The 576,716-nt window shown below is 43.4% G+C and overlaps 2 protein-coding genes across 22 annotated transcripts; one reads left to right on the plus strand and one right to left on the minus strand.

Moving 5' to 3' along the window:
- The first annotated feature begins 15,997 nt into the window (after window positions 1-15,997).
- Tbc1d7 (TBC1 domain family member 7) lies at window positions 15,998-30,322 on the plus strand. 7 transcript variants are annotated; one of them, XM_075969801.1, is made up of 9 exons: window positions 15,998-16,125; window positions 16,723-16,822; window positions 17,502-17,644; window positions 18,566-18,646; window positions 19,537-19,724; window positions 25,322-25,459; window positions 26,980-27,125; window positions 28,376-28,505; window positions 29,557-30,322. In XM_075969801.1, the coding sequence occupies exons 3-9, from the start codon at window positions 17,533-17,535 to the stop codon at window positions 29,641-29,643; spliced, it is 882 nt and encodes a 293-aa protein (XP_075825916.1). In that variant the 5' UTR covers window positions 15,998-16,125; window positions 16,723-16,822; window positions 17,502-17,532; the 3' UTR covers window positions 29,644-30,322. The 7 variants fall into 7 exon arrangements, with proteins under 7 accessions (XP_075825916.1, XP_075825919.1, XP_075825915.1 ...); XM_075969800.1 differs by having other exon boundaries at window positions 16,041-16,145; XM_075969797.1 differs by having other exon boundaries at window positions 16,064-16,145; window positions 16,642-16,822.
- A 7,319-nt stretch (window positions 30,323-37,641) lies between these two features.
- Phactr1 (phosphatase and actin regulator 1) lies at window positions 37,642-476,614 on the minus strand. Of its 15 annotated transcripts, none has more exons than XM_075969805.1 (15): window positions 475,946-476,074; window positions 474,067-474,217; window positions 448,754-448,900; window positions 210,505-210,669; window positions 130,272-130,352; window positions 114,042-114,209; window positions 111,612-111,818; window positions 96,724-97,045; window positions 79,664-79,911; window positions 77,920-78,076; window positions 54,843-54,898; window positions 49,825-49,886; window positions 43,590-43,730; window positions 42,563-42,639; window positions 37,642-40,850 (listed from the first exon to the last, which is right to left on the minus strand). In XM_075969805.1, exons 2-15 carry the CDS (start codon window positions 474,167-474,169, stop codon window positions 40,835-40,837), a joined length of 1,950 nt encoding a protein of 649 aa, XP_075825920.1. In that variant the 5' UTR covers window positions 474,170-474,217; window positions 475,946-476,074; the 3' UTR covers window positions 37,642-40,834. The 15 variants fall into 15 exon arrangements, with proteins under 15 accessions (XP_075825920.1, XP_075825923.1, XP_075825925.1 ...); XM_075969808.1 differs by lacking the exon at window positions 475,946-476,074 and adding an exon at window positions 475,652-475,909; XM_075969810.1 differs by lacking the exon at window positions 475,946-476,074 and adding an exon at window positions 475,318-475,428.
- Window positions 476,615-576,716: the final 100,102 nt, after the last annotated feature.

A 576,716-nucleotide genomic window follows, 5' to 3' on the forward strand; every position in this document is an offset into this window, starting at 1 on the left:
CATACTTTGATTTAAAACTTAGATTAAACAAAAGAAACACCACCACTATCGCAACAGAAACAAACAAAAACCACTGAGAACTAAAGAAGAAATAGAAAAGTTCACAGGTGCGTGTGACCTATTAAAATTAAATCAAGAGATATAAACAAGCAAGTTCACACCAGCCAACAAGACTAAGGAAGTAATAAATCTCCCCAAAACCTTTGAAGAAAAGCTAACCGTGTTACTCACCAAACTGTCTCGGAAATCAGAAGGAGAAGAGACTTCATTAAAACCATTCTACAGAATTGCCCTTAGAACAAAATTGGATAAGGACACGAGAAAGAGAAAACTATCTGCCAACTTCTTCAGTGAATGAAGATGCAGAAATTCTCACTAAAGTGCCCGCAAACCAAATTCAGTGGCACATTGAGATCATGGTTTTGTTGCAGAGATGCAAGTTTGATTCACAAGTCAGTAAAAGTAACTCAGCGTGCATTTACTGATCCTTAGGCGTACTGATAGAAATCTCCTGATTATTTCAAAGCAGAGAAGGCTTCTGACAAAGTTCAGTAGCCCTTCATAATAAAAGGCCTCCAGAGGGCTCAGCAGTTAAAAGCAGTGACTGCTCCTCTAGGGGACCAGGGTTCAATTCCCAGCATCCACATGGTGGCTCATAACTATCTGTTAAGTTCTGTTCCAGGGGATCTAATGCCCTCTTCTGGCCATGGGCACTACATACATATGGTGTACAGACATATATATATAGCCAAAATATCCATATACATAAAAATAAAAATTAAAAAACGGCTTCAAGAAACTAGGGCTAAAAGGAACATATCTGCACATAATAAAGGTCATATATGACAAAGGGATAGCCAACACCAATGGTAAAAATGGAACAGGGCCTTTAAAAGGTAGGATGAGACAAGGGAGTCAGGCTTTAAACATAGCACTCAAAAGCCTTGCAATGATATGACCAAACAATAAGAGGGATACAAATGGGGAAAAATTCCAATTATCCCTATTTGAAGACCATCTTGTATTTCAAAAACCCTAAGGATTCCATCATCAAACTAGTGAATATGATAAGCACTCTCAGTCAGATGGTAATATACAAAATTGAAAGGCAAGGAAAGTCGTTTTTCTACATAACAAACTTGCTGAGAAAGGAGATCAGGAAAAAAATTCACAACACCTAAACAAGCAAACAAACAAACAACAAACCACAAGCTAACCAAATAAAACCACCCAAACCCCTAGGAATAAACCTAAGCAGAGAAATAAAAAACTTTTTAAAAATGTTTTATGAGGGTTTTGACTGCCTGTGTGTCTGTGCACCCTGTATCGTTGCCCACAGAGATGAGAAGAGGGTGTTGGAGCCCTTGGACCTGGAATATCAGATGACTGCAGGGACTACCAAGTAGGGACTTGGAATCGAATCTGGCTCCTCTGAAAGAGCTCTAAAGTGCTGAACCATCTCCCAGTCCTGGATATGAAAGACTTTTACAATGACAACTTAAAGATACTAAAGAAAAAATATTGAAAAGACTTAAAAGATTTGGAAAAACCTCACAATGATCATGGATTTGGTAGAAATAATATTGTGAAAATTATATTTCCAAAAGTAATCTCCATGAAAGTGCTAGTGGCATTCTTCACAGAACTAAAAAAAAATCCTAAAGTTCATATGGAAGTAACTCTAAGTATACAGAATAGAGCTGGAGGTATTACAATACCTGATCTCAAACTATATTACGGAGCCATAGTGACAAAAGACAGTGCTGGCAGAAAGACAGACATACAGATCAGCGAAACAGAATAGAGTAGCCAGAAATAAATTCACACCTTTGCAGACATCAAACCTTTAGCAAAGCTTTCAAAAACGTACATTGGGACCACCAATCCTGACAACCTAGAATCGATTCCTGAAACCCACGTGGTTGAAGGAGAGAACCGATTCCCTTCCTCACATGTGTTGTTCTCTGACCTCCAGTTGCAAGCTATGGCATATACACCCCCACGAACACATTCCTAAAATAAGTTAATAAATGTAAACATTAAAAAAACAAAAAGAGCCTCTTCAACAAATGGTGCTAGGAAAATGGCTAGTCAAACATCACAAAATGAAATGAGACATGGATCTTTCACCTTGCATACAAATCCATTCACAGTTGATCAAAGGCTTTAATATAAGACCTGAGATTCTGAAACCGCTAGTTTCCCATAAAATTGGAAAACACTTAGGTATTGGTCAGGACTTTCTGAAAAGGACTCTAAAAGGAAACAGTGCCAAGAACTAACAAATGGTATTTATTAAATTAAAAGACTTACACAGTAGAGGAAACTTCCAGATGAGACAGTCTATGGCATTGGAGAGAATCTCTGCCAACTACACATCAGACAAGGAATTAATATCTAGGATACACAAAGGGCTGCAGAAGGTAAATATGAGGAAAAGGAAATAACCTGGTCAATAAATGGACTAATGAGCTAATAAGACGGCTCTCAAGAGAACTAGAAATGGTCAAGAAACATGTTTCAAAAAGTTTTCAATACTCTCAGCCATCAGGGACATACAAATTAAGACTGTTTTGCTGTTCCACCTCACCCCAATTAGAATGGTTAAAATATCAAGTGGCATCAAATGATGAGGACATGAGAGAGGAACCTGTACTCGCTGCTGGTGGAGCACAAACTCGTGCAGCCATTATGGAAATAAATAGGGAGATTCCTCAGAAAGTTGGCAACAGGGCTACCGCATGACCGATCTACACCGCTTTTCGGTATATTCCCAAGGACTCTAAATCAGCACACCACGGAGATACATGCACATCCGTGTTAACTGTTGCACCTGCTCACAACAGTCAGGAAATAGAACCATTCTGGCTACCAGTCAAGAGGTGATTGGATAACCATCACGGTACTTACATCCAATGGGATTATATGTGGCCATAAAGAAAATTGTGAGCACAGCAACTGCAGGAAAATGGATGGAAATAGAGATCATTGTGCTAAGAGGAGCAAGCCAGACTGAGAAAGACAGATGCGATGCTTTCTTTTCTACATAGAATTTAGATTTACAATTTCATGTGTTGTATTTATGTGTGTATGTGTGTGAGTGTGTGCGTATAGGCCACAAAACTAGAAAGATTATAAAATGAGAGAAAGAGATCTTTTTTAAAAACGGGGGGGGGGGATTTGAGATTTGCTTTTTTTTTTATATACGTATGAGTATTGTGCCTGTTTGTCTGTCTGTCTGTCTGTCTGTCTGTGCACTACAAGCATGCAGGCCTGCAGAGGCCAGAAGAAGTTTTGGATCACCTAGAGACTGGAGTTATAAAAGGTCATGAGCTACGATGTGAATGCTGGGAATTCAACCTGAGTCCTTTCAAAGAGCAGCCAGCGCTTTTAACCACTTAACCCATCTTTCCAGAAAGAGAACTAAGGGGAGGTGGGAAATAGAGAGGATAAATAAATCCATGTACTAATAAAGCAGAAGGAGAAACTGATTGGTGGAAGAAAGGAAACCAGCTGGAGTGGGGAGAGGGACATGGGAGAAGGGAGCAAACGAGAAGGAAATACAGTGGCGCAGATGTACAATGACGTTATGATGAAACTCACAGCATCATATACTAACCTTAAAAAATAGTAAAACATAAAATAGCCTTATGCCTACGAACTGCAGGCAACTTCTGCCAAAATACCACAGAAGCAACAAAAACATTCTTAGAATTTGTATGGAATGATAGAAGATTCAGCCAAACCAAAGCAATTCTCAGCAAAAAGAACAAACCTGGAGGCATTACAATACCTGTCTTCAAGACAAACTACAAGTCATGGCAACCGAAGATTCGTGGTACCCACACACAAAGAGATCATGGACAGACAGAAGGGAACAGAGAACACAGAACAGCTCTATAAAAATGAAAATGCTGGGGCTGGAGAGATGACTCAGTAGTTAAAAGTGCTGGACCTGAGTTCAAGTCCCAGCACCCACACTGTGGCTCTGTCTTAGTCAGTGTTCTATTGTTGTGAAGAGGCACAGTGACCATGACAACTCTTACAAAAAAGACTTGCTTACAATTTCAGAGGTTTAGTCCGTTATCTCCAAGCATATTGCTGTGGCAGCAGGCATGATAGCTGAGAGTTCTAGAACCAGATCCTCAGGCAGCAGGGAGAGAGAGTCACTGGGCCTGGCTAGGGCTTTAGAAACCTCAAAACCCACCCCCAGGGACACAATTCCTCCAATAAGGCCACACCTACTCCAATAAGGCCACACCTACTCCAACAAGGCCACACCTCCTAATCCTTTCATCCACTCCCTGATGAGTAAACATTCAAATATATGAGCCTATGGGGGCAGTTCTTAGTCAAAGCACCACAGGCTCTTAACAGCCTGAAATTCCAGTCCCATAGACTCCATTGCCTGCCTCTGTCCCCTGGGGACAGCGCTTTCTTGTGATACATAGACACACATGCAGCCAAAACACTCATACACATAAAAATAATTAAAAACAGTAAAATAAGATACCGCTCTTTGTATGCCAATCCTAAGTGGAGCAGACCTGGAGGCTTGGGTACATGATGAAAATTCAGCGTTAGCCATTACCTGCCACCATTGCTAAGAAAGGCATTGTTGCTAGAGAGGTGATGGACATGTTAGCACCGTTTTACGAGAGGTGTGGGAGACTGCCCTCATCTATGATGGTCTAGCATGTGGGACCCTGAAGCCAAGCCCATCTTGGTGTGATGAGCCGGTGTATGTCAGTTTAGTGAAGGCCTGTTGGGCGGAATACCAAATCAACCCAAATAAGATGATGACACCAAGAAGCTAGGAGAATCCTATCTTCTGCAAAACTGATCTGCTATGTGGCTGTCTGCAGTTGTGTAGTGGTTAAGAACTATGATGAAGAATCTTAGGCCAAGGTTGTTACCAAAGTATACTTCAAAGGCAAGAAATTAACAACAACGACAAAAAGCCTCATTAAAATAAAGCTAATATAAAGTTCTGGAGATATTTGAGCCATGGCTGCTCAGCAATACAAATTAGTAAATGCTACCAAACCATACACCTAAAACACTGAAACTTTCATTATGCATATTTCCTGCCGTAGGAGAAACAGCTGTATGAAAGCATCTCCGGCAACTGAACCACAGTGCCCCCTCCTGGCCATGGGCAAGGCAGCCAGGCTGACATTTGGGAATAGATAGTCTCATTTTGTCTCTTCTGCCACCATTCTGAACCCTCTTATCTTGGAGAGCCTCAAAGCAAAAAGGCCAGCTGTACTCCACTAGGGCAGCAAAGGTGCTGTTAACACGGGGAGTATGGGAAAGGCTCCTTCCAAGCCAGGCGGAGTTCTGCAGACAGCTCGTTAGCACTGACAGCTAGGAATTCTAGGACAGAACCCTTTCCAGCGCTGAACTGCTTTTCACCCCCCACATTGAAAGCTGCAGAAATGAGGCCAGAGCCATTCAAGGCTGGCCACAGAGGCTAGAGTCTGCAGTAGCCAATTTCGCAAGGAAACCTGTGCTCCCCTATCTGTGAAGGTTTCGCGTACTTTCTTTAGCAGAGATTCAGCATCCTTGACCCAGATAAAGGGCTTACAAAAAGCCCTTTCACAAGCGATGTGTTCAGATAAGTTAAATCCCCTGCGACGCACGGCTCACGCCTCGGTTCACTGGCGCTCTACTGACCCAGACTCAGGAGCAGGGCAGGATGGAGGGAAGAAAAAGCTGTTTCAGAGCACATCGCTGAAATCCACTCCCCAGCAGGTCTCACCTTGCATCTGTAGTCCCAGCCCTAGGTAAGAGACAGCATCCCGGGCCAAGCTCTTCAGAGGTGGAAACAGCCCCAAATCTCTTGATGTTTTTGGAGAGAAAGGTCTTGCACCAGTTGCTGCTTGCCATCTAAGCTGATCATAGACCGTTTACGGCTGTCGCAAAACTGTTTTCCCAAAGTTAGTTCAGTGAGTACAGGTGTACACCCCCGAGCTTGATGACCTGAGTTTGAGCCTTAGGACCCACATGGGAGAGAACTGATTCCTGCAAGTCGTCCTTGACACCTAGCTTCATGCTGCACCCCCATCTGTTGGCCCAATGTATACATACACACCCGCACCAAATAAATAACGTTGTGTGTGTGTGTGTGTGTGTGTGTGTAAAGAGCCTTATATTCTCAGCCAAGCAAACACATAAAGTCCGTGCTGTGCTGGCTTTTATGTCCTGGGTCACAGGCTGGCCACGTTGTTCTGCCATGGGTAACCGAGACACAGCGCCTTCTCTACAATTTGAGCTCTACTCTGTAATCATTTTGCCCAGACGCTTAACCAGAAATACCCACTTTTCTACCCCCACATCCCAAGTACACCTTGTGGAACCAAACATCTTTAGGGACCATTCAAGAGTAATTTGAGGTTACCTTTAGGCTGGCAGTTGTCCATGAGAGTCCAGTAGCTATAGAGGTGAACAGCAGAGGGAGTTTGATGGTGGAAGGACAAGTCCTTGCTCTCCAGCCCCGGAGGGCGGGGTGGGGGTGGGGCAAACAAACAGGCTGAGACAAGGGGCAGGGTCTGAGAAAAGCCTCCAGGTGTGTCTAGAGCGTGCTTGTTGCAGGCTCAGCTTCCTGTGGATTCTTACCCCAGTGGTACCTCATTAAGGCTGCCTTCTAAGCCGGGTGCTGGTGGTGCATGCCTTTAATCCCAGCACTCGGGAGGCAGAGGCAGGCAGATCTCTGTTCGAGGGCAGCCTGGTTTACAGAGTGAATGCCAGGACAGGCTCCAAAGCTAAATATAGAAACCCTGTCTAGAAAAACCAGCAAATAAATAAATAAGTGGCTGCCTTCTATTTGATCCTAATTAAGAAACCCCTTTCTAGAGAAAGGTGCTCAGCTGGCTGCAAGCCCTGTTCTCACCTGAAGAGGTTCTGTTCTGACTCACCAGGCTCCAGCCACCTTCAGATGGCTCAAATGCCCAGACAGGAGCTTAAGACCCGCCCCGAAGGAACTCTTCACAGAGTTTTTAACAGCTTTGATTCCATCAAGTAATATTTGACCCCACTGATTAGTCCTACCCTGTAAACTTATTAATCTTGATTCCCTGGAAAACCTTTCTTCCCATCCCTCTGTGTTGTTATTCCTTTCTTGACTTTTGTGGAAATGTTTCTGTTTCTTTTTGGCGTCTCTCCCATGGTGACCACGTGGTGCTAAGCAGCCTTTATCTGCTGGCAGCTCTCAATCGTCTCCAGCCTTCCCAAATCTCTCTGCTGAACCCAACACACCAGTCAAGACCTAATCAGGAGACAGAGTCCTTAAGTCATTTGGACAGGGACATTTTAATGTAATTATTGTGGGGGGACTGGAGTGGTAGAGAGCTGGCTAGCAGTGGGTAAACACTAATAAAAAAAGGAATGGTGGATTGGGGAGCGGCCTCCACCCTAGGGCTGAGATGGAACAGGAAAAGGAGATACATGTCTGGAAGCAGGTGTCTCTAGTCACATCCCAGGGCTGGGCTGAGTTCCAGGTTCAGTTGGGGGTGCAGCTGTAGTCCATAGGATGATATTTTTGTTGTGTTTTGCTTTGCTTTTTTTTTTTTTTTTTGAGACAGGGTTTCTCTGTAGTTTTGGAGCCTGACCTGGAACTAGCTCTTGTAGACTCGACTAGCCTTGAATTCACAGAGATCTGCCTACTTCTACCTCCCGAGTGCTGGGATTAAAGAAGTGCACCACCACCGCTTGGCTGGCCTTGAACTCACAGAGATCCGCCTGCTACCTCCCCCGAGTGCTGGGATTAAAGGTGTGTGCTACCACCGCCTGGCTCTCTACGACGACGCTTGTGGGGCTGTTGCCTTAAACAGACTCAGGGAGAACAGTCCTTTTAGGCACTAGGGAAAACTCCATTGGTTGATGCTTCACTTAAGAACTTGTACAAAATAACACGAGATTTGAGAAAGCTGCCCACAGGGAGTGCCACGTGCTGTGGGCCGCCATCCTCTGCACACCTGTGCCCTGTAGACGCTCTACTGCAGGGGTCTACCGTGAAACATTTATGGGAACACGTTCCTGCTCGCCGTGTCTGCCCCTCTGATGCATTTTGCTAAGAAGCTAGGATAGCACGCTAGAAGACAAAGTGCAAAGCTTCACAGGAGCCAGCTCCATTCCCGGAGACAGACAATGAAGGTGGGCTTGCAACTGGAAGTAACTAATAAGTTATCCTCTCCAGACAAATGGCCAGCTAACTCCATCCATTTGGAACGGGTATCCCAAAGCTTTCCCAACATTCTGGTTGCTCTGGTCCAGCACTAGACCTTGCTGACTCATACTTCTTTCACATTTCACATCAAAATCGAGAGGTCATCCAGCTGACTTTGGCTTAAAAGTCTATCTAGGGGCAGAGGACCTAAGCGCCTATTTGATCTCCAGCACTCATGCAGAAGCAAGGCCGAGACACAAAGGCCTGTTGTCCCAGCGTTGGGGAGGTGGTAACAGGAAGATCCCTGATACCTGCTGGCCGCACAGTCTGGCTATATTGGTGAGCTCTGGGAGCAGTGAGAGAACCTGTCTCAAAAACTAAGATGGGAAGTGAGTGAGAAAGACAATAGGTCACCCACCTGTGGCCTCCACATGCTCACACACACACACACACACACACACACACACACACACACAGTGACCTTGCGTATCTCCTTGGTCAAAGTTATTGTCAACATCATCCTCTGTCCAGTTGTCTAGAGTAGCCCCGGGCACTTACATCCACGTGCCCTTGAGTCTGTTCTCAGCGTAGCAACCAACGCAGCGCCTTGAAAACAAGAGTCGGCGCAGAACAATTCTCTGTTTAGTTTTGCATTTCAGCCGAGGAATGGCCACGTTCTCACTTAAACTAAACTGACTTGCCCCTTCCCATGAACTTTCCCGATAATGACCGCAGCTCTGCTGTTTCTCCCTCTCCACCCCAAGTACGCTAGCCTCTTTTTTTTGTTATTTTTAAAGATTTCCTTTATGTGTATGAGTGTTTTGCCTGTATGTATGTATGTGCACCACATGCATGTTTGGTGCCATGTAGATCAGAAGAGGGTGTCTGATCATGTAGAGCTGGAGTTATGGGTGTTTTTAAACCACCACATGGGAAATAGGAACCAAACCAGGTCCTCTGTGAGAGCAACAGGTACTCCAAACTGACATGTCGTCTCTCCAGCTCCCTTGCTGTCCTTCTTTAAGTAAACAAATATTCAGTGCTCAATCAAAATTCTCCTTACCTGCCTATTCTTTCTGGAAAATAAGTTTACTCATCTGTTGTGTGTCTTGTTTATTGCCTGTTTGCTACAATGTATGCCTCACAAGGCACGGATAGTTTATTTTTTATATAGTTACTTATTTGGACCATCTGAGATGGTCAATTTTTATTGGCATCTCGACTGAAGATCTCTCTTGAACACGCGTGGCACTGTTCCATAGGCCCGAAGCCCAGAATGAAAACAAAGTAAAAGGTGGAAGGAAGAAGCCAGCTGAACACCAGTTTCCTGCCTGGGAACATAACGTGACCGGCTACCTTAGACTCCCACTGCCACTTCACCCTGAGTCAAACCATGAGCCCCCCCCCCCCAGAAATACATAAATAAATAAATAAACTAGCCCCCCCCCCAAGGCGTTTGGTGTCAGATACTAGGTCATAGCAGTAAGAAAAAGTCCCTAGAAGAGAGTGGGAGCCAAACAAACATTTGTTGACGAGGTGTACAGCCTCAATAGAAGGTGTCTTGTGGCTGTTTCCTGCCAGGTCCCCACAGGGCCATCTGAGAGTAACTTCCTTTTTGTCAAAAACATGTGCTTGAAGATTGAGATGTAGCTCAGCTAGTAGTTATCAGAGCACTTGTGAGACAGCCTACCCTCAAATCTTCACCTTATCACACACAGCATGCATCTCTCTCTCTCTCTCTCTCTCTCTCTCTCTCTCTCTCTCTCTCTCTCTCTCTCTCCCCATAGGCTACTATATTTGCATGCTTAGCCCTAGTTGGTGAACCATTTAGGAAGATTAGGAGGTGTGGCCTTGTTGGAGGAGGTGTGTCAACAGGGACAGTCTTTGAGGTTTCAAAAGCCCAAGCTCAGTCTCCACTCCCTCTGCTTGCTGCTGCAGATGTAACACTCTCAGCTGCTGCTCCTGCATCCTGCCTTATCTGCTCCCCTGTCGTGATGATAATGGACTAATCCTTTAAGGCTGTAAGAAACCTCTCCATTAAATGTTTTCTTTTATAAGAGGCCATAGTGTCTCTTCACAGAACAGAAGAGTAACTGAGAACAGTAACTGAGCCTACCGCCCCGCACCATGAGGAGCAACTCTGTGTCACATGGCTGCCATTTCCTTTTGAGCACCATGCATGTACACACATGCTGATTCCGACTTCTAACCTCCCCTGGCTAAACCCTAAAACTCTTATGCATCAATGCCAAAGAGGGCCCTTCCCAAGTAGCCTTGTTCACAAAACACTGGTGTAGATATCACGCTTTAGCCATGGAAATAACCATAAGAATTCCGTGTGTTTACTCTCTTCAGACCTCATGACAAGCCTATGTGGCATCCAGTTCCTCAGAGCCCGTTTTACAGAGGAGCCAAACAAGATGTTCTTTGCCTGACTAGCGGCTTGAGAAGCCTCGATGTCTGTGCCTTGTTGCCAGAGACAGTTTTATATCAAGACAATGACAATGAATGATTTGGAGACAGCTAAACCTGACTTGAACTTAAAATTAAAATTGAGTTTGAGCTAAATCACAGAGGGGTGGAAGTCAAAATGTAATCCTTCTAAAGGAAATTACCCTTAATTGAGCATAATAGGCTCACAGGAGAGCCAAATGGGAATGGCATGACATCATCCTGGGCTAAATGAATGTTCACCACCCCAAGAGCCGTGTATAGACCCCCATGTTTATACCAGCATGCCAGCCACCTCACGACATCATCCTTCAGTGACTTCCCATTGCTCTTAGAACAGAAGCCTCATGTACACAGCAGTAAATTAACATCTTCATTCTCTGGGACCCCATCAGGCAGTCTCCTCCAACCCGATACAACCACCTGCTGTTACACTTGGTCTCTGTCGGCTTTCTGTGATACAGGGGGTATCTGATGATCCCGAGTGGAGAACTCCACAAGGGAAGGTCGATTTGGCTCGTAGTTCTGAAGCTCGGGAAGGTCACACCTGGATGGTGGCTTCTGAGGAGGTGCTTCCTTGTTGTTGGGGGCTGACAAACTCCTACAGATGATCTGGTTGAATACACGGATATTCCCCCTTGCTTTTTATTATTGGAGAGAATCTTGTGTTTAAAAAAATGGCATTGCATACAGATGAGGAGCAGAGAAGGGGTGAGTTGGAACTGGGAAACACGTCCAGGCAAATGGTGTTGTGTGACTGGGTGGTTCTTACTCCTCCCTTGAGAACAGCAACTGTTCACTTCCCAGTGGATTCCCTGCCAGTAAATCGAGGACAGTGTGTCCTTCCTTTTGGATTCTAACCCTATCTCTCCTGCCCAAATTCTGCTAATGCCCTCTTTCTAAAGATAATATTTCTAGACATCTGTCCCATATCCCTAAATAACAACTTCTTTATAAAAACCAAATCTTGGGCTGGAGAGATGGCTTAGAGGTTAAGAGCACTGATTGTTCTTCCAGAGGCCCTAAGTTCAATTCCCAGCAACTACACGGTGGCTTACAACCATCTGTGATGAAATCTGGTGCCCTCTTCTGGCCTGCTGGCACACATGCAAACAGAATACTGTAAACAAAATAAATAAATAAATCTTAAAAAAAAAAAATCTTACCTGGAACTCCCTCCCTATGTGGACGAGGGTACGTTCGTTCTCTCTCTCTCTCTCTCTCTCTCTCTCTCTCTCTCTCTCTCTCTCTGTATCTCCTATGAATTTTTACTTCTGTGCTATACACTCTCTACAATAGGACTTTTTGACTGATCACTTGACCAATGATGAGCCACCAATTACTAGAAAACTGAAATAATAAAGAGACATATAGAACATAAACTCCCAAGTTCGCTTACTAGACCCAATAGACATAAAACAGCTGTCAAATTGCTATAACAGTTTTGCATATTTGCCCCATAGACTGGTCAGTTAACAGTGCACAGACACTCAGCACTCGGGAGGCAGAGGCAGGCGGATCTCTGGGAGTTCGAGGCCAGCCTGGTCTACAAGAGCTAGTTCTGGGATTGGCACCAAAGCTACAGAGAAACCCTGTCTCGAAAACCCCCCCCCAAAAAAAAACAAAAACAAAAAAACCAACAACAACAACAAAAAAAAAAAACAGTGCACAGACAATCACTAGTTCATGGACCACACTTTGAATACTGCTGAACTGGCTCACCAGCATTTGGTCACATAATCTGGTTTTCTAAGAAAAATGAAGATGTCCAGTGACATCTTAGTTGTCTTGCTTTGTTTACTGGGTTTACTTGTTTGTATACTGGGTGATAGTTTCCAAATTTCAAAATGCCTACTGCTGCATCCCTAAGAATGTTCTTCAATTGAGCCACACAAGCTGACTCATACAGTGTTTTCAATTAAAAGAAAGGCTCTAACACCCATCTTCATCTATCCTACCTCAGATATCAATAAAGTAACACAAATCCACTCTGCACAAAAGGCTTGACAACCTCCCCTAACTCATACCACCGTCTGAGGAGTAAACATTCAGTCACGTGAGCCTCTGGGGGGTCGTTTCCGCCTCGAACTGTAACAATATGTGACCTTTCTGCATGGCAAATAGAGGTCCTTTTTGCCTGGTTCAGGAACCTCTCCCTGAAAGGTGAGGATGGATCTGTGGCACACTGGGCACAGAAGTGTGATCTTTCCCTCAGCATCCAGAACATCCACTGCTGGTTGGAGACAAAATGCCCAGCAGCCTTGGCAATGAAGCTTTTCTCTTTAGGGGGCCATGGAAAGCTTGTCGGAACTCAGTGCTGTTGCTGCCCTCTGCTGCTGTAATTGAGAATTACAGGGAGCTGGATTCCTGGGGCTGCTGGGAATGGTGGAGGGGATCCTTAATGGGCATGCGCTTTGCTCAGGATTGGCTTCAGCAGCCTAGCCTTCACTTTTCACAGCACTTTCACGCCTGGGCTCTTCCCTTTGACAAGGCCATACAACTCGCAGCAGCTTCTGGGCATGACTTGTAAATGCTACCACCTAAAGCTCAGCCTACCCACAACTGAGAGCATGGTCAGGGCTCAAACTTGCTCTTGATTTTCTCCTTTTGTTTGTACCCCATGACATGCCCAGACTGGAATGGTGTCTCAAATGTGCTGTGACTTTTACTTCATACACACATGTCCAGGTTGTCGTTTTCTGACTTTATGATTTAGTGAATACTTTAAAGGGGGTAGGTACTGGGGAGTGAACCCAGGTCCTTTGGCATACTAAGTATGTATCTTAGTTAGGGTTTCTATTGCTGCGATGAAACACCATGACTGAAAAGCCAGTTGGGGAGGAGAGGTTTCTTTTTTGGCTTACGCTTCCACAGCACTGTTCATCATTGACGGAAGTCAGAACAGGAATTCAAACAGGGCAGGATCCTGGAGGCAGGAGCTGATGCAGAGGCCATGGAGAGGTGCTGCTTACTGGCCTGCTTCCTTCCTTCCTTCCTTCCTTCCTTCCTTCCTCCCTTCCTTCCTTCCTTTTTTTTTCTTTTAAAGGAAACATTTAATTGGGATGGCTTGCTTACGAGCCTGCTTTTTTATAGAACCCAGGACCATCATCATAGGGATAGCATCATGCCAAGTGAAGGTGGAAAATGAGCTCTGTGATCATTCAGGATCGACCGTCTTCAGATTCACAGATTATCTGAATTTACATAGTCACCAAGTCTGAGTCTGCTGTCATCTTTGTTAGTGCAACAAGGACATGCGATAAATGAACTATTTGAAAAAGGAAAGGCTTATTTTAGCTTACAGTTTGGTTCAGTTACTTTTGGGCCACCGTAGCCGTGGAGGAGATACCCTGAGTAACTAAAACCTCCTGCTAAGTTCAGCCTTTAAATGTTTCCAGCATTTTTCCAACAGCACCAAGCAGAGAACCAGGCCTTTACCATCGATCTCCAAAGGACAGCCTTCATTTAAACCATAATAGCAATCCGCATGGTTTGATAATGTTTTATTTATTAATTATTAGCTGCTACTCAAAAAAGGATTTTTTATTCCAATTAAATTGCACTGACTATATTGCCTGTCTGCCTTATTTGTCACGACATTAAAGATTATGTGTTCCTTTCACATGTCATGGCATTCACCGTTCTAGTTCTGCAGCTTCTCTAATGACATATAAACCATAAACACAGACTTAGATGAGGCAGAGGGTCTCTGTGAGTTCAAGGCCAGCATGGCCTACAGAGCGCATTCCAGGACAGCCAGGGCTGTTACACAGAAAAACCCTGTCTTGGAAAACCAAAAAAGACCGAGCTAGATCAGGGTTTTCTGAATCTGTCTGGGACAGAGGAACTAACTTGAGAAGGCGAGAAGGTGAGAAGGCCTGAAGGCAGGATGACTAGCAGCAAAAGGGACAGAGCCTAGAGGTCAGACCGGGAAAAGTTTCAGATGCCACTCTGAGGATTTGAAGGAAACACAGGAAGTGAGAGCGTTGATTAATTTTAATATTTCAAGAGTATTTTATCTGTTAAATCTAATAATGAGTTCAAGTTTGTTTTCAAAAATGTATTCAATATTTGTACTTCTAACTGCATTTATCTTCTTTTAAACGTACATATTTACATCATTATTGTTATTTTTAAAAAATTATTTACTGGGTGTTTTGCCTAGTGTCCATGGAAGCTAAAGAGGGCACTTCATCCCCTGGAACTAGAGTTACAGAAGGTTGCGAGCAGCCATGAGGGTGTTAGGAATTGAGCCAAAGAACTGGAAGAGCAGCCAGTGCTCTTAAACAGTGGGCCATCTCTCCAACTCTCATTTTTATATTTTAACTGCAAAGCTGACTACACAAAGACAATGGCCCAATCATACCTAAAATAGAATGTGACCCACAACTTACACAGAAAAAGAACTTCTTTTCTAAAACAGTCTAGGAAACCAGATGGTGAGTAACAATTCAAGAAGCTACTAGATCTTCATATTTCCCTAATTTAGTCCCTGCAAATCAGGGCTAACTGGGGAAGGACAAAGAATATGCCTTCCAAGACGAATCATATAGGATACCCCCGCTCTGTCCAGTGGCTCCCAGCTTCCACTGGCAAGCAGCCTCCACGGGCCACACACCGGGCCTTCTAGTAGGTCTGAGTGAGTGGTTACCAAAAGGCGAGCGACAGCAACTCCTCGCCCCCCATCCCCTAAATAAACAGTTTTGCTTATCCTCCCTTGGTTATTGGGCAACCACTAAGTTTTGTTTTTTAAATATTTATGTGTCTGAGTATTTTGTCTGGGTGCATGTGCACCACATGTGTGCCTAGTTCTGACAGAAGCAAGGGGACTTTGGATTTCTTGGAACTGGAGTTAAGTATGGTTGTGAGCCACCAAGTGAGTGCTAGGACTTGAACCCGGGTCCCTGCAAGAGTAATAAGCGCTCTCAACTGCAGAGCTCCTGCTCCATCACTGAGTTTTTAATAGCTGAGGACATTTTTTTTCATGGACATTTTGAACGTTTGGTGTGAAGAAGTGCAATGCTACCAATAAGCAAAGGCTTATTTATCTCCGATTCTATACCCAGTCAAGGGGAAAGAAACACTGCCTGAGGGATCCCGGTCCACGGCGGACCGGGGAAGGAAGGGCGGCCGGAGAAGGAAGAACATCCTAAACACACATGGCCGGACAGAGGGAGAAACGATCGCTAAAGCCCTCGGAATCAAGAGTAGACGCCTAAAGATGCAAAGGGGAAGATACTAAAGCACAACAGCGCTGAAAACCTCAGACAGTTACCGCCGCTCAATGCTTCCGCGCGCGGGTGTGGCTTCCCGCAGATGCCCTCTGCGCCTGCGCACTCGCTGCGACGTCATGTCCGCCGGCGGGATTTAACAGCGGACGGGAAAACCGGAGCGGGCGTACGTGTCCCGCAACATTGCTCCCCTCGCTCGCTCCGCCCCGGCGCTTGTGGTTCCGCCTGCCCGCCTGTGGCTCAGCGTGCCCAGCCTGCTTCCCGCTGCTTTCGCAGGTCACTTAGTCTGAACCCGGGTGTGTTTGCTCTACTAGAGGTGAAGCGTTCATAGCCGGGAGAGCGGGGTCTGGGGCGTCACCGGGTACCGGCACCTTACCCGCAGGTGGAAGTACCTGGGCAGGAATTGGTTGTATACCCTTCAGGGAGATGCCTTTGCCATCACAGTGCACGAATGCTTAAAAAAACAAGAAAAGAATTCCAGAGTTTGCGTTTTAATGCTTTGGATTTTAAAAAAAAAAAAAAAAAAACAGCTGTCAGAAGAGCGTGGAACTCTTTCAAAGCAATTCTAAATTCCAAATTGCTTTTGCAAAAATGAATTATAATCTTTTCCGTGACAGATTATGTTCAGATGATATCTTCCCGACCCAAGGAAGAAATCTATCTTTCCCTGCAATAAGCAGGGGTTGTCTCGGGGGCTTTTAGTAGCTGAGGACTGTATTCTTTTTAAGAGTGTTTGTATCTTTAGTGCCTGACTCACTAACCTCGTTCGATCTTTTCTTGGTTTACCACTAGCATCAGGAAGACTGTTCTGAAGGAATGGTGGGCCACTGAGATTATTTGAATGGTCACGCTGGGTTTTATCTCGGTTTTCAGCCTTCCATTGACTGTGCTGTCACTTGTCATCCGTCTACATTCCTAACCGTCTTCTGGCTATACTTCAGTGCTGTTTATCTCTTGGAGGTTTTGAATTTTGGTAATTACACTTGGCAGAATTATGTTTACAGTAGAAGAAAAAAGATAAGGGCAAGGGCAGGATTTTTTTTCTTCTCCTTTCCCCAAATGCCCATTTTAGAAAGCACAGCTAAGCAAAACAAATCAAAGTCACAAGACTCCTACCTGAAGATAACTGTGGATAATATTTTGGATGTCTCTTATTATTTTTTTTAAAATGCTTATCTTGGGCCAGGAATGGTGGCCCAACACCTCTCATCTCAGAACTCAGGAGGCAGAGACACAGATCTCTGAATTTGAGGCCATCATGAGCTACTTAGTGAGATCCCAGTTGTAAAACTGGATGCAGAATCAGGGTACATACCCTTGGCTAGCCCCTTTTACATAACATAACATAAACTGCCTGTATCTTTTCTATTCACAAGTTTATAATTGCTACAAGATATTTCATTGTGCTAGTGAGTAAAGACGGAACCTTAGTCCCTACACTCTGTGCCATCTTCTTGTGTGGCTTAGAGGACGGCTAACTCATATCTTGTTTTTGACCAAGATGCATAAGGAAGGTGGGATTCGAGTTGTGTGAATTTAAAGATTTAATGCTCCTTGGTTAGGGGCAGGCATTTTTTTTTTCATATTTGACTTATTGAAAAGGCAGAGAAAATAACTTAATGTCTTCCCAATTCTTCTCTCTCTGTTTTTAGGCACACCTAAGAAACCCTCTAAGAATGAAATATGACTGATGACTCTCAGAGAAACTTTCGATCAGTCTACTATGAGAAAGTGGGGTTTCGGGGAGTTGAAGAAAAGAAATCCCTGGAAATCCTCCTGAAAGATGACCCTTTGGGTGAGCCTTATCTGTGCAAGCTTATTGGTTCTCAGTCCTAGTGGATGTTGCCAAGTAAAGATTAACTTAGTGGACTCGAAGCAGTACTTAGTACTTGCTGTATTTTTTTGTGAAGGGACATGTCAGAGTGGTGTAATTTGAGAAAAGTTGAAGATTTTTCAAATTCACTGAGAGGCGAAAGGTTGTGCAAATCTTCTTAAAAACTCATCGCTGCTGAGTGTGGTCGTGCAGAACTTTGATTGCAGCGCTCAAGAGACACAGGCAGAGGCATCTATGAGTCCAAGAGCAGCCTGGTGTACATGTAAAGTTCCAGGACAGCCAGGGGATACATAGTAAGACACCCCACCTTTAAAAATAACTCAATACTATTTATTTGTACTTAAGCCTATATATTTCCTCTCAATTTCTAGCTGTATCTCCATGGTTTCTATTTTGCAGGTAAACTCCGCAAAATTATCTTTGGAAGATAATCCTTCATTACGCATTGATACTTAGTTTATCTTAAGCTAACAACAGTAGTCTATTGTTACAGTAAAACAGAACCATAGTATAAAGACAAACATAAGTTGTGTAAAGGGCTTGTTGTTGGCAGAGCTGGGACTGGAACCCAGGGCTTTGCACATACTAAGACATGCTCTACCACTGAGCAACACTGTATCCCTCCCTCCAATTCTGTATTTTGTAATTCCTGCTAATTTTAGAGGGAATGCAGTGATGTATGCAACATACATTTCTGTGCTGCAAAAGCGCTGTTTTTGATAGCTTTGTTGCTAGAAGGTGTGGGCTAGAAATGAGACCGCTATGGCATCAGTTGCTGGTCCTGCGGTGGATGTCTTCTGAAGGTGTCTGAACTAGTGAAGCTGTACTTTCAGGTGCTGTGAGCCCATGTGACATTTTTAATTGTTCTCTTTCTTCCTTTAGACATTGAGAAGCTTTGCACCTTCAGCCAGAGGTTCCCTCTCCCATCCATGTACCGTGCATTGGTATGGAAGGTGCTTCTAGGTATGAGACCCTGGAGTTGGGGAATTTAACTTCGAAAGTATTGAGTGGGATCCTTTGTCATCTTGCAGGCGGAAGAGGAGGATTTGCTTAGATTCTCTGCTGACTTACATAAATTGTGTGCAGTAATTCTAGACTTCTGAGGGAAGTCTTAACTATTCTAGATGGACAGACCCTAGGAGCCTAAAAATTCTTACCTAATTTCTGTGACAGACGAGGAATTAAAGCCTCGGTTCCTAGAGCGTACGGCAGGTGTAGGTGGGGTTGAATAACAGACCACATGCTCCTTTCCTAGTGTATTGTCACAGCCTGAGAACTCTGCAGTCCTCAGTCTGGCCATGCAATATGGAGGTCACAAGGGACTGCAAGCCACTCTAGAAAGCTCTCCAGATGGCTCTTTGCTGAACCTCTTGGCAGCTTTGGTGTGCTCATTCGTGTCTGGTTGGGTATGTGTGGTGACCATCTACAGAATTCATGATAACTGTTTAAGTTTTCCTTGAAGCATTTTTCCCCCTTGAATTTTACATAAAGACTCTGAAGTCAGCAATTGAATTCCTTCTAAGGGTCCATTTTAGGCAGTTATCACAAGTGCCCATTTCTTCTGGGATACCCTGTGTGTCTTATTAATGGGAAATGTTGTTATGTCTGTGACATTTCCTGAGTGCCAAGGCCCGACTGGCTTTGTACCTGGGTTTCTCTTACTGTTAGATGCACTGGAAATGCGGAGTTGTGACAGTATAAAGGGCTCTTTGTAGCCCAAGCTTCAAGTGACACTTTCCGAAAGAGAATCGTCTCAGCCGTGTGGGCTGCTTCTTACAGGATTCCTCCCACTAGAGGAAGGATTTGCGTGGGGGTCTCAGTTTGCCCTTTTCCTGTCCCCTCTCCCTGTGTAGGGATCTTGCCTCCACACCATGACTCTCATGCCAAGGTGATGGCCTACCGCAAAGATCAGTACTCTGATGTCCTTCATGCACTGACGGTAGTCCGCTTCGTCAATGATGCCACCCCTCAGGTTGAAGTGTATCTTCGCATGTACCAGCTTGAGTCTGGGAAGCTGCCTCGAAGTCCCTCTTTTTCACTGGTGAGTGGTCATTCTCACGTGACGTTTAACGCAACCCCTTTTCTAAGAATTACATTTTCCTTTGTCTGCTAATGTGTTTGCAGAGCTGTGGATTCATTCATTCTTCATGAATGTTAGGCAAGCAGTCCACCACTGAGCCACACCTCTAAGCCTTTATTCTTGCTAGCTTCCATTGTACAATGTTTTGCCTTAGAAACTTTCAATCGTTTCCTATTGTCGGTACAATGAAAAATGAAAGCAACCATTTTACCTGGGCTCTATGGTCCTGAACGATCACTGTTAGTTATTTTAAATTGTGTTTTGTTTTAGGCACAGTCACACATTGCTTAGTGATGATACGTGTTCTGAGAAGTGTGTCACTGGACATTTGCAAATATCATGTACTTACATTTGCTCAGACTCAATGACTGTGACCTTACTAGGCAGTTTAATCATAGAGGGTCATTATCCTAGATGGGTCATGGCTGACTAAAATATTATGGGATGCATGACTGTAGTCTCAAACTTGAAGGAAGGGCACAAAAATACTACCAAGAAATTCTATAACTTTTACTGACATTTCCAGTTGTTAGCATTTAGTGACATCTACTTTGCCACTCTCTCCTACATCTGTACTTTCTCCCTCTCTCTCCCTCCCTCTTTCTTCCCCTCCCTCCCTCCTTTCTCTTCCTCCATCTCTCCCTTCCGTCTTTAAAAACTATTTTATTTTAGGTGTATGAGTGTTTTGCCTACATGTATGTCTGTGCACCACTTGCCCGCCATTGGGTTTCCTGGAACTGGAGTTGCAAACGGTTGTGTGCTGCTGGGAACCAAACTGTTCTCCCCTGGAAGAGTAGCCAGTGCCATCTAACCAACCTCACTTTTGGCTTCCTTTGAGACAAGTTCTCCCCATGTTTACAGCACAGGCCAGCTTCCAACTCAATATCCTCCTGCCTCTGTCGCATGAGTGCCGGGATTATTGGCGTGCACCGCCACTCCTGGCTCCGCGCACACACTTCTTTGTATAAGCCACAAGAGAGCGAGCATCAGTTGTGATGCTCTGTTCCTTCAGTTCCATCAGTCTCTCTGTAGGTGAGCACTGCACAGTTACAAGTCAGTGCTGTGACAGCACTCAGTCTGACCTACGAGCTCCGTTCTTATTGGCCCAGTTGTTCTCGGGATGCCCTTCATCACAAATACACAAAAGGTCTAGCTGAAGAATCAGTTTTGTATTGTGGGTTACCTTTGATTCTGGATGGGTCTCTTGTTTTTCTCTTTCATGCCCTTGACACTTTTGACAGGTGTTGGTCAGTAATTTTACAGAAAGCCCCCCACTTCAGGTCCGCCTGTGCTCCCTCCTTGTGATACAGGCAGGGACACCCATGGGTGATGTGTTCACAGTGTACTGTGTTGGGAGGCTCACCTGGCTTTGCCTCCTGGAACATCCATTAATGCTGATTTCTTGGTAAGGCAGTGCCTGCTGGGCTTCTACTGGGAAGTTATTCTTTCTCCCTTTGTAACCACTTCTTCCCTTTGTGGGGAGACATTTAAAACTGCTATGTAATCAGCTCTATCTTATTAAAGTTTGGCTCATACATATGGCCATTCATTGGTTTCAATTATATGTATATATTGGTAAGGCAGTGCCTGCTGGGCTTCTACTGGGAAGTTATTCTTTCTCCCTTTGTAACCACTTCTTCCCTTTGTGGGGAGACATTTAAAACTGCTATGTAATCAGCTTTATCTTATTAAAGTTTGGCTCATACATTTGGCCATTCATTGGTTTCAATTATATGTATATATGTCTTTCATCTTTAAGTAACTTTAAGTAAGAAGAAAGTTATAAAATAGCACACCACCCGCATACACCTTCGCTTAGCATCCTCATTTACTGGATCTTCCAAAACCGCAGTGATGATGAGAACTTACGAGTTAGCTTTGACACCAGGCTAGGAGCTAAGTTGTACATCTTTTCGAGATCTTACTGCCTGTGCCCTGATGCCCCTTTGACCCCGGACACCATTTTGGATCAACATTACACTTAGTTGCCATTCTTGGTCCTAAACCCACTGACTGGCCTTCAGACTTCTTTGGACTTCTGTGACCTTGACACTTTTGAAGAGCCTGAGTCTCTTAGGGATTTCTCCATTTTCTGATAACTACAACCTGGTTATGCTTTACTGGTAAGGATAGCAAGAGAAATACTGGTAACTTTGATCACTTGGTACAGGTGCTGCCTACCAGGTGCCTCCCCTGTAAGCTTACTTTTTGTAATTAGTGAGTAAGTAATGGAAAGGAACTCTGAGACTTTACACACACACACACACACACACACACACACACACACACACACACACACACACACACACAGAGTCTCATTGTGTAACCCTGACTGGATGGACTGGTCTGGTCTCGAACTCACAGACCTCTTTCTGCCTCTGCCTCCTGACCTGAGTGCTGGGATTAGAGGTGTGTGCCAGCTTCCTGGAATCTGGAGGCTTGTAAATACCCACCCAATTATTATTACTATTATTATTGCCTAAAATGTTTTTGCTGCTCGAGTTGCCAAATGGTGATTCTCTAATTCCTGAATTCATTCTGGGTCTGTTAGCTGCATCTATGAGTTTCCCTTTGCATTTATTTATTGATGTCATTGTGGATGTACAGAATCCTTTTAACTCAATGGCCTACACTATTTTATTGCCACTTTTTCTTTTGTTGTTCAAAATGCTCTAGCTTCGGACATCGGGAGCCCTTTCCATCTGGCACCTGTGTCTGTCTGATACTCCACTGTTTTGAATATTCCCTGACATTTCATCACAAAAAGATGCTCCAGGATCAGCTTTTACTTCCTGCACTGCAGCTCTGGCCTGCGCCTTTGTTTCTGGTTTCCTGGGCTGTTTGCTTTCAGGTTCACTTAGTAGACAGGCGTAAAAAATATATCCTTGCATGTTCATACATGCCAAGTTGTCTCTCATTCTCTTCATATAGATATAGATATAGATATAAATATAGATATAGATATAGAGGGTGTGTGTGTATGTGTGTGTATGTGTGTGTATAAAAAATATAGTGTTGTGCTGCTGGGCACGGAACCCAGAGTGTAATGCATGCCAGACCGGTGTTCTACTGCTGAGTTAGACCCCAGCCTTTATGTATTAGTGTGTATCTTTCTAAGTTATAATAAAAATCCTGGGTTCACAATGGTAAGTCCAATTCCATCCCAATAGCGCGAGGTTATTTTGAGCCTTCCCTGTTGCAGATATTAAAAAGTTCCCATTTTCCTAAGGTGTTTGCTTCTGGCTCTTTTCCAGTCAGTGTTGCCAGCCACTCCTGCTACTTATTGCAGTTGTCTAGGTATTTTAATGAAGGTTTTATTTATTTGGCTAAAACAGAATGAATTTTTCAAGCAAGGATTTGCATGCAAGCTTTGATTATCTACAAACTTTGTTTTTAATGAAGATTGGGCTGTGAACCAACTGTGCACCACTTCTAATCCTTACTCACTGGTCCACGCTTTGGTTCATGCTCATCCCTGCTCACTGCTCCACACTTTGGTTCATAATCACCTCTGCTCACTGGTCCACACTTTGGTTCATGCTCACCCCTGCTCACTGGTCCACGCTTTGGTTCATGCTCACCCCTGCTCACTGGTCCACGCTTTGGTTCATACTCATCCCTACTCACCGGTCCACGCTTTGGTTTATGCTCACCCCTGCTCACTGGTCCACGCTTTGGTTCATACTCATCCCTACTCACTGGTCCACGCTTTGGTTTATGCTCACCCCTGCTCACTGGTCCACACTTTGGTTCATGCTCATCCTTGCTCACTGGTCCACGCTTTGGTTCATGCTCATCCCTGCTCACTGGTCCATGCTTTGAGCCCTGGCACCTCCCCTGCAGTCTCAGGTGCACGTGCTGTCTGATCTGAATGTGGGTGTGGGCCTCTGTCTCCCTGCCTCTCTGTACACACTCAGCCCTCTTATGCTGTGGTCTGAGGAGCATGTGAGTACTGGATCACAGCTGGGGGAAGAACATTAGTTTCCCCTTGGCCTGTCAGAGTGATGGGGACCTTGCCATCTGCAGGGTCGCCCAGGCCAGGCCAAGGGCTGTGGAATCCTGGAGGTTTCCTTTCCTTCTTGCTCCTTTGTGTCCCCCAATACTCTAACACTGTTTAGAGAAATACACTTCTGTTAATCCTAACTCTGGGCCTCCTTGCGTTTTTTTAAAACATTTTTTTTAATGATTTGTCTTTATTTTATGTGCATTGGTGTTTTGGCAGCATATAGGTCTGTGAAAGGGTGTCTGATTCTCTGGAACTGAAGATACAGTTGTGAGCTGCCAAGTGGGTGCTGGGAATTGAACCTGGGTCCTTTGGAAGAGCAGCCAGTGCTCTTAGCCACTGAGCCATCTCTCCAGCCCGACTGCTTGCATTTTGTGGATATTAACAAGCTGAAAGGAAACCTAAGATTGAAGTGCCTTTTATTAAAACAGGAAATTTTTATTTAACTTGGGGCTTCTCAGGGAATAGAATGGTATTTTTTAATTTCCTTTTAATCTTAAAAGTATCAAACTATGAAAGTCTAGATGAAAATGTAAGGTTTTTGTTGTTTTGTTTTTGAGACAGGGTAGCCAGGGCTGCCCTGGAACTCACTCTGTAGGCCAGACTGGCCTTGAGCTCATAGGCCTGTACCTCCTGGCTGTTTTTTGTGTTTGGTTGGTTGGTTTCTGGTGTTGATGGTAATATTTGAAAATAAAATAACTTTACAAATAGGGTTTCAGTTTAATAAGAATCCTCTGTTGAAAATTACTTGAGGGTTTATTTTCATATTAACAGATCTGAGTAGTGACCTTCTGCTTCCTAAAATTCTGATTCTGGGCTGTTAAAAATTGAGGTAGAACAACATTCTGAAGCCATGTGTGGAAGCTTTGACATGATCAGTGTTTTGTGAGCCCATTTGGAGTCCCCCAGTATTCGTAAGCTATGTACTGAGACACATTCCAAAGTGGGTGTGTCATCACAGAAGGACCCCTGATCCAACATGGAGACTGTCTGTGTGGGAGAGACCCTGCCTTCCCTAACACTGATCTAACATGGAGACTAGCGGCGTGGGAGAGACCCTGCCTTCCCTAACACTGATCTAACATGGAGACTGGCTGCGTGGGAGAGACCCTGCCTTCCCTAACACTGATCTAACATGGAGACTGTCTGTGTGGGAGAGACCCTGCCTTCCCTAACACTGAACCAACATGGAGACTGGCTGCGTGGGAGAGACCCTGCCTTCCCTAACACTGATCTAACATGGATACTGGCTGCGTGGGAGAGACCCTGCCTTGCCTAACACTGAACCAACATGGAGACTGGCTGCGTGGGAGAGACCCTGCCTTGCCTGTGCAGACCCCACCCAAGAGCCAGCTGTTCAGTCATGCTGACTCCCATAATTCCCTGTGGCTGCCCTTCCTTCCCTCCCTTGCTTCTTTCTTTCTAGCACACTTTACCTTCTCTGATTTATTAATGGGTCCTCTTCGGGGTTCAGGGGGCAGTGTTCCATTTTCAGTGAAGAAACATATCTTTCCTTCTGCTGCCTTCCTCTTGAGATTCATTGTTAATCTTTCAGGAGCCGGAGGATGATGTCTTTCTCGCCATTGCCAAAGCCATGGAGGAGATGGTGGAGGATAGCGTTGACTGTTACTGGGTCACCCGATGCTTCGTGAAGCAGTTAAATAGCAAGTTCCGGGATTCTTTACCTCAGCTGGTAAGGGTTTTGTGTTTTGAATGGGAGTGTTGGGGAATAAGCAGTGTCAGGGACACTGTCACCGAGGTGCTGCTGCTGTGACAGGTGGGCCCTCTATAGTGGCTTCTGGCAGATGTGTTCTGTAAAGGCCAGAAAGTGTTCCCCGTGGAGTGGGGAGACATGGAGTGGGCCCCGTGTTTCCTTTTCTGCTGCTGGAGCACTGTCGGGGTCTCCAGGGCTGGACTCGCTTGCAGCCCTGCCTGCTCTGGAGTAGTCCTGACCTGTCCAGACCCAATGGCTTACCTAGCGTGGTCACTTGGTTAGTGTGTACAGAAGGCCTAAGTGACAGGAGCTCCTTCTCCTCACATACCTTCAAGTGCAGAGCCAGGGCAGCTAGGGCTGCTGGACGGGACTCCAGGCTCCTGTTATTGTGTTCCAGCATACACATATGTACACATATATACACATGAACACATGGAGTGTATTACTCTACACACGGGCCTTACCGTTTTTGTTTGTTTTGTTGTTGTTTATTTCAGTACGTGGAGAATTTCTAGGCTCATTCAGATAAACTAGTGGCTTTCAGTTCTGACTTCCTGTTAGTACTCAAGAGATTTGGAGAATTTCTTATTCCCCCTCTTCCTCCACCAGACCAATTAAATCAGAGTCTCTCGATGGGCCTGGAATTCTAATGTTTCAAGACTTAGGCAATTCTGCTTGTAGCTAGGATTGACAGCCTCTCATTTAGAATCACTTTTCCTACTAATTTACTGTTTCCCCTTATGAATTTGCTGTAATTAAGTCTAATAGCCTCACACTGACAATAAACACGACCTTGCTCGTGTGTACGTGTGTGCATGTGTGCCATAGCCTGGGCAAATTTACATCTTAACCTGGCAGGCAGGTCCTGAGCTGGCCTGCTCTCCACTCTGCTGCGCAGGTACAAGGCTGTTAGTCTTGTCTTTCAAGCAGTGGCCCTGCCCTCTCGCTCCACCTGACACAGCCTGGAGGGCCAGTGAAGTTGGTCAACTTTATATATTTTTATTGTTGGCTTCAGAGTGAGTGTGTAGATACATACACATATATGTATATCTCATTCTTATTATATGTATTAGATGTTTGCCACACCTCAGCCAGCTTCCCCCCTTCAGGTCTTCACATGATAGCTCCAGATCGCCCAGTATTGCCGTGGGCCTTTTGTAGTTTTCCATAATACCTGACTCTTGCTGTAGACTCTGCCTTAGCTGTTGGATCTGATTAGTGCAGTTCCGGGTGGCAGCCATTCCGTTTGGCCTGGGTATTGTCCTGTGGGGTGAGCATTGGAGGAGCCCTGTGTCCTGAGAAAGCCCGCAGTTCCAGTGCGGTCACCCTTGTCAGTACTGACCGAAGCCTGTCGCCTTACGACGGACTTGATGCTTCTCAAGCTTTGTCTTCTAGTCCTTTCTCTTACTCAGCACGCACATTTTTTCAGCGTAAGTTGCAGCATGAAGTGGCATTATGTCACAGGAAATGAGTAATCACTTTTGCTATGTCATCTTTAGCCTAAGGCTTTTGAACAGTACTTGAATCTGGAAGACAGTAGGCTGCTGAGTCACCTGAAGGCCTGCTCTGCCATGTCCAAACTTCCTTATGATCTCTGGTTCAAAAGGTGCTTCGCCGGATGCCTGCCTGAGTCCAGTTTACAGAGGTATGTGTTTTCCCACCGCATACAGGCAGCTTGGAGTCAGAAAGAGTTCCTGGCCCTTCTGTGACCATCCTCTAAGTTGGAGTTTGCTTCAGAATGAGAAGGAGATGCAAAACTACATCCCTTGGCAATTTCTGTACCTAACGTGGTTCTCCTTGTTGTTGGAGACATGCCTACGAAGCTTGTGGGCCTCTGTGTGGATGCTGTGAGGCAGTGGTAGCCAAAACAGTGGGGATATGTGGGCTTCTTTTCTAGACAGGGTTAGTTCCTGACAGATAGACACCTTTGTATGACATCCTCAAAAGAGCTAAGACACATGTTAAAGGGTATTTCGTAGTCCCAGCCCCCCCAACCTGGGTCTTTGTGATGTTGGTTTCAAGAAAGAAGTAAGTATATAGAGAGCATTAAAAGAAAATGTGTAACTTAGTACACAGAGTCTACTACCAGCTTCAAAAGTTATAGGAATTATCAAATCATTTTTTATAGTAGGTCAAGGACTGGCTCCCTGGTCTCGGGAAGGGCTCAGTGGGTACAGTTATTTGCTGTACAAACAAGAAGACCTGAGTTTGGATCCCCAACAGCCATATAAAAAGCCAGGTATGATGGCATGTTCCGTAAAGCAAGTGCTGGTAGGGGTATCTGTGGAGACAGGCAGCTCTTGGTGCTCACTAGATAGCCAGTCTAGTCAGCTGGTGAGCATGAGGTTCAGTGAGCGACTCTATCTCAAAAACTCAAGGGGAACACAACAGAGGAAGCTACCCAAATCAACCCCAGCCTCTGCAGGCGTTTACATGTATGTGCCCGTGGAGCTACACCCAGCATGTTACATATACACTCATAAAGAGCCCTGCAGTACGTTTAGAGAACCTCCTCTGGTTCTCATTTCACTGGCAACGAAATGACTTCACCTGACATTTTGCTGTCCTGTGGTGTCTGCTAAGCTGGCATTACATGACTGTAGCAGGACACACCCCGATGTAGGACTGTCTTTTCCTTCGATTTCGAGTTCTCAGCAGGCATTTGGAACAGTCTAGCGCAGCAGTGACTTTAAGTGAACTTCATTTTTCCCTTATAAAGCTATCCTATCTAGAATCATCTCAGCGGCTCATCTATCATGTTGTTACTGATTGTTTCACAGCTGCTGTCTGAAACATATACTGAAAATGAGTGGAATTTGATCTTACTTTATGATCTGAGATGTCTGGGTAACGCCAGTTTTGCACACCTGTAATTTGGTGATCTCTGTTTTCTAGGGTCTGGGATAAAGTTGTCAGTGGATCCTGTAAGATCCTAGTCTTTGTTGCAGTAGAAATATTACTAACCTTTAAGATGAAAGTCATGGCACTGAACAGTGCGGAGAAGATAACAAAGTTCCTGGAAAACGTGAGTGCTTTGTCTCCCTGGATTTGGAATCTGGAAATGAAGGCAGTTTGGCAAGCCAGGTTTTCCTGTTGTGTTACATTAACAGCGTAGTTTTCCTCTCTAAAGCATTTTGTTATTGTTGGTTTGAGATTGTGATTTATGCTGTAACTCATCCTGGCCTGGAACACTCTATGTATATCCCAGCTGCCTCCAGTTCTTGGTAATCTTCCTGCCCTAGCTTCCTGGTTGCTGGGATTACAGTCACGCACCCCACTCCTGGCAGGAAAAGAAAGTTACTTTTCCTTAACAGTATTGCTGTCTCCCTGTTTCTTTGGGGATGCCAGTCTGCATGGCAAGCCCCTTACTCATAGTCCTGGGGTGTGGTGTCATGGGGTAGCCTTCTCCCCAGTGAGCACAGCAGGAACAGGAGGCGATGTGAGTGAGCACTGTTGGGGTTCTCTAGGCCTTTTCCTGCCTCGGGGGTAATCCTAGCTGGGGTACTTCATGCAGTTGTTAGTGCATGCTGAAAAGGCCTAGGGGACCAGCTCCTCCTCCCCCTTAGAACCTTCTCTCCTGGGTAAACAGTAGAGAGATCATGCCTGCTGAGAGTACAGCATACGCAGAACCCCCTCCCCCCCCTTAATTAACCAGCTATACATGTGAAGTGTGGCCTGGTAAACAGTAAGAGTTAAGTGAATGTGTACGTGTTCATTAAGTGAATAACCACTGCTGTCCCAATTAGCAGCCAACAGTGCCAGGCACGTGCCAGGCGAGAGCTCCCTTCGGTCATCCCATGAGCAGCTCTGTGAACTTGGGATGTTGTTTAGAGATCAGTGCTGAACCTTAGGCAGCCGAGTACTTGTCCAAGGCTACGTGGTGAGTGGGCACGGAAAGATGGCCTGGTACCAGAGCTACTCAGTATGTCCCCAGGAGCATTAAATCATTCCGAATCTGCTACCACCTTCCAAAAAAACAGAGAAAGCTCCATGGAAACAGGTCTGCCACAGAACGAGAGAAGATCCTGAAGGAACAAACACAAGGAATTTCACTTGGATGCCTTTGTTCTTTACAGATTCCTCAGGACAGCTCCGACGCTATTGTGAGCAAGGCCATCGACTTGTGGCACAAACACTGTGGGACCCCGGTCCACTCCGCCTGACAGCTTGTGACTTCATGGATGGTCTGCAGGCCCTCCCTGAGCACCCTGTCCATGTCGTTACTAACTGTATAGAAATGGTAATCTCGCTGTGGTGCTCAGAATGCTCCCTCCACCCCCACTCAGTAAAATAATTTAATCACAGTGCCTGGTGCAGCAGTGTTGTGAAGCAGTGTCTCTTGGCGACATCGACACACAGCTCTGGGGTGATATTTTAAAAGGGTAGTCAGGAAATCCCTCCTGGTCCTTAGGCAGCTCAGGTGCAGCCTGGGTATCCAGTGAGAGGTACAGTGAAGCCCACCTCCCTCTGATGAGCACCAGGCACAGGTTAGACACTTAGAAGGGCCTCTTTCTGGAAAAAGAACAGCTTTCTTTTCTCGGCACTTCAGATTTGGCTTTTGCCTTCTGTTGACTAGAACGTGTGCTTTCTCATGTCTTGCTAAACTGACTTACAAACAGTCCTTGCATCTTCTTACATGTTCCCTGCTCCTTTCGCCAGCTGGAATGAAGTCTTTTTTTTTTTTTTTTGAGACAGGCCTCATTCTATACCTTGCTTTCTGGAACTCATTATATAACTGGCCTTGAACTCCTGGCAGTCCCCCACCTCAGCCTCCTGAGTGCTGGGATTACTGGCATGAAGCTTTTATTGAATAAAACACCTCTAAATTTACCTTCTAAAAGAGATCACTTGCTTGATATTTGTGTGTCTTGATGTTTTCTAACAAGTCATTAAATGTCAGGTGGCCTTTCCAGCACTCTGCTACCACAGGATTAGGAGAGGTGGTAGGCTAAGGTTAATAGCCAGTGATCCCTGGCCTTATTCTGTCACATATGGTCACCTTTCAGGAAGCCTTTGATGACTTTGGGACTGGTGAGTAAAATGGGGTCCTTGTTGCAGACTTACTCAGCTCACAGTCTTGCAGAAATGTGGGGAGCACATCAGAGTTTTCCCCATCCTCCTCCCACACAGTGAGTGAGGGATGAAATTAGGGAGTTATACTTCTGAGAACCCAGTCCCTTCCTGACGTGTGAAACAGCTACCAACAAAGGACTGAGAAGAAACAGAGCCACTGAAACCAGCTGGTCAGCCTGTGGGTACCAGACAAAGGGAGTCTTTTAAGTGGACTCAGAAGCAAACCCTCATCACACAGATTTCCACTTGCAGTCAGTATGTTAAATGATTCTCCGCCAACCATTTCTTTAGGAACCACTCAAGTAACCTGAAGAACTTTGGGGACATAGGGAAAAAACACACACAGAGGAAACTCTTCCCCAATTACTTGCTTCCTAGTGATCATAGAGAATATGTGAAACTCACAGAGATATGATAAAGAAATTGTGCCCTCACTGTAATGGTAAAAATAAAATGCTGTGGATTCCCAAGTGGCTGCAGTGGGCTATGAGTCCCAGGCAGGGAGCTGCATGATGGGTGAGAGACCTCAAAGGGGCAGCCAGTCCCACGAGGAGAGAAAGACAAATGGGCACCCCATGAGACCTCGCCACAGGTCTCTGAAGGTGGTTGGTCCCCTGTAGGGAGCCATGCTGTGGGTGAGAGACAGATAACATGGATAGGCTCGTCATGCAGAGTGAGGCTGGATATTTATTTAGTGGGTTATGGAGGGGAAAGGGGATAAGAGCAGAGAGAGAGGCAGAGACAGAAAGAGACAGAGAGAGAAATAGGGGAGAAGGGAGAGACAGAAGCTGCCTCTTCGAGAGAGAGAGAGAGAGAGAGAGAGAGAGAGAGAGAGAGAGAGAGAGAGAGAGAGAGAGAGAGACTTAGGCTGGAAGCTGAAGATCAGCTTGCCTCAGCAGACAGGGGAGGGAGTGGGCGTGGCTTGTCTCTTAAAGGGACAGGACTGACCATTTACACTCACCCCTCCTCCATGTGTGTGTCCACGTGTGCAGAATGAGTATACTTGGATATGTGTGTAGAGGCCCAAGTCAACCTCTGCTGTTGTTCCTCAGGATGGCCATCCACCTTGGTTTTTCAGGCTCTCTCACTGACACTATGACTTGCCTATTGGTAAGCTAGGTTAGATAGATTGTGAGCATTCTTCCATCCCCGCCTCACCAGCTCAGAGATTACAAACCCATGCTACCATGTTCACTTTTTAATCTGCGTGCTGGGACAGGAACTTGGGTCCTCATGCCTGCATAACTATCACCTCAACACTGGTTACTTAGGTAGTCACATATCATTTAAACACGTCTTTTAATAAAATAGACATGGTGAAATCTATCCATGTCACTGAATCCCAGTCCCATAAAATTAAAAAGAACTAGCCACCTCTGAACTGGAAGAGAGTTTGAAAGTATGCTGCCCTGAGTGGGCGTGGGAAACCAGGAGCCCTGCGGCAGGACTAGGTTTGGAGACTCTGCCCTTCCTTGCTGTTCCCCTGACCGAGGTCAGAGGGTCTCACATGGAAGGCTCCTGCGGTACTGCTGTGTACTAGACAGCACCTTGCTTGTGTGTCCTGTCAGCCCCAGTCAGGTGAGACCTGTCCGTAGAGGATGGGGAGGAGAGGTTTTTTAAGCAAGTCAGTGTGACACCGTGTGTATTTTTCTTACTAGGAACGAAACAGTCAAGGACTCTTTGAGAGCTGAGAACACACAGGGACCCACTGTTTTGTGGCAGAAGTATCTGGAGAGAGCCCTGTTTAGCTTCTGTCTTCTGTCCTCCACCCCTCATAAAAATGCCCTCATGTTTCCTTTTTCCAGAACACTGACAAGTTGCGGGGGAATGGCAGCTCCATGTTAAAATAGCCCAGAGTGCTAGTCACACCATGCTGAACTTAGTTCTGGTTCTGTCTCTAGGCATCTTTACACACCAATGGCAGAAGCTCTAAATCCACTAGGATTGAGACACAAAGGAAAAGGGATGTGTGGGTGTGTATGTTGGGGGAGCTGGTGTATATGTGTGTATGTGTGTATGGAGTATATATGTAGGGGGGTTGATGTGTATGTGGTATGTATATGTGGGCATATGTGTATATGGAATGTGTACTGTCTGGTATATGTGGAATGGGAGAGCATATATGTGCTGTATGTGTGTGGGTAGGTCTATATGTGGAGGGGAGCTGGTATAAATGGGGTATTGTGTGTGGGTCTGTGTATATGTGGAATATGTATTTGTGAATGTATATGTCAACAGGGTCTGGAATATATGAGGTGAGAGTGTGTGAATAGGTAGCTATGTGTAGAGTATGGGGGATTAAGTATGCGGAGTGGGTATGTGGAATGTATGGTATATATACATTTGCGAGGTCTAAGTGTGTCCTATACATGTGGAATGTATGGTAGATGAAGATTTGTGGGGTGTAAGTATGCCTTGTATATGTAGGGGGTCTAAGTATGTGTTGGGATATGTTTGACTTTTGCCTCATGACAGTTTGTACTTTTTAAAAATTTTATTTATTTTTTTTTATGTCCATTGGTGCTTTTGCTGTGGGTGTCAGGTCCTCTGGAACTGGAATTACAAACAGTTGTGAGCTGGGAATTGAGCCAGGGTCCTCTAGAAGAGCAGTCAGTGCTCCTAACCACTGAGCCATCTTTCCAGCCCCAACAGTTGGTGCTTTTAAAGCAGGAGAGGAGACTTTGGATGATCTGCTTCTAAATGCCAACTCTGCCTCTTGTGCCCTAGCAGTTTGGTGTCTGGCTCTTTGGTTTCCCTTCATCATGACTTAAATATGAGCACCCTATTTATGAGCCAGTACTGAGTGTTGGAGAGTTGGAGAGGATGCTAGGAGCCCGCATCAGCACAAGAGGGCATGTTCCTAGTGGCAGGGAGGACACCTCAGAAGCTCTGGACTCCAATCAGCAGCACATGCTGATCAGATTCCTGCCTTGAGGGACTGAGGGGTCAGAACCTCCCCCCCCCTGCCCGCTCTGCTATGTGTTATGTCTGAGTTGCTTGTTCTGCACCATTTACTTGTAGGGGGACAGCCAGTGTAGGAGGTAGTGGGGGGACTTATGGAGGAATCACACGGGTACCCTTGGCACACCATCTCCATGTCTGGGTGTTCCCTGTGAACATTCATACCAAGCCTAATTCATCTCAGAAGTCTACCAAAAGCTGACTTTGCCTAGGTGAGAGATTGGAGGCCAGTGGCAGGCAGCAGATGGGTTTGTTTCTGATTGCAAGGGGAGAGGGGTGGAAATACAGGGTGATAGAGCCCCAGGGTGCCCAATATCTGGGGCTCTAGACCAGAACTGGGGCTGCCAGACCATATGACAGTTGAGTGAGCCAGAGTCAAGGCAATTAGAATTTGTGGCTGCTAAGGTTGGCAGATCACAAGATTACGGAGAAGGCTTGCCTAGGCCTGAGGAATGTCAGAACCCAAGGGAGCCTGTTGGTCAGTCAGCTAAGAGAAAAGAAAAGGAAGTTCCGGGTGCACCTCGGGTGAGAGAGGCCACCACTGTTAGATGAGTAGTCTAGATCCTGTGTTCCTGGTGCCTGGCTAGAAGGCAGAAGCCACTCACTGCCCAAAATTTCTTTCTGTGGTTGGGAGATGTCGTTCAGTGGTTATAGTACTGCCTAGGACCCACAAGCCCTGGCTTGGTCCATAGCACCATAAAAAGCATGCAGGGGCAGGGGCAGGGGCCGGAGAGATGCCTCATTTGCTAAAGTGCTTGCTCTAGCATGAAAACCTGAGTTGACTCTGCAGAACTCACATTTAAAAATAGTTGGGCAAGCTCGACGGTGGTCGTGCATACCTTTAAGCCCAGCACTTGGAAGGCAGAGCCAGGCAGATCTCTGTGAGTTTGAGGTCAGCTTGGTCTACAGAGTAAGTTCTAGGACAGCCAGGGCTACACAGAGAAACCTTGTTTCGAAAAACAGAAACCTAAGCGGAAAAATAGTTGGGCATAGTGGTAGTGTGTGGAGTCAGAGACAGGAGATTCCTGGGCTAACTAGTTAGTCTAGCCTCCTTGGGGAGATCCAGGGCCATGAAAAACCTGTCTCAAACAAAAAGTGGACTGTAAATTCACAGAGACTGTGGGAGCATGCACAGGACCTGTACAGGTCAGGCAGGGTCTCAGCGCTAAGAAAGGGGGATGTTGTTGACACGGGTTCCTGACCCTTAACCAAGAAGCTATCTATGATTGACATCTGCTTGCAAAGGAAAACTTAGCTTTCTCCAATGGAGTCTCACTGGGTATGAGAACTACATTTAAAGGTGGGTCCCGTGCCCAGCGGTAGATGACAAACACAAACTCAGTGGCATTGCTGTAGACTTTTTGTCTTGTATTGCCTTGGGGGTCACTTTTTGTCTTGTTAGTGTTTACTTGTATATTATGATTTGTGATTTTGTGGTTTTTTTGGTGTGTGTGTGTGTTTGTGTGTGTGTGTTTCTAAAGAGGAAAAGAAAGGAAGGATGGGAACAATCTGGGAGGAGTCATGCAACACCAGGACCTTGTTCAGCATTGCTTTCTTTCACAGGTCATGAATATTGCCAGACTGTCAAATCCTGTCAGGCACCCCCACAGGCAAGAACCTCATCTCAGTATCAGGCAGGCACTGCATGGGTGGGCTGTTACCTTTCCTGGTCCCTGGTATTTAGCTACAGCCGCACAAAGGGATACCTCTGAAGCCAAGGTGAAGACGACTTGGCATCTGGAAGGACCAAGCCAGGAGCCATTACACTCTGGATGAACACTTGGGTTGAAGTTATCCCATTGCTGAAGGTGGTGGGCATGCTTTAGGCCTTACAAGAGCTCTCAGAGAAGACAGTGTCCTGAGAGGGTAGCTCTCCAGGCCCCTCCCATGACATACAGGGACAGAAGACTCATCAGTGCTGTTACTTGCAAGTGACCTGAGGGATGGGCCCCAGAAGGCCTTTTGATAAGTGTCATCGTTTTTCAAGACTCAGTTTAGTTCTTTCCAGACTGTCCCTATTGCTGGACAGGGTGCTGCATGCCTATAATCCCAGCATTTAAGAGGCGGAAGCAGGAGGGTGAGGACACAGCTCAGTGAGGGAAGTGCTTGCTGCGCACATATGACCTGACAGATCTCTTAAAACCCACCTAAAGCCAGGAGCGATGTGTCAGGAATCCCAGCGCTTCTACAGTGAGATGGAAGGTGGAGACAGGAGGATGCCCATAAGCTCAATGACTAGCTACCCAGCATGGGCAGCAGCCGACAGCAAAGAGACACTGTCTTAGAAAAGGTGGAATTCAAGGAAGATGCCCAAGGTTGTCCTGACCTTCACTCATGCCCCTTGTGTGTGCACGCACTCACACGCACATGCACGCGCGCACACATACATACGCTAAAAAAGAACATGGAATTTAAAGACTCACTCTGAAAATAAGGAAACAGAAGCATGGGGAAATTAGATGGCATGGCCACCCCAGCGACAGGGATGGAGGCACCAGGCCTTTGTTTGGCGAGAACATGTAACCAGAGCCTTCCTTCCGTTTCTGGCCATTTTTCTTCCCTCCTGCCAGATACAGCTTCTTTAGACCTCTTTAAAAACCTTTTCTTCCCAGCCCTTTACATCCATAGAAAACTGTAGCCAGGCTCTGCAGGTGAAACTTTTCAAAGCCCAGAAAGCTGTGGGAGAGGAAAGGCAGGATGGGCACACTTGAGAGCAGAAATGGAGACCCTTGTAAACCACTCACCATGCCGCCTGCAGCCACTCTTGCTGGGGACACACGGAGCCTGGAGCTTTCCTTCTGTCTCTCAGTGGCCTAGCTCCATTCATGTGGCCACTCACGAGTCCTGGACACGGCAAGAGGCCTGCTCTCCGAAGCCAGGCCCGTCAGTGTGGTTCCTAGCCCAACTGTAGCACAGGCCCGAGGAGCTTGCCAAACACGGGACTTCACGCCCAACACTTCAGGAGTATTTATGCACCAGTAAGACCCCAGGTGATTCCTATCTGAGGTTCCACACAGGCAGTCCCTTGCTCTGCTTCCCTCCTGAGAGCTGGCTCCTCACATCGCTGGCTCAAGAATCTGAGACCCAGCAACTTCCCCCATGCAAATGGCAGCCCTCTGCTTCCCTAGCCCCTTCAAAATTACAGCCTAGTGACACCATTAGTTCATGTGAGAGAATGTTCACTTTGTTGGATACTCAAGTTCTTCAAGAAGCAGGTGCGGTGCATGCACAGTTGTCTGTCCATCTGTGGAATTCCAGGACCATTCCCATCTCAAATCCAGGGATGCTCAAGTCTCTGTTATAAAACCCATGATTTGTAGACATCCCCCTTATGCTTAAATGACATGTTAGTACCCAATGCAGTGGATATGTGGGGTCAGAAGGTGACATAGTGTATTGTTTAGAAAACAATGATAAGACCATATGTGTTTAGTTCTGATGCAATCCCCCCCCCATATTTTTGATCCAAAGGTGGTTGAGTCCTCAGATACAGAAGGCCCACTGTTCTCAAAGGGCAAAGCAAAATACAGCTTTTATTCAGTTGCAGAGGCACAGCAAAGGCCCCCAGGCTGTAAAGCTGTCTGGTATCTATACCAAGACCACCCAGTGACTGAACTAAAGGCTAATTCATATCCATTCTCCCCAGAACACTCAGGGACAGAGGTTTGGGAGATTTCTGAAAATGTCAAAAAAGGTTGAGAATACAAGTGTTCTTGAAAGTTAATCTAGGGGCTGAAGAGATGGCTAGGGTGTTAAGAGCACCTGCTGCTCTTCCAGAGGTCCTGAGTTCAACTCCCAGCACCCACAAGGTGGCTCACCACCATCTATAATGAGACCATGTGCACTCTTGTAGCCTGCATGCAGGCAGAACACAGTCTACAAAACAAACAAATAAATCTTAAAGAGAAAGCTAATCTATGGGCAGCGGTCATCCCTGCCCACCACTCCCCCCCTTGCCAATGCTGCCAGAAACACGAGCTTGCTGGTCTTCCAATAACCAGTGACCTCCTCTTTGCCAACCCTTCCCCAGCCCAGGTATTTTTTGATGGTTACTGCTGACAGGTGTTTAAAAGAACACAGTAGTCAGAGATTTTTTTTTAAACATTTTTTTCTTTTGGTTTGTTTTTAAAGAAACTGCATACATCATCAGAGAGAAACAATAACTTAAATGCCATGCAGTTTCTGTATGTACAAAACCTAGGCCACAGAGATCCAGCTTAGTTTATATTCTATGTACAGCATCTTCCTCATACAGCCGTCATTTGTTAAGTTAGAGCCCTGAAGGGCATGGGGTCGACGGTCACCACACTCACTCCTATACAAAGACGAACTATGTACAGACACCAGGAAGCGACTGGAAGAAAGCAACCTGCTTGGGGAGGAACAGATTCATGGGAGGAAGAAGTCATCGAAGGTGACCCCTGCCCACTGACTGCACAGGGAGAGCCTGGGATCCCATCATCGAAGCAACACACCACGATGCTCATTCCGGAAGTACAAACACATGTTCATAAGCGGGAGGAAAAAAAGAAACTCAGAGCGCCTCCTCGCGCGGACCAGCGCCTTGTTTGGTTTCTCTATCTGGCAGAAAGGCTCATATTCTGAAAACCTGGCAGGGCTCTCAGGGTGCCTGGGGAAGGAGTGATCAGGATTTTGGAAAAGCCCGTTTGCCAGTGGCAGGCTCTTCTGCCAGGGAAGTGGAGCTGGGACGGACGGGGCTTTCAGCAACGCTTGGTTTTGAGAAGAAAACAAGGTTTGACATGTTTCACATTTTCCCTTTCTGCGAACCCACACCCCACGGTGCTCAGATGCGGATGTATAGGCTCAAGATGAACCCACTTGAGGACTGCAGCTGTTTCAGAGAGGGATGTTTAAAGTCACCTAGCTCGCCTTTCATCCCCCAATTAATGTCAACTTGTCACCTTTAGAAACAGTTCAAGTCACTTCAGTTGTCCTAACAAAGTGGGGGAATATGTGGTTCCGGCTCCCTAAAGACTCCAGGATCTCAGAAGGAGAGGGAAAGTACCTTCCCACAGCTGGGGAGGCTGCAGAGCCTGGGCGGGAACCACTTATCAGGGCCTTGAAATAGCTGATCCCCCTGCCCCCAAAGGAGGTGGTGACCTTTTAGGAGCTTGTGCAGCACACCCCTAACTCTGAGCAAGTGACTTCTGCAAAAGGGTGCCTCGCAGGAAGTGATGTCAGCATTGTGTCCAACTTCTTCCATGTATAAAGAGGAGGCCAACTCCTGGGCACGCTGAAGGGAATTGCTGACAGCAGCCGCTGCTTTGGAGCAGGGAGACAGATGCATCTGGGACTTCAGAAGGGCCCTAGAACCAGGCCAGCAAGGAAGCCAAGGAGTTCCTTAGGACTCCTCCAGGCTGGGGAAGGCCTGACTGTCAGGCCAGGACACTACAGCAGCCTGAAATGCAGCTGCTGTTTAGAGGAAGTGAGGCCCTCGGGCCCGGCCAGGCAGCGACCTCCACCCAGAACACGTGCCTACCCTTCACCCTAGGGAAGTTCAAGGAAAGAGTTCTGTACCCTTCCTCCTACCCTGCGCACATTCAAAGGTCAGTCAGTCTTTCGGGAAGACTGCGTTTACAGCCATACTAAAATCCTGCCACCCTTTCCCTACCCCTTTGGACATTCAAATAATACTGACAGAGAAATCCAGTGATGGTGATGTCTTTGGGCTGGACAGAGGTGTACTCGGTCCAGACAGTGCCCAGGAACTGCACGGTGCTACCTGGGAAGCTGATCTAAGCTTTCCTTTAACTCTGTCTGGTTCCTAGGTTAGCAACTGGCCATGAAGCCACTAATGGGTGCTGTGTCCAAAGAGTAAAATTGCATGGCCTCACTGATAGGTGCTGTGCCCAAAGAGTAACATGGTCCCAACTGGTTTGACAAGGGGACAACTTTTTGGGGCTGGCCAGAATGGCAAGCTGACTCAATCTCTCTGAATCCTAGGTGTGTTGGATGGGGAGTAAGCCACCACTTAGTGAACCCATGGCAACTCTGAAAGCCGAGTGCATCACAGGGGTGGAGGCAGAGCTTTGCACCCAAGGGTCTGTGAGCTCCCTTAGGAAGGAAACAGTGCTGCAGCAGACCTCCTTAGGGTCTGGGGTGTCCTTCCCTCAGTGCGCACCCAACCCTTGGAAGCCCTGTCAACAGGGCAGCTGGAGGCACATCCTGAGAGAGGGGGGCAGGGAGAGAAGAGAAGACTGAATCTCTCTGGTAAGAAGAGCAGCAAGGGATGCCATAGACAGTCATGGCTGGCAAAATCTTGCCCAGTGCTAGCCCTGCTGAGATGTTGGCTCTGCTAAGATGCAGAAACTCTTCAGTGAACAGACAGAGGAGTGGAAGGCCCTGGAGAGGCACTGGGACATTGGTCCCCAGCTCTGGCCTCCAGAAGTTATGAAAACGGCCAAGCCACATCTTCCTGTCCCAGGGGTGTCACAAGGCCAATGAAAAATGGGGGCCAAGTGGAGCTCCTGACCCCACCCAGCCTCTGCTCAGCTCATACTCATGAATACCGCAGGGAATCTTAGCAATGGCATTTCTGTGTGGATCGCCCATGGCCCTGGGCTTTCCAAACACAAGCTGGTCAACGAATGAGAACCGAGCAGGCAGCCACTATTCCTCAGTCTTCTGGAAGGCAGTTCAGATCCGGCTGGGGGTCAAAGCAGATGCTCAGTTTCAGCTTCCTATACCCAGAGCACACATGCTCAGGACCAAAGGGCCAGTACAGGCTTCCCCAGGACAAGGCTGTGTGTGTGTGTGTGTGTCTGGGGCGGGGGAGAACTGAGAGGTCTTTTCCCTTTCCAGACCCTCTCAATGCCCCATGTGGAGCCTATGCGACAGATCAAGTTTAGGTCCCGCTGAATCATGACTTTGGCCTAGCCACACCCATGCCAAACCCGCTGTTCTGGGCTTCTTTGAACTCAGGCAACAGGCCCTTGTAAGGAAGGGTTCATTGAAGACTGAACCAATGTGGTGCCTGCTGGCCGGCTGGGGGCGGGTGAGGCAGTCTCTGGACAGCGTTCAGGTAGGGCCCTGCTGGGGGCGGGGACACCTCTCGGTAGCAGAAGTGCCAGCAGCTTTTGACTGAGGAGTGGTCATCATGGTGTTTCCTCATACAGAATCCTGATTGTGTTTCCCTTTGTTGTTTCTTCTTCTCCTTTTTTTTCTTTTCTTTTTCTTTTTCATAAAAAAAAGGGCAGTTCAGATTTACATCGTAATGGGGAAGTGGACAAATGCCAGCACTTATGGTTCTTATAAGTTTATGTTTTGAAGACAGCAGAGCACTTGAGAGTAATCCCGCTGTTAAGGTCGATGAAACCTGGGAAACAAGGAACTTCATCAAGGCCGTGGGAACATCAGAGGCCCCGATCCCACATGCCCATCTCTCCATCCTCAGGGACCCTGGTGTGACAGTGGCATTGCAGTGCGACCTCCCACCCGTGGCAAAAACACAAAGGGGGCGCCCTACATGTTTGAGCTCCACAGATTTCACCTCAGGGACCAGAGAAAGTTTACTTTGGAGTCTTTGGAGGCCCAAACGGGTGTCTGCACTAGGGCAGTTGGGACTGTGTGTCTGAGTCAGGCGGCATGTTCACTGGCAAGTCCTGGGTCTCCACGTGTTCTCCAAAGGAGAGTGATTAGACAAACGAAACCAGTGGCTTACTAACTAGCTATGCATACACCCCACAGAGCAAATTCTTTCTTTGTTCCATTTTCCCCAAGCGACATCAGACAGGACTGCTTGGTAGAAGAACATAGGACAACAGAACAGTCTTTAGTGGTCCCGTGTGGTATTTTGGTATTCTGCCCAGGTTTGGCCTCTGTTGACTGTATGTTGGCAACACTCTTATTTCCCCAGCTTTAGTTTTTATAAAAACTCACTTTGAGGTCATCCAAAACATGTCAGAGTTTTCATTTGAGCAAATTAAAAACAAACAAACAAAACAAAAAACAGGGGGTGACTTTTTGCCTGGGCCTTAAACATTTGAACATTCTTTGCCTGAGGTCTTGTTTTGTTTTATTAGGATTATGCTGACCGTCCCTGTCACCTGAACCCAGACAGTATCCTGCAGTATCCCTTTAAGAGACAACCTCTGCCCACTCCCAATCTCTCTCTCTCTCTCTCTCTCTCTCTCTCTCTCTCTCTCTCTCTCTCTCTCTCTCTCTCTCTCTCTCTTGTCAGGCAAACTCCTCTCATCCCTCCCGACTTTTTAAAAAGAGGCAGCTCTCTGCCCCTTTCTCCCCACTCCTCTCTCCTCTACCCCCTCTTCTCTCCTCTACCCCCCCCCCGTCTTCTCTCTTCTCTTCTCCTCTCCTTTTCTCTCCTCCCCTCCCCTCCTCTTCTTCCCTCCCCTTCCTCCTCTTCTCTTCTCTCTTCCTCTGCCCCCTCTCCCCACTCCTCTCTCCTCTTCTCTCCCCCTCTCTTTCCCTCTCCCATCCCCCCCTTTCCAACACCCTCTAAACAAACTTTCACCCAAGCTCTCTTTGCATCAGGTATTCTGTCTCCCTGCCTGTGTTCCTCATCTGCCATGGGACCCACACCAAGGTCTCACCTGTGCCGCATTTTTCAGTTTTGTTTTTGTTTTGAGACAGAGTCTCACAATGGAGCCCTGACTGGCCTGCAGCTCCCTATGTAGACCAGGCTGGTCGTGAACATTACAGAGATCCATCTACCTTTGCCTACCTAGTGCTGGGGGTAAAGGTGTGTGTCATAACAAGGACCTCATTGCCTTCTTTGACCAACTTAAAGGTAGAACTTGATGCTGATCTCTGTCTTACCCCTCTTACCCACAAAACTACTTGGTAATCTAGGGCAAATGGGTATTTATTTGAAAGTAAATATTGACAGAGCTGGGCATGATGGAACACCCGGGAGGTGGAGACAGGAGGATTGCTTTAAGTTCCTGGCCAGTCAGGGCTATGTAGTGAGTGCCAGGCCAGTCGGGTCTCCAATCAAAATAAAGTAAGAGCACAAAAGGGAAAATGCATGTTGCCACCGGGGACATTCAAGTGGCCCCAGTCAATACTGACCTTGTCAAGTGTCTACTTAACTCGTGGACTTCCATTTCAGTGCTTTTAAACTCATTGAGCTCCTTCCGAATGGCAGCCTGGAAGAGTGGCATCTGGTCAGCATCTGTCATATCTAGAAATATTTTTGTTCTTCCACACAACTACATAAAAAAAGTCACCTGGGGTGTCCTTTAAAACCTTCCTGGACTTACCCTCTTTGGGGACACCACAAGGCTCTACTGGAGCTGACTACATTTTATGAGGTCTCTGCACCCCTTGCTTCTTAAGGGGTTACATATGGCACACACAGTACTTTGGTCTCACCTCCCTTTGGCAGTTCTGCCCGGTGCCCGAGGAGTGTCTTGACACAGAGAGCCAGTGATAAGCCTGGAGGCTCATGTTATTCTGTGTTTCTGGGCACAGTCCCCCGACATGCGAACTGAAGGATCTTGTGTTGGATGGAACTCTACTTCCCAATGCCACCATACTAGGTGGTGGGGACCTTTCAGAGGCAATCTGGCTGTTTAGAGGGACTGATGCCTTTGTGGGGGATGGGCTCAGTTAAACAGGAGGAGCAGGCTGTAACAAAGTAAGACTCCTATATTTTCTCTCTGGCATGTGTCTAGCTGAAGCACCATTAATTTCTGACCTTCAGGTACACTTTATTTATTACAATACAAATGAAATGCCACTACATCTAGCTCCTGGACTTATGTGCCGTTATGGAGGAGTGTGAGGTTCTCACTAAAGGAGGTTGCCTGACCTTGGGCTTTCTGGCTTCCACAAGCTTTAGTCCTTAAATAACCTTTCTATATAAAATTATGAAGTCTCAAATGTTCTGTTATAGCACCTGGAAATGGACCAAGATTCTGGCCTCCCTCCTCCGGGGAGGCAGACACAGTATCTTCTGTGTCTTTTCCATGTGAAGAACCAATGAGTGGCTTCCCGTAGGTCACCTGGAGTGCTCCTGCTGGCAGCCCTTTCAGGACAAGGCTCCTGTTCTCCTTACATGTAAGGCCCCGCCTTCCTTCTCACCACCCCTGCTTACCTTGTCGGCAGCTGTGAGTCTCGTCCATGGCTTATCTGCCCTGCGGTCATAGTCCTGGGCGTCTGCCACCTCCACATAGTCACTGAAGCGGATGAGGATCTTCCTCTCGCGAAGTTCTTCCACCGTGGGCCTTTGACTGAGCTGCAAGGAGGGAGAAGGAGGACTTTAGACCATGGGTTCAGTTGTGAACTTGTACGTGTGGACGGTGAGTCCAGGAAGACAACTGAAACAGCAAGATGGAGCAGGGAGCAGACCCCGGAGTGCTTAACTCCAGGATTCTGAGAGCTTTCTTGTCCCTTTCAACCTCTCCATCTTACATAGATGAAAACCGCCTGTCCTTTGTCAGACTGCTTTTTGGCCTGATAGGAAGCCTGGCTATCTGTTAGCTGAGAGAGTATGCTATGGATTTTCCCTGTCTGTCCTTCACCCAGTGAGAGGCAAGCACCTTAAGCAATGATTCTGTCTAACCTTGGATTGGTGAGTCCACATCTCTGTCTTAAATTTAGTGCTGCTTGCAAAATGGGTTTGTAACACAATATGTGTGTGTGTGTGCAAATACATATTGTGTAGACACACATGGGTATCTGTGCCTGTGTGCTTTAAGCATACAGAAGAGCATTCTCAAATGGTATGCGTGCAGCCTCTGGAGTGTGAGGGGGTGGGATATGTTGATTTAGGAGTTTTTAGGGTTTCTTTCAAAAGGTCAGTTATAAGGTTAGTAAGCCAACACAGAGCTGAGCAAAGCTACATATATGCCATGGAGAAAAACCTTTGTGAGGAAGGAAGAATAAAATCATGTTTATTTAGCCATCCCGTGGTATTCCCCCTGAGCACCCTTCCTCTGTCCCTTAACTACATAAAGATGACATTTCTATTATCTTTCCCTGCCACAAGCCTGTTTCTTCTGGAGCAATACAACCACTCCCTTTACCATGCTGTCAACTCATGTTCAAGCAATGTTACTTAAAAACAATTTCTCCTCCGAGCCCTAGGCTGTTGACAGCTATTAATAGAAGAGGCATTCAGATAAAGTCTTACAGCTCTGGTCTATAAAACAAACAGCAAATTCAAATTACTCTGCCTGTTTTGACTGCCATGCAGCTATCTGCTTGATGCCCTTGGCTGGAGCTGGAATGTTCCAGCGTGCCTGCTGTCGTTAAACAGAGAGGTTTCTGGTGGTGAGCAGAGGGGAGGACCGACTAGGCCTGTGGCTCCTTCTTGGCTAAAGGAGGAAGCTCCAAGGATCAGAAAGAAGTCTAATGATTATGGAACTGGCCAATGCCTAGAGCAGTGTGTTTTTAGTCTGTCCCGAGGCACCAGATATTTTCTGAGGGCTAGATGCTTTGGCATCCATGTTGTTTGTCATGAGCAAGTTTCCCAAGCTATGTGGCCAAGGTTGCTGTAAATGAAAAAGGTGGCCATCTTGGCATCCAAATATTCTTTCTAAAATATGAGAGTTGATAGAATTTGTACTGAAGTTAAAAATAAAAAAAAAACATTTAATTTTTGCCACAGTCACACCAGATAAACAGATAGTTAATCAAATTCTCCATTTTGTGTTCTTTGATCCAGTTACCTCAGGATGTTAGACAAGTAGTGTTAATTTTTGATGTTTGCTACATCCTGAGCAAGGTTCTTAAGCCATGACGTCTGAATTTACCTTCCTGGAAACCATACTGGGGTAGTCGGTTTTAGTGTCTGACATCTTCTATCTCGGTACTCAGGAGGCTAAGGCAAGAGGTTCGAGAGTTCAAGGCTAGCCTGGGCTACCTGGTGAATTCAGGGCTAGTTTGGGTTACTCTAGCAATAGTCTATCTGCCCCCTCCCTGGCTTTAAAGAAGTAAATGAATAAATAAATCATTATCTAGCGTTTATCAGTTGCCTATCTAATAGCAGAATCTGGAGAGAAGAGAAGACTTGATGATGGATGGACTCAAGGACAGGGGTGATGGATGGATGGGCTCAAGGACAGGGTGAAGAAAGGGCTCAAGGATAGGGTGAAGGATGGGCTCAAGGACAGGGTGAAGAAAGGGCTCAAGGATAAGGATGAAGGATGGGCTCAAGGATGGGGTGAAGAAAGGGCTCAAGGACAGGGATGAAGGATGGGCTCAAGGATGGGGTGAAGAAAGGGCTCAAGGACAGGGGTGAAGAAAGGGCTCAAGGATAGGGTGAAGGATGGGCTCAAAGACAGGGTGAAGAAAGGGCTCAAGGATAAGGATGAAGGATGGGCTCAAGGATGGGGTGAAGAAAGGGCTCAAGGACAGGGATGAAGGATGGGCTCAAGGATGGGGTGAAGAAAGGGCTCAAGGACAGGGGTGAAGAAAGGGCTCAAGGACAGGGGTGAAGAAAGGGCTCAAGGACAGGGGTGAAGAAAGGGCTCAAGGACAGGGATGAAGGATGGGCTCAAGGACTGGGTGAGGAAGAGCTCAAGGACAGGGATGAAAGATGGATGGGCTCAAGGACAGGGATGAAGGATGGATGGGCTCAAAGATGGGGTGAAGGATGGGCTCAAGGACAGGGTGAAGGATGGGCTCAAGGACAGGGGTGATGGATGGATGGGCTCAAGGACAGGGTGAAGGATGGGCTCAAGGACAGGGTGAAGGACGGACTCAAGGATAAGGGTGATAGATGGATGGGCTCAAGGACAGGGATGAAGGATGGGCTCAAGGACAGGGATGAAGGATGGATGGGCTCAAGGACAGGGATGAAGGATGGGCTCGAGGACAGGGGCTGCTTTTCACGCCCCAAATCCTGTGTTGCTTTCGCTCTAAGTCAAATCAGCATGATATCATGCTTACGTTCTGGGAGGGGACAAGTAAGGACAGTGCAGATTGCTATCTTGGGGGTCTTGGGTGGAATGTGGACGCAGGTACTAGTCAGAATCTTCCAGAACACTCTTCTATGTGTGCAAGCTCAGAAGATGTTTGATACCCAAACCATGAGTTCCTCTCGAGATGTTGAGGATACAATCTTTGTGGATAAAGTCCAGTTTTCTGAGGACGATGGATTGGGAGAATGGAAAAGGGGCAGTATTTTTATCAATCTGTGCCAGCAGTGTCATAAAATGAGCCAACTGAGATCTAAATTCACTGAAATACAACCCAAACCCTAAGTTTAGCCCTTCCCTTCCTCTCATCATATATCCAGTTAGAAAGCTGCCCTTTCCTGGGGTTTGTGGGGTTTGGATGGATTGTAGGGCCTTGCACATGGGCAGAGAACACTCATTGTGCTATCTCTCCGACTCTACTCTTAATTCCTTTTTGTTTTTGGAGAGGGGAGACAGGCATTTATTTCTAGCATATAATTTTTATCTTTTCAATTTAGTTTAAAAAATGACTTGACCAGCCTCTGGGTTTTATTTTTTATTTTTCACTAGTCTATTAAAATTCAATAGAATTTTATTAAGGAAATCAAGGCCGAGGCATCTGGTTTTGAGATGATTGAAGCTCCAGGGAAACGAATTTGTCCAGAGCCAGGGCAGGCTGTGTGTTTCCCACCTACAGGTGGGCACCAGTGCTCTGCAGACCCAGGGAAATAGTAAATTTCCGGTTTCCACATTTCCCTCAGTCTCCTCCTGAAACACTCATTCCTGTTCTCAAGGTCACCATTTTTAACTCTCCTTGGCGGTCTCAGGAAACTGGAAAGGCTGAAATCACAGGGCCATTACCCTGGTGGGGGTGGGTGGGTGGGGGAGTGAGAGGGTGGTCAGTCGGGGTGGAGAGAGAACAGGGGTGGGGGAGGGGGACAATGATGTCAACTGTAGAATCTAGGGGCTGTTTGTGGGTGTGAGGTTGTGAGCATCATCATCCTGAGGGTCAGAAGTGTGGGAAGCAAAACTCTTGCCCACTCTACTAATGCATTACATGCAGTTACAGTCGGAGTTCTGTTTGTAAGAACATACAATCTCTGGCTAAGAAGAAAGAATTGACAGATATCTAAATAATCCTTTTCCCTTTCTCTCTCTCAGCAGGGTCTCACTATCTAGCCCAGGTTGGTCTGGAACTTGTTAGACCCCAGGATGGCTTCCAATTCAAAGCTATGCCCTTGTCTCAGACTCCCAGAGTGTTGGGATAATAAGAGGCATGCCATGCATAAGGGCCAAAGTCAGCCTATAAACCCCTCTTTCCTTGCCCAAGGACAAATTAACTGCCTGGAATGCTGGGAAATAGCAAGCTGCCTTTTTTTCCTCCCCTAAACAACTTTGTTTGACCCATCCACAATGGATGTGATCAAGCTTGATCACACTTGGGCAGGAGGTATGTAGGCAGGAAATATGTCAGGATGTAAGCTTGCCCCTGATTGGACCTGATGGGAATTGTGCGTTTTGCCTTTTTAAACCCCTGCAAAACGTGAATCAGGACCACTACCTGGGATCCCAGAGTGGACCTGGTCAGAGTCCATCCTGGTCAGTATTTAATTAAAGGTTGCTTCAAATTTGGTTCAGAACTGTAGAACTGGTTTTTCTCTCCTGACTCTCAGGAATAACACTTTCTACCAAAGACTGGAGTTAGAGCAACTGACCAAAGAGAGGTCATTCAGCTAAACTCGTCCCTCTCTGTGTGATGCCAGCCAGACACTCCATCATCCAGGCCCTTGTTTATCTTCCTTCCTTTAATTAGTTTTGGCATTTGGCTTGCCACCAGTGTTTGGGATGGTTTGGGAAAGATAGAGTGTCGAGAAGTACAAATCACTTCCTGAATACTTCTCAGGACCCCCTAATCTCATCCTTTCTATAATGTTTCCAGGGAGAAAAAGTCACTAATGAACATCTTTAGAATTATTTTTAATGGGTCTCTTCACCATCGTTAAGACTAAGTAGCCTTTTCTCAAGAGGGCACTGCAGGGGGCTGATTGAAAACACTCGAGGCTGATGGAGGGAGTGTTATATCCTGTGTACCATCAATTCATTAAACTTTCAACAGGACCCAAGAATAGTTCCAAGCTTATTATTCATGTGTCTTTTTTTTTTCCCCAAGAGGCCACTCATGGTTCGGAAGACCTGTGGGTCTTTACAGCATGGTGATATCTTCTATTTAAAACGTAGCCCAAACCCAGCTGTATGAGTTTTAAATGCTTTTCAAACATCTTCACCGAATGGATCAGTACTTCCTTGGTATTTTCCTGGCATTATGGTAGTTTCCTGATCCAATAATTCCAACTGGACTTAGCAGAAGACAGGTAGTAACTGAGGAACAAAGAAAGCTCATGGTGTCCTTTGGTCATAGCAAAGACAATGCTATTTTAAACATTTTTTTAAAAAAAACAAAATGGCCAGTAACTCATAATGTGTTGCTCAGGCTGGCCTTGAATTTGATGCAATCTCAGCTTTCTGAATGCTCAGATTACAGGCATGAGTCATCATGCCCACACTGAACTACTAAATTCCTTCCTTCCTTCCTTCCTTCCTTCCTTCCTTCCTTCCTTCCTTCCTTCCTTCCTTCCTTCCTTCCTTCCTTCCTTCCTTCCTTCCTTCCTGTATTTCTGTCTCTTCTTTTCTTTCTTTTTGAGACAGGTTCTCACTGTGTAGCTTTGGCTGACCTAGAACTCACTATGTAGGCCGGGCTTTGAACTCACAGAGACCTTCCTGACTCTGCCTTCTAAATGCTGGGACTAAAATACTACTAAGTCTTACTTTTTCTTTCTCCTTTTCTCTTTCCTTCCTTCCTTCCTTCCTTCCTTCCTTCCTTCCTTCCTTCCTTCCTTCCTTCCTTTTTTTGTTTTTTCGAGACAGGGTTTCTCTCTATATCTCTGACTGTCCTAGAACTACTCTGTAGACCAGGCTGGCCTTGAATTTAGCAGAGCTCCACCTGCCTCTGTCTCCCTAGTGTTGGGATAAAAAAGCATGCACTACCACTACCCAGCCTCCTGGCAATTTTTTTTATTTGATTGAACTCCTGATTTGCATAATGAGTTTCCAATGGTGTGGTAGGGTTAAAACACACACAATCTATTTCTTTTTAAACTTATTTTTTTCTTTTTACTCATTCATTTTTTTTACTCATTCATTATGTGCATGGGTGTTTTGTCTTTAGCTATATCATGTGTGTTCCTGGTGCTCACAGATACCTGAAGAAGATGCTGGGCTCCCTTGAAACTGGAGTTACAGCTCAGCTGACCATTATCCACAAAAAAGATGTTAGGGAGTCTCAGCAGTCTGGATCAAGAGGCTTCAAAGCCCTCCTGGCTATAGAAGCCAAGGGGTGAGAGTAGCACCGCACGTGGGGAGCTGTCTTACCTTGCGAGTCAACCTCCTCTTGATTTCGCGCTTCTCCTCCTGCTCTTCTTGTTCATTCCGAGCTGAAAACACACGGCAGATGCTACTGATTACAGTGCATGGTGTCACCCACACCCAGGTGTAACCTCTGAGTTTTTCAGGCTCTAGACGAAGCACTTAGGTCCCATCCCATTCCCTGCTATCCTTAGGCCTGAAGGATGCACCCTTTCAAATTGGTAGAATTTTTTTTTTGCATTGTTATTCTCCTTATGTCTGGGTTTGGGGCCCAGGCAGGGATGCTGGGATAAGCCAAGTGATTATAAGCCAAGGAGGTGTGTGGGAGAAGTGTGGGTTCACTCTGGGCAGTGACAGACATTTTGGGGAGACTCAGGATGCCTTCCTTGAGAAAGGTATAAACCTCATGCCTCTTAGAGCCTCTGAGAGGCTGAAAGGGCTCATTGTGTGTGGCCCCAGTGACCAGAGCCCTGTAGGGTAGGAGAGGCGACATGCCTCCACCTGCTGCAGGAATGACATGGGGGCAGAGTCAACAGCAGCCTGAAAGACTGCGGGCACTGACTTTAGAGTTCTCACCTTGCACAAGTCCTAAGTTCATTAATTCTTTAAATCTCCCAGGAAGTCCAAAGAACCCACGTGAAGAGGCCAGAGTGTGGAATATAGGTGCTTGCATTTGGATTTGGAAGCAGGGTCTTAGGAATACACTCCAGAGACTAAACGTTCCCAGATTGATATATGAACAATGGACTCATCAGACTTTAAAAAGTAAGGGTCTGGGGAAGGGATTAGGAAGAAGGGCAGAGGACTCGGGCGTTTTCTCTGTCTGAACTAACAGAATGACCGTACACAGAGCGTCATTTACCTTCTGGGCCTTGGAAGGGCTCCTTGTTCTCTGTGGAAGCACATTCATCAACATGGTACCATCTGATTTGAAAAATACTATGAACGCCAACTAGTGTCACAGAAGGCGTAAGGTCCTCAGTCATGGGATGAGGAGAGCATCAGCAAAAGTAAACTATGGGTGGATGTGGGCACGGTGTCCCTTAAGTTTGCACAGGATACCTGTGTTCTCATTTTGTAATCGTGGTTGGCAAGTGATGTTTCTGCAACTTTATGATTCTGTTATCATGCTCCATAGTTATTATCCAGTTCTGGCTTCTAAAGGTCTTGGTACAGGGTAAGTCTTTCAGAGAAAGAAATCCCAGTGCATAGAAGTTGAGGTGGGGGGTATGTAATTAGTAGTCCTGCTTTTCCCTCTCACTACCCTAGAAGTCAGCAACAGTTACAGCCAGCTATGACCAAAGCTGGCGACAACATTTTTCTGGCAACAAATGGCATCCATTCAGAGCAGGACTAAGGGCCCTGAGTGACACTCCCAGGGTATAATTTTGTGTCCCTGTCTGCCTGTGGGTATCAGGACCTTGTATGCACAGCACAGGAAATACCCTTTCCTTCTGTGGAATGGGCCACAGTGCCAGTACCAAACCACGAAGCCTCTTCTTTTGAATTTAATAACCCTACTTCCTTCCCAGAGTTTCCTTAAAACACACACACACACATCGCTCTTTGCTAAACATCTCTAATAGCCATTGCTATCTTAGGATGAATTAACCTATCACAGATAAACTGGGAAGCAGATAGCATGACCCAGAAGAAGGGATACCCAAAGACTGATATTTCTTAAAAAAATGTAAATTACTGTGATAAAGAGAAACTAGCCAGCCATTAACATCTTAGTATAAATCATTCTATCCAGACTCAATTTGGAGGTAGCTGTGACCCCAGGCAGCTAGCTATACTTGCAGGAGGAGGAAGGATAGAAGGAAGGCAGTCTTTCTGTCTGTCCTAGATTAACTCAAGGGCACCATGTTGAAACTTAGAGACCCTGTGGGCTACCATTCTCGGATTCCCAAATGAACTCATGAAAGCCCTGGGCAAAGAAGCCACTAGCCACACCAGACACAGCTCACCATTCAAATAGTGAAGACCTCTGCCTTTTCCTGCTGCCACAATTTGCTTGAGGCTGGTCCTCCCTCCCATTTCTGGGTCCGACCTTACTCCTGACCTACAGGTCCCTTTTGAGCCATGAGGGTGGGTGTTCTGTACCAGAGATGACACAGCACGGGGGCCTTCATCTCTCAAGTAGGTTCTCAGGCCCTCAGAGGTGCGGGTCATAAACTGCCACCTACGGCGTCCATACCATTACCTCAAAGCCATTTACCAACCCAGTGTCATGAATTCTCAGGAAGAGGTTGTCAAGGCGGTCCCACTAGGCAACTGAGAAAAGGGGCCACAAAAGTCTGGTGACGTCATAGTCATGGTGCCCACTCCTCAGAGTTTATTGTGTGCTCAGATGCACATGGGGCCTCACTGGCTACTGAACAAAGGAAGGGCTTGCTTTACAAGGCTGGGCAGGTTGGAACTGCAGACAGAGCCCAGCTTCTACTGCCAACATCTCCCAGCTTCTCTCCCAGTTTAAAGCCCAGAAGATAAGTTTTAGAACTGATTGTTTGGGAATGTTTTCAAAGACTGCTTGACATTTCTTATAGAATAGTTAAGTAGGTCAGAGATGTGGTGACATAGGCAATCCCAGCACCTGGAAGGTGGAGGAGGGGAATTCAGGGGTTCAAAATCAGCCTAGGGTATATATCAAGTTTAAAGCTAGCCTGGGCTACAGGAGACAAACAACAACAATAAAAAAAAAACGAGGAGAGATAACCACCTCTCTCCCCAATGAAAACAAGACCAACCAAAAATTAGATTAAATAATAAACACAGAAAATAAATTTAGAAAGACAAAGGACCAACACACAGGGAAAGCAGGTCCATCTCTGAAAGGTTTGGAAATCAAGAGATGATCAATCCGCTTGAACTTGGTTAGGCAGAGGCTGAGTTTGTAGTTATTTTATCAGGAAAAGGTAGAAGGCATTTGATAAAACACAGGCACAATCACATATTTCCCGTTAGTCTCCCTGGACTGGTTAGACTCTAGGAAGCAACAGTAACACAGAAATCTATCAAACAAACCAAACACAAAACCAGGGCCAGGTTCCTGGCTATAGTGTTCTGGGCTCTGGGTCAAGCAGAGATGGAAGCCAGATGTGAGCTGGGGGAATCCTCTCTCCGGGATCTTCGCTGCTGCCACTGCTGCTGCTGCTGCTGCTGCCGCTGCCGCTGCGGGAAACAGTATTTACAGAAACCTGGTGTGCAGCGGCGCGGTGCTTGGCTTGCAGAGCTCAGGACAACTGCAGCAGAGGAGTGGAGGAAGCTTTTATCTGATTTCTAATTTGTGGAATCAAGAGCTCCCTACTTTCCTTTGCAGTTCTCATCAACAATGGAAACTTTATAATGGACCAGATGTCTGCATGGGGCAAAAAGGAAACATCCTAAGGGCCAAGGCTTGCCCAACAGTAGAGATTGCTAACAGTTGTATGCCATCTATTGTACAGAAGAATACTGTTAGAAACAGGGCCTTGCTATGTAGCCTAGGCAGACAAGAATTTACAGTCTGCCGGTTTAACACACGGTCTGTGAGTGCTGGGATTACAGGTATGTGGCACCATATTCTGGCAAACTTAGAAACTTTGGAGGGTATTCACTGGTTTAAAAATAAGTTAGGGCTGGTGAGATGGTTCAGTGCACACAGGCGCTTGTCACTGAGCCTGGCAGTCTGAGTTTGGTCCCCTGGACTCACTTGGTGGAGTGAGAGAATGGCTCCGGAAAGTTGTCCTCTGACCTCCACATGAAAGCCATGGCATACGCCCTCCCCACCAATCAGCTAAATGAATGCAAGAGAAACAAATTCTATACACCAATCCTTAGGCACCTTACTGTTGTGTAAGGCTGACTCTAGACCCAGGAAAATGGCTCGAGATCAGCCTGCTCTGAGCTTGGGAAGGTAGCGGTTGTCTTTGAGAAAGGATGCTGGACTCTGAGACAGACAAGCAGCTGGGCACCTACAGGGGCTGCAGAGCCTGTCACAAGCTTCCCAGGCAAAATGCAACATCGTCCTGCAGCAAATCACCGAATGGTGGCCAGGTCACAAGACCATTGAGAGGAGGGGTAGAAAAGCGCAACCAGAAATGAAATGACTTTAAGTGGAAATATCCAGTCGCCTAGAGCAAAGTCTCACGTGATGTGTGTGCGCACGTGTCTATAAGATACTTCCTAATATGTAATTCTTTTTTCTTTTTGGAGAGAAATTAGAAGGGCTTTGGGGGGCCAGGGAAAAGGAATGACATATTAAAGTAAATATATTATTTACTGGTTGAGGAAACTGCAGGTAAGGACAGCAGCCAGGGTCTGGTGGGTGTGGTTTGATTTATAGAAATTATCGAATATCTTCTGCTGAATGGAGGTATATTGGGTTGGTGGAACGCTACTTCTTTTCATCATTTCGCATTCTTTAATTGCTTTAGTACCAAGTGGATTATCTGCACAAATTTAAATGCACTCTATGTCCTGAGCTGAACAAGGGGCCCATTTTCCCCCTGTTCACAGCCAGTTTTCGGTGGATGGGAAGCATCATGCGAGCGTGCCTCTGGCTAGGCCAGACTCAGGAGGACAGACTGAGTGTTCACTCGGCAGGGCTTTCTCCCACTGCAAAGCTGGTTCTCAGGGGGCTGAATTCCGTCAGCTGTAGCCAACTGATTTCCAAGCCTCACACTCAGATTTCCCTGACACACACTAGCCATCAAAGCCCCAGTCACTGGTTTAAAGTCAATAAGTGTGGCACTGGCCCTCTTTAAAGTCGCCTTTTCCTGGTGAGTGCCTCAGTTAGATTTTCAGCTTAGCTCAGGGTGGGCTCTGGTTTCAGCTTGGGAGTTCCTAACCCATAACCCAGAGGTCAGAGGCATAGCTCGCCCCCAACTTTTCAGAAAAAACATCCTTGGTTTCCATGAGGCCTCCAGCAGGAGGGGTTTTCGGCACCTCCATGGGCCCCAGGGAGAGACCTGGTAAGCCATGACACAGCCAGCAGGAAGGCTGCCCTGAGTGTTTGGTCACCCTGGGCTCAGTCAACTTACGCTTCAGAATGTTCCTCTGTTCCAGTTCCTCTGCGGTGGGTCTCTGGCTCAGCCGCCTACGAAAAAAATCCAGGAAAATTTTTTGGACCATGTCATATCCTTCTGGGGTCGGTGATCCCCACGGCCCCAGCAGAGACATCAGGCAGCGTCAGCAGCTGGAGTCCTCTGTCCATCCTGTGCTCTGAGACACTGACTGGCTGCCAGAACCTCCTTGGTTCCTCAATTTCAAGCCCAGGAAGGGCACCCTGCGTCAGGTCACGCAAAGCTGCCCTCCCTCCCGCTGCAGGCCCCTCCCCAGCCCTGCTCCTCCAGTGCCCCAAGGCCAGGAGACCGAAACTTAACAGGGCCTTTCCTCTTCACAGAAGTCCCTTTCTTTCCTCGTAGCCTCTTGACTTGCAGGGTTGTGTGGCCTCTTGCCTTTCTCTCTCTGCCTCCAGGCTAGTGCATGCTTCTTGCTACCTTTGTGCACACCGAGAGCACAGAGGCTTGTGGCCTGGAGGACATGTAAGAGAGGGTGTCTGTGTGCGGAGAACAATGGCTACTCTTCTTCCTGTCTCCACCCATCTCCACCAGAGCCTTATTAGACATAGAATGCCAGATGAACAGGCACAGAAATGACTCTTATTACCGGGTGCATAATTAAGTCATGGAGAATGCAGCATCATAGCAGGGGCAGAAACTTCTAGTGGTGCCTTGGAGAAGGAGGGACAAACAGGGGGAAGAGGTAGTGACAGAAGTTACTCCAGAATGGGAATGATGGCTCACAAGGGGACACCTCCACAAAGTTCCGGGGGGAGGGGCAGACATCACACAGAGTGGATCTGATTTGGAACAGGAACACTTTTGTTTTCCAAGCTTTTGGCAAGTATTGGACGACCCTGCAGTTATTCAGCGCATCTACTGCACCCACGAGGTATTGATAAGGTGTGTGTGAGAGGAGGATTGTGGAGGGAACTCCAGGCTCCTTAGAGTCTGCTACTGGGGCACAATCGGCAGAACGGCACGCATTTCTAATCGTACTCCCCAAATTTCTGAAACGGAGGTCTGTAGTTGGAGAGATGGATACAGCATGGAGTTTTACGAGAGACCCAGGATGTAAGAAACTTGTCAGGATCAAGATGGAGTTGCTTTGGATCTTGCCCTAGCAACAAGTGAACTAATTAAATAAATCGAGCCAGCTGCTATGAAGACTGCAAAAATTACAACCTTGGTACCACAGATATCTATAAGGATGTCTGCCTAACTGTGCTTTCAATGTCAGGCCGGGCAACCTTGCTGTTTATTCTTGCATTAGCCAAAGCTGCTTATTTTAAAGTATACTAAGCAATCCTCATTTTTTCCTTTAAAATCTTTCCCCTCAATCTCCTCGCATGCCCATAGCTTACCATGGCACCTAGGTCTTTACTGCAATGCTCTGCTGTTCCCAATGCTCTGATTGTTATTCAGGCTGACACACAAAATACAAAGTCCGCGGAAACTCCACACATAACTATTTCAAATTCAAGTCTTGTTCTCTGTGAACCTGATAGCCCCTTGAAGCGGCTGGAAACGGTATTCCAAAGTGCTTTCAAGTTTGTAGGGACAATTTCAAATCTCTTACTCCCTTTGCTCTGGAAAGTATCTCTGTAACATGCTATGAAAGAGATATGGTCTCTGATCCTATTTCCTATCAAGGAGTACCCGAACCCCCAGGGACTTCCTACTAAGGAAGACCTGAGTCCTCTGGATCTTTGATACTCCCAATGAATCCCTTCAGATCAGGCCCGACTTGATGCTAATGACATAAGCCAGTGTGGGATGCCTAGGTAGCCTCTGGAGGGTACTGGTTGAAGTCCACAGCTAGAGATGCTTATGAGTTACCTGAAAGGGGGCTGCTCCATGACCACCCCACATCTTAAGGTTCCCTCTTTTCTAGTTTTTTTTTTCTGTAGGATGAACAGATGTGCTCTTCTTTAGAAATGAAACAGAACAAAACAACCACCACAGAAGCTGTCTTAAGCCCTCTTCCGGCCCCCACCACCTGATTGCTCTTGGCTGTCAGAAGCCTCCTGAAAAGGTGGTCCTGACTTGATGCCGCCACAACCTATCCACGACTCAGCTTCAGTCCACAGCCCTCTACCACACTGGTTCTCAACTGGGGTGATTCTACCTCTCAACACACATTTTTGAAGTTATTTCTGGTTGCCACGATTGGCAGCTGCTCTTGGTATCTGTTAGAAGAAGGCCATACTGATGCTAAATATCCCACAATGCATAGGTAAGCCCACCCACAAGGTTATCCAATCTAAAGCACGGCAGGACCAATGCCGAGAAATCTGTTCTGTTACTGCAGATCTTCTTAACTGAATGCAGGGGTCTTGAAAACACGGCAACAGTACAGGTTTCTGAACCATTGCATCAATCATGCAATGATCAGAAATAGAGTGAAAATCAAATGTGTAGTTGGACGTGTGACACATGCCTTTAATCCCAGTGCTCAGGAGGCAGAGAGAGAGAGGAATCTCTGAGTTTGAGGTCAGCTTGGTCCAGGATGGGCAGGGCTACACAGAGAAAGTCTGTCTTGAAAGACTTCCCCCCACCATGCAAACAAAACAAAACAAAAAAACCAAATAAAACCAAAACAAATGCATAATGAATACAAGGTGTGTCTGTCAGTGTTCACACCTGTTGATCCTATATCACCACCACAGCCTTGCCTTCACATACATAATGAACACAAGGTGTGTCTGTTAGTGTTCACACCTGTTGATCCTATATCACCACCACAGCCTTGCCTTCACATACATAATGAACACAAGGTGTGTCTGTCCGTGTTCACACCTGTTGATCCTATATCACCACCACAGCCTTGCCTTCACATACATAATGAACACAAGGTGTGTCTGTCCGTGTTCACACCTGTTGATCCTATATCACCACCACAGCCTTGCCTTCACATACATAATGAACACAAGGTGTGTCTGTCCGTGTTCACACCTGTTGATCCTATATCACCACCACCGCCTTGCCTTCACATACATAATGAATACAAGGTGTGTCTGTTAGTGTTCACACCTGTTGATCCTATATCACCACCACAGCCTTGCCTTCACATACATAATGAACACAAGGTGTGTCTGTCCGTGTTCACACCTGTTGATCCTATATCACCACCACAGCCTTGCCTTCACATACATAATGAACACAAGGTGTGTCTGTCAGTGTTCACACCTGTTGATCCTATATCACCACCACAGCCTTGCCTTCACATACATAATGAACACAAGGTGTGTCTGTCCGTGTTCACACCTGTTGATCCTATATCACCACCACAGCCTTGCCTTCACATACATAATGAACACAAGGTGTGTCTGTCCGTGTTCACACCTGTTGATCCTATATCACCACCACAGCCTTGCCTTCACATACATAATGAACACAAGGTGTGTCTGTCAGTGTTCACACCTGTTGATCCTATATCACCACCACAGCCTTGCCTTCACATACATAATATACACATGTCACAGTGTGCACCGTGCTACACCTCTCAATGTCAACAAACACTGCCCGAAACACTTTAGCTTAGGATCGGCACTAGAGCATGCTGTGAGTTGCAGTGTCTTTTTGCAATATGCGTGAAGTTCTCTGCTCTTATGGAAACACAGTGTTTCCTGGCAGACAATAAAACTTCTAATATTTCCCATCATCATTCTTTAGCATGTAAATATCAAATCATTATACCTCTGGATTCTATTATATCAGATAGACAAGCACAGCCATCTCATTAGCACGCAAATTTGCTTCTTTTTAAATAAGTGGTAAATTATATGCCCACGGTAGAATTGTTTTTGAAATATATTTCCTTATGATTATCAACAAATGACTTGTATACTAATCTCATATGCCAATATACCTGGGATTGCATGCAAATTTCTTGAGTAGAAAGCAATCGGAATGGAAAACCATTGAGCGATCCTATTCTATTGAATCAGCTCTTAGTAAGGTCATTGATGACTTTAGCGCCTCATCCTGTGGCCTCACTCTACCTTTCTCTGTCACGTGACACTTCTGACCAGAGGCTCCTGTGCAGCTACTTTCTTCCCTTTGCTTTCAGAAGTCTCCCGCCTTCCTCTTCCAACGCCTGCTCCTCCCCAGGTCGCAGGCATAATGGTATCTGCTCCTTGGGCAGAATTGTGCACACCCATGAGCTGCTCGGGTTTCCTACTCATCAGGGGCAGAGCCCGCCTAAGCGACTGTTCCTCCCTATGCCTCGATCTGCCCATTTCTGTGCACAGCAGCAAAGCATCCCCTCACTGCCAATCTTGGTGAGATTTCTGATGCTGAGAATGGTCAGGGGAGGCGAGAGAGAGAGCGAGGGCTAGAGTGTCGCCTTCCTCGGCTAACAGCTTTCCATGGGCTGGTACTGCATTAAAGATAGAAGCAAACTCATTCCAGCTAGCCCTGCAACCCCAGTGGCCCTAATGCCCCATCTCTTTCTTTCCTAGTCCACAGTGAAATAACCTGGCCACACTTCCACGGATTTGGAAACCTGAGATGCTCACCCACTGAACAGGGCAAAAAGTTCCTCTGTTGTGCCACGGGTTTTAAAGATGATTTTACCCTTCCTGCTGAGGGTTTATGGGAGGATCTTGCATTGGGAACTCCTCAATGACGCAGACGTTGTCTTATTTATGTGTTCACAGCACTTGTATACTGGCATACATAGGCGATCAGCAGAGTTTTAAAGATGATTGAAATCATTAATATCTAAGCTCCGGGGTTGTGCTTACAGGGATGAGTATGAACTCTGGGTTTGTATGGGAGCCCTTCTTGGTGCAAAAGGATTATTCTGAGAGGACCCATTCCTCTTTGCCTTTTTCTCAGCAAATGAAGCGAACATGGAACTTTATTTAGCACCGTCATATTCCTAGTGTATGTGTGATATGTGTACGTGTGAGTGCATGGGCGTGCCGTGGCCCAGGAGTGCAGGTTAGAGGACAGCTATCAGGACTTGGCTCTCTCCTTACACTCTGGGCTGCCAGGATTGGAGTCAGGTTGCCTGGCTCGCACAGCAGGGGATTTTACACATGAGATCATGTCCCCGGCTTAGCCCAGTAACTCTTACTAGCATGGCACCACGCACCTGGTTTTGTCTTTCTCAGTTTTCTCTCACATTGTCATTCTGTCATGCTGGCTACCAGTGAGAGGGAGGGCATATGTGAAGTAGGACGGGTACCACGCTTCGTCACCCACTCCCATCACTCACTCCCATCAGCTGGGACACGAGCCAGTCAGTCATGTCCTTGATTATACCTTCTGCATCCGAGTGCCTACCTGAGGCAGGTGGCATAGCGACATGGAGACTACCTGCTGTGGAGAATGATGGGGGGACCAAAAGACTCTTTTAACAAACAAGAATAAAGCTCCAAGTATTTTTGGTAACTAGGAAAAGGCCCCCTCACTTGAAGAGATTAAATAGGTTGCAGTTAAGAGGGTATTTTTGGCTTCTGTTCTGGGAGCCATGACCCCAGGGTGAGGCCCTATACTGCACTCTGAGGCAATAACTAGGAGAAACACCGTGGTAATGCCAATGGTGCTGGGGGAAATTTGTTCTGGAATAAGGATAGAGCTGTGTGTGTTACTAGGCATCAAAACTGTGAAAAACAGAACAGAACAGCAAGAAAGCTCGACAGCCTGCACAGTGGATGCTTCTAGTGTTATGGGGCCGCTAGGCACAGCCCCACATCAATAGACAGGTGCCATGCTAACAGAAATTAAGATAGCTAACGCAGTTACATATAGAACACACTCATCTGAGCATGGCTGTTCTTTGGTTTGGTTTGGGTACATGTTCAATAAGTCATATTGTGTTTTTCAAATAAACTTTTTATTAGAGAATCATCTATTTACTCTTTTATGCTTCTGCATAATTGAACATGCAGATGATTAAAATCAGTTGCATTATGGGACGAACACGCACAGTAGCAAAATGAATATATGACTGAATCTATCAATCAAAATTGAGATCCACTCAAACTATACCCCTTAGTAATAAGCACCTCTTGAGAGCCCATAAGAAGAGAACCCAGGCTGTGACCTGGGGTCCTCGAGTGCCCTTACTCAAGTGGCTACTGTCAGTACTGACGAGGCATCTTTCCTGTGCTGTATTTTGTTCCCATAGAGGCCACCTTGCTACTTTTGCACATCTATGTGGCCCCTTGTCTTCAATTCTTTGGATAAGAGGCCAAGAGCAGGAAACATCCAGTCTAGACCCTGGTCATTGTAATAGTTTGGGTTTCATGCTTTTGCTGTTTCCTAGACTACAGCATGAAAAGTCTCATTGCTCTCCTCTCTCCTGAACCTTGACTCCACAATTTTAAATTTTCATTCTCAATGAAACAATAACCTTGCGGCCCCAAATGCCAAAACAAACAGTTATTAACCTTTAATTGCTTTCCTGTGGCCTGACACTCTTTCAGAAAACACATTACCTACAAATGTTATTTGACAAAAAGACTCCCTTTTCCCATTTGTGTGTGTGTGTGTGGGGGGGCATGAGAATTTTCAGTAATGTCTAACAATCTTAATCTTCATTCCTTACCTTTGAAAGTGTATTTCTTAGCCAAGCATGGTGGTACGTGCTTGTAATCCAGGACTTGGGAGCCTGAGGCAGATGAATTATGAGCTTACGACCTGCTTGGGCTACATAAGTGAGACTTTTCTTCAAAACCAAGCCAAACCAAACCAGCTTTCTTAATTCTAGGAAGCTGAGGGTAGATAGAATGTTAATGACGGAACGGGCCTACATATTCACAAGTCGAAAGGAGCTGTTCTTATGGGGAAAGGAATGAGGCCAAGAATAGAAAAACAATGCCAGGAACGGTGGTGCAAGCCTGTAATCCCGGCACTCAGGAGCGGAGGCAGGGGGCTTAGGACCTCAAAGTCATCCTTGACTACATAGCGATTTTGAGGCTAGCCCAGCCTGCCTGGGATCCTGTCTTTCAGAAAAGGAAGCATGAAGAGTGTTTTGGAAACTTTGAGATAGACTTCATTCATAAAGAACATGTAAGCGACATGTGTGAAGGTCCGATATTGAACCCATTACTTTGTCTGCTAACTTTAAAATGAATAAAAATGAGACTGGGACATGTAAATAATTTCTCTTGGTTTATCTAATGGACAAAGAGCTCCCTTGAGAGCGGAGATGGCCGCTCTTCATGCTTCTGTCACAGGCCTGTCAGCCCGCCAGACTCCCTTCCTTCCCTTTTCATTTCCCCACCCTGTGGTCATATCAAACAACACACATGTCGCATGTACCCTTGCTCTTTCCCATGTGTACTTTAGCCCTTGAGGCCAGATGGAGTGACAGACCGGAGCAGCTGAACCGCCCCACTGAGCAGCAAGGGAAGACTTGGGCCGATTCCATGCACAGCCCTGTGCCCGCGACTGTCACATCCTTCACAGGAAGCGCCAGCCATGCCAACTCCTGAGGTGGTGTGATGCACACACACACCACCTTCCCAGTGACGGTGTCACACATTCCTCAGTCAAGGCAGCCATCTCCTCCTCTCAGGATAATGATGACTGGGGCCCCTGTGCCGACCTGACGTGTCCTTAACAGAGGTCACCCAGAGGCCGAGGCAAGGTGGCAATCGGAAGCCTCCACACAGCAGGCAGGAATGTCTGACCACTCCACGCTGAAGCCACCCTCCCCAGCTGACCATCATCAACAGGAGAGACTTGCATACTGAGAGCCTGTGAGCTCCAGAGCTGAAGGAGACTATCCTCAGGGTCTCATGTATCCGCTGCAGACAGGCGTGTGTATGTGTGTGCGTGTGCGTTCTTACACAACCTGCACGGCTAAAACCATCATTTCCCGTCACTCAGGAAATGCAGAAAGTTTCTCTCTCGCGGCAGTTCAAGGCGCATCCTCGCCACTGTCTATGCCTTGAAATTGGCTGCAGCTGTTGCTGTCAGTGCCCTTCACACCCAGCTTCTGTCTCAGCGGTCCAGAGGTTAGAGCTCTGAGGCCAGCTCCACGTTCACTCAGGGGAGTCATGGTTTAGAACTGGAGTTTGGCTTCTGAGCCAAGTTACCTCACTCTCCATCTTTTCCTGCAGGGCTTAGGGGCCACACTCTGCTAGAAACACAGGGTGAGGATCATCTATTGGTGACAGACTTGGTCTGTGTGGCAAGGCTGGTTCCTGCTCATGTAAGGACCACATTCCTCTGCTAAACCAGACACACCTCTGTTGTAATAAGGATGCGGCGGTGGGGCTATGTCCCCAAAACCCCAAGCCACCTGCCCGGCTAGCTTTACCCGAAATAATTACACACAAACTGTATTCATTTAAACATTGCTTGGCCCTTAGCTCTATCTAGCCTCTTCTAGGCTAACTCTCGCACCTGGACCAGCCCATTTCTTATCATCTGTATGGCACCGGTCTTACCGGGAAGATTCTAGTTCAGAGTCCATCCTGGGTCGGAGCTTCATAGCATGCGTCTTCCCTAGAGCAGGTAGCATGGCGTCTCTCCTGAGGCGTCTGCTCCGGAGAGAAGAGCTGTGGAGTCTGACCTCACTTCCTCTTCCTCCCAGCGTTCTGTTCTGTCTACTCCTCCCACCTATCTTCTAACCAATGAAATGGGCCGAGGCAGTTCCTTTATTGCTTAGCCAATGAAATCAACAGATTGATATATGACACTCCCACATCACTTCCCCTTTTTCTGTTTAAACAAAAAAAGGAAGGCTTTAACCTTAACATAGCAAAATTACATATAACAAAACAGTTATCAAGTAAAAATTACATCAGAAACATTCATACATATAACAAAATTGACTGTAAATCTCTATCAATAAAGCAAAATCGATACTAATACAAATTATTCATATCTATATCATATCCCCCTTTAAATGTAAAAGAACATTTATAAACCATATTTGGGAACATGGGCGCAGTTTTTTCTCTCCAAACTGCTTCCTGCTGAATGGGGGCGTCGTTAATTAGGTCTTTCATGGTATAACCTGTGTGCTAGTTTCATCTCAGTTGGCAGTTGAGCGAAGCAATTTTCTGAAGATGTTCACAGCAAACCTTCAGGAGGACGTGGTCCATCATACCAAATCGGAATTGAAGAAATGAACAGGGTCTCATCCTCTGTGAAAACAAAATAAGAAACTCCTTTCCAAAGCATCATGTCCTTAAACCCAAGTTCTGAAATCATACCCTCATGATATCCGTTCTGGTTCCACTTGGCAGCCCATATAATGAAATGTCTCTCTGTACTTAGCTCCTTCACAGTCAAAAATTTTAAAGAAAACACAATGTACATAATCCAGACTCTCTGTGAATTTTCCATTTTTTACGTAGCTTATTTTTCTTTATTTCTTTTAATCTCTTAACTATCTGTACTCTGTCTCTTTAAAGACTTTACCTTTTTTTTTAAACCATTAACTTTATTCTCTATATTCTTTTTCTTCTCTGTCCCAAGCCTACGTACATTCATCCAACAGTGTGACTCATTCAGTGGTCTGAATCTGTCCTATTGTGAATCTGCAATTTTTTACTATCCAGGAGCACTTTTGATTTAAACCTTTAAATCACTAGGCGCTTAAGAATCTAAGCTGTGACATTCCTAGGTTAACTTTTTGCTTTTTGAGCATATATCTTTGACCTGGAATAACCCTGTAGACCAGGCTGTCTTTGAACTCTCAGAGATCCGCCTGTCTCTGCCTCCCAGGCATTGGGATTAAAGGTGTTTGCTATTACACCTTGAACTCACAGAGATCTGTTTGTCTCTGCCTTCTAGGCACTGGGATTAAAGGCGTGTGCTACCACACCTTGAAGTCACAGAGGTTTACTTTAAGAATTTTAACTTTTAGTCTGCATATATTTTTAACACACAGTAAACCATTCAGAAATTTTCTCTGTCTTTGAATCTCTCTTTACTCTATATCTCTCTTTTTCTGACCACAAGAGCCTTTAAATTACTGAGCAATATCAGTAGGACTAAAGGCGTGGCTTTGCCGGCTGGATCCTTAGCTTTCCAGCCTCATGGCTGAGGTATTGGCTGTAGCCATGTTTATAGCCACAACTGGCATTTCAAGGTCCCTGCCAGCCAGCAAGCTACAACAGACAACACTCAAGTCCTCTCTCAGTAGCCGGCCCTCCTGCCTCCAACAGTCAGAAGTTTGCCCTGGCAGGATGGCCCAGAAAGCCGGCATTTTTAAACAGCGCAGCTTTTTTCCTGCTACGGCTGAAAACCGAAAAGCATGCGTTCAGCTTTTCGTCAACACCATTTAAGTGTTTCGTGGCAGGACCTCTTAATGAGCTGCAGGGTTTGCAGCTGAAGCTGAGTCAGGAAGCCTCTCTTAGATGAGGCGCTTGCTTGCCTCTAGCAAGCAGAGTAGACCCAAGAAATTGCCACAAGAAACATGCTTTACTCTATTCTTTTCCAAGCTTTCTCAGGATTTCTGTGGACTCAGTTAGCCACACGTCTGGGCGTCATTTGTAGTATTAGGGGCGGCAGGGCTGCATCTCCAACACCCCAGCCACCTGCCCTGCCCGGCTAGCTTATGCCCCGAAATAATTACACGGACACTGTATTCTTTTAAACACTGCTCGGCTCATTTCTAATCATCTGTGTAGCGCCCCTAGGTGCGCTTACCGGGAAGATTCTAGCCTAAGTCCATCCTGGGTCGGAGCTTCATAGCATGCGTCTTCCCTAGAGCAGGTAGCATGGCGTCTCTCCTGAGGCGTCTGCTCCGGAGAGAAGAGCTGTGGAGTCTGACCTCACTTCCTCTTCCTCCCAGCGTTCTGTTCTGTCTACTCCTCCCACCTATCTTCTAACCAATGAAATGGGCCGAGGCAGTTCCTTTATTGCTTAGCCAATGAAATCAACAGATTGATATATGACACTCCCACATCACACCTCCTCCATCCATCTTCACACTCACACTTCTGAGCTGGCAGGTACCTGGTTGTCCTTGGAACAGTTTTCTAATTATTCAGGCAATAAAAAAAATGGACTCGATCGCTTCCATAATTTCTATGCTCCATGGTGTTTCAGAGATAGATGGGAACTGGTAAGTTAAGATGAATGGGATAATTCTGGTGATTAGAGAAAGGAAGACAAAGAAATCCGCATGTGTGTAGAGATAAATAGAATTTTCTCCTTTATTGTAGGTCTTTTAAGCGGATTCGCTTCTTAAATGGATCCAGTATGAACACTGTGAGGTCAAGGCTAGCTTCTCGCAATATCTTCAATCTACATCCCTAATGGTGTCATCTATTTCTCTCTCTCTTCAAAGACTGCTTCAGGCTTTGGAGACCACATGGTCTCCAGTGCACATACTCCACTTGCCACTATAGTGTGAAAACAGACACAGCCAAAGGGGAAAGGAAACGTGTGATTGTCTTCCAGCAAAGGTTTCTTGACAAAGGCGATGTGGAGACATAGATTTGGCACATGGGTTGTAATTCATGAGCTCCCAGGTCAAAGGGAGACAAAGAAGCTGGGAAACTATCTCCTTGAAGCCTCAGCTCTGGAGAGCAACCACAGAAGCCACAACAGCTTACTTGAGGCCAATTGTTTTGGTTCCCCAATGCAAAGTGAGGTAGACAGCTGCTGGGCAATTATGGTGGTAGTTTCTAAGCCCCATCGAAAAGGTGCCTCCTGCTGGGTCCTTCACATAGAATTGAGAAGGTTGAGCATGGCCAAAGAGAAAGGACCAACAGTGGTTGTGTGAGCCTTTCCCAATCCTACAGACATAGGTGACAACACAGGATGGAAACCTTGGTTCGCATCCTTTTCCCGCATCACCCACAAAGACAGCATCTGGAAGATGCTATGCTCTCACGCCCTGGTTTTTCTCATTTGTCCTGCACACTGTTCTGATCATGGAGTACTTCTACACTCACACCCTGTGCTGGGTGTCACCTCCCAGTGTGACGTGCAGTCTTTGGCTCCTTGCTTGCACATTGGCCCAGAGGAAGACTAGCTACCTGGTGGCTGTGCAGTCAGAGGAGAGCGGTCGGGGTGTGGCTGCAGCTGTGAGCTCCTCCCCTGGGGGCAGCTAAAGGATTGGGTTATGGTGGGTTGCCTTGGCTACAAACTGGCCTTTCAGGGATGGCTTAGCTCCTCTAGCCACGTGTCCTTTGCCTTAGGACTTGGCTGTTGACAAAACAAAGGTGACGGAGAAGCACACAGAAGTCTCAGGTTTTCTTCTTAAGTCCAGTTGGCTCCTCTAACAGCGCATTTGAAAACCATACATCAGTGAAAAGCTTACTGTTCAGAAGCGCTTCACAGTCTTACAAGTAGCTCGGTCCTAGCGTACTCATGATGCCAATTTATACTTTAGTTGACATCTATGGCAATGTAAAGCTTTAAAAAAGAGTTTTTTGTTTCTATGCATGAGTGTATGTTGTGTGTGTGTGTGTCTGTGTGTGTATATGTGTATTAATGTATACAAAAATGCCAGTGTCCAAGGAGATCAGAAGAGGATGTCATTGCCAGGAGCTAGAATTCCAGGTATGTGTGAGTAGCCTGATGTGGGTGTGGAAACTGAACTCAGGTCCTCTCTAACCACTAAGCTGTCTTTCCGGTCCAGCGTTATTTATTATATGTTGGTTTGTTTTGACTTCTAGAGGCAGCCTTATTGTATCTTTGCTCAGATGAAGTTTTACACATTTGTGGTTGCCTTCTGGGGACTATCTGAGCACAACCCAGCACGCACTGCTCCTGAACCTCGTGCTGTGTGATGAGAATCAGACCTCACAGGCAATGGCCCCTGACGGGGATGCTGATTAAAGGCTATGCACCGAGAAAGCAGGCAGAGGGAGAGCAGGGACAGGTGCAACGGGGTAGCGGCTGCCAGGTTGAGCTGCTGTGATAGGGTGGGCTTTAGAGCCAACCTGCCACCATGTTTCCCGCTAAGCAATGGCAGTGCTAACTAAGCTGAGCACAGAGACAGTGCACTGACCAGGCTTCTCGGGGAAGAATGTGCATGAGGCAGGCCCATGGGTTCAGTCAAATCTGGCCAGGGCAGTGGTTCACGATGTCTCAGTGGCACATTTTGTCTTGGCATCTTCTAAGAGGGAACTTGGTGACAGGCAAAACAAGGAAGATAATAATAAACAAAAGAAGGGTAGAATTTATGGGAGGCAAACCTCTTTTCACTACACTGATTACTGCCAATGCCCACAATGTATCTGTAGAGCCTTTGCATTTTGAAAAAAAAAACCTATTGTTTTAATGATTCAATGAATATAGATCATCAAATTTTCATGGTCACATTTCCTAAAATAAAAGTGTGCTCACTTAGACTTCAAAGAATTTGCTTTGTAGAATTCCAGGGAGAGCCATTTCTAATCATTTTTTATCTTTGGATGCTTTTTCTATTTCTCTTGTTTATATATTTTTTCTAAACATTGCTATTTAGCTTGGCGTACACACTCTCAAGGTTATTATGAAAACCCTGGCATTCTAGGAGGAATGAAATGAACATAATGTAGACAGATAAAATGAATCGCTCCCATTAGCATTTTGTGTGAGATGTAGGCCTTTTGCCAGGGAACAAAATTGCACAGGGATACATGAGAAAGAACCAAGGTGCCAAATTCCAGCTGCATCCAGTTCTGCCATCTAAACACTCAGTGCTACGTGCAAGCTCTGTTGCCGGAGCTGGGAAAAAATCATTCCCATTAAAGTCAAAGCCAGCCTTGGTGAGTGACAGAGAAAGAAAGGGCACTACAACCCTCTGTGGTGACAGGAAACGCCCTCCCCCCAAACCTCCAGCAAAGAATTCTGTTTTGGGTTATTTGATACAAAGTCTCACTATGGCTTGGCTGTCCTGGAACTTGCTATGTAGACCAGACTGGTCTTAAACTCACAGAAGTTTGCTTAAAGGTGTGCACCATCCAGTCTGGTCAACAAAGAATTGTTTTTGCCAAGACAGGGTTTCTCTGTGTAGTACTGGATGTCCTGGAACTCACTCTGTAGACCAGGCTGGCCTCGAACTCACAGAGTTCTGACTGCCTCTACCTCCCGAACGCTGGTATTAAAAGCGTGCGCCACCAGCAGCAGCTAAAAAGTTCTTAATACATACAAATGAACACGTATTACTTATCTTATAGAAGACAAAATCACTAGCATGGGCCACTTCAAATGAAGGTACCAGGTGGAGAATCCTCTAGATACCTTGACCTTTAAAGTTATTATTATGCTTTCCTCCCCTGTAGTGTTGGGGACTGAACCCAAGACTTTGGGTATGTGAGGTAACCACTCTATTAGTAAGCTGAACACTTGGATCTGGCCTTCACAAGTATTCTAGTGATTTTCTCCCTTTATAAGGGTTAGTGTCTGACTCAGCTGGGACGACCCACTAGCAATCTACTTGAGGAGATGTTGTTCACTTACGCATTTATTTTATGTGTTTTGGCTAAGCAAGATCTGGTAAATGTGCCTGGGAGAACTTACACTGTGAAGAGTTCAAGGAATTGCTTTTTAACAGGTCTTTGATTACAAGAAATAGTTCCTTTTTCCTTCCTTTAATCTTACTACTGTGTGAACTTTGTCAGAAGCATGACTTATGCAAGCCTTGGTTTTAGCTGTAAAATGAAGCGTATTAGATACGGTAGCAAACATTAGTTTTAAAATGCTATAATCCTATCATTCTATCAGATACTGAAGAAGCCTTCAAAGAAATTGACCAGTAGTTGTCTACCATGCATAGGCACAGCCTCACAGAGGTAACCTTTCAGAATGGACTGGTCTGACGGCTTCAAACGAGGTGTCTGGCAGGGCTGCCTGGCGTGCCTCGGCATCCTCAGCACTTGGGAGATGAAGGCAATGGGTCTTGATTTCTAGACCAGCCTGGGAAGTCAGTCTTGATATGCGGTCAGCTAGTCAATAGAACAGAGTATTCAAGACCAGCTCTGACTCCAAAGCCCTGGACTGGTCTTTTCACCGTCACTGTTTTCCTCCTGTGTCTGGGTGCTTTGGAATTAGCTTGTTAAAATGCACGTTTTCCACCCTCCTTGCCTTTTCGATTCTAAGTTTGGGGTAAGCCCGAGACTGTCCATTTCTAGCAAGTTCTCAGGGAAGGCTGATATCACCGGCCCAAGGACCATGCTGCAAGGACCATGACACTGGACGTCTTGCACTACACAGGCCCACGTGACTTAACTGAGCCCTACTGTCGGGGCCCTGGAGCTTCCTGTTCGTTAAGGACAGTGTGATCCGATACACTACAAAGCTCATTGAAAGCACTGGAGGGAAACACAGTGTTTTACTTTCTTTTTGCTGTCTTGTTCCTCTTTCTTGAACGCCACCACCCGACAGGGTTCCTACTAAGTCATAGGTGCCTGGGAAGAAAATTTTAACTGCCAATTTGCTCTAACAGATAAACCAGAAAACAGTGGACCTAGGGATTGGGAGGTGCCTTTCTTCACTGTGGATGGTGTCTAAGATCCATTAGCCCAGTTTCCTCACATAGAGAGTGAGAGTTCTGGTGTCAGCCACCTTATAGAGGTCTGATGAGGAAGATCAGATAAGATATTGATTAGGGCACACCGGGGCAACAACAAAAGGTTTTCAAGCCATACATCTCCAGAACCAGAACCCTGAGAGTTGTCTCTGCATGTGGACTGATCTTACTTTTATCTAGCCACGTAGTTGAAGGGTCAGAGGTTTTCCTTCCTGCTATGTGCTAAGGTGAAGAATAAGTAAGAAAGATTGCCGACTGATAAGAGAGATCAACTCAACAGTGTTTGGGAGAAAAAAGAATTGAGAACTAATGCGGGTTATAATGGCTAGTCTTAGAAGATTCCCCTTAACCCATCTCCAGAGAAGTCTTGAAAATGAGACCAGAAAAACAGCCCAGAGGAGTCTACCAGTCCCTTTGGTCTGAAGTCAAGTGCAGTTGTGTGCCCTTCAACCTGGTACCCCAAACTTCAAATGTGGCTGGAATAACCAGACGTTAAAACAATAAAGCCATGAAACTGAAGAAGAGAAGACCCACAATCTCCAGGGATGGCCCCTTTCTTCTGAAAACCTTGCAGTTTTGAAACACAGCTCCATCTGTTCTCAGTGGTCAGAGACAGCTCTTCTGCAGCCCACCCTGACTGCATCACTGAAAAATGCACAGGCTACTGGGGCAGCTGTGGGGCACAGCTGCAGAGTTCCAGTGCTTGACAGAGATGTGGCTTTGTTCCCCACCATCCTGGGTGTGGCTTGCAGACGACTCCCCTCCTCTTGGGACACAGTCATGCAGACAGACACACTTGCAAATGGGTACACATGCGTGCACACACAGTCGAGAATCCACCCTTCCAACAGCCGCCAGATCGGTCTTTACCACGTGCGTCTCAGTAAGAAGCTGTAGGGGAAGGGAAGGAGAAGGCAAGCATCTCCGCATGGCTTTGGGGTGTTCACCCACCACGGGTCCTGGGATAGACATCACCCAGATCTCCACGCCAGAACCTTTATGTGCTAGGTGCCTTTTGTCAACTTGACAAACTAGAGTCACTAGGGAAGTAAGAATCTTGACTGAAGAATGCCTCTATTAGATTTGGCCTCTGGGCATGTCTTTTGTGACATTTCCTTGATAAATGATTAATATGGGAAGGACCAGTCCACTGTGGGCAGTGCCACTCCTGGGCAGGTGGTCCTGGGCTGTCTAAGAAAGAAGGCTGAGCAAGCCATGAGTAGCAAGCCAGTAAGCAGTGTTCCTCCATGGTCTCTGTATCAGAAGACCTTGGAGCTGGAGTTGTGGTATGCTATATGGGTGCTGGGAACTGAGTCTTGGTCCTCGACAAGGGGAGCCCATGCTCTCAACACCAAGTCATCTCCCAGGCTGAGGTCCATGTGCTGTTAACGCAAATGCTGCGCAGTAAAACACTGCCGTTGAGTCAAGCTCATCCCGATGTGCTCCCCTTGTGAAGAGTCACCATGGTGACGGGCCTCTCAGGTTCATAAGAGGTCTTGGAATCCATGGACCACGTCTACCCAGTACAAGTCAGTCCCATCCAGCACATCTAGTACAAATCACCCCCACCCAGGCTGTGTGAATCTAACGGTGCCCCGTTCCCATTCCTCCCTTGCTCCTCGAAGCACATTTTCATTTTTGCCACCTCCACAGCCAAAATAACCACAACAAAGATGCTGCTGATGAAGAGGGCACAAGGATGAACGCTCTGGGCCTTCAAGGGAACAAGTGTAACACTTATGGATCTATTGTCCTCCCTTCTTCCTCCCAAGTGGGATTCACAGTGGTGTGTACCCAGGGACACTAAGTTCAAGCTGAACTGAAGCCATAGACCCTCCTATTTTTAGAAAGTGTTTCTGCCACAGAAGAAATTATCTAGCCTAGGGTGCTGCTAGCTCACACCTAGCATTCATCCTTAGGCCCCAGGCAACACATTGTTTGCCACTTTGGAGGTAGGTGCTGGAGTGTAGGACTTATAGCATCAATTTTACCAGATGATAAACACTATGAATGTTGCATTTAGAAGTTGGGGTTGCTGTATTTTATGGCCTGGGCTCTGAGCATAAAAAACAAGTTTCAATTTTCTCCCTTGAATATTGCATCATGACTTAAAGGCACACGAGCTTTAGTATGGATTATTTTATATGCTGCTTATGGTGAAGATACAGAAGACTGTCTGGAGCATAAACCAGAGATCTGGGATGCTTTGTAGATGGGATATTATTCAATCTTAAATAGGAGAGAAATGGCGAGGCTTCATGCAGAAAACCAGAGAACTGTTTTCCCATCTCCCATATCTGGTTTGCCGGGCCCCTTTGCAAACACAAAGAAGGCAGCTCCTCAGGTCATGACAGTGAGCCCTTATGAAGCAGTTTTCAGGGAGAAATGAACTTTTCCCATAGGGTGCTAAGTCTGCCCTGACCCTTGGTGCTCAGTGCTTACTTCTATGGCTTTGGTAGAGATTTAAGCTGTCACCACCGGGAAGAGTTCTAACTCCAGCTCCTAACTCCTGGGCTGGTGAGAGGCAAGGATCAGAGAGTAGTGCGGCTCTGCCAGCCGACATCTTTATCTAACGTACACACCTCCAGCTGACACCTGCCACTGTTCTCAGACTCTTCTGACTGAATCCCTGAAGCACAGCAAGTTAGAAGTGATATTGTTTTCAGGAATATGGAATGACATCCTTATGATGACTTTCAACAAAGAATACCCAGGTCAGTCTGCACCCTTCACATGTTAACTTGAATTTGCTACAGATGCACATACAAACAGGCTTATGTTTGCATTCCTGACACAGGCTATTCTTGTGTAGTTACCACATAAACATGGTAATGGATTCAGAGGCCTTGTGGATACTAGGCAAATAGAACATAGCTGCCAGGTCCAAGATAGAAACCAAGTGGTCCAGGGCTGAGATAGGGATCTCGGGCTAAGTTCAGGCTACAGAAATACCATTTGGTATATAAATAGCCATGGGGCAGAGAAATGTCTGTCACTGGCCATGGCTAAAGATTTGGTTCCCCTCTGGTAGTATTGTTGGAGATATGGAGAGACAATGGTACCGCTGAGAGGTGGATCTTAGTGGGAGGTTCTTAGGTCATTTAGGGTGTGCCTTTAAGGAGAACTATGGGACAATTCTTTTTTCTATTCTCTATGGCTGCCACGAGGGGAGAAGCTTTGCTTTCCCATGTGCTCTCTGCTTTGACGAGCCTTCCATTGTGTGCCACCAGAGCCAATGCTCCTGGGCCAATGGACCACAGTCTGAAAACTCACAAATCATTTTGTCATCTTATTATCTCAGGAATTTTTCTTGTAGTAGTGAAAAACTGACTAAAACCTGGCATTTTTATCTTCATAGTTCACATTTTTTCTTTTAGAAGAGACAACAAAATAGCCTTTTATTTCTTCAATACAACAGGAGGCTTCATCTCAATAGTGAGGGCTCCTTAATGTAAGGGGCTTTTCATCCTACCCTAGCTCCAACTCTCTCTGCTGACCATCTTGTAACTGCCTGCTTCCCTTCTATACAATATCTCTCTGTCCTCACATGCACTTGAGGTCATGGTCCCTTTTCTAGAGCTGTTTTATGCTTCCCTAAGTATCCTTGAGATGAATTCTGTATTCTACCAACTTATATGTTGAAGCCCTAAGCCTCAGAACCTTGGAGAATAAAACCAAGGTCTTCTATAGAGGGAACCGATTCTGCACAAGGCTATTAGGATAGGTTCTAGTCCAACACAGCTTCTGTCCTTTTACAGATGAAAGCCCACCTAGGGAGAATGCCACGTGGAACTGAAGGCAGAGATGGCTGTAAAAACAAAATCAAGGAACTGCCCCAAATTTCCAGCACACTAGTGGACGTGGGTTGAGTAGGGGAGAGATGAATGGAAACCGGCAGAGCCACGGGCTTCCCTTACCCTGCAGTCAGCCTGCAGGAGTCAACCCAGCTTACTCTCAGACTGCCAGTCTCCAGAGCTGGGGACAATATGTTTCTACTGTGTAAACTACTCAACTGGAGACACCTTGTCACAGCACCTCCAGCAAACAGGTGCTCCTCATGGCTTAAACCGAGCCAGCGTCTTCCTTTGATCACGGGGAAGATAAACAGGCAAAGGTCTCTAGCAGGGGCCATGTTCAGTGCAGGGAAAGGATCCTATAAGGAGAAAGCCCCTTTCCAAACTCAAACATTCCCCATTCCCAGAGCTTCTAACACAGGTGTGTCCAGTTACAAGTATGGCCTCTCTGTGTCTCCTGATACTCTGGTTGGTGCTGAAAAAACTTCTGGTCAACCATGATGGCAATGAAGCAGGCAGTGGATCTCTAAATGGGCGGTGGTGTTTTTTTGTTGTTAAAAATTTACATTTATTGTGTGCGTGTCGGGGGCAGGGGACATGCCGAGGTATGCAGAAGGAGATATAAGAAGGCAGTTTGTGGGAGACAGCTCTCTCCTTCAACAACGTGGGTCCTCGGGATTGAATTCGGGTTGTCAAACTTAGCAACAATCGCCTTCACATGCTGAGCCATTCCACTGACCTTGAGGAGGTATTTTAAGCAAGAAGAGAGAGGCAGAATGTTCTAGCCCTCATCTACTGCCAAGATGGACGTGGAATAGACGCTCCTGTGGTTACTGTGAGGCCCCTTGCTTTCTGACTCTTCACAGGTTTCTCTCCCCATCTGATCCAAATGGCACGGATGACCATGAGCAAGGCTAAGTCTGTGGATTCTCTGTTGGCATAGCTGGAATGCTGGCAGTCCCCCAAGAGCCTGGGGGCACTGGATTTTTGTGGCCAGAGTCAGTTCATGTTTCAGTGGTTTAGTTCCTTTGTTCCTGACAACCCCACTTGGCAGTGGTCCCGAAAGTAGTCATTTCAATCAATGAGCCCCACCCCACTCAAACTAGAAACAGAAGGGAAGAAACATGCTATCTTTTTCTCAGGGGACCACTCTGACAGGGCACCCTACCTATGAACTTTAAAAAGCTTGGCTCTATGTCTCATTTTTTATGGTAATGTTCCTGAAGTGTTAAATTAGATTCAAAGTTAAAAAAATTGAGTCGTGGGAATGGAACATCACGTCAGTGAGGAGATGAAGAGAAGCTGGTTCTTGAAGAAAATATAACAGCTAAGATTTCACAGTCAAGGTGACCTCTTCCTAGGGATCAAGTTCCAAGCTCCCTAGAAGACACCCAGAGAGAACGTAGCATGGACTTCCACACGGGGGTTGGTCTTGGTTGGAGGGAGGGAATGTCCCGAGGTCTCTATAGTCACTTGACTAGGGACTACTGGGGTGAAAAGTATTGCTCACATGGCTTGGATAAGAGACCCATAGACCAATGGGTTTTAAACATTCTTATCAATAAAAGTCTCAGCACGTCTCCCGCATGTGCCATCTATGTATGTATGTATAAATGTATATATTCATGTATCTATCTACCTACCTAGCTAATTAGATAGGACTGAATATAGCCTAGGTTAGCTTTGAACTTGCTATGTAGTCAAGAATGATACTTTGAACTTCTGATGTTCCTACCTCCAGACCTCCATCTCCTAAGAGCTGGGATTCCAAATGTGTGGCCACCATGCATGACTGTGTGTATACTATCCATTTATGGTAACAATTAAACAGGAACTACTTCATGAATGTGCCAAGCCATTAAAATGAGGTATAAATGAAGAAACTGAAAATAAGGAAATAACGAAAGTAGAAGTTCTACTGTCTCTCGCCCACGCCCCAGGTGACAGGCTTGTTCACGCCTGCCCTTGTTGCACTATCCTGGAACCCTGAGCATCTACAATGCGTACCTTCTCGTCCGTGGTCCCATCTCTAACTTCTCCAGCCCTGGCTGACTCAGTCACTTATCATCAAAGGAATCCTGATGATTTCTCGACTGAGTCAGGAACGGTTTGCTCCAAAGTGCCTGCAAGGCAATGCTACCGGAAGTTGCACTGGTGACTTTCCTGTCCCCGGGACAAGATGCCTGACAGAAGCAGCTAAGGGGAGGAAGGGTTTCACTGGCTCCAAACTACAGGCAGGGAAGCACTGCTGAGGTCATGGTTGAGGGCCTCTACCTTGGAACTCGCCCCATCGAGGGACTCCTCCCATTGTGGGACTCCTCCCACCTCAGTGGAGCAGGAAGCACAGAGATGTAGCTGGAACTAGGCTATGACCCTCAGCAACCCATTCCCTACAGCTAGGTCCCACCCACTCTAAGCCTTCTGCAACATTCCTAAATAGCACATCACCTGGAGACCAAGAATTCAAACACTCGTATCTGTAGGGGATACTTTACACTCAAACCCTAACGAGAGAATAATAATCATGCTTTTTAGGTAGACACTGTACTTCCAGCCTGGAAGGTTCTGCAGAAACTGACTCAAGACACTCGGTTCACTGTCCCTCAGTTATTTTGGGGTTGTTGCACTTTTTTTCTTATGCTATTAAAACCATCAGGCTATAATAAGCTTCCTTTCCTGCTCATCTTATGAGACAAACACCATGGTCGGTCTTCAGTGGCTCTCATAAATTCCCAGCAGTATTTATGTTTTGGAAAGGAAGAAGTGTTGGAAGAAGGAGAATGTCTTGGACAAAGGTTTGAATACGGAGAACTTTCCAAACACGGACAGCCATATCTCTTGCCCTTCTGAGTTTTATGATCAGAGTATTATGGTGGTGGGATGTGGCTGTGTGGCTGGGCACAGTTTCTCCTTGGGAAGATGATGACACACACACACACATACACACACACACACACACACACACACACACACACACACGCACACACACACACACACACAGAGGTAGTAAGATAGCAAGTGCATAAGAAGATGTATATATGTCGTTCTCATGTTTTTGTTCTCCACATTAGAATATTGTGTTATACAAGGCCAAATCTTATCAGCATTGACTATTTCACACATCCCTGTATCATTACTACAACACCGTCCAGGAAGAAACCAAGTTAATCATGAGAAAGAAGCTATATATAGTAATATGCAGTAATGGAAAAGTAACCAAGACAGTAACTAAAGTTCTCTAAGCCTGATGTCCTCAACTGTAAATTGAGCATTAACAGGCCTATTTTACAGGAAATTCAAAGAAAAATGATTTAATATATGTAATATGAAATACTTAGAAGCATGCCCAAATAGCAAGCATTTAATAAATGTTACCCATTAACATGTAAAGTTAGACTTAAATGACAAACCTACCACAAGAATTTAAGATATTACTACAATACAAAGCTACACCTATGTCTTTAATAACCATACATACAACATTCAAGAAGCATCCTAGAGTAGCAATGAGGCATCACTACCAAACATTTGACTGCATAACAGAAGAGTGTGCTTGCTGTCTCCATAGTTAACCAAACCACAACTCCTTACATACAGTCCTCCCCCTTCTAACCCTTGAATCAAGGGAACTCTCCAAGATTTGACTTATTGAAGGGGAGAGACTACAAGCAATCTTAGGGACAAAATAAGATGCTATCCACCGGCTTTGTAAGTAAGTTGCTAAGAGACACCAATGAGCAGGCTGGAGATGGAGGCTGTGTATGTCTACTGTAACCACAGAGCCTGTCCTGGGGTCAGCAGGGAAGGAGGGCTGCTTTCCTACCTGGTGAGCTTGGTGCCAATCTGCTGTCTGAGCTCCAACCTCTCCTCATCGGTCTGTCTGGGGAGGATGTTCTTCTCTTCCAGCTCTCGCTTGGAGGGCCTGTTGCTGAGTTTGATGGCTAAGGAGTCCTTCCTGCAGACCTTCATGGCCAGAGAGCCTGTGGGAGGGAGATATCAGTCAATTAACAGAGACATCCATCCACCTAGATGCCCATGAGGCCAAGCAAGGTGGGCTAGGAAGCAAAAGGAGGGAAGACAGACGCTAAGGGCTTAATACCCAAGAACACTGAAGTCCGAGTCCCTAGCACTGCTGCCGCTTGGACTTCAGTCACCTCACACAGCGTGGGACACATTGGGAGGGAAGGGCAGCCTGTGACTGGGTCTCTCCCTTCAGAAATCCCCAGCATGTGGTAACATCACAAAGGGGGACAGGACCTCTTTGCTGTGTGGTGCCAGGAGAGAAGAGGAGCAGGGATGACAGGGGTCTCAGCAGCTAGGAAAGACCTCACAGAGGAGGGTTGCTGCCAGGGCACCGGACATGCTCACAGGGGGCAGGCTTGTGGGAATCCATATCTGCATATGGTCACTGGTGACATGGACGCTAGGAACCCTCAGGAGATAGACAAGAGCAGTTACCCGGAGTTCAGGACATACAGAAGGAGGCGTTAATAACGCTGTGTGGTCAAGGTGGGGCCACTTGGGGTGAGAGCAGGGTTGGAGACTGGGATTTGAGCAACAGTCTGAGATTGCTCTTTTTTTCGAACACCTAGGTTTCTGAGCACCCAGGTCTGCTATACACCTGTGGCTTCAACTAGATGATTTTGCACGTTAGTGAGGAGCAGGAGGTATTTTTGTGTAGCAGTCAAGAGGTTGGTACTGTCATTCAGCTGGTGGAGACCCTGGAGCCTGCTATTCACACCGCAATGCTCAGGGCCACCTTCACAGCGGAGGGTGATGTGATCCCAAAAGCCAACAGTGCTAAGCTGAGAAGCTCTGGCACAGAATCTTCTACTCTCATGCAATCGACTTGGCGGCTGCCCCTTCCACTGGTGGGTGTTTGCAGTCTCTGAGAGCATCTCTATGGTTCTTCCTTCCCCAACATCTCCATTTACCAGTAAAATGGGACCATGTTGATGCCCCGAGAATGTTTTAAGATAGAAATATGAGAACACGATCTTAGCTCATTGTTGGGAACACACTATATAGTCAACAAACAGCAGCTGTTATGATAAATTCACTTTTATTAGCTCCAAGTCAGCTATAGCTATCCTAACACCATTAAATCTGTTATTTATGGCCGGAGTGATAGATTAGCAACTTGCTTCCTCTATTTCTTAAAATAGTTAAAGGTCTCCAACAGAGAGTTTAAATTCAGGTTTTCTAAAGTTGATGCAAGGTGGACTTGAACTTGAATATGTCAAATACACAGTGGCTAGGTTTACACACATGGAACAGATTTTCCAGCTTCCCTCCCCCTTGTTGTTTGAAATCAACCAAGACAGGCAGGAGGCAATACAGTAGTGGTGTAATGTGTATAGCTATGAAGCTGGATGGGTAATAGTTATTCTCTCTCTTACTATTGCTAAGGAAGCGGGGCCTTAAGAGATCACTTGAGCTGTCCTGCTAGGGCTCAGGTAAGAGCAGATATTTAGGCAGCCATTCTGCGCTGTGTTTACGGTAGCAGGCCCCCCCCCCCCCCCCCCCCCCCCCCCCCCCCCGCCCATGGAACGTCTGCCCACACATACTGGTGTACAATGAAGCATCGTCGTCATCCTCCTCCTCCTCTTCCTCCTCCTCCCGGGCGTACAGGCAGGATGAGTCTTCATAGTCGGACTCATGAGGCACATTCTCTTTATTGTCGTCGCATTCGATCACAACGGTTGGCACTTGTCTTATTTCCGGAAGGCCCATGGGTCCTGCTTTTGTGACACTGTCGCTCGAGTGCAAACCAGAGCTGTGGTAAGAAGTGGAACAGGGGACTCGCTGCTCGGAGCTGCGTAAAGAGAAAACAAAGGGAATTCACCTCCGCCAACGTGTTTCGTTCAGGTTTTGGAGCTGCTTTAAAGTTCAGCTGTCCCACTCTCGAAGGCAAAGCTCCCCTGGCAAGCTGAGCCTGCTGCCCATCCTGTTGCCCAACCTATAGCTCGTCCTTGTAGGACAGAACTTTCCTGATGGAGGCAGTAGCCTGGAATAAGAACCCTGGATGCATGGCGCTGGTGCTGGTGCTAGGTGCACAACAATTTATAGCCACTGGGTGGCGCACTTTGAACCAGTTAAAGCAGAGTTCCTCTGCAACCCACCCTCATCCTAACTGGGGTAAGGATTAACTTGATCTCAAGTGAGCTAGTAAGTGAGGATCTAGCTTTTAAAACCTATGTAGAGCAAGGCACCCCTCCATCGGAAATGGACTATGAAAAGCCAGTTCGTGTGCTAGGGATAAATTATGGTCCCATTGCCAGTGGCCTCACAGACTGCCCAAGCCACATAACTGTTACCCTCATTCGGGGGGCCTAGTTTGGTCCTATGCAGGTTCTCCCGCTGTCAGTCCAGAGTCAGTGAGCTCATACCAGCTAGGGTCAGCTGTCTCTGTGGGTGTCCCCATCATGGTCTTGACCCCATTGCTCATATTATAGCTCCTCCCACTCTTGGACTAAACTCCGGGAGCTCGGCCCAGTGGATCCCTGCACCTGCTTCTGTCAGCTACTGGATGAGGGTTCTATGATGACAATTAGGGTAGCTATCAATCTGACCACCGGGGAAGGCCAATTCAAGCATCCTCTCCTCTGTTGCTTGCGGTCTTAGCTGGGGTCTCAATACAGTGGGCAGGGGCTTGGTCCTGCCTCAACCAGATATGCCAGACTTTGTTGACTCCCCATGGGAAATAATACCCTTTCTGAGGAGTGGATGGGAGTGGAGAAGGGGAGGGGGGAGGAGGGGAGGGAGGGGGAACTGTGGTTGGTGTGCAAAATGAAAAAAAAAACCTTTTAAATTTAAAACAAAAGCAACGTAGAGCAGAGGCAGAACTGAGAGTGAAGCATGGTTTGAAATGGTCCAGATGAGATGTAGAGGAAGAGGAGAGCTGGGAGGTCGAGTAAAAGGCTGAGTCCCGTGCTGGGACATCAAGGTGGACATGGTCACGGGCCACCTAGAGGAAGGTCAGGGTCCAGCAGACCGTCACAGGGAACATTAGCCTAACTTCCTGCCCCACCCCTTGGCCGGTTTTGTAACCGGTTTTGTAAGAATGATGCTCTCAAAAATCAATGCAGATTTAATACATTTTCAAATAAAAGGATGCCTAAAGCATCCACTATTAGACAATTGGAAAATGTACGTCTTTGCAGTGTCCGGATAGAAGCTTTGTGAAGATCTCAAAGCAACTTAGAGTCCTTCTGTATGAAGCCCAGCAAAAATAATGGGAATATGGAGGTTGAAACATGTCATTGTTTCTTTCTTTCCATCCTCCCTCTTTCTTCCTTCCTCCCTCCCTCCCTCCTTCCACTTTCTCCTCCTACTCTTTTTATCTAGCATTGGGGATTGAACCCAAGACCTCACATATGATAGTCCTCTACCGCTGACACACATCCCTGGCTCAGGTAAAACTTTTGTTCCTTTTTAGTATCATCAAAAATAGAACTTGTATGCAATTGTAAGGATTTCTGAACATGGGAAACAATATACTTTTATATCACAAAGTATTTGACATTCATAAACAAATAGATTGTGAAGGTATATCAAAGCTTTACGCTAAAATATTTCATCCTACAGGAATCTTACTACGCTGTAAGAAAACACGCGTTTCCTTTGAAGCTTTCAATTATGTTTTAAGTTATTGCTGTGTCTAATTTAAATTCAATTAACTTCCTTCCTTTCACTGCTTCCAAAGGGCGGCTTTTCTCTTTGTATTTTCCACATAAGTCTTCAGTGACACAAATGGGAAATCCAGTTAACACCACATGAGCTACGATGTTCAAGGCAATGGACTAAATCAGCTTAAAAACAACAATTACTCAATGGGACAAAAATCATGTATTTACAAAAAGTGTAGTGTTTTATTAGAGATTAGTAGTTTGAGATGGCCCATTTCCCGGCTAATCGCAGAGAAACAGCAGAGAGAGCAGGAGGCAAGCAGAACACATGATAGCTGGTCTCCAGGGAGACAAATACAATGTTTAACCCCAAATTGAACTGAGTGGGCACCTTCCTGCCTTGCCCTCCAAGGCAGCATTCCCTATGGAGCAAAGACAGTAGCTAAATTCCAGCTGTGCCTAGGTATCTCTCTTGGGTGTCATGAGGTGTGGGGGGGCTAGTGGCAGAGACGAAAATGTAATTCTGTGACTTGTGTTTTGCTCCACCCTTGCCTTCTCTCTGCTTTCGTAATTCAATTAGCATGGTTCCTAAAAGGCACAGAGCTCAGGATAGACATCTGGGAGTTAGGGATGGGAAGCCGATAACAGGTGCTCTTGTTTGGTGTGAAGAAATGTTGGAAGCAAGAAAACAAGAATGCCTTAAGGCAGGCAGCTCCAAAGCGAACGCAAAAGGAAGAAGAAAAGGGAATAAAGGAAACTCAACCTTGGAGGCGGTGTGGTGGGTTTGAATGAGGATGGCCCCTATAGGTTGTATGTTTGAATACTTGGTCCCTAGTTGGTAGAGCTGGTCGGAAGGATTAGGAAGCATGGCCTTATTTGACGAGGTGTGGCCCTGGGAATGGACTCTGAGATTTCAAGAGTTCATCCCATTCCCACTTAGCTCCCTCTCCGGCTCCAGCTTGTGGATAATGACGTGAGCTCTCAGCTATTGTTCCAGTGCCGTGCCAGCCTGCCCGCTTGCCTACTGGCCCGTTGCTATGCTTCCTGCCATCATGGCCATAGATTGTAACCCTGCGGAACTGCTAAGTCCTGACTGCAAGTTGCCTTGGTCAAGGTATCTCTTCACAGCCATAGAAAAGTGACTAAGACGGGTGTGGTCTGCAATAAAGAAGGGGGCTGTGATTTCTGTGCGATCAGGGATAGAGCAGGATTCCACAGGAGAAAACCTAGCTGCATTGATGAGTGTAAAGAATTACTCTACCAGCGTTGCAAAATAGGGACCCCCTTATAGGTGATTAACAACTGCCTCAAAGAGACATTACAAACCCAGCTGGAAACTGATACTGGCAGGTTTCCTTCCTAAAGCATCTTTCATCTTTCTACCTATCGTGTTCTAGAATGCCTGTTTGCAAAAGCAGGAATAATGTTTTCCAGGAATCTATAAGAATCCATCAAAATGTCTGGGCATATTTTGCTAATCAATATCCACGCTGGGGGTGGGGAATACTGTTTGCCACTGTGATCTCAGCACTTGGGAAACTGAGGCAGGAAGAGCGAGAGTTCCAAACTCGCCTGGGCTACATAGTGAGAGCCTGTCTCCATAAATTATCTGCTGAATTATGTACTGATTATCTACTGAATGCCAAGCATATGCCAGGAAAGGTGCAGAGAGGAAGACAAAACCTGTGGAGAATCTTGGGAGGGCAAGAGGAGAAGGAAGTGAGAGGAAAGGAGGCTAGAAGGTCATCATGGGACTCCTCCTGGGGGAATCAAGACTTAGATCTGAGTCTCTATTTTCCCCATGTTCTCTCTTCTTGATATTGGGCAACCTATTCAGTGTCTGAGTCTCAACTTTCTCAAGTGCAAAATTGTGTAAATCATGCTTTTTGGGTGGTGGTGCTAGCTGACCCTGTTAACATGGCCTTAAATGAGAGCCCCCGCCCCCGGCTCCGTTAATTACAGAAACGGTGTTCCAGAAGATTTCAAAACATACTCTGTGTCCACTCTCCATACGTGGTGGGGAAATTTTCTAAAAAGCTCATGTGAACTTTGATTCCTAAGTCTTCAAAAGCAGCAACACAAATGGAAGATGCGGTTAGCAGAGTGTAAGCCAGCCCATCCATGGCCAAGAGACAGATCCAGGAAGTGCAGCATCTAACTGACATGGCCTTCTGAATGTTGCCCTAAAGGAAGCCTAGGGGAGTGGCAGTCTCAGTTGGTTTATATGATAGAGTTGCTCCATAGATTTGTTTTAAGTCAAGATGTCCATTGCCAAGGAGGAGTAAAACCCATATGTTCACTGAGCCTTTCTTCTCCCCACCTATGTATCTATGCAAAGCTCACAACAGCTACCCAGTCGGTGTTGTTGTTCTACAACACATTCCTAGCTCATCTTCATCTCTCCCCTTCCCATTTATCATTTATTACTCGTCTCCAGAAATACCTTGCCTATGTTCACAGGAGATCCCTCAGCTGTAAAAATTATAAGCATCTATCTGCCTACCGTTGTTCCCTCTGTTGTGGTTAGGATATGGAGCCCCTTCTCTAGAAGTTAAAAGCTTAGTGTCTGTCTCAAGCAGAGTTCAGAGATGGGCTTCAGGGTAAGGGACTGGATTGTGAAGGCTCCACCTTCATCAGTGGTCTGGTCCACCGTAGACTCAGTCTGCAGAGCCTGCCTATTGGGCGATTGTGGAACTGTGGAAGGTGGGGTGTATGTGGATGAAGCGGGGACCTGGGAGAGTATCTTTGAAAGCTCTCTTGCCCTAGTCCCTTCCTGGCTGCCATTCTCTCTGCTCTCAGCTTGCTATTAAGTCAACATTGTCTGCCCCATGTTCACACCCCTGTGATGTTCAGCGTTGTCTCCACTCTCAGCCATGAGTTCAGTCCACCATGAACCAAAACTTCTAACACTGGACCACAGTGTGTGCTCCCTTAAACTGTATACTAGCTACTTTTCCCATCATGATGACAAAATACTTGATAAAAACAGCTTAACGGAGGGAGCACATATTCTGGGCTCCTGGCATCGGAGGGTTTAGTCTGTTCATGGTTTCTTGGCCTCATCTGCTTGGGTAGGACATCACAGTGGTGGAGAGATTAGCAGAGGAGAGGAACTCATTTTATGGATGACTGGGAATGGGAGAGACAGAGACAGAGAGATACAGAGAAAGATAGAGATAGACAGACGGAAATTGATTTTGAATGGGGAGGGGGAACGAATGAATATGGATATATAAACACATGGCTAGCTTCTTCCCTTCCTCTTTATGCTTAGTTCTTAGCCAACAGAATAACTTAACTGATCTGCAAAGTGGGCCTTTCCCCATCAGCCCATCCTCTCTGGAAACCCCCTTACAGACACATCATAGGTCTGCCCACTCAGTCATCTAGATGATTCTAAAACCAGGCAAGTCGAAAATGAAGGTAACCATCAGAAACTTTCCCCCCAGGTATCTGTCAATAACAAAAGCTCTGCCTAGCACTTTCTCTCTCCAAGGGTGTGGGCTCCGTGATGACCAGGGGCCACATTTTACTGATGTTTGTGACTGGTGGCTAGCACCATGCCAGAAACAAATTGAACACCTAGTAGTTGATTATAGCTTCTGCAGAATAAAAGAAACATGGGCTTACTAGATATTTGGGTGCACTTGTATGTGGTTGATATACATACTCGAAGGGCATTAATTAAGAGATTTTTCTGTGATTCTTAGGAGGTCATCTACTGGTCTACTGTGAGGCTCTGAGTATCACAGGTTGGTTAGCACCTTTATCAATGGGTTAGATAAAGACAGAAACAGAATTCTCATCACATAAGGGAAAGAACTGTACAGAGAGATTAACATTTTGAACAAGACAATTCTTTGCATTGGGAACTGTCCCGAGCATTGTGGAAGATCTACCATTGCCTCTGGCTTCTACCCACTGGATCTTGTTACAGCCTCAAGAGGATGGAAAGGAAAGTATGTTCCTAAGGAGAATATGCACCTCAATTACTGTGCTCACTTTAGTAGGGATCCTGCCTGATCCCAAGGCTTGACTGTTTAGTTCGTGATTCTCTTGGTAACCATTGTCAAGGAAGATTTTTCAGGTCAAAAAATACGAAAGCATCCAAGTGATGGGACGTGCTTATAAACCCAGAATGCATAAGTCTGAAGCCTGCCCAGGAGAGACAGAGAGAGAGAGACAGAGAGAGAGAGAGAGAGAGAGAGAGAGAGAGAGAGAGAGAGAGAGAATGAACTCAACACAAACAACACACACAGACACACACCCCTGCACCTCCCCACCATTCACACGCACTAACACACCATTGATGGATATATTGTAGTTTTTTGATAACCTGCTGGTGTTTCCGAAAAAAAAAAGTCTGTCTACAAGCATTAGCATATAAAAAGCACCAGGATCCATCTCGCCCTGATCTTGCAGCTTGAGGTCAGAAAGCATCTCCCTCCATTGAACTGAGGAGGAATCAAAGACCAGGAGGTCCAGCTAGTGATTGGCCCACAACTGCTTGGCTCTATGTTCCCCTTTCTGGTACCACAACTGCTCACACAGTCAAGCACGACCTAAGACACTCGCAGAAATGTAGAGACAACGTTAGGTAGAAATACCAAGACTAATTTCCGCGTGAGGAAAGAAGAATGCCGGGAAGGGGTAGGCTATGGGTCAGCCTGTGTATAAATACGATTTCATCGCATACCAAATGCCAGAGAGTTTCAGAAATATGGATCATTGGTCCCTAACAGGACAGAGGACAGGTAGAAAAAATGAATTCATTTAAACCCGTGACAACTTCTGGAAAAAAGAACTCAAAATACATCCTTTACTCAGGAAGGCTGAGGACCCTAGCCTATTTAGGGAGTAGCTTCCTGCTGACTAAAGTCCAAGGGGAAACAAATGCTCTCATGGCGCACTTCTTATCTTAGCAGCTAATCCTGGACCACTGCACAACGTGCGCACTCGCTTTCTTAAAACGAAGCTGATGAACTGTTTTCTTGGGCTTCGGTGGCTATTTCCGTCATTCTCCAGCCTCAGGCTCTGCAATTTGTGGCATAATTTCTCACATGGTTTTGGTCTCTGAGAGGAAAGGGGCTGATTGCTCTCCCCCCCCTCCGCAAACTCTTCTTTGTAACTCACCCGGGCGAAATTACAGCTCATTCCTGCGAGAGCTTAACTTCATTTTCCATGTCATATTTGTGGGTAATAAATTTTCTCTATCCTTTGAGGGAGATGAGTATCTTCTTGGTCCGTTTTAATCACAGATGCATGCCAGAAGGCAACATCCCCTTAGAATACATTTTTCTTTAGGAATGATGTCACAGTTATCCCCTCAAACTTTTAGGGAGATGAAGGCTTTAAAATAGTGATTTTTTTTGGATGTGCACAAGCATGTATTTGTGCAGGTGTGTGTGTGTGTGCGTGTGGGTGTGTAGAAGTCACAACCTTAGCTGCTGTTCCTCAAGAGTCTTCCAGTTGGATGAGACAGAGACTCTCAGTGTCCTGCGACTCACCAAATAAGGCAGGAGGACTGCTTAGCAGACCCGAAAGATTTGCCTCTCTCTTCATTCCCAGCACTGGAATTATCAGCGTGACCTACGCCCAGTCTACTCTGTGTCACTTGAAGTCAGGTCCTCAAGCTTGCAAGGCCAAGCTATCTTTTCAGCCCATGACACCGGCTTTCAGTTTTACAACTTGCCCTCATTTCTTTATGTGTGCCATGGAGATGTTCATTAGCACGTAATTCCCCACTCATGGGTGGTAGGTGACAGGGTTTTCTATCCACCAGCCTATTGCCATTTGATGGAGACAAAGGGATGTCTGGGAGCTCTCTTGGAAGGGGACCTTCTGATGAATGACCCCAGCCACTGGCTGATATTTCCACATTAATTTCTTTATGAGTTATTAAAATAGGGCCAATATCTTAGTAATTTCCAGTACTAAATTTTTAGAGACTAGAAAGTGATTCCTTGAAACACCATGGCTATTTGAGTGGCGGGAAAATGAATATCTGAGGGGGCACCATTGTGTTATTCTTTTGTTTGTCATTTTTGCATTTGCTTTTGGTGTTTATATGTTTTTGTTTGTCATTTTTTCATTTGCTTTTGGTGTCTATATGTCCATGTTCATGTGTGTGTGTGTGTGTGTGTGTGTGTGTACATGGATGCATTCACATATATATGTGCAGGACAGAGGCTGACATTGGGGGCATTAGGAGTAATAAAAGGCTTTGTTGGCTTTCTGGGAGAAGGTAGACACACGGTTAGTGGAAAGAACTCTAGGTTTGGGTGAGAAGACCCGGGTTTATATCCCTACTGTGATCATAGGTTGTCTTTATCGCTATGAAACCAAGATAGCAATTACACCCTTCTTAACACTGCAAGTTTTGAAAAATATTTATTTACTTGTGTGTGTGTGTGTGTGTGTGTACACACCACTGCGCCTGTGTGGAAGTCAGAGGATAACTTTCAGGATTTGGTTCTTTCTTTCTAATCTGTGAGTCCCAGGGTTGAACTCAGGCTATCAGGCTTGGCAGCAAATGACTTTCCCTACTGAATCATCTCACTGGCCCCATCTGCATATTTGAGGGGACATGAAATGAGATTTCAAACACTGACGACGTGTATTTATGAGACACGTGGAGGACCACCTATGTTATTTGTGAGGTTGTTTTGAAAGATGCTCTCATGATGCCTCCTTAGCATACTTAGGGAGCAGCATGAAAATGTCCCACATGCTTATGTTTATTGCACTGTCTGGAGCTCCTTGGATGATGGGGAGTAGTCATCTGGGAGACTGAGGCTGATGGTATCTGTATAAACGCCACATGAGATTTAGGGACTTGGTGGAGAGAGTCCGGCCCTACAGTCCTACTGACTGTGTCAATAATACTTATTTCCTTCTAGTTCTGTGACCACGGACAAATACCTTGGGGTTTTCCACTCTGATATGGGAAATCACCACTTTATCCACCCCTTCCTGGTTTTCTGTAGCACAGACAGGCTCATTTAAACGTACTAAGTATCAGCATTACCTTCAACAGCCCAGAGAGAATTCACAATTCACACAAAGGCCACATCTAGGAAGCTAGGATGGGGTGCTTTATGCATATCCCTGGTTTTTATAGTTATCTGGCCAATAGTCAGAGGGCCAGTGGACACGAACCATGACCCTTAATGTCTGTTAGATCCAGGAATAGCCAAGTGCTCCATATCGAAGAGTTCTGATGTGAATGATTTAAAGATCTGATGGCCGTCACCTGTTTATCCTCATGGAGGTTAGTTATCAAGACTGTGAAAATCAGGTGACACTCAGGGTGACTACAATGCTGCTGAGTAAACCACAAATCTACGAGACTCAAGAAGTAGGTTTAAACCCATGTATTAATGGATTACTGGAACTAAAGGAAGGAGTGCAATTAGCTCAGTAGGTAGAACCCAGAATGAGTGTTCAGTTAGTGCCCAGAATGCCAGTCTGAGACACTGCAAATAAGAATTCTTCATGAAAGGACCTGAGTGATTCTTCATCATGCAGTAATCACTGTGAATTCCCGGGTGTTATACGGAAGCTGCTTTGGAAGAGGCTCACACAATACCACCCTGAGAAAGCAGCTACGTATTCTCCAGGGCAGTGGTTTCCACCCCAGAGTCCCTCAGGAGACAACTTTCAATGTCTAGAGAGAGTTTTGGTTTGACAGCTGGAGAGATGATGCTGTGTTCATAGGTGTTGTCTTAATTTCAGTTTTTCTGCCAGCCGGTTGCCTGGCTTGCCCACTGTGCAGGGAGAGCCAGCCTTGCTCACGATGAGATTAACTTGCCCTGAGACTGTATCGCATCTTTTGGAAGAACCAGTTAAAGCTAGAAACACTATGTGTGGGTGGCACTTAAGGGTGAGTTTATATCTTGAGATCAAAGAACTAGCCTGAAATAGGAGGTTGATAAACCAGGCTTCCAAGAAGCAGGGGTAAACGTTGAGCCAGAAATGCATGATATTGAAGCTCTTGTCCAGGGGCAAGGGATATCTTCCCCTCAAAATACACTGCATGTAAGGATGTACACCCTTCCCTCTACAAACAAAACACAACTTCAAATCCACGCCAATTTCTCAGCAAGTCACACTGAGACCTTGCGAATTTCATTCTGCGAAGGCAGTAAGTCATGTCTGCTATTTGCCATAGGGCACTGAGATTTGAGGGTGAAACATTACAAACGTTGGCTGATGCAGTCAGTATAGATGTCATACAGGTAAGGCCGAGGGACACTGTGGGACTGCTCAGTTAGGACCAAATATTATTCTTTAGAATTCCCCATGACCTTGAGACAGTACGAAGCAAAGTAACCAATGCCATGAAATGGATCTGCCCTAGGGTTAGAAGCTGAACTGGGCGCTTTGAAAGGTTCAAAAATAATCACGAGTTCATAAACTTTTAGAGATGGAAGGGATTTTGGGGGTATGATGCAATGTTCAATTTCTTGTGTCCAATTTAAACAGGATTCCTTTTTCATTATTCTCAATAAGCAACAATTTCATCCTAGTTAACATGTAAAAGCGAAAAGGGATTGTACAAACAAATACTAAGTTATGTGTCTATACTTACTGATATTTCAAACAAAACATTGTATCCTTCGAGACAAATTTCCCTGTAGCTCTGGCTATCCTGGAACTTCCTACGCAGCTGAGGATGACCTTGAACTGACCTTTTAGTTCCACCTCTGGGAGCTGTGATTATGAACTGCTCTTAGTTTCGTGTAGTGCTGGGGGATTGAACCCAGGTCTTTATTGATGCGAGGCAAGCACTCTACCCACAGAGCTAGATCCCTAGCTCCGTGATTTATTTCTGTGTGTCTGTTGCAATGACTGGCATTCGGTGCTCAATGGGTGCTGCCAGCAATTGCAGATTACAGGACTGTCCTAGGGTAGGTCAACTATGCTTACTCCAGACTGTCTGTGTTAAAACACGTCTGCCTCATATTTGAGCTGAGGTAGAGCCATTCTGTTTCTAATAACCTTCATATTAGTAATAATAACTTACTCCAATATATATGGGATAGTTATTGATTAGGACAGGTCCTAAGCATATGGCATAGCCTTTTGTATAGCATATTGCATAGGTACACTAGTAAGACCACTGGACTCTTGCTGGCAGGATACTTTATCATTTGGTGACTGTTGTTCTTCCTCCCCCCTTTCCTGTTTTTTTCTCCCTGATACAGGTTTCACTGTGCGGTACAGGCTGGATTTGAACTTGTGATCTCCATGTGGTTTTCAGGTTTCCTGGGCTCTTCTGTATGTGTGATTACAACCCCATATTGTCACTCTATCCTCATTTTCTATGATCAATCTTCTAAAAACTTCAAGTGTCAACTGCCAACTTTACACCTTCATATGGAAAGCTTCATTTACCCATTTGGAGAGCGTAGGAGAGCATATACTACTACTTCCTCTGAAGTGACTAGATTGTTTTTCCACATCATTTGGCCACACTTCCCTTTTAGCTGTCAGAGAAGACTATCCCGCCGCTGCCCCCCCCCCCCCCCCGTGTGGGAGAATTGTCTGTATTCTGTCAATCATGTTTTAAATAAATGCTGATTGGCCAGATAGGAAGTATAGGCAGGAAAACCAGACAGGAAGTAGAAATGATGCAATGAGAACAGGAGAATTCTGGGAAGGAGGAAGTTGATTCCTCCCTCTCCTGCCCAGATCACCGAAGCAGCAGGATGTGATCTGCCCCACTGAAAAAAGGTACTGAGCCACATGGCTAACACAGATCAGAAAAATGGGTTAATCAAGATGTGAGAGTTAGCCAGTGAGAGGCTAGAGGTAATGGGCCAATCAGCTTATAATTTATGGAGACCTATGTGTGATTTTCTTTGGTGCCTGCCAGCTATAGGGTATGAGGTGGGACAGAAACCTCAAGAAGCAGGTTCCCCCTTCATGTTACACCCTCCCACAACTGCTGAGAATCCTGTGGTCAGCACTGCTCCCACTCTGTTCCCTTCACAGATGGGCTCACACAGTCTGACCTCCCAGGGAGTCTAGGCTCTGCTGAGACCAGCTCTGCTGTCTTCATCCTCTTCCCAGCACCAGGCAGAAAAACTGCTTCAGCACCAGCTATCCAGCAAAGAATTTTTGGAGGATCTTCTCATGTCTAGGGGCTATGATTAGAATGTGCTTCCCCAAACCCATGCACTAGAAACCTAACCCCCAGTGCAGCCGTGCTGAGATGTGGTTAGATCACAAGGACCCTGCTTCTGTGAACAGATTATCATGATCATGGTGGGAGGATCCTGATCAGGAGAGTACATTCATTATAAAGCAGATATAGCCCTACTTCTCCCCCTTGGCTGCTCCCACCCTCTCATTTTCCAGCTTGGGATGACACAGAGAGGAGGCCATTGCTGGATGCTGGCACCGTGGTCTTGGGCGCTCCATTGCTGGAGCTAGGAAGGAATATGTCTGTGTCGTTTGGATCACCCAGTCTGTGGTACTCGAACGGCATCCCCTGGCAAACGTGTACGTAAACTGCTGGGTGGGCCCCACACTCTCTTTGAGGACAGTGCTGGGGCTGGGGAGAAGGGGCAGGTGCTAGGGTAGGAGAGGCCTGCAGCCACACGGGTGAGTACAACAGAGGTCAGGGAGAGGGAGGGTCAGGAGCAGGGGCCAGGGCAGCCGATGCAGACATCTCCACACCGCCGCAGAGTGGGGAGGATTTGCTGACAGTCGGATGTGGGGGTCGCCATGGATGACCCTCTATTTCTGTGTGAGCAACGCTAGGTACGAACATGCCTTTAATCAAGGGAGAAAAGTCTTCTTTAAAAGCACAGCCCCTTGAGGATCTTTCTAGAATCCCTTCATATCCCACTTCATTTTGCCAACAGGAAATGAGAGTGCAGAGATCATTGAATGGATTGACCTCAAAAAAAGTGAGCAACTGACAGAAAGCAAAAGTTCAAGTTCTAGAATGAATGCCAATTAAGACTGCAGAGCTTTCTGTAGAGAGGAAAAAAAAAAACCCTGCACAATGTTTAAAATGGTAAAACATCACTTTTTAAAAAGACTTGAACAACCCATGGGGGGGGGGGAAATAAAGACCATGTAATTCAAAGAAACTGACACACACACACACATACACCCTCCAACAAGATCGGACCAAATCCATTTCCAATGTGCCTTTTAGAGGCACTGAAGAAAAATTTTATGTGCTACATAATTTTGCTTAATGCTCACTGCCATTTATTGGACATTTATGGTATGTTGTGCAATGATCTGACTGATTATGTCATTCGATCTTCACAAAGAGCCCGAATGAGGCTGGTCTGCTCGTGTTCTCCTGGTTTTATGGATGAGGAATGAAAGCCCATCGAGGCTATGTAGCACACTTTGGGTCACACTGATAATAAGCAGTGTGGCTAAGCTACAAATCCTGATTCTACACCGCACTCACTCAACTGTGAGATGGGATAAGTACGAACCCTCTCTGGGACTGGGGATAAATAGAGACCATGCATGTTTCTAGTTCTTTGTGCTCTGTGTGCCTAGCTCCAAACCTAATGAGCCTAAACTATAAATAAACTCTGTTGGCAGGGTCAGGTGAGTAAAAATCTGAAAAGATTCAAGGTCATCTCGGAGGAACACACACAAGATGTCAGGAGGTCTAGAGAAGCCCTTTACGTAGAGAACACCATGGCTGTCTTGAGACATTTGAAAGCATATCCTAGGAAAGGAAGACCAGAATTGAGGCGAGGGAAGTCCGTGTTACACTGGGACACTGTTATAATTTAATGAAGCCATGTCTAGAATGGGAACACTGTCTTGGAACTCATCAAGATCCCCATGCAGAGACTGGACAATGGACAGGAATGCACGGTAGACATGGGATCAGTTGCCTATGCTGCCTTCGAGTTCCCTTTCACAAGCACGACGGACGACTGTTTATAGAAAAGTAGGTGTCAAAACCCAAGGTTGCTTAATTCCTCATTTGATTTCCACAGCGATACATCTTCAGGATTAGAGCACAGTTCTGGAACGATGCTCTACAGGGGACTTCCTAGTAGGTCTCGGGGGTAGTGACAAAACTACTGTGGGAAGGCCCACGGCTCTTCACAAGTACAGTGCTGTCATGTTAGTAAAAGTTCTTCTTACGGTGTCATGTGGGATACCTGGGAGCTGCCAGGTAGGTAGAGAGGATTCCTATGCTGGGAGACTTGGACAGGAGAAGACGGACATCATGTTGGGAGTTTCGGGTAGTGAAAGGGTGGGAAGCATTGCCACAGACAACAGTTCTTTTGTTACTGGACAAAGTGGTCCATGACCTTGATCTGCACTCAGATCCTTCTCCAACTCCCAGGAGACAATGCGGATGCTTAAAAAAAATCTCTCCAATTTGTATTTATTTGGCAAGAGGATTTTTCTCTCTCAGGATGAGTGGTCTTGTCAGAATGATAGATATATTGATTCTCTTTGTCCTGCTGCTGTCTGAGGGGAGCCTAAGTGTTAGCCTGGGTGACAGCTGAGGAGGCACGAGGAGGTGGCAGGGCCCAGGGTGGTACAAAGTGTGCAGATAGTCCCACTCTTCTTTATCCCGGCCTTCTCTTTTTTGATTCATTTTATTGAAGAGCCCAATTCAGTGAAGGACCTACCATCGTTCTAAACTCAATTGAAACATTCCATGAATTCCTACTGAGACTGTAAAATGGCGTGTTTGAATGAAGATACATTAAGTAATATCCTAATAATCTATTTCCGGTATCTCTGTTTAGATAATCAAAATTCATCTGAGTCATAAAATCCTAAACCCTGAATGGTGGTCACAGGAGCACAAAAGTCCCAAGGACCCATGTGATGAAGGCAAGGACTAAAGTCTTAAGGAAAGAGTCACAGGACGGAGCTAGGGGACATGGAGTAGTGGGACCCAGGCTTGACTCAACCTACTGCACAGGACACTGATTTCCAAAATATGTTTGTGGAAATAACAGTTCTAAGATTCACTCTTACTGTGTATAAGGGTTTTCCTGTGTGTAAGCAGCACATGTATGTCTGGGGCCACAGAGGCCTAAAGGGGGCACCAAATCCCTGGAACTGCAGCTACAAACAATTGTGAGCTGCCACGTGGGTGCTGGGAACCAAACCTAGGTCCTCTGCAAGAGCAGCCACTGCTTTTATCCACTAAGCCATCACAGCAGCTCCTGAAGCAATGGCTTTTCCTTTTTTATTTTTTTGAATTTCCAATCTGTCACAAATGGATATTTTCATAAAATATAATCATTTTTTTTAAGAGATGAAGCCTTTTAATTTCAACAAACAAACAAAAAGATATCGTCTATTTGCTATAGAAGTATTGAAAAGTGTATTCTTAATTTCTTCAGTGTGGGTACAAATGGGTAATGAGCATTTAGTGAGCATCCTTTGAGTTGGTGGCAGTGGGGAACTTCCTCAACCTTTCCTAGTTTCTTGACTCAGTTTCCCTAGTGATGGACATGGTTGGCAGTGCGCATGTGTGGTATATTTCAAGGTGTCATTCAAAAATTAAGCTATGATTGCCCTCATTAACAATACTGCTAGTTGGAACCAATGGCAAAGGATCAACTGTAATTTTGTTGGTTTTCTTTGGCAACATGGAGAGTATTATGAGAAAGCAATCAAGCCAGAATTGTTAGAGGGAACAGCTTCCTTTGGAGGTAGCTATTTCCCAACACACATCCCTTGGCTAGGAAGTAGAAAGGTCAACTTTTGTTTGGCTCTCCACTGTAGCAGCCCACAAAGTCTCCAGAACACAGTTTTCCCATCTGTATTTCTCAATAGACAGCCATCACTATCCTTGGCGATATAGCCCCTCACCTCAGATGGAAATACTCTCTCCTTGTTATTAGGGAGCTTGGTCAAATAGTGTGCATCGGAGTCATTGAGAAATCCCAGACATCCCTTTGGCACAGAGGTCCTGGCATATCTGTCAGAAGCAGTGTCAGGGATGAATGATCTCCCTTAGTGGAAGGCAGACTGCAGACCTGAGTCAGGGATAGAATTCTTTGCAGGCCTCCCAGAGACGCATCCGGGGGCACTTTCTGGCGAAGGATGGGTTATACCAGTGGCTCCCACGCATATCCCTGGACTCCAGTGCTCTGCTTCCTCCTTCTTCACGCTTGTAATCTGCTTACCCCGTCCTCCCCTCCTGCCAGTTCTCATCACTTAAACCATTTTCAGCATCATGGAGTTGCCACAAAATTAAAAATAAGCCATAGAGTATGGAATATAAAATTATTCTCTCCCTGTTTGCCCATATCAGGGCAGGTGAGCCCACTAGTAATGGTCACACGTGTATATTATTTCTCAAAATGGCAATGTTTAGAGAAACAATATGGTCTACTGGGGATATGTATACATGCCACTCCTTTGTGTGTGTGTGCAGGTCAGGGGTGTCACTCTCAGACACCTCCTTCTGTCTTCTGAGACAGGGTGTCACTGGTCTGAAACTTGTCATGTGAATTAGGCTAGCTGGCCAACAAGCCTCAGGGATCTACCTGGCTCTGTTGTCTCACTACTGGGACTGCAAGCTTGTACCATTATGCCTGGCCTTTATCTACACAGATCTGAGGATTGAACTTGGATTCTTATGCTTGCAAGGCTGCTTCTTACACACTCCTCATCTTTTTAAAAAATTAAATGTGCTTACTCAGTACTTTGACAACGGACATATACTATTTCCCCCATTTTTTGTGTTTTGGGAGTTGAGACAGGGTTTCTCTGTGTAGCTTTTGGAGCCCGTCCTGGAACTTGTTCTGTAGACCAGGCTAGCCTTGAACTCACAGAGATCCACCTGCTTCTGCCTCCCAAGGGCTGGGATTAAAGGTATATGCTACCACTACCCAGCTAACCCTTTTTAATACTCAGATTTGACATGACTTTACTCTCAAGCCTTTTTCTGTTCTTCGAAGGGAAAGGAATGAGGCTTTACACTCTCTAATCCCCTGCCTGCCCCCCCTCCCAAGCAGTCACTTTCCCACTGTTACCTTTCCAGCCTCTGCATGGTCATAGCAAGTGTCTTGTTGAGCTCATCGATCATCCTGCAGCCTGAGGGGTGCATGGGCAAGGTGCCAGTAGAGGACGGGAGGTGCTGGCCATGGCTGCCATACTGCAGTTGGTGCTGCATCTGGGATGGCAGGACAGTGTGGTGGTGCTGGGCCACGGCCTGCTGGCTGCTCTTCTGGGCTGCGTAGGATGCCAGGGAGAGCTCTGGCCCTCCGACAGGCATACAGATCAGGACTTTCTTTGGAGGTAGCGGAGGCGACAGTTTCACTGGCAGACAAGGCAATTTCACAGGGGCGCCAGGATCTGCGGCAGAAGGAGGGTAAGAAGAAGATGTGAGTTGGGGGAGGGCATTAAATGAAACCCAGAACGTCATGTGTTTGCACTTTGGGACCACAGCCTCCTGGAGGGTGGATGCTATTCAGTTTTCTGGCCAGACTACTCTGGCACCTGGATAGAATGAGAGATGGGTCTCAGAGTCCATCAGTCAAGGCTTCTCAGAGACCCAGGTAAGATGGCATCAGGAAAGCATGTGCCATGGAAACAGGAGCTGAGAAAAAAAAGAAAAAAAAACCTTTCCCAGGATCTACCACAATGACTACGCATTTGCCACTGTTAAAGTAACATATGCTTTCAGCTGGCAGGGTCTAACTTGCCTACACCGACACAGGACAGAAGTCCATACTCTGTTCAAGTCTCTCCCTGCAAGTGACCATGCTGCCGTTCTTGATTCCTTAGCTCTCACTGGGAAGCTGCTTTGTAAGGCTCAGTGACTGCAGAGCCTGACGCGGGCACACCAAGGAGGGGTGGGGTGTGAGCATTGTTGCTGGGCTGGTGGGTCCACTCACAACCAACTGTGGTTCAAGCTGTACCCTTAAGGGACTAAAGAGTTCATCGTACACACCACACACATACACCTGAAGGTAATTTTACATTTTCCCAATAACTTCGGTCATGAACAAAAGGTTGCACACAGCAAACCATCAGAAAGTGGCCCCTTTGGTGAGGCTTAGAAACCACTGCTTGGAGAAAGCCGAGGGAGGAAGATTACAAGTTGAACCCATCTTGGGCTACAGAGTAAGCTCCCGTCTCAAAACAAAACAAAAACAAACTCAAGAGCTTGGTGGATTCAGAAAGACAAATACTGTAGATTTTTTTCTCATACAGGAACCCTAGATTTTAATTTTTATGTATGTGTGAGTCTGTACGTATGTGATGTGGTGAACAGGTGTGTGACTGTGTGTGCATGTGAGTACATGTTTATGGGCCTGAGTGTGTATTTGTGGGTGTGTATAGGTGTGTACATGTGTTTTATGAAATGAAAAAGGGTACTATGAGAGGGAAAAACACTTTGGGGAATAGGAAGACATAAAAGGGAGGCTAATACAATATATAGTATATGGCAGGCAAACACAAGGGAGGCTACTGGAAGAGGGGGGCAGTAAGCAGGGAGCAGGGTATTGGGGAGGGGAGCAAGGGAAAAAGGTCAACAAAAGCGAAGTATATTTAAAAATTCTGTAATTAAACCCATTACTCTGTATGCTAGTTTTAAAAAGTAATTAAAACAAACAAACAATCAACAGTAACCCCTGTCCTCCCAAGGACTGGGGATGTGGCTTGCTGGCTCTGGGCTCCACACCCAGAGCCAGCAATACCAAACTGAGAACAAACACCAAACCAAACACTGAAGAGTGTCACTTGTCTCATCATGGTGGCACTCAGGACAATGTATTTTAGAGTAGAACCAAGCCCTCGGTTCTGTGACAGAGTCATTAAAACTCCCTAGACAGTCCACATTAAGATGGGTCAGGGTCAGACAAACTCTCAGAGAGCATTCTGGGAGAGATCTTGTAGTTCTCTTGCTTAGTATTCCCTGAATTCATCTGGTCCGGGAGGGGGGGGGGCTGAGCTTGTCTAGGGGAATCACGTTCAGAAGGGTGTGCCACGGAGGTGTCTTCTTGCCACGGTCCTGACCACTGATCTTTGGAGTCCCCAATTTCTCTTCACCCAGTGTTTGTTTCCTTCCACCTAATTTATACTGGAGTACAGACAGGACGAGGCTGCCCCCCCAGTTTAAAACTGAGGACTCCCTTAGGCTGCCTGCTGCTTGACACAGCCCTTCAGACCCACACTTAAGTAGTCTGCTCTGAAAAAGAACGTTTCCTAGGGTACCCAGAAAGCCTCTGGGCAGAGTTACTTCAATAGCCTCTCTTCACTCTCCTCCCTCGGTATCCCACAAATTCAGGTCTCCCCCTCAGCTTGCTCTGCCAAGCGGCTTTTCTGCTCACTCATCATCTCATGCAAGCTGCTGAGGTCTTCCTCAGCCTCCTCTGGGTTCCTTCCTCTTAGCACACTGTCTGCCAAGGAACAGGAAGTAAGAGCTTATGGCTCCCTGCCTCTCCTTGGGACCCAGTGGTCTGTCCTCAGCACAACCCCTGTATATACCCTCTATTCCCAACTTCCGATGTCACTGACTACGTGAGGTTTCCGTACCTTGGGTCTTAGTATAGTTTTTTCCTGTGGTTTGGAATATTCTGCTATGTCGTCTTGGCCAATTCCTATTCTGCCTTCCAGATTTAACTCACAAAAAAAAAAAAAAAACTCTCCCAAATTCTCCTGGCTCATTTTATTGTGCTTTCCCTCTATACAGAGAATACACACTGAGTTGACATTAACAATAACAACAGTAATGATGGTGACAGACATTTCAGTCAAGCTCAGATCAAGTTGCTCTTATCTGAAATGCTTGGAACCATTAATATTTCAATATAGACTCTTCTAGATTTTAGAATATGCACATATACACACATGTATTGAGGATGGGGCCCAAGTGCAAACATGATATCCTTTCAAGTTGCATATATACCTTTATAGAGAGAGCAGGATAACGTCGTAAATTTTAATTAAGATTTGTTTTACAATTATGAATGTATCTGGGTGTGACTATTGCATGTGTGTATGGGTGCCCTCTGGGATCAGAGGTACTGGATCCCCTGAAGCTGGAGTGGCAGGTGGTTCTGAGTCACTCCATGTGGGTGCAGGGAATCGAACCTGTGTCTCCTGCAAGGGCAGTGTGCTCTTTTAATTTGTGAGCCATCCCTCCAGTCCAGTTTCAGAGATTTTAAATAACACTGTACATGAAACAAGTTCCTACACAAATGGACCATCAGGCTGGATCACATCTGCACTAAAAATGTTCGATTCTCAAACATTTCCAATTTCAGAGGTCTAGACGAGGACTATTTCACCTAGGCCATGCTTACTAACCACAAGCCAGACACCGCTGTTCTAAGTGATTGCCATACAATAACCAACTTAATCACCACTTCCTGTGCATGTAACTGCCTGCTTGGCCAGAGGACAGCAAATGGGTTTAACTTAAAGCATCCTTACCATCTTGTTCCATGCCCTGCTGGTCTGACCAAAGGAGCAAAACACAATTTTTCCGCATATTTTTCTGGTTTGCTAAGATTACTGACTCCCTTTCTTAAGTTAAAAGTTAATTTGTGTGTGTGTGTGTGTGTGTGATGTGAGGAGGGGGACGTGTGTGTACCACAGCACAGGCATGGAAGTCAAAGAGCCACTTTGCGGAGCCAGTTCTCTCCTTCCACCTTTACGTGGGTTGTGGTGATCGAACTTGGGTCTTCAAGCTTGCATGGTTGGGAGGCAAGTGCCTTTACTTGCTCAGCCACTTTGCCAGTCCGGAAACCTTTAAATTAAAGAGTATTTCTTCAGGATTATTGACGAGTGCATAAAATAATATTGTTTGAGGTATGAAAAAATAAACTTTCTGAATGAAAAGTGGTGTTCCCCCACTGTGGAGCAGATGCAGCAAACGGCAGCACGCTTCTGCTCGCTCTGCGCCTGGCCCCTGCGGCAGAGCAGTTACGCATGCTCCATTGCTGAGCTGACCCTCTGCGGTGCCAGCTGCCTGCGGCATTCTCAGGGAATCCTGAGATGTGATGGATCTGAAGGGAGCTCAGCCTCAGGAAGGGAGAACAAGCACACACACACACACACACACACACACACACACACACACACACACACACTTGTTTTTTACACATTTAAGCAAACACCTTTTTTTTTATTTTTATTTTTTCCCAAAACAGGGTTTTACTGTAACTTTGGAGCCTGTCCTGGAACTAGCTCTTGTAGACCAGGCTATCCTCGAACTCACAGAGATCTGCCTGCCTCTGTCTCCCAAGTGCTGGGATTAAAGGCCTGCACCACCACGGCCCATCAGTAAACACCTTTTTTCAAGGTATAATGAAATATGAAATAAAATCTAAACAGAAAAAAACCCACGACACCAGCAACTGAAGTTAAAGTAATTTACATATAAATACTGGAAAAAGAACTGGCTCCAAAATTTAATTTTTAAAAATATTTTTCTTTCAGGGTACCAGCTTCTCAAAGTTGTGTCTCATCGGCCTCACTGGAAGGCTTGGCAAAGACTCGCTTGTAAGCCTCACCTCCAGAGCTTAGTTACTGAGGGTCGCAGATGGAGTCTCCCTGGAAACAAGTGTCCAGAGATAGATCACTCACGTCAATGGGGACCACACTCGGCAAGCATGTCACAAGTTACAGGGCTAAGAAGCAGAACCCAAACTTCTGGAGCTAAAAAATGTTAAGGTGCATGGCTCCATGAAAACATTGGTAGCTTTAGCAAAATGCACAACCCTCTCCTCAATGTTTCATTTCTTAGTCTGCAAGATGGGATGAATCGCCCTGTCACATGACTTGTGGACATTTTTAAGATATGGAAACTGGGCGGCACGGTGCCCAGGAGATATGAACTATTGTTCTTGTTATTACCCTCATCATCGATGAACATTTTCCATAGGAAGGCCCTCTACTCAAGGTTGGCCTAGGACACTCCCAGGTCCTGGACCTTCCTCCAGCCCAGTACATAACCACAATTCATTCTTCTTGACTTGTTGCTGATACTGTTTGCAGTGGACAGCTGTGATGGGTTGATCAAATCTCGGGGAGTGTGGTCATTTCCTCACCCACCTTCCTGGCCATCAGGACCTGAGCCTGGTACATAGATGCTCAATATTGTTCCGTTTTCTTCTCATCATGTCTATAGGTCTGTGGGAAAAGGTGGTACATGGCATCCAGCGTCTCTTCCACTAATGAGGTCCAAATCAAAGTGTAGTCTATATCTAAATGGGCCTGAGAATGGCCCTCTAAGACACTTTCTCAATTCTGTCCCCCACCAGGTGACGTGAGAATGCGTCAAGGCTTCTCTGAGGAGATGTAGCTAGCTGCTACTCTGAGAGGACTCATTGAGCTGGCTGGCTTCTGGAGGCTTCTGCTACAGGCTGGGGGTGGAGCCCAACTTGTGAAACCACTGCTGGCAGAGAACTCAGAAAAGCTGGGCTCGAGTTCTAGCTATATCATCAAGAACTGTGCTGAAGCCATTCAATGCTCCCCGGCCTCAGTTTTCTCATCTGTGGAAGGGCTCTATGGACGACTATACAGGTTTACTGCCAGGGGTAAACAGGTTAATAGATGAAGCCCTCCTGTTAGACACTGAGGGAATAAGAGGGTTACAGGTCAGTCGGAGGCCTGAGCTGACACAGGGCTGAGTCACCTCTGGGAAAGGAACATCTTCCACAAGGAAGTTCTGCCTAATTTTACAAGGTCTCCATACAAGTGAGCAGTGGGCAGAGGGTCTATGATAAAAGACCCCCAGCAAAGTCCTTGATGTGCCATAGGAATTCCTCAACGGAGCCCTGACTCTGCAGTAAACAGCATAATGCATTAGCTGCCTCACCCACAGTCTGCTTTGGAGGTCAGCTACTGTATGACCTTACTCTTAGAAATGCATTGTTTGCAGTGTTGCTATCAGGAATTTTTGTCAGGCCTCTGAAAATCCACCAACGCGGATGCTTCCCAGCCCGAGGTGGGATGATGGGAGTCAAGTAGGCCCTGGAGGGTGCACTACCCTTATCGGCAAGCAAGAGGAAGTTTGGGTAGTGCTTAGAAAGAGGAGCTGTCACCTATGGTCCAGTGGTTCCGACATCCATTGCACCTCCTGCTATAAAAAGCTAGCGGGACAGAATTAGGAGCTGAGAGCTTGGACTTCAGTCTCACTAGCTAGGAAAACTCAGGGATAAAATTGCTTCTCATACTTGGATAGCGACGGACTGAATCAATCCCTTCGCATCTACTAATATGTGGCGCTCATCCGTTTAGCTGGAGGACACGCTCTGCCTCTGGCATTCGTGATGACAGAACTGGGGCTGCCGGAAGACGTGGTGCTGCCGGCTCACTCGTTTCTGTAGCCAGACTGATTGAGATGCAGCGTATTCATCAGGCTGTCTCTATTGATGGAGTGGAAGAGGCAAAAATGACCAGTTCCAGGAACATGGACAATCAACTCAAACTGTGAGTGTCACAGAGCCTTAAAATCCACAAGAGGGTCGTACTTCCGACACAACAGCTCTGGCTGATGAGTTCAGACAAAGAAATGAAGATGGGAGAGGATTTCTGTCATCAGTTCTCTTGATGGAGGACTCCAGGCCCTGAATGTGAATCAAGATCCCTAGTCCAAAAACCTGAAAGGCTCACACATCTTAGATATCCCATACCTGGTCTTATGTGATGGATCAGAGTAAAAACGCATGCTCACAGAAAATGCTATATACAATTACCCACAAGCTATGCATATGTGGTATATATGGAAAAATAAATTCTGTAATTCTGTCTGGACTCTATAACCAAGATGATTCACTATATCACATAAATGAAAATATTACAAAATCTCAAATACTCCCCAAATCTGAAGCACTCCTGGTCCCAAGTGTTTCAAAGAAAGGGCATCCAAGCCACCCACTTCCAGTCTCTTTTCAGATAACTACCGATGAACTTTTAGATGGGCACCTGATGTGTAATTACTGTACTGATGTGTAATTACTGGTGTGTGCACAGTGTTAATTTACAAAGGTGCCAGAAGAATTTCTCCGTCATTTGTCACCTGGTTTCAGCACGTTAGATGCTCTGATCTCCTTTTGGAGATACAAGTTAGAAAACTTGTAGAAACCCCAAGACATAAGAAATCTGTGAGACATGCACTTAGTACTTAAATTATAGGCCTGTATCATTGTTCCCCTTGCCCGAATGAGAGAGCTCACCGGAACATCATCACTTTCTTCAACACAGTAGCCTACCCCAGGGGCTTCATGGTAGCCTGAAATCTTACTTTGGTCAAAGAGAAAATATTCTGACTGACCTTTTGTAAGGCCATTGATGCAGAAGGAAGTGTACCACATTCAATGCCCCATAGCAGGCCAAAATATGGTAATGACAGCTGTGTCAGGCATTTGTAATCAATACATCCAGAAACCTTCCAGAATCCCGAAATTGAAGGCCATCATAGCAGACGCCACCAACAACAAATAAATTTGGTTTGAACCCTCTCTTTCTGAATACTTCATTCTCAAATTTACTTTTCCCAATAGTGTCTTGGGAGGATTACAGTGAAGACCATATTTCATTGAAAAGACTTGATGGCTAGCAGATAAGGGTCATTTACCCACTGAGCCACGCGGGCATGCCACCCTTGCAGGACATGCAATTTAATTAGATTCTTTTTAATAGAGTTGCCAATAACAGCCAGGTGACTCCTCTCCAAGAATTACCACTGAAATAAAGGCATTCATGCCAACAAATGCATACTGAGAAGGTGTGTAATTCTTTTGCTAGACATTACAAATCACCTATATAAAAACACATGATACTATTCATTTTTTATAACAACGGACAAGTGTTATTGTTGGCAGAGAGATTTTGCTACAGAGTGGCATGTCTCTGAGCCTTCTCCAGGATAAGCAAACAATGTGGGAGAGGTCCAGATGTGGACAGCAGGAAGGGAAGTCCCCTTCATGTTGGGTTGTGGAAGGCTATTATATGTGAGAGAGGATTTGATGAAAACCACATTCATCAGGATGAGCAAGACCATGCCCCTTTCATCCCAGAACACTAGAAACAGAAGATGCAGCCACAGGGAATGCCGCTTTAAATTTGGAACAGACAGAAGAAAGTACTACATAGAGAATGCAGGCATCTACTATAAGGGAGGATATTCAAGGGGAAGCTACATATTAATTCTAACAATGGATTCAAAGAGATTTTATGTAGAGAAAACCAAGAATCGTTTCCACTCATCTCTAGCCTTGACTCTCAGGTTTAGCACACTGATTCCTAAAAGGCCTCAGCAATGGGGGCCCTTTGTTTCCCCAAAGTGGGCATCAGTGGGACACACATAGCAGGGAACACAGCGAACTAAATTCTCACCTGCATGAAACCTACCTCTTGGACAGGTTTTTCCACGTCCAAGAGAGCTGTGGAGCAAAGAGCCGCTGCCAGTGGGCAGGTCTTGGGAACTTCAGCTATTAAAATAGGCAGAGCCTTCCTGGCTCAGATCTGTGGTACCCGTTGGGTTGTGTGTACAAACTGTGATAGGCTCCCCACTAACCTTTTGAAACTCATCCCTGCTCAGTTCACAGGCACCATGAGCAGAGCATTTCTTTCTAACAAGGCACTGTAACTCAGGTACAGCGACCGTCAAGATAGGGTCCTATTTACTGGCTGCTGCGTGGTTTGAGATGTGAGATGCAAAATCCGCCGTAGTAAACTGGTACACATAAAGGAGCAGCTACTGAAGACAGCCACTGGTGTAAGGAAAGCCGTGTGATCCCGGAATGTGCTCTAGTGTGGGAGAGTATAGGCTTTGAGGAGCGTGTACCATCTGATAACTCCTGAAAAATCAACAAGTCCACCTTTTCCCGCGTCTCCTTCACTGAAAACAAAAATCTACTTACATCAGAGTCCAATTAAGAACTGCAGGAACAAGAGTTTGCAAAAATCTAAGATGGGACCTTCGCTTTTTAAAATTATGTTTATTTTCCTCCCACCGCCATTTGGACGGGGAATGCACAGATGCTGCTAGGCTCCTTCTGTGTTGACATGAAAGCAGAGGGGTCTGTGCAGCTCCTTATGCACTATAGGAGGTGAAAAACTCGGGGCCCTTAGAGTGAGGAGCTATATTTTGTGCAAATTCCGAGTGGAGAATATATCAAGAGCATGGCTTTTAAACTTATTTGGGCTTTGTTTTAAATGGTAATTTTAATTCGCTAGCTTCAAGAAGAGATCTGAATCTGGGCCCAGCACTCAGTGTATGTGTGGCTTGTGTTGGCCAGTGTGCCAGAGTTTTGTTGGGGAGGAACTGCAGCCAGAACCCAGTCTTCCTTGTCAGTCTCGACCCACAGATGCCAGCACCCACAGTCACTGGTAACTGGTGTTGACTGCAAGGTTCTGAAGGGGGGCAGAACTGCTTAGCTCTCTTTGAGCTTTCTGGGCCTTACATTAGGGGCATCTAAGAAACCTTTCCAGTTAAGGCCAGCCCATGTTTAAAGCTTGGACTTAGCCACGGTTCATCTTGAACTTATTGACACGGACATGCCACATGGAATAGCCTAGGTGACAGACCCCCTCCCCTGGCACATACGCCATAAGATGCATCAGTATTTCTTTGCTGTAACCATCCCTGGCAGGTGCCAGGCAACTAGAGAAACCTTGGTTGGTGCACAGCTTGCAGGGACTTTCCTCTAACCAATTCAGATGGTTTACTTAACCCTGCTCCCCTTTCTGAAAACCCCACAGAGGCTCTACCTTGTTCCTGCTTCTGCTTCCTAATCGCCCTTAGGCTTTCCTCAGAGCCATATATGGGGGAGCCTAGCTTCTGTCTCTAGGGCTGTAAGGTTAGCAGGCTTGCATTTTCCGCTTGCTTGACCTAAAAGAACACAGAATACCTTCAAAGTATCAGTTACCAAGAAGTGTAAACTGTCTACCTCCATATAAGGCCTCTGTGCTATGAGCAATTTTTTCCCCATTTACTGGGTCAGAGAAAGCCCAAGTTCACAGCACCCTAATCTTTGGAAGGTGAAAGCAGAGGTGAATGCACCCAGTTGTGCAGGGCTAAAGAAGGGATCGAGGAAGGCGCAGGTAGACTGTCAGAGAGAGAGTGGGGTGGGGAGCAAATGAGGAAATAAATCTGAGAGCAACCCCACAACAAAATGCCATTATGTATCCAAATAGGACTGTAGAACAGAGAGACTACTATAAATAGGAACACTGGCTTAACGATCATTGCACCTAGTCTCATTAGACGTGCCTAAGTGCTGGCACTGGAAAATTCTACAGGGCACAGATGGTGTTCGTTAGGCAAAATTGTAGTCGCAGACACTATGCTATATTGAAATTTGCAATCACTGAAGTTTGCTGAGAGTACAGTCGTTTCTTGATGAATACTAGAAGTCTTTGCCAGAGCCACTCCGGCAGAGGCTCAGGGGCCTTACATCAAGTGGCTAGTATGTGCACAGGGCTACACACACCTCCTGTGTACGTCAAAGAAGCTACTGGTTTTGTTACAGTACCTAGCACGCTGGGAATGTTGCGGAGTACAACAGTGATCACTACGTGTTTATATTTGTATCATTTTTTTTATTATTGTTATTGGACCTTGAATTTCAGCCTTCAAAATGATGAAAAATAAATTTCTTTAAAAATATTTCTTAAAATTTATTTTATGTGTATGAGTGTTTTGCCTGCCTGCACGCATGTGTGCCATGTTTATGTCTGGTGCCTTCAGAGGTCAGAAGAGGGTGACGGATCCTCTAAAATTGTAATTGCAGATGGTTGAGAACCACTGTGTGGGTGCTGAGGACTAAATGTGAGTCCTCTGCATGTGCAACAAATGTTCTGACCCACTGAGCCATTTCTCCAGACCTGCAAAAATTAATTTTTGTTGCATAAAACATTTTGTCTATATTAATTGGTATGGCAGCCTGAGCAGACTAACGTAAGTTATGAAAATAAAGAAGTAGGTCTTCTAACTTGTTAATTGGATGTAAACACACAAAGATTAGAAACCAAGAAAGCTGGTGATTTACCAGCTGCCTAGCCACAATTGACATCTTCGTATTTTTGATCATCTTCCGTAAGAAGGAGGTAGGAATGAGAATGGTATGTATGTCAAGGACTAAAGAGTACTTAGTAAGGTTCTCAAACAATGCTAGCTGCCCAGCTGCTACCCAGATGTGATAGTCAGTCCACGAAGCCATGACATCATGAGTTACTCTTCATTCATCTGCTACATATAGGGTGCCTGCTTCTCCCTGGTTCCTCATTCAGAAGGTACTGATTAGTCATGTAACGTTTAGCGTAAGATCCCTGGTAAGGATGCTAGGGAAGCCATTGGAGGAGACTTGGGAAGGTGGGAGACAGGGTTTTGTCCTGATCACATTTTCCCTCTGGGCTCATTTGAGTAAGAACCCATTTTGAGGCTCATTCACCTTGGATCACAACACAGGCAGTGCCACTGGAGACTGTGCTTCTAGAAAGGCAAGACTTTAATACCCAACAACTCCTGACCCTGTCTCCTCTGTTACTAGGCAGGCTGATGATGGAGAAGAGAATGTGGGAGAGGAAGACAACAAGAACACAGAACGAATGAGAGCCTCTCTCCACTCTACTGAAGAACTGAGAGTTGGAAGATACACATTCCCCAAGGCCACTGATAAAGCAAATCCTACAGAAGAGAGTTCTGCATGCCACTGAGTGTGAAGTTGGATACTGCTCCCATCCAGGCTCACATTTCCTCCACATTTTGTTAGTCCACTGCCCACTTCTTTCAACCGTGCTCAGGGCCTTTCAATCGTCCAGCATTTCCTTTCAAACACACAGACAGAACAAAAGGGAGAACATACTAGCCACTCACAAGTCTTAATTTAGACTTCTGGAGTTCTTAGTTGATTAATTCCTTCTGACATGGCCCAGATGTCTCTAGAGCAATTAGTAACAGAACGGGGTTAGCAGGGCTCTTCATGGTGATGCAGACTCATTACGACTGATTGCTCATTTATGAAAATGAAGCAATGAAAATGAAATCAAATGGAGTTTAGACCTGAAAGGATAGCGCTAGCTTGACAGTCCCTAGACATCAACACCTCTCCTGATCTTATCTTGACCATATTTAAGAGACAACCACACTCAAGACAAGGCTGGAATGTATTTTTATACATGTACTCCAAACCATATGGTGCTGATGCTCATAGATCATAGAGACGTACTCAGATAGCCTTGGTCCCTCCTATGCATAGCGGACCCACCTAAGCTTCTGAGCTCACAGTGAGGTTGCCATGTTATTTCATCCATTAGATAGCTAAATAAATTAGAGGATTGATGGGGAGAGTCTTCTGGCTTGTTAATTTCATTGGTTAAATAAAGAGACTGCCTTGGCCCTTTAATAGGTAAATTAGGTAGGCGGAATAAACAGAACAGAATGCTGGGAGAAAGAAGCTGAGTGAGAGAGTCGCCATGATTCTCCCACTCCAGACAGATGCAGGTTAAGATCTTTCCTGGTAAGCCAGCTTGTGGGGCTACACAGATTATTAGAAATGGGTTAGATTAATATGTAAGAGCTAGCCAATAAGAGGCTGGAACTAATGGACCAAGCAGTGCTTAAATGAATACAGTTTTTATGTTGTTATTTCGGGGCATAAGCTAGCCAGGCGGCCGGGGTGCTGGGGATGCAGCCCCGCCGCTCATATCACAACAGAGGATGTTGTGAATTAAAAGTCTGTAGCTATTCTTGCCTATCCTTCTTCCACGCTTGTGGATTCTTGCCAGCTCATATTGCAATGATGAGAGAAGTTTTCCTGGCTCAGATAATTCCACTCAATGCTACTACTAATTCTGAGGTGCACAGCCCATAGTTAGCTTTATTGGTTTCTGAAAAACGTCTTCAACTGTTTCCTATTTATGTTCAGTCTACACAGTGACCCAGGAGGGATCTTTTTGTTTGTTTGTTGTTTTGTTTTTTAAGACTGGCCTCATTACCTAATCCTAGCTGCCTGAAACTGCCTATGTTCACTAAGCAAGTCTACGTTTAGAGAGATCTTCTTGTCTCTGCCTCCTAAGTGCCGGTTTTAAAGGTACATGCAACCCACTATGCCTGTGCTTTAAATTATCTCTAAATGACATATACTCCCTAGTTCAATGCAGATACTGCCTAAATAAATGTAACATCATGTTATTTAAGGAAATTGCAAGAAAAATCAGTCTGAACACATTCAGTACAGAATTTTTAATAAATATATTTGATCTGTGGTTGGCTGAATCACAGATACAGAACTGATGGATACAGAGGGCTGATGGAGTATATATTCATTAAACTAGCACAGAATTGTGCCCAATTTGCCTATAACTCAGTGTTCTGACTATGGCAGGCATGTTGAGCAAATATGTACACCATGGGCATGCAGGGGTTTCTTTTGCACAGGCTTGAATTCTTAAGGGGTGTTTGCTGTCCAAGGTGTAAAGGGTATATAACTTTGACTTTGTAATTCTAATCCTAGAAATACCCCATTGAAACCTTAAAAGGACATATGCAGGCTACTACAGATGCTCACTGCCCTATTTTTTACAGAAGGGAATGTAGAAGAGTCTTTAGATCTGCATCAAGCAGCTGATAAAACCACACTGTACAACAGTTGCTAACACAAGATCCAACTCATACATTGTTATGTGCAAAAAGCAGCTGGGAAGGCAGTATATAGAGTGAGTTTGATTTTTTTTCTAGACAGTGGGTAAATGCCTTAGTCAGAGGCCTTTTCCCCTTTGATTTTATGTGAATTAGAATGTTGAGACATTAAACCGATGTGTTAAATAGTTCTTAGAGAGACAACGGCCCCTTTACACCACAAACACCCAGCCGAGATGGATGGGGGCATTGGCAAAACGCAGTTTGACACCAGTCTGTGTTGAAGTTGAACTGTATAGAGAGATGCCCTGCTGCTGTGGGGACAGTCAACCGATGTCCTAGCAGGTGAGGTGCTCAGGTTCCCATCGTGCTTCCAATGCAGAGTCCTCCCAGCCCTGGAAAAGTCACTTCCTTTTCTTGGCTTTCAGTCTGTCTACTGTGAGTATGTTTTCTTACTTCCTCCCTCATTACAAGTTAAAGTGTAATAGAGATCACTTAGATACATACTATTTGAAAAAATCACTAAATATATTCTATAAAATTGTATAATGTTGACCGATTAGATCAACATGTAACTCCATACCTGTGCATACATTCATTAGCCACACAGAGTGAAGGAAGAAAACGCATTTTAGAGCAACTTTGATAAGCCTGTGATTCTTCTAAAGGTATCTTCCACACTTCTTATTGGTTAGATTATCGCTATTGCTTTTTGAGACAGGCTGACGTCTAACTTGCTGAGGAACACTAAGATGATCTTGAACTTCTGATCCTCCTGCCTCTACCTCCCAAGTAATGGGATTACAGCAATGCACTACTATGCCTAGCTTCTTTCTTTTTAAAGAGAATTGACAGTAAGTGAATGAAATTAGTTTTAATTGCAGAAATATTCTAGACTTTAGATCAATAACTTACAAACATTTAAAGCCTTAACAGACTCATTATGAAGGAAGCAAAGCACTTTTCTTTGCCTGTGTAAACATTTTGACATTGATTCTAATGCGGCCAGATGGGCAATAATCTTGAATCGGTCACATAAATACAAAGTACATATTTACAGATACACATATGACAGATAACACCGAAGGCTCGTGGCATATGGCTGGCAATTGCATATCAAATGCATCTTGACACAGAGACATAAACTCTGGTCGTGACCTCATGTACCGACACACACATACAAACACCCCAACACCCCATGGCGTCATCTTCCCAGCGTTGCTTATTCAGGCTTCAGATAAAAAGAACCAGAGAGAAAGAAACTATCCCGTGAAGGGAGGGAGGGAGGGGGCTGTGCGCCTTGAAAGAGGTTGGACTTACCTGTTAAGTGGTTGGCAATCCGGGCAGTGGGTTTGGGAGGCAGGGCCGGGGGCTGCTTGAGAAGGGACAACTGCTTCACTGGGGTCTCCTCATGGTCTCCAGAGAAAGCAGCAGGTTTTTTGGGGGGCAGGAACAGAACTGGTTTGGCTGAAGGATCTTGGGACAGGAGGACTCCAGACTCACTGGCAGAGGGACTCTCTTGAGACACTGAGGGGACAACCATATGACACACAGGAGACATTACACAAACGCAGTGCAGGCCAGCCAGGCACACAGGACAGGGACACTGTCAGCCCAACAAGATAGCAGAGTGAAACCCACTGCAGGCCACAATGGGCACAGGGAGAGCTAAAGCAAGGACAAGAGAAATCCAAGAAAGCTGGGGGGATGTAGGGGGAGGGGTAGGAAAGGGAGGATGAGGAAGACAGAGGAGAGATGAGGAGAAGCAAGAGGGCAAAGGGGGAGGGGCAAGGGCATCGCCTCATGACAAAGGTCACCACTTCAAACTGAGCCTGCATCATCCAAAGTTCACAGATGCTCTGCTGTGTGACTCAGGAGACGACAGGCACAATGACTAGCACGAGGACTTGGAGTCCTCTAAACTAAACAAGAAGAGCTGGGCCTTTTCTTGAACCCCTGGGCTCTTCCTTTGCTGAGGGAAGACAGAGATGGGCCACACACTGGTGGAGATTATTGGTGATATCCACTGGGTCTTGCTCTCTGGTCCATGATACCAGGTGGCAGCTGACAAGGTGGACACTAGGAGGCCACACAGGGGCTTGAGTGGCTGCTCCTCCAGAGTGGCCAGGACTGAGGGCCAGGCTCTCAATGAGAACACACTCTTGCCCTGCCTGGCCCTGTAAATTCTCACAAGGCAGTGAATGTGCAAAGGCTCCACCTTTTTATCTGTCCAGTTCCTTTACTTCCTGCTTGCCAGACTTCCCATTGTCTTCTCTATTCCCTCCCTTCCCCTCCACCTTCTTTCCAGGTTCTCGTACATTCTAGGCTAGTTAACCTTGAACTTCCAATTCTCCTGTTTCTACCTCCTGAGTGCTGGGATTGCAAGGCATGTACCACCCAGCCTTGGAACTAACTAGATACTTCGTATTAGGGATTGACCCCAGGGGCATCGTGTATGCTGGGTAAGCACCTTAGCAACTGAGCACATCTTGGCTCCCACTGTCTGGTTTCAACTCTCCCCATCTCTTCACTCCGGCCTGCCTCTTATTTTCTCCACAGGAGCCTCTTGATAGGTTCCTTTGTTGAGTTGCCATGAAGAGGTAGCCTACTGCTTCCTACTGTGCTAGCAACCTGGGTAAGCATGGTAAAACCCCGGGACTCGACTGGGGTGGTAGGCTTCACTTAAAGACTCCAACTGCCAGATTTCAGTGGTACAAGGGACATTGGGTTAAAAACTGAAAATCACTGTTCCTGTTTGAAAATCCTAAGGGGCAAGAGCCTGTCCCCTGCCTTCCATGACTGTCACAAGGAGGCAGTGTATAAAGGATTCTTCCGCTGTCCTGCCTTCCTTCTCCTCTGGAGAAAGTAATGTCATATAACAACTCAACCCTGCAAAGAACCCTTGACACTCTGAGTATTCCCCACCTCAGGGACACTGTTCTAATCTGTGTTCAACAACAGCTGGTCAGATCCCGCAGTGAAGCGTGAGTACCAGCTTGGGAAGACAACCCCTCTCCCCTCCTCCCACTCGAGTAAAGTATGCACACAGACGCTGCACATGGCAGCGCCAGGACTGTAGCCTTCCCGTCCGCACTCTGGGTAGTCCCCAAGGCTCCTTCCCAGCCCATAAGACATGTGCTGCTCCTCTCTGTTGGTAAAGACTCATCTTCCGGCTGCTTAGGAAGGCTCTGCACCTCCTGAAGAGGGGCAGGTTGGCCACTGGGTGGCAGTAGACCAGAAGGAGGCAATAATCAGAAAGCATCCAAACATGTCTACAGCAGGCTCCAGCTTAGCTGGGAAATTGTATACAATTTAATAAATGTGTTGATTGGCTGTAACTAGTACATTTACTAAACTGACATGATCATTAAGGAGTATATTGGGACGGGAAATTAGACAGTATAGTCAGGCCTTTGGGACAGAAAGGTTAGACAGGTCTAGAGAGGGATAGGATTCTTCTGATTTATCTTAGAAAACAAACAATATTTTAAACCATCAATATCATAAGAGGAGTTATAATATTTTTAAAGCGATTTAAGTCAAAAAAGTGTTTTTACTATAAACTATAAAACATTATGTGAAGATAGCATCCGTATCTTCTTAGGCTCAGTCATGTGCAGACAACTATGACATTAGTCTTTCCCATATTTCTCGGTCTTCATGCTCTAGTGGTTAAAATGGGCATCCCAAATCCTGCCAGGGGACTGTAACATCCTGGAGACCCACCCCCTGCCTCTGCCAGGTCATTACCTGGTCCGTCCATGATATCTGAAGCTTGGAGCACCTCAAACGAGCAGGGGTCCCTGGGCATTGGTACAGGCTCCATTTCTGACAGGGCAGGCAAAGACAGCTGGCTGGAGCTCAGGGACTGTCCGTTCTCCAGGGAGTCATCATCATTCGAAATGGAGAGCTCTCCGTCTGTGGGAAAGAAGAAGATGGAAGAATCAGATGAGGGGTGTCCTCATGCGAGGCTCCCACTGCACTCAAGGCCGCTAACAAGTCTGGATGCTCTGAGCCATCTTTAGCAAGATCAGTGTCTGCATGTGACAGCAACTCTTTGCTTTTAAAACATGTACCTTTAGAGAGAGCCCATATACTTCTTGAAAGTACATTTCAGCCATTCACAGCAACTTCTCTGTTCTCTCTCCATCCTTTTCATTGCACTCTATTTTGTGTTTAATGTATGTAAGTTTTTTTCTTTTTAAAATACTTGCTGAATTTTTAATTATGTGTATTTGTGTCTATGTGTGGCATGGTGGTTTGAAAGAAAATGGCCCCCAAAGACAGTGGCACCAATGGGAGGTGGGGCCTTCTTGGAGTAGGTATAGCCTTGCTGGAGGAAGTGTGTCAATGTGGAGGCAGGCTTTGAGGTCTCATATATGCTCAAGCCATGCCCAGTGAGACTGTTCACTTCCTGCTGCCTGTACAATGTAGAACTCTCAGATACCTCTCCAACACCATGTCTGCCTGCACGCCACCATGTCTCACTCTGATGATAATGGACTGAACTTCTGAACTGTAAGTGAGTCATCACAATTAAATGCTTTTCTTTATAAGAGTTGGCATGGTCATGGTATCTCTTCACAGCAATAGAAACCCCAAGACATGTGGCTATGTGCACATGAGTAGAGGTATTCTATGGGCCAGAACAGGGTCGACCTCAGCTGTTCCTCTCTGTTGGCAGAGACTCATCTTTGGGCCTATTAGGATCTCTCAGCATCTCCCAAGAGAGGCATACTGGTTGCCTAGATGACAATGGACCAAAGAGGAAGGCATTCCAGAGGGTGGCACTGGAGCTGCAGTAAGAGGCAGCTGTGAGCCTCCTAGTACAGCTACTGAGAACCGAACCCAGGTCCTCTGCAAGGACAGTGTGAGCTCTTAGCCACCAAGCCTCTCTTTAGCTTTACTTCTTTTTCTTAATAAAAATGAATGAAAAAATTTTTTCCTTTAATTTTTAAAAGGTGTAGAAGCTTAGCAGGCAACAGAGACTGAAGAACCATGATTGAGAAATTTTACAGTAGGGAACAAATATTGCCAAAGCTATTGGTGGCTCTCCACAAACTCCACTAAGACCCTATTGCTGAAGACAACACCCACACAATTCCTTGAACATAGAGAAGCCATGCTGGTGCCTACCTAGAACCTGCACCTCTCCTGGCTATTTTTCATGGTACTGGAAGGTACTCTGCATGCTACCAAAGAAGAAAGGTAAACATGAATCTAGCTAAACAAAACAAAACAAAAACCTTTAATCATGGCTTTCCAGAAAGATATGTTGATGCCATCTAAAATTTTATTTGAGATAAGGCCTACTCAATGAGATGAATCCATACTCAACTCTGCTTGGGTGATCAAGAACTTGAGACTAGACAGGCCAGGGACCTAGGGAAAAACCAGATGCTATTGCTCTGCTAAAGGAATGTAGCAATAAAATTATCTGTTATGACTTTCTGCTATATAGATAGATATGAGCCTTGTTTGGCCATCATCAGAGAAGGTTCCTCCTGTAGCAGGTGGAAACAAATACAGAGACCACAACCATGCAATATACAGAATGTGAGAGATCTTTGAACACTCAGCCCTAAAAGGGATGTTTCCATCAAATCCTTCTTCTCAGTCCTCAGGGAACTCTTCAGAAGAGGAGGCAGGAGAGAGTAAGTGCCAGAGAAGATGGTAGACACCAAGGAATCAGGGCCTTATAAATACAACAGAACTGACACACACATGAGCTTACAGAGACTGAGGCAGCATGCACAGGGACTAGTGGGGGGCACCAGATGGGGTCCTAGAGCTGAAAGGAGATGTGGACACACGCCTCCATCCCCAACACAGAAATCATCTCCAGTTGACTGCCACTTGCAAATGAAAGATTAAGTTTTGTTCAAGGGAATCTCACTTAGGGAAACAAACCACTTGGGAGGGTAGGTCCCATGCCAACTAATACATGTCCAACATAAAATAAACTCAATGGCATCTTTGGATGGTCTTTGTCTTATAATGCTAAGTCAGGGCATCTCCCTACCCCTACTCTACAGGCCCTTTATATATATATATATATGTTATAACTTTTGGTTTGAGGTTTTTATTGGGTTTCCAATAAAAATTGTGTGTGAAAGTGTATGTCTCTGGGTCAATATGTGTTTCTTGGGCTCTTTTTTTTTTGGCTCTTTTTACTGCTTGGTTGTTTTGTCATATTCCAATTTGTATGTTTTTGATTTATTTTATTATTCCTTAGATACCTGTTTTTTTTTCTAATGAGAGACAGGGTGTGAATTCAGATGGGAAAAGAGGTGGGGAATATCTGGGAGTAGGGAGAAGAGAAACCATAATCAGAATATATAGTATGAAAAAAAGCCATTTTCAATGAAAGAAAAACCACAACAACAAAACAAAAAAAAAGCACTAGTGAGCAAAGAAGCAGTGAGGACGTGCAGCTCCAGGTTCAAAGAACATCATTCATCTGTTTACCTCTGTCCTCATCCGATTCTTGAGGCGAGTAAGCATTCAGGAAAATCTACAATCCCTACCTAACACGCTGTGGCAGCCCACGGCAGCCGGGAAGTGCCAGGATCCTTTTGGTGCCAACCACCAACCATGTCAACTTTGATCTGCTTGAAGCTCAGTCCCTCACAGGGTCGATTTGAGGATCAAAGACTCCCGCTCAATGGCCATCTGTTAAATCAAAACTCCCCCCTAGCGTGATTTCATCTATACCCAGGGAGTCTTAAATAGCTAAACGTTAAAGCCAAATTAATTTTTCAAGAGGACTTAAAACTCTCTCAGTCAGATGAATAAACACCCAGATGAAAGACGAAGTCATACCCACTCCAAAACAGAGCCTGGCAAAGCAACGGCCTGACTAAAAACTCGAGACAGACTTGTAGAAATGAAAGAGAGCTGAAGCTGAGGTTAATGTTCCTTTCATTATACTCCTTTCAACGTTCTGATTTCATACACTGTGATATCTGATAGCACTGAAATCCTTCACACCACCCCACTAGAACTGCCTTTAACAGAATGTGTGTTTGCTAGAATGTTTTATTAACCCAATGGGCTGTAAATAGTACATGGTCAAGGACCTGTAGTGTTTGACATGGATTGTCTATAAACATTAAAAAAAGAAATAGATAAAAACTCACTGAAGCAGACAGTCGCACACAATACTGGCCTTTGAAGGCTAGTTTGGCTCTCTTTATCTTCTTTTCGTTCAACCTTTCTGCACACCCTAAATAGCAGCAGAGGTTATTATCTCGGAAATGAAAGATACAGTTACTATTTGTTAAGAAGAATACAAGAGGGGGTTGGAGAGATGGCTCAGAGGTTAAGAGCACTGGCTGCTCTTCTAGAGGTCCTGAGTTCAATTTCCAGCAACCACAAGGTGACTCACAAACATCTGCAGTGAGACCTGGTGCCCAACTTCTGGTGTGCAAGCATAGAAGCAGGAAGAACACTGCATACATAATAAATAAAAAAAAACACAAGAGCAGGTCAGGACCTTGAGACCAATGCTACAGAGCTTACACAGCTGAGCTGCAAGTCTGCAAGGCAAGGTAGGGAGAGCCGTGCCATGTTAATGTGACCTTACAGTATACCCCATCATCTCAACCCACTTCTGTTTATCAAGTTCAAACTGTTATCATGGGAAGTGGCTCTGCAGAAAGTCCCTAGTTAGAGGGATGATGACATACTGTCATTTGGTTTGGACACATCTCCAGGAGAACACTCTGATTCTGGATGTTCTGGGCATATTCATGGCTCTCGAGAAGACATCCTAAAGAGTAGAGGGTCTTAATGCCACCACCATGTTTTGTTGCTTTGGACGACTAATGCTGTTGAATAATGGTTTCTTGGTTTAAGAGTTGAGAGGACCACACAGATAACTCTGGGACAAAAGCTGCAGGTGCACCTGGATTTCTCTGGCAGATACCCATGACTCTGATTTCTTTAAGGAAGCTATTTTATAGTCTTGCTAGCAAGTTAGCTAACTGAGAGAAGTCCCATGGCTCCTTGTGGATGAAAAAGGGCCTTTGCTGGTTTACAAAGTCCCAAGCTACTCTGCAGAGGGATCATTCTTGGGAATTGTTGTGACTGATAAAGACACATTTTCATTGAAAAAATTAAAAAGAGACAAAGAAATAAAAGATGTTGATGACACCCACAATCTACTCAACAGGAGAAGTTTCTTCTTTCTGTAAATATTTTTTATGGCTGTAATCTTACTATGTTTCAAAATTTTGTGTTTTGAGGCTGGAGAGATGACTCAGTGGTTAAATGCACTGGATGCTCTTCCAGAGAACTCAGGTTCAGTTCCCAAAACCCATATGTTGGCTAACAATGGTCTTTAACTCCAGTTCTAGGAGATCTTACTCATTCCCTCTTCTGGCATCTGTGGGCACTGCATGCATGCGGCACACAGACATACCATTAATATACATTAAAAACTTTAACTAATTCTGTCTTATTTTTAATATTACTATTATGATCTTATTTACAGTTTTGTTAACAATTATACTAAATGTTTTCTTAACTTTCTCCCTCACATCTCTACCAAGCATTAAAAACTCCCAACTAATTGCTTAGCTTGAAGGTAGTATAGCAATGCTGTGGGATGATGCTCTTGTGCACTGAAAAGATTTGTCACTTGTATTTGTTTAATAAAACACTGATTGGCCAGTAGCCAGGCAGGAAATATAGGTGGGGCAATCAGACTGGGAGAATTCTGGGAAAAGGAAAGGCAGAGATGCAGTTGTAAGCTAGACGTAGAGGAAACAAGACAAGAATGCCTCACTGAGAAAAAGTACCAAGCCACATGGCTAAACATAGATAACAATTATGGGTTAATTTAAGTTGTAAGAGCTAGTTAGCAATCAGCCTGAGCTAAGAGGTCAAACAGTTTGCAGCTAATATAAGTCTCTGTGCATTTACTTGGGAATGAACAGCTACAGGACCAGGTGGGACAAACACTTCTGTCTTCATGGAGTTAGCCCATCACTAAGATGCAACCCCCGACCCCCCACCATGGTCCACTGGGTACAGCTTCAAGCTTTTCTTTCTTTCTTTCTTTCTTTCTTTCTTTCTTTCTTTCTTTCTTTCTTTCTTTCTTTCTTTCTCTCTTTCTATAGACTGGTATTAATTCAAGGCATGCTTATCACTTGCTGGGTGATTTGCAGTGTTTTGGCCTGGGAGCAGGAGAGTGTCAGGTTCATGGGCAATGGCCTCAAGACTAGCTAGTACCAGCCATCATGGTGAGACCCTACCTGACTTCCTGTTTATATCATTTCTCAAATGGTTCACAGGCACGGGTGGAGAAGGGCGACTGCAGTGGCCCCTCATCCCGAGCAATCTGGAAGGATAATGTTTCTTTTGTCTTAGGCAAAAGGTAAAGGAAGGAGCCACAGACAGGCAACAGAAACAATGGTATCATGAACCACACTCTCTTTAGAAATTTGTGTATGGATGAACAGAAGCGTGCTGTTGAGAACCCTAATTCATCTTTGGAAGACATTGGGGGGAAGAGAAGAGGCAGGTAGATTAGAAAGGAACATGGTTCCAGAGCATGGGGAAGCCTGTGCCGTCTTTGCCATTACTAGCTTAAAACAAGTTACTTGACTTTTGGGGACCTCAATTTCTGTCCCTTTAAACAAATGAACTGACTGCATTAGATAATACTAAACTTCCAGATCTTCATTGAATGGGGTGCTGGGAGATGCAAGAAATCCCCTAATACCTGCGAATTAGTCAAATTTAGAACAGATGAACTAAACAGTCAGGCATTTTACATCTAGGTTTTCACTCTGGGTAGAAAACAAGGACTGGGAAGTAAATAGATAGATTTCTGGCTTACTATAGATAAAGTTTTAATTTTATGTAAAAAAATCCAATAAAGTTTTAGTGTAGATCTAGAGCTTTTTGTTCCTTTTATAAAAACCCTCTGAGCACAGCAGAAAGATGGGCAGGAAGCAAGGAGTGAATATTTCTGCATCTCCAATGCCAAGTACTATATTGGACATTTTATTTATGATGGCAATAATAAGAGCCCTTCAAATAGCATTGCAGATATTTTCTATGTGCCAGCTCTGTCTTCATGTTCCTTCTCTCTCCTCATCAGCCCTCCCCTCTTCTTCTCGCTCTGCTCCTCCTTTCCCCTTCTTTTTCCTCTCCTCCCTTTCGTCTGGTCTCCTATCTATTCTCTTTGTTCTCTTCCTTTTCCCTCAACACCTCTTTTCCCATCATCCATTTGTCTGCCTATCTACCTACCTATCTATCTATCTATCTATCTATCTATCTATCTATCTATCTATCTATCTATCTATTCATCTATCTGTCATTTATCTTCATGCTTACAATCCTCCATCCAACCATCCATCTATCCATCCATCCATCCATCCATCCATCCATCCATCCATCCATTGAATGAAAATAGTATCCAAGTGTTATGTGACAATTTTAGTCTGGAAGTCTTTGGAAGATTTCCTCATTGGGGACACATATGTGTTAGCATTTACGCTCACATGACAATGCAAACAGATTCTAATTTGCTGATGATCATTAAGATGTTTAATTAAAATAAAACAAAATGATGACTCCCAGCTATGTTCAAGCGAGTAATTATCATTGCAAAGACGTGTAAGAAACTGTCAACTACTTTTCCCCTCAGGGACAGAGCTACTGTTGAGCTTTTCTGGGTTCTCATTTCAGCTTCCCAGAGATACTTTTTGACTACAAAGGGCATCTTATCAAGTGGCTAATGAGGAGTTGAATGGTGATTTCTGTGGGAAAGGCACCAGCTATGGGCTCAGTCCTCATCACAGGGGCTCATGTCAGTGAGCCGCAACGCTCAGTCTTTTATTTTTTCTGAAATTAATGCACTTTTTCTACTATACTAGAAAATCCCTCACACAATAAGAGGACAGACATACTCATCTCTCTCTCTTTTTGTATGTGTATGGAATACGTGTATATGAGTACTTGTGTGTGTGTGTGTGCGCGCGCGTGTGCGCGCGCACAGGCATATATATTCATGTAGAGACCCAAAATTGATGCCAGGTGTCTTTCTTGACTTCTCTTTATTTGCTGAAGCAGGCTCTCTTCGAGCTTGCCCCTATAGCTAGCTTACTAGCCATCTTGCCCCAGGCCTCCTGGCGCTCATTTCTCTCCCTTCTGAGTGCTGGGGTTATATTCAGCTGTTACACCCACCTGCCCTGCTCAGCTTGTATGTGGGTTCCGGAGATCTGCAGTTTGTTCTTCATACTTGCATGGCAAGAACTTTATCCACCATGCCAGCTCCCCAGCCCAGAGCCACCGTTCTGCAGCCCACAAAGGTGTCATTTTAATAACAAAATACATAGCTTTGTAAGAGCTTGCTAGTGCCATCACCTTCGAAATCATCATCCTCAAAGACATCAGCTGCTTTGTAGCCAGGGAAAACCAACAGCTGATAAGAGACAAGTCACCCAGGGATGTCACTGATGGATTAAAGCTTTAAACCACAGAAGTGGCAAGGGCTCCCTGGCGGTTGTCAGCTTTGGAAGAAGCATTTCCTTCAATTTGTCTGATTAAACGAAATGGGGTGCTACTGAGCGTTCACACAACTTAAAGCATGGAGCACAGAAAGACTACCCGTTAATGAATTGCTGTCATTTGATGCTTAAGCATCTAAAAACTTAAAACTTTTATTTTCCTCTAATTAATCCATTAATTAATCACAGGCAGGGGCTCACTAGGAAACCTGGGAGACTTTCAAGTCATGATCTTTCTGCCGTAGCTACTTAAGTAGTAGTGAGTAGTCCATTCTTTTTCCATGATGAGGAGAAATGATCCCTGGGAAGATAATGTGCTTTGTGTGAGGGTGGAGGTTGGTGCCTGATGGAGGAGCAACACAAGACTGTATGATATGAGTAGACAAAGCCTTTGGGGGAATTCCTGGAGCCTTAAAATAGAACCTCAGTTCTTGGGTGTGCTGGTGAGGTGGTTGTGAAGAGAAACTGGGAATCAACAGCACCTTAAAGGGGGATGAAGAGCAGGACAAGGTTCATGGTGGAACTCATAGCTCATAGCTGTTAGCTTCTACTTTAGGTGTGTGAGGATAGCCCAAATTGCATAGTTCCTTAATCCCCTAACAACTACACGCAAGTAAGGCCCAGAAGAGAGTTTAATGGTTCATCATTCTATTGCACTACCAGGGACATAAGGAGAGCACCTAGCTGGTGGCAGAATGCCTTCAATGGAGCAGGCTAAGGACCAGAAATTGCAAGTGGGGATTGAATGCAGAAATGATGCCAAAGACTGGTATAGTTGGGAATTCTGAGATGACAGTCAGCTAAAAGCACAGTTCAAGGAGATGAAAAAAGTGTTCTGTATCTTCTCTATACATAAAAGGAAAAGCAGGACCAGAGCCCAAGGATTGTGTCTCCTATGTGACTGCTGGTGCTTGTGGGACAAAAGCTAAATATCCCACTGACTTGTCTAACTGTACACAAGTCTTAGAAGTATGGTATCAGTAAAACTTTTCTAGGTTTAAGGCAACTCTCTCTCTCTCTTTCTCTAATCCTTCCTTCCTTTCTTCCTCCCTCCCTCTCTCTTTCATTCTTTATTTGTTCTTTCCCATACATCCATTTATTCATTCATTCTTTTAAAAAAAAGCAAATAGCCTTCAAATGTTTTGTTCTCCATGATACCACTAATGTCAGTGAAGGTCAGTAGTGGTGGAGAGATGAGGTATCAGAAGGCAGGGGAGCTTATGGATGGACATGTTATCTGCCTAGCCCAAGGAGCCTCACTGCCCTGAGCTCACAGGAGGAGTGCAGACAGGAAGTGGAAAGGCTGGTATCAAGTGGGTCTTCTCACGAGAACCCACATTAGAGGCCAGCTCCTGTCTAGTAGTTAGGTCTACAAATTCTAGGGTAATTTTAAAGAATCTGTGGGCAAGACTTTCTTGTTTTTAGAGAGAGAATACAGCCTTTGGCTATTCCTCTGGGAACTGTGGTGCTAGAGCCATTGCAGCCAGTGTGTCATCACAAGGACCTGCATCGCACGAAGATGGTATCTCTTAACTAGGCCACGTCACTGACAGATTAACCAATACTGGCATGGCCACACCATAGACTATCACACAATACTCATTCATTCACACAGGCAATAAATATCAAGCGAACAATGACAAACTCTAAGCCTTGCTCAAGGCACCTGAGACATTCTAAAGGACAAACTTGTAATATCTAATGCCTTGAGAAAGTTCCATTTTGTTTACTGTGTTAGACTTTATGAGTCTAATTTTTTTTTTGTTGCCTGAAGCCAGAGCATCCTCACTTACACCCTGCCGACTGCACATTGGCTTCACAGGTAGCTGAAACACAGCTATGACTATATAGCGTAAAATAATTGAAAGAACCCTTTCTGATCTTCCTCTTCCTCTCATGCATTGACATTTTGGAACATCACCTCATTCCCAAGTAAACCACAGTCTCCTGTCATGTCTTCACAATGCTGCCCATTTCTGGTTTGCTTTTTAATTCTTTGGCACCTTCTCATTCTAGGAAGTTTCTCCTTACTCTCAGATTACTTTTGACCACTGGAACATTAAATATTGAAGGTCCTTGGTTTTTTTTTTATATCAAGGTCTTCATTTGTTTTCTCTCAGGAAACTACCATCCGTGTTCCCGCTGGACTCCAACTGTGATGGTTAATCATCACCATCAGCTCGACTGGATTTAGAATCACCTGGGAGACACACCTCTGTGTAGGCTTATGCAAATGTTTCCAGGGATATTTAACTGGGCAGGGATGACTCATCCTGAATGGTGGCACCAATCCACAAACCAGGGTTTCAGAATGAAGAAAAAAAGAGAAAAGGAGAAAGCCAGATGCATGGCAGTATTCATCTTTCTCTGCTTCCTGACTGCAGACACAATGCGACCAGGCTCCGTGTTCCTGCCACCACAGCCACCCTTGCTGGCATGTCCCCACCATGATGGTTTGTAACCTCAAGCCATGAACCAAAATAAATGTTTTCTGAAATGGATTTTGCCAAGTATTTCATCACAGCAGTGATAGACATAAGTAATCATGAGTGTACATCTAGGAATTCCAAACCATATCTAGCCCAGATCTCCCCCTGTAGCTTTAGTGTCTGTCAGTCAACTGGATATCTCGATCCATGAAGTTAATCACCACGATATTGTATGTTTGAAATTTACTTCTCTGGGTTCCTAGCTCCGTAAATGGTTCCCGTATCTTTCCACCTGGTTACTTGAGCCCCTTTACTCTTCTCCCTTCACACCCCCAACTCTAAATGGTTCAAGAGTTCTTCTGACTTCATCTCTTGTATAACTTTCTAGCCCAATGTCACCCTTATGCCTATGACTTTCATTCCTGTCGCCCACTATCATGTTCTCTGAATCCCAGTGACTATGACTGGCTGGTTTCCCTGATTCATGTCTTGGACTATCTCCTAGTCATCCTCTCCTGCAGAATGAATGGTGAGGCCATGACTCTGATGGGCAGAAATGCTCTCCTAAAGCTCTGCAAATGCCCGTATGGGAAGAAACAGACATGGAAAGGGCAGAGTGCTCCAGCCCACGTGACCTGCCTGACTCCTTACTGGGAAGATAGGAGGATGTTCATGCTTACTTCATTTCTCATTGGTGTTTCCAATGGTGCTGAGCCTTCATCTCTGGACACCCTCACCCCTTTCCATCGTCTCTAGGAAAACCTCTGCCCATCTTTTAGCACTCCCAACCACTCTCCCTTGCAAGGTGCCTTATAAGAGTCTCCTGGCCTATGGAGTAATAGTTCCACACGCTGCGTGGAAGTCAGTTACTTCCCCCACTGTACCTACCAAGTTGTCTGTGTCTACTGTCAGGGCTGTGAGCTGGGTTAGCCAGGGAGCCTGCCCTTCTTACTAGCACTTCTGCTTCTTAGAGTAATGCCTGCATACTCAGCATGGTGTCACACGCCTTTTATACCAGCACTTGGGAGGCAGAGGCAGGCAGGCTGATCTCCGTGAGTTCAAGGCCAGCCTGGTTTATAGAGAAAGTTCCAGGAACCCTGTCTGGACAAACACACACACACACACACACACACACACACACACACACACACACACACACACAAATTAAAAAAAGAACAATGCCTGCAACATGGCAAAGTGCTCAACCAACCCGTGATGAACAAAAGTCCACTCTTTGCTAACTTATACTCAGGGATAGCACTAATCCATTCATTCTTCTGGCTTGGGCCGTGCTTTTCTTTCTTCCTTTTTCTGAGAATTTGGTGTTGTCTAAGAAGATATTTACTTACTTATTTATATGTGTGTGGGGTGGTGGTAGTGGTGGTGGTGGTGGTGGTGGTGTGTGTGTGTCTGTCACATGGAGTACAGGTGCCTGCAGAGGTTAGAAGAGGTCATGGTTATTCAGGGTAAATCAGTTAAGGCACTTGTGAACACATGGATGCTGGACCCAAACGCAGGTCTTCTGGAAGAGCTGCGCAGTGTCTTTTCTTTGTTGTTATTGTTGTTTTGTTTTTGTTGGTTGGTTTTTTTGCGTTTTTTTTTTTTTAACTCAGGGTTTTTCTGTGTTAACAGCCCTGGCTGTCCTGGAACTAGCACTGTAGACCAGCCTGGCCTTGAACTCACAGAGATCTCCCTGTCTCTGCCTCCCTGAGTGCTGGGATTAAAGGCATGCGTCACCACCGCCCAGCCAGCATAGAGTCTTCCTCCCACCTCTCCAGCCCCAAATCAAAGGAATATTTAATTACAATTTCTCTTTGTCCTCTTCATCATGTAAACCACTCCTCAAACATGTCAACTGAATACCTGGAACATGTTAATAGGTGGATTTTTACTTAGACGACCCCAATGAACAAGTGTGAACGAATTTATTGTAAGAAGTTCTGAGCCGCTGCACTTAGCTTTCTGCTGTGGTTACTGGAAGCAAATACTGTATCCTCATTTCCACACAGTTACTACAGATCACAGCTCCCTGTAGGTGCCATTTGTAGGCACGGCATCAGAGAAGCTAAAATGGGACAAACCGCAGTGTCTGGTAAAGGTTGTGAAAAGCATTTCCCGTAGACGTTAAAAGACTTTAAAAGTCCACGCACCTGGGGCCAGATAAATAAGGGGATTTCGGAAGGCCACAGCCAACATTTGTCTCCTCTAATATGGAGAAAAATTTTTATTTCCATTTTGAGAGGATGATGACCTTTATATTAAATATCAGGCTACAGGCAGGAGGGGGTGGTGGGGAATCATCCATTTTGAGAGCTCCCGTTGTGCGTGTAACAGCTCCTGCCAGTGCAGTGGTTCTCAATCTGTGGGACGCGACCCCCAAAGGGGTCGCATTTCAAACATCCTGCATACCAGATATTTACATTGCAATTCATGACAGTAACAAAATCACAGTTTTGAAGTAGCAATGAAATAATTTTAGGGTTGGAGGTCACTGCAACATAAAGAACTATCGCCTGAATAAGGACACCAAAACAGCAAAATCCCCAAGCTTACACCTGACATGCTTTATTTTTATTTGCTGAAGAATGTTCTCTGAAATTCTAGTACTTTCTGGAGAGCTACGTTACTCATGGGGCCACTCATCCGTTCTAGTCTTTCTCAGAAGCAGACCCATCCTCTGGGTTTCCTTTCCCTCCCACGTGGGATCCTTTGTCTCCAGGGACGACAGAACCTTCTGAGTGAGCAGTTGTGGCCTCAATTATGTCAAGGTAGGCTGCCACAGGTAAGGGGCAGGCCCGGCTGACAATGCAGGAGGGATGTCAGGGCTTTCGGAAGCAGAGAGCTGGATTCTCTCTCACAGTTCCTCCCCTTTCCTGCCCCTGTCCTTCCCCTCTCTTCCCTTCCCTTCCTTTTTTCTTTCTCATCTCTTTCCCTTTCCTTCTTTCTGTCTCCTTTCTTCTCACGAGATGCACATTTATGGAAGAGACACGCTCATTCTATATGACACAAGTCACAAGGTGTCGGGAAATTCAGGGAGTCACAGCATCATGTTACCAGGGTGGTTTCTATTCTGCACATCCCAGGGCTGCGTGAACTGGGTACAATATTCGAATGGCCTCTGACCACTAAGATCATCTATCACTCACGCAAAACTAACAAAAGGAACTCTGGGAGGCTTTGTGCAACCACAGCACCTCAAAAACATTTCGGTCAGAGGACATTCATGAGACTCAGGGGGTAAACACACTTCACACGTCTGGTAAAGACGAAGCTTACAACATTCACAGGGGCGCCTCCTCAAGGCTACGGAAGCAGTAAACACCTCTAGATTAAGGAAAGAGTAGGAAATTGACGCGTGGTGAGACTGACCCGGAAGAGGTCTCTGAACTGTCTGTCCAGCTGCCTGAAGGTTGTCTAGATAGCTCGGGAGATACAGATGTTGTGAGTCATCACCCATGCTAGGCTGGGCTCTTCAGTGATACCTTTGAGTCATCCCTGCTCCTGGAAGTAACCCCTCACCCACACTCCTACAAGGAACTCCAAAAAGCTCACGGGCTCACTAAGTTAGACTCGGAGTGACTCTTGTCTGTAGGGGGTTCCCAATCTAGGTGAGCAAACACATGTGTGCTGTGTCTCACTAGGAAAAGGGTCACATGATCATCATCAGCTCTGAGAGTAGAAAGGGCTTGAAACAATGTAAGATATGGCGATGGGAGATGGTGATGAGAACATACTAATGTTTCTTGAAGATTTGTGTATTTACCACGGTCATGATTCATATTATCTCATGCAGTCAGTACCACAACAATCTTATCCATACTTTGAGATTAAAAGAATAGAGGCACATTAAGTTAATAAAGTTAACTAAAGTCACGAAGGTAGCTGGGTGTGGAATTAGAAGTGTTTCTGAGGGGTATGGGTAAGTCAGGATCTTGTTATGGAGTCCTGACTGGCCTTAGACTTGCATAGATGCCCCTGCCACTGCCTCTTCCTCCCAAGTGTTGCTTATTACTATTATTATTGAGATAGGGCCTTATGGAGCTATGTAGTTCAGGGTGGACTTTCATTAAGTTATGTGTCATAGCTGGCCTTGAACTCCTAATCTTCCTGTCTCTATCTCCCAGGGGCTGAGATTATGGGCATGTGAAGGCTGCAGGAGAGAAAGGAGGGAAGGAGGCGGGAAGAGCTGTTTAGCGGCGTCGGAACCAGCTTGGGCTGTGAGCGCAGGATTGAAGCACTTGGTGCTCATACTCTAAGATCACACCTGCACTCAGGCGGGCGTCTGTGGCCTCTCCTGGGGAGTGAATGTGGAGAGAAACTTGCGGTGAAGTGTACTGATGAAGGTTCATGCCAGGCAGGGTTTGGGGACCGTACTAAAAGTGTGCCCTTGGAGAAACGTGACAAGATGAAGGATTCCACCCCCGGAGAGAGAGATGTGTTCTGCTGTTTAGCCTCCTCCAGGTAGAAAGGGAGAATGTACCTCACCTTAGGGACTCAGGACCTTAGGAAGCTCAGGTACTTAGCCTCGTTTGAAAGATTATAGTGTCACATTCCTTCCTGTGTCTCTTGTCACCAGGGCAGAGGGTACGGTGTGTGTGTTACTTTCTACTTGCATTTCAGACTGTCAATCTGTGCAATGGTTAAATGTTTCAGACATACTGCTGAGAAGGCCCGTAATGGTAATGGATGAGGTGGACATGCTGCAGCGAAGTGTGTTGGATAGTTTTATGTCAACGTGACACGAGCTAAAGTCATCTGAGAGGATGGAACCTCGACTGAGAAAATGCCTCCGTAAGATCAGGCTATAGGCAAGCCTGCAGGCCATTTTATTAATTAGTGATTTTGTGGGTAATGCTCTCCCTGGCTGGTGGTCCTGGGTTCTATAAGAAAGGAGGCTGAGCAAGTCATGAGGTAGCAAGCCAGTAAACAGCATCTCTCCTTGGCCTCTGCATCTGCTCCTCCCTCCAGATTCCTGCCCTGTTTGGGTTCCTGTCCTAACTTCCATAGGTGGTGAACAGCGGTATGGAAGTGTAAGCAGAATAAACCCTTTCCTCCTCAAGTTGCTTTGGTTATGGTGTTTGATTATAGCATCAGTAACCCAAACGAAGACAAGAAGTAAGGGCCCAGTGTAGAAAACAGCTGAATTAGAGCATTGTACCAGGACTCAGAAACATAAGCCGCCTTTACACATTGGGACCCACAAGGGTTTGGAGAAGACCCACAAACAATCACCGCAAACCGACTGCCCCACGCCAGCCATAGGAGCACGTGATTATTGGGGCGAACCCAGGAAGTCAAATAGCTCATGATCTGGCCCCTCCAATAACACCAACTAGACTAGCACACAGACTTGACACAGACGGCTAAAGAGTCGAAGGAGACTGGAAGCAGCTGGCTTCTCAGGTACAACCCTTGGAGGATTGTGCCATCTGAGGGAGAGAAAGCAAAGGGAGGGGAGGAAGAGAAAGCTGAAGAAAGGGAAGCCAAGAGAGTGGGGAAAGAGATCTATGCAAGCAGGCTCAACATCAAAGACCAGGGTTCTCAATGAACAGGAGCAAAGGCCTGTTACTGTGCGACACTGCAGCCATTCATATTTAAAGGGGACAATATAGCAAACAAAAGATGAGGTACACAGCACCAAACACAAGGTTCCGAGAGTGAGGGAAAAATGTGCTAAGAAAATCCTATTGGGTTGTGGCTTTTTAATCTTTATTTTGGGAAACCCCAGAGTTCACACAAGCAGAGAGAAATTACATTTGCCCCGGTGCAGAGCCTACATCTTTGTGTGTATGTATACGTGTGTGTGTGTGTGTGTGTGCACTCATGCTCGTGGCTGATTTGGGTAGCACCATATCCTTTCTTCTCATCCAATACTGATGTTTTTAGTGCCCTCTGCTACATTCTCTCTTCCTCTAGAATCAGCAGGTTTTAAATGTTCAAATCCCGACTGAAGTGATGTGGATAGCAAAACGCAGAACTGGAAATGAATATGTACACCTTGCTGGGCCTGCGGACAACAGACAGTCTCTTACCTTTATCATAGATTTCCTTCAAGACCCCTCTCTTGATCAGCTCCTCTCTGCTTTGCCTCATCGATATCTTCCTTTCCAGAGCTGCAAGCAAGAGACAAGAGAGGCGGTGTGAACGGTAGCCATTGTCCTCCTCCCTGCAAAGGATCCATCTGTTAATGGACACTGTAATCTCATGAAAGCCTATGAAGCCCGTTTTGCTGATGGTAAGCCAATGACACCAGGTAATGTTTTAACTCTTCAAAATACTCTTCTAGTTACCTCTAAGGCAGGTTTGGTTATTGAATCTGATGAATGACTTCTGACTCTGACTTACAGTGGCGGATGCCTCTGCGTGGAGAAGCTTCAACATCAAGTTGAACAAGTTGAACAAGTCAGCCGCACGACTACTGGCTAAGGGGACTGGGATTCAGCCTCTGTTTGGGGCTCTACCTCTCGGTCAGGGGCATGTCCCGAGGATGGCTGCTCCTGTCAGACAGGCTGGGCATTTCGGCATCTCGGCATTTCGCCAATCTGACTCCTCACCTAGGGTCTCCTTGTTTTTCCAATGTAAAAATTAAATAGAGGTACGCATTTGGATATTTATCTCTGGAAAAGTACCCTGTACTAGGGTGGTCCACGAAGATCCGCGAAGATCTCTGCTTCACCTCTCCTTCACCTCTCTATGTAGCCACATATGGGAGAAGCCACACGAGGAACGAACTTTTCCCAAGCCAGGTGCTTCTCCAGCTGAGCCACATGTGTGGTAGGTGGGGCTAGAGAGGAGGAGAGAGTTCTCCTATGGGAAGAGTGGGCGTAATGGGGACCAGTGAAGGGGAAATGGATACAAAGGGCCCATGGGAGGCATGCTGGGAGCCTCTGAAGGGAAGGCAGTCCCTTCAGCACCTGCAATCCCATCTCTGGTAAACACGGGGTGGTGGTGGGGGTATTTCAGTGGCCGTGTCAGACTGAACATTTCTACATCCCTCAGGAGCATAGCTACTTAGGGGTGACACGCTACTGGCAGAACGGAGGAGCAAAGTCGTGTGCAGCTTACTTACACACACACACACGCACACACCTTAACAGAATTTAGAATAAGAAACAAGTGGGCAAGAAGCCAAGTCTCAGTGGGAGCCTATGATCTCTGGGACATCAGACACATCTCTTTGCTGAAGACAGATGCCTCACCCCTGCTATTCTGATTTCACAAGTTCTGAGTAGGGCTGTGGCACCTTGATTTTGATAGAAAGATCTCTGGGTCGTTGTCAGGCTCGGCTAGGCTCACACTCTCTGATCATATAGTTTGATGAGGCATTTCTTACTATTCAAGTCCAAACATAATCTGCACCAACACCTAATAATCTCTCACTTGAATCATTCATTCACTATGTAAAAAGACACCTTTCTACTTGTCAACGTGGGCCAACTGCCCTCAGAATGAACATGCCTAGTGTTTTTCTCTGCTAGGTGGATCACATTGACAGTTTGCTTCTGGAACAACAAACTGATCATGTTGCATGTGATAAAACTTGTAGGCAGTGGAACCGAGTTGGAGGAATTTGGGTGACTGGGAGGTGGAGCTTTGAAGGAGACACTGGGGTGTCAACACTCCTTTGTACTTGTTTCTTAAGTGCCATGATAAAGGTGATTTTGAGCCACTACGTATTGCCTGTGATAAAATGCTGAACTGCCACAGTCCTGCATGGGCAAGCAATCGTGGACTGAAAAACTCTGAATCTAAAACAAATCTTGCCTGCTTTTCAGTTGACTTTCTCAAGCGTTCTGTCACAGTAACAGAACGCTAAATCCATTTAGTAATCCCATTCCACAGAGCAGATGAAGGGTAAGTGTTCTTGTCACACAATAAGCATGGATCTCGGTGGCTGTTCTATCAGTGTGATCTTACAGCCCTTACCACAGTTTTACCAGAGCAACTTCAGCAGAATTCCCAGTACGTCCTTGCAGGGATCCAATAATCCATTGTAGTAGTTTGAATAAGAATCCCCCCTCCACACACACACACCCAGCCTGATCTATTTGAATTCTTAGTCACCAGGGAGTGGAACTGTTTGAAAGGATTAAAAGGAGATTAGGAGGTAATGATCTATTGGAGAAAATGTGTTACTGGGGGGTAGGCTTTGGGGTTTCAAACGTCCACAGTAGGCCTAGATTCTTTCTCTACCTGCTGACTGCAGATTAGGATTAAAGATCTCAGCTACTTCTCCAGGGCCATGTCTGTCATCATGCTCCCTGCACTGATGATAATGGACTAACCCTCTGAAACTGTAAGCAAGCCCCCAATTAAATGCTTTCTTTTATAAGGGCTTTTTGGTTTTAGTGTCTCTTCAAAGCAATGGAACAGTGACTAAGACATCCATCCTCTTACTCTCTTTCTGTCACATGGCGGCACAGCAGTTCTGTGACTCAGCCACCTTTAGGGATTTCCTACCAGGCTTGGATGGTCCTCACATACTGATAAAACTATCTGGATCACTGCCCTAAATACCAGACAAACTAGCCTTGCCCTTGAGAAAAGTTTGTTAAACCAGAAGCTACAGACACACTCAGGCAGAACAGCCCTCTTCTCTCTTTTTCTTTGTAAAGAACTAGTCATACTCTGGCTGTTCTTATAATACTGGCTTCGGACCGATTGTCTAGGACTCAATGCTTCTTTGTTTGAAATCTTAACTAGTTCCATGCCTGGATGGGAACTCTCCTGTAGTTATTCTTAGGGGATTTCAGGTTTGGTGGGATGGTGCCAGAGACACATGAAGAAAACACATTATCAAGGTAGTGACCCTACTACTGTATTATTGTTATTATTATTATTATTAATAATAATATTGGTGGTGGTGGGGTAGTAGTAGTAATAGTTGGGTCAGTTTTTCATAACCCACAAGGTCAGAGATGAGACTGTTTATTTACTGATTTTTTTTGTGGTGAGATTTAAATTATCTTCGTCCATACAGTCTAAAGTCTTCTTTGCAGAACAGTGTTGCCCACAGATACTCGATAAATGAATGTAAACTTAGATATCAGTTACTCCACAGATGCAAGCTCAGATAAAAAAGAATCAGAGAAAAATGGTGTCTGTACTGGACATGCACAGACCCTCTCTCTCTCTATTTTCTTTGACAGTTTGATTCATAATAAATTTTAGTCGTATTCACCTCTCATTCCTCTCTCCCATTCCCTAACCACTGAAACTATTCTCTCCAACATGCCCCCACCCACTCCTACTTTCATGACAGATCCTTTTTGCTTGCCTGGCCACCACTCACTAAGCAATACCCTAAAACCCCCAATGCAGACAGCATTTCCATTGCAGTTACTGTCATGTGTCATCTAATCATGGGGTTAAGAGCTCAGCAAGACACCCCCATGTTCTACGAAAGTATTCCATTGAAGGGAGGGGACTAGATTTTGTCATCTTTGGGTCCATGCGTGCGGAGAGATGACTGTGACCACACAGAAGGAGGGCAGACTCTTCATGTCTGAGCTAGTAATGACGATAGTGGTCAAGCATCTCTTTCCATGTATTTCTGCTGCTGTGGAAGCCTGAGTCAGCGGAGCACTGTGCTGCAGTGAGTGCTCTTAGCTAGGAGCTCACCAATGCATTCAGCTCCAGGGCTTTCCCCAATATGCAAAGGTATAGATTCCTTTAACCTTGGGCAACGTAATACAGCGAGCATTTGGCCATTAACAATTCTGGTTTTGTTGGAACAGATACTGAGTATGTCTTTTGACAGTAATTTAGATAGCATTATTTCCTCTGGAGTGACAATGTATGAGACCAGATGATGCCATTAACAGGTCTGTTTTTCTCTTTGCTACAGGAAGAGGGCTTCCCTGCGAGGCCTCAGGCATGCATATGTGAAAAGGAAAGGGACAGAGCTTCCTCCTAAACTGTAAGCTATGTGGTTAAGAATATGTTTTTCAAAGATTTTAAGTGTACCCACAAGTGGAATGAACCAGCTGGAAAAGCATTTGGGAGCTAACTAGACAAATACAGTTCTGGGATGGTACTGAAGTTCATTAAAGGTTATTCTTAGCTTTGCTATATCTGAAAATGGCCCGTATACACGTGGAACACATTTCTTACTGTTTCAGAGATGCATGATGAGAGGTCTGTAATTTATATTAAAACACTTCAGAAGGGGGCTGGGGAGCCAGCTTCATGGGTAAGAGTGCTTGCTGAGCAGGCATGAAGACATGGGATCAAATCGCCAGCATCCATGTAAATAAGTAAACAACAAATAAACAAACAAAACCCACAAGTGTTTGTGACCCCAGAGCTGTGAGGAATCGAGATAGGAGGGCTGTTGGAAGCCAGCCTTATCAGTTCAGTGAGACACTCTGTCACAAGAGAATAGGGTGGGAAGGGCTAAAGAAGAGCACTCAGTGGCCTCCATATACACACAGAAGTACAAACACCTGCACACATGTATGTGCATACACAGCACAATGCACGCACATACATGCACACACACACCACTTCAGAAAGCAAGCATTACACACCACTAAAGTTTAGTAACTATTAGAATGTAGTCATAAAATCCTCTCCACTTCTCATATCTGGCCATTTTCAAAGTAAGAAGTAAACACACAGCTGGGCGGTGGTGGCACACACCTTTAGTCCCAGCATTTGGAAGGCAGAGGCAGGCAGATCTCTGTGAGTTTAAGGCCAGCCTGGTCTACAGAGCAAGTCCAGGACAGGTTTTAAAGCTACACAGGGAATCCCTGTCTCAAAAAAAAAACAGAAAAAAAGTAAACACACAAGGGAATCTTTCAAGAAATGTTGAATGGAGAAAGCAAAATAAAGAACACATGTATGAAATTCAAAAGGGTGGCAAAAGCTACAGGCATGATTTGGTCACAGATCTAAACTTGTAACTACATTAGAAAGCAAAGAAATTCTTTATGAAAGGAATCAGGACCCACTCCACCACTTACGAGGGGGAACGGACATCGGAATGAGGCATCAAAGGGCTTCCAAGTGCTGGCAGTATTTACTATTGAGACTTGCAATGCAGACACACAGTGTTTGCTTTATAGCCACATCAAGAATTCCATATGGCTGTTTTGCCAAGTTTTTTTTTTTTAACATGTGTCCTAGTTCCCCAAACAACAACACTCAAAGGGTATTCTCACTAACGCTGCCTCTCTTGGTCACTTTGCAGTAGTCTCCAAAGGGAAATGAAGAGCCCAGCTGACGTGATGGAATCACAGCTGTCCAGCAAACTGACTCCTGTCCACGGGAGACGGGATGATAATAGAGGAATAGATGCCACAATGTGCCGTTTCTTGGTCATTCCCTCACACAGATCCAGCAACATGTACAGAAGTACAATGTACAGTGTACATCGCTTAGTGTTCATTTACTCTTCTCCAAGGCTCCAGGGAGCTCCACGGGGCCTGCATGAGTGGGTTAAGAATTCAAGCAGAAAGCTTCCATTTTTAAGTAATTTTACAGAAGGAAAGACTCTGAAAATTTGGAAACCAGAACAGACTACTCTTGGAGTCCATCATGTAAAGAACTAATCAACTGAAAAAGGATAGTTCTACAAGGAATGATCAGGTGAGGGCCTCAGGGATGTTAATGCCACAGTTTGCATCTCCTACTTTCTATCTTTAAGCTAACCAGCACAGGGAGCTCTTCCTCATCAGGATGAGCATGACTGTCTCTCCTGAGATCAGTCAGATGCTGCAGATGGCCACCAATCAGTCATCATCATCATCAACATCATCCCCACCACCATCATCACCATCATTATCATCATCACCACCACCACCATCATGTCATCATCATCATCATCACCATCATCACCACCACCACCATCATCATCGCATCATATCATTATCACCATCATCATCACCACCACCACCATCATCATCACTACCATCATGTCGTCATCATCACCATCATCACCATCATCACCACCACCACCATCATCATCGCCATCATATCATTATCACCATCACCATCATCATCACCACCACCACCATCATCATCACTACCATCATGTCGTCATCATCATCATCATCATCATCATCATCATCAACATCATCATCGTTGTCCTCCTCCACTGGCTCCCTAGTATAGGAGCACAGTAGAACATAATATTTTTCTTTTATTTCTTGGCAGGTTCCTACAATACACCCTATTGTGATTACACTCCCACTGCCCTCGTTATGTTCTGCTATTCCTCCACTCCTTCCCACCCAGTCCATGTGAGACTGTACCATTAGAAAAACCAACACCCTCTCCTCCAGCAAATGTCAGCAGTTATCCGCTCCTTAGGAGGGGATGTGGCTTCATATGCACCTGCCCCGGCCCATGATGGGAAGGTGGAGAGCCCAATCTCATGTAAGTATCCATTGCTGTGGTGTATAGAATGTGATCTAATAAACAGAGATCTGAAAACAAATGTACACAGAGCTCTATTCAGGACGTCTGTAACGACAGGCTTTTTCCTTACATGTGATGTGTTGACCCTCGCAGGGACAGCAGACATAGTGACATGAGAGTTGGCATTATACACAAAGGCTGGCTGCTTTGGGGCTGGCTTCTAGTGCTTGAGAGAGTGTGTAGGAATGTCTAATTTCCCTTTGTAATGGTGCTCAAATCCACATCTCTCATTTCCACTTTGTTCTCCGCTGCCTCTAAGACCTGCCCCAGACTCCCGTGCCCAAGCCCAAGAAGAAAAACACAATGCATAGATTTAAGTGAGCTTACCTTTCCAGAAACGGCATGTAGAATGTAAAATACAGCTACTGTATTTTACTGTAAATCCCCAATTTTCATTGGCTTCTCTGTGATAGGAACGTATCCCCTCACGCACTCAAGAGTGGAAATCTGACATTTTGCCCAGAACAGCTTAGTAGCCTAGCTACCACCTGTTACCTAAACAATAATAGGGCTCTTGTTCACATGATCCTGTAGTGCCAAGTCCACAGAAACAAACTTGCTGGCTTTGCTGCTTGCTTTTTCAAAGTCTCATGATTGGATCGACCCTGCAGGGGTGAAGTCTGGAGTACAATGTTAACAAGAGGAGGGGTTCCTTCAAATTTTGATTTCCCAGATGCTTTAAGGACAGAAAAGGATAACAGCACCTGTTTGCTTGCTTTGGGCTATTTTTGATGCAGGGGATGGAACCGATGGCTTTGTGTGTGCTCAGCATGTGCCCAACTGCTGAGCGACACCTGCAAGCTGACTGGGGTCGCCTCTGTTCTTCTCTACTGCCAGCGACCAGAGTATGCCATTAACTGTGAATTGCATTTTTAAGAACCATAACTATACACAGCTATGCCATATTTCTATTCAGACAGATACTGTGTTTAAAAAGGATGCTTCTATGAAGGTCTTGACCTGCCCCACAATGACCACACTAATGCAATGAATTCGGAGGTAAGGGTTCTGTGTTCCCACATAATGTTTTATGTAAGTTTCACAATAATTCCAGGAGGTTGGCATCATGCTCCCACCTTGGCAGATGAAAGTAGCCTTAAGTAACCTGCCCAGAGTGTAAAATGGGGGCTTCAACGCAGGTTGTGCAATTGCAGTGTGCAAAGGCATGTGCACAGCATTCCTCCTGTCTTAAGCCTTTACAGGGTGGGACTATGCCATAGTTTGGCAAGCCTGTCTGCAAGCAAACGCACTTGTACAGTCTTTAACCTAGCACAGTGTCTGATTCCTTTGTTTGTAGTGTGCTGTACTGATCTACTTGGATCGCCATAACAAAATAGCAAGGACTGTTTAGCTTAAACAGCAAAGAAACTATTTTCTCCAACTTCTGGAGTCCAGGTAACTCTCAAGTCATAAGGAAAGCAAACCTAGAGAACTGGGGCCCAATCCTTATGATTTCATTTAACTTCACTTCCATAGATCACATGTGGCTACACTGCAGGTTAGGGGGTCACCATAAACTTCAAAGGGACACAGCCAGTCACTTGTAAGCTATGGCCACCTCTAAATTCCATCACATATGGCGGATAGTTATTTCTGAGCTAGACTTCACACTTGAAGACCAACTTGACGGGCAATCCAGGACTATGAACATGGGTTGAGGACACCTCACCTGAAATGCTGGTGCTCGGAAGTGTTTAAGATTTTGATTTGGGGGGCTGGAGAGATGGCTCAGAGGTTAAGAACATTGCCTGCTCTACCAAAGGTCCTGAGTTCAATTCCCAGCAACCACATGGTGGCTCACAACCATCTGTAATGGGGTCTGGTGCCCTCTTCTGGTCAGCAGGCATACACACAAACAGAATATTGTATACATAATAAATAAATAAATAAAAGATTTTGATTTGGATGGAGTTTTAAATATTGACATAAACACAGCAAGCTATCTTGGGGATGGGGCTCAATTCTACATATAAAGTTCATTTAGGTTTTGTTTCCACTTTGTACATACAGCTTGAGGGTAATTTCAAACAGTATTTCAGTGCACCTCCATTCTGACTGTAACTCAACCTGTGGGGTCAGGTGTGAAGTTTTTTCTTTGCGACATAATGTTGGTACATGAAAATTTAGAATTTTGACACGTTTCTGATTTTGGATTTTTAGGTTGCGATGTTTCACTAATATTGTTTGGAACATTTAAAGCACTACCTCAGAGGGGGCTGTGGATGTCTGGGGTCTGTGTTAAAGCCTGTGGCTCATATCACCTCAGGGGGCCGTGATGGAATCAGAGGGCCATGCTGAGCTGGTCCCACCCTTTGCTGGCCCAGGGCAAGTTGGTCTTGCCTCTTGCTGGGCACTGTATCAGGAGAGCCCAGCCCTCATGGAAGAGCTGGCCCCTGCACTTGGGAGAGATGACCTCAGCCCTCATGATACACTAGGGGGAGCCAACCCTGATGGTATAGGGAACAGGGGAGCGAGCTCTGCCCTCTTGCCTGAGGTGGGTGGCCCCAGTGACTGGGACTGACCAGCTTAGCTATCACCCATACCCACAGCCAGGCCTTAGGTTGGCCTACCCAAACACCTACCCCATCTAGGACCTGCTGGAGCTTGTGAAGGGACTGCTCCTGTGGAACAGTACCCACATCTCTCCATCCTTGGAGCAACCATGGGATATTCCAGAGGAGGCTGGATGAGGATCCAGTGATGACGGTGTACCAGGAGCCAGAGGCCTTCGACCAGACAGTGACTCATCATAAGTGAACATTAGCTAGAAAAGCTGATTGGACAAAGTGTGCACTGTGTGACACACTGCTCCCAATGCCACCGGGACCAGTGAAGAGGAGGAAAGAAGAAGTGGAGAGGTTTTTGTCTGTTTGCTTTCTTTGTTTTGTTTAGGTTTGAAATTTTCTTTCGGGGGGAGGGGCACTGCAGGAGTAAGGTGAGGACCCCCTCTTGCACCATATCCATAGCAAAAAAAATGCTCAACTGCATCCAAAAAATTAAACAAATAAAAAAAACACCACTGCCTCTCCCCCCCCCCACCCCACACAGAACAACAACAACAACAACAAAACCCCAAATTTACCCACATTTATGAAGGCAAACACTGGCTCTGGCATCTCCCAGCTGGCACTGGGGGTGAGAACTCTGTGCTGTGCCGTCGATTCTGATGGCTGGCATGGCATTCTGAGCCACACTGACTTTTATGCCACAGCACAAGGGAAATGCTCCCAAGGTGGGAATACAAGATGGCACAACTCCTCTTTTATTAACTAGAGTCAGTTTGAGTGACACTACTATTATCCCTTTTGCAAATACTCGAAAAATGTCCATTAGGGATGTCATGTGGACCTATCATTGATCATTCTCTTTTGGGAAAATATGGAATTTTCTTGGGGGGGGTATTGTTCGTTTATTTTTTTGTTTTTACTTGACAATATAATTTGCTTGATTCAGTAATCTAAATTCCTTTTAAAATTGTATAAAGCCATATTCAAAATTTTTTCCAAATTGAAGGGCAAGTCCAGGGAATGCAGCAATGTCCTTTGCTATTCTGCACACAAGGCATGTGTTACTTAACTTTCTTCGTTTGCATAACAAGGTGCTTGAATGGGGACACATATAGGTCTCTCATGCACTCATCAGCTAGTAATGCAAACAGTAAGAACAAATACTCATTTCCTTCAAGCGGGAGAAATGCATTATTGATGGGCACTAGGGAAAACTTGCCTTTGTGCTTGCATATTGTCTTTGTTCGGATTTCCCGTGCGATGATCAAAGGTCATGGCCAAAGGCAGCTTAAACATAAAAGTGTTTTTATTTCATCTTACAGCTCTCAGATCACACTTAATAGCTGGGGGAAGTTGGGACAGGAACTTGAGACAGGGATGTAGAGGCAGGAACCAAAGCAGAGGCCATGAAGGAAGGCTGCTGACTGCTTTGCTCCTCCATGGTTTGCTCATTTTACTTTCTTACAGACCCCAGGACCACCAGTGTGGGCATGGCATCGCCCACAATGGACCCTTTCACGTCTATTTTTTTTTTGGTTTTTCGAGACAGGGTTTCTCTGCGGCTTTGGAGCCTGTCCTGGAACTAGCTCTGTAGACCAGGCTGGTCTCGAACTCACAGAGATCTGCCTGCCTCTGCCTCCCGAGTGCTGGGATTAAAGGCGTGCGCCACCACCGCCCGGCCCCTTTCACGTCTATTATCAATCAAAAAAATGCCTCATAGGTTTACTTAGAAGTCAATATTATGGTCACATTTTCTCAACTGAAGCTCCCTCTTCTCAGATGACCATAGCCCGTGGCAAGTCAACAAAAACAAACGAAACCAAACCAGGATATATGTTATCCATAGAAAAGGAAAAATCCCAGAGTATTTAAATGTAAGGTTCATGAGTCAAACACTTACTCTAAGTGCAGTTGGAAAGACTGAAAAACAGCACGGCTAACGAAGCAGGCTTCTCACCACACATGCACACGTTAGAGAGGTCTAAAAGCATAGCAGCCTCTCAACTTCCCTGGAGGCTCGCCTTACAGACAGTCCTCTATCCTCCTGGTTAGTAAGACTCAGCAAGACACATATTGCTCCCTTAAATGGTTGCCCAGGCTTTGCTCATCGTTTGTGACTGCCGCTTCTGGGTTTTTCTGATGGGCATTTGTGCACTGCTTCTGAAGTCAATGTAGCAGGATCAATGGAACCCAGCAGAGTTCACAAATGAAAAGAACAGATGTCATTTTCTTCCAGTTGCTTGCACTGTTGTTATTTTTTTAAGACATTGAGGGGTGACCCTTGATGCCACGGTACTGTCTGGCAGCTTTCAGGTTCTAGCGATGGACTCCTCAGTGGGCTGAGGAAAGACTTGAGCCAAGTTGGTGATTAAGAATTTAAATTCCGATGCTCGGCACAGTCTTGGCTGGAGTCAGTGAGGAGATGGATGATCTGACTCAGATGGGAATTTACCTGACTTCAGTGCTGTGCGAAAGCAAATGTAGGCTCTCAACCCATCCTGCTGCTCCTGAAAGAGCTCACCAAAGGGACTGTGCTGGTTTGCAGCACTGGGTTTAACAGAAAGAAAAACCTTACCTGGCTTTCTAGCTACACAAGAGCTCAGGAGCAAGCGATAAGGCGGCATTGTGTGTGTGTGGGGGGTGTTCTATGATCTCATTGATTCCCCCTTTACTAGAGCATCCTGTCATACCACAGACAGAGCCAGATAAACTACCTGCTGTGAGACCCTGAAGACAGGAGCTATACAGAACTTTGGACTGCAACATGCATCCGAATGATCAGTTCAATGATAGCATCCCCAGAGATGGTAAAGATGTGGTTAAAAACACGAGCCATAAACTGCTCATCTTAATTTTTAAAGTTTTTTTTTTTACAATTTATATATATGGTGTGCTGGCTAGAATTATGTCAACCTGACACAAACAATAATTATCAGATGGAAGGGAACCACAGTGGAGAAAATGCCCTCATAAGATCAGGCTGTGGGCCAGCCTCTAGGGCATTTTCTTAATTAGAGATTGCTGGGAGGGCCCAGCCATTGTAGGGAGTGCTACCCCTGGACTGGTGGTCCTGGGTTCCATATGAAAGTAAACTGAGCAAGCCATGGAGAGCAAGCCATGGAGAGCAAGCCAGTAAGCAGCACCCCTCCATGACCTCTGCATCAGCCCCTGCCTCTAGGTTCCTGCTCTGTTTGAATTCCTTTCCTGACTTCCTTTCATGATGAGCAGTGCTATGGAAATGTGTAAGCAGAATAAATCCTTTCCTCCCCAACTTGCTTTTTGGTCGTGATGTTTCACCAAAACCATAGAAACCCTGACTAAGACACACATGGAGTGTACGAGGTTCTGTGCACCTTGTGCATGTAGCAGCACTCAGAGGCCAGAAGAGGAGCTCCAATCCCCTGGAACTGGAGCGACAGGTAGTTGTGACCTATAGGTGGGTGTAGGGAACTGAACCCAGGTCCTCTGTGAGAGCAACAAGCGCTCTTAACTGCCCAGCCACCTCTCCAGCTACCTCACCTGAATATTCACGATGCTGCTCAGTACTATTACATACATTCGCTTTGCTGTGCACCCTTACACTGAACTTCTGTATCCACTCAACAGTGCCTTTACCTCTTTTGTCAGTTACAGGTCACCCCTATCTCCTGAATCTGCTGTTCCAAGTATCCAAAGTAACACAGCTATGTGTGTGTGTATCTAGGTTACTTTATTTAGCATAACATTCTCAGGGTTCATCCACATAGTCCAGTGTTTAACGATTTCCTTCCTTTGAAGGCTGTGTGATAGTCCACTGTATGGGCTGGAGAGATGACTCAGTGGTTAAGAGCACCGGCTGCTCTTCCAGAGGTCCTGAGTTCAATTCCCAGCAATCACATGATGGCTCACAACCATTTGTAATGAGATCTGGCGCCCTCTTCTGGCCTGCAGGTATACATGGAGTACAGAATACTGTATACATAATAAATAAATCTTAAAAAAAAATCCACTGTATATACAGACCACGTATGTATCTTAGTTAGGGTTTCTACTGCTTTGACAAAAAACCATGGCCAAAAAGCAAATTGAGGAGGAAAGCCATTCTTTTCTCACTCTGCTGTGGGAAGGCAGTCATTGCCTCCACCTCTGAGATTCTGTGAATAACGCTTCTGTGAATACAGATGACCAGTGTCCACACGTTCTTATGATTCTGCTGTGGGAAGGCAGTCATTGCCTCCACCTCTGAGATTCTGTGAATAACGCTTCTGTGGATACAGATGTCCAGTGTCCACACGTTCTTACGATTCTGCTTTGCGTTCTTTCTGGTACACTGCTGAAATGAACTGCTGCATCATATGGGGGTTCCAGATTTCGGTTTCTGAGGAGAACTGTGCTGTTTTCCACAGCAGCTGTCCAGCTTTATGTTCTCATGGAGAGCCCACAGTGCGTGGAGGTCTTCACATCCTCGCCGATACCACCTCTTCCACCCCCTCCTGACATTACTATTGTAATTATTAGAACCATCTGAAGGGCTATGAGGTGACTGACATAGTTTAATATGTTGAACTCCGGGGAGAGGAAAATCAGCACAGGCTAGAGCCCTAACATTTGGCTGTGAGATTAAATGCTTTTACAAATTGCCTTTTCTTCACACCAGGGCACTGCAGTCATAATCTCACAAACTAAAAGCCTGCCTTTGACCCTTTGGGATAAGACCTTTGATTTCTTTGCTGAGGAAAAGAAGGGACAGGTTTCATGGAAAGAACAAGTAAATAAAAAAGACTATTTTATTTCCAGAGAAAGAAACATTTAATCATTGTTTCCATTAATGGAATCAAGATTTACCTACCAATTTCTTCAAAATTAAAGGATAACAGTTTTGTTAGATATAATAATGCCACAAATTACAAATCCAATCATATTATTATATAAATATTATTATGTATGCAAACTTGGGTAGCAGAGAGCTCTGATTTGTCTCTTCAGGGCTTGATGGGGACTGAAAACATTGGTTATTTTTTTCAGGTTGAATGAAAAGTTTCTCATGTGGGGGTAGGGCAGGGAAGATACAGAGAGATACAGAGGAAATAATAAAGATTCTATTAGGGCTTATAGATTCATGATCCAAGGAGACAGAAAAGATAAGTTTGGTGGGAAAAAAATGAACCAGTTAGCCAGTAGATACACGGAGCAGGTGTCAGCAACCGTTTTCTGCAGAGGGCCTGGTGGCCAGCACTTGCGCCTTTGCAGGCTCTACCGTCTGTGTAGATCAAACCAGCCAGAGCAGCCAGGGATAGGTGGCCCGTAAATGAAGGTATATGGCGGTGTGACAGCAGGACTGTATCTCACAAACAGGCGGTAAGGTGGGGCTAGGTTCACTGGTCACAGTCTCTTACCTCCTGAAAATTAGGGGTTCTCATAAAAAGGCGAACTAGGAAAGAGGAGGAGGAAGAGGAGACAATTGGAGGCACAAAATCCTCACTGTTATTTCTTTAAAAAATTAAGTACAAGCCAGGCACCACAGGTACACACCTGCAATCTCAGCCCTTGGGAGGCTGAGGCAGGAGGATCAGGAGTTTAAGGTTAGGTTGGACTACACAGTGATACCGTCTAGAAACAAGTCGATCAATGCGTGGGTGAGTGAGGAGGACAAATCCATGTTGGCGGATGATAGACCGATTTATCTAAGTATAAAACGGTGGCTCTTTCTGGTCATGATGGTACACACTTGTAACTCCCGCACTTGGCAGGTTGACAAGGTTGTCCTTGGCTGTTTAGGGAGTTTGAGGTCAGCCTGGGTTACACCGTTTCAACACGTTCTTCTTCTTCCTCCCCAGAAAGACAACTGGCTTTCATGTAAAATTCCAGGCATTTTACAACCTTTGATCCTTGATGCAGTGGAACTCAAGGTTGACGAAGATCAATATAACTTTGGATAAGCAGCCTTAAAATCTAAACTCCTTGTCATAAGACGATGTCTGACCTCACACAGAAGATAATCTGATGGGATGGGCAGACACTGTATCCTGAAAAAACAAGCCCCCCCCCACCCCCGCATACAGCTCAGAGGAAAACTCTAGCAAACACATGGCCCTAGATCTGACACCCCCAGCAGTGTCATCAAACAAGAAAAGCAAAACAACAGAAAACCACCTCACTCAGCAAATGATTACTGTTGGTGAAACGCGTTCTCCTCATTACAACTGGAGGCTCCAGGGTTGCCTCTGGATGCACAGGCTTTGCCTCCGGGCGGGGGGGCGCGGGGGGGGGCATTGACATACATTTTACCTCTCCCAGGAGTTTCCATCCTCCTGCTCCACTAAGCTCCTCCTGCCACTCATCAGGTCCTCCTGCCACTCTTCTCACAAGGCCTTGACCTTGGCAAGAACTGCGACTTTCAGCACCAGTAAAACTATCTCCCCCCTATGCAAACAGGCTCGGATAAGCACAGGCAGAACTCAGGTTCTCCAAGTCTTGTTTCCAGAAAAAGGAAAACAACAGAGATCCCTGAAAATGCCTCCCTGAGAAAGTACAAAGCCACCAACAGCTGACCTAGGTCTCTAAGCTTCCTTTGCCTGGAGCATTGACCTTAGGAAATTCAGCAGCTCTGAAGCCCCTTGCTGTCTTTGACAGGACCTGGGTGAAATGAGGGCATCAAGGTTAGGGCCCCTGTCTCCATCTCTGTAGGATTTTAGGAGCCCAACCCTGTAGGTATGGGCTAACAGGCAGATGGCTTAGTCCATCTGCCCCTGACACATTCCCATGTTTGTATTTTTTTTTTATTAGTTTTTCGAGACAGGTAAGGCCTCTTTTGCTTCTAGGGAGCTGAGCTCTGGTCTAGCTGTGGTCTCTCAACTGGAACAGTATTGAATAAAATTTGTTTAGCTTCCATTTCCCACCAGCGTCAGGCTTGGCTTCTCTTTGACAGTGATGATGCAGCATGCTGCTTTCAGGGGATAGTGTTCCATCTTTAATGCTTGGGCCAGGGCCTGAAATGATGGCTCAGGAATTAAGACTTCAGTTTGGTTCCCAGCATCAATGCTAGGTGGCTCATAATTGCTGGTGACACCATCTCCAGGGGAGACAGCCTTCTTTGGTTTCTTCAGGCACCTGCAGATGCATGAGGCACATGTTGTGTACACACACACACATACACACACACACACACACACACACACACACACACACACACACACACATCTCATAAAAAAGCTTGGATCCAAAAGGGTCAGAATTCCCACCTCACCCCCAACTATCCTTAGCAAGTCTTGACAGATACTAGCTTCTTGGCCAGGAAGTCCTTGAAGACAAACTGCTCTTTCACCAGTGAGTCCACAAGACAAGTATTTTCCTGTCCTACTTGGAGCTGGCCCCTCTTGGGTTTGCATTGCTGGAGAGTCAGACTCTCTCCGTAGGAGAATATCTCCTTCCTTCCCACTCCTGATGCGTCAGTGCACAAATCTCCCGAGCTGTGTGATCACATCCTACTGTGCAGTGATAGCTCAAGATCCTAACAGCACAAATCACTGAATTCACTAACCCGAGGGCCAACTCACCCCTCAGCCACTTGTTTATTCGAGGATCTTCATGATAAGTGGTGAGTTCAGCATGCTGTATTAAATCATGTTCAAGGCGTATTGGGAAAACCTACTCTTCTTTTTTCTTCTGTACTTATAAATAAAAAGAGAAAAAGGACAGAACAAAGCTGCTAACGCTAATGCTAACACCCCTTGATTCCAGCCTTTGAAAATAACTTCATATTATATTTTGAGCAGAAAAGATTGTCATGTGCTTGATTCAGCAGCTGAATGGCTCACTTCCCCACAAAGGCTTTCCAAATGTAGTTAAGCATCCATGACAAAACGCAGAGTAATCATAACCACTGAGTATTCACCACAGGCTCCTGAACCTGCTATAGGTACTTGGTTTGGGAAGGGTTGGAGGTAGCCTTGGGTATTTGCATTAATAGAAGTCTGTTCAGAAGGCCGATAAGCCAAGGGCTCAGGGATGGGAAGACAGAGAAAGCAGAGGGCTGGGATAGGTTTGGTCAGGTGCTTCTGAGTGGGGTCTTGGGCTGGTACTGGCAGGAAAGGCAGAGTTTGCTCTGTGACAACCTGTGCTGGCTTGATTTATATCAACTCAACACAGACTATAGTTATCCAAGAGAAGGGTACCTAAATTGAGAAAACACTTTCGTAAAGTTGGGCTATAGGCAGGCCTGTGGGGCATTTTCTTAATTAGAGATTGATGAGCACTGCCATCCCTGGGCTGGTTGCTGGGCCTGGGTTCTATAAGAAAGCAGACTGAGCAAGCCATGGGGAGGGAACAAGCCAGTAAGCAGCTCCCTTCCATGGCTTCTGCATCAGCTCCTGCCTCCAGGTTCCTGTCCCGCTTGAATTCCTTTCCTGATGAACAGCGATAGAAAAATCTAAGCAGAATAAATCCTTTCCTTCTCGAGTTGCTTTAGTCATGGCACTCGATCAGAGCAGCAGCAGCACAACTAAACGAGGATGTTCATGAGCTTCTCAGGACTGGAAGGGGGTCCTCACCAGCTTCCCTGTGCAGCCGGCACATCCCGGTGTGAGTTAGTGAGTTAGAACACTGAGAGTTCCTGTTGAGGTATTAGAGGATGAAGTTGCTGCTGGGACGTGAGTTATCCTCAGAACATCACACTGCTCTCCCACGTGGTGAGGGCGAGAAACATCTAAATTATCTTTCACGGGGAGGGGCCTTGGGCCCCACTTTATTCCCAACAGCTCTTTGAAAGGGCAATGCCATGAGGGTCAAATTCCGAACGGTGGTTGAATTCTAGCTGCTTCTATACATCTGGCCTTGGGTAAGGCAAGTTCCACCTTATCGAAAGAACAGGAGGGGCTTAAGTGAGGGGTAGTGTAGTAATAAGAGCGGCGGCGGGGCTGCGTCCCCAACACCCCAGCCGCCTGCTAGCTTATGGCTGAAATAACAACACACAAACTGTATTCATTTAATCACTGCTTGGCCCTTTAGCTTTAGCCCTTACTGGCTAATTCTGATATACCGATCAACCCATCTCTAATAATCTGTGAGCACGGGTCTTACTGGGAAGATTCTAGGTCAGAGCTTCATCGCGTGTGTCTGCCCAGGAGCGGGACATGGCGTCTCTCTCAGGCATCTGCTCCCGAGAGGAGAGCTGTGGAGTCTGAGCTCACTTCCTCTTTCTCCCACTGTTCTGTTCTCCCACCCATCTTCTAACCAATGAGGGCCAAGCAGTTTCTTTTTATTTAACCAATGACCTTCCTCCATCAATCAGGGTAGGGTATACTTGTTTTTGAGGGGCAGTTAATTTCTGAAATGCTTCCTTAAAAATAGCTAATTGGTCTACCCAGCCAGCCTGGGGCAGCTGTTAAGCTGCTTTCTTATTTTCAAGAAGGAATGTTGCACATTAAAAAATTGAATGAAGGACAGATTCTTGAAACAGGGAATAACTGATTGAAACAATTTCAAAGTGGAGCTGGGGGTGTGGCTCAGTGCCAGCAGAGTGCCTTCCTAGCACCTGCAGCCCTTGGTTTGACTTCCAATACTACAAAAATAAGTTAACTAATAAATGAATGAATATCACTCCGTACTTGAGAGTCATAAAAATTAAATGCTCACATTTTTTTCTTTTGTGACTGACATTAATTTTTATGGGAAAGCTAGGGAAAACAACTTAAAATCATGATTTATCTCAACACAAGTTTCATCTCAAACCACAGAGAGGACGTGTGCAGGCTCCATGGATTAGCCAGGGAAGGTGAGGTTTTCTAGCAGCCAGCAAAGTCAATTGCACCTGGACTGTCCGCCCCTGTTCGAGTCTATGAGCACATGTGAAAACAGTATTTACAGATTGCATTTACTCTCCCTATAAGTATTGACTTTGGCGATCCCTTTTTCAAGGCACTGAATGAGTACTGAAGGTGGAGTGGAGATATGACATTGGATTTGCTGTTAGCCATGCTGGGCCAATCAAAGGCTAATACTACTTTGCTAGAATGTCTTGACTTTGACTTACCATTGTTATAATAGCTCAGTTCTCTTGATCAATGGCTGAGTTGTCTATGATCAGCGATGATCCTGCTTCTTAGACTTTTCTTGGGGACGTTTTCTCCCTAAGGTTTGTTTGAGGGAATGCAGTTAACATTCAGCACCACGGGTGCTGTATGCTTCTCCACTTCTGATTACCTACCCATCTATCCTCCACTTGCATGTGCAAAGATTTTAAGATTGTTTTCCCATCCCTGCAATCACATATCTAATTGTTGCATTACAATACTCTTTGCAAAAAACTTGAATGACCCTCCACCCATGGTGGGAAGGCTCTGCTTGAGCTGAGGGTGAGATCTAGGAGGTGCTAGTTTTATTGAAATAGGTTGGGCTACATCCAAATGAAAACTGAATACAATGGAAAAAATGACAAGAAGTCAGATGTAAAGGAACAAGTAAAGGTTTTGGTATAGTGCCAAGGGAGAACATGGGATTCTCAAAGAAATGAAATCAGATAAACAGTAAAAATACAATGACAACCTGTGATGATTTGAATGAGATGTCGCCCATAAGTCTCAGGCCTTTGAATACTTGGTCCCCAGTTGGTGGGACTGTTAGGGAAGGGTGAGGAGGTATAACCTTCTTGGAGGAGGTACGTCACTGCGGACAGGCTTGATGTTTTAACAGCCTCTTGCCATCCCTAGTGCTCTCTCTGCTTCCTGTTTGTGAATCTAGATGTGAGCTCTCACCTGTTGCTCCAACACCATGTTTTCCTGCCTGCTGCCATGCTCCCTGCTTTGTTTGTGATGAACTCTTATCTCTCTGGAACCCTAAACTTCAAGCAGACCCTTCTGGAAGTTGTGTTGATCATGTTGTTTTATCACAGCAAGAGAAAAGTAAGGAAGACACAGCCAATGCCAACTACAGCGATAAGGCTGGAAGAGAAACATTCAGGGTAGGGCACAGTCGGTATTTGAGGACTGGCTTTTCCATCATGTTGGTTACTTTTCTTGCACTTTGACAAAAACACTTGACGGAACCAACTTGAAGAAGGAAGGATTTGTTTTGTCTCATGGTGGAAAAGGTGTGGGGGCAGTCATGGCTGTGGGAGTGGATCCTGTCAGTGGTGGGGGAGTATCGGCAGCTCGTTAGAGATGTTGGATAGAACTGGAGTCCAGCTACAAACCATAAGTCTCACAAATACATCTCTGGATAGGAATCATTTCCAAACAGTGCCATGACCTCCCTGGAGACCAAGCGTTCACACACATGAGTCTGTAAGGGACATTTCACTCTCAAACCATAGCAAACATATTCTAGTATATTCTTTGGAAATGCTATTAGACTACTTCACATAAGAGAAAGCAAGGGGCAGGAAGGTTGCAGACAAGGAGGATGGAGGGGACTCTCATGCTAGGACGATTAAATTCACCCTCTGGTCAGCCCTGTGGGCACCATTATCCAGGACAAGACACAGTAAGGAGAGGTTTTAAAATAGGACCCTAAAATTACATTTAAGAAGAAATGGGGGTGCGTACATCTTAAAGACATCTGCTGACTGTTGCGGGAGGTCCTCCCACTCCTCCAGCCTATCACTGCTGAGATACCAGCCCCTTGGGGCGTGGTCTCTCTCCCTTTAAAAAAGCGGCCACTTCCCTCTCCTCTCTCTCTTCACTTCCTGCTCCGCCGGCGTCTAGACTCCTGATCGCGTAGAGGGCTGTTGCCTGGGACAGTGATCTGTAAGTTTTTCCCCCTTAAATAAATATCACCCTATTAATCATAATCCCACATTGGTGTGGCATTGTTTGTGACTTACGCCTTCAATTTGGCACCCAACGTTTGGTTTTAGAACCTCTCCCGGCTCGCAGCCGCGAGTTCGGCTTGGCGGCCGGAAGTTCAGCTTGGCGGCCGCGAGTTAAGCTTGGCGGGCGCTAGTTCGGCTTGGCGGGAGCCGTCCCTTCCTCAGCCACTGCCTGTGACTTGCAGCAGCGGCCTTGGCCTCTTCACGTGGATTTAAACTCCACAGGCCCGCGTAGTCTCTGCCCGCATGGTTTGCTCTTTTCTGAGTCGTTTTTAAATCTCCCTCGCAAGCACAACTCTTAAGTGGCGCGAACCAGAGCAAGCGGTTGCTGAAAGCTGCAACCCCTCAGGGTGACTCTGTCACGTGGAGACATAAGCGGCTTCCAGATTGCTCTTCTCTGCCCCTGGATTCTGAGTTTCTGGTTCCATCTCTGGAATTGATTTAATTACATTTACTTTGTTGAGAAACTTGCGTTTTCCAGTTTTTAACATCTACTAAGGCACTGAAACAGGACCATGTTTTCATCGCGATTCTGCAACAGCGCCACCTGCTGGACAATAGGTAATATGGCAATTTTCGTTTCTAACGCAAATTTTACTGCTTTGTTTTCACTAATACAATGGATTAGTAATTTTGTATTTACTAATACAATGAATTACATCATACAAGGTCTATATGATTATGGGATTACCTTAATTTGCTTGTTACTAGGCTTCAGTTTTCTTTTCCATATTCTATCATTAAGGAAGAATATGGCACTCCTAAGAATGATAGAATCTTTACGAACTAATAATGAACAACTAATTGACAGGATTAAAATTATTGAAAATCAGAGGTTATCTGAACAAGTGGATACTATGACAGACAAAATTGATTCCATATCCAAGGGTATTAGAAAGTTACCTGAAAGGGTTCAGGCTATTGAATTTGACCTTCAGAGTTTATCACAAAGTTTTGATAAGGTAACAGACAGAATGTACCTCCAAGATGGGAATCTACATGATATACAAGAAAAGTTTAAGGAGGACATGTTATCTTTGAAGGAAAAAATTAAAGCTTTGGAATCACAGGTGCAGAATGGGGACCAAAAAATTGATACCTCAGTGAAATCACTGGAAATATATACAGGTCAAGAGATTCAGGATTTAAGAGAGACAATGATAAAAAGATTTGAAAAGATTGGAGAAATTATTGCAGCTGGTGAACAGAGTAAGGAGGCACAAGGACAGGATACAATGCCTCCACCAGCTATTAGAACTGGCTTACCCAGGGTTCTAGCGACATACCCTATACTTGATTCTGACAAAGCGTCAACTTCTAAAGGCTCAAAGGGAGTCAGAGAAGCTAGATGGACACCAATAGCAATGAATGATCTGAAAGAAATTAAGCAAGCTGTTGTTAATTTTGGCTTGCACAATGCATATGTAAAGGAAATGATAAAGACTTGGGCTTCTAATGCTAGAGCTATCCCCCATGATTTCCATCAGTTAGTGTCTGCAGTTTTAGATAAGGGACCTTCCTTGATGTTTGGAATTTATTTCAGAGAAGAATCCAAACATATGGAACAGCAAGGAAGAGCAAAAGGTATTGAGGTTTCCCAAGATCAAATTCTTGGTGCAGGAGAATATGCTGATCCACAGGTCCAAGCTCTTTATGATGATGAAGTACTGTGTCTATGTCACCAAGCAGCTTTAAATGCTTTGAATAGGATACAAGATCCAGCAAAAAGGGTTGAATCATATACCAGAATTAGGCAGGGACAGAGAGAACCCTTTATTGACTTTTTGCAAAGATTGATTAAGGCTCTGGACATAGGGGTAACAGACCCAGAATCTAGACGAATACTTCTTGAATCTCTAGCTTTTGAGAATGCAAACATAGAATGCAAAAAGATAATTGGGCCTTTAAAGTCTAGATCAGCACCTATGGATGAATGGATTCAGCATACGATGAATGTTGAGACGTTTAGCTATAATGATGAATCTTGGGTAGGAGAAGTGATTTCCAAAGCAATGAGGAGACATCAAACTGCCAGGTGTTTTAATTGTGGTAAATTAGGACATTTACAAAGGGATTGCAGGCAAAGAATTTCTAGGAATAATATCTCTTCTGGGAATGACAAAAATAGGAGACCTCGGCCTTCAGGTATATGTAGGAGATGTGGTAAAGGCAGGCATTGGTCCAACGAATGTAGGTCAACAACAGATAGACGGGGCAATCCGATATCATCGGGAAACTCCATGGGGGGCCTCTCGCAGGCCCCCAAGCCAACAGTGGCCCAGTCATTCCCAGTCACAGTGGAGAACGTGCCTCACCAAGAAAATTAAAAGCTCCAATTTCTGCTGTAAAAAGTAATACTGGTCTAAATGATGAATTACGTGTGGAGGATGAGTCAAAAAACCCAGTAGGACAGAGTAAACGTATATTTTGGCAGACTTCTATTAATGATCAAAGACCAAAGCTAAGAGTCTGTATAAATGGCACTTTTATTGAAGGCTTATTAGACACAGGTGCGGATGTAAGTATCATTACCCCAGAATCTTGGCATCCGAATTGGCCTCTTCAAGAGGTAGATGTTCAGTTCCTAGGAATTGGAACCCTATCTCGTGTAAAACAAAGCACAAGATGGGTTGAATGCATAGGGCCCGAAGGGCAAATAGGAAGACTAAGGCCATATATAGCCAATATTGCCATAAATTTATGGGGCCGTGACCTGCTACAGCAATGGAATACCCAGATTAACATTCCTGTATTTCCAGGAATTCATAATTCGGGGAAGGATATGATGAGGTATTATGGAAAAAGGTCACCAGCCATTCAGGCTGTACAAGAACATACAGCAAATACCAAACCTTTAGAGGTACCAACAGCCCTACCTTTAAAATGGCTAACTGAGAAGCCAATATGGATCAAACAGTGGCCTCTAGCTGAAGATAAACTACAGGCATTGGAACAGCTGGTGCAAGAGCAACTAGATGCTCACCATATTGAAGAATCAACCAGCCCTTGGAATTCTCCTGTGTTTGTTGTAAAAAAGAAATCTGGTAAATGGAGAATGGTGACAGATCTAAGAGCTGTCAACAAAGTAATTCAACCTATGGGCCCACTACAGTCTGGAATTCCTTTGCCTTCTCTGTTACCAAAAGGATGGCCTCTTATAGTTATTGATTTGAAAGATTGTTTTTTCACGATACCGTTACAAGAAAAGGATAGAGAAAAATTTGCCTTCACAGTGCCTACTTATAATAATTCTCAGCCTAATAAGAGATATCAGTGGACTGTCCTCCCACAGGGTATGCTCAATAGTCCTACACTGTGCCAATATTTTGTAAGTAAGCCATTGGAAATAATTCGTAAACAATTCCCCAAGTCCATCATTTATCATTACATGGATGACATCTTGTTATCTGATTCAAATAAAGATACTTTAGAAAGGATGTTTGAAGAAGTAAAGAAAGTCTTGCCTAGGTGGGGATTACAAATTGCCCCTGAAAAGATTCAAAGAGGAAATTCTATTAATTACCTAGGTTACAGAATAGGGTTAGAGAAAATTAAAACGCAAAAGGCACAAATTAGGAGAGACCGCTTAAAGACTCTTAATGACTTCCAAAGATTGTTAGGAGACATTTCCAGTCTACGACCAGCTGTTGGGATAACACCTGATCTAATAGTTCATTTAAACAAAACCTTAGATGGTGATAAAGATTTGAATAGTCCAAGAGAACTGACAGCTGAAGCAGAAAAGGAACTGACAATGATTGAGGAAAAATTACAGGAGGCACATGTGGATAGGGTGAACCCAAATCTTAGCTGCATCCTAGTCATATTGCCTTCCAGAATTTCTCCTACAGGGATTCTAATGCAGAGGGAAGATATTATTTTAGAGTGGATATTTATACCTAATAAACCAAGTAAAAAATTAAAAACTTATGTGGAAAAAGTCTCTGAATTAATTATAAAAGGTAAGCTGAGACTTCGTCAACTAGCAGGTATAGACCCAGCAGAAATTATAGTGCCTTTTACTACTGAAGAAATAAAAAAGTTATGGGAAGACAATGAACCGTGGCAAAGAGCTTGTGCTAATTTTTTGGGAGAAATTAATAGCAACTATCCCAAAAGTGGTAGACTTAACCTCATAAAAAGAACTTCTTGGATTCTTCCTAGAATTGTACGTGATGCTCCAATAACTGGAGCCCGTACTTTCTATACTGATGCAAATAAATCAGGGAAAGCAGGTTACAAGTCAGATGAATTGAGTAAGGTGGAACAAAGCCCTTATAATTCTGTCCAGAAGGCAGAATTATATGCCATTCTTATGGTGCTAAGGGATTTTAAAGAACCTCTTAATATAGTTACAGATTCACAATATGCAGAAAGAGTTATCTTGCATATTGAGACAGCTGAATTTATACCAGATGACACAGAGTTGACTTCATTGTTTATCCAGGTACAAGACATAATCAGGAACAGGCTTTGTCCGATGTACATAACACACATCCGGTCCCATACAGGTCTGCCTGGTCCTCTAGCCCAAGGCAATGCTGAGATTGATCAATTATTGATTGGAAGTGTGTTGCAGGCCTCAGAATTTCATAAGAAGCATCATGTCAATAGTAAAGGCCTAAAGAAAGAATTTTCCATTACTTGGCAACAAGCTAAGGACATTATAAAGAGATGTCCTACTTGTTCTTTCTATAATCAAACACCGTTGCCTGCAGGGAGTAACCCAAAGGGCACTAAGAGAAATGAAATCTGGCAGATGGATGTGTTCCACTTTATGGAATTTGGTAAATTAAAATATGTACACCACACCATAGACACGTATTCAGGTTTTCAATGGGCTACTGCCCTGAGCTCAGAAAAGGCTGATTCAGTAATCACACATTTATTGGAAGTTATGGCCATCATGGGTATACCTGCACAAATAAAGACAGATAATGGTCCAGCATATGTATCTAAGAAAATGAAATGCTTTTTTGATTATTATAATATAAAACACATTACAGGTATACCAAACAATCCTACAGGTCAGGCAGTTATAGAAAGATCAAATCGTACTATAAAGGATATGCTGAACAAACAGAAAGGGACTGAAAATACCCCCAGAAATAGATTACATAATGCTTTATTAACCTTGAATTTTCTCAACGCTAATGAGAAAGGAACGACAGCAGCAGAAAGACATTGGATAATGGAAAAGTCTGCTGAACTAAATCAACCAATTTATTTCAAAGATGTGCTGACCTCTCAGTGGAAGCCAGGAGATGTGCTACGTTGGGGAAGGGGTTTTGCTCTTATTTCCACAGGAGAAGAAAAATTGTGGATACCATCAAAATTAATAAAGTTTCGATTTGAAGAGGAGAAACCTCTTGGAAAGGAGAAATGACAACTCATCCACAATGATGATATTCATACAGGTGGTAAGAAAAACATATAGAATGGGGGCAGGGTTCTGTTCTTATCTCCACAGGAAAACACTCATCTTTGAAAAATTCAAGGGACCCTGGATATTTGGATACTGACAGATGGAAAAATACCTGCCCAATAGGAAATATCAAGAAAACTGAAAGGGTTGTGTAAGTAATATTAAACCATATTTCTAAATTTATAAAGCTGGTTTTGAAGTTGGACTCTGGCTCAGTCCTTCTCCAATTCCAAGCCTGTTAGTAAGAGAAAAACCCAGAGTTTCTGGAGTTTCTGTCTCATGTCAAGAGCCATGATATGGGACAGAAAGAAATATGAGTTTAGAAAACATCTTTGCTTTTCTTCATATCTATCATACTTTTCATTGAATATATCTATCATGTCTTTCATTGAATATATATATATATATATATATATATATATATATATATATATGTCTATATGATTAATGCTTAAGTTTTTCATAATGAACAATGAGTTTTTCCTGAAGTGACATTTGAAGTTTCCAGGAAGAAGATGGGGCCCCATAACAACAACTCCACCTGGTTGATATGACGTCATGATACTGATAGCGCTACAACAAGACCTGCTTTGGATACCAGCTGCACAAGACAGTTCCAACTTGGTTAGCTGAAATGGTGCACATCTTATACAACATTTTGGCCAGACCTGCACAAAATACTCAGAGACTATTGGCAATTTTAAAAGACATTGATCTTGAAATTTAACCATCATTTTACTTTCACAGGATCCCCCAGAAAGAACGTCGCCCCCATGACAGCTGGAAGTAATTCTAGAGGACAACGTCCCCTCTCCCAGTAAAGTTTGCCCTTGGGTTTAGGGACATCATTTAGGGGTTGATTATAATTAGTATACGATTGAGGGTTGGGGGAGGAATTTTATAAGCTCAGGGATCATTTTGAAAAAAAAAAAAAAAAAAAAAAAAAAAAAAAGAGGGATGATGGGATAATAGATTTGTAATTGTGAGTTACTGTTGTTAGACAAATATATTGATATAGATTCTTGTATATTGATACAAAGTTAAATTGTATTGACTATTGTATGCATTCATGTTTCTACCTCTGTTTAAAACATTTTTTATGTATTGACATATATTGTATTGATATATATATTGTATATATTTACCATATTGCAGTGTACATTTCTACCTCTGATTAAGATACTTATATAATGTTTGTGTATTGATATATATTTACCTACTGCAATGTATATTTGTACATTGTTTATATTTGGAGGTCATTGTCCTCATTTGTTTCACAGTCGTTTATTGTCTTAGTCTTTAAGTTAGATAGATATTGAGAATTATATAGACTAATAGTCATCTAAGTTTGTCATTTATAATTAGACTAATCAGGTTCTTTGGATATATAGAGATTATACTCAGTATAGACAGATAATCTTCAACTTCTTCAAAGAGCTGTAGAAAATGGCCTTTAATCTAACTCAGAGTTTTGTGGTAGTGAGACACAATTGCTCCTGGCAACACCACTCTATTCCCAAGAGAATGTTGAGCACCAAAGACACTCCACCTGGAGCCTTTCCTTTTGGCAGAACTGGCCTTGGGGCAAAGAAATGCCCATACCTCAACCACTGACAAAGATACAGAGCGTGCATCAATGGATAAAACAGGGCTGTCTTATCCTGCCAAGACAGGGTAAGATAGTTTTGAAAAGTTGCTTGCCTTTGAAAATGGTGTGTCAGTTATGTTAGGCCTTAGCCAAAGTTGGTTGCTTCAACGCTGCTAATGTGACTTTGGGTGATTGCCTAGGTAGCTAGTTGTCTCTGTGATTTGTTGCATGTTTTGGAAGTTGTTTTACTGAACTTCCTAATTACCCAGGTAACATTATTTCCCTTCTCAGATCTTTGATGGGGTTGAAGACTATATAAATGTAGTTACTTTCTCTCATGACTTGGCCAAGTTATTTATTATACAAGACCTAAGCTAGTTAGAATAGGATATTTATACTTATTGTATATAATTTCATAGTAGGTTTAGAACTCTCTTATTTAAACAGAAGGGGGAGGTGTTGCGGGAGGTCCTCCCACTCCTCCAGCCTATCACTGCTGAGATACCAGCCCCTTGGGGCGTGGTCTCTCTCCCTTTAAAAAAGCGGCCACTTCCCTCTCCTCTCTCTCTTCACTTCCTGCTCCGCCGGCGTCTAGACTCCTGATCGCGTAGAGGGCTGTTGCCTGGGACAGTGATCTGTAAGTTTTTCCCCCTTAAATAAATATCACCCTATTAATCATAATCCCACATTGGTGTGGCATTGTTTGTGACTTACGCCTTCAGCTGACAATTAATTTATGGCGCTTATAAAAAAAGGGCTGTGCTCTTGTTTTTATCAAAACAACAATTATTTCCCTAATGCTTAATGGAGCATCATATTTCCATAATGATGCAATTCAACACGAACCACGTGGAGACATGATTACACAGTCATGTACCACTGCACAAGCAATTAAAATAACAAAACAATCAACCATGCAGAAAAAGCATGTTGATGTTTCTTTTTTAAGGACTTCCAACACTTTTGGCCCACAGTTTCTGAGGTTTAGAGTAATTTTTTTTTTCAGAGTGCTGAAACCAGAACATAGTTCCAGTTCCACCCTGCATTGTTCGAGCCTGTTTTATTCACATTTAGATTCCTAAAGGCCAGTAGCACTTAAGATTTATGGTAACTCCCCCCAAGTTACCTACCACTTAAAGTATAAGAGGACACTTTGGGAGTTCCGTGTGGTTCTTAGAGTCTAACTAACAACTTCTTGGGCCAAACTTGAGAAAATATAAACATGAATCCAATTAAACCACAGTTTTATATTAGCCTTTCAATCAAAAATAAAGAGTAGTTCAAAATAATCAATGAACCAACCAACCAACCAACCAACCAACCAACCAACCAACCAACCAATCAAAAACGTCTTAAGACCAAAAAGCCAAATCAAACATGGAAGCATAATAGATCACCTATACATAGTACATTAGAGACTTGTGTGTGCATGTTGTTACATGCAAAATCACTTTAAATTTATTCTTACAGGCTATAAACAGGATCCCTCTGCATAGTCAATAACAAACATGTACAATAAAATTTTTATATGGGAGGACATTCTGACTTTCTAAGAAGCTTGCCAGGGAGCTCTTCGGGGGGGGGGGGGTGCTCTGGGTTAACACTTAGCCCAGGCTGTGACAGGCCAAAAGCAGTCACAGAAAGAGTCAACCCCACCAATGGCAGCTGGACTCGAACTCAGGGCTTGTGGAATTATCTTACTTTGCATGCTCATCCTTCAGGTACCCTCATTCCCTCAAATTACCCCAAGGCTTTTCAATACAGACCTTTCACTGAGGGAACATGTGAAAAGAAGGGAGGGGAGAGAGAAACTTTGAAGTGGCTAACAGTTACCAAATCCTAAAACGGATTCAAGTCAACTGATTTATGTCTACAGCCAATATCCACATGATTCTTCAGAAACAGTATCAAGTATTTGCATGGGACTATTTAAAAAGTGTTATGTGCCCAACTGTAGCCCCAGCTACAGACAGATAATGCAAATGACAATATTTAAGAATATCACCTTGAATCAAGGGGGCATTGCAAACATGTGGTCTCTTCACTCCTTGGCTTATGAGGCAAATGGCTGTCATATACTTCTAACTAATTCTGGATTAGGACACCCGCCCCCCAACTGTGAACCAAAGTAAACCTTCTTTTCTCTTACGTTGACTGTTTGAGGTAATTTGTTACAGTGACAGAAAGCTGACTGACACACGTGCCTCATGCTCGTCTGTCCTCGAGCCCCTGCCACACACTATCTGAGGGGGTAAATGCAGGAGCCCCCTGCTCTGCATGGCGCACAGGTGAAGGGATGTGACAGGAAACTGTGTCAGTAGCCACGCAGACAATCTGAATTTGTCATTGTTTTCTTGATTTCAACTTGTCCTTGTTTTATCTGTTTTAGAGGGATGGTTATAGACACCCCGCGTTTTGTCAAATTTTCAGAGATTCCCAACAGAGTATTCCATTCAGTCAGTAAGGCTGGGTTATCTGTGAATAGTGACGCCGTTCATGGTCTCTCCTCAGAGCTGGCTGCCAAGACTGAAGTTTAAGGGGTCTTTCAGTTCTCAGCTTCAGAGATGCACACCCATCATTAGCCTTTGAGTGTCTAATGAGTGTCACCAGGCTGTGACGGGCCCTGCTGTTATGTCCCCTGCTCTCTTTGCCCTTCATTTATGCTCCTGCTAAAGTCCCATCCAGCACTAACTGGCTTCCGACTGGAAGAACATGCAGATTTGAATTTCCTCCAAAAATCCTTTACAATGTTTCCACTCTGAAATATGCTCCCTGGGGAGCTCAGTGGTAATCTGTCTATTCAGCAGTCAGACAATGGGAACTCTTCAGACCTTGCCGGCACCAGGAGCTGTGCACAGTCTCCGCTGGGGAAAATAAGATACAAAACATTTGTCTTTGCCAGCCAGACTAGCCCTCGTGTCTTCACGTTTTGGGGGGCTGTTTTGTCCCCCATGTTCTGTGATCTGCCGTCCTTGAGAAGATTATGGTATTCTTCATTTTTGTGTTGTGTCCAAAGCCATCTTGTGAGCTGTCCCTGAGACCCTGGCTCTTTGGTGTCCAAGAATCAAAACTCAAGCACCACCATGCCCATGCTGCCATCTGAGGAATGTCTGTGGGACACTGCAGTCACTGATAGCTATTATTGTCCATTTGTGAAAGGACTGAGGACAGTGACTTTGACCGCTGGAGTCAGGATACCCTTGGGCTCTCCATCCACTCAACCAGTGACCCCGAAGTCATACCTCATACTCTCAGGGAATGGCCTCTAACAGCGCCTCCCAATTCCCAGAAGTTTAATTCTACTTTGAAGACTTTTGAATCAGGAAAAATCTAAATATTTAAAATAGAGAGATTAGTACAATAAACCCCCTTTGACTAGGGCTCCATTTTCTATAACTGTGACCATGATTTTTATGAGTTCTGATAAATAAGTTAGGATATCCTTTGCTGGAAAGTCCTATATTGGGGCACGAATGCGTCAAGAGGTAGGCACTGTCACCATGACCCCTACCTTCAGGCAGTTCCTTAAACTACAGGTGCCATGCTGATAGTCACATGCGTTGGCTCTTATGACGTTTATTTATTGTGTGTTATGTGTGTGAATTTTTATGCATACCGCAGCATGCATGTGGAGGCCAGAGGACAAATCTGGGGAGCCGGTTCTCTCTTTCCACCATGTGAGTGTGAGGGATCAAACTCGGGTCATCAGCAGACTTTGCAGCAAGCGCCTTTGCCTGCTGAGCCATCTCGCGGCCCAGGTTATAGGATTCTGAAAGCTTCCCTTCTTCTAGCAGCTACAGAGGCCTCTTGAGAGCAGATGTGGAAGAGGCTCACCATACCTTCTCTGCCTGGGGGAGAGTCCAACCTCATCTAATTACAGACATAAAAAGCCTGCAAGTTTGCAGGTTTAATCACTAGCAGGTTATGCAACCCCAATTAAAAATAACTTTGGAAAACATAAGGCATGGAGTTGGGGAGCACAAAGTCCTCCATATGAGAAGTCTCAAAAGTGGCTTTCCAAACCCAATTTCATTTTTTCCCCTGGCTTGTTTACTGCTCAGAAAATATTGGCATGGAGGATGGGTCTGTTTTCAAGAGTGGTGCCTGTGAGTCTCAGAATTAGACTGCTCCAATGTCATGCCCAGTGCACTCGGCTGACAGTCACGTGTGCCAGCAACAATGCCCATTTCTTCCAACGATGTTCATATGCACACATGCACACCTACATACGTATAAAGCCTAGTAAGATCCTGAGCTTCGTGCTGCAAGGTATGTATTCTGAAACCGGCAAATGCAGTAGCAAATGCAGCAGGTAGTTTCTGCTTTGCTCCTTGACTGACACTTCGTACCCTGCCTTCCAGGCAAACTGCTGCAGCCGTTGATAAAGCCCTATGTGGACAGAACAAAGCGTCTTGTGTCTCCAGGCTGCCGTCCCCCCTACAGGTGCCATCCAGCTGTCTCCCAGCTGCCAGAAGTATTTTTGGAAATCATATTACATCATATAAAATGACCCTGGGTCCCTCTTATGCAGTTTTGTTTACAGAATACATTTATAGACATCAAATTGACACATGAGGTCCTCGGCCATAGAATTTCAAATAACGCCAGTCACGGTCATATACTCGGTAGTATTAGTTAGCTCTTGTTTGGTCGATTACACACAGGATCAGATACCATATCAGTATTATATTCCTATTTTCAAGCTAGAGTTTGAATGTGGCCCCATGAAGTTCATGGGTTAAAAACTTAATTCTCAAATTCACCTTTCTATAGTATTTGAAGTTTGGACTATTTGGAGGATTAGGGTCAGATAGGACTATTTGACTATTAGGGTCATATGAGGCCATGGGTGTTTGCCTCATGATGAAATTAGTGGTTTCATAAGAAATAGGAGAGACCTGAGCTAAAACACTTCCTTTCTTTGGCCATGTGATCTTTCTATGGCAGTATGGTACCAGAAGGCTCTCACTAGATGCCCAACTGTTGTGAGAAGCGTGGTCCTCAGCACCCTGGCTTCAGGAACCATGCGTTAAATATACCTATACGCTTTATAAATCATTCATCTTCAGAAAGGGCTAAGACACATATCAAGACTAAAATATTAATATTATATAAGACTAATATAGAGACATAGCATGTGTTACAACAGAGTTTACTACATATGAACCACGTAAGGGGGCACTGAAACTGACTAGACCGACTGAGCTATGATAAAATTTTATCATACTAGCTTTTGGTTCTGCATGTCTAATTTAGTGCTTTCTTTGGCTACCTGCTTAATCTTAATTTTTTTTTCTTGTAAATACCTTAAAGCACTTTTAAAGCTACATCTATATAGCCAACACAGAAGGTCTTTCAGTTCACATAGATTTTAAGCCCGATGGGCTTTTGTCTAAAGTGAGATAACTGTGTTGTTTAAGGTCCCTCCGATGATTTTATTTTGGCCAGTCTGAGCCAGACTGCAGACGTATAACAGTGACCTCTGCGACTCACCTGATGCTCGGATAAAGTCTGAACGGCAAAGCCGTCATGTGCAGTCATGTTGTAGAGGCGCCACACCTTTGTAAGGGCTGCTGTGAGACCTGACTCCTGGGGTTTGTCCAGAAGGAATGTAGATGAATGTCTTGGAATGTAGCTGCTTCTACTGCCTCCCAGAGATGTGACTGGACTCAGCTGTCTTCTGACAAACCTGCAGACTTGCTTTATAGTCACACCTTTTCTCATGATAGAGTTCTGCAGTGCCCACGGCCTCTTATGTCTCAAGGGCAGCCACATTTAGGGTATTTCTTTGGCAAAGACAAAGCTTGAAATGGAGGCTGTGCTTGTCTGATATTTCAGTCTCTATGGGAAAGTGAGGAACAAGCACCAGCAACAAATCCACTAGGTAAATGCTAATAGAATACAGGATCATAAGCATGCTCGCTATGGGAAAGTTCTATTGTGTGATAAACATCTGAGATACCTCTAAGTTAATGAAAATATTAAAATGTCAATTACTAAAAATAAGCCCAAGGACCCTTGGCCTTCTTAAATTCCACAAAAAGACCATACATGGGTCTATAAATAAGTGTGTTTTCATAAATAGTTGGCATAGGAACAATCTGAACCAAGGATGGAGAGGCACTCAACACATCTTTATTTTTTTTCTTTAGAATTATTTAAACTATTTTCCAAGTTTTAACTCATTGTTAGAAAGACATTGTATGGTCAAATTTCCAGTTGGTTTACCTAGCTTCCAAAATCAGCACCAAAGACTAGGCCCTGTATTATAAAAAAAATAAATAAATGAAGAGGTTCAACTCTTTTTTAAAAGGTTTATTTTTATTTTTAAGATAATGGTAATATGTACATCTGTGTATGGTTGTACATGTTAGTACATGTGTCTTCAGAAAGTCTAAACACCCAATTCCCTGTACCTGCAGTTACAGGTGGTTGTGAGTCACCCAGCATGGGTACCAGGAACTGAACTTAGGTCCCTTGAACGAGTAGTACAGTCCAGCAGCCATCAAGGGGCTCAGCTCCTGACAGCTTGGATCTGTTCACATGGAACATCTGTGCAGAGCTCACTGCTGCGCAGCTGTAGCTATGATAGGGTAACTAAGAAAGGAGATGCTAACTGCTTCCTAAGGGTGGGTGAATCCAGTACCGCCATCACAAGTGACGGTTGCAAAAGAAGGAAATGCTACGATCTCGGCGTTGACTGAAAACAAAAGGTGAATTACTGAAAATTATGTCATGTGACATTTCAAAAGCCTAACTCAGTGCAATTCAAATTATGCACATATTCACAATGATCACAAAATCCTGTCCAAAGACCACATTCCTTATATTAACTAGTCATATACAAGGGCCAAATAAAACCTTGTTTGATTGACTCGAGTCTCTCAGATGGTGATCGAGATTCAAAGTTTAGCCTTTGAAGAGTAAGGTTATTTTTAATTTGATATTTAATACTTTTTATTAATAGTCACATGGGATTCTGAATAGACATCCACTTTCCAAATGCACACATATGACATAAAAATGAAAGAGGAGCCCACGATTCAAACCCATCTGAGTGTAACCTAAGTAGTAAAGGACACAAACTGAAGCCACGCCTCAACCCCACTGAACATGGCTCTCACCTGCACTGAACCCACTGGAGTCAGGGCAAGCAAGTGGTACCTTACATCTGTTGCTACAATTAACAACTGACTTTTCATTTAAAGGGAACCCCAAGAACTGGTAGGAAGTGGCAGGCTTCCACAGAAAAATGCCAGGGCCCAACTTCTTCCCGTAGTTCACTTGGACTTTTTAATGCATCTAGATGTCAAAGCTCTGAGCTTCTAAAGCCCAGTCTGTGAGTGACTGAGGCACTGCCATGTAACAAGAAGCCATGGAGCACCTCACTTCAGTGGCAGCTTAGACATTAGCTTTGTTCAGTTAAAAAGGAGACCTGTCATATCCAGGTATAACCACCTCTCAGCAGAGTGACTGGGATAAGTGGATTTAGTCTCTGCGTGCAACAATTTCATCACCACACCCTTGAGAAATAAATCCTGTCAGTGGCTTCATGGCATGTTACGCAGATGAAATGGGCTAACACAAAGAAGCCCATGCATGGTTTCTGCATGGCAACATCTGCGGCTGCTGTATTACCAATGCACTGCAGACCACCCACAGGAAAGAAGCGCGGCGGCTCATCTCTTCTCCTAACCCTCAATTCAGCAGGGGCTGTGTAAGGCAGCTCCATGGGAGCGCAGACCTGGCATCCCAGAAAGCACCCCTTCCCGAGCTCATCTCTAGCTTTCACATCGTCTTCTCCAAGCCCCTTCACACACAGCCCAAAGACACAGCCTGGATGTGTGGACAGCCCTGTACACCAGGGAGGGAGCCCGAAAGCCTACAGTGGCAAATGCAGTGATTCAGCATACCTTCAGTGTGGCCTCTTCTCCTCCCCATTCTGCCCATTCTTATTTCCTCTGATCGCTTCCTGAACAGACCACTGTCTCATGTCCCTAGCTGTGATGTTTGGTGACATCTTGGGGTAGAATGAAACACTCAGATTTAGGACTTCTGAGCTAGAGAAATTAATTCAAACTCTAACCCTGTTGACTCTTTTAAAAATGTTATTATTTTTATTTTATGTGTATGAGTATTTTGCTTGCATGTATGCATGTGTCCCACATGCATGCCTGGTACCCACTGAAACCAGAAGAGGGCACTGGATCCCCTGGATCTGGAGTTAATGATGGTTTCTAGCTGCCATGTGGGAGCCAAACTTAGGTCCTCTGCATGAACAGCAAGTGCTTTTAGCCACTGAGCTAAAATCCTGTTGATTCTTGACTTAGAATTTATTACAAGTTATAGCGCACACTTGCACATATCTGCATATACTTGCATATATTTGTGAGTTTATGGTCAGCTAAAGGAGTGTGTGTGTGTGTGTGTCTGTGTGTGTGTGTGTGTTGGGGATAGGGTTTCGCTACACAATTCAGACTAGCCTCTAGCTCATAGTCCTTTTGCTGTTGCTGCCTCCTGGGTGCTGGGATTAGAGGGTACACTGTCATGGCTATATTTTTGTTTCCTTAAAATTATTTTGTCTATTTATTTGCCCCCCCCCCATGTGTGTTATTCATTTTCACGCATGCCAGTGTACAGTGTGTGGAGTTAGAGAGGACACTTGCGGAAGTCAGTTCTTGCCTTTCACCACATAGGCCCTGGGGCTTGAACTCAGGCCTTCAAGCTGCTTGGCAGCAAGCACCGTCACCCTCTGAACTATCTCTCTGGTCCCACATTCTGGTGTCTTAATATTTCTTTTTAACAGAACATTTCCTGGAGAGCTTCGTGTGAGTGTGTGTGTTGGTCACAGGGAAGTGCTCTGGGGATGAATACAGACAGACCAGCTGCTTCCCTACCCTTGAGGCCCAAACTCTGAGTCCTCAGGGGCCGTGGAGGGTCTGAAAAGAGAAGAACCACTGTTGTTTTTATCTTGAGCCAAGAAGTTAGATTTGCTCCTTGCACAGGGAAGGAGCTGCCAGCCCAGCACATGGCTTCTTCAGGCAGCAGAAGATGGTGTTCTGTGTGACTGTGGGCAAAAGAATATTTTTTTGCAGATGTTTATGTTTCCTTGGTCAATTCTCCTTGGGTTCTGTTTTTCCAACGTTAAGATAGTTTCATTGCTTTCTGTCTGCTTGGAACCTGATTTTGGCACTTGTAGGTGTACTTGCTTGATGCTGTTATTAATTCTCATGAGTCACGGATCCTAAACTGTCAGATGTTTACAAAGAATGCCTACTTGTTTCTGTCTTTCCAGTTCCTGTGATTTTAATATACTCCATGGAACCATGGTGAAATCACTGCCGGAATTTTTGCTCTTTTTATTTGTGTGTGTGTGCGTGCGTGCATGAGAGAGAGAGACCACTTTTGGTCTTGTTTCCAATTTTAGTTGCTTTTGTTCTGCTGGATGCTTTGCACCATCTTTCATTGCTTTTGTTCTCATTAGTAGCCTTTATTAAGGAAGTTGTATTCCATTTCCAGTGTTTAGGTGGTTGGCCATGGCCGTGTTAGTGTTTTAAAACTTTTAATATCTTTATAATTGTGTGTGTGTGTGTCTGTGTGTGTGTGTGTCTGTGTGTAGGCATGTGCCTGGGTCTGTAGGTGCCCACAGAGGCCAGAAGAAGGCATCTAATCCCAAGGAGCTGGAGTTACAGGTGGTTGTGAGCTTTCCAACATGGGTGCTGGGAACTGAATTGGGGTGCTTTGCAAGAGCAGTATGTGCACTTAACTACTGAGCCATCGTTCCAGCTTGTAATTGTTTAAAAATATTTATTTTATATTTATGTGTATGTATGTCTATATCATTTATATGCACCATGTGTATGCAGCTGTCCACAGAGGTCAGAGGGTGTTCGATCCTCTGGGTGGAGTTAGAGGAGGTAGTGAAAAGCCTGATGTGAGTGCTGGGTATGGAACCTGGCCCTCAGTAGGAGTGGTGATTAGTCTTAACTAACGACTGAGCCATTTCTCTAGCCACGGCATGCTAAATTTTGGAATCTCATTTTTTGGAGTCTTCTGGAGAGAGCACGCATATTTTCTTCTCTTCTTTTGCTAGTGTGAATTATTAACCAAATCTAAAGGAGTGAGGTGGATGAACCATTGCTTCTTTTTCTTTTGAAGTGAACCAGTTAAAATGATAAAGTTTCTATTTCTTGCAAGTCTGACAAAAACAAAAAGCTGCTTTTCTACCCGCAAGGTACTGTTTTGTGTTAGTAACGCTTCATTACTGACAAAATCTCTTAGAAAAACAACTTGAGGGGAAGAATTCCTTTGGCTCATCATTTCGGTCTGTGGTCACTTGACTTTGTTGCTTTTGGGCCCCTGTGAGGCACAACATCATGGAGGGAAAGATGTGGGGGAAAAAGTGATTCACTCACCACATGGTGGGCAGGAGGAGGAGACAGCGGTCAGGGTATGAGCTTTAAAGGTGTGTCTAAAGCCACCTGTTTCCACGTTACTAACAGCCCATTCAGCTCTGAACTCACAAATGAACTAGCCCAGAGCTGATGTCAGCAACCAGATGGCCAAAGTACCACCAGTCAAGACCTGCCTTTTAGGTTGTGAGCCTCTGGACCCATTTAACACCTAAGCCAGACATCAATAAAGAAGTTTTACATATTGATTTAGTTTACTTAAAATTTTCAGGCTTCTTTAGGATCCTTAAATCCACTTTGATTAGCTACTAGAAAGTGACCTACTTTCTTTAAAAAAAAACATAAGATTGATATAAGTTATATATTATATTCCTCTAAAACTTTTTCATTCATTATATAATTTTGGGATCTTTTTGACCTTTTCTTCCTAATGTCTTTAGTGATTCTGCTTGTTGACTTTTAGAAGCAGAACCTTCTATCTGTGACTCTGCTCCACGTCTGTGCCGCGCCTCACCCGTCCTTATTCTGTTCTTTCACGTGGTTTCCAAAATTGGAGGTTTTAACTTTAGTTCTTTTCACATATGAACATTTCCAAGGCTGTGAATTTTCCAGTTTCCCACAAGAATAGTATGTACTCCTTTAATCAATTTATCTGAAAACTTAAATTTCCATTCTGAGTTAGCCTTTTGGCCGATGAGCCACTTCAACGTAAGCCTTAAACGTCACAGGCCGTGTAACTCACGGGAGCCTTTAATTAGTGTTTGCGGTCAGGATAATGCCATTAGGATCTTTCTTTCTGCTACACAAGTCCAACCAGGGTGTGGGCCCAAGGTGCTTGATTTCGCCTTTTTATTTCAGTGGCCTCTTTATTCTGAGAATAAAGCTTAATTTTAAAAATCACTTCCCCCAAACTCATCAACACACTAAATATACGCCTTTCCAAGATCAAACTCCTTGTAGTAAGAGGGCCGTTCAGAGAACTTAGACCAAATCAATGTTGGAGATGCAAGCCTCAGGCCTTATTTTCAAACACAAAGCACAACCAAATGTGACCTGGAATCAGAGAAGAATCTCAGATATGAAAGAGCAAGAGACAACAAGCAGAATGTAAAGCTGTTTCTATAGAGACAAGACAGGGAGCACGAATGTCGACATATCAAATATTTATTTAAATAAAGGTGAACTGCAGGCATGAAAAAGGAAGAGAGAACAGTATAATTCTTAAAAGTAAACAAACAAACAATGACTACCAAAATAAAGTCTTACGCATATGGGTAGAACACAGAACCAAGAAAGCGGTCCACAAATCTCAATAAAGAAACCAGGACAAAAGATGGAAACATGGAAATAAAGACCAGATGGGTTCACTCATTGGATATGACTGAGGAAAATTCCAGAATGAAAGAAGAGAGGAAACCAAAGTGAGTAAAATATAAAAATAAATAACGTTTTCCAGAGCCAAAGAACAGGCCATTAGATGGAAAATACCATCTAGATGCCAAACCCAATGACTATGAAAGCTAACCACCATGGAACTCTAGAGCATCATGGATGGAGAGAATCTACAAACTACGGGAGGTGATCTAAGGAATAAGGACTATCTGAAGTGAGAGCAATCAGAATTCATTTGACTCCTCAAAACGATTCAATGCTAGAAAACAATACCATCCTCCAATATTTACAAAAACCATTTAAAATTTAGAATTCTATATTCAATCAGACAAGCCAGGAGCCATAAAACCACAGAAAAATCAAAGTGAATTCAGGGATAAGGAATCTAGGGTTGGATGCATGAGTAACCTCCTGATGAAAACCAGCCCAGTGTGAGGGGATGAATGGTTGAATGAACTGATGGTGAAGATAAAAGTGTGGGCATGGAATAAATACGCTGGGACACAGCACAAAAGTATCATAATGAAGGGATTTAGAGAAGAAAAAAATCATAGTAAAGTAGGGAGCAAGAGGAACACAAAGCTGTGCGCGGAGGGAACGGTGATAACGTGGTGTGGGCCCTACAGAGCATCACTACACAGCCCGGCACAGCCCAAACTCTACTGACTTTGTTTAACCACATGCTATAATGAGAGGAATGGGAGAGGGAAGATAAGGAGAATGTAAGAATCATCTAAAAGAGTAGGAATTAATGATACAGATCTCTGAGGCTTAATAACTGAACTAGCGACAGGGTAAGGTATCCTCACTTGGAAACCTAGAGGAATGGAGAGCAGTTTATTAGCTTGGATCAACAGCACAGCACGGGAAGGGCTGTGCTCACTGTGCTATTTGGTATTTTAAAACACATGCATATGTAAACGTGGTAGAATCTCAATATGCAAATGACCCAAAGCCATTATGCAAATTTAAGCATAATAATTGATGATGTTAATTGATGAGGCTTCATTTAGAAAATGAAGTTCCCATAGTCAGCTATTTTACTTAAGTTGAAGATTAAAATATATTTTAATAACGAGTGCTCCCAAGGTCATAGTGGCATGCATACTCTCATACAGTGATGTGTGATGTGAAATTTAAAGTAAGACTGTCCTTCAAGGCAGCAATATGTAATTTGTGTAAGGTAACAATCAATTGTCCAGTTTTGATACAGCACTTTCATTTTGTTTCAAAGAGATAATGAAGAAGCACATAAATATTAATGTACATCAGCTGGAGTCAATGTTTTATTTAAATTATTAAGGACCTTTATGTAAATTATGGTATGTCCATTCAGAGGGCTGTTCTCTAGTCATTAAAATGAGAATTACTAAAGTTTATGTAGAAAAGATTTAAAAATATAAAGAGGTGGGGATGGGGATTTAGTGATAGAGCGCTTGCCTAGCAAGTGCAAGGCCCTGGGTGTGGTCCTCAGCTCCAAACATATATATGAAAAAAGAAAAACAGAATAGGATACAAAACTCTGTAGATAGGACTATAGCTTGGTGGTAGCATGCTCAGCTAACGTGAATGAGGCCATTCACATAATAACAAAAAAGCAACAATAAAAACAACCATAGTTCGCTCTGTACCCTCTCTGTTGGAAAGGGAGAATTTCTGGTTTTAACAGTGGTGAACCAACAAGACCTGGCTTTTGCTTGTAAAACTAAAAAAAAAAAAAATCTTAAAAACAAAACTTAAAAAATTGTTTTCAGACACTTTAAATAAGCCATGATCTGAGAAGGCAAGGAAAGTGGGCTCTCTGATTGCCCAGCTTCCATCCAGAGACCTGGAATAGGACTCCGAGCAGGGTCCTATGGTCCCATTGTGTTGAAGAGATGAGAACTAAGGTTCAGAGGGAGGCTGAAGGCAATTGAAGACAGAGCAGAGTGGAAGAGACAGCAGATCTATGGAATGGTGCCAGGAAAACTTCCTGGTTTTTAACTGAGATTTAAAGGTATTGATAATTTACAGCTATGGAGAAGCCCAACAGTTCGAATTCTGTCCAGTGAAGAAAACCCATTGGACCTGTAGCAGTCTATCTACATCCCAAAGAGCCCTAAAGAGCTAAACTACTCAAGAGGGAAAACTGGCATAGAGTCATCCAAAATAGCTTGAAATAGGCTTAGAAAAGATTATAGAACTAGTTACTGTTCAGAAAAAGAAAGGAAACAAACTGAACAAAAAAATAACCTCAAATAAAAGAGTAAAATAAATACTAGAGTCAACATGAAGACACCTTGTGCACCCTCCTACTACACAGAACACACACACACAGAATCACAGAGTGTGATATTTTGTTTGTAATCTAACAAATAAAACTTGCCTGAAGATGAGAGTGCAGAGCTAAGCCACTAGTTAGCCACAGAGGCCAGGCAGTGGTGACACACACCTTTAATCCCATCACTTGGGAGGCAGAGGCAAACTCTGCCTCTCTTTGAGTTCAAGGCCACCCTGGGCTACACGAGGTGGATCCAGGCTCAAAGAGAAAGAGAAAAAGAGCCAGGCAGTGATGTCTCACACCTTTAATTCCAGTACTTGGGAGTCACATGCCTTTAATTTCTAGGGAGGTGGAGACAGGAGTGATATGGCTGGGCAGAGAGAAGAATATAAGGTGGGAAGAGACAGGAGCTCAGGTGCAGTCTAAGGTTTTGTAGAGACAGCAACAATCTGAGGATTCATAGAGATAGGATTGCTCCTTTGATCTGAGCATTGGTAGAAATAAGAACTCTAGCGACTAGCTGCTCTGCTTCTCTGATCCTTTAGCTTTCACTCCCTGATAGCTGACTCCAAGTTTCTATTAAGACCAGTTAGAATTCACACTGCAACAGAGGGAAAGAATCAAGGAATAAGGGGAGAAACGGGAACTAGGTGGCTAGAACGGTCTATAAAAATCTAAATATACTGACAGTCATAGCAAAAGGAAATCTTAATTAAAATACAGAGACCTCTTTTATACTACTATATGCTGTCCACTACACACAAAAATCAGTTTTTTAAAATATTTATTTTGGTCTTTTTGAGACAGGGTTTCACTGTAGTTTTTAGAGACTGTCCTGGAACTAGCTCTTGTAGACCGGACTGGTTTTAGGCTCACAGAGATCCGCCTGCCTCTGCCTCCCAAGTGCTGGGATTAAAGGCACGCACCACCACTGCCCGGCCCAAAAATCACTATAAATATATGCTTTTCAGACACTAGTAGTAGGAAGCTGAAATGCTACATTAGTATCAGACAAAAAATTGTGCCATGTATAAAGAATCCTGCAACAATGAGGCAAACTCTGAAAACATTATTCAACAACCCTGAACCATACAGCTACAGAAATAATACTCATCAAAAATAGCATGAAGGTGAAAAAGAAAGAGGCAAATGCATAACCGCACTGCTAAACTTGTAGAAATTGCTTGAGAAGTGACAACATCACAATATAGACCCAGAAATAATACTATCAACCAGGTAGACCTAACTGTTATTTAAAGGATCTTTTACTCCAAACTGTAAAATGTACATTCTTGTCATGGACATGTGAAATGTTCACTGAGTTGTTTTGCCTGTGAGGCTGTAAAGCAAGTCCTATGAGATTTTACATGGTTGAAAGAGCATATGCTATATCCTGTGACTACAATTAAATTAGAACTCAAAATAAAAATATTTGAGAAATAGTTTCATATTACAAAATCAAACAGATATGGTAAATATACACTGTGGGCCTATGAAGAAATCACATTGGACTTTAAAATAATTGGAAAAACTAGCAATGGAAATGTAGTTTATTAAGTTTGTGGGGGTTAGGGTTTAGGGGTACAGCTCAGTGGTAAAACACATACTCAATTTGATAACGTAAGTCCTATGTTCAAACCGCACCCCCTGTCCAATACCAGGGAAAAAGAAAAGGAAATCATTAAACTTTATATGCTTATGTTATAGAAAAATTGGTGTTATAAGTTTTCCACTTTAGTGGAAGTGAAGACTCATCATGAGTTGAGGGAAGGCAATAATAAAGACAAAATTTAAAAAGAATCAACATGGAAAAAATCATTGAAAGCTGGTTCAGTAAAATTGACAACTCCTTATGGAAGCTGATCATGAATAGATCATTAAAATGTTATCAGTGCCAGGATTCAAAGAATAGTTATGAGATATTAGTACAGGTATCACAGACATCAAACGAGAGACTGAAAGTAACTGTATGCCAACAACTTACATAAATGGACAGAGTACTTGAAAGGCATAAACTATCAAACTGATGTAAGACAAGAACGAAATGAAAATTTCTATATCTATGTATCTATATAAGACAAAGACCTTGAAATCTATGCCTATAGAAAACCTCAGGCCTAGAGGGGTATTTTATATAATTCTACACTTTAAAAAGAAACAGTAATTTGACTCAAATTTATTTAGAGAAAAAGGGGAGAAAGAAACCTTTTGTGATTTTTTTTTTTATGTTGGTTTCAGCCTGGTAAAATCCAAGTCATAACAGAAAAACAACAGGTGGAAATCCCTCACAAACATAAACAAGAAAATCTCCAACAAATATTAGCATATTCAATCCAGAATTATGTTTATCCCAGGAATGTAAGTTTAGTGAAACATCAAAAGTTATTGGCTTGCAAGTTCACTTTACTAGCAAGGTAAAAAAAAGAAGCCAATAATCATGTCAAAGATGAAAAAGAATTTAATAATATTTAATGGCAACTCATGGTTTTAAAAGAAAATCAACAATAGAAGGCGATTTTCTTGTCAGATGCAACCTACATTTAACTGTAACACAGTACATCATGAGGAAAAGGCGGAACCCTTCTTTCTCAGATCAAGGTCAAGGAAAAGTCTGGCAGTTTGAACTTAGCCCTGAGCTGCATTATAAAACGTTCTTTAAAACATCTGTCTGGAGTTGTAAAAATTCCAGTTAATAACTTTAAACCAAACTTTGCTAATTTTATCATTACCCAAGGTACAGAGCACTAAGGACGCTGCGCTCTGTTTTTGCATTTTCACAGGACTAAAATTAGCTCAATTTTAAAGTTCAGAACAAAGGAACATTTTTATCCCATGTAAACATTTTCACATTCTTTTAAAAGTATCACATATTTTTCAAAAGAAAAAGCAGTCCACTTGAAGAAGCTTTAGCAGGTATGGAGTGTCGAGGGACTATCAAGATCCCAATACCTGTTATTTTTAGTATAATTTCTTATTATAAAAGCAGCAAAATTGCCATTCAAATGTTGTACTGTCAAATCTTTGCAAAGTCCCACAGTAACAAACCTCCACTGGCACCCTATCAGCATCTTTCTTGTTTCTCCTTGGGAAAGTATTCAGATGTTCTAGATCTGAAACCGGTATAGATCTTGTGCTTAGCAGCCTCATGTCTAATTTATAAAATGCCTCCAATTATATCCACGGCTTCACACCAATATGCTTGCCAGGAGAGTAATAAAATTAACAGCATGGCACTTTTTTTTTCCCCAACAGGCCAAAGTAATTTATTTAGAATGATTTCAAGCCATATTTGTGACAAACTTTAATAGGTAGAAATAAGTAAAAATTTATCTCTTTTATTTTGATGGCATCATAAAATGAATTCTCATCACACTGGAGCCAGGCAGGCTGAGTGTCCTAAGGTGTACAAGGAGGCAGCACGGTCCAGCTCAGACTGCCTTAACCACGGAGCAGGTCATGGGCTCTTTTTACAAGCTGCCTTCCTGGCTAAGAAGTCCACTAACCATTCAGGAAGCAACAGGGGTCTGATTGCCTGCAACTTTAGACAAGACTGAAAGAAGGCATGATTTGCATATAGATACTTTTAACTGAGTTTTCAAGCTAGTAACTGCTATTGTCCCACAGACATTTCTTGTGAGTCCTTTAAAAAAAAAAAAAACCATCATTTTCTTACTAAGTGCAGATACAGACGTGAAGACTGTTTTCTCCCAAGGTGGATTCATACATCCTTGAGCTTGCACACAGCGTGCCTCAGGCACCTCAAAGGATTGGGTTGCTCTTCTATGTTCCCAATTCCAAAATACGTGTGTGGGGGTGGAGGGGGTGGGGGGAGATGTTGACACAAGAAATGCACATAATTCATAATGTAATTGCCATGAGTGAACAGACTATACTGTTAAACGGGAAAAGTTTCCTAGCCTTTCATTTCTAATAATTGCAGACCTAATACGGTTGGGACAAAGTTTGCTTGCTGGATAGGACTCCAGTCACTGAGGAAATGGCAAAAATTGGGCAAGATCTACCCCAGTGCAATAATGGCATAACGTATGGGGGTAACCAACTGCTTTCTGAGTGGTGTTAAGGACTGATCCATAGATGAGAACTCATGTCTGGTTCTATAAACCTGGTCAAGAGCCTGGGACTGGGGAGCCCATAAGCCCTATGCAGAACTCCACTTTTTTTGTTTGTTTGTTTGCTGTTGTTAAATGGTCAGGTTAAAACCTTCCTTCTAAATACTTAAGTTCTTATCCATAGGTTAAAGTGACCCTCAGCTTTTGTCAAAAAAGTTCCCTACTGCAGTGGGTGGAGGTTAATTCGGAAACCCTTACCTGGCCAAAGTGTTAGGTGATGGCAGAGAGTGTATAGCCCTAAATGTGGTAGCTATATAAGTCCCTCAAAGGCTCAGAGAAGAATCTAAGAGCCAGACGATGTAGAGAAAGGCAGAAAAAGAGGTGTCTCTGGACATGGTGTGGCCATTGTACTCATGAGATTACTGTGCTGTACTAACCTGCACAAAATTGGGTCTGTTAATATTTTATCACGGGTGGGAAAGGGTCCTTTGGGACCCCACTGCCCTCTGAGAAATTATTGGCACTTAATGTTTGTTGGAGCAGGAAGTGTCATTTTCTTCAGTGGGGTAGCCACTGGCAAGTTGCCTTTCCACCAGTAAATAATTTCCCACACTTGCTCAGACAGCAACTCTAATCAAACCCAGTGGGTCAAACACAAAAAGAAGACAGGAATACAGAGGGTCACTTGCAGAGAAGAAATGTTCCAGCAGGAGGGAAAAGAGAGGAACTGGGATGGGGGGTGGGGACTGACTAACATTTCTTATGTAGATGCATGAAGCTGCCAAACAATAAACAAAAAATAAAAGCAAACAGTTGCATGGGAGGGAAATTCAGAGACTCTGAATTGGTTTATAAAGTTTATGAGAAGGTCGTCAAAGGGTACAAACACCCTAATGCGCTATTAAAAAAAGAAAAAATTCTCATTGCATTTTGTCAAGAGTATTTTAAGTTGCAGAACCATGGTTTTTTGTTTTTTGTTTTTTTTTTTAAATGTTGCCCACGACCTTCTCCTCAGATCCAAAAGCTCCCTTGCTCTAAGCCAAGAAGTGGGTTTTAATGAATCCTAGAGCCACCTCGGTCAAAGCTGAATTCTAAAGCGAGTTCTAAAACTTAATTGTACTTGTTTTTCCTCCAGTACGATCAATAGTTCTTCGGATGGGGCTTGTTAGAGCTCATTGCTAAACACTTGGCATCTGCTTTCCTCCTCAGGGAAAACAAGGAAAGTGCTTCTAATTGCAGAGGTGAAGCCTTGGGTCAATAAGCAATTCGAGAGTGTTTTTAGTTAGGCACAATTCTTTTTTTAGTCATTATTAGCATATATTAATTATACATAGTAATGGATTTCATTTTGACATTTTCATATTATTTTGATAGTTGTCACCCATTACTCTTTCTTGTCCCCTCCTTCTCTCATGGATCCTCTTCCCCTTCCCAACCAGTTTTCCTTATAATCTCTCTCTCTCTCTCTCTCTCTCTCTCTCTCTCTCTCTCTCTCTCTCTCTCTCTCTCTGTGTGTGTGTGTGTGTGTGTGTGTGTGTGGAGGGGAATGTGGGGAGATCCAAAAAGTTTAATAGGGTTGATACAGGAGCACATACAAGCCATTATTTATTTTGGGGGGCATGGGAAACTTACTAGTGGTTACACCATTAAAGAGACTATCAGTTAAAACCACCTACAGATCTTTGACAGGAGGGGCCTTGTGGGCCCACTATCTAACAAAGTTTAAGGTAAATTTGGGCAGGTATCCATTAGCTGGTGGGGAAGGCTGTGGCAGACACCTGCTGGGATACCGGATATCTAGTAAGACCCGTTTGAAACTTGGTAATATTACCCTGCAGGCCGCAAGCCCGTCCCAGGAAATTCAGCACTACAATAAGCACCTGACTTTACCCAAAGAGGCTCCACCATGGTAGGGTGGGTCTCCACCAGGTTCCCAACTCTTTAGCATTTCTGAGCTGTAGGGATGAGTTTGAGACCAACTTCCTAATTGCAAGCGCTAATTTCTTCTTTTTCTGATCTCTTCAGGCATCTTTTCCACCTTGTTCTCTCCTGCCTGTTCAAACTCCAGCACCATACTTCCTACATCGGAAGACAGAATATAGTTCCTACATTTCTGCATGGCTAGACCATAGCTGCTTGGCCCAACTGTGGGGCACTGCAAACACACAGGACACTGTCCTTACTGCTGCATCCACTACAATCTGATCACATAACTCTGAGTTCCATAATTAAAGATTTGTCTATATTTTCTCAGCTGTCTCTTTGTTCTCTACTCTCAAAAAATACAACTTGATTAAAGGCCAAAGCCAGTGTTTTCCTTCTCCCCAAAGCAGGAAGAGTAGCATTGGTGTGTGTGTGTGTGTGTGTGTGTGTGTATATATTTTTTTTTTGCAGAGTCTCTTGGAAACTGAGGGAAAGCTTAAATAAGCCCTCCAGTTTTATTTGCTTTTGGTCACTTGCTTTTTAAATAAAATTTAAAGGCCATGTGCCTGAGCGGTACAGCCCCATTATCTGATATACACAAATGGCTGACCTATGGACCATATGATAATAAAAGTTGCCTAAGTAGTTTAGTAGGAAATTGGGTGTAGCTTTTATCACAACCCCACTAAAGCCACTAGCCAACCATTCATTTCGACATGTGATGGTGTCTGATGCATGACATTCTTTTACCCTAATACCACCATTTTCCCTACACCTCGCCTAAGACGTCATGACGTGTGATCATGCATGTGTGGGCCAATGGTAGCTTATCTACAATTACTTTCTTCATACTTTAGCCTATAATTCTTAATGCCACATACTCTAAACTCCTATCCCCAGAGAGAGAAGTTTGAGACTTGGGGTCTTCCTTTTTCTCAAGAATTAATTCTCTTTCGCAAAGTTCATTGCTTTGGTAAGTGCCAGTGTGCTGTGGGAAAGCAAGCCTCGTTCAGTCTTAGCACGCTATCTTTAGGCTCAGTCTACTGAGGCACATAGTTTGGTTGAAGTATAGCACAACCATACACAGTTGTCAAAGACAGCTACATTTTAATAGTCTTATCAGATAATCATGGGTCTTCTGTATACCATCCCCCAACTACAGAAGTGCTAGGTTCTTAAGACTACTTATAATGTGGAATTTTATGATGAATGAACTTGTCATAGATTGATATACTAGGCCATATCAGATTGTCTCTCTTCCGGAATGGAATTTTTTGTGTGTTTGTTTTTTGTTTTTCAAGACAGGGTTTCTCTGTAGCTTTGGAGTCTGTCCTAGAACTTGCTCTGTAGACCAGGCTGGTTTCGACTGCACAGAGATCCGCCTGTCTCTGCCTCCCGAGTGCTGGGATTAAAGGTGTGTGCCACCACTGCCCGGCTGGAATGGATGTTTTAAATGCAGAATTTTGTGGTGTCATGAACTAATCACTTGGAAAATACTAGTTCACTCTGTTTCACAGATCTTTCAAGAGTCGGTGTATTTCATTCTGCAGCACCAAGAATTCCTTTACTACCCGACTGACTCCTTCAGACAAGCATGGGTATGGAGACAGAGCCAGCCTCCTGGGGCTGGATACCCATTTTACAATTCTAATGTTTGCTTAGAAGCTCCATTTTATCACTGGCAGTATATCCTACCTCTGACTTAAAGTTACAGACTCGACTGCTTTTCCTTTAGAGGCAATGTCTATACTCAGTGACATCCCAGTTAGCTTAACCAGTACCTCGACAAGAGCTGCAGGCTTGGCTGAGGGACTGACGGGTCAGAATGTGGAAATGTCTGTGGAGGACTGTCTTGATTGCTAACAACAGGGGGCACCATTCCTAGGCAGGTGGTCTTTGCCGGAAGAAGAAAGCTGGCTGAGTGTGAATCTGCCAGTGAGCGCGTCAGCAAGCAGCATTTCTGTTTCTGGTCCCTGTCCCGACTTCCCTCAGTGATGGATTCTGACCTTTGTGTTTTATCGCTGCAGCAGAAAGGAGCCGAGAACAATGCTGAAGTGTGAGTAACCACAGCTCATCACTCAGTCTTTCAAGTAAAAATGGCGCTCCACAGACAATGTGTCTGGTTTAGCTCAGGGCTCAAAATTTTGCCCAAATGCTTTCCCTCCGGACCTGGGGAGAGAACCTGTGATGTAAGCCCTGTGTGTGCTGCCCATTTTCTCCTGCAAAACAAAAGGACCAACGTTCATGTGACAAACACTAAATCGCAAGAAGAGGAGACATGTGGCTCTCTACTGTAAAAAGTTCCTGGGACACCAGGAGGCAGGATCAGTATGATGCAGAGCACAGTGGGGTGGGTCAGTGCATCCGGGTGACAACTGGGAGGTGCTGAGCAGAGGCTGTAAAGGGAGAATGAGCATGGAGGTCACCACATGACCAGAGCAACTGATCCGTGAAGGGGCAGCTACCCTGAAAGCTGGTAGACAGAATTGGCTTAAGTGTAGCCAAGAGGTGCACTTAGGATTCTGACCTAGTGGGTGGGTGCCTACATGAATGCATCTTATGGAAATGGCTATGGTTTTTCAGTTAACTCATCACCATAGATAAAGGGATTATCACACTTTTCAAAGGTTGCCCAAGAAGGGAGAGGACGGCAATAGAAGGAGGTTATTGGAATGGTCCAGACAAGAGATATTAATGGTTGGCCTAGGAAGATGCCCCAGGAACTATGGGAGATTGAAGGCACATCATAAATAATGAAATTGGATCGACAGCATTTAGAAATGGACAGGTAAAGGTGGTAGGCATGCAGCTGTTTGAGATCAGTTTGTTTCCTTCCCTTTGGTGGAATAGATGGAAAGCTATTTATGAGGGGAAGGGACACAAAGGAAGGATTATGTAAAGGGGGTACATGAGGAATTTGGATCTTGCCAAATTGCCCTTGAATTTCTTCTGAGACAAAGTAGAGACAGGCAGCATGAACCCCACACTTGGAAAGGAATCTGGGTGGAAAAGGAAATGTAAGTACTGTCAGCAGGCAGATGACGCCTGAAGCCAGATGTGTGAGAGGGGCAGTCTAGAAGGGAAGAGCCCAAGACAAAACCTACAGAGACGCTCAGCAGGTAGAGGAATGGCCCAAGAGAAGGAAAACAGTGGAGAGCATCAGCAGAGGAAAACACTGAAAAGGAGAAAGGAATTGGGCACTTGGCCAATCTTATTACAATGTTAACGGTGGCAAACTTCTGCAGAAGCAACATGGAGTACATGGGGCCCTAAAAAGGAAGCTCAGCAAAGCACCTGGAAAGTGCAGCCCTGAGACACAAACCATGGCAGCTGAAGGGAAATGGAAGGCAAGGGTGGGTTTTCTCAGAGAGGAGGGGCAACAGCAAGGCTGATGGGGACAGGACGGAAAGATGCAGGGATGAAACCTGACACCCAGGAGGATGGGGCCCTGAAGTGGGGGTTGGGATGGACGAGACAGTAGAACTCAGACTGTTCTTAAGAAGGACCCACCTTCCTTTCCAACAGGGTGAGTGCTACCGAGAACCAAAGGATCGGATAGTGGAAAGTTGGGGGCATTTCTGTCTGGGGGCTGCTAGGGGCTGAGTTAGGCTCGTAGGATAAAATCCTACAGATGACAGGATAAAGGGCTTGTGAGGGTATGGGGGGGGGGGCGGGAACACCGAAGGACGTTCTGGCAACAGTAGGAAATGGAACACTCTCAAGAAACACAGGGTGGCTGGAGCAGGCTCCAGGCCCTACTGTTACCTCTGGGTTTACAGTAAGGCCATCTGCCATGCCTGAATGAGGTCTGGACATTAACCATTCAGGGACAATTCTGGGCATCTCTCCAGGGCAGAGGGGCAGGCTTCTGCTTTTGAGTCTGCTTCCTTGTGTAAAGCTAAATGATTTTGTATGGCTCAAAAGCCCAGTAACTTTTTCTTTGCTCTAATAAAACAGAAAATAAAAGCCCCAGAATGCTATACAAATAACTCATTGCGGTACACAGAAGTAAAAATAAATTACCCCCAGTGAATGACTTGAGAGGACAAGCAGTCCTTTGTAATGCTGCCAGTGGTACTGCGGGATAGACGCAGGCTGGCTTCAGGGAGAGGCTAAGGGGACCCAGGCACAGATTAATATGAATTCACATGGATAGTGTTTTCTTAGAAACAAACTCATCTTTAATGGACACAATGCTTCTTATTTTCCACAGAAACTGGAGAGATGCTGGAGACCACACAGACATTATGAGGCAGTCTTCCCAGCAAGGGTACCAGAGCCTCGTAGGAGTTTACACTGGCAAAGCAGAACTCTAGGGGCTATAAAGAGTTAATTTTGTTCTTGAAGAAAAGTATTATGCTTGATCTATCCAAATTTACACTTACGGAAAACTCAGGTTCTAATCACTTCTCTTCCGATTAGGTCCATTGTAAAAGGGACCTAAGACTTGTCCTTCTCCTTTTCAATGACAGATTAGTTCTCTAGGCATGAAGACTTTTAATGTCCCTGGGTGGGGGTGCAGCCTAGAGGTAGACTGTGTTAATCATGAACATAGCCTTGGCGTCAACCTCTATCACCAACTAACGAAACAACACAAGAGAGCCTTCAGTGGCCTTCATTTTCCCACTACCCTTCCTGTTCCCAACACTTACGGGGGGAATAGAAGACCTTTTGACACCTCAGACATCATGGCTGAGATCAGGGAGGAGCCACGTGACCCCCCCCCAAACCAAGTCATAAATAGATATTATCTTTGTTATTTTTTCCCAGCACCTCTGAATACAAGGATCCTTCCTAAAAGTAATGTTTGGAAAATCCATGTTTCACAAATCAATTTCTACAACTCTTGGCTGAATTCTAAAATAGGACTGTTTAAAAAAGCAAATAGGAAACTAAGGCTGTGGGAATTTCTCCACAAGTTTTAATTCCAAGTGCATGCATGTGTGCATGCATGTATGTGTGTATGCAATTGTATGTGTGTGTGTGTGTTTAGATGTGTGAATCTGGTTCATTTGTATGAACATTTCTATCTCTGTGTACCAGCTATTAACCTTGGATGTCTTCCTCTGTTGCTATCCACCATGTTCTTGAGACAGGATCTTTCATGAACCTAGAACTCACTGATTAGGCTGAGTTGGCCTCAGGGATCTGCTTGTCACACCTGCCAAGCGCTGGGATTACAAGTGTATACCATTATGCTTAGCTTCTTTTTTTTTCTTAAACAAACATGTGTTCTGGGGATTGAACTCCGATCCTCACGCTTGTGTGGTAAGCACCCCACCAACTTTGCTATCTATCTAGTCCATGTTGTTTTGTTTTTAAGACAGGGTCTCAGGTATCCCAGACTAGCTTCTAAACTCACTGTGTACCCAAGTAAGGATGGCGTTGTACTCCTGATCCACGGCCTCCATCTCTGATGTTCCGGGGTTGCGGATATTGGCCATCGCCCTGGTTCAGTTCTTTAACTCCAGCTGAGTTGCAGTATTTTCCTTGCCACACTCAGTCACACCTCCTTAGAATGCTCAGATTCAATGACCACTATAAACCTGTACCCACTGTCACCAAGATTCAGCCTACTTGCCCTAGAAACTTCCTAAGTACATCTCCCTGTTTAAAAAGTTAAAAGAGGCACGTGGAGGAAGCCCTCCCTCTCAAGCTGTGCCCCCTCAGGGCTATTTTCAACTAGCCGACGACTTTGAAGGATCTACATTAATCTCTGATGGAAGAGGAACTGCCCTGCCACCTTCAGAGTCTTGTGAATAAGCCAACTCCTCGTTTGGTTCCTAGGATACGAGAATTAACAGCAAGGAGTAGGGAGAATTACCCCAGTTTATACTATCTCTCTCTGCTTACCTGTTGTGGAATAATCTTTTGTATACTGTGATGATGTGTCTTTGTGAAGGAGACTTCTTATTGGTTTAATAAAAAGCTAAGTGGTCATTAGCTAGGCAGGAGGTATAGGAGGAACAGCCAGATAGAGAGGACGCTGGGAAGAAGAAAGGCGGGGTTACCAGGAGATGCAGAGGGAACAAGACATGCTGGAGGACAGGTAAAGCCATGAGACATGTTGCAATATGTAGATGAACAGAATTGGGTTGATTTAAGTTGTAAGAGCGAGTTAGTAACAAGCCTAAGATATAGCTGAGCTTTTATAATAAATAACATGTCTCTGTGTCATCACTGGGGAGCTGGTGGTTCCAACAAAAGCATTCAGTAGCACTTACCAACTTGATTTCCATACAGTAAAGTACATTGGCAAAAGGAGAGGGTTGGGAGACCAAATTCAATTGTGGGTTGGAACATCCTCATGATATGTCTGAATATATTGGCTATGAAGTGATGAGAAGACTCAAAAATGATCACTTGAGGCATGAGATTTAAACAAAATCAAACATCGAGAAGAGGCGCTGGCACTCTTTAGCTGAGGCCCTTTCAACGCACCTCACGGCCAAGTCCCGCTGAGAAGAAATGGCAGGCGGATCAAAGGACTTCCTGCTACCTTGTGTCTCAGAAGTCACAACTGTTCCTATGCACTTGCTTGCTCATACTCACGCGAATTAACTCTCAGAGCACAGAGTGAGGGAAAGCCTGTGGCTCAAAGACCAGCCCTGCCTCTTGGTAGGTTCCCCAATGTGCTTCATGAGCCTTTGTTCTCCCAGTAAACTCCAAAATAATCCACCTGCATTAAGAGATAGCATCAAGTTCGGTGCTGAATTCAAGTTCATAGCCTCCCCGCACTCTTCATTTCAGTTCCCCGCACTCTTCATTTCAGTTCCCCGTGTGCTTAAGTCTCTGGCTGATCTTCTGCTATGGCTGTTCACATCTTAGCGTGCCTTGTCCTGAACGGGAGTGTCACAGGAAGGGCAGGCTATCCTGTGCATTGCAGAGTATACATTCTGCTGTCTGGCTCTTTGAAGCTTTGCATAAACCATTTCAAAATATAACTAGCACCCTCTTTTTTTTTGCAAGACCCTGTTAGTCTCCAACGTCACAAAGTTAGTATCTTAGGATTGCTATTGCTGGGAAGAAGCCCCATGACCGAAAGTGAATTGGAGAGGAAAGAGTTTATTTGGCTTACACTTCCCCATCACTGCTCAGCACTGGAGGAAGTCAGGACAGGAACTTAAACAGGGCGGGAACCTGGAGGCAGGAGCTCAGCAGAGGTCATGGAGGGGTGCTGTTTACTGCCTTGGTCCCCCTGGCTTGCTCAGCCTGCTTTCTTATAGAATCCGGAACCACCAGGCTGGAGATGACACCACCCACAATGGGCTGGGCCCTCCCCCCCAACCACTAACTAAGAAAATGCTCTACCGTCAGATCTCATGAAGTCATTTTCTCAATTGAGGTTCTCTCCTTCAGATAACTCTAGCCTGTGTTAAGCTGACATAAAACTGTGCAGCATGGTTGGATACTGTGGCATCCCATGTCTTGAGTGGAGGAAAAGTGTTACTGGGTATTAAGCTGTGTTCCTGGTTTTTCTGTAGAGAACAGTCATTGAGTATGAAAGAGGACTGTAGAAGGGATGCTATACATCAGTCTAAAAGATCAGAATCAAAGGTGGGGAAGAGAGAGACAGACTAACCGACACTAGGGATCAAAACATCTGACCGTACTTATAGGACTTTGGTGAGGACTCTGGAGAGCAATGTGGGGAAGGCTTTTTCCAGAAAGAAAATAACATGTTAAAGAGGTGCAGCAAAGTCAAGTGTCTGATGCAGAGCTGCCAGGCAGGACAAGAATGCAACAATAAGTCATGATAGAAATGGAATCATCTTTCCCTGTTAGCAAAATAGCCCTATGTCCAACTCCTCAGTGACTGCTTCTGCTTCTATTTGAAAGTCCTTAACATGATCTCCAAAAGCTTATTTAAATAAGTATGGAAGCATGACTTTTCCCGTTAGTAGTGAGGGCTAGAGAGATGGACCAGTGGCTTTAGGAGACACAGGGCCAATGGAGACATATCAAAGCCACTTGGGTAGAGATATTGTCAAGAAGTCAGAGAGTTCAGAAGAACCAAGTTTCTCCTAGGGGGCTACATAAAAAGCCAGGTCCTTCCTGTGAAATGGTAACCAGGTACCCTGTGCCCTGGGCTTTCGTGTTAGAATGGGTCTGTTGGTGACACAGTGGTGAAAGAGAAGGAAACAAAAAGACAGGAAAAAGGAGGAAGGAGATGTGAGGATCAGAGGTAGGATATAAAATCCTGCGGGGCTGGAGAGGGCATCAGGCAAATTTCCACAAGCCTGGCTATCCGGCAAGGCTCGTGGCTGCTCTTTTCCATGACATAGAGAGCCCTGTTCTGCAATGGGCGTGTGGCAAGAATGATTTCTCTGTGAGCTATCAATCTAGGAAAGAAACTCGCAGTGTCGGGGGCAGGGCATCACTTACTTGTTAGTTTTCTTATGTTCCTGCTAACATAGCCTACTGCGATAGCATGTTCGAGCATGCGTATGTGCATGTGTGTGCCTGGGTATGCACACACAGAGGTACATTCTTTACTCACCCAGTACTGGGGTGACAGGCAAATGCCACTGCTTGACTTTTTGCATGGGTTCTGGGGACATGAATTTAGGTCTTCATGTTTGTACGGTAAACACTTGGCTCACTGAGCCATCTCCCTAGCCTCTGCTGCTAGAGCCTTTAAAGGGACAAGCCACATATCCACGTTCATTTAAATAAGCCTTTGGCTAGAATTTTCAATACTTTCCAACAGAACCAAAAGCGGGCACTGGGGAGCTGGACAAAGGAATAGTTTAATAACAGAAGGTTAATATTATTTCACTCCTTTTTTTCTGTTACCATATTTGAATGCAACTGAAAACACACTTAAAGAAACTTGACACAGTTCCTCCAACTGTGCTCATAGGAAAACCAAAGAAGAAATGGCTGACAGAAGCCACTGAGACCGACTATTCTGAACTCTTCTTCATGCAGGAGGGAAGCAAGCAAGCTCCAAGGGCATTCATTCATCAGTTCATCTACAAGTAAAATCTGCTTCCTGCAGTGCACTAGGGTTTCCCCCAAGGACTTCAAATGCAAGCAGAGCTCTGTTTATAGTCACTGCTGCTTTAACCCGTTGTTTTATTTTTCCAGCTCTGTGGGTACATGACAAGAGCAGCAATCTTGGGATTGCTGTGCCCAGCAACTCTCGGAAATGCTACATTCTATGATACGTTGGTTATCCACACCTTTTCTCATTTAAGGTAGATGTAACAAACTGTATTCCAGGTGCTGGCTACATTTTCCTTAAAATGCTATTTTTAGCTCAGTCTAAGATTGTTTTGGCTTTCTATTAGTCCTGGAAGCAAGCTATTAGAAGTGTTCTTTCATAAAAAGTTTCACCCAAGGAGAATGCAAACTTCAGGTGAGGGGAAGCGTCACCAGTTCACGACTTACTTCCTAATACCTATTGATTTTCTTTTTAAGAAATTTAAAGCCGGGCGGTGGTGGCGCACGCCTTTAATCCCAGCACTCGGGAGGCAGAGGCAGGTGGATCTCTGTGAGTTTGAGGCCAGCCTGGTCTACAAGAGCTAGTTCCAGGACAGGCACCAAAGCTACAGAGAAACCTTGTCTCAAAAAAAAAAAAATTTAAATCTTATTTAGTGTGTGCCGGCATGTGTGTCTGCACTCCCGTGTGTGGGTATGTGTGTGTGAGAGCATGCGCATGTCAGTGTACCCGTGTATGTATGTGTAGAGGCTAGAGACCAGTTAGTGTCACGGGTTCTCACCACCTCACTTTTTCTGAGACAGAGTCTCCACTGAATCCTGAGCTGGAGCCCATTGATTCAGCTGGGTTGGCCAGCTAGCAAGGTCACTTTTCAGTGCTGGATTACAGATGTCTTGTATGTTGGGTGATAGGAATCTGAATTCAGATCCTCAGGACTGTACACAAGAGCTTTATTCACTGGGACAACTTTTTAGACGCCTGGATTTTCTTACTATTTTTTTTCTTCCTTACAGCATTGTTTATTGTCCTCGAGGCAACGAAAGGTTGGTTTTCTAATTTCTTTTGAGAGAGACAGCATTCCTGCTCTTGGTCTCAAGGGGTCACCCTGTGATAATTGCTTCTAGACAGAGACACAGGTGGTCCCAAGGAGAGAACCAGCTTTTCTCCAGTTTAGCTCACTCAGTGTTTAAGTCCCTGGGTCTTCGAAGACTCTCCATTCAGATGACGATCCCATTTTCTAAGACCGCAGAGAGAAACTCTGTGCAGCTCTGGTTAGGTCAGTCTTCTCTATTCTGACCCTATATACAGCCCACTTCCAATTAAACAGGAGAAACCTCTGATTGGGCTAAAAAATTCATGACACCTGAGACCCCCGCATCCTTATAGGTGTGTCTACAGCACCCTCCCTAAAACCCCAGATTACAGCACTCTGAAGACTCTGTCTTACAGGTCTCTAAAGAAACACAGTCTAGTTTTCTGAATGGGGAGTCAAGTTTGGGTGGGATGGTTGAGCCAGGTGCACAGCAGAGGCTACATCGTCGAAGGTCGGAAGACAGCATCCAAGGTCATGTTGGACAAAGGGCTGTTTTAACATCTCCATGTGACAGATTTCCCTTTTGAAACAGTGTTTCATGTAGTTCTGGCTGGCTTTGAATTTGTTATTCAGCTGAGAATGACACAGGATTTCTGATCTTTCTCCTGTCACCTCCAAAGTTCTGGGAGTTACCACATGCCTGGCTTTCTACAGGGTTGGGAATTGAACTCAGGGCTTTAAGCATGCAGGCAAACACCCTGGCAAAGGAGTCACATCCTCAGGCCCCGTGTTTCATAACTCAGCATCACACTGCTATTCTTTTTTAAAGATTTTATTTGTTTATGCTTTTTTTGAGACAGGGTCTCTCTATGTAGCCCTGGCTGTCCTTGAGTTCACTGTGTAAATGAGGCTAGCCTGGAGCTCTCACTCTGTAGACCAGGCTGGCTGTGAACTCATACGAGATCTGCTTGTCTCTGCCTCCTGAGTGCCGGCATCAAAGGTGTGTGCCATACCCAGTCTTAAGTTAACATCCAATTTAAAAAAAGAAAGAATGACTCACTTCATGGCTGGGCGCTGGGACATCTTATAAGTTTTCCCGAAGTCTCATGGGAACTTCCTAATTAGCGTGCCTGCAGGGACTGACCATCTTACCTGTCAAAATCCCCAGAGGGATGCCTCTGAAGTTTATTGCTGGATGGAGCGGTGGCTTGCCAAGTATTCTTTGGCTTGTGAGCCTGGTGCTGCATATCTATGTGTCTCCCGCAGAGAGAGGACTGAAAAATTAATGAGAAGCTCAGAAAAGCTCATTTCTTATGGCTCTGGAGATTGGGAGGGTAATGGAGACCGAATGAAGGGAGAGCTTTTGAGCTCTCAACCTCGAGCCCGGCAAATCAGAGAAGCAGGGTGAAAATTCGAATATACCACAGGTAAAGGCAGTACCATGGAGGAGCTATTTAGGGACGGCCTGCCTCTGAATGACAAACACCCGGGGAAGAACTCTGGCGTCATTCGTGACTGCCCATCTATCTCTGTGAGGCTCAGACCTCTAGCTAACTCGTCTGCACCATGCATCGCAGCCTTCTTGACTTGACACTTTTTTTTGGAGGAAGAAGGAGCCTGGACCTTGAGTCCAAATGGACTTTTCTCTCCCTCTGCCTGGTCACCACCTTATGGGGACAAAAATGAATGTGGACACATGTTTCTCTTTTTTCACAAGGAGATGTCATTCCTTTTCCAAGAAGGAAAAACCTGGATTTTATTTGAAAACTGTAAGCTAGCCAGGTGGGGTGGTTAATGCTTTTGATCCCCATGTTTGAGAGACCGTGGAAGGAGAAGCGTGGCCAGCATGAGGCCAGCTGTGGCTGCATCGTGAGATTCTGTCTTGAAAACAAACAACCCCCCCCCCCAAAAAAAACAAAAAATGAACAAACAAAAGACCTGACAGTTATTTGATGGGCAAAGCTAGACACCCAGACTTGGGTGAACGGACACTGAATCTGGGTACCATTTGCACCTGAGCTTCTGGGATGCTCCAGCTTGGGCTCCCACTGTCACCTGTTCCTTCTCTCCTGCATTGTACCCTCTCGCCAGCAGACGTGATTTTCGGGCTCATCTTGCTCTAGAGCTGGGACTTGGCAAGTGGTGCCCATCACAGGGAAAGTTCAAGCCCGGCCTTTCTTTGTCTCCTTAAAAATATCCACTAGTTCTAAAGTGAGTTGTCAACAGGCCTCTCTCAGCTCCATTTGACATGATGGTATTTTAAAACCAACGGTATTTGCTTATCAATCCCTAAGAGCTGCCTCAGGGCAGCAGAAACCTGGCGATCCGTGAAGAGCCACTGGCCTTCATCTCATTCGCAGCTGGTATGGGCTGAGTCCAAGTGCACTAAAATTCCCACTCCCCAGGATCGCCGAATGTGACCCGATTTCAAAATAAAGTTGTTGAAAATGTTAGACTGGGATAAGGTCACGTGGACTAATAGAAGCTCCCAATGTCATCTGATTGAGTGTCCCTGCAAGGGGGAAACGGAAGCAGATGTCCATGCAGAAAGGGCATCGCATAGAGCTGAAGGCTGGGAATAGCACGATGTAACTAAAAGCCTGGTACAGGGAAGACTGTAAGCAAAGCAGCAAATGCTAGAGGCAAGGTGCAGAAGACACTCTCACAACTTTGCCATTTATCCGAGGCTGGCCTTATAGTCTCCTGATACCCCTGCCTCTACCTCTCAATGCTGGGATTATAGACCTGGGCCACCACACTTGGATTAAGTTCTTTTTAGTTGTCTCTTGGACATGGCCTTCCACAATACTGCAACATGTCTCCTGTTTGGAAAGCCTCTTTTCTCCTGTCAACCTTGACCAGCCACCCCAGTGTCCCCTCAGAACCTCAAGCTTTTTCCTTCGTTTCTTGGCCCTTGGTTATCACCTCTACTTCCTCACTAGCTGAACCACACGCAACCATCTCCAAGGAAGGAATTGTGGTTTTCCATTTTGTGTTCTACTGCCTGCCCCAGGGTTTCTCAGCAAATACAAAACAAAGTCTCAAATAAATGAGAGCCAAATACTGCACACTGGAAGGGTATCAATGCTCAGATGGTCAGGGGCTACAAAACTTTTCTCCACGACCTACCTGAGCCTACACTATGGGGAATTACGTATTTATTCTTGTATGTACAAGTGGCTATTGGCAAGGGTGAGAATCAACAGACTTCAGGGCACTTCCCTGGACAGGAATCACCAATTAGGATGACTTCAAGACGACCCAGGAGCTGAACTGCTTCTCCTGTGCTTCTAAAGCGTGGTGAATACAGCTCGTGATCAGTTATTCTGTAGCCTTATAATTACCGGGTGCCAATCTACTTCTCACAGAAGTGTGGGCTCGGTGTGGGCGGCTCTGCATTCTTCAGCTCTCCGTTTTCTGTACCTGACATTTCAGAGATCTTGGGCAAGCGTTTGTTGCACAAAGGAGTTTGTAGGAGAAATCTGCAGCGAATAGCGCGGCAATGTGGACAGAGAGCGGGGATGAAGATAAGGAGAAAAAGCCACTCCCTTGTACCCTGCCTTCCTCCACAATTCAGTGCTAAGAAAGAGCTCTTGTCATTTCTAGGAGAAGATTCTGAGCTGTCTCTACCTGATCATCCTGGCTTTGGCTCCCACTAGACTCACAGTGGGTTTGGTTTTCTAAGCTTGAGGCAACGAATCAGAGGCTAGAAAGATCCCTTGGCATATGACCTCAAGGTCTAAAGCACTTTGCAGTGGGGGTGTTCTGACAGCTGCGGCTGGGAGTCTACTACCTCCGATGACAGGGGACAAGAGCTGTGAATATGTCCTGGCCAACAGCTGGTCTCGGGTCACAGTGTAGCCAAGAGGAAGAATTCTGTCTGTTTTCCTTTGTGGAAAGCAAAGCTAGTGTTAAAGTGGAGAGAAGGGCTATACCAGGGGCATGTGTTGGCTTTCCATCACTGTGATAAAATGCCCAAGAGGAATCCACTTAGAAACAGGATCGGTTATTTCAGCTAGGTTTGTCCCACAGGCCCCACTGCTTCTGGGATGGTAGGAAGGTGGTGCTCAATGACATGAGCAAATGGCAGAGGAAGCTGCTCCTCTCATGGCGGCTGGGAAACAAAAAGAGACAGAAGGGAGCCAGGACTCTGATACCCTCTCAGGTCTGAGACCACAGGATGGCACCACCATGGCCATCCTGTAGGCAGAGGCAGCTTTTTCATTTCCCGGCTGCCCAGACCCAAAATAATCACACAGAAACTATATTAATTGCAACACTGTTTGGTCAATAGTTTAAGCTTATTTCTAGCTAGCTCTTACATCTTAAAGTAACCCATTTCTATTATTTTATATTTTACCACGAGGCTCGTGGTTTACTGGTGAGGTTCTGGCTGGCTGCTGGTGTCTTTCCCCTTTGGCGGCTACATGGCTTCTCCCTGACTCTGCCTTCTTTTCTCCTCTATCTCTGCTTGGAATTCCTGCCTGGCTCTATTCTGCACGGCCATAGGCCCAAAGCAGCTTTTTTATTAACCAATGGCATTCACAGCATACAAAGGGGAATCCCACATCACCATACTTCCTTCTGCTCCTTGAAAATTGTGTCTCCTTATAACAAATATTTAACAGCTCTGTGCCTCACTTCCTTCATCTGCAAAATGGGAATAAAACCTGGTCATGTTCATAAAGTTCTGCAATAACGAATATGAGTGAAAAAATGCAGATCACGGAAGGGTACCAATGCCACAGGTGATGCACATGGCGATTACCGAGAATCAGGCCGCGGTAATATGTGGCTACAATTCAATGATAATGTGCCTTTCCCACTTTTCACATAACAATAATTCCAGTAATTATCATCTGGATATCTATCTCCATTTCCCCACAGACCTTCATACTCCAGAATGTTTCTTCCATATTTTTCAGAAAAATACCTATTTAAAATAAATATGTATGTATGTATGTACATATAAATGTATGTCATCTATTCCTTAAAAACAATACAAGCAGCACCATAGCATAATGTTGTTCTGTTTCTCATCTTGTTTTTTTCCACTTAAGAGAGTCTTGCGTAGTGTGTTTTGCATCCAAAGATATAAATCTTCCTTGGATGTTTTTGTGGCTTGATGCTAATCTATTGTGTAGAAAGACCATGATTTAGGCAAGCATTCGACCACAAAGCTGTATTTCCAGTCCAGGATTTGATTTGATTTATGTAACAGCCATCCACCGATGGCATTTATCATATTTCATATGTTTTCCTATTATAAACAATCTGTAATGAACAACCTTGAAAATCCATTTTTCTCCATCTCTGCAAGCACACACGTAGGTTAAATTCCTGGCAATTTATAATCCATTTGTATGTGACCTTCGTCAAATCTGGAACTTTACAGCATTGATCGCTCTGTGTCTAGAATGTTCTTTCTGGCAAGATCCTCCTTTGCTAGTCTGATAAATCTCAAGGTCAAAGGCAAACACATTTACAGTTTGGATGGCTCTGGCTACATTGTACTCCAGTACTCTGTGAACCTCTCCCGCTGGCAGCGCCCTGCTGAGAATAGCTTGATTCCCAGGTTCCTGGCAGGCTAGCAGGTCTCAATTCCGTATGGCACTAGTTTCACTTTGTGTTTTTTTTTATTAGAAACGAGGGTGAGCCCTTCTTCATATTTATGGGGCAGCTGCCCTTTTCTTAGGTTTGCTCACTTGTGTTCTCTGCCCAGACCATCTGTCTGGAAGTGAAAACACAAACCCTCACTACTGCTCTATTGAAATCTCTCATAGTGATCTGTAAGTCTGGAACCCCTCACATGAAGGAGAGCTCCTTCTCTGCCTCTTCTCCACGTGGTCCCCTTCTGGGGATGATGCAGTAAATCCTGGCTGCCTGGAGTCCCGCCCCGCCCCTCCCCCCATGCCTTGCTCACTTGTTGCTTGGTGGTTGGTTGAAGGAATTCAACTTTCAATGCATTCTCTTTAAAGCAGGGCTGTAGGAAACAGCTTGGCTCCTTTCAGATTCCTTTTCTCACTTTTAATATAATTACCAGAGACCAGGATGGCTAATCTCCATTGTCAGCTTGGTTGTGAGGGGGTTTCCAGAGAGGAAGTGCGAAGACCCAACCTAATGTGGGTGACTCAACCTTACAGGCTGGAAGCCAACTGAGTCCAAGCATTCTCATTCTCTTTCTCTGTCTCTCTGTCTCTCTCTGTCTCTCTGTCTCTCTTTCTCTCTCTCTGTCTGTCTCTGACTACAGTTGCAGTAAGACCAACTGCCCTAAGTTCCTTCTGCGAAGCCTTCCATGCCATGATGGGCCACACCATCAAACTGTAAGGCCAAACAAACCTTCCCTTCCTTAAGTGGCTTTTGTCAGGCATTCGGTCACAGTAACAAGAAAAGTAAATAAGACAGAGAAGATTTAAATAATGCGCCCTGGGCTTCTTTGTTTCTACTAGTGTGGATCTCCAGGTATTTCCTTGCCGACACTTAAGGGACTTCTCAGTTTCTGAAGTGTACTTCTAGTAGGCAGTATACAGTTCCGTTAGAACACAGTGGTTGTCCCATGCACCACACACATTGGGGGTTCCGATAAGACACAAGAGAAGAAACGAGGCCACTTGGCCATGAACAAGCCCACCTTCCCCGACATCTCTCTGGACAGACTACAGAAAGCTGAAATGTCCTGGGAAATCTTGTTTCCTGTACTTGAGTTCTCACCACCTGCTGTCACTTCACACCACCCTGTCTGTCTCTGTATTCTAGCCCTGCTGAGTGTGAAGTCATTACTGTCCTCCCGGCAGGGGGTGAAAATTGACTACAACCTTTATGGCAAGCAAAGGCTGGGAAGCTATTCACAGAGAGAGGCACCCCTGAACCTGGCTTCTCTTTCTATCACTGAAAAAAAAAATGTCTAAAGAAATCAATGCTGCATGCAGATGATTGTGGCATGGTTATTTATAATCATGCACACTGAAGGAATGGTCTATATTTAGGATGGAGAGTGTTGATGATCAACAATTCATCATGTTATAGTAGAAACATTATATTATGTAATGTTGTGTATTTCTGTTACAACATAATGCCAAATAAAAAACTACAGTTTTACAGAACAAACTAGGGGACAGAGAGATGACTAGGTGGCTAAGGGCATTCATTGCTCTGGCGAGGAACTTGGTTAGGCTCCCAGCACTCAAGTGGCTGCTCAGAGCTACCATGGGGGAAGACCCGTTATTATATTTCCCCTTAACTATCTGGCCCAGATCGATCCCATGATGCTTTAGTTATTTACCAGGCAGGCGAAGAACAACCTGACTATGATTGGCAGACTTCCTGGTAATGAATCTTTCCAGCCGTCCATGCATGAAATAGAGTTTTGCGCAACGACCGAGAAATTTGCCCTCTCTCTTGCACGGGAATATGTTCCTGCGGAACGCTGCTACACAGTTCAGTCCCTAGCTGCTTTATAGGATCATCATAGAAACACCTAAAAATGTAATTAGCACGATGCTCAACAAGCACTTCCTGTGTGCTGAAAAGCGGGGAAAGTTCCTGTCTTGAGAATGATCCACAGACCTGGGTATCAGTGTCCACGTGTTGTTGGTCCCCACACACTAGAGAATACAGTCTCCGATGGTATGTAATGAACAGTTTTATTGAGGATGTAGAACTGTTAGCATTCCAGAGAAGAGATGGTCATTTTTTTTTTTTTTATTTTCAAGAAAGGGTTTCTCTGCAGCATTGGAGCCTTTCCTAGAACTAGCTTTTGGAGACCAGTCTGGCCTTGAACTCACAGAGATCTGCCTGTTCTGGCTTCTGTCTCCCGAGTGCTGGGATTAAAGGCATGCGCCACAACTGCCCAGGGAGATCGGCATTTTTTATGAACTGACACTTGGACAATTATGGAAAAACCATACTGAATACCACAGCAGTCTTCAGTGCCTAGATTACCTCTGACCGCTGAGCATCATTAGAGAATCTGAATTCTGCTTCCCAAGACTCCCAACGTGCTCTCAATTACCACATGTACTGAGTAGGCAAATTCTGACTGGGGGTGGGGCAGCTGAGGTGATCCCCCACAACCTACCCCCAATCCCCAATCATATAGGCAGTTTCTTTAAGCACACACCTTCTTTCACTCATTCGATTCCCTGACATTCTCAGATTTTATACTCATCAAGTGCCCAGCTCCCTTGGGATAGCATAAAGAAGAGAGACCTTTAGAATTCATCCTCAAGAACTCTTAGCTCCTTCAAGGCCTTGGGGTCTGCTTTCCTCCATGCTAAGGTTACTAAACATTGTTTTAGTCGAACAATCCCAGAACACAATCGACTCGTTGCCAAATGTTATTCCTGTGTCTACTACAACTTGACAAGGAAATCAGCAGAAAGGGTTCCCCAAGCACCTCCCCAATACAAATAGACATGCATTTGGTAGTTAACATTGCTTTAGAAACGACAGTGTTGGCAAGCCTTGCTTCTAATCCTCTGTTCTCTTTCCTAACTATTAGGATCAAATTCCTGAATTTAAGTATATTTAAAACTAACTTATCCAGACACTCATTGTCTTGACCTCTCCATTTCTCAGATTCTCAAGTCCTGTGCTACAGAGATTTTTTTTCCAGGCAAAGCCCAAAAGACTATGAGGTGAACTGGGCTTGTATCGAAATCCCTTGAGGTTTTATCATTCTCTAGCTGCGCCTTCCTCAGCAAGCTACTGACCTTTTCTTAGCCTCATTATCCTTAGTCTATAAACAGATAGTAGGAGAAACTGAGTCCCCAGACCACTGGGAAAGCTGGAACACAGCTGGTTAAGTATTTGTCCTAGAGGGGACGTGGACCTGTTAGCCATCGGCCTTGTTACTGGTAAGGCTAGGGCTTAGTAAGTAATAGGGTAATTATTAAGATTCAGTGAATAAAGCCCAAAAGGAAATCCCGAAAGGGACACAAGAAACCCAGATAAATATATGGATTAAATGATAGAGAAGAAAGGAAAGTGCATGTCAGAAATTAGTCTGGATTTGAACATAAAATTAAGACTTGATTCATCACAGATGTCCCCAGAGTAAGAACGACTGGCTGTATGGGGTCAAGATGTCTCTTGGCAGGAAGGCTGCCAAGACCCAAAGGAGGCCTTTTAGCATCTACAAACTTACTTCAGCTTGAAACATTGGAATTTGACCCTCATTATGTCATAGTAAGAGGCTGGACCAGCTGAGACCTTCAGGAGACGGCTACAGCTCTGCCACCACAAAGAGATGAGTCTATTTATGCCATTAATGGGCTAATAGGTTAATGGGTAGAGCATTGTCTTCAGACAGGGTCTTCAATGAAAGCCAGTTTAGTAGATTTGGGGGGGGGGGCACTTGTCCCCTCACCCTGTGATCCCTTCTGCCTCCTCAGGACTGTGAGCAAAAAGGCTATCCCTATAAACAGCCTGGGACCTTGACTAGAACCACAAGGTAAAAGGAACCTCTTTTCTCCATAGTTCAATCCGTTTACAGTGTCAGCCACAGACAAGAGACTAGGGTTGTGCCCATCTGGTGTCCAGCCGAAGACTGATCTCAAAGCAGAGGTGGTATCTGCCAGAGGGTCCAAATCCAAGCATTGAACGGGGAACAATGAGGTCTCTATAAAGGAAACAGTCAGGGAAGAACAACAAAAACCCGAACCAAACCTCCTTTAAGGACACACATACCTTCTGAGAAAATTCGTCAGGGAATAATTATGTTATAAAAACACTGCAGAACATACTCACACGAGCTAAAATGGCAAGGACAATCACTAGAAGATGGAATCTCATGAGACTACCTTGGACGTGGCATTATGAAACACACACTTGCAGATAAATCATTTGTGCTGGGAATGTTGCTCAGCTGGTGAAGTGGCTGCCTACCATAGACAAAACCCTGACTTCCATCCTCAGCCCTGCAGAAATCAGCCTTGAGAGTGCATGCACATGCCTGTAATCTCAACATTCGGGGGGAGGAGACAGGGGGATCAGGAGTTAAGATCATCCTTGACTACATAGGTTTGAGGCAAGCCTGGGCTACCTGAGACCCTGACTCAAAATAAAAACAGAAACCCAGTATTCAACATAGAAGTGCTCCAGAAAAGCCAAGGGTGATTCCCAGGCTAACTCCAGAGGAGGCCCCATTGAGAAGTGCTAATCATGTACCCTTGGAGGACCTAGATGTAGAGTGGAGGGCCTAGATGTGGAGCAACACCTCTAAAGCTTCCTGGTGGAACTGAGGACAACAGCAACCAAGAATTCTGGGAGTGTGAGAGACATTGATGGAAGACGTTGGCACTGGGCCTGACCCCAGTGTGAGACCAATTGTAGAAATGGTTAAGAAGAGGCAGAAATGTGGGCTGAAGACTGCAAACACATTTAATTCTGTAAAGAAGCAAGGGAACCTCACTGCCTTGAATTCATTTCCCTGAAAGGGGAGACAGTGGTGGGCTATATTCTAATGTCCCTGTGTCCGTCCTGATTGAAACTTTGATGTCTCGAGAGCACTTCTTTTCTGACCCCAGACTTAGTAACTTACATGCTTGCGAGGTCTTTGTGTGCGTGCGTGTGTGTGCTCACATGTGTGCATGCATACACGCTCCATCTTCTCCTTATACAGGCTTGGTTCATAATTCTCAACCCAGATTTAGTTGTAAAACCATTCATTCCCACAGAAACTGCCCAGGTTTGGGAAGTAGGCAAATAATCATTCTGATTATGTATGATCTCTTTCTGAGCCTTCTGTCTTCTCATAGACTTTCAAAAGGAGACGCTGGCCATGCTTGCCTCATACAGCACCTTCCACCCTTTGTGTTTGTGCCTGTGAGGCACCAAGGAGACACAGGAAGGCCAACTTCCTCTGGGCCATTGTGCCTGCTCAGTTAATTGTGAGTTCAGAGAAATGAGGAAATACTTTAGTGAACTAACTTGTTGGAACCAAAGAAAACAGGGCAAATCCCAGCCCTGTGGGACTGCACAACATGTCTAAAAGCAGGCTTCTCCACCAGCCTCTCAGCAAACATTGCCACGATCTAAGAGCCCAGAGAGTGAGCAGCATCTCAGGGACAAGGAATGAAAGGGAAGCCCTTCTTTGTTCTGGGTGTTGGGCTTTTCAAATACGTGTCATTTTACAAGAAAAATAATGGAAGATAAACTTCCCTTGCCTAAGGTGTTATTAGAGTTTTCTCTTTTAATCCCCACAATAACTTAATGATGAATCAATTTTATCCATATATCAAAGAAAATCAGTCACAACATCAAGTGCAAATCTGCCCTGGATAACAAAACAACTGGACTCTACCATGTGACCCCCCCCCCCATCCATTGCTCAAGACCACCTCCTGATACACAGCTTCTTACTTGGAAGTTCATTGTCAAAGTCACATCTTATGACAAACGACAAACTCTTTGTGTCTATTTTTGGTATTAATCTTATGGGGACTGGGAAGATGGCTCAGAAGTCAAGAGCACTTGATATTCTTGCAGGGAACTGGGGGTGGGTTCCAAAAACCATTCATAACTCTAGTTGTGGGAGCCAGTCTAACAGCCTCTTATCACTTCCTTGGGTACCAGTGCATATATACATATGTATACATGCAGGCAAAACAAAATATTTTTAAAAGAATTAGTGCTTTTAGCCCCACCCCACACAACTTAGTGACTCCTCCACAAGGCCCCGTGATTAGTGTCTGTCTACCCAACCTACTCTTTCTGTGTACTATACAACAGAATAAGGTAGCATCCCAACAAACATAAAGGCAGTTGTCTCTTTATGAAACTGGTTATGGGGTGGTATAGATGAAGTTTCCCTTCCCCCAAATGCTCAGGACCAGAAGTGGTTTTGATTTTGGAATATTCATATATACATAATGAAGTATCTTGGGGGATAAGGCCCAAGTCTAAGCATTTTTAGGTTTGACATATATATTAAAAATGTACCCAAGTAATGTTACATATTTTTAATTCTGTGCATTAATCAAGTTTTCAAATATAGACTATTCAACTTAAAATCTTGTAGATCATTGGGGTTTTGGATTTTCCAATTAGGTATATTCAATTCATTTAGTCTTTTTAAGCCATTCAACAAATCTAGATCTTCAACCAACTGCAGTTGCTTTCAACTAGACACTGTAGGCTACGTACTAAAACGTGTAAGTTGCTACCATCTGTCTTTATTATTATTATCATCATCATCATCATCATTATTAAATAACCCAGGTGGGTTTTTAAACGTAATCTTCCTCTCTCAACCTCCCTAGCTCTGGGATTACAGAAGTGGGCCACCACATCCTGCTCATCCTTCAGCTTTAAATCTATTTAAGAAAGACTCCCATGGTGACTTTGTCTGTTTTTATGAAAAGGCTTCTCCTCCTTCACATTTCAGCTTTATAAAGATAAATCAGGAAAGGAAAATAGTGACATTCCACCATTAACTACGGTGAGCTAAGTCTTTAAAATCAGGTGAATTATAAATTCCAAAACCCATTGATCTGAAGTGCAATCTAGTTTGCAATAGTATAGAAACCAAGTCAAATCCTAGCTTCGCAATTGTAAACGTTCAGATAGTGAGCCCCAGGTTTCTCTACCTGCTAAGTGTGGTTCATAATACCATGTGAAGAGCTGGGATATATAGTTCTGTCATAGAGTCCTTGACAAGCATACTTGAGGCCCTAGAGTCAATCCCCAATGCTAGCAATAATTATAATGACACACATGTCTGTTGTAAGATTAAAGTCCACAAAGCGAGGGCAAATTTGTGCTTATTTTCCATGGCACGGCAAATCCAACAGACCCATTGTTGTTGCTGGCATCCTAGTGTAAGCATGCTTTCCTTGACAGGAAGAATACATGGCAGCTGTCAGGTGTTATGCCTTGAACAAGGGTGGGAGCTGGCCTCCAAAGACAACTCAGTAACCATGTCCTTGTTAACTCCACTTTGATGGTGATTCTAGGTTGGCCCTGTGACTCACTTTAATTACCAGAAAATACTATACTGTGAATCTCCATCAATTCGGAATTTGTCTGTTTTAAAAGAGATTTATTTGTGTGTGTGTTTGCGTGCATGCACGTGCACGCGCGTGCGCACACTCATGAGCCCATGGATACCAGAAGACACCGGATCCTCTAGAGCAGTGGTTCTCAACCTTCCTATTGCTGTGGTCCTTTACCACACGTAAAAGTTGTGGAGATCCCCCAACTATAAAATTTTCATTGCCTTGTTCAGAACTGTAATTTTGCTACTGTTATGAATCATAATGTAAAATCTGTGTTTCCCATGGTCTTAAGTGATCCCTGTGAAAGGGTTGTTTGACACTCCCACCCCCAAAGGGGGTGTGACCCACTCACTACTCTAGATTTAGGGTCTTAGGTGGTTGTGAGCTGTTCAATCCGATTGCTAGGAAGCAAGCTTTTGTCCCCTGGGACAGCAAGAGATCCTCTTAATCCTGAAGCCATCTTACCAGCTCTCTGGATCTAAGTCTATTATAGCATGTTGGACCTCACTTTTGTTCTCTAGGGGGCCCTGATTTGTGTCCTGGAGAAACTAAAAGACAAGACTACATAGGAAGTCCTTGAGACTACATGGACAGGGGATAAGTTCTAGCTCCCCCATCATGACCCCATGTGTTTCCAAATGACTTCAAGCCCATCTACTTCTAAATGTATAACAGATTTCCCAACAGATTAGCAGAAGAACCATCCAGCTGAGCCCAGCCAACCTCTCAGTCATGAGGGATGATCTAATGGTTGCTGTTTTAAGGCAATAAGCATGGGAGATGATATTGTTACACAGCCACTGCCAACTCGAAGAACAATGCTGTTCAGAGTTTCAGCTTGTGCTGTTTTAAAGCTGAATCTACATATTACTCCAATAAGCAGAACAATTATGAAGATGGCAAATTCTTCAAGGATTAAGTCCTTCCACCTTGGCCCCAGTAACTACCTTCCTCTTCTTTCTTCTTTTCACCATGAATTTTGAAACACAAACCTAGCTGGCCACATGACTGACTTGCAGTTCAAAATGTACCTCTTTGGTACCTACAGTTTCTCTGCTTCTTACTGAGACATTAAGGGAGAGGGGGAAAGGCATGTAATAGTTTTGAATGACAAGCAAAAATACTGGCTAAACTTCACTTTGAGAGGTAATGGTTGTATCTTTCACAAGCCAGAGCCAAAAGACACAGATTTCCACAGCCTTTGTTTCCCTACCTCCACTTTGCCTCGTAAACCCTAGACATTCCCTTTGTGGGTCACAGATGCAACAGACAAGAAAGAATATTTTCGGCCTGTCCATGGTTGACCTCTTTTTGTTTCTGTCTATTTTTAGTGCTGAGGATCAAAGCAGATGGAATGTGCCCAACAATCCCCCAAAGGGAATGTGTGACCCAGCCAGATGCTGAAGGTTACTCCGCTTGGTGCGGTGCTTTCTTACGGAAATCAGATGCAGACATTTATGTTTGTTTTTCCTAAGCACGAGAGCTGTCATCGCTGAAAGATGTGTGAAGTGTTACTTCTTTGGCTTTGCAATCATCCCCCCCCCCCCGAGAATATTTCAGTTTCCCTTGGTGCACGAACACTGCGTTAAAGCAAACTGTGCAGCTTCACAATCTGACGGACCTTAAACAAAAACACCTTGTATGCTCACGTCCTCTTCCTCCTCCTTCTGCTCAAGCAAACTTTCAAAATCTATTTCCTCTCCTTGCATTTACTCGTCAATGGATGCTAACTAAACTCCAGCCATGTGGCTTCCATAGAATCATTATTCCAAAGACATGAATGGCGAGTGGTCAGTGAACATTGCAGACTCCCCAGTCAAGGGACCATCTTGTCAGGACCTGAAGCGTTGACCTTTCTCCTTTTTTCAACTCCCATGCTCTGATTTGGTGACACTGCCAGTTTCTCCTGGATTTCTCTTTTTTCCCCATCAAGCCTTGTCTGCCTTCTCGGTTTTTACCCATGACCTCCAGGTCAGAGGTCCTCGGGGTTGCTCCCATCCCCTTTGCTTCCCAAGTAGCTTTCCAGTTTATATCTCATGGCTTCAAGGACAACCCAGGTGCCCATGACTTCCCATCTGCATTCTCAGCCAGATCTCTTCTGTCCCTATCAGAGCTCTATCCCCAGCAACCCTCCATCTGACGCTTTGAAAACACATAGAAGTTGGCATTTCACCAAATGTATCATTCTGCCTGGTGGCCTTCTCTTGGGAATCTCGGACACAGAGAACAGTAGCCTGCTACCTAACTGTCCAACAGTAAGTTCAAGGGGAATTCACTCTACCCTCCTTCCATACTTGATCTCTAATCAATATAGCCCATCCTGTTTCCTAAGTACCTTCTGGTTTGTTCATAGTCGTCAGCTGCGACTGTCACTATTTTGGTCTAGTCTGCCTTCCCTTCTCCCCAACTTTATAATCGACCACCTTCTAGCTGGTTTGCCTGCTACCAGAATCAACAGGAACAAGTAATGACATTTAATGTGGCTTTAAGGAGGTGTCTTCTTGATTCTATCCCAAGTAAATTTTCTTTTGTCACAAACATATATGTAGATGTTGTGACATTATATACTTGAAAACAACATTTGGGTTCTATGCCAAGTTTTTCCCATAGGATAGAGACTGACCTTTAAAAAAATGCAGTGCAGTCTCCTGAGAGGTTGTGTATGAGCGTGCAGGTGAGCATACATGCATGTGTGTGCAAGGGTGTATGTGTGTGGTTGCATGTGTGCATAGACCAGAAGTCAATCCTATGTATCATTTTAGGGTGCAGTTCACCTTGATTTATAAGACAGGGGCTCTTGCTGGCCTAAAGCTTTCCAATTTGGCCAGTATGGCTACCAAGCTTTAGAGATCTGTCTGTCTCTGCCCCCTGGGGTTGTGAGTGTGCCACCACATCTAGATTTTCAATGTGGGTTCTAGGGAATGAACTCGGGTCCTCATGCTTGCATAGAAAACACTTTACTGCCTGAGCTACCTCCCAAAGCCTCAAAGGCTTTTTACTGCTTAACGATAAAGCCCAGGCTCCTTAAGATACCCTGATCAGTATCCAACACCTTCCCCTGTCCAGCTTTTCAAACTCCATTCCCCTCTCCCTCCAAACCTTCTTTAATCTAACAATGCCTTTCAACCCAGAACCTGTTTTAAAGGCTACAGATTTTAAACTCTCTTCTCTGGGCTTTGTGCTACTCTGTTCTGTTGGCCAGGAGAGAAGACTTGCTTGTGTTCATTGCCTTACTCCCTGGTTAATCATGTAATTCTCCAGAAAACTCTCCTGTGACTTTTAACTACATGGCTTGTCTCCTTTGCATGCTCAGAGGCTCTGCGCATCTCCTCTCTCATCACGTTTACCGCCCCACGATCACTAGCCTAATTATGTGTTCTTCCCTTAAGACACGACCTTTAGAGGAGGGAAGAGCACAATCCATGCTTGTCCTTGCTATTCAAAGTTCATGGACAATGGCCTGCACACAAATAAAAGAAGCATGCTGAGTTGGGATCCTTTTTGCATTTCCTGTGGTTTGTAGAAGTCGAAAAACCTAGGTTCTTAGGAAGGAGGAGACACCATTGCTGTTAGGGAATTGGAGCGACTGAGAAACTCTAAAGCGAGGGTGCTAAGGCCCACGGTTGGCTCTCTTTCTCAGTGCTGTCTGTCAGTCCCATCCTTTCAAGCCATCATGGAAAAATGTAAACTCCCAGCTCATCAGCTGTGCCAGTGACAGTCCACAGAGCTTGCCTACATGGCAGGCAGATCTTGCCTTTATGGAAAAGAATGGTGCTTCCATTAACTACCAATAAACTGCTACACTACACAACAAAGACAAGGCTTCGTGCAGTCTCAGGTTGCATTTCTCTGCTCCAAGAATACCAAATGTACATCCCTTAATCATGTGACTTGCTAGGAATTCCTAGCAGAGAAGAATTAGTGATCTAAGATTAGCGAAGGGGCTTTCCATCTTGAGGATCAGGAACAGACTTCCAGAAGAGCCCAGCAGCCCATAGTACCAGGTTCAAAGCCATAATCCAACATTTCAGTATAAACTGTCTTCTCTATCTAAGGAGTTTTATCTAAAGATATGGGCTTGCCGGAAAGGGTTCATAATGTCAGCAGTGATCTGGGTTGTGGGTGTTCTGGCTTTACGGACAAGGGGCAACCTGGAGCAAGATGAAGCACTGAATCCCAGGCCAGGGTTAAGGGCTGGCTTGCTGCTGCTGCCCTGGAGGCTTTCAGGGTAAGAAGCAATTTCAGCAGAATGAATGTTAACTCAGGAGCCCAAGGAGAAGCCGGTGCTCTCTGCTTCTGGGAGCCCTTAGGATACCCTGTCCCCAGATCCTGTTCTGTATGTACTAGCTGACAAAGAAGACCCATGTGCCAAAGCAAGCGGGTTATCTCTGTGTCCCACCGATGGAGTGCTACTGTTTCTGGCTCAGTGCTATGGCTGTCAGCTGGGTACGGCTGAGTGCCAGCGTGACTCACAGCGGGTAGGGAAACAGGCAAGCAGTGACTGCTGTCTGGGAGTTGCTGTCCTAACACACCGCTTCTTGTATCGTGAGAGTCTGCTAATACGGGAAGAGAGGGACTGGAAAGCAACCTTGGGTTCTGTGACTCCATTAAGTGTTAGTACTTCAGTCACTTACAAAGACGGTGGATGGGAACATCTCAGTTTGGGAAAGAATGAAGCATTCTCAGGCGAAATTGTCAGTTCAAGAGTTTAACATGAAAACTGCACAGGAAAGTTTTTTGACTTACACAATTGACAAGGACAAAGTTAAGCCAACATATAATTTTATAAATAAGATATGCAGGTATGTAAGCCTATACCATGGTCTGTGTTTTGCTTCCATATAGTACTATCTTGAGGCTCCTTTATTTGAGGATGTGGGTTTTGCCTCCATCAGCACCTGTCCTTCCACTAACCTCGCTAAGAAATAGTCTGAAGTTCTTTGACCTCCCTGCATCTTGACGTCTATTGGCTTTTCTAATTCTTGCCAATCTACTGGAGTTCCCTTTTCTAATCTAAATGTCTATCTTAGCCCCTGCTGCCTTCCAAAGAACACATGGAAGTTCCTAGTGACCATGAAAATTTTACTTGAAAATAAGTTAATGGCAAATATAACAAAGTTAAAGTCTTTTTGCTGATGTTGTTGTTTTGAGACAGGGTCTCACTTTGTAGGCCTAGTTGGCTTGGTACTCACTATGTAAAAGATCTTCCTAAGACTGTGCTAACAGGTGTGAGACACCATGCCTGACTCAGAAGTATCTTTGAATGGGATTATTACTAAATGTTATTTCTAAATCCAATTTCCAGAGATGAAGCACAGAAATGGGCCAAGCAATGCTGGCATAGTCAGCAGCAGGACGGACAGAGGTGGAAGGACTTCTTTATGAGAATTCCAGGAGAAGCCAGTCCTACTAGTGTCTTGACTGTAGTCTTCAGACTGTGAGCCAACTCATTTCCATGGCTTTATACCACTGCGTTTATGGCAACTTGTTACAGAAATCTTGGACATGAATACAAATCCTTTCTCTTTTTTCTTTTCTGTTTCTCTTTTTACTCAACTGGTAAAATTATGATGCAGGATGGCTCCCCTAGCTTTATCCAAAGCTGTGATGAACAGCCACAGCTAATGAAAAAGGTTATCGGTGTTATATTAGTTATTTTTCTAGTTGCTGTGACTAAACACCTGGTAGGAAACAGCTTGGAGGAGGCTCACAGTGAGGGGATGTAAGTCCACGGTGGTGGGATGGTATAGTGTCAGGGAAATGGGGATGGTGTGGTGTCAGGGCAATGGGGATGGTACGGTGTCAGGGCAGTGGGGATGGTATGGTGTGTGGGGGGGGGGCTTCATGAAAGCAGGAGCTTACAGAAAATGCCTGTTCACATCTCTGCTGATCTGGAAGCAATGGAGGAGATGGGCAAAGTTCTGGATTTCTGTGTTCCTCTCTACAGCATCCAATTTTAGCTAGAATCCTCCACCTTTAATATATGACACACCTTAGTCCCTAATGGGATCCTTTATACTTTGTTACACTTCTTTTTAGTGATGTTTGATCATCCTGTCCTGATTTCGGATTAAAAAAAAAACCCTTTAGTTGCTTAAGTCAAGATTTCTCCTATCCCTGGAGATGCATCTCTTAGTCATTACCCCCCTACTTAGTCTCGCTCAGCTTTCTGCAAAGACTGCTCTACCTGTTGTGATGGCCCTGAGCGAGCTGTCTTACTAGCTTCAATAAGAGTAACTGAATAATGACTTTCTTTAAAGAAAATGAATTTCTTTAAAGGGATACACATGCAAAACAAACATATGCACACCAGCTGAACACAGCTAACCAGTCTGCATTCTTGTAATCTAGGAATCCTCTTGTATAGTTCTCATATTTGTGACTTATCCAAACATAGGAAAGTCACCACTTTAAATTATATACCAGAATACAATTCATTGTTTTGACTATTCTTATGTTGTCAAATTATCCCTTTGGGCTAAGAACTAGCCCTGAAAGTTGTTCCTCTGAAAAGGTAATAAATAACATTCTGGAATCCAGTTAAGAAGAAGGGATGCTACAGGGTGAATCATGGGATTTAAAATAAGCTAGAATAGCTTCAGCAACATGGTTTGCTCATCCATCTAGTATGGTAAAAAGTTGTTCTATAGTGCAGCCTTCTAATCCAGGAGTTGTCTGTTTCTATTGATGTATAATCTTACTGATTCTTGGAGAATTCCTTACATGCCGATAATGTATTTTGGCCATATTCACGTGCCTCTCCTCCCCCTAATTCCTCCTAGAGCTGTCTGCCAGTCCTCATGTTCCCTCTCTTTTTTGTGTAACTAACAGAGTTCAATTATTACTGCTCATATATATGTGGGTGAGGAGACATCCCATGGAGCAAGGGCAATTACCAGGGCTCCAACCTTAAAGATAGCTCCTCAGCAGAAACCAATGTCAACAGGCCCTCAGAGGACACTTCCATTTCCTTTCTGTTCTACTGTCTTCTGCCTTATGTCATTGACAGAGTACATTTTATTTAGGTTTCCTCTCTACTTCCTTTTCATTTTTTTTTAAATGGGCATGAACTCTTCCCTGCTCCATGCTGGGATGTCGACAAGCTTGAGCTCATGAAGGTGTTTTGTAGGCAACCACAACTGCTGTGAGCTCATGTCTACGGTGGTCCTGTCAAAACCAGGGAGTACAATTCACCCCATTTCTCCCTGACCTCTTTTCCCTCTTCTAAGATGTTCTCTGAGGTTTGAGGTAAGGAGGCATGATATAGATGACCCTTTCTGATTGAACACTCTCCAGAAACTGATTCTCTTCACTCTGACCTTTGTGAGCTTCTGGAGTAACAGCCAACCACTGCACAAAGAAACTTCTCTGGAGTGGTCCGAAAGCTGCACTTAGGCTCAGGTATACAGCTGTAGAGGGCAGTTTGCAACTATGTCCACTTAGGAGCTGTGTCTTTTAAAAAGAGACAGAAATCACATCTAAATGACATTCTTAGCTGCCAAGTTCAACAGCCTGGTTCTGGTGACCACTGCAAGAACAATGAGAAGGATTTGAAGTTAGGGAGTCTACTGGCTATAGACAGGGAGACTTTTTCTCAAAAATAGCTTTACGTGTAAAGTTTTCAGATTGTTACTATTTCATGAGCTATCTGATACCATCATGTTTGCCTCCATCCACGGGAAGAGAAGGCAGAGTCGGAGTGAAGGGACTGCCCCAGAAGGGCAATGATTTAGAAACTCATGAAATGAGAAGCTCATTATTACTCCAGAAGCCAGCAAGTCGGAGCTATGGGGCTATGGTGTTGAGGGAGCAGGTACTGAGAGTGTCTATCAGGAGAACTATCCCCATCTCAAAATCTTCCTGTTTATTACTCTAGTTTCTTTGTGCAGTTGGATTTGTTGACGGACATTCAGGCACAAGAAGCCCATCACTTAAGAGTTTCATTTGTGAGTGGGACAGAGGACAGAAGCCAAACCAAAAGAGGAAGTGCTAGCCTTGGGGAGAGATAACAGGATGTGTTTCTAGAAAACGGTGGGAGAAGACAACAAAAGCCTAGAAGAGGGCCCAGGGAGTGACACCATCCATAAAGAGAAACAAACACTAACTTGTAGTATTCTCAGGTCATATGCTCAATCCTTAAGCCCCAGTATGAATGTAGATAGATGTGTGTCTTTGGAGACCAGCTAGGTTTAAATAAAGTCAAGATCATGGGGCCTCTGATAAGTCCCCCTCCCCTCAGATGACACCCAGACAACATTCTCTCTGTGCATACATAGAAAGAAGAAGGTCCGTGAGCATGTAGTGAGATGGCCATCACTGACCAACTCAAGAGGTTTCCAAAAGAAACCAACATGGTTTGTAACTTCACCTGGGACTTAAAGCTTCTGTGACCATGAAAAATAAACATCTTTGGTTTAAGCCATTTAGTGGGTAGTATTTTGGTATAGCAACCCAAGACTACCACAAAAATCAAATGCGATCTGCACACATTTCCTACCATCTCCTCTAAAACCAACAGGATAAAACTCCTTGTCAGTCTGGCGGTGGTGACGCACACCTTTAATCACAGCACTCAGGAGGCAGAGGCAGGCTGATCTCTGTGAGTTCAAGACCAGCCTGATCTACAAAAGCTAGCACCAGGACAGACTCCACAGCTACAGAGAAACCCTGCCTCGAAAAACCACAAAACAAACAAACTCCTTGTCGTTGTCTACACATTTTTCTCTTCACATCCTCGTGTTCTTAAAAACAGCTGCCTGTTTTGCTCATTGAGTCTCCACAAACAAAAATTCATGTAAAGGACTGATTCTTATCCTCCTGTTTTGTTGATGAGGAAGCTGAGGTGCAGGTAAATAAACCAAACAAGCTCCTATAACCAGCAAGTACCAGAACCTGGATCTGAACCCAGGAAGCCTGGCTCCAGGAATGACGACTTGCGGCTGAGCTTATCTCCCCCAACATTTCCCAGCTGGCCACTGAGCTATGAAATGCATGGCTAACTTCACATTGCGGTGAGAATTCACTTCCATCATTTGTTTTTCTGCCTAGTCCAAGAATCACTTATTCATGATTCTTCCTCCATGAAATAACCCGATCTTATCTGCCAACGACCGTACATAAGTCATTTTCTGCTGGGTGTTGACTTTTACTGGAGCAGTGACAATCGGTGAATAATAAGAAATGGATTGTCAGGGCTGGAGTGAAATTATTCAATTATAGAAAAGGTGGAATTCCAAGTCCAGATTATTTATAGATCAAACAAAAGCAGTCATTTTTAAATTAAAAAATATCCAACAAGAGAAAAGAAAAACCTCCATGAGAGAAGGGACAGCAAGCAGCTGAGGCTTAAAATCCAGTCCTCACCATATCAGCAATTATTAAAGGCGACAGCAATCGCAAGGCTGGAGTCTCTGCTTTGGGTCAGACAGCTGATGGAAATCAAATCCTCCAGATTAAGACGCAAAGTTTAACTCAACGAACAGCCAATGAGAAAGAAGGCCAGCAGCCACCTTACCTGCTGATGTGTGCTTGAACTTTTCGCTTTTCTTCTTCCTCCATTTCCAAGGCTTGAAAATCCTTCCCAGATTGGCAAATTTACTCCTCCTCCGGATAGGTGGGGTGTGTGTACCAGGGACCAGCGAGTCAGAACGCATGGCCGCCAGCCTCTCCACTTCCTCGGCTTGTTTTTCCCAAGAAAGCGATTGGAAATAAAGAGAAGGGGGGAAAGTGTTAAAACGGGAGCCTCACAGATGGCCAGCTTTTCCATGGTGACAGATAACAGAGACCATGTGACTTGAGTTCCCTTTGCCTTTTGGAATGGAAGTCATACCGACGTGTTCTGAAAGCTTGGGGACAGTCGGCCAAACCCTAGAGATCTAGAACACCTTTACTGAATTTGCTAATATTTAAAGAGGCAGGTTCTTATGGCGACATACAGGCTGGTCCCAGCCTCCTAGTTTCAAGCAACACTCCTGCTTCAGCCTCCTGAGTAGCTAGGATTATAGGCATGCCACCACCATCCCAATCAAATGTATTCATCCTTGACTAAGGTGACAGGGAAGGAAGAGGATGAAGATGTCAGGGGTTCACCCGGCAGGTGACAGAACTCCCCAGAGGCCATCTGAAGACTCACAGGGGAGTTGGTGTAACTATTAGTGTAGTAGTTTCTCACCCAATATATGGCGGATATATATATATGTATGTATGTATGTATGTATGTATGTATGTATTTGCTGGTTGAGAAGAAGGGAGGAAGAAAGCATCATCTGCTTTCTGTTCTGGTGCTGCTGTCTCCACCACCCACTGCTTGCTGCTTTTACTGCCCTGCTGCTGGATTCAGGCTCTCGAAGCACTGAGATTTGGACAGGCAGCGTTCCCCTCCTTTGATAAATGGGCAATATTAAAATCATTCACACTTCCATTAGAGTTTTCCAATGGCCTCACTTCCTTTTATCCTGGAGCCTTGCTTTAAAATGTTTCTAGGCTGTGAGCCCTGGGAAACTAATAGCCATATTGTTATAGTTTGGATTTGGAGTGTTCCTCCAAAGTCCGATGCGTTAAGCTTGGTCTCCAGTCTGTGGCACTATCAGGAGGTGGTGCAATCTTTAGAAGTGGGGCCCATTGGGAGGAAGTTCAGGGGTGTGCCCTTGAACAGGGTATTCCAACTTTTCCTCTTCCCGTCTCTTTGCTTCCTGGCAGTTGGGTGAGCGGGCAGCTTTCATCTACCATATTATTCCTATCTTCATAAGAAGTTGTTCCCTACTCTCTGGCATCAGACGCAGTCCTTGAGAGCTTGACCATGGGTCTGGAGAGTTTGCCTGTTGGGGTTTGAACATGCTTTTGACATAGGACTGCCCTTCACTCACAAATACTGGTGGAATCAACTATGTGCCACAGGGCATCCTGGGGCAGTCATACTGGTGAGAAGAGACAACATGGCAGTTTCCGAGCGGCAGGATTTAAGGGTTACGGATGCATCTGGGCAGCATGTAGAGATCAAAGTCTATTCACAGGTCACATGACTGACTGACTGAGCGACCTGAAGGGCAGGAGATGGATTATTCTCAATGTCCAGATTTAGGACAGCAGAATGGAAACCTTCATTATTAACACAAAGAACACAGGGGGAGGCACAATTTTGGGGGTGGGGACAACAATGATTGAACATAAAGAGGGCACTTCAACTACAGGTGCTCTCAGACTGAGGACTGTCACCAATTAAAATGCCATTCAATTCCAAACACACTGACTGCATGCGACCTACGAGGTATTACTGCTTAGCAGTAGAGAGAACTGCAGAGCACTGCTGTTTCCCCTTGTGGCTGACTTACAAGAAACGGTCCCTGATGCTGAGCATTGCCAGAGAGGATCTGACCCAGCATTAGCAGCCAAGGAACAGATCTCAATGAAAAAGGCAAAGTACGGTTTCTACTTCATATATCACCTTTACACCATGTAAGTTGAAAGACCCAAAATCTAACCAGGTATAGCTGGGGACCATCTGTATGATTCAACACAGATGACTCTTCTTCCTCATTGTCTGATCAATTGACTACTTAATACTATGACGGACACTGTGGTCACTTCTGGGGAAGACAAAACCATGAACTAGATGTACTCATGAAGCACATGAAAGGAGCAGAGGAGACAGGGGTCGGTGTGTCCGTCACTGCAACAGGGGCATCCAGCCTAAAATCTAAGAGACAAATGTTCATTCTCAGCGCTGGAGAGGCCCCTGGAGAGAGCTCATGTTTCCAGGTTTTGATAGAGAAAAGCAATTTTCTCTCATGGAAAAAAAATAGAGAGAAGCAGATGCCTGGCAGAAGAACACACCCACGAGGGTTAAAAACATGACCCATCTTGGAACAAAAAGGGGCTGAATCCAGCAGTGACATCAATGGAGAGCATCTCTCTGACTCTGCCTTTTTTCTGCATTCCGATTAGTTTTCTTCACCTAACTCCATTTTGGTCCATAGGCCAATTAACCTAACTCCATTCTTCCCTGCCACAGGCCAAAGCAGCTTTGTTATTAATCAATGGTAATAAAACATATCCATAGCATACAGAGGGGAATCCCACATCATATCCCTGCAGCAGACAAGGAGAGGCGCCAAAGAGAATAATCAGAAGGCTTCTGTACTCACGTTCTCTAGTACCTAGGAAGGCAGTGCCAGAAATTCAGAAATAACAGTTGTGATTCAAGCAGGGGCATGCCGAAGGAAGAATGACTAAAGTTTGGGGTTTTCATGACAATGATGTAATGTCTTTAAATAAACACTGATGAGAAAGGAAGAAGTAGAAGATATTGGCAGCTCAATGTCAAGGGCTTTGGGCCCAGATAGTATGACTTTTTTCCCCCCAAAGGTTGAATTTTATAACCCAAGGTTTTGGGGAACTATTTTAGGAAATTTTCCAGGTGGGAGAGCAGAAACAATCTCATCTTTAGGGCACATTGCAGGATTCAGGATACTGGGAAGAGGGTGAGAAGTTTAGGGAATGGGGTTTCCAGGAAGGAGAAGAGAAGGAGGGGTCAGCACGCACACCAGCGCTCAGCACCTCAAGTCTTTATGCAGTGCTGTTGAAAGTCTTAACGGAGGCTCGCATCGGGTCAGACCTAGGCAGAAAGGAGATTCCTCCAGCAGCCCTGGGGAGGGCAGATGGAGGCTGAGGGAAGAAGATGAAGGTTTGGGAGATTTTCTATTAGGATGCATTGCAGATCATCAAGAAGGCGTTAAAACTAAAAAGAAATTAAAAGCAGGCTATAATAAAAATTGAAAAAGAAGCCAACTAGAATGGGCAAAATGATCCGTGGGGCAGCAGCGCGTTTGGACCTCCTTGCCTTTAGACGGTATCAGCTGCTTGAGTTGCCATTGCTGCAGTGGCAGCAGCTGGGTTGGATTTCTGATAGAGTTTAGTTCTGGATGTAGGAGAAGTTAAGTAGCTCCCCTCCATGTCCTCGGTTAGCAGCTCATGCCCCCAGGTTCCTGTCCTGTTTGTGTTCCTCGGCAATGGACTGTGGCCAAGTATTGTGAGCTGAGATAAACTCTTTCCTCAAGTTGCTTTTGGTCACGTGTTGCACTACGGCAATAGGACAGTGACTGAAGTTGTTCTCAGCTGCATCTTTAAGCAATGGATGATAAAAATGGTTCAGAAATTGTTGCATTAAAATAATTGCAACCAATTAGGAGGGCTTTTGTAAACCCAGAGTGGCAAGCAGCAGAGAAAATATTTAAAAGGCATAATTATAAGTCTAGTTAAACGAAACCTTGATAAGTGTATTATTAAACTCAAGATACTTAGCCCATAAGTGCAGGAGATTGCTGAGCCAACCACGTTTAATTAATTTGTACTTTAATCACTCACGCTACATTTTCATCTATTCATCTGGTGACAGAGGCTAGTGCTCAACCTGACTGCTCTGCTATCAGATAATGACACTGGAAGGCACAAGGCCAACTTGTGAATACAGTTTAAAAAAAGGAAGAAAACCAAAACAGAACAGAGATCAGAATCAAGTACTCTCCTGACTCAGGGATGTGAGAGATAATAGGATAAAGGCAAGAGGAAGGGGAGGGGTGTGGGCCAGAAGTATTGTCGAAATCAACTGCCTTCAACACACATCACAGAAAGCCTGCTTTGCTCAAGCTCTCTGTTCTCAATCTCAAGGATAGCTTTATCAGGCAGCTGGGGAGGGGAAGGACACTCATCCACACAAGAATCAACTCCAGGGTCTGATACAGGAAGGGGAATGATGAACCAAGGGACGGGAAGCCAGGCAGCTGAGCTAGCTCAGAGCCTGCCGACAGAGGGAGGCCTGGGCTAATATCTCCTAGGGGCTTACCAGCAGCAGATCCAAGGGGATAGTCTTTAATAGGCAGCTAGGTCTTCCTGTATGACTACCAGATTTTGTCTGGTCTACAGGGAAATGGTTGGAAGATGTTGTTTTTCTTTCTACTTAGAAATTCAGGAAGTGGTCTCCTATGTCCATGTGTTGTACATACTGGCTTTGGGGGAGCCTAGGCAGTTTGGATGCTCACCTTACTAGACCTAGATGGAGGTGGGTGGTTCTTGGACTTCCCACAGGTCAGGGAACCCTGATTGCTCTTTGGGCTGATGAGGGAGGGGGACTTGATCCGGGGAGGGGGACTTGATCGGGGGAGGAGGAGGGAAATAGGAGGCGGTGGCGGGGAGGAGGCAGAAATCTTTAATAAATAAATAAATTTAAAAAAAATACAAAAAAAGCAAAAAATTAAAAAAAAATCCAAAAAAAAAAAGAAATTCAAGAAAGGTCATATTTGACTTCTGCACGATTTTAGTTCAGATGAACCCAAAACATCTGGTGCTGTGTCCAACCCTTCGTGTGACCTGGGGCACTCTGTGGGCACGTGTTGACAATAGGTGGGTACAGCACTTCACCTGGCATCCTTACCGTTGTATTTCTCAGGGTGGCTCAGCTATAGAAAGGCCCCTCCCCTCTTGAGCTTTCCCCCTCTCCATGCTGGAGTGTCTACTGGCTTGGTCCTGGGCAGCCCCAGCTGCATGCGTGAGTTCATGAGGCCAACAACTGTGTCACTTCCAGACGACATTGTTCTTGCAGAAGTCCTTCTACCCCTCTGACTCTGAAATTTTTCTGTCCCATCTTCTGCAGTGTCCCCAGAACCTGGGTGTGTGATATGGAGGCTCCATTTAGGGGAGGAGGGGTGGCCTGGGAGAAGTTGGAGTGGAGGAGTAGGGGGGTATATGATCTAAATTCACTGTATATATGTCTGAAATTATAAAGAAAACAATAATAAAATGCCCCCTTTGAGGATGGCACCTATGGTCCAGTGAGCAGAAATTGTACAGCCTCCAACTGGGCCACAGGTCAGAAGGAAGCCATGTTCTGTGCTATTTGATGTCTATCTGGAGAGGAGAGAGACAGAAGGAGCAGGACATGTGGACCTCTTGAGAGGCTGTCCCTATGTGCCAAGTGGATGATCCAAACCAAAACCCGAACAGGGTTTTCTGTTTCTTATCTAGACAGGTCAGTACTTCCCTCAGGTTTTGACGGGAGCAACAATGGCAGGGGTAGTGAGGATGAGGATGATGATAATGACACCACCAAGGACTCAAGTGTTTGGATCTGAGATGTCCCCCAAAGGCCCGTGTGGTCAAGGCTTGGTCCCACATGGTGGCATTTTTAGGACAATGCGGAATCTTTCAGAGGTATGGCACAGTGAGAAGAAAGGTTTCTGGGAATTTTTACTGAGGGGGAGGGTGGTCAGAGCCCTGACCCCCTCCCATCTCCATCTTTGCTTCCTGCCATAAAGTAAGCAGACTTTCTGAGCCTCCACCACACTGCCCTGACTCAGCCCAGGTCCATTGTGACAGGATCCTGTAAGTATGAAATCTCTGAAGGCATAGACCAAATTAAAACTTCCCTCTTTTTTTTTTTTTTACCCAAATAAGACCAGCACAAGATCAGTCCCATCAACACTCCATCATGGGTAGGGGTAGGCTCATGGGACTCTATGTCTCCTTGGGAAGGTCTGGGCAGTGGATGTTTGCTTGGGTAGGGGAGCCAGTTGGCTTGGTGGTAGAGCCACAGGTAGATTGCCTGTACTTCATCAAACACACCCCATGCCAAGTTCATGCAGACAGCTCTAATTAGACTTAGTGCCTCACCAAAAGAAATATAAAAGTAGACGCTGGCTGCTTGGAAAGTAAAAGAACATTTAACCAGAGAGGGAGGGGGCAAAATAGACTAATTAGTAGTAAAAGCTGATCAGATGAAATGGTACGCATGCATAAAATTATAAAAGCAAAACAGGCCCTTTCCTTCTTGTAAGTTGATTTAATTCAAGTATTTGACACAGCGGTAGAAAACACAATGACAACGATGCCAGGGACAATGATGATGGTGACAGGACCAGTATTAATGGCGGCTGCTATTTCTTAGCCACTGCATCCGTGCCAGCCCTGAGCCAAGCACTTGTATTAACTACATCACCTTCCGAAACCCTCACCCTGCTCTCCGAGTCTGGGTCACACAGTGTCCCCACTGTACGACTGGGAAAATACTGGGAGGGGCTAATGAGTAGGAAGCAATAACTGCCCAGAAGCAAAGAAACGCGTGCTTTTTAATTAAGACATGCCTATTTTTAAAACATCTCCCCACTGTGTGAAGGTCTGGCTCGTCAAGTCTGTGTCACTGACCAAGTAGGAGGGCTCCAGGGCTGAGGAAAGCCATGGGCTTCTGGACATGAAAAGGTTACAAAGCAGATGCCAGTATGAACAGATTTGACAGGCGCATAATCTTACCCTAAAATGCATCCTATGCCTACCTGTCTGTAGGTTCTGTGGAGGATGCCCACACTGGGACACCAGGACCTGAGGGGCTGTAGGACATTGTCTACCAAGGGCCTTTGCTATGAACTATGGTTAGAAGACAAGAAGATACCTGTTTAGACGGGAATAAGCTTGCACCTGCTTCCCTTAGAAAATGTTACACGTCATGTACAGTGAAAAGACTGCTAATTTTGAAGCCAAGATGGCGCGGGTTCAGATTTACCACCTGGGGGATCCTGGTGGACTTGAGTTCTTTTTCACCTCCATCAGGTGACAACAGCTTCATTCTAGGGAGGTCGCAAAGAACCTGGCTTTAATTCTAACACTAGACATAGGCATGAGGCCCTGTGCTAGCCAGTTACCTTCTCCCTGCGATGATTCACTCAAGAATGAGATCAACCAATGAGACTCAGTTCAGGATCTTGCTGAGACTCTTAACAGACTAGATGTGCTACCACCATAGTCAGTAAAGGAGCTGAAAACGGAAAACTCTTTAGCTTTGGTTAATAGTGAATGAACCTCATAGTCCCCAAACAGCCCATAAGCTTCAAGAAGGTATGATTTTGTTAAGAAGGTATGATCTTGTTATGTCAACCACTTTCCATTTCCTGGAATGACAAGGTTGTTTCTAGTCCATGACCACAGGCTTGAGGAATGCAGAGCACAGATAAAAGGCCAGACAACTAGGTTCCCTACGATTACACAGACTCAGTGTTAAAACCATCAAGATGCCTAGATGCTGTCAGCAGAGTTCCTCCTGAGACGGTCAACATGAAAGTCCAGTTTCAGCTCCAGGAATTTAACCTTCAACCACTGACGTGTGTAATGACTACAGAATCCTACCAAACAGGCTCTCATTTGATCCGCAGAATGTGAGTGACCTGGGAACAGAGCTTGGCTGTTTAACTTGTGAATGAACGTGTAAGACACGTGTTAATCCACAGACAATCCTCAGCTAACGTGAACTCTTTGTTCTCAGGTCTAATGTTCTTGCAGTGAAATAATTTGTGCCTTCCAGAGTCAAGTCAAGCCTCAGCTAAGACTGGCTTCTCCTACAGAGGTCAGTGAATTCTTTCTCTTAAGTCAGACAATAAACACACTGTTGGCTTCATGGACCAGACAAGTGTCCTTTGTAATTGCACAATTCTGATATTGCCCCTGAAGGCAGTCATAGGCCAATCTATACAGTGGGCAGCACAGTGTTCTAATACAACCTTATTTATAAAAAACAAGCAGCTGGTTCTCAGAACCACATGCTCAAACACTTGTCCTGTAGCTCAGAGCTTCAGGTGATCTTCCTGATGTGTTGTGGGGAGAGGCTTCCTTAGAATTGAGTCAAGGCAGGAGAAGAGAGCAGAGAAAGACTTGATGACAAGACACTGTTATGTCACATGGAACCTTGAATCCCACAGAACTTGAAACTATTCAATCCCTGGACACCTTTCTCACGAGTCAATAGCTCCCTTCCCCAGTTAGGTTAGACTGTGTTAGGGCCCTCTCTTACCTGCAAATCAAAGGAAACGGCATGGAATTCTTAAAACCATACACAATCTCACCTGAGCTAAGAGTCTCCAAAGCGGTAAATCACAAAATCTACTGTCTCTGTAAAGGAGGGATGGTGCCAACTTAGAAGGATTACCAGGTGTTTTGAGCTAGGTCATAATGTTCCCATAGGCCGAGTGTTTAAGGTACAGTATCAGCTGGTGGTCCTTCTGGCACGTGGTGAAACTGTCAAGAGGTGAGGCCCGCTGGGAGGAAGCTAGGACCATGGAGCCATGGCCTGGAGGGGGATTTTGCAATCCCACTCCTTCCTGTCTCTGTGCTTTCTGGTCACTGTGAGGTGGGCACTGTTACTCTGCCACGTGCCTTCTGCTGTGGTGTTCTGATGCTCTATGACAGTTCCTCAAACAACCGTGCTAGAGACCATGGACCAAAACGTTTGACACCAGGGGCCAAATAGATGATGTTTCCTTTAAGTTGATTTTTCTCAGGTACTTTGGCACACCAGTGGAAATCCAACCAACACAGCGGGCAGATCTGAAAGTTCCCTTTGTGGTAGAAAGCATGTGTTTAGGAAGGGCCATCTAAATACAAAAAGGCTCTTGTGGTACCAGGTAGACAATAGGACCAATAACAGCTTCTCTGGGGATGAAGTTTCTTATCCCTTCACTGTCTGCCTGGGTCTTGGGGGAATGATAGAAATTTTGCTTGGTCTCAACTGTGCCTAGAGTTTCCTAACCAGTGACCTCAAACTTCACAGCACATAAGACTATTATCTGAAATGCTGGTTAAAATGTCTGATCCCTCTTCTGTGTAAGAAGTGCTGAACAGGAAATGTGAGTGTCTAATTAGGAGCTCAGGTGTCTTTTGACCTTGACCCCTCAAATCATTGGGAATTCTTTTATAAATCTCAGTGTTCATGTGTTGATTCATTCTAAGTATTAGATTCTCATTCCGTCTCCTTAGGTCTTCAAAACATATTTATCCTGTGGGAATAATTTTTTCTAACTTTATTTCCCTTCCATCATGACTAACATACATTACCTCACATTACAAATTGGCTTTTTAAAGGCTCCAAGGATGTTTGTTATATACCTTTTAAGCTTTCTTTAACTCTTAGTATCCAGAGTCAGTCACAGCTATGACTGGTTGGTGTTTGCCTGTGGGACATTATGAAGGTTTTATATGCCCTAGTATGCCAAATGATGCAATAATGTCTTGTGTGTTGCATTACACATTTGCAAGAAGGAAGACAAAGAGGAGTCCGAGAGATTTGCCCAGAATGTGCCAACTTACAGAGGGAGTTAAAATTCTTGTCTTGGGCTGGTGAGATGGCTCAGTCAGTGGGTAAAGGTGCTTGTTGCCAAATCTAATGATTGGAGTCTGGTTCCAGGAACCCACATTGTAGAAGAAAATAATGACCACAAGATTCCTCATGACTACCACATTATAGGTGAAGCATGCAGACACATGCGTACACACACACACACACACACACACACACACACACACACACTTTAAAGAACACAAAGGATTCCTGAATCTACAGATTGTTCATATGGCTCACACATTGTGTTATGGGAATGGCTTGAAGATGCTCAAGGTCTGTGTGAGGCCCTTTGCAAACAGACTTTCTTGGCATTGATGCTGTTAGGGTTTATATACTCCTAGGCCTTGTATCACCCTTGAGCTCGTTCCGAGATTTCCTGATATCAGCCTGTCTGTGGAGGGCAAGATGCCAGAGAGTCACATGAAAGCTTGCATCCCATTTAAAAACTATTTCTTAGTCTATTTCCTCTTAAGCTCAGAGTTCTCATTTCCTTCCTCGGATGACATGACAGTTTCCTCATGCGGCTCCCAGGAGCTCCCAGACCCGTGTTTCAGGGACATTTATCATTTTTGTGGCAATTATGTGGAATCTAAACACGATTTCTGGGAAGGATATTTTTGCCAAGATATTGAGTCCTGCTAAAATAGCCTTATTTTTTTTCTTCCCTTTCCAGGGGTATGTATTTTAGTTACTATCAATAGCTGTAACTGGGCTTGGCTTGACAAGAAACTTTGTTTGTTTCCTAAAAATTGTACAAGGAATTTTCTAATTCCCTTGTCTCATAATATAGGTAGCTAGTGAGTCCTGTTAGTCCATTCTAGAAGCAAATGGTCTTTCCTTAGTGTCCTATCTGTCCTCTCTCGAGTGACCTTTAATTATTCTTTTGCATGGATGGTGTTAGAATTTTAACACACTATCAATAGGATAAGCCAGTTGTTAATTTTCCCCTCAAGAAGTTTTTGGGGGCTAGAGAGATGGCTCAACACTTAAGAGCATTTGCTGCTCTTGCAGAGGACCCAGGTTTGGTTCCCAGAACCCACGTGACAGTTTAAAACCAGCGATAGCTTAGTTCATCCTCCTCTGGTCTCTGAAACACTATACATTTACACAGTGTATGAACATATATGCATGCAGCAAAATACTCATACATATTAAGTAAAAATAAATAAATCTTTTTTTTAAAAAAGTAAAAAAATGAATTCACCTTCAGCTTAGTGCTAATTTTTTGTATTTTTAAATTTTTAGGACTAAATATATATGGGTCTCAGAATTTGGACTCTGAACATCAAAGCTATAAGTACCTGTTATGACTCAGTGCCCAAACTTTATGCAAATTAACCTCTCAGAACTGTATTTCCTTAACCTCATAATTGGAACAACGGTATTTATTATCCTGATCATATACATCATCATTACGTTAGCATGCAAACCTACAAGTGGCGCTTATTTAATAGGTGATCCATAAATATTGTCTGACCTACATTTTGGTTATTGATTGCTTAGGCCTGCTGCTCTATCTATAGTCACTTGGGGCTGCACCTGAGCCTCCTCAGGGTTTGCAAGGGAGAAGGTGTCTTAGCTGTGTCTTAGCTGGAGGGAATCAAAAAGCACAGTTAATGACTATGAAATGGAACCCTTCCATTCTGTGGAGAATCGCTGCTAACTGAACCGCACAGTCCCACCTGGGACTCCTCCACAAAGTTGCTCAAGGGGAATTTTGCTAGGACTTGGGCTTGCAATCTGTCAACCACCTTTTCCTATTTCCTGGCAATATGGTATTTTAATTGATATAGCATCTTTGCGGTTTTCCTCTAGGTTGCGTAGTGAGAATTGTTGTGACTTTAATTAGATCAAATTGAACGTGTAGTCTCTACTTCTCTTTCCAAAACTTACTATTGACTAGTTAATTTATCTCAGCAGTACTTGGGTAGAATTCAGGGTTGTATGTGTGCTAGGCAAGTGATGTATCACTGGGCCATATTTCCATCTCTTCTTTCCAAGATGCCTGAACACTGATGAGACATTGGGTCTAAGAAAGAAAGCATGGAATTGCAAAGAACAGACTGAATGTCCCAACTCTTGCCCTCATAGCTGTCCCTTCTGGATCTTTAGGGAAGTAGAGTTGTCCTTTTGTATCTACAGGTGCCTTACATACAGAGTTACCTAACTTTGAAAGTATTCAAAAGGACTTGGGCCCTTACTAAACATGTGCACACTTTTTCTTGCCATTATTCCATAAGTAATTCAATATAATGACCATTTACACATCAATGATATCATATTGCATATAATAAGATAGAGATGCTTTGTATCATGTAAAAGCCTCGTGTAGGCTCTTTGAAAATACTACGTCCTTTTACATAAGGAACTTGAGCATGCAAATATTTTGGTATTTATGGGGACCGTGGAGCTAGAGATTATAATGCACTGGCTTGACAAAATGTTTTGAGCATTTATTATAGAACTATTAACAACTGAGGAAAGAGAGGAAATCCTTATTCTTTTAAGTCCTAAAATGAAACCACAAAAAAAAAGCCAACAAGCTCTCATCTTCAGAAGATCAAAACTGAGAATCTACACGCTGAAAGACAGGAACCATGTACCAACATCTACATGCTGAAAGACAGGAATCACTCAGTATCTGCATGATGAAAAGACAGGATCCCTTGGCTTGTGAGACTGGATGATCTTTACGGGCAGTATTCAAACCAAGGCCCTCAACTGTTTCTAAACTCAAGGTCCATTTCCAAAACACCACCAATGTCTGCAGGCATCCCTGACTGCCCAAGACTTATGTCTGCGCACACACACAAAAGAAAACTCATTGAATGTGACTCATGACTGGGAATGTCGAAGCAACATTCAAACTCCAGGACTGAAATACCCCACTGTGACTGCACCCACCCCAGGGGTTCCTGAGCTACTGTCTAAATGGCAGTGTCCTTCCCTTCACCACAGACTCCATGAAAAATAGAGTCTGACTTTGCCTGACATCCTTGTTATTCTCCTAGCCAGTCAAGACAGCGAGGGCCAGGTGGGCTAATGACACACAGCTGTCTCTCCTGATGAGGCTTCTACTTTATCTGTCCAAAAAGAGTCTTTATAGGGTACAGAGCTCAGCAGAGAACAGGTGATCTCTCTATGGGAAGCTGTTCTATGGAGTTCATCAAATAGCCATGCCTGCTACTGGGAAATTATGAAGAAGGGTCCAGCTCTGTCTCTGAAATGCAAGATCTGTGCTACAGCCTTCTCACCAACCCACAGTTTTTGCCTTTGACCCAACTGTTGGGTGAGATGTATTGATGTCTGTCAAGACATCCTCATTGGTAACATACTTAAGTGCTTATAGTATGGAAAAGAGTCAACAGAGAGCTGACACCAACTATCCGAGTAGTGCTTTGTCATGGTTAAGCACTCGGGTACTTATGACACCCGTGCAGCCTCTTCAGTATAAATCAACAAGAGCTGGTGTGAGCATATTTGGAAAATACAAAAGGAACCATCAAATAAGACAGGACTCCATATTAAAAAAAATTGTCAAGAAGCCACTTGACAGAAATTCAAATTCCTCCAGGGTCAGCGCTTATTGAAAGCAAACTCTATGCGCGAGGTTACACTTGGTGCAAGTATTCTGCTTGTCAACCATGTCATTTTAAATCAGCCAGTCATGTTGGAATGTGAGGCCAAACTCAGACCACTCAGAGTGAGCCAAAGTGGGCACTGTTTATGCTTAGAAATAAAGAGAGTGGGGACTCCCACTGGGTATTCTTGCCTGCTGGATTCCTGTGGGGCCACACACCTTCCGCAGAAGTAAGATTTTTCTGACTTGCCAAAAATACTTTGGATCGTATGGTAATTTTTTGAGGACCCCGGACCCACTTCTCACAGCACATCACATTCTCTTTGCAAACAAAAACCTTTGCAACAGCTTGCCAAAACCCCTTTTCCTTTCCTTTTTTAATGAACACAAATTCATTTTTGCTCATTCAGAGACAGTTTGCTGTTCTCCTCTAACTGTAGGTGTAGGCCTGTCATCAACCTTCGACCAATGAGACGTGCGCCAAAGGGTTTTGAATGACTACAGATAAGTCTATTTAAGCGGAAGAGACAAGACACTTCAGTTTTCCCATCTGAAGGTTCCTAGAGCAGAGACAAAATGGCTGGCACACGGCAGCCATGGAGGACGGCTGGCATTATTTTACAGCTATGAAGAAAGTGACCAGGTAGCATCCTATGGGCCATTATCTAGCATCTGCACCTCTTCTATATAAGAGATAAATACCCATCTAACTTCTAGTATCCTTACTTATTTTGCTTTTCTATAGCTGGACTTAATCCTCACGTAAGGAAGCAAGTTGCTCCAGTATATATGGAGTGTTGGCATGTTCAAATCTTTCTTTCTCTCTGGCAGAACTTCAGAAACTTTTATAAGCTGTTCTTCAGTCTGTAAAGAATCCAAATTCGTTCAGGACTTTCGTTCCAACACTTGAATATTCATTTAAAGGAAGCTGGTCTATCAGAAGGAACTTATGCACACATATGTGTATGCACATGCACACAAGCACAGCCCTCTGACCACGCACAGCATTTCTCCTTCTCTGTGGACTTGGTTTAAATCCTTGAATCTCCCGGGGCTACTCTCCTTCAGCTACTTCATTCACTCCTGTGGCTTTAATTAACATGGGGATCGGAGGAGTTCTAAATTCATACTTCGAGCCTCGAAGGGTCTCTTAATTGGCACAGTGTGTGACTCCAGTTGAGTGTCTTCTCTGGTCTTTATCACGTTTATAAAATGGAGATGACAGCAGCGTGGGGGAGAACGGGAGAGTGTTTCACACAAATGAAAGGCTTCCAGGAGTGGTTAGTGAACTGGGTACCTGAAGTGAATGATTTTCGGTTTTACTCATTTTTCTCTCTCACCAATGACCATTGTCTAGCTGCTCAGAAAGAAATTTCTTGCTTGATTTTAAGGCTAATTTTCCTCTAACTTCCACCAGACTCAATATTTTTGCCCAGACTTGTCAGAGATGGCTCTTACGTTCTAACTCTCTCTGCTTCCTTCCTCTGGTAAACCAGTTACCCATCTCACAGTTGCTTTGTCTATTGGGTTGTTTGTCCCCCAAGTGTTCATACAGCAGCTAAGGATACCTATCATGAACTTGGATTGAATACCCACTGGGTTCTCCTTGCACTTATGAGAGAATCTAGGGGCTTCATAACTGCTTGGAGATGGCTCACACATGCCTAACATCAATAGAAACTGGCAAACCCGGTCCTAGAGTGACCAGACATGAGATCCACGAGTTAGGGCAAATTCGTTCATTTTAAAATGGGAACAATATGTATTACCAATAGAGCTGTATAGTACAGAAGCCTGCCTCTAGCCAAGGTTAAGAGACTAACAATTATTATAAACTTATAATAATATTCACATAAATTCATGTATTAAGTGTAATAAATCTTGCATTGGTATTCCTCTAGCTATAGTCAGAGAGTTTCTTTAAGCTCAAAAATACAGCTGTAGGAATAATTTAAGCAGAAAGTTAAAAATGCACTAAAATGGTGGATTTAAGAAATAAATCCAAGCTTCAATTGGATGCTAAGTCTATTTTTACCATTTAGCATTTAATTTACATGAAAATGACACTCTAATGAAGAATGGGAATACAATATTTATAGACAAATGACAGCAGCGGAGCACACTGGCTCCTCTAATAAGACATATCTATAATTCATTTTTGTTTTGGGAACACGAAATAATTTGTTTTACTCTTATAGTAAATCAACCAGAAAGGCCAAGAGGAATTCAAACACATTCACACCATGTAGCAAGGCAAGCAAATGCCAATGATCCCTGAGGAATTTATTTAAGTGGAAGTGGCTTGAGAGCGGGAGGAGAGATGCTAGGCAGAAGAAAACTGGGTGCCAGGAAGCCAGTGTTTTCACAGATCTCTCTGCCTTTGATATTTGCTGAACAATCTTTCAGGAAATATTGGAAGCTAATTGCTTGATCTACTTCCTGCCGTTTTGCTAATACCCCAAAAAGGAAAAAAAATATTTTGGCCATTTATACTGGCTCAAATGCAAATATAATCATCCCTTCTGACATTTATAAAAAGTTCGGCAGCTTACAGAAGAATTCTGCTGATTTGAGAAAGCGTCAATTCAGGAGGGCAAGCCAGACTAAAGATTTGCTCTTGACAAATGGAGATGCTTGCACAGTTAGAACATATCAGTTTGACAAGTCCTCTGTGCAAGTCACAGATAAGACCTTGACCAGAACCAGAAGCTGGGACGTTCGACCCGCAGCCCTAAGCTACACCCACTGGGGAGAGGCTCTTCACCAGGCAGAAGATAACTGTAAGGCACAATATGGCAGGAAGTGGTTGGAGGAGACACTCTCTATTAAGTACTTTAGCAAAAATTGGTTTGTCCAACAGACCTAGACCTGCCTTTTATGAATTCAATTCAATACACATTTAGGAGGGATGGAGCGGGAGAGAGAGACTAAGAATCCACTAGTCAGACAGATTTATAGAAACCAATTTTCAGATTTTTTTTGAAGATAAGACGAAATAGGGATTTTTAGAAGAACTATTTCTTGGGGCCATTTTTCTCTATTATATTTGATATAAATTGTAGACCATTTTATTAAGAACTATAGAGGAACTCTTTGTTGAGGGCACTCTGAAGGATGGGGGATGGCATGGCAGCTGTCTTCGGAGCTGCAGCATTCTGGCACTGCACAGAGTGAGGCCGTCTTGGTGCCAGACTGAGTCAACTGTTCCGAGGCTAGCCAACTAGGGTAAACAGCGAGAAATAAACAGCATCTGGGGCTGTTACGAAAATAATTGCCAGCGGCTGCTGCCTACAGCTTTCTGTCCAAGGACCCAGGATTTAAGGGGAGCCTCTTAACAGACGGCTCCATAAAACTGGTAATTATACTTTGCTATGTGATATTCTCATGATATCGTCAGCTCAGATATGCCAAGGATATGCAACCGCTGCACCATGAACTCAAAAGGAAACCAGAGTTCCAGCTGTGGTGTAGTTGGGACTGGAAAGAAGTACAGGGGTGGAGGGTGGGATAACGTAGTTTATTTTGCCAAGCTAGGACTCTGCCAAGAAGTAGTGGTGCAGATACTACGGCCTCTGCAAATCCAATGGTTAAGAACTGACAGGTAATTCCGTGTTGTTAATATTTTGGAGTCTGGGTTGGGCAAGATTCTGAGTCCTACATAGTGCTGCTGATTCTTTCTGTGGGACCTTTCTGTATCAATTCTGCATTTATCCGCCTGTATAGAATCTGTAGTCAGGGCCTTTGTTGAGACCTTGCTGGTCCAAGCTGCCTTTCTCTGTGTAAGAGTAGCTGTCTAATAAGACTGATGCCTTAATGCTGGAGAAGTGGGAAATCTGGAGGAGGTCGGTTCATTTTATGATATTCAGGAATGAAAGTAAAGTGTTTTTTTTTAAAAAAATATGTAATGCTGGCTTATGAACCACAAACTTCATAAATGCTAGGCAAGTACTCTTCCATTCATCTGTGACACCAGCTCCAAAGAGACAATTCTGTCTTGCTGTTTGAAACAAGGTCTCACTATGTAGCCCAGGCTGGCTTTGAACTCTCAAACCTTCTCAGTCTCTGATTACAGGAGGGCATCACCACATCCAACTGCTTTTTTTTTTTTTGTAAGTTTTACAAAGTTGAGATTTTTTTCTTTAACTAAAAATGTTGACCAGAAGTCCAAAATAACAACAAAGGTCAAACTTATTTTCTATAGCTCGAGACGACACACAGTTTACAACGTAGTGTTTCATAAACAAAATCACCACCGATACCCTGTACACATGGAAAGAGGAATCTTGAAAATATCGCTGTGGACACGGCAGCAGGGTTTATTCCACTGCCCAGCAGTGGTTTCACAAGGACAGAGAGCTGATAAACAAGGGATCGCTTTGTCACTTATTGTTCACAGTTCCTCCCAGTCAATCAGGGATGGTGACAGCAGCAGGTCAGTCCATACACACCTGTATTTATATATACACACGCATATATATGTATGTATATATTATGTATGTTACATATATACTACACACACACATTATATATATATACCCACACTCCATAGACATGGGGAAAATATAGCAAGCTCAAAAATAACCATATTTTATACATGCTCAAATGATTTAAAAGACTATGGACCATAACAAAATCTCCAAGCCCTCATGCTCAATGCAAAAACCTGTCTCTTTAATGAATGATAAATATAAGAATAGGCCCATAAATAATTTGTCAAAATTATTCCACAGTTGTATAATGGCAGGAAAATACCACCATGACTATTCTACAACATTTAACAAAGCATTGTAGTTTCTGAATTGCTTTCTGTGATACTGAAAATGTGGTATTTTATTAGACTAGTCAATTCTGTCAGTCTCATGGATAGTGATGAGGAAATCTGCATGCATATCCTAACGTAAGTATCTTCAAGACCTGATGTGAATGTAACCTCTCCCCTCTCTTCAGCTGAGTTTTTTTCTCACACGTGAAACAGTCACGCTTCTTGACAGCACCTGGCCTAGGAGCATGCCAGGAGGACACAGCTTGATTACAGTTTTCATTGTTGGCAAAACCAATTTCACCAAGTGGCTACTTTACCTGCTTCAAGTCATGAGAACTACTCTTATTAGTTAGTGAAATGTCCCCTAAAGATAATGAATGCCCTTCCGTCATTATGAACAGCTTCCCTGAGAGGCATCCGGGTAGACAGAAAGAACAATACTCGCCCAAACAGCTGCCTCTGCCTGTGCATATCACATCCGACACACTATGAAGACAATCGATAGCTGTATAATACGCAACTCCACCATAAAGGATTAACCTTTTCACCACTGATACGGGAAAAATCCCATCAACCACATCAATTGTTCTGGGACTAGAGAGATGGCTCAGTGGCTAAGAGAACCTATTGTTATTGAAGAGGACCCAAGATTGTTTCCCAGCACCCACACAAGGCAACTTACAACCACTTGTAGCTCTAACTCTGGGGGATTTAATGCCCTCTTCTGGTTCTGTGTTCACCCAGACACATGACAACACACATGTGTGTGCATGTACACGCACACATGCTCACACACACAGAGTGATGACACAATAAATGTGCTCACATTTTAAGAGCTAACTATATAGGCATGGTCACTAGATTTTACAATTAAATTTTTTTTAAAAAAAATCAGCATAGAGGGCCATCCAGGTTGAGGAATACTTATTGGGCCAATGAACAGAATATATGATAACAAGACTCTCTTGAGAAATCAGAAATAGGTATATGCCATTGCTCATCTCAAGGACTCTTAAATTACTTATCTATAACAGTGGTTTGCAATTTGGGGATGGGTTTGCCTCCTATTGGACATTAAGCAAGGCCCAGGGGTATTACCCATCAGTACAGCTAAGGTGGGGTTTGTTCCTGGCATTCTAATGGGGGAGGGGACGAAGTGGGTGTTTATCCCACACGGCACAGGGCTATCTCCCACGTGGAAAAGGCCTGGTTCAAGTGGCGGCACTAGAGCTGTGGGGTCTTGCTCTCTCTACCTGAGTATGCCCTGGTAAGAAGCTGGAGGCTGTGTGGAAGCTCCTCCTTCTCCTCGGCAGCACATGATGAGATGCTCACTGACTCAGCACAGGAGCGACTGTTCGACATGAGTATCCTCAGTCTGTAGAGAGGAGAAGGCGCTTCACCCCAGCAGACAGCTGCTTTGCATGTGTGATTTGTCTTCCTTGGTTCCGCTCTAACATAAATAGATCGTTTGGAAAGCGAGCGTTTTGATGGGTTTTAGTGTTCCTAGTTTATGAGCGATGGATTCCACTTCAGGGAATCCCTAATTAACAGAGCCAAGTGGTTAATTGATTCCACATGTGAAAAGCGGAGCTATTTATGCACACATAATGCTAAAATCTCCCCCATCAGATTTCCTATTTAATTGAAATTCTGCAAGATTTCCAAGGCATCAGTTCATTCTTTCCCGCATTCTTCATCTTGTAATTCTTCACGCTTCCTCCCTCCCCCATTAGCTACATCAGCACAGCATGTTGGGCTATGTGCCAGGCCCCGTGGGTAACGTGCCTGGGATTCTCCGTTTGCACGTTGCTAGAAGTCACTAACATATACATTATCTTTCAAGCTCAAGAAATCTGGAGCTATTGACAGGTGAATGCAAATGAACATTGGATGAGAGCACCGCAGGCAAGGATTCGAGGTCAATTTACTTAACACAATGAAAGGCAGGAAATAAAAAGAGCAGGAAGAGAGAAAACATTTAAAATAATATCCACTATCTACTGAGTGCTTATATGCTTGAGTTTGTGCCTACTGGTGGACAATATAATCTCATTTAATCCTACCATCAACCCGATATACAGATGCCAGTAGACTCACCATATTGTAGATGCAGAAACTGAGGCACGATCTAAGAAAGGTCACATAGCTTCAGGTGACATACTTGAGATCTCTGTCTGTTCTAGCATCCCTTGGAGAATGGTTGGGGTAGATACCCTATGACCCTCATTTCAAATCCGATTTATTTGGTGCTCTTTGTAAATAAAGTTTTATTAGCACATAGCTAACCTCACTCACATCTTGCTTATAGCTGCAGTTGCTGTACAAGTCCTAGACCATATGGTGAAAGCGTAAAACTTTTACTATCTGCTGGTCTCTAAAGGGAAGGTTTTCTAGCAGCTGCCTAAACTCTTTAATATGGAGTAACATCAACCCGATGCTGTGCTCCTAAACCCATTTCAGCCAGTTTGGTGAGCACTGCTATCCCAGCCAGTTTGGTGAGCACTGCTATCCCAGCCAGTTTGGTGAACACTGCTATCCCAGCCAGTTCAGTGAGCATTGCTATTCCTTTGTGCCGGTATCCATCTCGAGGAATCACACTATTGCAAAGCTTTAAATTTGTTTTAAACTGATGTACAAAAATATAAAATTTGTACATAGTAACAAGGTATTATACAATTTTTAAATCAGTCTAAAATCCCACACCCACTTACGTTACCATTTCTTTGTAGCAGAAACCTTTCCTTTGGGCTCTTCAGAATCAGTGCATGCTGTTCTAGATGGCCCTCACACTACCCACTGACACAACAGGGTGCCCCACTTCTGCCTGGCCAGAGTTCCTCACCCAGTAATCGATCCCCTTCTTTTCCCCCAGCCTCTGGAAAGCAATAAGTGAACTTAGGAAGCCTCATCTCCTTGCTGTGGGAAATAACTTAGCAAAAATGAAAACAATGATCAGTTTCCTCACAACAAGTTGCATGCCAGATTTTTTTTTTTAAAGTGGACAAAACAGGGCTCGTGAGATGGCTCGCTGGGTAAAGATGCCCGCCATGCAGCTGAATAACCTCAGCTCCGTTCAGATCCCAGAGTGGAAGGCAAGAACGGACACTTGAAAGTTGTCCTCTGATGTCTACGTGTGCGCGGTGGTATTTGCATGCATCAATTCACGTGCAATATGACACACAACAATAAGTTAATAATAATAATCATAAAATTAATAAACTTGGTCATACCCTCAGGGGAGGCACAGGTAAGCAGGTCCCTCAAGACCTCAGAAAGGAGAGTTAGCCAAGGTTCTCAGCAGGAAGAAGTGTTGAAAACCCACCTCCTTTTAACAGAAAAACACCTTCACTAGACTGAATTAAGCAAGTGAATTATGCCTGATTTGTCCAGAAAGCAAAATTTATTATTCATGAAACATAAGAGTAGAACCAAGAGAGTTTCATAAACTCAAGACACGTCAAATCACAGATGAGCAAACCAAGAGGCTCTTGATGTCTCCAGATGACAGAAGAGAAAGTTGTCCATGGTTCCTGGCAGATTGCTCAGCAGGTAGCTGGGCAGAGTTCTGAGGAGCCAGAGGCGGACAGGTTATTAAACCTGTCTGAGCCTCAGTTTCCAGATCTAAAAGGTGAGGTGCCTACTCTGGCTTTTGTGAGTGACTAGTGAAGAACACAGGAATACTGCAGAGCAGGGGCTGCATCCGAAGAGGGAGCATGTGAGAGTTTATTATTAAACAATCAGAAAGGAGTCCCAGGGTCCTGGGGGCAAGATTCAGAGGTGGAGAGCTTGTCTAGAATGCCCCAGGTCCTGGGTCCCATTTTTAGCAGCACAGTATTTATTCGAGTGAGCCATAGAAGAGAACTAGAACCCAAGACCTCATGTGAGGCCAGAGTCACAGTATGACGGATGAACTCCCATAACCTAAGATCCAGCCTGCCTCCTGGTCACCTCATGCTTTTCCATGGGCAGTTAGTAGGAATTATTCATCTAACCTCTAAGCTTTTATTTCTCTTCTGTTTGCTTGCTTGCTTGTCTGAGACTAGGCCTCACTGTGTGACACAGGCTAGCCTAGAACTTCCTACCTATCTCAGGCTACCGTTGCACTTACCATCTGCCTGCCTCTGCCTGTTGAGTGCTGGAGTTGCAGGTATGGACCACTGTCCCTGTTTGCTTTCTACTGCTTCGTTAAACACCATGATCAAAAGCAACCCGAGGAAGAGGGGATTTGTCTGGTTTTTACTTCCAGGTAAAAGTTCATTATCAAGGGAAATCAGAGCAGGGACTCAAGCAGGATCCTGGAGGCAGGAGCTGATGCAGCAGCCACAGAGAAATGCTGCTTACTGGTTTGCTCCTCCTGACTTGCACAACCTGCTTTTTTATACCACTCCTCCCCCAGGACCACCTGCCAAGGGGTGGCACCACTCACAGTACCCTGGGACTTCCCACATCAATCACTAATCAAGAAAATGTTCCACAGGCTTGTCTATGGGCCAATCTGATGGAGACATTCTCTCAACTGAATCTTCCTCTTGCTAGATGACACTGGCTTTTTGTCATGTTGAAAAAAAAAAGATATCTAACCAGGACAACCATCATGCCTGACCTTCCTGAAATTCTGTTTAGCCTTTGTTTCCCTCCTCTGACCTTCCCACGAGTGTCTTTGGCCAAGCTCCACCGATCTTCATCTCTCTAACCATTGCCTCTCCAGCTCCACACTCCTCAACCTACGCAGAGGAATCCTTGTCCCCCCGCACCGCAGCATGAATCCCACACATCCTCCCCACCCTACCCTCCCTGCCGAAGGCCTGCTGTTTTTGATAGTGCATCTACTTAAGGCTAGACACACACACACACACACACACACACACACACACACACACACACACACACTTGTCATCCTTTAAGCCAGTTGTCGTTATTCCTGATTCATATCATTTGAATACTGTCTTGTAGTACAAGATCTAATTTGAAATCATAACCTTGACACTTACAATTGAAGAAACTGAGCCATATTGTTTAATCCCTCCAACCTTATCTTATTTTCTACCACACGGAGACAAAGAATGTCTCTCCCCTATCTGGGTAAGGTCACAGATAATTCCTGTAATTGACAGTGATTTTGGCAAAGGAAAATGAGGAGGAGATGTTGTTTATAGTCTGTAACACCAGGGGAGTGACTCCTCTCTCCTCTCGTCTTTCCTATGTCATAGTATTTACCAACTAAGGATTGCTTTCCTCTTGATTATCTCTGTCCAAACCAGTACTCTTGCAGAAAAAGCCTCCCGTGAAACTATACCCATACTGATCTCTTGCTTTGGTGAGTTCTTTCAGCACAACCCACCCAGTCTGTGGTTCTCCCCTCATCCAGAGGACATCAGGTAGTATCTAGAGACACTTCTGTCACAGTGTGGGGGATGATGCTTATGACATCCATGTGTTTGAGGGTAGGATGCTGCCAAGCACCCCACAATGTGTGGGATGCTGTCCTCCAAAATGAAGACTTTACTGGAATAAAATACTTTAGACATCCTGATCCAAATTGTTCCGGGTATTGAGGTCACAAGGTCTCCAAAATCCCCAGCCTGGAACGGGGTGGGAACAAATAGTCGGGCTATGGAACAGATGATGCCCCTCACACCCAGACCAAATGAAGTAAACTTCCAATCAAGTCAACAATTTAATTGGCACCCACTACTCAGGCTTTCTTATTGACAAAGCTATATACGCAGCCCCCAAACTGAAATCCACTTGCCCCAGCCTGCCCCATGTTGGGGTTACAGATGTGCATGCTACATTTAGAACTTTTGTTGTTGTTGGTGGTGGTTGGGTGGTTGAGTTTATTGTTTGTTTTATTTCTATTTTGAGACAGACTCTCACAGTGTCACCCCCAGCTCCCCCTCCCCCGCTATGCTCAAGCTCAGGCTATCCTATGCCCTTACTCCTGAGCCCTGGGGTAGCCTGGACTATAGGCATGCAACACTGTGCCTGGCACTCTTGTTTGGTGGGTTGGGAGCTTTTGGGAAAATATCACAGGTAACCAATGCCCTTTAGAATGGTCAGTGTTGAGCCGGGCGGTGGTGGCGCACGCCTTTAATCCCAGCACTCGGGAGGCAGAGGCAAGCGGATCTCTGTGAGTTCGAGACCAGCCTGGTCTACAAGAGCTAGTTCCAGGACAGGCTCCAAAGCCACAGAGAAACCCTGTCTCGAAAAACCAAAAAATAAAAAAATAAAAATAAAAATAAATAAAAATAGAATGGTCAGTGTTCACGTGTGTGCCTGTGTGCATATGAGCACGCATACACTTACAAACACACCACACAAGACCAAAAGCCAATCAATCAGATAAATAAAAGGAAGCACACAATAAGATAAACTTTGGAAAAGAAGCACACACACTTACAGCCTTAAAACACTTACAAGTTATAACACTTAGAACCACTTACAACAGCAAAGAGACATTCTCTCCTTCAGAAGTCTGGGCAGACTTCTGCTGGTCTCCCTCTCAATAGGACTAGATTTGGCCCAGACCCTATTCCCATCAGCATTTAAAAAACAAATGGAAAAATCTGTCACCACCACCTCAGAAACTGAACAAAAACACTATTGATTTTGCTTTATATTTATATTTAGGAAGCAGAAAACTGTAACTTTCCTGTAACTTTAAAGCTAACCAAAACTTTTGTGAGAGGAAAACAATGTATCTCAACATTCTAATGACCTGCATTTCCATAAGGCAACAAAAGTACAGAGGCATCTGTGTAAGACCACACAGAGGTACACACTGTAGTTTTCCCCATTAGTCTTCAACTAGTCCCTTTCCTTTCGGATTTTTTTTATCTCTAAGTTTCACATGCAGTTGTTAATTGTAAAACTTCTCTGCCATCTGGAGCTGCCAAGCAATGGCAGAAGAAGCAGAGAACTGTGAACTCTGAAGAAGAGCAGCACCCTAGACCTTTCCACAGAGAAAGGGCCATTGGGGAGGCATGCCGGGCCGTGCAGCAGCCTCCAGAGACCATTCTTGAGAAGCAGGCCACTGCCCTTTGACTTCCAGAGGCTGAACAGGGCTCTGCCAGGCCCAGGGGTGAGGAAAATCACAGCACAAAGATGCTGCAGCCACCATGTGACATCTGATGTAGCTCTCTGTGTCTTCACCTCCAGGCCCTGTGAGTCACACAGTCTGTTCAGCACCCCCATCCTTGTGTATTACAATGGAGAGGAGCACCCCAGGAGAAAAGAGAACTTTGCCTCCATCTTCCTTCTGAATCAAGCCAGCTCCATGGATACAAAACCACAAAACCCATGTTCCTCTCTGTGAAAGATTCCCAGATGCCTGCTCCCTAGATTCTCTCAGGACTCTGGAAACAAGCTTGGTCCTCCTATCCTGCACCCCATTTCACAAACATGAAACCAAAGTGTGTGAGGGGGGCATAGTGGGGGTGGTGGCAGCCCAGGGGTTCTCTGGTGAAGCTACAGGAGTCTAGTTCTGGCTCCCTTATCCCCTGAGGTTGCTAATTCCTTCTCTGTGGTAAACACTGCCAGGAATTGCACCCTTAGGATTATGAAAAAAAAAAAAAACCCTGCCTGTTTGCTGAAACGATGGTGAGATGACTCCTCCGGGCTGAACCTTGCTGAGATTCGAGACCGTGTATTTTCTAAGTAAATTTTGACGACTTAATTCACAGCTAGCTTCTGGTTGGGGGCCAGTAATGAATGCTGGCCCGTCCACCACATGCTTTCGCGATACATGCCACTCCTAGTTAGGTCCTTGACATTTGTTTACAATCCAAAGGCAAATTCCAGAGCCCTCAGCAATGCCAAGAGGGGAGCAGGCAGAATGGATTCTTGATCTAACCTCATTTTAAGCTGATGGCTTTTAAAAGAAGGTGATTATTTTTTAATTAAAAAATTTAATAGTATATTGCTTGTGTAATGGAATAGGCTTCTGGCATTTTTACACATGTACAATGGATAAAACATATGCCAAACTTTTGATTTGGCGGTATGACACTGTCACCGACACATCCTGGGAAGTAGGAGGGACCACAGGTTGGAGATCCTGCTGATGCTTTCATCATATTCTTGCCCCCACTACTCTCATTTCCCTTCTCTCTTCTCCCATTGGTTCCTGTCTTCTTCTGAAATACCGACCCCACCCGCTTCTACTATTTTAAAATTAATTTTTAGCTTTGCATAAGAAACACTCAGTTTTGTTCTGGCATTTTCAAGCATATTATATCATGCATTGTTCTTATTGGAGGGTAGCATTATTACGCCTGGCATAAGAGGAAACATTATTCTTGACATAATCTGAGTTCAAAAAATATTATATTCTCGTTCATGTATACATTGTGTGATATAAATTTTCAGCTAATATATTTGTGCTACGTCGGTTTTTCCTCAAGCCAACTTTACCTGGAATGTAACACACACACACACACACACACACACACACACACACACACACACACACGTCATCCCGAACTCAATTTGTTCAGCCTTACACATGTCACAGCTGCCCTATTAGATATTTTATCATCTTCCTGAAATTAAAACTGAGGCCATGATGGCCCTCATAACAAGGGACTGTTGATCTTCCAGAGATATACAGACACTGTATAATGCAGTTCACCGAGGTGGGCTAGAGAAAAGCGCTGAGGTTCTTCAGGGCTGCCCAGCTCTCAGACACTGTAGGGACAGGTTCCACCATCCTGAGCTCCCGCGGGACCAGCTCCTTCCCTCTGGCTTTTATGCAAATGTCTTCTAGACGCCTGTACTTTTCTTCTGCCAGAGGAGAGATCTTCTACTGTAAGGTTCTTGCCGTTATTTTTATTTCTTGCATAAGATATTCCATCCTCCCCCTTCATTTCGTCTTCTAGCTTAACATGAGCCAGTAGCCAAGACTCGCATTCCATTGCTCACTAGATACCCTAAGTCACCTCTTACAGCCTTACCAAGATAAATATGATTCTGCGCACAGGTTCAACTCAAAGATCCAGGACAAGGTGGGAGGGGCCGAGGAGCCTGCCGCTCATTAATTTTCTCACTGTAAAGAGTCTCTTTCAGCTTTGGATATATGAGACAGTTGAGTGTCTTTCTGGGTGTCCTTTGAGTCTGGGTGGTAGCCACAGGCTGTTTAACAGTGCATGAAAAAATCCATACTAAGGCTAGGAGAAAAGTGTAGCATACTGTTTGTTCTGGAGGGAATTCAGAAGGGCTTTGGGTGGCCAAAATGATTCACCGTGTGCTTCTCTGGGAAACGAGGCACTTCTGCCTTGTGGCGGGTTTCATTTACCGTGGCTGGAGAGGAGACTCATCCATCAGTGGGCGCTGAGATAGGCAAAGCCTGCTTCTTGAAAGTGTGACAGATCTTTGGGGCTGCCTGTTGCTCTCTGATCCACCCTTCCACAGTGTTGAGGAGTTCCACCATTGGATGATGAGGTTTCACTTAATGTGAATTAGTGCTATTTACAGATTCCATGACATCTATCAGACCAACACTTCCCATCAACAGGGTTAAGTCTCTCGAAAAGAGCCTAGTTCTGAGGTCACCCTCCAGATCCAGAAGTCTGTTCCAACCAGCAACTGGTATTAGATTCTTATATTGGCTGAGGTTTTCTTTTCAGTTTTGTTTGTATGCTTGATTTTTTTTATTAAATTTTCCATCTCCAGAAGAATTCCACTTATTTTATATATTCATTCTCTATCCATCCATCCATCCATCCATCCATCCATCCATCCATCCATCCATTTATCCATCCGTCTATCGATCTATTCATCTATCCATTCATCCATCCATTTATCCATCTATCCATCCATCCATCCATCCATCCATCCATCCATCCATCCATCCATCCATCCATCCATCCAGCTAGCTCTATCCTCTTGGCCACACTAGGGACTAAACCGGGGACCTCATGTATGCAAAGCACTCTTCCACTCGGCTCCAGCCCCAGCCCCAGCCCTTCCATCCAGCCATGCTTTCCCCACCCTTTCTCCTTCTACTCATAGTCCTGTAACTCTGAGGCTGCGCTAAGTGCCTCCCCTTCAGCGGAGCCTGGTGCTGGGGCTCAGCAGAAGACCACCATCACACGAGGAATAACAACATGACTGAGGTGTGTGGGGGGTGCACAGGAAGTAGAATGTCACAGTCTTAAAAGCCAAGACTTACAGACGGGAAACCCCAACCCCACTATCTGCCCCTCCCCCAACCATTGCTGGGGTTACAGCTTGTTTGGAAGATAATTATTTGATTTTATAATGACTTTTGTGGGTTGCAAAATAATTATGGTGCAAGCACATCCAGAAGTGCCAAAATAGCACAGGCAATTGTTCTACTCCGCAGAGCAAAACAATAAGGGAGTCGAGATGCCTAGCTCCTAGGTGGAGATTAGAAAGCCTGTCCCCTTGGTAAACAGTGCCAGCCCGAGGCCCACAGAAAGGTCATGGTGGAGGTGGCGGGTGCTAAAGAGACCCACAAACCAAACTCAAAAGATAGGTTCTTTCTTCTTAAGTTGTTTTTCATTGTCAACCTGTTCTGAATTCTCTGGGACATCTAATGAACCAAGACTTGAGCCAGGAATGAGGGACACAACTGTGGTCCCTCACTTTTCTGACATTAGTCACCTATGATACTTTGTTTGGAACACACACACACACACACACACACACACACACACCAAACCAATAACAAGAATGCTAAGAGTCAGGCTTTCTGGTGCATACCTACGGTCTGAGCTATCCGGAAGTTAGGACAAGAGACTGAGGGAAGTCTAGATATCATGGTTAGAGTCCATCTCACAAATGATAGACCCAAACTGTCATTTGCATGAGTGATACATACACGTAAGGGGTTGGATAATTGTTAGGATCCTTTTCAATGCAAAGATCAACTATGGTGATAAACTGCTTAGAAATGAATGGTATTTTCTAATTACAGGGACTTTGCAGTCATTAGGGCTTAGCTGACAGTTTTTGCAGAGAACAGGCCTGTGAGCATCTTTGGCTCCTCAGGGCCCTGTTGTAGTTTATGAACTCCCACAGTGTGTAGCAGGTGTGGGGAGCTATGAGCCAATAAACATGTACCTATGGTCGCCGACAGGTCAAGTTCATGTTTCCAAATACCTCAAGTTATAGCAAACTTTCTCAACTGATAATCCAGGTGGCATGGGGAGTCCTAGGGTCAGACTGGGGTCAAACAACCACCTAGGGTTTAGCCACCTCAGCCAACTTCATTTTCCAGGTGCAAGAAACTAGGGTCAGAAGTGCCTGGAGGATAGGCAGAGGAGAACAGTGGTCCCCTGGGCCTCCACACTTGAAGTAAACACCCATCCCTCTGATAATCTCAAGTTGATAGCTTGCTTTGGGAGGTTGATTTTTGTATTAATTTCCTGAATCATTTTCTTCCCTCCTTAATTCTTCAGTGTAAGAAGTAAAACTTCTTTGTTCAAAATACCCTACCTGAGAGGTTTGGTGAAGGACAATTCTCATGCATGAACATGGCTGAGAAGATCAGATGTGGGGCCAGAAGGACAGCCCACCCATGGTAGCATTAGTGGATGTCATGAGAAACACTACAGCAGGTCTGGGTGTCTGAGCTTTCTTCTTTAAAGTGTTCAAAGTGCTGACCACAACTTTAAAAAGCCTCTTCTAATATCTTTGAGGAAATAAGATACATCAACTAGAAAATATCACACACATCTCTCTCACACACACACACACACACACACACACACACACACACGAGAGGGGGGAGGGAGAGAGAGAGAGAACCTTCTGTCTGGGTTCTCTAAACTTACTAGTTCTCTTAAATGGTCTCACTTTACCCTTTCTTGACCAACATGCTTCAGAACCTTCGCTCATTCTGTCTCAAATGACCTAAAATTGGCTATAAACCAGGTCACAGCCAATGAGTAGAAGGAGGTGGACAAAAAGGACTTGCACACATAAATTGACACAAAAACGTAAATAAAATAGGTTACTTTGGAACACAGTCTGGAATTCCTCAAGTGATTAATGCATGTGTTCCTGCAGGACCCAACAATTCTACTCCTAGGTACGTACTGAAGAGAAATGAAGACCTGCGTCTAAGTTTGCCGAGAAACGTTCATAATGGTATATCCACATAGCCACGGAGAAACAACTCATGTACCCAACTGATGGATGGACAAATAAATGTTGGCATACCCACACAATAGATATACATTTAGCCATAAAAGAAGGCATTATCCATGTTATAAAGCATGCTGAGCCTTAAATATAATTACATGAAGTGAAGGAAGCCAGGCACAAGGAACTACACAGGACAGGATTCCGTTAGCATGAAACTTACAAAGTAGGGAAACATACAGACACCAAAAGTAGATTTGTGTTTGTTTGCCTTAGATGGGAGTTATAGGATGATCAGACAGATTGGCTAAAAGGATTGGAGTGTTGGGAAGGCAGGTACAGAATGATGAAATGCCTTGCAATTGCCTCTAGGGCTGAATATAAGATTCTGTGAATATACCCAAAGCACTTACATGCTTTAAGTTAGTGAATTAGGTATGGTGAGTGAATTATGTCTTAATAAAGCTGCTAAAGAAAAACTCCCCCCAAGGAATCTTACATCCTGTTATGAGGCAAATCTAAACTTCTAAGTATGGAGGTCTAAATCCTTCATGTATGGCCTTCACTCAAATCTCACCACACCCCAACTCCTGTGCACTTCCCCCAGCAAGCCATTGTCCTTGAAGTCACTTTAATGGATAGATTTGCACTTATCAGCTAGATGGGAAATTAATACATGGACACACACATTCATGTATTGAACTCATTTTGTTCCATGCCTAATATCCACGCACTCACTGTTCAAGATGCTAGAAATAAAACGCCAAAGAAGAGTCATGGACAGTCTCTGGCTAAGAAGGCTCTACCCTTGACCTTGGACCTTCCACCTTTTCTCTACACTTGCTCTTCATCCTGTCCTCAAGTGATCCTTTGTTGGTCTGACCCTATCTATTCAAAACAATTTACCTCAAGAGTGATCTCTCCTCTTAAGACCTAGGTAACTTTTTGTCCCAAGAAGGAGAAAGGTTCTCCATCTTCTCTGACATCCAAGGATTACCTCTGTCACAGCAGCATCATTCTCTGGACGACTAGGTCCTCTCAGGGCATGAATTTATCCTTTTCTCTTTCCTCACACCAAGTTCACTGTAGCACCACTATCTGATAGGTGAGTCAACCAGCAGCCATGTTCCACCCTCCCTCTGGCCTAAGGTATAGAAACAGCACAACGCTAAGGAAATCCCACCATATCCGTCCTCCTACAGTCACTGCTAACAGGCTAGCTGACTTCTGCACTGGGCTGAAATCACCACATCCATTTCTTCTTCTTCCATCCTATCACCCGGATCCTTGCTTAGATCCAGGTTCTGACCTGCAGCCTTTTCCTCACTGAGCTCTCCTTTCCTTCCCAACAGCATGAGGGGTGAAGGGAAGGTCAGTCACCATTTTCCCTATCCCTGGCTAGCTAGCCTTCAGCTGGACCCTATACACATCTTTGCTTTTATCACAACTGCTTGCCAGAAACAATGCATTATACACAACCAATGGCACATCCAAAGATCCCCCCCCCCTTCAAATTGACAATCTGACACTTTTCTTTTTCAGTGCTAGAGAATTGAATCCAGAGCCTCATACATGCCAGGCAAAAGCTTACTCCACAGATACACCCTGCTCCCAAACCTTAGATGCTTCTTGAGCCTCAAAGGTCCAATCAAGTCCAAGAAGTTCTTTCCATCTGTATTGGTTGTTAAACACAGAGAGAAACATTTGGGGCTAGAAAACAGGTAGAGGCTTCTCTATCCACCGTGTGAAGTGTCATGCAGATTCTAGATGAAGCTTTGGGATTCATCACCTTTACATGTAGCTTTCTGTTAAGCTACAAATTTCACAAATATTTAGCTACCTAATCTAAACAAAGTGCACAGGAGCAGATGTTAAATGGAGGTATTTATTAACTGACATATACATGAATGGAATGTTAAGCTAAATTCAGGCCTGATGGTACAAGACGGTAATCCCAGCTATTCAGAGGGCATGTGGACCCTAAACTGCCTGTGACCCCCTGCCTGCCGGAGTAAACTACTTGTTTCTCTGTGCTTGTATCTGCTCTGAGCAAACAACTTGTTTTGCAGCTACTCTGAGCCCAAGACCTTCAGGAGTTCCTCATGGCAGAGGAGTGGTTTCAGGTGGGCTTGCAGCTGAGAGTTAGGGCGTGGAAGGAGACCATATATAAGCTGCCCTGGAACACAATAAAGGGGAACTCTTGGTGTTACCCGTGTCTCTATCTCTGTGTGTGTGTTTCAATTTCCAGCTCCTTGCCCAACTCGTGAACCGTACTGTAGCGCGTGGCGCATAGAGCGCATTACAGGTAGAGGCAGGAGGATGGCAAATTTAAAACCTCCTTGGGCCACAGAGTCAGTTCCCGTTTCAAAATAATCAAAAAGAGGGTTGGGGGATACAGTTGATGAATGGGGCACTTGTCTATTGTGAACAAGGCTGAGCTCAACCTTCAGCACAACAATAAACAAGTAAGTAAATAAATAAAACAAGAGAAAGAAATGAAGAAAGGATAGTATGCTAAAAGTCAAATCAGGTAATGATTTTGCACTTCTGGTGTTGAAAGTGTACAAAACATATTTTGGGTGCAGACCAAAACTGCAGGATCTCCATTCTTTGCCCTTGGCTGCTCAAGGTCAAGGGATACTCTTTCCTGAGCTATGAACAGCCACGGTGACTGAGTCCTCTCCATGGCTGGGTTCTTTCCAGGTACAACCAGCAAAACAGTAGTAAAAATCTACTTGAAAGTTCCTTAGGGGCTGGAGAGATGGCTCAGTGGTTAAGAGCATTGCCTGCTCTTCCAAAGGTCCTGAGTTCAATTCCCAGCAACCACATGGTGGCTCACAACCATCTGTAAAGGGGTCTGGTGCCCTCTTCCGGCCTGCAGGCATACACACAGACAGAATATTGTATACATAATAAATAAATAAAATAATTAAAAAAAAAGAAAGTTCCTTAGGATCATTTGGGAGTGAGGAGTCTTGGCAGTAGGTTTCAGGTGATGTGTATCCTGTCTGTCTCCTTTGGTGTATGGTATAGTTTTTCATAAGTCTGTTTTTAAAGGTAACTTGGTGAGGTCATTTGTGCTTAAAACCTACGCTGCTTAGGAGATGAAATCTGAACCCCTTCACCAACTTCCTTCGGTCTTTTGGGATATCTCTTGCTCCAAGTGAGACCTACCACCCTTTCTGCTCCCCAAACCCACAGCTTTCCCTCTTAGACACTTCAAACTTCAGTGGACTGAACTATCTACCTCCAGCTTATTGGCTATTCTATATTTTTGATTTCCATCTTCCCAGTGCTTCTCAAGTCATCGGTTGGAAGACTGGCCGCTGTGTTCACAGACCCCTGTTGTCAGGCCATTCCCTGCCATATTCCACACATTGTCCTGCAAACTCTCTTTCCTGGATACACAGTGCTCTTTCACGATTTCAGGCCCCATTTTCCCTACTGAAATGTTTTCTCGATTGACCTGAAAAACCCTTCCTTTCTCCCAGTACAAACATCTCCTCCCGGGGGAAGCTTTCCTGCCCTCTTCACACAGTTACCAGGGTCCTCAAGATGTAGGACAGATACTTTCTTGCTGTCACTAAAAGTTCAAGTTTTTCAAAGATAATAAATAGCTGGTTGATGCTCCTCTTGGTAGCCACCCTTAACAGGACAGGGCCTTGCATGGACAGGCTGCTGAATTTACAAATCTCATCTGTTCGAGCACTTGACTCCTGAACAGAATTTGAAAGTAGAATTGGCTGACTTTACAAACCCCTTCTTGTGAAGTCCACTTGGTTTTTCTTGCTGACCTTCCCCACCCTCTCTGCATGGTTGAGTTCAAACTCAGGAGGTCCCACATTAAGGTGAGTGCTCTATCGCCAAGCTACACCTGCATCCCTTATGTCCCCTTCCTCCCTCTTTTCTGTGCTCCCTTATCCTGAGAAGTAACTGGATCTTGAGTCGTCTACTTTGCCTGCTGAGTTGTCCATAAAAGGACTTCATCATTATAAATTTAGGTACACACATAGCATTCTTTTACTTAGGATATAAAAATATATGTTTTAACCATGAGCTATGGAGAAGAGTATTTTCATCTTGGACCAAAGCCAAGAAATTTAATTACAAAAGAGGCAATGCAGCATAGTACAGCAGAAGGAAAAACCGAAGGCAAAATTGGACTTGGCGGTAACCAGACAAATGATAGTAATCACGGCTAATATTTCTCTAGCATGTGCTCTTGCCAGGCACCATGCTAAGTGCTTTGTACCAATTATCTCATTTAATCCTCGCAATTCCATGTAGTAAATAATACTGTGATATTCTATCCAGCTAGCAAGTGGAGGAGGCTGTATTTGTCAGTTCCAGGGTCCAGCTGTGGACCAACTATAGAAGCTGCTCCCTTCTTCCGGAACACTTCCGCTAACAGCATGGACATCAAGTCATGGCTTGACCTTGCTGGACTGGCTACTCTGCACGTCTTTGATCTTCTCTGTAAAGAGGAAGGTTGTGCTTCATAGAAACTCACAGAGCATGCTCCCCAAGAGGACCGTCCTGCTGAGAGTTCACAGTTCATGGTCACAAAGATCCAGGACAATTCCCCCTTCAACATTCACATGGGAGAGCTGGGCACAAGGATGCACACCTCTAATCCTTACATTTGGGAGGCTGAGGCAAGAGGATTGATGTGCATTTGGGACAAGCCTTAAATATCCAGTGAGACCCTGCCTTAAAAACAATAACTAAAAAAAGTCGTATAGGAGTTGACTCAGAAATATCATTATCAAGAAGGTTGATCACTGAGCTAGCATAGGAGTGCCCAAAGACAGGAATCACAGCTAAGTGCAATAAGACAGGCTGACATATTGATGAATCAACAACACCACCTTGATTTCCCACGGTCATTTTATTACTTTTGAAACATCACTATAAAAACAAGACTTAGCCTCCCAAATATTTCTCAAAATTGTTAAACTGTTCCTTTCTAGTGAAATAACATCTTCACAGGGAAGGTTTTGTTTGTGTGTAGTGTTGGGGCTAGAACCCACAGTCTCACACACACTGAGCAATGTTCTACCGTTGAGCTACACCCCCATCTAGGTTATCACCAATAAGACTGTTTTCTAAAAATAATTCACCATAATTAAGACTCAAAGGGAATTAAAATAAGAATATGAAATGTTCATGAAATTATGTACAGAAATACTTTGCTTTTGTATTGGATTTCTCTATAAACTTGCTTTTCAATCATTTATAAATAAAATAGTATTTTTCTATCGACTTCCAATTTAAAATTTTAGTGGAAATGTAATCACTTCTCATACAATGCACTTGATTTGTACTTTATTTAGGTATAAATTTTACCCCTTTTCCTACCAGCCAGCCTGTCTAACAAATAGGTAAAGGAGAGGTTTTGGAAAAGTACCAGAAAATTCTGCAGGTTCTCCTCATGTGTGACTCTGATAGGTTTGCCTTTATAGAGATAGCAAAGGTACACAACACACCCACAGCTATGAACACACACACACACACACACACACACACACACACACACACACACCCCACAATTCCAAAGTCTCTACATCCCGTGGAGGGGAAGAAAGAAAAGCCATTTAAAAATCAACATACAGTGTCCCGAGAAAATGCTATCTGCCTTTGCTTTATCCTGTATTTGAAACTCTGTGGCCTTTCATGCTGAAGTATTACATCAGTTCACTCCCTTATCTGAAAGCAGCTTCAGTACAGACAGCAAAGAGGGGCAGGAACAAAAGCTGGTCATGAATGAGTGGTAGGTTTCGTCTACAGTTTATTGTTAGTATTAGCATTAAAGAGATCTACTTAAAATAAGGTCATCAAAACCATCTTTAATACTGATGCACAAATATTAAGAACATTAAAAGTAAACAAAAAGATAATTGCTATGGTCAGCAAGTGGCTCAGTCTTTACTGCATTAGAGACCTGAAGGCCAGAGTTCAATCCCTGGGACTAACATTTTGGAAGAAGAGAACTAACTCCTACAAGATGTCCTGTGACCTCCACAAATGTATGATACCATGTGCAGGTGTCCGTGTCCACACACATACATATGCAAATAAATAAATGTAATCCCAAAGGATAATGACTAAAATGTAATTTTATATGTTCTTCAACTAGGCAAGAATATTTTTTCTTCTAAAACTTACTATATGTCAGCTAAAGACATTTGGTTATAGCTCTTTAGATGGCAAAATTATGAAAATTTGCTTGAAATGTTTAAGATAATTGTCATTTTAAGGGAAGACTTCTTAAACAGGCCACAGCTTTCTATGGCTGCAGCTAAGGGGCCTCTTTAAGGTTGGCCAAGGAACTAGACACACCTAGGAAGGGAGACGCTACACAGGTCAGACCCACTGTGCACAGTATCTTTCTCCAGCTGGAAACTTGTCTTTGTAGGAGAGTGCTTGCCTAACCTGTCTAAGGCTTCTGTCTCCAGCACTGGGAAGAAGAACGAGCAGGAGAAGGAAGGAATATCCTTCCTTCTCCCTCGAGCCTTACCAAACAGGCCCACTGGGAGAGGTCTGTGCCCTGAAAATTCTGAGCATACATTTTCTTTGAAATAGCTGTTGCTCAGGTAAAATGCTGAGCAGGTTAAAGCACTTGGCACAGAGCCGGAAGGCCTGGATTTGATCCCTGAGCCCCAAAGGTGGAAGGAAAGAACTAACGCCTGGAAATTATTCTCTGATCTCCATATGGGTGACGTAGCACAGGCACACCACACACACACAAACACACACACCACACACACACAAACTACACACACATACACACACCATACACACACACCATACACACACACCACAACACACACCACACACACACACAAACACACATACATACACACTGAATGAATTCATAAAAATTTCTGACGTCCGTGCCACACATAAAAAGAAGGAATTCAACTGGACCACACTCTATTTCCCTCAACAAAGTAGCATACCATACAGTAGGACTGAATCATCAGTGGTCCAGAAATAGACAAAAATTAGGTACTACAACCTTAGCCCTCCTCATCTACAGATCGCCAGCAAGTAAATACTTGTTAAGTGAATGAAGAACGTTCTTCTGTATGTTCTGCTGAGGGCAGGCTGAAGTTTGGAGCTAGGGAGAAAAGCATTACGTGTAGTAAGAAGAAAACAGACTGCAGGTTAAAATAATGCCTGTCTTGAACAGCACACAACACATGTTACCAGTGATGGAGCTCATAATTACATACATAAGCATACATCCTTGAGTGTAGAAACACGCCTTTCCTTATTATAGCAGTGCACAGAGACACTAATTTAAACCAGCTCCCACGAATGGGGAAGCAGCCCATTTGGGATACCATTCAGTCAACAGAATGACTGGCGTTTAATAAGTAGCTTGGCTGGCATCGCCTTCTCCATTATAGTACACGGGAAAGGTCTAGTCTGGGGTCTAATTAATCTGCTCGTAGACATTCATCTTGGTGTTTCCAGTTGGCAGTCAGCAGAAGAAACAAAAGCACGTCAATGTGTGTTTCTGAGAAACCAGTCTCTTCTTCTAAACCCAACCGGAAGAGTTTAGCTCTATTCCCCCACCTCCAGGACTGTCCCGGTTTGCTCTCGACTGCCTCGCTCCCCACCGCACAGCCTCGCTCACATTTTAATCAAAGAAAACTATAATTAAGCTAGCAGGACTCTAATTTTGAAAAGACATTAGGCCATCCGCAGTCACTTCATTACCCAGCACTTCAGAGGCCAGCAGAGAACCGGAGGGAGTCTAAGTAATATCTGTTCTTCCAAAGGGAGCATCGGAAAGCTGCCCACTCAAGCAGGTGTACTGGAGCTAGGCGGTGAGCTCAGGGCTGGCCCTCAGCTAAGGCCCCCTCTGTCAAATCTGCTGCTTAAAACTTTTCCTGCGACCTTCAGCAGTCCTCCTGAGTCTGTTCAGCGAGCTGCTGGAAAAGCACCTGGAGGCTCCTAGGAAGGCGCCACCACACAGACATTCACATCAGCGGAGGCTACTGCCTGCTCCAGGGCCAACTGTCTCTGGTCCTTGGCTCTTTTCTACTCAGGGCCACTGCCTGCACCTCCCCCACACTGGGCACAAGGCGGTAGCGGCACTCAAAAACAAATAAGAACAAACAAACAAATAAATATAAAAATCACAACCACATTTAACTCTCAAGGGACTCCATTCCACACAACTCCACAAATCCTCAGTGAGCTGCGTCCCACAGGGTCAAGAGAAGCCACCTGAAGGAAGCCCACATCAGTAATGTAACCCGGCAAATCCCACAGTTAAGGAGCCGGCGGAGACAGGGGTGCGGCGGGGGAGATGGGGGATGGAGGAGCAGGTGTAACACATTTTAAAAAGCTTTTAGGGCTGCTGTGAATAGATCCCTTAAGACCCCCATCTTCTTAAGTCAAATCCCCACAGTTGCTTTTGGAGAGACTGCTGCAAACCTACTGGCTGGGGGTGACACTCTGCAAAGTGCAGGACCGGGGGTGGGGGTGGGGGCAGCGATCGGAGGTTCCCGCAGTTGTCCGAGTGGCAGACTTCGGAAGCGCCAGGGACCGTAGACCGGTAGAGCCACCTTCCCGCCACCTCCCCGACGCGCCGGGCACTCACCGTCGCGGCCGTCCTCCCCCCGGCTGCAGTTGCTGCAAATGTGCTTGATCTCCTTGCCCAGTTGACAGTGGATCACAAACGACACGTTGTTATTGTTGTTGGGGGCGGGGTCCTTCGGGGGCTTCATGCTCAGCAAATAAAAAGCTTTCTTTTTGGGTTTCACGGCGGCGCCCGCGCCTGGCACGACGCCCTGCCTGCAGCGCGGCTTCGCGGCGCGCGTGGGCTCCGCCATCCGCTCCCCGGGCGTTCGGGGCCGGTCGCTGATAGCCGCCCCGCGCACTGCCACTCGCGTCCCCTGGCCGCACCCGCATGCCCCCACGCTACACCAGCGCCACGGCGGGCCGGGGCGGGGCAGAATGGCGCACTGGAGGTCTTGACCTCACCCAGCCGGGGCGAATCCCGAGACCCCGGGGGAAGGGCTGCGGAGTGCTGAACCCGCGGCTCTTCTATCAGCGACGCTCTGGGTCTCCCGGGCTCGCTCTCGGGGCAGCCCCACCCCTCGGCGAATCGCAAAACCCGCAGCTTCCAGCCAGCCGGGTTTGTGGCCACCTTCACTCTGGAAACTCAGGGCAGAATGCCACAGCCACCCCCCCTTCCAAGCCTCCCGCTGCTAAAAGCAAGCAAGATGTACTACAGGAGGCGGCTGTCCCAGTCCGAGGGTGGAACCGAGGCCAGAACAAATTATATTGTCGGGTGGGTCCAACCACGTCCCAGGATTAGACAACCTGTTACAGCGTCCTTGATATTTTTACTTCCAGTAGAAGTCCCCGAGATGATTGGGACTTTCCTCCAGGGTCCTCAGTTGCAGTCATAGGGGAAAGCCCGTTTTCCACCCATCCTCAAACAACCGTCAATTTCCGGACACTAGCGATTTGACAGATTTGACTGAATGCTTCAGCTGTGATTAAGGGCTTAGCAAGGCAAGTGACACCATGGAGACCTCCAGAGAGCAGTACCCGAAAGAAAGCAAATCCGCGGCCGTATTTTTTAAGTCTTGATTGTTCTGAGTGACTTTAAAAAATGTTTAAACCCATTCACTCATTCACAGGACATCCCGAGACTAGTCCTAAATCAGGGAATCTAGGCTTTGAGACGCTACACTTCACAATCATCTTGAATGCTTATTTAAAAAAAAAAGACTTTGGGGCCGGGAGATTTTGGTTTAGTAGGTCATTGTAGAGCCCCGGGAATCTGAAGCATTTAACAAGGTCCCTGGGTAATACTGATGAAGCATGAACAGAAACAGGTGTTTACAGCCAGGTGTGTCCAACTCCAAGCCCATGTTCTTTCTAATCGTGTCCTGTTCCCTCTGCGCCCCAGCCTTGTCCTTCTCTCCCTCTTTTCGAGCCCACTAAAATAGAGTTAATCAAAGAAGGTACAGTCACTTTCACTAAGAACTTTCTGGATGCTAATTTTTTTTTTAAAAAAAAAAACTAACCTACACAAAAGACAGGTCTCTGCTGTCTCTCCTGTTGACAGGTTTGCCATGAAGGGTTCTTTGCCAGGGAAGAGTCAGTGCAGGAGGGAAGCTAAACATCTTGTGATGTTTCTAGGCATGCTAATCCTACCATTGTATTATCTGCTTGTCCCACTTCCCATCGGCAAAGATACAGTCCAAACCAACACAGCCAGGTTCACTTTTATCACCGTCGAGTGGCTGTCTAGCTGCCATCCTCTGCCCTAGAGGAGATGTAAGGGACGGGGTGGAGGGCGGGTGTTGGCGAGGTGGTCTCTTCACTTGCATCCCCTTTCCTACAAGGGCCCACCCATCAAGGGCTTTGAGAGCATCCCCCTTCTCACCTGTATCATCAGCCAGACCAGTCACAGGTAAATGTCACTGCATCGGCTCCTGTCAGGTGGTATCGCTGGGCCCCCAGCTAATTATACCCCGTATCTGGGAGATGACAGATGCATTTGTAATATGGTTTAGACGCCCAAAGGGATTGGATCTCATTATGTCATGGGCAAATGCATTTTGTAATCCTTAGGCCTTGCCCTCATTCTATGTCTCCTCTTAGCTCTGCTGAGAAGAGAGAAACTGTGTTCAAATCACATTACATCCTTTCTGAATTCTATTTTGAACATTGCTAGCCTTTCCAGCTCCACTTTCTGCCTCACAGGTCAGAATAGGAAGACCTGTGTAAGCCCCATTTGGTCTTATTAAAACAACTGGGCTGGAAGCAATCTGTTATTTAGTCCCTGAACACTAAGCCTGAACCAAGGCTGTATGTCCTGGTCTTAATTGGCCAAGTATTATCTGATTGTAGCAGAACAAACTTGGACATAGCTGCTAGTGAAAGCTCATATGTTAAAAAATGTGACCTGAAGGTGGGGGCTCTTTATTCAGGAGAAAAATGTGCAAAAGGCCCGTGGCCTGCCTTGGACAGTTACTTGTTTGGTGGTCCGTCTTCCTAACTGACCTCCTTGAGTTGGCGTCCTCTAACTGGTGGTGCCCAAGGGTACTGGCTTGTGATATAAAACTGTCCACATTTTGATAAAGTAAAATGCAATGAAATTAAAACCCAGTTTCCCAGCTGCACTAGGCACAACTTAAGAGAACAGTGACCAGATATGGTCAGCAGCTGCCATGGTCAAAAAGGAGGCTGGCAGAATGTTTCTCCCTCGCATGATGTTTTTAGAAGATGTATGAAGTCTTGCCCCCTGTGGCTGAAGGACAGAAGTGCCATTTCCTATTGCTACCACAGAAGGTGGGGAAAGAGGGCTAGAATACAACACAGAGCTGGGGGTTGTATTTGGTGGCCACTGGTACCACTTTATTTCAGCTATTCGCGGGGCTGGTGGGAATGTGTTCCCTGTGTTTGCTCTTGACCTTGTTCTGTGTGCTGTGTACCTCCTTGCTGAAGCCTGCTTCAGTGTCTCTTGTTAAAACATCCTTACAGATAGCTCTTGATGCTAAGGGGTGCCTTTACGCACCCCGTGCTTGCCTCCACTCACGGACAACCCATGCTTAGTGAGTAGCCTGTTCTGACTTAACTCAGTTGTTGCTCTTGGTAGTTCTCCCCTCCCTTACAGCGTGACAATGACCATCCTATAATGTTCTATGAAAAGAATGCAGTGGGATTTTTCTTCACCATTAAAAGCAAGGGAGAATACGTTGAGGGGAAAACACAGCCCTGCACATTCTATCACATAGAACAGGACTCCTCTGCACCAGGCCTAAGTGGCTTTCCTGGGATTTTTTTTTAAACCCAGATAATCTAAATTGGAAAGAACCCTGGCAATCAGTCTCACTGTCACTTATTTGGATAACAACCTTTTTCCATCCCCTCCTACGCTTGACTTGAAGAGCCCATCCTTAAACTGGTTTAGTGTCCAGAGACCTTGCTACTCAAAATGCAATCCCAAAGACCAGCAGATTTGGGGAGCTTATTATAACTGCAGATCCCAAGATCTGCCTCCAAATCTGCTTTTTAACAAGATCTTGAAGTCACCTGGATGCACCCACAGGAATCAGTTTGATAATGGCAATAATTGTCTATGGGAAGAATGTATATTTTAGCTCAAAAGCATCAAGGTAGGACTTCTGGTGTCCCCGAGCTTAAAGTTTAGCGATGAAGGGGAGACAGTTGGAGAAAGGACAGACATCAACAAGAACAACAAAGCCTTGAACGGAACCGTCAGATCTGTATTCAGGGATGGCCATGGGGAACAATGCACTCTGTATCTAGCTGGGACCACATGTGGAAGAATTCTGCAGTGATTTACATGGATAAAGTGGGGCTCTTCCACTTAGAGGTGTCCATGAAAGGCTAATACATAGCGAGTGGGGAAGGAGGGTGGTGTCGGGGGCCCTGTGAGTAGAATGCAAGCTTGTAGGGGGAAGAAAGTTATGCTGGAGCCTGGAGGTGAGGAAGGACAGGCAGTCATTAGCCAGCAAGGTAGCAACTGAAAACTGGGCCTTCTGGGTGAGTGCACAGTTATGGTGCCATGAAGGGGCAGAGGCTGTTGAAATGTTCCCAGTCTAAATGCGAGAAGCCAGGAGCAATCCATTCCCAGTGGTTTAGGAGCAGGGATTGGACAGAGTAAGGGTACACAGCTTCCAGGCCTTTTCTACTTTTAGTAGAGTGGTTCAGAACTTCTAGGGGATCCCTGAAACCAGCTACAGCATTCTCTGTGCTATGTATACTGTTTTCCCTAGCAACCACAACATGTGACTTCTTCTCCTGTCCTTATCAAGTAGAGACCCTTTCCTTTTCAGTTAAAGGAAGCACTTTACAGCTCCTCTTTGGCATACCCACATGGCCTCCATTATCATTCTTGTACATCAAAAACATTACTGAGTATAATAAGGGCTACTTGAACCCAGAAACTATAATACCATGGCAGCTGAGCTGATAACCGAGAGCGCTACTAATGATTAAGAGTAGGCAGCATGTAGAGTCCTGGCTGCAGCGGAAAAGGGGAAGACTCTGGCTGGAGAGATGGCTCAGTGTGCCAAGGGCTTGTTACACAAGCATGAAAACCCAAATTCAGATCTCCAACACCCATGTGACAGCTGAGCATGGTGGCACACCCCTGTAATCCCAGCAAAGGGAGTCTGCAGGATACGTGGACACAGGAGGGTCCTAGGGGCTTTACTGGGTAGCACTCCAGCTAAGACAGCAAGTTTCACTTTCAGTGAAGAGACCCAGTCTGAGACAAGTAAGGTGTAGAGCAATGGAGGAAGACAATCCCAATGTCAGCCTTGGTCCTTCATATGCAGATGCTGAAGCTGTGCACCTGTGCACACATATATGCATACACACACACACACACAACGCAAGGGTTCACCTCACTGTTTAGAATGATATGCAGTTGATAAAAAGTATGAATTATTGATGGGATTTTTTCATTTAGTATTTTTGGATCGTGGTTGATCATGGGCAACTGACACTGGGGAAGGCAAAACCACAGATAAGGGGCCCTGGTGCAGTGCATTTATATTCTGTGCAAGAAGATGTGGGAGGCCAAGTACTGCAGGCAACTAGGCAATGTCTAAGTAGAAGTCAGAGTCAGCTTTTGTGAAATGGTCCTGCTACATGGACTAGCTACAGCTGGCCTCTATTCTAATAGGTTGAATACCCTTCCTGACTTTTTCATATCTAGTTAATAAGTATTTTAATCATTTCTGCAGATTGAGATTAAAAAGCAGCCATACAGCCCGCAAGGCTTGATTCTCCAAGGAGCAGGGTTTGCCAATCACAGATTCTTCAAACTGAGTTTCGGATTCTCCCTTTATTGTTTTATTTTATTGTTTTATAATCTAATCCAGCAGGAATTTGGTGCGGGATCCAGGGAGACATCTGAGGACAATAAGGTTTGTAGAAGCAAGTTCATCTGTCTGATTTTAGAATTGGCGCTGGACTTCTTAAAAATACACTTGAGGCATCTAATCCTGAGAGCAAGGTGTGTTTTGCATTTTTTGACTTTTGTTTGTTTTAGCTAAGGGAATTTTCCCCCTCTGAAAATGCTGAATAGAAAGCAATTTTTTTTCCTCCTGCCTTATGATAATTATCCTCACTAAAAGATTTTTTTTTCTGTGTAAATTCTCCTGAAAACAGCAGACAGCTATATGAAGAGAAGTGATTGAAGACACTGAAACAAAACAGGTGGAGAAAGAGGTGAAGGAGGTGAACCCCCAGCAATGATCTGCGCATGTTCCCAGTTGCAGTGCTGTCTTAGGGGCACCTGCACATTGTGTTTTCCCACTGGGCTCTCAATATGTAGACTAGCGTGGCCTTGAGTCCCTGATCCTGTTGCCTCAGTTTCCCCAGTGCTCAGATTACAGGCCTGCAAGGCCATGGTGACAGGTTGGGAAGGCTTCTTAGCTATCTGAATTAGCCTAGGTGGGAGGAGGATTGTACTAGAGCAGCTCCTGAGTCCAAATAGAAGATCTTACCCCTAGCAACCATGTTGCTAGAGAGACTGCCATTTTAGTGACTGGCAGAAAAGAGGATCAGGTCTGGTGAGAAACACTGCAAGATCTTACAGACGCAGACACCTTCAAAGTCAGTGTTGCTAACACTCATGAGAGGCCCTCAGCCTAAACTAAATATCAGATCTTAGACATTGCTACTCGGCCAAGGTTGAGAACTGCCAAATATTATTATATGGGGCTTGTCATTCTAAAGTTTCTTTACATTTTGTTCCTAATAAGAAATCCTATTTTAAATCACACACACATACACACACACACACACATACACATACACACACACACCATATATATCTTTGTGCTTTATATATAATGTATGTAATCTTGTGGGGTTTTTTTTTACACCAAGATTCTTTGGGAACAGACTTAGGTACTTGTAGCTATTTATCTTCTAGAAATAAAGACGTGAGATGCAGAAATGATATTAAGTGTTTTCATATAACAATAAAAAACAATGAGAAAGTTCAATAGAGAAATGATAATGCATGTTGAAATGTGTCAAAAATATCAACTTTGACATAAACGAGTTGACAGATTTCTTTCTCTCTCCATGTATGTATATGTCTACATATGTATGTTTAAACATATGTATGTAAACATATGAATGCATGCATTTTTTTATTAAAGAAAAGATCTTGTTATATACAGCCTAGGCTGACCTTCAATTCACAGTCCCCCTGCCTCAGCCTGCCAAGGGCTGCTTTTTTCAGGTATATGTCACCATGCCTGGTGTCACAAAACATTGTTAAATGAGAAGTTAAAGCTCAGGGAACTGACCATACCATGACCTAATTTTTTATAAAACAGATAATTATAGATGCTAATCTTGTTCTCCGAATCTTTCTGAATCCTCAGGTGCATGGAGGCACTGCAGCCTGTGTGATTGTGATCAGACAGTGCGAAGTGAGCAGTCCTGATCCCACGCAGGACGAACTGCAGCCCAGGACGACAGCCTCTGCTCCCATTTGTGTTCTAGAGTGAGACAGCAATGAGCTGCTGGAGCTCCAAAGGCAAATGCTCCCCCAAAGGCTTATTGCAGGCTTGGTTCCCACCCTGTGATACTACCAGGATGTACCTTTAAGAGAGAGTACCTAGTAAGAGGGAGTTGGATCATTTGAATTTGTACTTGAAATGAAATTGGGAGCCTCGCCCTTTCTCCTCCCTTTGCTTCCCAGTCACTATAAGACCAGCATGCTCTTCCCCATGTGCCCAGGCCATGATGCATGGCACCATTACCATCCGATAGGAAACAGCCAGGAGACTGTGGACCAATATATTTGAAATCCTGAGCCTAAATAAGCATTTTCCCTCTCCTCTCTTTGAGTTAATTATGTCCAGCTTTTGTCTCAGTGAAACAGGGCTGCCTGATTTCTAAACTGTGACAATGGTCTGTGCTAAGAGATGCACACTTGTGCTGTTGCAGTTTCCTGCAGGGTAATCCAGCCTGTCAAGGTGAAGACAGCAGTGAGAAATTCCCGTGCATGGCTATCGCCTTTTTAATCATTACGCCAACACCTCTTGAAGACGGAACTATTATTTTCATTTTACACCTCAGGAAACAGGAAATCAATGAGATTAAACACATCTCCAAGTTTCCCCAAATTAGAATTTTCACCAAGTAGAAATCTGAGCCCAAATGTCTTCAACAGGGAAGCACAGTTGTCCTCCCCCAAACATCCCACTGACATTCGGGGAGCGAGCTGATTGGTGGCTTTGCATCAGAGGACCCTCGCACTATTTTAAGAAAGAAGCATATGGCATCATAAAACACAACCAAGAAAGGTTATCAGACTGCGGGCACAGGACGCGGAAACCTTGGCTGCCATGCAGGGAGGAACTGCTGGTGGTAAAGGGGACAGGAGTAAAAATAGGATGCGCGCAGTTACTTCTCTTTCCTCCACCCTTTCAATAGGTAAACCAGACCCCAGTGGGATGCTCCCCGAGGATCCATTCAGGGCCCAGCTTATTTCTTTGGGTGTGCTAAGTCCCTCGGGGCTGTTTCCTGTATGTTTAGCTAAGGATAACTGGCCTTCTACAGAGCAGGTGTGGGAACTGAGTTAAATGGGGTAGCACAGCATTGACAAGGAACAAAGGCTGACTCTTTTTGTAAGCGTGATACCGTTCATGACACACGAAATGGAACAGTGTGTGAGGGCATCTGCGGGGGGGGGGCTTCGATTTTATCACAGGTGCACAGACATGTGACATGCAAATGACTTCCTCCAACACAATGGTCCAAGTCTCTAAAGAAGGCATCAAAATACGCTAGACTTATGAAGTGTTTGATTAAAGGACTATCTCTGTTTCTAACCAGCCAGGTCGTATTCTCTTTTCAATGCTCCAGGATCCTGGCATCTGGCGCGCTTCCAAACAACGCTCTACAGCAGAGCAGTCAGGCCAGAGAGAGATGATGTTTAATTTTACTTGTTGTATTTCAACAGAGAGTTTCCTCCATGATGTATGTTATAGACACACTATTTACTGGAACAATACTCTGCAGCTATTTTTCATTTAAAAGAAATGTCTGTGGGAATGAGAGAGTCAATGAACTAAAAACCTAAATGAAGTTTAATGAAATTAGACTAGAGCCTGTCATCGGAATTTAAGACAGCAAAATGTGTGTTAGGTAATACATAAGTACATTACCTAATATCACACATACACGTATATATACATATGAAGGATGGAGGCAGGGAGAGAGGGAGGGTTGTAAAAACTCCTTTAGGGAAATGACGTGCTTAAGGGAAGAAGAGAGGCCCAGAGATGGGGGCAGGGACACGAGGAGGGATTTGGCAAGCTTCCAATGCTTTTGAGACACTCTGCTGGGATTTTATTAATGAAAAGTATTGAATATATTTGCTTATAATATATATTTAATAATAACATTTATTCAATACATTTAACTATATCTTACTTAGTAATCATGTTACAAAGATTTATAGCTAATTGATAGTCTAGTGAATGAAGCCCCTTAAAGGAACTGTCTCAGAGCTGTAAACGTGGAGCCCTTTCCTAGCCTTCCCTTCTGTCCATTCTCTTGCCCAGTTTCAAAACAGACACTATGAGGGAGACTGAAAGCGCTTAAGTTAAGATCCTCATTTTAAGAAGACAACCATACCTTTTCCAGGCTAGCGCATTCCACCAACTCTATCATAGTTTCAATCGCAAAGAAGCCCTAGAATTAACCTTATATCTAAGTCTTAATCTGAACTCTACCTTAACAAGAAAACACTCCTATTTTGCTTTCAAGAGAAGAGAAGGTTAGTGGCAGTCCAGGCTCTCTGCCATTCCATAGGGAAGGGTTGACACCACTCAATATCAGGAGGGTCAGTTCCCAAGTCCCTATCAGCATACTTGTATACCATGGTCTCTAATTTTTCTTAAATGGCTCGCATTCAGTCAGCTGTGAGCTGTCTAGACCATAAACACACTTCGGGGACCTTTACCCACCATTAAACTCATTCCGAGTGAACTCTCCAGGCAGGCTTTGACAACAACGAGCCTGGTGCCTGATAGCTGCACAGGACCAGACCGTAGCTGAAGCTGCTTCAGTCTTAAGGGCCCTTTCCAGCAAAGACAGGCTCCGTGCTCCACGTTGCTTTTAAATCAAAAGGGAAATAACAGGAGGCACGAAGAGACACAGGGAATTTTGTTTGCCTACAGTTTCCCCTGAGTTTTATTGAAAATCTTCACAATGGGAGCTACAGATCTTTGCATATGGAAAAGGGAGTAGAGTTGTTCTACTGAGGATAAATATTTGTAGCAGCTAATGCACGTACGAAGTGGAATTGGCTCTACTGTTTGGGAGCACATGGTAGCATTTGCCAGGGCATGAAAGAAATCTAATGACCCAGCATCAGATGCAGCACTTTTGTGTTTACCTAGAACATTGTACTGTTAGAGAGAGAGGGGGAGAGAGAGAGGGAGAGGGAGAAAGAGAGAGAGAGAGAGAGAAGTATTGAACTGTAATGTTTTCCAAAACGATCTGAGTTCAGACTTCCTACAAGAAGGAAAAGATGGCTGACCCAGACAGGAAAAGGCCCCCTCCCCTGCAGATGTATAATTCAGTGTTAATTGTAAATACAAGCCAGAAGGGCCAGGAGGGACCCGCTTCTCTTAGGAACTGGGTTGACTCAAAGCACTGTTAAAACGCTGTTGGGTTCTGCTAAAATTGCAGTGCTAATGATGTTGTTAATATGTTCTTTATGCTTTTAGGGTAAGCCCTATATTTGAAGTTCATTTTCCTGTAAATAAGCAAAGACACTTGGCACTGGGCAATTTGACTTCCTAATTAGCAGTAAAAGACTGTCAATCAAACAGCCAACTCAGTCACCCTTATGCCCCCGAACCACCCACCCTTATGCACACGCCTTACTCCTGGGATCTTGGGGCAACCGTGTAAGAGATATCAGCGGTGTGGGCTCTAGAAGATGGCAGCCCCTGCCAGAGCTATGTGAAACCACAAGCCAGGATGAACCTTTTCCGCCTGGCCAGAGGGGGCGCACTTCCTAGGGCGCTGGAACTCTACTGGTAAAAGAGGGCAAGGTCATGATTGACCCAAAAACAAGCCTTGGTGACAATTTGTGCTAGAGACTAAGTCATTCAAATGACCGATTTGTCTGAATAAATGCTCCTTTTGTATTCGTAGGCTGCTTAGGCTCCCCTCAGCCAGTCTTCTGGGAAACACATTCCTGCAGGGTTTTTTTTTTTTTTTTTGCTTGTTTGTTTGTTTTGCGACATCAGGGTCAATGAAGACTTCTCTAGAGTTGTCTTTTTCTTTTTCTGCTTCCTTTCAGTAATTCAAACTGAGGAGGGTCTAGGCATCTGGGAGGCCTTCAGAGGTGTTTACAGGAGGCCTCACCCAGTTACCAAGGTTCAGGCTCCCCAACAGCCGTGGTGCCTAGCTCAAGCCCCAACAGGACTGACTGCAGGAGAGGCAATGGCCAGCAGAAGCCGCCATCTTTCCCATTAGCAGTGCCCACAGGCCTGAATCCATCCAGAAATGCAGTGTATGGTGCTACTGATGCACTGGAGATTCCAGCTACTCACCTGGATCCTGCCCCTCGTGGAAGGGGATGCCTGCGGCTGAGTGATGCTGGTTATATCATGCTCAGTTCCTAATTGGACTTCCCAAATGCCCCAGTGCCCATATGCTGTCCCACTAGCACCCATGACCACAACCGAGGGAACAGGTGAACATCTCCTTGCAGAAAAGAAGGGGAACAGATGCGGAGGTTCCGAGAGAGTGGAGAGTTGACGGAGGGTTGCAAAGAAACGGTGACGAGAAAACATGGGCTTTGGCTGGTTGGAATAATTCCAGATAGCTGTCTTCAGGGGCAAGGTATCAGACCTTGGGCTGGGACTAGAAGGGTCCCAGAACTGGAGGCTGTCATGGGGACAGCAGGGTTAGTAGGGTAAAGCGTCCTGATACTTGAGGCAGGCAAGGGACTTTAATAATAGAAGCTGACATTCCTGCTGTGTCCACCTGTCTACTGTCCCTGCTCACTGTTGTCACACACCCAGGAAAACTAGCATTTGAGAAACGTCTCACCGATGCTCTCTCCTGGCTCTTTCTATCCAGCTGGAGCTAGATCACCTGATGCCAGGCAATTGGTGATGCTGGCACATGTCTGACTGCCTATTCGGGCAATGACTGAGCTAATGGCGTCTTCATCTTCACACTCAGATGGCTTTGAGTCAGGACTGATACACTTGTCCTTACACTGAGCACGCTCATCATCTGGCCCTGCCATCCAGACCGCAATGGAGGCGGAAGTTAGTCTTACAAACCATGGGAAATCCTCCCTGGACTTTCTAATCTACCCACAGCTGGGACATGAAATAGAGAATGAGAAAATAAAAAAGGTTTCAGCTCCATGCGGGGAGAAGAGAAGAGCAGAAATAGAAGGAGTCCTTTCCCAAAGTGGACACCAATTGCTGGGTTTTGCTTTACTGTTTTTCAGTGCTAGGGATCAAACCCAGGCTCCCCACTATTGACCAGCAGGACTCTAGCCCAGCGTTCACTTTTTAGGCTTGCTCCTGTTGAATCATATGTAAAGGAAGAAGAATTTTTTTTATGGGAGAAATTACTTCAGAACATCACTGAGAAGCCTGGAGAAAGACTTGATTACGCTCATCAGCGACTGCAGGTGGTGGTGGGAAAGCGATGATTCAGATGGATTTGTAACACAGTTTGAAGACATAGAGCATGAAATCCAAGGGTGCAGTCCCACATCGTCATTTTCCAAGTGCAAACTGTCCTCTGCAGTCGCCTCCCCCATCCCAGGCCATGTGAGCGTGAGCCCCTGCATGGTTTATAATTCTGGGGATTTTCATCTTCTGCACACCAGCCTAGGTTATTCATCCCTCTGCCCTCCACAATCTCTGCTGAAAACGTTTCCAAGACAGTGAAGGAATGAGGTATTGCTCTCATCCCATTCTTCAGGGAAGTGAATTAGGGAGACTTCTTTTGTTATTAATTTATAATTAAAAATCCATCAACACTATTTATAATGTATTAAACACCTGCTGGTAAGCATCCCAGTATGACACTCATGAATTTTTCTTCCAAGGAACAACTGTCCCTTGATACACCCCCTGATTCCTTCATAAACCTTCCAAGAGGATGCATTTTTCCAGAAAGCAAACCTATGTAACGTTGGATTTCAAAGACAAAAACTTTCAGGACGGTTGCCCTCAAAGTACCAATATGCTTTGGTTAACAAAAGGATGGGCCAGGCAAGTGGCGATCAGGGAGGCCTTTCTTAAAATGCCATTAAAAAATTCTAATAGACTAAATTGCAGCAATTGGAAGTGTGTCTTGAGAAAGAAAGAAACATCTGGAATGGATGGTGTTGGAGGTAGAAATAACTCTATACACACTGGGCTTTCGAAGATACAGAACCTCAACCTACCGCAAAAGCAAGCATAATCTACCTCTGCTGTTGCTCCCTCCCAATCTCATGGTTACCTAGGCAGCCCTGCTCGGGTGTGGCTTCTGCATGCCATCTCCTCATCTTTCTCAGGAACTTCTTTGCCTTCTATGAGACAGTAACAAGCCAGACATTTTTGGAAGATGCCCTCCACACACCATGGCATACTCAGTCCTTCTTGCCACTTTAGAGCTAACTGGCAGCTAAGTGCTAATGGTAACACTTGGCAAGTACCGCAGCTTAAGCTTAGAAAAAGACGGTGAGTGCAACCCCACCCACAGGTTCTAAGTGTCTATATTGTATGTTATGTGTTTCAGCTCTTCATTTAAACTGAAAGAAGAAAGGCTACCATTCCTTCCTTTCCCAGTTGTTTCTGAACGGTGATTATTCTCCTGAAGCTGATGTTTGTGAGGCCTATCCATAATTTTGTACTTTTATCATGTATGTATTATACAATCTTAAACTTCCAGTATTTATTTGTGGGTTTTAAATGCACCATGGGTGTTATTACTTTGCTTGGTTTTTGTTGTTGTTATTGTTGTTGTTTTGTTTTGTTTTTGTTTTCTGTGACAGGGTCTCATGCAGTCCAAGCTGACCTTGAACTTGTTTGGTAGTTGCAGATGACTTTAAAGAGTCAATTGCCTCTACCTCCTGAGTGCAGGATCACAGATGCATGCCACCACACCTGGTTTTTCATTTTGTTTTGTTTTTTTGGTGCTGGAGATCAAATTCAGGATATCACGCATGGTACATAAGCACTCCTCCAGCTGAGTTACAACCTAGGCCAGAGGCATTGCAATTTGACATTTTGCAACGGTCTGAATTTAATTTAACACTGTACACTGATTATTGCATGTTGATTCGTGTAACCCCAATTCACCTTTCTCATGGTGCTAGCACGCCAATATACGACTGGACCGTCCCTCGCTTTACAACACTGAGACAGGGTTACTTTGATGCCATCTTGATCTGTGGTAATTACAGACAAGCCCTCTCCTTCCCCCGGTAAGCATCCTGATAAACTCTCCCCTGTATTCTGTGCAATGGCTGTTTCTCATAAGTTAGGAAGGATTGGAGCTGCCGGGTCACAGGATATGCACAGCTCTGGAAGTCACAGTAGCAACCGCCACTCAACAACAACAAATGAAGCTTCCTGTCTGTCTCTTCAATACTTCGAATTTATTGATATTTGAATTGGCTTTTGGTGCTGGGAATTTAACTGTTCTATCCTGGTTACCTATTAGGTAGCCAGAGCATTATAAATCACCTCCTCATAGTTGGGGTTCCCCGTTTCTCACTGACTTATATAGATTCCTTTACTTCTAGTGGTTTTTATGAGCTTCACATATTGACATATTTCAGTCATATTTTTGTTGCACTTCTCCATTAACCGCTTCTAAAACTCGGAAGTTCTTACATTAGCATCACTATGGTTTCCTAATTCCTTCATACACACTATATATAATATATTCCAATTTAAATACACTTTTTCTCTCAAGTACTGTTTATAAATTCAATGTTTTGAAAGTATTAAAAACTTAAGTTCCAAATATCAACCAATTACATTTTGATTTATTTTTGCTACAAGAATTTCTTAGATACTTAATTCCAAACATGATTACAGCAATATTTTATAATTGATTTATAGCTTTATTGAGTTTTAGAAATATGCTTTATATGGTATTAATCATTTAGAATTTATTGACTTTTGTGATCTGAATTATAATTAATCTTTAAATAGTGCATTTATTAAAATAACATGTAGTCTTCAGTTGAATATGTACATTAAACAAAACATGTTAACTGATTCATTGAAATCTTCTGCATATTTATTGAAGTTGGACCAACCTATCAATTACTGAGAAAAATGTTTTTGAATAAAATCTGCACTTACAATTTTGGATAAACAAATTTTCCTTATAGTTTTGATGATTTCTTTGGCCTTTATTTAGGCAGTATTTTATTAGACTTTTATATCTCCCTATGAGCTACTTTATCATTAAGATTAATGGTAATCATTAAGTACTAACTATTTAACATTATGTATTAATTGTTTTCATTAAGGAACAATTTTCATTATCTTTAATGATGCCATTATCTTTAAAGTTACTTGTCTTGACAGCAACATTGGATTACGAGTGCTCTGTGACTAATCCTCCGCCCATGAACTATTGGTGCATCATTTTCTCATTGACTGAACAGGAAGATTTAGTCTATTTGCAATGGCTGTGACACATTCGTGTTGTATTATTTTGGTTTCCTATTTTTCTTTAGTCCTCTTCATCTCTGATGGCAGCAATTTTCTTTGTTTTTGACCTTCCTCTGGTACTGAAGTTCCATCTGTTTGATAGTAACTGACATGTTTCTTTCCAATTGTCAGTTCTTTTGCTGTATCTGCTGAGTCTCTTGTTCTTTCCTTTGTAAGGTTTGGGATTTCACACACACACCCCGCCGTGTGTGTGTGTGTGTGTGTGTGTGCCTGGTGCCTGTGGAGGCCATAACTGGAGTTATGGATACTTGTGAGCCACCAAGCAGGTTCTTGGAACTGAACCTAGGTCCTCTGTAAGAGCTTAACATGCTGAGCCATTATTCCAGTCATACACATAATAAATTTAATTTATTTAAATTTGCTTCTAGCACTATATCAGTGATCCCAATGTAGTAGGAGGTTGGAGAACTATTCCTGGGATTTGTAAGTTCTGTGGAGACTACCCAAATTCTACAGGCTTCCAGTTTCCACTCCTTGCAGGCACCACCTCCCTCTACCCAGATTCCTAGCACTTTATGCCCCTTGCTACTACCCAGAGCAGGTGTCTTCCACAATTTATTCATTTATCAATGCATAGATCCCTGAAGATTCCCTTAGACTTCAGCTTAGCCCATGGCCTCTCATCCCCGAAACAGACATTGAAAGTCACCCCTCAATGTGTTTGGAATCCAAGTCAGCTAGCTCACAGGAAAGCCAACTTGGTCTTCCCTGTGGCTGAAAGCTCTGATTACATCTTTCATGTTCTTCTCCATTCTCAGGAGTGAGCACATCGAAGACAGGGACTGATGTACTGCTCGTCATTTCTCTCCGTTCTGTTTCCCCAGCTTCTCCCTTCATGTCTGGTGGGTTATAAACGAGAACTTGGTAAATATTTCACGAGTGGGTAGATTTGATTCTGGTGGGTTCAATACCTACTGCATGCTAACAATAGCTCATCCTTTGCAATGTGATGCAAACTATGTGGTGGTTTGATGGAAAATGGCCCACTCAGGGAGGTGTGGCTTTGTTGGAGGAAGTATGTCACTGTAGGGGGGCAGGCTTTGAGGTCTCCTACTCTCAAGCTATGCTCAATGTGGCAGACAGCTCACTTCCTGTTGCCTGTGGATCAAGATGTAGAACTCTCAGCTCCTTCACCAACACCATGCCTGCCTGCAGGCTGCCTTACTTTCTGCCATGATGATCATGGACGAAACCTCTGAAATTATAAGCCATCCCCAATTAAATGTTTTCCTTTTTAAAAGTTACCATGTTCATAGTGTCTCTTCACAGCAATAGAACCCTAACTAAGACAGACCGTGTCCAAGGCATAGGTAAGAGATGTGTGAGAGGTACCAAGGGCTGGAGAGAGATGGCTGGAGAGATCTAGGCTATTGGATTCTTTTGTCCACATTGTCAGCTAATTCTCTTCCTCACGGTTCAAAAGGTTCTTTAAATTTAATAATTAAAACTATATCAAGACCCAAAAATATCACCCTTATGCTAACTATAGCTTCTGGCTACCTACTAGTGCTGTACACTGAACCGAGGCAAGGAAGCAAGAAGCTTTTTGACAATTTAATTAGCATTTTCCTAGATCTTTGATTTCATAAAAAAAAATAAAAAACACAGGATACTTCTTTTTCAATTTGCTTATAGTACAAGAGAAAGGTACCCCAAGTATTCAGCTTCTGTCACTGGAGAATCTTGGCGTGTGGATGACAGGAGAAATAGTAAAAATGAAAGACCCGGTCTTTAATTAATCTGAAAGTCTTCCTTTTTCTATGGCCACTTTAAGTCAGCTTTGTTATTTTCCAAACATGGTAAAGAATGATACATGTGAGTGGATTTGGAATGTGAGAAAGCAGAGGATACTAGGGCTGTTGGATGGAGCTCGAGGATAGAACACTTGTCTAAACTATGAAAAGTCCTGCCTTTGATATCCAGTACTACACGCAAGCAATCAAACAAGTGGATATCAGTGGGGTTGAGCATGCAGCTCATGCTTAGGTCGTGGGGTAGATTCCCATCAGGGTTAAAAAAGAGAGAGAAGGGGAGGGAGTAAGGGCAGGAAGAAAATAGAAAGACTTAAGGTTTTGAAAGATGTAGTATAATAAATAAAAGGATACAGGGACATAATTATGTCAATGTCATAATTAAGGTCATGTATTCTGGTTGAACATTTTAAGGCTTACCACATTGAGCGCTTGATATTTTCATTACTTGAAATCTTGGCCCGTTTTTAAAAGTGTGCAAGACAATATTGTGCTTGTGATTTTCCACCCACCCCTAAGACAAAGTCATTATAGCTTAATCCAATTAAACTGAGTCCACCACGAGAGTGCTGGCCTCCCAATAATGTGCCTTTTCATCCAACTCTCAACTGATTCCTCGGAGGCCAGCCAGCTCCAGATGCTAACAAAATGCTGATCAGGGAGTTTGAGTTCTTCAGATTTAGGATGATTTTTAAAAAAAGAGAGAGAGAGAGCTGTAGGACAGGACTCTGTCAGACAAGAATAAACCAAGGGGCAGGAAGGAATATTTTTAATGGAATCTTGGGAACTGTGGAAGACGATGGTTCTGGCTGGTTGGCTTCTCCAGAAAGCACTATGCTGGACAGGTGCGCTCCCTGCATTGGAGCGAACTGTTAATTACGGAATGCGGGGCTACTGGAGAGCCCTGCAAGTGGAAAATTTCCCAGCTTTGGGCAGTCCTGGTAAGACTCAGTTAAGCTTACCTATTTACTGCCCTGTCTTCCTAAAACAGCAGGGTCCTTTACCATAGAAACAATTTATGTCACCCTGGTTTATCAAGGAAATGGCACCCCAGTGAGCAGGACAATCTTCTCAGGGGGGTACCCTCTTAGAGAAAGAGACTTGTCTCAGGGTCCTAGATCAACCACAGGTGGGAGCTCTGAGTTGGTCTGACACCTGGAATAAGAGGTTGGTACCCTGGGATGGGGTGGGACCAGATGAAACTGGGAGATATCTCAAGGATAAATCCAAGAATCAAGCCAATTCGTGCTGGGATTACGGCTTCCAGGTTAGGCTGCTACCACTCTGCTATTTGGGCATCTGATGAGACCTTAAAAAAACTTCCCTAGGGATGATGAGGAAGAGCATCCTGAGGTCTGGAGCCAGGTCAAACACTCTAGCTGCAATGGTCTAACCACTGATACCAGATGGACCAGAGGCTTGGATGTCACCACCCGAACAAGACTCTCTTGATGACCTCAACAGAGTTATTCTCAAATCTGTGCTGTGCTCTTAAAGCAACTTCCTCATGCCTTCCTTCTCCTTTGGCTTTAATGAATCCACGTTTATACTACTGTCTTTCTCTAGAGATTTTGACTTTCTATAGTAGTTAAATCTTGGGTCTCTTTGTGTCTCTGGTACCTGGCCATGTGGCATAGCAGTGATATTTGGAAAATGAGTAACCAAAGGCTTGCCTATCCTGAAGTCATTCTACACAGTAGTATTCCATAAATAGATTGTTCTCTACTATGTATAGGATATGAAGCTCTGGGAAGGCTGTGTGAAGAGTGGGAAATAGTCACACCGATTGGATAAAGGCTGAGCATGGAGCACATTGTTCGAGATCTGTTCTCAGAAGATTCTGGCAAGTCTGGGAATCTTTTTGGAGCCTTCCATTCTAGCCACACAGATGGTACCAGGCACTTGAGTCCCACTTCCACACCCATTGTCGCCTTGATGCTCTCAAAACTCTGTGAGATGAGTAGGCTTTTGTTGTTACTGCTATTTCACAGAAGCCAGCAAGATGGACTGGCTAGGTGATGCATTCCTGGTCCCACATAACAGAGGATGCTGAAAGTTAGACAAGACTCTTGAACTTCCAGGCTTTATCCCATCTTGCATTTGCCGTCATGATGCTGGTCAAACTGCTTAGCCTGCTAGCTTTGGTTGTCTTGTCTTAAAGGAGGAATAATGTTGGCCACACAGGAGGATTGCAGAATTAAGAAGCTGCTCAGATAAATTGCTAACATCCTCATTTTGCATCTTGGTGGTTTTCTGTTTTTGATGGACAGACATCTTTATTCATAAGGCATCATGTCGACTGGCACCAGTGATAATTCTGTAGCCAAGGAGCTGAGGCAAACCTTTAGCTTCAGTACTTCACTATGAATATTTAACAGGGTATCCAAGCACTTCTCCTACTCTGTCGCTACTACCCATGGAAATCGGTGATCAGCGTGATGTGGCTTCATGCCAGACAATACTTGGAGATGATTTCTGGGTCATCCGCAGCAATCAGTCTGGATGAAGGCTATTTAATTTATAATTGCTTGTGACAATTGCTCCCTCTTTGAGAAGGCTCTGCAAGAAATGCTATCTGTATTCCTCTATGTCTTTTGGCAAATAAGATGTACTGCAAATGGAGCTCAAAGGTTGGCTTTCCATTATCAGTCCTCAGTGACTCCCTTAGGTGACTGTCACATGGTACATGAGCATGGAGCTGAACCCTCCCTTCTGTAATTGGCTGGGTTTTCTGGTTTCACAGCAACAAGATGATTGATCCTGGCATCAGGAACCATCGAGGGTCCTCCCTGGGAGAGGGAGCAGCTTGTCCCATCCAACCTAATTCCTGAACAGACTCACCTCCTTCTTACCCCCTTCTAGGGGCAGTGTTGATGCCATTTTCTCAGGATAGGATGCTGTCGAATTTGTTCTTCTCTTCAGGACTTTAGAATCTCTCCTGTGGCTGGGGCACTGTGGAAGCTTTTCTCTCTTCCAGCCTTTGGGTCATCTGCACCCATCCTGTTGCTTTCCAAGTTCTGCAGAGGAGTCCACTACGACTCCACCCTCACTGCTGTCACCTGTCAGTACCCCACACGGGAATGGAATGGAACGCCATTTCATCTCTTGGAAATGACTGTTGAATGCGTTTTGTTTGTTCAACACCTTTTTATTTTATCTAATGTGCTCCTGCTGGAAAACCTCTACTTGTTTTCTCATGGTTAAGCTCAAAGCCTTCCTTCTACATCTAGAAGGTAGCTTAACCTGCACTTCTGTTGCCCAGGTGCCCTGGGACCTCCTTATTATAGACAGAAACATTTCTTCTGTTATTTTGTGTTGGATGAATTTTTGCTTTCCCTAACATGTTCTCTCCTTGCTTTACACTATAGGAACATTTAATATTTAAGCTCAGAGGTAGGGCGTATGCCTAGCATGGCTAAGACTCTGGTTTATATCCCTGGGAGGGAGTGGGGGGAGAGAGGCAGGAGGAGAGAATATGAATATCTCTCTTAGCACTTTCATTAACATTATAACATATTAACATTCTGGTCCACTGTGCCTTTTTCCATTTCTGACTTGTTCCATATGCTGAGGGAACACGTCTTGGAGCTGAGTCAATTCCTGTTCAAAATTCTCCCCTAATCGTTTCAATTGACAACACTATTTTGATGTTATAAGGGCTTTGTGATATCTCATTCATCTATAGAATATGATAAAAAAAAATCCTTAGTGTTCCAGGTAGTCACTATACATTATAGGCTATAATCAGAATATTCTGAGGTACATGCCTTTAAAAATAAAATTCCTGATTATGAATATGGAACATTGTCATAGTAGGGGAAGTATAAATATAGTTTTATGCTTCTCCAGAATTCCAGTGCAAACTCTAATGCGTATAGAATAAGAAAAGCTACCCATACGCTGAACCCTCTGAGACAGCTCCTACCAGATGCTGACAGGAGTACCACGGCTAGGTTTCATCTGCCTAGACTACACTGGCCACTTAGTCTTGGCCACCTTTGTTTGCTCTTCTGTTGCTATGACTGTGCTATCTAAATCTTCATGAGTTTCCTCTTTGATATTGACATATTCCGCACCCGCTGCTGAAGGACACTCCAGTCTTACAGATCCAGAATGAGAAGATTCACCTTGTTCTTAATAAAGAAGCTACTGAGTTGGGGGAGCTGTTTCTTTCACCAGAAAAGACACCAAAACGTATTTAGAAATGAATTTTGGCAATATCCTTTAATAAAAGGTCTAACTTAATTAGCATCTATAACATAACTCAACCAGAAGGGTCCTAGTAGATCATTCTTTTTTTGGAATGCTTCCACGAGAACAAGGATTGAACTCCCTAGGTTAGAGCTGCTGGTTCAGTTTAGTCCTAACATGGAATACTTCCAGAGCCAGCCCTTCCTGGATCCCACTTATGATTTCCTTCCTCTTAGACATCATCTCTGGAGGGCACCACTTTCTTAAGAACTTAGTGCGTCTCTCCCTCTCAGACACTTACTTCAGATACCTGCAGTGAATTACTGCTGTAAAATCAAAACAGTTCGAGCTTGTGTGGCTGCAGATTGTTTCTGTTTTTAACTGAAACTCTGCACACATCCCCTTAGACATTCTATACTCCACTTAACATTGCCTCCCCTGTATCTCATATCTCGACGGCATATTTCTATGACTTTGGTTTTACTTCTATGGGTTACCTTCTCTGGAAAGTTCTTACTGTCCCCTACTGTAGGAAAATCCTTCAGCCAGTAGCCTTTAAGTTACCTGCCCACTTGGGCGTGGCCTCTTATACTATAAATGCAGATGTAAAGCCTGGGCTCCCTCTCTCTTCCAGCTGCTGGATTCCCTGTTTCAGCAGAGGACCGTGATCAATGAGTCTACCCCTTAGTAAATAACCCTTTATAATTATACTCAATTCTGAGCTAGTGTGGGATTTCTCTCTAGCGTCCCTCTTCAGTCCCCCACTTCTCCACATATCCAGTCTTTTCATACCCCTCAAGGCTGAGGTTAAGCACACCTCCTTTTTAGATTAGAATTTATCTTGTCTTTCTAGTGGAACATCCCTCTTATATGGCATGGCACCAGAAACGTTTCACATTTTGGATGTTTTTTTTTTCCTTTTCTTTTGTGGACTTTGGAATATTTGAATCTTGAAAATTTTGAATATGAGATGGCTACAGGTTAAGACCCAAGGATATACATGAAGTTTGTTGGTTTGATTGTGTGTGTAATCACATACATAGATAGCCTGAAGGTGGTTTTATACATCTTAATACTTTTGTACACAAAACGAAGCTTCATGATTTAGAATTTCTCACTTGAGACACTGTGCCAATGTTCACAAAAATTTCTGATTTTAAAGCATGCCAAATTTCACATTTTTTTTGGATTAAGGGTGCTAAACCTATAATAAGTTGGTGACATAATTTTCTTCTCTGTATGCTTATAAGTTTTTGGACCGCCAGGCTTTCTTTCCATATTTTCTGAGCTTACCCAGAATTCCTTGCAATAAGCAGTGAATTAATGTGAGGTTATTTGTCTGAAATCTTTCAGTCTTTCGTAGGGAACACACAAACACAATAAATGGCCCTAATGACACCTTGGGCACAGGTTTGTTTTCAGCCTTGCTGCAATCTCTCTGTGCAGCTTTAGCACAGCACTTTCCTTAGGTACCAGATCAATATATTGGTCTTCATATCATGGGGGTCTTAGTCTCAAGGATGAAAGAAGAAATCTAAATGCCTCCTTCCCCATTGACATTGTGTAGCTATCATGAATGTGCATGGTGTTAAGTAGCCAGGGAAGATGAGCATTTTTTTTTTTATTTTTTTGAAGGTTAGGAATGGAGCTGCTTGTCAGTGTCTAAAAGAAATCAGTGTCTAAAACTGATACAAGCCGGAGTTTGAGCTACTGTTTTACTTCTGGTCACTTTATGTAAGACAGCTGACTCCTAAAAGAAGGCCTGGTAAGAAAGTGTGGGAGCTGGTAAATAGGTAAAGAAGGGGCAGACAGTAGGAGCATCATCATGAGCAGCTGCAAGCAAGATGTAAACAGTAGCTTTGGGGACTGGAACCTGGGCGATTCCAGGTGCAGGGGTATTTGGAGTCATGGTGCCTTGCAAAGCCAGAAGGAGACGCTGGTCGCCTGGGAGAAGTCACATTAGGTGAAGCCTGAAGAAGGATCAGGTCAGAGCCTGAGACTCAGGTGAAATGTGAGGACACAGCTGAACTCAGTTCCAGTTCTTGCAAGCAACCACCCCCCCTACCATCATTCGAGAAAGACGGTTACTGGACGTGGTTAGAGCGGGGAGACAAAACAGGTACAGGAAATCAAGCTGGGGGAAGGGAGAGTTTTGGAAGAAAGCCCAAGTGGATTCTGGGAATACATAATATATGATGAGATTCAAGTAATTTATCAACTCCTTTTGACTGGATCCAGACTTTAGGAATAAGAAATCGAAACAGAATATATGTGAGTTAAGATAAGCTGACGATGACAGACTCCCCATGGGTTTACAGTCTGAAATTCCATCATTTCACTGGTACGTGTGGTCTGGCTGAGGATGGAAAACAGACACTGGACAATACAGTGGCCACATGGTAAGACGCTTAAAGAAAACTAACCCCTTTCCTGGACAAAAAAGGCCTGGATGTTGACACACTATGTAAAGAGAAGTACGTATATTTAAGAATAACTTCTCAAATATTTCCTTTCTAGCCATTATAGAGACTGTTTCAGTGGAAGGTCTCCTCAGATGGCTCACCCCTGAGGGAAGCAGGGGATGCTCTCACTGTCTCTAAGTTTAAAGATTTGTCTTCTCTATCTGCAGTTGGAACCCAGAAGCACCAAGTCACACAATAATCATAAAGATATTTAGCTCAACAACACTCATGATTCTACAAGAACTTCAGGGATGGGGAAAGGGATTTTGGTTTTGGTTTTTATTTTTAATCATCCTTTCAGGGTTCTTCTCCCACCCTCCTCAGGTAGTGTTCTCATACTACTGTATTCTGATCTGGGAAAAAAGAACATACAGTTTCCTACAATCCCCGATCCAGCCCCACTGGCCTTTTTCAAAGGCTAAGCACCAATTGTTGAGATGGCGCTGTTACACAGGAAGAAGGTGAATCCCAGTGTATCCAGACTAAATTACCTGTTGCAGGCTGCATGGTTGAGGGCTTCAGAACTGTAATCCTGTTTGCTGAGAATCGCTGCCAGTAAACCTGAGGAAAGCTGGCCAGGGTTATGTCAAGCCGAGTGAAAGCATATCCCAAGACAGCTGTATAACCTGTGCACGGCTCAGAAATGGGAGGGAGAGTCTGTGGGGCCATGAGTACTGATGCAGTAACCTGTCCATGGCTCAGAAATAAGATGGGGAGTCTGTGGGGCCATGAGTACTGATGCAGTAACCTGTGCATGATAAGGAACCTGTGCACAGCTCAGAAATGGGAGGGAGAGTCTGTGGGGCCATGAGTACTGATGCAGGAACCTGTCCATGGCTCAGAAATGGGAGGGGGAGTCTGTGGGGCCATGAGTACTGATGCAGGAACCTGTCCATGGCTCAGAAATGGGAGGGGGAGTCTGTGGGGCCATGAGTACTGATGCAGGAACCTGTCCATGGCTCAGAAATGGGAGGGGGAGTCTGTGGGGCCATGAGTACTGATGCAGGAACCTGTCCATGGCTCAGAAATGGGAGGGGGAGTCTGTGGGGCCATGAGTACTGATGCAGGAACCTGTCCATGGCTCAGAAATGGGAGGGGGAGTCTGTGGGGCCATGAGTACTGATGCAGGAACCTGTCCATGGCTCAGAAATGGGACGGGGGTCTGTGGGGCCATGAGTACTGATGCAGTAACCTATGCATGGCTCAGAACTGGGAGGGAGAGTCTGTGGAGTCATGAATGCTGATGTCGGATTTTAATTTTAAAGTAATTGGGTGGGTAGATTCCACCATGTATAGGGGTTTCTGAAAAATGAAGATTGGAGCGTGGGACAGTTTCAGGGTCTTAGGCAAAGACCATCCTTCTTCCGAGTTGCCTTGGTCTTTGGTCTGCATCAATATCTCCAGAACAGACTAAAAAAAATTCTATAAGACTAAGGGAGATGAGTCTCAGCAACACGGTCTCTACAGGCATTTATATTTAAAACAAATACCCTCAGAGAGTTTTCATAGATACGCTTGTTTTTCTCTTAAACTGCCCACTCTCTCCTCCTCTGCTGGCTACAGTCACATGCAGTCATTTGCTTGCCATTTTGGTAAGTCCAACGCTCTGCAGTCTTAACCCTTAGCTTGCCTCCGCATTCAATCTAGCGATCACTGGACTTTCTGAAGTTAAGTGCAAGTCACTGCACTGTGCGGCTGCCAAGGACCACAGAAGACTCTCGTTCCCCCGAGGAATGCGCAGGATTACAAAAGCCAGAATAACAGAAATGCAGAGAATGAAGGGGGTAAGAAAGGCAGAATGCAAGATGCTCAGGGTGCCGAAAGAGGAGAGCCATCTGTTCTGAGGGATCAGCACACAATGCTGGGGAAGGTCACACATAGACTCGGGCAGGCAGAGCTGGGGAAGAGGAAAAGAGCAATTCTAGTCATAGGGAAAAGGATGAATCAAACTGAAGAGGTCACCTAGTGTCAAGCGCATCCCATTTTAAGAAGCGTGGAGCTGCCCTGCACGGTCACTGCCTGACATCCTGGACCCTGCTGCCTAGAGGACTGGGCCTGGGAAGGTAGCAGGTGAGAGATAATGAGTCCTTCTTTTCACCCTGGTCACTCTGAGGCCACTGAGAGGATGGACGTGTAGGAGCAAGAGGGGTGAAATGGGCCAAGGAGTGAAGCTTTTAGCATCTGTCACTTGTCACACGCACATACAACTTACAATTGTATTTCCAGTAGACGTCTGGAATAATCAGCATTCTCACGTTGTTAAGTAATAAATTAGGTTGCTGTGACAACCAGTAGGAAGCTCTCTCTGCTGTGACACAGAACAGCTCTCCTTCATTTGACCAGGATGTCCCAATTACGCTTTACATTTCCTGCTTTACCGTCAGCAAATTAAACGTGCCTACGTACAGTCACAGAGATTCCCTCTGCTCATGGATAATCACTCCTAATTGTGACAGTGACTTCAGGGCCATGTGAACAGAAAAGACCAGTGTTAGTAACCACCACCTGAACCAGAAGGGGGTCTTTCAAAATTCAAAGAAGCTATGCTAGTTAGGAAATATGTAACCATGAAACAACGAGAGGGATTTACCCTGTGAACTCCTGAAGGCAAGATCTCGCTGGCAGGTCTGCATCCTTCCTTCAGTGCCTAGCACTCTTCATGGGGACTTTGTGGGGAGACACGCTTGGTGATTTAATAACTAGAGGCAATGAATCTAAAGGGAGAATCTGGAAGCCTGGTTGAATTCTTCAAGTATCAAAAAGAGAGTATCGGAGACTGGGAAGATGGCTCCGTGGTTAAGAGCATTGGTTGTTCTTGCAAAGGACCCGAGCAGGACCCACATGGCAGCTCACAATTTTCTATAACTCACATTCCAGGGGATCTAACACCTTCTTCTGACCTCTGTGGCCACTGTAGAATGTAGTACATACACATACATGCACACTACTCAGAGAGAAAGAGAGAGAGAGAGAGAGAGAGAGAGAGAGAGAGAGAGAGAGAGAGAGAGAGAGAGAGAGAGAGAGAATACAAGGCAAATGCAACAGAATCTGGCTATCACAGTCCCTGTTCTACAAAGGACCATGTATGTGCTCAGGGTCTGGACTGCCAGTTGGGAAAGGACTTAAGACACTTTCAGACTCTTATTGGGAAAGGGTTTGTAAGTCAACCATCGTTTTGAGCATATTAAAGGCAAAATGGGGCTGAGTGGCTCCTCCTCCTTTTGATGGATAGCCTTACCCATCAAGAATGATATGAGGCGTATATCTTGATATATATTAAGAATGATATATATATGTGTGTGTGTGTGTGTCTCCTCTCCTTCTCTCTCTCTCTCTCTCTCTCTCTCTCTCTCTCTCTCTCTCTCTCTCTCTCTTCTCTAAGTAATAAAGGTTCAGTTATGATTTTATACTATGTGTCTGTCACATGTCCCTACCCACGCGCCGGCTCGCCAATGGGAACTCTGCCACCGCTTGGGTGCTGGACTCCGGAGTTGGGGCCCAGCACCCGCTCGCCCCGCTGGGGATCCGCTGTAGCTTGCTGCTGCTCCGTGAGCCCGCCAGGGACCTGCCAGCATTTTAAGAATAACAAAAAACTGTGTGCACCCCCCCCCCCCACACACACACGGGTAGACCTGGCCCAGTGGCCACGAGGAATGTTCCACTTAAAAGACAAAAATGATCCTGGTGTTGATGCAATGCAAGTGGAGGCACTTGGAGTTTCTTGTTGCTCTCTATTTTGCAGGCTTGTCTCACATCTTTCTCTTGAGACTCAGGTGGTTACAGAGATCAGAAGTTAGTATGAAGTTGACCTCACTCCACACTTATTTCTCATCGAGTATGTGCTGGCCCTGATCTGGCATGAAGGCATATAGCACTAATTTCAAAGTTTGAAAACGGAGAAGCTCCTCAAATCAAAGGAGGGACTTGGATGTGTGAGAGTGGGTGCAACGGGAGAGGCAGAGCTCATTTCTAGTGTGGATCCCTGGGCTAGGGGAGTTGGGAATGGAAACAGGAGAGATTTAAGAGGCATGGGGAGAGTGGTGTGGAGATGGCCCTACAGGTTAAGCAAGGGCAGATATTGGAGAGGCAGAACAGGTTCCCCCAATGGGCTGTGGAGGCCTTTAAGGTCATGAGTTAGGGGCAACTTGCCTAAGCTGTCCTGATGAGATGCAGACTCACTGGAAAGCCAGTAGGGTATTAGTGAGGGGAGAGGATGGGACTAGAGGCAGGGCCCACCCAAGAGTGCATCTGTAAATCTGTCCAGGATGTCGTTGTATTTCAAGGCAAACTTTCAAGTGCTGATTTCTTCCAGAGTCAATGAGAAGGTTGAGTTAGACGTTGTATAAAGTCCTTTATGTTAATGTTCAGAGGTGCCAGGCAAATTGTATTTAAAATTCACCCGAGGAGTCTCACACAGCCAGGAGTGATTCCTGAAGGAATTCAACCAGTTGGTGTCATTTGAATATATGCCGCCCACATCTCAAAAGCAATGCGGAAGCCACAAACCCTGCTCTCCTGTTCTGAAATGCATTGATTGCAGTTTGGAATTGTCTCTTCCTCCATTACCCCGCCCTGCACTGTGATTAACCTCCATGCCTCTTCTATATGACATAGACACTGGTTTCTCAGAGCTAAAGTTCAGAAAGGAGAAAATGAATTGAACCATCTAATTCTCCCCACTCCACACATTTTCAATAGCATATCTAAGTGCCAAATCTTTTAACTGCGTGATAACAGAATTAGCAGGCCCATTTGATAGATAAAACCAGCTGTGCATCACATGAAAGATCCAAAATACACTCTTGGCCAAAATGAACCTTCTAGAAATACCAAGCAACTCGCAATGAGCTTTTTGTTACTTACAATGGCTACAACTGTATGATCTGTTGATATCATTTTTGAGGGGTGGGTAGAAAGAGAAAATTTCATTGCAGATTTTTAAAGAATAGTGCTTTTAGACTATTTCCATATCATTAATATATGGTACCCAGAGTTGATTGAGACGAAACTCTTGTTGCTCTGTTCAGCACTTCCATGAAGTCCCCTTTAGTCTCTAGCTAAAGATTAATGTTCTTGCCCATGTCTACCATGTCTGCCTATGGGTGGTAGCAGGTATGTACATATTGCTAAGTAGGCAATGAAGAACCAGGAATTGTAATTTCTGGAACATTCATAGCAAGCTGATGAGATCACTGCATTCTCATTTCCCAATTGACCGTTCATTCCCTATACCTCTCCCACACCTCTCACGTACGTGGCAACAGATGTCAGCATCCCGCTGGAACTCAACAGCATTAGCTTCCAAAATTAGAAAGCTTACTGGGATGGGGACACCTGCAACGCTATAGTGGGCTTTATTTCCTCACTGTAGGAGCGATGGAGACTAAGTGCCAGGGACACAATGCTTACCAAAGCTGTGCTCATCCAGGGATGGAGAAAGCCCACGAATGCACACCCCATTTCCACACCAGTACGTTGAAAACAGCACAGTGGTGTGTGGTGCATATTGGTGGCTGCCTTGAAGATACACTCTTTCCTGTCTCCTTTCTCTTTTATTTCTTATTTCCTAAAACCCCGTCTTGTGTCTCCTGAGTGAAGCTCTCTGAAACAGGAACCTGCACTCAGAACTCTCATCATCTCTTGGAAATCTCAAAGCAACCTGCAGAACTGATCCAGTTCCCACCAAGTGTCCCAAGACAATGAGATATCAGAATTGAAAAGCCTCCCTATGAAGGTATCTGACAACCTCAGAGAGCCAGATCTTCCTGTGGAAAAACCTAAAGCCAAACAGACTGGCTCCAAGATCACCTAAGTAATGAATGAGTTGTGTCCCCCCCCCCCCACACCCGGGACTACCTCTACAAGTGAAAAGAATCTGCTTATCTAATTCATGGTCACAGCACACTTTTGAATTGAAGCATCACTTACCACAGAAGCCTGTCATGTGATTTTGACCGACTCAAATACAGTCTATGCCAATATCACAATATTTATGTAATTGTTGTGCTGCGGGAGGGTGAACCTAACGCTCTGTGCATGCTGAACTAGATCCCCAACTCTCTGATTTATTGTTCTACTTTTTATTTTGAGAAAAGGTCTTGGTGGTAAGTTGTCTAGGCTTTTTCTGTGGCTAGACTTTCTCTGTGGCCCCATCAGCCCTTGAACTCACCATTTTCTGGCCTCAGTCTCCGGAGTATCTGGGACTCATAAGTCTGCTTGAACTGTCAGGGTCCTCATAGTTACAAAGCTTTTTGCTTTGGGTGTGACAAGCTCATGGCGTCTAGCAGCTCCAAACGGAACTAGACAGGCTCTGTTCTCTAACTGTGCCTTCTGTCAAGATTGCCGTGGTCCCACGGCCTCTGGCTTTGCTCCCCATCTTCCATTGAACGCCCTGTCTTTTGTGCCTAGACTTTGGCACAGCTGTGGCAGTAGAGAGTCAACCCAGAACAGTGTAGGTACAGCAGGACTTAGAAAAAGAAAAAAAGAGGTTGGCCTATTTAAAACATGCCTAATGAAGCTTGTATTTGTTTTAAACGAAACTGTAGAAGACAAAGTATGTCTGAAAACAGGTTATGATGCAATATAAATATTAGTCTAGGCGTGTTTGTGCTCATTTGTCCAAACTTCCACATTTCTTTGGCATGGGACCGCTCTGAGGGCTTGACATGTTGATATTATTCTGTAATTTATCAGTGAATAATAATAACATTTCCAGATAAAAATAATATCCTTAACTGCACATGATCACATTCTTATTTATTTTATTCCTCCAATGTTTCAAGTGGAGGGCACTTAAAATTAGATAAAAATCAGTAAGAGTATTATTTTATTCTAGTCTTGTTTTTTGTTGTTATGATTGAACAAAAAGGCTTTGGGTTCATGTTCAAGGTTAAAGCATTGAAGATGCTTTTATTCTCACACAGATTCCAATCAAGCAGGTTTCTAGAGTTGGGGTGTAATAGGCAGAGTGATGGCTTCATCCCCAAACTTGTTGGTTCGCTGATGAGGCAGATGTCATTATTATTATTTTTTTAATGAACAGATGTGATTAAATTAAGAACCTTGAGAAGGGAAAAGAATTCTAAAACAACCCAATGGGCAAGAAAAGTGAGAGGGTGGAGAGGTGAGGATAAAATGCAAAGGATACTAGTTATCACAGGGAGGGGCACCGAGGCTCAGAGAAGCCAAAGAAGACGAGGGGCCAGAGTTTCCCAAGATCCTTCGGAGGGAAGCAGCTCCTCCTACATCCTGACTTTATCTGGGAGAGGTTGACTCTGACCTTCTGACTTCCGGATCTATGATAGGATACATTTGTGTTGCTTTAGGCCACAGAGTTTGTAGCAATTTGTTCCAAGAGGAACAGGAAATGGATGTACCAGGGATACTTGTGCGCTGTAGCTGGTCAGTCTACCAAGCCATTCAACTCCGTGCCCTGTACTTTCCTTCACGCCAAGTTAGGGCAACAGGGCAGTGTGAACAAAAGTGAAACGTTTTAGACTGTATGTCCTTTACATTCTAATCCTGTGGAAAACTTTGGTCAAGGTGCTTCACCTCTCCAGAGCCACGACTGTCTCACAGATATAGCAGTGGTTGCTTCTATTCCTAACCCAGAAGAATAATACTCCCGCTACCACAGCACTGAACCATACCTCTAGCAAAGGCTATCAGTACACTGTGGCAAACTTTAAATGTGATAACACATTTGAACTATCCCTGCAGGTACTTCTTAAACAGGAGGCACCCAGTAGGGGTGGGTCTCTTTGCTTCACTTCAATCTTGCATGCAGAAGTTGTGTGCTATCCAAAGTACTTCCAAAGCAGGTACATGGATCTGCTTTGTTCATCCTGTCTACCTCATGGGAGATGTTGCCAAAGTCTTTAGCAGAGCCTATGGGATGCTTTTTATCTGAATGGCTTTATCGAGTTTAAAAAATTATTTATTCTTTTATGTGATGGGCGTGTTGCCTGAATGTGCATGTGTGCATGTGTGTGTGCGCATGCGTGCAGTACCCAGAAAGGCCAGAAGAAGGTGCCAGATCTCTTGGAATTGAATGAATGTGCATTATCACCTAGGACCTGAGAATTGAATCTGGGTTCATTGGAACAGTAGCCAGTGTTTTAGTCACAGAGCCATCTCTATAGCCCCTCAATTATTATTGTTATCTTTTTTGTAATGCTAGGGGTTGAACCCAGGGCCATGTGCATGCTAGCCAAACACTCTATTGTTTACCTAACTCCCTCAGCCCTTAAAAGTCTTATTAAAACATCCTCTGTATATGTTCTAAGTATATGTCACTATAATTCCATGAACTGATATATTTAGTGTCTTGTTACATGTTACAGAATTGTCATCACTAAAATCTATTTTTACGATATTTCCATTATTTCCTAAAAAAATGAACTCACAACTTACTGGCACTTCTTCCTACTTCCACCCTAAATCCAGACAGCCATTAATCAATGTTCTGCCTTTATAGATTGACCTTTGTGGTCACTTCACATAAATGGAATCCTAGACTATTCAGGCTCTGTCCTGGCCCATTCCAAGTTTACCTCTCCCCATCCCTCGGATCCTGCCTTCCATATGACTGCAAAATGAGATGGGTTCAGTTCTCTAGGTTTTCACAATTGATGCTCCTTTGTCTCTCTCTCCCTGCATTTGTGCATGTCCCTGTGTCTGGAACAGCTTCTACAACCTGCAGGTCTCAAACTGGAGTCTTTTTGTTTCCAATTATGTTCTTATTGGATTCCTTTGCAGCATGCTTTTGTAACTCCTTATAGTACAAGCTATTTTATTATGTTGTAATTACAGGTTTGTTTTTTATAATCCTGGAGAAAGCAGGGGCTCTGCCTTTCTTATTTAACACATCACACTGTGTGCTCTGTGCCTTGCACAGGGTTTACTACCTGCAGACATTTATTAATAGTGAGGATGAAAAGTGTGTTCAATCTTAGCATAAGCTCCAGGCTTCTCTTCTTATAAACTCAGGGAGGTTAATTGCCAGCTGAAGCTTCAGAGATGCATGCCATGCTCTTTGTCACACACATATTACTAATGGATACTTGATGGGGGAGGGGCAATCTATTATATAGGCAAATCCATTTAGATGTTTCTTACATGACACTTTATTTTTCTCACCAATTTCTGGAGCAACCATGACTAAATGATTTGCATAGTAATATTCCACTTATTTGAGAAACATTTATTTTTCAGGGCGGTATGCTAGGGAGGCTCCTTCTTTCCCAAGTTTCTGCTGGCACCTGTCTTTGCCTTTGTACAAAATCTAGCTAAGAGAGCAGAAGGAGAGTGTAAGCTTGAAGATGAAGTAGAGCCTTAACCTCCTGTGTGAAAGACCATGGGTTCAATCCCCAGGAACACCCAATAATGAGAGATTAATTTCAAGTCACATTTTAAATCCTAGACCCAATAAATGAATATCAAAAAGTTCTGCCTCCTGTGGCTTCCTGTTACTTCTTGTATTTAAGAGAGTATGATTTTATCTGCAGGTTTTAGAGTACCTCTAATATGATATGAACCATCTACACATTTTGATGTGCTCTAATGCTTTGGGCTCTGAAGCAGAGCATAGGCCCCAGCTTAGAGCTCAAGCAACAACAACAACCTAATATCTATATTAAGAAGGTAAATAGAAATTGGTTAAGTTATTTCTTATGGTCTGGCAAGCTGGCTCAGAGAGTATGCCACCAAACCTGATGACCTGAGTTCAATCTTTGGAACCTACATGGAAGAAGGAGAAGAAGCAACTCCTGAAGGGTGTATTCTCAACACTGCACATTCAGCATGGCTTGCATGCCCCATTCCTCCCAAACAGACCCAAAATACTGTCTCAGCAGGTAACAATATAAAGATTATCAACCGATGTTTTATATACCTTTTCATGCTACATCTTCAACATCCCATGTTAACACAGCCCATCACAGTCGCCCGCATACGTCCTTCAAGGGCTCACTGGCAACACATGGATGGTGTGTGGTTGAAGATTATCCATTCCCAGGAACCTTCCAGATAGAGCTACTCCAAGGGTTCCATCCATTTGGTTCCCTCAGGGCATGTTCATCTGACATTCCTATCTCTGTGTAAAATGTCTAGAGAGTTTCAGCTGGTAGATCCAGAACGAATCTTAAGTGAAATCGCCAGGGTATTCAAATGAGGATCTACTGGAAAAGCTGCTTCTGTGACTCAAATTTCTCTTATCATTGCTGTTTTAAAATTAATTTTGGCATGCTTCTGTCTCCTCTGTCTCCAGGATCTTGCTGCTTGGCCTGTGGTGGTCTGCAGCTCTCCTTTTCCCGGAACTGGAATTACAGGCAATTGCAAGCTACTCCACATAGGTGGAGGAACAGAACCCTAGTCCTCTGCAAGAGCAGCAAGCGTTCTCGGGAGCTGAGCCATCTCTCCAGTGCCCAAAATTATTTCTTAGAATCTGGAGACGACTTTCTGTTTCATCTTTCCCTCACCGCTTACGATCTTATGTGGCTTCTTTCTTGCTGGTTTCTGCCTGGGTCTGAGAGGTCTGGCCTCCATTGTTATTTCTTTCTGGTGTTGTTAACAATGCTTCATTCTTGGTTTGGGCAACTTCCTTATCGGAAGCCTGTCTGTTGTGATGCTTCTAATCTATCACCAGAAACCGCAGTCTCCGGCTGTGAGAATTAAGGACCTATTCCAGAGATCGCCCTGGATGGAATCTCAGGCTTTTTTCTAAAGTTTAGTTAGACTCCAAAATGTGAACGGTGCCGCTGCAGGAAGAAAATTGCATTGTCTAAGCGAACTACTTTTATGAGCTCACCGGCCATCAGTTCAAATTATGTAACAGATATTTTTTCCTCAAAAATGAAAAATGGAGTCTATCTGAAAATATCCCACAAGGGACTTGAGTTATTTGAGTTTCCAGTAATGGGGAACTGGAATTTAAAGGGTATATTTTTCAAATCAAGATTTCAAAAGAGTACAGACAACCTTCTGTGCCCAGAAATCCCAAATCATGGTTTAACCATCCATGGATGGGAAGTATTCAAGAAAAAAAGAGACATCAGTGCTGAACATGTAAGAACCTACCCCTAGTCATTGTTCATAAACAATATAGTGCAACTTATTAGCACAGTGCTTGCTATAGGAAATCTGGGGGTGACTTACAGTATCTGGAAGAGGAATGTAGGTTATGTGGAAATATCATGCCGTTGTACATAAGGGACCTGAGCACCTGTGAATGTGGGCATCTGAGGGGGAACCTGGAACTGGTCCCCATCCTTGGGTAGGGTTGACTGAGAACCGACAACCACACAGGTAGTGATAATGGCCAAGAAATGAGTCGTAGGCCCTAGGACTCACAATGGGTGAAGATGGGGTCAGAAAAGACATGAGAAAGAGGGATCCTGAATGATTTCCTCCAGTCCTGGCTGGCCACACACAGGGCTCAAAACAGTGTTTCATAACAACAACAACAACAACAACAACAACAACAACAACAACAACAACAACAAATCTTTGTGTTTCTGGGGAGATGGCTCAGGGGCAAAGTACTCGCTATGCAAACATGAGGACCTGACTACAGATTCTCAGAAGCCGTGGAAAAGCTGGGCACAGTGGTGTGTGTCTGCAGCCTGACACTGGTGGAGTGGTGATGAGACTGGGGGACCTGGGGCTCACTGGCCCAGACTAGCCCAAACACTGAGCTCCAGCTCCAGTAAGAGACCATGTCTCAGAGAGAGAGAGAGAGAGAGAGAGAGAGAGAGAGAGAGAGAGAGAGAGAGACCATGCCTCAAAACATAAGATGGAGAATAAATGAGGAAAATACCTCACATTGCACTCATGCGTGAGCACAGGTGAGTGTGCACACACATGCATGCACACACACACACACACACACACGTGTGCGCGCACACACATCTCTTCATGACTGTCCTGGTCATGTCTGTTCCTTAGTGATCATATTCAACTTCTGGTCATTACAATACAGTTCCAGCTCCTGAAAAATGACCAAGTCTTTCATAATGATATTTTGTGTGTGGGGTGTGTGTGTGTGTCAGCTTTTGATTCACGCACATGAACTACCCACATCACAAAGTGGAAAATATTGAGGCAGCAAAATTAGTAATTCTTAAAAGCTTGCCACTAGCCAATAAAACAGTGAGAGTAGCTAAGAGTGGCTTTTTAGATAGGTGAATTTTAGCTGTAAAGTAGCATTGCACCGTTTAAGGGGTTAAATTGACTGGGCATCCACCTACCAGAACAAATAGATTTCTCTATTATTTAATAATTTATTTAGTGTGTGTTTGTGTCTATCAGTCTATCTCTGTTCGTGTATGTTTGTGTGCCATCATGTGTGTGTGTGTGTGTGTGTGTGTGTGTGTGGCTGGAGGACAAGTTGTGTCCTTTTACCATGTGTGCTCAGAGAACAAAAGGTCTAGTGGCAGGTGTCCTTCCTTCTCTGCCAAGTCACCTTGCTGGCCCACAATAGTTTCTGACATCAGAAATTAGGAACGAATAAGAAGGAGCCACTTTGCACAAAAGAGACGTTCAGATTCAATTAGGCTAACGTGGAAACAACTGCGTTTTGCAGGCATTCTTTAATATTTATTTAGGTGTGATGCTGATGACACCAACCGTAGAGGGCACTTTCAGCCTTTTAGGGGCATAGTTTGCACATGCCTCATCTGAGATGATCCATCAGTGTGCAGTTACAAGTGGAATTCTGAGCCCCACAGAAGTAATAGTACATTGATCTTACAAGGCAGACAAGTGGATTGTAGCATCTGTTCCAAACATCTGTAACACAAGAACTTCTCCTGATATTTTTCAATACAAGGTTCTGAGGATACCTGTCTAAACATTTGTGAATATTAGCCCTTTTTTTCCCCTAATGTTTGAGGATGTGTGTTCGTTCTGTTCATACTTTTTCATGTAGTTTACCTGAATTTGTAGGATGACCTCTGTAGATGAGAATACAAGCTTGCTAGATTTTTTTAAGCTGAATGTTAGCTATGCAGTCCACACATCAGGAATCTAAAGCATTTGGCGCCTTTTATCAGCAAAATGGAAATAGCTGCTTGGGGCTCCTATTAGAGAAGTATAAATCCACTACAGTTAAATACCCGCTAGAGGCCCACATGAATTATTTGACTTAGGGAGAGACAGCATGGAAATATGAACAGCATTTCCAAGTCAGAGGTTCTCCATGCTAGCTCTAGGGCACTTAAGAAATGCCAGTGCCTCCCAAAATATTTGATTTAGAATTTTAAGGGCTCCCGAGGGATATTTACTCACCTTCTAGAACCTTCTTTTACAAAATATGGTTCAAGGATCAACCACATCAGATCGCTGGAAGGCTGAGGATCGTGATGTGAGGATCATTTACGAGATGTCTTGAGAGTCTCACGTGACACTGACCTGAGACCACTTTTCTTTTTAGAAAGTCTTAGACTTTTCTTTGACTTATTTGACCACCATGTTTTCACCGAGGGCAGGGCCTAGTCTTCTCTGTGCCGATCACATAGGTTTTTTTTTTTTTTTTGAAAGGGTCTCACTGTGAAGCTCTAAAAATCACACAATCTTGCCAAGACATTATTCCTCTTCCTATAATAAACCCAGGATTATATACACAAGAATCCATACACTAAAAGTCTCTTTGCATTTTAGTGACAGAGTTAATTTATGTTACTGGATGAATGCCACTTTCTAATAAGGCAGACAATAAAACAGCAGTTAGTAGAGGCTGGAAGGATGGGAAATGCAATGGGAGGTGCTATTCCTTAATGGGCACAGAACTTCAATTTTGCGTGAGGAAGGATTCCAGAGAAAGATGGTGGGGATGATTGCTTAATGTGCTGAGCTATGCACATAAACTGGTTAAGATGCCAACTTCAACATTATCCTTGACTAACCACAGTAATTTTTTTTTTAAACTTGAAAAATAAAAAGAATTTTCTTTCATTTTGGAGTCAATAGCTCTTTGGAATCTAGTGCTTTCCAGGCCTGTTTGTAAAAGTCTACTTAAAACAAACAAACACAACAACAACAAAACCAGAAAACAGTGGAGTCTCCTGCGTTATCGGCTGGCATTGAGTTCACTCTGTAGCCTACCTAGGATGACCTTAAACTTATGATCCTCCTGTCCTTGTCTCCTGACTAATGGGATTGCAGGATTGTACCACCACACTGGGTGTTATACAGTGCTGGGAATTGAACCTATGGCTTCATGGATGTTAGGTTAGCACTCCACCACCCGAGCTATACCCCAGCCCTCTGCTTTAGTTTTTTAATGGCTGCGTGCTAACATTATGGAGTCAGGCAGAGAGTTATATCCTGAGATATCATTTGGAGGATGGAATGTGGTAGTAGGGGGTTGGGGGGGGGGCTCTACCAGGTTAGGAAAGCTTAATATCCAGGCTTCCTCTACCGAGCATCTGTGAGCTCTTGGCAAAGGGAGGCTTCCTGTTTTCAAGATAATGTTCTTAAATGGCTCCTAAAGAGTTTCTTGGCCACAACTAGTCCTCGAGAAGCAATGTTTTGATGATTGAACTATAAATGAATCAGAAACATATGCAGCGAATTTCCCTTGGGTTTGGCAAAGCACATGTTGGACACAGTTCTGTCTGGGATACTTGAAAGATGGTTTCTAGTGTTTATTGGATCAAACGAAGCTTCACTTTCCCAGCTCCCTTTCAGGTTATGGCCAAGGGGAAGAAGACAGAGCTCTCAGAGCCTTTGTTCCTACGTTAGCAGATCTCTACATAAATGTAGGATAGATTTCACTGAAAAGCTCTGGTCCACTGAGTGTAGAAACATCTACTACGTTGCCACCTGCGCCGCTCTTTTGGCTTTTTGAATTTATAAATGAAGAGCCTCAGACTTGGGTTATTTCAAAGAATTAAAGCTCCCCTTGGGTGAAGTCTTTTCTACTTACCTGCAGCGATTCTAGACTGAAGGTCTCCTTGCAGCTCCAGGCCTTGCGCTCTGGAGAGTGTTTTAAGGCCTGCCACAGCTCCAGAGACAGCACTTCCACGTGGCAAGAAATAATGGTCACCTTCTTAGACATATTCAAGGAGCATTTTAGGAAGAAAGAAACCTAAGACTCTGGCTTGAGTCTCCTTTATGTATTGTTAATTTGATTTTGAATATAATAAATGGCCCTGAGCCATCTCGGATGGAATACCGTCTGTTTTGTGACAGAGCTGTTTTATCCTCAGGCCCGAGTGCTGTGAAACTAGCTAAAGTGTTGGGGAATATCTTATTTCTTATTATCTCAGGAAAATCAGTAAATAAAGCTCACCAATACAGACTTGGGACAACTGCAAAAGATTGCAATCTAAAAAGCAGAGGTCGTTGATGTCTCAGGAGAAATATAAATGGGAATCATGGCTTTCTATGCCAGGTTTTCCAAATCTAATGGACAGACAATGTAATTTTTCTTTGTTTCATTTCTTAGTAGGCATGTCAGTAAGCAAACTGCCCCTTTACTAACAGGAACCTAAGAAGGACTTAGAGAATAATTCTCAAAAACATGTATTATATTCTAGGAAACACTGAAATGATAAATATTTTAAACAATATAATAACACACATGGCTCAGCATGTCCAGTTTCTGCAACAACCAAATAATTGTAATGATCCCTTTGCAATGCAGAGGAGAAGAAAGAATGGGATGAAAAGGAGGAGGATGAAGAGGAAAAGGAAGACATGTAGAGGCCAGAAGAACAACATTCCTTTGGGGAAGAGGAAGTTGAATAAAATTGGCAGGCAGATAGAGAGATGCATAGTAAAAGTGGAGGAGGGCAAGTGCTGGAAAAAGTGCAGCTGAAAACAAGCGACGGGGCTCAAGGCAGGGTGTGACCAGCATCACCGGCACTTGCTTCCAGCTCTAAAGCGTCATGTTGCTCTAACCTCCCGGGTTAGAGGCCTGAGGTTGCAATCCCTGTTCTCGTTTTCATTTGCGGGGTGTCTGTGGGCATGTTTTTGTACTTTTGGAGCCTCAGTATTTCATCTACAAAACAGGAACAGCAGTCCCCCACTCTTGGACTGTGTCAGGATCAAATTAGATCATTCATAGGAGCCCCACAACTGCGCCTGTAAACGGTGAGTGCTCCTAACATAATACCTGATATTCTTGCCCTCAACCTGAGCTCTTACCCCTGCTGTATGAGTCGAGCCTTGAATAGTGCTGATGAACGTGTGTGTGTGTGTGTGTGTCATACTTGACACAGTACTACCTGCCTGTAGTCAGGAGCTCTGCCTGGCTGTGGGATGCTTCAATATTGTAACAGTGGAGGTCATTCCAAACAGCAACGGCATCAACAAAGTCAGCAAGGTATGACAATCAGTACACCTCAAAATGCATACTAACAGGATGGGAGCCTAAATAGAGTGTCACCTTGCTCAACTCCAGCTTGAATTTCCAGCACCCAATGCACTCCCATGAATGAGTGAGCAAGCGCCTGGAGAACTGATTTGATTTATAAACACTCCACTCTAGGAAGTAGGTGAAAACGGCACAGACAGAACCTGTGGCAAAGCAGGATCAGCTGCCTTGGTCATAGCTGGTGAGTTTGAGGCACAGTTCAAGCCAGATAAACTAAGCATCTGTTGTGCAGATCTGGCCTTGTGCTTGCTTTCGTTAATGACCACTAACTGTCTCTCTCTATTTGTGCCACCCTACTAATAGCTAGAAAAGATCACCATGCCATTTCCGGGATTGTCATTCAAGTTTCTCTAAGGCACAACAGGACACTTTCTTCCTCTCTGCCCCTCCCCCACCACCAACAAAGCTGACTTGGCCCCTGGGCCTGTGCACCCCTAGGTAAGTCTTCCTCTAGAAATCTGTTTCCAGCTCCTCTCTAGCCTTTGTTGGGGTGTCCCATCCATCCTCCTCTTGGACCCTCTGCTTCTTCACCCCCTATGGAAATAGAGCTCCCCAGCCCTTCAGATGCTTCTGTGAGAAATAATTCGACAGGCTTTTCTAGGTAGGATTACCCCCTCCCTCTTCCCCACCTCGATAACCCCCCTCTTCTGTTCTCATGGAAGCTGTCATTTTCTGCATTTTGTTAAAACACTTATGCACATGCTTTATTTCTCTGAAAAGGTATGGGATGGCGTGATTCATCCTTTCATACGCCGTGAAACTCTTAGTACAATGCCTTGCCCTCGGTACAGTAGATGATAAATGCTTGCTGATTAAACTCCATAACAACAACAACAGCCCCCACACAGCGCTCAGCTTCCCCTTTGTGGAAGAAGACATGATATTATAAAGCACATTTTGGTTTGAGAGATTCTACATACGAACCAACCAAAAAACTAGAAGTGTTTCCAATTTATCACAAAAGCCAAAACGCCCACACTGGTTGTAAAGATGGGAACTTGCTCCCAAATGTATATTCTTACCATTTTCAGTACCAGGGCATTTTTGGGGGGTAGGTCATGAACCTTCAAATTAGGGCTAAGTAGTTCAGACAACAACATATTGTAAATTACATCACACTTTCTTCCGACAATCTCATTCTAATAGCCAAAATGAGCACTCAATACCTTTGGTGGATTTGCTTCCCGAAAGCTTGAGGCTTGGGGCAAACCAAAGCCATAATTATCTGCTCTGGCTCTTCAGAGGAGCCCAGAGAAAGGAGCCTGGCATGAAGAAATCTGTCTACTAATGATGCAGTGTGTTCTTGACTTGCTGGGAATCGGTCATGACTGTAACACCCAGGGAATGACCTTTCTATCTAAAGCATTCGAGGGATACCTCCCATGCATGGCTATTGGGTGGGCATGCATCTGTGTGGGTGCACATATGTGTAGGTGCATGAACACATGTATGTGTGTGAGTGTGTGTGTGTGAGTATCATTCCCTAGGTGCCATCTATGCTGTCTTTTGGGCTGAAGCTCACTGAGTAGGCAAGGTTGGCTGGCCAACAAGCCCCAGGTATCCTCCTGCCTCTGTCTCCTCAGTTCTGGGATGACAAGTACACATCACCACATCTGGGTTTTTACATGGGTTCTGGCATGGAACTCAGGTCCTCATGTTTGTATGGCAAGCCCTTCACTAACTCACCTCTCTCTGCTCTCATGAATAGTCTTAATGAAGAAGGACATGATGGGATGTGGTGCACACCACTCAATATGGCCTCCTTTGCTTTTCTTAATGCAATTTTTCATCGCCAGCAGCAGTTAGCTCAAAGGAAAACCAATGCAGGTCTTGTCTGTGTAACCCCTCCCCACTCCACTACCCACACTTTAGCTGGAATTTTCTTGTTTAGATAAGAGCATTTATACTGCCAGCTGGGAACTGGGGTACGCCCCACCTAACTGCTGCACCAATGTGCCAGCTAAAGGTGCGGAAGCCTCCTCTCTGCTGGTGCAGGGTGGAGAGGAGGTGTGTGCACTCTCGCCCTCACCTGCGCACACCTGAATCACACACTCCATCTGTTACTCTTTTCTGGCTTGTGCCTTTCTGGGTCAGCACATTTGCTACAGCTGTCGCCGCCCGTGCTTGCCATACCACTGAGAACTTTCGAAATCAGTTTCTGTGAAATCAAAGAGAAGAGTTCGAGAGGATATGATCTGCAAAGACCATGTGCACATCGTTTCCCCCTCTACTCCCAAGTTCTGTCTCTGCATTGAGTGTGCATGAGTGCACGTGAGAATTTGTGTGTCTGTTTCAAGGGGCTATGTCACTATTCGTAAAGGATGGGAAGAGAGAGGGCTGGGGGCTGACTCTAGGAAGGGTGTGAGCATATTTCGTCATGTAAATCATATTCTGAACCTGGATTAAAGTGTCAATTTTCAACTTCCTTTGTGAGGCACAGGAGTGAAAGAAAATGGGATGTTGTCCAGAGAAGTGCCAACATCCTTTGGACCTCAAGAGGCCATCTGATCAAGATGACATCTTCCCTCCTGGAGAGCTATTCTTGCTGAGATACAGCCTTGTTAAGGATAACCTATTTAGTTCCTTGACAGAACATCTAGTGGGAGTCAATGAAACAAGGCCCTTGCTTTCCCACGTAGTTCAAATACCCCAGGAAGCCAAGCTTCTCTTTAAGCTTGCTTGACCCAGGTGACCTGAGGTTGTATCTGCAGGTCAGCCTGTGACCAACTGAAGATGGTACCATTTTCCTTTAGAGAAATGCTAGGTTCCTAACTGATCTCACTAGCTTTAGAAACAAGGATGCTACATTTAAAATATATATATATATATATATATATATATATATATATATATATCCTTAACTGAATTGCTGTCGATTCATATTGAAACCCTGACCTTCAGCGGTGACTCCACTTGGAGAGCTGACCTTCGAAGAGATGACTCAGGTGGCATGTGAGCTATAAGGGAGGGCTTCACCCTGTGGTGTCCTCATAAGAAGAGATCAGAACATAAACAATACATAGACCAGAGAGCAATCACACCCAGTGAAAAGCTAGCAGTTTGTAATCCAAGGGCAGAGGCCTCAGGGAAAACCTTGCCAGCCCCTTGATCTCAGACTTCCTAGTCTAGAGAGCTGTGAAGGGATGGTTCCTTTTGTGACAGCCACACAGGCAGTGGCATTTTGTTGTGACAGCAGCCCTAGCCAACTGACATAGCACCTGCTGGTTATTTGCAAGTTAGAGATTGTTGAAATTATTTTCCTTTTTTTTAAATAAGAAAATTTATGGTTTTTACTAATACATATATTCCTTTTGGCTTGACAGGGTTTTTTTTTTAATGCTAAATAAATTTTTTTGTTTCTTTTGGCTAGATTCATGAGGTATACTGTAGGTTCCTATCTCTTTAGCTTTTTGCTTGTTTGTTTTGCATATATAGATATATGTGTATAAATAGATATATGTGTGTATGTGTGTTTGTGTACTCACATGTATGTGGCTACACATGTGTGTGGATGCATATTTGCACGCTTGTGAGTGTGTGTGCACATATGTATGTGGAGGCCCAATGGGTGTGTGTGTGGTGTTCACATGTATGTGTGGTTGCATACGTGCACACTCTTGAGTATGTGTGTGCATGCACGCATGTGCATATATGCATGCGGAGGTCCAAGTGTGTGTGTGCCTGCATGCGTGTGTGCGCATATGCATTTGGAGGCCCAATACTGATGACCTTCTCCCTTATTTACTGAGGTAGGCTCTCTAGTTGAACCTGGAGTTCACTATTTTAGCTATTTTAGTTCACTATTCTAGTTTGGCTAGCTAGCTTACTCCAGGGAGTCCCTAGGTCCTTCCTGTGCTGCGATTACAGGCAGGCAACATAACCACCTGGCCTTTACTCGGGTTCTGGTGATGAGAACTCTAACACTCACATTACATAGCAACCACTTTCCTGGCTGCCTCAGGTTCCCAGCCCATCTCTTAAGTTTTGACACAGACTTTCATTGGTTTCTCTTGAGTACCTTGGGGGAAAGGTAGAAATAGCTACTTATCGTTTTGCAACTGAGGAAATAAGATCCAACCAAACAATTTATGTATTCAGGGCACAAGCTAAGCTTGTCCCTTCCTCTCATTTCCTGCGCTGCTTTTCCCACACATTGCCCCTTCGCCTTTCCTCTCAGCACCGTGACATGGTCACGTCTACGGTATTTTTTAATTATCAACGTGTACTTCCGTTTTCTAGAAATTGTGATCTCATTTTCCCCTGCAGTTTGGTTGGGTTGTTTGTCCCGTTTCTCTTTAATGTTGGCATTATCTTGTGGCTTTCCTAGGAAAGGAGGCCCTGTGCAGTTCTTACCACTGCTTCCTCAAGACAACCCCCAAAAGGAAGCTGTATCCATTTAATGATTTCCTGGGAAGCTGGAAGCTAGGCATCTGCACACTTTTACCTTTTAGCCTGGAGCCGTGGATTCCAAACTTCACAGTATGTTAAACATCAAGGAATGCAAAAGGAGGGCCTTGGTCACCTTTAGATTAATTGTAAGGTGGTCTTAGAACCTTGGGAACATAGTCAAGGACCACAGTGGCCCTTCTACTCTAGTGGGATTAAAATCCCCAGGATTCCTAACTCCAGTTGATTCAGGATGAGACAAAGGTAGAGGCAAAATTAAATAGGCTGTAACATCAAATGGACCGTGTGTCGGACTTAACATAGACAAGGGCTGCCTTTGTGGGATCACTCTAGCAGTGGTATTTCCCAGTTAGGAGCTCTCAGGGACATCTGGAGGCCAATAATGCTCACCAGGTGCTGCCATTGACACCCTGGGTGGCTTAAACCAAAACATGCCCAAAGCATGGGGATGAAGATGCTCTTATATCCAGGATAGACAAGCTAGTGAATTCATTCCAAAGCCTGTTGAGGATCAGAGATGCTAGGATAAGGGCTCACACATACTTTCTATTGTCTGATACATGAACGGACATCAATGACCTGTTTTGTTTAGTTTTCCCCCTAAATATGCTGCAGTCACTAAATGTTGTCAAGAAGACCAATGAGGACAGCAGGTGGGTTAAGGTGCTGCGATCCCCTAAGTTGTGTGGCTTTATCCATGCGACACTTCCTTACTTTCAATCCAACTGGCTATCACTCACTTTCATAGATGAGAAAAGTCTTATCAAAACCAAGAAACCTGCTTCATGTTTGCTCACTAAACTGATGGAGGGACTGAAGTAGGGATACAACTCAGACTGGCTTCAAAACCTATTGGTCGAAGCAAAGCACCTGTATTCCCCTAAGACCTCGATTTTCAAAATCTGTTCTATGTCACATCTTCTGATATCATATCCAATAAAGTACTGAAATACCCGGTAAAGGACAGAACTTGGTATCCACAAGTACTTCCCAGAATGCCCCAGTAATGAAAGTAATATGGAAGTCCTCTGTAAAACTGTACGCCCGAGTTTTTGGCATAGAAAATGTGGGCACCCAAACCTAGGCATATCATCAAATTGTAGGGAATCAGAGTGCGAAGCAATGTGCCCAAGGCTAAGTGGTTCAAAGTCCCATGCTCAACGGTGTCTAGAGGCCGTCTTTAAGAATCTCAGTTTTCTGTACATACTTGAAGAACATAAATAAGGGTCTCTAGCTCATTTAAGTTGATAGAAATCCAAATAAAGGGATTTCAATTATTTAAACAAGGTTTTCCCAAGGTACCACTACGGTCTTTATTAGGTGGCCCCTGAGCTGTTCTTATATTTATCATAAATATTTATAATAACCATCTATATTTCAAATGTATATTTTAATGTAAAAGCTCAGGACATCTTTGGCTTTCTTCTTTAGTTTTATCTGTTGAGTATCAGGATAAATGGGGTGTTTGGCACCCAGGAAAGAGAAAAATGACAGAAATTTATGACAGGCCATTTGAATTTTCAAATGTGGTCCTAGAGACATAAGAAGCACTGATAAGACATTTCTCACTGAATTGTACAAGAGCCTGTCACATAATAACCGTACCATTTTTAAGAGTTGTTTCAATTCAACACATTCTCCTCCCCCAATCTGCCCAAATTTGGAGGTAAGGTGAGAAAGGATAAGATACAGCAAAAACTTGAATATCTCTTTATAGTCAGTATTCTTAAAAACACTTTCCCTTCTGGTTTTAATATCAGCCTGTTTCATTTAGCATGCTTCATGCGGCCAGAGAAGAATAACGATTAGAAACTAGCTCTTGTAATGCATGACTAGTCCATATATTTGCGTCTCTAGAAGTCTGCGCCCACACAGTCAACTAAAGCAATTCTTACTCCGTGTGAGCAGGTGAACAGGTTCCCTGTAATTCGCATCCCCTTGCAGCAAACCTTACAATGCCAGGGCCTCCCAACCCAGCCCTTGTTTTGACTTTCCATTTTCCAGTCATCTTTCCTTTGCATCCACAACTTCCCCTGATCTGCCTCCCGCGAGGAACTGCTTCTGATTTCGGGTTCTGCCTTTCCTGTGTCTTTAAGTCAGAAACTTCCCAAGGCTCCCAGGAGCCTGCTTTAGCAAGCAGCCAGCGCTCCAGCGCCTCCACTGCAGTGAAGTCTGCAAGAGGATCTCCTGGGTCTACAGAACATCTCCAGATCTGGACCTGTCCTCGGGGATAGATTACATGGTAATTCAGGGACATCCTAGGAACTGGACTCGAAGATTTTAAAAACCAAACCAATTGATGCTGGCAGTTCCCCAAAGGGGAAAAATCCTCTAAATCACGCAAAGAGTAAAGCCAATACAAAAAGAATGCACTTAAGAAACCCACAAAAGCACCAAAATGATTCCAGATTCCGGCGCCTACCTTAAAGACCGCCCAGATCTCTGGGCTCACACAGGCATCCACACAGGGTCTGGTCTCTGGTTCTTCAACAGCTGTGCTCTCTCAGAGTGAGCCACAGTCTCCCCCCAGGGCTGGGCTCTGCAAACACACATGCTACACTCACAGCCTTGCGGTGCCAGGCAGCCCCTTCGTCCCCCTTCCCGGCGTTGCCAGAGCCTGGCCGCTGACCAGCTCCCTCGTGGAGAAGTTGGGGGACCGATCCAACTCACCCGGCAGAAGGCATCCAGGCGGCAGGGGGCCACTGTATCTCCCTTTCAAAGCTCAAATACCCTCCCGAGCCTCATTAGAATCCCAGAACAGCCCGCAGACAGATCCCATCTTCCTGGGCGGGACCACCCAAACCCTTCCCGGCGGGCTGTGTGTCCCCCACCCCCTACCCCCGAGACCAGACGCAGTCACCTCGTACCTTTACAGAGTCCGGGGTCTCCAAGGGGTACGGCTTCTCCCACGAATTGGGAGGCCACCGGTTTTGGAAGCAAGGGACATTTCGAAGTGAAACAGAAAGTAGCCTGGGGAGCCAACCCAGACCCTGGACCTGCACTTGACTGCCCCCAAGCTCTGTGAGTCTTCAGACTCAGCCGGCAACGCCACTGTCTCAGCTTGGGAGGATCCCAAGGACTCAGCCATGGAGAAGTCTGGAACTCACAGCCACCGCCTCAGCTGCTGCTCCCCCACCCCCCTTTCTGAGTATTTGTTGAGCTTTTAAATATGCAATTTGTCTCCTACAGGGAATTAGCAATCCCATCACCTGACTCTCCTGGCTCCATTATATAATTTAAACTGATCCAGGAGCAACCCCCCCCCCCCACCTTAAGTCCTCAGGGAGAGCATCTATACCCCAGAGTGGGAAGGCACTCAAAACACAAAACAAAGACAATTAACATTTCCAGAATTTTCATTTGGGGACTGACTTCCTGCATACTGCTTTTGTTTTTCTCTGGTTTGATTCTTGGGTACAGGAACTCCTAAATGACAGCTCTGGGTTGGGGCAGGCTTGGATTTCTCATGGTGTAACTACAGTAGCTTTCTTGAGATTAGGTATTGAACGATTTCAGATGGCATCTGAACCCAGAGTTGAAAAGCCTCAGATGGCTTTATAAGACACACTAGTTCTAAAGCCCGCAGTGTTTATTGCTGTTGTCACATTTCTAAGTTCTAGGAGTCAAAAGGGTAAGTTGGACCTGGGGGGAGGGCTGTCGTTAGCCCCCCCCCCCAATCTGATCTGCCTACACCCTCCCCCAACCAACAACCTTGTAATGGACGAGTAAGAGGTGCTAGCTTGCTACAGAAGTTGAAACCTTCAGCTTCCACCCCCAACCATATCACAATCCCCAAGGCCAAATGGCCAGTCTTGAAGTCACCACACTCCAGGGTGAAGGGAGTGTGACTCATTTTATTCTGCTCCAATGTCCCCTATTTATGTCTACCTTCTCTTGCCAAATGATGCCTGCTGAGCAGCCACTGAGAGCTGGCTGTGAATGGAGAGGCTCTTTGCAGAATGGGGATGAAATTACACAGACGTATCACGATGACCAGATTTGCAAAACCCTAGCCAGTTTGTCTGTTTCACAAGACGATTTGTATGCATAGTGGCTTCTGGTCCCTCCAGTCTGCAAGTTAACTGGGTCTTGTTGTAAGATGTGGGATGGACTGGAAAAGGATCATTGCTGTCTTTGGGAACAGACACTAGCTCAATGTTTTTGTTTCCCGTTCTCTAACCCCCACGTCTTCCAGGGGAAACCGATCCCATGACCAACATTAAAGAGATGATCAGTAGAGGGATGGTGTGCCTTTAAAGTCACCTTGGACTTTGTTAACTCTCTACCCATCCATCCCTCTGCAGTGAACCGGGAGGAATCACATTGCTTTTCTAGAGTCGGAGTAGCCATCCACACAGGCAGGAATTAGCAGTCAGGTCTGTGTTTCCTGCTCTGGCTTGCAAAGAGCCAGGTGTGTGTGAGGAAAATCTAAGTGGAGTGACTGATGGGTGTTTGTTTGTGCCTCCCCGTGCAGGTGTAGTAAATACCAAGTCACCTGTTGTGACAGTGGCTGCAGTTACTATTTCCTTAACAGGGATAAGGACACATTGGAAGGTATTGGACCTTCGTAATGGACAAGGGACAATAACGGAAAACGTTGATTATCTAAGTAGAATTTCATAGATCAACATTCATCGATAGAAATATGATAGGGATCATGTACATAACCTTAAAATTTATAGAAGCCACATCTAAAAAACTAGTGAAATTATTTTTAGAATATATTCAAAGAATCATATTCACGTGTAGTTAATATAAACGGTAGATTATTATGTATTCTTTTTTTGTATTTCAGACTTCTAATTTGTATTTTACACTTATATCATATTCAGGAATAGTCACATTCGAAGCCATCAGTAATCACATATAATGGTTATCACATTAGACAGCTTAGCCCTGGATTATATTTAACCGTCGTGGGGTAGGAATTCATTCTTTGGTAACATAGTCATCTATATTGGCTAGAAATTTTAGAAGAAGAGCTTGCTGGCCAGCAAGATGACTCCGTGGGTAAAGGTGCTTGCTGCTAGCCTGATGGGTTATGTTCTCCGGGACCTATGTGATGGAAGGAGAGAACTGACCCTTTCAAGTTAATTCTGATCATATATATATATATATATATATATATATATATATATATATATATATATATATGCATGTGCACCCATATAACAAATGCAATAAAATAAATGAATAAATAAATAGAAAAGGGTTTTGTATACACTTGGTTCTAGCCCCGTGGTGTCACTCAAATAACATTTTCTTAAGTGGCACAGGAAAACATCTAATAAATTTGAAACTGAGATAATACCAACGATTTAATTTCTTTCATGCTACCAGGGAAGTATGAAAAGTAAAGGAAATAAATCTTGGTTTTAGAAAGTTCCCTTTTTGGGTTATCTGTACTGTTCAAGTCAGCATCCCCGATGTCACATGTGACCCTATGTCAGCATCCCCATTGTCACATGTGACCCTATGTCAGCATCCCCGGTGTCACATGTGACTCTATGTCAGCATCCCCGGTGTCACATGTGACCCTATGTCAGCATCCCCGATGTCACTCACATGTGACCCTATGTCAGCATCCCCGATGTCACTCACATGTGACCCTATGTCAGCATCCCCGATGTCACATGTGACCCTATGTCAGCATCCCCATTGTCACATGTGACCCTATGTCAGCATCCCCATTGTCACATGTGACCCTATGTCAGCATCCCCGATGTCACATGTGACCCTATGTCAGCATCCCTGGTGTCACATGTGACCCTATGTCAGCATCCCCGGTGTCACATGTGACCCTATGTCAGCATCCCCATTGTCACATGTGACCCTATGTCAGCATCCCCGGTGTCACTGTGACCCTATGTCAGCATCCCCGATGTCACATGTGACCCTATGTCAGCATCCCCGATGTCACATGTGACCCTATGTCAGCATCCCCATTGTCACATGTGACCCTATGTCAGCATCCCCATTGTCACATGTGACCCTATGTCAGCATCCCCGGTGTCACATGTGACCCTATGTCAGCATCCCCATTGTCACATGTGACCCTATGTCAGCATCCCCGGTGTCACATGTGACCCTATGTCAGCATCCCCATTGTCACATGTGACCCTATGTCAGCATCCCTGGTGTCACATGTGACCCTATGTCAGCATCCCCGATGTCACATGTGACCCTATGTCAGCATCCCCGATGTCACATGTGACCCTATGTCAGCATCCCCGGTGTCACATGTGACCCTATGTCAGCATCCCTGGTGTCACATGTGACCCTATGTCAGCATCCCCATTGTCACATGCGACCCTATGTCAGCATCCCCGGTGTCACATGTGACCCTATGTCAGCATCCCTGGTGTCACATGTGACCCTATGTCAGCATCCCCATTGTCACATGCGACCCTATGTCAGCATCCCCGGTGTCACATGTGACCCTATGTCAGCATCCCCGATGTCACATGCGACCCTATGTCAGCATCCCCGATGTCACATGTGACCCTATGTCAGCATCCCCGATGTCACATGTGACCCTATGTCAGCATCCCCGATGTCACATGTGACCCTATGTCAACATCCCCATTGTCACATGTGACCCTATGTCAGCATCCCTGGTGTTACATATGTCCTATATGCCCTATATACCTTTCTCCTCTCTGTCCATTTCCTGAAGTCTCTGAAATAAACCATCCAATTTTATCAAATCCACTGATTCACTTCTAAGTCACAGGGTCTTGGCTATAATCCAGGCCTTGTCGAGAACCCATGCCTGGTCTTCATGCCTCTGAAGACCTTCATTTTTCATTTTGCCTTCACCGTGCGTAAGCATTGAATTCAGTAGAAAACTATTCCCTTTTAGATACAATCCCTACTGCCTCATGTGATACATTGGATAATTTTAAATTAGTTTTAGGGACTTTTCTCCCTTGCCTCGTTGCTTCAATTCCTTGATTCTGTTTTGTCTCTGTTTTTAACTGTGACATGAACTCCACGGCTCTGTGCTTTTGCTTAAAGTCAGATTTCTCTGCCTGGAATATCCATCCTTAAAAATGCCAACTCCTCAACAAATATCACTCTTCTAAGGGTTGATCATCCATTGACTACACAGTCCTCCCATCTACATCACCACACCACCTAGAAACAGATAAAGTATAACACAGGATTACAGCTTGGTGTGTGTGTGTGTATGTGTATATATATATATATATATATATATATATATATATATATATATATATATAATTAATATGAGTTCTTTCAATCTCACATAATCATATGATAATGACCTTTTGAAGTCACCTTAGGACACAAAATTATCTTCATGAGCAACATGACTAATACATGTCTGAAGGATTAAAATATCCTCATTCCCAGTTCTTCTGCCAATTGCTCAACACATCACCCAGCCATCATCTCCGTGTTCACTATTATATATCAGTGCTACCAGCGCTTAGCATTAGACACTGTCTTAGGCATTCTGGGCATCTCACTTAATTCCAACAACAACAAATGGATACGGCAGTGACTTACTCCAGTTTCTAATAGATGAGACATCTTTAATTCATTTCTTTTCTTCGAATAAGTATATTAAGGTCATTCTTATGAACCATGCTTAGTATTAACTGGTGAACTATTACAGCTCCAACATCCATGGCATTGTATTCCCACATGGTAACTTATTTTAACAACAGCTTAATACACGGGGGTTCTATATTTTCTGTGTTTCTAGTTTGTTTTTTTAGGCCTCAAATTCTCAGGTAGCTGGGGCAAAAAAAAAGACATACTTTGATAGTGTTTTGCGTGGAGAAAGTACATGGTGGCCTGTGACATTCCAGGCATGGCTCTTAGTGTCATTGCTTTATGTGTTTGTTTTCCTTTATTCTGGCTCTCCAGTAGTTTTTTTTATACTTTAGAACAGTGGTTCTCAACCTTCCTAATGCTGTGAGGTGCTGTGGGAACTCCTTCAGCCAAAAGCCTTTAGGATACTGGCCCACTTTGGGTGTGGTCTCATGTACTATAAATGCAGACAAAAAGTGTGCACAGGCCTCTTGGCTGCTGGATTTGATTCCAGTTCCCAGCGCACTCAGAAGACTGCAGATCGCTACCCTTTCTGTGAGTTTATCCCCAAATAAATAAACCTTTGTGATACTCCATTCTGGGCTGTTGTGGAACTCTTTTGTACGCCAATAGCAACCCTTATTAAAAACAACAGTTCCTCATGTTGTGGTGACCTTCGACCATAAAATTATTTTCGTAGCTACTTGATAACTGTAGCTTCGCTATTATTTTGAATGGTAATATAAATATTTTTTGAGATAACGGTTTTCTGAAGGTGTCCCGACCCACAGGTTGAGAACCACTGCTCTAGTCTATTGTCGCTTCAACCAGTGGAAAGACTGATCCCATGTGCAAAGAGAAGTCTCACTCATTGTTGTCATGATGTAATTGTGGAGGATCACTGAACACGTGATGCCAGTGTGAACCCTAATATAAACTATGGGCCAAGGTGTGACAGTGAAGGTAGTCTGTTATAATAATTGCAGCGTTCAAATGCTGCCAGTGCGCAAGGCTGTGTGCTATGAACATGGAAAAACCATTATGCCTTCCTCCCGGTTTTGTTGTGAATCAAAAATTGTCTGTTTTAAAGCTAGGGACCTTAGACTGTCTTGTCTCCAGGAGCCTAGCATTTTATTCCAAATTAATTCCCCCCGCATGTCTGTTACTCAACTGTTTACTGTTTTCTACGCTTTGTTTCCACAAATAAAACTAAACCATATGAATGGCCGTGCCTGGCTGCAGGCTGAACAAATTCTTCTCAAAGTGAAATAAGTAGAAAATCCACTTGTGTCACAGAGTAAACACATCTTGACCTACATAGTGCAACAGACTTGATACCAACATAAGAAGGTGTCAGTGGCGTTTCAGAGGGACTTGGAGTCTGGGCTCGGGCTTAGACGCATGACTCTGTGAGGGGTTGAAGACACAGGAGATTCTTGCAGGGGTGGGGGTCTGTGAGCTCTTGGTAGGATAACTGACTGCTATGTCTTTGCAAAGAAAATGTCTTTCTTATGACCAAGAGCTGTTAGATCATCATGAAGCATCGGGGATTAAGTCGGGGAGTCTGTGGGGTGCGGAGGGCATGCACTCTTCTTCTCCTATGTTCCCCCATCTTCTTTCTCCTCTCTGACCTCTGACACCCATGCAGGTGGTGAGCTGGCTGCTGTCCACCGCCTGTTTTCCTCCCTTCTTTTTTTTCTCCTTTCTGACTTCCTTTCCCTCCTCTCTCTGCCCATCGTTTCTTTTTTCCTCCACTCTTCCCATTTATTATGTTTGATGTGAGTCAGTTTTGTGCCTTGCTATTCTTGGCCAACTCTGTAAGATGCTCTGCCTGGAGATCTTCTTGCCAAAGCCCTAGTAAGCTTACCGGGCTTCTAAACTTAGATTAGTTTGTTTTTGCTTCATTGTGGAAAGTCTGCAATTTTATAAACAAGAATGGTCTGAGACCAAAAGACTCTTGTTTGGAGCAAAGGGGGCTGTGTCTTAAGGCTTCCCAGAATGAAGGTAGATCCTGACAGGAACATGATCTGAGGGCTCCAGAATAATCCATAACACGGTAGTTATTACCTCGCACCCTGCCAGGTCGGTGCCACTGCCAATTTCAGAAGCCATTTTTCACACAGCTTCCAGTCATCTCAGCACAAGGCAAGTGACAGTTTCACTTGGGGTGAGCAACGGGGAAAGGCGGCTTCCCACAGGGTGAGGCTGCTTCTGTTGCTCCCTTTCATTTTCTCCAAAGCACCATGTGGGATTGGTGTCATGATTTGGGTCCAGATAGGACTGAGACGCAAGTCAGATGCCAGAGGGATGTGAGTGGAGTCAGAAACGGTTGCTGGAGCAGAATCGAGAGAGCTGGAATTGGATTCGAGCCATCCCACCTGATCACACAGGTTATATAGTCCAGTTTTAGTGAAGTAAGAAGAAAATCTGGCCCGATGCTCATAAAGCATCTACAGGGCATGGACCATGGCAGGTGCTGACTGCCCCCAGCCAGCATGGCCCTGAGCCTCTTTCCTCTTGTTTCTAAAATGCAGACAGGATGAGGTCCCCAGTAAATGATAAATGTCACATGAGGGGTCTTCTAGCAAATTTTCGTGTTGCAGACTATGTTTTCTAAAGGTGGACAGAACAGACCATGCTTGTCATCCCACATTTTCTAGAAGCTGGATGTTCTCCTATCAAGTGACAGGAGCTGAATTCTTCCCTCTTTGAATCCAGATGTGCTTGGAACTCCTCTTTGGCATCATTTAAGCTGGTTAATTTTAGGGACTGGAGAAACTTCCCTAGGCAATGTCATGAAAACTGACTTCCTCTAGAAGGTCAGGAATTCAAGGTCATACTAAGCTTTATAGTGAGCTCTCTCTCTCTCTCTCTCTCTCTCTCTCTCTCTCTCTCTCTCTCTCTCTCTCTCTCTCTTTCTCTCTCTCTCTCTCTGTCTCTCCCTCCCCCCTCCCCCCTCTGTGTGTGTGTGTGTGTACTAAGAAAACCCAATTGCCAATGCAGCTTGATTAGTGTGGTTTTCTGATCACAGAAGACATCTGTCTTTACATTAAATCTCAGATTGCTGTCAGTTTGAATGTGAAATGCTCCCCCACGGGCTCATGTACTTGGTCATTTAGTCCCCAGCTTGTGATGATGTTTTAGGGGACTTTGAAACCTTATGAAAGTGGGGTCTAGCTGGAGGAAGTACCTTTCCTGGAGGTGACCTTCATGAAGGTGGGGTCTAACTGGAGGAAGTGCCTTTCTGGGAGGCGGGCCTTGGGATTTTATAGCCCAGTCAACTTCCTGTTCTCTGTCTATTGGGAAGTCAGCAGGTGGTGTCGTCTTGCAGCCACAGCCATCCTCACAGTGATAGACTGTACCCTCAGGCAGTGAGTCCAAATCAGCCCTTCACCCCTTGTTTCTGTCACCATTTTGTCACAGCAAAGAAGAAAATCACTACCACAGTTGTCAAACCTCTTTGATTTAAGAAGACATTAATATTAAACAGTCTTTAAAAGTTGTATGTGAATGTATTAATATATAAGTAGTCTTTAAACTTGTCTTAAATAGTAAGATCATAGTCACTGTAGCCAGACTTCTTCCAGAATGCACACCTTATTTAGCTCACTCGACCTTCTGGCTAGTTTGTGTCTATTCTGTCTGTAAAGGAATTACCCACAGCTCATCTCTTCCTGGAAACATCCCCAGATAAGCACAGTGCATTGGGCCACTTACCCGGTCTCCCCTTCCATTGAACCTATGTTGAGAGGAGAGGGTCGATGCTGAAAGATACTGCCCATAAGATACAAAGGCTTTGGAGTGATAAATGTTTTGCAGTTCCTAGGTGTTTCATTTTTTGGCTTAGGGTTTGGAAATGGAAATCAGTTTTTTTTTGCATTATTATTTTTTTATCTCATCCTTACAGTAATTCCTGGTCTCTGAATTCAGAATTCTGCTCCAACCTTCAAATAAGTCTATTCTACTTTATTTCTGATGTTTGGGGTCTTACAAGCCAATAAGGAACCAAGCAAAAACTGTTCTAAAACAAAATTTAACATAATTCTAGTTAGTAAATAGTCACTTATATCAGAGGGTGAAAGCCACAGGTACACACTAAGGAAGCATAGATGAACCTAGCTGAGATGGAAATATAATTTTCCCCATATGTACCTTCCTAGGGAAAGCAATAGGGTCCAATGCTCAGGCCTTGGAATCACTTAGGACCAGAACTTACACCTTAGCTGTGAGGTCTCTGACAGGTTATTGTGGCCAAGAGGGAAGACAAACAATGCTTAGGCCTTAGGATTATTGCCAAGGTGAATGGATCATTATGTCAAACAGTAGTATCTTAACAACAAGAGAGAGAGAGAGAGAGAGAGACAGAGACAGAGAGACAGAGAGCAATAATTGAACTTGCATGCTGTTTGTCTCAGCAGCAGCTCACCCACCCTAATCCAGTCACCATGAAGGGTTTTCCTAGCAAGGTCTTAGAGCCTCCTTCCTGTCTGTCTGTGCATCCTCTTCATAGATGCTCCATATTACTGCAATGCTCAGCCTTCATGCAAAGGGGACAATCATGAAGGATTGTTTTAAAGAATGGAAATTGGTCCAGCTCATCCACTTCCGGTCATTCTTGAGTCATCATCTTAGACTGGTCAAGCTGCTCTAAGTCCCTGCTCACTGAAGATAGAGAACCAACTAGCTCTGAGATCACTCAGTCCATCAGCTCAGCATCTCAATAGGGCAACAGAGGGCAATGTCAGTGTTGGAGAAGATCAGGGCCATTGGAAACAGCACTTGTGTTTAAGTGTTCACCCACAAATTTGACTGCGTATTCATTTAGTCAATCAGTCACTGGTTATTATCAACTTGACATGTATGTGCAGGCCCTGGGCATACAAACATGAGTAAATTGGTTATGGTTTCTGTTCTCATAAAGTGAAGTACCTGTCATGCCATCAAATAGCCCTGGAATAAAGGCATCCTTTATTTATTCATTTATTTTAAAAGATTTATCTTGTTTTGTATATATATGTGTTGTGTATGTATGTGTTTGTATAAGTGAGTTAGTGTGTGTTGGTGTGTGTATGTATGTGTATATGAATGTTTACATGTATATGTGTTTGTGTATGTATGTATGTATGTGTTTGTATGTGTATGTGTTGGTGTATGTTTGTGTCTGTATGTCTGTGTATGTTTGTGTGTACATGTGTCTTTATGAGTGTATACGCCTTTGTGTGTTTCTGTGTGTGTATGCATTGTTTATGTGTATGTATGTGTGAATGTGTATTTGTGTGCATGTGTTTGGGTGTGTGGGGGTTTATGTGTGCATATGTGTTTGGGTGTGTGTGTGTGTGCATGTGTTTGTGTGTATGTGTGCACAGAGGCCAGAAAAGTTCATCAGAATGGTTGGAGCTGGAGTTACAGGTATTTGTGAGCTGCTAGATTTGTGGGGGTGCTTTTTCCTTTCCCCTTCTCTATGTACTTATTTCCTGAGCGTTGTCTTGTGTCTAGAGCCCTCTCTTGGTCTCATGTTCCTGTAGGCACCTATGACCCTCGAAGGTTCCTGTCTAGTTTCCCCTTTATGCCAGTTGCCATTTCTCTTCTCTACATCCTTAGCCCCTCACCAGATCCACCACAATAACTTTACTGACTTTCCATTTGCAAAATGCTCATCTTTATTTTCCATACAGCCACCAGAATCATCTTTCTAAAATAGGGCTTGCGGGTGACATCCTTTCCATAGCTTGTGTCTCCCATGCAGCACAATGTTTAAGTCATTCAGCACGACGCTGAACTCTTCCTGATCTTGCACTCCATCCCTGCTCATCTCTAACTGCGTCTATGTTTAGTGCCAAATGTTCTGCTAGGAAAGTCTACTTAGCATTTTATACAATTTTAATTCTCCACTATCTATCTTCTCATCAGTCAAGATGCTTCTCTGTTTTCCTTTGTGATATCCCCGAATGCGTGTTCCTTAAAATACTGCTCTTCTGCAATTGTCTGTCTCAGAAGGGAATCCCTGGGCAATGGTTCTGGGTAATGTCCTTTGGCATTCTGGCTTTTCAGCTCGTCCTCACACACTTCAGCAGTTCACATGCTCTGAGAAGTCCTGCAGCAAATGAGCTAGCACTTCCTAGCCCAATGGACCCTAAACACCAGAACCTCTATTTTCTTGGAATCCCGGAATCTAATGACTACATTAGGAAATGCTATCTATTAAAATCTTCATTCATACTTTCTATTATTCACTGGCTTGATAAATATTTCCTTAGTACCAAGACCGAGAGAACATTCCCATCCTAAAGCCAGATAAACACAGTCCTAGCTATGGATCTATAGTTTTGACTGGATAGCAGACAAGTCAACAAGCAGGGCTAAGAGATTGGTGAGTTGGGCACTGGTTGGGAGGGCTTCCTGGAGGAAGTGGCTTCTTATAGAGACCCACGGAGTGATGGGAATTACTATCTGGAAGTCAAGGACAGAAAGAGAAAGTAATAAGGGCAGCATCCACAGCTTGTACTAGGGCACCGAGAACAGGAAGAGCATGAAAACATCCTAGGGGCGCTGAAAGAAATAGCGCTGCACCGCAGGAGGCAGACCTCTTCCCTTGAGATTTCCGGCAGGGCAGGCGTATTTCTAAGTTCTCAGTAGTCTTCCCTCACAGAAGCTGGGTGCAATTTTGGGCAAGTTGTCTTCCTTATCTCTCTCTCCTGTCCCTACTCTTCTCTTTTCTTCCCTGCCCCATCTTGCCTGCAAAGTGGATATACAAAAAACTTTTGAGCACTGTAACACCCTGATCAGACACATTATTTTGTGGGGACGACCCGTCTTTTGAAGCACAGAACCAAGCACTCCCATATCTAGCATTCTGGACAGAGTAAGTTTATTTTGAAGGAGGTTTATCATTCAAGAGGCTTATATGGTAGACACTGTTTTAATTTTCTTTTTAATTTATTTTTCAATGAATAAATTAAGAATATAGAGATGTGATTATGAATAGAGAGGGAATTTTTTTAACTAACCAGGCTGTTATTTAATGCTCCTTAACATATTTTCCATTCTTAGGCATCTTTTGTCAAGTAGTAAATAGAGAAATAGAGACATATGGATTGAGCTAGAGGCTTAGAATTGAGTGTTCCGGGAGCCCAACAGCTGCTGGGTTGGTTCAGGGGCTCTCTCTGCAGACACTGGGCTGGGTTTCCTGTCCTCTGTTTTTCTGAGCCCTTTCCTTCCGCGGCTGCTATCTGGTAATTGAGGAGCTGTCCCTTTTGTCATCAGTAGCACAGAGGGCAATGCCTCTTAATTAATGAAGGGAAGCGGTGCAATGTGGTGGGAACATTGCAATTGTTTCCAATTAATCCCATGTGGTGTGGGGAACAGTTAATAATCCACATAGCAACCTGGGAGCTAAAAATGCAGAACTTTCATCCTTTACCAATTATTTTTCCGTGGCTCCAGCAAAGGTGAGGAAACTCAACAGCAAGATGCAGAGCATCTCCACAGAGTCACAGCAGGGTAAACGCCTAACTATGACCTCAACTAGGAGAGAGAGTCCCCTGGACCCAGACCACATCAGTTCCCAGATTTACAGCCTCTGCAATCTTCATGTCTTGGCAGCTGTTTAACCACTCACTGGAGGAGCAGTTATTTTCTTGGATGTAATAATTGTCCCCAAATGCAAGGTCACCTTCATGTTCATACATAAGTGGGTGTGTGCTGCACATTTTAATTTCATTATTGGTGCTTTGCAAAATTCTTTCACAGGGAATATCTTAGAGATCTACAAACCCCTGATGGTAACACACCGAAGATCTTACCCTAGGGCCAGAGTATTCACATGCGGTAAAAGACCCTTATTCTCCAGGTCAGTGTGGAAGGCATATAAATCGGTGCTATTCTGTACATTTCTGGTTCTATCTCAACTTGGCCACTGTCTTGGTCGGAACAGAGGTATTTCTAAGAGGAGACACCTATGCTTCTTCTCCAGCTATCAGACTATGGAGACAATGGATCCTAAGAAATTGAAATTTCCTCAGGGGACTCATGCCTAGGGAAGGAAAGAAGTGGCCGCTGTTGGCGGTCAGAGGAGAGACTTGTAGTCCAGATTTCACACAACTCGGAAAACTCGATAGACATCTGGGGGGGTGTTCCTACCTCTTGGCTACTTAGTGCTGCTGGGAACAACTGAATTTAAGTCTCTTGGATCTGTGTCGAGGAGCTGCCTTGCTGCCTTTGCTGATTCTCCAGTTGAGTTTTCAAGGAAGGAGTAGTAGGTAATTTTTAAACTCATTAAGTATTTACTACCAGGACACTGCAGAGGTAGAAGGTGGTTGGAAGGGAGGACCTGCTTCAGAGAAGGTGTGTTAGAGCTCTGTCTGTGCGATCTGTGCTGAGGTGTGTCTGTGCGGAGGTGTGTCCGTGTGTCTTCGCGGCAGTTTGGGAGGGTTTTTGAGGAGGCACATTTCTCCAAAGCCCAGAATCTACCTCTGCAGCCGACCCAGGAAGATGCATACAAGGTGCAGTCCAACCACTGAGCAGCATAGCATTGCTTGTTGATCAAGAGCCCGAGACCCTGCTCTTGCTGGCTCAGGCTGTCTCTGTTGTGAGTTCTAGCCTGCCTCTGCTCCGTCACTGTAAATCACCTTTATCCCCACAGGACAGTCACCAATTTGCTCAGCCTGTTCTCCTGCCACTGAGGTCATCTGTCACTGTAAGCCAGACGGGGGGGGGGGCATCCCCGAGTTAAAAACAAACCTTTTACAGCTGCGAAACATAACATCTCTATCCTTTAACAAGGATGGAAAGATGGAAAGCGGCTTTGAAGCTTCCTCGCTGCTGTGCTGGACCCTGAGTTATTTCATCATAATAGGAAAACACAGCAAGAATCCTCCTGTGATTAGTCTAAAGCTTACGCAGAGGCTGCTGATGTGCGGCTGAAGCTGATGATGCAGTGGGGTGTGTTTCTGCTGCTGTGTGGTGGAGACAGATGTTGCTAAGGGCTTATTTTTAAAGTTTGGTTAATTATAACGTAAACTAACGGCAAGGGAGATGAATCATTGACTTGTCCCCTTTTTTTTCTCTCTGCACCCCACACCCCTGAGCATTTTTTTCTTAAGGTATTTACCCAGTGGGCGAGGTCCTATTCTGGGTCCCCAGGAAAAGAACGATGGGACTTGATCACCAATAGCACAGTGAATAGCGCAAGGCAGGCGATCGCCACCCTGAGTCTTTGTAAACTGGAAGCTCGTTCCTCCCTTCGGTCCAGTTTGGAAACCTGCATAGTCAACAGGAAGCAGTTCTGTGTGTGGGAGAAGATCTAGACTAGGGGTTACGAAAGCTGGATTCGAACCCACCTTCACCAATGATGGCTCATGGGTAGGGGCTGTTTCTGTGCACAGTGCCTGAAACCTCACGGGGCAGGGCTTCTATTTCTTTCAGTGCCCCTAGGACATTTTCATGCTCTGCCTGTGTTTGGCGCCTTAGTATAAGCACTATCACTTTTTCTTTCTGCCCTTGACTTCCAGCTAGCAATTCCCATCACTCCTCAGGCCCCTATATGAAGCCACTTCTTCCAGGAAGTCCGCCTAAGCACTGTTCTGCACATCAATCTCTTTCACCATAATTTACTTAGGTGCTCTCTCAGCTCATGTGCACCTCTGAGATGGTGTGCCTTTTCTTGAGAGCGGTGACAGAAGAGTGGGATGCCGCAGAAATCGGTAAGCCTCTGCTTTCCTGTTGCAGCCATGAGCCACGTCTCAGCTTTAGACTCGGCTGCGATTTCACCAGTCCTTTCTAAAGGATAGGGACCTGTTAACAATCTCACAGCTAATCATCAGCGGGGGAACACGCAAAGCCGCAAAGCGGGCTTTCTCCGCTGGGTTATCTAAGGCAATCTCTCCTGAGATGATGGAGGCGCCCAGTGACGTCTGAATTACGGGCTCCGTACTGCCGTGTTGGTGGCTGTTCATTATCCTTAGAGGAGGGTGGGATGGCACATTTTAAAATCTTGTAGGCTTGGTTCTGTTCCAGTTTGTTTTTGTCACCCAGAGAAGTATCTAAGCATTCTATTCTTGTCTTTATTACATAACAATAAAAGTATGGACTCAATATGGATGCTGATATAGGAATAGTCCCTGCAGCTTGATTCGAAAGACTTAAAGTAGTGTCCACCGACCAGATAAGTGGACAACTGTGCACTGAAAGACCACTCAGAGATGGAAATGAAGTCTTTTTCTCTCCATTAGAAGCAATGTGGAGGAACCAGAAAATAACCCTGCTGAGTGGCAGGACCCAGATTCCCTTACAAATACACACCCTATAGAACACTATTTATATAGAATTGTAAAAGTCGTTGTGTTTGGTGATACAGGTCTATGATCCTAGCCATTCAGAGGGCTGAGGCAAGGGGATCAGAAGTTCAAAGCCTGCTTGGATTGGGTCAGCTGGGGCAACTCAGTGAGATCTTATCTCTAAGTAAAAACTTAAAAAAAAAAAAAAGACTGAGAATACACTTGCAAAGACCTGGAATCAAATCCCAGTGCTTCAAAACTTAAAAAAAAATGTGGAAAGTGCAGGCTAATTCCTAGCAACAGGAAGAAGATCATGGTTGCTTGGAGCTGGGAGTTTGGAGAGGGCAGGGGGTGGACTAAAGGAGGCATGAGGACCCTTTGGGAATGGAGGCTGGAGATTGTGTCTATTATCTTGATGTGGGGAAGCAATTTTCATAGACTCATGCATACATCAGAAATGCTCAAATCATGCACTGAAAATATATGCTATTTATGATATATCTAAATGCAGCTATTTCAAACATATAATACAGAATTCAGAAGGGGATTGGAATTGAAGCTCGGCGTCAGCCTGTGTTATCTGTGCACACTTTGGTGAGTTCAAAACATAATAACTTCTACCTCACAAACGCTGCTCTGAAGATTAAATAGCTAAATTCCTGACAAAATTAACCTTTATGCTCGTGTCCTCAGAACCCAGGGAAAGGATTTCATGTTCTATTTTGCACTTAGTTTTGTTCTGAGACAGTCAAGTTCACAGATTTGTTTAAGGGATAATGCAACAGCTCACGCAAGCTTTTTAGGTTTCTTCTCGGCATCCGGGTGGGGGTGGGGGAAGCATTATCCTGAAACAGTCTTTAAAAGTCATCCTTTTCCTATTTATAAGTGTGACCATTTATTCATTGCCCTTTATAACACCCCTTGACAAGCTGTTATCTGTCTACTTTGTCTAATCTGTGTCCCTCCATTGAAGCAGAAGCCCCTTGACTAGTTCATTGTAACAGCAAAGCCGCCTGACAACTGTTGGTTCAGTGCTGAGCCAAAGAAAGGCTCCATTCCCTCCCTCATTCCTCTGTGTCCATGGCAGTGTGGTGTTGGGTGCCTAGCGCTATTGATGCTGGTGGTGTTGGATTGGTGTTACTGGTGGTGCAGTTCAGTACACGGTCCTTTATGGTGCCCCACAGTTTGCCTAACATGGACAGGCAGCCAGGCAGAAAATCCCTGACTCTGCAGGAGGAAGACCACACACACTGAATAAGAGGAACCTGCACCCACTGCTGTTGGGAGGTAAATAGGCGTGGCCACTCTGGAGATCAGTATGGATGTTTCTCCAGACAAGAAGAGAGGCACCAAATGATGCAGTTGTATCCCTTCTGGGCTAGCTCAAGAGGCTGTCTCCTACCACAGAGATGCCGTACAGATGATGTTTCCTGCTGCAGTATATGCGGCAGCTAGGAAACAGGTAAGGAAAATGGGGCCCATGCGCACTAAAATTTTATTCCGCCATAAAGGAGACCGAAACTATGAAGATGACAGGAAATGGACAGGTCTTGGGATTATCATATGAAGTGAGGTGACCCAGATTCAGAAAGGCAAATGTCACATTCTCTCTCACACAGAGATTTTAGCTTTTTATGTGTAACAAGAGGGGGGTTCTGATTGGTGAGTCTACCCCTAAATAAATAACCATCTATTTCTCAGTCCTGAGCTAGTGTGAGATTTCTTTTAAGCGTCCTTCCACATTTTATGTGTATTTATGTTTATGCATGTTTATGTGTGTGTGTGTGGGGGGGGTAATAGGTTCTAGAACTAGAAAGAGGACCAGAAGAGAGGAAAAGGAAGTGTTGAAAAAGTGGGTACCTAAACACATGTGACATGGAAGTAGGGAGGAGGTGTGCGGTTTGCATGAGAATGACTCCCACAGACTCATAGGAGTGGGACTATTTGAAAGGATTAGGACTTGTGGCCTTGATGGAGGAAGTGTGTTACAGGGGCGGGCTTTGGCATCTCAGAAGCTCAAGCCAGGCCCAGTGTTACTCTCTCTCCCTGTTGCCTGCAGATCCAGATGTAGAACTCTCAGCTCCTTCCTCAGCACCGTGTCTGCATGCATGACACCATACTTTCCGCCATGACAATAATGGACTAAACCTCTGAACCTGTAAGCCACCCAATTAAATGTTTTTCTTTATAAGAGTTGGCAAGGTCATGATATCTCTTCCCAGCAATAGAAAATGCTAAGACACAAGGCTCCTGGGATGAAGGGCCTGAGGGTGGGGGCAGGGAGATGAAGAAGACGAGGGGTAGAAAAATCAACAAAAACAAACCATGTTTGGAGCCTAATTTTCTATATGCTAGATGAAAATAATAAAGATAATAATAAAATAAGGCATGAAAGATGGGAAAAAAAGGAATCAGACTTAAGACTGAAGATTAGAACGCTTAAGGTTTAGGAATTTGTGAACAGGTAAGCTCAGATGTGGTCCATCCTCTGACCCTTATTCATAGTTAATAAGAAAAAGCAGTGGGAGGAAAAGTGGAATTCAAGGCTCAGTTACTTCAGCCCCTCCTGTGACCAGTTTGCTCTGTTTGGGATTTAAGGCTTACCCCAATTGGCTTTTTCCTTCTTTGTAATCTTGTTATGCAAATTGAAACTAACCTGTTTAGCCCTGACTTGATTCCACCTTTCTGTCTTGTTCTTCTGCCGTGTTTCTAGCAGACTCCATGACTTCAGTGTTGCGTTAGCAGAAATATGAAAATCTAACTGACACCAGTTCACAAAGACACAGCCAACCCGCACCCCGCGGGGCACACTCTCCGCTCACACGCCAGTCACTTTCCTTGTTAAAACACCCAATATGAAACAACTCGAAAGAGAGAGGGTTGACTTCGGCTCACAGTTTGAGAGTACAGTCTACCATGTCAGGGGAGACAGGATGGTGGGAGCGGTCTTGGCTATGGTGGCGGGAATAGACAGTCGCTTGCCCACATCTCGGCATATTTGAAGCAGAGAGAGATGAACTGTCTGGTTTTCTCGAGGACCCTAACTCTGGAATGATGCTGCCCTCATTTAGTTAAATGTCTCTGCTGGAAGACCCAGAAGTGTGTCTCCTAGTGATTTGGAATCCAATTAAGTTGACAATTAGACCAATCACCGTTCTGCAATCTGTTCACACAACTGTACTGCAATCATTTCTTGGGAGGGTACCTTTACTTAACAGCTGTGTATAAGGAGATCATCAGCAGGGTTGCCACCCCACACTGTACCCTTTCCCTCCAAGGAAGGAATCAGTGCCTACCAAATCACTAGCAGAAGGTTCAGTGAAGGAAAAGGACTTCCTGGGTTGGTGGCAGTTGTGAACTTTTACATTCTAATTATCCCATTTGGTCTCTGTTGTTGCAATTACATTCAAATTTTGCATGCAGACAACCGGGTGCCTTGGGCTAGGTTAATCAATTATATCACAATTCTTATTAGAGCAATACGGATGTAAGTAGATAAATAGTTGGCTAATATAAACACCAGATCTACTATTTAAATTTGGAATAAAGAGAGTCTATCTGTGAAAAATTCATTCAGACTCTTTTGAAATGAAAATACTTAATGAGATACTTAATAAAATCTCAAAGTCACCCAGAGAGTTTAGACAATGTCATGGTCTGGCATTGGCCCAGGTGTCTTCTAAAGGCCCAGGACTGAAGACCTGGTCCACAGGGTGGTGTTATAGGGAGAAAATGAAAGCCCTAAAGGGTGGGGCCGAGAAAGAGATTCCTAATGCCATTGTGGATGTTTCCCTAAGGGAACTATGGGACTCCAAGTGTCTCGGATCCCTCTAGCACACATCCCTGCCATTGCTGTTCAGCATTTGACATGAGGTGCTACACCTAGGGGCCATCCTTCCCAAGTGTTTGGATCCTGAAATTGCAAACTGTGAGCTAAGTTAACCTTTTCTCTTTAAAATGTTAGTTACTTCAGGCATTTCACTGTAGCTATGCAAACCTGACTCATAGAGACGTATCAGGTCATCATGTGAGAGAACAACACATTCTGTCCTCTTTAAGGAGGCTTTGCACAGCAGAAAGGCACATGCCATAATCCTCGCACTTGAGAGATGAAGGCAGGAGGATGGCAAGTTAGAGAGACCAATGTGAGTTCCATAAAGGAACCTGTTTCCTAAAACACAGAGCATAAGTGAGTTTTTGTAAAGAAAAAAAAAAAGTTAAGCTGCTCTTGCTTGGCTCCTGGCTGCCTTTGCATTGGTTAACTTGTTAAGTTTTATTTTTTTTTATTGTTTTTTTTTTCCACACGGTTTTATACAATGCTGGGGATTGAACCCAGGAAGCCGAGAGTGCCAGGCAAGTACCCAATCAATTGAGCTGCAACCCTTCCCCATCATTTGTTACCTTTCTGGACTCAAGATCCAGGATTCAGCATAAGCTTCTAGTGTCATAGCACTAATGATCCTCTCTCATCTTGCATATTGTCTTCTCTCCCTAACCTGCTGTGATTGGTTCCAGAAACCCTCTGTGGGCTGAGCATCCATAGATGCTCCAGTTCTCACATGGAGTAATTGGCAACCATATATACCCTTGTGTAGACTTCAAGTCATCTCTGTACCATGCAAATAATTGTGCAATTAGAGAACAGCGACAGCAGGCATCTGGAGTGCACGCATGTCAAGTGCGTATGGTTGCTTCCCAGGAATACGGTCAATGCAGAGGCAGCTGATTCACAGCTACAGAACATGTGGTTAGAGAAGGCTGAGTGCCTTTGTTCTCTGGCCTTGAACGACATTTGTTTCTACTCTTCCACACAGGCCTCAGGGTCCTGATCGGGCTCTTGCATTCTCTTTATGGTTCATTTCCTAGGACAGAGACTGCTTAGGCTGGGCATTTATAAATAAGAAGAAGTCTCTGTGTGTGATTTGTTTGGGAGCTGGGTGGTGGGCCCTACAAAAAGCCTAAAGAATAAAAACTATCAGAACACACAATACATACATATGCACATACACACAGAGTCACATATGGACACAGACACACACAGGAATACACATATACATAGACACACACAGATACACACCCATTTGGAGGCTAGAGATCGAATCTATGGCCTCGCTTATGCAGGACAAGCATTTTATTTCTTAACTAAGTTGCCTAGTCTGTCTCTCAACCTGTTATCCTCCAGCCTCAGCCTCCCGCATAGCTGGACACGGTCGGGCCTGGCTTCAGTTGTTCTATTGTGTGGTACTCCAGCATATTTCTCAAGTAAACGAATGTTCTCAGTGCTTTTCCTGAGCTCAGCCAACACCCATTAATATTTTCACTTATTGCCCTTAATGGGCCCCATTAATACAAATCTACAAGACTTGGGAGTCAATACCATCGAATGTGCTCTGGTCTCTGTACAATAAGACAGCACTGTAGATAATTCTGTAAACGTATATAACATTTCCCTCAATATTTCAGTTATACAATTATGAAGATCCCGAGTCATCTCTATTCAAATTTTCTCCTTTGATGACTGTGGAAACCAGATATTTCGGGGAAAAGAGTCTTCTGGGAAGCCATACTGCTGAGAACACAAAACGTCAGAAAATGGAGTGCACTGATCCCAGCTGCTGGTCTACTGCTCTTTCAGCTTCATCCGACAGTCTTTAGGCAGTGGCCAGGACCCTGAACTCAGCGGATGATCTCTGGACCCAACAATTAGTAAAACAGAGTGACGTGCCTCTCCCCTCCCCATTTATGATATTCCTATTTCGCTTGGACTTGGCCTTGTTCTGAGGACAGCTTGATAACGGTCGACCATTTGCTTTCATTGGAATTCTGCAACATCTTAATATATAGACAAAAATCTACTTTACCCTCGCATTCTGCCTCAGTCCTTAAAGGTCCCTGGTAGGGAAAATAGAAACAGGAAGAGAAGCAAAAGCTTGCTAATGAATGGATTACCATTAATTAAAAGATAATGAAAACCATTCATTTACATCTTGTAAATCAGATTTGCTGGCGCTTATGGGTTTGCAGAAGTTCTTAATCTGCTCTCTTAACCCAATGTGTGAATGAAACGGAAGCCGACAGCGGCTTAACTGTAATAATAAATCTGAACATGGATTCAGTGTGTTTTATAATTTACTGGGAATTTTTCTTCACTCCTGAAATCAAATGTTTTATGTTTTGTTGTAATCATTGTCATGTAAATTGGGAGGTGGGACAGAAACCAATTTAGTTCTCGTTCTCTCTCTCTCTCTCTCTCTCTCTCTCTCTCTCTCTCTCTCTCTCTCTCTCTCTCTCATCTGAGACAGGGTTTCATGTAGCTTGGGATGGCCTCAAATTCACTGTGTATAAGAGACTGTCCTTGAACGTCTGATCATCTGGCCACCATTTCCCATGTGCCGGGATTACAGGCGCATGCCCCCAAACCTGCTTGTTGTTCCCTTAGTCTCCCCTCCTTGGCTCATACTTATTAATTTTATTAGGAAACTTCCAGGCAACATTTGAGCAGATATATCTCTCTCTGAACAATTGTGCTCTCAGTGATAATGCCAGAATTTTTTCAGGGAGTCATGGACTTTAGAGGAAATACATAGCAGTGATCTGGCCATCCTTATCCTGTAAGGCAATGTTCCGGAAAATGAGAAAACTGCCCTTAATTGAGACCAGAAGGTGGCTCTGCCAGTGTCATAGGCAATGGAGGATGGGCTATGAATGAACACAGTCCATACAACAACTAAACCCTTGCTCTTTCACTTGTGCTTCAGAGTTTGTTTTTTTACAGGACTGAAAACTATGAATACAAATAAACATTGTAATAGACATTGGAGTCTCTCCTTAGATCGGGGTTAGAATATACTTAACAGTATGCTACATTTAACTTCACATAGTTTGAGGGTTTTGAATTTTTCAATAATTTCAGTGAGGAATGTGAGGCAGAAGCTATTGCACGAAAAAGCTAATTCCATGTTTTTGAGGTATTCGGGTAAAATGTTTATTAATTTTCCTTGATTCTAGAATACTGTTTCTAGATTATTGATGGCATTTTATAACCTGTGTTAGTAAACTTTTCAGTGAAACCACAAAATACCTAAACCACTAAAAGAAGCACAGTTTGGTTTGGTTCAGAATTTCAGAGGTCTCAGACCAGGGTCAGTTGTTTTTATTGCTTTCAGATCAGGTCCATGACAAGGGAGAAACATCATGATGGGAGAGTGTGGAGGGCAACTGTTACCTCATGCCAACCAGAAACCAGAGAGACAAGAGAGAAGAGACAGCAGGGCCAAGATATGCCACTCAAATGCCATTCAACACGTTCTCAGTGACCTGCTTGCTCCAATCAGCCTTTAACTTGGCATATCTTCTTATCCTTCCCAATCAGTTCCAACAAGTGGGGACCAAGTGTTCATTCAACTCTATGAGCCCATTGGGAAATTCTCCTTCAAACCATCATCAGCATCTCAGCTGCATGCTCTTGCATCCCCGGACTCGACCTCATGTTCCCCACCAATGATGTACTGTGCCTTCTGTAACTGAGACCCAAAATAAACGTTTCTTCTCTTAAGCTGTTTCTGACAATTAGTATGTCACAAAATATTAACTGACACACTGGCAGGCAGGGTAACTTTTTAGTATGTATTTTGCTTACTCTTGAACACAATCAGGGCTGTGATTTAATTGGTATCATCAGAACAGGAGTTTCAAGGTTACTATTCATCCCTAAATTCCAGTGATCCTTAATAAGGGCTTGTGTTGACCCAGGGGGCAACACCGACCTCTTGGCTTGGACTGTTTTTCATTTCTATCTCTCCATAGGGAGAAAGCTCCAAGTGTCCATGAATGGTTCTTGCATATATAACATATTCACTTCTTGGAATTATGTACCAAAACTGTGAGCCTAAAGTTGGCCCCAATCTTCCGCAAGCATGAACATCCCATGACACTGGACTTCCTAGAACCCCAGGCCATGCTTCCAATCTCATTGTGAAAAACTTACTGTTATCAGTAACCCCACTAGTAAGAGGTTGACTTGAAAAGGATATACTAGCATATATATATAATTTATTATATTATATTATTATATAATATATTATATATATAACACTAGCATTATATAATAACCACGGGAAAGGTGTTAAATCAATGTTAGGTTCAGTGGAAAAACGCAGGGACAGCACTGAATCTGAAGCCTGGTACAGTTACTTATGTTATCTTATTAACTACTTACATTGAATTATCATTTCAAGTATATACATCATCCATACCCACTATACACTAACCGACCTTTAAAAAGGTAATCAACAGTACTCTTCAACCAGAATTTTTTTTGGATAACTGAGTTAGTCAGGGTGAAGGTCGAGGCAAGAATAACTGGATAGCAACACGTTGAAAGCAAAACAGCAACATTAGTCATTCATCGCTTTGGCGAGTTATTCATTGCAGGAGCCCAGGTTCAGGCGGATCTAATGCACATGAGGACCATTGGCTATTAATCACTTGGGCAGTGATTGGCCACTGATGGTTAACATGTACTTAACATTAAAGGTGCATAGAGAGGAAGCTGTAATGTTTCCATTTTGTTGTATTTTTTCCCCTACAAGATAGCTATCCTGATGCCTTAAATGATAGCGTTCTTCCAACTACAGAGACACAGCAATAAATTTGTCTCCCAGGCTGGAGGTACTCTTGTCTCATTCACGCAGACAGCACTCCACAAACACATCGAGGAGGAGCACATTCTCTGTACCAGAAACTGTACTGAGTGGGGCAAATAGTTGCCGAAGAAACAGTCCCTTCCTCTAGTGTCTAAACACATGGCAACATGTTCCATGGAAACAAGATCATTTAAGATCTTGCATATTGAGAACTAAGAGCAGAGAGAAAAATCTAGCTGTCCAGAAAGGCTTCAGGGAAAGCTGACATGTGAAATGGAACTTAGGGATCTGCAAAAGGTTTCTGTCAGGAGTAAAGCTAGGGATGCCGATGCTGCATAAGAGCTGGGGGAAGCCAGGGCCTCATAGATGAGATTCAGTCAAATGGGAAGGAAATGATTCTGAGTGTGCGTGTGTGTGTGTGTGTGTGTGTGTGTGTGTGTGTGTGTGTGTGTGTGTGTGTGTTGCGGGGGAGCATTTATTCGTGTGCAGAGGTCAGAGGGCAACCTTAAGTACAATTTCTCGTGTGCTAGCTACCTGACTTTGGAGACAGTCTCTCATTGGCCAAGAACTCATCAAGAAGGCGAGGCTGGTTGTTCAGCAAGCCCCAGGGCTCCTCCTGTTAGCTCTGTGCTGGGACTTTAAGCATGTATGCCACACTTGCCCTTTTGTTAGGTTCTAGGCATTAAACTTGAGTCATTGTACTTAAGAGGTGAGTGCTTTACCAATTGAGCCTCTCCCAGTCCAGAGGACTGAGTTTGGTTCTCCCCCAGCGCTGGCATTAAACCTAGGCCCTTGCACATGCTTGGCAAACACTCTGCAACAGTGCCATATTCTAGCCCAGGTTGGTGAGAACTGAAAAATGACATTGTACAGGTGGAAGCTTGAGAACATCCTGAGACCAAGGCACGGAGCTTGGCAAAGAGAAGTCACAACAGAGGGTTTGTTCTGCTTTTTGTTTGGGACATTTTCAAGAGCAACGGAAAACAGAGTGGTCATTGTGGAGTCCCGCAGCATCTTTTCTCTCCATTTAGTTTCTTCTGGTAAGATCCTAAATTGCCATCTAACCTCTGTAGGTTTTAAAGTAAAGGATTTTGTTATTTTCGGATGGGGATAAACTTGGAATCCAAGGGTGGCTTGAAGACCTTCCACAAGGTTATGACTGAAGATGGAGAGAGAAATGGGTTCAGTTCTACAGATCCAAGCCATTAGAAAGATCCAGTAACTAAAAGAGACAAAAGGAGCAGGAGAAGTTCAGTTTGGGCAACTGAGTCAATAGGGAATGTTTCACTGATCAACTCCTTATTCACCCTACTGGTAAGGAGGACACAAAGTGGTCCTTCTCTGCCATGCCAGTAGAGGGCACTAAAGGGACAGTCCCAGAAGAGGCAAGGGGGGTGCTTCCTGGTTTGGGTAAGGTGTCTTGCTTTCTTGCTGTAGCAGCATCTATATACATAGGGACATCCAGAAACTCCTTGGCTGGCCACACACCCTCCATGTGAAGTCCTCTGTTCCCCTCTCTGGTTCAGATTGACATGCAAACAGGTTTTGCGGCCCTATTCTATCCCACCCCTTCCCTGGACTTAAATTCTTCCAGAGTCAGTTCCTGAGGTCCAAAGTCCTTCATAGCAGCCTGGACAATGCAGCAAACTGCTCCTGCATCCAGGGACTGAACTCACACCTTCTCCAGTGGGGTCTGAATGCCTGTTCTGGAGAGCCAACTTCAAACCAACTTCACGTATGTCCTTCAGTATCCCTCCCCTTTCTCCAGTATGCACGTGAAGAACCCTGAACATGTGTTTTTGTGGAGGATGGCAGCTATCTTGGTCTATCACTCTCTACCTCATTTCCTGAGATAGGCTCTGTCGCTGAATTTGGAGCTCGTGTCTTTTTGGCTAACCTGGTTGCCAGTAAGCACCAGTGAGCATTCTGCCTCTGCCTCCCCAGCACAAGGATGACAGGGTCCAAACTCAGATTCTCATGTCTATACCACAAACACTTCTATCCACTGAGCCATCTCCCCAGCACCCAGCCCTCTTTATCTCCCCAGCTACATTTCTTTTGTAACTTTATGCTATTTTATGAAGTTGTGTGTTGCATAAAAGCATCTTGGTTAGCCATGGACCACATGTTCAATGGCAGTCCTATCAGATTACAATAGAGACGGTCTTTAGAGGGTATTTAGGGTTAATAAGCTCACTAGGATAGAATACCCATAAATGAATGCCGATAAAGATACAAGAGGAAAGGGCCAGAAAGGCCACACATGCCCATCCAGCACCTATTCTCCCACAGTGATATGTTGAATTCATGAATCATGAAATTTCTTGCCATAGCTGAGCCAAGGCCACTACTATGCCCTTGAATGTACACAATTCTGAAAAGAAGAAACCTTTTTTTCTTTATAACATTAGCTTGCCTGGAGGATTTCCTCATAGTAATGAAAACCTCACTAATAAATCAAGGAATCTTTAGGTGCCTTGGACCATTCAGGGGAATCTGGTTGTCTGACTCCCAAATTTTGGGGAAGTTTGGCTTGTTCTCTGAAACATCTTCCAAAGCAGGAAGATGGATTGGATGTCAACATGTGACCTGTGTGCCCTTCCTGATGCCCATGGTGTCATGTCACTAATAGGCACTTGCTACCTTGTCTCCAATGAAAGGCACACCTGCAGGCCCACAGCTCTATTCTAGCCTCTCTGGCTTGTGAAAATCACTCAGATCTCTCAGGATTGCAGGCTCTGGGATCCCCTCTAACTTCAAGAGGGGCTGGGATCCTGAGACACTCAAGTGTTATCTGGATACCAGACAAATCAACCCACCCACCACCGCTAGGAGTTCACTTAGATTAGCGCATGGGGACTTCTGGAGTCAGATGAGGCCCCTGGAATGATCTGAGAACTGTCTGCTTCGCTCTTGCATTTCCTGGAAAGACATAGTCTCCAATGGAAGCTGTTCACATTTGATCAATCCTACCCAGTTCAGAGTGGCTCAGTGTCTAACTGCTCCATGATGCTTTGGGGTTTTCAGCAAGGGAGTCTTGGGACTTGGAGTACTCACATTTACATGAAATGTTGACATTTTATTTGCACTTGGGACACAGTAAGAGCTCACAGCCAATTTGCCAGGCAGCCTGGCTTTACAGACTACCCAGCTGATGAACCTCTGGACCGTGTGCCGTCATTCCTGACACTCTTATAACACAGTGCTGTCTCCTAAAACAAGCCATTTATTACAGTTACATGCTCTCCTGGAGGGCCCGGAGGTTCCCATAGATAACATTTGTACCCTTGGCATCTTCTTTCTTACCCAGACCATAGCCTGGTTTTCCAGATAGGCACAGAGATTACCAGCTGACTCAACCTTTGCGAGACCAAGCAGTCAACTCTCTCTTTGAATCACTCAATCTGTACGTGACAGACAGAGAAAATCCACCACCAACCTGAGTCCTCTGGTTAGCTTTGGAAACAGGGTCCTCTGAAAGCAAACTGTGGTCAGTTGAAACTGCTGTGGAAACCCAAGGCCATCAAATGTCTCTCTGTCCCCAGTGAGACATTTCCCCTCCCCTGGCTGCTGCCTTCACGGAGCTACGTTAATGGAGTCTTCAGGCAAGAGTTTTACAGCTGATGGCTGGGAATGTTCACTGCCTCTGATCCTGATGAGGGGATTTTGTGGCGCTCTTTGGAAAGGGACACAGACAGTAATAAAGGTGTCTGAGACGAGCCTTGGGAAAAGCCTGCTGGTCTTTTAGCTGAGGTACTGGTAGACATTTTGAATTGTCGCTAAGACAAACAAACAATTTTTTGGCTGTTTTACAGGCTCTGGCTCTGGCTTTTGAATTAAATAGTCTGTGTTACCTCTCAGACAGACTTCTGCCTTATTATTTAATGTATGTTGCCCTCTAGCAGATGCCTCGATATTGCAGGCATGGTTTTCAGATATAGTTTTTCCTTACTTGTGCCTGGGCCAGTTTCCTGAAAGGCTGAGACTCTGTCACCAGCTGCCACAGACAGGATATAGAATTCCCCAGAGGCCTGTGTATGGACGATGTGGTCCACAGGTGATACCTTTGGGAGGGGGTGAGCATTTAAGGAGTGGGGTTCAGTGGGAGGTCTTCGGGTCATGAGGATGCACCCTTGAAGGAGGTGCTGGGATCCTGATCCCTCCTCACTTTCCTTTGCTCCATCATGGGCTCCCACCATGATGTACTGTCCCCCAGGAGCCCAAAGCTACAGGACTAAGGAATTGTGGGCTTGGGCTTCTTAACCTGGGCCGGAGTAATCCCTTTTGCTACAGTTGGCTTTTGCAGGTATTTGTTTTATTGACAGGAAGCTGAAGAACTTACCCACTGGAGACAAGCAAGGCTTAAGTGACAGGACATTTTCATTTAGGGAGTCTTTTCTAAAGCATGACACAATGACATATGTTCTGGTTTGTCAGCTTTTGTTTTTAATAAAAGCACCAGACAATGGTTTCTGCAGAGAATAGAGCAGAAACAAGTGGAAATGGCTCACTGAGAGTTCGGAAATAAAATATAGCTCCCAAATCCAGGCTGGCACTGGACCTGCCGGGCACAGGGAGATTGGTAGAGAAGACACTAAGAGTAAGAAGTTGTGAGTCAGTGAGGATCCTGACCACATGGGGTGCTTGAGTCTGGTAAAAATGAGGGTGTAGGATTTGTCTGTAAATCACGGGTTTGTGACTTGATGCCTGTGGGAACCATGTCTCCCTTCTTCTCACTCCTTGCTTCCCTTTCCATCCAAACTGAACTTTCAAGCCAAACAGATGTTTTATGTTCCCGTGCAAGCCCCCTTCATCACACCCGAGATGTCAGCTGCATGTGTGTAGGCACCATCGGTTAGAGACACACATTTTCTGCCTTCTCTGAATTTAGGATGCTTGGGAGGGCCTCAGTCCTTGATTAAGGTTGGCTATGGCATATTTATCTATTACTTAGATAAAAAGGGCTTATGTCCTGCATGCTCCTCCTCAGAGTTGAACTGGTGAGCACAGCTCCTACCTGGTGGTCCCAGAGCTGGCAGTAATGGTACCTCTGCCATTTCAAAAGGTGGAGAGAGGAAGAGCCAGCACCCAGGGCTACTGGGACCAAGATGCTTACCATTTAAAAAGCTCTCTAGGACAGAGAAGGATTACAAATATACAATAGGACAGATTCAGACATAAAAGAACCCCAAATGAGTCACAGTATGTTTAAAAAATGTACGTACGCTTGGGAGAGCTAAGAAAAAGGGTACAGAAAGTTATAAAAAGTAAATGGTTTTCAAAAAATAAAACAAATTCTTTAAAGAGGCAGAGTAAACTTGTAGAAAAAGTAATAGAAATCAAGAAAAATAAGCCATGTAGAGATGGAAAATACACAGGGTCTGGATTATGTATATTATTGTGCTTTTTTTTGAATTTTTTGACTGTGAAGGAGCTAAGTATAGAGAAACATTTCATTGTATGAGCTGCTAAGCTAAACCAGCATATATATTTCAAAGGTAGCATGACTTCAGAATTTGGGTCTAGGATTTGTTCCTTTGGAAAAGAGGTACTTCTTTTGTTTCCATAGAGGATGAGAACCTGTGGAATTCTTCCAGACTAATGTAGTTTGATGGACCAAGACCTCCCAAAAGTTAGCCATAAACACCCCCTAAAATTACTTCGCCCAACAAAAAGCAGGAAGCAGTTTGGAGAGAACCACACTCAAATTCCAAAATATTATTTATAAACGTTTGTTTACATTTAAAGGGGGATATGCATAGAGATGAATACTTTACATTGGTATGGATCTTGGTCTATTGATACAATTTTGTTATATATATATATATATATATATATATGCTCTTGATTAAGGTATTGTCTTTGTGCAACCCATTTAAAATGTAATGTATAATTAAGAAATATAGGTTAATAGATAATCATCTAAAAAGTCAATCTTGTAGTCATGTTAATTAGGTTTTCTGGATACAGAGAGATATATTTTAGTTAGATAATTTTTAAACCTTCAAAGACCTATGGAATATGTCATTTAAAATGTTTTTATTAACTTAGGACTTTTCATAATATGAGACACATCTGCTCCTGGCAGCACCAATCCACTTTGAGAGGATGATGGGCACCAAAGAGGCATTGGTTATTATGGCATTGGTTAGACCTTTTGGCAAAATAAAAAAATGCTCTTTTCTGGACTGCTTGATGTTATGCTGTATGAACTGGAAATTCAGGACCCACAGACTGCTGAACTTGCCTAAAGGTGAGACAGTCCTTCATGGTTCTTGCTTCATGGAAGAGTCTGCTAGACATTTTGTAAAACACAGAGAAAAGTGACTGACAATCTGACTATAGGCAGAATTGTCTTTGAAATTTTTAGCTTCACAGAAAAGTCTGTCAGGTACTATGGGCAGTAGGTTGAAGATGGGTGCCCCAAAGGTACAGGAGAACATGGATGACTGTCCAGGCAGTGAGATGTCTCTGTCAATTCTAGAGTTTTGGAAGTAGCTTACAATGTACTTCCTGTTTACTTAGGTAATATTATATCCTTCTAGAGTCTTTAATGGAGTTGAAGAATAGATAGTTATAGTTTTCCTTAGTTATGATTAAAGATAAAGTATTTATAAATGCTGTAACTATAATTCTTGATACCTGTCTTGTTATGTGTAATTTAACTATATTAAAATTAAAACCATCCTTTTTATTTAAACAGAAAAGAGGAAATGGTGTGGGAAGTTATTCTGTCTATGTGTTGCTTTTGTTGGTTAATGAATAAATCTGTTTTCGCCAGTGGCTTAGCAGAACAGAGCTAGGTGGGGGAAATACTGTAATAGGAGCGGCAGGGCTGCGTCCTCAGCACCCCAGCCGCCTGGCTAGCTTATGCCCCGAAATAATTACATGGACACTGTATTCTTTTAAACACTGCTTGGCCCATTCTGCTTGGCCCATTAGCTCTAGCCCTTACTGGCTACTTCTGATATCCCGATCAACCCATCTCTAATAAACTGTGTAGTTCCGGTCTTACCGGGAAAGATTCAGCATGTCTGACCTGGCGGCTTGCTTCATTGTGCGCATCTGCCCTGGAGAGCAGAGCATGGCCTCTCTGAGCTCACCTCCTCTTCCTCCCAGCATTCTGTTCTGTTTACTCCACCCACCTATGTTTTAACCTATGAGAGCCAAGCAGTTTCTTTATTACTTAACCAATGCCCTTACTCCATCAGGGAAAATTAAACTGAATGCTGGGAGAAATAAGGTGGAGTCAAGGAGAAGCCATGTAGCACCAACAAAGACAGACACCAGGGATGGAACTTTACCCAGTAAGCCACAGCCACATGGTGATACACAGAATAATGGAGATGGGTTAGTTTAGGATATAAGAGTTAGCCAGAAACACGCTTAAGCTATTGGCCAAACAGTATTGCAAAGAATATAGTTTCTGTGTGATTATTTCAAGTCTGGGTAGCCAGGAACTAACAAGCGGCCTCCAACAAATACTATGGGTATTCTATGAAGGCTGAACTTGGCTCTGATTTATGCAGCATTAAAGAGCTGATGGGGTATATAAAGGAGCTGAGACAAGTGAAATGAAATAGAACTTTGCCCAGAACTCAAGACTTATGAAATCATAAGGACCTAGACCACTATCCACAGATTTCTAATAGCAACCATAGAATATTAAATACAATAGCATTTCCTTCACAGGAGATTTCCTACATGTCTGATATCATTTCAGGAAGACTTATTACAGAATCTAAAGTTTATGATTTTGATCTTTGCAAACAATTATTTTACACTTGGAAAGGTATGTTCATGATTCTTTTAAAGTTAATTAATTAATTAATTTATTTTGAGACAGGGTTTCTCTGTGTAGACCTGGCGGTTCTGGAACTGACTATGTAGACCAGGCTAACCTTGAACCCACAAAGATCCTCCTGTCTCTGCTTCCTGAGCACTGGGATTAAAGGCATATACTACTACAGCAAGCTATTTTCATTTTTAATTATTTAATTATTATAAAAATAATTTTATTATTTTATGTGTGTTTTTCCTCCATGTAGGTCTGATGACCATATGTATACAGTGCCCAAGAAGGCTAGAGAAAGGTGTTGGATCACCCGGGACAGGAGTTATAGACAGTTGTGAGCCACTAAGTAAGTGCTGGGATCCAACTCTGAATCCTCTAGAAGAGTAGCCAGGACTTTTAAATCCTGAGTCACTTTTTCAGCCCCTGTGCCCATGATTCCTGATGATGGAATTTCCATGAAACTTTCGAAACTTTCCATTCCATAAGCTTAAGACGAAGGTCAAGACTGCCGTGGCAGTTTCAAGCAAGTCTGGATTTTCTTAAATGTTTACTTGAGCTTTTCGTTTGTGCTGAAAGTTAGTCTGATAGTTTTACTAATAGGAATTTAGACGCCAAGGTTCCACTCACATTGCTGCAGTCAAGAAAGAGCCACCACTATTCAGAATCCCATAGTGTATATTGGTTCATGCTGCCCCTTTGCTCTCATGGCAGTGGTGTGGATGGGCGAGGTGATCACTGTGCATCCGAGCTGCGGGGCCACTCTATAGTAGCATCTTGATCATCTTCCCTCTCTTTATAAATTCCAGTTGTATCGGATGAACTAAACCTCTCCTTGCCTTTCTTTACTACACAAGCTCCTAAGATGGCTTCTATCATGTAGATAAGGTCCAGAGGACATCTGGTTCACTGAATTACTTGTGAGATACATTCTCCAAATGACTATGGTTATCTGTGATGCAATATGTCTGAAATGTCATTCTGGTTACAAAGTCGGTGAAGTTCTTCCCACTAGGCTCAGCATGGAGAAACTTGCTTTATAATGCTCTTTGCTGTCTACTGAATAGAACAGTGTACACAATTCCTAAGCGTGTGTTTCCACAGACAGAGATAGGTCTCTTGAGATAATGGGTCTGCTGGATCACCAAGCCGTCATTAGCCAGGAGCCCTTCATATCCTCGTGAACCCAGGACCCTGTGGTGTCATCAGCTATGAGTGTAACCAGCCAGAAATGCCCATGTGGTGTGCTCAGACCACAGATTCTTTCCTAGATACGATGGCATGTTAAAGTTTATCTCTAGGAGCTACTAGTGCTGATGCTGATGATTGCTTAGATATTTCAAAAATTGTGTGTTTGTGTGTGAGAGTGAGTGCTTGCAACTGAGTGCCACAGCTTGTTTGTTTGTATGTGAAAGTCAGAGGAAAACTGGTGGTGATGGTTCTCTCCTTCCACCATAAAGGTCTCAGGGTTTGAACTCGGGTCTTCTGGCTTGACAGCAAGCACCTTTAACTGCTGAGCTACCTCCTCTGCTGTTACTGACGGGACTTAGGAAGGTAGTTGAACTATTATGTTCCTTTCCCCCTGCTGACTGATTTCTGTATGGTTGTGGGCATCAGTAGTATGTGGAAATCTGTAGATGGAACTTTGTATTTCCTTCATTGTGCCAGTGTTGACCGCTGTTTCTGCATGACCTACACAGCAACAGCATCCAGATGCAGTTTTAAGGAAGTCTAGTGAAGATGTCTCATTAGGGTGTCTAGTCAACTATTTAGGATCTACACATGAAGAATAAATCATCAAAGCTGGGGTCTAAGCTAGATTCTATGTAAGCACCAGGCTCCTTAAGTAGAGACCAGTGGCTTTCAAAATGAAAAAAAAAAAAAACAACAGCACTGTAGAAATACAACCCTATAGCCCCCTCTGTAGCATATCTTGCACAAAGAACACAAAAGTAAATAATAGTTTGAAAAATAAAGTTATAGTTTCCAGCTGGATAGTGGTGCATGTCTTTAATCCCAGCACTCAGGAGGTAGAGGCAGGTGGATCTCTAAATTGAAGGCTGGCCTGGTCTGCAGAGCAAGTTCCAGGACAGCCAGGACTAAACAATGAAATCCTGTCTTAAAAAAAAAAACCTATAATTGCCAAATGAAATCATTTCAAGCTGGAGCCATAATTTTCTACTCTCTCCACTCTGCTCCAACTTCCATTTGCTTCTCTGAAGATAACAAATGAACTGATTAGGCTGAATTAATTTGCTTTTGTTCCAAGCCACTCCCCCAATCCTTCTTTTTCTAATGCATTAATTACACAACCTGAGAGTTCTTTCAGACAGTTGAATAACCAACCACAGAGAAGCTTACAGTGTTATAGAAAAGGGAAAGGCAAGAACAGGTGGCAAGGACTTAAAACAATAGAAATACCATCCCAGAATCTAGGTAACTTTCTGTTGGATCTTTGTTTTTATTTAGTGGAGATGATACAGTTGTGTAGGGGGAGCAGGAGAACAGCTCTAGTGGGCAGCTCTTAATTGGTTTGCCCCAATTTCCCTTTCGGGGAACTTTTCTTTCCCTCTCTCTGCTTGTCTCAGGGGGTCTGTTCCATAAAGGTGCCTTCCCACCACTGTAATAAATGTCACCATAGCAAATAAAACCTCAACATATTTCTCTAAGTATAGTTATTGGTCCAGACTGGTTACTTGAGCCAAGGAGGAATAATCAGGAGTGCTTTGGGGGCTAGGAAGCATCACTCAGGGAGTTTCTTACTCAGAGATCCTGAATAGTCTTCACCTTGGGGTCTTTGACTTGCTAGAACCCAGCTGGTCTGGGAAGAGAACACCCACAAAGGAAGAAAGCCAGTAGAAGAGGGCTGGAGATGCTTCCAGCTGTGTTCCGTGTCCTTGGAGGTCTGTTTTCACCTTGTAGGAACTGGCACTCTCCAGAGTCAACCGGTTTTTCCTGTTTTAGTTAACTTTGGATTTCAAAGGAATGAGTGCAAATTCCACACCCTGCATTAAGGAATGCTTTTAACTCAAAGGCAAAAATATACAGCGTTTCCGAGGGAAGCACACATCTCATTATCAAGAGGACTTTAATCACGTCTAAACTTGAGGGTCTGGGAAGGGGCAAACATTAATCTTGAGTAGTTTAGCTCCATGAAATTTAAGAAGTGGAAATGTAGTGTTCCTTGTATGTCTTTTCATAGCATAGACCAGCATTGATGAAATGGTAATGAACATTAGTATGTGTGACTGCTGTTTCCACTATTCTTCCAGCCTCATCTCTGGACAATGAAAAGGACAAAGAGTCTGTCTTAATGCATTTGTCACAAATACAGAAGACATGAATAAGGTGAGAGGGAGCCCCTTCCTTCTAGACCGTTAGAAACAACACAGACATGTGCACATGCTGTCCCCATCAGGACACGGCTACATGCTTCCCAGGGAATGGAATTCCTGAGATGTTGCCATGTAGCACTATTCTGAGGCTCTGCCATCCAAACGCCATTCTAAGAGTTTGGTCAAGGTGCCAATGTATCTAAAGTTATACTTTGTGAGGCAAAGCAGTACAAATTCTTGCCTCTCAGGTAGGGTGAGCAAAACTCTCTTCTTCAAAAAGAAGCCCACAGTTTCTGGCACATAGCAACATCATATACCTTCTCTCTCTCTCTCTCTCTCTCTCTCTCTCTCTCTCTCTCTCTCTCTCTTACACACACACACACACACACACACACACACACACACACACACACACACACAGTGTTTAAATGAGTTTCACCCTGAAAACAGGCTGTTATAGCTCTTTACTACTGGCTTTGGGATGGGTACATCCTTATTTAAATCATACTCCCTGGAGGTGAGTTCTAGGTATCAGAATTTTTCAAAATTCCTCGGGTGGTTTTAACTTTAAGTCAGTGGTTGAAAAACACTGAATTAATTCATGGGTAAGAGGGCTCCCTGCTATGCCTCTGGATGTCTTACTAATTCTATGAGGTAGCTGGGAATACTAGACTAATAGCATTCCCAATAGTATTTGTATTTAGGCTTCTAGGCCTAAATACAAATTAGTTTATATAAATCATCTAAACAGAATGACTTGTTTCCCCTTTATATCTAAGGACAAGGATATAGAGGCCCCAGCAGTTAAAGGCAGCAGTGTCAGGTAGGGTTGAGACTTTTAACAGCCAGACCCACTCCTCCGCTCAGTTCTCTGTATTAGGCTACTCAGGTAGAATTCTGGCAATACTGCCCTTCGACCTCGTCAGTGGCCTTGGCGTGTGTGTGTTAACTGCCTCATCCTCTAGGTTATGAGTCATTTATCCTTCCCCAGGTCAAAGAGGTGAGAGGAAAAGGAAGAAGGAGAAGTGTAATGCTCCCTGTGCTCCTCAGACCAGGTAAGGCACTGCTAGTTAAAACACAAAATGAAAGCCCTGTCCATTCCTGTTTTTATGTATGGCTCACTTGCGATTCATTCTTGGGTCGTTATCTGAGCAAGACAGATAAAGATCTTTGTTCCAGATGCCAAATTTAAGGGCTTGAGGGCTAGAGCCCTGATGGAGAAGAACTCCATCACCTCCTACCTAGTATGACGGATGTGAGTGTGCTCTTGAAATGATAAACAAGATTTCCAGTTAAAACATCTCCCAGAAACCCAAGCTTTAAAAGCCTTAAGACTTATTTTCAACAAAGCCAACAACAGCATATTAAGTTATATGACGTTTGACATTATCAGGAACTAAGAAACCAAAGCCCCCGATTTTACAACCAAATTCCCTACCCATTTAAAACAATTAAGGGTGTTAACAAGCTGAACACTTAATTTACCTCAGGCTGCGAACATATTTTTTTTTTAAAGTCAGCTGTTGGGAGAGTGTAGCTACAGAAAAATATTTTGTTTTAGATGACCTCGAGTCTAGACATCGTTATCTTTAATAAACTAAGTCCCGCTTGACTTGTATTTCATAATAATTGCATACAGAGTTCTTAGGGAGCAAGCTACAAACTACGCCAGAGGCCAAAAGAAGGGGGAAGAAAGCAACCAAGCTGGGAGGCTTGGCATGTTATAGCCTGGTGGGGCTTTTAAACAGGAAGGAGGAAACAGGAAGCATGGCAGCCTCCACTTGGTGCCCCAAAGAGGAAGTGAAATCTGTTTAGCTGTGCATTTACTCTGAGAGAGACTAGCTTTTCATCATGCTCACCACTGAGATCAGGGGCACTGGTGGGCACACATTTGTAACCACGTAGATAAGGCTGTGACTTCTGAGAGTCAGTGACTTCAGGACATATTTCCCTTTTAACAGATCCCCTGCTCTGTACCTTTCCTTAGTCCAAGTGCCTTCCTTCTCTTTTCTTTCTCTTTTATCCTCCTTAGACTCCTGAAGGTAGCCACATTTCTAACATGATAGAGTCTTGAGCTAGCATCTTTGTAGCCTTGGGTTCCAAGGTGAGCACACATACACATGCACACAAACACACACACGTGCACGCATGCACATTACTTTCTCCCAAGGATCACCTCATTCTGTTTTTTTTTTTTTAAAATCAGCTTTCTTAAATTGCCCTTTGTAAAACGAGAAGGCAACTTAATAGTGGAAGCATAAAATCAGAAGATGAGAATCATCTGGGCGATCAGAGAGAGGATGCCAAACAGGGTTCAAATGGTCAGTGTTGCAGGGTTTCTGTATTGTGAGGAGATGCCATTACCGCTACAACTCTTATAAAGGAAAGCATTTATTGGGGTGGCTTACAGTTCAGAGGTTCAGTCCAGTATTATCATGGTAGAACTTGGTGGCATGCTGGCAGACATGGTGCTGGAGAAGGAGCTGAGAGTAGAGAAGGAGCAATATCTTGTCCCATAGGCAACAGGAAGTGAACTGAAGCAGGCATAGCTTGAGCATAGTAGACCTCAAAGCCCACCCTCACAGTGACATACTTCCTCCAATGAGACCACACCGCCTAATAGTGCCACTCTCTTTAGCTTTTGGGGGCCAATTGCATTCAAACTACCACAGTCAGTAAACATTTTAATTAAAATAAGTGCACAAGAGTTAGAGATGATTAATAAAGTGTGGATAATGGGAAAATGAGGCAAAGAAAGTAATTCCTATTCAAGGGTCAAATGGTGAAACTTGACCCCAGTAGAAACATTGTTAAAGTAATAAAATAAGTGAAGATAATGTGAATGCTGAAAGCGTTAAGAACACAGGATACATGAAGCCGGAGAGTGTCTGAACTGCTAGATGATGACGAAAAAGAGACTGTGACAGGAAAAACAAACACAATGCAAGCTCAGTTCAGGGGAAACTGAGACTGAAGACAGTGGTAAATATAGATGAGGGTTTGGTGGCGCATGCTGGCAATCACAGCACTCAGGAGGCTGAGGCAGGAGGATTAGAGTAACTCTGAGGACACCCTGGACTAGAGAGTGACATCGTGACTCCAGACAAAGAAGCAAACAAACAAGAAGAAACAGCAGGTAGAACAGGATGAAAAAATGGGGAAATATTTTAATTTTTGAGGAATTTAAGAATAATCTTTTGGAAGAGGGAGTCAGAGAGTAGAAAGGTGAAGACAGACAACCAGGAGCTTCCTAGAGGGGCTGCGGTGGTGTGTCAGGGTGGGGACAGAAAGGGGCTGCGGTGGTGTCAGGATGAAGACAGGAAGGGGCTGTGGTGTGGACAGGAAGGGCTCTGGTGTCAGGATGAGGACAGGAAGGGGCTGTGATGGTATCAGGGTGAGTGGTAGGATAAAGATTTTCCTTAGTATTTTCTAAATCTTGCTATCAAAACTCTACAGAGGGTCTGCTGGGTGGAGACTGTCCTCCCCTGGTGTTTCTGACTACCTGGATCTAGGCCAGCAACAGAGAAAGAGAGCTTACTCTCAGCCTGAGGGACACCTAGCACAGTAGAGCCCAGACCATGGTGGGCAGTCTCTTCTACACTGAACTCAGGCAGCAAAGCAGAACGTAAGTACCCTGATCCATCCTGGCATACCTGCTTCCTCTGTCTGTCTGTCTGTCTGTCTGTCTGTCTGTCTGTCTATCTATCTATCTATCTATCTATCTATCTATCTATCTATCTATCTATCTTTATTTATTTAGAGACAAGATTTCTCTGTTGCTTTGAAGCCTGTCCTGGAACTAGCTCTTGTAGACCAGGCTGTCCTCGAACTCATAGAGTTCTGCCTGCCTCTGCCTCCTGAGTGCTAGGATTAAAAAGGCATATGCCACTTCCTGTGTTCTTTTGCTCTGGCTCAAAGCCCAGAATCATACCACTGGGGTTTTCATCCCAAGCTATTCCTAGGTTGTCCAGAAGAGGGCGCAGACAAAATCATATTAACCCCAGCAGTAGGAAACTCAAGCTTGCTTCCCTTTTTAACTTCTGCCTATTTACATCATTGTCAGAATTCCACCAACGCTTCCAGTATCTATATAGAGACACATGGTTTCATGGCAGCTTTGCTCATTTAGACGAATGAAGGGAAGTATATTAGTTGAAGAATTACAAGCATGGGAGTATCAGATAATATGTTTGCCCTCTGGGATGCCCTGGCTATTCCTCGTAAAAATCATAAAATCCCTGCATCAGAAGGTAAAATCTTGCTGGGTTTATTCAGTCAACCTTGGTTGATCTGAAATCAGGAGAGGCGAAGACAAACCAGGCAATTTTATCGTAATAGCGATGCAGCGAAATGCAGAGCCTCAGGCTCCAAGGAATACCCGGAAGTCACTGTCGGAGCCTTTGGGCATCTACAGAGTCTTTATCGGTAACTCCAGTTGGAGGAGATGCAGGCAAAGAAGCACCTGGGCTGGTTCTGCTACGGACTTGCATTTCACGCCCAGAACAGTGTGGACAAAGGTCTTGATGTGCGGGACAGCAAGGAAGGTGAGGGAACTGTACCCCCTGAGTTCAGAGGCCAGAGGTCAGCGCCAGGGTAGCCGGATGGAGAAGGACTGAGAAGGAGATTTACAGGCGATTCCAAAAAACCTTCTAGAACATATGCTAAGGGGATGGCATTATAGAAACTAAAGCACATTCTTCCTGGTCAGGAGGATATGCAGTGGAGAGAGACAGGCAGCAGGCTGTGTGGTGTTTGTAGCATGGCTTCTGGATCAGGACCCGTCTGGAGGTGGTACCAGCGTGGGAAGATGCCGGCGAACCCGGCTAAAGCAACAGCGGGGGGGGGGGGGGGGGGGGCAGAGGCACCAGAGGAGCAAGCAGGGCTGAAGTTTTACAGGCCATCAGCTGATAGTCAGGGATCTGCAGCTGGGGAATTCCCTGTGTAGGGAAGTGTGGGACCAGAGAGCCAAGGCTCCAGGGAAAGCTTGAGAGTACCTGCAAGGCTTCAGTGAGCAGAAGGAAGGACAGGAAACAAAAGGATGTGGTGGCCTGCAGTCAAATTAAAAACAAAATTAAAGGAGAGGTCTAAGTCCTGAACGCTGTTCCCTGCCTCCAGTTTTAAGAATAAAGATTTACAAATACACGGCTCATTAGGGAATAATACAGAGTAGATCATTTTGGGGAAGCCACTTAGTGGAGTCACTGGGGTGAAAATGAGATTGAAGATAGAGGTGAAAGTGAGAAGGGAAGTGGATAGAAAGCTAAGTGAAGTGTGTGCATGCGCGCGTGCGTGCATGTGCGTGCCTGCCTGTCTGTCTGTCTGTCTGTCTGAGATAATAAGAGTATGGAGGACGGATGAAGGTCCCGTCTTCTTTACTACGAATGGGACACATGCAGGTTTGGGTTGAGCAGACAAAAGCTAACAAGGGAAGGTGAGAGACCCTGGCTGAGGTAGGAGAGTGAGGTGTCTGCCCTAGCAAAGGGGGTTAGCTTTCACTAAGGAGAAGCAGGAACCTCTTGCACTGCAGGAACGGGTAGATTCCTGGGCATCGTTTTCAAAAGATGCCCCGCGTAGGGAATGAGGTGAAAGTTAGAAATGAGGCTGGGAAATATTTTCAAGTCCGTTCCAAAATCGGGACATAGAAACCAAAGGTGCAAGCCTTGCGTTGGTTCCCCAATTCCATTGTTTTCAGAATGACTTCTTCCGGGAGAATATATGTTACTATCTTGCCTAGAGAATTTTTCCAGGTATGACTGCGGATTTGGGAGGAATGCTGTATGGCTGTATGGACTGCTTAGGAAGGATGCTTTAGGGTTTCTGTTTCTGTGAAGAGATGCCATGACCACAGCAACATTTAATTGGGGCTGGCTTACAGTTCAGAGGTTTAGTTCATTATCATCATGGTGGGAAGCACGGCAGTGTGCAGTAGACTTGGTGCTGGAGGGGCTGAGTTCTACATCTGGATCAGCAGGAAGAGAGAGAGAGAGAGAGAGAGAGAGAGAGAGAGAGAGAGAGAGAGAGAGAGAGAGAGAGAGACTGGGCCTGGCTTGAGCATCTGAAACCTCAAAGCCCACCTTCAGTGACATGATTCCTCCAACAAGTCCACACCTGCTCCAACAAGGCCACATCCCCTAAAACTGCTTTTTCCCTGTGAGCCTATAGGAGCATTTTATTTCAAACTATAAGAAAAGGGTACTGGGACCTTCAGCTTCACCACCAAGCAAGTACCAGTAGAACACCAGCATCCTTTACACACTGGAGATGGAGAGTTAACTTTCCAGTTCTCTAGAGACGTCTGCCAATCTTCAAACTAAGTAGATGGATAAACAGAAAGTACAGGAATGCCACTTAGAAGACAAGAGGGCCGTACAGATAAAAACCAGCTGTGTGGAAAGAAAACCACAAGGAGCTGTCGATTCATGGTGTTTTATTTTTTTAAAGAGATATTTTAGTTCCATAAGAAATAACATCTAGAGGGGTTTGGGCACTGAAAAGTGAGTTGCTCTCTGTTGGTGACTTTTATCTTTAACTCTAATCTCTCAGGAACTGGAATCATATCCAACACTACCATCTCCTCTCCTACCCCACGGCGATCTCTGCCATTTTGGTCCCACGTGAAGCCCTTAATTTGTCCTTTGGAGTCAGGAATAAGTGAGTGATCTGTGTGCCTCATTATTGGACGTATGGTAAACACACACAAGGAGATATAGCCACCAGGCTAAGCCAATTGTCAAAGGAACATGTGGTCTGTGTTTCTAAAATATCTGAGACAAGACACGGCCCACATCTACCCTACACTTGATGTCTATGTTCATGCTCAGGTTGAGGACTTCAGATTGTGTCTGCCAACAGCAAGAAGTAGCTACAGCGCTTGAATTCAGAATTATATCTGATGCTAAGATTGTTGACATGACCTCTGATAAATTAGGAGTACCTGCAGGGATTCTACTGTCAATTCCCTAAAATCTATGAGATGTGGTCCAAACTCCTCCAGGATACTGAACTTGTAGCCCTGCTCTGAGATGCTGTGGGCATAACCCTTGTGGATAATCCCATTTGACATAGATTCTCAGCCCCAGCTCCATGTTTGAATTATAGTCAACCTCCTTATCTATGGGAATGAGTTCCAGGTTCTGAGGCAAGGGCTGAAACTGCAGATAGTGGCCGATCTTCAGCACACTACTTCACTAATATCTCCACTGACATCTTGGGGGACTTGGAGTCACCTAGGAGACACACCTCTGGGCATGCCTGTGGGGATGTTTTCAGAGAGGTTTAGCGGAGGAGGGTGACACATCCTGAATGTGGGTGGTCCTTTGCAATGAGCTGAGAGTCCTGGACTGAATAAAATGGAAAAAAGGATATGAGTCAATCATCAGGATTCTTCTTTCTCTCTCCTTCCTGATTACCAAAATGGCTGCTTAGCGACCAATGGGCAGATAGCATATACAGTGTGGATACACTGGATGGAGAGATAGTTCAAATCCCTGTCAGGGTAAAGTGGCTTCATCTAACTATTCAGAAATGTGCAGAATCTAAATATTGTCTATTTATGGAAATTTCCTCTTTTTGACCATAGTTGGCCCTGGCTAAATGAAATAACTGAAAGGAAAGCCCGGGATGAAGGGAGACTGATGTCCTGGGAAGCTCCAGGAAGTAGCACTTTGTTAGGTTGGTTCCTTTGGGACATGGGAGCCGGGCATCCTCAACCCTTAACTTCAACCCTTAGGAAATTCTAATTTGGGGAAACTTGAGGATGTTAGATTAAATTTCTGATGAGAATGATGTCACTCTGCTTCATTTTGATGGTAAAATTTGAGGACCATGACGGAACTTTACAGATTGAGAAAGAAGCTGTCGTTATTGTCTCATAAACTTGTGAACCCAGAAGAGCTACTTCTTTGTTACAACACTTCCCACATAAAAATGCAAACAATATTAGTAGCAAAAAAAAGACTAATGCATTCATTACCTCTTCCATTGTCAAATAGCTGACAAGAAGCAACTTAATGGAGGACAGGTTAACGTGGACTGACCATTTGAGGTGGTACAGTCCACCATGGAGGTGAAGGCCTGGTGTCAGACGGCACCAATGTAGCTAAGAGTTCTCACTTCATATCTTGGGGGAGTCGGAACACACCCCCCCTCCCCGCTGTGACCCCCTTTCTCTTCTTCCTCCTCAGGGTTCCATAACCTGTTTAAACAGCGCCACCTGCTGGAGACTACATCTCCAAACATCTAAGCATTCAGAAGAAATGTTAAGCATTCAAACCACAAAATACATGTATATGGTTTACCCTGAATAAAACATTATCTTTATTACAGGTAATCATGCAAATTGGCATGTTCAAATTCATATAATAAGAACTTCTCAAGTTGGGTCAGCAAGCTGGCTCAGCAGGTAAAGAGCCTGCCTGGACCTGACCAACTGACTGATACCACGTGACCCACACAGAAGGAGAAAACCTGTGGGTGTGTCCTCTGACCTTCCATATGACGTGGCATACGCTTCCATACACCACAAAAATAAGTAGTAAATAAACAAATGTAATTTTAAAAAAGGAACTTCTTGTGTGCCAAATAGTGGTTTAAAGCTGTAGGGGATTTAGTACAAACTACAAAGAGACAAGAGCATAGTTAAAAATTAGGTTGGAAATTGCCCCCATGTTGTATTATTTTCTTACATCGATGTACTAAAATGATGAAGATGACACTTGAAAATAGTTATCCCATGCCATAGTTTTAAATATAATCTAACTTCTAAAAAGTCTCTTCTGTGTTTCTTTATATAGGACACGCAGGACTAATGTTGTCTGAGCATTCTATTACACTCTGTGACTCAGCTGTCTCAGAGCTCAGAAATGTGCTAAGTGATTGTCGCACATCAGGGCCCATCTAGCCCCGGATTGAACTTTGCGGTGACAGCGTGGTCAGGCATAAAGGTCAGTGAATGGTGTAAAAAGTTGAAGCCTCTGGTCGCGTGGCAGCCAACGGCACATCTGACGGCTCAGGTTTGAAGTGCGGTAAACAATAGTTGCAATAACAACACGAGGCTTTTCTTGCTGTTTAATTTTTGTCACCTTACTTTTTAATTGCATGCGTTTGCAGTATTAGGGCCCTGAGAGGTACTCAGTAAAAGAAAGAAATTGGCATATTTGTAGGCCTGTTTGAGGGGAACGTAATCGTTCATATGCAATACCAAAGGTAGCCACGAGATGGCAATAGAGATTGAAAGGTAACCGTGAAACTGGTGGTGGTGGTGGTGGGGCTAGTTGGGGCGGGGGTTCCACAGGGATCTCTTTGCTCCGCAGGTTATCCTCAGGTGAACTAATTGATAGACATGCTATTATCACCCTGAGACATCTTTCCTCTTTTGTGCCTGTTAGGCAAAGGGTACCCCTGGCCTCAAGTAAACACAATAGGGGTGCTAGAATGTCCCTGCCTTGAACATCAGGGCTACTTTGAAGAATCTGAAGGCCCGCGTGGGTCCTCCAGGGATCTGCCTGAGGAGAGGCCCTGAGATGTTTGTCCAGAACGGGGAGCATCTGCAGCAAGGGTGGAGGAAAACACTTAGGCTTCGGTCAGTGTGAGGAGAGAGGGCCTGACGGACTGGTTGAAAACATTAGCTGCACAGACATGCCAGGGGTACAGCAGGTTACAAGAGAGGACTAGGAAGGGGCCCCCAAATACAGCTTTCAAACCCTCCTTCTCCCTGCAGAGCCATCTTGCATGTCTGAAACCCACCTAGAGACTGTCCAATTATGATGTAGCTTGCTGCGCGCACAGTCTAGCTCATTTCGCAGTGATTACCCACGTTCATTCCTTGCAGAGATTCTGCAGATGTTGGGCGAGCCGGTGAACTTTCAGCCCCAGATAAACAAAACAACAGCCCACGCCATGGAGCCACAGGCTGGCCTTGAACTGAAAATGCCCCTGCCTCTGTCTCCTGGGTGCTGGCATGGCAGACGGGCAATACCACAGATAAAAGTATGTTGAGAGATAATAGCAAAGTCTGGTGCCCATTGTTACCCCCACACCTCCCTCCCTACATCCTTCCCTCCCCCCTCTTTGATTTTAGTTTCCCAGCCCCATACTGCATTTGTGCACCCCATGTGAAGCAGACCTTGGGGCCACAGGGCCTTCTCTGGCTAGGGTTGTGAACCCCTCAAAGTTCCGGTCTCCTCAGCTGGCCGAGTTTTAACTTCCTGAGGGTCCAGTTACCCGTAGCCAAACACTACACTAAATTATTGGATGGAAAATTCTAGAAACAGTTCTTAAGTTTTAAATACCTTGTATTTTGAGGTGACCCATTATGGACCTGTAAAATGGGTGACGCTGGCTTTTTATGTTTATCATCCAAATATTCCGTGATGTCCTTAAAGGTGTTGGCAGTCCTGAGCCTGGGATGTGGACACCACGGGGGAAATTGTTTTCTCAGACGAATAAAGGACCAGACAAGAATATCTCAGAAGCATTGTCTCTATTCATTCTTCGGTTGATGGACATCTAGGCTGTTTCCAATTTCCGCCTCTGAACCACGGAGCAGTAATGAATATGGATGAGCAAGGGTAAAATAAATCTTTTCTGAGTCTCACGTGAAAAGCAGGTAGAACAAGAGAGGAGGAAGTAGCCCTCCTGCGCTAAGAAAAAGTCTTCCCAAGGTTTTATTTCAGTGAAGGAAGACTGGGTTTCCATCGGTCACCCAAGAAATGATAACTGCGAGGCTGGGAGGTGGATGGGGGGGCACTGCTTACTCTGCAAGCGCCAGCACCTTCGCTGACCACCAGGACACTGGCGCGTCTGCAAGTACAGACGCGGGAGGATGTCAGGGACTCTCCCGCTGCCACGCTGGCTGAAACGGGGAGCTCCGGGGTCAGTGAGTGATCCTGTTTCAAAACGCAAGGTGAGGCACATTCCAGGAAGACTCTGAGGTTGCCCTCCGGTCTCCACGTGGGCACCAATATGTGGGTATACACACGTGAACGTGTAAGCACGCCTCCCCCTCTATACATAAGAAAGGAAAGAAAGAACTGAGCCTCAGTGTTGGTTACCCGTCACTGTCAGCAGCTGGGCCACAGCAGCACATACACAGAGGGGAGATACGCGGCTCTCTCAGGCTCTAGTCGGGAGCGGAGATGGGGACAGACAGAGAAAACACAAAGTTACAGTCAGGAGGGGAGTAAGCTCTGGCTTCTCCTGCACAGATAAAAAGAGTTCAGCCGATTTCCATTGCACAGAAGATTGGCTGTAGTTAACAGCAGGGCACTGTGTATTTCCAAACTGCTACCAAGAGAAAATATGATTGTTCTCACCAAAAACGAACGCCCCATGTCTGCAGAGCGAGATGCCCTAAGGACCCTAATTTGACGCTTGCAGCGTGCCTGTGTACCACCGCCACAGAAGGCAGCCAGCAAGTACATGCCAACCAAAAGTAAAATAAGACCCCGAAAATTGAATAGCCAAAAGATTAAGGAGGTTAAAGATGACAAAAGACTGTCGGGAAAGGAAAACCGAACAGCACCGAGGGACTGGAAGCATTGTGAATAGTTTTAATGTTCAAAAATAGAGAGCTACACACACCTCGTTTTGAATATGAGGTCTGAGAGACTTCTGAAGTGGGGTGCAGATGTTACCCGGACAGTTGTCTCTGTCGGGGGAAGCTCACTCCAGGCAATGAAGGGAGGCTGCCATGGAGAAGGCCTCTAGCTGTCATTGAGTTTGTACTGGGAGCAGAGAAACCCATGAAGCTGGGACTGAATGAGGAGGGAGGTTGGTCAGAGGGGAAGCAACAGTATGAATCAAGGCATGGATCACGTATGACCCGGTCAATGAAGGCACCAGCTGACTTTTTCTTCTGCACGAGACCGAGACGGTACTTACTTCAAGGTTGCTTGGAGAGTAGGGGAAAATACCCAGGACAGACTTGCACAGGTACAGAGAGCGGAAGGCTCCCTCTGGTGGTGCGTCTGGGAAATGCAGGGGCAGGGGCAGAGCAGCAGCCTCTGAGGACTGTGGCAAGACCAGTTTGGGCTTGGTGGTGGGGACAAACTGACTACATGCTTGCAAGACCTCCAGCAGTCTGGCTCCAATCCAGCCCCACCAGTTTCAGGGTACTTGGATAAAAAAATCCACCGACTTTCTACCTATTGTAATCAAAATGTAAATCTATCTTTCATTGATCTCCCTTGCTAAACAAGCGAGTGTCTTAGCAGAGGACTCGAAGTACTGAAGGTGGCACGAGCAGAAGCTAGGTGGCTTGGCCTAGTAGCAGGTACTTCCTGCTGCCATAGATGGTCTCGGTGGCACAGAGGTTTGAGTGAAACCACAGGATGTCTTCAGCTTTGTCCCATTAGTGCTGTCCCTTGAAAAACAGCGACATGGGAGAGTCTCCAAGAAGATGTCCCTTCTTGCAGAACAAGATTGCCCTGTGTCTAGTGCTCAATTATTCAGACAGCATCCCACATCCCTGGGTGTGGCCATGGCACACCTGTGAGAATGGTACACCCTATAATCCCTTATTTGTGATTAACATTTGTAGTAATAGGGGCGATGGCAGGGCTGCGTCCCCAGCACCCCGCCCGCACGGCTAGCTTTACCCGAAATAATTACACAGACACTGTATTCATTTAAACACTGCTTTGGCCCATTCCTATCTAGCCTCTTCTAGGCTAATTCTCACATATTAATTTAACCCATTTCTAATCATCTGTGTAGCGCCCCTAGGTGCGCTTACCAGGAAGATTCTAGCCTAAGTCCATCCTGGGTCGGAGCTTCATAGCGTGCGTCTTCCCTGGAGCAGGTAGCATGGCGTCTCTCTCTGAGGTGTCTGCTCCCGAGAGCAGAGCTGTCGAGTCTGACCTCACTTCCTCTTCCTCCCGGCATTCTGTTCTGTTTACTCCTCCCACCTAAGGGTGGGCCTATCCAATGGGCCTAGCAGTTTCTTTATTGCTTAGCCAATGAAATCAACAGATTGATATATGACACTCCCACATCAAACATGTCTTCCTCAAACCTGAGTTCCGGAGAGCAAGTGTTGTGTGTGGGTGTGTGTGTGCACGTGTGTGTGTGTGTGTGTGTGTGTGTGTGCGTGTGTGTGTGCATGTACACACAATGTGCACATAAAGAATAGATGAATGATGTGTTGGCACCAGTGAAGGGAGATTTTTGTTGAAGAAGAAATCCTAAGAATTTGGTGCTAGGGAAATGATTCCATGGAGGAAAGAACTTGCTAGACTAGAGTAAGGATTGGAGTTGGATTCTCAACACTCAAGGAAATGCTAGGGCTAGGTGGGTGTGACAGTCTGCCTGTAATTGAAATCAGAAATCAGATATAAGGGACCCCTGGAGCAAGCTGGCTAGCTAGACTCCCAGGATCTGTGAGCTCTGGGTTCAGTTGAGAGACCCTGTCCCAATGAATAAGTGGTGGGCGATCAAGGAAGACTCCCAACATCAGGCTGGGGACTCCACACACGTGATCACACCTGTGGACACACACCTGCACACTCATGTGCATGCACACCTATGCGAAATGCATGTACATTCACACACATCACACACACGGATGCATGGACAGATAAGAGGAAGCTCTGAAGTATTCTGCAGTCTAGTTCCGTTATAATCTGAAGCTCACTTCTGTATTTGGCCCCCTAATGGAAGTTTATATTTACTTACAAATTGACAGAAAGGTGAAATAAAATTCTCAAATACACAGCAGTTTGACAGTCACTGAAGAACAGAAAGTTCCCTGCCTTTGTGTTCTAGTGATCAAGAGGGGGCGTGTGTGTGACATTGTATGTTGTGATAGTGTGCGTGGAGGCTGCATGTAGCTGGCAGGAGAAGACATTTATATACACTGCAATCCTCTAAGACAGAATGGAAAGTTGTCCAAATGAGGAGCGTGACCCCGAGGGAGGAAAGACAGGAAACACGAGGAAGGAATGCGGTGTGAGCAGTATCCGAGATGCCACATCCGTCAGCCCCAGAGCGGAACCACAACAATCTATTCTCCATCAGTCCCAGCTCTGAGGTCTGCAGAAGAAAGAGTTACAGGCACCTGGACCATTCCTGAGAGTGCGGGACACTGACAACTCACATCTCTTGGGACCTGGAGTTGGAGAGGCATTTCTTTGCCCCTTCATATAATTTTAAAAGATCTTTGTGTTTAGCAAATGCCTGGTATTCTTGACTTGATACATCAGTCCTAGAGAGCTGTCTTGGGCATGTGACAGGGCTTGCCTCTCCACACACAAACATTCTTTTCACTTCAGGCGTTCCTCATAGTGCAGTGAATCTCCCGCCCAGAGTCAAATGTTCTGTTCTCATCTTTTCAGTGTCCTTGATGTCTCAGCATCATCTTTCCATTGAATTTTGCTTGGCTCCCCTTTGGTCTTAGTGAGTTTCACATCACTGTAACAAAGTAACTCAGGGGTGGGTACTTTGTAAAGAAAAGAGAGTTATTTGATTCAAGACTTTAGGGTTTATAAAATTCAAGCTTCATAGTGCTCCTGTCTCATAAAGCTGATGATGTCATAACACTACAGAGAAGGATCAAGGAAATGGCTAAGTGTAGAAGGGGCAGGATAGCTTAAGCACACTATAAAGTTGTACTATAACTCTAAAGACATTATAATAATGTAGTCATATGAGAACTACCTTGTGCCTGTGAGAATGGCCCATCCCTTTGGAAGGAAGAGCACTCAAGACTTGATGCCTCCCAGGATGTGCCACTTTTTAAGGATTCCAACAATTCTAAGTGGTACCATACTGCTGACCCATCTTCCAGCACACTCATCTAGGGGACCAGCCACACCCTAGGATAGTACAGAAGCCCTTGATCTGCAGACCGGTTCTAAGCCTTGTTTTTTTCCCTATCTTGACAATATCATTTCTCCTCTTTATTCAGCTCTTGCTTATTTTGGACACGACATAGATTACTCAGGGATTGGCTATAAATGTTTGCTTTTCTCTCTTCTCATTCCCTGTCTATAACCCAAAGCAATAGGTTCAATTGCTCACACACTTAAGTGCATTTAAATTTATAACACCCAACTCTACTTAAAACCATCTGATAGGATGCATGGAGTCCCATTATGTTCAAGCATTTATTTGCCAGCGGTGGAGATACCGTTCCAAGCAGGACCAGTCCCTACCTGCTTGGACCATACACTTTGCTAGGAATAGGGAGGGGTTACTTTCTCAGGACGGATAAGACAGGACGACGAACTGGAGAGTGATGATGTTCCACCATGTCTTAGAGTGACCAGGAAAGGCTGCTCATAGGCAGTGACATTTGAGCATAGCTCTGAGCCATCAGAAAGAATGAGCCATAGGCAAGCACGGTGCAAGAGCACTCCATGCCCTCATTATAGATGTCTCTCTAGTCAGGACCGCACATCACAGCTTCCGTTCTCCAACTTCTCGGGGCTAGTAGCTGTTACTAGTGTCCCTAGAGGAACAGTTCACCTGAAACCCGAGCCCACCTTCTCACAGAAAAATGGTTGCCATGGTTGGAAATTGATCTTTCACCAAACACTGCCAGTATTGGGAAGTGGCGGGACAATTAAGAGGCAATTATGTCACGAGAGACCTGCCCTCATGAAGTGGCTTATGTTGCCTTGATGGGATAGATGGGTTCTCATTCTCAGGGGGCTGCTTTAGAGACCATGGCAGTGGTTCCGGATCTAGGTTGTCCCTTTGTGTCTCCCCCAAAGCACCAGGCTCTGGCCCGTGTCAATCTCTAGCCCCATGTGCCCAAATGAACGTTTCCTTCCTAAACCTCTCAGTCTCAGACACACCAATAGAGCAACGGAAACCAGAAAGAGCATCGGTTCTCTCTGTCCTGACCTCTCTACCTTTACATTTCTAGGCAGACTGGAAAGTCTGCTTGCCCAACACATACGGTTCTTTCCCTAAGCCTGAGTGTGCTTGTGAAAGTTCCCATAGCCCTCCTTCCCCAACTCCACACCCCTTCCGTGCAGATCCTGTTGCCAAGTTCTTGCCTAAACAACCCACCCCTTGACCCCCATGAGGGAAGATACCAATTGGATTCTTACAGCACTGTGGCTTGCGCTTGGCATATTACAAACAGGCACATTCTCTCTCAAAGGCACTATTAATATCAACTAGATGCAGAGACCAAGGCTTTGATATCTCCCAGGTCATGACCGGTCGCTGACATTTCTTTCGTTTTCCTAACTTAGGCTTCTAGTGTTCTTTTGAATTACAATCACCTTTCTCTTCCACCACCAACTCTCTGGCTCTGCAGAACAGTAAGTCTGTTTTGCTCCTTTGTGCTCTCTCTATCCACATTGCCCCTCCCTGCCCAGTTATTCAAGTCGTCCTTGACCTTTGCTTGGCTTAGATCACAAAGAGCCACATTACCTATCTTAGGATAGATACTTTTGGCTTCTAATTATACAATTTTTTGGGGGGGGGTCTTGTAGCAGACCATGCTGTTAGTCATAAACATGGGCTACTGAGATAATGCGAGGGATTGACTCCCGCGTGTCTCTCTTCATTGCTTTGTGATTTCTGAGACATTACTTCACTGTCTTTGAAACAGAGTTGATGATAATAATGCTGACCTCCTTGGTCAGAATGTGTGGCATGTGGTAAGGCTGGGGTACGATAAACGTTCAGCACATGTATTTTTCCATCTCTGCCCTGCACGGTACATGAGGAATACCAAGGCTCCAAGGAATAGCCTTTTAATTGAGATCCAGTCAAATCATCAAGTAGTCTCCTAGGTGTCACTAATGAGAAAGAGCAGTCCTTCCAAATGATGAGCTAGGCAGAGTGGACTAGAGCCATCCCTGTTATTTGTGAAAGGGGATTGACACGTTGGAGAGGGGATTGTGGGATCACACTGCCTAGGTCAGATCCAAACACAGGATCCTGATGCTGCTTGGTCTGGTCTTCCACCAAGTGGACACTGTATCTTCTGACCAGAGCGTTCCTGTGAGGACCGAGAGAACGAATGGAAAATTTCTAACATCCACTAAACGCTGGCAGCTGAGATGCCTGTGTGTTGACTTTGGCCTGTTCTCATGTCAGGTCTCAATGGAGGTCCAGATCACATTTACATCATGAACGGAGGAAGGAGAGATAAGAACATGAGCCTGAGACTTCTGGGAGGTTCTGTATACCCCAGTAGAGTGGGGGATAGGATAAAGAAAACACTCCAAGGGTCAACCGGTGAGCAGATTCACGGGGTTTCCTTGTTTGGGGCAACAGATTGACAGGCCAGTGGCCATATTTCCACTTCACTCTCTTTCTCAGTTTCTGACTTCAGTTGGCAAAATTCCCTTTTCTGCCAGGTCTCTGTGCTTCTCGCCTGCCGCTCTGCCTCTGCTTTGGTTCAGAGTTACTCTTCACACTTCTGCACGGTCTCCCTGTGGTCCCCTTTATACCTGAACAGAAGTGAACCTGCTTGAAGGACGCGCCTGCAGGTAAGAACCTCATGACAGCATTGGAACTGTGTGCCATGTGCCGCATGTCCAGACTATTAACAGCCCCCAGCTCCTGCACACACCATCTCTCTGTAGTTGACACAAGCCGAGCTGAGTGAGCTTCTCAATGACTGGCAGATTGACTGTGTGAACCCCCAATTCCAAGAAAGTGCCCTGAGAACACTGCATTGAAATCTAATGCTTCTTTATCTACCTCCTCCTCTATTTCACCACAGAACACGATAAGATCCCCTCTAAAATCCTTACCCCCCCCAATGTCTGTCTAGCTTGCATTTGATACACACTCTTCAAATGCCTTTTCTTTATCAGACAGTCCGCCAAATCTCTATAGTCTTAGGTGGAAAGATACGATTGTAGCCTCAACGAGCAAACACCGTACAGACTATAGTAGAAAGAACAGGGAATCTATCCCTGAGGTCTTCTAAGTTTTAAGTGGACGGGTACTAGCCTTTACCTACTATGAGACGGGTATGTGGAACATCCTCATTTGAGAAGATATTCCCATAGAATTATGCACTTTCATGAGTGACACATGGGGTATGAGTTGCCTTGTGATTACATGTGTTTTTTTTCTTTTTGTTCCCCCAGAACATCCTGGGAGACCGATACAAGCCAAACTTGCTTAGCACGTTCTTCATGTACCAGAAAGACTGAAGCATTTCCATTAGTGCACAAGGACCCACCCAAGTCTCCACACTAGAGAAATCTCTCTCAGTTTGCATGCATTGTATTGTATATATGTGAGTGTGTGAAGGTGTGAATGCCTTGTATGGACACGGGAGCCAGTGGAGAACATCTCTGCCTCATTTCTGTGAGATGGAGTCCCTCACTGAACTTGGAATTCACTGTTTTGAATAGAGCGGTGGTCAGCAAGCCCTAATCCTTCCACCCCTGTCTTTCCTGTAATGGGGTTATAGGTGTGCATAGTTGTACCTAGCCCTTTGTATGAGCACCTACCTTCTGAACCATCTCCCGAGCCCCCACAACAGCGATTTCAGCCAGGAAAGCAGTGCAGCGACGGGACAAGACGGGAGGTTTTACATCTTGGTCACATTGGGCTGGGCAGTTCTCACGGCTGTTCTTTTAGGAGGAAGGTGGTAGAGGGCGATTGTGATTGATGGGGCGGCACAAAAAAAGCCAGCAAGGTGACTCTTGGCTTTGAGTAACCTTGGGCAAATCCTCTGGATTCTATTAAGAGCAGGGAACTCTCAGTCCTTATTCCTGCGGTTCATTGAGGAACAAGAACTGTCTGGGGTCATGTAAAATAAACTTCAACATTGAGTGTACATTAGCTATGAAGTCTGTGTGTAACATTTCCATGTCCAACTTCACATCCTTCCCCATTCCCATTGACACTGAGGTGATACCCTGACGAGGGCTCTTGGTACCCACAGTGCCTTTGAAAGAGCGATGCTTTTTAATGTAAGTACTTGCTTATTGTTTACCTGAATTTATTTATCGAATTGATACAGCACCAGATTGTTCTTTGCCAAGAATGAATGCACTCAAACAACCGAGGATTTAAAATTGTTCTCTTGAATTCAACGTCTGCCAAACCGAGTTAGTTCTAACCTTCTGTTTAAAAATTAAAAGAGAAAGGGAGGGCGAAGGCGTCCCCAGCTACAAATTTCACAATGACAGTTTGAAACACACAGAATGTACCTTAAGTCAGTTGACTGTGTGTTCTTACTTCACTGTGTGTGATGTTACGAGGGTTTGGGGATGGTGAATGGAAACTGACATGGCTTCTAGGGCTACAGTTCATGGTGGAAACCCTAGGAATTGACTCTCTGAATGTTTGATGTGAATACTGTTTAGCTTGATACAACGTTTGTAAACCTGTTGGATTACCAAATAGCCATAGACAAGAGAGGTACGTTGATGTTAATCGGTCAGTGGGGATTAGGTACATGGAAGAGATGTAGGGGGAGGACTAAGAGAACTTTGGCTAAAAGGGGTAAAGATGAAGGCAGAAAGCATAAGCAGCCTCTAGCGTGACTTTGGTAAATCTTGTTTTGAGGAAGGAAGGTGATTTTCACTGTGACAGAATGCCCTACAAAAGCAGTTTAGGAGACGAAGGGCTTATTTTGGCTCACGGTTTGGTGGGGATGAAGGAGGTGGCTGGTTACTTGCCCTCAGAGCCAGGTTTTCAGCTTACTTTCTCCTAGTTACCCTTTAACCCAATCTAGGATGCTGGTCATGAGATGGTGCCTTCTACATTCCTGACGAGTCTCCATTTCTGAGTTCAGACCCTCTGGAAACGCCTTCCCAGGCACACCTCAGGACTATCTCCTAAGTGATTCTGAATCCAATTTGATGATCACCATTGCATTTTTCTGTCCATTAACATTCCGGTTTTCTCTGCTTCCTGACCATGGATACAGTGTGACCAGCTGCCTTATGTTCCTGTATCCATGCCGCCGCCACCATGCTGTGAGTTTCCAGAAGCCCCTTCATTCTTAAGTTGATCTTTTTTTTTTTTCAGATACTTTTGTCACAGCAAGAACAGTAACTTGCACCAAGGGTAAACATTTCCTCTCTCGTACTTACAATTACACTGATTTTAAAAGAGTGAGATGATGATTCATAAAAGAAAGAAAACGAAAGACTTTAAAACTCAAGAAGAAAAGATAAGCCACTGGAAATAAATCAGCTTCTTAACTGTTACTGGTCCAAGGATGCCCGAGTGCCTGTTCACTTTTGGATGGAAGGGGAAGCAGGAGGAAGGGCTTCTGAGGGCTGGTGTACTCAGAGTGGACTTAATGTCCCTCTACATGCAATAGAAGTCAAACCAAAGCACGTTTATGGTGCATGCCCACATGCATCGTGGATGTATAATGGCAGATGCGCGTGAGGAAGGTGTTTCTAATGAAATTTCCAGGCACTCAGCCTCCAGGGTATTTTCTGGATGACTGTAATTTTAAACTTACCAAAGATTGAGATTTTCTAATAAAAATCAGCATACCAAATCCCTCCGCGAAGGGAGAGCTGATAAAAGCCCTTCAAGAAAACATGTAATCATACATTCATCAGTCCTCCTGGTAGAGGAATCGAATCAGGGTATACAGCGACAATCTGGTAAAAGAAAACTTAAAAAAAAAAAAAAGCAGAAGGAAAGCATCCCAAACAAGATGTGCGTTTCCTGTTGAATACTCTCAGCTTGAAATTAGAGCGTCAGAGCGTTCTCTGAGTTGACAGAGCCATGTGCTGCTATGCCCACGTGCACCGCCACCTTCTCTGACATATTACTGAGGGCAACATACTGCTTGTCCTGGGCTAATTAAGGATGCCATTAATGTAAGGGAAATACTGGTAGCTTTTTTTTTTTATTTGTTAATTTTGTCAGGCCCCTTTCCTGCTATAGTAATCATTTAGCCAGCTGATTTGTTCCCTTCTTTTCATTCCCTGGGGAAAAAAATTACCAAGGACCTCTAGTAGGCATTTTGCCCAACATTGTTGTAGCCTGCCAACAATCAGACTGTACAATGAGGTCTTGTGAAGCCATAAGTTAGTGACCTTGTAACGCTGGCACCGAGGGTGAAGAGGAAGACTTCGGGATTGTCAGTGAACTTGGGCCCAGATCCAAGGCATAGCACTCAAATTCACGGACCTTGCAATTGTGCATGAACTTGGGAAAGATATGCATGAAGACGCACCTCTCATCCACTCTGGGTTTCTGTTCATTTCCTGTCATGTGTCCTGGTGCTGTTTTAAGCAATGCTGATCAGAAATTCCCGATAAACTCATGAGTCTCGGTAGACTGTACTTTACCTCCTACCCTCCTTCCTGATTCATATGTCCGGCCTCCCTTTCCTATGGCACAAGACTATCTCTAAGATACATCTACAGATTGTCGGTTCAGCTATAACCACACACACACACACACACACACACACACACACACACACACCACCACCACCACCAGGAGAAAGATGGTTATCATCCTTTAAGAAGTTTATAAAGACATAGAAGAGTCAGAGGTCCTGGTCAGGATGCAGACTTCTCGTTCCCAGGGAAGACGGCAATCGTGATGTAACCATGGTTTGTGTGGCAGTGTGAAAGCAAGCCCTGCTCTACAGACTTGCCCACACCTCTGCCCACAGAAAAGCCATGGACCAGTTTGTCCCACTCAGAGATGATTAGATAGTCAGGATTCTGGCCCAATGAATCACCCGATAGCATTATTAGGAGGTGGGAAAGACAGGAGGTAGGGGCTAGCTGGCTGACATCAGGGTGTATCATTGGGGCTCTATCTGTCCTGAGCTCTTCTTGTATTCTTTTTCTCTGCTCCCTGGCTGCCACAACGTAGGCAGCTTTGCCTTGACACACCCTCCTCGGCCTGAAGGACGGTCGCCTCTGAAACCACAAGCCAAAGTGAATCTTTCCTGTTTGAAGTTGTTTCCTCAGGAATTTGGTCATAGACACACAAAGGTGACTAACATGACATTATTTCATCTGTCACAGCTCGTGGTCAAACTACGTTATTCATCTTTATATCCCATGTTTCTCTTGTTTGGTACCTGTACGACTCAGGTCCAGTGTCTGCCGGTTCATTCCGACCTCATTCTGTCTGTCCAGATGCCATTCCAGAAATGTCAGCTTATAGCCCCACAAAAAGGGAAATGTGTGTCTAGTCTTCCCTCTCCTCTCTCTCTCTCTCCATTCACCTCCTTCCTTTCTCCTTTCTCTTCCTGCTTCTCTGTGCTACTATTTCTGAACCATTAGCTAAGTTTAAAATTTAGCAAACATAATAAACAACGGTGGAGCACGGGGCGGGGGAAGAGGAGGCAAGAAAAAGCATTTTCAAATTGGGCCCAGAGCCCAGTAACAAGCAAGGGACCATGTATTTTCTTTGAAAGCTTTTGTTTCAGTTCGGCAACAGCAAGAAACAGAAAGGCTGGCGGGGCCCTTTCCAGCCCCTTGATTCCTGAGCACACAAAGCTGTTGGAACACCTCCTGTCTGCCCATTGTTGACAACTTGTTTGCAGTCAGAGACACCCAGCATCTCTTCTCAGCAAGGGAACATACCTAACACTTCACTTTCAGAGGGAGGCCAGAGACCCTGCTGAGGCTCTTTACCCTCTCTGAACATAAGTGGTCCATTTTGAATATGCCTTCTCAATTACCCCCAAAACGCGGGCGTGTGTGGGAGGAAGGAAGATTGAGCAGGCTGACTTTAGGTACCAATCCTTTCTGAGAGAAACAATAGTAGTGCTGAGCTGCAGGGGGAAAGTTCTGGAAAGTTTCCTGTTCCTCTCAGGAGGGAGGGACAGGCGAGGGAGTTGCGGAATTGCCGGTAAGTGCTTTCCCAGCGTGTCAGCGTGTAGGTGCAGGGGTGGGCAAGGGAGGAAGAGGTTAAATGAGACTTTTAAAATACAACCTCAGTATTTCTCTGTATGTCTTTCCTCTGACCAGGAAGACCTTGGGTCCCGTGGTGCATGCAACTCTTCACTTAGATCTGTCAATCACGTTTGTTCTGATGGGGGGCCACAACGAGGTCCAGGGGTGCAAGCATGCACCAGCAGCTTGCGTCTCTTGGGCACAACCAAAGATGAAAATCTTCTGGCTTGGTGGTGGCGCACACCTTTAATCCCAGGACTCAGGAGGCAGGGGCAGGTGGATCTCTGTGAGTTCGAGGCCAGCCTGATCTACAAAAGCGAGTTCCAGGACTGCCAAGATTGTTACACAGAGAAACCCCGTCTTGGAAAAACAAACAAACTAAAAATGAATAAAAACCCCACCTGGCAATGTTTAGCAGTTGAGAACCATGTCTATCAGAGACAGGAAACACAACTGAGAGACCTATAGGTGTCCTTCTAGTGTTACATCGTCTATCATAACCACAGTCACTAAGAGACTCCTTCAGACATTTCTGTTGGAGGCAGGCGCCTTTGATGGGGATGAGAGGGGCCAGGTGAGGTGACTGGAAAAGAGCACAAGGGTCTGAAATCTTTTTCTTTCACAAAACTTCACTTCTGGATTTTTTTTTTTTTTTTGGCCAGGAACAGAACCATAAGTTTTTACAGACAGAAAAACAAACCATAATATCAAGCCTTCTAAGCTCCTACTCCCAAATGTCTCGCTGAATCACACAGAATGAAGGACACTCTTGCAGGCAATGTAACTGTGTTGTAGGATCAAGAATGCAAACCTATAATTTGACGGCTTTGCAACAGACTGCAACGGAACAGTGCTAACAAATAATCAGAGCATTAGAGGTTCCTTGCCATAAGACTTTATTATAGATTTAGACTGTGGAGCAAATAGCTTATACTAACAGCGTAAAAGGTACCCAGGAAAGAGAATAACAAGATGGAGGAACTCAAGTGAATAAAGCTTATTTGGGAGGGCTTGCACACACATCCCTCATCCACCAGTTCTCTGGTTTTTAAGCAATGGCTGCATGCTGAAGTCTAGTCATATTCTTGCCAATTTTTGTCCAAGCAATTCATCAATATTGAAGGATGTTTCTAGGCTCCGAAGATGCCTTTGTCGTCAGGGGCACTTGCCAGTCTGAATCAGCAATGTTAGTGTAAATAGCGTTATCAGTAATAGTCACTCTCCTGTCTCCACTGTCCCACAAGGTCATTGTCCCACAAGGTCACTAGCAAGCTGTCCTTACCCCCGGGTGACTAACTGTCCTGGTTTACTTAGGGTTGAGGGGGTCTCTGGGGAAGGGGAACTTTCAGGTTTACCTGGTCACCCTGTCTCTTGTCTCTTCTCTTCCTCGCCCCCACATCTTGCCCTTGGCTGTCAGTAACTAGCATTAATTCTCCAATCTTCACTATATAGATGGAGCTGAAGAGCATTTAATCGGTGACACACAGGGAGGAAAGTCAAGAACAAAGAATGAAGCTGATTATAAATGCTAGGCTGTGAAAAACAGAATTTCTCAGTATGCTGCTGAGAAATTCTGCCGTGGAATCAAAACTCTGTGTGCTAGCTTTTGGGAGGCTCCATGCTTACTTCATTAGAAAACTTCTGGTCTGTTTGAAAGGACAAAGTAGCCCAAATAACAACTTCTAAGAATTTATGACTCACTGCTGGGGTGAGATTTTTCATCAAATTACAAAGAGTTTGCAGGAGTTTCAATATGACCTAAGAATAAGTTCGAAATGAAAACGTCCATTTTCAAATTAGAGACTCCGGGTTGGGGGGGGGCGACACCCATCTCTGTCTGTTCTGCCTCTCCTGGGAATGCAGGCATACACGGGAAATTTGATAACCACTGGATGAAGCCACTCACATTCTCCTGCCCCACTTGTGATTGACACCCCTCATTCCTTATCAAAGTTGGGTGGTGGAGGATGGGGTTCCCACCAGCAGCAAATGTCGCACATGGTGCCAGACTGAAGATTCTTCCTCAGTGTCTCTGCAACAACCATGGTCTCCTCCATGATTCCCACTTACCCCTCCTATCTGCACAGGAGCTAATATCAATTATGAACTGGCACAGGACTTCACTGAATTCGCCCTCTGCTCTGGGTTACTGCTACAACTATGCAAAAATGACCTGGCGTTTTCCATTTATTTTAGCATCATGCCAAAGGTATTTTATTCTTTTAAAAGCAGGGAAAACATAAATTTTATGAGGAGGGTAAGTACCACATGAATTATCCATTATCTCAAAATGAAATCATCATTACTCAAACTCCGAAACTGGATTTTATAAGCACTACAACTTTCCTAGGGATTCCTTTACAAGGGCTGGTTGTCTGTGGTGCTCAGGCAAGACTCGGGGCTTCTGGCTTCTGCCTGGGAAGAACTCCTTCAGATCATGTCACATCGTCCCATGACATTGCCTTCCTGCCAATCTACTAAAAACAATCATCATCTCAACATAATGGGGTTGTGCTCTGGCCCTTGATGGGATGGGAGGTGGAGTGGTCCTTTGGCGGATAATTACATTGAGATGAGATTGGGAGAAGGGAATTTCCACAGATAGATCAGGCTCCTTCTAGAATGAAAAAGAAACCAGAGTTCATCCTCTTTCCATCACATGAAGACACAGAGAAGGTCATGGTCTACCATCCAGGAAGGAGGCTGTTGGGATGGTGGGGTGGGGGAAATCAGCACCTGATCTTGGGCTTTGAACTCCAGAACTATGTGGGGGAAACCACTGTTTGAGCAACTCTGTGTGGGATCTTGCTGTACCAGTTCAAACAAATATACATAGCAAATCCTCCAAATTTCTAGCTTCACTTCCTAGTCCATATGCGGGTGAATGGTCTCGACAGTGGAGAAGTTTTAGACTCATTAGGACCTTCCATGGAGTACTATGAATAACTATCAGAGTCCTTGTTTAAAGGTGGAAAACTGGGGTTCTTAGAGGCTTAATATCTTGGTTGGTAACAGGAGTAGCTCTAAGGTAGAAATCCTATCTTCTGGTTCTGTTGACAAAACGTGGTTGTTCTGATGGCGTAAGTGTCTCTATAGATACTAGACTGTCATATAGAATCGGGTACAAGGCGTTTTACCCATGTGAAATTACTTGAATTAATTACTAATAGAAAGTACATACTGTGTGTTGTTCTGGGATCCGTTGTTCTGACACATTAGGTAAGATGGGACCTTTACAATTTATTTTCTTCCCTGTCCCTAGACATTGGTGCTTCCAAAGGCACAGCACACAGTGCCCTCTGCAGCACATGCTCATGAATGAGATGTGAATTTGAACCCCATCCAGTTCCCAATAGCCACACAGGTGATAATTTATGACTGTGGCTCTCTTCCTGTCTGGAGCTTAAGAGTGAAGGGAGTGTGGTTCTCCACATCAGTGTCATGCAGACCACTTCACATGGGTCAACAGCACTGAAGAGGATGGACAAGGTGTTTCGCCCTTCTTCAGGGCCTCCCAGTCTGGTACTTTCTAACACGCATGGGTTATGATATCAGAGTTATTGCTTTATGATGACTCATTTGCTTTAGGGTACAGCCACCCTGGCTTTAGACAACAGGAGACTCACCAACATTAGTCAGACAGTCTCTTCTGCCTACATCCCAAGATGAGTGTTCACACCTGGGATGCTGAGACTGGCGGCTTCACAATATCTGCACACAAGTCTCTGCTCTTCCATCTGCTTCCCTCACGAATATCCTCATATTGTGTTAGAAGTCATGCTGAATGCGATTCCATTGTGTATATGTACCATGTGTTCCTTAGCTATTCTTCTGATAGACATCCAAACATGGAAAAACAGTGCACATAAGAAATCCTTAACTTACAGACTAGAAACTTTACAGAAAACTCAATGATTCCCTGGTAATAGTGGTGATTTCTAGCTTTAAGTTTACTTTAAAAGTTCTTCTTGAATGTATTTTTTTTGTGTGTGTGTGGATTTTGAACTGACCCCTACTGTCCTTGACTTTATATCCTTGCCCAAACTGGCTTATGACGTTGCTTGAACACATTGTTACTGAGCAAGGGTATAGAGGAATGGCTGATGAGACAAAGTCCATGAGCAAGGGCAGACTGAGTAGCTTTTAGGGCATAAGCAGCTATGTGTACAATGACTTCATTCATGGCTCCAAGACTGAACTTTGTGTACCTGGTTGTAGAGGTGTATTTGTTGTAAACAATAAAAAGGGGGGCTGGGGAGATGGCCCAAATGGGTTACATCCCTATTGTAAAAGTATGAGACCTGAATTTGGAACCCTGAAACCATGTAGATCTGGACATGGCAGTACATATGTGTCCTTCTGGACATGGCAGTATACATGTGTCATTCTGGCACAACCTCAGTGGGATGGGGGACAGATGGGAATCCCTGGGACTTTTCTGGCCAGATTACCTGGCTTACTATGTAGTCCAGGTTGGCCTTTAACATGTGCTATCATGTTTTCCAAATATGGACTACAGGCCTATGCCAACACGCATCCCCCTCCAAACTAGTCCCAGTCTCTGAAGGACACAGAGAATACATTTTTTACTATCACTATTGCTACGCTGTCAGAGGAGAAATTGAAGTCCAGCATCCTTGAGTGGACATGCATTTGTCTCTAGATTAACAGATTAGTCTTGGGATTGATATACTTTGGCCTTCTCAGTGTATAATAAACACACGTTGGCTTCCTCATCTGACCCAGACCAAAGAGGATTTCTAAGGTGGGAACATTAAGAGTCACATGTTGGACCAGGGGAGGTGGCTCTTTCTAAAAGAGCACTGCCGTGCCAGCATGAGGAGAGGAGTCTGGATCACAGTACTCACCTAACAAAAGCTGGACATGAGCAGGGGAATACAAATCAAAATGACTCGGAAATACCCATCATACATCAGTCAGAATGGCTAATATCAAAACTGCTGATGATAGCTTATGCTGGAGATGCATAGTAAGAGGGTCACTGCTTTACTGCTGATGGGAGTGCAAGCTTGTACAGCCTCTTTGGAAATCAGTATGGCGGTTTCTCAGAAAATTGGGAATCAACCCATTTCAAGACCCAGCAATGCCACTCTTGGGAATATACCCAAAGGATACTCAATCATACCTCAAGGTCATTTGCTCAACTATGTTCATTGATACATTATTTGTAATAGCTAGTCTTATTCTTAAAAAATATCCCTGGGGTCCCCCCGCCCCGCAGCAAACTCCGGTGAGTCCCAGCAGTGCCGGGCGCCGGCTCTAGGGTCCAGCACCCCAGCAAGCGGCTATAGCTTCTCACCAGCGGGAGGGCACACACGCGGCGGGTCAGACATATAAACACAGAAAATAGCCATAAATGTTTATTAAAAAGGGGGAGGGAGAGAGAGAGAGAGAGAGAGAGAGAGAGAGAGAGAGAGAGAGAGAGGAGAAAGAGAAGAAGGGAGAGAGGAGGAGAGAGGCAGAGCCCCGTGTGTACACCGGGAGAGAACACGGAGGTCAGAAGTTAAAAGGAGTGGGCGTGGCTAGGGCAGGGACCGAAAGAATAACAGCCGACCTAGATGCCCCTCAACCAAAGACTGTATAGAGAAAATGTGTACATTTACACAATGAGTATGACTCAGCAGTAAAAACAACGACATCTTGAAATTTGCATGCAAATGGATGGATCTAGAAAAAACCATCCTGAGTGAGATATAACCCAAACCCAGAAAGACAAACACGGTGTGTACTCACTCTCAAGTGGATAACAGACATAAAACAAAGGATAACCAGCCTATAGTTCATGACCCCGGAAAAGCTAGGCGGCAAAGAGAACCCTAAGAGAAGCATACTTGGATCCCCCTGAGAAGGGGAAATAGACATGATCTCCTGAGAAAATCGGGATTGTGTGGATGGGGAGAAGAAGGGATAGTAGAAGGGGAGGAAGAGAGGAGAAGGAGAGGGGGGAAGATAACATGAGGGAATGGGATGACTGAGATAGGGGAGGAGCAGAAAGGGAGAGCAAGGAAAGAGAGAGAAGGGGGCAGCATGTCAGAAACATTTTTCTTCTTCTACCACGTGGGTCCTAGTTGTCAAACTCAGGTCATCAGGCATGTGGTTACCCACTGGGAAATCTTATTGGCCCGGTACGTTTCTTTTTTAGATAGCCCAAGAGTAACGTTTTGGAATGAAACCTCAGAATAATTTGTTGCCCCTGACATGACAGGGTTGTTGGTCGCATTCAGGGCATCAGGATATTTCTACCACTGGTCTATCTAAAATTCTGTTTCTCTGGCCTTCTGGATAAAGAGCTTTTTGCCTATGACTCTTAGTATAAAGTCCATATGCTCTGGGCTATGGTGCTTCGGAGTGAAGAAAACCAAGAATTCACTGGGAACCACTGTGCTGGGAAGTAACCTGTGGGCTAAATCGTTTACTGTCGCCCCGCTCTCACGCTGCTTTTAGGTTCGGAGTCAGATCTTTAAAAAGTAGATAATCAGGAAGTTCCTGGAGAAAACCCATCCATGACAGAGTATCATTTGCAGGTTCCCGGCCAAGCATGCTACCAGACGGACAAGAATAAAACAATACTGCCAAGGTGCACCCACTCTTGGACACAAGTAGTTCAACCACAAACACAATCCAATCGCCTTGCTTACTACAATATATCTGACAGGAGGAAATACAAAAGTAAAGCACGTTTCCAAGAAAAAGTAGCCTTTCCTTTATTTATGAAATTGGACTTCTTTGTAGAGTCTCACTTTGCAGCCTAGGCTAGTTGAGAAAGTCTGACCATTCTGTTGCTGCATCGTGAGTGGAGGAAGGCTTTTCGCCTCGATGGCTTGATCACTTGGAAGATGACAGACCTTTTAACACTGCAGGGAATGCTGTGGTTCGTGAATATAATTGTTGGTGTCATTGCTGGTGAAGCCAGAACTATTCCAACCGCACCAACTCTGTCTGGCAGTACAATCACAACATCACGAAACTTCAGTGTTCACCGTTTCTTCCTCTCTTCCTGTGGCATCTGCCCAATTTCTAAACCTTGCCTTCACATTGGCAGTCCTACCTGTCAGTTATAGTTATTGTGTGATTCCTCACCTGCCTTTTCTGCACACCTGGCCATCACCCATGTCCCCACCAAGTTCTTTCTGCCTGTGGCCCCTCTCCATGGGGGACTTCAGAACACCCCGAGTCCTCTTTACCATCCACCTGTCAGGTCGCCTTTGCACCCAGCATGAGTGAGGACGCGCTGATGGACTGAATCACCTGCATAACTCAGGCATTATCACTCCTTCCAGATCTCCCATGAAATCTTGCAGAACAATCTGCCATGTGGCCAGGCTTTCCTAATTGACTTTGACGCTCACATATGCCCAGGGAACTCCTTCCTATGAGAGCTCAAACTCAGTTTTCCTCACCACCACTCTGGAGACTTCCAGCTGGGGAGAAGGGGCATCTGCTTCACCGATGCAAGCACCATCTGCCAAGTCATTTGACTTGTAGCTAAAGAGCATCTTTCCTTTCTTTGCAACCCTAGCTGGAACAATCACTGGCAATTAGAGGCAATCAGATTAAATGTGCTTTAAGAAATGCATGCAACAGGAAACAAAAAAAGTCTTATTTCCTTCACATTTTAGTAGCTGTAATGAAGTTTCTATGGTTTTCAGCTGTTATTCCAGAAAGTTAGAGAGAGGGAGAGAGAGAGAGAGAAAGAACTCCAGCTGTTGCTTTTGGGTTGAGGTGAAGGCTTTCTTTTCCTGGGGGATTTCCTTATTGTTCTCTGCCAGCAGAAAGCCATTTGAAAATAGCTGAGAACAAGAAACCTCATTTCTGCTCAAATACCCATGTCTTGTTTTCAATGTGATCAGTTACACTGAAATGTTTATCAGTGAAGTGGAAGAGAAAGCTATTAAATGTCATTTAAAGTGAGATTGTCTGCAGGCACATTGCACGCCAATTGTCTTGAGAGACCTTTTATCAAACACCTCCTCTTCTTTTGGTGCTTAAATTTCCAAATAAAAGTATTGCCTGTTTGCACCAGATTATTTGTCGAAATGAGAAAGGTGCCTTGATTCCATCCAGTGAAACCTCAAGAAGCTTGGGAGAGGCAGAAAGTAAGAGAAGAATAGGAAGCCAACCCTTATGCATATCTGAATCAATGCAAAATCTAGTCTATTTGATATTGGTACATGTGCATGTGCAAGAACACAGAGAAAATGGATATGTTTTGATCTTCCACTAATGATGACCATTCTTGATAGGTTAAGGATAAAGATGGTGTCTTAGTCACTATTCTATTCCTGTGAAGAGATGCTATGACCACAGCCACTCTTATAAAATAAAACATTTAACTGGTATTGTTTACAGTTTCAGAGGTATAGTCCATTATCATTGTAGTGGTAGCATGCAGATAGGTATGATGCTGGAGAAGTAGCAGAGAATTCTACATCCTGATCCATAGGCAAAGCAGGAAGGAGAGGGAGAGAGATAGAAACTCTTGGCTTGGCATGGACTTTTGAAAAGTCAAAGTCCATCTCCAGTGACGCACTACTCCAACAAGGCCACACCTCCTAATCCTTCTAATCCTTTAAAACAGTGCCACTCTGTAGTGACTAAACATTTAACCATATGAGCCCATGGGGGCCATTCTATTCAAAACACACAGAGGGGAAGACACATGATCTCTATGTTGGTTGGTGACTCTACACTGTCTATAACCAATATGTGCCTCTGGTCCACCCTAGAGCTATAGATGGAGGGGAATGCAAATTCAGGTTCACTAGAGCACAGATAGTCTTTAACTGCTATTGGGTACTTAATATACGTTTCTTCCTTGTGGAGATGATGGCCCACAGTTCAGCTGTTGTCCCAATGGATGCTTCCCTTTAAAACACGTCAAGATGGAGGTCTGTCAGAGTTCAAATAAAGAATGATTGATTGTAAATACTATTTTCCAAACCTCGCTTAAAAGGTGTCATAAAGGATAATTTTTAAGAGGCAAATGTTTAAAGGGGAGTATCATTTTTAATTTTTAAAATCCATTTTGGAAGGAAATTTGTCAAAACAACGAGCTCTTTTCCTGGCTTTGGAAACAGGCACCATGAATACAAAGAAACACTTTGTGAATCGTTTATCACCATAAATCTTAACTAGCATCCAGCACCACCATGGCATCCCGGGATGGGCTCAGTAGGTCTTTCCTGCCAATTAGATGATGCTCCCCACCTGTTGTTGAGGTTTTCATTTGTTTGCTTAGACCTACTTTTGTTCTTTGAGTTAATAGATTCCAGCCTTTATAGTATCATGACTAATGCCAACATCAGCACCTAACCAAGTGGTGAAGCAGACAGAGGATAAGGTTGATGGGTTCTATATGGGTACTGAGAAGTATTTTTCACAACGAAGAGTCAAGAGCTTTGTGTTATTTAGGCTGGAGAGTGAGAGCTTTTTGGTATTAGTTGATTTCTTCCATAAGAGATGAGGTTGTTTGATTTATAGACTAGCCATGATTCACTGATTTATAGATAAAGTAGCTATGGTTTATGATCGCCACTTCTCATCTATATCAGTATATCTGTGAGTTTTTTTATAGGGGTATGCACTGAAATGGGGTCCCACTTTGATCACAAGCTAACTCTGTAGCTCAGGCTTGCCTCAAGCTTGTCATCCTTTTGCCTTAGCTTCCCTAGTAGTGAGATTTTGAGTGCACCAGGAGCACAATTGTTTATCATCTTGCCACTTATATGTATATATTGGTTATACATGTACTGCATGTATGAGTGTGTACGTGTATATATCATGTTTAAAATGATATCACTCTTGAAGTTTTTTTTTTTTTTTAAATTTTGTCTTTCTTTACTTTTGTCTGTTTGTGGTGTGTTGCATGCCTGTGAGTGTGGAAGTCTGAGGCTGATGTTGAAATTGTCCTTGTTTTCTTTTTGTTCTTTGAGGCAGGGTTTCTCAAGAAAACCCACAGCTCACAGATATGGGTAAACTTTCTAGCTAGCTTGCTCCAGGCATCTCATGCCTCTGCTTTCTGAAACTGGAATTGCAGGCAGGCCATAACACCAATTTGACTTTTTCCTGGGCTCTGGGAATCTAAACTCTGGCCCAACTGCTTGAAACAGCAAGAGTTTTAACTGCTGAGCACTGTATATAAGTTTCCTCTAAAATAAAACAGTCCCCCTTTTTCTGGGGTGAAGCACTGTGTGTGCGTGTGTGTGTGCGCGCGCGCGCGTTTGTGTGAGTGTATACTGCATCTCCCCAAGCAAAGTGTCTCACATAGTACTGAACCATGTTCACATATGCATGCACAAGAAAGCGTACCCTCTCACAGTGCATACACAGTCACACTCTCCCACTCAGAATTAAATATGACATCACCATGTATGACTGTATCAGATGTGGAATTACCTACAACTTAAAGACCTTGCAGAGACATGTGCTACTCAATCCTGAAAATTATCTTAAAAAAGAAAAAAACCAAACAACCCTGCAAGAAGACAAGCATGCCCATACCACAGCTAATCGTTACATGTTCCCTACAGCCATGGAAGAGAAGCTGCTTGGGACCTTACCTGTAGGTGAAGGTGGGTACCACGATAAGGTTTTTCATTTTCATATTACTCTATATTTCCAAAGTTTCTATGAGGTTGGCATTATTTGAAAAATCAGTAAGCAAAAATATGACTAAGTAGCACAACAAAATTTCTATGTTCACCCCAAAGGAGAAATGCTCTTTATGAGCTCTTTATGAGCCACAAGTGCCCACCTTGCACATCACAACTGTGATGTGGGTTTGGATACCTAGTATTCTATTAAGATTTTTTATTTCCCAATAGTTAGGATTAAATTCTTCTCTGTGAGCACTTAATAATGACTTATCCGGGTTAAGGTCCCACTGTGTTCAGTTAATACTCTGGACACCAAGTACAGTAGGCATTCATTGTGGGGTTGAGTTCTTCCAAAGGGAAAGGAAGGGGTCTTCATTCTGCAGTGTTCACAGTCGCTGGTTACCTTTTTAAGGCTTCAAAACAAGTCTCAGCCTCCCGACACTCTTTGTTTTTACTACCTACAAGTGAATCACACTTAAATTGCTTACACCTGGCTCGAGCCAGGGACAGGGTAGAGGTGGGAGGCCTCCTTTTTGAAGCAAGTGACGTCGGCTGATAGCTAGTTACTTCTTTCAGTGAAACATTAAGGACAATGCAAGCACGCTTTTAAACACGGGAGTCAAAGCTCTTTTTGCAGAACCCTAGAAAATGCTGCCTTCTGTTGAGACTAATCATCCTTGAAAGGGAATAAGATAACAGACCTTGCAGGCACGCACGTGGGCCACTCCATATCAGAGCCCACAAAAGGAACATAATACAGCATGGAGTTCTGCTGCCCAGACCAGGAAATTAACCTCCGTGGTTATCTTCCTTTCAGGACTATTTTGTTTTTGGTTAAACAATGCATAAAAGCGTATCTATGATAATAATCTCAGCACATTGGACCGTCTCAGCCCTGAGCAACAATGGTGATTCCCCAGGGACCATTATAGCTGTACTGTGGCTGATAAACGGAAGAATGTCAGCATTCAGAGGGGCTTTGCACGATGGCATTTTACATTCTTCTCTCTTCTTCCTGCAAAAGAATGCTGGAGTGCCTGGCCGCAGAGACTGAAGGCACAGGAGAAAGTGAGCAAGGATATAGCATGGGGCGGCACTTGTGCATCATGGGATCTGGTGGAGAAGAGACTAAAATAGCTTACAGCATTTCTTCTATTTCCCGCTCTTAAATCGCGCAAAGATTTATCAGCACACCAAGCACATAGTAACAGTGTAAATAAATAGAAGGCTCAATTTTGAAAACACATATCTACATGTGCATAGATACATGTGCAAACACATATGTCATTGTGGGATTATTTGTTCTTCAGAATCTGTCACAAGAGGAGAAATGAAGCAATCCGTTGTCCTGTTACCCCGAGGTCATTGAGGTTATTGCTTATTCTTACCACTAGAGGGCTACACATGAAGGTGAGCTCGGTGCTTCTTGGTCCACATACTGTTCCAACTCTTCCTTGGTTCCCTAGTGGTACCTTCTGCAGCTTATTTTCCCTATCTCACTTTCTATTTATTTATTTTTTTTATCTTTAAACACCTGTTGAAACACTGCAAACACCGCCAGCTTTTGAAGCACAGAGCCCCATCTAGTATTTCTCTGCAATCCACAGTGGAGTGTTTGCATGCATTGAAAACAACTGTCATTTACTGAACCTCGAGAGTGACAGGGCAATATGTTTTGCCTTAGTGCCCCCTATGTGCAGAACAATACCTGGCACATCTTAAGGGTTTCAGAAGCCAGCTCTGTTATCTTTGCTCTGCACAGTGAGGAGGCGACTTCATTAGGATTTCACATTTCAAGCTGCTGAGAGGAAACTGAGATTTAGAAATGGCAAGCAATCATACAGTTACAGAGTTAAGATAAACACTCGTATCTGCTTAACTGGGACGCTTACTTCATTATTTCCTTATTCCATAGATGGAAGACAGGGAAGGTCTTTATGATCATAATTAATGACATATGTTAAAATATTAGTTGGACTTATTTTCAATTGCCCACAACGTGGCACTCCCAGGAGGGGCTGTTCTTCCTGATAGCCCCTTTGCTAAATGCCAGTCTGTTAACTGTCTCTGAACCGTGCAGAGCTCAGCTGCCAGTGTCCGCCTGTGATGGGGAAAAGGTGTTGACCTCTGAGGTGTGACCTACTATTTCATCTAAACAATTGGTGGTTTCTAAGCCACTCACTGGCTTGTTCTTCAGAGTCAAAAAGGAAACAGGCATTTCTAGGTAAGTCAGTTATTTTTGTCTACCTATCCATCCATCCACACATATACACATACATGTGTGCACATAAATGATAGTTCTACTTTCTTGGCATCTGCTACTTCCCTGACATAGTATCTTCAATGGGTTCTAGGACTCACTATTTCTGTTTCTTCTTTTCTCCACTGTCGTTGAAAAGGACAGCACCAAGAAGATAACTCAAAAGACTAGGTATCTGTGGTGTCAGCTATCCAAAAGCTCACAGCTCAACTTCTACTGGAGTGATAGAAGTGTTTTTTTATTTTATGTCTTTAAAGATTGTTTAAAAAATCAATTACTGCTCCACCTAGTAATGGGAAGGTTTGCAATATCCTCCTAACTAGAAGAGAATTAAGATGCGAGGTTTCCAAGTGGAGAAACATGGACCATAGAACATGTACCCCAAATCCTTCCACTTTCTAATGGGGAACTTCAAGAAGCCATTTAATTAAAATAGTTTATAAAAGCAAGACAGGGTTTCTTATTCGATGCTAGAGACCTGAGGCGGAGTTGAGAAAATACAGAAGAGTTCTAGGATTATTCTTTTATTTTTTTTTTAAAAAAGGTGTATGAATCCCTCAGGTCACCGATGTAATTAGCTCACTCAAACGTATCCTGTGCACCCTTTCCTAGAGTGTTACTTTAATGAATTGCACCTTTCCATTTACATCACCATCTCAATGCTCAGCGAAGTTCACTAACTTTTCCAGCAATATATAGCCACCTTAAAGGAGGACTGTGACTCTCAGAGAGACAGATATTTTGTGATTGGTTTGTCCTTTGGTAAATGGTAATGGGTTAGACAAAGGATGACTCTATTTTCTTAAATGAAATGAGATAAATTAAATACCCTTTTCTGGTTCTCTCATGACCTCAGAATGAGGAAGACTGAGGAGACGTCGCTTTAAGAAACCCTTTGCTCCCTGGAGAAAAACTTGTTAGTGCAATTAATATTTGAAAGGATCTTAGAGATGTTAAATTATGAGAGAGTTAATGAGGGAGTTATTGCTTTATGAGAAGTCTTATTCTCTGTAACGAAAAGACAGGTATATTAAAAAGCATATAATTTATGCCTGTGGCAATAATACGGGGGATATTTCAATTATCGTATCTAGAAATGGACCCCAAAGCTAAATTAATCCCTCCCCACTCCAGGGTTTGTAATTTGTCTTTACATCATTATTTATGACATCTGTTCTGGAGATTTTGCAAAGATGGCAGCAGCCGGTATGGGAAGATGTCGCTTTATCTTCCAAATTGTTAGAGGTTCTCCGCACTTGTGTGATGTGGGAGGCCTCAGAAACCTCCAGTTCCACTTGCATTCAGTCTATGAGCTCCCACGCTAGACAGATGCTCTTGGTTTCCAGTAACACAGCGGAAGGAAGATGATTGTGGCCGCTGTACCAAGCTGCCCAGGGAGATCATCTTAGCTCCTTCCGTAGCTTCATGGCACGCTGTCAACACCCCAAAAGGTTGCTATAACCAATAGCATAACACCAAACCAAGTTCCCCAGTTGGCAAGTTATTTGTTTATGTTTCTTTTTAATATTTACAAAACTGTGCCGCTAGACAAATGCAGAGAAATTGCTTGAACAATGGAAAATGGACTATTTTTTTCATTTATCTGGAAATGAAAACCGTGTCACGGGGGTTCGGGGAGAAGAGAGGCAGAGTTGGCAGGAGAGGAAAAGAGACAGTTAAAATTCAGAGGCAGCTTAAGTGTCCTATCTTGTGCCCCTGTGGCTATACTTTGACACACTGTTCAATATCAGGTAAGCCTGGTGGCCTCCTGATGCTTCCAGAAGGTAAGCCATGCTGAAACCAACACCTTCATGTTTAATTCCTAGGCACCATGGTTATCATTACTGTGGCTTTTATAGTATTAAAGAAAACACTATTACAGATTGCAGGATATTTTTAAATAAAGAAACATTGTAGACATATTGGTAGGTTCATTTCCTTTCCTATTTTTTTGTTTATGCATTGAAAGGAACCTAAAAAAAATCTGTTTTGCAGCATTTAAAAATCTGTGAATAAAATTGGAATCGCAGAAACTCCATTTGCAGTTATCACTACTTTATTTTCTTTGCATCTAAAACCTTGGGTCTTACTTTAGACTTCTTTTTTTTTTGGGCAAAAACATTATTAAGTTTTGGTTATGATACTTAATGAGGCCTTTTCCCTCATAAGAATAGCAATACAAGAGCAGTGTTATCCACTTCCCAGGGCATTGACAGAATACTGTGACACTGTGCCAAAGAACAAGCTGCTGTTTCTGGGCGTTATCTCAGCACCCAGAAGGCAAAGGCTGTGAGTTCAAGGCTAGCTAGTTCGGGCTACTTAGCAACACCCATCACACAACAAGTTTAGTCATAAGCCACTATATAAAACATAACACTACTATCCCACCTTCTTTAAAGTTTTTTCTTGGTTGTAACTTCCATTCATGGGAAGGGGATTTTTTTTTAAAATTTCTTATATAGCCTTTTGAAGCTTTTGAATTTTGACCTTGGATTGAATCATTCAAATCCAGGAGCCAAAGTAAATCCTTCCTCTTTTTCTTTGATTAGCTGGAGTAGTTTGTCAGTGATGAAGACTGATTAACACCTGACGTCACAACATTTTAGAGACAGCAGGGACCTCCAAGTTTACAAATTGAATCTGGAAGTTAAAGTGGCTACCTTAGGAACATAAAATTAGCAGTCTCCAAAACCTTGATCAAGTATCATAACCACCCTACTCCATGTTCTCAAGCTAATTTGGACTTTGCCTTTTGGGTTGTATTATGGCTGACTGTCTAAGCTTTCAGGATCCTTAGAGATCATTTTAAGAGATTACCTTAAGAGGGCTTCTTTTATGTAAGTATAGTTGTCTCTTCACGTTCCTGGGGCATCAGTTCCAGGGTCCTTCAGAGATACTCACATAAGATAGTGTCCATTTGCACACAACCTGTACACATCTTCCTACATACATTAAATCCCTCCTAGACTACTCATAACACATGGTGCAATATAAGGGTTACTCGAGGTTTTGATATTGTGTTGCTTATGGAATATTGATAAGAAAACTGTTAGCATGCGGTTAATATAGATGCAACCCTCCCATTTATCTTTGCTCCACAGTTGGTTGCATCCACAGATTCAGAACCTATCCACAGTTGCAGGGCCAAGTCAGATGTCCTAAGACATTGATTGAATGTGATAGAAGCCCAATGTCTTGGTGTAGAGAGCAAAGACACTTTAGCACATCTTTCCCGTCTCTGAGTTTAATGCTGGGCTTTTTATGTGCCTGACTACACAAGAACAAAGGATGGAGGGATTTTTTTTTATTATCCCAAATTACAGTTGAGAGATGTGAAATAAATTCTTCCTGGAGGTGGAGGACTTTAAAATAAGCAATAGGGCAAATGAAATTGTAGGCATTACACTAAATTTAATAAAAAATGTTTCAATTATGTTTTGAGAGTTCGTTAGCAATTGTGGAAGAAGTTCTGGACTCTCTAAAGCGTTTATTTACATCCCAATTACCAAGGCCCAATTGGGAAGCCAGCAGTGTTTCTTACTTAGAAGAAATGAATTGTTTTACTATTTGAGGCATGCTATATCTATGAGTGTGTGTGTATGTGTGTGTGTGTGTGTGATTATCTTTTTGAGTTAATAATTCTACTGTTAGACCACTAGTCTAATACATTATTCACCTCAGCTACAGGTAACATAGTATGGGTTTCATGCCAGACTCATTCATAAACAAAGTAATTTGGAAATGTTCTGCTAGCCAACAGTGTGGACTGGTGTTTCAAACTGTTTCCCTCAGGAACATGGGACCAAACTTACAAGTTTCACCATGGATATGAGAGAATTGAATATATCATTCTGGCTTGACCAGATTATTTCTTCAAAGATTTCTTTCTTTACTAAATTAAAAGACATAGTCACTATGATGAAACTCTCTCTCAAAAAAAAAAAAAGAGAAAAATTATAAAATAAAAATCCACCAAATGGTCCTTAGGAAAAAAACAAAACAACTTTAATCAAACACAAAAGCCATTAAATAGCCACAGAGATGGTTCAGAGGGGAAAGTAGCTGTTTTGTAAATGTGAGGATCTGAATTTGGGTCCCTGGAACCCATGCTCAGGACCGATATTGGGAAGGTGTAAGGCTGAGACAGGCGAGCACTCAGAAATTCCTGGGGCCGCTAACCTGGCCTACACAACTGGGGGCTTGGGGTACAAGAGGCAGTGTTTCAAACAAGGTGGAAGTGGAGGAAAAACACTTGCAGTGGTCCTCTGACTGCTACACATGTGCCAAGGACACACAAATACACCACACACACACACACACACACACACACACACACACAGAGAGAGAGAGAGAGAGAGAGAGAGAGAGACTTAAAAGGGAGCTTATTAAAACTCATGAGTACCAAGAAAATTCAAGGCTATAGTCACAATGAGCATATTTCCCACCCTGGCCTTACACTTGCCTTTCCTTATTTCTACAAATTCTCAAGCCAAGACAACTTTGTTGCTGTGCAAGTGTTAATGACCTCGGATGGTCCCAAAGCAGTGGTTCTCAATCTGTGGGTGGTGATCCCTTTGGGGGTTGAATGACCCTTTCACAGGGGTTGCCTAAGACCATCCTGCATAGCGGATATTTACATTATGATTCATAACAGTAGCAACATTACAGTTATGAAGTAGCAATGAAATAATTTTATATTTGGGGGCCATCGCAACATGAGGAACTGGATTAAAGGATTGCAGTATTGGGAAGATTGAGAACCACTGTTCTAAATCGCGTCTCTGAAAGCTTTCTTGCTATGCTTGGCAAGGGATTTGGCAGAATGTAGAAAAATATAGGAACAAATGGCTAGAGTCTCCTAAGCGGTAGGAAACACTTCACTGTAAGTCCTACCTGGGGTAAGCAGTGTGATTTAAGCAAGGGGAGACTTCAAATCCATGCCATGTAGTCCTATATCCAGGTAAGGCTTCTCTATCTGTTACTCAGTTATAAAATAATCAATGACATGTCTGTCTTAAGGGTTCTCCCCACGCTTGTGGGTCACAGAAGTTCAAGCTACAATAAATATGCACCCTAGGTAAACCAAAGGGAAGAGTACTTTTCTGGATGATTTCTGTCAAGAGTTCTGATATTGAAAATGCACAAAAAAATGCACCGTAAGTTCAGTTTTCCGTTCTTATTTGTTTAACTCACTTACAATGTATATGTATTGAACAGCGACTATGGGTTAGTGCAAGGGGATTAGTACAAAAGAGTAACACGGAGGAGCATTCCAAGCACACTTTCCTTTATTGGGAAAAGGTCAAATGTAATAGTTCTTTGGCAACTTTAAATGTTTAAATTTGCACAATTCAACTTCTTAAAATGTTTAATTTTGACTCAGAAATGAACCTCTATTTAATACATTCTGTTATTAGGCAATGACGAAATAGTGACCTAGGTGTTCAAATTCTTCATATCCTGCCCTCCACTCTCTGTCTCTGTCTCTTTGTCTCTCTCTCTCTTCCCATGTCATGATACCTCTAATTAAAAATTCAAATGTGGGTGCTGGTGCATGAATGCATGTGTGTGTGTGCCTCCGTGTGTGTGTGTGGGGGGTGGGTGGGTGGGTAAGCTAGAGCCCAACCTCAGGAATTATTCCTCAGGTGTCATCCATCTACTTTGTTTGCTTGGTTTTTAAATTTAATCTGAAAAACTCATGCAGATATACAATTTATGTTGACTATAGCCACTACTTATTCACCCCCCTCCCCTCCTCCCATGTGGCCGTCACATCTTCCCTCCCAAGTTCATGTCCTTATTTATTTATTATTTCCTACTGAGTTCAGTTAGTTCTGCCCACATGAGCATTGGCATGGAGTCACCCGTGGGGCATAGGAAACTTACCAGTGGCCAAGCTGATGAAGAAAAGGAACTCTGCCTCCTTTGTTTTCATTTCGTTGCTGTTGCTTGCTCGTTTGAGACAGCCTCTCCCTTGCCTGGAACTTGCTAATTCCACTATGCCGGCCAGTGAGCCTCAGGGATCCTCCTGCCTCAGCTTCCTAGTGTCCAGCTTCTCAGAGAACACCACCTGGCAGTCATTTTTAGTTTGGGTCTGGGAATGACTTGGGTCCTCATGCTCACACAACGAGCGCTTTGCCGATCCAGCCCCTTAAAAACTAATCCTTTATGCATGTTTCTCAGTCTGCTCTTAGAACTAAAAACCACTTCAACATCACATCTGGGTTATTTTGAAGAAGCCTCTCCCTTCATTTGTTCCTCTTTCGTTTCCATGCCCCAAGCCACTTACCCAGGACTTTTTCTACAAGCACAGCAATCTCATTGCCTACCTACTGGACCATCTCCCATCGGATTCCCATCACCCAAGCTGAGCACAGCACTCTGCTGTTGTGTACCCCAACGCAATAAGGCATCAAACCACTCTCCTGAGAGTTCCTCAGTGTCTCCTGAGGTTACCTTAGGTGTGGTTCTACTTCATGCGTTCTCTCTGCCTGTAAACTCTTCTTAGTTTGGTCTTCTTCCTACTGAGAAGTCCTCTCTGATGCCTTCAAATCAGCCATCTGTCTGCCTGGATCTATAATGATATTCTTGCTCAAGCACATTGTGCCTCCATTACAAACTGCACTTTTAAGACAGTGTGTGTTGGGGATGGAGAGAGAGATCAGCAGTTAGAAGCGCTGGCTACTCTTCCAGAAGATTTCCAGCATCCACATGGCAACTCACAATTAGGGGTAACTCCATTTTCCTGGGGGGATCTGACACCCTCTCCTGGCCTCCACAGACTGCACAATTATATTCTTCTCGTTCTTGTTTTCCCATATAATAATGCATCCACATAATAATTTCACAACCTTTTATGCCTTCTAAATTTCCTTTCATGGCTAGGTCCTCAAGTGTAATTTTTTTCTTGTACTGAAAATATATGAAAATGCTTTAGAAAATGACTCTATAAGATGCTCTTTAAGTAGGTAACTGCAAATGTCTGTGACAGTTCCTAATTAGCCGGAGAATAGAGAAGCACAATGTTCTACTTTAAAGCTGAGAATTTCATGATTTTCTATAAATAAATCCCTTTGACGCACTGGCATCATGTGCATGGAAGTCACGGAATGACAACTTTATTGCCAGCCCACTCGGCCCACTGCCATTGGTGAGGTTAGCAGGTAATCAAAAACCCACAGTTACCTCTTTGTCGAGATAATTCTAGCTCTGATTAACCTGACAATCACATTCCAAATTAAGCCTTCTATAGGAGAGAGGGACACTCAGCAGTGGATGGAAACCGAAATGGCTAACAAATGTTATGAAGACCCAGCTCCCGCACTGGAAGTGCTCACATAGCCTATGCATCGCAGAACCCTTCCTTCCCACAAGAACAAAAACAACACCCATAATTCCTTTTTGGTTTTTATGAGACGGGGTTTCTCTGTGCAGCCCTGGCTAATTTTCGTGTGCTCCCTGGAAGAACGGTGTGTCACGTTCAAATACTCCTCAGCTTTCTTTATGCCATAAGGATGGTGGCCTCTTAGGAAAGGGCGACAATTTTAAGTGCTTGCTTCCATGAAAATACTAAATACTGTTCATTTCAAGAATAGCCTGGGTCTGAAAAAGCATGGTATAAATTTGGACTAGCTGAACATAGCGGACAATGAGGAAGAATGGGAACTAAAGAACAATCGCAGTGGGTTTTTGATCCGACTGCACGTACTGGCTTTGGGGGAGCCTAGGCAGTTTGGATGCTCACCTTATGAGACCTGGATAGAGGTGGGCGGTCCTTGGGCTTCCCACAGGTCAGGGAACCCTGATTGCTCTTCGAGCAGATGAGGGAGGGTGACTTGATCGGGGGAGGGGGAGGGAAATGGGAGGCGGTGGCGGGGAGGAGGCAGAAATCCTTAATAAATAAATAAAATTTAAAAAAAAGAATAGTTCAGTCATGGGTTACAGGATTCTGTAGATCCTGCTAAGTTGAATCTGTGTCTATAGAGGTGGATTTATATTGCTTTTTCATGAATTGAAATACTTTCTTTGACAGTGTATATTGACACTGATGTGGTCTTTTCACATTATGTTCTGAAGGTATATTTTTCATAGATCTTATGATACCCAGAGCTGAGCTGGTTAGGTCAGAATGAATGGCATCTCTTGGATCAAGGGTCATTGTGCGTATGGCTTTTAGCTTAATCACATCCCTGAAACAATGCATTCTAATGTTATAAATCTTTGCACATCTCTGTGAAAGGAGCCTACAGATTTGGTTATTTCTTCAATTGGTTTGTCAGTCCATACATCTGTGAGCACTTGCTTTACACTGAAGAGAATAGGGTACATTTGCCTTCAGAGTTACGCAATAACATCACAGCAGACATTTACAATCCTTACAATCTGGTGGCTAAGCAGGAGGCAGGAAAAGTACTTTCCAGAAAGCTCCTAGAATATTATCCAGGGTCACTAGTTCAAGATGGGCCGTCGGTTGAAATAATCAGTGTTGTAATGAAAGTCAGTTTTATGCACAGAAACATTTAGGAAGAATGGCAGTGAAAGGGGAGATGTTTTTAATCCCACAGAAATTTCCTCATTTGGTGCCTATTAGGATGTTATCAGCAACCCTTTTTAAAAGCTGTTAGCATAAGCAGTCGATGGAACTCCCTGGTATTTCTCTCATTGGAGTGTCAAAGAGGAAGATGCCTGCCGCACACAGTGTGCTCCCAAAGAGTCCCATGAGAACCCCTGCTTGGTGTGCACAGCAAGATTAATTATCCTTACCCAGCGTGATCCTTTCCTTGTATTGATTTATGGACATGGTGAGTTGTGCAAACCTAGAAGGTTCCCCCAGCACTGTCAGCTTCAGATGCACTATGAGTGATTTTTATTATGAATATGAAGATGATGAGGTTTGAAAATTACATACTAAAGAAATAGACTAAAAAAGATTCAAGATATCCCATAATAACACCAGCAATTTTCACCATCAAATGCTTTCTCCTTGAGTGGCAGAGAGGTAAAATACCAAATGGCAGGCTGGCTGCAACTGGGCTCTGCAGAGGGATTTACTCTGCAAAGTCGTCTGTTCTGGAAGGTAGAATGGAGAAAGTACTGGGGATTGTTACTAAGTTGGATCAAGTTTTCCATTTTTCTAGCCAAGTAAGCATGTCATCAAATATATAGTTTCATATGTATATATCCTTATATATGATTCTTTTTCTTTGCAGAAGAAAAAGATAACCACTGAGATGGAAAATTAAAATAAATACATACTCTATTGGCCTTCTTGACTCTAAATCAATCAGCAAATTGGATTTTCAGCATTAGACACATGAAAAATTGCTTTTATTCTTGGCGTTACAGTGTTTTGCAGTCTATACCAATGTACAGAGCCTGACTGAGAAAGACTTCATTGATTCAAATTATTAATTAAAACTCAAACAAAATTTGAGCCTGGAAGAAAATCTGAGCAGGAGTCTTTTCAGTTATGAAAAATGTCTGAAGTTCTCTTGTTCTGTTTGGTTTTCAATCCATATACTAGGACTCATATCCCTGTGGTTGGTTTTGTTGCCTACTAAAAATGGTTAGGCTGTTGAACATTCCACATTCAAAAGTTTTGTAGGGTGGTGAATAATGGGGAAGCTTCAATGTTTATTTTAAAATAAATAAAATAAGCTCTCAACTTTTCAAAAAAAAAAAAAACCAAGAAGGACACATAGCCTCTTATAAAACTCCTTAAAACTACGATTATGTGATCTATGGGTTTTTAAATCCTGTTTAAATTTGTAATGTAATTATCTTTCTAAATAATACAAAGAGAAATAAAAACACCAACAGCTAAGATTTTTAAGAGTCACTTTCTCTGAGCACTTGAGATGTATAAATATGCCTTCTGCTGGTCTTGCAGGTAAGGAAGCCAGGTCGAGACTCAGAGCACCCGCCCAAGGTCACTGTGCTGGTGAAGCTGCAGCTGAGTTTAATACTCAAGTTCTAGATTCCTTGCAGTTAGTCATGCATTAGCTCAAAGCAATATCAATGTTAGTCATTAGCAAGGCAGAGCATCTATCAACAGACTTAAGAGAATACGGGTGCAGGGAAGCAGAGCTAGGAAGTAAGGATTATCTATTTCCCTGTTCCTTCTGAATGTCCCAGATTTCATCCCAAGTCGCAAACACTAATGGAGAAATTCCATTTAACTACCTCCTTATAAAAGAAAAGCAACATGGACCAACTTCTGATAGTTGGAACACTCTTTGCAAGTTATTGTTTTAAAATTCACTCCTCACTTAATGATTTCAAATTAATTGCTTAGATTCACAGGGTCGATTTTGATAAGGTTCGTTTAAAAGAGCAAAAGTTTTCTAAGCAGTTATGATTGCATTTATCACCCTTCCCAAATCAGACAATAAAAGATAGTCTTTTTCATTTTACAGTATGGAAATCTAAACATAGAACATATATGTGACCCACTCAAGGTTAATGATTAGTTGAATTAAGGACAGTCAAGTCTTGGAGTTTGCCTTGACATATAACCCTGCCTATAATATCATTCCGTGAATCTATTAGTCCCCCCACGATATCTTTATTGGTTCCTGATAAGTCTCCTGTATGCCTCACTCAAATGGCATTGTCAAAGAGGACCCACAGAATAAAATCAAAAGCATTAATTGTGATTTTCATTCCCTTCATTTCTCTGTGACTTTATGTTAAGCCGTTTTCTCAGAAACAGTTAAAAGCAAAAATGAAACGAAACTAAACCAAAACCCACAATCCCTTTCTTACTTTAGTCCCTGACTGAGTCTCAACTCAGTCTTTGATATGTACAGTTAGGTTTATTATCCACTTGCTAAATGTAACTTGATGGTGAATTTCTAGGGTAGGCCTCCTAGAAAAGTGGGGAAGGAAATGGCCCATTTCTTTCACTTCCGGCTTGAACTTGCTCTACCTCCAGCCACCACTCACTAGCTTCCTTTCCTCTTCTGAGCCTTGAAGAAAAGGAACTTGTCATGCAAAGGATGTCGTAGTGGTTGGATGTCATAGTGGTAAGCACAACCGAGAGTTGTCCGAGGATTCTGCTGGCCTTGGGGAATGTGCTGTCTTGTTTTAAGTCAACTTGACACAAGCTATTAGTCCTCCAATATCGGAGGAAACCTTGATTGAGAAAATGCATTTCATTTTTTCTTTTCTTTTCCTTCTTTCTCTCTTTCCTACTTTTTTTTTTTTGAAACAGGGCGTTTCTTCCTGGAATTAGCTCTTGTAGACCAGGCTAGCCTCGAACTCACAGAAATCTGTCTACCTCTGCATCCTGAGTGCTGCGATTAAAGGCGTGCACTACCACCACCCAGCCACCTCACCCTCTTTCTCTCTTTCTCTCTCTCTCTGTCCCTCCCTCCCTCCTTCCTTCTTTCTTTTCTTTTCTTTTTTTTTGAGGCAGGGTCTTTCTCTGTAGCCCCAGTTGCCCTGGACCTCTTTGCAGACTAGGGTAGCCTTGAACTCACAGAGATCCACCTTCCTCTCCCTCCCAAGTGTTGGGATTAAAAATGTGCACCACTACTCAGGATTTCAAGAATTTTCTTAATTAGTAATTAATGGGGGTTGGGGCATTGTGGGTCGTGCCCACCCTGGGCTGATGGTCCTGGGTTCTATAAGAAAGCAGGCTGAGCAAGTCATAGGGAGCAAAGCCAGTAAGCAGTACCCCTCCATGGCCTCTGTTAGCTCTTGCCTCCAGGTTCTCGCCCTGTATGAGTTTCTGTATTGACTTCCTTTGATGATGTACTGTGATGTGGAGGTGTATACTGAAACAAACCCTTTCCTCTCCAAGTTTCCTTGGCCATGGTGCTGCATCACAGTGACCCTGACTAGCAAAGGGAGCTTCTACAGCCACTTCTTTTCTGTGGAGGTCTTTGGGGGTTAGGAAGACTCAACTACCCACCTTCCCTGCTCCCAGTTAATTAGAGTCTCTCTTACAGCTGTGACGGGGCATATGGCTGCCTCCTGGTGCTTCCCAGGGGCACTCTGAGTCTCTAAATCCATTATCTCATTGGCTTTCCCTGTTGGGGTCTTTTGCTATATCCTTCCAGCAAGGTGCCTATATCAAAGTCCACTTTAGAGAGTTTCTGTGTTGGCTTTCTATTTCTGCCCAAATCTCCTCCACTGGAAAGATGTATCTTTGACCACCACCCAATAGGAATCCAGTGCATTGCAAACCACAAACCTCCCTTGTGATGCTCCAGATGGGTCTATCCCTCCCTCCCTCCCTCCCTCCCTCCCTCCCTCCCTCCCTCCCTCCCTCCCTCCCTCCCTTCCTCCCTTACTTTCCTTTCCTTTTTTTCTTTTTTCCTTCTGTAAGTATACTTTCTTTGGACCACCAGCTCCCAAATGATGACATGGAGATTATTATTATTACTGATAAAATCTTGGCCTCAGCTTAGACTTGTTCCCAACTAGCTCTTATAACTTAAACTAATCTGTTTATATTAATCTACATCCTGCCATGTGGCTCATTACCTCTCCTCAGTACCATGCATCCCACTTCTCCAGAAGTCCTGTTTATTCTCTCCTGCTTAGATACTGGCTATTCAGCTTTTTATTAAGCCAATCAGAAGATGCCTTGGCAAAGACACATCTTTAGAGTGTACAAAAAGATTATCCCACTTCCTTCCTTTATTTCTTCCCTCCCTCCCTCCCTCCCTCCCTCCCTCCCTCCCTCCCTCCCTCCCCCCTTCTTTCTTCCCTTTCTTTCTTATCAGAATCAGATAGCAGCCAATTGTTTGGCAAATCCTAGGGGACACACACCAAACTCTCCTGTGATTTCCTCACAATTCGTTTTTGTTTTGACGCAAGTCAAAAATTTTGGAACCATAGCCTCCTTGTGGGGCTTAAAAGGAAAGTGATTTTCTCTAAAAGTTCCATGTTGAAGAATTTTTAGAATAATTGACTATGTCTACAAATTTATAGTAAAAATTTAAATAAAGTCATTTGCCCACGACTCTAGGTTTGAAATTGACCTAGACTGCATGCACAGTCATCAACAACTTAGTTAACTTCCCTACGCACTATAAATTGGAAGATATTTTAAAAGTTGACAAATATAACCAAAGAGTATTTAATCGTGCAAAGAATAAAAAGTCCACATGTGAAAACAATTATTATTAAATTTTTCTCCATCTTCTCTACATACATACACACATACATACACACACACACACACACATATTCTCCATTAACATTGTCATGGAAATATGGACTGATTGACTAGGTTGGAGATCAGTGTGATAAGAGGTAAGAAATGCCCTGTGGTTTTTGTCTGTGGCTTAATATCCGAGCCATATTTATTGCTATTGACTTTCTCATGCACTTGGCCTCTATTTCTGAGAATCCCAGCTACACGAAATTGACTAGCCACAGTGGTTGACCTCAGAGAGATTGAATGTCTAGCACACACCTGTGCTGATAAAGAAAAAAGCCTTTCTTGAAACCCCTGGTTCTCTGTGCCAGGTTTCCTAATAAGGAAAATATTTCAGAGTGGTTGAAAAAGTAAGGGAAGAAGAGGGGAGAAAGGCATAATTATCAGCTATTAGCAGCAGACATGGTGGTTTTCTCTTGTATTTCCTCCTTTCGTGGGTTGTTTTTTGGGGGGAGACGGTAATGACAATAGTCAATTCTTGTAGCGACTTATAAAAGTTATTCTCATACTTTGGCTTTTAGTTTCTCTTCTCTGGGCTATTTGTTTTTTTGTTAGAGGTGGGAAATGGGGTAAGAGCAGCGGGTGGGTTAGGAGTGGGGTGGGAGTTGAGATCTGGTCTCAAGTAGACCAGGGTGGCTTCAAATTCACTATGTAATGGAGGGTGTCTTTAACTCAGGATTTCCCTACTGTCACCTCACAAGCTGGGATTGCAGATGAGCTCCATCATGCCTGGTTTAAAGCCTATTTGTAATTGAAAGAGAGTGTAATGTATTTTTAAGTTTGACAAAGACTCAGAATTCAAAATTCCTGTTAAATCTTTAGCTCTTCGATTTCAAATTAATCTCTAAGTTCTCAGGCCAGAGTGGAAGATGTGTGCTCATTTAGCTCTCCCTGTAGTGTGGCCTTTCTGTAAGGACACAGAACACAGCAAGAGAGGACAGGAGAGAGAAGAATAAGTGGGAGGGGAAATCAGAAGTGGGGAGTAGGGTCAAGATGTAAAGCATGCCAGTCTGGGCAACCCTCACATCTTGAATAAATAAATCATGGGAAGCTCTGCACCTTGGTAACTCAGGAATGAAGAATGACCTTGATTAAGAGAGTTGGAATTAGGCAGACCTGACCACTAGAAATGAATTTTCCTTTCCTGATGTGAGATTATTACTTTGATATCATAAATGGTAAAATGAATTTGTGTCCTTTGTTGCCTCGGGTAATTAGTGACATGACTTTATTGCAACAATAATGATGATAAACATAATTCCATCTCTCTATATCAGTGGATCTAAATCATCCTAATGCTGCAGCCCATTAATCCAGTTTCTCATGTTGAGGTGACCACCTCCGTAAAATTATATAACTGTAATTCTGCTAGTATTATAAACTGTAATGTAAATATCTGATATGCGAGATATCTGATATGCAGCCCTCATGGAAGTCATAACTCACAGGTTGAGAACCATTGCTCTAAGTTTTGTAAAGCAAAAATCAGTTTTTATATGTAATTTCATATGAACAACATCTTTTGAGACAGGCAAGAAGTTGGGGGAGGAATAGGAAGCTCACAGAAAAGGGAAGCGTGATGATGATGTACACACTTTTGTGTGCTTCCCAGTTCTGTCGTCTCGCATTGTTTCTTTGGGTATTGTACCCTCTGCCACAGACTGCATTTGTATACCACTGACTCACAATATGAATTGGTAGTAAAGGCTTAGGAATAAGTATCATTTATAGATTATGACACAGATACAACACAAATCTTATCTTGATGTCAATTAAAGAAACAACATTATCACCACAAAACCATATCATTATAAACATGCCCACATCATCTCTATATCTCTATATTCTTCATATATTATAAATTACAATTGTCTTTCTAGGTTGTCAAAGTAGTAATTTCCCTCTTCATAGCCAAACTCAGAGGGGATGACCACAGTTAATGTGAAGCAGAACTCGCATACCCTGCCTGTGTATAAATATTATTTGGCCTTCTTTCACAGTACAGTCTCATATAGTCTTTGTCATTTGCCTACATCTACATCTGACTGATCTGGCTTGTTAGTAGGAGACAGAAGATATTTTTACAACAAAAGAAAAGAAAGCCTCTCTTCTCACCTGTCATTATTGCATTTTATATAAACACAAAACAAGAATTAGTTTCTGGAAAAGTATATGGTTCTCTTATACTCATATGCTAGGATTTCAGGGGACAGCATCACCCTGTCAATTGTCTCCCAACGGTGATGTAACATTACACGGGGTTCTCAAGGACAAAAGCCCAATGTCTCAGAGTAATGCCTTTTCTCCCTGGGGAGTAAACCCAGTTAGGCTTTCTCTCTCCCTGCTGTGAAACCTGAGTTCCACACCCGCAGAGTTTAGTCATCTAGTTAGAAGACTAACCGGTAAAGATTGTATTTACCTTAGAGAGAACTTGAGATTCTGAGAGGGACAAAAGTTCAAGACATGACATCCATTCATTAACCCCCCAGAAAGGGTGGGCTAGAAGGTCTCCCACGAGAGAGTAATGGTTTATCCCTCTTTTGAGGATATTAGTTATTATCCAAAATGTAAGGGGGGAGTGAGTGATTTCTGTGGCTTCTTTATGTTAATAACAAGCTTAATGACTAAGTTAGGGTTCCTATTGCTGTGAAGAGACACCATGACCATGGCAGCAGCTCTTATAGAGGAAAACATTTAACTGGGTGGCTTTCCAGCTTAGAAGTTTAGTCAGTTATCCTCATGATGGGACATGGTAGCATGCAGGCACACTTGGTGCTGGAGACAGAGCTGAGAACTATGCATCTTTGATCTACAGGCAACAGGAAGCGGTCTGAAACACTGGGCATGACTTGAGCATATATGAGATCTCAAAGCCCACCCCTCAGAGTGACATAATTTCTCCAACAAGGCCACACCTACTCCAGCAAAGCTATCCCTCCTAATCATGTCACTCCCAATGAGGTTATCAGGGCCAACTACATTCAAACTACCGTAGTTAATGACTCTCTAAAACCCAGTACAGGTCCAATTAACTGGCAAACTGGCATGAGATTTCTTTTTTTTTTTTTTTTTTTTTTTCATTTCGGTCTTCAATTTCCTTTCTTTTTTTTTTTTAATTTGTTTATTTATTAAAGATTTCTGTCTCTTCCCCGCCACCGCCTCCCATTTCCCTCCCCCTCCCCCAATTAAGTCTCCCCCCAGCCCGAAAAGCAATCAGGGTTCCCTGGCCTGTGGGAAGTCCAAGGAACCCCCACCTCCATCCAGGACTAGTAAATTGAGCATCCAAACTGCCTAGGCTCCCACAAAGCCAGTGCGTGCAGTAGGATCAGAAACCCATTGCCATTGTTCTTGAGTTCTCAGTAGTCCTCATTGTCCGCTATGTTCAGAGAGTCCAGTTTTATCCCATGCTTTTTCAGACCCAGGCCAGCTGGCCTTGGTGAGTTCCCAATAGAACATCCCCATTGTCTCAATGTGTGGGTGCACCCCTCGCGGTCCTGAGTTCCATGCTCGTGCTCTCTCTCTTTCTGCTCCTGATTTGGACCTTGAGATTTCAGTCCTGTGCTCCAATTTGGGTCTCTGTCTCTGTCTCCTTTCATCGCTTGCTGAAGGTTAATATTCAGGAGGATGCCTATATGTTTTTCTTTGGGTTCTCCTTATTTAGCTTCTCTAGGATCACTAATTATAAGCTCAATGTCCTTGGTTTATGGCTAGAAACCAAATATGAGTGAGTACATCCCATGTTCCTCTTTTTGGGTCTGGCTTACCTCACTCAGGATAGTGTTTTCTATTTCCATCCATTTGTATGCAAAATTCATGAAGTCCTTGTTTTTTATTGCTGAGTAGTACTCTAATATGTATAAATTCCATACTTTCTTCATCCATTCTTCCATTGAAGGGCATCTAGGTTGTTTCCAGGTTCTGGCTATCACAAACAATGCTGCTATGAACATTGTAGAGTATATACTTTTGTTGTATGATAAGGCCTCTCTTGGGTATATTCCCAAGAGTGGTATTGCTGGGTCCAGGGGTAAGTTGATCCCGAATTTCCTGAGAAACCGCCATACTGCCTTCCAAAGTGGTTGCACAAGTTTGCATTCCCACCAGCAATGGATGAGTGTACCCCTTTCTCCACAACCTCTCCAACAAAGGCTATCATTGGTATTTTTGATTTTAGCCATTCTGACAGGTGTAAGATGGTATCTTAAAGTTGTCTTGATTTGCATTTCCCTGATCGCTAAGGAAGTTGAGCATGACCTTAAGTGTCTTTTGGCCATTTGAAGTTCTTCTGTTGAGAATTCTCTGTTCAGCTCAATGCCCCATTTTATAATTGGGTTGATTAGCCTTTTACGGTCTAGTTTCTTGATTTCTTTATATATTTTGGAGATCAGACCTTTGTCAGTTGCGGGGTTGGTGAAGATCTTCTCCCAGTTGGTGGGTTGCCTTTGTGTCTTAGTGACAGTGTCCTTTGCTTTACAGAAGCTTCTCAATCTGGCATGAGATTTCTTGAGTAAGCACATCTAGAAGGTTCCAGACTTAATCATACTTAAGCATCTCTGTGTTCACTTAGAGAATATGGGCTACTGCCATGGGTGAGGAGGTACGCTGGCTTAACGTGCTTTTGTTTCCTTATTCATATGAAGGGATTCTTGCCTTTGAAAACTGAGTCCCAGAAAATGTTCCTTCTTTTGGAAAATGCCAACTATCTTCCATGACCCTCTAGAAGATAGCATTTATGCAGGAATGGGACCTGACTTGCATTTCTTGTAGAAAGGCTCTCCTTATGATTTTATGTTTAATTATATGAGGTACAGCATAGGCTAGAAAAAATGACAAAAGGTTCACAAACGGAGAAAACCAAAACAATGCTAACAACTGAAGGGCAATGAAATGCCCCCTCCCCCTTTCTCTGTTTCCTAAGAGATACACATTCTGTCTCTCACTTGGGATATAAACTAGGATTTTTCTAATTCTTATTTCGAAAGAAGGTGAACTACTTATGTAGGTGATTCTGCATTGAACTCTCTCTCTTCCCATGTACCTGCCAACCCACAGTCAATAACAGGTGGATAATTACTTTTTTCCCTTCCCCTTTCAAAATCACAACGGAGTCACAGTAGCTGCACTGGCACCCAGCGAACGCTCAGGAATAGATGATGTCATATTTGCTGTTTCATAGCAGAGATCTGGCTTCAGAAGGAATCATCAAAATCGAAAGGTTTGGCCTCGAAAATTTCAATGTGTGAGACTCTCGCAGGCAAGGGAATTTTTGAGAGCCACATGGCTTGGAGGGGCAGTCTGGAGCTTCAAAACCCAAGAGAAAAGGCATTGCCTAAGTCATGGCATTACTCCCGGCTTCAGGGGAGTGCTACAAAATGATCCAGAGAGAAAATACAGTGTCTATTGGTGGTTAATAAATCCATGAAATTTCAACAAAGTTATTGCACAGGGGATGTGTCCACACAGAGTGATAATTTAAAACTAAGCAATTAGAGTAGGCTCCCTGAGTGTGATCTTCAATTAGTCTGCATTGGAGACTGGATCATTGCAATGACAGCTGACACCAGGCTGGATAAACATAGCGTACTGAAGCTAAAAATTAATCTTGCCATTGTTTCACAGAGGGATTTGCAACTCTACTTGATTCACACCAAGCGTGTTGTGTTTTGAGGCACACTCAATGGAGGATACCTCACTGAGGACCCGAGATTTGAGATCGAGGCTGCATAAAGCCTCCACAGCATCCAAGACTCACTAATGAAAGGGGATTAATGTTCAGGGACGTGGAACAATGACACTGCATTGGTCTCAAGGGACAGCCTCCAAGCCTAGGACTAATTCCACAGAGTACAGCTACTCCACTAGCTCACTGTTTATAGAACATTTGCTGGGCACAGGAGAGGGGGCTTCCTCTGGGAAGCAATGCAGAATAGGACCAGTCAGCAAAAATCATATAGCACAATGTAGACAAAGCCTCACTCTTTTTTAAAAAAAAAAAACAAAAAACTGGGAAATAGAGGGCAGAATAACCTATTTAAAGTGATACAGAACTTGCCATAGCCTGACCAGCTATCGGAAGAAAAGACTCGTTTTCTCCAGTTTCAGTGCTCTCTCTAGAGAGTATCTGTCCTTTTCACTTAGTAACCATAATGCTGTCCCTTCATCTGTTTTGATTCTCTGATTTTCAGTTACTCGAGGTCAAATGCTGTCTGAAATTAATAAGTGGAAAGTTCTAGAGACAAATAATCAATCAGTTTTCAGTCGTGCACTGTTCTGAGTGTCTTGATGATACCTTACCCTGTTCTGTTTGATCCTGTCTGGAGTGAGAATCATCCTTTCATACAGTGTATCCATATATACTACCTGTCTGTCAACCCCCCGTGGCTATTGTTTGTAAGGTTGACAATTGTATTCAGGTGGCTCTCTGGCTCAGTTGGGTTGGACTTGGTGTTTTGAGATAGGAGCTTGTTGTAAGGTCAATAATTCAGGTTCATCCTGCCTCATCTTCCTTAGTTCTGAAATGTCAGATATGTATGCACCGGTATACTACATTGTTATAATTGTTCTGCTGTATTAGCTCTCTTCGTTGGTACCTCACTATTCCTAATTTATGGGTTCTACATTATTATAGGCATGTATACAGAGGAAATGCCACAATATCAGTTTAATACAGGTGGTTTCAGGCAACCATTGAGGGTCTTGGTATGTCTCTTCCTTGCTTAGGAGGTAGGATAATTGTAATGGCAAAGAGAAATCTTTGGACCTTCCGTTCTGGCTATTCATAAAATATTTTTCCTAAGTATCTACGTTTAATGCCAGACACACCACTACAAAGATGAAGAAACGAAGGCACAAGAAGGAGGCAGTGATTTTTTGTGACCACACGGCTCATTCAAAAGGCGACAGGAGGACTCTACTCAGAACTCCTCATGTCCTCTTATGATAATCCCATCAAGACTTTTCAGCTAGAGGAGTCTATACCCAAGAGAGGGTTGAGAGCTCAGACCGCAAGGAATGCAATATCAAATAAACCATAAACATAGCTGCTTCTTTAGGTTACAGGCATCAGCAAGAGACCCTGAAGCCGATATAGAAGAGTTTAATGAAAGCTGAGCTGGAGGAGGAGTATGGCTTTATATGAGAACAAAAGAGAAACAATCAGGTTGAGAATGAATAGTCATGTGCAGAGCTCAGGGATTCCCAGATTCCATGGTGTTCTATGAATCTGGGAGCATTCTTGCTGTAACGTGGATTCTAAGTCTGGGTGGTAGTCCAGGCCCTCCCCCCCCCCCCATTAATAAGAAGCTCCCAAGAGATTCTGCCACTGCTGGCTCATGGAATCTCTTGGGGTTGCAAACCTGATAACTTCCTTCTGTACCACCAAGAAAGTACTTCTAATATCCCAATGACTCCTGATATTGGCCTTCGTGCAGTTGCTGACAGTTTTTGATGGGGCATCTGTTCTGATGTGCAGTTTGGTTTACTAGTAAGAGAAGAACTCATGGGAACTGAAGAGTCACTTCTCCATGGTAACAATGAGTCGGTCAGGGGTTGGTTCATCATCAGAAATCTGGGCATGGCAGTAGGCTGCACAACCTACGTATGCATCTCCCCGATTTGCATAGGGATCTAATGACATTGGACGGTGGCACTGTCTAGAGATGGAGAGGATGCTACCTTATAGGGCTTCCCAGACCATAGAACCTTGCAAAGATTCTATACCTTCATTCAGAAACACATGCATGCAATACCATAGACAATTCCCAGATCTTAACAGGCATTTCCCAAACAAGGTCATGAACCTAAGGTTAAGAAAAAAATCCTTTGAACCTAACAGGGCTTCTGGAACTCTTGCAGCCCAGATTCTAGTAAAAGTAGCAGACAACATGCATCTATACAAATAAAAATGATTTTCATCAAAGCACAATTTGTAAATATTTAAACACGTATTCTCATAATAATTAGGGCCTCCTGTCTGTTTTCATTGCTCTGTGGATGCCTAATACTGACTCTCAACCAAGTTTTCCACATTTTTCAAATTTTGTTTTATTATCTCCTAGTTAACAAAGCTTCACAACCAATTAGAGAAATAAACTGGCCTAATGAATTAATTATTAAAATCCACCTCTGCCATTGCTGGCTGGAGATGCTCATGAATATTGGAAGCATGCCCTCTCCTCAGCAGTGTGTGAAGAGTTGGGATGGGCTTCTAGGCTGAGTAGCAGGCGATGGGGGAAAGATCTGGGCTCAAAGCTGATGGAAATCCACTGGGCAACGCTGAAGTGCAACTGGATTTCTTTTGACATTCTTTAGAGCATGTTAGAATTTCCAAGTTTGAGACCTAATGAACATAGTTTTAAGCTGAAGACTCTAAGAGAAATTACTTAAATGGCTCAGTTTGGATTGTGTTGCTGGTATTACTGATAGGCCAGTTGATGCAGATACAACAGAAGGACGTTATAGATTCACTGGGCTGGACAAGGGATAGATATTCTGAGCTCTGTGAGGAGGGGACACTAGAGTAGTAGGAGGCTCCACCAAGAAGGCCAGGGATCTGAATCTCAGACCTGGTTGGGTTGTTCAGCACTTCACTTCTGTGAACCTCGGTCCTCAGATCTGCTTTACGTTTAGCCCATCTAGGAAGTGTCTGGTTAGCCCTGTTCTTTATCTACTAATGCTGAGTGTGTGTAAAGCCTAGTGACCGTTTGAAGTACCGAGGATTGAACTAGTGCCTCGCACCCACTAAACACCCCTATTCCACGTCCAGAAGGGTTCTTCACCACTTTGGCATTGGAGGTTGCTGTCTAGAGATTCTGAATAAATTTTCTCTTATTCCATAGCTCCATCTCTGGCCTTAGGGTTTGGGATACTTTCTTTTCAAATGTGATGTCTTGGCCTTTAATATAAAGGTAAAGATCATTGTTAAGATGTGTTTTTAAAAATCATGATTCACAAAAATAAATTAAGCTTTGCTATAAATTTTTATGAGGCAGGCTATCGTTTTAATCTAGGCTGGCCTCAAACTCACTATCTAGCAGAGGATCTTGTAATCTTAGTCCTTCTTCTTCCACCTCTCAGACACTGGGATTACAGGCATGAGCGACTGTATCATCATTTTCTTTCTAAGAAAGATGTCTATTAACTTTTTAGTGACTATAAATACTTCCAAGAAATTAGGTAGTTATTAATGAGACACATAGACACCGTCAAATGAGAAACAGAATGCATACACACTTAAAGATAAATGCCTAGGGATTGGACATTTCATTATCATTATTTTATTTTTAATTATGTGAATTGAAGCTGTGTATCTCTGTGTGTGTACACATGTGAGTGAAGAATCCAGAGGAGGATCTGAGACCCCTGGATTGGAAATTACAGGTGGTCAGTGAGCCTCCTGAAATGGGTTTAGGAACTGAACTTAGGTCCTTTGTGTGTGTCGGGTGGAGGGTATGTGTATCTCTCTATTCCTTTGCCTAGTGTTTGATGGAGTTGTCAAATGGGGTTCATCCCTCATGCCAACTGGGATGAGTGATAAAGACTGCCACAGGCTTTGTGCTGAGAATAATTAAGGTTCATGACAATGCTCAGTGAAGGGGTTGGGATTGATGTATGAGGTCTACTGTAGCACAGGAGTGGGGGTTGGGTGTCAAGCAAACGCCCTTGCACTTTTACAAAGTTGTCAGCCCATAGTGAAAGCCTGTGAAAATACCCCCACCTGTGTAAATACCAACAACAACGTGTGTGTTCCTGATCACCAAATTTGGGTTCCTGTGGAAGGTTAGAAAGAAGAGTTAAAACTAAGACAGTAGGTATCATCAGCACGCTGTCACTTGAAGGTGTGTTACCAGCACCATGAGGTACCCTCTTCCCCACCAAAGCCCTGTTTTCTAAGAATGGAGTAGTCACCACGCTGCAAACTGTGTCAAAACCTTTCTGAATCATCTCAAATACCTTCCTGGCATTCTTTTATATGAATCTTCCTGTGGTTTGACCACTATTCTTATATATGACAGCTTCTATTTTTTTTAACTATTTGAATTACCCAATTCCACGGAAATTTTGTAGTTAAATCTTTGTGCATAGGCACAACTTTTAAGTATTTATTATTATTTTTTATTATTTTTAATGATGAGTGTGTGTGTCTGGGGGAGGGTATGTTCACAGGAGTGCAGTTGCCTGTGAAGCCAGAGGCATCAGATTCTGGAGGAGCTGGGTTGCAGGAGGATATGAGGCGCCATGTGTGTGTGTACTGGGAATAGAACTCGGAGCCTCTGGAAGAGCAGCATATGCTCTTAATACTGAGCCATGCCTCCAGCTCTGTGATTATTATATCAAAATGCAGTTTTATAACAAATTTCTGGGATAGCATATACATAAATGATTTTTACATGTATCAATAAATTGTACTTCTGAAATAAAGTAGAAGCACGCTCACCAAATCTCTAAAAAATTGAAAGTGGTAGTTTTAAATGTGTCCAAAGACGGGTTAAGATTTAAGAGACTGAGAAAAAGAATTCTGCAGTTTAAATGAACATCTAGCTTTTCCCAAATTAGTCCCTGTGCACGGGATTGCAGTGAATCACATTAATGTCATATTTGGAACTATGTGGGTGACAAAATACTTTTTTTAAACATAAGATATAATGGAACAAGATACCTGCTTGTCACAAATATCTTGACTCATTAGGTGGGTCAGGCCTTCACAGTGAACTCTGCTTCGAGATATAATAGAGAAATCACAAAAGTTCATACAAATATGAAGAGCAAAGTTCTACACTGCTATTCTGTTTGATTTAAACACTAGCACAGCCTGGTGTTTAAATCAAGACCATGCTATCCGAGTTAAGTCATGAAATGGTCCTAACACCCAGGTGGAAAATTCAGTCTGAACATTATACTTACACACAGTAAATCTTTTAAAAGTAACTGAGGCGGAGGTGTGGCAGATGTATTTGCTTTCCCCATATTCAATTCAACACACTACAGGGCAGTCACAGGCCAGCAATAGTTGCATTCAGGACAAGCAATACACAATCATTAAAAGGCTAAAACAGTCTTAGCCTTTATTTGGCATTGAGGATAAAAAAGTCCTAGGATGGATGAAAGAAAGTCTAAGACAAGCAGCAAAGGAAGATACAAGCGTGCCCATGATCATTATAAAGGAGTGTATCCACTGGGAAAGCTCGATTGGAATGAAATTAGGGTGAGAGTCCCCATATGCTCTTTGTGAGGTCTTCTTGATAAGGTCTTCTAACCTAAACAACATTCTAGCAAAGCAAGGTGTCTGGAAATCAGCACTGCTTAGAAACATCTATCTACCCATTAGTCACCCTATATTTTTCAGTTCCTTTCTTTCCTTGGTTTAGAAAATGAGTAACAGTGGATAAAACTCCCCATTGCATACTAACCTACCACCCCCTTGATTTGAATTACCTGAAGGACTCTGAATCTATCTCTATATATCTATATAGATATGTCTATCTATTGATAAATCTCTCTTAATCTATCTTCCATTGATCTTTCTGTCTACCCAATCAATCTGTTTGGTGCTATCCTCCTGTTGGGAAAGGAAAAAAATGAAATCAATAAATATTTTGTCTCTTCATTCCAAGTTGCTGTCACAGAGATGAACCGTTATTATTGAAAGACATGATTAAATAATCCAAACACTATTCATTCACTCATCCAAACATAAACTACTTGGATATCCACTCTATATTCAACACTGTGTGGTATTTACAAAGAACTAGCCCATCTCTGCAAGCCAAGGAAACCCTGGGGATGTAGGAAAGAACACGTGTCACAACATCATCTTTCGGAATCAGACTCTGTATGTTTTGAGAAACAGACATTTGTTTGCCAATACACTGTAGCATGGAAAGGAAAAAAAACACAAGACTCTTTGTGCCTTTGAAACCACAACAGCTGCTTTGAAAAAAATTATAAAAATAGTAAAGCATGGAATGGCAATTGCTCAACTTGTCATCTGATTGCTGGATTAAAAACCCCCAGATTTGTAATTACAGCTCTCAGGCAAACGAATTCCTAACTCTGAAAATATCTGTCCTCTTGGTGATATTTTTAAAAACAGCGTTTGTTGAGGGATTTTGATGTGTATTTTAGTCAACCTAAAAATTCAATTCATATTTATTACTAGAGAAAATGTATACTGTATGTCTGTTTTATCAAAATGCATTGTTGTACCATGTAGCATCCTATAAAAATGTAATTTTCTAGTAGTACAACATGCTAAGAATGTCAGTAATTACACTCTTTAAGATTGATGTATATGTGTACGTACAAGTGTGTGTGCATGGACAGGCACATAGGTACTCACAGAGGTCAGAAGAAAGCATTCCTGCTACTGGAATTACAGGTATTTGTGAGCTGCCTCCCATGGGTTGTGGGAGCCTAACGCTGATCCTCTGCAAGAGCAGCAAGTACTCTTAACCACTAAGCCATCTCTCTAGCCTCTAGTTCCCTCTTTTTTATTTATTTTTAATTTTTTTTTATTTTTTTTTATTGAAAAAAAAATTTCTACCTCCTCCCAGCCTCCCACTCCTCTTCCCCTCCCCCCACTCCTCTCCCCCTCCCCCCACTCCTCTTGCCCTCCCCCACTACTCTCCCCCTCCCTTTCCAGTCAGGGTTCCCTGCCCTGTGGAAAGTCCAAAGTCCTCCCCCCTCCATCCTGGTCTAGGAAGGTGAACATCCAAACTGGCTAGACTCCCACAAAGCCAGAACATTCCACCCAAATAGGAAAGAATATACCTTCTTCTCTGCAGCTCATGGAACCTTCTCGAAAATTGACCACATACTCGGTAACAAAGCAAACTTCCACAGTTAGAAAAAAATATTCGTAACCTCCTGCGTCTTATCAGATCACCATGGATTAAAGTTAGAATTCAACAACAATGCTACCCCCAGAAAGCCTACAAACTCATGGAAACTGGACAGTCAACTACTGAACCACACCTGGATCAAGGAAGAAATAAAGAAAGAAATCAAAGTCTTCCTTGAATTCAATGAAAATAAAGAAACAACCTACTCAAACTTATGGGACACTATGAAATCAGTCCTGAGAGGAAAGTTCATAGCACTAAGTGCCCACTTAAAGAAAACAGAGAAAGCACACATTGGAGACTTAACAGCCCACCTGAAAGCTCTAGAAAAAAAAAAGAAGCAGACTCACCTAGGAGGAGTAGAAGACTGGAAATAATCAAACTGAGGGTGGAAATCAACAAAATAGAAACACAGAAAACAATCCAAAGAATCAATGAAACAAAAAGCTGGTTCCTGGAGAAAATCAACAAGATTGATAAATCCCTATCCAAACTAATCAAACGGCAGAGAGAGAATATGCAAATTAATAAGATCAGAAATGAAAAGGGGAACATAACCACAGACACAGGAAATTCAAAGAATCATTAGATCTTACTACAAAAGCCTGTATGCCACAAAACTGGAAAATGTAAAAGAAATGGACACGTTTTTAGATAAATACCATATACCAAAGTTAAACCAGGACCAGGTGAACAATCTAAATAGACCTATTAGTCGCGAAGAATTAGAAGCTGTTATCAAAAACCTCCCCACCAAAAAAAGCCCAGGACCAGATGGTTTCAATATGGAATTCTACCAGAACTTCCAAGAAGACCTAATACCTATATTCCTTAATGTATTTCACAATATAGAAACAGAAGAGTCATTGCCAAATTCCTTTTATGAAGCTATAGTTACCCTGATACCAAAGCCACACAAAGACTCAACCAAGAAAGAGAATTACAGGCCAATCTCACTCATGAACATCGATGCAAAAATCCTCAACAAAATACTGGCAAACCGTATCCAAGAACACATTAGAAAAATTATCCATTATGATCAAGTAGGCTTCATCCCAGAGATGTAGGGCTGGTTCAACATACGAAAATCTATCAATGTAATCCATCATATAAATAAACTGAAAGAAAAAAACCATATGATCATTTCATTAGATGCTGAAAAAGCTTTTGACAAAATTCAACATCCCTTTATGATAAAAGTCGTGGAGAGATTAGGGATACAAGGGTCATACCTAAATATAATAAAAGCTATTTACAGCAAACTGACAGCTAACATCAAACTAAAAGGAGAGAAACTCAAAGCCATCCCACTAAAATCAGGAACACTGCAAGGCTGTCCACTCTCTCCATACCTCTTCAATATAGTGCTTGAAGTTTTAGCAATAGCAATAAGACAACATAAGGGGATCAAGGGGATTCGAATTGGGAAGGAAGAGGTTAAACTTTCATTATTTGCAGATGATATGATAGTGTACATAAGCGACCCCAAAAACTCCACCAAAGAACTCCTACAGCTGATAAACACCTTTAGTAATGTGGCAGGATACAAGATCTAGTTCCCTCTTGTACCATTTTTTCAGTAGGTGATTTGGGTTCTGTGAATTGAATTCTGATCCTTTGCAAGAGCAGCAAGCATTCTTAACCACTGAGTGATCCCCATAGACCCTGATAATATTTTTTATACTAAAAATTTGAAAAGGGCCAGGTTTGTAGCTCCTTTTATAGAAGAGTGCTTACCAAGCATGCATAGGCTCTTAATTCAATACCAAGGACGTCAAACAACCAACCTAAAAACACTTAGAAATCCAATATGAAGAGTTTTATATTGACACTTGCCATATCTGTTTGATAAAAGGCCAAATCTCTCCATTATATTATGTAATCATTCAGAAGTTGTGGGATGGTATTACAATCCTATCTCATATATGTTGCCCATCTTTGGTCACTGCCTGCAGCTCATTTTTTTTGTGCTTTACTATCCTACAGGAACTGTCCGCAAAGGGTGGAGGCGAGAGGATCTGCAGTGAGGTGTAGAGGTGAAATTTGCAGTTTTCTTCAAGTTTATGCATGTGGACATGGTGAGAAGCCAGGCTCCAGAATTTGGAGGAGAGTGGGCCGCCACATGATGCTGAGGGGAGCTGTAGATGTTTGCACACCCATCGATACAGGATCCTGGAGACGGGGATGTAACTGTGGTTGGTGCTGATGTGAGTTGCATTCTTGAAGTTTATCTTTGGGGCGGACCCAGTGGTACCTGAACTTGCATGATTCCACTCCTCCCCCCACGTAGTGTGTAGTTTTTGGCTTCAGGATTTTACTCCCTGGATGTGTTTCCTGTCTCCCTTCTGGAAAGCATGAAGGACTGAAACAGCATTTTTGAAGTGCTTCATGCTGAGTAGGTGCGATGCCTTTTCTAAATTAGAATAATTACTCTTTTCTTGTCATTCATTAAATGATTAAATCGATAAATTAATCAATAGTTGGCCCAACACTGAGTAACGCAATAAACTAAAGTTGGATTTTTGTGCTGTTTATGGCTACATTTGCAATTGCAGGTTAATTGTCAACCACGTTTTACAACTAGACTATAGCCTCTCCTGCTTCCCTTTCCTTTGTTTTTCTTTCCTAGGGATTCATTTTATTTTTTAAAAAATTGTGTGTGCTTGTGCACGTGTGTGTGCATATGTGCTCGTGCAAGCTGAGGCTAAAGGCCTCTGATCCTCTCAGAGCTGGAGTCACAGGTGGTTTTTGAACCATCAAATATGGGTGCTGGGAACTGAACTTGAATCTTCCTCAAGAGCAGTATGTACTCTTGAGTGCTGAATCATCTCTTCATCCCATCCTCTCTGCTCACTCTTCCCCCAATTCTGCTCTCTACTTGAGAAAAATGAGACCTATGAGTATTTTTGTTTGTTTGGTTTCGGTTTTTCTAGACAGGGTTTCTCTTTGCTTTGGAGTCTGTCCTGGAACTAGCTCTCGTAGACCAGGCTGGCCTCAGACTTACAGAGATCCACCTGCCTCTGCCTACCGAGTGCTGGGATTAAAGGCATGTGCCACCATCGCCTGCGAGATCTATGAGTGTTTTTAAACTAAGTGTATCACATAGTTACTTATGCTTACGCTATTACTGAAGAACACCTGGAATGGTTCGATATAATTTAGGAGCACAGCCCCGAAGCAGACTGACTGTCCCTTCTCCAGTAGTCATCAGCAGCCAATAACTCTTCAGCTAGGGATGGGCTTCGTGAGCCTCTCCCTAACCCATGCTGGAATTCTGATTGGCTCGATCTGTGCAGGTCTTGGAGGCAGGCAGCCACAGGCTCCACGAGTCCTTAGTGCAGAGTCCTGCCATGTCCCGCCTGTTTTGCTGCAGTCCCCCTCCGCCTTTGACTCTTACACTCTCCCGGCTCCACATCATTCAACCTTGCCTGGGAATCACTGGGATGAGGGAGATGCAGATGTCCTCCAGATGGGAAGCACTAACTGGATTCAGTGAGTTTTTAGAAAGAGGGGCAAACCTGGGAGGGGAAAATGTGGAGGGGATCTGGGAGGAGTTGTAGGGGAGAGTAGAAGGGAGACATGATCAATATACACTGTGTGCATGTACGAAATTCTCAGAGAATAAATTGAAATACATTTATATAATATTACAAAACTGAATGAGAGTTCAAATCGCAGATATGAGATTATGTTAGTGGCTTTTGGGCTGCTGTGACAAACGCCTGGCATAGGAACTTCCTGGAGAAAAGGCTAATTTGATCACACAGTTTTAGGGATTCAATCTGTGGTCAGTTGGCTTCCTTTCCTCGGCTCTGGACCGTGTGGCACAGGAGGTTGTTTATTCATCATGGGGAATAAGAACCAGAACGAAAAGTTCAGTAGACACCAAGTGGAACCTTTAAAGGCACCTCCCTCCAATTAGGCCCTTTTCCTAACGTGTCTATGATGTAGCAAAATAAAGCCATTAACGGGCAACCACGTGCAACACATAAGCCTATGAAGAGATTTAATATTGAAACCATAATAACAACAGTGCATTGAGTGAATTAAATTTATTGATATAACACTTCAGACAATCCTGGTGAGCACACACATGCTCTGTCTTTCAACTTCAAGACTGTTCAGGAAAGAGTCAACACATGCTTACAATTGAAAATGCACGAAAAATGCGATGATAAAGGCATCAAAGGGAAGACCAAGAAGAGCATAACAGAGAATGAGATGATCTCAAGAGAGACAGTGTTTAAAGCACCTTTTCAAAGGCACAGCAAAGTCTAGCAGAGAAAACAGGAAGAGGTATAACACGTTCCCAAGCATTTCAGCCATCAGAATTGCCTAGCAGCTACTGGTAACCCTAATCCCTAAGATGACCTCCAGGGTCTCAGCATTGGTAGATCTGAGGAAGGTCCAGACACTTGCATCCAGACAAGTTCAAGTACTGCTGATGGTGTTGGTTCTGTGACTGCCCTGGTCAAACCAAGGTCTACACAGGAGGAATGTATTCAGGGAATGAGAGCTCCGACAGGCAAGAAAGAGGATTCTATGCATGAGGAAGTTGCTGCCATTCCTAAGAAAGGGAAAGGGCTCTAGCAATAGCATATAGGATAGTTTAGAAGGGAGAAAACCAGAGAGAGGGAATGGGGGCCAGACGTCTGATTCTGAGAACAAAAAGGAATATAAGGGACAGCAGAGACATCACAGGAGTCCTTCCCATGTGGTTTGCAGCTGGCACAATGTCTGGGTGGAGGCATCACTGGTTCTGGTGTTAGAAGGCTCAGATGGGAAACTGTGAGTATTCGTGTGAGAAGAAGGTGCACCCACTTCCAGGTGATGTGGCTGCACCCTCATGTTGATGCTTAGGAGACAGAGGCAGGAAGTTGAAACGCTGTATGTCTTGGAGGCAGATACTAGAGTGGGGAGGGATTTCGAATAAAAAGAATGCATAGAGAAATTGTACCAGGACTCTGTGATATATCTGGCAGGAAGAGCTAAGAGGGGGCACTTGGGATTTGAGGACTCAGAGAGTGAGAAAAGCGCATCTCTGTGAAGCTAATGGATGGAGAGTTCAGAAGCTCTTGTCAGCCCTGAAAAACAGCATTACATATATCTAAGCCTAAACAAGTATGAGGCCCTTTTAGTTGACAAGTAGTTCCTTGGTATCTTTCAAAAATTAGGAACAACATGAAGCCCGTGTCAGGGATTGAGGAATAAATGAGAGGTTGCGGAGTGTCTTAGCTTCTCTTGTGTTGCTATAACAAAATGTCTGACAGGAAAATTAAAAAAAAAAAAGAAAGATTTATTTTGGTCCATGGTTTTGGAGAGTTTAATTCCTCCTGGCTTGGCAGTGAGAGCAGTCAGAGGCAGCTGCTTATCACAGCAGGACAGGCAGAGCCAAGGGCCAGGGAATAGCCTTCAAATCCCCATGCCTACATACTTGTTCCCACAGGTAGGGCCCACCTCATAAAGACTCCACAGTCTTTCGAGATAGAAATACCAAACGGGGGTCGGCACATTCCAAACACGATCCCATGGGACACGTTTCCGAGTCAAACCATAACACTGAGCGTAGAGGGATTCTTTGAGACCGAGAGCATGCGAGACAGCTTTCAAAGCCACACAGACTTTTCACACTTCCAAAAAAAGCCAGAAAGGGGATGGCCAAGGACCGAAAGCACCATGTCCTCAAGCAAACCAGATTATTTAAGAAGAAATTCGTTTGAAAGGGAAGTGGGACTGTTTTGGCACCTTAAAAGTATTGTTAACGATTCCACACAACGTGTGAAGTGATGGATTCCAAGTGCGATGTTTTCGAGAGCAAAGATGAGTCACTTCCTTCGCGAGAAGAATTTCTAACTGAACTAACAAGATAACTTGATAGGTTTCGGCTCCCAACTTTACTAAAAAAAAAAATCTTAAAAAGGCAAATCCCAACCCACATAATAATCAAAAAGTAAAATCCATTAGCAGTATATTGAGAATCAAAGAGGGATGGAAGTCTGGGCATCATCTGAAGTAGAGGCTGCTATTCTTGTACTGTTTTGTAGCAATTGCATTTGGGGATAAATTGTCATAAATTAATTCTTGTCCATCTTTGCAATTCTCATGTGCATATATGCAAGGCGCCAGTATCCTCAGTTTTTATCCACCAAAAAGAATATATTAGATGCTACTGAACAGAATTCTTGTAAGGAATCATTTTTATATTAAAGATTCATTTTTCAATAGGCCATTCATCATTTTCCAAATGAGATTTTCAGGAACTATTTCCTCTCAGGCAGCTAAAAGTAATTGTGAGGTTTCATCCTTTCTCTTAGGACAGAGCTTGGGACGTTATAAGGCAGACAGGACACACGGGAAGAGCTTAGGGAAACATATGAGACCAAAGAGTTTCCAAACCATATAAGTTCATACTGAAAGACCTCCTAGAAACCACTAAAACACAAGCTGGGGTTCTTCACCTGAACACATAGCTAATCAAATAACCCAGGTTGCCAAATAGATCCACGAGCGTTTGGTTTGAAACTGAGCAAGCAAAACAAGTCTGCAACTGGGCAAAGATGGTTCTGGACATTACGTCGGAGGTAGTATTGGTTTCTGTCAGAGAATGAATGTGCTCTGTATCTAGCCATATGGAGGTTAGATAATCTATCAAAAGTGCTGCCCCATTTGTTTGCCATTGGGGGATACTGATGAATTACAGACAAAGAAGCCCTAAAGCCCATTGTGAAGGGAAGAGCTGATGACTAATTCCATTCCCTGGGGATTATCTTTCTGAAGAGATCAAAGTAGAGGTTCTGAAAATGGGGTGGGGTGGGGAGCCATTGTCTTCCAGGGTCACTTGTCAAAGTCTAAAAAGGCTTGGTCACAACACAGGTTCTCACAACCCAAATAGGATGTTACTGGCACAGAGCATTAGAGGTAGCCATGCTCCTTAACTGCCTACAAAGTAGAGGACATTCCCCTGGTTCTCTGATAAATAATAATTTTGCCCTAAATGTTACTAGCACCAAAGCTGAGAAACACTGAGATATTCTTTAGTAGGAGAAGGCAGAAATACTTTTCCTTTTCTTCTCTACATTATTTACTGAACACATTTTAAGAACACAAAATGTTGGACTGAGATGTATGTGTCATTGAGCCTGGCCTAGCAAAGATCTCAAAGTGGAAGATGCAGAGACTTAATATTGGGGGAGCTTGAGAGTGACATCACTCAGACATCTTTCCTGTCCCCGCGTTCAGCAGCTCTGTGCACCTTGAGATGTTTCCCGTGGTGTCCCTCATCAGCCTCCTCCTCTTTCCAGGAGACAAGTGGTGAACCCCACTTAGAGTTAGTGATTCCTGAAGGGTGGGAAAGTAACTCACCACCACCCAAATTCCTGCTATGGCCTCTCCTCAGCTCTTATAGCTGGATTAGCCTGCATGCTTGGTGCAAAGTTGCCAGGGATCTGGAAATCATTGCACTTGGAAGTGTCAACCCCCCACAAGCTTTCAAACAAGTGAGCACAGACAACTATCTCCAGAACAGGACCACACAGAAGGTGGGTTCACCAATATAGAGTAAGACAGCGCAGTCTGCCAACAATCAGCTACACACGAGCTCGGAAAAGGCACACTAATTCAGCAGCCTGCCATTTTCATAGCCACGCTCCCTTCTTGTGCTGTGCCGAGAAATGGCTCTTTTCCTCTTAATTTAGTCATAAACATAAACTCTTCATATTTTCCCGATCCTGTCATCCAAAAAAATGAAGAATGAATTGGACTAATTTTCTTTGAAAACAGAAGACCGAAACTTGAAACTTTCAGTCACTTTCAAACTGGAATAAAATGATCTTCAGGGCCAAAGAGCATTGCCCTGGGAAGACTGTCAACACTCACTGAGTTTGGAACTGTAATCAATCCTTGGGTCGCTGAGTTCCCGATATTACATTTCCCCAGTCCTGAGACGCACAGTTCTAAGGAGCATTGCAACGTTTAAAAAATCAGAACACGTCTGGTAATGGAAGCAAGCAACAACAAAAGCACCGTGTCAGAGTTTAATTGCTTTTCCCTTCTTTGCTGGCAGTTAAAATCATGGTACAGCTTCGACTTGATGACATTTTAGATTCAATGAAATAAAAGTAGATGCTTTTCCAGTTTCTAAACTCACTCTGATCAAGCAGGTCATCTCTAATTGCTCCTTTTAAAAATGCATGTATACACATCAGCTCTCTCTCTTTTAAATTTGTTCCTGTTCGGTTTCTATTTTTGCCTAATTATATATTCCATTTGCAAGCCCATAAAAATGATTAATTTTGAGTGTGGCTTTTTGTTCTTCGGACTGTTCCTTTTACTTTGGCGCTATCAGGAGCTACTAATGAGAATTCTGACTTACAAAAGTCTAAACAGATTTATTTATTTTAATAAGCTGCTGGGCTGGGAAAAAAAGCAGAGGTTCAAATCTCCTTAGAGTCTTTGGCATTAACTGGCTTCACATAGCAGTTACTTTCATGAATCTACTTTAATATATAGTTCAATTTTCTTATGATCCAAAGGGCTTGTAGAATGAAATTGTCATGCCAGGACTGAAAAAATATATTTTCTGGGTGTAAATACATAAATCATATATACAGTGTCCACAGGCTATCAAGTAATGGTACCTGCCAACACTTTGTTCAGTCATGTCTCAGGACAGGAGCCCGTTCCTGACCCAGGTACGCAAAGCTCCTGAGAGACAAGCTGCAGCAGGGTCCCCTACTCTAGGATTTGAGGGAAGGAACAAGGCCATATTTCTTCTTTGGTCAGTAAAGCTCTATTAAGTAGTTCTCATTTGCAGGCAGTTTTTCTTGCTTTTTACCCCAAGTTTCCTTCGCTTAATTTAGCCTCATTAATTCCAACCAAAGCTCCAGCTGATCGCCGAGATGCCGCACAGCCTTAACATCCCAGGATTCTGCTAAACGCTTCCTGCCTGAACTTCCAAAGATGTCTTAGCTTCTTCCTTGCAATTAATTCCTCCTCCTCCTGCTGTCCCCGCCCTGGCATAGCTGTCAGTCGAGCAGTGAGGAACTTCTGTTCTTTTTTATTTTTATCCTGATGCACGAACCTTTGAAGTCCCTGCATGGCCCTCTCTGTACTTGTCCTAATTGGCTTATGTTCTCTTGCTAGTGAATTGATCCAGCCACACATGATTGGATGGGTGAACTGCTGACCGTAAGGCTTCCAACAGCGCATAGAGTGTCAGCACTGCTGACTGGACATTGCGTTGCTTGGCCCATGTTTATTCCCTCACTAATGTTTTCCCCTGCATAATTGAGCAGTGCTTTCCTGACTTCATCTGTAATGAGTTTATTAATCTTTTTGTATACTCTCCCCTCTGGACTTGCATCAATATTCGCAGGCTGTAAATCTTGTCCAAATTACTTTATCAATACAAATGACTAATTTGAGGAGCATTGATACATCCATTTTTTTTTTGCCTTACTGTCTTGAATACAAAAATCAAAGGCACTAAAGGAGTTCTGCTTATAATTATTATATATTTTCCCAATAATATTATCTTATTTAAAAAAAGTTACACTCAAAAATTTATTGGCACACGTTGCCACTTAGACAGCTAGAAGGGTTTCTGGGTCACTAACTAACCTGTTGAACTAAACCTTTCTAAACTAGATGTTTTCTAGAGAGGTAACTCATCACATCGGTTGCAAAGTTCTTTGCTATGATTCCCCCTAAGGAAGCACCTGTAATAACACCAGGAGCCATTCTTCTGTTTTTAAGGGAAGAAACGGTATGGGATGTAAATTAGTTACTTTAACTGGATGCCCGGGGAAGGTCTGCAACAGGCAGCAAATAGCAGAAGGATAAAATTAGCCTCCTTACATGCGCTGCCCACACACTTTTCCTCTTCTCGAGTTGTAGCCTTTGGTGCAATGCCCAGACTCTGAGTTTTTCCCTCCCTTGCACATATGGAATGATAATCTATGGATTAAAAAATTAATTCCAAGGACGTATATTCCTGCAAACTCATTCTGACCAAATAAATAAACACCCAGCCTCAGAAGGTAAGGAATTTGGAGTTTTCTCTGCTCTGACTTCTTGCTCATACTCCCGTTCTTTATTACTTCTCCATGGAGTCTGGGGATGAGCATGACCTGGTTTTGACATCACAGGATCTGCGTTTGTTGTGTGTTTTTATTTATTTTGGCTTGGATGGTTATCACCAATAAAATGGTGAGCACAAGAATATTTGGAAGTGATCATACTCTGCTGATAGGAAGGTAAAGGGTCATAGGAGACAGGTTTGTAATAGCAAAGTGGTATGCCATGCTATATAGTGCTGCTGCCCCATGGATTCTGAGGCCAGTTACCAGTAGTGCCTTTAGCTAACTTTTATCTATATCCATTCGCTTATAAAACATTTGCCTATAAAAGTCGCATTCATGCCTGCATTTCCCTTTTCATCCTCAAGGTCATATTAAGTTTGAGCTAAGCTATGGTGGGAACACTACATTGTCATGGAGTCTGACCATGTGACTGCATAGCTGTGCTGGGGTGACACATGCTGCTACGATGTCAGTTTCTAGTGACATCTGACTTAGAAAAGGTGTGTGTCGTCATAATAGGCCTCACGTACAATATGAAAAAAACACTATTTTTTTCTGTGTGCTATAATTTGTATTTTTAGTGGCCCCCGAAGATCCATGTGTTAAAGCTTTAGTCTTCAAGATGGCACTGTTGGGAGATGGTGGAATCTTTATAATAGATAGTTGGGGCTAAGATTTTATCATTGAGAGTATGTCCTTGAAATGGGGTAGCGTGTTATACTTGTTATACTCTCTCTCTCTCTCTCTCCCTCCCTCCCTTCCTCTTCCCCCTCTCTCTCAGTACCTCATCTCTCTTTCTCTTTTCCCATCTTCCCTCCCTCTTTCAAATGATTTTGCTCTGTCTTACACTTTCACTATATGTTATTTGGCTAGAGTCCCAAGACAATGAGGCCAGCTAATCCTTCACTAAAATCTTCCCAACCATAACCCAAAATCTGCCTTTCTCTGTTTAAGTTGATTACGTTAGGTATCTTGCTGTCGTGATGGGAAGTTAACACATGGTGGAATTATGCTGAATGTTGATAAATATAAGATTATCAGGTGTTGTGAAATATTTAACATTTTAGTAGGAGACAAACATAGGAGTTTTTTAAAAGCAAAATAAAAATTGCAAAAAACCTGGTATTTTGAAGATGGCATAACCGGCTGTAGCTTTGAAAGCCAACAATCCCTTAATGATATGCACATTGGTGGTATGTTGACGTTTTTAAAAGATGCATAAGGAATTTTCTCCAAATCAGCATGACCCCACCTCCTGCATGACCCAGGTTGACCCACAATCTCCTCTTTCATCCATTCTTTCCATAGATGATAATGAATACCACGTGTGTGAAGGAGCCCTTTATAAGCTCTGCCACTTGAGGAAAACCGAAGACAGCCACGTGGACTGAACATGTACCACAAGAAGGCCAAATTAAAAGGTGACCATTTCTTTGTGTTATAGCTACTACAGTAGACCGTGACAGTTAAAATGTGATACTCCGGCTTTTAGCAGCCAGTAGTGTCTGAAGGCCGCGCAGTGCTTTTGCTGCTCTCTTTACAAGGGAGCAGAAAGACCCTGGGCATTCTCTTGAGTGGGATTTAGGATTTGTTTGTGGGGGAAAATAGCCAAGAACGAAAAGAATGAAGAGAGCATCTCCGGCCATGATAGAGACTCAGGAAAGGGCCATCCAGTGCTGTCGTGTGGAAGCCATATGGATTGTCCTACAACCAGAACATATGCTCATTATGCAGATCCGATTATGAGCCAATAGAAAGACATTCTGGAAAAGATGAAAGTAAAAAACAGCTTCTTAGACGACACAATGACCTCTGAAGTGGCCGCCCAGAGCATCCTGGCTGTGTCCCATTTCTCTACTTATAAAGTCAAATGAACAAACCTTATGGGGAGAGTCCAGAAGGAAGAAGCTGGTAGTGTCACCTGGGGACTGACTAAACTGGCCATTTGTCACTCAGTAATTCCATCTTGTTTTATTACTTAAGGGTTACACAGTGACATCCAGCTGTCCCTTTGAGTCTTTGGAGTGTCTTTGCGCTAGTCACCAGCTTTTTAGAACCACAGTGACCTTTGGAATAATATATCACTTCCTGCCTCTTTTCTTAGTTTTTTCCTATTATGTTAGGGCGTGGTGATATCCATCTTTCAACTTCATAATCTTTACCCACACCGTATGATCACCACCACCTACTGTATGTGGCCGTGCAGCAGATTTCCCTTACAGTCGCTCAGCAAATGTATGATGGGATGTTTCATCTCCTATCAGGGCCCCCATACAAGTCACTGTGGAGACCCATCCTCCCTCCATTTCACTCCTTCTCTCCTCCACTCTCCCTCTCCATCTCTACATTTCTTACCTTCTTTCTTTCAGGTCAATATTTATTGACCGTTGATATTTTGCTGGGCACAATGCCGGATGTTGAAAATATAGTAATTGATCAAAATCCTTTCCTTTATGTAGTGCACATGTGTGTGCGTGTGCACGTGTGTCTGCTTGTGTGTGCGTGTGCTTGGAAAAGGGTACGGTTTGAGTCGTCTGAGAGAATCACCATGGAAACGATATGTTAGGTGGCTGTTTAGTGTCAAGAATATGTGCTACAGCCTGAGAAGAGAGAGAAGCTGCTTTGCATATGATAGTCTGAAATGACCTCGTGGATGAAGTAGCTTTTGAGTAGACCCTGAAGTAACACAAAGGAGCAAGAACTGCGGCCATCTACAGCAGGGGTCTTCTAAAGGGATATCCAGCGCAGTCCCAAGGAAGGGCTGAGCTAGAAGTCTGGACACCCAGAAGTCAATGTGACTGGAGACTGTTGAGAGTGAAGAGAGACTCGAGGAAGCTGGTGCTATAGATGCTGAGATGACCCCGGGTCTCCATCGGCCACAAAAGGTGTAAGTCTTACACATGCTCCTATTTCCTCTCTCTCCCATCCAAAGTCTCCTTTATCCGAGCCATTTATCTCTTGTGTGATTATCATTTCCTCCCAGTCCTCAAACTCTAAAATATCAATTTAGAAAATACTCAAAGAAATAAGTCATCAATGAGTCACTTTTGTCATGTCCATATCTCATGGGTGGAACAGTGCAGTTAAGCAGGTTTACAGGGCCAGCGAGTGACAAATGCACCAACTGTCAGACTGGAGCTCAATAAAAGTACTCGGCCTTGATTTATCGCACAAGGCACAGCCCATAAATGTGTGTTTTTAGGTGATTGGTTTCCATTATACATCCTTTCCCAGGAGACACAGGAAATGCCTGGTTGTCCTTGGCCACTTTTAAGGTGGCTGCTACAGAATAGAAAGTGGGGTTTGCATGCCATCACTCTGGCCTTTTTCTGCTTTTGTTCATGTCAGACTTAGACTAGGTGCCTCCATCACATCTGGAGAGCCCTATATCTTACATGTTTCCCTCTGAGTCCACATCAACCCCCACCTCACACATGCAGGCTTCAGAGTTTGGCACACATAGCTCTTCAGTGTGGTCCTTCTACTGACAAACTTTCTGCTTTTGGGCATATTACTTAATATTTCTGACTCATTAATTTCTTTACTGGAAACTGAGAAGAAGCAGTACTGAGAGCTAGTCATGTTGGTAAGTGGATTAAGAGATTTGCATATGTGTCCAACACAGCATCTGGGAACACAGTGAGCAGAGAGAGATGCCAATTGTCTTTTTGTCCCTGTGTAAAACTTGTCCGTGACTTCTCTGGATTTGAAGCATTCTCCATTTCTGTGTTGTCAGGCCCAAGGAGAGTCCCACAAATATGCAATTATCATTTACCCCAAACCACACCAGCCACCCACTTCTTTCTCTGGCTATCCTGAGATTCTACTAGCAGTACCACTAGCAGGGATGTTGGGATTTTTATTTGGAAGCCAAGGATGAAGAGACAATTAGTTATATAATGAAAAACACATATCTTGAAACCAGGACATCCTAATCTTGGAGTCATTTTGCAGAGGCATTTGCTGCACATAGCATCACTATCAGAGAACTAGGCAGGGACTCAGTCAACAGATGGCACGCAAGATAATAAGTTCTACAAGTTCAGAGTCTGCTGGGAACTGGGTCACATTCAATGAAAAGATAACATACAGTTTGAAGCATCCAAAGTCCCATAACCTGGGAAAAAATGATGTTTAGATCCAACTTAGGATCCCTATGTAACTCATGCATATGGACAGCAGCACACCCTGACTTAAGTAGTTAGGTCAGTGGGTACTCAAATTTTAGAAAAGAAAATGCACGTTTAGAAATGGCAGCCACTATTAAGTGTTCCTTCACCATATGCCCACAAATATTCTTTTCCCTTCTTTTCTAAATCTTTCCAATCAAGAGAAATCAGCCAGCCTGTTGGCTTTGGCAAAGTTTAAATAATGACACAGTTTAAATTCTTGGATTTTAAAATAACATAGATGCACATGTTGGAATTCTTCTAATTTAAAATATCAACCATCTACTTAATTAAATCACTTGGTGTTTTAAAAAAAATCCACTTGTGAGTCTGTAATACAGCTCGAGACCATGACTTTAAATTGTTCCAGGAATTTGAAGATTCATATTCTAAAATATAAATTCTGATCAAGAGGTCTACATTCCATCAAGAATTACTATAGTTTTAAAAATAAAGACAATTGACTAGTTTGCTATTTAAAAAGTTGGAGAGTAATAAAATTATAAACTGCAAACACCACGGCATTATTGCCAGGCAACTGACCTCCTCCAAAGAGTTTAATCTGTGCGAACACAATAAGAGATCCACTAATTCTGCTGCAATTCCTTTCCTCCCCTCCCCACTCTCCTGCCACTCTGTTGTATATTACATCAGCCAAACACTGGGATTCATTCATCATCCTTCCAACCTTTAGACAGGCAGTTTTGCTATAGTCTTGTGGTTCCCAGCGCATTGGTGAATGGCCGTGTTCTTCCCTGAGAGCACTAAATCACCAGCAGTTTGTGCTCCAAATGCCTTTATCCTTTCAATGTGGATATATGAGCTTCCTAGCAATGTTTAAATAAATGAATTGTCCAATAATGGTTGCCATTCACAGCCTATTGGGACACATAGTTATCCAAGAGGGGCAATGCAGTCTGAAGGTAAGTGTAAAGTATCTAGTACTAGATGGCAAAAACATTTGGGATGCTTATTTTCAACTTAACTATTAACTGCAGCCTTTTCCTCCATTTTCTATAGCTAAAATAATCGTTGGAAATGTTCCTTCATTTTTATTCTAGATCCTTGCGACTTATTGCATTTGAATACAAAATGTCTCCATAGATGAATGTAGTAACACGTGGTCCCCAGCAGGTGGCGTTATTTTGAGAAGTGTTGGGCACTTTTGGGAGGTAGGAACTGATTCAGGTAGAGAGGGGTGAGCCTTCGAAGGTTATAGTTAGTCTCTGTCCTTTTCGCACCCTGCACCCTGTTCAGCATGAAGACACACCTCCAGGTACCGTGATGCTCTCTGCCCACGTGCCTGGGACCAAGTGCCAGACCAAATCCACTGAAACCATAAGCCAAAATAGATCTTGCTTCTTCTAGTTGTTAATGTCAAGTATTTTGTCAGAGACCAGGAAAGTAATAAACATGTTCTTATGTGTGTCCATGGGCCAGTGGGCATCATCTCATCTTGGGAGCTTGTCTGAAATGCCTAATCTCAGGTTCCTTCTAAGACCCAGAACACTAGAACATGAATTTTAGCAAGATTCTCAGATTGCTCATGGGTATAGTGAAGTCTGAGAAGCAAGAGTCCATTGAGCTTCCTTGTGACAGGACCTGAGGAGATAACCAGACCCTGATGTGATGTCTCTGTCTTCTGGCCCCTGCCTCTTCTCAGTTCCACCCTCCTACATGCCCGCCCTCTAGTTCTGCTCTCTAGTATGACAGATGTCAGTCACACATAGCTACTGAGGACTCAAGCGGTCTCACTGTGAACTGAGACATACCATGAGTGGAAAATACATGCAAAATTTCAGATTCAATGAGGGAAAGAGCACACGCTATTTTTTAAAATTTTATGTTGATGAGAAATAGAAATAATGATGCATATATATATATATCCGTATGTCTGTCTGTCTGTCTATCTATCTATCTATCTATCTATCTATCTATCTATCTATCTATCTATCTATCTATGTGCCTACCTATCTGTCATCTGTCTGACGAAGCATCTGCCCTGTTAGGTTTCTACTGATACAAGAAACACTGTCGCAGGGTGGTGGTGGCGCACGCCTTTAATCCCAGCACTAGGGAGGCAGAAGCAGACGGATCTCTGTGAGTTCGAGACTAGCCTGGTCTACAAGAGCTAGTTCCAAGACAGGCTCCAAAACCACAGAGAAACCCTGTCTCGAAAAACCAAAAAAAAAAAAAAAAACCAAAAAAAAAAAACAAAAAAAAACAAAAAAAAAAACCACTGTGACCAAAAGCAACTTGGGGTAGAAAGGGTTTGTTTCAACTTATAGTATTCCATCATTGAGTGAAATCATAGCAGGAACTCAAGGCAGGAATCTTGAGACAGGAACTGAATCTGAGGCCAAGGAGAAACACTGCTCAGTGGCTTGCTCCTCTGGGCTTGCTCATCCTATTTTCTTTTACAGCCAAATACTACCTGCCGATAGTGGGCATTACACTAATATTTAAATTGTTAATTGCCATAAAGTTATTTTGGTTATTACACTGGGAATTTGATGACCTCATTTTGTTGTTAGCATCTCTGATCTTGAACCCATGACCCTTCTCTCTGCACTCTATAAGTGCTAGGATTAAGGCACAGGCCATCTCAGTCAGTTTTATATGGTGCTGGGAACTGGACCCAGGGCTTCATGCATGAATGCTAGGCAAGCTTTTTACCCACTGAACTGCAATCCCACCTTAAACTTGAAGACTAGTGATAGAGAAAATTAAGTTATAATGAAGAATAGATCAAATCTTCACCTTTGGGAAACAGTGTTGATGGTTGAAACAACATTGATGTGGTGGTCATAGCTCACAAACTAATATGGGTTTCATTGATAATGCAACTTTAACAGTATTCTCTGCCTTTCTAAATTTGGTTTCTTCATCAAGATAGACTTTGGAGCGCCAGGTGTCTTCCAATCTGCATATTTTGCTGAATTTTGTTTTCTCTACTTTGCATTTCCTTTTAAATATTAAAAGATAAGGAATGATATCATTTCTTTTAATGGCTTTTGTTCACTTTACATACGAAAAGGTGAAGAAAAAATTCAAAAGAACAGAGATTTTATAATATCCCTTTTAGTTCTTGTTCCCTAAATATCAATAGCTCTCTCTTTTAAAAAATGCCAAGAAGGAAAAAAATCTGATTAAATGAAAAGCCAAATAAAAAGCTTTGCAGTTACAAGCTTTTATAATCCAATAAAACTCAAGAATCAGACCTCGAGGGAATGGTTGCCAACTCTTACAGAATGAAACAGTTGACATGTGTTCAATTTTGATTCTGAAAACTCATGAAATACTGACTTAATAATCGTCTATCAGAGCAACAAGCAACATTGTGGTGAAGAACAAAAAAGTTCCTGAAGTGTCACGTGGAAGCTGTCCATTTGTTTCTTTATTTTTAACTGGGGTTAAAATTGGCAATGACCTTGGGGAATGGAAGACAGCTTTAACGCATTAAAATGAAATGAAATTAAAATGACACAGTTCACAAACTTGATAGGGAACAAGCACATTCTCCAACCTAACCAAAGCGTTTGGTGTAGAGAGAACAGACCAAAAATAGCAAAGATGTAGGTGTTGCCAACTTAGGAACACTCCAGAAAGCCTTTGATGAGCGCTCCTCGGAAAAGGTTTGATGTAAAATACCAGGAGAGCGGGACTATCAACCTTTAGGGATGTAAATCTTGATTTAATATCATTAGATCTCCATTTCTATTTTACCAGAACCCAAAAAGCCCAGAGTCCAAAAGCATCACAGGCTGTGTTATCGTTTCAGCATTCTGATGATATCAGAAAACTATGGTCACGACAGATTGCTTCTAAGACACGAGCAACACTGAAATGTTTACAAGTGGATAGCTTAACAGGTAGGGGCAGGCTTCTGGTGGCTATTGGTAGCATTGTGAGTTTTCCAGGTAATGAAATTATTTGTACATACTCTTCTGTAAGACAGTATCCGGACATGTCTTCTAACTGGAATCTACGATACAGTTCTATTCACATATAAGTACATGTAGGTGGGTACCACACACTCCCCTCTATCTACTTCCATGACACAAGCGTGCCTATTAACAGTTCCTTTGGGCATCTGTTCAAATGTCACAGTCACAGGTACCCTCCTTGACTACTTTTAACTAAATGGGCCCGTATCTAGCTCATTCCCCTCTTGCCTTTTCCCATTTTTCTTGGTAATACTTATCACCACCCACATATCCTGAAGCATGTGCTATAACTCTTGTGAGTCATCTTCGGGGTTCTCGCTTTCACCACAAGTGGACCTGAAGATAACAGAGGGATTTATGGGAGGAGGGGCACGGCCTCCCTGGCACTGTAAAAGAACCAGTGTAGTATCTGTTTAAGAAGCAAGTTTCCATGAAAAAAAAATCTAGAAGCACAGAATCACTTGGAGGCCATGGGAACAAATCAGGTGCATGGTGATGATGAGATGAACTAGGCTGGTGACAATGGCGGTGGCAACATGTGGTCAGAAACAGTTAAGGACTTGACAACAGGTACTTCAAATATTTGTAGTAAAAGAAGATTCCGGGATAGCTGTCCCGTTTAACCTAAACACTGGAATATGGAGCAGCTTTCAACTGATATGGGAGACGGTGAGGGTAGAGGACATTTGGGTGTCAGAAGGTGAGCCGCATGGTGTTGGATAGATGTTCGCCACTGAAATCAGTGTGGTAAAAAAACAGCCACTTGAGTGTAGAGTCTGGGAAGTGGACTGGACAGGGAAGGTAAGATCTGATGCTATTTCAGGAAACAGCAGGAGTCCGTGTGGGTGGGGAAGAAGAGATGAACATGGCGCTGATTCTGAGATGCTCCAGTATGAGAGAATCAAGGGCAGGACAAGGGCCACAAAAGAAGCTGGGAATAAAAACTCTGGTGGGAAACCTAGAGGAGGAAATGCCCTGCAATTCAGGCATGTGATTTCCCACGAGAGTGGTGTGGAAAATGACATATATTCCTGATAGGCCAGGTAAAATGACGATGGAAAATTAAACCTCAACTTTAAGTGCATGGAAGCTACCAGTGTTCTCAAAAGGGGTGAAGACAAAACCAGATCATTCAAGATGATGTGAGGACAGACGCTGGAAAAGGGGCACATTAAGGAAAAGGAGCGGTGGTGGTCGGTTTCTTACAAAGGCCTGATAAATTGTCTGTGCCCGTCTACATGCGTGTCTCCTCCCCTTTCCCCTTCAGATACCCTTGTTTTCCCAGGTCTCATCTTCCTTTTCATGTCTAATTTACAGTCTTCTCTAATAGTTCACCTTTGTGTTTCTGTCCTATGTCTGCTTCTCAGCATTCAGTCAAGCCTGCCCCATTGTCATTCCACTTTAATGTGTCTTATGCCCCCCATCTCCAATGTATTAGCTTCCGGGAGGCAGAGACACTGGCTTAGATTTCGTTTTGGTCTTCTAAATAACTACTAGACTATTACATACACGTGTGGTCTCCAAAAGGCTGTGTGTGCAAAGCCAAGCCCTCGTCCTTGCTAGGTAGTACAACCTGGAAATGCCATTTGTTCTGCCGGACAGCGTCGGGGTAGCTTGGTGAATGTGAGGAGGACTTAGTGGTGTTTATTTTGCTTCCTTCGCTCCCGCGAGCCTCTGGACTCAGGTTGGGGTAGAGTTGCTCTTCCCAGAGCCTTACTTACTCCCAAGCCCAAGAGGCTCATTCCTGGGAAAGCTGCACAACTGATGTGAATCAGAGAGCCCAGAGGATCACGCGAGACTCCCAGGATCTTCCAGAGGCAGAAATGGTGATTTAACTTCTAACCCCAGCCTGATCTGGAATTTGATTCTGAGCAACCTTTGTTAGTCTGTTTGGGGAGCCAGAATATAAATCAATGGCAAACTCAGCCTCTCTCCATGGTCTTCCTGATCTTTCCATGAAGACAGGTAGGAAAATCTCCAGCTTGTATCTACCTGGCTAGTGTCATCGGAAAACCTTAGTAACAGTACACTGGAATTAGTTTTCCATTCTGGGCCTTGTGCCCTTGCTTGTATAAAGAACACCCCTTATTCTCGGGATTCCAAGACCCGAATGGGTGCCTGGACTCATGAATGGTACTGATGTTCCTCAAGTTATGATGGGGTTATGTCCCAATATGCCCATTGTGAATTGATAATGCATTTAATATTCTAGTTGTCGCTCTACCCTTAATATTTAAAACATAGTTGGTTCAGTGGGGCCTAAGGCAAAGCTTATGTGTTGAACATCTCGTGATATTTACAGATTCCTGGGCTGACAGTGAAAATCAGAACAGTTGTCTCAGATAAACACTTTCATAATGCTGTGAAGAAAAAAAACAGTTGTAAAGCCTAGCCATTAAGGAGATAACATTCTGTAGGTATAGTACTATATTTTTGCCTATACATTCACCTATGATAAAGTTTACTTAATAAATTAAGCATAGAAGGAGATTAGTAGCAATAACTAATAATAGAAATGTTATAACAATACCCTGCTATTGTAAAAGTTAGTTACAACTTAGAAGCATTTGTCTCTAGAATGTTCTATTTAATAAAGTTTGGACCATGATTGATCAAGCATGACTGGAACCACGGGAAGGGAAGACAGGTATAAGGGGGGAACAACTGCCTCACACTTGGCATAGCCAGGCTGTGGGAAGGGTTTGGTATCTTTTTCGGGGAAATATCTATCCATGGAAAAATGTTAGTATAGTGTGAGACTATGTTCTATAAATAAATAATATTAAAAATAAAAGTATTAGAAAACTGTGAGAAACATTCAAAATTCTCTTGCTTCTTCCCTTTTATGCTGTATGTAGCTTACTTCTGACTTAGAAACATCATAACAACACATTCTAAGGTAAACAGGGCAACCTTAGTGGAAAGCAATTGTTTGGTTGATCTGTCTGTACCCCAGAGGCTAATGGCACAGGAGCCAGCCTCACTCTTGCTCCTGCCATTTCTATCTCAGCCCCTTCTATTTCCACGTCCAGTAAGATGTGTCCATTCCAGCTGTCCATCCCTTCATCATTTGGGTAATGTTTCTGGTTTTCAGCTGTTCTGTTAACTTAAATACTTTCCTTGGGAGCACAGACAGTCCCTGGTTTGCAACAGTTTGACAAAGACTTTTACGGCCCCTTTATGGAAAAAGTAACATTCCTTCATTAGAAACTGCACTTCACATTCTGCATTTGGATCTTTCCTGGGCTAGTAAAGTGTGGTTCAATCCCCCCGGTGATGCTGGGAAGTGGCAATCAACCCCAGCTTTTGGTCACCTCTGTGAATATGGGGGAAGCAGCCCATGCCCTGCAGTGAGCTGTCTTGTTTATCTGTGATGCACTGCAGGTTACATGTGTTACGTGAACTTTTGAGTACAATAGTTTTCAACTTAATGATGGATTTATCAAGGCTAATCATAGTAAAGTTTAATTTCCAAACTCTCTGAATTTACATAAAGCTCACATTTCCCCCTCAGTGACAGAAACTAGAGCATGGTGTTTGTTTTGCAAAACTCATTACTAAGGGAGATTTGACTTTGGAGTCTTGAAACACATCATTTTATAAGGGAGGTGCTTTTACACACAGCCATGGTTTCACGCATGCCTGTCTGTTGTTGCTGTGCTCAGCCAGTGGGTTCAAAAGCAGACAAGAAACACACAATGCCTATTTACATTGTGACTGGGCACTGAAGAGCTGTGAACTCATGTCAGAATCAGCTGCCATGTTCACTCTACTCCAGAAGAGCAATTTCCAGATGTTTACCTTATTTCACACTTAGATGCCCCAAGCCACTTGACCAGAGGAGCTTGTCTTCTCTGGGAAAAACTGTACTTCAGCATGATGACTCACAGAGTACTTTCCAGAAATCAGGACAATTCCCCCTCCCTCCACTTCCTCTTCCTTGAGTGCTGATTTCTGAATCTGAGGCACATCTTATCTTCTAGAGTGAGGCCATCCATGTATTTAGGGCTTTGACATGAATGCTTGACAAAAAAACAGAACTAGACTGGGAATTAGCTTCTTATTCAAAAGAGTCAACTTAGGAAGCAATAGATTCACAATGCTGAACACACACATACACACACACACACACACACACACACACAGAGAGAGAGAGAGAGAGAGAGAGAGAGAGAGAGAGAGAGAAGTTTTGCCTTTGACCGCCTATGAAGAATGAAAGAAACCCAGCAAGTTTGCAGAGAGGGTGATGTAGAATAGAAGAAGGGAAGCTGGGTATGATTAATGCAAGCTATGTGCACAAAAGTTCACATAGAACACCACGGGCATGTGCAATTAATATATAATCATTAAAATGAAAGCTCGGCCACACTTGTATGTAATTGGAAACTGCATGATATTAAAAGCGCTAGGGTAATATAGCCAGGCAATAATTTCAAAGGTTTCCTTTCCTGGGGATGAACAATCAGTCTCCCTAGTTACCATGCCAGTATTTTTGAGCACTCAAAGACAGACAGAGGCACCATCCTAAGAGAAACTTTTAGGAGCTGTGGAGGTGGCTTCATGGATAATCACACTTGCTGTTCTTGCAGAGAACCCTGGTTTATTTCTAATACCACATCAGGTTTGATTTCCAGTGCCCATATCAAAAGTCTTGTAACCTTGTGTAACTCAATATATGGGGGATTTGATGTCCTCTTCCTGCCTCCACGGGGTGCACAGATAGAAAATCAGGAATACACACTTATACACATTAACAAAAACAAGTTAATTAAAAAAATCTAGTAAGAAAAATTCTTATTTTTCCCATGACTTAATGATACTAAATCTCAGAAACAACTGTCAATAGCACAATATAACCCTTGACCTTTGATGGATTGACTTGTCAAGAAAGAATACCCTTTAGGGACATCAGAATAGATGTCTAGAGAATACATCCCACTGTCATATGTAAAGTGGATACTCATTAACCTCTCTTGCATAAATTAAGGCTTTATGAGTGAATAATGAAGATAATGTAAACAGTACGATGCATTATGCATTGCACGTAACATAATTCAAACAGATGAACAGAACCAGTTTAGCAAGGTTTATTTTAAACACAGTGTGCTGGAGGGAATCTGGTACCTGGGAGATGAGCCTGCTTAGAGAATCTATTCTCTCAGACATGCTACTTAGAAGGATTTTAGTTTTGCAATGACAGAGACTTGGCTCAATACATCACACACAAGGGAAGACATCTCATGTATTTCTACTCCACTTAGTGGTAAGGAGTCAGGTCAAGCCTGGGCTTCTGCACAGGGCCTTAGACATCCAGGCACAAAATAACCTGCTGTCAGTGGGTTGCTTCCTGAGCAGAGACAATCCCTTCCTGTCATTGTGTCTACCACTCATCTCCCCCACCCAACAATCCTGCTTATTGCCTTACCAACAGCTTTGCTGGGGGCGGGAAACATTTACTATGTTTTTTACTAGGGAGAATGGACACCATCATCTTGTCTAGTGATAAGAAGTCTGTATTGTGGTTGGTGAGGCTCAGTATCTATTTGTGTTGATCTCTTGTGAGCTGTGCACTTGCCAACTATGGCCCATTTCTTTTAGACTCTAAACTTTTAGGAGGGTTGCTTTGTTTTTCTCTTTTTCATTATGCTATGCATATTCATAGAGGAATATAGTGTATATATAAATAAAGATAGGTCTATACGGCATACATGTGCTTATCATTCATATGCACATATCACGTATGCATGAACATATGTATTTGTCATATATCTGTGTTCATATATATATATATATATATATATATATATATATATATATATGTGTGTGTGTAGGAATGATCACACATATGCTTGCTTATGTATAGTTATGTATCCTAATACTACATCCTGTAGTGGCTATCAAGCAAATTTAAAACTAATTATTTACTTTGTTGCCACTTCATCTAAATTTGGACAGTAATAACATGTTTTATTATTTCAAATACTATAGAGGGAGATGTGGATTTGAATTTAGATTCTGAATTTGGACCTCCTATCTTAGTCACTTGGGCTAGTTACTCACATCAGAAAAAACAATTTTAATGTTTTTTCTGTTATATTTAGGAACACATGTAAAGAACCTAATGCATGATAAATACAAACTGTTCTGGCTTTTGCCATGACTTCTGTTCATGTCTTCCTCCATGATTTGAATGAACATGCCTTGAGATGCAAACTGCTTATTAGGAATCAGCCTTGGATTTCTTTCTCAGAGCGCATGCCTGTGACAGCTGTTGGTACATATCCCATCTTAAAATAAATTCACGGAATTTTTGAGTGTAATTAGATAAGTCTCAGGGCTATTTGAAAAGTTACCCAACTGTTACATGAACATACTCTCTTCCATTCATGTTCTCTGTCTTTTAACCATCACCAAGCAAAGGAAGAAAGAAATCTGTCTTTGTATAAATAATGCATGAGAAGAGCTACTGTATATAATTCTGATACTTTCAAATAAGCTTAATCTGGAGGTTAGTTTTATTACATGTGAAACATCAATAAGACTAATGTCATATACATCTGTACCAATTTACATCCCAGAATCCAAAACACAAAAGAATTTGCAATTTGTTAATCACCCCTTCTCTCTCTGGACAGCAGATTCTGGAAACTGATAGTCAAATACAGGGACTTTGACTTGAAACCAGAGTCTGATATTAAATGAGAAAGCACTGGTAAATCAACAGCTAGATAGCATCCATCCAACAGTCTGATATTAAACAAGAAAGCACCGGCAAATCAACAGGTAACTAACATCCATTCATCTGTCCGTCCATCCATCCATCCATCCATCCACCCATCCATTTACTCATTCATTCATTCAAAACCACATCAAGCTCAGCTTCTTAGGGTCTATGAGTTGAAAGTGCCCCATTTGTCTTGTCTAAGTCATGGTGGCATCCATCATTGGGACTATGGCTCAAAACAAAGACTCATAGCTGAGCATTGTAAATATTTGAACCCAGAAATGATACAGGTTGAATACAAACATTTATCTCTTTATCTATCTCCCAGCTGAGTCTGCAGCTGGCTGTATAATTCATAACAGAATCGCAGTAAGATAATTCCCATGCAGACTGAATAATTCTTGCCTTTGATGGCCACACAGCCCCTCATTTCCTGTCACCAGTGTGCCACCCAAAGACTTTATTTTCTGTTTCTTTGCCTGTCTACTAAATAGTAATCCTTCCTCCTAATTCTACAGCTGGCTACTATTCAGCCTCATAGGGATCCCCTGGGGGAGGGGGAGGGAACACATCTTCGTTTACTTCTTAGACGTTGTTATTACCACTTTTCTGATGATGACTTCATGTGTTACCATAGTCCAAGTTTGTCAAAGGTAAAATACAAGATTGAGAAAAGTGAGTGGAACACTTTATGAGGTTAAGTGAATGTTTTTGTGAAAATCCTTAATTATATTTTAGTACAAATCTATGTGCACATAATAGAAGTCGTCTTAGGAATTCTAGTTGATTCTAGCTTGTCCCTGTGAAGGGTACCCTCTGAAGGCCTGGTATTACACTGGAACGGTCATATGGAAGTGTGACATCTCAGGACTTTGCCCTAACTACATGTCCTGCTGAAGAAAACAGCTCTAGCCATGTCCTGTCTAGGAGGGTATGCTATGGGGCATGTTTTATGCCTCCAGAACTAGTGACAGGAACAGACTGAGTTCCCGATTACCAACCCCCAGGATGCTCAGCAGTTGATGATAATTTGACAAGATAGCTAAGCTAAGTTCCAGCAGAGTCAATGTTTAATTTAGGACAAATGTGTGCTTTCACTGGGGATTTTAAGGCAAATAAAGTCAGCCATGAAAAAGGAAGGCACATTTACCACTACTCCGCTCTAAAAAGAAGCAAAGTTTGTCATGTGTGAAAAGCAGAACTATTCTATAGCAAAAATGGCAGTGAGATGGAAGGCCTACTGAGACCACCCAACATGGCATTGCAAGGAGAGTGGTCCATCTCAGACTTCCATGTATGCATGACATTAAAATAAGCACCGAGGATTAAAATTCCCAAGTTGCACCACCTCTCTTGCTTCCACACAGAAGCCTAGCACTCAGTGGGAACACCGTGTGTGTGTGTGTGTATGTAGTGTATGTGGAGTATATTCATGCTTGCCCGTGTAAGAGTGGAAGCCAGTGGATGACGCTGGGTGTCCTTCTCTATCTCTCTCAGCGTGTCTCACTGAATCTAGAGCTAGGCTTGAGGCTGGTAAGGCACCATGATGTGACTGTTCCTACCTCCACATCTCTGGGGTTATAGATGTATGTGGGGCCACACTTGGATTTTTCTGTGGGTGCTGGGGATTTGACCTCAGATCCTTATGCTTGGAAAGCAAGCCCTCTTACCACCTGAACTATCTTGCCAGCCCCAACTGTTATTTTTAAACAGGAAACCTTGGGAAATAGCTGTGAGCAGCAAGCAGCAAACACAGCTATACTGACGTGGGCACTGATGTGGAAGTAACTTGTCATCACAGGTCAACATAGTGGGTAGACATTAGTACATTTCTGTTTCTATATCAAATGCTAACATGATGAGCACTTTATAAAGTACAGGGGTGTATTTAACTCCCAGTTTTAAAGGATGGCTGTCTAAGATCAGGCAGTCACACACAGCACGACAGAAAAAAGGGAAAGGACACAGCTATAAGCAAAAGGAGTCAAGAACATGGAGTGATCTCATTTCAGCTCACTCCAAGAGAGCGGCACTAATCCCATTCTAATGGTAGAACCTCCTTGACTAAACTACAACCCACAGTCTTCTTGATTTCTTACATCTTCTTCCACCTAAATGTTACCAGAGAGGAGACCAAGATTCCAGCGTCTAAACCCTGGGAGCATTTGAACTATTCTGATAAATAGCAAAGTGAGAGAACTCCCCAGGAGTTAGAAATGATCTCAGAACATAGGAACAGCAAAGTACCTAAGTAGTCTGGGCATTCCATTCTCAAGTTACCGTGGGAGAGGGGTCTCTCATTGAGACCAGAGTCACCTCAGATCCAGATGGAAAGGACACAACAGTGTGTTACTCTAGGCTCCCATATGCACACTAAAGAGTAGTTGGATTTGTTCATTTCTACTCTTCAGTCCCTGAGGGGCGAGAGGCAGGAATTGGCAGGCTCGGCGCCTAATCTCAGTTCTTCACTCATGACTGCCAGCTGCTGGCCTGGGAGCAGCATGAGAGCCTTGTAGCGTGAAGGGTTCTTCATTGGTCCTTCCTCCAGCGAGCGGAGGGGGAAGGAGACAGAGCAGCAGCCTCAGTCTCCAGCCTTCGTCTCACTCCATTTCTTCTCCGAAGCTGCTTACGGCACAGGAGGGACTGTGCTCGTCCTTCCGTGTGTGAACTCTTTTCATCTAAAAAGTTTCTACATGACCTTGGGTATATAGGTCTATAAAATACATACAGAAATGAAACACTCGCTGATAATAAACTACAAAGACATTTGTTTTAAGGCAATTCTTTGCTAACATATAATTCTACTATTTATCAATGACAAAAGTGAATTTTCATACAAATGGAATGGATGTGCTTGTTTATTTTATGTGAGTAATTACAGCTTGGTTAATATTTGGTATTGAGGGACTTGGCATTTTTAGTTTTTTTTTCAGAGTTGATTGTATTTTGTTCCTATAACCATCAGTGTTATACCATTTTATATAAACATCCAGTACAAAATGGCAGGAGTATATTTAGGCCCATTTCAGAGATTGTTGAAAATTGTGTCCTCATCCCAAGCCAAATTTATCTAATGATTTGTTTAAAAATGATACTCAAGCCAGCAACTCAAAGAGAAATTCGTAAAATCAAACATAAAAACATATGACCTCCTAAAGATACACTAATCTGAAACTTAGGAGCTGAGGACTGGAGGTAGGGGAATGTGGAAAGCCTTTGGTTTCTATAATTAAACTATGATGCTTGTCTAAGGAAACTGTACATATAACAAAACATTGCAATGAATAATAAAATAGTTTTGTGCCTGAACTGACATGTTGTAGGCAGTGCTCATCAGGGGTTCTTGGCCTTACCAAGTTATGCATGTTATGTGTTCAGAACCAAGGCTGCAACAAACCGCACAATGCAACATGGATAAGTGCTACAGACACACCCCGGGTTCTCTAAGAGCTTTTTACTTTTGAATAAATTCTGGTTGTGCACATTCAAAACCTTTTAATTATGGGATTGTGAGCCACAATTTAAGAAGCTAGGTTAGGCCTGGGGATGTAGCTAGTTGGTCAAGTGCCTGCCTTGTACTCATGAGGAGCTGAGCTCAGCTCTTTAGCACCCATGTTAAGAGCTGAGTGTGCCTGTGTGCACAGGTAACCTTGGCACTGGGGAGCAATATACAGAGATAGGAGGACCAGTCTATAGTCTAGCCAGTCAGTAACCTCTGGGTTCAATGAGAGACTCTGCCTCTAAAAAAGAAAAAAGGAAGAAGAGGTAATAGAGGAAGAGACCTTGATACCGACCTCTATATTCTGTGACATATGCACAGAAAAATTACAATAATAATAATAATAATAATAATAATAAAAGGGGAAGCCAGGCCATAGAAGGTGATACCCATAGAGCGTGGGTCAGTTCTCACCCCTGAGAGTTTCAGAGATCTCGTTGAGCTTTGCATGTGTTTGCTGAGTCTGGGGACCACATTAAAAAACCTGCTTCAGGGGCTTGTTTCAGTTGATTTCTTTGGATGGCCGCAATGGGTGCCATCAAATGCCAGGCAGGCAACTCATCAAGACACCTGCCTCAAGCATGCTGCTGTTTATTTCCTGGCTCGGAGACAATCTCTTTATGAGCATGCCCAGAGAGGGGTCTGAGGGATGCACGCAAGCTTGCGCTCTTCCAGGCTTCAATCGCGATTGCAGGTGCTTGCAAAAGATGTACTGAATGATAAACGGCCATAATCCAGTAAGTAAAATCACCTCTACATAATTCTACTGAGTTTGAAGCTTAAAGGAGAGTGGATTTACTACTTAAGATTGCAATCACACAACAGCAGCTGCGTGTTACTCTATGTCAGGCTGCGATGCTCACACATGATGTGGGTTCTGCAGAACCCTTCAGGATATATGATCATGTGCATGTATAAAATAGAACGTGCTCTCTCACAACACACTTCTGCATTTCCGTTTCTGAGTTTTTATTAAATCATATAACTGTCGAAGGTTTAAAATATTTAAACAATAAGAATCCCACTACAATACAGTCAGCTTCCCAAGGCTCGAATTTCTCCTAAGCGTCATGGCTCCAATCTGTAGGCAGTTTTCAGAATTCCCTGTCATAGCTTCTTGATAACTCTCCTTTCTCCCACCCTCCCTCTGGGCTAGGACAGGATGTGGGCACAAGTGGACTTTGTGAGGGAGTTGCACACCAAAAAGCAACCTGTATATAGCACTGAAGTTGAGTGAGTGCTATTCAAGGTAGCAGCATTGCATAATCCCCCACGGTGCATTCCTGTTTGAGATGCTCTATATATGGAAAGAGCTTTATTTAAATTGAGCTATAATGAGACAAAGAAAGAGAGAGAGAGAGAGAAAGAAAGAGAGAGAGAGAGAGAGAGAGAGATTGAGAGAATTTATATACACGTATGTACACACACATTCCTGCTGCTAAGAGACATGGCTGTAGCAGACAATGAGAAATTTCTTTCTAGTGCCTGTCACATAAGATAATCTTTGCAATAAATATTAACTGATCAATAAGAGATCAGGAGGCTTAATATTTGTTTGGCTGTTTAGTCCGTTAAACCAAATAAAATCAATTAGGGACATGGGGGTGATAGGATGAATGGGTAGGGTGGAAGGTATATTTTCTTTAAGGTGAGTTCATTGGCAGTATTTCCCAAGGGAAACTAGGAGGCACATCCCTCCCCTCATGCACTTGTTTCAATTAAGTGAAGTAAATATGACAACACCAAGAGGATTAACTTAACTAACGAGCTCATTTGCGAATGAAGACTTCTTTTCAAAGAAAATGGAGGACAGGATATTTGTTGCATTATTTTTTTCCATGCTCCATGTTAGTCATGCGCCATTGTGAATGTCCTTACAACATTGGAGCACCGAGTCAAGGGGCAGGTGGGGCTAAGGTTCCATCTGATAGTGTGCCTAAGCTAGGACTCGTGGCTAGGGATATGCTTGTTCTGGGGGAAAACCACTTCTTATTTTCACAAAGGTGCAATATGGTATGAACAACAAACTGTGCATTTAAATGGTTTGGCAGTACGACAGGGCTTTTCAAAATTGCGTCCTATGGTATACAGACAGCCCTTCATAATCTAGGATCAGAACCAATTTTATGATTTGCATAGCTAGCAACTATGGTTGCCAGGAATGGAGGCAGGGGAGGCCTTACACACATCTGTTACATTCCATACATTCTCCGTGGGAACTAACTTCCTTTTATGTATTTATAAATGATAATTAAAAATTAAGATACAGACGAAACACTCATACACAGAAAAGTAAACCTTTTTTTAAAAAAACATAATTCTTATAGTTGTTGGCAACAGTGTTACTGACAAGGACTAAGAGACAGGCTTTAAAAGTAAGTGATATACTTACACCAAGAAAAACTAAAGAATAAAGGAATGCTTCCCTCTATTCTTCTAGAAAATTCTCACAGCTTGGAATCTTTGGGCATGGTGAGGCCAGCAGCACTATAGCCATAGCAGTTGCAACCACATTTATGGTTTGAGTGGTAATTTTATCTAAACAACATGTTTCAGCACATTAAATTAGTTTTGCTAACTTGATTTTAATTGACTTTGCAGCTTGTCTCTGATTTCCAATTTGTTTTTGATTTTCTGGCTGTCCAAAGACTCTGGAAGTCCTAACTTGCTTTGCATGTGGACCTGCTTAATTTGCCTGTTGGGTTAGATGGGCTTATAGTTAATAAAATGAAGTAAATTCCAGGGGTCTAGTAATATATATTTTGTCTTCATTTTGGTAGGCAGGGCTTCATGATGTGCTAAGCAAATTATAGCACCTAACTACATCCCAAGCCCTAGTTTTGAATTTGAAATGGACCAATCTCTGACTCAGTGTGAGGAAGGCCACTCCTGACACCGATGCCATGAGAACTGCTTCCAGGGTAGTCAAAGACTACAATCACAACTGTATCTTAACAAGTCCCAAGTATGGCCATGCATTCTTCAGACGCATCAAAAATACTATACCAAATAAAGTACAGAACGTCACCAAATTCTTCATTATGTCTCTGGATTGTAAACACAAAAGTTGTGTATACACCATGTACATTTTTATGGCTCAGTTTGAAAATTTCTAGCCTTGTAAATGACAGTTTCTGCTTAATAAGCAACCGGAGCTGCTGCTTCGGAACCCAGGAGACCATTACTGTCTTGTCCTTCTGGGAAAGTCTGGAAGAAGCCTTCATATTGTCTGTGCATTGAAGATGGTATTTTTGTAACAAGCTGTATCATGTAAGGGCACAAACTAGTCTTTTCCCTGAGTTTTAAAGACAACCTAAGTACCTTCAATATTACTCTCCCACCCAGCATCTTATTTCCTCTAGCTACGAGCGAGCAGGAGGAGGAAAGTAAACATCCATTTGGTTGTGTAACTAGTATTTGTGGTTTCTTACTTTCTTATGTTAGGGAAGATAGGGATAAATGATGGGGTAAGAATAGAAGCAAACTGTGAAGCAATGTACTTTGTTAAATGGCTCTTCACTAATGGGTGAGACTTAGCCAGGAATACATGAAACGGCAAACGTTGAAGTGGGACAATGTAAGTGACACAAGGCGTTTCTGTGTTTACTGGGACCCGGTCCTGCCTTTGCCTAATGGCAATGTCCACTGGCAAGTAGAACCTTTTCAGGTTAGGGGTGCAGACCTAGTCAGGACAGCAGTCCATAGGTCATTTAGCACCTGCCTCACTGATTCCCACCCTCCAGAGCTGTGCTGCGCACCGGAAGGTAGGAAGACTGTTCTCCTATTTGACACATCAAGTTTGTGAATCGTAATAAAGATCGTGTTAAATCTCTAAGCAAACAAGGAAGTGGAAAATAAGCACCGTGTTGGCTACAAAAGAAATACTTTCTAGGCTGATGTGACTGTGTAATTTTAAAAAAATGTTGATAACAAAATATGAAACAACCTCATTTGATTGAAATACTGTATTCAGATTTCAGGCAAAAACATCTTGAGATGATTGAATCTTTTGAATGTCACTCGTGTTCAGACTAAGATGACACTGAAAATAAAAGGACTATGAGAGCAGACATGACTGTATCAGCACTGCAGCCTTTATAGCCCAGAGCATAAAGCCTAGGATGCGATGGGCACCTAGACAATAACTGCTCAATAATTTATTTTATGTGTGTGGCATATGTATGTGTAAGTGTACTAATCTGTGCATGTGCACACATGTATGTGTGTGTTGTGGTGTGTGTGCATGTGTGTGTGTGTGTGTGTACTGTGATGTATGTATGTGTGCAGTGTGGTCTGTGTATGTATACTGTGGTGTATGTATGTGTTTATACTGTGATGTATGTGTGTGCGCATGTATATGCACACCAGAGGTTGGTATAGGGATGTCTTCTTCTACTACTCTTCATCTATCTATCTGTCTGTCTGTCTGTCTGTCTGTCTGTCTGTCTGTCTGTCTATCTATCTATCATCTATCTCTCTACCTACCTACCTACCTACCCATTTACTTATTTACATATGTGTTTGTTTGTCTGTTTGTCTATTTATGGTCTGCTCACTGAACTGGAAGCTTGCTGTTCTGTCTAGACTGGTTTTCCAGGAAGCCCTTGAGAGCTGCCTGTCTCCCCCTACAGCACTGGGCATACAGAAGTGCCCTGCTGTGCCTGGCTCTTATATGTGTGTTAGAGATCCGAAATCAGGTTCTCTGCTTGAGTATTAATTTCATTCTCTGCTGGGCTCTCTTGCTAAGCCTGGATAATTATTACTTTTGTTACATTTTCCTTTTTTAAATAATGAGATAAAAAATATAAGATAAAAATTAGTGCCATCTAATTGGATAAAACAAGCAAACAGAAGAAAAAAAGCCCAGAAGAAGGCATAAGAAATAGAGACCTGCTTGTTCCCTTACTCAGGCATCTCACAAAAACACTAAAGTGGAAGCCATAATATATCCACAAAGGACTTGCTATAGACCCATGATTTTTAATTAGTTCATTTAAAATGTTTTTACACATATAATTAAGTGTTCCTTGCCCATGAATCTCTGAGTAGAACTGATAACGTCTTCAATCTAATCGGAAGGTAGGCAGACCTGCTAGTACACAGTGTTCCAGTGAAAAGTATTGGCAGGAGACTGTCTTGGATCCTGAAGTCCTCAAATACCAGGCGTCTGAAAAACCCACCAGCATTAGAGCAAACGACACGCCGTCTGCTCCCAGATGCCCATATGCACAAACTGCATTTCACTCCCTTCTGTGTCTTGCATGAATTTGCATATTTTCTTCACCATAATGGATTAACAAAACACAATATTAAATTTTAAATTATCATTTGGTAATCACGAATAAATAAAATGTCCCAATATCCGCCTGACTACCATAATCGAAGTTCTGTACTGGAGCGCAGAGCCTTTCTGACCTGCGATTAGCGCTCTCCGTGAATGGAAGCAGCTTTGTACCCTCACACTGTACTTTGTGACTTGGTGACTAGGTGGTGGCAGATGGCCATATCCAACTTCTTCCAAACAGGGGTTTTTAAAAAATAGTTAAGATGTTTATTTCTACTTTTTTTCCACAGGAGGTGTTATTTCATTAGAGGCGGCTTGAGGATCCATTTAGGAGAAGGCCACATATGTTAGGGACCTGCTCATTTGTAATGTTGAATAAAACGTGCGGCAGTCTATACCCCTGGGTAATTGATTAATGTGTCAAGAAGATGGATGATTACTTTTTGTCTTAGAAAGAGGAGACAGTGATGGCACTAGCAACTGTCCTATGCTTTTGCTGGGCTAGTGAGGCCAGCAAGACCCCTGCCTAAGATTTTGAAAAACCACTGGAAAGTCACAGGTCATGCGTTTGTACACACGTTTTAAAAATGACCCAGAAATTGTCGAGGGACATCATCTTTTACTAACAGGGACACACTGCTTAACAACAGGACCATATCTTCGGAAATGTGTTGGTAGATGATCCTGTTATGCGTGTGCTCACAGAAACCTGATGGTCTAGCCTGACACACAGAGATGCTTCGTGGTACAGACCAAGGAAACTACAGCCACAAAGAATGAACCCTGAGATTAAACCAAGCACCACCACCACCACCACCACCACCTCCACCACCTCCACCACCTCCACCACCATCAAATGTTATACACTCTCCACAGATGTATGTGTGGTACTTGGGTAGACGGACAGGACAACAGGTGTGTTAAGTTATCTGGAATATGAGTTGACTGTTACGTTATGATGCCATGATGGTTATTGTGCCACAAAGAAATATTTTCGTTCCATTACATTCTTATGGGAACACCATCAAATATGTGGGCTGTTGTTAGAATCGTATGTGGTACTTGATCTAATTTTAAAAGCAGATTTTTCTTTGGATATTTAAACTGGATCTGACCCAAAAGCATGTGCTTTGCGTTCAAAGCCTCCAGTCAAAATGCATGGATGTTCAATTAGACAGCTGTCGCTTATCCCCAAGATGTATAAATGCCGTTACCGTGCCTACTACTGGGGATCTTTCCAGGTTGGTCCCTGCTCTAGTTCCTAGGAGTAGTACTGTCGACTGCTTTCCTTCTTCGGAAGCTTACATAGTTCCAATGCTAAGTTATCTAATCCTAAGTGGTCAGCTCTAAACACATGTGCACGTGAGCGACACCAAATGCACTCAGTGGGTTGTGTATGCATATGTCTGTGTGTGTGTGTGTGTGTGTGTGTGTGTGATATGTAATACAATAATGACTAGAGAAGTCATAAATTTGAAAGACAGTGAGGAAAATGGGATTTATAAGGAGAGAGAGGGCAGAAATGATACGATACAGTACTCATGTACAAAATTCTCAAAAAATAGAAACACTGATGTGAAAGGTCTGTGTGCCTGAGTATGATATTGCCTTATACCTCTTGCAGATATGTAAAGGCTCAAAAAGGGATCAACTTGAATGTGCGTTTATTGGGTCCACTGTATTTACTGTGAAGCTTTCGGAGGTACAGCACATGCATCTGGGTCTCAAGGAGTCCAAAAGAGTTGAAAAGAGAAATTCTGAGACTTTGTGAATTACAGGGGCTGCCTAGGTAATCATTGCAAATGTTGAGCACACATAAACGTCATGTTTAAATAAATATTATGCACAAATGAACATATATGTAGAAATAAAGCTTAGAATGCAAACTATGAAAAACTTTCACAGTTGAAAGCAACAGCATTTCCAGGTATTTAAAGTGTATTAACTTTTCCAGTGTCCCACTGAGCAGCCTTCTTTCGCTGCTATGATTTCTCTTTGCCTTTCACCTCAATCCAGACTATTTAGATTCAACATAAGCTCAGCACAAATTCTCAGAGGGAACTGTTGTTGGTTTTGTATTTTTTTTTATTTTTATTGAGCTCTACACTTTTCTCTGCTCCCCTCCCTGCCTCTTCCCTCCCCTTCAACCCTCTCCCAAGGTCCTCATGCTCCCAATTTACTCAGGAGATCTTGTCTTTTTCTACTTCCCATGTAACTGTTTTGTATGTGGCTGCAATACATTTCTCAGCAGGGCATTTGATTGCCTTATCAACTAAGTAATCAGCACAAAGTACACAAGAAGTATGTGCTAGCCTGGGAATGGGCTGGGAGGAGGAAGCAGGGATGGACTCGTGAAACAAGCAGGGGCTTCTATTTCTGGTTCAGGATGGGATATTTTTGTTGAAGCTTGGTATTTTTAAGGATTATATGAGAAACAGATATTCTGGCAAAGTGAAATGTCCATGTGGTTTTAAAGGATTTATTCTTTTTGAAAATGCCAAGTTGATGCCTGGAGCAAATATTCTCAGCTCAGATATTATGAGATCTGTGAAATGTAAGGGTTTATATTAAAACCAAGATGGCGCTTTAGCTGACAGCCTTCTGGTTCTACCATCATGCCTCTGCAGTATAGTTTGAGATGCAGCATTGAAAAAAAAATCCTACTAAAAACAAAGGAGCCAAATAAGTAAAAACAGTAGTTTCTATGCCTTTAGGAAAGGTGGCAGAAAAATAAGCCAGTGAACCAGGTTATGTGACCCGGTACAAATTACAGCAACTGCATGCTAACACCCATGCAGAACATGCGCATCTTCTGCAGCGCCAACCAAATGTGACATTTTAATTGTCGTTTGCCAATTAAGAAAAAGGTGTGAAATGGACATTGGTTAAAATAACAATAACCGGACTTTTTATATGGGGACTAAAAGACTGTTTGCTTTTTGTGTGCGGTTCTAGAGGTGGAACCCACACCCCCATCCCTAAACAGATGCTAGTAAGTAGGCATCCAATTGAAGTTCGGAAAAACGCAAACGGCAACCACTGCCCACAGATGACTATATCCCGACTTGTAGTAGGAGGCACCTGCTGCACCTTCATAAGTTCACTAGAACTGTCATCATTCTTCTTCTTATTTTAAAGGTGTTATTGCTATCACACATCCTTGTTAAAATTTTACACATAGGTCTGTCTGACTGCGTTTGCTATAAGTTTAAGAGGAACACGCAGCAGGACCTCTGTAATCAGCAGCTCGCAGCAGCTGTGGTTGCCTGCACAGGAGTGGTACAAGATCAAGTCCCTCAGCATCCTCAAATGGAGTGAGATAGGTTCATGAGCCTAACTGACAGCTATGGATAACTGATGACGCCTGGGGAGGAAGAGTTGATTTGTTTTAAGGGTGTGACTCCTGGGAGATTGGCCATGCTCCTATGGATGGCTGCCACACAGAAGTATATGAATAGCACAAATTGGGAATTCATGGGCTATTAAATTTTTTAAAAGGGAGGCAACACAAATTTGGGAGTGAATCTGGTATGAGTTAAGGGAGAGAATTGGTGAATATGATCAAAGTAAATAAATGAAATTCTTAAAGAATTATTAAAAATATATTTAAAAATCTCAAACTACTTGAATCTGTGATTGATACAAATGCAGTAAATATAACAAGAGCCTCAGAACTGGATACGATAAGTGGGTGAATTTTATGCTTATTGTTTATATCTTCATCAAGCTATTCAAACTGTATTTTTGCTGACACCCATTTTAAGAGAACTTAGGTTCCAGAATCAATTGTTAAGATGAGATGACAGAATCCCTGGCAGCCTGAGATATAAAGAATGACCAGCCGATGGTTATGAGGTACCCAGACCCAGAGAGGCAAACTGCATATTTTCTCTAACTTATAGGCGTTAGCTTTGAATCTTCAGATATGTGTTTTTGGTTTGTAATACCCATAGAAGTCAGGAAGTTAGCGAGGAGCCACAATGGATTGCTATCAAGGGACGGGATAGAGAATAGAGAGGTACAAAAGGTTAAGAGGGAATAATGAACCAGGAAAGGTCAAATTAGGATGGATGTGGGAGAGCATGGTGGGGGAGAGAACTCAGGGAGGGATAACAACCACTAAAGACCTTTGTAAAAGTCCCATGGAAGTCTATGACTGAGGAAACGTTTACATATATATAAATCTTCATCAGCGATCCATAACTAAACTGGATGCTAAACACATTTCTATTTGTAGTACATGGTGATTAAGACAGCTACCCACAACTAAACAAGATGCTAAGAATAAGAGAATGTTGAATCCTCGGCCCTAAACAGGACACACACACACACACACACACACACACACACACACACACACACACACACATATACACACATAGTTGTGTATATATACATATGTACACACATGATATTTATATATCATAACCCCTCCTCTAAGGTGCAGAAACTGTTCTGGAGGAGGGGGAGGAAAGACTGCAAGAATGAAGGGGGGTAGATAGCTAAAGGGAAACTGTCTTCAAGGCACAGGCAGGGGGCTATGCATGTGATCTTGCAGCAGTTACGACAACATGCATGAGACCCAGGAAGCTCAAGCTAGACCAAACCCTAGCATAGAGAGAGCAGCTAGACACAAACTCCCACTCCTAGCTGAGGAGCCAATGGCAACTGGTCCTTTCTGGCAGAGGGAGAGTTAGTTCTTTTTAAGAGTGTAGTTCCTGGTTAAGTCACCTTTGCTTCAGGGGAAGACCACACAGCCAAGCGAGAAGCACAAACTGAACTCAATGGGGTTAAAGAAAGAGAGGGATGGACCACAGAGGGCTTGGGGGATGGGTGGATAATATCAAAATACACTGCACAAACTTCCAAGAATAAAAAAGTTAACCGCAGGGGAAAATGATACGCCTGACCATACCTGCTGTGTGTGGTGGTAGTGGGGGACTGTCTGCCAACTACAGAGAATTCTTTTGAATCATCCTGGAGTTAATTAACCCATAGCTTCTAGCAAAATCCAATGCACTGAGCAAGACTATTTTGCCATTGCTCCTCACTTGTGTACTCACTACTTGCTGGATCCTTCAGTAGGATGTCATCACAAATCTACCCTCTAGCAGTGAGCTTACTCATCCACTCGGAATAGTTAATTCACCTCCAGTTCATTAAAGGAGAACCCCTCCATCTACCCAGTTGACCAAGGAAGAGACTTAGATATCACCCACTTTTCCCACTCACCTCCAGAGTCAAATGCTTATGAGGCCTTAACATTTCCCTACCTTCTAAAATGCCTTGACTCTAAACCACTCAACAAGCCTGTTTCTTTCATCCTTCCCGCCCTTGTATCTTGTCAAATGTGAACAAACTATCTTTCCACAGAAGCAAAGGTCCACCTTCCTGTAATCAGAGGCTTTGGGGAACCCAACTTCTACGGAACCGTGAGTTGTCCACTTTCCTTCTCGGCCTCATCTGCAGCTTTGTTCTTACATAACGTGATTCATCCTTACCAGGTGTCTTTTTCATTGCACCACGTGCATGGAAACAGCCTTCATAGACGTACTCTTTCCTCTCCTTTACTGGGGGCTATCCCTTACTCCCGAAGTCCTGTTTTCACTGAGAAGTCACAGCCAAATCCATGCTTCTACTGAGTAATGATTCTGGGTTTTCTGTCATCCCATGGGTCTGGAGACTGATGCTTTGGTGGTCCACACCTCCCATCTCCCAGCTGCTCCCCTTCACCTCTGTGTACCCCCACCTAGAACTAACCGTGCTTCCATGGGCCTCTGACACTTTGCAGGTCATTTATGAATACTTCTGATGCCATGCACAGGAGAACGTAACCTTTCTGCCATGTCCATCCACAGATGGTTTCATTCCTACTCATTGTTTGAGAAACAGTCCGAGTGCTTCTTTTCTAAAGGGTCCTGACACTCCCAACAAGTCTGATGTCTTCATTTTCTGTGGCCAGTGAGGCTTTCTGTGAACCTTGACTGTATCCCCATCTGTGTATAATCCTACCCACCCAAAGCCAGGCTCCTAAGAACAAGGGGACATATTTACCTAGCTATAGCAGATGCTAAATAATATGCACTGTACAATAGATTTATTAATTTCTGGAGCTCTGGTCCCATTGCCACCTCTTTTGGATAATTTTTAAACAGTTTCAGAGTCACCACAATAGCAGGGGCACAGCAAGGTAGGTTTCCAAATGAAAGGGCAAGAAGACCTGGAGTTTTCCCCTGACTCATACCCTGCCTCCCACGTTTTGTGACATTTCGGATTGCATAACCACCCCCAAGCAATTAGAACTCTAAGTGACTAAACACCATGTCTCTGTCACATCTTTGACCTGCCTACTGAGCTAAATACTTTTCCCTATAAGTTGAGTTGCCTGGGGGAGACCTGGATCTGCCTAGTCACAGCCTGAGCTGTGGTGAAGGACAAATTCTTCCAGCCAAGGCTTGGCCTGGGAGGGCTAATGAGGTTTTTTCAGAGCCTCCAAGCGGATCTGCACAGAAGTGAGGTCCAAGGCAAAAACAGCGACTCCTGGAGGGAGATGCTGCTGAGCCAGCTGGCCCTGCTCACCGGAGTCTGTCTGCAGCTCTTTGCTCAGCGGGTGCCTGGTGTTGGCAGCTTATGAGTATCCTGGGCCTACTGGGCTTCTGTCCCTTCTAATCACACTGGTGACCATCTCTAGAGTGCTGTGTATCCCAAATCATTCCAAGATCATTAAGTAGACTCTCCTCTCTTATCCTTAAAACAAACACAGGTAGTATAACCCCCTCCCCACCAAGTCTACCCATGAGAAGTAAGGCCTAGAAGGCTTCATCTGCTAACTGTAAGTCCCGTGTTAGAATAGGCTGCAGGTGGGCTTGAATCCATAGCTCATGGTCTAGATAAGACCCCCACCTAACCAAAACAAGAAAAAAGGAGAAAAAAATCCCCCCATTCTAACACATCTTAATTAGATAAAATCTGATCTTTATCACAATGGACTCTTCCCAAGGTCTGCTTCCCCATGGGACTTTGATGGTGGTAACTCTTCTTCCCTGGATGTCTTCCCTGAAAAGGGCTTGCTGGTATTCTAACTTATAGTTCTAAAGAGAGAGAGAGAGCATCATACAACTAGTCAGAACAAAACTGGCCCAAACCTAGCAATTCCAGTTCTCAAAAGGCATCAGCTGCCAGGCCTCCTTTTGCTGTCTCCCTGGTGTTGGAGAGCAAACCCAAGGCCTCATATGTGCAAAGCAAACCTCTAGTCAACTGCTCTGTACCACAGATCTCATTTGCTGTATCAAAGAACAATACCAAGCCAGCTGTGGGATAACATTTAGGGTCAAAGCGGCAAAAGCTTTCTATTTTGTTCATTAATTCAGCTAGGTTAGGCTTAAGTAATACAAACAGGTTCTGCTGACATCTGCTAGTCTTGTCTTGCTATTTCTCATGAAATTCCTCATCCATACACCATTTTCTCCACGCACAATCTCTTGTTCTCAATCCATTGCTGTTCTTTTCCCCATATACCTAAATGCTTGGGAATGACCACATTTTTCTTTCCAGACGGTGCTTCTCTGTGTAAGCCTGACAGTCCTAAAACTCGCTCTGTAGATCAGACTGACCTCAGACTCAGAGATCAGCCTGCCTCTGCCTCTCGAGTCCTGAGATTAAAGATGTGTGTCACCACAGCCTGGCTATACCAGGGAAATTTTTTAACACAGGCAAGAAAAGCAAACATTGCTGTCTGGGACAGCACATTGAGCCCCTGCTTATAACTTCCAATCCGAGTCTGATGGTGAGCATTCACACATGCATTCCTCTATATTCCTCACTAAATCGTGCTTTGAAAGGAAAAAAAGAACACAAAGGAGGTTGTTCTAATCTGCGGCAAATCAAACACTCAACCGAGGCCTCCATCCCATGTGCAGCTGCACTTACTATGAGTTAGCAGCTGTTCACAAACTAAGAAAATAAGCCAAATATTTCTCTGCCTTGCTTAAAGGCTCACGAACCCTTTCAAAATTGAAACCTAATTTAGAGAGAATCCTTTACGGAGACCTACTCTGATGACTTTTCATAAATTTTAATGCAACTGAGCCGAGGAAAGATGGGCTAGATGAATTCTAAAGAGCTCTTGACTTCTCTCTTCAGGATGGGACTTTTCAGCTCGCCAGGCCAGTACGGAAACACGGCAAATGAATCGACAAGCTCACAAGTGAAAGCGGATTCCAGGCAGAGTTAATGTTTTACTGTGGCATTGGCCAGTGATTGTGGCAACATTGCAAAACACACTGGAATGTTGATCACCTTAATCTTACTACCAAACAGACTGCAAAAGCAATTCCACATCTTTCTTGATGAGTATCCAAAATGCAATGTACGATTATAAACATTTCTATGAAAACAGCTCCAAAGTGCCTATGGCAGACACATGATACCTTTTATAAAGGTGGCAACAAATTTTCAGTAGATATGCTTACAAGTCATCACCCTAACCACACTGAATTTCCATTTAAAATGATAGAAAAGCGATAATAAAATTACCTGTCAGCATGCTTTCAGGTCATTCAAAGTAATTAAGCCTTGGAAGGGCCAGTTGCCAAATTAAATTAGTTGAGCAAGAACCGGATCCTTCAATATTTTTAGCAACACAAGAAAACAAGTGATAACATCTGGACCACAAGCAGGGGTAGTTCAACAGTGTCTACTCTGTGCCTACTGAATGTCACTGTCAACTCTATGAACTGAAGAGTGCTGTACTAAGTAATGTTTAGCATCCAGCCCTCTAATTTGCAGACTGTATGCTGATTAACATGGTATACACTCTCCAAGAGCAAGTTCAAGCTACCACTATGCTGACGCTGATCGTGGGGTTGGGATGTGCATGGGCAGCTCATGGGACGTATCTGAGACTGCCCATCAGAACTGAGGTGCGCTGAAATGTGGACTCTATGAAATCCCTTTGTCACTGTTTCTGATTCTCCTGTAGGGACCATAGAGCTCCAAAAACCCCAATTTCTCACTTACAAGATGTGTTGTTTGAATAATTAATCTTTAAGCTTTCTTCCAGTTCAATCCTTTCAATATTTAAATGGTTTTTCTTACTCAGTAGAAGGGAGCCTGTGTCTGAGAGCAGAATCAAACAAAACTGCCTCTTGGTTTGTGTTTATCCCAAGTATGTTGAAGACTAAGGACAGCCTCAAACGTAGAGGGTGATTCAGATTCAGTATGATTAATTTTATAAAATTTAAGTATGTCTTTCAAAGCATATCAAATGATATTATATTAACTATAGTATGAATGAAAAAGAAAATTCCAAGACAAGCAAAAGCACACACTGGCCACTTTATAACATCCACTTCGCATTTCATAATATCTGCTTAAATCTTTGTGAAGTTTCAAAATGGACAGAATAAAAGATAGTCATATCTCTAAAGCACAGAAGATGTAATGTCTCATGTGTTTTGCAAAACATTGCATTGTGGAGATGGGCGTGGTGGCATACCCCTTTAATCCCAGCACTCAGGAGGCAGAGGCAGGCGGATCCCTGAGTTCAAGGCCAGCCTGGCTGCAGAGTGAGTCCTAGAATAGCCAGAGCTACACAGAGAAACTCTGTCTCAAAAAAAAAAAAACTCTCTCACCCCCCCCCCCACACAAAATGCATTACAGTCAGGTTTGGTAGCACAGCACTGTTAGTCCAGCCAATTAGAAGGCTAAGGCAATGTTCAAGGCCATGGCATAAATTCAAGGCAGCTTGAACAACTTAGTCCCAGACCCCATCTCAAAATACAAATTAAAAAGAGGGTTAGGCATGCAGCTCATGGTAGAGCACTTGTCTAGAATGCGGCGTGGGGGAAGGGATGGGAACTGCAATTGTCCTTACGGTCTAGGAACATGGGCAGAGACAAATTAATGAGATAATGGCAAAGGTATGTAGCAACTGCCAGATAAAAGGACTGATCAGTATTCTTTTCCCACAACTTTTGGGATTGAAATACAAATGACGTAGAGACTATCAGCATTATGAACACTTCCTGAAGAAAGAGAAGAATGGGAAGAATTGGATAGATCATCCCATAGAGGCCTGACTGTCTTGGGGGTAGCTCGAATAGGTTTGTCTCCTTGCTCTACAGCTTCCACGTAAGATACCGTCAGAGGAGGAGGAGTTAGGACGGGAACTATGGAGTTGCCTATAGATGTTGTTAGATGAAGGGAAATCCAACAGTCTGAAGGATGGAGTACTTACCACTTGGTTGTGTTCTCATGCATTCCTTCCCCTGACAAATACTTCTGAGCATCTATTACAGTAAGAGCCTGCCAGCCACAAGCATTTAAGGCAGAATAAGACAGATATGGCCCCTTCTCTTGGGGAAAAAAAAGGTGCCTCTTTTTCTGGTTGGCAAATCTACTTATGGATCCCATTGTTGATGGAGATGTGAAACACTATTAAATAGATAACATGACTGTTAAATAAAATGTCAGAATAAAGACAAGTCAACTTTCCTTTTCCTAGAAGTCATCCAAGATTTTATAGAGACTCTTGATAGACAAGTATCTGTCACTAAGACACAACATCAAGGTTTTATGTCACTAAGATAAATCAAGTCTATTTCCTCCTAGATTCATAGGAAAGGTGCTTCTGAGCACCTGTTGTGCCAGCTCCTCAATTTATAGCTACCTTTTAGGCAATTCTAACAACTCATATATATTAATATATAATAATACTATATATTATTACACATAACATACAATGTATATATTATATACAATATAATTACCTATATGCTATATATTATATGTTCTGCATAGTATATATATATATATATATATATATATATATATATATAATAGGCAACAAGCTGAAATTAAAAGAGATAATAATCTTGCCCCTAAATTTCCCAGTAGTGTCAGAATTCAAGTACACATCTGTGACGCAAATCCACCGTGACCTTTTTCTGTACTGTGACACTTTCCTCGGTCATCAGGTGATCACACCTTTGTTCACCATTGCCTACCTACAGCAGCTCTTGAATGAGCCAAGAGTTCCTAGACCTTCCTTCTGTATGAAGAAATGATGTCTTGTATTCACTACCCAGCTGTATGCATCTGGTCCTGGTCTCACCACCTCTAGATTTTCACCACAGCAAGGAATCTTATTCTAGAATGAGGCAAGGCCAGGGGTAGGATGAAGGGAGTTACCACAACCTAAGCCCTGTATAGTGCTCTGCTCCTGGAGAGAAAATGAACTGAGCCTCACCAACAGACAGATTTGCATAAACCAGATTCAGGGTGAAGAGGAACATTTTTATGGACCAACATGACTCGCATGATTGTTTTCCCGTAATGCACCACAGAGCAAGTCCAAGAGAAATGAGAGCAGCTAGAATGTAGGGAAGACACGACAGTGCACTGAAGGCTCACCGTGACTACTGGGCTGTATCTGATGTTTGCAGAGACTGGTGGAGGAAAGTGCTCTAAGAACCAGGAAGAATATGGCAGGAGCCTTGAATCAGCTTGGTGCCGCAGAATGCATTTGCTCAGTTGCACGAATCAGTATTCTAGCACTCATTCATGCTTTCGTTTCCCCCAGTGCTGGGTGATGAAAACTTTCATGTGAATACTACTCTCTGTTCTGTCAGCCTGGAGTCTTGGTATCATGTGAAAAGGAATTACATCTTTCACGATCGGACTCTCCCCCCAGTATGTTGTTTCGGAATATTAATGAATGATGTGTTTTAATTGCTACTCCTGGTTTCCTTTCAGCAATCCGACACCAAAGCTCCTAATCAAGTACAGTGATGACTGGATTTAAATTACATCACCAACTCCTATCTTTCAATTAACCAGGGACAAATGTGTACAAAAAAGTCAGTGGGCTATTGCCAACAGATTCCTTCCTGTTTGTGTCCAGCTTGTTTATGGTCGTGCTAGGGCGTGCTGCCTCTTACCAATGAGGTTAGGCACAAGGGAGAACTAATATTGCACCTGATGGAATGGTTATGTCAGACACGTCAGGACTGGCTAACTTCAGTCTTCATTCATTTCTGTCTCTGGATTTCCACTTCACTGGTTTAGTAAAGCAGGCTCAGGGAGGCTCCAGGACACAGATTTTGGTGGCTGTAACTCTGCTTGGTTGTTCTTATTAATTAGGCTTTGGCAGGACTCTACAGGAGCAACGCTTCTTTATGAGATGGTTTTAGAACAGAATTTGTCCGGACAGATCACATCATGTGAGTTGTAACCCAGAAGCTAGTGGACGGAGTTAAAGGATGGCGTGAACATCCTTTGACCTGACCTGGTATTATTTTTACAGAGGTTCCAGCTGGTGATAGATTTAAAGCACACTCCATTTCTTGAGCTGCTATTCTGTCCACCAAGTGGAATATTCGGATTCTGATTTTGATGGACAAGAAAAACATGAGAAAATCTTTCATTTCTAGAAACTGCAGTGTCCTCAAGGTACCTGAAAAGCATACTGTTTGACTTCCAATTGCAAATACAGGAGTCAAATTTAAAGCACAAAGAATCTTCAGACCTACAAAAGGGCCAAGCAAGCATTCTTTACAGCTACTGCTGGCAAGCCTGTTTGCGCAGCGGGTTTTGTGGTGAGAACTGAGTAGAATGTGGAGTACAGGGGCCACCTTTGGCTAAACTTCAGAAACCGCATTAATGATTTATTATTGCATATGGACAGTAAGCTCCTTTCATGAGGGGGTGAAGAAAAACTACTTTGGGCATTTCAACACTTGAAAAGATGGAGTCATTGAGAAATCTTGCAGAATTTGTAGAATGTACCGAACACCTAATTTCCTTCAAATAGTTAACTAAACATTTTCAATATCAAATATAGTAAAATGTACCTATAAAATCATGTGACATGATTAGCTGTGTGTAGTAGGGAATAAGTGATAAACCAGATGTTGGGTGTGGTCTGTATTATTTACCATAGCTTTCTCCCTAGACAATTTGTTGAAAATGTTTACTTGTTCTATGAATGAAATCCATACTTTGGGGGAAGGAGCCTTGGAAGTGCACGGCCACAAATAAATAAACAAGACCCAGTCACTCACACTTTTCTTTCTGCCTGCCCTGCTTCAATTGAGCAGCTTTAACAATGAGAAACTCTTCCTAGAGCTGCTGCTTTACATGCAGAGCGCCTCAGTTCTAACCACAGTGGCTGACAGAAGTCACTTCCCTCCTGAAGAAGTGGCTTCGCTGGATACAACCAGCTTTATGATCAAGCGTGTAACAAGTCTCCTGCTGCAAGGGAGTGCGAGCGAGGTCTGGAGTAAACGCAGGGCAGCTGGCTCCACAGCTGTGCAAACTGTAATTCCGTGGTGTGAGTGGGAGGTAATGAACAGCCCTAGACTTCCGCGCATCCGCGGGGACATTTAAGTCTCTCCCTCTCAGAAATAAAGGTTTTTGCTTTGAAACTTCTGCTTGTGCTTTTGTAAGGCTAAAGCAAATAATTAGGGCATCAAGTTGGTGGGGTGGGGAGAGAGGGTGAAGGGAAGAGAAGAGGATGTCATGAAAGAGGAGAGTCAACAGGGTATCTGACTATCTTGTACCCAGTTAGGTCAATGCACCTTGTGGCATTCCACAGGGTCATAGGGTGGGATACAGGTGCTTTGGGTCAGAACAACAGGTTCCATCTTGAACATCACTCTTACATGGGAAGCTGAAGCAAGGTCAGAACAGCAATGAAAAATTAAAAGAATTCTGAAATCCAAAGCACTTGTAAAGTTTTGTCTTGTAGTGAGAAGGCAATTCTGTGGAGAGCACACTCTGCACAGGAAGAATTGACAGCAGAGGTGTGAACAGGACCTCAGTTGATACGATGGTAAATGTTGTGTTCAACCCTAGGAGACAACTAAAGGTTGAGTTTAGGATTTGGCTTTAGAGGGCTTAGTTTATCTTTCAGTTTTTATTCCTGTGTCTTAGTTTGCCAAAGGTAGATACTGAAAGCTGTCCCTGTCACCCAGACCACACAGGCTTCTGCCCTTCATCTAGCACTTTACTTTGGGAAAATACTCTCAATATTGGGAGAAAGACTGAGAGACTATTATCCGCTTATTATAGGTTGAGAATGTGATACAGATCAGATGTGGGGACTTGGGCTTTGGGAAACAGCAGCTCTGCAATTCATCACAGAAGTTCGTGTTCACAAAGAGAGGAGAGTCCCCTTAACTACCCAAAGGTAAGTCTCTCTCTCTCTCTCTCTCTCTCTCTCTCTCTCTCTCTCTCTCTCTCTCTCTCTCTCTCTCGTGTGTGTGCACACGCATGCGTGTGTGCATGCATATGTGTGTGCATGCATGTATGTGTGTGTAGAGATCAGAGGATAACATTGGGTGTCAGTCCTTGCCTTCCACCTTGGTTGAGGCAGGGTCCCTCTATTTGCCCACAGCTTATCCCCCTCTGTCTCTGCTTTCTATATGGCTGGAGAAGTGCTAGGATTACAGGTAAATGGTGGTGGTCATGGGGCAGTCGTGATGGTTGTGGTGGAACTGGTGGTGCTGATGGTGGTGGAAGTGATGGTTGGGAGGAAGAATACCTTAGAGGGATGGACTGAAGATGCAGCAGGAGAGTGAAGCAGGAGAGCGCTCACTGTCCATTTGTGATAAGGTGCACTCATGTCTGCCCAGCATTATTTCTGCGTCTCAGTTCATTAAATCATTAGATCTTCAAAATAAACTTCTAAGACGGCAAGCACCATTAATTCCATTTCACAGAGAACCCAGAGGACTGAGGGAGGGGAAGGTGAGATGTCTCACAAAAGATCACACAGCTGGTTGCAGAGTGGGAAGCAGAACCCAGGAGGTCTCCAGTTTCTGCCTTTTTAACCACTGCACCATCCCACTATGGATGATGAAGAAACCCCCCTTACTGTCCTTATTTCCACTCCTCCTGGGGCTCAGAAGCTATACCTTATGTAATGTTGGTATAATGATAAATACATTTTATGGGCTTGTTTATTCATTGTTGCTTTCAACTTTAAAAGAAATTACAATGTCTCTGTGGGCTTCTAAAAATATCTGTGCCCCCACCCCCAGCTGCGCCTGTGGTACCCGAGGACGTTACCAGTCCTGCACCCCTGTGCCTGTGGTATCCAAGTATATATATATATCCAGTCCCAGCTTCTTAGTCCTTTCCTCTATTCCCTTGACTCAGTCTGGGCAAGAGAAGAAATTTGCCTCCCTCTCAACCACACGTAAGAATCAACTAATATTTCTTTGTAAATATTCTAAATTCAGAAAAGCCAACAGTTAAGTAACGTTTATCTAATTGTGAGTTGTAAAGTCATTTGGGTGGATTGTAACTAGTTGTTTTATAATTAAAATATATTAGAATGGCACGGGGCGGGAGGGATAGGATAGACCCCCCCAGAAAGCATCAGGGTACACTTATCAGTTATAAGCTTATGTGTGAGTCCAGTAGGGTGAGATAACATGCATTTCTTAGAGTGAGTCTTAGCCACAGCTTTGTCCTATAATACTGACTTAAGATATGTTCCTATCCGCATTTCTTTATTTACTTCATTCAGCTTTCAATGTGACCTCTGAAAATAGTTGGTGATGTTAGCTTATGCTTTGGGGTTAATCATGACTTTTCAGAGCACAGATTTTGAAGATGTATCGCAGGATCTAAATTCCAGCTCTTCTTCTTGGCTGTAGTGCCTTCACTACATTATAACTTCTCTTTGACTTAGCTCACATATACACACAGGAGTAATGCCAGTCTCCTAGAGTCATTGTGAGATATGAACGGGCAAATGCCCATAACGTCCTCAATACAGCAAAGTTAGCAAAGCAAATGCTCTCTCTCTGGTATCTGCTCTGTATATGGTTATAACTGTTGATTTCTGTGAACAACCTCATTTGAATTAGACACTTGTATAGTTGCTTGTTTGATTTTCCACTTAGATGTTTTGCAAACATCGCACACATTTGGCAGTTCTTTCTTGGAACTCTGCCATTCTGCTAACCCCAACAGGCCCTTCCTTCCTCACGACTCAGGTCAAGCCTCTGAAATACTGCAGGTTCTTCTCTCACACTGCACATTAATCCTCTGAGAAGCCCATTGACCAGACATGCAACTGAAAGCAGAATTTAAGGTGCTGGCAACTCACCTGTTTGTTTTACAACAAGCCTCCAAACTGGCTTTCCTTCTTTCATGTATGACCAGAGTCCCATTCCTTCTGGAATCTCCTCTCTTGCTCCTCTCTAGCTACACTGGACTCCATTAGATACCAGGACTGTCCTAACTCGAGGCCCTTCTTCAGCTCTCTCCCCACTACATACTACTTATTCTTCTACCTGAATTAAAGAACTTGAATCAAGTCCCTTCTTCTCCCCACTATCAATCTTGCCGTCTACCCTTCTTCTTCTATGTTAGGCAACTCTCGGCCTTCTTTATTCTTTTTCTCTGTTTTGTCCTTTACATGCACTAATTTATGAAATACTGTGCTGTGTCCTCAGAGATTATACACCCGATGTTGTTAATCTAAAGAAAAATCCTCAGTCCAAATGCTTCAGAGCCCAAATACATATTTTTGTTTTGTTTTTTGAGACAGGGTTTCTCTGTGTAACAGCCCTATTTGTCCTGGAACTAGCTCATATAGACCAGGCTGGCCTGGAATTCACAGAGATCCACCTGCTTCTGCCTCTTAAGTGCTGGGATTAAAGGTATGTGCCATCACTACCTGGTCCAAATACTTTTTGAAAATGATTGATTTGGAGGTAGGGGTGGATTTTTGATTTCCAGGTTTGTAGAGTTATCCAACTGATAAAATTATACACATATCCAGAATCTGCAAGTGTCTGAAATCTGAAACACTTATGACTCCAAACACTGGATAAAGGGCATTTCACTGCATGTTACTGTCCAGAATCCATTGTTAAAACTTAAAATTCAAGAGAGTAAGATACTATTTCTTTCTTTCATTACTGAGGTTTAGCAGTGTCTGAAAAGGCTCTGATCCACAGTTAACTGCTCAGTTAATATTCTTAATGTAATGAATATCACTAAGTCAGTATGAATAAAGGGCCCAAGGGCATATGGGAGAAATGTATGAGTAATAGAGAGTAATAAAGCTCTTCCTGCACCCTTGATTAAACCATAATTTTAATATTAAACCAACTTGTAATTTGGTTGTTTGAAATGCAGAGATAATGGGGCTTTGTTCAGAATAGTGAACACACACACACACACACACACACACACACACACACACACTCCCATGTCTATAGCACAACCCAGCTATTTTATCAACAGAGATTCTGATGCTGATTAGTAGTTTGGGGTATATAAATGGGGCAGGAGAAGTTCAATAGGAATCTTACAAGCTTTACACAGCACATTCATTCAGACACATAAAGAGGTACTATTGTGAGATCATTCCTGTTGGCTTTGGAAACCCATGTAGTAAGTTGTACAAGTCCACTGTTATTGGATAAGAGTATAAAATTGATATCATATTTCTTTAACTAGCCTTTGTTATGTTAAAGACTTACGCACTAGCACTAAAGAAGTCTATATGTCAACATAGTACTGTTCCTCTCTAGAAGTCACAGCCACTCCCCAAAATGGCTGGGCATGTGATGACACAAATTATGATGACACCGGAGTCTCCTTTGTCTCCTACACTGAATGGCACCTGGCACCAGTTGTTTTTCTCAGGTCTGACTTTGCTCGCATAACACACTGGGCTGTACAGTTTGTTTCCATTTTACTTCATTAAGTTGAGGAAAGAAAATGTTAGCCTTATAAATTATCTTTAGTTTCCACTTAAAAATTAAGCATGCTAGATTTTAACTACCTCATATGAACACTAAACAGTGCACAAAATGAAGTTGTATAGAGCAAAGAGTAACTCTACAAGCCAGTCTGAAAAATGGTTTGCTTTAGTAATAAAGGGTATTTGTACAAAAAAAAGCATCAATATACAACTGCTGTATTACAACCAGTAGCTCATTTGTTTCTGACCACCCATGTGTCAGTGGAGAAAAGAATGATGCCTTGTAGTTCATGGCCAGGAAAATGCCTAGAAGTATCACTCCGTGTGGATTTCAAAATTTTATATTCAAGGTGTGCCTGCCATGTGGCTTGTTTGTGCCTAGATTTACCTGCCCCAGTCATCTAGAAAGATAAAAGGAAAACATACATTTTTTCATAGTATTTAACTTTAATTATGAAGAAGAGGTTAAAAGTCTTAGGTGTAGCTGACCCATTCACTCTTAAGGTATCCCAAACTAAGCCAGTTATGACGCCTTTTACCCTATGGGCCTGAAGAAGTAGAAAAGACTGGTAGAAGTCAGAAATGCTTATCGTTCAGTATGACTGGGAACAAAAGCAGAACCTGGTCTTGTGAAGAATATAAGCACGCTGAGGTTGAGCATGCTATTCATCTAAAATATCCAGAGATACAAAGCAATTCTGAAGTGTCAAAGAAGAGCTCGCCTCCTGAGACTGGAGAAAAAAGAGATCACTCCGCACAAGCACAAAGGCCTGAGTTCATATGAGCACCCAGATAAGAAGCAAGGTTCACATACACCTGTAAGACCAAAGCTGTGGGGTGGGGAGTGGCTAGATGATCTTGGGGCTGGGTGGCTACAAGCTTAGATCCACTAATCCCATTTTAAAGGACTAAGATAGTGATGATGACATCATGCAATGTCCTCTGGCCTCTTCACACGCATCCACACATATATATGCAAGTGCGCAAAACACACACACACACACACACACACACACACACACAGAATGTATCTTCTTATGTGGGGGAGTAGGTTACATGGTCTGAGATTAACCAGGAAGAAGTTAGAATTTTGTTCTTGATATCTCTTTTAGATATTTTATAGATGCTTTAATTCTTTTCCATCCCATACTGCCTTCAATCACTTCAATGCATAATTATATAGAACTTCGTTGCAAGTGTCACTTATATACCGAATGACCAAATACTCTATGTCATGTAATATACAGATAAGTGGAGAGCATAAGAAAGATACCTGTCTCTTTAATTCAGCGAGTGAATGATTTAATAAGGCAAGAAGATAAATTCTCTCAAGGTAAATGTTAGTGATGTTCATTATTGCTGCTGGAATCTACTCTCCTGTTACAGAATATCCTTTCAACACATTTGAATTTTTTTGGGGAAATAAGCAACCCACTCCCACTGTCCTACATGAGACCTGGTGTCTAGATACCTTACAATAAACACATGGTCTTCAATTTCTTTAGCATTGACATTATCTTCACCAAGTATCCATCCATATTTGCAGCTTTGAAATGTAGCCTAAAACCCAGAAAGGGGCTATTTGAGCTAAATAAAGTCCATGGCTCAGAAAATTTCTGTTCTCTCTCAGTCTAGATGCAATGGAGGTTGGCATTCCCACATAGCTGTGAAAGAGTCATACTATCTGATAATTGTGAGGGTATAGGTATAGAAGTATAGACTATACTCAACCTTGGGCTGGTTTCCAAATGATGTTCTTAAGTTCTGTTAGGGACAGGGTATAGTTGAAAAAATGCTAAAATATTTGATTAGTTTTAAAAATATTCAGTCCTCTTTATTCAGCAGTTATATGGGTTAGTGGAAGGAATTTCTACCCAAAATGATTTCATGATCATCAAGAAAAATAAATACATGTGTTTGTATCTTCTTCAGCCATTGCAAAATGTGTAAGGATGGACTTGTACACAGTTAGTGGGTTTGGGCAAATATTTGACAGAAGTACTTTAAAAGGATGAGAATTTATTCAGAAATAACAAAGAAAAACTTTGTGTTTGGGGGAAAGAGATGTGCTTGCCTGACTCGTTTATAAACTGCTGCTAAGAGGCAAACGAAATTCATGCTATGCAAGATTATACAATTTATTGGGAATGTGCAGGCTCCCCTGTTCAGCAGCCCTGATAACGACACTAATAGCTTAATTACAGCTTTCTGCTTAAGGAGATAAACAAGGCTGTTTGCTTTGTCTCTTCCTTTAAATCAGGGGTTACAATTACTTTTAAATGTGGTAGAAAGGCACATCTGTGAGTGCATCTACTCTGTTAAGAAAGCAACCAGAAACCAGCTGGGAAGTAAGGAAGCCCCAGGAGTGAGCAGGCAGTGTAACATTAGAGAGAGGGAGGGGAAAACCGTCCCATCCGAGCATGGAGCATCAGACACGAGACACAACAAACAGGCAGCAGTGTGTGTTTGTGTGTGTGTGTGTGTGTGTGTGTGTGTGTGTGTGTGTGTGTGTGTGTGGCTTTCAGGAATAGAAATGTCTTGGAGAATATATTTCCCCAGGATGCCATCAGAGAAATCCCAGGAACACCCCCTTCACTGCTTGCTATCCCTCATGCAGTCAGGTCTCTGCCTCCCCATCCTTCACTTCAGCACCAGGACGTGAGGACAGCTCCTCAGCCCTCCTTACAGAGCTGTGGCTGCCCATGACATCTTGTCCTTAGCATTTTCTCTAAATGGTGTTGGTCCTGTCACTGCCTTTAGTGGTGCGTGTAGGGAGACACAGGAGGGACTGGGTCCATGTTTGGCTTCCTTATTTCCAAATGCGATGGAAGGCATGATCTGTCTGAACCAATCTTTCAGTTGGACTCCAGAGCAATTTAACCAGAATAAAAGATGAAGTCATTGGTTTGAATCTGTGGTTAAGTGTAATTGAATAGTAGCGAAACTTGATACCCTTCTTTAGTGATTTATTTTATTACTTTGTTATAGCACTACTAGGAAGGCAAACAATCTTTACTAACTGTACTTTAGTTCATTTTCTTTTCTACTAAGTTGAAAACACCAAAAATTCCTAATATCTTTAGCCTGAGAGAACAAGATTAGTCCTAAAAGGACCACTTTTCAGTTCTTTGGAAGGCCTCTAAAAACATGTGCCGGACCTGGAAGATGCAAGCAGGGCTTCTCACAAGAGCCCCACAAACTACTACAGCATGCCACAGTGACCAAAACTCCACAACGAAGGTCTCTCCCCTCCAATTTCAATGTAGAGGCAACCATTTAGGAAGTGACCACACACAATGTTTAAAGAGCCAAATCATTAAGAAGAAAACATACTTGGTTACTCTGGCCCAGTCAGTCCCCCCCCCCCCCCCCCGCCTTTTGCCATTAGAAAGTTTCTTACTCAGTGAGTCAATCTTTTTCTTCTCCGCAGGGCATTGTGTACTTATTCTTTGCTCTGGCACACAAGAGTGTATACACACACACACAATTCAGTTCTTAATTTTTGTAAAAAAAAAAAAAAGCGTTGTCTGCTTTTTAAAACTTATTTCGAAATTGATCGAACCTTAAGGGAAACACCCTCACCCTTTAAGACAGCATGGAGAGGAAGAAACAAGGTCAGGCTGAGGGTTAGGAGCCATTCAAAAGAAGTGTTCTGTAAAGTTAGTGGTGAAAACTTCAGAGAGAGCAACTCCTCTGAGTTTGGAGCAGCAGCAGGAAAAGGACAAACTGATGTTTCTCATTAGGTGACCCTGGGTGCCCAAGTCACACACCTGAAGCATAGTAACTGAATCTTTCTGTCCCCTTCATTTACTCTTTCCCCTTCCCCCTCCCCTTTCTCTCCCTTTTCCCTCTCCTCTTCCTTCCTCATCTTCCCTCGGTCCTCCTCTCTTTTCTCCTCTCCCATTCACCTTCACTTAATTCTATCTGGGCCACTTGGGACGCAAGGAATCACCCAACGCTTGTTGTGGACCCCACTCTCATCTTTACCACCAACTTGGCTTTCCAGCCACTGTTCCCGATCAGCCCCGCCCCCTCCCCGCATCAGTAAGGTGACACCCTCTAGACAAAATCACCCGCGTCTGAATGTCACCAACAAGTTCCACCCTGTAGTAATCCCGCCAGCGACAGCCTCACCCAGGAAGTCCTGCCATCCCCTCCGCCCACAGCCGCACGGCATCCCCACCCTGCTGGTGATTCTTGGGGTCATTGTTACCACTGACACTTTCTTTTCTTTCTGGAACGGGAAAGCCCGCGTGGGTGTCACTGGTTGGGTGTAAGGCTCTACGCGCTACCCTCCCCCACCTCTGCAATACACACATACACATACGCCTTCTCCACGCGGGCGACACAAAGGGAGCGAGTGTGAGAGCGGGGCGCCCTCGGGGCAGGAGGGCGCAGGGAGGGGGCACCAGGGAGGGGCGGGGGCTGATCTGGCCCAGGAGGAAGGGAGGGAAGGAAGCAGGTGCCAGACACCCAGACGAAGGCGAGGGGCGTCCTTACCTGCCCCCAGGTTAAAGGAGATCCTGGCCTCTGCGAGATATGGCGTGTCGCTCTTGGAGCGGACTCTTCTGATGGGCCGCCGGTCTATGTCATCCTCCGAAGAAGCCGCCATTAATGTGGGAGGCAGGAGCAGGGTCGCCCGGCGAGCTGAGAGGAGAAGGAGATGGAGAGAGGGGGAGGGAGAGAGGCGGAAAGGGGGAGGAGGGGAAAGGAGGAGGCTCACACACATAGAAAAGGGGAGGGGAGGGGGAGGGGAGAGGAGGGGAAGGGGTAGGGAGGGTGGGGAAGAGAGGGAAAAGGGTAAAAAGAGGTAGAGAAAGAATGAGAGAAAGAGAGCAGAGAAAAGGGTGAAGGGAGAGAAAGAAAATCCGTTAAGGATTGGTGGACTGGAGCAAGATCAGGTTAGCCCTGGTCTGTACCCAGGGCTCCCCTTAACTCTTCTCCCAGCGCTGGGCCAAAGGGTCAGCGCTCTTGGCCAACACCCGCCTCCTGCCGCAGCCCTGTTTCAGCCGCTGGCACAAGACAGGCTAATGCGAATAGGAAGACTCCAAAGCCAAGATGCCCAGTCAGCAGCACTGTGCCCTCTCCCGCCAAATACACTTCCTCTCCTTTCAAGAGCAGGCTGCTACAGTCTCCACAAGCCAGGGGCCCCTCTAGCCTGAAGGAGCACAGAGGCCAGCTTTTCTGCTCCCTGCTGCCACTCCTGACACTCTTGCCCTTTTTGCCTTGGGGAAGGACACCTACCTATTCCAGGACATCCTCTGTCTTCTATCCCTCCCAACCAGACGCCCAAATAAAGTTTGAAACAGATAAAGGCATCTTTAGAAGTTCTCTTACCTGCCTTTTACAATTTAGGGTGGGACATGGAGGGACAGTGTGGTCAAGTTTGGGAGGATGGGTTTTATAATTGATATTTTCAGTGGAGACCAGGCTTATTCATAGAAGTGATGGCCATCTTCTCCATTCACTAGGTTGTAGGATGTGCTTATCTCGACATAAATACCTACTGTGTGAACCTTCAACTTTTGCTTTTGGGCACTTCTAATACAAATAATGCTGTTTGTACTGGAGTTCTCTCGGCAGCTCGGCACCATTGTTCCTGAAGGAAAGGTAACGATCAAAGGGGCTTGGGATCTTTTGAACATTTGCAGTGCCTGACTGCAACACTCCACAAAACAGCAAAAGAACCAGAGGGTTTTCTGGGGGTGTGATCAGAACGTGTTTGATGCCAGCATTGTAACTATTGATAGGCTAAACTCCTTTATGCTTGTCTTTCTGGATCTTATGACACAGGATCTTTTTTTCTGCCCTGATGTCATTATTCTTCAGTCTAATAAGTGCCCACCTCCAGCAGGTGGTTAACCTGACCTCTTTAGTACAAAGGAGAGCTCAGTATGGCTTCCAGCCCTTTGGTCTCTCAGCTCGGGCTCTACAAGGCTCTCCTCTGTACTGCACTTGCCATGTTCCCTCTCATTTTATATTCAGCCCCCTCTGGACTTTCCTGTCTCTCTCCTCTGGGCTCCTGCCTACACACATGCACTGTTACCCTTGGCCTTGCTGCTTCCTTGACCTCTACCATGGCCTCTGTGATTCTTCTTGAACTTCCTATGGCACTCCCAGCACCTCAGGTCTTCCATCCTTTCCCTTCATTTTCATTCCATCTACTGCTTCTTAACTTACTGTCTCTACCAAGGTCATGTTAAAAGGCCGCCAATGTCTTTCTAATAGAAAATGTCTTTCTTTCTTCCTTTCTTCCTTCCTTTCTTTTTTTTTTTTTGGTCTCTTTGAAATATTCCATGATCTATTTTTCTTGATATTATCTCTTCCTTGGCTCTTTCACCTCTGAACTACTTCCCTCACCACTGGATTTCTGATTGTCAGCCAGTTCCCACAAGTTAGTCTGAAGTTGCTCAACCCAAAACTCATCATCTGCTCGCCACCCCAACCCCCAAGCCCAACTTCAACCTCTCATTGTACTGTTCTCATCCAGTGTTTTCTTGAAATCTAACTCACTTTGGATGGACCTGCACTTGTGTTGATGCAACACTACACATCTCTTCAAACTTTTCTTGTTCCCCTAAGAATGTGTTTCGGTTATGAGCCTACTGCCCTGTTTGCTTCCTAATGCTGCATAAGATCCTGATCAAAAGTAACTTGGAAGACGAAGAGGTTTATTTGGCTTGCAGGTTATAGTCTGTCATTCCATCATCAAGGGAAACCAAGTCAGGAAGTTAGAGGCAGGAACTGAAGCAGGGACCATGGAGGGACATTGTTCACTGGCTTGCTTCCAAGTTCACATTCAGTTACTTTATATAACCCGAGACTACATGATGAGGGGTGGTACCACCCACAGTCCCTTAAGGCCTTCTCCATCAGTTAGCATTCAAGAAAATGCCCCAGAGTCCCATCTAATGGAGTCAATTCCTCATTAGTGATTGTAAAACTTCCTTGATAGAATTTTTGGGGTCACTTATGTAAACTATGATACCATCAGCAAATAATGAGTTTGACTTCTTTTCCAATTTGTATCCCCTTGATCTCCTTTGTTGTCTTATTACTCTAGCTAGAATGTCAAGTACTATATTGAATAGATGTGGAGAGGGTGGGCAACCTTGTCTTGTTCTTGATTTCAGTGGGATCACTTTGAGTTTCTCTCCATTTAGTTTGATGTTGGCTTGCTTACGTTGCCTTTATTATGTTTGGGTATGTTCCTTGTATCCCTCCTTTCTCCAAGACCTTTATCACAAAGAAATGTATTTTGTCAAAGTCTTTTTCAGCATTTAATGTGTTGTTTTTAGTTTGTTTATATGGTGGACTATATTGACAGATTTTCAAATGTTGAACCATCTTTGTATCTCTGTGATGAAGCCTACTTGGTCATGGTGGATGATTTTTCTAACGTGTTCTTGGATTCTGTGTTTCAGTATTTTATTGAGTATTTTTTGCATCAATGTTCATAAGTGAGATTGGTCTGTAATTCTCTTTCTTATAATGTCTTTGTGTAATTTGGGTATCAGGGTAAGTTGTAGCCTTGTAAAAAGAGCTTGGCAATGTTCCTTCTGTTTCTGTTGTGTGAAACAATTTGAGGAGAATTGGTATTAGTTCTTCTTTAAAAAAACTTGTAGAATTCTGTGCTAAAACCATCTGGTCCTGAGCTTTTTTTGGTTGGGAGACTTTTGATGACTGTTTCTGTTTCTTTAGCAGTAATAGGTCTGTTTAATTTGCTTCTCTGGCCTTTATTTAATTTTGGTAAATGACATACACAGACACTCAGAGCAACAATTAATAAATGAACCTCATGAAACTGAGAAGTTTCTGTAAAGCAAAGGACACGGTCAACAAGACAAAGCAGCAGCCTACAGGATGGGAAAATATCTTCATCATCCCCACATCAAATAGAGGTCTGATCTCCAAAATATACAAAGAACTCAAGAAATTGGTCATCAACTCTCTGAATGTGGCTGACAATTGGGGCTGACTGAGAAGCCAATGATAATGGCACTAGGATTTGTCTCTACTGCATGTACTTGCTTTTTAGGATCCTAGTCTGTTTAAATGCACATTCTCCTAGACCTGGATGGAGCGGGGAGGGCCTTGGACTTCCCACAGTGCAAGATACCCTGCCCTCTCTTAGGACTGGAGGGGAAGTGGGGAGGGTGAGTGGGGGAGCAGGAGGGAATTGGGAGGAAGTGGAAATTTTGAATGGTATTATTTATAAAGCAATAAAAAAGAAATTGGTTGGTTAAAAAAAAACAAAACAAAACAAAGAACAAATAATCTAATAAAAATTGGGGTACAGGCCTAAACAGAGAACTCTCAACAGATGAACATAAAATGGCTAAAAAGACACTTAAAGAAATGCTCAACATCCTTAGCTATCAGAGAAACTCAAATAAAAACAACTCTGAGATTCCATCTTACACCTGTAAGAATGACCAAGATCAAAAACACTGATGACAGCTTATGATGGAGAGGATGTGGGGTAAAGAGAACACTCCTGCATTGCTGGTGGGAGTACAAACTGGTACAGTCACTTTGGAAATCAGTATGGCAATTTCTCAAAAAATTAGGAAACAACCTACCTTAAGACCCAGTAATCACTTTTGGGTATATACCCAAAGGATGCTCATTTGTACCACAAGGACATGTGTTCAACTATGTTTACAGCATCATTGTTTGTCATAGCCAGAACCTGGAAACAACCTAAAGTCCCCTTGACCAAAGAATGGATGTAGAAGATGTATATATACACATTTACACAATGGAGTACTACACAGAAGACATCTTGAAATTTGCGGGCAAATGGATAGATCTAGAAAACAACATATTGAGTGAGGTAACCCAGACCCAGAAAAGCAAGTATAGAATGTATTCACTCATAAGGCAAAGAAAAACCAGCCTACAATTCACAATCCCAGAGAACCTAGACAACAAAGAGGACCCCAAGAGAAACATACATGATCTAATCTGCATGGGTAGACAAGATCTCCTGAGTAAATTGGGAACATGGGGATCATAGGAGAGGGCCAATGGGGAAGGGCAGAAAGGGAGGGGAACAGAGAAAAATATATAGCTCAATAAAAACAATAAAAAAAGAAAAAAGAAAATTCTGCGATCTTGTCTCCTATGTTATTCATGAGCCATGTTTGAAGAAGAATGACAATTTTGTCTGAAGGACTAGCTAGTCAAAGATTTCCCAGGGTTTCTTTTACACATATTTATTCTTGATACAGAAAAATACATCTGTGGGAAATTCCTATTTCATACTCATTTCATACTTCAGATGTTGATTAAGAACTAAATGCTGTCAGACAGTGGTGGCACATGCTTTTAATCCCAGAACATGGGAGGCAGAGGCAAGTGAATCTCTGAGAGTTTGAAGCCAGCCTGATTTACAAGAGCTAGTTCCAGGACAGACTCCAAAGCTACAGAGAAACCCTTCCTTGAAAAGCAAAACAAACAAACAACAACAAAAAAAGAAAGAATAAAAAAGAAAAAAAAAACCCTAAATGCTGCTAATATCTTTAGGTTATTCACAGACATTCAATGTATTACTGTTGTTGTTGTTGTTGATAGGGTCTGGCTCTACAGTTCTTGTTAGCCTGGAACTTGCTTATGTATGTCTATCAGGCTGGCCTAGAACTTACAGTTATTCTCCTGAATCTGCCTTTATGCTGGGATTACAGGTGTTGCTGCCACACCTAGATACATACATTTTCATATAAGTTTACTATAGACTATTATATTCCTTAAGTACTTTTAAATAGATATACTTTTATAAAGAAATTTGCATTAAAATACTATACTTTGCTGCATACTGTTGAATTCAATTATTATTATATTTCAATTATGATTGTTATCTTCCATTTCTTGCCTTCCCTGATATGCTTCTTTTTTTGTATTTGAAATGTTTTAAAAATTCTTTCCACATTCCCTCTATACCTGTATTTTTCTTTAGCTCTAACCATCTCCCTCATTTTACATGAATAGCTCATTGTGATAGCATTATAGTTTTTCCATACTCTTTCTCTGTCTCATATGTATAACTTCTTTCCATGAAATGCTTGACTGAGCAGCATCAGAAGTCCTCTGGGATAGGAAACAAGGGTGATGGGACTAGCATTATCTTATTAACTAGTACTGGCAATGGATGGATCTCAGGCACGTCACCTGTAAAAGTATGAGGTTCAGATCACAAGCAACATGAAAAGACCCTGCCCAGTCTCAACACTCTTTAGTTATTTGTAACTACTGTGGTACTGTTCCAATTAGATTACATTTTTTTTTTGTCAGCTTGACACAAGCCAGAGTCACTTGGGAGGAAGGAATTTCAAATGAGAAAAAGCCTCTGTTAGAATGACCTGTAGGCAGATCTGCAGGAAATTTTCTTGATGAGTGACTGATTTGGGGAGGACCAAGACCACCAAGGACAGTGCCACCACCTGGGCAGATCGTACTGGGTTCTATAAAAAGCAGGCTGAGCAAACCAGGTGGAGCAAGCAAGTAAGCAGCACTCCTCCATGGTCTCTCCTTCAGTTCTGCCTTCAGATTCCTTCTTGAGTTCCTTCCCTAACATCCCTCCATGGACTGTAATTCGGCATATGTAAGTCAAAACACTTTCATGTTCAAGCTGCTTTTGATTATGGTCTTTATCACAGCAACAGACAACAGGTTAGAAAAGTTATTCTGGTTGTCTCCATAAAAATCCTTGGCACCTTTGGTCTCTCAGTCTTAAGAGACATTTACATTTGTTATATAATTATAAGTAATTATATTTAGGAAATAACATGCTATCTTTTAGTCTTCCTCTTGATTCATAGTAGTCACATGCATTTCACAGATAAATTCTTTAGAATTAATCCTCCATATTGTTCCCATCATGTAGCAATAGCAGATGATTGTATGGGGATCTATGTGATTACGAGAGTGTGCACACAGAGAACTAAATTCAATTGTGACCTCAACAACTACCAATTAGAAATTTAAAAAAATGGCAGTCGATTCTTTTTAAAATATGTCTGCTGATGCAGAAAGAACAATGTTTTCTTATCTTTTCTACACCCAGTCAAAAAGTTAAAGTTCTAGAGCCTTCATTCATGTTATTTCCAGAGCTAGAGCCAGAAGCAGAAGTAATATACCAGAGTCTCAAAATATTATTTATACATCTATAATTCCTAGAGAAGATGATGAAGACACAAAGACAAAGAAAGTTAGCCTAATAGATTCTTATTGCGAAAGTCCTTGAGGTAAGGAAGACTTATCCTTAGAAATATTGTTTGGCATGTACTTCTAGAACACCCTTACATCATAATCAGGTGAGACTTAGTTTTTGGGTCTTTATTTGTTTTGCAATAAAGTTTTCCTGGGTCTTCCAGGCAGTTGTCACACTCACAATCCTACAATCCCCCGTCTTCAGCCTTCACATGCTGGCCTTTCAGGGGAGTACCACCATTACTAAATTGTGGATTTTGCATGTCCCCAAGAAGAACCTACTGGGTTAGAGAATGAAGGCTGAGTTGGAGTAACTGTGTCTTAAAAACCATCCCAACTATTTCGACTCTCATCACATGGATTCAGTATTACAGTAGAGGTCTCAAGAAATAAATAAGGGCCAGCAAAATACGTGTAAGAGGTTATTAATTTGAAAGCAAGCACAATTATTTTACTGGTCATATTTGTTATAATTGTGTATGAAATTCATCTTACAATATCACTGGCGATGTTTGTGTTTTTAATTATTTGTTTGCTTGTTTATTATGGGGTTGAACATGCCTGTGAGAAGGTGCACAAGGTATACCACAGTGACCACGGAGGTCAGAGGAAAAATGGTGTGACTTGCTTCTCTTTTTCCACCAGGTGGGTTCCAGGAAATGAACACAAGTTGTCAGGTTTGGCGGTAAGACCCTTATGTACTGACTCATCTCAATGGCCTGAGAATAAAAATTTTAAAGTACCATACATAATGCCATTAACATAGATGAATAACTATGAAAAATTTTAACAAAGATCAATAATAATTCTATATAAAACCTATATAGCTTCAAAGACATAAATTAAGAAGACCTAAATAAAATGGGTAATGGAATTAATATACTATGATAACTTTCATAAATTTAAAGGCAAATCATTGTTAAGGCAAACCTTTTAAAATTGACCTATAGATTCAGGTTATTCCAAACAAATCTAAGTATTCTGAAAGAAAATTTGACAATCGATTCTAAAAATGCACAAAAGAATGCAAAGAAAGAATAGTCAGCATAATCTTGACAAAGAAGAAAGAATTTGTAGGATTTGTAGTATAAGGCACTAGGATTTATGACAGTACAGAAAGCAAAAGATAATGTAAGATGAATAATCAATAGAAGACCTAAAAACGGAAATATATTTGAACAGTCCTGTGACTTGGATGAGATTATCTTTGTAGTATAGGAAGGAAGTGGTAGACTTCTATAGTGCCAGAAGGTGACACAAAATGATCAGGAGAAAATACATCTATTATGTTATGTACTGACCTGCCTGGCTTGATATTCCTATTGGTGCAATAGTGACATAATGGCTATATAACTAACCAACTGCTTTCTGGCAGTCTATGAGGCTGACTCATTTCATTTCTGGTAGCCCATGGTTGAAAAGATCATATACTCAAGGGAAAAATCTACTCTTGTGGTTTTACTACAAGATCTTGCTGTGACCCTGCCTTCTAAATATTTGTTTAAACTTGTAGATTTGTGTTATCCTCAACTTTGGTCAGAAAAGCTTCTTTGTACAGTGGGTAGTGGGTAGTGTAGAGACTCATAACTAGTCAAAATGCTAATGACTAATTGTATTATAATTAATTTGTATATCGAATGGTGACTGCTCCACTGTAGATAATCATCTATATCAAGCTCCACCTATTCAAGATGGAAACATTGTAGAAGCTGGGGCATAAAGAATATATGAGCTACCAGGTGGAGAGGAGAGACATGGAAGGCTGAATTCTAAGCGTTACGTGTCTGTTGCATAGACTTACGCACAGTCGTTGTGGTTCCCTGGATAAATCAAGTCAGTAAATTTCCAGCATAGATAGAGACTCCTAGAACTATTGCTTTTTGGAGTGTCTGTTGACAGCTGGGAGCTGCTTATGGAGGAAGACATTTCCTTTCGGAGGGAATATGCTTGCTGGTAGACTATCAAACCTCTGGTGCAATACTGAATCCTTGTGATGAGAGTCGACACAATTGGAACGGTTTTTAAAATCTAGCTACTCCATCACATCCTTCACTCTCAGTAGGTTCTTCTTGGGGGACATGCAGAATCCTCTGTGCATGGTACCACACCTGTGCTCATATGAGCAGCACAAATGGGACTCTAGAGATTAGCAAGAACAACAAAAAAAGGAGGATATGGTGTTGTGAAGACAAACAGTATGGTGGGCAGTAAAATAAATAATATTTATTTTACATGTCTGTTTTATCAACGTGTGTCTGTGTACCATGTATAGGTCTGTAAATTTTTATGTGTTTATTTAAGAATTCTCTGTTTTTCTATGTGTAGGTTTAGCTTTTACTTTTTTTCTATTTTTCTTTTATTGAAAATAGCTTTTTAGATGCCTTTAATTTTTTTAAAGAACCCTGCTCTGACAACATAATAAGGTAACTGTATTGGAATATGTGCAAGAAATAAAATAATTGCTAGCAGTTCTTGTGCCTGAATAAAGGTTAAAATGAAAAGAGAAGATCACAGGAATAAAAAGTCAGGGTGAAGAAGCTTACATCCAACCTGGGATACTTTGGAGACAAAATCTAAGACGTTCACTAATGAAAGCTGTTACGTTGAAAGAAGACATTTGCGAGTCCTGGTGGAAATTGACAGAGAACTGGTAAGAATGCACTCATGCGTGCATGCATGAATGAATAAATGCAGGAAAGGAAAAGATGTTTGCTTTCTTCCTCAACGGATTGCTGAGGGCTAACTTACCAATATGGAGATAGGTGCTAACAACATCATTTTATGATCATTGCTATAAATACCAAGCAAGGGGTAAAATGGATCAAGAAAGAATCAACAGAGATGCTAAATCCAGGGAAGAGTTTGGTGAGGAGCAGGATGATTTTATGGCTTTGAAGATTCTTTCCCACACCCATTAGTTTCCTGGTAGAAGCTGGACAGCATCTTGCCTAGGCAATGACCATGGCCACCTCCGGTAAAGGACAACTGGGTCCAGGGTGTCTCCACATATGACACCCAGAGAGAAATGTAAAGTTACCTTTGGACTATTTTAGCCTAGAAAGAGCAAACTTGAGACTTACCATGAGAAAATAGCAGACAACATTGAATTAGGAGTGGGCTGTTTTTTTCAACAGAGAAGAATCATGTGTTTCACAAATGACAATGTTATAAAGGGTAACTTAAGAGTGTAGAAACATATTAGGGTAAAAAAAGAAAAAGACATCTGACCCTAGACTGGACTAGACTAGGATATCCTAGACCGCACCTAGGGTTGAACTGACCTTGGCCTGCAGTTGGTCCTGGAGTGCTTTAAGTCCCAGTCAACTCACATTGAAAGGCAAAGAGCAGATTATATTAAAATGTATTGTGGCTGATAAATGTTCCATGGCCATAAAATAATTATCTATACACCTATTCACATCTCTCTAGACCAATTGTGGATGGGTAGGTGAGAGATAAATTGATGATATATTAATTATGGAAATAATAAAGGCAAGAGAATTAATCCACTACAAACATACTCATTCCTTTCTCTTTATAAGAATTCCCAGAGAGGAGATAGAGAAGAGGTCCCAAGCTTTTAAAAAATTATGAAAAATTATCAGTTAGGTAAGTTTTGAGTCTGTGGACAAACAGTAAAAATATTAAGAGTATTTTGTTTTGGATTACTTAGAGGCCTTTGATATTTTGTTTAAAATTGAATTTTGTATGTTGTATTTAAGCAGATTAGGAGTCTGGGCTGCATGAACGAAACACGCTTCACCCCCTTGGCATATCTGGAGAGTTAGAAATGTAAGCAATTTTAGACCTCGCAATTTAACCTGGTACAATGTCACTACGGCAAATTATGCTGTAGAAAATGCAAAATGTGCGCGATGCCAAAGGATGTCATTGACCACAATGCCAATCCAGACCACTGCGGTTACTTCTACATCTTAAGCTGGTTTAACAAAAACACACCACGGCTGGGTTTTTGTTACCACTAAATTTAGCATGTAGATCCTGGAATATTTTTCTTCTCTATGCATAACATCTTTTTCTAGAAACTCAAAATATGCAGAAATGTCACTGGTGCCTTTTAATTCTCACTCCCCAGCTCATCACTTATAGAAGCTGTCTATTTCACACACTTCTGACACCAGTTCCCTTTTCTCTCTGCAAAATTTATGAGGGTCCATAACAGAGGCTGGTGGATTTTTATTTTTATTTTTACCATTTCTTTCCAGGTTCTAGATACATGATCTTTCTAGTAGGCCCAATTTAAATTTTCTCTGTTGTACAATTTTAGGGGAGTGCTGTCCAGCTCAAAGTCTATCTAAGTAGAGTGTGGAACTATGAAATCCACACTCTTGCTGCCCCATGCAGTAGAAGGAGGAGATTTTCCAATGGATAAGGCCTCTTTGGGGCACTGAGCTAACCCTGTTTTCTATTGCTATATGGGTGGAGTGATTGCTCTGAGTCTTCCTTAAGGCTTGGGTACCTATCTTCTTTTGGATGGATGCCTGCAGATAGATGGTACAAGACTGTTAGTTAACTATTCTGACATCACTCTGGCAATTCTTTCTCAGAGGGTCTGATTCATTTAATGAAAATTTGTACCTAAGTTAGTGAAAACTGCTTATTCACATGAGACATATTAATAAAACCTGCTTCTCTTTCTGGTGGAAAAATCTTTCTCTTTTCTCCCCATCTTCGCAAGTCTAAACTGCCTGATTTCTGTAGCTGGAATATTTTTAGCCCCACTCCCACACTTCGTGCCACTAGGAAAATTCGCTCTTCCCTCTTTGTTTACCTCTGCCAACCTCGAGGCCCTTTATGCTTTTCGCTTTGCATGAACATACGAAAAAGATGATGATAATATTATATTCCACTCAGTAATCATGCTTAAAACACAGGTGTGAGGTCAGCCTTCCTGAATTTGTATCTACATCCAAAACTTAGAGTTTTACGATTTCATACTAATTAGTGTCTCTGTGAATTTGAGACCAACATAGCACCCCCCTCTACAGTCTCAGTAAGGATGCAAACACATAATCCTTATTAAGTCTCTGGCAAAGTATATTCTTTATAAACCTTGACTAATAGTATAGAATGCTATTATTACTTGATAGTCCAGAGCAAGGCTATAGTTGTGAAATTAAACCTTGGCATAATCCCAAAGCTTAATACTTATCAGACTTATTAAAAAAAAAAACTAGCTCTCCAAGCTTTGGATCCCTTATATGCAAATGAGAAATTAAATGAACTCTTTCACCAGGCCCTGGGAGGATACAACATTATGTAATAAATGTAAAACACCTAACACGGAGCCTGACAAAAGTGGGCGGACAGCAAATGTTCACTGCTTCCTGTCCTCCTGGTTTCTTAAAGTAGACACTGTGCAAAGCGGCTGGGGGCTGGCTGCTAAAACATGCTAGATACAGAAAGGAGAGATGTAGTTCAGGCTTTGCGTGTCGAATTGAGTCGGTCAGAGACTCAAGCAGCTTCTCTTATTTCAATCTTGATTACACCTGGTTAAGGTATATAAGTCACTTTCCAAATCCCATTCGGCAGTATAGGTAATGCCAAGCCTTGTAATTTTAATTTTGCATTTTCTACATGGCTGGTTTGAAATCTGGGTGGTAATTAAAGACATAATTTAAAGTCTTAAGGTTTTCCTGTCTCTGATTCATGTTCAGCGTGCAGAAAAGTGACAAATACGTGCAGCAAACTGCTGGCCTTGTGCATTTGGAAGTCACCTCAAAGAAAAGGCTGTTCGCTTCAGCTATCCGAGTCACTTTGCAGGAAGATGATAGCATGTAGAGATAGGTACAGCAGTGCACTGGTTGGTTTTTGTCAGCTTGACATAAGTTAGGGCCATCTGGGAAGAGGGAACCACAGTTGAGAAAATGCCTTCATCAAGATTGGCCTGTTGGCAATCCTGGGGGTACATTTTCTTAAATTAATGATTGATGTGGGAGAGTTCACATTAAGATGATCTTACCCCCGGGCAGGTGACCTTGGGTTGTACTAAAAATCAAGCTGAGCTAGCCATGAAGGGCAAGCCCGTAAGCATGGTTCTTCCTTGGGATCTGCTTTAGTTCCTGCCTTGAGTTCCTGCCCTGACTTCATCTCATGACGGAGCATAAGATGTAAGATCAAATAGATCCTCTCTTCCCCGGCCTGCTTCTGGTCGCAGAGTTTATCACAGAGACAGGAACCTGACTAGGACTGTCAGCCGAGGCACTGGGATTCTGGGTTTTGTTTAACTCTTCTGCCACAATCCAGTTATGTTATCTGGTTAAAGAAATATTCAGTGTTCTGCCCCCAACCATTCAGTCTCTAGAAATGTAGGAATCTACCAAGTTAGGAAGACTTACGTTTGAATCCTGGCATTGTAGTTGATTTTAGATGTACTTTTTTCTTCTAAGCTTTAATTTCATATGCATTGAGGCAATAATATCTAACCAGTGACAAGTCTGTAGTTTTGGGTGAAGCATGCATGCATGCATAGCTTCTGGTATACATTAGGTATGAATAAACAATGCTTGTGAGCTGGGCGATGGTGGCGCACGCCTTTAATCCCAGCACTTGGGAGGCAGAGGCAGGCGGATCTCTGTGAGTTCGAGACCAGCCTGGTCTACAGAACTAGTTCCAGGACAGGCTCCAAAGCCACAGAGAAACCCTGTCTCGAAAAAACCAAAAAAAAAAAAAAAAAACCCAAAAACCAAAAACAATGCTTGTGTTTCTTTCTTCCTCAAGGCTTAGTTTTCTCATCTGTAAAATGAGCCAGTTATACATAGCATCTTTAGGCTTTAATGTGCTACCACTGCCATGATGACACTGTTGAGTAAAACATTAGAAAGCCCCGGTAGCTGCTGGTGTGACTTGAACAAGAACACTGTTGGGAGGTCGGGGACTGCAGACTTTCCTTGATGGATGGATTGGAGGGAAGGCCTGCCCAGGGCAGATTAGGTGGATATTTTGTTTGCATTCTGTTGTGTCTACAGATGGGCTGCTGATGGTAATCAGATCAGCGGGTATTAGTCAGCCACTCTGCCTAGTAAATAACAGAAGAACTAATTCGGGGACACAGTCCAGCTGGCAAAGTTAGCTTTGGGGCACAACCAAAGCACAATGGACCTCTCTTCCTTCGTTCCAACTGTGTCTGATTATTAATCCATCGTGAGCAACAATCCTTAGTTTAGATGGAGTTTTTATTAATTTTAAAATTAAAGTAGAGACATTAAAGGTAATCTGTGGACCTTCAGTTAAAGTAAAAGGATACACAGTCGCGTGTTGTGTGCATGAAAGGGACTGCAAGCGTCTGCTCCAGACTGGAGCAGCACCGATTTTAGGTGATGCTTAACTTTCATTTGGCTTTATAGTTTCTATTTTCTATAACTATAATGCATTGCATTGGTAGTCAGAAGAAAAAAAATGAATTACAAAAATGAGTTTTGTAAGAAATTCCCATGGAGCCCTAGGAAGGTTGCCTTGTTGGCAAATCATACACTGTCTAATTCAAAGTCAGTACAGAGGTCTCTCCTCCCTCTGTCACAATATCCTGAGAAAGAAAGATTAAATATCCCTTTAGGAGCTCTCTCTGCAGGAAACTACAAAATATGACTGTGATGCCACCTTCTTATCCTACAGTTCTTGAGGCATTCTGCCTTTGAACAGATACTATGTGAACACTCTAAATCCTATTTGTCTGCTCATAGTATCTGCACTAGGAAATTTGCTCAACCATTGAACATTAGAAGATGTGGTGGGAAGGATCGAAAGGTTTAGGGTTTTAAGTATTTTTTTTCCAGAGCTGTAGGGCCTTGAAAAGTTACTTGATCATGGGAACATCTATAAGTGGGATAATAAAATATACTCTGCAAATTTCCCTTTTTGTGGATGAAATGGGAAAATAATGGCCCTGGTCCAGAGTGATGTCTCTTTTCCCCTTCGTTTTTCTTTTCAGCCTCAGTGAACATGTCCACACTGTTGAGTGAACTTGGATTATGGATTCAGCGTGGAAGTCAGCCTTGTAGAGTGTTTGCAATGTGGTCTGGCTATTTAAAGACAAGGATAAGGTCCGGCTATGGCAAGTGCCATCTTCTCTGACCAATGTAGTCACCGAACTGTTTAACTAAGCAGAAGACCTTGCCACCTTGGTTCACAAGAAAAATAAGCTCTCTTTTCAAGCAGCTGTAGTAAAACCTCTTTCTCTCCTCCTCTGCAATGTCCTGTGACAAGTTATAGGTCTACAGGGTGAATGAGTTTGGTTGAGGCCTTTTTTTTTTTATTTGTTTCTTAGATGATCGTCTTGGTGCTAACTCAGAACATTGCTCATTGCTTCTGATGAAAACCCAGTCGCAGATTTGAAATTATCTTGGCGATTGCAAACAGTTGCTTCATATAAGTATCTAAAATGGGCTATTAATTTTCAGTATTAGCGCTAAGGAGAAAGAGTGTTTATAGCCTGAGCTGTCGTTTAGAGCAGTGTTTCCTCATAATCTCCCAGTCCTCTAAAGAATACGGCAGGAAAGATTAAGATTCAGAAGAAACATAACTCAGAAACGCATGCAAAAGATGTCAGTAAATAATTTCCAAGAATTATTGTGCCATACTGAGTATTCTGGATAGCTTTCTGGGGTCTCCATACCAACATTTGCAACCATAGAACTTATTTCATATTGATGGTTACATATACTACTAGATCCAGCACACTCTCTAAATTAAGTACATTCTAAATTAATTTTCTTTATTTTGATCCTCTTCTTATAATCCTTCTCTCAGTAAATAGCTTCTAATATTTAGAGGTAGCATCTGAGATCTCTTGACATACCGCTCGCTCAGTATGTAACTGTCTTACTGCCACACGTGTAGGGAGAATCTTCTCAGATCTTCAGGATCCTTTTCTCTTCTGAATTCACCCAGTTTGCTCGCTGTCCAATTATGTTTGCTTCCCTACAGTAGCCTGTGGTTCCCCTGGCTTCAGTCTTTCTCCCTCATCAGTACTCATGTCTGTGGCTTTCATAATAACATGTTTGCGCACAGAGCCCCACTGTGCTATGTTCTTTATCGAACTCAATATCTGCTTTGGAATTCCTTAGTTCACAAACAATGCTTTGAGCACCTAGTATTTCTTAGCCTGCTGATCTAGTCTTGAGTCTGCATCTTTGCCCTGTGCCCTTTCCATCTATGGATTCCGGGAACTGAACTCAGGTCCTCTGTAACTGCACTGAGTGCTCTTAGCTACTGTACCCTTCCTCCTTTTTTTAAAATATATTTTTAGATTGTCTCACATTTCCAAAGTGCTTAGAAATTTGAATTAGGAATAAACAACATTCAGGAAGAGATGGGATGGGGTGGGGGATCTCTCTTGGGGAGATGCAGCCTTGCCACTTTCTTTTGAGGTACGATATAACTAAAGGGGGATTAACATAAGAATAATCACTAATTATATGGTTATTAACTGCTTCATATTTTGCTTTAATTTTCTATATTTATTTCTTTGCTGCTTAGAAACTTTGTCTTCCTATAGCACTTTCATGCCTTTTGGAGGGGGTAGATGCTGTTTGTGTTACTAGTCAATGTTTTTCAGTAAATGATTTTAATTTATTTCCTATTGCTTCACTTATTTCCATGTGCTGGTTGTCCTCAGCCATAGCCCACAAAAATGTGATGCTTGCTATATATTTTTCTGTTTCAATTAATTTTTTTATTTAAATTTTCCTAAAGTACAATAGAACAAATACATACTACCCTTATAAGAGAGTACGCATGTTTTTCTGAAAATCATATGCTGTACCACAGTTTATGAAGTGCTATTTTGTTTCATTTAATACTCAAATGCACCTTGGGTTGAAAACTCTTGACCTGATTGTCATTTGCACAGGAAATGCAGAAGGGAAGTAAAAAAGACTAAGTTCTTGGTCTAACTACACAAGTTAGGAAGTAGAAGGCACTGCTTGAACTCAGAACTGTGGGAAGGAAATGATGAAATTCTAAAACACAGTGACAGCCTGTAGTCAAGGTGGGAGACATTGGATTCTTATCATAGATTAATATGTGCTGTCATTGTAACTGGAACATTCCACCGCATACAAAGCGGAATGAAAGTAAATATAAAAACTGGGTAGTTACACAGATGTCAACATAGAATTAATCAGCTCTGTGCTGTTTTCCCCCTTTGTCAAAGGCTTTGATATTATCCTGGTTTGCTCTTCTGATTGAGAAACAAATAGATCTTGAAGATCATTTCTATATTTAGACACAGTACTTCAAAGTTCCAGTTTAACATATCAATACCCATTCAGGAGTTTTGCTCAAGTCTGTGTGTTTAATGATTCACTGGGAAATTAGTAAACATATTGAAAATGATACCAACTATAAGCTGGCTTTGGTTTGCTAGTCTCCCGTTCTTCCCTCAGTTACACAGTCACAGGGTGTCACCGGAAGTTTTCTTTCTTTTATTATTTAATTTTTTTTTTTTTTTTAGAAAACAGATTTGTTTGGGCAAATGAGGAGTGAGAATTCATCCCTCAGCACCTGTGAATTGTTTATGCTAATTGGGTCATGGCTAATGCTAGCTGAGTGTGGGCCGCGTTTTCATCCACTCTTTTATACGCCGTATGCAATAGTGGGAGTTATTAATTGATTGGAAGAGTTGCCTTGTATTTTCATGTCATTTTCTTCCTTTCCGGGCCTTATTATCATGGGTTCTCTCTTCCTCTCGCCCTCTGCTCTACACAGGAAATCTGAACCCCAATAAGACAGATGGCTATTAGGAGCAAGGTACCCCAAATACCAAGGACTTCCACAAAAGCTCCTCTGTGTGCAAGACAGGCATGCTCAGAAGCTGGGGCTGGACTGCATGAGCCTCTAATCTGTGGGACCAGAAGACTGGCTGTCTAGATATTTTATTTCTTTATCTGCTTTCATTCTCTCCTTCACACACAATGTTCTCTGTATTAAACACAGGTTGGGAGAGCCTGGGTGGGAGCAATTAGAGGTCTAAACTGGAACATGTGGGAGGCAAGGAGGGTAGGTTTGGTCATGGCTTTGTCATCCATGAATGAAGCACAGCACGCCACTTCCTTGTTAGCCTTACAAAGAACAAATTCCCACCCCACACCTCAACGGGATTTTTTTTTTTGAGGCTGATGATTTAAGCATCGCAAAAAGATTTTTTTAAAGTTTCTATGTGAAACCCTTCTCTGAGATGGGGTCTAGAAGTTAGCATTTAAGTTACCTGAACAATAAACCAAGTAAAACATAGGAAGGCATCACTTTGTAGGGGAGACAGGAGATGTGGCTGATGTTGCTGTGCTCACGCTAGCTAGCAAGACTCCAAGGGACAGACAGGAAGGTGTTAGTGTGAGGTCAAGGGTTACAATCTATTTGGCAGCCATGCCTAAAATAGGCACTGGCTTGACTTGTGGTCATTGCTTGTACCTCTGTCTTTCTAGAGAAAGCTAGACCTCCAGCTTCAGGAATGAACCACAGCTCAGGTCTTTGGGGACAGGGATGGAGAAAGAGCACAGCCTGCTACTAGATGAATGAGCAGGACTCTTAAATACATGGCTGGCATCCTGTGAGCTGTTCTTACAGTATATTTCCAGTAAGTGACTTTAATGGGTCTCCAAAGCTTTCTCCATTGTATCTGACTGGAAATGGGCGTGTGAATGGTGGCTGCACTGAGGATCAATTGGCCAAAATGTGTAAGGGTTGGACTGGGTAGTAGAGGTTAAAGGAAGGGAAAGGAATCTCAGTTAGGAAAAGCTCAGAACTTGGTTTTGGAACACACTCAGCGCGTCCTTTGAATTGCTCTCAGGTTAGTTCATCACAGGGACATGTAGGGTTTACCTCCTCCATAACTACTTCCAGACAGAAGAAAAACTCAGCCATTACAGACAATTATGCATTTAAATCTTCATTGCCTCTGGAAATCTAGTTTCAAAGTCTTTACTTGTTCAGTAATATACCTACACTTTTCTTGTACTATTTCCCTTTCTCTTTTGATTCTTTAAAGGATTTTCCTTGGTTTTATAACAGATACACTTGGGTTGAGGACTTTCTTTCATTTTCCACACCTTAATTCTTTCCATCATTCTTTTTATGCACCATTCCCTTCAGTCTTAAGTGCTTTCCACCTTCGACTTATGACTTTAAGACTTTAAATGAACTGGGGTGGGAGTAACAGTGTTTTCCCACACCTGGAAGCCCTAAGTCTTTTTTCTGGATCTGAAGTTTCTCCTTGAAAGTTTAGGCTGAATGATTCTTGTTCTACCAGGTCAGCAGAGACATTTAATAAATTGTAATGCTCTCTTTATACCAAGGATGATGCCGCCCACCAACAAAATGGTATTGAAGGAGAATACTGCACTTGAGGCAGATGGGAGGTGTTTAAGTAGCAAACAGCAGTATTAGTGACTAACTGACACACACAAACACACACACACATAGATGGAAGAATTTAAATAACAAAGGTTCGTATTAATGACTAATTGACAAGAACACACACATGTGCATGCAACACACACTACACAGACCTTGCTGAACCCTTCAATCTCCCTTGGATTTGGAGCTAGCTAACCATTGCTGTGAAAAACCCAAGGCTTGCCGGGCAGTGGTGGCACATGCCTTTAATCCCAGCACTTGGGAGGCAGAGGCAGGCGGATCTCAGTGAGTTTGAGGCCAGCCTGGTCTACAAGAGCTAGTTCCAGGACAGGAAACCAAAAAGCTATGGAGAAACCCTGTCTCAAAAATCCAAAAAAAGAAAAAAAAAGAACCCAAGGCTTAGAGAGGCTGTCATTTTTATAAGTTGCTATACTGAGTGCAGAGGTATGGTATGGGATAAAAATGGAATCCTGTACTATGACAGAGGCTGGAAACATAGGCAAAACTCCCTGTGAGGGGATGCTAAAGCTAGGTCTTGCCTTAATCTCAGGGAAGAAAAGAATGCTATTGTTAATTAACTGTTGCTAATGACTTGCAACTAATTGAGTGATACCAAATATCTTTGTCTCTTGGGACCACGCTAAGAAGTCCCCAAGGTATAAAGGTTAGGTAGTTAGAGTATATTCAACTGAAAGCTAAAGATTCAAAAGCCAATGATTCTGATGGATTTTATGGGGGAGGGGGACACAGAACAAACGGTGGAGATGAGGGGGACTGCTAAGGGGAAAGGGTTGACAGAGGGTTCTCAGTGAATTTCTCTCTATGCCTGAAAGAACCTGAAGAGAATCTGAGATGCTCACCGTGGCATTCGTCAGTTGTCAAAACTGGCATTTCCCTTTGTTGAACAAGACAATGCAGACAAGGGAAAAGGCACTTTATGACAAGTAGCAATGGCTTCAAATGCCATGAGTTATGTAAAACGATAAAAGAGGGGTTTGTCATCAGGAGCCATAAATGTAATAGTCTTGTGGCTTTAGTCAACTGACTTTTAATGTGCAGCAGGTAATTAAAACGTTCAGGGAAACAATGGTCTTCAAGTTAAAAAAAAAAAGGAGAAGAAGCTGTAGCATAGGGGAGAGAACATGAGTGAGGTAAGAGATCATGCAGTTCCCTCCAGCCTCCCGTGAGAAGCCATGTGACCGGGAGCATGTGATGGACTCACTCAGCCTGAGCTTCCCCATTTGGGAAGTGAGATATGGTCATCAGCATTACCTTCATTTGCCTTCCTGGTTGATTTTATCAAGCTGGCCAGCTGAAAAGGCATCTCTTTCCAGCAAGGAACACTGATATTTTAAAGAGCTTGGGCTTCGGAGTTGGACATACTTCAATCAGATCCTAGCTTTGCTAATATCCAAATGGATGGCTTTTTCAAGAATCTTTAATCTATCAATCTTAAATTGCACCTGTGTGTGAGCTCACGTGCACGTTGCATGTGACTGAGGATATCAGATGTCAAACTTGGTCGCTGTTTCTTAGGCACTATTTACATTTGCATTTTCTGAGACTCAGTCTCTCACTAGGTCTTGGAACTCAGTTGAGGTTGTCAGTGCAGCAAGTGCCAGAGATTCCCATTTCTACTTTTCCAAGCATAGGAGCCCCATGTCCTCACACACACGTTTTCTCAGGCTTCTGTGGCAAGCATTTTCCTGAGTTACCTCCCCAGCCCCCAATCTTAAATGTTCTAATCTGCAACCTGCACATAATGATGCAGTTCCGATCTCCCAATGTTTCACTGAGGATGAGCACATGCAATGAATATATCAAATGCAGTCTCTGGTTTCTGTTCATTTCTTGATGTCTGTTTGCCACTCTTGATGGTTTGAGCCCATTTAAAAGACATGACCTTGGGGGCTAAGTGGGTGGCTCAGTGACAGAGTGCTCACCTATGCTATCTATATCCATCGCTGATGGGAAATATAGCTTATGGTAGTTTATAACACTTAACTATAAATATATAGCTAAGAAAAATATTCAGGAAAAAACAGGCACAGCAGAATGGAATACATACATACATATACATATACATATACATATATATATATATATATATATATCTGGTAAAGTAGTAGAGCACCTGCTTTGTTTTCAATCCCCAGCACTCACCTCTCTCCCCAAACAAAAATAAAAATAGCTATAGGATGTGATAAGACCAAGATAATAAATATATGAAAGATGTAATATATATATATTAGATCTCAGTCCTGATTGCTCATTGGAAGTAATTAAAAAGATTCTCATTGGGGCATTGCCCTGTAGAGAATATGATTCAATTGGGGCACAGTGGGTCTTCAGTCATGGGAGACCTTGTGAAATTTCCTGGGGTGTTTCTAATCTATACTAGATACAATGCTTTCTTTTTAAACTTTAGCACTAATCATGCAGAAAAGATGGAATAACTCAGAAGCCTGTTGGATGCTGGTGTTCTAGAGACTTGGTCATTTAGATTCTGTTTCACTTAATCTAGGGAAGGGCTTGCGTGATGTTTATTTCAACCAGGAAAATTCCATGATGTCCTTCTCGGTTCAAATCACTGAGCCTAAAGCTAAGGGAGGGAGTATCATTGTCAGAATCTACTGATGGGTAAACCTGAATGATGGCATATGGAGACCCAGATGCTTTTTGAAGTCGTATGGACCTCCAGTTTCCAAAACCTTCCTCTTGAGTTACAGGTGGCTTTCACAGAGTTCCCTCCATGTTGCCAGGATTTTCTGGGGGTGAAGAAGTTCCAGCTAACCAGAAGAGCATCATCTGTCTCCAGGGGACAACCAGGAGGTCTGTGGGCTTCTCCGCCCCCACCCTGTTCTCCACAACACACCCTGTTTTTGATAGCAGAATTCCAAGTCAGATAATTCTTCCCTTCTTACACACACAACAAAGACAAATGGATATTGGGGAAAACAAGCTGTTTCATTAGCAGAACAGGGCACAGACTTGACAATCTCAGGGATTCATGAAGGTACTTTGAAAAGTTGTGGACTTCTTTTTACCCTCCCTTCTAGAACCTTCCCTAGATTCTTCTTGTATTAGCTAACTAGAACACCCTCCTCTATTTTGGAACAGGTTATTTTCATTTTCCAAGAACAATTAAATTAAGATACCCATAAGCCAATCAAAAAACATACTTCTAAAACTATTGCTTTAGATAGACATTTTATCTATAATTGATTTTGAAGGTGTTTTCTAGAATTCTGTGAACAGTAGATACAACACAGGGAAGGAAGAAGGGGAGCCCTCATATTTTTTCTTTCCTCCTGAAAGGGTTTATATCTCTGAGAACACTTGTTCAATCTATAGAAATTGCCACATGAATGAATGACAAAGGCAACAAACACAACAGCCTAGCCAATCAGGTTTTCGATAACCCAAGCCCTTGACTGTGACATCTGTATGAAACTCCCAGTTAGCATTTCAGAAGAGGGTATCACATCCAGGCTTTCAGGAATTCCTCATACCGCTCAATGCTGGTCTAATCTGGCTGAGTAGAGAGCTGCCTGGAGTGAGATTAAATTCTCTTTGCTCTACATGCCTTTCACATACCTTTCCTTCCCCTAGTCCTCAGTCTTGACAAGGATTCAACACAGATTTCAATCATCCATTGGAAACATGAGTGTTTACTGTGGGAAGTGAGGGTGGTGGGAAGTGAGGGTTGCAGGCCATGCTGTTCATCCTTCACCCACTCACCGTTCACCTGGAATGTTCCGAAGGCCTAGGGATTTGGTGTCTTGGAAAGACTCATTGCCCGTGCACAGTGCACACAGGCTGTTGCAGAGGAGCTGGGGACTGTAGTGAAGTTCCCAGTCACAGTGGAGGCAGAGCTCCTAGAAGCAGGAGACTCCATGGTGATGGTCCTAGGTGTTGGGGGATCTGGGACCATGTTTTGATACAGAGTAAAAGAGCAGGTAGGGGATGTATCAGAGCACACTTCCACTATTGCTGAAGCTTGTCCCTGTTGTAGGTGTCTCTGGGACAAGACACACAATCTTAGTGATACTGTGTTTACTAAACATTCCTCGCATGTGTGTGCATGCGTGCATGCGTGCGTGCACGTGCATATGCTTGCCTTTCACTAGAAACAGGAAATTGAATTACTATAAGTTAACATTTCTTATTTGCAAAGTCTGAGCTATCTCGTGGATTCTCCATCAGAGGAGGGAGGTCCTTTAACATGGGATATCTATTTTATTGATTTGCTGACGTACAGTGTCTTTTGTAGCAGACGTTGTTTTAAGCACTTTAAAACTTTGCCTCAGTAATGAGCTTAACAATTTAGAAATCTGTCGCTGTTGTCAATTTGCCAAAGGCTTTATGCATTGATTTTTAAATATGGGTCCCAATGGAGGGGTTCTGTCTCTCTCACTCACCAAGGCTGCCTGTCACCGGTTTAACTTCAAACTCTGAGATCTCAGAAACACTTAGATTTCTGATTTGGGGGTCCTGACCTAGTTGATGTTTGAGGAGACTGCTCTCAATCCTGCACATCTAGGATTCCTAGATTGGGGGTAGCATCCTCCTCACCCACACGATCCAAAGGAGAAGACATAGCTTATGCCACCGCTTCCCATGTATTTCCCAGTTATTCCAGCTCTGGAGCCTAAACCACCGTCACTGCTGGTGACAGTTCTGACCACTCCACCCCCAGAGCTCCATCTGCCGCAGCTACCAGCCTGCCTTGTAATCTTCAAGCCTCCCACACACCCTGCCTGCTTTCCTTCCATAAAAGCCAAGAGTCCATCATCTTCAAGACAAAGTGAACAGACAGCTTTACCCTTCACAGCCAGCTACTATTTCTTTTCTCCATCTGCAGCTCAGGTGGATGAACCTGCCATGGAACAAGGCTCAGAATGGCATGCACCCGGGCAGATGTGGAAGAGTAGAAAGTCAGGTCCCGTGACTGAGTGGAAGTCCCTCTCTTCTCATCTCTCTTCTAGCTCCACACCTACTTCTAGCCACCAACCTACTTGTAGATCCATAACAAGCTATAGATGTTAACTATCCTCTCACGCTTCTTCCTAGCAACACTTCTTAAAGAGGCAGAAAGCAGCAGCAATGCTGTCTCCCTCCTCTTGGAGGATGGCGATTCGCCATGGTATCATTTTTGCCAAATCAAGCTATGCTGCTGAGCCTGCTGACCCGAACAAACCTGCAGATAATATCCAGCCCCTCCTGACCTTAAGAACATGGGCTCACACCCAGAAAATGGAAGCAGGATGCTCACAAGCTCTCAAGGTTACCTCAAGTCACAAGTAAAGCAAAAACAATTCATAAGAACACTTGGGGAAACTGGGGGGATTATTATCATTGCTCAAGGTGAGCTTCCTGTCATGCAACAATGAAAGATGTCAGGATTACAGCACAGCGTATCTCCTTTTCATCTCTGCTTTGCAACTTCCAAGAATTCAACTAGTTTCCTATTAAAGCAGGAGCACTGTCTTCCTTTTTAGTGTGTTACCTCCGTGCTCTGGGGCACAGCTATCGCTTGACTGAACATCTTTAGAATGTCATGAAAAACACAAACTGTAATTTTTTTTAAAAAAAAATCTCCTACCCATCAAGAGGATAAAACACTTGGGATTCGTTTGTTACTTTAACAACAGCAAACATTCTAAATAGAACCTGGGAGAGAAGAGCAAGCACGCTAGAGCCTAATCGACTGCCTTGAACTAGGTAATGAAAACACAGACTGCCGCACTTCACACAAGGGGGTGGAGAGCCTTGAGTGTGCACTGAGGATTCTCCAAGCAGCAACCCTGACCACTAAGTGTAGATAAGGCAGTTACACAAGTGGCACACTTATCTCAGAAGCCCACAATCCAGCCAGATGGCACTCGGCTAGGTCAGGGTGCCCGAGGATCTCCACCAGTACAATAGATGCCTGCCGAAAAATTTCCTCAGTCCTCTCAGGCATAAGCTCTGGACTCAAGGAGGTAGGAATCCTTTTCTAACACCGCCCTCGGAGATCTGCAGCCAACACTTGTTAACACCCCCAAGATGAGTGGATTTATTTAGTCTATTCTGAAATTCCAGCAGCAGTTTGGTAAATGCTATCAATCTGGAACTATTAATCGGTGAACTTTTAAAAGGGAGCTTAAGCTGTTGCAACCAACATTGCACGGTTTGCCGCAAAGCAGCCTGAGGGGAGGGGGGCTTCTCTCTTTTCCATTTGTTACCTTGAGCTCCTTGACTGTAGAAGAATCTTTGTGCTGACTCCACATCCAAGAGTCTATGAGCAGACTCAACGTCCAGAAAATAATCCATTTTGGGATAATCCATCTTCGATGTTCAAAGCAGGATTTTGAGGGAAGCTAATCACGTAGGTATCTATAAAGAGGAAAAAAAAACCCACAGTATTTCAGGCTGTCAAGTATGTCTACTCTTTAATTTTTTTTAAAAAAATAAGAGTACTCTATTATCATATGCCAACATTTGACTGACATATCTAATTTCAAAGCCCCCATTGCCAGAGTCTTTGTATTGTATGAGAATATGCAACCTTTAGTTAACACTGATTAAAAATAATATATTCCACTTATGAAAAAAAGAACAAGCAATGATCCAGGTTAAAGAGAAGTAACATACTGTTTTCTCCTTGCTGTATAGTAGCTGCCAGAAGATATACTTTTAAATTAATCTTCCAGCTTTTAAAAGTCTGCCTGATAGAGGGCATTAGAAAGTGTCATCCGTCCTGCAGGTTGCTCTTCCATGGACCCAGGGGCTTCTGGTGTCCCCTTTAGTGAGAGAATCCCCTCTGAGAATCTGAGTCCCCTCCCTAGATATCTTGCAATACATGTTGGCTTGTTTGCTGTACAAATACCTTGGATTCCTTATTCTTCAGCCATCCCTTCAGCGTTCTCTACAGTGCTACCGGCTCATCTGCCTGTGCCCGGTACAGGCTGCTTCAGTACACAACTATGGCTCATGCAGCAGTGACAAGCATCCGCAGGCTTGCAACTTTTCCCATAGCATGCACTAGCCCCGCGTGAAAAACAGCCACGTCCCTTCTCATGGAGCCTGTGGAGGTTTCCCCCGATACAGGCAAACATGAACTACATCTATTTCTGCACTGTTATCGCTTTAAGGAGGAGCGAGACAAAAAGTCCTTAAAAATCAAGAGGCTCAAACAATCACTTGCGTTCTAAGACCACACACTCTCATCCAAGAAACCAAGTTTGGTAAGAGGAAACTTTTTAAAAAATAGGCAAAGGTACCCCCAACAGCGAATTATACTTACTGCAAAAATAAAGCTGTAAAGCCAAGGGCTGTCAATAGTCCAAATGAGCAGTTTCAACCAGCTGCCTTTGATCTTACTAAATATTCCCAGCGAAAGTAAACAGTTTTGATTATCTGATTAGATCAGTGATGAATAATGTATTCTGTCCACTGGACTTGCTCTATCAGATAAAATGGCCAGAACATGTTACCTTAGCAACAGAAGGTGACGCCAGCTTCAGCCTCTCCACTCCCTCCTCTGCAAATGAAGGAAATTACCACTTTCCCATGTAAAACTTTGGCAGGGAACCATCAAAATCGACATGTATATTTTACATCATCCAGGGTCATTCACAGCCTGTTCTCCCACCTCTTAAGTGGAAAAATCTCATACTTATTTAAAAATAAGAATTATGGTTTAATAATCTATTTTTCCCATCTCAAATTCCAGTCTGCTTTGCAGTCAGAACAAAACATAACGTGGTAAATGATTAAACAGTGGAGAAGACTAAGTTGTCTAGACCGTGTTGGGGTACCTGTCCTTACCTTATTGCTGAATGAGGCAGGATGATGAAGAAAGAACGTTTAATTGACAGCATGTTCAACAATCCCATTATAATTAACACACAGAAACAGTCACCAGCTCCGACGCTGAAAATAACCCCTTCTGTGAATCGGTCCCTAGAAACAGCTTAAAAAGCTGCCTGAAATTCCCCAGCTTTTTGAAAGACGCATTATAGCACGGATCTTCTGGGAGACAAGCCTCTAGCCCACCAAAGGCAAGCTAGCCAGAGAGACATATGCAGGGAAGATTGTCAAAGTTAGAAGACAGTCACTCACCAGCTCTTGTCCTCCTTCAACAGGATGCAGCCGGAGAGTAGAAAGCAAACTGAGCCGGGCTGCTGAGCTGGCAAGCCCAAATGAACAGCTTCTAATTTTCCCTTCAATCTCCAGTCAGGAGCACAGAGTGGAGGGAAATGATGGATCTGCCGGTTTTATATTGTGATGAAATGCTACCCCCCAAGATGGAATCTGAGTGGGGCTGCTCTTTAGAACACATTAGCCTGCTAATTTAAGAAAATTGAAAGGTTTTGTTTTACCGTCTTTTATGTGTTCTTTTCTGCTACCCCCTCAATTTAATTTGCATTTAAAATGATTCTCCTGTCTCCTAGATGCTCCAAGGTGTGGAGTACTTTCTAGTCCTGAAGGCTGCTCCAGTAGGGCTTGGTGAACTGCCACTTTCCTTCTGAGCTGCCAAACATGGTGGGCAATTAAAACTGTGAGCTATTTTCCAGAGGGAAATACAGAAGGCCAGTTGGGTTTCACACTTCCTCTTTCTGTCTCTGCGTGGTCACATCCTCAAAATGCCTAAATGCACGCCTTTTTTTTTTTCCGAATGCAACAGAATCGTCTCAAAGGCAAAAAGCAGCTTTGGTTGGATTCCTCAGGTTAACCTCTTTTGCTATCCTCCCTACCCCATTCCCAGGGAAGGCTTGCAGAAATAAGACTTTGAGAGGTACTCATCAAAGCTATGATAATAGCCAAGTCACACTCTAGGGTGTGTTTTCTGCAACCTTCCTCCACCTAGCATGGACCAAGCATAAGTGATGCTTAGTACAGTGTAGCTTGTAGCATTGTGATAAGTGCTTAAGACAGGGGAAGCAATGTTTACAAAGACTTGGGAGAAAGTCTTTACCAGACTGCCCTTCCCCGTGTACAGTGCTCAGCCAAGCGACAAGTGCTGGGGAGTGCCTGCTAACTTTGAGAATTGTCCATTTGTGTGTCTCTCATATTACCTTGCCTTTGGTGGGTTAGGGAGTTGTCCCAGGAAATGCTTTGCTGACTGTTTTGTGGGTCAGTAATGGTGTGGGGTCTCCCACCACATCTGAGCAAACAACCATGTACCAAGTTAGGACTACAGATAGATCAGCCCGACGGAAGAACAAAGTAGAACGACCAATCAGATGGCCTCGTGGGGAGTCAGCTTGGTCTCCGGATGTGCAGAGCTTTGCTCAGACCCTTCAGCCCTTTAAGGTTGAAGTTCTATTCAGCCCTCAATAGAGATAGGTGAACACTTGACATTTACAAGAAGAGAAGCTGTCTTCTGGTTCCTTTCTCTTACAGTAGAGTGTGGGCGACAGGTTCTAACCCTCTGTTGTGCTTCTATTGAAATTATAATGACTCATAGGAGAGAGAGACACAGGCATAGGGAGCGGAGTGGAGCGAGAAAGAAGAGAAACAGAGAGAGAGAGAGAAAGAGAGAAAAATTCAGCTGAAAAACATCAGATACTATGCTAAGTGTAAATGAGCTTGTGATGGAGAAGAGTGATGCTAAATATGATTTTTGAAAAATATATCGGGTTCCTGAGTACTGGCCAAAGAATGGAAACTTGAAGTGCTTTATAAAATAAAGTGCTGAGGCTGCAGAGAGGACTCGGTGGGGAAAAAACTTGCTGTTCATGCATTAGGACTTGAGATTGAATCCAAAGAACCTATCAAAAAAGCCAGATGTGGTGATTCATGTCTGTAACCTCAGTATTCCCAAAGTGGAGACATGAGGATCCCTGGGACTCATAGGCCAGCTAGCCCGGCATTATACAGTAACAACAAACAGGAGAGATTGTGGTAACTGATACCTGGAACTGTCCCTGCCCTCCACATGCATGCTGTGGCACGTTTCTCTTTGGATAATAAACCATCTAAACTTAGCTTGGAAATACTAGACTCTCTCTTAAAGTAAAATAACATCCTGGATGTCTTGGCAGAGGTTGAAGCCTTTGGTAAAACACTAGTGTGCTAAATAAATTCAGCCATGACTCCCCCGGAAATGTGAGCGATTGCTTCCATGACCCTCATAAATACTAGGATCTTCAAGTGCTCAATTCCTTTACACCACGCGGTGTACTATTTGCATATAACCTACACATATTCCCTTGTATACTTATAATATTCCCTAGATACCCTTAACCCCTAATACAGTGTACATGCTACATAATTATTGCCTACAGAATAATGGCAGGAAGAACATTTGTCCATGTTCATTATGGTTGCCATTTTTCACTGAATGTTTTGATCCGTGGCCCATAGATACAAGGCTGACTACACAGAGAGCTTTATCCATTTTTACTGAGTTAACCTCCAATAGGTACAGTAGTTTGGAGATAGGGAGATGACTCACAAAGTAAAGTACTCATGAGGACTGGATCCTCGGCACCCGTATAGATTCCGGGTAGGCATGGTAGCCCACCAGTAATCCCTGGGTGCATGAGGCAGAGACGGGATTCCTGAAGCAACCTGGCCAAGGAGATGAACTGATCGGCGAGTTCTGGGTTCAAGTTAGAGATCCTGTCTCAATATGTCAGGTGGAGAATGGTCCAGGAAGATACTGGATGCCAACCTCAGGTCTTGACATACATGCATGCATATGTATAAGTATATACGCACAAAGATGTATACCCGTACATATATGAATATGCATGCACATTTGAAAGGGGGACTTAAAGAAAAGTGGTTCATCTCTGTTTGGCAGAGCAGTCTCTGAAATTTTAACCTTTGACTCATGAGAATTCTTTCTCTTATTTTCTCAATAAGCCATACACACGCACACACTGGAGGACCAAGTGGACTCTGTGGGTCTAAAAGAAAGAAAATACATGGAGTTGGGAGGGAAGAGTGGTGGTGGGGACAGAAGAAGAATTGGAGGGGAGACAGTGGGGAGAGGGAGGCCTTGGTCAACATTGTATACATGCATGAAATTCTCAATCGATAAAGAAGAACAGCCTGTCATCAAATAGCATGGTTCTACAAACATTTTATCTGAGGCTTTATTCATATGAAAATTTCCCTGGAATAAGAAACACTTTCCGCCACCATCAGTTATTTTTACATAAGAGCAAATTAATTTCTACTGCTGTTTTTGGAGGAAGGTTGGATAATAGTTGGAAGCTAAAATAAAAAGGCAGGGAATTCAGACAGACAGAAAAAAAGAACTCTTATATTGAGGAGGAGCTTAATTTTATTTCACACAGGCCCATGGCCATATTTGGAGGACTTTCTCTTATATAACGTGTTAGGATTTGTCTGCCAGAAAAGAGCATTGAATCTGTAAACGTCACAATTAGGATCACAGCTAGAAGATATCTGGATGATCCAGACGCAGATTCTTTTTTTTTTTCTCCCAGATTTTATTATTCCTTAAAACGTGGTGGATGTGGGTGTAAGTGTGGGGTACATGGGTGCATATTTGCGAGTACACATGAGTGGAGGCAAAAAGAGGGTGTCATATCACCTGGAGCTGGAGTTATGGGTGATTGTGAGCTTCCCAATAAGAGTACCAGAAATCAGACTTGGTCCCTGGCAAGAGCAGTACCCATTGTGATTCATTGAGCGATCTCCAGCTCCAGAGGGGGAGTCTTAAATCTTCCTCAAGGACATTTATATTGAAGAGTCTTCCTTGGCCAGTTCTTTCTTGGGGCTGCACTGTGAAGTACCATGCCAGAGAAATTGGCTTTGCAGTTATAGAGGAGACTAGGGCTTAGTAGGGTAAGTTCTATTGGCTTCTTGCTGTTGCTTCTAAAAATAACCCTTTCCCTCTGAAAACTCAGTTCAAAGTATAAAGAACATGAGTTCAAATGCCACCTTTCCCTCTGCCAAATAGATTCTGTTCTTCTTGCTTGTGATATGCAAATCTCTTCGCTTTGCAGAAAAAAAAATAGCCAGAAATCCTATCTAGTTCAGTGTCTCTAAATCTTGGTCTAAAAGTAGGAAAATGGGAAAAATGCTGAGTTGAGAAGAGGAGAGATTGTCAAGCATCTCTATTGACCACTTCTCCCTACTCTCTAATTCTAAAGTTATGGAAATGAACATCAAGAGACAGATCTGTCAGCAGTGACAGTCTTTGAAACGTGAGTTTTAGGGTACACACAATACTTGACTTTGTTTCTGCTAAAATGAAATTACAGGGTCCTGGATTCTCTGCCTATTTTAAGTTTACTTTCTGTTCTCTTGGAGGGGACTAAAAATTAATCACAAGTTGAATTGCATTTTCCTGTCCTTAAAGTTCAATATAAAAACTTAAAATAATCAAAAGACACATTGAAGGAAGAAAGAATAATGATCTCCAAGGGCCACAACTTTGCTAGACCCCACAGGGATTACAGGGCCCTGAGCCTTCAATACACATTAGGAAAATCATGTTGATCCCAGCAGTGAGAGACTCCAGGGAGGCAGGGAGAATGAAGGTATCAAAGTAATACTTCAAAGGAACTTTAGTGATTATTTCTCCCATTTTGGGATTTAAACAAACTGTCTAATTCTATAACAGGTTTCTACATTAATATGTAAGAATTCCCCTGTGTATACATGCAAAGCTATAGGATTCTCATCACTGTATAACAAATACTATAATCCACGAAAGAGTCCTGAATGTGACTTGTTGTTCTGAGTTGAATACCTTTAGTATCTGTTACTCCAAGACCTTGAAGACACTAGGTTCCCAATTCATCATTCCAGATCTAACTATTTTATTATTCTCATCTGGTGGTTAATGCCATGAAGAGGTGGGGCTTACTTCAGAAACAATGGGAATTTTATTGGTACTCATTGAATTTAATCTTTAATAAATAATAGTAGTACCTGAAAGGGGAAAAAAAAGTCTTTCATAGACTCAAAACCTTCATGGCTGCATAGAAAACCCCAAAGACACGTTTTATTCAATCTTTCAGGAGACAATACAGTGAAGTGGTGAAAAACATGGGCTTGGGAATCTGGAGCTAATACAAATAACCAGCAGAACAAGCAAACTTGGGGGGGGTCACAGCATCAATCTATGCTTAATTGGATTAGAAATCAAAATCCCACCTGATAGTGTATATAGATAACTCAGAGCCTGATACATAGATGGTGCTGAGGTTCATTATTGCTTGGGAATACCTTTTAGACAGCAAACGGCTATAAAGACTTATAGATGGTGCTGAGGTTCATTATTGCTTGGAAATACCTTTTAGACAGCAAACGGCTATAAAGACTTATAGAAGACTCCATCTCATCCACCCAAACTCCATTCATTTACCACATAAGATGAAACATCACCTCCATCATTTTAATTGCAAATCAGGTTCCTAGTCTAATGAAATCCACTTTTACCATATATTGTTTGCATCTCTTCTTACTATGCAAATTTCCAGAGAGAAATTTTCAATAGCAAGTAATGAACTACAGCTGAATTTTACAAACTTCACCTTATCCCTTGCCAACTTTAAATGGCGTAATATATGGAGTTGTTTGGTGCATAGTGGGTGCTTTATAGAAAATGTCTCAACAAATGAAATTCTATTTATTTTGCAGCTAAACAAACATTCTATCACACAGCCACTGCTTGCTTATTCATCATGATTTAATTAAAGATGACTTTCCCTTCTTATGTGCCTCATCCTGTACTAGCTGCTGGCAACACAACAAATATGTAGATCAATTATTTTTCTTGAGAGATTAAAAGTTGGCTGAAGCCCGGTTTTCTTAATTTACCTCTTCTTAAGACATACATTAAAAACAGTTATATTTGTAAATGATCAGACACACCCAGGCTCTCAGCTAGCAAAGGCAAAGGCGATGGACCTGTTACTGTTCTGTCCTTGTGTCGAGACACCTGGCATAAACAAGAAAATGTTTTCTTTGGCTCACATTTTCAGAGGTATCAACTCGTATCAGTTGGCTCTGTGGTTGTGGGCTGGTGGGGAGGCAAATCCTCATGGTGGCAGGGGCATATAGTCAAAGGAGAGAAGGTGTAAGGGGTACATGAAAAAAGAGAGAGGAGGAGGAAGAGAAGAGAAAAAGGGTGGAAAAGAGGAGGAAGCGGTACCCAGGGAGAAGATGTACTAGTCACAGGCATGGCCCTGGTGACTAATTTCCCTCAACCAGGTCCCACCCACTTTCCACCACTGCTCAGTAATCAAATTAAATTATCAATTCATCACTGGATTAGGTCCAGGCTGAATCAGTCTCCTTTTAGTGACTGGATTCACTAGCTGGGGATTATGCCTTCCACGAATGGTGCTTTCTGTGGGCACTTCATAACCAAGTCATGACAGGGGGTGGCAGTTCGGATGTCATTTGGAAGGCCTTGGGCACAGTTTCTGATCCTCGGTGTGTTTAATATCTCTAATACTTCTCAAGTTAGGTGTGAAATACATCTACTTGGCAATGGGTAAAGGGAGGAAGAGACACTATAAAATATGGTATTGTGTTTAATGTTAAACTTACAAGCTGGCACTCTTGTACCAGAAATTTGAATTTGAAACAGAGTATTAGAAGGTTGTTGGATAAATACACATTTAGACCACCATATTTTAAACAAGTGATCTTGAAAATAATGTCAAAGGTTATTTGTTACAAACCAATTGCTTGATTTTCAAATGTGTGTCCACATCACAATAATGACAATTGCCTTGCCTGGGTAACTGTCCCTTCCACACTTTTTTTGTGTCTCTCACGACTCTTCTTGGAAGGACAAATAACATAACAATTGTACTTCACTAGCTTGGGAAGCGGGTGGTGCAAAGTAATTGAGAGATGTCCCTGTTCTTTAGCTGCTAAGGCCTTGGGAATGACATTTTTGAGTTTGGTACAACCTCCTTTGATAGGGAAAACATTTGAACTGTATTTTTTAGAGAGCCCTTGATTTCAAAGCTGGTAGAGGTAAACAGCAAAAATTCAGCATAGCAATTTAAACATAGCTTCAGAGGAACTGTGATTTCAAATCAAAAGTCTTCTCATTCCTATGGCAACCAACAAAAGTATTCAACTAATGCTACATGCTGTGTACATTAACAGTACCTCCCCCGCCTTCTGCTGACTCCCTCCCTCTGGATTCAACCTGAACCTCAGTAAACTATGTCTCTGTTTTCCAAAGGATACCAGCTTGCTTTCCAATATGCAAGCCATCAAACTGATGAATGCAGGAGGAGGAGTCCTCTCAGGGGACACCTTCACAAGCCCAGAGGGAAAATGTACCTCCAAAATAGAGCCACCGGCTGCTTTTCTGATTTGACACGTTTGAGAGCTCCTTGTTTTAAAGCCAGACACAATTCTGCGAAGAGATTCCCTTGAGTTACAATCCTTGCTGGGAGCAGCCACCATGAAGATAACATATGTGGGGAGACACAGCCAAGAAGCACCCACTGGGCCTCAACAGAGACACATGAGTGCTTCTGACACACTCCGGGGAAGCTGCAATGGGGAGTCACGGCAGGAGCGACACCCTCTCAAGCTGACAGGCTCAGAGCTGTGCCTGTGGCTGTCACCAGCACTACTTGCTCTTCAGGGAGGTTGTGGTGGCTTTGGCATCTCTTGGAGCATTTCTTTCTTTCTTTCTTTCTTTCTTTCTTTCTTTCTTTCTTTCTTTCTGTTTTTTTTTTTAAAGAGTGAGAAAATGAAGTCTGAGATTCAGAGGTAGAAAGCTGAGAGATTGACAATTTACATCCTGGTCAAGTGTTATCTAAAATTCCAAGTGAGAAAATCATTTAGAAGGTAATGATAGCTTGAGTTTCTTTGTAGAAAATGTTTTCTCAGACTCTAAGGTAGTGAGAAAATATGGACTAGTCACTTGCCTCTGTAATTCTCTCTCTTGAGAACTTTCACCTTACAAAATTGGAATTTTCCTGATCCTGCCTCCAGTGCTTGGCTGAGGCTGACTTTGGTTTCTCTGAGTATTCCATATAAGTGAAGCCATACAATATTTGCTCTATTAGAACTGGTTTATTTTACTTAGTGTGATGTTTCTTTTCTTCTTGTCAGTTTTAGAAATGGGAGCCAGGGTATCTTATCACTATATCACATGGCACCCTCAGCTTCATGGTGCAATCTTCTGAAGGATCATCATGCTATAGTGTATGTCAGTTTCCTTCAGTTTTTCGTTTGTTTGTTTGTTTGTTTCTCGAGACCGGGTTTCTCTGTGTAACAGTCTTTGCTGACCTGGAACTCACTTTGTAGACCAGGCTGGCCTTGAACTCACTGGTATCCACCCAGCCTCTGCCTCCCAAGTGCTGGAATTAAAGGCATGAGCCACCACCACCTGACCTTCCTTCAGTTTTAAGGCTGAATAGTATTCCAGTGTTTTTCTATCCTTCTAGCCATCCATCCATCCATCCATCCATCCATCCATCCATCCATCCATCCCCCCATTCAATCATAGACATGAGTTGCTTTTACCTTTATTGTCAACAATATTGCTGAGAGCATAGGCATAGATATATATTAAATTTTGTATCTCAAAGAGATAGTGCTTTTCCTTTTGAAGTTTGTTTGATACCCATTTGTTTGGAGACTAGACCCAAATTGAATTGCTGAGTAACAGTAACTACATTTTGTTTTGTGTTTTTTGAATAAAATCTTCTTTTATTTATGTTTCAAATTAGCTTATGAAGTAAGGGCTTTCATTATGGCATTTTCCTTCACTTCTATTTTTTTTTTTTTTGGCCATTCTCTTCTACTCCTTTCCGATATCTCCATGTTTACCTTCCAATTTGTTTTTTGTTGGTTTCTTTTTGCCTTTATAACACTTCCATTTTTATTTTTTGAGATGTTTTATAGCAGTATTCCTGGAGAGACAGGAAGAGACATCCACTCTGTACACACATGGAGCTGATGACAGACCAGAATATGGACACCACCAAAGTCCAACATGATGGATAAATGAGTTTAATTGGGGTTACTTACAGGAAAGCAAGTGAGGGCTGCTTACAGAAACAAATGACTCAAAGACAGATGTATCTCCTAAAAGCAAGTCCAGCATTGGTGACAGTGAGGATCTTTGGTATACTTTCTTATCAACCACAGATTTCCTTTACTGTCCTGTAAAGTGTTTGAAAAGCTAAAGAAAAATGTAATACCTAGTTGATTGTAATGTCTACTTTCTGTGTCATTCTTTACAGCTAAATCCTGAGACACTGGAAGGCTGAGTTCTGAAGACTCAGTCGACTCAATAGTGTTTTACTTCCTTTGAAAGTAGTGATGCCAGCATCATGTGTTTCTTAATTCTAAAATATGTATCATCTACTGTCAAGCTTCTGTATAGGGCGTGCAGCAATCCTTGCTTTAATTACGTTTAACAGCAACAAGTTGAGCTGAACACAAATATCAGGAGTTAAACTGGCCTTGGTACAATAGCCAAGGTAAAATAGTATATCCATTAGTGGCATATCCTATGAAAATTGAAATATTTTGCCAAGGAAGTAACAAAGAAAAATACATTTTCCCCACATTTTTGAGATTTTTAAAATCTAAATTATAGTGGCCATGAAGCTAAAATATTACTGAACCATACATCAGAAAGTGAAAATGTTTCTTCGGGATGGTTACATGACATTGTTGTGTCTGGAAAGAACTGTTGTTGAAACAGAATATTCAGTGGTGTTAGAGACATCTCACATCATCCCCTAGACAATGCCATTAACAGCACTATGGTTGAATCTGTCTCCAGGGCATAGAGTTCCCTTCTGCAGGTCTTGTTCATGATGATAAAGAATGTTAAGATGCACTCAGATAGGAACTCAAGGACAATAGCTACAGTCAGAAGAAAAGGAGGAGGAAGGGAGAAAGCTGTACTTTTAATGGCCTCAGATAAAAACCATGTACCCTGGAAGTCAAGGTGGGTAGAACAGGAAATGAGAAAGAACCAGATGCTGGGAGATGAAGGGGAAGTAAATTGTTCTTCTCTCCAGGTGGCAGAAACAGAAAGACTACTTTACTCCTTGCCTACTGAAAAGGTCACACACACATACACACACACACCATTAATTTTTTGTTTGTTTTAGCCTTGGAGTCAGTTCTGGGTGGCCTATAACTTGGGGTGTATCTAAGATAGGAAGGACAATAACTAACTACATTGGTTTTCATCAGTTTACCTCCTAGTTCCGTTAGCTTTGGTTCAGGAAATTATAAAGAACAGCTTTATTGTTATCCACTCACCATTCAGCTTCAAGCCTTTGTTGTTGATTCTTCTTTAACCTTACAATTTGTTACGAGAACTTGTGGAGCTTGGTCATCTACTGAAAGGACAGTGTTGGATGATGTTTATTTTCATCCAGCTGTGGGAGGCCAGGGCTTCTAGTGAGTTACATACAGCTTGCTGATTTTCCATGGTGGTATTTCAACTGGCTCCTCTTCAAAACTTTACATTCCTGGCCTACTAAGGTGTTACTGACTATTGATCATGCCATTTGTGCCAGAGGAAGTTGACTCCTGATAGTCCTGTGTCTAAAAGGGTGTCTGGAAAGAGAGGACTTAAGCCCTTTCATCCTCTGCTTTCTGTTTGGTGTCCCCTATTAAGTCCAATCTGATTTTGATTATTGTCATCTAGACTTTTAGTCTGAACTTAAGAGCTAACATTCTCATATTCAAAATATCTCAAAAACTTCAATTGACTTATTAGAAGGCATAGAGTTATTATTATTTGGCCTCTATAAAGATTGAGTGGTTGAAACATACTGGGAGAATCCCTATAGTATCAAGGCAGTAACTAACTAATCAACTACCTCAACAATTCATTGATACAAAACATGAAAGTCATGAAATAAACATTAACCTTCCTCTTGGACAGTTCATCCCTGGCAAAGGGGGTAAAAGGATGAAGTATTTGATAAAGAATTTATTTGCTAAATACTGAACAATTACTAGGGTAAATAATATAAAAGTCTAAGTATTGAACGACTTTGGGTTATAAAAAGCATCAGGCGCTGGCAAGGCTCTAAACATTGTAAAAAAGATTAAAAATAAAATTCCTGCACTGAAAGAACTCACAAGCTTCAAATACCCACAGACTAACAATCTGATAATCATGTGTGTTCTGCAGCAGCAGCCAGCCCAGTGCCCTAGGGGCAACCAGGCTAGAAGGAGAAACTGCTCCAAGAGGAATTTTGTGGCCTGTTCTTTCGTCATTGGCAGAAGTGAATTATTCCACAAATCAATCTGCCTATTCTGTCCTGGGCTCACAAATCCATCGCAAAGATAATAACATCTACAACTTTACACGGGGTGATGGATGAGGATGAACATGTCTGGGAATAGCTGCACTTTGTTGCTCAGAGACTAAACTTATCTGTTCTTCTATGTTCTTCACAATCCTCTTGGATGTCCTTCCAACATCAGCAAGTAGACAGTTGCCAGATGGTTCCTATATAGCATGGCTGTGGCAAGCTCCATGGCAGTCAGCTCTGCAGACTGTCACCACCAGATCCACAGACATAGTCATAATCCCCAAATCACAATCTTTCTTGCAGATAACTGTGCCTTTCTGGAGACTTGTGTCTTTTAGCTATCAGCACCATTTAAAATTTACCAGAACAACAATGTTATTAATCTTGGTAAAGAATTTCTTTCCATGTTAAAATAAGTGTGTGTGTGTGTGTGTGTGTGTGTGTGTGTGTGTGTGTGTGTGTGTAAAAAACCAAGTATTTAAACATTTAAAACACCTACTCACCTTTGGAATAAAAAAGTAATAGCTCCTGAACTCTGTTGATGTCAGTCTTCCTGGCTGTTGACACATTTGGATTGTCAATTCTGTTTGTTCTCTTAACCATAGCTTCCGCTTTCACTTCAACATCCTAGCTTGAAACTTTGGCTTTGTTCAAACATCAATGGTTGCAGAGCTCTGCATGAGTCAATAATGTTACCCTTGAAACCACCCCACCTGTTTAGACCGATATTGCATTTTGTAATGAAATGCACTTATGGTTTTTGTTTGGGGATTGGATTGTGGATTAAAGATACGATGGGACAAGCTACAGTGTCACGCTACAAAAAAATTAATTTGTACATTTGAATCCTACCTAATACACAAGTATTTGGTTTCTTTCTTTTTTTTTTTTTTCTATTTGCTAAATCAACATCTTTTAACTCTGTCAGTCTCTAGGGAAGCAAAGCAAGCCATTTGAGCTTAAACAAATAAATGTTTATTGAACAAGAGAATGAAGCAAATAAAGCTGGATTTGTTTGGCAAGTCAAAGAAGGCCTTGTGAATGACCATTCAGGACAGGCCATTTGAAATCTCATTGAACTGTGCTAAAAAAAAGGTATCAGCTGAAAACCCTGAGTTCTTCTAGGGAAAGGGGAGGCAGCGGGAGGTAGGGGGAAGGAGGAGGAGGCACAGAGAGGCACAGCAGTTCTAGGTTTGTTGAAATAGAAGATTAGAGAACACAGAATTCCAATGTAAAAGTTTAAGTGCTTTGGCAATGGGTTGAGGCAGGGGTTTTGGTCAATTCATGCTGGAATTTAAGAAGTCTGAACAGCAGGTGGGGTTTTGAAGGAGCTAGCAGGAAGTTTCTCAAGGGTAATGAATGAGAGTCAGACAGAGGAGGCAGCAGAAAAAGGTGTGAGAACAAGGAGGAGGCCAGCTGACCTCAAACAGGGTCAGGAGTTTGGAAGGGCTCCTGTGTAGAAGAGGCCTGCGCTGAAAGAACAAAATGAAGATAGACACACTGAAGGCAGTCACATGTTGGCTTTCTTCACTGAGGTTACAACATCTTCAGAAGTAATGGAAAAATCCAGACAAAATGCAAGAAGGAGACAGGAAATGAGTTCGGCTTGAATAATTTTGAATGTCAGTGTCTTGGAAATATCAAGCATAGATGTTTAAAAGCGAGTAGGAACCGTGTTTGTAAAGTGAGAGGTCACACTTAGAGGTGTGGACCCCCCACCATCATATCTGGAACTTGAAGCAATAAGAATGACTATATGCTAATCCCACTGAATGAGAGTAGGGACCACTACTCCAAATGGCCTAATTTATAGCAAACGTTACTACATGTATACAATATAGCTTGTTTGGTGACTGCCTCTCTTTAAATGCAGAATTTGAGAGGCCAGTCCTCTCAAACATAGGAGAAGTAGGGTTTTTATAGCCCTCCAAACTGCAAAACTTGGGAATTTTTAAGGATTGGGGAATTTTCAGATGAATTTCAGTTCCATAGGAACTTGGCTGAACATCTTAAAATTATTGAGCAGGACATCTTATCAGGGCAGATATCGGGATATGAGCAGGGAGTGAGACAAATTTCATAGGGTATCAGATTCCAGAAAATGGACCAACATGTTCTCAAAGTTTTACAGAAAACAGGAATGAATTTATTTTGACCTTGTAACAAGACAGCCTCGAATCTTAAGATGGAGTCAGACTGGTCCACCATATACTCAGTGTGCAGAGAGAAATTGGAATGAGCAGATAGTCCTTGGGAGGAAGCACAGCTTTAGAAGAGAGGATGGATTCAGAGCCATGGAGGAGGCCTTGAGATGAAATAGAAGCCATGGAAGGAAGGCATCAAGGAAGAAGACAGGAAGCTATGGTGCTATGAAGAATTCTCTCCTGGATAAAGTGATCAAGAGTTCAGAGATAATCAGTACAGCCAGAGACAAAACCACTAGACCTCTCTCCATGAAAATCAAAATCTCTTGCCTGGTTCTTGCTTCAGTATGCAGATAGTAGTTTGATAATTTTGGTTTACATGCCTCATGCGTCTTCAGCAGGAAATGAAACATTCTTCCAAGTTTTCTTCCTCAAATCTTTCCCATCATTTGCTCTGAAATAATATACCAGGGGTGTTACCCCAGCTAGCTACAATGCCAGTGTCCCATCTCCATAAATTGTTATTTAACTTGTTTATTTAATTTGGTTTTGTTTTCTTGAGATGTGGGCTCCTGTAGCCCAAGCTGGCTCAAAGTTGCCATGTAGCCCAGGATGACCTTCCTCCCACAGGCTGCATCACCATGCCTTGAGTTGTAATCTTGTAAAAGCAAATGGAGAGAGTTGGCAAAATGGCTCAGTAGTTAAGTGGTTTACTGCTCTTGCAGAGGACTGAAGTTCAGGCCCTAGCATCCATGTTATATATCTCCCAATTGCCCATATCTCCAGAAGAGCAGACAATTTGTTTTTGATTTCTTAGGCAACTGCACTCACATTACTAAAAGATATTTTTTTTGGTTATGAAATCAGTGTAAACAAGGAGGACTTGATTTCACATGGTCCACGGAGCGTCAGGGTTTCACCTGGAAAAGGGTTACAAGTGAAGAACTTCACTCCAGACATTCAGATCCAAGAGCACCCAGTTTAAGGTGGTGTAAACATTCAAGGCTTGCATTATGCTGTAGCTAAGCATGTTCTCACCATTGCTTTGGCCATAAGGCAGTCAAGGACACTGTGTTGCTTCCCTCCTTATGACATAGGGGACTTTCCTAAGGAGCTCTTTCAAAATCTAGATGGAGAGTCTCTGATTACTTTCAAAGAGTCCAGCTTAATTTTCTCATGAGTTAGGCCCAGGTATCATCATTTCTCAGGATTCCAGGTTATAGATAGAGTTAAGATCAAGCAGAATAATCAATAATATTTGATATCTTTCCAGCTCCAAGTGGCCCACAGAACAGTGCCGGTATTCGCTGGAGGCATATTAGAAGAGCAGACCCCTAGACCCATGGCAAATTAGCGTCTCTATCTTAATGATTCACCACTGTTAAAACAGAAAAGCCTGACTTGTAGGCTGCAGCTGACCGCAGTCTTGCCATTGTGTTGAGCATGTGGCTTCCTCTGGAGAGAATGAGGCAGATCCAGGCAAACGTGAGTACATTCTGAAGAACTAAATAGTAGCTTAAACTCCAGCCGCACCTTGAGAGCACTTTAATTTTGAGACTGCGCTAAACTCAGACTCGACCCCTGAAGACTGTGACTCATTTTTTTTTTCTGGGGTGAGGCTTTTAAGCATTAGTAATATAAAAATTCCCCAGGTGAGTCTAATGCATAGCTGTGGAAAGATTCACCGCGCTGAGCAATCCTAAGGGGAAGCAGAAATCTCAATTGAATTCCGATATAATCAGGATTTTGTTAATATAATGAGCACATAATGCTGAGAAATGTATTAATAACAGAAGGCTCAGTTGATGTGCAGCAGGCTAGTGTGAAGACAGTTTCTAGAGGCATCATCGACATAAAGGCTCCTGCAGCCTTTGGGAGAGTAGGAGTTCTTATTAAACTTCTGCAAGACTCTCAATTAACTTAGAATACACATAACCGTGTCATTTTAAAGAGAGCAGAGAGCACTAGGGTGAAACTCACCCTATGGAAAGAAGTGGGAAGAGAGCGGGTGCAGTTTTTTTTTTCTTCTAGCAATACAGATCTGTGTGCCTAAATCTGCTAAACTCTGGAACAGTGGCATTTTGTGAGACTGAAAGGCTCTGTGTAGGTGTAGCCAGAATGCCAAGTCAAAGATTAATGCCTAAATTATAGGGCAGGCAGTGTGAATTTTATGCCTCGTCTTAAAAATCAAGTCAAGAAGACAAAGTATTGACTGGTCCTGCAGCACAACTTCTACTGAGTTATAATTTAATCAGACACATGTCCAATTTCTCTAAGCAAGAAGAGTTGAGCCATGTATTTACATAATTCTGCAGTACTTCTCAAGCTGGTTTGCTATCAGGCTCCTCTCGCCATGTAAAACAAGAGCTCAAAAGTTGGAGATTTCTTTATTATCCCTGAAGCTGTAGCAACATATCAATCTCAATAAGAGCCACCCCTTCCCATAAATGCCCAAGCCAGACTATTGTGCTGATATCCAGATTGTTCCACGAGCTGACTGATTCTTGTAAAATGTTTTATAGACGTCTGGTACTCAGTAGCTTTTTGTTTATACTCGGCAGCTACTTGTTAAACGCTCGTCAGTGCCTTGGCTACCCTTGGATGGCATGAAGAACTGGAAAGCAGTCTCTCTGTCCTTGAGGGATAAAACCATCTCTTCAATAAAAGCAACTTGAGCTGCGTTTCTTGGGACGAGATGTTTTCCTTTCAGCTGTATACAGTTGCACTTAAAATGGAGAAAATCTGCACAGCTAGAAATCTCAAGGTCTTAAAATGTGAACGATAGCAATAACTTGCCCAGTGACAAGGGGATGCAGAATAGCTGCAGATGTTTACTGCCTGGTAGAGCCTTCGAAAGACATTATGTCAGCAATAGCACACTGTACCGGCCTGAGAGAGAACACGTCATCAAACCCTGTAGAATACAGGCAAAATAAAATGCTCACTCCTACAAAGGGGTGGATACGAATCACTGTCCCCTTGACTTTCTTGTGCAAACACATTCTTTTTGCAAAGACACACAGGGTCCAACTTCCACCCTTGCCTCATCTGTTCCTTGGTGGTTTGTGGTTGTGGCTACTTTTCGAAGTGAATAGGTTATTTTCAGCTGGTGGGAGTAGGGCACACAACAGACTTTTAGGATGTTCTCCCTGTGTGTGACACTCTCCAGTAAAACTCATTTTATTTCGTTCTTAGGAAATCTTCTCAGGTGGTATTACACACACACACACACACACACACACACACACACACACACGGATGGACAATGGGAAGAAAAAAAGTTGAGAGTCACGGAGCTAAAATTTCTCGTTTAAAATCATGCAAAAGGACTTTTAAACTAAATTTTAGCCTCAGTTCCCTGCAGGACATGCTGTTTGGTTGTCAAACATCACTGCATGGGTGTAGATGTAACTGAATGTCCTTTTAGAGCCTCCCAACGGGACGTGAGTGTGGCCTAGGTTTTCACCAAAGCCCTTTCCTTTGTGTCTTTGAACTAAAGGCTTAGGAATGAAAACAGTTGTCTTTGTATTCGTGCACAGCTACTAAGAAGCTACATGACTGTCATAAGTCAATTCTTTTATTAAAAACAATTAATGGCAGTTCCTACCTCATATGGCTGGTACAGTAATGAAATGGACGAAGTCCTCAGTAGCAGTACCTAACACCATCTGACACTCACCTACTATTAGCTTTTATCTTCATGACCCTTATATTTGAGTCAAAACCACTGGCCTCTTTCACATGACAGATGCATATATTCCTTGATGTCTGGCAATGGGGAGGATGCTGACCTGCATGGTCTTTGACCTCCCCAACTCATTTCATATTCAGAATTGGGCTCACTTAGGACACGGTTGACACAGTTTACTGCAGTTTGTGATGAGGAGGGACTGGTTTTGTGTTGTCATGCATTTCAAGGCTGTTCTTTCTCCTGTGTAAGGAAGACGCATCATCCAGGAGACCTAACTCAGAGAGGCGTCATCTTGAATTTTCTGCATCATCTATACCCAGAGTCATCCGGCAAAAGGCTAAATCCAGTTAACTTTTCTTCCTCATGCATGTCTTGTATTCTTTCTGTCCCTACAACTGGACCATTTTTGCTCTCTTTATTTTAATAGACCGGTAGTGGTCACTAGAACCCCATGCTGACCCTCCTGAACGCTGGCCTTCTCAGGGATGCTAGGACAGCATCACACCAATCAAGTTGAATTCATCATTAAATTGCCTGAAATCCTTCACCCTCAGTCATTAATGTGGGATCTGCCTCTCAGGTTTTTTCCATGGTAAACAAGACTGCATGCTGAGAGGTCTCAGCTCTCACATGTAACAGACAGTATCCCCATAATTGTGTTCTGGCATTTTCTGTCCATTCTTATTCTGGAGGGATAAGTTAATGGTTATGTTGTCATTCAGATCTTGAATGGATTACTTCGTGAGGAATGTTGTCATTGAAAAGTTGAGAGAAATAATATCTATTTGGTCATATTTTGTATATTCCAAGTACATATAAGACCTGCTAATCATGACTGCACAGAATTCACCAAAGATAAGGAAGTTTTGCAGAATTGTTACTATAAAAATATTTATTACAGTGTGTGTGTGTGCATGCTGTGAGTGTATGTGTGTGAGTATGCGTGTAAGTGTGTTCATGTATTTGTGGAGGTCAAAGGTGTCTTTTTCAAGACTCTCTACCCTATTCTTTGAGACAGGGTCTCTCATTGAACCCGGAGCTCTCATTTCAGATAGATTGACTGGCTAGGAAGTCAAAGGATCTTCTTGTCCTGCCTTCCCAGTGCTGGGATTATAGGCACATCTGCCATGCTTGGACATTAACACGGTGCCAGGGTTCTCATGCTTGAATAGCAAGCACTTTATTATGTGAGCATTTTTCTTCAGTTCCTACTCAGTTTCTTTTTTTTTCTTTTTTTAAAGGTAGACACCAGTTTAATCTATTGGATACTGAGAAAGCTATACTCTGTTTCTCAAGGAATTATTTTACCAAAGACAAAACAGCTTTAAATGTTTCTGATGGAACCAGCATGGAAAAAGGGTTTGTGTGTAATTGAGAAGACCTGAGCTCTCCCCATAGCCTCGGTGTCTTGCATGACTTGGGGTTAGTTTTTTGTGGACCTCCTTGGCATTGTTTCAAACTATAAACTATAAGGACCCTTTGTGCTCTGTCACCTGAAAAATTATCCCTTAGAACCAAAAGAGTGACCATTTAGACTTCATCCAGAGAAGTAAAATTTGGGGAAAAATGACAATTAAAATATCAATAGAAAAAGAAAACACATAGCCATCTGGTGAGGGATGAATATGCTTGCAGTTTTGAAGAAGACACTAAGTTCTCAGCTGTTGAGACAAATAGTTTGCATGCTAGAATTCAGCAACAGGTCATCTTCCCCAGGTCATGATGACTGCCTTTAACCACAGCTTCTAAACACAAGCTTAGTCACTCAAAAATGTGTTTCCTCTTAGTTATCTGCTAGTCAGCCTGAAAATCTTCAAAACACACACTTTTGCTGTCTTGGGCAACAGTGGTCTTTGATGATTCCTTATTCTGTATGAATTAGCTCAGACATCTTAAGGGGATACACACGGTCCCCACTTCTCTTTCAGTAGTGCCATTACATCCCGAGCTTGTCAACTTTGCAACAAACACCCAAGCTAGTCAGCTTATAAAGAGAAAATGCCAACCATGACTCATAGTTTCAGAAGTTTTAGTCCAAAACTAGATCAGCCCATTGCTTTTGGCCTCTGATGAGTACATAGGGCTGTAGCAGTGGAGAAAACTGGCTCCCCTGATGACTAGGAGGTAAGAGAAGAGGAAGACATGAGGTAACAGAAGCCTCTTCAAGAGCATGCCCTCAAAGACCTAGTAGATCCCACATCTTTAAGTCTCTGGCACTGGCGGTAGCCTCACTGGGCTGTTGAACAAATGGGCATTTGGCGGGACAGTCTAAATTCAATGTACAGTATATGTTGTCTCCATTAAGCATTGCTTGCTCCAGGAAGACTCAAGTTGCTTTTCCTTGATGGTATTTTGCCTAGGTTATTCTTTTCTCACTAAATAAGGCTTCTTGCTTCCCACTTCACCATCACTGGCATTACAGGATCAATCTATCACACCTAACTTTCTATGTGAGTTGGAGGGATCCAAACTCAAGTCTTCATACTTACAATATGTCTGTAGAGTCCTCAAAATGATCTCCATAGCCATAGTTACATTTTTTTTGTTTCAAACAAATGAGTTTTTTAAGCACACAGCAAGGCAAAGAAGGAATAGCAGGTAGTAGGTAGATATGAGCAGCAGGCAGATAGCACATTTTAAAGTCAGGCACTTATGCATCCAGAAGGAAGGACTGAGGTAACTTAAGAATGCAAACAAAGATGGTGTCATCAAATCTGGGGTTTACAAATATCCAGCAGAAACTGATGGGAGGAGAAGCCAGAATCCTTCTGGACTTCAGGACTGAGAGCCTCTCCACTGATGCAATGGTAGCTTCTCTTTCCCATTGCAGGCATTTTTTTAAAACCATGAGATAAACAACAGGTACCTTTCTATTCTCAAGAGCACAATATTTTCAACACCTTTCGCTGCTTGCTGTTCTCCCCTCTCCCTGTTTCAAACCTGGGGGCCAACCTGACCTGGGACAGGTGGTTTGGGAGGACATAAAACACACTTGAGTGTGAGACAAGGGTAGGCTTCCCCACCCCCAGGGATGTGCTTCTTGGTAAGCTTAAGCAGCAGATAGCAACTTGCCACAGCAAGTGCTTTGCCAAGTAAGAGCTGGTTCTAACATGTTTGGCTGGCATGAGCGGCGTCCAGAAACAATTGTCATGCCTTTGGATGTACTCTTACAGCATGTTTGATACTTTATCACACATCATCTGCCACATGCAAGTCATGTTCGGCTGTAGCATTTGAGTCAACCTCTTATCTCTCTTCCTTGACGTTCATGATGGATAAAACAAATTGCATATGAACTCTAAATGTCAGTTTTGCTTTGACATCTGAGTTGGTATAACATCCATTTATTCATCACTCAACTACCCTTCCTGCATATTTATCTGGCACTGTTGCTATGTGACAGGACCCATTCTAAAATCGGTTGCACATTTTTTTTGTAGTGTAGGACATCATAGTAGGTATGTGTCAAATTTTTTTGCAATGCTTATTCAACATGTATTATGTGAACAATTAATTGAATTGATAGCTTCATAAACCTATTGATTAAATTTGTTTCTTCAGTCATTATTTGGTTTAAGTTACTGATTTAATTTTTTTATTTAATATTACCTGTTCACACTTCCTTTGGGATTTCAAAATGCCATCTAATCATGTTGGCTTTCAAGCATCCTTTTTTATTAAATGTTTGTTAAATTTATTTTACATACCAACAACAGTCCCCCTCCCCTTCCCCCATGCCCTCCCCCACCTCTTTTCTATCCTCTCGCTTTCACTCCTCAGAAAGGGTAAGGCCTCCCATGGGAGTCAACAAAGCAAGGCATTATCAAGGTGAGGCAGGACCAAGCTCCTATCCCCACTGCATCAAGTTTGAGCTAGGCATACCACCATAGGGAATGGATTCCAAAAAGCCAGCTCATGTGCTAGGAACAGATCCTGGTCCCACCGCTAGGGGTCCCACAAACAGACCAAGCTATACAACTATCACACACTTGTAGAGGGCCTAGGTTTGGCTCAAGCGGACCCAGTTTAGTCCCATACAGGCGCTGTAGCTGTTAGTCTAGAGTCCATGAGCTTCCATGAGCATGGGTCAGCTGTCTCTGTGGGTTTCCCCATAATGATCTTGACCCCACCACCACCAACTTGCTTATATAGTCCCTCCTGTTGGCTTGCTGTGTATTGCTTTCATTATGTTTAGGTGCCTTCCTTGTATCCCAGATCTCTCCAAGACCTTTATCACGAAGGAGTCTTCGATTTTTCAAAAGCTTTTTCAGCATCTAATAAGATGGTCATTTTTTTTAAATTTCAGTTTGTTTATATGGTGGATTACATTGACAGATTTCCATATGTTGAACCACCTTTGCATCTCTGGGAAGAAGCCTACTTGATCATGGTGGATGATCTTTTTTATGTGTCCTTGGATTCTGTTTTTCAGTATTTTATTGAACATTTTTGCATCAATGTTCATGAGGAAGATTGGTCTGTAATTCTGTTTCTTTGTGGCATCTTTGTGTGGTTAGGATATTGTGTTAACTATAGCCTCATTAAGAAGAGTTTGGTAATGTTCCTTCTGTGTCTGTTGTGTGGAACAATTTGAACATGAACTTTTCAATGGAAGGCAAAAATGAAAATGTCAGAAAACTTTATGTGACTATTGAATAACATTTGCATGCGGAAGTGTTTGGATAGAAAATAAATAGCGATAATAATAACTGATAATACTTAACTATTAGTCTATGTAAGATTAAATTTTCTACAAATGCTAAAGAGTAAAGCATCCTTACTTATAATATCAATTTTTGTTCAAAGGAAAATTTGTCAAACAGAATAAATTAGTAAAAATGACTGTTAAGTAATTAGGAATACTAATACTTAGAAGTGAAACTTCAGCAACTGGCTAGCTCTGCTGTATCTTTCATCCCCTTTTCCCAGGGACTAACTATCACGACAGGTTATTAATAATGTTGGAAGCCCCTTACCTTAACCCCATAACAAATATCAACTTGTATATTTCAGCGACCCACAGTGCAAATGTCTCTGTGATTTGTCCCCAGCTCCTTCATCTCCCACCAGCACGGTGCACGGTGGCATCTGTGGATGTTTGCCCCACTGCTTGGAGTCCAGTTGAGAAGTGTCAGTTCTCATAGAAGTAGATATCATACATCCAGATTGGGCACAGGGACGGCTACCCATGCTAGGTTTCCTATGTCCTTAATATGCCTTATATATAACAGAAAAGTATTGGAACACACAGATCTATAAAATGACATGGTGGCTATATAGAAACACATCTGCATGAAGAAGATGAAAATAGCAACCCTGCAATGGTAGAGTCATAGTTATTTATAAATCACTGTTAAAATCGTATGTTTAAAACCTTTAATAGTTTTAATAGAAGGCAATAAATGTGTTCATAGCTGTAATATCATGTAATGATCTAGAGCATCTAGGAGGAAATGTATACCTTGTCTCTTCCTGAGGAATAGTACAGTGTCCTTCTCACTGCCTGTCCAAACTTAAATGATCTATGTGGCAATGTTTAAAAAAACATAGAGAGGTAAGTTTCCTTGGGAAATAGGGTAATGAAAAAATTTTAGACATGATCATTATCTTGGAATTTTATCATAAAAAAAGATGGGCAGTGGTAGTCATTTTTAATCCCAGCACTTGGGAGGCAGAAGAAGACAGATCTCTGTGAGCTCAAGGTCAATCTGGTTTACCAAGTGAGTTCTAGGACAGGCAGGATTTTTACACAGAGAAACCCTGCCTCATACACACACACACACACACACACACACACACAAAAGCTAGATGTGATAGTGTATTCCCTTATCCCAGTACTCAGAGGCAGAAGCAAGCAGTTTCTGTGAGTTCTAGACCAGCCTGAGATACCTAGTGAGATTTTTGTTGTGGTTGTTGTTTGTGTCTCAAGACAGGAGTTCTCTGTATAACAGTCCTGGCTGCCCTGAAACTAGCTCTTGTAGACCAGGCTGGCCTATAACTCACAGAGACCCGCTTGTCTCTGCCTCCCGAGTGCTGGGATTAAAGGCATGTGCCACCACTGCCTGGCACATAGTGAGTGAGATTTTATCTCAAACAAATAAATAAATGAGCTGGAAGGATGGTTCAGTGGTTAAAGTGCTTGCTGTACTTTCAGAGGACCCGAGTACTCATTTGACCCCTCAAGTATCTGGATGCATTAGGCTTTTGCGTGCACACACGCGCACGCACACACACACACACACACACGTGCGCGCGCACGTGTGCACACACACACACAATAAGTAGGACATTTTTAAAAACCATTAAACAGGTTCATGAGGTAATATGATTCATCCTTAGGAGGAAACTGATAAACTGAACTTTCTTTAACTGTGTTTTGCCTTTTATTTTCTATGTCGGATAAAAAGCAGGAAATGGGAACTTATGAATCAATGATTTTATACTAGAAAATTTAAAATAAGTTTCAATAAAATCTTGTTAAATTGCATAAACTCAATGGCTTTGCTTTTTTTAAATGAAGGGCACCTTGGCTTTTAAAAACACCCCTAGGGGTAGCTGCAGAATCCTCCGCACACTGGCTTCTCCCAGAAGGCTGCTCCATAGACTACATCATACAAATTCTTTGAACAATAGAGCAACCATTGTGTTCCTCAGAGAGAAGCTCCCTCTATTTCCTCACTAAATAACCAATTGGATAATATTAAACCCAACAAATCTCTTTCTCATGAACAATCCAAGAGGAAAACCACATTTGTATCACAGTAAATTCTTTTGAGAAGTACAAGCATGGCTCAAAAACACCCATCTAAGAAATGCTTTGATACCTAAAATTATGTAAATAACCTTTTTCCTTTCTTTTGGTGGGTAGACTCTCTCTTGAAAAACATTCCGAGGGCATTCATATTTTTCTGTGTGTAAACAGCACTAGTAAGACTGTGCTTCAACAGTCTTACTAGTATTAATGACAATGTATCCTTTGAAGACCACCTTTTGATATCCTTTAAATCTTTAATAATGCATCTAACAATGGATCAAATTATTGCTCTAACAAGATAAAATGTAACACTGGAAATTCCGAGGCATAAATCAGGGAAAGAAAGATCATTTTTCAAAGAAGTTAGATTGTATCTATTCTGGCTATTGGTCTCTTTGGGAAATTTTAACAGAACACCGCGGAAGTAATGTTCTGTGCTTACAGAGACGGGGTTTATGACCTGAGCACTTCACTATTGGATGTAGGATGTCAACCTTCTATAAATAGATTGCAAATTAGAACAATGACTAGAACAAAGGCATTGAAGGACAACTTGCAGGTGAACCACATTTTATCTTTCAGTCTAAAATAGTCAGGGATTCATTCTGTGGAAGCTAACTTGCGAGCAAACCACGAGAATCCCACATCTTCTGCATTGCATTTCTGGATGTTGACTTCCCCACCGTCTGGTACAATGTTATTATCCAGTCTCATGTGTCTTTACTGAAGCCTCATCGGGTTTCCCTTCAATGTTTTTTATAGCTACTTTCTTTTCTTGTTGTAGGACCCAACTGAGGTGATTTTGATTAGTTGGCTGTCATAGCTACCTCTCACTCTCCAATATTTTCTTGCCCTTTCCTATGTCTTTCTTGGCCTTGAAGACAAGTTGTTTTGTTTATCGAGACAGGGTTTCTCTGTAGCTTTGGAGCCTGTCCTGGAACTAGCTCTTATAGACCAGGCTGGTTTTGAACTAACAGAGATCCGCCTGCCTCTACCTCCCAAGTGCTGGGATTAAAGACATGCGCCACCATTTCCCAGCTTGGCTTTGACAATTTTAAGAAATAAAGGCCAATTCTTTTGTTAATGGTGGCTGTTAATTTGGGTTTGTATGCTTCCTTGTGCTTAGAATTTAGATTACTCACTTTGGGAGTGATAGTAAAAATTACAGCACTTTTTCACTTCATGTTTGCTTTTTTATATAAGACCCAAAATTAATCTGCAAACCCCACCTGCTCAAGGACCAGATAACTTCCTGGAATGCTGGGAGTTGTAGCTCTTGGAGAATACCAGCCAAGCTATATGGTGTGTGTGTGTGGTGGGGGGCAATGGCCTCATGGGTTTGTCCTTAAAAGGCCTACGACATGTGTCATGGGGCCATTCAGTTGGGATTCCAGGAAGTGGTCCTCATCAAAGCCCATCCTAGCAGTATTTAATTAAAACCTTGCTTCAAATTTGGCTCAAAATTGTAGAACTGTTCCCTCCTCCCTCTGGTGAATCTCAGGATTAATAGTCATCAGGAAGTATACATGGTGGTTTGTTTTAATATTCACTATTAACATAGTTTAGATGGGTTCTTCCACCCTGATCTATGATAGATATTACTTTTACACCGGAAACAAGGGATGTTAGTGAGGATACCATCTGACTCTGTTGGTCTTTGGTTCTTGGTGTAAATAGAGACACAGCACTCACTTGTCCCCCCACAAAGGAGAAAGTAAGAGTAGAGCTGCATTTTGATGTGAGTAGCCATGGGAGAAAATGCCATCAGCAAGAGAAAGCACTGACCTTTTAAGACTCAGAGACCAGAACACAACCGAGCTTCCAGCATCTGCAGCGTTGGTGCCACCGTTGCGGGAGGAAAGCCGCTTTGGCTGGGGGTGGGGGAAAGGGGTGGAGGGGTGCAGGGGTGGGGTGGGTGGGTAAAAGTTGTCAGCCCAGGTGCTGACAATCGGAGCTATTGGGAAGCTTCATAGTTCTCATGCCTACGCCAGCACATGGGCGTGGCTTTGGAGCGACACTCTCACATCATCTCCCAGGATCCCACAGGGTACTGGAGCCAAGAGCAATCTCAAGATGGTGTCTGAGCTGGTCCTGCTTTCAGGATCACAATGCACTGCATATTACCACCTCTGGTATCCATCCCACAGATACCAGAGTCAGTGGGTAGCGGACTCCTTTCTGAACCCAGCTTGGCTTAGCAGATTGACTCTGACTCAGATCTTCCAGATGTCCCATACTGGGGACGGGTGTCGCAGCATGGCACTACCCTCACACACTGGAGGAACAGGGAGCCTGATCTCAGAGACCAGTGGCATAGAGGGTCATGTGTGTGTTTGTAACCGTATCAAGATGGAAAGCAGACACCCACAGAGTTCCAGTCGTCTGTTCCCACACGGTGCACACAGTTGACTATCACCTGCAGGTGTTGAAACATCCCAGAGAAGGGCCATGGCTCAACCTCCTCAGGAGACATGACAGAGGAAGCTTGAGAGCGATGCTTGCTGACCCCTGCCATGCCTTGCTTCTGCTTGGTAGCTGCTATCACCGGAGTAAGGAATAAAAACACTGCCTACTAACTCACCCTTAGTATGCACAGCTGGAGGTGGCCGAGGCCTTGCTCCTGGCCTATCAGTTCCTTCCCAGCAGCTTTAAGGAACGCCACACTTACTGCTGTCCCTGCCCTACACAATTTACCCTGCAATTTGTCTAACCATGTGCCACCCTCATGGCTGGTTGGGGCCACGACAGAAGGTGTGCTCTGCTTCCAGACACCGGTTTTGACTGTGCGTTGTCTGACCTCGTACCCATGTCTGGTCAGTGGACGGGTGCTTCAGGCTGTTGGTCCCTACTGGTGCCACCAGTGCTGGAGGTTCTCATGGTCGCAGCCAGTATCAGCAGCACCCGAGGAATCCCACATCGCCCTGCAATGGTCACGCTTCTACTGTAGGAATGACTGGACCACATAGTGTGCATCCCATACCCTTGGATGTTGGCAATGTTTATGTCACCTACAGGGACAGTGGTGTCCATAACTCAGACACAATGTGCACCATTCCCAGACTCATTAACCACAGCCAAGGAGACCCTGTTGGTGACATCATCACATGAGACCCCAGTTCCACCTGCTTACTCTCTATGCTCCTAAACTCCAGTATTTTCTCAGGTCCAGGAAAACAAGAAAGGTTAGCGGGGTGAACAGCTTAACGAAAATCAGTCTGTGTTCAGAAATAACAAATTACAAATAGGTTCTATTATGTACGGCCCACTTAGTTGCCTCTGATAATTACACCCGTTTTAGCATCTAAGTTGGCGACAAAAAGAACCTGAGAAAAACTTGGAGGGCCAACTGACATTCCCGTCTCAAGAACCTGGGGCAAGATCAGGCAGCATGCTTTCCACCATAGCCTTCCCTCTGATTGTTTTCTATAACTGAAAACCGAATACCTACATACAAACATATATGTGTGTGTGTGTTTCTTGACAACAATTACTTGACTTTTTAAACGCTTGCTAAAAATAGTATCCTGGTTTCTTAACTCCTACCCACCTCTACCTCATTCTCCTGTCGAAATGATTGGACGACCCCACCTCAGGGACTCCCTTTGCACATGGGCTTCCTCCAGCTCCAGCCTACACTCCCCCGCGTTTGCCCGGCATCATGCCTTTGGTGTGCCATGTTCCTGTCCTTGTCTGTATCCCATGGCTGCTCCTCTGCTCTCTTACCCCCCCTCCCCCATCCTGGGTCTTTTGATCCTCTTCTAATGCTTTGTTCTTTTCAGCTTACCTCTGGGGAAAGAACTTACTCCTCCCCGTGGGTGGCTCTTTGATTTCATCTCCTGTCCCTCTCCCCAGTCTGTTCCTATCCTCCCCCTGCCGCAGGTTCCAGAAAAGCCCTCTCTAGGAAAACCGCCGGGGAAGCTGTATTTCTCTTAGGTTGACCACTTTGTGCTCAGCCCCAGCCCTCTCGTGTTTCTGCTCTATTTCTGCCATGTTTTCTGTGGCAGCTGCTATTGTTAGTTTGGTTCCTCTGCAGGGATACTTACAGAAGGACCTTTGTCACAACAGACCATTAGCTTTTAGGATGTCTCTGCCCTCCTAGGTGTGTATGCCAGGCTGGGGGATAATCTTTGGCAGTGGGAGGAAAACACACATGCCTTCTTTGATCCGTGTGAAGAACCCCATCCCAGTCTACTTTTCTCAGTGGTCGTCCTTCCAAAACATCATATTTCTAATCTTATTTTTACATATTTATTTTTAGGCTTTGGACTCCTTAGGGGGATAGAATCAGAGCCTTCAGTATGCTAGGTAAACACCCTGTCATGGAGGTGACAGTTCCTCAGTACCAGCAGCAAAGAGAAATAGCACGTTACTGTTGTAAGTACCCTGGACACAATTACCCTCAAACAAGTCCAACCATGTACTGCCAACATGTCTGGCTAGACATTAGCCTTTTTAAAGCCAGTTCTTCGCTAGCCTCACTTAACTTCTATTATTTGAGCTTCCTCCCTTCCTTTTCTTCCCTGGTACTGGGAATTTAATCCGGACACACACACATGCGCGCGGGCACGCACGAGCACACACACACATGCGCTAAGCTAAGCATATGCTCAAACACTGAACGAGCCTTCCCCAGTCCCTGGCACAGCTGCTGTTCTCAGATGTACCCTCCAGACTTTCTAGCATACTCCAGGGACTTCTGACCCTTTGGGTCTCTACCAGAATGCATGGGTAAGCAAAGGATAGAGTCTCTCTTTCTGAAACTCGGAACACACACACACATGTATACACACACACACACATATGAGTTCCAGGACTCTGTTACTTCTGGAATCAGAGGGTAAAACTTACTTTGTGTCTGGTAGCACAATCTAGGCCCCCATAGTTGGAAGAAATGTGAGTTCAAGGTGGAGGAGGGGTGGGAGAGAAAAATCATGATTTACTCTCTATTGGAACTCCTCTGTTTGTGACAGGGCCTCCTCGCTGCTGCCTGCCTGGGAAGGAGTCTGCACAGCTTGAGTCTGTTGCTCTGGGGGTGCCTCTCAGGCATCTTGCAGCTCTTTGCTGCTGCAGCAGAGAAAACCAGGGGTTTGACCTTTCTTCTTGTCACAGGCAAGGACCCAAGCCAACTTGGGGGAGGGGAGAGTGCACCAAAATGTTTTAAAGTGCTTTGACTTGGATACAATATGTTATTTATACTTAACTTTTTCTGTTGTCATTAGATTTTATTTTAAAATGACTAATAGTATTTGCATATATTACTGGAGAACAATGACATTTTGATGTATACTTTACCATAAAATGGTTAGAATAAGGTGTTTGATACAAGTAACATCTTATATATTGCTTAGATTTTCTTTTTCGCAATGCTGAGGATAGAATCCAGGGTCTTTTGCATACTAAGTAATCGTTCTACCACCAAGCAACACGCTTAGCCCTTATAGTAGCATTGATTTTTATGACCTCCCGTGTGTGTGCAACAGTCTGGGAACTTATTCTATCCTTTGTGTCTATCCTTTTCAAGTTTTTCCCTATCCTCAGCCTCTGGTCATTATAATTAAATTCTTAGGTTCTGCTTATAATATTGCTCACACAGTATTTGTTTGGGTTTTTCATTTATGAGACAACACAATGCCCTTCGTGTTGACTAATGCCCTCTCAGCTGAGAGGAGCACCCCCTTTCAAGGCTGAATTGTGTTCATGTGTGTTAGGTTTCCTTTATCTTCTTATTGGATGATGAACATGAAGTTGCCTCCACATCCTGGTTCTTCCGGGCAGTGCTACAGTGAGCATGTGCGGGCAGGTGTGGCTCAGGCACACTGATGTCTGTGTACTCCTCAGTCAAGTAGCACAGCATGACCATCATGAGTTGCCACGTGCCCATTCTGAGACCCCTGCAGTGGCAGGAACTAGGTCACTGAGAAATCTATTAGCTCTTCCCTAGTCAGTTCTAGACAGGCGAAAAAAGGCGAGTCTTTTAATGAAATGGTGGTGTGGAGAATGTTCAGTAAAATAAGAGGGTGTGCCGAGCATGAAAAGAACAGATACAGGCACAGAAGCAAAGGGCACCCAGAAACTCCCCATGCTTGCAGAAGGAAAGACCCAGCTGCCAGTTCCCAGCATGCCTCATACCAGCCACAGGAATGATCAAGCAAGATCAGAGCTGGACATCAAACACAGTTTCTAGAAATCATGTTCCTTCTGCTACTGCTCAGAGTAAGGAACAGAAGAGAAGATGTCTTTGCCCTCCTCACAGGGGTATTAAGTTCGCCAAGCCCCTTTCATAGTCTCAGGGTGCTACGAGTCACAGATTTTATGTCCATTAGCCCAGGGTTCTCCCAACACTCAATATGTTTCAAAATTTGCAATGAAAACAAATAACAATGCCACAGGACTAGCTTCTTAGACCTTACTTTGAGATATCATTTCACAATGTTGCTCAGGCTTGCCCTGAGCTCCTGTGCCTTAGCTTTCAAAATAGTAGGGACTATGGGTGTGCACCACCGTGCCTGGCAGACCCTAACATTTCTTTGTTCCCCCAATTGTTGGCCATGCATGTTAGTAAGAAAGGTCAGGTTGAAGCGGAGCTCACATTTTACCACTGGATATCAGCTGAGAGGAAGCCTCTGCAATCCTTCTTCAATTAAATGTGGTGAAAATAGGCAGTGTGCAAACAACCAAAAGGGAAGGAGGAAGGTGGTCTGAGGAAATGAGGCAGGAAAATAGCAGAAGTCTGGTGCGGGCTAACAAGCCTTTTTGCAGCACCTGTCTTTTATTTAATTGCCTCTTTGGTTTTCACAGGGCACCAGAGACAATGCCTCAGTACAGAAGCAGGGCCATTAGCCTAATGACACAGCGTTATGGCAGAGCTGACTAAAGAAACCTTAATGTGCACACACGGCTTGCTCATCTGTTTAAATCAGCTTCACTCGACAGTTGCTTAACCACACACATCTAGTTGCTGGCTCCATCCATCCCTAAAGCACCTGCTACTGACTATATTCCTATACCTAGGTAAATGCAGAAGATAGGGTCAAAGAATGACTTGGATAGTTTGGTCAGGTGACACCATTGGAAGCGTACAAACATGATGGCTTATGCAGAGATGACTTAAACTCCCAACTCTCCTGGTTGGACATCTCATTCTAGAAAAAAACAACCCTGATGTCTCTACCCTTTTCAGTTCCATCTGACAAGACCTGCTCACCGCCAGTGGGTGGGCTTTCACCATCACCATGGTTACAGGCTCTTATGTATTTGTTTGTTTTTTTCTATTTTCATGTGTGGGATGTTGGTATGTGTATTCTGCATGTATGTTGGGACATGTGGAGGTCTGGCATCAATGTCAAGATCATCCCTGATCCCTCTTCCACCTTTTCACTGAGTTGGGGGGTCTCTCAATCTACCCACACTTTGCAAACATAGCTAGTCTTGCCAGTCAGCTTGTTCCAGGGATCTCTGTCTCAGTCATGGATGATTCCTGGCAACAATTTCAGCCTCCACATATATCCACATACATGTAGAATATACATACTTACACCCCACACATGAAAAAAACAGAAGAGTAGAACGTAATGATAGAAAAAAATCACATTTATTTGTGTGCATGTAGATGCCATGACATGGTATGTATAAGGGACACACATGGAGAACACCTTGCAAGAATCAATTTTCTCTACCATGTGGGTTCCAGAGAAAGAAATTCAGGTCACCAGGCTTAGCATCAAGCACACTTACTTACTGAGCTATCTCGTAGCCCCCGCCCCCCTGAACTTTAGACTTATTCTTCTATGTGAAATGCATACCTATATACAAGTACACTCTGCAGATCTGTTTGTGATTCTCTCATGGAGGAAGGGTCTATGGAGCTAGATCAAAGGCAAGCTGAGCTGGGCATGGGGAGGAAGCCAGTGAGACAATCCCAGCTGCAATCGCACTGTGGTCTCATCAGGTGGGACCCTGTAAGTATCCCTAGGATTAACTTCTGCTGCCCAGTATTTATTGTCTACTTTTGCCATACAGAGTCCTGCAAACTCAATACCCTAGCAACACTGAGGCTCCGCCCCGTTAATAGAACATCCCTGCAGGCACAGCTTCCTTTCCTCATGTACTACTAATTCAATCTCCTGAGTCAATACATCTGTGCTGCATAGTTTTATGTCTACTTGACATAAGCTAAAGTCATCTGAGAAGAGAGAACCTCAATTAAAAAGACGCATCCATAAAATCGGGCTGTCAGCAAGTCTGTAAGGCATTTTCTTAATTAGTGATCGAGGGCCCAGCCCACTGCGGATGGTGCCATCCCTGAGCTGGTGATCCTGGCTTTCATGTGAAAGCAGGCTGAGCAAGCCAGGAAGGCGGCAGCCTTCCATGGCCTCTGCGCGCCTGCCTCAAGGTTCCTGTCCTGTTTGAGTCCCTGCCCTGACTTCCTTCGAGGATGAGCACTGCTGTGGAAGTGTAGGCCTAACAAAGCCTTCCTCCACAAGCTGGCTTTGGTCATAAGGTTTTGTCACAGCAGTAGAAAGCTGACAACACTTGATGGGCCTCTAGGAGTTTCCAGCTCCACCTGGTGCCGGCCTGGTGCTTCTGCTCCACGGTGACAGCAGAGGACCCCATGGAGCTGCTTCACTCCCCTTCTCCCTTATGTTCTGCTTTGTTCATCACTATTCACTGACCCCCCACATTCACAGACTCCCCCAGTGCCTTCAGTTTCCCCATTTCTTTTAGGCTTTGGGATCAATCATCCTCCCCCATCCTTCCATGGCTTCTGCCTCTTTGGGTTCATGGTGACCATCTAGCAGCTTCTATGAGTCTTGGCTATATGTCATACTAATAATCTGGATATTTCTCATGGGGAAAAATTGAATCATAATGAGAGCATCACTCACAAATATTACTCGGTAAGTTAGTATAGAAATTCCAAACAGAAGCTTGGAATCACCAGTGAAAAACTACTCCCAAAAGAGTAAATCTGTGAATGAGTTTGTGAAGAAGGATTAGACCTCAGTGCTGAGTGGCATAGAGACAGGGAGAGTAGTGAAGAAAACCAACAAGGGCCTGGAGTGACACAAAATTATTAACACAGACTTCTTAATGGCCTTTGGTAGTTCTGACAAACAGGCAAGCAGAACTTACCTCCATCACGTGCCATACGCGAAAAGACCACCAAGGTGCATTTCCTAGCAGCTCCTTGTCTCCAGGGAGAGAAAGCATGGCACCCGCTGCCATCCTGGTGTCATTCAGTTCACGTTGTGTGTGGACAGCAGGATTGAAGAGAGAACGTACATTGTTTACCAACCAGTCAGGGTGGGAAACTGTCCTTTGAAAGTAACAGTTGGGTTACTGCAGGGTTTTATTTTCCTCGCCCTTGTCTTCTTGAGCTGTTGAGAGGATTCTCATTTTGGCTGGGCCAGGCAGTTCTACTCCTCTCCTAAGGCCCACAGCAAACCAAAGTTCTCTTTCCCAAAGTTCTTACTGGGGAGCCAGTGGGTTGATTAGGGTGATGTACAGGAGCATGGGCGGCCCCAACGTAGAGGCACTGGGAGGTCTGCATATGGATGATGGCTTCCCCGTGGCTCTGCAGATGGAAACTGTCTGCAATCTTCCCCCAGCTTATGTACTCCTGCCCCTTCCTGAGATCGTGAGCAAATAGGGCATAATTGTATACAACTGGCTGGGAGGCGAGACCAGAGACTCGGGTGAGGGTTTCATGTTGTTGCATACCCTCTTTGCCTAGCAAAGAATGTCCACCATCCATAAGCCCAGCTGTGATGATCTATTGTAAGCAGGCCCAGCTGAGCAACTGAGGACTCGGCTTGTTCTGCGTGGAGGAAAGAGCTGGGCAACAGCTGTGATCTCAAAAGGCATGCAGAACAGAGGAAGCAGGTGCACTTGCTCATCCGGCAGGCAGCTGTCTGTCAGAGCCACTTGTCGCCTTGAAAGGGCGTAGGTGCTGTTGTTCCCTTTGCATCAGACCTGCCAAGTGGGCAAGCTTGACAGCAAGACCATGTGAAACGCAAAGGAAACACGAAAGAGACATTAAGGAACTGTGATAATTCGAACAACTCATAAATGCTCAGTGTGGGCTGGAGAGATGGCTCATTGCTTAAGAGTACTTGTTCTCCAAAAAAGACCAGACTTCAGTTCCCAACACCACCCATAACTCCAGGTCCAAGGGATCTGATATCTTCTTCTGGACCCTGCTGGCGCTTCCAACCCCCAAATACATATAAATAAAAATAAATATTTAGAAGTGAAATATGTATTTGTCGTTAGGATTCTAAAGGAATTCACTAGCAAGCAGTTATCCTAAACACAAAATGTGTTTCTTAAATAGCCAGAGGGGAAAAAAAAAGCTAACCATCTTAGTAAGATTGGATGGGCAGAAGTTAGGTTCATCAGAAAGTTTCTGAAAAACAGGCAGTGAACTTATCAAAATCTCTTTCATCTTTGTGTGTGATATTTCAGCAGATTGGTTCTGCAGCAGCCATGGGTGATTTGTATGTCTAGACATGGGCTTTTCAGCAGGAACCGAGTTTAAACTGCATTTAAAATAATTGGCGTTCCCCCACACTGTATTATAGTTTTCTAATATAAAGTAATGCTTTATAGATGATATTTTGTAACAAACTGGAGACTTTATGGATACAGAAAAGTTTAAAACTTAGAGCAAACACTGAATATATGCCCAGAGTCTATCGGGAACATTTTCCCACACTTGGAGTTTCATGTATCCCTGGCGAACCCTCCTGTCTTAGTTCAAGTTCTATTGCTGTGAAGAGTCACAATGGCCATAATGGCAATTAAATTGGGGCTGGCTTCTAGCTCCAGAGGTTTAGTCCATTATCGTCATAGTGGGAAGTCTGGTGGCACACAGGCAGACAGCTGGAGAGGCAGCTAAGAGTTCTACATCTGGATCCACAGGCAGCAGGAAGAGATGGAGTCACTGGCTCTGGCTTGGGCTTTTGAAACCTCAGATCCCACCCTCAGTCATGCACTTTCTCCAACAAGGCCACACCCACTCCTACAAGACCACACTAAGAGTGGCACTTCCTGGTGACCAAGCTTTCAAACCGATGAGCCTAGGGGGGCCATTCTTATCCAAATAACCACACCTCCCATCATCTAGAATTTTGCAAACCCAAAAGAAAATACTCTCATTCCTTTCTTGGATGATTTCTACCCTGAGATTTTTATTTAGCTGAAATTTAGCACTTAAATTTAAATACCACTTGAATCTCTGAATGCTCATATCATTTTTAAGTAGTTGGAGATTTGAATAATCTTTTCAACTATAATCTTTTTAATCTTTTTCTTGATTTTTTTTTTTTAGACAGACTGTCATGTAGCCCAAACTGGCCTCTAACTTACTGACAGCTGAGGATTGTCTTGAATTCCTGATTTCCCTGTTCCTGCTTCCAAAGTATTGGGATTATAGGCATGTGCTACCACCTATACTTTTCATTTTTAATTTTAATTCAGCCTAGCATTTTTAATTTTTAAAATAAGCTATCTAAGGCATTGCCTGTTTTCCAGACAAGTATACTAAAGTTTATATCCCATGAGCAATCACTAGTCTAGAGAGAGAGAGAGAGAGACTTGATGTGTGGAATTCAGGCCTTCATTTGTAAAAATGGATGAAGGCATTAAACCTTCAACAGAAATGGAGAACATTCTTGTTCTCTGCTGTAGCCAGGGAGACTGAATTATTAATGGCATGTTGTAGGCACAGCCTAGGAGAGTGCATATCTTACTAACTAGATGTCTATAAGCCTTATTTTCTGGTAAACTTGGTAATTTGGTCGAATTATATAATTGTACCAGTGCTTTCTAGTTCTACCTTCTTCATTAAAGGCAGCCGAGCCCTTACATTAGCAAAACACTATTTTTTCTGTTTTGTTCTTTAATGATAATGTTTTTTTTTTCAGTTCAGTTCGATAATTCACTTCAATTTTAATTTCATCACTATTGTAACTAAAAGAACCATTGAAGCTTTCTTCTACATCCTAGTAAGAGGTTATTTTAAGCCTTTACCTTTAAAACAACAGCAACAACAACACACACACATGATTATCAGCTGACATCGTTTTTATCCAAGGCAGTTCCACCTGGACTGGACTGGGTTCAAACACATGAAGCATGGTGAGCTAATCTTGGTGTCTTGGTGAAACAGTCTAAAAATGCACAAGGCCCTGAGTTTAATCTCAACACTGAAAACAAAAACAAAGAAGAATAGGAATAAGAACATGGAAGGGAGCATGCTGAAGAGGCAACTCAAAGACTTCTAAGTCCCATGGTTATGATGATGAAAATTCAGATGTTGATTATCTCTAGTTGAGGTTTGAGGCAGGATGTCTTGAGATACACACACCCATGTAATGGTTACTATTATCAACCAACTTTACAAGACCTATAATTGTCTAGGAGACAAACCTCTGGCAAACCCATGAGGGCTCCTCTAGATTAGGCTAATTGACATGGGAACACACTTTAACTGTGGGAAGCACCATTCCTTGGACTGGGGTCCTGGACTGAGTACAAAGGAGACCCCACAGTGAGCATCAGCACCCCTCCATCCTTCCTGACTGTGGAGGTTGTGGCCTATGGTGAGGAGTGAAGGCTAGTTCTTTCTGGAGGCTCCTTCTAAGCCTCACAGTGCTCCGGAGTGAACTGTAAAGGGGTCTTTCGCAGTGGACAGTCTGTGCCTCTCAAAGTTCCCTTCACTTGCTCATGGGGGAGGAACGAGATACTCTCTAAGTAGCAATATTGATGCTTCAATCCACCTAAGGATCCCCTGGATTCTCAATAATGGTATGTATTTACAAGACGAGACCCAAGACTACATTTCTCATAAACTCTCTGAGAAAGCTAGTACTTCCCTGCAGCCCACGTGGAGCAGTAAGCTCTGGAGAAGGGGCAGGAACACAGTGTTCCTGAGGTAGGCCCTACCCAGAAGGGAAGTGGAGCTGCAGCTGGACAAATCCACCCACTTGAGCCGCCCCAGGTCAGCATATAATCAACTCCTTTCTTCTCATGCAGCTCACCCTTCAACACATTTTTTTTTTCCTTTCAGGCAAAATGAGCCCATATCAAAAGCGCTGTTTTCTTCAATCTCAAGAGATTTTCAAGAGGCAGCTTTTAGGCAATCATCAACAAAGGAAAAAGGTAGTGAAAAAAGCCCAAACACCCACACGATGCTTAACATTCACCCACAACACCCCCACAACATCTAACATCAAGAGTTGTCACGGAACCTCTCCAAGGGACAAAGACAAATGTATTTTTGCCATCATCATTCTCCAAATTAATATACAAGTTTTAAAATTTTTATTTATCGTATTTAATTAACTTTTTTCATTTATGTTATATACCAGCTACAATTTCTCCTCCCTCTTCTCCTCACATTCCCTCCCTGCTCCCTCTTCCCAGCTACCCTCTCCCTCATCCACTCCTCATCCTTCTCCATCCAAAAAAAATATACAAGTTTACCAAATCAATAATATAGTTATGGATGATAATAGATCAACACTGAAAACACTCAGAAATAAAACAACGCTTTCTACTATATAACATTAACAGAGATTGCTAATATCTTGGTAAAATGGAGTTTTATGTCTTTCTGTCTGACTCTAACTTCCTACACAACATACACCATTTACATAGTTCAGTGCATTTTGTATTATATCACTAATTGGGTATTTTTGCAGAAACAAATGTCCCTACTCATGCATCTTTAAAAATATATTTTAATTTACTTTTTTAATTTAAAAACAATGTTTTCATTTTATGTACCAATCCCAGTTTCCCCTCCCTCTCTTCCCCCTGCTCCCCCCACTGTTCCCCTACCCCACCCCTATTCACTCCTCAAAGAGGGTAAGGCCTCCATGGGGAGTCAACAAAGTCAGATAGGTCAAAGTTGAGGGAGGACCAAGGCACTCCCCCCTGGATCTAGGCTGAGCAATGTATCCCTCCATAGGGAATGGGCTCCAAAAAGTCAGTTCATTCACTAGGGGTAAATCCTGGTCCCATTGCCTGTGGCCCCACAAACTGCCCAAGTCTCACAACTGTCATTTACATTCAGAGGGCCTTGTTCAGTCCCATGCAGGTTCCCCAGCTGTCATTCCAGAGTCATTAAGCTCCCACTAACTTGGGTCAGTCGTCTCTGTGGGTTTCCCCATCATGGTCTTGACTCCTTTGCTCATACTATTGCTCCTCCCTTCTTTTGACTGGACTCATGGAATTCGGCCCAGTGCTTAGCTATGGATCCCTGCATCTGCTTCCATCAGTCACTGGATGAAGGTTCTATGATGACAATTAGGATAGTCATCAATCTGATTACAGGGGAAGGCAATTGCGATCAGGTACCTCCTCCACTACTGCTTGGAGTCTTAGCTGGGGTCATCCTGTGGATTCCTGGGAATTTCCATAGCACCAAGTTTCTCCCTAACCCAACAATGCAGCCCATTATTAAAGTATCTGTTTCCTTGCTCTCTCTCTCTGTGCCTCCCCCATCTCAACCATCCCTTTCTCTCATGTTCTCCTAACCTCCCCTCTCCCTTCCCTTTTCTTTTCCTTCCTCTCTTCTTCCCTTCTGCCCTCCCCTTCCTCTTCTTCCTCCCCTCCATGCTCCCAATCTACTCAGGAGATCTTATCTATTTCCCCTTCCCAAGTGGATCCATGTATGTCTCTCCTTGCTACCTTGATCTTTTCCCATTCCATAGGCTGTCATTTTGTCTAGAATTATTTCTTAGAAATTGTCTGTAGACGCGCATTTGCCTGTGGGTATGTTCACATCAGTGCCCATCACTAGGGAGGGCAGAGGTGTATCATCCCTGGAGCTGGAGTTACAGATGGGTATGAGCCGCCTGACATAGATGCTCAGAATCAAAGTTGGGTCCCCTGGAAAAGCAAGGAGAACTCTTAATTACTGAGCCACCTCTCCAGCCCCTATTTGTTCATCTTAATTAGCAAAAGTAATTTAAATAGCTATTCATTCATAAGTCTCCAAGAGGACTGATTCCTTTGAAAAATTTGAAGCCATGCCTTAACAGACTACTTCATGTACAGACATTAAAAAAAACATAGAAAAGTATAATGTATAAAACATGACATGAGTCCTCAATTTGAACAGTCAGAAGCTCCCTGTGCCTATAAACCATCAGAAGACCAGCTAGTTAAAAGAAATCATTTTTATAAAAAATGAGATTAGGCCACACACAAAGTATTTTTCCATATAAGAGGGATTTGATTAGATTCTTTAGCAAAATATGAGTTAACAGATGGAGAGAAATGGAGTCTCACCATAAAGCCTGTCTTGTATATGAACAAAATACTACTTCTGGGACCCACCATTCAAACTACCTTTAGGGATATGAATGCACCACTTTCAATTTCTGTGCCTTGTCACTGTGACCTGCAAGGTAAAGATGTCCTGAGGATTAGTAAGTAATGCCATTACACACTTAGAGCTCTGCCTGGACTCGTGATTCACAGATGTTGGAGCTATCTTTAGTATTAGCTCAATTATATAGATTTGTTTTTAAAGAAAACTGGTTATGAAGCGTCAGAGGTGGGAGTAATGTTTTAGGATTAGGTCCATTTTTGAAAAGAACAAGAGGAAAGGAGAGGAGGAAGAAAAATGATGACACTTAGCTCTCTGATGTTAAAAGTTGGAGAAGCTCACTGTGTTTTCTTCCCTGTAACATCCCCTTCCTAACTAAATCCTTCTGTTTTATTGCCTTCATTTAGTTAAAGCAGTGACAGTGGCACCCTACTTTGTACCCATCACCTCTTGGCTGGTCACAGGGTACCATCACCCTTTGTCTGGTCACAGGGCACCCATCACCCCTTGTCTATTCACAGGACACCCATCACCCCTTGTCTATTCACAGGGCACCCATCACCCCTTGTCTATTCACAGGGCACCCATCATCCTTTGTCTGGTCACAAGGTACCCATCACCCTTGTCTGGTCACAGGGCACCCATCACCCTTATCTGGTCACAGGGCACCCATCACCCTTATCTGGTCACAGGGCATCTATCACCCCTTGTCTCTACCTGGCTTTTTCTTTTGAGTCATCGATCAGCTCTCAAATCATGACACTGAGATTTGTTATTAGTTTTGACTGCTCGGGCCTTAGGTTAGCTCTTATTTTAATCTTTTTCTCTTTATCTACATTTCGCCTCAGGGCTTTTTTTGCCTTTCTTTCTGTATATCTTACTTTTCTGCTGTCTCCATGTCTGTTCAGTCACCTGAGATCATGCTGGTGCCTGGGAGCCATCCTGCCACCAAGGTCGTACTGATCTGGGTGGCCTATGCTATCGCTAGGCCATGGTGATGTCTGGGCTCAAGTTGCTGCCAAAGGCCCTGTCTGGGTCCATTGTCCTGCTGCAGCTAGGGCCTGTGATGGCATCTATGTCCTGTGTTAGCCAAAGAGCTCGTTGGAGCCATGCTGTGCTGAGCAGGCCTAACCCTTCACCGGCTCTGGGATAGCTGGTCCTCCCTCTGCTTTTACTTCAGCAGGAGAGCTGACCCTGCCCCTCACAACAGACAAGCACCTCACCTGGGCAGCACACTAAAGCTGTCTCTGCTTTGGGGATGCCGGTAAGTCATCCCTGAAGGCATAAGAGCAGGAGAGCTGACCCTGGTCTCCTGGTCTGCCATACTGTGGCTTGGGTGAGGGAAAGATTCCCTCCTTGCTCTGCCCCTTGATACCTGTGCCAGATAAGAAGGTTGGCTCTGGGGTCACAATAGTGAGAGAGAATTAGCCCTGCCCCTCTCCAGCTGCAGCACACCGGATAGCAGGACTTGCACCCTGCCTGGGTAGCACACTAGAGTTGACCCTGTCGTGGAGGGGTGTGCAGGTGAATGAACATTGAGGGAGTGAAAGCAGGAGAGCTGATCCTGCCACCCCTCCTACCCCCTAGAGCAACCAGGAGTGAGGGCACTGCACCCTGCCTGGGCAAAACAGTAGAGCTGGCCCTGGGAACATGAGTGTGGGTGACCTAGATCTGAGGACCTGAGAGCAGAGCTGGCCTTTCTCCTGGCTGCAGGCTGCACTGGGGGATGTAGGCAAGGCGGTGCTGGAGAGCTCACTCAGGGAGTGATGAGGAGGGAAAGCTGGGGTTCTGACAAACCCAGCTACCACCCAGGTTCAGAACTGTGGCCTATGAGTCAGCCTAACCCAATGTCTACTAAATCTATGAACTGTTGGGACTTGTGAAGGGGACGAACCTAGCCAGCAGGACCTCCGTGACACATGACAATGACAGGGTATCCAAGAGGAGTCCCAATGGGAGACGGTCATCAGTGGTGTAGCCGAAACCAGAGGCCAGGAGACAGACCAATGGCTCATGGCAATGAACACTCGCATGAGATGAATGAACTATAGGGTACACTGTGAGACTCACAGGCCACACTACAGCTTCCACAGCAAGATTTTCCTTTTTTGCTTTGCTTTGTTCATTTTTGTTTTTCTGTCTTGTTTTGTTTCTTTGCTTTGTTTGGGTTTTGGATTCTAAAATCAGCAAGAAATGTAAAAAGACAGATCAACATTGAAATGTAAATTGTTTTTAACCAATTATATTCCCCGATTTTACTTTTTCTTAATTCTTTAAGGAAACGTAGGTGATATTGAATATATAATTTAAACACTTGACAATTCCTTTCTCAACAGTGTCTTTTAACATTGACATACAAGGTGGTTCTTTTTGATTGTTAAAGATTCTTTCACTATGGAGATGTCAATAATTCATGAAGATATTCATCAATTGGTATGGATAAAGTAAGCATGACTGAAACCTCTGCAGTAAAACCCCAAGCAATCTTCAATATCAATTTAGCATGCATTATGCATGACATCTTGCTAAGTATCTAACATACATTACCAGTTGATGCTTAATTTATAAATTATTCCTAATTTTTATTCATACTTATGGTATGATTATGCATATAAAATGATCTAAAGGCACATGAAATAGTTCTGTGACTATTTATAAAAGTCCTTATATTTTGCACTATTTCTGGAAGTATTTAATGACATAAATTTCTAAAATAAATACTATTCATTTACATCTTGATTGGTAACCACCAAAATATCGCATATAAATTTGTACTCACACAAATTTATGTCTCAGTCAAGTGCTATTCTCTGTCCAGAAAATTTAGCCTTGTGCATTTCTTGAGATTCTTCAATGGTTTTTGCTCTGGAAGTGGCTGTGTTTACCGCTTCAAACAGAGGAGGACCAGCTAAGTCATCGGTTCTGTCGTAAAGATTGAGCCTCAGAGCCCTAGACTTTTCTTCTTCTGACATATTGAATGCAGCACCTGGAGCTGCTGGGGCCATTTCTCTGTAATATAGCAATAAGCATGACCATAACATTGCCACAGTCTGGGGTGGCAGAGCAGGAAGGTTGTCAAACAGCTGACCCGGAGCTGGCAGCATCTGTTCTCACAGACATTGTTTTTTTGTTTTATTTGCTCAATTCCTTTTTTATTTTTTTTAATTTATTTATTTATTAAGGATTTCTGCCTCCTCCCCGCCACCGCCTCCCATTTCCCTCCCCCTCCCCCGATCAAGTCCCCCTTCCTCATCTGCTCAAAGAGCAATCAGGGTTCCCTGACCTGTGGGAAGCCCAAGGACCGCCCACCTCTATCCAGGTCTCATAAGGTGAGCATCCAAACTGCCTAGGCTCCCCCAAAGCCAGTACGTGCAGTAGGATCAAAAACCCACTGCGATTGTTCTTGAGATCTCAGTATTCCTTATTGTCCTCTATGTTCAGCTAGTCCGGATTTATCCCATGCTTTTTCAGACCCAGGCCAGCTGGCCTTGGTGAGTTCCCGATAGAACATCCCCATTGTCTCAGTGTGTGGGTCACCGGACAGAAATCTCAAGGTCCAAATCAGGAGCAGAAGGAGACGAAGCACAGACATTGTTTTTAAAACAAACACTCTTTTCCAGTCCAGCTAACTATAATTCCTATTCATGCAAACAAAGCTGTGTTCTACAACCTCGTATTAAAATACCACTTAACCTACTTAATAACCTTTATGTAAGCACTCATTCTCTCACACTCTGGGTGACACTTTTAGTTTTTCCCCAATTCAGGACAAGTATTATACCCACGGCTTTTCTATTTTGCTGTTGATGATGCTGATCCACTTTCCATAGCCTTATGTAATTTTTGCTTGAATTCAATGGCTTGTATCTGTTGTTCCCTTGCAATGGAGTGGTGTTCAGGGTCTAGCAAGCACTTGAATTTTTGAGAGTTGGCTGTGTTTTCTCTCTTTCTCTCTTTGTGTTTCTAGCAGCACTAAACATATGGTCATTCATTGTTTATTGGCACCTCTACCCGACAGTAGGCTGAAGAGGAAGGGGAACGCGAACCTCTGTCTACTCAACTGTGGTCTTGAGGCACGATTTCTCCCTCCCTCACATGCACTACTAGGGCAATTTTTAGTTCTTGCTGTAAGATAGAACTGCTTCTCGCTGGAAATGGTTCTTATGCAATCCAAGTATAAAACTCACATAAAGGGAATAAAAACTGCAAGGGAAATAAACCATCCCTCTACAGAGTAAACAAAAAGTGTGTATGACTATGTTTATTCTTGCAACAGGCATGTTTGAAAACAACTCAAGATTTTTTTTTTATTGTGGTGCTTTCTAGTATGCCTGAATGTTTTGTACAAGACGTTTACAGTCACAAGCTAAAGGAATGTCTTGTATAATTATAATGCTGGTAGTCATATATATTTATAGATCTTACTTGTTGCTTTGTCAGTTAATGATGCTCCTGGTGTAATGTATATAAAAATTAGCTACAATAGGGGATGGAGAGATGGCTCAGTGGTTAGGAGTACATGTTGCTTTTGTAGAGGACCCAAGTTCATTTCTAGCACCCACAGAGAGGCTCACAACAACTGTAACATGGGCTCCAGGGGATTTGATAACTTCTCCTGGCATCAAGGGTGCCACACATACTTGGTACACATACATAATACTCATGAACGTAAGAAAATACTAAACCTTTTTACAAAGTTTTAATAAAAGCCTGACTTTTCACTGCATCGCATTTATCCAGTGAGGTGTTTAAATTCTACTACTCTTTCTAGGATTAAATAAGAACAAATCTATTGTCCACTCAATTCACTCTTCATTGATCCCAAGAGTTTTTCATAATCATTTTCAGTATTCTCTCAATACTATCAACCTGTTATCAAAACTTGTTCTTTAATAAGATCTTCACTTGTACTAGATACTTTTCTATTGCTGTGGTAAAACACTCCAACCAAGGCATATGGAAGGAAGAGTTTATTTGGGCTCACAGTTTGTCTAAGTCAGTGTTCTATTGCTGTGAAGAGACACCAAAACAATGACAACTCTTATCAAGGAAAACATTTTAATTGGGGATTGCTTGCTGTTTCAAAGGTTTAGTCCCTTATCTTCATGGTGGGGACCATAATGGCAGACATGGTGCTGCAGAAGGAGCTGAGAGTTCTACATCTGGATCCCCAAGCAGCAGGAAGAGAGAAAGCAACTGGGCCAGGCTTGGGCTTTTGAAACCTCAAATTCAACCCTCAATGACTTACTCACTCCAAAAAGCCACTTGTGTTCCAACAAAGCCACACTGCTAAATCCTTCTGAGTAGCACCACTTTCTGGTGGCTAAGCATTCAAATGCAGGAGCCTATGGGAGACTTGACAGCAAGAAGCAGGCACGGTGGCAGGAGTAGGAAACTGAGGTCTCACTTCTTGAACTGCAGGCACAAAGCAGAAAGAGCAAATTAGAAATGGCTCAAGTCTTTAAACTCTCCAGCCCACTCCCAGTCACATGCTTTCTCCAACAACACACCTAACTCAACAGCATCACCAACTGGGGACCAAGTATTCAAATGCTCAAATCTATGGAGGACATCTTGTTCAAATCACTACAGTATCTTAGTGCCTGTCTGTCCGTTCGTCCGTCCATCCATCTGTCCATCCATCCATCCATCCATCCATCCATCCATCCATCTATCTATCCATCGTCTATTTTGTATCATCTAGCTCTATCTCCCTATTATCATTAGTCACTACTCTTAATTACCAGCAAGCCATTCATTTGAATAGATTTTTTTCCTGTTAAACATGTAAAGATATGACTAGTTTGAGTTGTAGAAAAGTCTATATGCTGGATGGGAACAGACGCAGAGATCCACAGCCCAGATACTATGTGGAGAGAGGGAGCCTAAATTGAAGGAATCCATCAAATTCTCCCCTCCGAGCTTGGGGAATCTTAAGAAGAGGAGACAGAATGACTGTAATAGTCATATGGGATGGAGGATCCCAGGAAAAGGTGGCCCTCTGAATCCACTAAGGAAGGCACATATGAACTCACAGAGAATGAAGCAGCAAGCTTACACGGCTTACATGGCTCTACGCCAGGTCCTCTGTGTATGTATTATAGCTATTGGCCTAGTATTTTTATGGAACTATTGTCTACTAGTGGGTCTCTGACTCTTGCCTGCTCCTTGGGCTCTTTTCTTCCTGTCGTGTTGCCATAGACAACTTCAACATGGAAGCTTTTGCGTCATCTTATTTTATTTCATCATGTTTGCTTGTTATTTCTTGGAAGCCTGTTTTTTACTAATGAGGAACAGAAAGGGAGTGGATCCAGAGGGAGGGAAGGTGGGAAGGAACTGGAAGGAGTAGAGAGAAGGGAAACTATAGTCAGGATATATTATATGAGAAAAGAATCTAGTTTGAATAAAAGAAAAAAATCCTATATGCTGGTATACACACATACTCATGTATATATCCATCTGCATCTGTGACAATATTATCCAAAATTACTCTGAATAGAAAAGGCATTTCCTATATTCTGGTCATTAAAAATTCTTTTATACAATGTTATTTCCTAGTATTTTAAGGAGCAAAGATTGGAAGAAAGTGAATTTTTTCCCAGACAGTTTCAATTACAGTTATTCTCAAGATAAGAATTGAAATAGTGTGCTTGATTATAATGTCTGATATCAGTGCATTAACCAGCTATCTTATTTAATAACTCAGAATCATTTTAATTGATACTTAAATATTCCACACTGGGAATTGCAGTGCTTTCAGATCTTGGGATCCTGATATGTCTTCCTAATATTGATGTCTTTCTCCTTTAGTGCTTGGTCTTCCCTTTCCAGAATCTGATACACAATGATGCCATTATTGTACATTTTAAAAATTGGTTTCTGATGACAATGTTAGAAATCATGCATTTTGTGATTCACTGTGAGTCTTTTATTTATAATTATTGGTAAATATATTCCTATCCCTATTTAACTGATAGTTTTCATGAATTATTGGGTTTTTTGACATCAAATTGTTTCAGGAGAGTTTTTTTTAATTTTTGATGTAGGGGAAGAGTATATAACCTAGTTAGTAGAGTACTTTCCTTGTGTACATGAAGTCCTGAGTTCAAATGCCGAGTACCCTCAACCACATACCACATAATCATAATTGTATGCTTTGAGCTTAAATACTTTATAAACTTAAATTGTTGATATTTGAGATTGAAAAATAAAGAACTTAATTTTATGCCTTAAAACTGCTGATTTATTGATATCCCTCAAAAACTGTTTTCAGGAAATTTCAAAATAAAGTGTATGTGCTATGCCAGAGACATGTGTGGACATGGTAGGGTTTTTCTAATCTCTCAGAATTTACTGAATTACATTAAACTTATCAGATGTGTTAGTTTCATGGACTATAATTATTCAGGCAGTCCTGATTCCCCTTGATAGCTAGCCACTGGCAAGCACAAGTTCTTCTTTGTTAATCTTTGCAGGTAATGGTAAAGACCTTGAAGGTCACAGCGGCAAGACTCAGGACATCGGAACTACGAGAGCAGGTGCAGGACTAGGTCTGGATAGACAAACGGACAGCAATGCAAGTCAGCTGCATCAGTGGTGGGGATCTAGCCTAGCTGAAGCCCTAGGTAAGTTGTGTATTCTCTTGTCAATGTCTTAGGCACACACTGGCTAGTAACAAAATTAGTCAGTGGGAGCTGTGATAGTGTTGGGTGTCTTCTTCTGTATGGGGTCCAGGTGAGGGTGTCTATCATCTGCTCTCAGAATGGTACTTCAGGAAAGTTCTCAGGCCCCTTTAATTTTTATGCAGTTTTAATATATCCATGTACCCATTTTTCCAAGTCTACTTTGAGAAGTTTGTAGGGGAAAGGGTAATTTATGAATCTATGCCTTCTCTGTGGTATAGAGCATAGAACAGTGTTCACCCTCCCTCTATATCTGCACCCACAATGGAGCTAAGGTGCTTGGAAAATGGAGTTACCAAAGAAAGGAACATCTGAAAGCCCCTGTTCTCCCCAGTGTGGCTCAGAAACAGGGCACACCTGATCTCAGTCGTGTGTGTGATGAGCCATGTATGTGCTATAAATAGACTCATGAACGTCTTTGCTGAATGTGGATTTATTGCCTAAATGTTTTTTTTTGGTTAAGATCGAGTCTATATCCGTGTATGTGCACATGTGTACACATGTGTATAGAGCCAGAGAACAACACCAAATGTTTCCCCTCAATTGTCGGCTCAATTTTGAGAGAAGGCCACTCATTGACAGCTGACCGAGTCATGTGACTCCATCTCCCTGGTGCTGGGGTTATATATGTGCACTGCTACCACATCCAACTTGCTATGTGGGTTTTGGAAGAATAGAATTCAGGTACTCAGGTGGTCCATCATCACTCAGTCCCAGAAATTGGATTTGAGACTCTTAAAACAAGTTTGACTTTATTGAAGCCATCCTTTCTGCTTGTGGATTCAGACCTGACAAACTGCACCATTCACGTAATGGAAGAAGTCTGTGCTGATTTTGCTCATACTCACATGTGGAAGATTGTTGGCCTACAATGGCCATATCTGAAATGATGGGTGGCTCCTCTATGTTCAGTGTGTCTTTTCTAGTGGATGAGATTGGATATGTCCTGTGGTCTGGCAGGGACTATGAGATAGCAAAAAACACTTTGTAAGGTGTAGATTCAGAAGTGCCTTATTGTCATTTCCACTTAGAAGTCAAAGAAAGGCACAGGGAATGGAAAAGAATCCCTTATTAATAGTAAGAACTTGAAAATCAATTGGTAAAATGTGTACAGATAAGGACAGGCACAGTTTTGGGTTCACAGTCTAGCCAATGTATCGTATTACTCAACAATCCTCATTCTTACATATCCGTTAAATTCTGTGTTTAAGGAAATTCTTTCAACTGAGTTTGATCAATTCTCATACCAACCAGAAACACTAACCACTCACTTTTAAAGCCCCTGATGACTGCAACATGGCATAAAATTGTTATTGAATATTTGGAGTTGGATTAGTAAAATACTATAGTAATATTTCACTTGTGTTTTAATAAATAAAGCTTGCCTGAAGATCAGAGAGCAAAACAGCTCTACTGGTCATCCTTATAGCCCAGGCAGTGGTGACACACACCTTTAGTCTCACTAGCTACACTAGTTTGCCATAGAAACCAGTTGGTGCATGTCTTTAATCCCAGTGTTGCACACTTTTAATCCCAGCCCTAGAAAGAAATATAAGATGGGAGGAGACAGTTCACAGAAACAGCCTCATTCTGAGATTACTGGAAGCAGGATCGCCATTTCATACTGAGGTAGAGGTAAGAGCCAGTGGCTGGCTGTTTTGCTTTTCTGACATTCAGCTTGAACCCTAATTTCTGTCTCTAGGTGTTCATTAATCATGCTACATTTGGGCTTGTAAGGATGACCAGTGGAGCTATTTGACTCTCTGGTCTTCAGGCAGGCTGTATTTATTAAAATATAAATAAAATATCAATACAAAATACCATTAAAAATACAAAATTGGTTATAAAACAGAATATAAGTGGACCTTCCCAAGTTTATTTGCAATTGATACATTGGATCATAACTAATATGCAGCAAGCTACTATGTAGTATTTAGCATGATGCTGTAATTCTTATAATTTAATGCTCTTATTAACATTATGATTTCCTATAACAATGGCCTGATTTTTCAATAGCCTTGGGCATGTGAGAAGTAGCTAATTCAATTTGGAAGGGAAGAAAATGCACATCTTTCTCTTAAGACACTTTAATCTTCTGATTTGCATTACTCTGGAGGAGGCGGGATGGTGGGAGACAGAACTCGTGGAAGTAGAAGACTTTTCGAATAGAGGTGCCAAAAGCAGTAAAATGTGATTCTTCTTTTCTTTTGATACCTAAATTTGTGAAGGATGTTTCGTAGATTCGCAGAATCATAGGATATTTTTGTTTTAGAAACTGTGAGAGTGATTTTGTGATGTAAGTATATAAAAATTCTAGAGTTCTTGAAAGCTTTCCAGAGAATCATGACATTATTGAGCTAGAATAGATTTTATAGCCCCTCACCAAAAGTTCGGTAGCTAGTAGGGAATCTTTCATGAAACACCGTTGTTAGATGATGATTGGTCCTGTCTGGAACTTTTCCAGCGATGTGGAACTAATATCTATAAGAAGACAGACTGTTCCATAAACACAATGGTGGGTACAGATTACAGCAATCTGCTCTCTCCTCCAACAGTATCCCCTGCTCCATCCTAGTACTGCACGTCCCATAATGAGCAACGAATATGCTCACTCTTCCCACATAGCAAACAGTCAAATTTTTGTGGCTCATTTTATTCTATCTTTAATTTCTTATGCTCATTACGAAAAGTTCGTTCTTTCAATCCCCATGATCTTGGGTTTCTCTATCTATCTGACAATAGTACTCAATATTCATTCCTTTTAGTTAGTATTAATCTCTATAGAGAACTAAAGATAACACCATGATCCGATGAAAGCTTAACTAACATGAAATTATGCAAAACTGGTGCCTCTCCTATGACCTAATAGCGGAGATGGGAGTAACTACAGAGTATAGCTAGTGAGGTCAGCTTTTAGAAGAAGAAATTGAGATCGAGAGGAATTATGTGACTCACCAAAGAGTTATCACATAACTGAGGGGGCAAAATCAAAGTGAAAGTAAGATTACTAAAAATACAAAATTCAAGTTTAAAATCATAATGGTGAACTCTCTTAAAATATCCCTTGTTGACTATTGGAGCAGAGCCTAAAGGGACAAATGCCAACTGTGTTTAACTTCTGTCTTCCTATTTGTCAGGTGATTCCCTAAGAATACCACATTATCATCAAACTGAATTATTAGAACATCCCTCAAGAGCGAGTACAGTATAGCTATTTTATACATGAAGAACCTGATAAAGAAGTTAGCTTTCTCATAGTTCTTGCCAGTTAGAGTGACCGCTGAGGTTCTAGAGAATTACTTTCCACCTTGAGAATCCTCAGGCAGTAGGTGGTTTTAGTTTGCAACATTACATCTGGATGCAGAAGGCAGATCATTTTCAGTTGATGGCTCCTGGCATAAGGGTGGACACAGAGGTCAAAGGAATAAAATAAAAAGTCAGGACTTAGGAGACTTTTACATTAGGAGTTGGTTGACTTTCCAGGCAATGCACTGAAAACTGAATTAGCCTTTTCAGTGAATGATGGCAGAACAATCACGTACACTATAAAAAGGCTCCAAATTACCTGACAACACATAAAAAATTAACTAGGAATAGAACATTCATATATGCATCAAAGCTGAAGGTTTGCGAGCTTCAAAAGCAAGCTGAAGAGCATTTTCTCTCGTGGGAGGAAAATAGTTCCTCAATATGACGCACAAACTATAAATCTCAAGAGAAAACTAATGGCAAATGACATTCCACTAAAGTGACAGTGTACTTTTCAAGATACACTGAAGCAAATGAACAGTCAAGTTGCAAGCTGGGGAAAATACTCACAATACATATGTCTGACAAAAGACTCTTCAGTAGCACTTTAACTAACTCTTATGAAGTCAATAATAAGTTTGTGAACACCCCAGACAAAAATGGGAAAATAGTTTGAACAGATTTCACAGAAAGGGAGACACAGATGGTCCAAAGAACATGCAATGATGCTCCAGTTCATGTTGGTGGAATACAAGGAAGTGATCTCGTTCCTTGCCGGTAGGAGGGGCTAAATCAAAGAGCCTGACAATACCAAATGTTGGCAAGAAAGGAGAACTGAAGTTGTTATTTATTGTTTCTGGGAGTAGTATAACACTATCAGAAAAAAAGTTTGTTATTTTTAATGTTATTCTCTATTCATATAGGAAGCCACTCAGAAATTTCAACTTAGAAGTGTTCACTCAGGAATAATTACAATATAGACTCACTGAAAAGTTTTTGTGCAAAAGTAACCAGAATCAGTTTTATTTTATAGTAATCAAAAGATTAGAAAAAAACTAAAATTTCAATCATCAGCTTATAAAATTAGTTTATCTTCAAGGTAGTATTTCTCAACAATAAAAGAAACAAACTATTGATATATGCATCACCACGTTTCAACCTCAAAAACTTATGCCAAAGAAAAGAAAACAAGATCGATGACTTGATTCAATTTTCATGAAAGTTTAGAAAATTCTGGAATAATCTACAGAAATGGTTGCTGGGGTGAAGGAAAATGCTGACTATAAACACTCAATCACAGTATTTTTCAAATCCATATTTTGAAAATTATTAATGTAACTCAATTCGTTTTTATAGCAGGAACATAGCATATGTTTACTACTGTGTGAGATTCACAGAAAATGGGTGGGAGATGAATGAAGCCCTACCCAAGGCCACTTACTCAGGCCTTAAGCCTGGCTCATTACTATTTTAACAACAAATCTGTACACAAAATGTTTGCAATTTCTACATAAAATGTGGTGAATTTTGTTTATCAGCCAATGAGAGGATTCAGCCAGCCTCCAGAGTGAGGGCTTCTTTTCCCTTCCCAAGTCCCAATAATTTCCCTGCCTTTCTTCCTAACTTGTTTGTTTTATTAGTTTTTTAGAATTCTGAACAATGAATTTTGAATACTGTAGCACAAATAATAAAAATCCAGAGACAGATATTGGGGTTTGACCTGAACATCAGAAAAGCAAAGCAGCCAACCACTAGCGCAAATTTTTACTGCTACCAAATCTTCAAACCAAGATCCTGTCTCCAAGAATCCTCAGACTCTACACTTGCTGCAGAATACTTCCTTCCTCAACTCTTCCCAGAGAGAATCCCTCTTCCTGATCCCCCAAACTTTGTTTCCCTTTTTCTTAATTCATCAAGAGCCTGGGCTCGTCAAGTATTCTTAGATGTGTGGCTTCCATTGGAGTGTGGTTGAGCTACTGGGGGCTGTACCCTTACGGGAAACTGACTCTCTCCAGGAATTGGATTTCCCCTCTCCATGCTAGAATTTGGCCTATGTAGGGCTTGTGTAGGTCTTGCACAGGCTTGTGTATACTATCACAACCACTGTGAGTTCACACGTGCAGCTGCCCTGCCGCGTCGGGAAGACACTGTTTCATTTCAATCATCTATCACCCCTGGCTCTTGCACTTTTCCCATCTCCTCTTTTACAATGATCCCTGAGTTTTGGGAGGAGGGCTTGCAGTATATATACATATATTTCACCTAGAACTAAGTATTCTGATGTCTCTGATTATCTGCATCTTGGCAACTTGTGAGTCTCTGCATTAGTTACTGCAAAAAAGATGTTTCTCAGTTAAGGGTTGAGAGATGCATTAGCCTATGGGTATAATGATAAGTCACCATAAGTCACCAGCAATCAGTTTAATACCATGTTCAATTAGCAAAATAATAATAGTAGGTTCTCCCTTATGGCCTATGACCTGTCTACCTGTAACTTCATACCGGTAATGGTGCCAGGTGTGGTTCATCTTCTGAAGTGGGAATTCAATCTAACCAGAAAGTAGTTGGCTACCCCATAATGTTTGTGCCACTACTGCGCCAGTGGGCACATCTTGGCAACTTAGTAATTTTGTAGCTCACAGTATTCACAGCACAGTAAGATGGATGATGACTTTTCTCCTCTGCTAGTTTTTATAGAACTTTCCAGCAAGCACTATGAAAAACAACAGTAGAAATGAAACTTTGGGGTCAGCACTACTTTGAATTCTCCATCTTCTATGACTCAAGTATGTGATGTCTTAACTAATACGATCTCATTATCAAGATCTGGAAGGTGATCAAGAGCATTGGCAATAGTCTGTGCTATTGGGGCCTATGGGAACTCATTGGCAAATAAATCTGAAAGAAAGCAACCCAATCTTGGCATTGTGCTTTTTATTTGTTAGTTTCTGGTAGTGTTGTACAACTATAGGCACGCTCCATTTTAACTCCTTTTATGCACAGACACACAAGGAAGCATCTACAGTACTCGGTTTCCATAAGACTTTTTGTAAAGCTCTTTGGTGTTACCTCTCAATATTCCCTCCTCTACATTCCCCTACCCACCTCAATTTAACCATTTCTGTTAAACCTTTACACCAGTGATTTATATCTCTCCTTCTTGAAAGCCTTCCTATGGTCCTTTAATGATTTCCTAAATTCTACTGGTACTCCAAATGAAGCACACATATTTGAAGATTCAAAGTTAACACCCACGAATGAGAGAAAACATGCAACCTTTGTTTTCCTGGTTCTGGCTGACCTTAGAGCGATGCTTTCTCATACTGAGTATAGGAGCAACCGTGTGTAGTCGGAGAAGACAAACATCAAAAGTATGACAGGCAGCCTTTATTTTTCTTATTTATATATAATAAAATATACCTGTATCTCATTTATGTTGCATTGTTGGCTATTAAATGTATGTAAATTTTTGCTTGGCTAAATAATGCCAGAATGGACTTTTCGTTTATATGGACCCTTAGACTGTACTTTGAATAATGTCCAGAGACATGACAAAGAAGGTAATATTGCTATCATGTTCCTTCTATGCATTGTAAAAGTTGTTCCTAGTGTAGATAAATATTCCTACCACACATGAGGCTTTACTTTGATCTTTACTGTATCTTTACGATCACCGTCAATACTGAATTATTCTTTATAAATTCAAACAAAGGTCATTTTTATTTATTTTATAATGAATTAAATCCAATATTGTTTTAAACCATGTCCATAACTGTGTCTCTATAAATTCCATTCCTGCCCTTTGAGCATTTTTACTATTAGACTTTTTTAAAGAATTTAATTTAATTTTACCTAATTTTATGTATGCGTTTATGTTTGCTTTTATAAGATGAGATTTCTCTGTGTAGCCCTGGCTGTCCTGGAACTCACTCTGTAGCCCAGACTGTTCTTGAATTATGGGATCCACCTGTCTCTGTCTCCCAAGTGCTGGAATTAAAGGTGTGCACCACCATTCCTAGATTGACTTTTATTATTTTTAACTTTTTTCTTGATATTTTCTATGTGTAGATATTTTTATGCTTGCGTTATTTTTTTCCTGTCTTTCAATTTGAATCTGTCTTTGTAAATGAAGGCAAAAAAACTAAACGTGAATTAGAAATTTTCTTCTATTGGACACAATACAGTACAATAGTGACAGGTAGTTCCATTGATGGATACATAAAAAGAAAACTAACCTGGGTTCTAGCAAGGAAAACAGAAAAAAACACCATTGGCTTGAGGTTTGAATTGTAGTTTAGTAACTTTACAAATAAGAACATATGATAGTTGAAGGGAAATGAAACATGGGGATAAAAGAGCCCCAGCAGTGTTCCGATACAAGGCACCCTCCAGGGACAAAGATCACAGGGAGATGATGAAAAGAAAACTTTGACTGCATGACTTGAGATCAGATGCACAGAGACTCACATGGATGGGATCTGGGTTCCTCTCGTATGGACCTTGTCATAAGGATATCTGGGCATCGCTTACATGCCTCTCCAAGACACTGACAAAGAATAGCAATGAACCTAAACCCTGGTGATTGTTAGGTAATCGGTTAGTCCTAGCTAGAACAGGAGTTAGCTACTTTTGACTTCTGTGACCATGGAGAACTCTGTCATCTGTATGTGAGCTCCGCCTGCTGGTCACAATGGAGCAAAGTGACCCTGGAGCAGCGTTTTAAAGAGAACCATCAATTCACAAACAGGATAGCATAGCTTTTAGAATAACTGGATTTTGTGGAAGTCACATGATAGCAATGACACACTGTGGGAAGAGGTCTCTTTTTTTTCGCTTTTCCATTTTCTGGTGATACATTTTAAGACTGACTTTTCTAAAAGGAACAAGAATGAAGAAAAGCTATTATCATTTGTGTTCATTAAGTGAACAGCCCAATTTAATCTTAAAAAGTATATTTTGGAAATGTGTATTAAACACTAGGTTCAACATCCAAGTATCCATCTCAGTCATATGAAGGAGATAACCAGACACAAAAGATAGCCATGCAAGGCATAAGAGAGCTTGAGAATCATTGCATTTATGGAAAAGCAAAAACAGTGGAAAACTGTTTTTTTTTTTCCACTATGAAGAAATTGTAGGTTAAAGTACAGCATAGGAAAGATTTGCTACGAATCCTGGGAAAGATACATATGCTTCATGCACTATTGTGAGACTAATTTTCATTTTGTGACAAGCGAGAGAGAAACTATTTTATTTTTTATTTAAAAATTTTAAAATTTTACATACTAACTTCAGTTTCCCTTTCCTCCCCTTCTTTTAGCCCCCCACCTCCCCGATTCCACCCTTCATCCACTCCTCAGAGCAGGTAAGGCCTCCCTTGGGGGAGTCAACAAGGTCTGGTATACCAAGCTGAGGCAGAACCAGGCCCCTTCTCTCTGTATCAAGGCTGAGCAAGACATTTCACCAAAGGACACGGGTTTCAAAAAGTCAATTCATGCACCCAGGATAAGTCCTGGTCCCACTGCTAGCCCTCCTCCTAACAAATCAAGCTGTATTACTGTCACCTACATTCAGAGGACTTAAGTTTGGTCCCATGCAGGATCTCCAGCTGTTAGTTCCGAGTCTGTGAGCTCCCACTAGCTTGGGTCAGCTGTCTCTGTGGTTTTTTCCAATCATGATCTAAACCCCTTTGCTCATATGATCCCTCCTCCCTCTCTTCAACTAAGCTCCAGGAGCTCAGCCCAGTGTTTGGCTGTGGATCACTGCATCTGCTTCCATTAGTTACTGAATGTAGGTTCTATGATGACAATTAGGGTAGTCACTACTTTGATTATAGGGGAAGGCCAATTAAGGCATCTTCTACACTGTTGCTAGAAGTCTTTAGCTGGGGTCATCCTTGTGGATTCCTGGGAATTTCCCCAGCACCTGGTTTATCCCTAACCCTATAATGGCTCCCTCTCAAGATATCCCCTCTATTGCTCTCACTCTCCAGCCCTCCCTCAACTTGGCCATGTTCTTCCATGCTCCCATGTTTCCATCCACCATCCCCTCCCTTCCACTCCCCTTCTCAGTTTACCCGCGAGATCTTAACTATTTCCCTTCCCTGTGGCCCTCCATATGTGTTCTTCTTAGGGTTCTCCTTTTTACCTAGCTCCTCTGGGGTTGTGGATTGTAGCCTGTTTATCCTTTGCTTTACATCTAGTAGACAGAAACTATTTTAAACAAGGAAAAATCATTGTGGTTGATAGTTTTAGGAGTTTCAGACAAGCTGGCTGGTCAGCTCCATTCTTTCTGGGCATGCAGTGAGGCTAAGCGTGTGAACATCATGACAAAAGTCATGAAGAGCAGAACTGCTTTTGGTGGCCGGAAAGAAGGAGGAGGAGCAACAGGAGGGCCAAGGGACAAGATTGACTCCCCCAAGACACATGCTCAGGGAATCACTCCTTCCAAATAGGCTCTAAGTGCTTCAGTCCTACAAAGATCTAACAGTTAATGTCCCTACCTATCAATGGAGTCAAACATTGACAAATCAGAGCATGCCTGTTCTTGTTGTCTGAAATTCCCTCACAGACACATTTGCTAATCTTCTGCATCTAGTAAGACAATCCACTTGACAGTCATACTTCCCCATCCCAGAGGGTACCCATGAGAAACTGGTAGGTTAGGCCATTGTTCAGTGTAGAATGCCTGTTCTCAAGAAGTGTCTTGGGGCTGGCGAGATGGCTCAGTGGTTAAGAGCATTGCCTGAGTTCAATTCCCAGCAACCACATGGTGGCTCACAACCATCTGTAATGAGATCTGGTGCCCTCTTCTGGCCTGCAGGCATATATGCAGACAGAATATTGTATACTTAATAAATAAATAAATAAGTATTTTTTTTTAAAAAAGTGTCTTATAATGACCTTCGATCTTTCTCTCTGGCCCAAGGTCCTTCAGTAGATACCCATTGCTGACCACATCTGGTCTAGACTCCTTTTTCAGCCTGAGTGCCTCCCTGCAGTCACCCTGCCTCTGAGTCCTCACCCCCCACCTCTTCAGCCAGGCTGTGGGTCTGTGCTTGTTGTATAACTGAGAACATGTTCCTCCTGCTGCTTTCCAAAGCTATTTCTCCACAGCCCACACCTGTCTTCATGCTTGTGGGGAATTGAGTTGGCATTGTTGGCTTACTCTCTGTCTTCTGCTGAAGTCTTACTGTGGCTCTATCATCATGACGGTAAAGCAGGTGTTGACCTAAGTCACTTTAAGGCTGTACAGTCTTTGCTGAGAGAAGGAGGGACCTGCTTTGCATTTTAGAAACATTCTCTGTATAAGAAACATGCATATTGCAGGTTGAATTTGATCAAAGTAAAGCCTTTGTAGGTATGATTTTGAGTTCTTGCCTTTACATGAGGTCCTAGGTTCGGCACTTTACATTTCAAAACAAGCAAAACCAACTGGGTAAGCAGAGACCCTGCTGAGGTATGAAGTCAGCCAGCAAACGTCTGTAGAGCCTCATAGTCACACATCAAATTCACATGGTTGAAATTTTGTTCTTGAGTGTGTTTAGGCCTTGGACTACATAGAACGTTGGGTAAGAAATACTTGTTGCATGAGCCAAAGACTAAAGGAATGAATGTGTGCAAATTACAAATGGGCAACTGGATGATGAATACACTGCTTCTAGGTTCAGTTGAGGATTGTGTCCTTGATATTATCAACTGAATATGTGTGAATATAAAGTATTCAAGTTTAAATAATTTTCTATTTTCCTAAATGAAGAATTAAAAAAAAAGGTATCAAGCCATCTTGAATTTTTGATTTTTTAGGAATAAGTAGAATATCCAAATATCCACCTTCAATATTTAGCTGTTTTCATTATGCATATTAAATCACATAAAATCATATAAAAACTGTCTTATATATTGTGGGCTGTGAAATTATATACTTTATTTTTTATTCTAGATTCACTGCTTCCCAGCATGCATGCCAACTTGAGTAAGATGATTTTTAGCTTCTTAATCTTCCAATTGAGCATAATGACAGTACCTTCTTTGTAAGGTAGCTTTAAAGTTAACAAGGAATTCAAATAAATTGCAGCACTATACCCTAATTCAAGTCAGCTACTCTGTTTCTGTGCTTGTGCGCATTCACATTTATGTTTCCTCTATGAACAGATGGATTCCTACATATTTATCCTAAAATGACAATGCTTATTCTATATAATTGGGCTTAAAGATAATTTTAAGGTTGTCTTTGTACCATATGTGTGCTTAGTGTGTGCATGTAAATATATATTTCAAACTTTGAATATGTATCTCTCACACACATGGTGAAGCAAAGTAATGTCCTTTTCCAAAGAAATGTTAGGGTATTAGCAACATTCCTTTTGAACTAAAAATGCAAAATTTAAATTTTTATAATGTATTTATATCTTCTTTGCTTTGGTCAGGTAGCTGGCCAAAATAGTTGCTGAAAAGCACGAAGCACGAATCTGAAATATTCAGGTCAATATCTTATTTTTCCAGCAGGAAGTCTCTATAAATGGGTGAAAAGATCAAACTATCCAAAAATGCATTTCTCATAATCCTTATGATATACATAAAAGTAGGTTGTGCATCAAAAATGTGCGTGTAATTAAAACAATGAGCAGGGAGTCTGATTTAACCCTCAAGAATGATGCTCTTTTGTCATGTGTCATCGTGGGAGAGAGAACCAGAACAAGAGAGGGGGCTGTTGTGATGAAGCTGCTTTATTGCAATTCCCAAGTTATGTTTTTGCATCTCTAGGGTTCTATTTCGAGATACTTATTAAGCAAATCTAACTTTGCCTCACATTCCAAAGAGGCCTCGGATGACTTTTCTTATAGGATTCCCCTTTCTAAAGTATTTCTGTTGTTCCACCCAGAATTGTCCACTCCTTACACCACCTTATGAGTAAGGACCACAGGTAGGTGTATTTGATTATTAAAGATCTTGGTGGATGACCTCTGGTCGTGTGCAAAATTTCATTTGTTTCAGACCAAGACAATTATTTTAACTACCCACATCAGAGGGCGGGACGATGATATTATCAATGTCAGATTTATTTATTTGACTCCATCTGAAATAAGACACATGAAACCTACAAATTAGCAAAGGATGCCTGAGACTTTCTTTACCACCTGGAAAATTTGCAAAGATGCGCTGGTGTCCTAGATTGGTGAGAGGGAGAGAAGTGTCCCAAACAATTCAACCTATATAGAGATTTCCCAAGGGGATGAGGGAGGGAGCACCTGCCAGAATGTGACTAGCATCCCAAAGCTCAGGGAGCAAGGACTGCAGACCAGCCACCATTGCCTATGTGGCAGGATATGACTTCAACAGTTGAACTCCTTTATGGCTGTGAATTGGATACCTGATTACCTGCCAGTTTTTATACTGACTGATTGGTTATATTGAGAAAAATTAGATTTTATAATTCTATATCATGACCCTGTGGTTATACAGACAGTATCCCCCAAGAGAAAGTTGACTTTTAGGTAGGTAATGAATATTCCTTTAGCGTATGTTTTTCATAAATATTATATTTGGCATATAAATATTTTTAAATGGCTGTTTTTAAGTTTAACCAGACATTGTGGGTTCTTATTTGAATTATTAATGAGCACACTGCCTGACGACTCACTGAAGAGAGAAATGGCAATGAAGCCATCCCACATAGACAGAGCTCCTCACCCTTCCATATCCACAACAGAATGCGCAACACCACAGACAGAAGTTACATAGGAACTACACTTAGGTCTCCTTTCTTTCTCACAGCCAGGAGTCAGCGCTGACTAAACAACATTGCATAGATATTTTGGAAAACATAGTGCAGCCAAGAAGAATTATTAACCAGACACAAATCTCAAGAGTTGTAAGCCAACCTGGGAAGCCACAATAAGCTTCTGAAAATGAGTAGGTTACAAGTTTTCAGAAAGGTAAGGATGCTCCTAAGCTAAGATATGTGAAATTTGCATGTTTGTGAGTAAACAGTGGCATCTTTAGTACTTCAGCATGGTATACAAAACTTCTCAAAAGGATGCAAGCAACTGCTTCCCTCAAAATAACTTTCCCCCAGGAAACACGGGGAAAGCTTCTCATGGCTTTCTCTGTATTCTCACCATGCCTTGGAATTTGCATGCGTGACCCAAAATAACCAGTTATGAAGTTCTAAAATCAGAGTTGCATATGTAGAGATTTAAAACACAAGCATTCAAATGAAAAACCGCAATGTATGGAATGAAGACACTGTAACCTGAAAAGACAAAACTTCTGAAGTAGCAGGAAGAAGTCTCCTGAAATCAAGGAGAAGAAAGATGAAAGCGTAAAAGCAAGGACATAAGCAAAGTCACATGGGCAGACACATGAAGGACAACATAGATGGACATGAGCAGGTCACATGGGCGGACATGAGCAGCTCATACTGACTCTAACTGAGCACCAGGAGGAGGGAGTGTCACGTTTTCTGAATGTCAGATGCTAGCTGAAAGGGGCTCTCCAGAGACTGAGGCAGCGGGTATTCTGCACCAGGGTCAGGGACAGGTGACTACATCTCCATCACTTGATCCGTGTAGCTGAGCAAGACCTCACAACGTAGATATGGTGAAAAATAGTATTCATGAGCAAGGAAATGAGTTGTCAGACACATATAGAATATGACAAGAATATCAGAGAAGCCCATAATATTCACATGTGCATGATTAATTAAGTGATAATTATATAATCGATCCATGTGTCCATCTTAGGGTCTTCTTTGTTACCTAGCTTCTCTGGAGCTGTGGACTGTAGTCTGGTTATTCTTTGCTTTATATACAATATTCACTTAGGAGTGAGTACATACTGTGTTTGTCTTTCTGAGTTGTAGTTACCTCGTGCAGGATATTTCTCTTTTGAGTTCTATCCATTTGCTTACAAATTTCATGATGTTATTCACAGTTAAGCAATACTCAATTGTGTACCACATTTTTTAATCCATTCTTCAGTTGGAGGCATCTAGATTGTTTCCAGGTTCTGGCTATTATGAATAATGCTGCTATGAACATTACTGAGCAAGTGTCCTTGTGGTATGATTGAGTATCCTTTGATTATATACCCAGGAGGGACATCTCTGGGTCTAGAGGTAGATTGATTCCCAAGTTTTTGACAAATCACCATACTGCTTTCCAAAGTGACTGTACAATTTTGCTCTCCCACCAGCAGTGGAGGAGTGATCCCCTTATTCGACATCTTCTCCAACATAACCTGTCCTCAGTATTTTTGATCTTAGTCATTCTGATGAGTGTAAGATGGTATCTCAGAGTCATTTTGATTTGCATTTCCCTGATGATTAAGGATGCTGAGCAATTTTTTAAATGTCTTTGCCATTTGAGATTCTTCTGCTGAGAATTCTCTGTTCAGCTCTACACCCCATTTTTAAAGTTAGATTGCTTTATATTTTGATGTCTAGTTTCTTGAGTCCTTTATATGTTTTGGAACTCAGACCTCTGTTAGATGTGGGGTTGATGAAGATCTTTTCCCATTCTGTAGCCTGTTGTTTTGTCTTATTTATCATGTCCTTTGCCTTACAGAAGCTTTTCAGTTTCAAGAGGTCCCATTTATTAGATAATTGTTGCTCTCAGTGTCTGTGCTACTGGTATTATATTTAGAAAGTGGTCTCCTGTGCCAATGCATTCAAGGCTACTTTACACTTTCTCTCCTATCAGGTTCGCTATAACTGGATTTATATTGAGATCTTTGATCCATTTGGATTTGAGTTGTGTGCATGGCGATAGATAAGGATCTGTTTGCAATCTTCTATGTGCTGATATTCAGTTACACCAGCAACACTTGTTAAAGATGCTTTCCTTTTTTCCACAAGTTTGGCTTCTTTGTCTAAAATCAGGCATTCATAGGTGTGTGGATTAATGTCAGGGTTTTCAATTTTATTCCATTGGTCCACATATCTGTTTTTATGCTAATACCAAGCTGTTTTTACTACTATAGCTCTATAACAGAGTTTGAAGTTAGAGATCATGATGCCACTGGAAGGTCCTTTATTGTATAGGTTTGCTTTAGCTGTTATGGGCTTTGCTTTTTATATAAAGTTGTATACTGTTTTTTCAAGGTCTGAGAAGAATTGTGTTAGGATTTTGATGGGAATTGTATTGAATCTGTAGACTGACATTTTTATTATATTGATTCTATCTATCTAAGAACATGGGAGACCTTTCCATTTTATGATATCATCTTCAATTTCTTTCTTTAGAAATTTAAAGTTCTTGTCCTATAGGTTTTTCACTTGTTTGTTTAGAGCTACCCCCAAGATATTTTATATTTGTGGCTATTGAAAAGGGCAATGCTTTTCTAATTTTTTTCTCAGTCCGTTTAACATTTGCATGTAGGAAGGCTACTGACTTTTTTGATAATCTTGTATCCTGCCACATTACTGAAAGTATTTATCAGCTGTAGGAGTTTCTGGATAAAGTTTTGGGGTCACTTATGTATACTATCATATCATTCTTAAATAGCAATAGTTTAACTTCTTCTTTTCCACTCTGTATCCCCTTGATCTCCCTTTGTTGTCTTATTGCTCTAGCTAAAACTTCAAGTAGTATATTGAATAGATATGTAGAGAGTGGACAGTTTTGTTTTGTTCCTGATTTTACTGGAATTGCTTTGCGTTTCTCTCTGTTTAATTTGATTTTAGCTGTCAGCCTGCTATAAATTGCTTTTATTGTGTTTAGGTATGTTCCTTTTATCCCTGATCTCTCCAAGACCCTTATCATGAAGGGGTGTTTGATTCTGTCGAATGCTTTTTCAACATCTAATGAGATGACCATGTGGCTTTTCCTTCAGTTTGTTTATATAGTGGATTATGTTGACAGATTTCTTTATGTTTAACCAACCTTGCATCTCTGGAATGAAGCCTACTTGGTTATGGAGGATGATTTTTTTTTGTCGTTGTTGTGTTCTTGGATTTGGTAGATCTCCTGTGTATACTGGGGTGAGGGGAAGAGTTAAAGGGGGAGGAGATGGAAGATGATAGCTGATGGGGGAGAGGGACAGAGTGGGAAAGCAATGAAAGAGAGATCTTGATAGAGAGAGCCACTATGGGGTTAGGGAGAAACCTGGTACTAGGGAAATTCCCAAGAATCCACAAATGACCCCAGCAAAAACTCCTAGCAGTAGTGGAGAGGAACACCAAATTGGCCTTTACCTGTAATCAGATGGGTGAATGTCCCAACTATCATTACAGAGTTGTCTGTCATCCAGAAATTGATGGAACCAGTTGCAAAGATCTACAATCAGGCACCAGGCTGAGGTCCAGGAATCCAATTGAAGAGAGGGAGGAGGGAATAGATGAGCATGGGAGATGAAGATCATGATGGAGAAATCCAGAGAGACAGCTGAACCAAGCTCATGGAGACTCACGAACTTTAGACTGACAGCTGCGTAGCCTCCATGGTACAGAACCAGGCCCTCCATATGTGGGAGACAGTGGGGAACCTTGGGCTATCTATGAAGCACCTGGCAATAGGACCAGGATCTATCCCTGGTGCATGAGCTAGCTTATTGAAGCCCATTCCCTATGGTGGCATGCCATGCTAAGCCTTAATGCAGGGTGGAGGGGCTTGGTCCTGCTCCAACTTATTGTACAAGACTTTCTTGACTTGTCATGGGAGCCCTTACCTGCTGGGAGCAGTGGATGGGAGGATGGGCTGGGAGAGAGGGAGGGGGTCAGGAGGAGGGGGGAAGAACTGTGGATAAAATGTAAAATGAAATTTTAAAAAAATCATATAACTGAGTTGCCAAATTCCTGGTCATATCAAGCAGAGGAAAGAATTGAAGGGACAGAAAAGAGATTTTCTTTTCCATTTCCAAATCTTCATTGGGAAGAATACCAAAATAAGTTTAAATAAAAAGGAAATATGATCAGTAATAACACAGAGACTGTATTTCCAGGGAAGAGAGGTGAATAGAGGAGGGATGAAAGGAGGAGAGAGAGATAGCCCTTTGTAAGTGGCAGAAAGAAACAGCAAGGAAAATAATGTGTTAGAAAAATAAGTGGATTTAGTTTAGTATTATCTCCCAACTAGGAGAAAAGTTAACCCAGTACTCAATTGCGTATAGTTTTATTCATAGACAGTAAGGAAAGAAATTAAGCTAAGCTGAAAAAAGAATTGGTCTTCAGGTAAAAATAGTCAAAATGAATAAAATACACATTTGGTTTCTCCTTTCAGAAAATATACCTGGTAGATATTAATAATCACACCTGAAGGCAGATAACAACGGGAGTTCTTTCTCAAGGCTTGCAGTTTGCTGACTGACATTTTAATTTATACGCCTAAATGGATATGTTTTACTTTTGTCATTCAAAATGGATGCTTCTTTTTATTTAAAAAATTCTCAATAAATTAAAATACTGAGCATAAGTCATATAGAAATTGTCATATCTGGGCTGATGTTCTCCTATCCTTAATAGACAAATAGCATTTTCAAATTGATCAGAGAACGATGAATGCCTTCTGAAAAATCCAGGCCAAGGTTAGGCACATGCTCAGTGAGTCTTTTCTCCCTCTCCTTCCCTCTCCCCATCTCCTTTCCTCTCCTCCATCCCCTCCCCCATCTTTCTCACAAAGGCCTTGCAAGGAAAGCTCAAACCTTCACAGTAAGTTTCTAGACCACCTTCTTTGCACCTGTGTTCTCTGAAGCAAGCATGCAGTGTTTGCCCCACTGCCAAGTACTGTGAGACAATGACTCCCTAAGAGAAACCAATAAGCAACCTGCTATAATGTTGAAAGAAAATTTATGGAATTAAAATAAACTTGTGCAAATCTCAAGGGGCCAGGGACTGAACTGTTGCCTTGTCCTCCGAGTGCTCGCCTGCCTGTCCCATCTCAGGTTTCTAAAAGGCAGCTGGGAGGAAGCCAGGCTCTGGCCACCAGTCCTGTGATCCCTCGTGGAACTGGTTCTGCAGCTCAGGTGCACCTGACTCTTCACCTCCAGCAGAATGTATTAGACCTCACAATCTAGAAGACTCTCCACAAACCAGAAATTTACTTTCTGGTTGCTGAAATGCCCATTCCCGGGAAAGGATGCATTCTGGGAGCTTTAAGATGCTCAAGTATTCTATATTTCTCCAACATGATAACTCTTGAACCACAGGGCTGACTCAAGCTTCCCTACTGCCCATAATCCAAAGGAAAGAAATAGCAATACAGTGGGGTGAAGGATTATTCTTATCTGTGTCAAAGAAAAAACTAAACACACACCACCACCACCACCACCACCACCACCACCACTAACATCATCATCATCAACAACAACAAAACATTGGAGTTATTAGGAGGAAAAGGCTCAGTGGTGCTATTGAGTTGTGTGTGTGTGTGTGTGTGTGTGTGTGTGTGTGTGTGTGTGTGTGTGTGCAATCTGCCCTCAGAGTGAGGTGTGGCATTTGTATACCCACATCCTCTAAGCTCAAATGAAGGTTTTTCTGTCTTTATGAAAAACCAGTGGAAAGTCTCAGAGCTAGAGCTGTGTGTCTGTCTCCTTCCAAAAGGTTTACCAGAACAGATGGCAAACCAGCCAAAGATAGAGATAAGCTTGGTGGCAAAGAAAGGGGACGTGATTACCGGAGCTACTTGCAGCTCACACACAAGCCAGCATTTCCTGTGCTAACCCTGCCTTCCTCCAGAGTCTTTGCAGATCCTCTGGGTGGAGGAGGGATATGAGCAAGGGCCATGCACAGAATCTTACTGCAAACGTGTTTTTCTGATTTGTGTACACTCTTAGTGTGAAGTACCGAACGCTATTTATGGCCAGTTTGAACATTTTTCCCCAAGAAATTTCCAAGTGGAGCTTAGAAGTTCAGAACGTATCCACGTGAAGCAGAGAAGTCAGCAGTCAGTGGACAGGGTGGGGCTCAGCGGCTGGCACGTGCTTCTAGGATTCTTCCGACATGTGATGAGGCGCAGAGCCAGCAAGAGCTGCCTTTACAGAGCATTTGATGGGCGCTGGGCTGTTTGTTGCTGTCTTCTTGTGGCTTCAGCAATGCTTTGTGCTGGGTCCTATTCTCAATCCAGGGAACTGATGGTTAGCGACTTACTCAAGGCTACTTAATAAATAGTTGAACTCCAGTTTCCTTTTACTATGTGAAAATGATCACCCTTTTCTAGCACGATTAATAAAAGCCCAGAGACAGAATTGGGATTCAACCTGAAGGTCAGAAAAGCAAAACAGCCAGCCACTGGCTGTAGCGGCGTAAACGAATGCAGACAGTTTGTAAAAATATATATAGTTTTAATGTAGAAATAGACTTACAGAACCACTGTTCCCGCGGAGACCAGGAAAGTAGAAGAGAGAGCTTGGAGCACGCTCGCCAAATTTATAGGCAGACGTTAGCCCGAGGCGAACACGCCCCCTAAGGGGCGGGACTTATCCCTACAACTGGCTTTTTACCTCTACCTCAGTCCGAAATGGCAATCCTGCCTCCAGGAATCTCAGAATGAGACTGTGTGTGAGAGCTGTCTCCTCCCGTCTTATATTCCTCTCTAGGGCTGGGCTTAAAGGCATGCACCACTACTGCTCGGTTTCTATGGCAGACTGGTGTGGCTACTGGGATTAAAGATGTGTGTCACAAAAGCCTAGTCTATAAGGCCATTTTACTCTCTGAACTCCAGGCAAGTTTTATTTATTAAAATACAAATGAAATATCACTACACCTTTTTGAAAATGTGTGGGATCTTAGCACCTGGTTGATATGGGCTCTACCTGAAAGAACTTGGTCCACTAAAAGTCCTTGGTGTTTATTATTCTGCAGGTGCCTGGTGTACAGCAGTAGGACATGAGCAGATCTGACTCACATGATATGAGTTAGATCTTTGTATTTTGGGCTTTATCAGTCTCATCTATTTTGCAGCCCTAAATTAAAAGGTAGGCAGCCTTGGAATTCACAATATTTAAAATAGTGTAGCATTTAACTTTGCATTCAAGGTGACCACATTAACCTCATGATTTTGCAAAAAAGGGAGCAGTGTTATCCCAAGATTAAAGACGCCCCTCTAGGAGCACAGCAGGCATTGGTTTTCGGTAAAGTCCATCATTCCTGCAAGTGATTACACGGACACAGAGAGGTCGTGGCGAGTTACATCCAGCAGCTCCTCCTTCTGGGCAAGTTTTGCTGGGTTAGGTGAGATTGGTGAAGACACAGTTTGCTCTGGGGAATGTGGAGAAGTGGAAGCTGGCAGGGGTGGCAAAGTGTAACCTCGCAGATTGGGTCACCAGGGCCATGGAAACAAATGTTGCCTTGAACAGTTTTATCTCAAGTCCACCTTGAGTTTGTGTCTTTGGTAAGCATGACTCAAGAGAAAAACACTGAAGAACACTGATTAAAATGAAACATAACTGTTGATAAAGACAAGTGAAAAGATGATCACACAGTCTCAAATAATACATAGTCCTCATTTAGCACACACACAGATGCTGTGGGGTGCTATCTGCAGGAGCAGGTGCCAGAGGCGGAACCCAGATGCATTCCGTCATCTTACTTGAAATACTCCCTTGGCTGAGGCTGTGCATTGGCAATATTTGAAACAGTCACGACAGCATAAACAAATAAAGTCAGACAATTTACAATCCTACCACAGAGGAGCCACTTAAAGCTTAGAATTTCTTAGAAAAAATATCATAGTGCAGTTAATATACACTAATAACCAAAACTACATCCATACAATAATGCGTAGTATAAACCATTTGGTGATAGACGACATTGTCACCAACCCCTCTTAGAGCACTACGCTTGTGTACTGATACCAGGTGCTTCTTCTAACATAAAAGGTCATTCACCAGTACAAGGTCAGTGTCACTCAGAGAACTGCAAAATACTTGAAGATATTTAGGGTCTGGACTGTATTGGCTGTGATAATATTACAATCACAAAATAATAATAATTTTCTACTTTTTGGCTTATTGAGTTTGATATAATAATAAACAAAAATGTATATATTGGGGATATACATTATGTTTTTTAAAAAAGTATTCCTTTCACTTTTTGAAATTATAATAGCATTACTTCCCCTTCTGCTTTCCTGCTTCCAAACCTTCCCACATGCCCCTCTCCTTCTTTATCAAATCTATGACCTCTTTTTTTACACATAAATACCGCCTGCTCAGTCTGTACAATGTTACTTGTATGTGAATGTTTTCAGGGCTGACCATTTGGTACTGGATAACCAATCAGTGTGCTCTCCCCTGCGGAAGACGTTTTCTCCTACTTCCGGTATTCTGCGGTTGCCTGTAGATCTTTGTGAGGCCTCCTGGGCTTTCCCCATCCAGGATACCGTGTCTGTTGTCCTCAATTAGCTCATGTTTAGGCAGGTACGCTGATAAAGCTCTGTCAGTGTGGCTTCTGACATTCCTAGGAGACAAAGTCTCATAGCCAATTCCCTGTTCCTCCCCCTCTTAAAATCTTTCTGCCCCTTCTTCTGCCTTAGGTGATACAGTTGCTCTGCAGATATATGCATTGGGACTGGGCTCCGTAACTCAGCGTTTTGATTGGTTGTTCTTTTCTGTAATGGTTTCTGTCTGTCCCAAGGAAGTTTCCTTCATGAGAAGTATCTTGTGGGTATAAGGGCAAATGTGTAGGATGTAGTTAGGGATCATGCTTTGATATGCATTTTTGACAGTGTTACCTAGTCAAGCTAACCATCACACCCATCACTCATATCTCTATTGTTTTGCATATGCTACTTTAGAGCTGTTCTCTTGATGTGGGAGTGATTTCTTATTAATAAAGAAACTGCCTAGACCCATTTGATAGGCCAACCCTTAGGTAGGCGGAGTAAACAGAATGGAATGCTGGGAGAAAGAAGCTGAGTCAAGAAGTCGCCATGGTTCTCCCACTCCAGTCAGACGCAGGTTAAGATCATTCCTGGTAAGCCAGCTTGTGGGCTACACAGATTAGTAGAAATGGGTTAGATCAATATGTAAAAGCTAGCCAATAAGAAACTGAAACTAATGGGTCAGGCAGTGTTTAAAAGAATACAGTTTCCGTGTAATTATTCTGGGCATAAGCTAGCTGGGTGGTGGGACACAGCCCAGCCCCGCAGCTCCTTAACACAACATTCTCTTAGGACTCGCCAGCTATCCATGTATTATGAACTACAGTCACTTTGCATGCCTGAATTCTGGAGGACACTCACACGTTAGAACTGGAAGTGTATGCCATCTGCCCACTTCTATCACCCCTCTATTCCAGCAATCACTCTGCTTTGCCTGTGTTTGCCATTTTAAGATTCCAGTGAGTGAGATGATAATGCATTTGTCTTTCCTTGTCTGACTCATTGCACTAAGCGTAATGGTCACCAGGAGGACTCAGGTTGCTACAAATGACACGTGCCCCATTTACGAAAAGGTCAAATTGTGTCCCATTGTGCTACATATCACATGTTCTTTATCCATTCATCCATCCATGGGCATTATGGTTGATTCATTATCCCAATGTATGTAGATGTTCAGATATCTATTTGAGATAGATAGTGCTAGTTTTTTTGGGGGGGTACATGCTCGAAAGTGGGGTTGCTGGATCATGTAGGAGTTCTATTTTAATTTTTGAAGAAACTCACCAAGGCCAGCTGGCCTGGGTCTGGAAAAACCTGGGATAAAACCAGACTCGCTGAACATAGCGGACAATGAGGACTACTGAGAACTCAAGAACAATGGCAGTGGGTTTTTTGATCCTACTGCACGTACTGGCTTTGTGGGAGCCTAGGCAGTTTGGATGCTCACCTTACTAGACCTGGATGGAGGTGGGTGGTCCTTGGACTTCCCACTGGGCAGGGAACCCTGATAGCTCTATGGGCTGACAAGGGAGGGGAACTTGATTGGGGGAGGGGGAGGGAAATGGGAAGAGGTGGCGGGGAAGAGACAGAAATCTTTAATAAATAAATGGAAAAATTTTTTTGAAGAAACTACATATTGTTTTGTAATACAGTTACTAATGTGGTACCTAATGAGCAGAGCAGGATGTTGCCCTTGCTGGACCCCAGGAAGCATCTTCCCATTCTTCCTGCCATCATAAAAGCTCTTTCAGGTGATGCGCGGATGTCAATGATGTTTCCCCTGAAGCTACAATTTCTCAAGGGCTCTGATGCTAGCTCAGAAGCCACTGGAAGCCACAAACCAGACTTGGCTGCCTCTTATTCCCTTGTTGTTCCTGGTTTCAGCAGTGTCAGTAATGTCCCCGGGGGTTTATGAGGAGCTTGGGCGTCAGCTGCTCTCGGGCTGTCGCTGTTCTCTACAGTGCAGTCCCCGTGGACTAACGGGGCAGAGTTGGAGCCTCTAGGTTCCCAAGGACACTCAGAGTTCCCATTCTGCTATACCTGAATCAGCATGACTGAAAGGTTTGGAGGCTCTGCTTTCTCTTCTGTAAGATTCCAAACCCAAGCTCTTGCTAAAGAGAAGAGGAGGAGCCAGTAATGTGCCAAGGCAGATAAAAGCATGGCTGTGCAAGCCTGCCTACCTGAGTTCAGTCTCTGAAACCCATAGTGAACAGAGTCAACCAGCTCCCAAGAGTTCTTCTCTGAATATGGCATACATGTGCCCTGGAGGTGCCAGCATCCCCTCCCCAATAATAATATATGTAAATAAAATAAGCTTAAGCTAACAAAAAGAAGGAAAACCAATATGCCTAGGAAAAGAAACTGGCGCTAATCCAAGGGTAAGTGTCTTGCAGGTCCCCATTCCCTTACTGTACGTATGTGCAGACAGTGCTGATAGGAACTAAGTAGCACTGCCTATAGCAGCTACAGCAGCAGAGATGATTGACACGTCTCTTGTGCTACATAGGGCACTGTTGTTTGCTTTCCTCATTCGCTTATTTTGTTCTTGTGCAGTCTGGTGAGATGAACACTATGCTCACCTTCATTCTGCAGATAGTAAAACTGAGGCATTCAGGGGTCCAATAACTTATCCCAGGTCCCAGAGCAGGGCAGTGGCTGCTGGCGAGGGAAGGGGTGACAACTGGCAGAGGAAGCAGATTGCCAAGAACCCAGCCTCAAATGTTGCAGTGACAGCTTTTCAGCGAGCCACCCTCAAGCTGATTTTGCATTGCTTAGTGACCAAGGAAAGGGCACAGCAAGCCAGGCTTGTAACTGTCAGGACGGTGAAGGACCAGCCAATGGGAAGGGAGCTTTTAGCTGGCCTGAAGCTGAACTGCAGACTTGTGGTAGAGAATGAAGTTTGCTTCACCCCTTCTCAAACACATATCCGGAAGTCTGAATCACTCCGAGCAGTCTTTGAGCAAAGGTTGAGGTCAACGATGGAGAATGTGAAATGGGGAGTCCTGGCTTTCACACTCAGGAGCTCAGGTCACCCTGACTCCATCTCAAGTTGCAGTAAAAGACACAAGTCAGGAAGACTGACCTTGGATCTTTGCTGTTTTCCCAGGCTGGCCACCTTGCCCTTATGAAGTGCACTTTTATTTAAGTCATTTCTGGACTCTGTTTTCCTTCATCCCTCTCTCGCTCCCTCCCTGTCTCCTTCCCTTTCCCCTCTCCCTTCCTCCCCCTTTCTTTCAGTCTGGGAAAGTGTCTGAACCTTAAGGCACTCCCAAGAACCCAGGTGATTTTCCAACTTCCCAGGATTAAATGGAGTCAGGTTGCTGGTTTTCATCAAGGACAACCATTGTTTGGCTGAAACTTTAACCTCTTTAGGGAGAAGCTGGGTTGCTTACTTATTTCTTTACATTCCAATAACCGAAAATGTCCTCACATGGAGATCAGTTCATAAAGAATTGTAATTCAAACTCTGGCTGCTCATTTGTGTGTAGATGTATGTGAATACTTTCTATATGTGCTGTAATTGGTAATTTGTAAATCAACATACAAAATGTATATGCAAGTACTATAAATATAACTATGTACATATACATGTATTGTTGTTTTCTTTTTTCGAGACAAGGTTTCTTTGTAGCTTTGGAGCCTGTCCTGGCACTAGCTCTTGTAGACCAGGCTGACCTCGAACTCACAGAGATCCGTCTGCCTCTGCCTCCTGAGTGCTAGGATTAAAGGCGGGCACCACCACTGTCTACCATTTTGTTGTTTTCATACCCTTCTATCAAATCTATTTACAAATGCCTGGTTATGCTCCACATTAAGGCCACCCTGGCAGTTACTGAAGAAGACCTTGCATTTGCAGTGTATCTACGACAAATATTAATGTGTCAATAACAGGTAGGCAAAATTTCCAAAATCAACTCAGAAATCATCTGTCAAGGAGGCCTCGGCTCTAACGTGCTGTTCTTAGGCAATGTTTTTTTCTTGAGCAAGGGGGCCACTGACAATGACCGAACCTTGAGTGGCTATGAGGATATACACCAGGATATACACCCTGTTAGGTCTCAAACTCAGGGCAAGTGGCTACCCGAGGAACCTATTTTGTATATCAGAGCGGACTCTGGCTGCCAAGCTCTCTCAGCATCACCAATACCCGGGGAGCCCTGGCTCCCAAGTACTTCACCCCTGGCTCCTACAGTGAACTTCTCCAGTCCCTGAGCTTCACCCTCCTTTTCCAAGTTTCTCTGGTTCCATTTTGGTTACATGACCTCAGAGCTTCTTGGTTCCCAGGAGCTCTCTTTGCTTCCTCTCTCTCCTCTTCCACTCTCGTTCCTCCATCGTCACCCCTTTCTCCTTTCATGGCCACACTCAGTCTGGACCCTTCCAGATGTCTCTGGCTGAGCTCTTCCTTATATTTACAGTAAAGCTTCTCCTCCACTGTAGCTAGGAGCACCATGCACTCATTTTTCTTTCCATTCATACCCAAGTTCTGTGGAATATATTAGGTGCCATCCATATGCAGGAAGCAAACTCACCTTTAAGTTATTTCTTGAACCATTTTTTTTTCCTGGTAGTTAAGTTCAAACGGCCTAACGCCTCAGCTGGGGAGCCTCTTGTCCTTTGGTTCCCTCAGGTGTGAAATAGTTTACCATTACTCCCTGTCTGTTTGCCTCTCTGCTGGGGTTCTGAGTTCACTGAGACAGTACTTGCAAAGCACTGTGCTCTCAGAAGAGAGGTCACACTTAATAGAGTTAATATTACCCACTTGAGTGCACCAGGGGCTAAAGCTGTTACCAGCCCATCTCTCTCCTGTCTTCAGATGACACGCACCAAAAGCATAGGCAATAAAGAGAAACTAACTTCCCCAGCTCAGGTCCAAAAGAATAAAGCAGCCGCTGTACCTGAGGGAGTCTTGGCAGCCAGGTGAAACAAAGCAGGAAACAGCAGCTTTAGCCTTGATTCTTGTGAATCATCTGAAAAAAAAAAAAAAAAGATCAGGCCCCAGTATTCCCTGTGGTCCATAGGCTTGCATTGGCCTCACTTGGGTTTCAAGCTATTTCCCTCTTGCGAATATTCTCTCTTTCCTGCTCTCACTTGACTGGAGGGTAAGGGCTTCTGTAAGGTGATGGTTTCACAGCTCTTTGGAGGTCCATGGCACCCAGACAGCACCTAAACCCATCTCTAAATCATTAATTGCTTTTGAAAATTCAACAGATTTTTATCCAATCTGATAGATTTTGAAGATTGCTGGAACGGGTACCTAAGATGGCAAGTTGGGCAGTTTATGACCTTGCTTATGTCTGTCACCTGAAATGCGAGACTGTGATGAACAAATGTCAATTACATATCCTGGTGGTAGAAGCCTGGAAAGTTTGCCGTGAGCAGCACCCCTGTGTTCCCTGTGGGGCTTTTGTTTTGTTTATCCTTCCACCTCCAGCCTCCATCATGACTCCTGACATCAAGTCAGATGGTCCTTTCTGTTTGTGGGCCTAGGAGACATGCTATATTTGCAGCAAACTGGCTTCTGAATTATTTCTTAGCTGGGATTACAGTGTGAATCTTATAAATAAATAACTAGGAAGAAAAATACATTAACTTTATTTTCATCAGCAGCTCCTCTGTTAACCCTGCCTTGGTCTTGGTTTACATGTGTCTGTCACTTTATCTTAATAATTAAAGATGAAATCTAAATTCTCTTCAAAATAAGCACCAGCAAAACTACAGTTTAAATACTTTTATAAAGTTACAAACAATATGCCATAAAGTTCGCCAACCTATAGTGTCCAGTTCTATGGCTTTTGGTATCTCTGCAGTGTGAGGAAACATTGCAGATTTTAATTTGTTTTGAAAAAATACTATTAGAAAATATTTGAAATTTTTATTCAGTGCATTTTAATCATGTTCACCCCCAATTCCTCCTCCCTTAACTCTGCCAGATCCACTCTCTTTCCTCTTCCCCTTTCGTGTACTTATTTGTAAAGTTATTAATAACCCATGGATTGTAATTTGGTGAAGTCCTGGGTGTGGGGTCATCCTCTGGGGTATGGTTGACCTACCAGGAGCCACACCCTTAAATAAAAGTCCTCACTTGTCCATAGCTCCTCAGTTGGGATAGGCTCATGAACCCCTCCATACTGCATCTGAGAATGCTCACTGGCTTGATCTTGTGTAGGTCTTAAACAAACAACTAGAGCTGTTGAGAGTCCACAAGTGCAGAGGTCCTGTCATGTCTAGAAGACAGGCCTTCGTTCTTGTCCTTCCCGACCTCTGAATCTTAGAATCTCTCTGCCCTTATACTGATGGTCCTTGAGCTTTGGGTTGGCTATGCTATAGATGATCCACTTGGGATGAACAGTCACTCCGTAGTTTTTATGTGCTGTACTCTGAGCAGTTGTAAGTTTTTTAATTAGCCACTGAGCAAAGTACTCATCTGTGGGTATAGAGATACCCATTTAGAGGGCAGTTTGAGGCTACGTTCATTTAGCAGAGTATAGTAGAAGGTTCACCCCTGAGGCTTGTGGGTTCCCTAACCTTGGGTTCTAGGCCAGATTTATAGTACCAAGAATGTATTTTCTCATGTGAAGTAGACTTTAAATTCAAATCAGAAAGTAGATATTGCACCCATAAGTATATCTTGCTACCCTGATACTAATAACAATAATAATGTATTTTTTAATTTACATAAATATTATTTATTTATATTGCAAAACATGTAGTATAATACTAAGTGTCATTATTAATTATTTTGAAGTTCCCAGCTGGGTAAGGCTATTGATAAGCCCCCAAGAGGCTGCATAGCACCTTCAGGTACTACAGAGCGATCCAGCAGGGCAGCAAGGAAGACATGTCCTTGATGAGACTGGCTTGATTCATTCCTGTCCTATGAGCAATGTACATGATATTTTCAGCAACAATATCTTACCATCGAACTCTGGTGTGAAAACATGAGCGATGATGACAGCATGTATTGATTTTGGGGTCTCTGAGACACCTCTGACTCCAGGGGAGGTATCCCACCCTGGTGCTGGGTTTCTGTAGTTGGCAGCCTGTGGTTTCTGAGATAAGCATAATCCCCTGTGTAGGGTGATTCCTAATTAAACTCTGTATATAAATATAAACATATATATGTGTGTGTATGTGTGTGTCTCTGTGTGTGTGAATATGTATACAGATATATTTATAAAATAGTAGGTTTCTATGTGGCTTTTTCAAATATCCTTAGAGTTATTTGTCCCTCCTGAACTGCCTGCCTTCCTGTCCCTCTTCCCAGTTGGACCTCCGTCCTCACGGCCCCCCTTTCCTCCTTAATATCACTTGCTCTCTATTATCCCTCCCTCTTTATCTTTTATCAGTGGAGTAGGCTCCTAAAATGATGAGTCAGACAGCCAATAACCTTATTTCTGTCTGGGGCATAGAATACATTGAGAAAATGCGAATTTACTGTCAGCTGAAGAACGGTATCATTGGGGCCCAAATAAACCCGACTCCTCTCAGCCATTGCCGTCTCAGCCTTCTCCACATCTCCCCATCCTTATGCATTCACTATCTACTGTCTGTTGAGGTTTACCTAGCCTGGATCCTTCTTAAAAATGAAATTGACCTTTGCTTTTGACTTTCTTCACTTTTCTGATTTCTCTAGGTTCAACCCTCCATATGGTAATATGCTCTTTTTAAACTGTAACACAATATTCCATAAAATGAATATAGTACGTGTTATTTAACCATGTATCAACCGATGGACATTTAAGTTGTCCTCATTTGTGGGCTATTAAGAAAACTGCACGTGGGTGGTGATGGCGCACGCCTTTAACTCCAGCACTTGGGAGGTAGACGCAGGTGGATCACTGTGGGTTCGATCACTGGTCTACAGAGCAAGTTCTGGGACAGGCTCCAAAGCTACAGAGAAACCCTGTCTCGAAAAAACTGGGATTAGAAGGCCATACTTTTAAATAAAAATGAAACACACAGTGCACACCTATTTCTTTAGCAGAAGTAGTGGTGGGAGAATGGTAAGGGGTAGGAATCTGTGAGGGGGCAAGGCCTGTTCTCAACCCTCTCGCTAACCAGCCCCATGACCTTGACCAAGGATGTCACTTGGTTCTATTTTGCATTAGTAGACAGAACCTCATTTCAAGGTCAGCGTCCTTTCAAGCTTCTTGTCAGGCTGATGCCATGCTGGTGCAGTTAGTTTTAGTTAAAATTTAAGTCTTGTTCAATTCAAGACTGCCCAAAAAATCGCTAATAAAATGTAAAGATCAAAAAACAAGTAAAAACACATTTTCAGTTTCCTATAAGAATAATTTTAAATTACACCAGAAAGAAGAGGCAAAAATTAGGTTCTTTCCATTCTCATAAAGCGTCTATTCGTGAGAAGAAGATACAGACTGATGAGGAGCCTTTGCAAGAAAATATGTAGATAAAAATTTGTGTTGCAAATCTGTCTTATAATTTTAGTTTAAGGGAAGCATTTTAATTACCGAGATGAAAAGCATTTCATGAACAGCACTGAAGATGTAGTAACTATCTGTAACATATATAGTAACTGGTTCTATTTTTTTAAAGGCCTTTTGCCTTCATGAGGAAATGTCAGAAAATGAAAAATATCCACACGCAATATCTCCTTTGCGTTTGTGAGCACCTACACATCCACACACCTACTCACAAATAAGGATTTTAGAGAAAGCCTGTTGCACCTACAAAAGGAAAGTAGGCATGGTACTGAATATGTGACAGCGTTTTTTACATGATACAGAGTAAAGCGCATCAGTAAGGCACACCAGTAAGGCTGCTGACGTAAAAGGAGCTGTAAAATAGAGAGCGGCACAAAAAGACCTTCCCAAAAAGTCTGATTCCAATGGATGCAGCCAACGCTAAGGATTTCCCTTAGTGATCAAAACCTAGTCCATTTAGATTTGTTTGAGGAATATGGAGTTTCTATTAACGGTTCTCAGGGGGAAAAATATCTTCTCTCGAAACTGGGATGATTTAATTTTCAAAAAGAATTTCTTTAGTTGTCGTCCCAAGGAGAGTCGCATATTTTATCATTGTATTCTTAATATATGGGCAGAAGGGATGCTGAGGTCTTCTCACATTTTTCTGCTTAATTAATATTTATTTATATTGAAATAATTACTAAAATAGTAGCAAAAATTGTCTTCTTCTGCATCCTCTCCTGAAAGGTAATCATTGTCTCCTTTGAATAGTTGTCTCCTGTGTCTCTCTTCATATTCCTAATTGCTTTTTATTACTCTTTTCAGTTCATCTCGGGAAGATATTTTCTCCCATCCAAGCGGTAACCCATCCCGACACTGCTCAGCTTCCGAGATGGGATGGGATCGGGTATGTTCAGGGTGGTACAGCTGTAACTGCTAGACCCTCTCTATTGATTATTTACATAATAGGCGGCATGTTTTGATTCTCTTCTGTTTCTTGTTTTCTCTACGTCCTCACTAGAAACACACCATCTTAGGTTCTAGCTGTAAAACTGAGTTCAGTCTGTGAAAACTGAAAAGTGAACTCTATTACTCCGACTGTTTCACAGCCTCTGAAATGGTCCCCATGATACCTACCTCCTGGTACTCATGACTTGAGTGGACGGCGTTTTTGTGATGAAGACACGCAGAATTTTGACTTCGGTCAGCTAACAGATTCTGCTCTCTTGTCTTTGATGAAGCAAAGATTCAGGTGGTCGAGAACTAAAGGAGCCGCTGTCCAGTTAATAGTGTGGTGCGGCAGGCTTCCTTTGCTGGACCACCAACCAGCTCCCAAATCAGGACTCGGAGACTTCTTATTAGTTATGAATGCTTGGCCTAGCTTAGCTTCATTTCTGGCTAGCTCTTTTAACTTAAATTAACCTGTTTCTCTTAATCTACCATTTGCCCTGAAGCTTTTTATCTTTTCTTTCTGTATGTCCTACTCTGTGTCTGCTGACTGGTGGCTACCTGACTGGCCTTGGGCATCTTTCTTCATTCTCTCTCTTCTTCTCTCTTTCTTCTCAATCCTAGATTTCTTCTTCTATTTTTTCTCTCTGTCCACCAGCCCCACCTATGTCTCTCTCTCTCTCTCTCTCTCTCTCTGCCTAGCTGTTGGCCACCCAGCTTTTTATTAGACCTGTCAGGTGCCTTAGGGGGGCAGGCGAAACAGCAGCACATCTTTTCACAATTAAACAAATGCCACATAAACAAGAGTAACACACCCCTATATTGTTAATCAAATGCGGCAAAAACAAATGTAACACATCTTTGTCTAGTTAAGGTAATAGTCCCAACAGTGCAGAACCAGCCTTCAGGATAAGAAGCTGTGTGATCCAACAGCTGCCCAGTAGATGTTGAACCCATATTTATAGTAGGAGCCCGCTTGTTTGTTCCTGGCTGCTCAGCCCCCAAATAACCACACAGAAGCTGTACTGATTAAATCACTGCTTGGCCTATTAGCTGTAGATTCTTTTTGGTTAGCTCTTACATCTTAATTTAACCCATTTCTTTTAATCTGTGTATCACCACGTGACTGTGGCTTACCAGCAAGGTTCTAGCTAGTCTGTTCCTCATGGCTACACGGTGTCTCCCTGACTCTGCACTCTTTCTCTCAGCATTTAATTTAGTTTTCCCCACCTAACTCTGTTCTGCCCTGTTATAGACCCAGGCAGATTCTTAATTCATTAACCAATAAAAACAAGATATGGACAGAAGGACTTCCCATATGCATCCCTCGATAAAAGACTGTGTGACTCGGGGCTTCCAACAGCCACCCAGAAGATGTGGAAGCAGATACTTCCTCAAGCAAGCCTCCAGAAAAGAGCTCAGAGTCTGGTTGTTTTGTGGATGCTGTCCTATATTTGATATGGTGTGGATATTAAACATCTTTCTGCAGAGACAGGCCTACTTACTGAAGGGCTTCAGCTAATTGTTTAATGTATGGAAAAACTCCCAGTTGCTCACTATAACCCCACCTTGCAGTTGAGAATGGCTTTATGACACTGGGTTTCATGCAACAGAAAGTAGAAATGATTTTTGATACCCTCAGGCCCAGCCAATGGAAATACCTTCATGCACTCCTGTGTGGCTGAAATGGAAATGAGTCTCAGAAAATGACCATAAGGAAGATGGTAGAGACTCTGTCTAGCCCAGAGGCTTTAAGAATGTAATACAAACATGTTTGTAACCATTAGTGACCTCCCCTCTCCTTTTCATTTCTGCCCATCTCTCTTCTCTCCTTGTCTTCTTCCCCCTCCCTGTCTCCTCCTCCTCCTTTTCCTCTCTCTTACTCCCGTATGTATTTTAGCAGTTAGCGTTCTATGGACATGCTAAAGAGCTCTCATATGTCAATATCTATGATCATTTATTTCTTGCTTGATTCACTCCATCCAGACAATGGATTCTCCAGTCCCTGCTCCAATATCATGTATAAACCTAATATTGTTATCTTGTCAGTTGAGGATTAGTAAATGTTGGTGAGTAGCATGCAGATTTTATCCTGACTCTGACTATTTTGTTTCATCTTCCTCTGTGTTTCCTATTTCCAAATATACAAACTTCTTGGTTCTCATTTATTAAAAAAATTTCCTCTTCTAACTGATAATGGAGGCAGAGGGAAAGGGCCTGGTTGTCATCTAGCCATAGCAAAACTCTGTGTGTTTGCCCTGGCCTGTGTCTTCCTGACTACCCAGTGTCACTCAATCCTGGGCTCTCTGGCTCTGCCATGAAACTGGAGAGCAATTGGCATGGTTTCTGTTGGTGTTGCCTTCTGTAAAATGCAGGTCCAGCTAAGTTGTTCCCTTTCAGCAACTGTATCTCTCCTCCCATCATTGGGACACTGCCAATACAATTTTGTTTTGTTTTATAAGATTTACTATATATATATATATATATATATATATATATATATACACACACACATATATAATATACACACACACACCAGAAGAGGGCACCAGATCTCATTCTGGATAGTTGTGAGCCACCATGTGGGTGCTGGGAATTGAACTTAGGACCCCTTGAAGTGCAGTGGATGCTCTGAGCCATCTCTCCAGCCCACAAATGTAAATTTTTTATATTTTCTTTTTTTATTTATTAAAAATTTATACCTTCTCCCTTTCCCCCATTTTCCTCACACTCCCCCCACTCTCCCTCCCCCTCCCTCTCCAGTCCTAAGAGAAGTCAGGGTACCTTACCCTGTGGGAAGTCCAAGGCCCTCCATCCAGGTCTAGGAAGGTGTGCATCCAAACAGACTAGGCTCCCAAAAAGCCAGTACATACAGTATAATCAAATCCCAGTGCCATTATCATTGGCTTCTCAGTCAGTCCTCATTGTCAGCCACATTCAAAGAGTCTGGTTTGATCATATGCTTGTTCAGTCCTAATCCAGCAGGCCTTGGTGAGCTCCCATTAGATCAGTTACACTGTCTCTGTGGGTGGACGCACCCCTCACAGTCCTGACTTCCTTGCTCATGTTCTCCCTCCTTCTGCTCTTCATCTGGACCTTGGGAGCTCAGTCCAGTGCTCCAATGTGAGTCTCTGTCTCTAGCTCCATCCATCACCAGATGAAGGTTCTATGGTGATATGCAAGGACAGTAGGATGGTTAAGATGGAGGAAAGGTGGATATGGGAGCAGGGAAGAAGATATCTACATTAAGAGAGCCATTTTAGGGTTGGCAAGAGGACTTGGCTCTAGAGGGGTTCCCAGGTGTCCAAGGGAATGTCCCCAGCTAGGTCCTTGGGCAGCAGAGGAGAGGGTGCCTGAACTGCCCTTGTTCCAAATGTAATTCTCTGATGGCTTTGTTTGTCATGTTCTTGTTAGTAGAGCGAGTTTCCAGAAGAAAGAGCAGAGAGTGGAAGGAATATCTCTTGCTTGATTGTCCATAGGGCAGAGATCTAATGTCAATGAAACTGGCAAGATTACATAAATAGTCTCAGAGGAAAGTTCAGATCCAGGATGGAAGATTGCTATTTTCAATCCAGTTTGCACAATCTTAACATCTTACTTAACTGCAGAGCCCAATAAGTAAGATGTCTTGAAGAAGGCTCAGAGCCCGTGCAATCCATCACGAACCTATGACAGTCCCATAGCCTTGATGCTTGCTGTCTCTCTGCTCTGTGGTCTCAATATGTCAGCACTCTATTGTCTTGAATTTGCACAGTCTTTCATCTCATAGTTTCAAAGGCTTAGGGAATCATGGAATGTGGGTGTTTCTAGCTCTTTTTCCTGTAGCTCTGTTATGTGGTCTTGTAGATTTGAAGAGATGTTAAGAACTTGGAGTTAGGTTTTAGATTTCCTTCTGAAACCACTTATGCCCTTAGAACATTGTAAATTAGATGATGCTCCTCTTAGTGGGACTCGTGTGACATTATTAGTATTTGACCACTTATCTCTTTTTATTAGAGATCTTTGCTTTGCCCCTTCATTTATATGATATAATCTATGTCTTTCTCTCCAGAGATTAATTTAATATTCCCAGTTATCTATCAGGTTTCTACATTTGTGGCAAATAGAAAGCATCCCACTTCTGGCATATTCCTGCTCGTGATAATATCAAATGCCCAGGAAAGAAACCACCAAACCTAATTCAAGTGCTCTAAGAGCACAGCTGAATTTGGGTGCCAATATTCTCTTTTAGAACAGTAGCTCTTTTATGATATATATAAAAAAGTACTTTAGCAATAACAAGTTTCAACAGAAGCAGTGGGTGTGTGGGAGGAAATTGAAAACAGGGACAGGCCTAACATTTGATTGTAGGTGGTTCCCCTCTCCCCCCCACATGATGTCAGCGCTGTGCAAACTTAATCGCAGCACATCACCTTCTCTTGGGGAGTTTTGTGTCTTTTAAAACCCACCTGGTTGTTAATGTCAGTTCCCTTTAAAAAAAAAAAAGAACAATTGTTAAGAGTCTGTCATGCTTATTTGAAAATGTTCAGAGCTATTGAGTTCAAATGAGGCCCCACTGGAAGTCTGCCCTTGACTTTGGACAGTAAGATTAGCACAGGAGAATGTACTTCACTGTGTACCGTAGCTTTCCCAGAACTGCAGAACAGTTAACCTATTCCAGAGAGTCCAGGGACAACAACAGATAACAGAAATGGAGAGTCTTGAACAATGGATCTTTTCTTTCTTTTTTAATTAAAAGATTGATTATATTTGTGGGTTGTGCATGTGTGCGTGTGCCTGTACGTGTGTGTTGTGTGCTTGTTCTGGTACAAGCCACAGCATACCATGCGTGTGGTTGGAGCGACAGCTTGAGGGGGTCAGTTCTCCCTTCCTACTATACAAGTCACAGAGACTCAAACCCAGGAGGACATGCTTTATGGAAGCCTTCGTTACCTGCTGAGCCATCTCCTGCCCACCATTCTTTCCTTACCTATTCACATTGCAAGAAAAAAAAACTGATTTTATCAAGCACACAGGGGTTTGCTAACATGCAGTGAGAGGGATGAAACCCTTATAAATAACACTCCTCATTGCCTATGTGTGGATATGGGCAGACTTTCTCGTGGATCCTTTTAATGCGATCTTGAGATAAAGCACAGATCACCAGCAGAGGATGAGGAGAGAGGTTGGAAAGATACTGACTCTTCAGCTGTCTTTTCTTTCTTCCCTTTTGGGCATTTATTAGATGCACATATTTATCCAGAAGATAGCTTTCACATATCGAGAGGACTGAGGAGCAGACCAGTGGCTCTGGAGTAGACTCCACATCAGTGTGATCATCATCCACACCCTTCCCTAGACTACACTTAACCTATGTCAAGCAATCATAGCAGTATTGAACAGTATACCTTCCTGTTAATGCTCATAGCTTGACTATGTACTGATGTGGGATTTCCCTCTGTATGCTGTAAATAGCATTGGTTAATAAAGAAGCTGCTTTTGGCCAATAGCTCGACAGAATATAGCCAGGCTGGAAGAGATATATAGAGAGAAAGTAGGCAAAGTTAGAGGAAGCCATGTAGCTGCCGCTGGAGACAGATGCTGGAGACTGGATGGAAACTTTCTGGTAGGCTACGACCATATGGTGATACACAGATTAATAAAAATGGGGGTAATTTAAGATATAAGAACTAGCTAAAACTATGCTAGAGTCATTGGCTCAGCTGTGTGGCAATTAATATAGTTTTCGTGTGATTATTTTGGGTCTGGGTGACCAAAAATGAACAAGCAGCCTCTGCTTACAATGTACCAACACTCGTGAGTTAGTAACTTTAAAAACTCAAAATGATGTTTTCTAGTTCTATCCATTTTTCCTGCAAAATTCAAGATGTCGTTATTTTTTTCTACTGTGTAGTACTCCATTGTGTAAATATACCACATTTCCCTTATCTATTTTTCCCATGGGTTACTTTTGTCTAAGTCTGGACTCATATAAAAGGAGCCCTACCATGTGCAGTATATTGTGCTTATCTTATTTGTTCAGCACGATACTTTCGAGATTCGTGTAGGGTTTGTGTTTACTTTTGGACTTTCCCTTTTTACTAATGAATAGTGTTCCATCATATGAATGTACCATAAGTCATATACTCATTTTCCCATGGAGTGAATCCCAAATTCAGTTTGGGATTATCATATAGCTATGAAGAATACATTTATGCAAGCCACATTTTTGTGTATACATGGTTTTACTTTTCTTTGATAAATACAGTTATTTGTTGTACGATGGCATTTTGGTCAATGACTGATTGCAGGGAAGATTATAATGGAACCGCTATTGTCCTACCCTGTGGCATTTTGTATCCATTATGACCTTGTAGTCCAATACATCCCTCACAGGTTTGCGGTGACACTGGCATAAATAAAGCTGTTGACCACAATATGCACATGTAATCCCAACAGCAGTGACACTTTAAATGATTTAAAATGATGACTTTATGATTTGTTTGTTTACTATTATACCACAACTCATGGGAAGCAGAAGTTTCCTATAAAACAGGACTCTGTCTGCTGCTGGCAGCAGCCTCATCTAGCTCGGATTTATCTTATTGCTTGTTTTCAGCAGGACGCTGTGTGGAATGACTGGCCTAGATGGTCTACATCTGCCTAATGCTCTCTGTGGTGTTTTCACAGTGACAAGATGTAAACAGAGCCTACACATTCGTTTCCCAGCCGCCCATACCAGAATAATCACACAGAAACCATATTAATTACAACACTGTATGGCCAATGTCTTGTGCATATTCATTAACCAATAAGAGCAATACATATACAGAAGGATATCCCACATCAGCAATAACATCTGTGGATGCAATGCTCAAAAAGCACCCTTCTCCTTAAGTGTTCCATGACTGCAAGTAGGAAAGGAATTCCTGGAGATTAGTTCACTATGGCCAGCAGTGCCTGAGAGTATAATACACAACTTTTTCATGATTTTGGAGCTTTGGGCAAGGTAGCTGAAAAATTAAATATCATTTAATTTTGAATTGAATTGAATTCCATGGAAGATGCTTAATAGATGTTTGGAAAAGTCAATCAATTTGCATACACAGCAGCAAACATTGTCTAGTGAATTTAGCATTTTGGTGTTTAGCTGTGAGTCTACATGGTGATGTACTTGGATGAGGCTCTGGAGCATAGCTCTAACTGCTGCTGAAGGGAAGATGGGCTCAGCCTTGACAGATGCCAAAACATATGGAGAGGAACCGCACTTCAGCTCTGCACTCAAATATAACACTCAAGGATCAATAGCAAAAGAGAAAATTAGCACAAAAGTCTTTCCCTATATGTTCCTGACGAATACTTAGCAGTGCCGCCATCTTTCCTTTCAAGGGCCGAATTTAGATAAAATAATACTCCAAATATGCCTGTTTAGCCTGTGCCAAATAGGTGACGGAAGCTGGATTTTCCAAGACTGCATCACAGTTCACAAAACTGATTTTAAGCCGGTTTTGTAGAATTATGTCCCCCCCCCCCAGTACTGTTTTTAAAGAGCCTATTGTGAGAGCATGTTTGGGGAATGTGTCATAGGTGAGACAGACTGTGCCAGGATGTCTACTTTGGGTGTCTCATACCTTCACAATCCCCAACATGTGGTGTCTCTGGCCATGGTACCTGCTGGATCTCAGGGGAAGGTTTTTCTACCAGAATTTTTAGTGTATCCCAGCTCTCGGGTTTTGTCCACTTGTGTCCTCACTAGGATCTTACCCTGTTTCTATGCTCCAGAATCCAATTCCCAAATCTTCTCAGTCATGGTTAATTGTGTATTCTGGGTACTTTTTGTACATTGTCTCTCATTTCTAACATGGGACTGCCAGGCATTTGTTTTTAAAATCCTATTATGATTGAGAAGTTCGAATTCATCAGGAAAAGTCATGAATCACAAGCCACGTAGCTAGTGAAGTGGCCTCTGGTGATTCACGCCTAGGACTGTCTGTCAGCAGAGCCTCTGTCTTTCTCCATGGGTTAAAGGGCACTATACAATGTCTCACAGAAGAAGGAAATTCCAGAGTGTAAGCTATTGTCAAGGTAAGTAAGTCCCAATGCTGTGTTTTCCATAAGCAGCGTGATAAGCCTCAAGGATATTTCCTGTTGTTCATCTGTGGTTGGGCTTTGAGTCACAGCTTCTAATCCATCATTCTGGTTCAGTCCTATTCTCTTAGTGCTTGGTTTAGAACAGCCTTTATGTCTTATTTGGGCGAAACAAAACTCAAGGTAACTTCTAGTTCGGTTTATATAATAAGATTGGAAAGTTTGAGATATCATCGGTTAAGCAGGTAAGAGAAGGTTTGGAGACAGGAAGAGCACCTAGTTTAGTTTATTTTCATGGCTGACAATTCTGAGTTGAACAAGTTTCATGATCAAAACTGAGAAATAGGCATTGTGCTATTCTGAGTCTGTTTTGTTTACAACTTAAGACTGCCAGAGGTATGAAGAGAAATGTTGTGTTGTTTAAAATAACACACAATACCAGAAACCTTTTCAAAGTTTTACAAAATTACCGTTTCTGTGAATTTTCTGTGTGGCTATCAGAAGCTGTGACAGTGGCTTGGCTTCTCCTGTTCCATCCTCACAGACTCAGCGCAGAAGCACAATGCCCGCATTCAACTGTCCTCACACCCCGCTGCTAGCCCTTAGCTCACACTCTCGGAATGTGTGCTTCTTCCAGGCTCAAGGATTTTGCTTTTCATCTTCTTTTACAGGATGGGTTATTCTTCACATCCTACCAAGAAGAACACTTCAAGAGTGTCACTGAAGTACCTGAACAGTGTGTCTGGTTATATTGATAAAAACAAGAGAGTAAAAAGCCTTTGGTTATACTGACAAAAGGGTTTACAAATGTTTGAAGCCTGCTTTATGTAACCTGGTGTCAGCCACGGCTTTAAAACCTAGAAGAAACAGACACTTTATTACCATAATGTTTGTTATGGGTTTTAGAAATTGTCAGCTCTATTTCTGCACAGGAACTTTTTTATTTTTGAGGTGCTTTTTCACAGCAAACACTCTCATTGCCTTTATAATAAATTATATAGATTTATACCCCAGGCCTCGGCATCTCTCACATGCGTGTTAATATGTGCCTGTCTACCTATAGCTGAAGATAAACATACAGATGTAGGTATGTGCTCAGTTCTCTGTAGCCATTTGTAAATGAGACCAACTGGAGCTAGAAAGGGGACAGGATAAACATTACTACTATTCCTCCAATGATACACAGATCAACTATATATATACAACTATATATATACACAGATCAACTACATATAATGTTTACATTGTGTTGTGCACTGTAAGTTAACAATGGTTTCCAACATGCAGGAGCAGGTGTGCATCATCTATAAAAATACCATCTTATTAAATATAGAACTTGAACATCGGTGGTGCTTTTCTTTTGGGGGCCTGGAGACAATCTCAGGGATACTAGGGACTGCCTTCCCAACCACATGTGCAAGAATTTATTCTAGGATTTACCATTCGTGCATTTTTTTTGGTCAACTCTGACCTATAGTTTTATTCACCAAGGATGAATTAAGAAGGCCATCAGACACTTAGGCACAAAATAAGACTGCCAAGATCAGAGTAGGCACACAATCCACTCATCCTCCACGTAACCAAGCAGCACAGCCTCAGTTGGAGGCTTCACTAAGAAAGGAGCTGTTTAAACGGAAGTGTTCATAATCACAAATGCGAAGGTGCTCGTCTTGTTTCCTCTGGTCATGGGTCCAACATTTGAAGCCCATAGTTATGTGTGGAAAAGGTGAGGAAAGGCCATCGGTAAGTCTAACAAGGACAGGTGGACATAAGAAGCAGAACCTTCACCAAGATCGCATGTTGTTCTGCTACCAGGAGAGTGAGTCTGTAGTAGGGTTCTTGAAGAAATGAAAAGAGAGGGAAGAGGATAAATGTGTGTATGACAGAGCTGGAGAGTCAGTGAGAGAAAGGGTTATGATAAAATCAATAGAGGGACATGGAGATGAGAAGGGAGACAGACCCCAGAGTGGAGAGAACATTGATGCTGATCCTTCTTCCTTTCTTCTTTCCTTCCTTCCTTCCTTCTTCCCCCCTTTTCTCTCTCCTCCCTCCCTCTTTCCTTCCTTCCTTTCTTTCTTCCTCCCTTCCCTTTCTTCATTTCTTCCTCCTTCTTTTCCTCATTTTTATTCCCTTAACTCAGTATTGGTTGATTTGATGAAGTTATTCCTTTGAGCTTTGCAGTTCAGTAAGATCTAGGGAAATAAACAAAAATAACTTTGCTTGCGGCCAGACAGTTACTGGTAGGGAGTTCTTAGGAAAAATAGTACTCATGAGTTCTGAGGAGGCCAAAGGAGAGCTAAGTTCTCCAGGATGCTGGCTCAGTTAGTAAGAGCATCAGTGAGGCCTGGTACTGCTAACCCATCACCCAGCCATCCCAGCCACGCCTCTCCTCCTACATCATTAATGATAATACAGCTCTCCTCTCCAAGCACCTGACTTTCAGATTTGGATAACTCTGCCCACCTCAGTGTCTATCAATCAGACTTTAGACTTTACATAACAACTCTGTGTTCATTGCCCAAAATAGAACCAAGACTTCAGAACAGCTGTAAGTGGAACGTGCTCGCTGCTGTCAGGTCTAGAAGAACTAGACTTCCATAGGCCAACTGTAGCTGTATATAAATAGGAACATGGAATGGAGGAAGTCTAATTATGCAAAGAAAATTGGGAGGAATGTTGCCTTCAGGAAGCCAAGCTATCCCAAAGTGTCCCTGAAAATGGCAGGCCCAATTCCATGTAAACCCTTCTGAAATTCTTTCAAATCTTTAGCAGGTGTTTGCACTAAACTATTCAATCAGGCTGGAGCTAAGAGAATTCCCCTCATTAATGCACTAGCACTGAAACTGGGTTGCTGAGAGAGGCATGAGGTGGGTCAGTTGGATTTGAAAGCTTAGGTTTTCCAGCTCACTCCCCACGCATACTGTAAGGCACACGTTAACGAGAGCTGGAGATCATGCCATGGCGTTAGTGGGCATTATTATCATGTCACCTGGAGTTCCAGTGTTTTGTATTCTGTGGTCTCTGGGTAGCTTGGCCCATTTCCTTCTTCCACTGCATTGATTGAATAGATGACACTTTTCCCGGGACACTAGGTGGCAGCAGATTGCTGAGTTAAACAATTAACAAGGGACAAAGGGCCTTGAACCTGTTCACCAGTACTAAAAAGAGAGAAGAACCCAATGGCATGTGGATATCACCAAATGTATCAAAGAAGACATAAACACACACAAATTTTCCAGGGCATAATGACATCCCTGGTCTCTTCCCCAGAGTTTTGAAGCTGTTGGGGCTAAATCTACTATCAACCCTAAAGAGCAGATTTACACATCTAATCTGCTTTAAGCATGTTCTGGTAAAGATTATGTCCAGTTAAATTACTTTCCTGGAATAGAAAAATTGGCTTTAATATATTACACCTTTGATTATTCGTCTTGAAAGGTTACCTATAAATCTGTGTAGCCAACTAATTTCTTTTTAGTTCTAGACATGTTTCTAGGGGCTGGAGAGATGGCTCAGTGGTTAGGAGTCCGGCTGCTCTTACAGAGAGGCCAGATTCCACTCTCAGCACCCACACACTATCTCACAGCTGTCTGTAATTCTAGTTCCAGGGTGATCTGATGCCCTCTTCTGGCCTTTATGGGTACTGTAGGCATGTGGTACATATATGCAGGCAAAGGACTCTTACCCCTAAAATAAAAACAAATACATCCTCGAAAAAAGAATATCTTTGTAGCTGTTTTACATAGAAGTGTCTTAAGCAGATAACTAAGCCAACATAACCACTAAAATCTAGAAATGGGATAAAATGGTGAGGCTCTGGATTTGATCCTCAGCAGTGCAAGAACATAGCAATAAGAACAGCAACAACAATGTATCAGCTGATCCACTGTGTGTAAGTCACTACTTGGTGTTTCCTAAGATTGCTTCCTGTGAAAGGCTGTAATAGTATCACTACAGTTTTGAAAATGAAATACAAAGTGGAGTGATTAAGCCTGACAGTGGGGAACAAAGAGAAGCACGCATCTTCAGTGCACCCACCAGCTTATCCCTTAGCTCTGCTGAAAACAAGCAGGACAGAGATGGAACGTGTCTTAGGCTGATGGCCAGCTAAGGAGTAAAATGAGCCCTCAACAGGATAAAGAAGCATATGGAAAGAAAGAATAAAAGTGAACATACTGGACAGTAAGGTTTGAAAAGCAGACATTGGACAGGCTCATAACTGGCTATTTCTGAGCTCTCAGGACATCCTAGGGCCATACTGGTTCTACCCAGAAAGCCTGAAAGGGAAAGCAAAATTCCTAATGATGGAGTTGGGATGTGTGTGTGTGCTGGTATTCTTTCAGAAGACTTTGTCTTTGAGGCAAATCCCATTCCCATTTCTACCTGGTTACAAATTACAGAGTTGTGAGAAGAGGAAAATCTGAATTTCTGTGAATTAGTTTTTGAGGCTTTTAGACTGATTTAGGCTGTTTGAATTTTTAAATCACCACCAAGTCTGGAGAGTTCTTTGTGGCCATTAGACTGTCGGGCTAATGTCACGAAAGATAGTTGTGAAGTCCAAATGAAAAGATAGGAGATAACTGTGCTTCCAGAAGAGGCTAAAAGTATTCCCTGGCTCCATATAACTATCATATAAAACTGAGCACACTTTGGGCCCCATGTGAGAGCTCTAACATTCTCTGAGCTGCTGTTTACTCCCTCCACACCAACTGTGTGTGCATGAACAATGCTCCACAATGAGGAGGGCTGGCCAAGCATCCCTCTTCCTTGTGGAATTCCTTATATTAGAGTAATAGGAAAGCGTACAAATCATTTGTACCTACACATTTAATGTTGACTTTCATATAGGGGTGTTTTTGTTTCAAATTAGAAATGTCAGGAAAAAAATATATATTATATATATACTTTTCTTATATATAATATAATATATAAGATATATAATATTAAATATAACATTACACATAATATTATATATAAGAAAGACAAGAAATGTAAAATGACTAAGTAATTTTTGAATTTTCTCTTCTCATGTTTTAATATTCATGTTTCCTCTTTCTTGATTATTTGAAACAGGGTCTCACTACATAGCCAAGGCTGACCTGGAGCTCTGAAGTATGTAGTATAAGCTACCTTCAAACTGGTAGCAATCCTCCTGCCTCAGTCTCCAGAATCCTGAACCTTCAGGTTCAAGTCACTGTGCCTGATGATTCTACCTGTCCCCTTCCTGTCTCTATTCACATATTCTCAAAAATTCTTATTTTATTATTTTCTGTGTCTGAGTGTTTTGCCTGCATGTATGTCTTTGCATCACATGTGTGCAATGTCTCCAGGAGGAAGTCAGATTTCTTGGGACCAGCGTCCTCTGTGAGTCACCATGCAGGTATTGGGGATTCAACCTAGATCTTCTGGAAGAGCAGCCAGTCACTCTGGAGCCATCTCTCCAGCTCCCTGGTGATTCTCTTTTACTTTAATTGGCCAAACATCTTAAACCAGGTGAGCCTTCCTTTGTGCCTCTGTCAACATGCCAGTTTTATTCTGATATATTTCAGCGTTCCAGAGTCTTCTTATAGCATTGAGAAAGTAAAGTCACCCACACTCTGTGAAGGGTCAAATGATGTTATTTTTCACAGGGTCAATGTCTATGTTAGTACGTTCTAAAACATAGATAGTTTTTTGTTTGTTCTGTTGCTGGCTTGTGCACTCCCAGGGACCGCCCATTTTCCATCGTTATTTATTCTCTTCTGCCCAGCTGATGCAATCCCTGGCTCATGAGCTGTGTCTAGGAGGTCCTGAGAAAATTCTAATGTATGGATTCTGCAGCTCCAGAATCCTGGGTGGAAGAGTCAACTAGAAATGAGGGTGTGAAATGTCCAGAGATTTCTAAAATAACTCTGATGTGATAAAATTTCAATTACTAAATCAGTCAGTTCAGCCTAAGATTCACTTTCACTTAACCAATCTCTGGATTTTGGGTTTCTAAGCAAAAAAGGGAAAGATGGTGCTAGAAGTGGCCTTTCACGGGGTGCATCATTTTTTCCTCCCCTATGAGAAAATGGGTACCACTAGAGGTCACTGCGGTTACTAGCAAGCAGGTGGATGAAAGCCCTCTGCCTTATAACACAAGGTCTTTGCAAACCCTAAGGATTTGTCAGCCAGAGGAGCGTGACCAAAGATAAGTTGTTTTTTTTTTTGAGAGAGAGAATTAATATAAACTATATTTTATTAGACTCTTGGGTTACTTGGTAATAAAATTTTCATATTGTGGGGGAATAATCTAAAACCAACAGACTTTTCACAAACTCTAACTGACCATGCAAGAATCATACAAATAATCTTTCAGGGAGCCTCCAACCTTCAATCCACACCTGTTCTGAGGATTTAAGTTTGTGAGACAGAGTCATTATTGCCTTCTCCTCGTGTATCAGAAACTCTAGTCACAGTGGACATGACTGGTCCCTGGGATTGCCATTACAATAGCATGGTGAAGTAGTTCTCTGTCTACTTATTAGAGAAGAGACAGGAAATTGTACCATTAGAGAAGTCTCTGCTATGCTTTCCTATACTCAAACTTCTGACTCTAACGATGATCTTTAATTTTCAGATGTGCGATCCAGATGTTCATTTTCAGATGTGTGATCCATCTGAAATGAACACCTGGGCCGCAAAACTGGAAATGAACATCTGAAATGAACATCTCGAACGCACATCTGGAAATGAATATCTGGATAGCACATCTGGAACGAACATCTGGATCACACATCTGGAACGAACATCTGGATCACACATCTGGAAACGAACATCTGGATCGCACAGGGGCGAACAACTGGATCGCACATCTGGAAACGAACATCTGGATCGCACAGGGGCGAACATCTAGATCGCACATCTGGAAACGAACATCTGGATCGCACAGCTGGAACGAACATCTGGATCGCACATCTGGATCGCACATCTGGATCACACATCTGGAACGAACATCTGAACCGCACATCTGGATCGAACATCTGGAAATGAGCATCTGGATCGCACAGCTGGATCGAACATCTGGACCGCACATCTGGAAACGAGCATCTGGATCGCACAGGGGTGAACATCTGGTTCGCACATCTGGAAACGAACATCTGGATCAAACATCTGGAACGAACATCTAGATCGCACATCTGGAATGAACATCTGGATCGCACAGCTGGAACGAACATCTGGATCGCACATCTGGATCGCACATCTGGATCGAACATCTGGAAACGAGCATCTGGATCGCACATCTGGAAACGAGCATCTGGATCGCACATCTGGAAACGAACATCTGGATCGCACATCTGGAACGAACATCTGGATCATTTTATAGAACATGAAACGGAGGCTCAGAGGACCAATACAGCTAATGAGTGACGGAACTGGGATCAAAACAAAAGTCCCCAATTTTAATATCAATCAGATACCATTACCAACACAGGAAGGTACTTGCCTGTCAGATGATGATGATGATGATGATGATGATGATGATGATGGGCGTGGGGGGAGAGTGCAATTGTGGAGGTCAGAGGATGACTTTCCTTCCACCTTTATGGGGCTTCAGGTTGATAGGTTTGGTGGCAAGCTGTCTTTAGTCCCCCATTCCCATTGCAATGAGTTGGAAGTACTGTGTCTGTAGAAAGCTCAGGAGTGCCTGTATGTGGCAGGAAGGATATGTTGGCATCTGTTACATCACAGTGTGTTAGGCAAGCAGACCACCAGTGTGCTGAGGGGGCTGGGGTTTATCCTGGGAGGGAAGAGGGATAGGGACGAATAGAGAGAGTGAATCTGACAAGTTCAAGGTAATATCTGCTATTTGAGATATCAGCAGAGCGGGACAAGCTGACAGCGAGTCTATCACGGCAGTGGCTCACAGAAAAGAAAAGGAGAGCAGATTTCTTTATCCCACACAGCCCCTGGACCAGCACAGCAGGAGTGTTAAGAATTCAAAGCCAAGACAGAGCCTTTTCTAGAAGATCTCAGCATGTGGGCCGAGACCCAGGAGCTGTGGTTCACACCCTGCTCTGAGCAGTCTCAAAGCTCTATTGGCTAATCAAAGCACTATTTTCTTCTTCTCAAGGAGTGATGGTATCTACGTATTTACATAATACTAGTGTCTGTGGCAGGCCTGGCTTAGCAGATGAAGAAATAGGAGCTGGGAGAACTGAAAGACGCTTGCCCTAGGTTACAGAGCAAGTCCACACAGAGTGTACAACCGTAGTTCCCAGTTTCCACCGGATCCTCCGCCTCCCAGCACTCTGCTCCATCATCCTTTGCATTGACCGTGAAAGCCCCTCTTGGAGTCTTTCCTCCAAGACACACTCTCAGAGAGGTAAGAGAGGTGGAGGCACACCCTAGCAAGGAAGCGCTTCTGTAGCTCACGGGGAAGCCTTCTTCACTCTGACCCTCCACAAGCCGGGTCATCGCTATCCCTCATGCAGATGTCACCCTTGGCACCTGGCTGGCGTGTGCCTCTGGAATGGAAAATCAAGAGACTTTCAAAGTTTCATATACAATAACAGGAAAAAAATTAAACAAAGGAACCTTTCTCGCAGCCGTCCCCACCTCTGAGCTGTTCCTTTGCAATGGTGGCCAAGGCTCTGCATACCTAAAATCCCTGGAGAGCAAGTGAGACTATAAACCCACAGCCACTGTTTGCTCTGCCCCACAGTGGAGGAAATACTAATTGTTAAAAACTTTCGATTCTAGCATAGCTTGCTGGACTTCAGAATTTTCTAGAACAGCAAATGGAATTGAGAAGGCAAAGATAATGAAACTACGGTATATTTATCTCGTGACTGCTACTGTTGACCAAAGAGCAGACTTTGCCAGAAAAGTATTAAAGTAGCATTTTCATGGTTTTGTTTTGACCTATAAAGAACAACAAAGTTAGTAGATTATAGGTTCTTTTTAACTTGAGGCTGGGAAATAGGACTTAAAAGGAAAAGAAAATTTGTCAGACAGGATGAGACACGTCTGTAATCCCAGACTGAAGCAGGAGGATCACCAAGAGTTCAAGGCCCATGTGGGCCACATAGTGAGATCTTATCTCAAAACAAACCCAACCAAAACAACAAGAGAATTAGGTAAGCTAGTGCATTGCGTGTAGTGGTCTGTCCTCCCTATTTGAGAAACTCGCTGATTGTTACAACTTCATACCAAATTTTCATACCAAAAAAAAAAAGTTTTACTGTAAAACATATCAGATAAGCTCAACTCAATTCTCCAGACAGTGAGAATGGTGGGGAATTCTCCAGATGGATGTCAGAAGCATCAGTCCATGGTGCACACCAATTTCTCAGGTCCTCTGTGTCTTTCCTTATACAATCTGAAAAACACTGTCCTCTGTCCTATTTCACTACTCTGTGTTGGCCTAGAACTCACACTGTAAGCAATGCTGGCTCACACTTGTGGCAATCCTCCTGCCTGTACCTTCCAAGCATTGTGGTTTGTAGGTAGGATCTGCTATATATGGTTTAGTAACTTTTTTTTTGAAAACACAATTCCCTACCATAAATATTTTTGCAAAGCTCAAAAGAGCATCTAAGGCGAATAGAGAAATTTAAGAGCTTTTTATTACATTACTTTATCGTATTATTTTTCATCTAACAGTTCTGTCACACAGTCCTGCTTTGTAACAGAAAGATACATGCAATTTTTGGGAGGACATATACGCTTGCAAACAATAGGTACTGCTAAATTATTTACTTTAAGTCCCCAGATTAAACTAGAGTCCTCATTGGAGCTCGAGTGGCCTGTGTATTCTTCTCACCGGGACAAAAGCCCTGGCATTCTTGACTCCTTTTATTTTCTCATGCTCCACCCCTAGCCAGATCCACTCCAGGAGGAGAACCTGTGGCTGTTATCTGGGAGCTGGATCAAGAGCCTGCCCACCTCTCACTGCCTCTGCTGGTTCCCGTCTCTCACTAAGCAGCATGCAGATGGCTGAGAAAGTCTACCTGCTTCAACGTGAACAACTACCCACAGACCTATTCCCAGGGCAACAGACAAAAGGACAGGTTCAACCGTGTCCCTTGTCTTCTCCCTGCCCTCCTGTGGTCCCTAGCTCACTAAGAGATGCAAATTCCTCCAGTGGGCAGAACGACATCTGCCTAGGGCAACCCTGGGCCTCCTGTCATTCCAGGGACATAAAGTTGTCCTCTCATCTCCTACCCATCACACTGCGCTCCCTGGGTCAGGGATCTGTTTCCTCTGGTTGCGCTCACGTTTCTCCCGATGTCACCCACTCTCTCGTGTGTCCTAGAGGTTACGCTTTCAGTGACATCACCCCCTAGCAACACAGTGAAAATAGAAAGCTGCCCTCACCCTCAGACATGAAGCTTCTCTTTTTTTGTTGGTCTTTAAGCTACCTACCAACTTCCCACCATCTGATATATAATTCACTTATTCCTTTGTGTTTGTGTTTCTTGTTCTCCTCCGCCTTCATTATCTATCAACCTTAAAATTTGGGATGTTTGTCTCTTCCGTTTTCTACTCATGCCCAGGTCTTAGACTTGTGCTAGACACACAATTCTTGCTCAGTGAAGATTCACTGAATGAATGATTCACTGAATGAATGATACAGTATCAAAAGAACTGAGTAGCTATATTTTTGGCCATTTTTTTCATATCCCCCCCCAAACCACTTCAGAAGGAAATGGTAAATTTTCAAAACTGGATTAGTAATATTTTAGTATAGATTATGTTATTGTTTACCTGAGGCTTATAACTCCATTTTACCTTATAAAATTATGTATGTTATTTGTTTTTCAGACATAATGTTACAATTTAGTCCAGGCTTGAAATCAGATTGAAATTACAGGTATAAGTCACTATGTCAAATTTAAAATTATTGTTTAAAATTCATGTGTTGTGGCTCTCACCTATAATCCCAATCATAGGGATTGTCTTAAATTCAAGATCAACCTGTTCTACAGAATGAAACCCTGTCCCCAAACAGCAATGCAACTGTCATTTGAAATAATAATTTGCCTAAAGAAGTTGAGTTCTTTGTAGACAGTATCATTTGCGTTGAGAAATGTATATCTTTATAGTTTATTTTATAGGCATAGAGGCCCTGCCTAACTGAGTTTTCTAATATCTGCAGTTATATTAATATATTTAAATTTGTGAGGTTTGCAAACATAGTTCTAACTCAATTCTCACCACAGAAAAGGCTTTTCCAGGCTTGAAAGAGGACTCAGTGGGTGAAGAGCTTGCTATGCAAGCATGAGAACCCAAGTGTAGATCCCAACACCAACATAAAAGATGGGCACAGCTCTGTCCTCTCATTTCTGGGGAAGTAGAGTCAGGCGGATCCCAGGGACTTGCTGGCTAGACAGTCTAGCAGACTTGGTGAGTTCCTTGTTCAGTGGGAGGCCCTGTCTGACAAAATAAGATAGACAAGGACTGAGGAAGACCCCTAAATTCAACCTCTGACCTCCACACATGTATTCATGCACCTATACACACAAGTACACAGCACGCGCGCGCGCGCGCACACACACACACACACACACACACACACACACACACACACACCACATACACCCTGTGTCAGAAGAGTCCTGTTTAGCCCTCAGGAAGATTGTTTTTGAGCTGTCAGGTCAATTCAGTGCACTCCCTTCATCCCGTTATAGTAGACGTCAGGGCGAATCACCCTTCAGGAAGCTCAGGTACCAGGATAATTGGAGCTCTTTTCAAAAAAAAAAAAAATTGAGTTTGTGGGACAGTGCTAAAAGTGATTCTCTGTTTATCCAGGTACCTGGGAATGATAGCAAGCCCTGATGCTATCAAGATGTCACCCTCATAATGATGCACGATGTGGCAAGACAGAGGCTGTTTTTCCTGCTGCTTTTCCCAGGGTTCCCAGGGTAGCTTCCAGAAAACAAGACATCAGCTCTGTGAAGCAACACTCCCAGAGCTTGTTCACAGAACTGTGGTCGCAACAGAGAGAGACTGTTCAGAAGTTATCAGATCTGTTTTTTTCCCCCTTCTGGCGGGATGACACCATCCATACGCCATGTTGTAGGAGACAACTCATGGGCTCTAATGCGCTAGATCACTGCTGCTCCGCTGGTAACATTAACTGTCCGTGCCACGCCTGGCTTAGGTTCTTGCATTCCCAGAAAGAACACAGCTTTCATAGGGCCGTAAAACAACCAGACGGGGGCTATAATTAGCAGAGTGAATTAAATGTTATAAGCACATGGAAGAAGCCATAACCAAGTTCACCTGGACACGGTGTGTCTGAAGGATGGGAAAATAAAACAAGGTTTCAGAGAAGTGCTGATTTTATGGAGAGTATGAAGAAGAAATTGGGTATTTCCTGGCAGAGATAGTTAAGAAAGTTATTCCAGGTTGTCTCAATTTAAGAGGCATGAGGCATGGACATCATGCTGTGGTTGAAGGATGATGAAAAATTTCCCTCATTGAATGTGTAGATGATAAAGAGGAGGAAGAGACATTCAGAAAAGTAGATGGGTACTGATCTTAAATGATTCACTGTGTTGCAATGAGAATTTTTATAAGGATTTGGATTTTCTCCTCAAGGCAATGGGGAGCATTCAAGTGTTTTAAGAAGGGCAGCGGCGAGATAAGATTTATCACCTAGAAAGATCACTCTGGCACTGCTTGGAAGCAAAACTGGAGGCTAGCCAAAACAGAGACAGAGGTATGAGGAAGCCTCTATTTGCCACCAGGTGGGAGGGGAATGGGACTCTTTCTGGGATGTACAAAGGGGGTTAAAACTGGCAGACATGCAGAAGAAAGACCAAAGGAAACCTGCTGTTTGTGGGAGCAGGAAACACGAGAGGACAAGTTTTACCATGAGTAAAATCGCCTGAACATAATGACAGAGGAAGAGGTCTGACCTGGTATCCAAACACTTGAGGGAGAAAAACACCAGAGAAGACATCTAGACGAGAAAGACTGATAAAGCGTTGATATATAGACATGAGAACATTCGGAGGAAAGAGCCGGTAAATAGCATCCAATGGGACAGAGAGGTTGAGCAGGATGAAGTTGACCTGAGTTTATGAATTAGTCACGGAATAGATGAATAAAGTCGTACAAGGACAAACAGAGGGAAGACAGTGAATTATTTTAATAAGAGTGTGTATGTATACACGAGTATGTTTGTGTCTGTGTGTGGATATTTGTGCATGCGTGGAGGTATATGTGTGTGTGTCGTGCATGTATTTGCTGTTCCAGAGAGAAGAGTTAAGCTTTTCACACTGAACCCAGTGAGCAGAGTTCTTCACACCAAATCGAACCAATCTGTAAAAGAGGATAGGCATGGTGACTTCAAGTCTCAAGTGTGCTTTGAAGGCTCCTGATTTATGTGGTTGCAGGGAGGCTTGGCTCCCTCAAAGAGGAGGGGGCGATGGCACTCTCCTAGAAGGCCAAGTGGTAAGGCGGAGAAAGCAGAAATCATTGAGTATTTTCACAACTCTTTCTCCTGAGAAACACGAACTAGCTCAGCTCCTGTCAGCGAGTAGCTGCAGGGTGGTGTCTATGGATCAATGATCAAACTGCAGAGTTTGCCACTCTGGGGACCCACAGGCAATGTGTGGGGTCCATTTGAGCTGGAAATCATTAATGGCTGCGTCCTGCCCCAGGCTACTCCATCTCTTGTGGGTCCTCCTGCATTCTTCAAAGTTCAGTCTGGCCATTTTTGTTTTATTCTGAGATCTGTGGTAGAACCTATCCCAATATTTTACTCCCTTTTGAATCTCTAGATTTGAATGGCCGGAACTTACAGCATGTTTTTTAATAACTGTTTTCTAGAGACATGGGTATTACATGCAACACCATGCTCTAATTCCTAGAAGAGCCAAAGCTAACTTCAGTACTTTGTTAAAGTCACTGAAGTTAGTTTCCCCTTCTCGTGTATCTTCTTTTATCCCCAGGTTTTAGCTCTTGGCATCTTTGCTAATTTTTTTATTATCTGTTTCCCAAGTCATTATCAGTTCCCTTCATCTTTGAAACAGTCATTTTACCTGTTATGGTGGTGCACAGCTAAAACCTTCGGTCTTGAGTTCAAGGTCAGCCTGGGCCTCCATAGTGAATTCTAAACTAGCTAGGGTTACATAATAAGACCCTGCTTTCACAAGGGTCCAAAAGAGTCATCTTTGCACTCAGCTAGGCTGTCATTTTCTACTAAAGTTTCATTTCCATCATTAAAGTCAGCAGCACTAACAATACAACGCCTGCCAAACATGTTTGCTATAAAAGTGGAAGGCATGTACCTGGTGAGGTCAACGAACAGCCACCCCAGAACTACTTTCTGTGTGGCTCTGTCTCAGCACCTCTGTCAATTCCCTCCTCTAGCGTCTCAAGGAGAAAGCCCCCATCATCCACTACTTTTTCCTTCCCGGGAATCAGCTTACTTCGCCCATTATTTGGGAAAGGAATGAGAAAAATCAACACGTGGCACACTTCTTTAATGCATGCCGAGCAAGTGTGTATATGTAGGGTATCCATGCTGCAAAGTACCAATCGCACACCGCTCTTCCTTGCTGCACAGGGAACCTTCCCTCTACAGCCAGGTCTTTGCTTCCGGTTCTCAGCAGCTGTGAGTTTTACTGGAGCTGGTGTTGACAGGAGAGCGCCTTGAAAATTCTCTCCAGTTCTGCTTCATTTATTAGTGCCAATACGGAGCCAATATTCCATTTAAATACCCATGGAAAGTCTACCATAAAATGATGGCTGTGCATCTGTGTAAGCTGAGACCAACACGAGGAGATGAAGTGCCTGCAGAGAGAGAGGGAAGCTTTAAACCAAGAGCAAAGCAGAGACACCAGGCAGTGTAATTTCTAGCGAGCCACCAGAGGCAGCTCCCCTCTGTCTGTGCTTGAGTGGGGTGAGTCCTTTTCTGCAGGGTATCTTCCTTGGATATGTTGCCACTTTTTTTGTGTGTTTGAATAATTCTGCATGGTTCGTCTATCTTTAGGAAGGTGATCATCCTTGGAACCAATGACCTTGTTGCCCTTTAAAGCAAAGCCATGCT

The sequence above is a fragment of the Microtus pennsylvanicus genome, chromosome 4 (genome assembly GCF_037038515.1).
Source record: "Microtus pennsylvanicus isolate mMicPen1 chromosome 4, mMicPen1.hap1, whole genome shotgun sequence".
In the NCBI taxonomy this organism is placed as follows: Eukaryota; Metazoa; Chordata; class Mammalia; order Rodentia; family Cricetidae; genus Microtus; species Microtus pennsylvanicus.

Coding starts and splice junctions, on each gene's coding strand:
- Tbc1d7 (XM_075969801.1), top strand. CDS start 17,533: ATGACTGATGACTCTCAGAGAAACTTTCGATCAGTCTACTATGAGAAA. Junction 17,645..18,565: donor CCTGAAAGATGACCCTTTGG/GTGAGCCTTATC, acceptor TTCTTCCTTTAG/ACATTGAGAAGCTTTGCACC. Junction 27,126..28,375: donor CCTGAGTCCAGTTTACAGAG/GTATGTGTTTTC, acceptor TCTGTTTTCTAG/GGTCTGGGATAAAGTTGTCA.
- Phactr1 (XM_075969805.1), bottom strand. CDS start 474,169: ATGGATTATCCCAAAATGGATTATTTTCTGGACGTTGAGTCTGCTCAT. Junction 111,819..114,041: donor AGATATCATGGACGGACCAG/GTAATGACCTGG, acceptor TTGTCCCCTCAG/TGTCTCAAGAGAGTCCCTCT. Junction 42,640..43,589: donor GACTCACAGCTGCCGACAAG/GTAAGCAGGGGT, acceptor CCACTCTTCCAG/GCTGCCATTCGGAAGGAGCT.